The 576,716-nt window shown below is 45.6% G+C and overlaps 4 protein-coding genes across 9 annotated transcripts; 2 read left to right on the forward strand and 2 right to left on the reverse strand.

Annotated features, from left to right (window-relative positions):
• The first annotated feature begins 20,243 nt into the window (after positions 1-20,243).
• Positions 20,244-55,309, forward strand: LOC121286900 (elongation factor 1-alpha 2). The gene is made up of 8 exons (XM_041204129.1): positions 20,244-20,335; positions 21,047-21,233; positions 26,887-27,066; positions 28,601-28,897; positions 43,666-43,816; positions 48,233-48,489; positions 53,604-53,838; positions 54,966-55,309. The coding sequence occupies exons 2-8, from the start codon at positions 21,090-21,092 to the stop codon at positions 55,094-55,096; spliced, it is 1,395 nt and encodes a 464-aa protein (XP_041060063.1). The 5' UTR covers positions 20,244-20,335; positions 21,047-21,089; the 3' UTR covers positions 55,097-55,309.
• A 3,067-nt stretch (positions 55,310-58,376) lies between these two features.
• On the reverse strand, positions 58,377-235,625 carry LOC121287426 (DENN domain-containing protein 3-like). Of its 4 annotated transcripts, none has more exons than XM_041205294.1 (25): positions 235,413-235,625; positions 178,406-178,480; positions 136,595-136,738; positions 131,982-132,231; positions 122,290-122,405; positions 121,363-121,505; positions 117,931-118,042; positions 113,414-113,533; positions 112,604-112,822; positions 108,847-108,959; positions 106,047-106,202; positions 103,192-103,288; positions 102,549-102,643; positions 100,658-100,833; positions 98,626-99,147; positions 82,490-82,749; positions 80,270-80,443; positions 78,008-78,137; positions 77,035-77,142; positions 74,826-74,962; positions 72,909-73,069; positions 72,036-72,172; positions 68,715-68,833; positions 63,481-63,618; positions 58,377-59,557 (listed from the first exon to the last, which is right to left on the reverse strand). In XM_041205294.1, exons 3-25 carry the CDS (start codon positions 136,712-136,714, stop codon positions 59,366-59,368), a joined length of 3,795 nt encoding a protein of 1,264 aa, XP_041061228.1. In that variant the 5' UTR covers positions 136,715-136,738; positions 178,406-178,480; positions 235,413-235,625; the 3' UTR covers positions 58,377-59,365. The 4 variants fall into 4 exon arrangements, with proteins under 4 accessions (XP_041061228.1, XP_041061229.1, XP_041061231.1 ...); XM_041205295.1 differs by having other exon boundaries at positions 235,291-235,625; XM_041205297.1 differs by lacking the exon at positions 235,413-235,625 and adding an exon at positions 202,075-202,109.
• A 20,704-nt stretch (positions 235,626-256,329) lies between these two features.
• Positions 256,330-327,958, reverse strand: LOC121286764 (60S acidic ribosomal protein P1-like). The gene is made up of 4 exons (XM_041203797.1): positions 327,835-327,958; positions 314,309-314,383; positions 259,381-259,504; positions 256,330-257,702 (listed from the first exon to the last, which is right to left on the reverse strand). Exons 1-4 carry the CDS (start codon positions 327,904-327,906, stop codon positions 257,623-257,625), a joined length of 351 nt encoding a protein of 116 aa, XP_041059731.1. The 5' UTR covers positions 327,907-327,958; the 3' UTR covers positions 256,330-257,622.
• Positions 327,959-381,186: 53,228 nt separating this feature from the next.
• Positions 381,187-546,377, forward strand: LOC121287439 (potassium voltage-gated channel subfamily KQT member 2). Of its 3 annotated transcripts, none has more exons than XM_041205320.1 (17): positions 381,187-381,601; positions 461,100-461,190; positions 463,700-463,826; positions 465,762-465,937; positions 468,433-468,558; positions 469,595-469,705; positions 471,618-471,713; positions 472,111-472,205; positions 485,967-486,035; positions 488,615-488,641; positions 499,039-499,095; positions 522,721-522,938; positions 525,105-525,213; positions 526,393-526,524; positions 532,187-532,288; positions 535,751-535,874; positions 545,610-546,377. In XM_041205320.1, the coding sequence occupies exons 1-17, from the start codon at positions 381,288-381,290 to the stop codon at positions 546,375-546,377; spliced, it is 2,742 nt and encodes a 913-aa protein (XP_041061254.1). In that variant the 5' UTR covers positions 381,187-381,287. The 3 variants fall into 3 exon arrangements, with proteins under 3 accessions (XP_041061254.1, XP_041061256.1, XP_041061255.1); XM_041205322.1 differs by lacking the exons at positions 488,615-488,641; positions 499,039-499,095 and adding exons at positions 503,643-503,649; positions 503,773-503,780 and having other exon boundaries at positions 522,739-522,938; XM_041205321.1 differs by lacking the exon at positions 499,039-499,095.
• The last annotated feature ends 30,339 nt before the right edge of the window (positions 546,378-576,716 follow it).

The raw sequence follows: 576,716 nt of genomic DNA on the forward strand, positions 1-576,716 counted from the left end.
AGAGGCACTGCTTTTCTCTATAATAAACACAGGCACTGATTTTCTCTGTAATATAAACACAGGCACTGCTTTTCTCTGTAATAAACACAGGCACTGCTTTTCTCTGTAATATAAACAGGCACTGCTTTTCTGTAATAAACACAGGCACTGCTTTTCTCTGTAATATAAACACAGGCACTGCTTTTCTCTGTAATATAAACACAGGCACTGCTTTTCTCTATAATATAAACACAGGCACTGCTTTTCTCTGTAATAAACACAGGCACTGCTTTTCTCTATCATAAACACAGGCACTGCTTTTCTCTGTAATATACAGACAGGCACGGCTTTTCTCTATAATATAAACACAGGCACTGCTTTTCTCTGTAATAAACACAGGCACTGCTTTTCTCTATAGTAAACACAGGCACTGCTTTACTCTATAATAAAAACAGGCACTGCTTTTTCTGTATAATAAACACAGGCACTGCTTTTCTCTATAATATAAACACAGGCACTGCTTTTCTCTATAATAAACACAGGCACTGCTTTTCTCTATAATAAACACAGGCACTGCTTTTCTCTATAATATAAACACAGGCACTGCTTTTCTCTATAATATAAACACAGGCACTGCTTTTCTCTGTAATATAAACACAGGCACTGCTTTTCTCTATAATAAACACAGGCACTGCTTTTCTCTATAATAAACACAGGCACTGCTTTTCTCTGTAATAAACACAGGCACTGCTTTTCTCTGTAATATAAACACAGGCACTGCTTTTCTCTATAATATAAACACAGGCACTGCTTTTCTCTATAATATAAACACAGGCACTGCTTTTCTCTATAATATAAACACAGGCACTGCTTTTCTCTATAATAAACACAGGCACTGCTTTTCTCTGTAATAAACACAGGCACTGCTTTTCTCTGTAATATAAACACAGGCACTGCTTTTCTCTATAATATAAACACAGGCACAGCTTTTCTCTATAATATAAACACAGGCACTGCTTTTGTCTATAATCTTAACACAGGCACTGCTTTTCTCTGTAATAAACACAGGCACTGCTTTGCTCTCTAATAAACACATGCACTGCTTTTCTCTATAATATAGACAGACACTGCTTTTCTCTGTAGCATAAAGACAGGCACTGCTTTTCTCTATAATATAAACACAGGCACTGCTTTTCACTGTAATAAACACAGGCACTGCTTTTCTCTATAATAAACAGAGGCACTGCTTTACTCCGTAATAAACACAGGCACGGCTTTTCTCTGTAATATAAACATGGACATTGCTTTTCTCTGTAATAAAAATAGGCACTGCTTTTCTCTGTAATAAAAAAAAGGCACTGCTTTTCTCTGTAATAAACAAAGGCACTGCTTTTCTCTGTAATTTCAACACAGGCATTGCTTTTCTCTATAATATAAACACAGGCACTGCTTTTCTCTATAATAAACACAGGCACTGCTTTTCTCTGTAATAAACACAGGCACTGCTTTTCTCTGTAATATAAACACAGGCACTGCTTTTCTCTGTAATAAACACAGGCACTGCTTTTCTCTGTAATATAAACACAGGCACTGCTTTTCTCTGTTATATAAACACAGGCACTGCTTTTCTCTATAATAAACACAGGCACTGCTTTTCTCTGTAATAAACACAGGCACTGCTTTTCTCTGTAATATAAACAGAGGCACTGCTTTTCTCTGTAATAAACACAGGCACTGATTTTCTCTGTAATATAAACACAGGCACTGCTTTTCTCTGTAATAAAACACAGGCACTGCTTTTCTCTATAATAAACACAGGCACTGCTTTTCTCTGTAATAAACACAGGCACTGCTTTTCTCTGTAATAAACACAGGCACTGCTTTTCTCTGTAATAAACACAGGCACTGCTTTTCTCTGTAATAAACACAGGCACTGCTTTTCTCTATAATATAAACAAAGTCATTGCTTTTCTCTGTAATAAACACAGGCACTGCTTTTCTCTGTAATATAAACACAGGCACTGCTTTTCTCTGTAATAAACACAGGCACTGCTTTTCTCTATAATATAAACACAGGCACTGCTTTTCTCTGTAATAAACACAGGCACTGCTTTTCTCTATAATAAACACAGGCACTGCTTTTCTCTGTAATAAACACAGGCACTGCTTTTCTCTATAATAAACACAGGCACTGCTTTACTCTATAATAAACACAGGCACTGCTTTTCTGTATAATAAACACAGGCACTGCTTTTCTCTATAATAAACACAGGCACTGCTTTTCTCTATAATAAACACAGGCACTGCTTTTCTCTATAATAAACACAGGCACTGCTTTTCTCTGTAATATAATCACAGGCACTGCTTTTCTCTGTAATAAACACAGGCACTGCTTTTCTCTATAATATAAACACAGGCATTGCTTTTCTCTGTAATAAACACAGGCACTGCTTTTCTCTGTAATATAAACACAGGCACTGCTTTTCTCTGTAATAAACACAGGCACTGCTTTTCTCTGTAATATAAACACAGGCACTGCTTTTCTCTGTAATATAAACACAGGCACTGCTTTTCTCTATAATATAAACACAGGCACTGCTTTTCTCTATAATATAAACACAGGCACTGCTTTTCTCTATAATAAACACAGGCACTGCTTTTCTCTATAATAAACACAGGCACTGCTTTTCTCTGTAATATAAACACAGGCACTGCTTTTCTCTATAATATAAACACAGGCACTGCTTTTCTCTGTAATAAACACAGGCACTGCTTTTCTCTATAATAAACACAGGCACTGCTTTTCTCTATAATAAACACAGGCACTGCTTTTCTCTGTAATATAAACACAGGCACTGCTTTTCTCTATAATATAAACACAGGCACTGCTTTTCTCTGTAATAAACACAGGCACTGCTTTTCTCTATAATAAACACAGGCACTGCTTTTCTCCGTAATAAATACAGGCACTGCTTTTCTCTGTAATATAAACAGAGGCACTGCTTTTCTCTATAATAAACACAGGCACTGCTTTTCTCTGTAATATAAACACAGGCACTGCTTTTCTCTGTAATAAACACAGGCACTGCTTTCTCTGTAATATAAACAGAGACTGCTTTTCTGTAATAAACACAGGCACTGTTTTTCTCTGTAATATAAACACAGGCACTGCTTTTCTCTGTAATATAAACACAGGCACTGCTTTTCTCTATAATATTAATACAGGCACTGCATTTCTCTGTAATAAACACAGGCACTGCTTTTCTCTATCATAAACACAGGCACTGCTTTTCTCTGTAATATAAACACAGGCACTGCTTTTCTCTATAATATAAACAAAGGCACTGCTTTTCTCTGTAATAAACACAGGCACTGCTTTTCTCTATAATAAACACAAGCACTGCTTTTCTCTATAATAAACACAGGCACTGCTTTTCTGTATAATAAACACAGGCACTGCTTTTCTCTGTAATATAAACACAGGCACTGCTTTTCTCTATTATAAACACAGGCACTGCTTTTCTCTATAATAAACACAGGCACTGCTTTTCTCTATAATATAACACAGGCACTGCTTTTCTCTATAATATAAACACAGGCACTGCTTTTCTCTGTAATATAAACACAGGCACTGCTTTTCTCTATAATAAACACAGGCACTGCTTTTCTCTATAATATAAACACAGGCACTGCTTTTCTCTGTAATAAACACAGGCACTGCTTTTCTCTATAATATAAACACAGGCACTGCTTTTCTCTGTAATATAAACACAGGCACTGCTTTTCTCTATAATAAACACAGGCACTGCTTTTCTCTATAATATAAACACAGGCACTGCTTTTCTCTATAATAAACACAGGCACTGCTTTTCTCTGTAATATAAACACAGGCACTGCTTTTCTCTGTAATAAACACAGGCACTGCTTTTCTCTATAATAAACACAGGCACAGCTTTTCTCTATAATATAAACACAGGCACTGCTTTTGTCTATAATCTTAACACAGGCACTGCTTTTCTCTGTAATAAACACAGGCACTGCTTTGCTCTCTAATAAACACATGCACTGCTTTTCTCTATAATATACACAGACACTGCTTTTCTCTGTAGCATAAAGACAGGCACTGCTTTTCTCTATAATATAAACACAGGCACTGCTTTTCACTGTAATAAACACAGGCACTGCTTTTCTCTATAATAAACAGAGGCACTGCTTCACTCCGTAATAAACACAGGCACGGCTTTTCTCTGTAATATAAACATGGACATTGCTTTTTTCTGTAATAAACACAGGCACTGCTTTTCTCTGTAATAAACACAAGCACTGCTTTTCTCTGTAATAATCAAAGGCACTGCTTTTCTCTGTAATTTCAACACAGGCATTGCTTTTCTCTATAATATAAACACAGGCACTGCTTTTCTCTATAATATAAACACAGGCACTGCTTTTCTCTGTAATAAACACAGGCACTGCTTTTCTCTGTAATATAAACACAGGCACTGCTTTTCTCTGCATTAAACACAGGCACTGCTTTTCTCTGTAATATAAACACAGGCATTGCTTTTCTCTGTTATATAAACACAGGCACTGATTTTCTCTATAATAAACACAGGCACTGCTTTTCTCTGTAATAAACACAGGCACTGCTTTTCTCTGTAATATAAACAGAGGCACTGCTTTTCTCTGTAATAAACACAGGCACTGCTTTTCTCTATAATAAATACAGACACTGCTTTTCTCTATAACAAATACAGACACTGCTTTTCTCTATAATAAACACAGGCACTGCTTTTCTCTGTAATATAAACACAGGCACTTCTTTTCTCTATAACACACACAGGCACTGCTTTTCTCTATAATAAACACAGGCACTGCCTTTCTCCATAATGTAAACACAGGCACTGCTTTTCTCTATAATATAAACACAGGCACTGCTTTTCTCTATAATGTAAACACAGGCACTGATTTTCTCTGGAATATAAACACAGGCACTGCTTTTCTCTGTAATAAACACAGGCACTGCTTTGATCTATAATATAAACACAGGCACTGCTTTTCTCCATAATATAAACACAGGCACTGCTTTTCTGTATAATAAACACAGGCACTGCTTTTCTCTGTAATGTAAACACAGGCACTGCTTTTCTCTGTAACAAACACAGGCACTGCTTTTCTCTGTAATATAAACACAGGCACTGCTTTTCTCTGTTGTATAAACACAGGCACTGCTTTTTTCTATAATAAACACAGGCACTGCTTTTCTCTATAATAAACACAGGCACTGCTTTTCTCCGTAATAAATACAGGCACTGCTTTTCTCTGTAATATAAACAGAGGCACTGCTTTTCTCTGTAATAAACACAGGCACTGCTTTTCTCTGTAATATAAACACAGACACTGCTTTTCTCTGTAATAAACACAGGCACTGCTTTTCTCTCTAATATAAACAGAGACTGCTTTTCTGGTAATAAACACAGGCACTGCTTTTCTCTGTAATATAAACACAGGCACTGCTTTTCTCTGTAATATAAACACAGGCACTGCTTTTCTCTATAATATAAACACAGGCACTGCTTTTCTCTATAATATTAATACAGGCACTGCTTTTCTCTATAATAAACACAGGCACTGCTTTTCTCTATCATAAACACAGGCACTGCTTTTCTCTGTAATATAAACACAGGCTCTGCTTTTCTCTATAATATAAACGAAGGCACTGCTTTTCTCTGTAATAAACACAGGCACTGCTTTTCTCTATAATAAACACAAGCACTGCTTTTCTCAATAATAAACGCAGGCACAGCTTTTCTGTATAATAAACACAGGCACTGCTTTTCTCTGTCATATAAACACAGGAACTGCTTTTCTCTATTATAAACACAGGCACTGCTTTTCTCTATAATATAAACACAGGCACTGCTTCTCTCTATAATATAAACACAGGCACTGCTTTTCTCTATAATAAACACAGGCACTGCTTTTCTCTGTAATAAACACAGGCACTGCTTTTCTCTGTAATATAAACACAGGCACTGCTTTTCTCTGTAATAAACACAGGCACTGCTTTTCTCTATAATAAACACAGGCACTGCTTTTCTCTGTAATAAACAAAGGCACTGCTTTTCTCTGTAATATAAACAAAGGCATTGCTTTTCTCTGTAATAAAAACAGGCACTGCTTTTCTCTGTAATATAAACACAGGCACTGCTTTGCTCTGTAATATAAACACAGGCACTGCTTTACTCTATAATAAACACAGGCACTGCTTTTCTCTATAATATAAACACAGGCACTGCTTTTCTGTATAATACAAACACAGGCACTGCTTTTCTCTATAATAAACAAAGGCACTGCTTTTCTCTGTAATAAACACAGGCACTGCTTTTCTCTATAATAAACACAGGCACTGCTTTTCTCTATAATAAACACAGGCACTGCTTTTCTCTGTAATATAAACACAGGCACTGCTTTTCTCTGTAATATAAACACAGGCACTGCTTTTCTCTATAATAAACACAGGCACTGCTTTTCTCTATAATATAAACACAGGCACTGCTTCTCTCTATAATATAAACACAGGCACTGCTTTTCTCTATAATAAACAGAGGCACTGCTTTTCTCCGTAATAAACACCGGCACGGCTTTTCTCTGTAATATAAACACGGGCATTGCTTTTTTCTGTAATAAACACAGGCACTGCTTTTCTCTGTAATATAAACACAGGCACTGCTTTTCTCTGTAATAAACACAGGCACTGCTTTTCTCTGTAATAAACAAAGGCACTGCTTTTCTCTGTAATTTCAACACAGGCATTGCTTTTCTCTATAATATAAACACAGGCAATGCTTTTCTCTATAATATAAACACAGGCACTGCTTTTCTCTGTAATAAACACAGGCACTGCTTTTCTCTGTAATATAAACACAGGCACTGCTGTTCTCTGTAATAAACACAGGCACTGCTTTTCTCTGTAATATAAACACAGGCACTGCTTTTCTCTATAATAAACACAGGCACTGCTTTTCTCTATAATAAACACAGGCACTGCTTTTCTCTGTAATAAACACAGGCACTGCTTTTCTCTGTAATATAAACAGAGGCACGGCTTTTCTCTGTAATAAACACAGGCACTGCTTTTCTCTGTAATATAAACACAGGCACTGCTTTTCTCTGTAATATAAACACAGGCACTGCTTTTCTCTATAATAAACACAGGCACTGCTTTTCTCTATAATAAACACAGGCACTGCTTTTCTCTGTAATAAACACAGGCTCTGCTTTTCTCTGTAATATAAACAGAGGCACTGCTTTTCTCTGTAATAAACACAGGCACTGCTTTTCTCTATAATATAAACACAGGCACTGCTTTTCTCTGTAATAAACACAGGCACTGCTTTTCTCTATGATAAACACAGGCACTAATTTTCTCTGTAATATAAACACAGGCACTGCTTTTCTCTATAATATAAACACAGGCACAGCTTTTCTCTGTAATAAACACAGGCACTGCTTTTCTCTATAATAAACACAGGCACTGCTTTTCTCTATAATAAACACAGGCACTGCTATTCTCTATAATATAAAAACAGGCACTGCTTTTCTCTATAATAAACAAAGGCACTGCTTTTCTCTATAATAAATACAGACACTGCTTTTCTCTATAATAAATACAGACACTGCTTTTCTCTATAATAAACACAGGCACTGCTTTTCTCTGTAATATAAACACAGGCACTGCTTTTCTCTATAACACACACAGGCACTGCTTTTCTCTATAATAAACACAGGCACTGCCTTTCTCCGTAATGTAAACACAGGCACTGCTTTTCTCTATAATATAAACACAGGCACTGCTTTTCTCTATAATGTAAACACAGGCACTGCTTTTCTCTGTAATATAAACACAGGCACTGCTTTTCTCTGTAATAAACAGAGGCACTGCTTTTCTCTATAATAAACACAGAGACTGCTTTTCTCTGTAATAAACACAGGCACTGCTTTTCTCTATAATATAAACATAGGCACTGCTTTTCTCTGTAATATAAACACAGGCACTGCTTTGATCTATAATATAAACACAGGCACTGCTTTTCTCTATAATATAAACACAGGCACTGCTTTTCTGTATAATAAACACAGGCACTGCTTTTCTCTGTAATGTAAACACAGGCACTGCTTTTCTCTATAACAAACACAGGCACTGCTTTTCTCTGTAATATAAACACAGGCACTGCTTTTTTCTATAATAAACACAGGCACTGCTTTTCTCTATAATAACCACAGGCACTGCTTTTCTCCGTAATAAATACAGGCACTGCTTTTCTCTGTAATATAAACAGAGGCACTGCTTTTCTCTATAATAAACACAGGCACTGCTTTTCTCTGTAATATAAACACAGGCACTGCTTTTCTCTGTAATAAACACAGGCACTGCTTTTCTCTGTAATATAAACAGAGACTGCTTTTCTGGTAATAAACACAGGCACTGTTTTTCTCTGTAATATAAACACAGGCACTGCTTTTCTCTGTAATATAAACACAGGCACTGCTTTTCTCTATAATATTAATACAGGCACTGCTTTTCTCTGTAATAAACACAGGCACTGCTTTTCTCTATCATAAACACAGGCACTGCTTTTCTCTGTAATATAAACACAGGCACTGCTTTTCTCTATAATATAAACAAAGGCACTGCTTTTCTCTGTAATAAACACAGGCACTGCTTTTCTCTATAATAAACACAAGCACTGCTTTTCTCTATAATAAACACAAGCACTGCTTTTCTGTATAATAAACACAGGCACTGCTTTTCTCTGTAATATAAACACAGGAACTGCTTTTCTCTATTATAAACACAGGCACTGCTTTTCTCTATTATAAACACAGGCACTGCTTTTCTCTATAATATTAACACAGGCACTGCTTTTCTCTATAATATAAACACAGGCACTGGTTTTCTCTGTAATATAAACACAGGCACTGCTTTTCTCTGTAATAAACACAGGCACTGCTTTTCTCTATAATAAACACAGAGACTGCTTTTCTCTGTAATAAACACAGGCACTGCTTTTCTCTTTAATATAAACATAGGCACTGCTTTTCTCTATAATATAAACACAGGCACTGCTTTTCTCTATAATATAAACACAGGCACTGCTTTTCTCTATAATATAAACACAGGCACTGCTTTTCTCTATAATAAACACAGGCACTGCTTTTCTCTATAATATAAACACAGGCACTGCTTTTCTCTATAATAAACACAGGCACTGCTTTTCTCTATAATATAAACATAGGCACTGCTTTTCTCTATAATATAAACACAGGCACTGCTTTTCTCTATCATAAACACAGGCACTGCTTTTCTCTGTAATATAAACACAGGCACTGCTTTTCTCTATAATATAAACAAAGGCACTGCTTTTCTCTGTAATAAACACAGGCACTGCTTTTCTCTATAATAAACACAAGCACTGCTTTTCTCTATAATAAACACAGGCACTGCTTTTCTGTATAATAAACACAGGCACTGCTTTTCTCTGTAATATAAACACAGGAACTGCTTTTCTCTATTATAAACACAGGCACTGCTTTTCTCTATTATAAACACAGGCACTGCTTTTCTCTATAATATTAACACAGGCACTGCTTTTCTCTATAATATAAACACAGGCACTGGTTTTCTCTGTAATATAAACACAGGCACTGCTTTTCTCTGTAATAAACACAGGCACTGCTTTTCTCTATAATAAACACAGAGACTGCTTTTCTCTGTAATAAACACAGGCACTGCTCTTCTCTTTAATATAAACATAGGCACTGCTTTTCTCTATAATATAAACACAGGCACTGCTTTTCTCTATAATATAAACACAGGCACTGCTTTTCTCTATAATATAAACACAGGCACTGCTTTTCTCTATAATAAACACAGGCACTGCTTTTCTCTATAATATAAACACAGGCACTGCTTTTCTCTAAAATAAACACAGGCACTGCTTTTCTCTATAATATAAACATAGGCACTGCTTTTCTCTATAATATAAACACAGGCACTGCTTTTCTCTATAATAAACACAGGCACTGCTTTTCTCTATAATATAAACACAGGCACTGCTTTTCTCTATAATATAAACAAAGGCACTGCTTTTCTCTGTAATAAACACAGGCACTGCTTTTCTCTATAATAAACACAGGCACTGCTTTTCTCTATAATAAACACAGACACTGCTTTTCTCTATAATAAACACAGGCACTGCTTTTCTCTGTAATATAAACACAGGAACTGCTTTTCTCTATTATAAACACAGGCACTGCGTTTCTCTATTATAAACACAGGCACTGCTTTTCTCTATAATATAAACACAGGCACTGCTTTTCTCTATAATATAAACACAGGCACTGGTTTTCTCTGTAATATAAACACAGGCACTGCTTTTCTCTGTAATAAACACAGGCACTGCTTTTCTCTATAATAAACACAGAGACTGCTTTTCTCTGTAATAAACACAGGCACTGCTTTTCTCTATAATATAAACACAGGCACTGCTTTTCTCTATAATATAAACACAGGCACTGCTTTTCTCTATAATAAACACAGGCACTGCTTTTCTCTATAATATAAACACAGGCACTGCTTTTCTCTAATAAACACAGAGACTGCTTTTCTCTATAATAAACACAGGCACTGCTTTTCTCTATAATATAAACACAGGCACTGCTTTTCTCTATAATAAACACAGGCACTGCTTTTCTCTATAATAAACACAGAGACTGCTTTTTTCTGTAATAAACACAGGCACTGCTTTTCTCTGTAATAAACACAGAGACTGCTTTTCTCTGTAATAAACACAGGCACTGCTTTTCTCTATTTCACTTTTCCATTAAGGCCTTGGAAGCACCTGAGAATGGATTTATTCTTAAACCTTCCTTATTGTCATAGATTACTCATCATGGTGGATTGAGGTAACCAGATTGCACAGTATCATTGCAGAAACAGTCATCCAATCCCTCAAGAGAATTTATGCAACACGTGACATCCCGGACACCATAGTGTCCAACAATGGGCTGCAATTTGCTAATGAGCTACTCTACAATTTCTCAGATCAATACGGCTTTGTCGTGTAACCAGTTCACCTCTCGATCCTCAAGTGAACAGAGAAGCTGAGAGCGGGGGTACAAACCGTCAAAGATTTATTGAAGATAAACGAAGACCTTAATTTAGCTCTCCTGAGTTATCGAATCTCACCACCACAAAATAGTTTCTCACCATGAGAGTTACTGATGGGCGGGAGATTGAGTACATTTCTAGAACAAAAAGTCAAAACTCAATATCACCGTGAATGACCATGAGAGGGTAAAACAGCATTGGGGATGAACAGAGAAATGACCAGGCTTGGAAATTTAATCAGAGGCATGGAGCACGTGAGTTCCCAGTGCTGAAGCCTGGGGAGAGAGTACGGGTCAGAGACCAACAGAAGGAAGGTACAATCATTGAAATGAGTCCACAACCAAGACCATACAGGATTGAGACAGACCAGGGTATCATAAGCAGAAACTGCAGCACCCTAACATGTTTGGAGAGGAAGCCAATCGAAACTTGGGCTTACTACTCAGATCCTGATGCAGAAGAAGAAAGACTGACCACGAGCTCTACAGCCGCCCAGGAGAAGATCACTCACACCAACAGAAGGGAGAGGACGAAATATCATCGACCTCAATAGGAGATCAGGGAGATTGATCAAGGCACCTCGGAGACTAACCCCGTGAAGTCTGAGACTTTGGGAGGAGATGTAGGAGGATGTAATTATGATAGGAATAAAGATGTGGGAGGTGGGGCAGAGGTGTGGAGTATAGGATTAACATCAGAAGCATACATGGCACTGATGTTATAATGATGTGAGATCACATGACTGAGAAGTAAGAGAGATCTGGAATGAGGAGAAACTCCAACCTTGTGTAGAGGCCCAAATGTGTAAATACTTGCTCTAAATAAAGAGTAATGGTTTTGGGAAACTATAGAATCGAGCAACATTCATTGGGAGAACAGGCAATCCCCAAAACACCCGCCTAGACCCCAGCCACACCACAAAATGAGACAGCCCCTTTCTGGCCCGTTTGTCTGTGAACAACTCATCTGAGTGCTGAACACAACTCTATTCTTCATTATTACCAGTTCCAGGATGCAAAAATAAAATACACCACAAAATAAACTTTACAAACCAAATGTAGGAATCAAAGCATACCATATTACATGAAACTGTCAACTAATCAACCTTGTCCATTATCTTAGGGACTACCTTCCATTTGCCTTTGCCTGGCTTGCCTGCAAGTGCAATGGTTGCTGTTGACTTTCACTGGGGGGGATACTGCAAGAAGCCCTCGAGCAGCTTAGGGCACAGAGTTTTGTGGAGCACCAGCTTGGCAAGGGCAGCAACAGTCTGAGCTGACAGGCAACAGCCAGGGCACTACTGACACAGAATGCTGCTTTCCTGAGAAAGTACAGGAGGTTAACAATCTATGGAGCCATTGTCACTCTCCTGGGGCAGTGTGTCAATAATCCCAGTAATCTGCTGGAGCACAGATTTTATTTTTTATTCATTCATGGGATGTGGGGTTGGGCATTGCTGGCTAGGTCAGCATTTATTACCCCTCTGCCCTTGTTCAGAGGGCATTTAAGAGCAAACCACATTGCTGTGGTTCTGGAGTCACATGTAGGCCAGACCAGGTAAGGACAGCAGATTTCCCTTTTCCCCTAAAGGAAATTAGTGATGGGTTTTTACAACAATGGTTTCATACTCATCATTAGACTTTTAATTCCAGTTTTTTATTGAATTCAAATTCCACTGTCTGCCATGGCAGGACTCGAACCCAGGTCCCCAAGGAATTACCCTGGGTCTCTGGATTACTAGGCCAGTGACAATACCACTACACCATTGCCTCCCCTCCAGATTGCTGGACTGCTGACAGAGCCTGCAAGCACTTGTATCCAGCAAGTTGACCTTGCATGATGGGAGTCTGAGTTTCCATGATAGCATCTAGAGACTGGGTGACTCCTGCTGGTGCTGCAACGGAAGCTGAGACATTGGCCATTTGACGCTACATCATGGTTAGGCCCACAAATGTGCGAATGGAGTTGGCTAGCATTTCCAAACTGGAAAGGATGGGCTCCAAGCACTGCACAAAGCCCTGCACAAAATTGGTTTCTGACTCTTCCATGCTCCTTGACATTGTATGCAGGCTTTCTGGTAGGTTGGCCAATGCACCAGCAATTTTATGTGCGTACTCACCAGTCTTCTGCTGTAGCCTGCCCCATCAAAGTCCTCATCTGAGTCCTCTGCAGCAGAACTCATGTGAGATCTCTCCCTCCTGTGGGCTGACACCTGTGCTAACCTCACCCCCAGCCCTGGCTACAGACCACTCTTACCCAGTGGCTCACATTGTGCACATTCCACCCTCTAAGTCACTCGCTGCTTCAGTATCTGAGCTGATGGCTGCGAGTGTGAAATCAAGGGAGTGTTTTATCATCATCATCATCATATTTTTGCTCTCTCAGCTGCCTGACCACGTAGTTTTTGTACATCTGAAAGGAGAGAGTTTAAAGGGTAGGGTTGTGTTGAGTGCAGTGAGGGAAAGGAGAGGTGCATGCTCACACCCTCCGTGGCTTGTAAACAAGAGGAGATTGGGGAATGGGGATGTCAAAAGGATCGGGTATGATTTATCATTTCAGCCCCACCGCTGGCCTCAGCCTCAGCAATGGCCCATCCATGACGGAAAGCACCATCTCCCATGGGCCGGCACCTGTCCCCTGTCAGTTAGCATCTGCTGCCTGTTGTGTGTCACCTTTCACTGGCAGAGAGAGGCAGGAGTGTCAGTGAGTGTGCTGCAATATGTTTGAGTGATGTGACTGTCCTGGTTGAATATCTGGTTATGAGTGCAAGGTTTGAGAAGTGAGCGTGCGACCTGCAGCAGTGCTAAGTGTGTGAGGGTGAGGTGAAGCATAGGGATGTTAGGTTTGATCCTGCTTGACAGAGATTGGTGGTAGATGAGTGAGGGGGGTGTGGTGCATTGAGCAGCGTGCGAGGCTAGTTGTGCAGTTGGTTGGAAAGTCTTGCTGCAACTGTACACACCATTGGTGAGGCTGCACCTAGAATGCTGAGGACAGTTTTAGTCACCTTATTTAAGGAGGGATATGCTTGCATTGGAGGCAGCTCAGAGAAGGTTCACTAAATTTATGCCTGGAATTAAGGGATTATCTTATGAGGAAAGGTTGAGCAGTTTGGAGTTTGGAAGAATGAGAGGTGATCTTATTGAAACATATATGATTCTGAGGGGGCGTAGGTGAAGGGGGGAGAGGATGTTTCCCCTCGTGGGGGAATCTAGGACTAGGGGACTCAGTTTAAAAAGAAGGGGTCTCCCATTTAAGATGGAGATGAGGAGGAATTTCCTCTCCCAGGCGATTGCGAATCTTTTCAATCAGATCAGCCACGATCTCTCTGAATGGTGGAGCAGGGTCAAAGGCTGAATGGCCTATTCCTGCTCCTATTTCCTATATTCTTATTAGTGGGTGCTGCTGGTTCCTACTATCTATATATCTATATATATATATATATACAGCTTCTGTCATTTACAATAATATACACAGACACTGTTATTCCCTTTAATAAACACATGGATTGTTATTCTTGATGATATACACAGGGGTTGTTATTCTCTATAATAAACATTACAAACATACGATCAGGAGCAGGAGTTGGCCGCTCAGCCCTTCGAGCCTGCTTCGCCATTCAATAAGATCATGGTTGATCTGATTTTAACCTTAACTTCACCCTCCTGCCTACCCCGATAACCTTTCACCCCCTTGCTTATCAAGAATCCATCTACCTCTGCCTCAAAGATATTCAAGGGCTCTGCCTCAACCACCACTTGAGGAAGAGAGTTCCAAAGTCTCATAACCCTCTGAGAGAAAATGTTTTACCTCGTCTCTGTCCTAAATGGGCAACCTCTTATTTTGAAACAGTGACCCTGGTTCTAGATTCTCCCACAAGAGGAAACACCCTCTCCACATCCACCCTGTAAAGACCCCTCAGGATCTTATATTTGTTTCAATCAAGTCACCTGTTACTCTTCTAAACTCCAGCAGATACAAGCCTAGCCTGTCCAGCCTTTCCTCATAAGACAACCCACCCATTTGAGGCATTCAAGAGGGCATTAGATGATTATTTAAATAGACACAATGTGCAAGGTTACGGGATAAAGGCAGGAGTTTGCAACTGAGTCATAATGCTCGTTCGGAGAGCCAGTGCAGACATGATGGGCTGAATGGCCTCCTTCTTTACCGTAACAATTCTGTGTTTCTGTGAGATATCAATCTAGTAAACATTTTCTGAACTGCTTCTCAAGCGTTTACATCTTTCCTTAAATAAGGAGACTGATACTGGACACAGTACTCCAGATGTGGTCTCACCAGTGTCCTGTACAACTGAAACATAACTTCCCTACTCTTGGCTTCAATTCCCCTCACAATAAATGATAACATTCTATTCTATTGCTGCACCTGCATACTAGCATTTTATGATTCATCCATTAGGACACGCAGATCCCTCTGAACCTCAGAGCTCTGCAACCTCTCACCATTTAGATAATATGCCTCTTCTTTATTCATCCTGCCAAAATGGACAATTTCACATTTTCCCACATTATACACCATTTGCCAGATCTTTGCCCACTCACCCAACCTATCTATATCTTTTTGTAGCCTCCTTATGTCCTCTTCACAACTTACTTTCCTATCTATCTTTATGTCACCAGCAAATTTAGCAAGCATCCCTTTGGTCCCTTCATCAAAATCATTTATATAAAATATGAAGAGCTGAGGTCCCAGCACTGACCCCTGAGATACACCACTCATCACATCCTGCCAACCAGAAAATGAACCATTTATGCTTATTCTCTGTTTCCTGTTAGCTAGCCAATCTTCTATCCATGCCAATATGTTACCCCTTACACCGTGAGCTTTCATTTTCTGCAATAACTTTTGATTAGGCATTAATCAAATGTCTTCATAAATCTAAGTACAGTACACCCACCGATTTCCTTTTATGCACAGCACCTATTACTCCTCCAAAAAATTCCAATAAATTGGTTAAGCATAATTTCCCTTTCACAAAACCATGTTGACTCTGCCTGATTACCTTGAATTTATCTAAGTGCCCTGGTATAATGTCTTATAAGTGCTTCTAACATTTCCCCTGTGACAGATTTGAAGGTAACTAGCCTATAGTTTCCTGCTTTTTATCTCCTTCCCTTTTTGTATAAAGGAATTACATTAGTTATTTTCCAATCTAATAGTACCTTTCCCAAATATAGTGAATTTTGGAAAATTAAAACCAACGCATCAACTATCTCACTAGCCACTTCTTTTAAGATCCTAGGATGAAATCCATCAGGACCTGGGGACATTTCAGCATCGCAGCTCCAACAATTTGCTCAGTGCCACTTCCCTGGTGACGGAAGTTTTCTTGAGTTCCTCCCTCCCTTCCAATTTCTGATTTACAGCTATTTCTGGGATGTTACTTATATCCTCTGTAGTGAAAACCGATGCAAAATATCTGTTCAATTCACTCGCCATCTCCTTATTTTTCATCATTAACTTCCCAGACTCACTTTCTGTAGGACCAATGCTCGCTTTGTTAACTATTTTCTTTTTTAAATATCTATCGAAAATTTTACTATTTGTCTTTATATTTCTAGCTAGCTTTCTCTCATACTCTAATTTTTACCACCTTATTAATCTTTTAGTCATTCTTTGCTCTTTTTTATATTCTGTCCAATCTTCTGACTTGCCACTCATCTCCGTTTTATCTTTAAGTTTGACTCTATCTTTAACTTTTTTACTTAACCATGGATGGTGGTTTTTCTTTTTCATTGGAATGTATCTATTCTGTGTATTAAATGTCTGACCCTGCATCTCTATTGACTTATCCGTTAACCTCATTTGCCAGTTCACTTTCACTAGCTCTGCTTTCATGCCCTCGTAATTGCCTTTATTTAAGTTTAAAATGCTAGTCTTGGACACACTCTTCTCTCCCTCAAACTGAATGTAAAATTCAATCATATTATGATCGCTGTTACCCAAGGACTCCATCACTTTGAGGTCTTTAATTAACCCTATCTCATTGCATAATATCAGGTTTAGTAAAGCCTGCTCCCTGGTTGGCTCCAGAGTGTGCTGATCTAAGAAATTATCCTGAAAACATTCCATGAGTTTGCCATCTATGCTACTTTTGTCCATCTGGTTGTTCCAGTCTATTTGTAGATTAAAATCCCCTATAATAATCGCCATACCTTTCTGACAAACTCTCACTATTTCTTCTTTGATACCCAGTCCTACCATGTGATGACTGTTTAGGGGCCTGTACACCGCTCCCACATGCAACTTCTTGCCTTTATCGGTCCTCATCTCTACCCAAACCACTTCTATATCCTGGTTTCCTGAATTTAGGTCATCCCTCTCTATTGTGCTAATGTCATCTTTAATTAACAGAGCCTTTCATAACTTCCTATCCTCCTAAAAGTCACGTACCCTTCAATATCTGGGTCCCAATCTATGCCATCCTGCAACCATGTCTCTGTAATGGCTATTAGATTGTACTCATTTATCTCTTTTTGCACCATCAGTTCATCTGTTTTGTTTCAAATACGTGCATTCAGATATAGAGTCTTAAGTTTTGTCTTTTATTATTTTGGTAACCTCTAGCCTTATCTGTTGGTTTAATTTTTGGACTTGTACTCTTTGTCCCTTCTGTCATGGTCTGTTTATCATTTCCCAAATTAATACCTTCCTCTCTTACCTTGTCTCTCCTCTTTGATATGCCACATCTTTCCACATTTGAACCCTTGCTGCCTTTATTTAATTTAAAGTCCTTTCCACTTCCCTAGTTATGCAATTCACTAGGACACTTGTCCCAGCACAGTTCAGATGTAGACTGTCCCAATGGAATAGCCCCCAATTTCCCCAGTACTAGTGCCAGTGCCCCACAAACCAGAACCCACTTCTCCCATGCCAGTCTTTGAGACATGCGTTCATCCATCTAATCTTATTTGCCCTACGCCAATCTGCATATGGCTCAGGTAATAATCCAGAGATTATTACATTTGAGGTTCTGCTTCTTAATTTGGTGCCTAGCTCCTCATACTGACTACGTAGAGCTCATCCCTTGTCCTGCCTATTTCCTTGGCACCTACATGGACCATGACAACTGGATCCTCCCCCTCCCACTGCAAGTTCTTCTCCAGCCCCAAGTAGATGTTCTGAAATTTGGCACCCAGTAAGCAACACAGCTTTCTGGGCTCTCGCTCGTTGCTGCAGAGAACAGTGTCAATCCCCCTCACTACAGTGTCCCCTACTACCACTACATTCCTGATTGCTCCCTCTGCTTGAATGGCCTCCTGTACCATGGTGCCATGGCCAGTCAGTTCATCCACCTTGCAGACCTCACCACACAGGTTGTAAGCCTTAATCATGATTGACAATTGCAAAGTCTGAGGCTCCTCCACAACTGTCTGCTTGGTCCCTTTACCTGCCTCACTGACAGTCACATCCTCCTGTCCCCCACTGACAGTCACATCCTCCTGTCCCTCACTGACAGTCACGTCCTCCTGTCCCTCACTGACAGTCACATCCTCCTGTCCCTCACTGACAGTCACATCCTCCTGTCCCTCACTGACAGTCACATCCTCCTGTCCCTCACTGACAGTCACATCCTCCTGTCCCTCACTGACAGTCACATCCCCCTGTCCCTCACTGACAGTCACATCCTCCTGTCCCTCACTGACAGTCACATCCCCCTGTCCCTCACTGACAGTCACATCCCCCTGTCCCTCACTGACAGTCACATCCTCCTGTCCCTCACTGACAGTCACATCCTCCTGTCCCTCACTGACAGTCACATCCTCCTGTCCCTCACTGACAGTCACATCCTCCTGTCCCTCACTGACAGTCACATCCCCCTGTCCCTCACTGACAGTCACATCCCCCTGTCCCTCACTGACAGTCACATCCCCCTGTCCCTCACCGACAGTCACATCCCCCTGTCCCTCACCGACAGTCACATCCTCCTGTCCCTCACTGACAGTCACATCCTCCTGTCCCTCACTGACTGTCACATCCTCCTGTCCCTCACTGCTGACCAAAACAGATGGCCCTATTCTAAGAGGTGTGACTATCTTCTGGAACAAAGTATCCAGATATTTCTCCCACTCCCTTATATTGCGCAGTGTCTGCAGTTTGGCTTCCAGATCAATAATCCCGATCCGGAATTCCTCTAGGTGCTCACACTTCCTGCAGACGTGTTTGTCCTGGATCGCCTTGGCGTCCAAAAGCTCCCACATTCCACAGCTGCAACATAATGCCTGTCCTGCCACTGTTACTTAGGTTATTTAGTTAACTTAATTTAATTAGTAAATAATTAACTTAGAATAATTCCTATTTATACCACACCTCTTTCCCCCCATGCATTGAATTCCCACATTACCCTAATTCACTACTCACTAGGTCTCCATCTCACTCCGGCATAGCCTGCTGTCTCCTCGCAAGGCTCTTACTGAGCTTGCTATTCTCTATAGCATACACAGGAGCTGATGTTCCCTACAATATGCAAATTGGCTGCTCTTGCCTGTTACATACACAGAGGCCAGTTATTCCTCCGAGTATACACAGGGGCTGCTATCCCCTGTATTAGACACATGGACTGCTGTCTCCTGTAATGTACAACAGGAGCAGCTATCCCCAGCTTTGTACATAGGGGTTGCTGACCCCTGTATTGGACACAGGAGCTGCTATTGTCTGTAATATATGCAGACACTGCTATTCCCTATAACAGACACTGCTATTCTTTATAATATACACAATGGCTGTTAATCTCTATAATAGACAGTGACAATATATACAATCTAGGAGCTGTCATTCCGTACAATATATACAAGGGTTGCTATTTGGTACAATATAAAGGGTATCTCTTTACTAGGTGCCTTCTCCCTCCTTTGCCTCTCGCTCCTTTCCTCCTCCCTTATCCTATCTCTCTCCTCACCTCTTATTTTTCTCATTCACCTTTCTCTCCCTCCTGCCTCTTCTCTATTCATCCTCCCACCCCCCCCCAACCCCCACCCCCGCGCTCTCCCCCTCTCCCTCTCCCTCTCTCTCTCTCTGCAGTGTGTCCTTTACCGCATTGCTGTGGGAGGGGAGGGGAGGAGGGGGGGGAGCCTGCATTGCGCAGCGCCAGCTCCATCCAGACACCGCCCTCCAGCCGCAATAAAAAGCAGCGAGAGGCAGCTCGCCTTCCCGGCAGCGGCGCAGGTAAGAGAGGGGAGAGGTGGCGGGGGTACAGCGGCGGCCGGACTCTCAATACAAGGGAGGGAGGGACACAAAAACTACACAGGACGCAGGTCAATAAATAGGACCATTGTTACAGAGAGAGGTTTAGTGAGAGAGAAGGTGATAGATAGATAGAAGGAAGGAGAGAGAGAGAGAGAGAATGATAGAGAGAGGATTAAACAGAGGAATAGACAGAGAACGAAGGGGGAGAGGCAGAGAGAAGGTTAGAGATACCGAGGCAGAGAGAGAGAGAGAGAGCGAAGGGCTCAGGATACAATAAATCCAATGATTAAATCAGCGATTAATACAGAGAGATGACCAGCGGCTGGGTGTGAAAATGCCGGGGATTTAATAACATTGACTAATTCCAGGCAAGGAAAAATATTTGAGAGCAAGACCAGGAGAGAATATGAATTGTCATTAGCGGGAGGGACTGGAGTTATATTTGGAACTGGAATCGCCTCTGAAATAAAACCAGCTCCTTTCAAACACTCTCCAGCTCTGCATCGGGGAAGATTTTATTTATTAATCTATTAATATTCTGTTAGAATAAAGACTGAGGTCACTTTATCCAACACTTCGAGATTGCGAAATGTAAATAGATTTGGCCTGAAATGCTTTGACCTTTTAACCTTCCCCCTGGCCGGGATGATTTTTCTGTTTGATTTGTCCTTTGCTCCTGTTTTGTTGCAGCTTTCTCATCTTCATAGACACCTCCTCCCACTCACCCACCACCATGGGCAAAGAGAAGGTTCACATCAACATCGTGGTGATCGGTCACGTCGATTCCGGCAAGTCCACCACCACAGGACATCTCATCTACAAATGCGGCGGCATCGACAAGAGAACCATCGAAAAATTCGAGAAGGAGGCGGCCGAGGTAACAGAGAAGTCCAGCAGCGTCCCAGCTCAATCCCTTCACAAGCCCAGCTCAATCCCTTCACAAGCCCAGCTCAATCCCTTCACAAGCCCAGCTCAATCCCTTCACAATCCCAGCTCAATCCCCTTCACAAGCCCAGCTCAATCCCTTCACAAGCCCAGCTCAATCCCTTCACAAGCCCAGCTCAATCCCCTTCACAAGCCCAGCTCAATCCCTTCACAAGCCCAGCTCAATCCCTTCACAAGCCCAGCTCAATCCCTTCACAAGCCCAGCTCAATCCCTTCACAAGCCCAGCTCAATCCCCTTCACAAGCCCAGCTCAATCCCTTCACAAGCCCAGCTCAATCCCTTCACAAGCCCAGCTCAATCCCCTTCACAAGCCCAGCTCAATCCCCTTCACAAGCCCAGCTCAATCCCCTTCACAAGCCCAGCTCAATCCCCTTCACAAGCCCAGCTCAATCCCCTTCACAAGCCCAGCTCAATCCCCTTCGCAACCCCGGCCGATCCCCTTCGCAACCCCACCTGATTTCCAACACAATCTTCCGAGCAAATTTCCACCACAACCCAGCACAGCTTCCCAGCATGTTCCCAGCAGGGTCCCACCAGCATCCCAGCCCAAACACATTCCCAGCGTAGCTTCCCAGCAGTCACATTCCCAGTATTTTTCCTGCGTTATCTTCCCAGTCCCAACGCATTCCCAGCGTATTCCTAGCCTAGCTTCCCAGCAGAATTCTGGTCCCAGCATGGTCATAGGTGCCAGCCCAGTGCCAGCAGAGTTTCGGCCTCGTACCCCTGAACATAGAATTTTTTGAAGTGTTGAGAAAGCAGTTCACAATATATTTATGTATTTAAAGGTTTCCTTCCTTTCATTTTATTTTATGAAAAAGGATTTGCTTTTGGATGGAATGCAAATACCATTTAAAATAGAAATAGTAAGCCATGTGTGCTGCCATTTTGCTGCCTGTTTCGCATCAATTCTCCAGGATTACCCTGAAGTCTCCAGGGATTGAAGATTAATTTTCAGTACACAGCGGAAACTTGTGGGGGGGGGGGGGGGGGGGGGGGGGGGGGGTGGTGGGGTGGGGTGGGGGGGGGGAGAATCAGAGGGGTGCTGACAAACAGCTTGTATTTTTTTTTCATTTTCTTTATTTATTATAAAATGATTGAAGATGGGCTGTTTGATTGGGTGGGCAGTTAGAATTAGGAAGCGAAGCAATGAAACCTCCAGGAATCTGTCCAATCAGAGATTGGAAACCTGTCTTGTACTGGGTCTGGAACTCCACCCAATCAGCAAACTGGATGGCAACTGACGGCTTTTCTGACTGATCTGATTGGTCGCATGGTGTGGGTTGCCATGGAAATGGGCAGACAAGCCAAGACTTGTACACGCAAGATGGAGCCCATTCTTTCAAATGGCTTTCGTGCACAGAACCTTGTTCCTACCATTGTCTCTTTCAGACTTGACCATTCAATGCTGTCCTGGCTGGTCTCCCATCTGTCACTCTCTGAAACTTGCAACAAGACCCTTTCACCCCCTGTGCTTGCTGACCTACATTGTTTCCCAGTCTGGCCTCGCCCCTCCCTATCCCCATAATCCCTCCAACCCTCCAACCCTTTGAGATGTCTATGCTTCTCCTATTCTGGCCTTCAGCGTGTTCAAAATGTTAATTGCCATTGGTGGTTGTGCCAAGAGCTGCCTGGGCCCGAACCTCTGAAATTCCCTCCATGAATCTTTCCCTCTCTCTACCTCCCTCTCCTCCTTAAAACCTACCTCCCCTCATATCTCCTCATGTAGTTTGGGGTCAGCTTTTTTTGTTTAAGGCCTGACCAATCATAGTGAGTCAGCAAAGAAATGGATCCTGGAACGGGTCACCATGGAAAACAAGGACACCAACAACATGCATTTATATAGCGCCTATACTGTAGTAAAGAATTCCAAGACTCTCAGAAGCATGATCAACAGCGTCTGTTTCTTTGCTGACTCACTGTGGTTGGTCAGGCCTTCCACAACCCCTACTCTCCGGACACTTTGAAAATTTTAGTAATCCGAGTATGATGGCCGGAAGGGTCAAATTAAGTTTGGTTATGAGTCATATCAGACACCTGCTATTACTTTTATAAAGCTGATATTTTCAGGAATTAACTGTGAATGACAGACTTGAAAAGCTATGCCCATCAGATGCATTTGGGGCCTTAATTTCAGAGTGTTTCTCTCTGGTAGAGGATCAGCATTCTGTGCTTATTGCATTTTCTCTTTCGTTTGCTTATTCAATCTTGATATTATTTAAAAAATCCCATGAGCAATTCTTTAGATGCATAGACTGTCAGGATGTGCGTTGGAAATATTTTGACATGACACAGAACACGCTAGAAGCTGAGGGGCACCCACTGCTATCTTGCTGTCACTGTCCAAGGCTGAACTACTCTGTTTGTAATCTTGGTGTCATGTTTGGTCCTCACCTGCGCTTCTGACCACCTGTCTGTTTCAGCCCCATGACTGTCTACTTCCACCTCTGTCACGTCACTTTTTTCTGTTTCTGCCTCAGCTCATCTGCTGTTGAAACCTCACCCATGCCTTTGTTATTCCCAGGCTGGACTCCCATCTTCCCACGATATAAACTTTAGCTTATTGAAAATTCTCCTGCCCTTGTCCCAACTCACAGTACGTTCCCTTTGCATCGTCCCTGTGCTCGCTGACCTAAGCTGGCTCTAATATTCACTCTCAGCTGTGTGGTCATGCACAACGCTACGAAATAAATATCCAAGGCATGTTGATTTGGCTCTGGTTCAGAAATGTTTCGATTTTAAAATTCTTTCAAATATCTCGATGGCTTCACTGCTCCCTCTCTCTGTAACTTCCCTCCCATGACCCTCTGCCATTGCTACCATACCATGTTAATGGGAAAGTAATCCAGGAGCCTGGAGTAATGATCCAGAAATATGAGTTCAAAATCCTGCCAGTTGGGAAATTTAAATTTTGCTAACTAAATAAAGGTGGATTAAAATGCTAGTCTTAGTAATGGTGACCGTGAAACTAATGGATTATCATAAATGTACATTTGATTTGCCAAAATCCTTTAGAGAAGGAAATCTGCCATCCTTACCTGGTCTGGCCTACATGTGACTCCAGACCCACAGCAATGTAGTTGACTCTTAACTGCCCTCTGAAGTGGTCTAGCAAACCAATTAGTTGTATTCAAGAAGATGGCTCAGCCCCATCTTTAAGGGCAATTAGGAATGGGCAATAAATGCCAGTTTGTTTTATTGCTGTTGCTATCAGGGAGTAGGGTGCCAACCCTCCAGGATTGCCCTGGAGTCTCTAGGAATTAAAGGTCCTGCTTTGAGGGATCCAGGAGAGAAAAAAAAATCAGAGGGATATTAAAATAAATGAGTGCATCTTTTATTGTTTTCTTTGAATCTTTACGTTTATTGCTTACTGGGGATGAAGAAAAGGTTTGCATGATTGGGCGGCGTGGTTAGAGGTTAGAGGTGAGAGTTCATGTGATGAAATCTCCAGGAATGCACCCAACCAGAGTTGGCAACCCTATCAGGCAGCCATGGGAGTTTTGTAGGGACGAATTGGAGTTTTTCCCAGAGTCATTGTCTCCTGTAGCCCACAGCAACAAATTGCATTTATAAATCAACTTTAATGTACGAAAATATCCCAGGGCGTTTCACAGGAGTGGAATCACGCAAAAAAATTAACATTGAGACATAACTCGGGGCTGTTTAGGAAACACGGATGCATTTCATCATTGGTCATTGCATATTGACTGTAGTTATTGAAAAGAAAAGACTTGGATTTATCTAGCACCTTTCACAACCTCGGGATGTTCTAAAGCATACTGCAACAGTGTAGTCACAGTTGACATATAGGAAACACCAATTTTCACACAACAAGGTCCCATAAACAGCAATGATAACAACCAGATAATAATCCGTTTTAGTGATGTTGGTTGAGGGATAAATATTGCCCTCAGGACACTGAGAACTCCCCTGCTTTTCTTCAAAATATTGCCACAGGATATTTTTTAAACCCTGCAACCAGGACCTTAGTTTGATATCTCATTAGAAAGGTAGCACCTTTGACAGTGCAGCACTCCCTCAGTACCACACCGCCAGCTTAAATATATGCCTGGAGTGGGACTCAAACCCATAACCTTCCAATTCAGAGACCAGAGTGCTACCCAATGACCAATAGTAACAAGAGATTGGTAAGGTTGGGTCAATGTGTGATGCTGAAATACACCCTAGGTGTACATCTTGCCAGAAATTGATCCATGGGAAGTTTGAATTTTCAATGATTCTAGATGCTGGAATTGGAGATTGTGAAAATTGCTCAAATTACTATAGACCTGGTGCCATTCACACTCTGTGTTGGACAAGGATTGCTCAAGATGGGGAATAACCCTTCAGAGATTTGGATTCTGACACATTCTAGTAAAGGACCCATTTGTCAGAGGGAAATATTCAAAGTGATTAATGGTATAAGTGGAATCCAAATTAATGGCAGAGATGCTGAAAGGAATTCAGGTTATTAGCTAACTATATCTAATGCACTTGAATATAGGGTCAGGATGTGGCCATTTAGCCTCTCAGGTCTTTTTAAAGAGATCACTGCTAACCTGCAACCGAACTCTGCCTTTGATCCATCTCGCTTAATATCTTTGGTTCACAAAAATCTACCAATCATCAATTTAAAATTAACAATTGATCCAGGAAATTGATAAATTTCCATTTGCAGAAACAAGTTCCAAACTTCTTCCACCCTTTGTGTTAAAGTGTTTCCTAACTTCATTCCTGAAAGGTCTGGGTCTAACTTTTAGACTATGGTCTCTATCCTAGGCTCCCCAACCAAGAGAAACAGTTTCTCTCTATTGATCCATTCTGTCCCCTTAATGCCTTGAAAACTTTGATTAAATCACCCCTTAACCTACATTTAGCACAGGGAAAGAGCACGTGACCTTTGCGTAGCATCAGGAGCTAGTTGCATTGAGTTGAGGTGTGGATGCTTGTGAGGGGAAAGGTTGGGAGTGAATGGTCCTTTCTGCACTGTAGGAGTGAAAGAGTCTGCAGTAGAATCAATTTGGAACTCTGGTACACTGAGGGACTGTTTTGACAAGATTGGACACAACATTGTGACTGATGCCTTAGATCAACAGAGTGGGCAGAAGGACCTACAGTCCTAGTTTCACCATCAAACCCAGAAGCAGTTGATTCGAAGGCAAACCAATTAATGGCTCCATTCCACTTCAACAATCACTTTATTTCATCTGCAGTGTGTGGCCCAAATGGGCAGCAGCAACAGGTTGTGCAAAGGGAATTGGAGAGACACTTGAAACAGAAAGAAACGCATGGCTATGGGGAAAGAGTAGGGGAGTGGGACTAATTGGATAGCTCTTTGAAAGAGCTGGCACAGACACAATAGGCCAAATGGCCTCCTTCTGTGTTGTATAATTCTACATTAACAGTGTTTTGTTGAACTTTAATAATCTATTAAATACTTTTCTTCCATTCAGCAGATTGGTTATCCTTCTAAAAGATGGCAATTTTGTTATAGATTCTTAGATTAATGATGCTCCTAAGAATACAATAGTCTGTAATTGTTACAGAGCATTCACATTGAAAATCATCTCATCTCTCTCCTTGCTCAGATGGGTAAAGGTTCCTTCAAGTATGCCTGGGTCCTGGACAAACTGAAGGCTGAACGAGAGCGAGGGATCACCATCGATATCTCTCTGTGGAAGTTTGAGACACCAAAGTATTACATCACCATCATTGATGCTCCTGGACACAGGGACTTCATTAAGAACATGATCACTGGAACCTCTCAGGTCAGTGAGAAGTTTTAGGAGGACAATGTTTGTGTAAATTTCCAAGCATGGTTTGGAGATATTTTATTTCCCTCCTGATTTTCACCCACTCCCAGTAACATTTGTAAATTAGTAGACCATCCCGAGGACCTCCATAGGAGCACAAAAAAGCCAAAGGAGGAGACATTAGGAAAGGTGATTGAAAGCTTAGTCAAAGAGGCCGATTTTAAGGAGCAACTTAAAGGAAGAAGCATAGTAGATAGGAGAAGTTATGGCCAGGAATGGTTGCATGAAGGAAGTAGGGGATGGTAAGAGGTTAGAGTTGGAGGAGCGCAGTGTTCATAGAAGGTTGTGGGTGTAGTTCTAAGGTCAGTAACAACATTATGAGCATAATCAAAGTGACTATTCTCTGTGTACATGTAGCTAGTGAGTACAAACAGACTAATGGTTCATAGGGGGCTTCACAAACAAGTCCAATTCTATCTTGTGACAGACACATACCCACAGTTCTCTGCAGGCATCACTAATTGCAACTAGGAGTGAACTTTGGCTGACCTTTCTCAATTCCTAACCCAGTGATGCTGCATCAAATTATTGAGCCGTGTTTACTGTATGTGGGTGTAGCAGCATAGTGGTTATGTTACTGGACTAGTTACCTGGAGGCCTAGGCTAGCAATCCAGTAGAACTTGAATTCAGACCCCATCGTGGCAGCTTGAGAAGTCCAAATTAGTTTAAAAAAGATCAAAATCTAATAAAAATAGGTCTTGATGGAAGGTGTCAGATTGTTGTGAAGGGAACCCCTACTGGTTCACTGGTCTTTATGTGACTCCAGTCCCACATCAACATGGTTAACTCTTGTTTCCCTTCTAGCCAGAGAATGGTGAGAATATGGAACTCGCTACCACAGGGAGTGGTTGAGGTGAATGGTATAGAAACATTTAAGGGGAAGCTGGATAAACACATGAGGGAGAAAGGAACAGGAGGAGATGTTGATAGGGTGAGATGAAGAGTGAGAGGAGACTAACATGGAGCATAAACAGCAGCAAAGGTGATATGAGGGCCAAACACCAGAGTATTAAGCAGGGCTTTAGAGGAGCAGAGTGAGATAGTGAGGCAGGAAGGTTTTGGGAGGGATATGCAGAGCCTAGGGCTTAGGAATCTGAATGCACGGCCACCAATAGTAGGGTGAGGGGAGTGAGGGACGGATAAGAAGCCAGAATTGGAGGAGTGCAGAGACCTCGGAAGGATGTGGGGCTGGAGGAGATTACAGAGAGGGAGGGGCAAGGCCATGGAGGGATTTGAAAACAAGAATGAAAATTTTAAAATTTGAGGCAATGCTGGGCCAGGAGCTAGTGTGGGTTAGTGAGAGTGCAAAGGTCAGTGGTTAGTGAGAACATGGATCAGGAAGCAACAGGGATCAGTGGGCAGAGGGTGCAGGGGTGTGAGGGAATGGTGGTTAGTGAGCACGGGGTCAAGGGTCAGTGAGCACAGTGCTCAGGTAGAAGGGGTGATAATTTTGGTTGATGACTCTGTCTCTCTGTGCTCTGTGTCCAGGCTGACTGCGCTGTGCTGATTGTGGCTGCTGGTGTTGGTGAATTTGAAGCCGGTATCTCCAAGAACGGTCAGACCCGTGAACACGCGCTCTTGGCCTACACACTGGGTGTGAAGCAGCTCATCGTGGGCATCAACAAAATGGACTCCACCGAGCCTGCTTACAGTGAGAAGCGCTACGATGAAATTGTGAAAGAAGTCAGCGCCTATATTAAAAAGATTGGCTACAATCCAGGCACTGTCCCATTTGTGCCAGTTTCTGGTTGGCATGGCGACAACATGCTTGAGGCCTCACCCAACGTGAGTAAAATTCACCTGTTACCTCGCAGTGTTCACATCTAGTTTTCTCTCTCACTGGCAGCAAGGCCTGAAACTCCTGATCTGAGTCAAGATTTTTTTTCCCCTACCTTTTCCTCTCCTGAGGAGGTTGACTTGTGCTGGGCTACGATTCTCTGAGCATTGACTTGTGTTGGTCTAAATTTCCATGACTGTGATCCATGTTGGGCTACAGCTCCAAAGGCACTGTCCCTTTTTGGGACACAGTTCCATGGGCACTACCCTTTGTTGGTTTGTCCTGCTTATTTATATGTGTATGAGCGTTCGATGGTGGGATGGGAATGTAAGGCAGACTATTATGGCTTTAGAGTGCATCTGTGTAAATACTTGGAGTGTGGTAAATAAGGTTGGTGAACTGCAGGCACAAATAGCCACATGGGATTATGATGCAATTACAATAACAGACACCTGACTCAACAAAGGGGAGGAATGAACATTTACAAAGTATTTGAGTCATAGAATGGTTACAGCACAGAAGGAGGCCATGCAGGTTCTCTGCAAGAGCAATTTAGCTGGTCCCACTCCCCTGTAACCATGCAAATATTTTCTCTTCAGGTGCTTTCCCAGTTCCTCATGTGGCTGCTGTTTCTTTTGCCATTCACCTTAATCTGTGTCCTCCTGGTTCTCATCTCTTTCACCAATGGGAACAGCTTCTCCCTATCTACTCTGTTTAACACCCTCATGATTTTGAACACCTCTGTCAAATCACCTCTAATCTCTTCTCTAAGGGGAGCAGTCCCAACTTCTTCAATCTTTCCGTGTAACTGAAGTCCCTCATCCTGAGAAACGTTCTTGTAAAGTTGTTCTGCACCCCTTCCAGAGCCTTCACATTCTTCCTAAGGTGGAGTGCCCAGAACTGAACACAACACTCCATTTGAGGCCGGACTGGTTTATAAAAGTTATTCATAACTTGGTTGCTTTTTATACCTTATGCCTCTATCCACAAAGCCCAGGATCCTGTATGCCTCATTACTTTCTCAACCTGCCCTGCCATCTTCAATGGAGTTTTGAAAGATGCCATATAAATGTAAATCCTTTATTTAGGAAAGGAAAAATAGGGAGTGGGGTGGCAATATTGATCAAAGACTGGAGACAGATGATGCATTTATGGCTCAAAGACAGAATCTGTTAGAATTAAGGAATAGGGCAACTATTAAGCTGCTGGCTGTATAACCCACCAAATATTGGGAAAGTGATAGAGGAGTAAATTATAGAAAAGAGTTTTAGTGTAGTGATAATGGGGGACTTCAGTTATCGTTATAAGTGTGAAATAATAACAGTGTAAAGGACAAAGAGGGGAGGAATTTCTGAAATGTGTCCAAGAGAAATTCCCTGACCAGTGGCTGGAGTCTTGCAGCTTTCCCCATGGTGGGTTTCCCCATGGCGTGGCCAGCGAAACATTGAAATCTCCGTTCACATTGGTGGGATTAGAAGATCCCGCCATCGTGAGGGGCTGGAAAAAGATTCTGGCCAGTGTGTTCCCAGCCCAATAAGGAAGGAAGCAGTGCTGGAGAATGAAGGGGGGGCAAGTTTCAGTGGAGGAGCATTTGGGGTAACAGCGATCAGAATACTATAGACACATAGGAACAGGAGGAGGCTATTCAGCTCCTCGAGTCTGTTCCAACTTTCAGTGAGATCACGGATGATCCACAACCTAACTCAACATACCTGCCTTTGCCCCATTTCCCTTAATGATTAGCAACAATCTATCAATCTCAGATTTGGAATTAACAATAAATCTTACGTCAATTGCCATTTGTGGAAGAGAGTTCCAAACTTCTGCCACCCTTTGTAAGTAGAAGTGTTTCCTAATTTCACTTTTGTTCATATTTAAACCCCCTAGTCCTAAACTCCCCAACCAGTGTCCCATATGTTCCTTCAGTTCCCATTTATATCATGAAACTTGCAATCAAATCCCCTCTTAACCTTTTAAATTGCAGGGAATGCGACCATAGTTTGGGTCATCTCCCTTTGTAATTCAACCCTCGGAATCCAGGTCTCATTCTGGTAAATGTCTGCTGAACTCCCTCCAAGGCTGGTATATCCTTCCTAAGATGTGTTGCGCAGAATAGCTCACAGTAACTCCAAGTCTAACTAGGGCTTTGTATACTTGTAGCATAACATCCCCCCCTTGTAGTCTAGTACTCTAGGTATATAGGGCCAGCATTTGATTCAAAACAAAAACAGAATTACCTGGAAAAACTCAGCAGGTCTGGCAGCATCGGCGGAGAAGAAAAGAGTTGACGTTTCGAGTCCTCATGACCCTTCGACAGAACTTGAGTTCGAGTCCAGGAAAGAGCTGAAATATAAGCTGGTTTAAGGTGTGTGTGTGGGGGGCGGAGAGATAGAGAGACAGAGAGGTGGAGGGGGTTGGTGTGGTTGTAGCGACAAACAAGCAGTGATAGAAGCAGATCATCAAAAGATGTCAACAACAATAGTACAATAGAACACATAGGTGTTGGGAAAAAAATTTATTGGGAAAAAAAAAAAGGGGGGAAACAGAAAGGGGGTGGGGATGGGGGAGGGGACTCACGACCTAAAGTTGTTGAATTCAATATTCAGTCCGGAAGGCTGTAAAGTCCCTAGTCGGAAGATGAGGTGTTGTTCCTCCAGTTTGCGTTGGGCTTCACTGGAACAATGCAGCAAGCCAAGGACAGACATGTGGGCAAGAGAGCAGGGTGGAGTGTTAAAATGGCAAGCGACAGGGAGGTTTGGGTCATTCTTGCGGACAGACCGCAGGTGTTCTGCAAAGCGGTCGCCCAGTTTACGTTTGGTCTCTCCAATGTAGAGGAGACCACATTGGGAGCAACGAATGCAGTAGACTAAGTTGGGGGAAATGCAAGTGAAATGCTGCTTCACTTGAAAGGAGTGTTTGGGTCCTTGGACGGTGAGGAGAGAGGAAGTGAAGGGGCAGGTGTTGCATCTTTTGCGTGGGCAAGGGGTTGTGCCATAGGAGGGGGTTGAGGAGTAGGGGGTGATGGAGGAGTGGACCAGGGTGTTCCGGAGGGAGCGATCCCTACGGAATGCCGATAAGGGGGGTGAAGGGAAGATGTGTTTGGTAGTGGCATCATGCTGGAGTTGGCGGAAATGGCGGAGGATGATCCTTTGAATGCGGAGGCTGGTGGGGTGATAAGTGAGGACAAGGGGGACCCTATCATGTTTCTGGGAGGGAGGAGAAGGAGTGAGGGCGGATGCGCGGGAGATGGGCCGGACACGGTTGAGGGCCCTGTCAACGACCGTGGGTGGAAAACCTCGGTTAAGGAAGAAGGAGGACATGTCAGAGGAACTGTTTTTGAACGTAGCATCATCGGAACAGATGCGACGGAGGCGAAGGAACTGAGAGAATGGGATGGAGTCCTTACAGGAAGTGGGGTGTGAGGAGCTGTAGTCGAGATAGCTGTGGGTGTCGGTGGGTTTGTAATGGATATTGGTGGACAGTCTATCACCAGAGATTGAGACAGAGAGGTCAAGGAAGGGAAGGGAAGTGTCAGAGATGGACCACGTGAAAATGATGGAGGGGTGGAGATTGGAAACAAAATTAATAAATTTTTCCAAGTCCTGACGAGAGCATGAAGCAGCACCGAAATAATCATCGATGTACCGGAGAAAGAGTTGTGGAAGGGGGCCGGAGTAGGACTGCAACAAGGAATATTCCACATACCCCATAAAGAGACAGGCATAGCTGGGGCCCATGCGGGTACCCATAGCCACACCTTTTATTTGGAGGAAGTGAGAGGAGTTGAAGGAGAAATTGTTCAGCGTGAGAACAAGTTCAGCCAGACAGAGGAGAGTAGTGGTGGATGGGGATTGTTCGGGCCTCTGTTCGAGGAAGAAGCTAAGGGCCCTCAGACCATCCTGGTGGGGGATGGAGGTGTAGAGGGATTGGACGTCCATGGTGAAGAGGAAGCGGTAGGGGCCAGGGAACTGGAAATTGTTGATGTGACGTAAGGTGTCAGAGGAATCACGGATGTAGGTGGGAAGGGACTGGACAAGGGGAGAGAGAAGGGAGTCAAGATAACGAGAAATGAGTTCTGTGGGGCAGGAGCAAGCTGAGACGATCGGTCTACCGGGGCAGTTCTGTTTGTGGATTTTGGGTAGGAGATAGAAGCGGGCCGTCCGAGGTTGGGCAACTATCAGGTTGGAAGCTGTGGGAGGGAGATCCCCAGAGGAGATGAGGTCAGTGACAGTCCTGGAAACAGTGGCTTGATGTTCAGTGGTGGGGTCATGGTCCAGGGAGAGGTAGGAGGAAGTGTCTGCGAGTTGACGCTCAGCCTCCGCGTGGTAGAGGTCAGTGCGCCAGACAACAACAACACCACCCTTGTCAGCGGGTTTGATGACAATGTCAGGGTTGGACCTGAGAGAATGGAGTGCAGTAAGTTCAGAGAGAGACAGGTTAGAATGGGTGAGAGGAGCAGAGAAATTGAGACGACTAATGTCGCGCCGACAGTTCTCAATGAAAAGATCGAGAGAAGGTAAGAATCCAGAGGGAGGGGTCCAGGTGGAGGGAGAATATTGAAGATGGGTAAAAGGATCCGTTGAACTGGGAGAGGACTCCTGCCCAAAGAAGTGAGCCCGGAGACGAAGACGGCGGAAGAAGAGTTCAGTATCATGCCGAGCCCGAAATTCATTGAGGTGAGGGCGTAAGGGTATGAAACTAAGTCCTTTGCTGAGCACTGAACGTTCAGCATCGGAGAGGGGAAGGTCAGGGGGTATAGTGAATACACGGCTGGGGCTGGGATTGGAAGATGGGGTGGGGACGGAGGGACAGGCAGGGGTGGAGGGTCCTAGATGGGTGTTGGTGCCGATGAGTTGTTGGAGCTTGCGTTCCTTAGCACTTGAGAGAAAGAGAAAAAGTTTCTTGTTGAGGCGTCGGATGAGCCGAAGGATAAAATGAAACTGGGGGCACGCGCAGCTTTGAAAAAGGGTACGGCGGTGCTGCTGGAGGGAGAGGTCGAGTGTGTTCATATGGCGGCGCATGGCACTGAGAGTGGATTTCAGAATGTGACGGGAACAGCAGTCCGAGAAACGTTTTATGTCCCGGAGATACCTGTAATCCTGGGTGGGTTCGAAACATGAGGGGTGGAATTTCAGTTGAAATCCATGTGGGGTAAGTCGGAGACGGAGACAGTCACTGAGAAAGGAGATATGGCTGTGAAAGCGGGTTTTAGTAAACACCTTGTCAAACACTAGGAGAGAAATGGAAAGCAATGAAGGTGAACAAGGCAACAGAGAAATCCGGAAATCTTGTCGCAGAGAGGAACAGAACTTCTTCAAGGAGGTAGGCATTTCTTGAAGAGCAGTGGCAGTCAATTAAACACAGAGAAAAAAACAAAAAAACTGCGGATGCTGGAAATCCAAAACAAAAACAGAATTACCTGGAAAAACTCAGCAGGTCTGGCAGCATCGGCGGAGAAGAAAAGAGTTGACGTTTCGAGTCCTCATGACCCTTCGACAGAACTTGAGTTCGAGTCCAGGAAAGAGCTGAAATATAAGCTGGTTTAAGGTGTGTGTGTGGGGGGCGGAGAGATAGAGAGACAGAGAGGTGGAGGGGGTTGGTGTGGTTGTAGCGACAAACAAGCAGTGATAGAAGCAGATCATCAAAAGATGTCAACAACAATAGTACAATAGAACACATAGGTGTTAAAGTTAAAGTTGGTGATATTATCTAAACGAATGTGCTAATTAAGAATGGATGGTAGGGCACTCAAGGTATAGCTCTAGTGGGTTTTTTTTTATATAATGGAAATAGGTGGGAAAAGGAAAATCTTTATAATTTATTGGGAAAAAAAAAAGGGGGGAAACAGAAAGGGGGTGGGGATGGGGGAGGGGACTCACGACCTAAAGTTGTTGAATTCAATATTCAGTCCGGAAGGCTGTAAAGTCCCTAGTCGGAAGATGAGGTGTTGTTCCTCCAGTTTGCGTTTGATTCACCTGGTTCTTTTCTGTATATGTTCAAGACATTTTAATGATCTCTGTACCTGGACACCTCCCCCTGCAGCACCTCTAGCTGCCAGTCTTTGATTCAGATCCACCTTCACCAGATCCCTTTCCAACTTATTGAAATTAACCCACCTCTTGTTGTATATTTTCACATTGGATTTTCCCTCATCCTTTCTCATTCCTTTTCCAATACCTATAGTTGTTTGGTCGTATAGAATTTTAGTGTTGCTGAATAAAGAGACTTTTTTTGTCAAAAGCGTTTTGTCCTGCACTCAGGACAATTCGCAAGAACACCAGTGTTAGGGGAAAGAGCATATTTATACTGTAGTGACATCAGATAGGACGAAAATAGATAAAGATAAGCTCCTTAAGAGGCTGGAGATGCTCAAAGACGGGATGTATTCTAAGTTGCTGAGGGAGGTAAGGGCGGAAATTACAGGGGTCTCGCACAATCTTTCAATCCTTCTTGTCCCTCCTTGGATGTGGGAGTGATGTTAGAGGACTGGAGGATTTTAAATATAATAACCTAGCTTAACAAAAAAGGGGAGAGGTAACTAGAGACCAGTCAGGCTAACGTTGTAGTGGGAACAATAATCCAGGACAAAACTCATATTTTTTCAAGTGCCAGTTAATTACTAAATGAAAGCCAAGATGTATTTGCTAAAGGGGAATCGTGATTGACCAATTTTATTGAATTCTTTGATGAAGTAACAGAGAGGGTTGATGTTGTTTATGTGGACCTTCAAATGGGGTTTGATGAAGTGCCACATAATAGACTCTGTTAGTAAAGATTGAAACTGTGCTGATATAAAATTGTCTAAGGGACAGGAAGCTGAGACTTGTGCTGAATGGTTACTTTTCAGACTGGAGTATGCAGTGTTGTTTTAATCACTGCTCTTTTTGTTAACTATTAATGATCTGGACTTGGGTGTACAGGACATAATCTCAAAGTTTGCAGGTGGCACAAAACTCAGGAATATAGTCAGCAATGAGGAGGATAGTAACTAACTTCAGGAGGACATAGAAAGACTGGGGAATGGGCAGACTGTTGGCAGGTGAAATTTAACACGGAGAAGTCTGGTGGAAGCAGAGGATTGATGGTTTCAAAAGGAAATTGGCTGGATACTAGAAGGAAATAAACTTGCAGGGCTGTGGGGATAGTGTGGGGGAAGGGGACTGACTGGATTTCTCTACACAGAGCCAGCATGGACTCAATGGGCTGAATGGCCTTCTTTTGTGCCATAATGACTCTGACTCCATGACACTAAAAAGTGTAAAGTGATTTGATGGGAAGAACGAGTAGCGGCAATAGAAACTAAATGGTATAGTTTTAAAGGGGCCCAGGAACAGAGAGACCTGGGGGTGTATGTACACAAATTGCAGGTGACAGGATCAGTTGGAACTGCTGTTAAAAAGGCATTTGGGATCCTAGGCTTTATTAATAGAGGCATGGAATAGAAAAGCAAGGAAATGATGCTAAACCTTTCGAAATACTGATTAGGTCCCAGCTCGAGTTCAGTTGTGTTCAATTCTGGGCACCACACATTACGAAGGATATCAAGGGTCTGAAGAACAAACAGAAGCGATTTACTGGAATGGCTCCAGGGATGAGGAGAGACTTGAAAGTGAGGCTGTTCTCTTTAAACAGAAGGTTAAGGGGAGATTTAATAGAGGTGTTCAAAATGTTGAAGCGTTTTGATAAAGTAAATAAGGAGAAACTGTTTCCAGTGGCAGAAGAGTGGGTCGCTTTGGTGAGACCACACCTGGAATACTGTGCACAGTTTTGGTTTCCATATCTAAGGAGGGATATAGTTGCATTGGCGATGGTACAGCGAAGATTCACTAGACTGGTTCCTGGGATGAGGGATAAAAACAAAAAACTGCGGATGCTGGAAATCCAAAACAAAATCAAAAATACCTGGAAAAACTCAGCAGGTCTGGCAGCATTGGCGGAGAAGAAAAGAGTTGACGTTTCGAGTCAACAGGTAATTCTGTTTTTGCCTGGGGGTTGTCCAATGATGCAAGGCTGGGTAAATTGGGCTTATACTCTCTGGAGTTTAGAAGAAAGGGAGGTGATCTCATTGAAACATACAGGATCCTAAAGGGATTTGACAGGATAGATACTGAGAGGTTGTTTCCCCAATAGGATGTAAAAGACAGAGTGTAGGGATTATGGATATGTACTCTAATTGGCAGAATGTGACTTGGGATGTTCCCCTGGGATCTGTGCTGGGACCATAGCTTTTCACTATATCTATGAATGACTTAGATGAATGAAACTGGAGTTGTATATCAAAATTTGTTGACGACACAATGTTATGTACAGTAAGTCATGTAGCATGGGAGCAGAAAATTGTAAAGAGGCACTGACTGATTAAGTGAATATGCAAGACTGTGGCAGATGGAGTATAATGTAGGAAAGTGAGATATCATCCACTTTGGACCCAAGAAAGAAAGATCAGAATATATTCTAAATGATCAGAAACTAGGAATTGTGGGTGAACAGAGAGATTGAAGGGTCCAAGCTAGGGAGCAGGTACAAATATAAGGTAAAAGGCTATTGTAATGTCCTTTTATCTCAAGGAATCTAGAATACAAAGGGGTGGAAGGGATAGAGTTGTAAGAGATCTTGTCAGATCCCATTTAGAGTAATTACATTTGGTTTTGGCCATCACACCTATTAGCCTTCGTGGGGGAACAGCTAAGATTTACCAGAATGGTACTGAGGCTAAAAGGGTTAAATTATTTGGACAGATTGCATAGACTGGACTTGTATTACCTTGAGTATAGAAGATTCAGGGGTGATCTGAGCGAGGTGTTCAAAATAGTAATAGGATTTTGATAGGGTCCATGGGGAGAAATTATTTTCTCTGTTGGGGTAATCAAGAATAAAAGGGCATAACAGTAAAATTGGAGCCAGGTTGTTCAGGAGTGATGCCAGTAATCATTTCTTCACAAAAAGGGTAATGGAAATCTGGAACTCTCTCCCCCTCAAAAGGTGTTGGATGTTTGGGATCAGTTGGGGCTTTCAGGACTGAGATTGCTAGATTCTTGTTGGGTATAGGGAATGAGGGGTATGGAGCAAAGGTGAATAAATGGAGCTGGCCATACAGGTCCATTGCGATCTGACTGAATGGTGGAACAGGCTGAATAGCCTCCTCCTGTTCCTAACACTTCACAGCGCAGGAGGTGGAAGCTGATATTTTGTGGTGTGTGTTCACTCAATGACACATAAGGAGTTGCCTTACCCTTGTATTTTTACACATGTAGAGGGTACATCACAAATGGCATGTATATGAAAGAGCTGAGCCAAGTGCCCATAGATGGGATGAAGCATGACCATCTTTATTTTTATCATCCCAGGAATCTCACAAATGTTGTCAGTCATCCCGTGACATCTGAAACCAGCTTTCCGCTCAGCAGCCTGATTTTTTGACTTAAAGTTCTCGAACACTAATGGTAGTGGATTAAGCAGCAAAGCCAGGACATTACTCAGCCAGCCAGCTTTGTAGTACAGCTCATCCCAGCTTGCTGTCTGAAATGGACACACACTGTCGGATGGTGGTTATGAAAAGATGAGGTCTGATAGCTCAGGCAACCACAGGGAACGTTCCAGAATCTTGGCTCCCGGGCCAATCTGTCATTCGATCAGTTTCTTTTCTCTGAAAATGTCAGCAGATCCTCTTCTAAAGAAAGACTCGCATTGATATAGCGCCTTTCACGGCCTCAACACATCTCAAACTGCTTTACAGCCAGTAAAGTATTTTTGAAGTGCAGTCACTGTTGTAATGTAGGAAACGCAGCAGCCAATTTCTGCACAGCAAGCTCCCACAAACAGGGATGAAATAATGACACTGTTTTAGTGATGTAAAGTTGAGGAATAAATATTTGCCAGGACACTAGGGAAAGCTCTCCTGTTTTTCTTGGCAATAGTGCCAATAGGGATGTCCACCTGAGAGGGCCTTGGTTAATGTCTCATCTGAATGATGGCACCTTCAACAGTGCAGCACTCCCTCAGCACTGCACTGGGAGTGTCAGCCATGGTTATGTGTTCAAGTGCCTGTTGTGATGCTAAGCATCACCTTCTGACTCTGATGCTAAGCATCACCTTCTGACTCCGATGCGAGGGCAGTGCTCACTGACGTGACGGATCTTGATGGAGTAAATAAGGAGAAACCAACTGACAGATCGGTAAAGACAAAAATTTAGGCTAATTGGCAAAAAAGGAGGGGAGATGAGGAAGTTTTTTTATGCTGTGAGCTGTTACGCCCTGGATATGCTCCTCCTGTTCTGTATTATTACTGCCCGAAACAGACAGGTGCTTTAGAAACCTGGCCATTGGTTCCTTTCAAATGATGCTGGTACTAATGGCACGGACTGCCCACCCCATTCTGAGGCCGTTATTGTCTCTTTAAGGCTGTACGAGTGGGAGAAAATTGTCCCCACTGCCTCGCCTCTCAGCTGGAGGAGGGGGAGCAAATTTTAAAACCAAAAGCTGCATCCATCTTTGAATTCTGTCACAATATTTTTTTTACAGAAGAATGAGAATTGACAGGAAAGACCCTTTAGAAACCTCAGTCGGAGGCTGGGACTGAGCTCGAAAAAGGACTTTGTTGATCTGGAATGAAGTGTTCCTGATATTAAATCACCTGGGCTTTAACTAGCTGCGGAAATCATGCTTTTTCTTTTTGCATTGGGAATGGAAGACAGCTTAATTAATTAGAATGCAGTTTCATTCTTGAGCTAAAGCTGACAGTCAGTTGCTAGGGCATTGTTGACTGTTGCTGAGTGTCTGCTGTTCACTTGATATCAGGACTGAGAGAGAGAGAGAGAGAAAGAGAGAGAGAGTGGTGGTGGGGGGGGGAGCCATTTTGTGTACATGAAACTCCTCCACTCGAGAAAAAGCCTGTTCAAGATGGTCGCTCACACCTGACACCTTTTAATTCCATTGAGTCACCCATCCCCCTCGCATTGCAAAACTCGAGGGAAACAAGAGATCAGATTATGGGTGTCTGATATCAGCCTGTCAGTAAGGTATTTCTGTAATGAAAGGAAGGAGCTAAAAGCATCTTGTGGCCTATCCCTGTGTGAAATGGCTAAACAATTAGCTCTGATTCCAGATGATTAATGTCACCACTGATCCATTTTTAAACTATCTTGGTTTTCAGTAGGGCATGCAAAATTTTCAGCCAGATACCAAAGAGTCCGGGCTAAATGGATGCTTTCTTGTCTGAAAGCGTGTCTCATGGATAAGGAGAGATCTCACTCAGTACGGGTCTTCATTAATTCTTATTTGCAGAAAAATAAACATAAGAAATTGGAGCCTCATCCTGAGGGGAAAAATTGGCCAGGATCCTCGAGAGAACTCCCCCAGTGCGATTCTTATACTGTGGGATCTTTTTGCATCAACCTGAGAAGACAGACAGACAGACGGCCAAAACAAAGGCAAAAATTGCTGGGAAAACTCAGCAGGTCTGACAGTATCTGTGGAGAGAAAGACAGAGTTAATGTTTTGAGCCCGTATGACTCTTCTTCAGAGCGAAGGGGAAGTAGAAATGTGGTGAAATATAAACTGTTTGGGGGGTGGAACAGGTGGAGCTGGATAGAAGGCCAGTGATAGGTGGAGGCAAAGGAGAGATTGCAAAATATGTCATAAACAAAAGGTCAAAGGCTGGTTAATAGTGGTGATACTGGCTAAAGGAGGTGCTAGTGGTGACAGTAAGAGTGGAAAGCAGAATGTGATAATGGCAGCACCAGGGTAAGCACCCTGGAAAGTGACAGATGAGCCTAGTGGGGGTGGGGTGGGGGGACGGGGATGGTGGTGGGAGAAAAGATCAAAAATAGACTAAAAGATGGGGATAAAACAATGAATAAAAATGGAAATAAATTTTAACAATAATATTAATGAAAATAAGTGGGAAAAAAAGGGGTGGGGATGGAGGAGAGAGTTCATGATCTGAAGTTGTTGAACTCATTATTCAGTCCGGAGGGCTGTAAAGTGCCTAGTCGGAAGATGAGGTGCTGTTCCTCCAGTTTGTGTTGAGCTTCACTGGAACAATGCAGCAGGCCAAGGATGGACATGTGGGCATGAGAGCAGGACATGAGCCCACATGTCCATCCTTGACCTGCTGCATTGTTCCAGTGAAGCTCAACGCAAACTGGACGAACAGCACCTCATCTTCCGACTAGGCACTTTACAGCCTTCCGGACTGAATATTGAGTTCAACAACATTGGACCATGAACTCTCTCTCTATCCTCACCCTGTTTTATCCTCTTTTTTCTATATTTTTATTTTTAAATTTTTATTTAATTTTTTTCCACTTATTTTCATTAATATTTTAAAAATTTATTTCCATATTTTTCATTGTTTTATCCCCATCTTTTAGTCTATTTTTGATCTTTTTTCCCACCCCCACTAGGCTCATCTGTCACTTTCCAGGGTGCTTACCCTGGTCCTGCCATTATCACATTCTGCTTTCCACTCTTACTGTCACCACTAGCACCTCCTTTAGCCAGTATCATCACTATTAACCAGCCTTTGACCTTTTGTTTATGACATATTTTGCAATCTCTCCTTTGCCTCCACCTATCACTGGCCTTCTATCCAGCTCCACCTGTTCCACCCCCCAAACAATTTATATTTCACCACATTTCTACTTCCCCTTCGCTCTGAAGAAGAGTCATACGGGCTCAAAACATTAACTCTGTCTTTCTCTCCACAGATACTGTCAGACCTGCTGAGTTTTCCCAGCATTTTTTGTTTTTGTTTCATATTTCCAGCATCCGCAGTATTTTTTCTTAAGACAGACAGGGCCTCAGTTTAGTGGTCTTATCTGAAAGATGCCACTGTCTGACGGTGTAGCACTCCCTTAGTACTGCACTGGTCAGCCTGAGCTATGCAGCCAAGGCCTCTAGAGAGGGGGTCTAATTGAACCCACAAACCAAGACCACCCACAGCAGGTGCACTGTACCCACCCTCCCTCTGCAAAAATGCAGGTTTCCTACTTGGCATTTGGTGTATATACAGAGTTGTTTTTTCAATCTCTCAAGGGATGTGGGCGTGCTGGCTAGGCTGCATTTATTGCCCATCCCTAATTGCCCCTTGAGAAGGCAGTGGTGAGTTGCTACCTTATACCACTGCAATCCATGTGGTGTAGGTACACCCACAGTGCTGTTAGGGAGGGAGTTCCAGGATTTTGACCCAGCGACAGTGAAGGAACGGTGATATATTTCCAAGTCAGGATGGTGAGTGACTTTGAGGGGAACTTCCAGGTGGTGGTGTTCCCTTGTATCTGCTGCCCTTGTCCTGCTAGATGGTGGAGGTTGTTTGGGAGGTGCTGTCTAAGGATCCATAGTGAGTTCCTGCAGTGCATCTCGTAGATGGTACACACTGCTGCCACTGTGCATCACTGGTGGAGGGAGTGAATGTTGAAGGTGGTGGATGTGGTGCCAGTCAAGCGGGCTGCTTTGACCTGGATAGTGTCAAGCTTCTTGAGTGTTGTGGGAACTGCACTCATCCAGACAAGTGGGGAGTATTCCATCACACTCCTGAATTGTGCCTTGTAGATGGTGGACAGGCTTTGGGGAGTTAGTGGGTGAGTTACTTTCTGCAGAATTCCCAGCTTCTGACCTGCGCTTGTAGCCACAGTATTTATATGGCTGGTCCAGTTCAGTTTCTGGTCAATAGTAACCCCCAGAATGTTGGTAGTGAGGGATTCAGTGATGGTAATGCCATTGAATGTCAAGGAGCGATGGTTGGATTCTTATTGTTGGAGAAGGCCATTGCCTGGCACTTGTGTGGTGCTAATGTTACTTGCCACTTATCAGCCCAAGCCTAAGTCTAGGCCTTGCTGCGTTTGGACATGGACTGCTTCAGTATTTGAGGAGTTGTGAATGGTGCTGAACATTGTGCAATCATCAGTGAACATCCCCACTTCTGACCTTATGATGGAAGGAAGGTCATTGATGAAGCAGCTGAAGATGGTTGGGCCGAGGACACTACCCTGAGGAACTCCTGCAGTGATGTCCTGGAGCTGAGATGACTGACCTCCAACAACCACAACCATCTTCCTTTGTGCTAGATGTGACTCCAACCAGTAGAGAGTTTTTCCCCTGATTCCAGTTTTGCCAGGGCTCCTTGATGCCACACACGGTCAAATGCTGCCTTGATGTCAAGGGCAGTCACTCTCACCTCACCTGCTGTCAGCCAAGTTGCTTTTGGGAGGCAAAAATAGGAAAATGTGAGTGGGATCATTCCCTGCATGTAATCTCTAGGACATGGACATTCAGCCTGGGGGAGGTTGGGGCTGCTTTATCCACTATCAGGCCTCAGATTCTTGACCAAACAGAGAATTGAAACACTGAGATTTGTGTCTGGTTTATTCTCCCTGGTTACCTGGTCTCACTTGTAGCAGCAAGAGCGGACACTTAAAAATGGCTCAGTACCAGTGGAAAGTGAGGGGCGGAAATATAAGTCCAGTAGATAGCCCAGTAAACAGCTGCTGGGGAGATAGTGTGCAAATATTGGATAAGGAGCAGATCAGCCTTGGCTGTGATGCATTTTATTGATGAATAATCACGGACACTCATTGTCTGGGCCGACATATGAGGAATGGCCATTTGAGCACAGTGAGGGAGTAGGACTTTGGGAGAGCAGGGGAGGGAGAGTCAGAAGATTGCAGCCAAAGGTTACTTAGAAGGCCTGGTGAGGGATGGAACACATTTAGAAGAGATTGTGGTCAGAAATGAGCATCAAGTATTGCTCTAATTCTTTTGTCTTGACCCCTGATAGATGCCATGGTTCAAAGGTTGGAAGGTCGAACGCAAGGAGGGCAACGCCAGTGGGGTGACACTGCTGGAAGCTCTGGATACTATTCTGCCCCCGACTCGTCCCATCACCAAACCTCTGCGTCTGCCCCTTCAGGATGTTTACAAGATTGGAGGTAAGCAGCCAGTTTAGGAGCAGGGACAGCAACATCGGGAGCAGGGGCTCGTGTGTTGGGCGATCTGGGGCCAGATTTTCGCAGAGTCGGGAGTGGTGATTGGGACCAAGAACGGAAAGGAGGGAGGCAGAAAGCAGGAAACTACAGGCCAGTTAGCCTAACATCTGTCATAGGGAAAGTGCTAGAATCCATTATTAAGGAGTTTTTAACAGGATATCTAGACAATCACAATTTGAGCAGGCAAAGCCAACATGGCATTGTGAAAGTGAAATTGTATTTAAGTAAGTTATTTGAATTTTTTGAGGAATTAAAAAGTAATGTGGATGAAGGGGAACCTGTAGATGTGGTGTACTTGGATTTCCAGAAGGCATTTGATAAGGTGCCACTTCAAAGCTTACTACACAATTTAAGATTAAAAGGTGTAGGGGATAACATGGATAAAGGATTGGTTAGCTAACAGGAAGCAGAGAGTAGGGACAAATGGGTCTTTTTCAGATAGGCAAGCTGTAACAAGTGGAGTTCCACAGGGATCAGTGCTGGGGCGTCAACAATTTATGGTCTATATAAATGATTTGGATGAAGGAGGCGGATGTATGGTAGCTAAATTTGCTGATGACACCAAGACAGGTAGAAAGTAAGTTGCGAAGAGGAGGTAGAGAATCTATGAAGGATATAGGCAGGTTAAGTGAGTGAGTAAAAATTTGGCAGATGGAATACAATGTGGGAAAATGTGAACTTGTCCAATGGAAAAGCAGTACACTAGTTAAATGGAGAGAAATTGCAGAACTCGGTGGTACAGAGGGATCTGGGTGTCCTGGTACATGAATCGCAAAAAGTTTAGTATGCAGGTGCAGCAAGTGATGAGGAAGGCAAATGGAATGTTGGTCTTTATTGCAAGGGGAATAGAATATAAAAGTAGGGAAGTTTTACTGCAGCTGTACAGGGCCTTGGTGAGACCGCATATGGAGTACTGTGTACAGTTTTGGGTTCCTTACTTGAAAAATATATAATTTCATTAGAAGCAGTTCAGAGAAGGTTCACTCAACTCACTCCTGGGATGAGGAGCTTATCTTATGAAGAAAGGTTGAACATGTTGGGCCTATACCCATTGGAGTTTAGGAGAATGAGAGATGATTTTATTGAAACATATAAGTCCTGAGGGGATTTGACAGGGTGGATACCAGGAGGATGTTTCCTCTTCTGGGGGAGACTAGAACCAGGGGATACAGTTTAAGAATAAGAGGTTTACTGTTTAAGGCAGAAATGAGGAGAATATTTTTCTCTGAGTCATTAGTCTGTAGAAATCCCTTCCCCAGAAAGTAGTAGAGGCTGGATCATTAAATTTATTCAAGCCAGAGATGGACAGATTTTTGCTAGGCAAGGGCATCAAGGGTTATGGGGGCCAGACGGGAGAGTGGAGTTGAGACCACAACCAGATCAGCCATGATCTTATCGAATGGCGGAGCAGGCTTGCAGGGCTGAATGGCCTCCTCCTGCTCCTCAGTCCTATGTTCCTATGACCAGGATTCATCTGTCACGCCCCCATTTCCAGCCAAAATGGTTTTTGCTAGTGAGGGAAAGGGGGCATGATTTCCCAAATCTGGTGGTCCATTTAAGATTAGTTGAGAGTTGAAACAGATCTCATTTGGGCTTTTGCAAGGTCCTGAACCTGCAGTGTGGGAGTTATAAATTGAAGGAGTAGATGTGAAAGCTCTTGAAAGGCAAATAAGGTTTGTATAACTGTCATGATCTGAAGTTTAAATGCCCTGCTCTTTAAACTTAAAAAAAAAAACAGGCTAAAGCTATCAGTGAGAGTTTAACAAAAACCCTCTGCTGGACTGTTTTGATTGTCAGGCCATATGGTGTATGTGAGAAAGAAACAATATCAACTGTTCCTGCAATTTCAATGGAGTTTTTTATTCACAATCCCTCAAGGGCTATTTCATGGCTTTGAGTTTCAAAATCTACAATTATCTCAGCTGGGGGTGGGTCTGAGTTCACAGTTTGATAGCTTAAAGAGGCTAGTAAAGGATTAGCTGCCTTTGATGTGGTTAGTGAAATAGATATTTGTCTGTTTTAAAAGAGATTAACCACTTGTGATTTAAAAGCTTTCAATATGTTTTGTGAACGGAAGTTTTTTCCCACTAACTGGTATGTAGGAGTGAGAGCTGTATTAGATTGTTAGATGTTTACTTTTTACACCTCCACATAGCTCCTCAGGTCTGCCCATGGTGGATACTGGGTGAGTGGCTATGGAGGGTAGGAGTAGGCATGGGGAGTGGTGAGGTATAGAGTGGCTGTGGAGTAGGCATGGGGAGTAGTGAGGTATAGAGTGGCTATGGGGTGAGCATGGGGGGTGGTGAGGTATAGAGTGGCTATGGAGTAGGCATGGGGAGTGGTGAGGTATGGAGTGGGCATGGGGAGTGGTGAGGTATGGAGTGGGCATGGGGAGTGGTGAGGTATGGAGTGGGCATGGAGTGGTGAGGTATGGAGTGGGCATGGGGAGTGGTGAGGTATGGAGTGGGCATGGGGAGTGGTGAGGTATGGAGTGGGCATGGGGAGTGGTGAGGTATGGAGTGGGCATGGGGAGTGGTGAGGGCTAGAGTGACTATGGAGTGGGCATGGGGAGTTGGTGAGGTATGGAGTGGGCATGGGGAGTGGGCATAGGGAATGGTGAGGGCGAGAGTGACTAGCAACTTCTAAAACTGGGACAAAGTCGCAGAGAAATGGGACATGCCTTCTAAACTTCCCGCCTTAGCACTCGCCCATGGTTGGCTACCCACCACTTCCGGTGCCAACGGGTTCGACACCATCCTGCACCCAGCCCTCCCCGGACAGGAAATTGTGCGTATTGGGGACAGTTTTTTCCAAGGTGGGCCTGGCAAATTGGGAAATGTCCCAACTTGAGCTACCTGCCTTGGTAGTCAAAATCCAGCCTCTGGTTCACTCTTCAATCTGCCCTAGAGGAGAGGGAGAGGGAAACTGCAGTGTGTAAAGATATCTGGAGTTCTAGAGCCCAGAGCACTGACTGCACTCAGAATTAGGCAGCGGGATTCAGGGGTAGCACAGACTCACAATCGGCTTTGCAGAATGCAGTTGTTGCATTAACAAGGATCTTGAAAAGGGCCTTGCATTTATATAGCAACTTTCACAACCTCAGCGTATCATAAAGTGTTTTACAACCAATGAAGTACTTTTTGAGGTGTAGTCACTGCTGTATTGTCAGTGACCCTGTAGTCAGTGTGAACAGTAAACTCCCATAAACAGCAATGTGATAATGATCAGATAATCTGTTCCTGTGATGTAGATTTAGGAATAAATATTGGCCATTATACCAAGGAGAACTCTCCTGCTCTTCTTCAAAAATAGCTGTGGGATCTTCTACCTGAGAGAGTAGGTGGGGCCTTGGTTTAATATGTAATTTGAAAGTTGGCACCTCTGACAGTGTGGCACTCCCTTAGTACTGTACTGCTACTGTCAGCCCTGCCAGCAACACCCACATCCCAAGAATGAATCAAATAAAAATATAATTTCACCCGTGAGGGTTTCTCACAGTATTCTTTGGAATAATGGTATTGGAATAAAGGAGCCTTTCTTTGTGTCTTTGTCATGTTCCTTCAATAGTCTGAACTATTGAGATTGGGCTGAAACGTAAATGGAAATTGAATTACAGAATGGGTTTAACACCATCAGTTACACCTGTATCTGTTGTGGGAGTGAGCTACACACCCCCCCCAATTTCCTCTCCCAACCTGGACTCAGTGAACTGATCTCATCATGGGGCAGAGATTAGGTCCATGGGCTAAGGTGAGGAGGACCAGCTCAGTCCCTTTGTTCTGGATCATGACTGGGTGATCCTCACTGGAAGGTGTTCGGTGGCTGAACATCAGGCATGGAGTGGGCAAGCAAAAACAAGCTTTGACTGTGATGTCCCCCATGGCAGAATGGCCAGCCATTCCTGTGACTCATGTGCTGAGAGGAATGAACAGCTGTGGGTTGTGGTGCTGGAGCAATGCACATCCAGGGGCCACATTCACACGACCTGAGAGAAACTAAGCCTCCAACCCTGAGCCCCCTCCCAACCCTGAGCACCTGAAACGAGAGCTAACTGCCTATCACAGAGACCCGCCCATCATAGAGACACCCCCCCCCACCTCCGCAACTGTAGACACACCCCGCCCCCATCAAGGAGCCCCACGCACAAGGTGGAGCCTCCCCCAATAGGAGTCACTGAGCCTCCAAACCCTGTGCCCTAAACACTGATCCTAACCCTAAATATAACTGTCATCCAACCCGCCACCTAACCCTATCCCATAACCAGGACTCTAACCCTAATCTTCATCCTAATTCTTTTCTTCTGTAAAGTTGGCATTATGTGCGCAGTGACATTATTGGGCATTTGTGGTTTGTTGGCAGGCATTGGTACAGTTCCTGTTGGCCGTGTGGAGACGGGTGTACTGAAACCGGGCATGGTGGTGACCTTTGCCCCAGTCAACATCACAACAGAGGTGAAGTCAGTGGAGATGCACCACGAGGCCTTGTCTGAGGCCCTGCCTGGTGACAATGTGGGCTTCAATGTGAAGAACGTGTCGGTTAAGGATGTTCGCCGTGGCAACGTATGCGGAGACAGCAAGAATGACCCACCGATGGAGGCATGCACCTTCACCGCCCAGGTGGGTACACTGAGAGCAGAGATCCTTCACAGCGCGCACAGCAGGTCTGGTGGAAAAGGTTAGGCCAGGTCACTAAGACATGGGCGCATGGTGGAACCAACTCCCATTCCTCACTGGGGTCAGCAAGCAGTGGCCAGAGAGGAGAGGTCAGGACCAGGTGTCAGGGAGCAAACATCAGGGAGGCATGTTGGCCAATTTTAGAGCATGTTGGGGAAACTGGAAGGGGAATGAACCAATAAACCCAGGAAAGAAAGGGGAATCTCTGAATCTACCCCAGTTCTCTCAAAAAAACACAGCTTACATTTTATTCTACAGTCAACCCTACAGCAGAGAGAAGGACAAACTCATTCTAATAGTGCAGTAAGACACACTGTCCTTTCACACTCTGGGACAGTGGGTCACTCACTGTCCTTTCACACTCTGGGACAGTGGGTCACTCACTGTCCTTTCACACTCTGGGACAGTGGGTCACTCACTGTCCTTTCACACCCTGGGACAGTGGGTCACTCACTGTCCTTTCACACCCTGGGACAGTGGGTCACTCACTGTCCTTTCACACCCTGGGACAGTGGGTCACTCACTGTCCTTTCACACCCTGGGACAGTGGGTCACTCACTGTCCTTTCACACCCTGGGACAGTGGGTCACTCACTGTCCTTTCACACCCTGGGACAGTGGGTCACTCACTGTCCTTTCACACTCTGGTGTGTTTCTGGGTGAGGGAATAATAAATCAAATTCCAATGAATGAAAAGTGTGAGTTGATGGATTTGGTAGGAGGAGTAAGGAGGCCATAGAATCTTTGGATAAGCAGACAGCCGCTGGGGTCCATTTCTACAGGGGCAGAATTAAAAAGCAGAGAAATTATGTTAAACTAGTACCCAATCACACAGAGTACTGTGCACAATTCGGGTCTCATTATAAAATGGATTACACTAAAATGGACTTGAAAATAACTTGGAAAGAGGAAAATGCCATTTTACTTTCTATACGCCTTATTATGTGCTTATTATAAAAGCATATAGAAGCGTTGGAGAAAGTAGAAAAAAAAATGATCTGAATGATACCAGAACTGAGAGACTATGGCTTTCAGGAAATTTTGAAGAGGCTGGGAACTTTTCTCAAGGAAAGAGAGGGCTAAGGATTTCCAAATGGAGGCCTTTACATTTATAAAAGTGCTCAAAAAGACAGGCACAAAGGCTGGGATTTTCCATGCTCCCTGGTGTTGAGTGTGTCCGGTGATGTGGGGAGACAATATGGTGAGATCGGTTTCACAAGGGCGTGAAACCAGTTTGCGACTGTCCACTCAGCCTGCCCATGGCAGGGCTGCGATCTCCACCGTTAGGTGTCGGGAATCTCGTTGAGGATATCAGCATGTTATTATAAGGCCAGCCCGCCAGACTCATCCTGTCCCCGCTGGACCATCCACCCACATCGGCGGGAAAACACGCTGGTGTAGAACACGTCTCAACAGGTGTGACGTGCAGAAGTCAGGACTTAACCTCCAGGGCCTCACTCACATCGCGGACATCCAAAAAGCAGAAGATGCTGGAGCCCGACAGCAACAGCACACCGGAGGAACATCCATGACCCGCTGGGTGGGCCCTCATGGACATAGCTCTGCTGAGAAGCAGCTCACGGAGGGTGGAAAGTCACCGTTGATGCTCACAACAGATGATGTTCGAGGGGGTGGGAGAGGAAGGTCTAGGATTGGCTGGAGGAGGAAAAGGTGTCGGAGGGGATGAGGTTGGGAGTGGAGGAGTTAAGGTGTCGGGGGTGAGGTTGGGGGGGGATGAAGGTGTTCAAGGAGGTTGGGAGTGGTGGGGGGGGGTAGAAGCATGGGGAAGGAGGGGGTAATGGGGAAGAAGAAGGCAACTGGGGAGATGGGTGTAGGTGGGGTGTAAGGGAAGGAGTGCAGAGCGGGGAGAGAGTTTCGGGGGTTGGTGGGGGGGAGGAAGGAGTGCGGAGAGGGGAGGGAGTCCGGGGGGAGGGGAGGAAGGAATTGGGAAGGGGGCAGGAGTAAAGTTGGTGGAAGTAATAGGGGTGCCTGAGGGGGAAGGAGTGAGGCTGGAGGAAAAGGTAAGGTTGGAGGAAGGGAGTCAGGGAGGTGGAGGGACTAAGTTGGTGGGGGGCGGGGGGGTGGGGTGGGGGAGCCTGGGGAGGTGGGATGACTAAGTGGGGGAAGGGTTGCAAAGCAGGGGGATGGGGTCCAGAGCGGGGTAGGAGTCCAGAAGGGTGTAGGGGTCCGGAGTGGGGGATGTACAGGTGAACATGCAAGGGAGGAGTCTGATAGGTCCATATCTCCCTCCTGGGGATTGAACTGAGGGTGGTCATGGTATGAGGGAATGGTGAGAATGACCGAGGGCAGAGTGAGGGGGTAGGGTGGGAGGGTGAGAGTTTGACGGTGTCGGTAGAAGGGGCAGTGAGGGTGGTAGGTGGGGACTCGGAGGCAGACGTGGACCCTGGGGATGGGAAGGTGGAGGTCGGGGAGGTTAATGGGGATGGGGATGGGGATTTCGGGAAGGAATGTGCACGTTCACCTGGACATCCCTGAAGGAAAAGGGTTAAGGCTGTTAGGTCACGGAGGGGAGGTGGAAGGTGATGCTGGGGGGTTGACAGTGATGGGGGAGAGGAAATGGGTGACTGGAGGAGGTGAAAAGACAGGGGAACTGACAAAAAAGCAAATCCAGACTGTGCTGTCCAAATCGATAGTGAAACGATAGTCATGGTGGGTGAGACCAGGTGCAGCATGGGAGTGCGGTCAGTGGGTGGGTGGTGAAGCAGGTCAGACTCAGATAGACAACTGCAAGCGAACCCCAGCAGGCAGCATTGAAAATGCTCAGGACGTTGAGGTGAGTGTGAAACGTGAAGAACCCGTGTGTGGGGGAGGGGCTTGCACGAGGCTCTGAAAGGCCCTGCCTCACACACACTCCTCCCTCCAGAATCACTCGTTGGCCAGATGCTCCCTCTGCGGTGACCGAGGACGAGGTTGAGGGGGTCAGAGGTAAAGGGGGACTTGGAGGGAGAGGACAGCCTCTGAGATTCCTGAGTGAATGACCCGGGGTGGTCCAGCTGCCCCTCCTCCTCCCTTCGGGTGCGCGAGGACCCCGGCCTGACTCCTTGAGGGGAAGGAGCACCTGGAGGGACGTTGAGAAGCCCCATTTCCCTCTCGTGTGGCCACTGCAGGAGCTCACCCATGGCTCACCCAGGTCTGGACCAGGGGCTCCATGGCATCCGCCATCCTACTCATGGAGACCTCCATATGCGCACATGTGGGCACCACTGCAGCAGAGAACTGGTGGACACAATCTTTCGACTTGCATGCTTGGGAGCTTCCACCAGCTCTGCATGATGTTCCCCCGCCTTCTGCTGACTCCACGATGAGTTTGAAGGCCAAATCCAGGGGCTCGTCATCTAACTCGGACCTCACAGATGCCTCTTCCCCAGCAGCCCTCCGATTGCCGGGGAGCTGGGCTGAACCTGCCTCCTCCTGCTGTGGACACCTGATTGTGAACCTGAGCCTGCTCCAGATCTGGGACCCACCGAGGTGTGTGTCTCTGCGCTGGTGGAGGGTGTGGGTAAGCGCTGTGACGGGTCTTCCAGGCTGCTTATTTCCAGCTCTTCAATGGAGGAGGTGTCCTCTTGGCTGGAGGTGAGGATGTGGATGGAGTTGAGGGACTGGCTGGCTGAGGGTGTTGGTCACTTGGCAGAGCTCCCTGTGAACCAGAGATAATGAGTGCAGGGCAGCAGAGTCAAAAGCAGGAGAGAGAGAGACACTCACAGTTGTGTTGAGAGAGGGATGATGTGATGTGGGATCCTCCTGTGGGTGTTCACCACTGACCTCACCGTCACCACAAGCATGGTCCACATTCTCACCAGTCAGCACGATGGCACAATCCTCAAAGTGGGTGAAGGGCCTAATGTGGGCCACTCCATCCCCCCCCCACCCCCACCCCAGTCTGGGACCTCTCCCTGCTGATGTGAGCCAGCTTCTCCTGTATGAAAACAGATGGAGAGAGTGTGAGCAGGACACATGGCGCTGAGTGGAATGTTTGTGCGGTGAGCGGAGACATGGACAGGATGAGGACACTAGCTCCAGAGGATATGATCCTGATGGGGATGTGAGGGTGTGTGTGAGAGTTAGCGGTGTTGTCCCTTGAGGTGTGAGATCCCTGTGGGTGTGTGATGGGTTTGGGAGTGTGTGAGTTGAGAGTGATGAGAAGAGAGAGTTACCCTGGCGTAGTGGATGAGACCATTCATCCTGTAGCGGCACTGGGCAGCTGTCCTCTTTTGCAGGGCATTAGCAGTGACCACCGCTTGCCGTGCTGGATTGGTGATGCTGCCTCTGTCCTGTGGCCAGAGTCGGGGTAGAGAGTATCGCAGTGGCCCTCCACCCTGTCCAAAAGGCGTTCTAGTGACGCGTCACTAAACCTGGGGGCTTCAGTCTTTTTGCCGTTTGTGGACATTTTCCCTGCAGTAGTCTTGGGCTGGAAACACTGAGATGTGTGCGCGCGGCTGGAGTTTAAATACTGTGCCCGGCATGATGTAGCGGCGAGGTGATGGTGTGGCGGGCGAACGAGAGCCCGCTTGCCATGGAAACGGCCTGTTTCCTGGGAATGCATAATTAATGCAGCAGGTGTGGGACAATGTGGCGTGAAAACCCACTATTGCGGCCGGCAGGTAAAACATCACTTTACCTGCCCGTTACCACACTTAGTGCACATCTGGAATGATTCTGCCCAAAGAAAATGTTTCCACAATGCAGCACTCAAACAGAATTCAGGATAACTATAGAGCAGCTGATCAAAAATCCAACAGGGAATTCAGAAGAAACTTCTTTACCCGGAGAGTGGTGAGAATATGGAACTCGCAACCACAGGTGAATCATATGGATAGATTTAAGGGGAAGCTGGATAAACACATGGGGGTGAAAGGAATAGGAGGATTTGTTGAGAGGGTGAGATGAAGTAGACTGGGAGGAGCCTTGTGTGGAGCAGGAACACCAGCGTAGAAATGTTGGGCTGAATAGCCTGTTTCTGTTCTGTACGTTTTGTATAAATTAGTTGTGAGTGGAGAGTTCGGCCACAGCGTTAACAATACCTGTACCTGTCCCCAGGTGATTATCCTAAACCACCCCGGTCAGATCAGTGCTGGTTACTCCCCTGTCATTGACTGCCACACCGCTCACATCGCCTGCAAATTTGCAGAGCTGAAGGAAAAGATTGACCGCCGTTCGGGTAAGAAGCTGGAGGACAATCCCAAAACCCTGAAGTCTGGTGACGCCGCCATTGTGGAGATGTCCCCAGGGAAACCAATGTGTGTGGAGAGCTTTTCCAAGTATCCCCCTCTTGGTGAGTATCCATGTGCAGCTACTGAACATCCCAAAGTGCTTTTACAGCCGTTGAAGTGCTTCCAAAACCGAGTCAACGTCGAAATGTGGGAAACCTGGCTGTCAGTCTGAGCACAGCAAGCTCCCACAGAGAGCAATATGATCATAACCAGATGAACTGTTTGTGCTAATGGGACATTGGGAGACACCTTGAGGCCATAGGATCTTTTACACTGATCTGAAAGGGCAGAAGAGGTCTCATTTTAATATCTCAACAAAAAGCTGGCACATCTGATGATGCAGCTCTCCCACAGTACTGACCTTTTAATAGTGCGGCGCTCCCTCAGCGCTGACCCTCCGACAGTGCGGCGCTCCCTCAGCGCTGACCCTCCGACGGTGCGGCGCTCCCTCAGCGCTGACCCTCCGACGGTGCGGCGCTCCCTCAGCGCTGACCCTCCGACCGTGCGGCTCTCCCTCAGCGCTGACCCTCCGACAGTGCGGCACTCCCTCAGCGCTGACCCTCTGACGGTGCGGCGCTCCCTCAGCACTGACCTTTTAACAGTGCGGCGCTCCCTCAGCGCTGACCCTCCGACAGCGCGGCGCTCCCTCAGCGCTGACCCTCCGACCGTGCGGCTCTCCCTCAGCACTGACCCTCCGACAGTGCGGCGCTCCCTCAGCGCTGACCCTCCGACAGTGCGGCGCTCCCTCAGCACTGACCCTCCGACAGTGCGGCGCTCCCTCAGCGCTGACCCTCCGACGGCGCGGCGCTCCCTCAGTACTGACCCTCCGACGGCGCAGCTCTCCCTCAGTACTGACCCTCCGACAGTGCGGCGCTCCCTCAGCACTGACCCTCCGACAGCGCAGCGCTCCCTCAGCACTGACCCTCCGACAGCACGGCGCTCCCTCGGCACTGACCCTCCGACGGCGCGGCGCTCCCTCAGCACTGACCCTCCGACAGCGCGGCGCTCCCTCAGCTCTGGTTTAGGACTGTCAGCCTGGAAATTTGTCCTTTAGTCTCCTGGAGCAGGTTCTTGAAGGCTCGACCTTTCTGTGTAAGGGGTGAGAATGCTGCTCACTGAGCTACAGCTGACGTTACTGGAATTGCCAACACCCCCCCTCACTTTGTTTCTCTCAATCTGATGATTCCAGGACGTTTTGCAGTTCGTGACATGAGGCAGACGGTTGCTGTAGGAGTCATCAAGAACGTGGAGAAGAAAGCTGTCACCGCTGGTAAGATCACCAAGTCTGCACAGAAAGCACAGAAAGCTCAGGGCAAATGAATCGGACGCCCCAAAACCACGAAATCAACACCATTCAAAATCCACCTTGCCCCCAAAGGGCATTTCTGTACATCAGCTTGTCAAAGCTCATTGGTGAACGACTGGATGTTAACGATTAAAGTCCAATGGAAATTTTTTAAGAGGAAAAGCATGTGTCAGCATTTGTGAGGTACCCAATTAGTTTTATCAATAAACAGATGCAACCACACAAAATCCGCTGCCTCAGTTGTGTGTTTTTTTTTTGAGAATAGTAACACCTATGGCCATAACAAACCGGGATCGAGGGTTCGATTCATGTCGCTGAACTCATCATCCAGAAAACTTGGGAGTTCAAATCCCACCCTCGTAGTTTGAGAAATTTGAAATCAATTTAAAAATACGAATTCTAGAAATAAAAATCTGTCCTCAGTAAAAGTGACCACTGTACTGAGGGGGCCCTGCACTGTTGGAGGGTCAGTACTAAGGTGGTGCTGCACTGTCAGAGCTGTAGGATTGTTGTACGTTCCCAGAGACAAGTGAGAATATGGAACTCACTACCACAGGGAGTGGTTGAGATGTTTAAGGGGAAGCTGGATAAACTCATGGAGGAGGAAAGGAATAGGTGGATATGTTGATTGTGTGAGATAAATGGCGGCGGGGGGGGGGGGAGGGGGGGTAGGAGGCGGCTTGTGTGGAGCATAAATGCCAGCATCGACCATTTGGGCTGAATGGCCTATTTCTGTGCAGTTAATTCAATGTTAAGCTCACGTAGACCCAGACCGGGCAAAGACTGCAGCTATCCATTAGGGTTTCTCGAATGGTCCAGCAGCTTCAATGATTACTTTTACTGAGACCCTTGAACTAATCCAACTGTTCCGATCCACCAATGGTCACCCAATATGGCAATTGGTTAATAATAGTGGTCACAATACCCCAAATCCCCTGCACTCAGAAACCACTCTATCCAGCGCATGGGTTTGCAGGAATGCATGAGCCAGAACACCCATTACACTCTGCATCAGTCTTGATGTCTTTGTGAGTCCAGCTGGAGTGAGACACATGCAGTAAATGTCCTGTTGATTAGTCAGGAACTTTTAGGATATTAATTCTGAGAGAGATTCTGGGACAATTGTGGAGGGTTGGCGAGTGAACAGTTTTTCTCTACTTTTTATTGTCGTTGATAAGGTCAGCATTTGTTGCCTATCCCTCATTGCAAAAGGCAGTTAAAAGTCAATCACATTACCGTGGGTTTGGAGTAACATGTAGGCCAGACTGTTCCCTACCCTAAAGGGGCATTTGTGAACCAGGCAGGTTTTTACAACAATTGATGATAGTTTCACGGTCACCACTACAAACTAGCTTTATATTTCAGATCTTTATTATAGGCAGTGTTGGGATTGAGATTATTAACGAGCTATTAAGTAAAGATGCTAAATTGGAAGCAGAGAGCATTGACTTGAAGGTAGCAAGGAGCCCCATAAACACATTCTCAGGCAGGTACAGCACAAGGTTAGATACAGAGTAAATCTCCCTCTACACTGACCCCATCAAACACTCCCAGGGCAGGTACAGCAAGGGGTTAGATACAGAGTAAAGCTCCCTCTACACCGTCCCCATCAAACACTCCCAGGGCAGGTACAGCACGGGGTTAGATACAGAGTAAATCTCCCTCTACACTGTCCCCATCAAACACTCCCAGGACAGGTACAGCACGGGGTTAGATACAGAGTAAAGCTCCCTCTACACTGTCCCCATCAAACACTCCCAGGGCAGGTACAGCACGGGGTTAGATACAGAGTAAACTCCCTCTACACTGTCCCCATCAAACACTCCCAGGACAGGTACAGCACGGAGTTAGATACAGAGTAAAGCTCCCTCTACACTGTCCCCATCAAACACTCCCAGGGCAGGTACTTCACGGGGTTAGATACAGAGTAAAGCTCCCTCTACACTGTCCCCATCAAACACTCCCAGGGCAGGTACAGCACAAGGTTAGATACAGAGTAAAGCTCCCTCTACACTGTCCCCATCAAACACTCCCAGGACAGGTAGAGCACGGGGTTAGATACAGAGTAAAGCTCCCTCTCCACTGTCCCCATCAAACACTCCCAGGACAGGTACAGCACGGGGTTAGATACAGAGTAAAGCTCCCTCTACACTGTCCCCATCAAACACTCCCAGGGTAGGTACAGCAGTGTTGTTGTAATATGCCTTTAAGAGACAGCAGCATGACTTCAATGGAAGGGAAGTGTGTCATGCAATCCAGGATTATTTTGCCTTTTGCTTTTGAGCAGAGCACACCAACCCACAGCTCTGCTGCTGATGTTTGCAAGCTTTCTACCCATGTATAATTGTTCTCATGTGCTTATTCTAAATAAATGAACCCACAGCCTGTTTACACAATCCCTTATGAGTGATTGGTATTTTCATCAGTATAACAACACGGCAGGGGTTGGATACAGAGTAAATCTCCTTCTACACTGTGCCCACCAAACACTGCCAGGGCAGGTACAACACAGGGTTAGATACAGAGTAAAGCTCCCTCCACACTGACCCCATCAAACACTCCCAGGGCAGGTACAACACAGGGTTAGATACAGAGTAAAGCTCCCTCCACACTGACCCCATCAAACACTCCCAGGGCAGGTACAGCATGGGGTTAGATACAGAGTAAAGCTCCCTCTACACTGTCCCCATCAAACACTCCCCAAGCATGGTTACAGCCCGGTCATACTAGGGTTGACAGCTCTTCAGGACTGACCAGTAACACGTTGTATATCAACGGCAGACACAGATAACTCAAAGGAATGGAGAAGAAAATATTAAACATGAGTATATGTGGTTATTGAAATGTTTTGTCCAGAATGTGTAAGGTATTGTTGCACAACGAGCCAGATAGTTATCGGAATACAGGTAGAATGCATTAAAGGAGCAGTTTCCTCTGCACCACAGGGAGAGACATGTTTCTCTGGACCATTCTTTAACCTCTAGTTAAACCACTTTGCACCTCAAATTAGAATATTTTGCAGCACAAAGGCCATTTGGCCCATCCCATCTGTGCTGCCTCCAAAAGAGTTATCCAGTTAAATAGTAGTTGCAACACAGAAAGAGCTGGCCCAACTTTTCCAAAGTCAGTCTTTGCCCCTGCACAAGCAGATAGCTCTAATCACATTTACCCACCTGTTCCAAAATATTGTCAATTCCTTTCTCCTTCAAAACATACCCCGTCCAATCTAACCTTGGACAATGAGTTCCTCCCCCAGCCAGGCAACAGGAAATAAATCCCATGGTCTCTCAGCTCTCTTTGTGAAGAAGTCATTTTAATCATCTATCTATGGTCCCTTGTTCTTAACCTCTCCACAGGGAGGAAGGTTCACAAAGAAGAGATAAAGAGTTTGTTTCCCTGTCCTTTACACATGTCCATTACACGCTTCTTTTTGAAATACTTATCCACTTCATTTCGTATGCACAAAGCTCCCGGCCCTCCGTCTGTCATTCCTCAACATTTGTTGCCCTGTATGTAAAATCTCTCATCCTTAATAATATTGAGTGCCTGAAACAAGGAATGCCGTTACATGTTGCCTCAGAGTTTGAGAATGGATCCTTTTTGCTGGTGGGCTGTAATTTGAAGATTTCATTCCGACCGTCCTTCACGCTCCCACTCAGACGCCCGGTCCCATCAAGACTGTTCAGTAAGGTGAGGATAGAGGAGAAAGCTGGTCAGGGGAGGCAGCAGAGATGGGACCAGATAATTCTGGTACTGTTGATTTGTAGAACCATCCACACAGAACACAGGTTTCATTATGTTGTTAAGCCATTGCTTAAATGAGATTAAATACAATGGAATGTTAGATGACTGTTTTTATTCCCAATTGCTTCCCCATTTGTAATGATCATCCTGATGCTTGGTTCTGGCCTCAGGAGAGGTATGGCCATGTATCTCTCCAGGGCTATGAGTCAGTTGACAACCAGGTCCTTTGATCCTGTGAGGCGTGGTCCAAATTTTCTGAGGGGGTGGGGGTTGGGGGGAGGAGGGGCAAAATTGCATGACTGAATAAATCTCCGGTGGGTGGAGGGTGGGGTAGAGAGGGGTGGGTGTGGAAGGGCGGTTGCTCACTTACTGTTGCTCTGCCAACCACCCTTCCACCCCGGCAAAAGGGGGGGACAGAGGGAGAGAACAATGAAGCCCATCCAACACTAGCCCAAACCAGTGTAACATAAAAAAAACCATCAAACGCAGCGAGACAGGTGGCTCTGTACCCCGCAGTCAGTCAGTCAGTCTGTAAGCCCTCAGTCCACCTTCCAGATAACAACCTTGCTGTCCTGTGTCCCGCTCAGCACGTAGCGATCCTCAGCTGAACACAAAGCTCCAATAGCACCACAAGGAGCCTCCAATTCTTTCTCCAGCGAATACCTCTCCGAGTTGACAATGTAAATCCGTCCCTTGGTCTGGTCAGTTGTCACTCCCCCTCCGAGCCAGATCTGGGGGTGGGTGGTGGGAAAGACAGAGGTCATGGTTAGTTAGAGTTCCAGTTAGTGGGCAGTGTAGAGAGGCAGCAATGCTCCTTACTGCGGAACAGAGACAGCAGGAAACCACAATAAACACACTGACCACCTTTTATAACATCATGGGCTTGTTTTTGGAGTGTGTGTGTGTGTGTGTATGTATGAATGTGTGTGTGTATATAACAGATAGAGTGTTTAATTACAGTAAAATAATGCAAAAGGAACCAATGTGCTGCAATATTGCACAGAATATGGAAAATGCACAAGCTACCTCCTGTTACCTAGAAGGACAAGGACAATAAGCATATGAGATTGCCAACAGCTGCAGATGCCCCTCCAAGTTGCACATCATCCTGACCTGGAGAGGAACCTGCAGGGGGTGCTGCGTTTATGAAGAAATGAGTTAGGAGCAGGAGTAAGCCATTTGGTTCTTTGAGCATGCTCCATTCCCCATGCTGTCCTTGCAGATATAGTTCCAAGCCAGGATGGTGTGTGACTTGGAGGGGAACTTCCAGGTGGCAGTGTAGGTTTGTAGAGGTTGCAAGTTTGGAAGGTTCTGTCTCAGGACCTCAGATGAGTTCCTGCAGTGCATCTTGTGGATGGTACACACTGCTGCTACTCTGCGTTGGTGGTGGAGGAAGCGAATGTTTGTGGAAGGGGTGCCCATCAAGCAGGCTGCTTTGTCCTGGATGGTCTTGAGCGTCCTGAGTGTTGTTGGAGCTACACTCATTCAGGCAAGTGGAGAGTATTCCATCACACTCTTGGCTTGTGCCTTGTAGATGGTGGACAGTCAGGAGGTGAGTTACTCACCACTGCATTCCTAGCCTCTGACCTGCTCTTGTAGCCACAGTATTTATATGGCTAGTCCAGTTCAGTTTCTGGTCAATGGCAACCCCCAGCATGTTAATATTGGGGGATTCAGCGATGGTAATGCCATTGAATGTCAAGGGGCAATGGTTGGATTCTCTCTTGTTGGAGATGGTCATTGCCTGACACTTGTGTTACTTGCCACTTGTCAGCCCAAGCCTGGATATTGTCCATGTCTTGTTGCTTTTGGAAATGGACTGCTTCTGTGCCTGAGGAGTCATGAATGGTGCTGAACATTGTGCAATCATCATCAAACATCCCCACTTCTGATCTTATGATGGAAGGAAGGTCATTGATGAAGCAGCTGAAAATGGTTGGGCCAAGGACACTACCCTGAGGAACTCCTGCGGTGATGTCCTTGAACTGAGATGATTGACCTCCAACAACCACAACCACCATTCTCTTTGTTCTAGATATGACTCCAACCAGCGGAGAGTTTTCTCCTGATTCCCATTGACTTCAGTTTTGCTAGGGCTCCTTGATGTCACACTCGGTCAAATGCTGCCTCGATGTCAAGGGCAGTCACTCTCACCTCACCTTGGGAGTTCAGCTCTTTTGTCCATGTTTGAACCAAGGCTGTAATGAGGTCAGGAGCTGAGTGGCCCTGGTGGAACCCAAAATGGGTGTCGGTGAGCAGGTTATTGCTAAGCAAGTGCCGCTTGATAGCACTGTTGATTGACCCCTTCCATTAATTTAATGATGATTGAGGGTAGACTGATGGGGCGGTAATTGGCCGGATTGGATTTGTCCTGATTTGTGTGTATAAGACATACCTGGACAATTTTCTACATAGCCGTGTAAATGCCAGTGTTGCCATTGTACTGGAGCAGCTAGGCTAGGGGTGTGGCAAGTTCTGGACCACGGTATTCAGTACTATTGCTGGGATATTGCCTGGGCCCATAGCCTTTGCAGTATCCAGTGTCTTGAGCCGTTTCTTGATATCACGTGGAATGAATCGAATTAGCTGAAGACTGGCACGCTGACGATGGGTCATGTGGAGGAGGCCAAGATGGATCATCCGCTTGGCACTTTTGGCTGATGATTGCAGCAAATGCTTTAGCCTTAATTTTTGCACTGATGTGCTGGGCTCCCCCATCATTGAGGATGGGGATATTTGTGCAGCCTCCTCCTCTAGTGAGTTGTTTAATTGTCCAACACCATTCATGACTGGATGTGGCAGGACACCTTAGATTGGTTATGGGATTGCTTAGCTCTGTCTATCACTTGCTGTTTACGTAGTCCTGCATTGCAGCTTCACCCAGGTTGACACCTCATTTTTAGGTATGCCTGGTGCTGCTCCTGGCATGTCCTCCTGCACTCTTCATTGAACCAGGGTTGATCTCCTGGCTTGATGGTAATGGTAGAGTAGGGGATATGTTGGGCCCTGAGATTACAGATTGTGTTCGAGTACAATTCTGCTGCTGCTGATGGCCCACAGCACCTCATGGATGCCCAGTTTTGAGCTGCTAGATCTGTTTGAAATTCATCCCATTTAGCACGGTGGTAGTGCCACACAACACGATGGAGGGTATCCTCAACGTGAAGGTGGGGTTTCATTTGCACAATGACTGCGTGGTGGTCACTCATACTGAACCGTCATGGACAGATGCATCTGGAACAGGTAAATTGTTGAGGACAAGGTTAAGTATGTCTTTTCCCTCTTGTTGGTTCCCTCATGACCTGCTGCAGACCCAGTCTAGCAGTTATGTCATTTAAGACTCGGCCAGCTCGGTCTGTGGGTGGTGCTACCAAGCCAATCAGTGATGGACATTGAAGTTCCCCACCCAGAGTACATTCTGCACCCTTGCCACCCTCAGTGCTTCTACCAAATGGTGTTCAACATGGAGGAGGCACTGATACATCAGCTGAGGGGGTGTGGTATGTGGTAATCAGCTGGAGATTTTCCTTGCCCAAGTTCTACTTCATGGGTCTGGAGTCTATGTTGAGGACTTCCAGGGTGATTTCCTCCTGGCTGTATATCGGTGTACCATCACCTCTGCTGGGTCTGTCCTGCTGGTGGGACAGGACATACCCAGGGATGGTGATGGTGGAGTCTGGGACATCATCTGTAAGGTATGATTCTGTGAGGATGACTATGTCAGGCTGTTACTTGAGTAGTTTGTGGGACTAGCTCTCCCAATTTTAGCACAAGCCCTCAGATGTTAATGGGGACCTTGCAGGGTCAACAGGGCTGGTTTTTGCCATTGTTGTTTCTGGTGCCCAGGTCGATGCTGGGTGGTCTGTCCGGTTTCGTTCCTTCTTGACTTTTCTGTAATGGTTTGATATAACTGAGTGTCTTTCTGGGCCATTTCAGAGGGCAGTTAAGAGACAACCACAAGCTATGGGTCTGAAATTAAATTTGATAGTGGTTAGGGTTACAGGTTAGGATGAGGATTAGGTGTTCATTTGGAGTTGATGTTCAGGTTAGGATTAGAATAGGGTTAGAGGAGAATTTACGGTTACAGTTATGATTTGCACCTGAGTTAGTGGTTAGTTTGGTGTTAGAATTAGGGGTTAGTTTTAGGATTAGGGATTAGGTTGGGGTTAGAATTAGTGCTAGAATTTGGGTTAGCAATTAGTTCGGGCTTAGGAGGGTTAGGAGTTCTGGGCAGAGTAGATAAGGAGAAATTATTCCCCCTTGTGAAGGGATTGAGAACGAAGTGGCACAGTTTTAAAATAATTTGCAAAAGAAGCAAAAACAATGTGAGAAAACATTTCTGGTGCAGCAAGTGGTGAAGGTCTGGAATGCACTGCCTGAGAAGTGGTCGAGGCAGGTTCAATCAAAGCATTCAAAAGGGAATTAGGCTGTTATCTGAAAAGGAAGAATGTGCAGAGTTATTGGGAGAAGGTGAGAAAATGGCACTAAGTGAATTGCTCATTCGGAGAGCTGGTGCAGACATGATGGGCTGAATAGCCTCCTTCTGTGCTGTAAGAATTCTGAGACTCTGGGCTTTTCGGGGTTAGTATTTGATTTCGGGTTTAGGGGTTAGTGTTAGATATCTTATCTTGATCTTTGCAATGTTATTGCCTACCTGCTTTTTGACATGAAGCATGCATACTATTTCAGTGCAGCCTGGTAGTGGGATTATTTTGATTGGATCGGTGAGATTGTCAGTTTTCCAGATGTATATGTTTGCTCGCTGACTGCAAACCATCCACAGTTCATCTCTCTGCAACACCAAATCAAACCAGTGTTAAACACAAGCCATTAGGTGTAAATTAGGAATAGCAAATTGGTTAGATTAAGAGTGGTGGAAGAGGAAACCGATAAAACCATTCACTGCCTCGACAATGTCATTGAAATAGGAAGCTGTGAGCAGGGGGCGGGTCAGCTGCAAGGCCCTGTATTTCTGAACCAACTTTCACAACATAGGGCATCCCAAAATACTTTACAAAGAGAGAGTCTCGCATTTTAAATGCTTTATAGCCAATTACATATTTTTGGAGTGTAATCACTGTTATAATGTGGTAAGCGTGACAACTAATTTGAGCACAGCAAGATCCAAAAACAGCAATGTGATAATGATCAGTTAATCTGTTTTACTGATGCTAAGTTGAGGGATAAATAACAGCCAGGAAGCTGGAATGTAAGCCCCTGCTCTTCTTCAAAATGCGCCATTGGACCTTTTATGTCTACTTGAGAGGGCAGACTGGTCCTCGATTTCTTGTCTCATCCAAAAGATGGCACCTCTGACAGTGTGAGACTCCCTCACTACTGACCCCCAACAGTGCAGCACTCCCTTGCTACTGACCCCAACAATGCAGCACTCCCTCAGTACTGACCCTCCAACAATGCAGCGCTCCCTTGCTACTGACCCCAACAATGCAGCACTCCCTCAGTACTGACCATCCGACAGTGCAGCGCTCCCTTGCTACTGACCCCAACAGTGCAGCACTCCCTCAGTACTGACCCTCCAACAATGCAGCACTCCCTCAGTACTGACCATCCGACAGTGCAGCACTCCCTTGCTACTGACCCCAACAATGCAGCACTCCCTCAGTACTGACCCTCCAACAATGCAGCGCTCCCAGATGATCATGAAGTAGAATCAGTCTGGGTGTAAATTAGGAATAGCAAGAGTCAGGAAACACTTGTGGAGGTAGTTTATAGGCCCACTAACCATAGTTATACAGTTAGGCAGGGGCTCAAACAAGAAATTATTGGAGCTTGTAACAAAGAAAATGTAATAATTGTGGGGCACTTTAATCTTCATATAGAGTAGGACAATCAACTTGGCAAGACTGGTCTAGAAGATTAATTTGTGGAATGTTTTTGTGACAGTTTCTTGGGCCAATACGTTTAAGAGCTGAATAGGGCTAAAGCTGTCTTAGATCTAGTATCGTGGGGTAATGAAGCAGGGTTAATTAGTAATGTCATTGTAAAAGATCCTCTGGGAAATGGTGATTATAATACCATTAATTCCAGGTTAAATTTGAAAGTGACATTCTCCAATTGTAAGGAACCTATCCTTTTATTTCTGTTGGACCGTTGTAGAGAACATATCTTTTTATTTCCTATTGGACTGTGGATTGGAATTACAATGGCTGCAATTGGAAAGACATGTCCACTGGGGCAGGATGAGAAACATATACAATGTTGCACTCCTGGAACAGTGTGTGCCATGAAAGACAGGATGGTGCTGGAAGGGAGTCCTGGACCAGGAGAGCTGGTTATGATTGGCACCTGACCAGGTGACCAGGTTTGTGTGAAAAGCAACGTAGCAGGAATAGCTCCTAGCCTGAAAGGAACAAGACCTAAAACCTCTTTCTCCTGCATGTGGAAAATTCCAGTAATTCCACAGTCGCAGAAAACTCCTGGCCTGCAAAGAAAAAATATCTAAAATCTCTTTTTCTCATATCTCTACAACCTGCTCTCTCTCTCTCTCTCTCCGAGGAAACCCCTGTAAAGAGGAAAAGGGAAAACCACTGTTAGAGACGTTGAAAAGCAAATTCTCAACTAGTGAACTAACAACTGAAAGTGTTTAAGGACACTTCACGTCATCAACAAAAACTGAAAGGCACTTGGAGACATCGATCAAAATCAATCCATCGAATCCTGTACTCCGGATTGGTGCTGTTACACTGTTTTAACCGACCCTTAAAATCCATGTTTTGTGTGTCATGTGTGTATGTAGGGATTTAAGAAAAGGGTAGAGTTTAAGTTATAGTGTTAGAAGTTAGCAGCTCATATTTTTCTTGCTTTCATAGGTACGAGGAGAGAACTGGCTGAGGTTAATTGGGTAAATAACCTGAAAGGTAGGGATATAAATGAACAATGGGAAACATTTAAAGAAACAATTCAAAATGTTCGACAAAAATACATTGCATTGAAAAACAAAAATTCAGGCCCATCTGCGGCTCACTCAGGAAGATAAGGATAGAATTAGGTTAACAGAAGAGGCTTACAATGTTGTAAAAAACAGCAAGCCTGAGGATTGGGAATGTTAGAAACCAGCAGAGAGCCACCAAGAAATTGATGAAATAGAAAATGAGAGTAAACTAGCTAGTAATATAAAAACAGATTGTAAGATCTTTTATAAGTATATAAGAGGAAGAGAGTAACTAAAATAAACGTTGGTTTCTTAGAATCAGAGACAGGAGAAATTATCATAGGGCACGAGGAAATGTACAAATATTTTATGTCTGTCTTCACAGTAGAAAACACAAGTTTCATATCAGAAATAGACAGCAACATAGGGGCTAAAAAGAATGAGGAAGTTAATATCGGCAGAGAAAAAGTATTAGAGAGACTTAAGGAACTGAAATCCAACAAATCCCCGGACCTGATGATCTACACCCTTGGGTTCTAAAGGGGAGAGATGGTGGCTGTGCTGGCTGTGATTTTCCAAAATCCCTTCAATTTTGGAACAGTCCCATCAGATTGGAAATTGGCAATGTTACACTGCTATTCAAGAGAGGGAGAGAGAAAACAGGGAACAACAGGCCAGTTAGGCAAACATCAGTTGTTGGGAAAATGCTGGAATCTATTATTAAGGGAGTCTTACAATGCACCCAGAAAAGCATAGTATGAGTAGAGCAAGTCGGCATGGTTTTACTAAAGGAAATCCTGTTTGACAAATTTATTAGAGCTTTTGGATGTAACTAGTAGGGGTAGATAAAGAGGAATCAGTAGATGTGGTATACCTGGATTTCCAAAAGGCATTCGATAAGATGCCACACAAAAGGTAAGATAAGGGCTCATGGTGTGGGTGTAATATATTTGACATAGACATAGGACATAGGAGCAGAAATTAGGCCCTTCGGCCCATTGAGTCTGCTCCGCCATTCAATCATGGTTGGTAAGTTTCTCAACCCCATTCTCCCACCTTCTCACCGTAACCTTTGATCCCCTTACCAATCAAGAACCTATCTATCTTGGTCTTAAATACACTCAATGACCTGGCCTCCACAGTCTACTGTGGCAATGAATTCCATAGATTCACCACTCTCTAGCTAAAGAAGTTTCTCCTCATCTCTGTTCTAAAAGGTCTCCCCTTTACTCTGAGGCTGTGCCCTTGGGTCCTAGTCTCTCCTACTAATGGAAACATCTTCCCCACGTCCACTCTATCCTCTATTTGCATTGATAAGAGGATTGGTTAACAGACAGGGAGCAGAGAGTGGGCATAAACAAGGCTTTTCCAAGTTGGCAGGCAATGAATAGTGGAATGTCGCTAGGATCAGTGCTGAGGCCTTAGCTGGTTACAATCTATATTAATGACATAGATAAAGAGACAGAGAGTAATGTATCTAAGTTTGCTGGTGATACCAAGCTAGGTGGGAAGGTAAGCTGTGGGGAGGACACAGAGAGACTGCAAAGAGATATAGACAGATTAGGTGTGTGGGAAACAAGATGACAGATGGAGTAGAATGCAGGAAAGTGTGAGGTTATTCACTTTGGTCATAAGCAGAAAAAGCAGAATAATTTTTTAAAAGATGAGAAACTTGTAAGTGTGGATGTTCAAAGAGTATTGGGTGTACTTGTACAAGGAACACAAAGTTAACATGCAGGTGCAGCAAGCACTTAGGAAGGAAAATGGTATGTTGGGCTTTATTGCAAGGGGATTGGAGCACAGGAGTAAAGAAGTCTTGCTACAATTGTACAGGGTCTTGGTGAGACCACATCTGGAAAACCGTGTGCAGTTTTGGTCTCCATATTTAAGGAAGGATATGCTTGCACTGGAGGTGGTATGGCGAAGGTTCACTAAATTGGTCCCTGGGATGAGGGGATTGTTCTATGATTAGAGGCTGAGTAAACTGGGTCTATATTCTCTGGAGTTTAGAATGTGAGGTGATCTCATTGAAACTTACAAAATTCTGAAGGGGCTTGACAGAGAGATTGTTTACCCTGGTCGGGGGATCTAAAACACGGGGCACAGTCTCAGGATAAGGGGCCGATCATGTAAGACTGAGCTGAGGAGAAATAACTTCACCCAAAGGGTTGTGAATCTTTGGAATTCTCTACCCGAGAAGGTTTGTGGAATGCTCCATCGTTGAATACAGTTAAGGCTGGGATAGACAAATTTTTGATCTCTCAGGAACTCAAGGGATATGGGGAGTGGGTGAGAAAATGGAGTTGAAGCCCAAAATCAGCCATGATCACATTGAATGGCGGAGCAGGCTTGATGTACCATGTGGTTTACTCTTGCTCCCATTGTTTGTGTTGTTGTGTTATTTTCCCCTTTAGTACTGACCCCTTGACAGTGCAGCACTTCCTCAGTACTGACCCCCTGACAGTGCAGCAGTTCCTCAGTACTGACCCCCTGACAGTGCAGCACTCCCTCAGTACTGACCCTCTGACAGTGCAGCACTCCCTCAGTGCTGACCCTCCCACAGTGCAGCACTCCCTCAGTACTGACCCTCCAACAGAGCAGCACTTCTTCAGTATTGACCCCCTGACAGTGCAGCGCTCCCTCAGTACTGACCCTCCAACAGTGCAGCGGTCCCTCAGTACTGACCCTCCAACAGTGCAGTGCTCACATGTTGTGTGTGTGTTTGTGTGCGTGTGTGAAAGTGTGTACCCCAACATCAACTTCTAACCTCCATAACCATCAACTCTTAACCCTCAATTTCAACCCCAACACTCAACCCTTGACCTCAATACCCGAACACTCAACTCCTAATCCCAACCTCAACCACTTAACCACTGACTCCTAACTCCCCATGACCTCAGCCCTCCAATCCCTGACCAAATTGCCCAAACTCAACCCCTAGCCCCTGACAGGTAACCATTCTTTGACCTCAACCTGTGAGCTTTGCATTAAGATACCTGAGGGATGATGAGAAAGTAGGTCATGAGGATGGATCCACTGTCAGGACTGGGTGTGATGGTTATCTCATGCATCTGCGTCCCATCCCGGGCCAGGACCAACAGGCTGTACTCAACACCTGGGAATGGACAGCAAGAAGAAAGGAAGGGAGAGAGAGAGGGGGAGAAAGAAGATAGAAAGAAAGAAGCGGAGAGGGGGGAATGAAAGAGGGAATGAGTAGCCAAAAGGAAGAAGAACAGAAAGGGCAAGAGAAAGAAGTAGAGAGAAATATGAAGGGAAGAAGAGAAAAATATAAGAGAGGAAGAAGTGTGAGAGAAAAGTGACAATGGGAGAGGAAGATTAAGAAAAGAGATGGAGAAAGGAAGCTCAAGAGAATAGAAGGAGAAAGAGAAATGTAAGTGGGCAAAACAATGAGGGAGAGTGAGAAGGAGACAGTGAGGAAGAAGAAATGAAAAGCGAAGAGTGAGAGGAGATACCGAAAGAAAAGAGAAAGAAGTAGAGAAGGAATTAAATTGAACATGGTTAATATTATATATTATTATAAACTTTCCCATTGGCTGTGTGAGGAGTTGCATCTCCTCAGACGATACAGACACTGCACCCAGGAGGGACCCAGAGGCATATCGGGTCTACATCAGGGTCTGCATTGATCAAAACCTGAGTGATGGGGAAAAGAACCAGAACTCTTCAATAGATTTGGTATGTGGGAGGAGAAGATTGAATGGATTGAGAGATCCTCTTTAAAATCAGTGTAATTTACAGCTGGGAAGGAAGCCTTGGGGTGATTGTGTCCACCACATAAGAATTAGGAGCAGGAGTAGACCATTCAGCCCCTCGGGCCTGCTCCACCATTCAATAAGATCATGGCTGATCTTTTTGTGTTTCAATTTCCACATTCCCATCCACCCCCAATAACCTTGGATTCCCTTGCCTAACAAGAATCTATCTACCTCTGCCTTAAAAATATTCAGTGACCCTGCCTCCACCACCTTCTGAGGCAGAGAATTCCAAAGTCACACAACCCTCAGAGAAATAAATTCTCCTCATCTGTCATAAAAGGGCAACCCCTAATTTTAAAACAGAGATGGTTTCCCCCTTGTCCTCACTTATCATCCCACCAGCCTCCACCCTCAAAGGATCATCGTCCGCCATTTCCGCCAACTCCAGCATGATGCCACCACCAAACACATCTTCCCTTCACCTCCCCCCCCACTCCCCAGCAGCATTCCGCAGGGATCATTCTCTCCATGACACCCTGGTCCACTCCTCTATCACCCCCTACACCTCAACCCCCTCCCACAGCACCTTCCCATGCAACCGCAGAAGGTGCAACACCTGCCCCTTTACTTCCCCTCTCCTCACCGTCCAATGGTCTAAACACTCCTTTCAAGCAGAATTTCACTTGCACTTCCCTCAATTTAGTCTACTGCATTCGCTGCTCCCAATGCGGTTTCCTCTACATTGGAGAGACCAAACGCAGACTGGGTGACCGCTTTGCGGAACACCTTCGGTCTGTCCGCAAGCATAACCCAGACCTCCCTGTCACTTGCCATTTCAACACTCCACCCTGCTCTCATACCCACATGTCTGTCCTTGGCCTGCTGCAATGTTCCAGTGAAGCTCAACGCAAACTGGAGGAACAGCACCTCATCTTTTGACTAGGCACTTTACAGCCTTCCGGACTGAGTATTGAGTTCAACAACTTTAGATCATGAACTATCTCCTCCATCCCCACCCCCTTTCCAATCCCCCCCCTTTTATTTCCAATAATTTATATAGATTTTTCTTTTCCTACCTATTTCCATTATTTTTAAATGTATTTCCATCCATTGTTTTATCTCTACCTTTCAGCCTATTTCGATCCCTTCACCCCACCCCCACTAGGGCTATCTGTACCTTACTTGTCCTGTTTTCTACCCTTAATTAGCACATTCCTTTAGATAATATCACCACCTTCAACACCTCTTTGTCCTTTTGTCTGTGACATCTTTTGGTTATCTCCACCTATCACTGGCCCTCTATCCAGCTCTACCTGTTCCCCCCCTTAAACCAGCTTAAATTTCACCTCTTTTCTATTTTTACTTAGTTCTGTTGAAGAGTCATATGGACTTGAAACATTAACTGTGTTCCTCTCTGCAGATGCTTCCAGACCTGCTGAGTTTTTCCAGCTATTTTTATTTTTGTTATGGTTTCATTCCCTGGCTGGAAAGAGATTACGTTTTGTAGGCAGTCAAATAAAAAAGAAACATCTACATTTCTATATCACCTTTCATGACCTCAGGATGCCTCAAACACTATACGACCAATGAACCTTTTTTGAAGTGCAGTCACTGTTGCAATATAGGAAACATTGTACCATACTTGTGCATGGCAAGATCCCATAACCACAATGGGATAATGACCAGACAGCCTGTTTTTACGCTGTTGATTAAGGGAGTAATACTGTCCTGGACACCAGGGTGAACTCCCCTGTTCTTTTTCAAAAAATGGCCATGAAATTGTTTATATCTGCCTGAGGAGGCAGACCAGGCTTCAGTATAACATCTCATCCAAAAGATAGCACATCTGACATTGCTGCACTCCCTCAGCACCGACCCTCCGACAGTGCCGCGCTCCCTCAGCACTGACCCTCCGACAGTGCCGCTCTCCCTCAGCACTGAGCCTCCAACAGTGCGGCGCTCCCTCAGGACTGACCCTCCGACGGTGCTGCGCTCCCTCAGGACTGACCCTCCGACAGTGCTGCACTCCCTCAGTACTGCACTGAGAGTGCCAGCCTGGATTTTTGGCTGAGGTTTCTGGAATGGGACTTGAATCCAGAACTTTCGAAGATGTGCACGTGTCACCCACGAGCTCTCTGTCAGAGATGCTAGCAAGCAACATGATTCTGAGCTTGTGATCACTGTCCTGTGATGCTGTTGACAGGCATGGATGGAACAAACAGCAGCTACAATGCAAACTAGTTGAATCAGCCTGTGCCCATTCCCTGGCAAAGCTTGCACATGAGGAGTACCCACTAGAGGGCACCTATCGCCTGTGGCACTGTACCCCAGTAACAGTCAGCCTCTTCCAGGTGGAATAGCGATGGGGGGAGGGCGCAGGGGGTCTGCAATTGGAGAACCAAACTGTTTGTGAAATGCCTAGTTCAGGGCTGTCTCTGTGTTCCTGTCATAGTTACAAAACACACTGGATAGAGATGAAACGGCATCGCGCACACTGGATTTACAGTGGACCTGCTGACAGACCCCTTTCGCCACAGAACCTCCACGTGCCAACCTCGCACAGCCCCCACCATCCCAGAGTGAGGGTTGAAACATACTCACAGCACCAGAGCAGGTCATGATGGAGGGAAATGGATGTGAGCCTCCAACACTGAGGTAACTGGAACTGACTCTTCATCTCCATCACTTCCGGATCCCAGAGAACAATGGATCCATCCAGACTACAGGAGTAGATCTGACTGGGGTTAAAAAGAAAACTGCTCAAGTTCTCCATATATTGCCTGCCTTGAACTGTCTGTTCTTTTCCATTATTAGGGATTTGCGGCTCACCAGAAAGGCCAGCATTGATTGTTTGCTGTTTGCCCTTGAACTGAGCGACTTGCTAGGCCATTTCAGGGAGCAGTTAAGAGTCAACCACATTGCTGGTGGTCTGGAGTCACATGTAGGCCAGACCAGGTAAGGATGGCAGATTTCCTTCCCTAAAGGACTTGAGCGAACCAGGTGGGCTTTTTACAACAATCTGGTAGTTTCATGGTCACCATTACGGAGACTAGATTTATATTCCAGGTTTATTTCATTCATTGAATGTAAATTTTCCTCATGTTGTAGTGGGATTTGAACTTGCTTTCTACTGGACTTTCAGCCCAGGCCTACTGGATTACTGGCCCTGTAACATAACCATTACACCGCAGCCTTATGCCTCCAGAGATTGTGTATCAGTGAGTGTGTATTGGTAAACGCAGATCAGTGCTTTTGCAGCTCGAGTAGTGAATTTTGAGAATGGTGATGGGGTGTTGCTGGACCCTTGGACTCTGTGTTGGTGTCAACCTTCACGATAGTGAATGAGGATTCTGAGCTGGACCTTGCAGGTGACTGGCGGAGGGCGGGCAGGGGTGGGGGGGGGTGGCAGGGGTGGGTTGGGGGGGTTGCGGGGGGGAGAGGGGTCTGGGAGAGAGTAGGTAGTGTTTGGATCACCTGGTTCTGCCCTCTTTCTCCTCCTGTATCATATCCGACACCTGATTCCGATGTCCCACCAGCCTCTTGTTGCAGGTCATGTTAAGCGCGTCGATGATGTAAATGAAGGAATCCTCCGATCCCAGCCACACCTGCTCATGCCCGATGCCAATCATACAGTTCTACACCAGGAGAGAAAGAGAGAGGTCACATTAGTTTCAGGCACAAAGAATTGGGCTGATGGTGCTAGGCACTGGACACTGCCTATTTTGGCTTCTATTAAGGCCCAATTATAGGCTCACAGGGTCTTCTGCCCTTCATTCCCTTCACTCAGGTACTGATTCTGGGCATCTCTAAGGGGTTCTGATGGATTACTGCCAGGCGCAGGGGACAAGAGGGGTAAATTTATGCCTTTGAAAATTTCTGGCATTTTTGATAAGTAAGTATTTCCTTTTTCTACCTAATAGAAGTATTTAAATTATGAACAGGTTTGATAGGGTAGGCATAGAGAAAATCTTTCCACTTTGGGGGACACCAAAACCAGAGCCATGAAAATACAATAGTCACTAATAAATCCAATCGAGAATTCAGGAGAAACTTTGTTACGCAGAGAGTGGTGAGAGTGTGGAACTTGCTCCCATAGGGAGTGTGTATATCTGAAGTGAATAGCAGAGATGGATTTAAGAAGAAGCTAGAAAGCGAGTTCAAATCCCACTACAACAGGAGGAAGTTTTACATTCAATGAATGAAGGAGAAAGGAATAAAAGGATATGATGAGATGGAGCAGGATGGGAGGAGGCTCATATGGAGAGTACATGTTGGCACAGGCCAAATGGCCTGTTTCGGTGCTGCACGGTCAGTGTGATACCTACAATCCTGAGGGAGCTGAAAGGGGCAGGAGTGAGGGAGATTGATGGTTAAACATCAGTCTCCCTCATCAGTGCCTTCCAAACCCACGACCTCTACCATCTAGAAGGACAAGGGCAGCGGATAGATGGGAACACCACCACCTGGAAGTTCCCCTCCAAGTCACTCACCACCCTGACTTGGAAATATATCGTTGTTCCTTCACTGTCACTAGGTCAAAATCTTGGAACTCCCTTCCCAACAGTGCTTTGGGTGTACCTACACCACATAGACTGCAGTGGTTCAAGAAGGCAGCTCACCACGACCTTCTCAAGGGCAATTAGGGATGGGCAATAAATGCTGGCCCAGCCAGTGAAGCCCACAACCCGTGAATGAATAAAAAAAAATCCCAGCTTTCTCCTCCTGCCCCACACTCCAGGGCTTACGTTTCCGGCCTCTGGAAGCTCAGCTATCGGAAATGCTGGAGTTGTTGCCCTTTGAGCAGAGCAAGTTTCAAAGTCATGAAAGGTTTAGGTCGAGTGAGTAGAGAGAGTGGGGTGGGTTTGTGGGCGGGGGGGCGGCTGGAGCCTGTACCTAATGGGAACAGAATTAGAATGACTGACAAAAGAACCAGTGGAGACATGAGGAACAGCTTTTTTACATGAAGAGTGGATACAGGTTCAAAAGTGGTCTTCAGAATGGAATTGGATAAATATCTGAAAGGGAGGTATAGCAAAAGAATGGGTGGCACTAACTGGATTGTTCTTTGAAAGAGTTATCGCTGACTTGCACGTTTTCTCTCTCTGTTTGATTCTGTGATTCTATCGAAACGAGCATCGATTGTATTTGAGAGTTGGACCTCCAAGATTTGGTGCATTCCTCCTTTGGGTTCAAGAGCCCAGGTTTCTCCCTGAGGATGTGTAGCTGTGATGTGCTGCCCTGGTGGCTCGACTTCACCCCTCTGACATTGTGGTTCACTGAACATGCGTGGCACATAAGAGCGCTTTGAGATTGGGGGTAGGGGGGGAGGGGGAGGGGTGGGCGTGCATGGCCTGTGCATTTCTGGGCAGCCGATGCCACCCACTCACTCACCAGTTTTGAGCGCCCTGCCTGGATGGGTGGCTGCTCCATGATCCAAGTGGCTGCATTGTACATCATCACTCTCCCATCGCTCAACGTACACCAGAGCTTCGGGTGTGTGTCTGCGCTCTCACATGGGTCCAGATTACCTAGCAACAGAGAGGTCATATCCTCATCTCTACACCATCAACAAAACAACAAAATCTGCATTCACATAGCACTTTTTAACATGGTAGAACATCCCAAGGCACTTCACAGGAGCATTAGTGAACAACATTTGACACCAAAGCGCATAATACGATATTAGGCCAGATACCAAACCTTGGTAAAAGAGGTTGTTTTAAGAGAGGCAGAGAGTTTAGGGAGGGAATTCCAGAGTTTAGGGCTCAGGCAGCTGAAGGAATAGCTACCACTGGCAGAGCGATTAAAATGTGGGGATGCTCAAGAGACCAGGATTAGAGGAACTCAGGTACCTTGGAGGTTGTGTGACTGGAGGAGGTTACAGAGAGGGGGATGTGTGAGGCCATGGAGGAGTTTGAAAACAAAGGACGAGCGTTTTAAAATCAAGATGTTGCTTGACTGGGGAGCCCATGTAGGTCAGGATATGATGCAGAGTTTTGGATGAACTTAGGTTTTTTGGCGGGGATGTGATGGAATTGAAATTATATCTGAAAGTTGATACAAGCTCAACTCCACTTGAATAAAGTATAACTAAACAGGTAGTGAGGGCTGGGATTCTACCCAATGCAGTTGTGTTGGGGAGACTGAGAAAGAGAGAGTGTTGGTAAAGTCAACCCAATGGACCATTTTGGAAGTGCGAGCATTGGCCCTATCTTGACTGATTTGTCCTCTTTTACCTTTGTTTAGTCCCACGTCACCCTCTAATTGCAGAGTGTGACAGTGGTGTGTGACAGCACAACATTATCTTAACTTGCGGATATACAGGAGTGTCTAGGGGTGTCACAGACATCCACAAATATGCCAGTCAGATATCCACCGGAACTGTTCACAGAGAGCAGAATGTGACAGATGGCTCATAGCCCAACTCACTCCACTGTCCAGCTTCCTGATGTTAATTGTTTTAGTGGAGTTTGTGCGGAATCACAGTGAAGAAAAATATATGTTACCTCGGAATAGCCCAAGCATTTTACAGCCAATGAAATAACTTCTGAAGTATATCACTGTTGTAATGTAGGGGAACATATTAATTGGTTTCAACTGATTTATGGCGTGAGGGATAAATATTGGCCAGGAAACAGGTAAGAACCTCCCCTGCCCCTCTCTGTCGTGGGATGTTTCATGTCCTTGGTTTAACATCTCAACTGAAACCTCCGACAACTCCAACAATCCGGCGCTCACCAAGTGCCACCCTTGATAATGCACTCAGTCTGTTTGGAGTAGAGCTCGCAGAGTGCGGAAGTGAGGTACAGACCCTTGCCAAGACCCCATCTGGCATAAATGGGGTTCAGTCCTGGGTACCGCACTACAGGAAGGAGAGATTAGCCCTGGTGGGTGGGGGGAATGCAGCACAAATTCGCCAGAGTGATACTGGAGCTAAAAGGGTTAAATTGTAAAGCAAAGTTGCATAAATTTGACCTGTTTAACCTTGAGTTTAGAAGGTGGAGCCTTCAAAATGTTTGAACTAATAAAGGAATCTGATAGGGTTGATACAGAGAAACTATTTCCTCTGGTGGGGGAGGGTCCAGCACAAGGGGGCAGAATCTTAAAATGAGAGCCAGGTCATTCAGGGGTGATGTTAGGAAGCACTTCTTCACACAAAGGGGAGTGGAAATCCAGAACTGTCTCTCCCAAAAAGTTACAGAAGCTGGGGAAAATTGGTGCTTTCAGGATCAATAGAGTTTTGTTGGGTAAAGGTATTAGGAGATATGGTGGGTAAAATGGAATTAAGGCACAGATAGCCGTAGTCAAATTGAATAATGGAACAGGTTCAAGGGACTGAAAAGCTTCCTTCTATGTTTTTTGTTTCTTTTTAGGGCAGAAAAAGCTGATTGAGCCAAAGACATTCAATGAACTCTATTACCAAGCCTGTCACCTGAGAAAAAAACATCTGCACATAAAATTTTGCAAAGGGGATTCTGGCGAGTGAGAGGAATGAGTTTATTAGGAAAGGTCAAGCAGGGTCACCTTAGAATGAAAGTGGGAGCAAAGTGGAGGGTTCTGTTCTGGAATGCACCATGAGAAACATGAGTCAGTAACTTACCAGGAACATACAGTAGGACATCAACTGCATAGGAAGTAGAATTGGAATCAGAGAGATGAAGGGTGTGCTTCAGGGCATCAGATGTCATCTTTGGTACAGTGGGTGGCTCTGAGGTGGAGAATGAATGGAACTGTTAATAAAGCAGAATATATTGCCTCGTGAACCACTCGTCCCCTTCACCCAAACTGTGTCCCCCAACCCTCTGCATGAAGGAATACTGGAGTGTGGACTTAAATTGAGAACCACAGGTGATGTCTAGGTCAGTGATGCTCTCTGTCTCTTTGGACACAGCTTGAAGTTGCTGGTCAATGACCTCAAAGTCAACAATTTGGAAACTATCCAGACAGCTCAGACATGTCCTAAATGGTGTCAGCCGGGTTTCAGTGAGAGCCCCTCTTCCCTCTGAGTCAGAGAGTTCATGCCCCAACTCAAATATTTGAGCCCACAAATCAGGCTGAGTACTGAGGGAGTGCTGCACTGCTAGAGGTGCTGTCTTTCACTTGAGACATTAACTGGGCACCCACCTGCATAAAAGATTCCACGACACTGTTCCAAGGAAGAACTGGGGGTTCTCCCCGCTGTGTCCCGACCAATATTTATTTCACAACCACCATCACTAAAAGAGATTATCTGGTCATTATCATATTGCTGTTTATGGGATCGTGCTGTGTGCAAACTGGCTGCCACATTTCCCACAAGTACAACAGTGGCCACTCTTCAGAAAGTACCCCATTGGCTGTAAAGTGCTTTGGGAGGGTCACTGGTCATGAAAGGTGCTGACAAACTAACCACTTCAGGCCAATGGTGGGGAAGGAGATGTCGAAATGGTTATGAAAGACGCTACATAAATGGAAGTCATCTGCAGGATTTTCCAGTCCCGCCAGTGGCGGGCATAACACTGGAAAATCCCGGCCATCTTCTTTGTCCTCCCCACCCCTGATTCCCAATTGCAAACAGACAAGGAGGAGCTTACCTTCTCCGGCAGTTTGATCCAGATATGCCAGTTTGGAGGCGATGCTCATTGGCCGCTGGTGAAGTCTGCACTTTGCCACTGCATTGATGAGTTGGATATTGTTGATCGCCTGTTGAATGTACTGAGGGTCCTGCACAGAGAGTGGGGAGAGTGTGTTGGTGGTGAAGGTTCTGGTCAGGTCACAGACCCAGCACTTTTCTCATAAAACCAGTCTCAGTGCCTCCTCACCATTCCCATTTCTGCCACTGTTGGGCTGCACCAAGAATGGGCAGGGAAAGCCACCACCAGGTGTGGTGACGGGGTTACAAAGACAGGGGAGGGAGTCCCCGAATGTGCAGATTGGTGGCTAATTGACCAGCTCCAGATTGCCTCAATTCCCTTGGGTTAGGGAGAGACCCCGATGACAATTACTGGAAGGTGCATGCGTGTGGCTCCTCGGGCAAGTATAGGACCTGGCCCGGGGAGTCACACTCCATTGCCAAATAATGAGTGATATTCCTCTGTTGGGGGTGGAGAGCTTTGAAGAGTGGCTCCCAGCACAGACCAACACAGTCAGAAGGGGAGGAGAGGGAACTGGGAATCAGGTCCAAGTGTGAATCAGAAACTCGAAGCTTTTATTCTGTCCATCCAAGAAGTTCAGGGGAAACAGACTGGCACTGTCAGCTGGTTTAATATTTTACCATAACATGGGAAGGGGGCAGTTCCTGGGCACGAGCACTACCTTAACCAGTAGTTAGTCCGTCTCTCCACATTGGGAACATTCCCCTCCCCCTTAGAAAATGGAAGAGGTGCAGGGCTGGGGAAAATGGGTCACCCCTTTCCTTTAGGCTCTTGCAGGAATTCTGACTCTGCAGGAAAAGGGTTCTGATGTAATTCCCAAATCAATGCTTGAACAAATTTGGTCGTGAATTTGTGGGGTTTCTGCCCCCACAAATCCAGTGAACACTCAAATCCTAAATCCTCCCCCAAGCCTGGTCCGTATGTTGGTTACACTCAGAGTGTATGTGGGTACACGCGTTGGGGGAGTGTGTCTGGTAGACTGGGGGGGTGGGGGGCACCGTGGGAGGGGAAGGGGGAGGCTGGATGAGGTTTGGGTGAAGTCTTATTATTCCTACAACAATTGGTCTGGAAGTGGTTGAGCCTTTCCATGTGGTGTGTGTCTAATCCTGCTGGGCAGTTTGAGAGTGGGGTGGGCGGGCGATGACTGCTGTCGATGGTGGTGTTGTCAAACCCCTGGGATTGTTCACCTTAGGACACTGGGTTGGCGAAATGGGCTGGAGCAGAAGGCTCTATCTTCATCGTGGGTCACCTGGTGGAAACTGGGCAGCTCAGGGAGCGCTCGCACTCCTTGGGATGGCTATATTCTAGGAGGTTTCATCATGTGATTGGCTACTGTTCTACATCCCCCACATCCACCCCAGGCTCGATAACCGATACAACAATCAGTCATTCATGGCGGTTACAATATCCACAATCCTCTGAACGCCAGAAATCATTGTTTGCATGGATTCTCCAGAGGGCTCCAAAGCAGATAGTGGCAGACATGCTGTTTGTTGTGAGGGTGGGTTTGGAGAAAATGAGAAGATAAAACATCCTTTAGCTATTCTCCTGGGCTTGCTGGCCTGAACTTCTGGAAGATTCATCTTTAATTCCAGGAAATTCTGGGAACATTGGCCACACCCACCACCACCCGCCCCTCCCCCCCAGCTCTTAGCTTTGACAGTGCATCACCAATTAGAAATGGGAATGCGCCTAAAACAAGGCAGAGGCCAGAAATAACAGACCATGGGACCTCAGTCAACACATGAAAACAGAGGGACAGGAATGGGCTATTTGGCCCCTCAAGGCTGCTCCACCACTCAATAAGATTATCGCTGATCTTCTACCTCAACTCCACATTCCCGCACTATCCCCACATCCCTTATAGTCCAAAGATTCGTCGAGATCAGTCTAGAATATACTCAGTGACTAAGTTCTGTGGGGTAGGGAATTCCAAAGAATAACAACCCTCTGAGTGAAGAATTTTCTCGTTATCTCTGTCCTAAATGGCCGATCCCTTGTCCTGATCCTGTGCCCCCGTGTTCAGTGGGGTAAACAGCCTCTCTGCATTTGTCCCATCAAGATATCTGAAGAGTTTTATAGGTTTCAATGAGATCACCTCGCATTCTGCTAAAATGCAGAGTATATAACAAGAAATTCACAGATAGCATCTACCCCATCAAATGGGCAGAGATTATAATTCTTACCTCCCTCTAGTCTCACCTTGTGCCTCTCTGCCAGGAACTTCCCCGCACACATCTCCCGGATAATCACCTTCCACAGATCCCGTTCTGACTTGAGGTTGGCAATAAAGGGCTCCTTCTTGTCCCGGACCTTGATCCTCAGGGCCAGGATCTTCAGTGGAAAGACGGACACCGGTAAACAGGATTCTACCTCCTGGAGGGCCACAAAAGCAGAGTGTCAGGCACGTCCAATGAGGAACGTGCGCGGGTGGTGGGAGCAAGTAGTGGAGATTCTTCTTGTGCCACTGGTCTGTGAGCTACCTCTAGGCTTGACAGTTCCAGAGCTCTCCTGGATGGTCTCCCATCTTCTAACATCCATAAATTTGAGCTAATTTAAAACTTTGCTGCCCGTGTCCAAATACACACCAAATCCTATTTACCCATTATCTCCTGTGCTTGTTTATCCTTACCTTGTTGTTACCAATGTCTCCTCCAGACTTGACCATATGCTCTCCTGACTGGTTTTCCATCTTCCACTTTAGAGGCCCACATCAAGTTCCTTTGACCAATTGCCCTCTGAGCTCACTCATCTATGTTGGCTCCTGGTCAAGCAATGTCTCAATGTTAAAATCCTCATCCTAGTTTTCGAATCTCGCCATGGCCTCCCCTATTCCTACACCTTGACCTCTCCCAACTCCGCACTCTCTGAGATATCTGCGCTACTTCAATCCTGGCCTCCCTCATTTTAATTTCTCCATTTTTGGTGGCTATGCTTTCAGCTGCTGGACCCCATCCACTGGGATTCCCTCCTTAACCCTCTTTTTCTCTCTACCTCATTTTCATCTCTTAAGATATTTCTTAAAATCTCCCTATGTCTAAGCTTTTGCCCTTCTGCTGTAATATCAAGTAAAGTGGCTCACTGTCAAATTTGGTTTTACAATCAACCCTATGAAGCATCTTGGGATGCTTTGTGACATTAAAAGGTACTATATAAATGATTTGTTGCTGTTGAAAGGTGAATTGTGTGTGTGAAGGGATGCAAAATAAACCATCCTAGCATGGGTTACTCGTGTTTGCAGAAACCCAGTTCAGGCAACAAAGTCTAGTGCTCTTGACAAACCAGTTCAAAAAGGAACAAAACAACAGTCCCTCTGCCTTTTCCAGATGCTACACTCCGCACCTACACACAGGGAAAGACTGATATGGAGCGTGTTGACAGACTCTGATGGTGACAATTACGACAGTGGTTTTCACTAGACCAGTCCCCTGGATCCAATGTCCACTCCATCCACCACTGAGGCACAGCGGCAGAGGGGTGTACCATCTACAGGATGCACTTCAGAAACTCACCAAGGATTTTTTGACACCACCTTCCAAACCCGTGACCATTACCACCAAGAAGGACAAGATCAGCAGACATGTGGGAACACCACCACCTGGAAGTTCCCCTCCATGCCACTCACCATCCTGACTTGGAAATATATCACCATTTCTTCACTGTCACTGGGTCAAAATCCTAACAGCACTGTGGGTGTATCTACACCACATGAACTGTAATGGTTCAAGAAGGCAGCTCACCATCACCTTCTCGAGGTACAGACGCACATCACTAAAATGTGGGTTAATTGACCTATAAAAGGGAACAAGCCAAGCACTGGGGTTCATTTCCAGAAGGATAGAATTGAAAAGCGGAGATGTTTTATATTAATTTTTATCAAACCTTGGCATGACCACAGTTGGAGCACTATGGACAGTTCTAGTCTCCAAATCATAAAAAGGATATCGATGCAATGGAGAAGGAAGAAAGATTTACAAGGTTGATACCAGAAATGTGAGGTTATATCTATTAGGAAAGGCTGAACATGGTGGAACTCTTGTCCCTGGAATAGAAATTAGGGGTGAATGGGTTGATCTCTTTAAGAATATGATAGGATCGATGTAGAGAAGATGTTTCCACTTGTGGGGTGAGATCAGAACCAGGTGGATGTAAATATATCATCACTAGTAAATCCAACAGAGAATTCAGGAGAAACTTGTTTACTCAGACAGTGGTGAGAATGTGGAACTGGCCACCACAGTGGGTAGAAAGATATATTTCCGGGGAAGGTAGAGAAGAACATGAGGGAGAAAGGACTAGAAGAATATGTTGATAGGGTGAAAGGAAGCTTTGTAAAATATGGAGCTGAGGTGATGGGGGCAGCGGGTGCTCCAGTAGATATTGAACGTAGGTATTAATTCTTTGATTGTCCTCAAACCCTACCTCGATATCTCGGAAGCGAGCAATCTCCTTGCAGTATGGGTGCGCCTCCATCAGGAGGAACAGGCGCTTCTGACTCATCACCACACGGCCCAGTCCGTAGCTGGTCTTCACCGGGTTCGAGACCTTTGAGATGCGCTCATTTTCCAGCAGGTTCTTCATTACCTCAGGTGCCAGTGTGATGCTGTCCACCTCCGATTTAATCTTGTTCCAGTGGGAGTAGAGCTCATTGAACATCTTTGGCTCAATAAACTTCTGCTGCCCTGAAAGGAAACAAGTGACAAAGAAAATGTGTTTCAAAGCAGTGTAAGGGACAGGAGGAGGATCACTCAGCCCCTTGAACCAGTTTCACCATCCAGATGGATCCTGGTGGATCTGTATCTTAATCCTAGCTACCTGCCTTTACACCATAACCTTCAATAACCTTACAACAACAACAACAACAACTTGCCTGTATCTACCACCTTCAACATAGTGAAACTTTTCAAGGTGCTTTACAGGAGCAATTATCAACCAAACTTTGACACTGAGCCACATAAGGAGAGATTGGGACAAGTGATCAAAAGCTTGGTCAAAGAGGTAGGTTTATGGAGGGAATTCCAGAGTTCAGGATCCAGATAGCTAGAGGCACAGTCACCAATGATGGGGAAATTAAAATGGGAGGTGAGCAAGATGCCAGGATTAGAGAAACGCAGATATCTTGGAGGCTTGTGAGGTCGTGAGGTTGGAGGAGATGACAGAGATAGGGAGGAGTGAAGCCATGGAGGGATTTGAAAACAAGAACGAGAATTTTAAAATCAAGATGTTGCTTGACCAGCGAGCACAAGGCGTGATAGGAATGCAAGTTAAGGCATTGGGCAACAGAGTTTTGGAAGCAACGAAAATCTCTCACTCTCAATTTTGAAATTTTCAAGTGACTCTGAGTATCCAAGATGTTCTCTCAGGAGCGAGTTCCAGATTTTCACTGCCCTTTGTGTGAAGCACTGCTTCTCGATTTCAATCCTGAACGACATGGCTGTAATTGGAAGATTTAACCCCCTTGTTCTGACTCCTCTATCAGAGGGAATACTTATTCTCCGTCTATCCAATCAAATCTTTCATTTTAAACCCCTCAATTCAATCGCCCCTTAATTTTCTGACCTCAAAGATTACAAGTCTATGCAATCTTCTAATTTAACCCTTTTGGCCTGGTATCATTCTGGTGAATCTACACTGCGCCCCACACCCACAAAACCAATATATTCTTCCTGAGGTTCAGTGCCCAGAACTGAACAGTTACTCCCGATGGGGTTTGACCAAGGCTCTGACTAACTGAAGCATCACTTCATCCCCTTTGTACTCCAGCCCTCTTCAGATGGAGGCCAACATTTCATTGGCTAGTTTGATTTTATTTTGTACCTGTCCATGGGCTTTTAGTGATTTCTGTAACATTGCTCTTCCAGAGTCTCTCAACATTATTTATGTTTCATTCTGAATGCACTGAGGATAATAAATCCACCCTCATCCCAATGGACACAAGTTCACAACCAAAGCTTGACAAATTGCACCGAACTCATTTCACCTTGGCTCCATGCCCTGAGCTGCTAACTCTGGACAAATCAATGGATGCTAGACTTTCAATCATGGGGTTTCCAGTAGAAGATTGTGCTCACTGCTGGTTTACATGGGATCGTTGAACAATAGTACAGCCTCTTTCTTACCTACAGCACCTCAACTCTTTTGCCCCTGCCTTTCTGTCATATGTCTTTGTCCCTTAGTTCAGCTGATTGTGGGGTTGGTGTGTGGGTGAGTGTAAAAGCTATATCAACAATAGCGCAATTAACAGTAGTGTAAGCTTTGTGTTAGATCTAAATTATGATGAACACTCTCTCATACCTTGAGAGGGAGCTTTACAAGTCCTGTTTATATTATAATCTCTAAATTGCTCCAACAAGATGTGGTCTCCCCAGTCTTGTAAGAGAACCTCTGAGATACTAATCTGTGTCCTAGACACGCTACGCTGGCCATTTCTGGTCTTTGATTGAATTTGCCAACTTTCTGTCAGGTTAGGTTTTGTTGAACCTGCATCAAACTCATGTTACATTGGCCCCTTGCTCAGAGTTACTGACCCTGAACAAGCCAATGGGGGATAGATTTTCAGTAATGGGGTTGTGTACATAAGGCATTCGATGGTTCCAGATAGCAAATTATGCTCAAAGCTGATGGATCAACAGACCCGGTAGGAAGACTGGGATATTCCCAGCTCTGCTACTGTTGTTTCCCTCCCTCTCTGATCAAAGTACAGCTGGAATTACCAACATATTCCATAGGATGCAGGAATTGCAATCCTTAGACAGGGGTGAGGTTCCCATTGGAGGAGGTTGGTAGAGACAGACAGAGAATGAGAGGTGGGGAAGTAACAAAGATTTTTAGGAGTGATGGTACATCAGAGCAGGAGTCGAGTGGATGAAAAGGCTTGGAATAAAACTCAGCAGTCATGATATAGAACTGTAAGCCCAAAAGGTCACAAGCTCAAATCTCAGACTGGCAAGAATCATAAAATGGGAGACCACTGTTGCCTGTGCCAACTCTCTGCAAGATCAACTCAGCTTGTCCCACTCTCCCACCTTTCCCCCTAGCCCTGCAAATGTCTTATCCGCAGATAATTATCTAATTCCCCTTTTGAAAACCATGATTGAATCTGCCTCCAGCACACTCTCAGGCACTGCGTTCCAGATCCTAACCACACGCTGCACAAGATAATTTTTCCTCATGTTGCCGTTGCTTTTTTTTGCCAGTCACCTTAAATCAGTGTTCCCTGGTTCTCAACCATTCCACCAATGGGAAGTTTTTCTCTACATACACTGTCTAGACCCCTCATGATTTTGAGCACCTCTATCAAATCTCCTCTCAACCTTCTCACCTCTAAGGAAAGCAGCCTCAGCCTCTCCAATCTATCCACATAACTAATGCTCTTCACCCCAGGAACCATTCTCATGAATCTTCTCTACACCTTCTCCAAGACCTTCACATCCTTTCCTAAAGTGTGGTGGCCGGAACTGGACACAATATTCCAGGATAATTCTGTGAATCCAGTGATTGTGGAGGCAATGACCACCAAGCTGCTGGACTGTTGAAAAAAACCCAACTGCTTCAGTGATGCCCTTCAGGGAATGGTACCAGCCACCCTTATCCAGTCTATGCTGAGGCCTGTCTCCAGTTTCACTATGCTGCTGACCCTCAATGTCCTTAGGACAACTGAGGAATGAGCATTGGATGCAGCCTTGCCAGTGCTGCCCTTGTCCAAAGAAAAAACGAGAGAGAAAAATAAATGGTATTGCTTCTAATCATGCCTCAAAGCGCAGCAACTTACTTTGCGGTACAGTGACTGTTAAGTGGGTGAGCACAGCAGCCATTTTTCTGCACAGAAAGATCCCACAAACAGCAATAATCTGCTATTGGTGGTGTGAATTGAGAGAGCAAATTGTTGACTGGGGACATAGGGAGAAGTCCTGTTCTCCTTTCAATAGCCCCGAAGAACCTTTGACACCCACCTGAAGCCTCAAACAGGCAGTGGGAACCTTGTACAGTTCAGCATTCCCTTCGGGACTGGATGGTGTGTCGACATCTGACTGTGTTTCTACAATGACGCTTCCAACCCCAGGATTTTGGGGGTTTTCATGCATGTCAGTGAGGGGGGTGGGGTGGGGAGGGAGAGTTGGAAGGCATAGATCAATCTCCCTTCCTGCCCGCTCACACTCAAGGTGAATATATAAGCAATATTTCCCTTGATGGTACCAGGCTTGATTTTCTAAGTAACCTTGGGGCAACCTAACCTTGCATTTGGAGTCAGAAATAGGCATCAGGCCCTTTATTAATGGGCATATGGAGAAGGTTGAATGCCTGATTCAGGCCTGGATACTGCATGACTGTTGTTTTCCAATTTGCCAAACAGTTCACTGCCAGCCACCACAGGGTGACTGGTCGAACCGGTTAACAACCGGGAAACAGAGTTTGTGTGGCTCTGAGCCTGTGTATTTAAACTGAGGACTAAAAGGTGCCTTAAAGAAACTAAGCATCATTGCGAGTAATAAAATCACAAAAGGTTCAGCAGGTCTGTGTTTTAAGGAGCTTGCTGAGATTTTATTTTCTTTTAGTCTTTCTCTTCTTGGAATTTTCCTTTTTTGGCGGCCCTGCACAAACTAGAGAAAAAAATAGGTTTCGGGTCAGTGTCAGGAAATGAGAATCTGTAACATCTGAAGATCTGACTGCGCTCTGTCCCCAGGGCGGCTCAAACTTCTATACGAGCTATTTACTAATGAAGTTTCCCTTCTCTTAGGTGGGTTGTGACCTAGGCCAAGGAGCCCCCCCCCCCACTATCTTTAATGATGTGAGAGGAGGGGGAATCAACACCCAGAGATTCTCACTCTACGCACTCCCCACCACCTGCTGAACCCAATATTCCGAGCTGCCTTTCCAGTCTCCGGGACTGTCTGCTTTGAACCCCTCCCCCTCTGATTCAGTTGTAGGGGGGACATTACTCCTCATCCAGCGGTCACTCCTTCTTGATGCCAGCCCCTTGCTAAGAGACAACGATGGGGATTATCCAGGTGTGTGGCAGTCTTGAAAAACAGATCGACACAAATTTAAAAACAGAAAATGCTGGTCTGGCAGCATCTGTGGAGAGAGAAACAGAGTTAACGTTTCAAGTCTAATATGACTTCTTTGAAAGACAAATTTGACTCAAAACATTAACTCTCTTTCACTCTGCGTAGATGCTGCCAGACCTGCTCAGTTGCCCCAGCACTTTCTGCTTATATTTCAGATTTCACTTTCCTTTTAGTGTTTGACACAAATTAGCCTGACCACTGCATCCAGTTTCCTCTTCCCTGGTACACCATGTGTCACTGACACACAGGAGTCCATTCCGCTCAACTGTCCCAGGCCAATTTCAACTCCATATTCTAGACTCTGCTTTCTAGGAACAGCCTGGAACGGGATTTGAACCCTCTACCTTCTGACTCAGAGACAGAATGCTACCACTGAGACAGAGGTGTGCTGCTTCTACACAGAAAAATCAATGGCCCAAATCTTGCTAAATAAATAAGGGTGTGTTGACAAGACTCACCATTACTAAAGCACAAATCCTCAAATTCAGGAAATGACGAGATGCACCAAATCCCCAGAACCCGCTGGTCAATTTACACAGCATGGCTATTTACTTTGAACAAGTAACATCCCTCAGTCTTCCTATTAATTCTAAGAAATTACACATTAATTGTTCATTAAACCTGTCATAGCTTGGTTGATCAAAGCAAATCGTGTCTGACTAACCTGCTTTGAGTTCTTTGAGGATGTAATAGGAAGGAGCTAGTGAAGTAGAAATTGTACACATGCACTTTCAAAAGTTCTTCCTCATAGAATTAGAAGAACATGAAGCTAAAGGGATGGGGGTAACCAGGGTAGAACATTGGCACAGGGTTGGAGGACAAGAATACAAGAATAGTGGTGAATAGGTGTTTTGACTGGAGGGAGGTGGCAACCAGTTGGTCCCTCCCACGTGTCTATAATATCAGGTCTGTGACTTTTCCTGTTTTATAGATTCAGCTTAATGTGGATAAGTGTGAAGTAACGCACTTTGGGAAAAACAACTTTAAGAGGCATTATAATCTAAATGGTGCTATATGGAGTGGGGTTTGGGGGTGGGGTGGTGGTGGCAGGTTTGGAGACAGGTGCAATAGAAGGGGAATCTAGAGCTGGAGGTTTACAAATCCTTGAAAAGTAGCATGGCAGGTTAATAAAGTGGAATATGAAATACCTGATTTTGCAAATAAAACACAGAGTACAAAAACAGGGATGTAATGGTAAACCTTTACAAATGTGCAGGGTGAATGAGTGTGGGACTAGACTGGGTAGCTCTTCCAAAGAACTGGTGCATAATGATGGGCCAAATGGCCTCCTTCTATGCTCTAAGATTCTATGATCCTTTAAGAAAGCTAGCCTTGGTGATTTGTTGTCAAGTATCCTTTTAAGTAGTAATTGTTGATGCATTTCCAATCAATCTCTGGCCCAGAAAAAGAACAATTTAAACTCTTCAATCTCATGCCTGCACATAGTGAATTGTTAGAAATGATTAAAATGTCATGAAGTCATGGAGTCAGAGTTTTACAGCATGGAAAGAGGCCCTTCGGCCCATCATGTCCACGCCTGGTTATCAAGCCCCTATCTACTCTAATCCCATTTTCCAGCATTTGGCCCGGTCGCCTTGTATGCTACGGCATATCAAGTATTCATCTAAACACTTCTCGAATGTTGTGCATGTTCCTGCCTGTACCACCTTTCAGGGATTGAGTTCCAGATATTCAGCTCTCTAGCTGAAATTTTTTTTCCTCAAATCCTTTCCAAACCTCCTGCCCCTTACCTTAAATCTACGCCCCCTAGTTATTGACCCCTCCACCAAGGGGAAAAATTTCTTCCTGTCTACCCTATCTATGCCCCTCATAATTTTGTATACCCCTGTCAGGTCCCCCCTCAGCCTGCTCTGCTCTGCTCTAAGGAAAACAACCCTAGCCTTTCTAGTCTCACTTCATTGCTGAAACCTTCCAGACCAGGCAACATCCTAGTGAATCTCCTCTGAACCCTCTCCAGTGAAATCATATCCTTCCTATAGTGTGGCAACCAGAATTGCACACAGTACTCCAGATGTGGTCTAACCAATGCTTTATACAGCCCAGTCATAGCTTCCCTGCTCTTGTATTCAATACCTCGACAATTATAAAGGCAAGCATCCCATATGCCTTCTTAACCACCTTATCCACCTGTGCTGCTGCCTTCAAGGATCTATGGACATGCACACCAAGGTCAATCTGATCCTTAACAAAAACAGAATTACCTGGAAAAACTCAGCAGGTCTGGCAGCATCGGCGGAGAAGAAAAGAGTTGACGTTTCGAGTCCTCATGACCCTTCGACAGAACTGTCGAAGTTCTGTCGAAGGGTCATGAGGACTCGAAACGTCAACTCTTTTCTTCTCCGCCGATGCTGCCAGACCTGCTGAGTTTTTCCAGGTAATTCTGTTTTTGTTTTGGATTTCCAGCATCCGCAGTTTTTTTGTTTTTATTTCAATCTGATCCTTTACTTCCTAGGGTCCTACCATTCACCATATATTCCCTTGCCTTGTTAGACCTCCCAAAATGCATCACCTCACACTTTTCAGGATTAAATTCCATTTGCCACTGTTCTGCCCATCTGACCAGCCCGTCTATATTGTCCTGTAATCTAAGGCTTTCCTCCTCACTACTTACCACACCACCAATTTTCGTGTCATCTGCGAACTTACTGATTATACCTTCTACAAACAGCAAAGGACTCAGCACCAAACCTTGGGGTACGCCACTGGACACAGACTTCCAAGTCACAAAAACAACCCTTGATCATCACTCTCTGGCCTCCTGCCACTAAGCCAATTTTGGATCCAATTTGCCCTGGGTCCCATGGGCTCTTACCTTCTTGACCATTCTCCCATGCGAGACCTTGTCAAAAGCCTTACTGAAGTCCATGTAGACTACATCAACTACACTACCCTCATCTACATAGACTCAGACTTATACTTTTACAGCACAGAAGGAGGCCATTCAGCCCATTGTGTCTGTAACAGTCAAAAAAGATCTGACTACACTAATCCCATTTTCCAGCTCTTGGCCCATAGCCCTGGAGGCTATGGCAACGCAAGTGAATATCTAAATACTTCTTAAATGTTACAAGAGTTTCTGGGTCAACCACCCTTTCAGGCAGTGAGTTCCAGATTCCCACTACCATCTGGATGAAAAAAATTCTCCTCAACTCCCCTCTTAGCCTTCTGCCACTTACCTTAAATCTATGCCCCCTGGTTATTGACCCCGCTACTAATGGAAAAAGAGCCTTCCTATCCACCCCATCAATGCTTCCCATAATCTTTATCCACCTCTATCAGGTCCTCTTTTAAACTTCGCTGCTCCAAGGAAAACAACCCCAGCCTATCCAATCTTTCCTCATAGCTCAGACCCTCCAGCCCGGGCAGCATCCTGGTAAATCTCCTCTGCACCGTCTCCAGTGCAATCACATCCTTCCTATCATGTGGTGACCTGAACTGCACACAGTACTCCAGTTGTGGCCTAACCAGCGTTTTATACAGTTCCAGCATAACCTCCCTGCTCTTGTATTCTATGCCTCAGTTAATAAGGCAAGTATCCCATATGCTTTCTTAACCATCTTATCTACCTGTCCTGCTACCTTCAGGGATCTATGGATATGCACACCAAGGTCCCTTTGATCTTCAGTACTTTCCAGGGTCCTACCATTCATAGTGTAATCCCTTGCCTTAGTAGTCCTCCCCAAGTGCATTATCTCTCACTTTTCCGGGTTGAATTCCATTTGCCACTGCTCTGCCCACCTGACTAGTCCATTGATATCCTCCTGCAGTTTACGATTATCCTCCTAACAATTTTCGTGTCATCCACAAACATCTTGATCATATCCACTATATTTAAGTCCAAATCATTTATGTTCACCACAAATAGCAATGGATGCAGCATCAAGCCCCATGGAACCCCTCTGGAAACAGACTTCCAGTCACAGAAACATCCCTCTACCATCAACCTCTGCTTCCTGTCTCTCAGCCAATTTTGGATCCAATGTGCTACTTTGCCTTGGATCCCATGGGCTCTCACTTTCTTGACTAGTCTGCCATGAGGGACCATATCCAAAGCCTTGCTAAAGTCCATGTAGACCACATCAAATGCATTACTCTCATCAACACTCCTGGTTAACTCCTCAAAAAATTCAATTAGGTTTGTCAAACGCAACCTTCCCTTAACAAATCCATGCTGACTATCTCTGATTAATCCTTGTCTCTCCAAGTGCCGATATATTGTATCCCTCAGAATTCTTTCTAGTAACTTCTCCACCACTGAGGCTAGACTGACTGGCCTATAATTTCCTGGTCTATCCCTTCCTCCCTTTTTTAATAATGGGACAATGTTAGCAGTCCTCCAGCACCTCACCTGTGGCCAGAGAGGATTTGAAAATTACTGCCAGGGCCCCTGATATTTCTTCCCTTACCTCCCTCAACAGCCTGGGATACATCTCATCTGGGCCTGTGGACTTATCCACTTTTAAGGCCGCTAAACCCGCCAGTATCTCCTCTCTCTCTATGTTAATTTCCTCTAAGATTTCACAGTCCTCCACCCTGATGTCTATACCTGCGTCTTCCTATTCCATTGTGAAGATCGATGCAAAGTATTCATTGAGAACTGAACCCACGTCTTCTGGGTCCACACACACATTACCTCTATGGTCCCTAAGTGGCCCTACTCTTTCCCTAGTTATTCTCTTGCTCTTTATATATTTAAAAAACCCCTTTGGGTTTTCCTTTATTCTACCCACCAATGCTTTCTCATGCACTCTCTCAGCTTTCCTAATTTCCCCACTTCACTTTTTATACTCCTCTAGGGACTCTGCTGTATTGAGCCCTCGGTATCTGACATAAGCTTCTCTTTTTTTCTTAATCCTAACCTTTATGTCCCTTGACATCCAGGGTCTCAGGACTTGGTCTCCCCCTTTGTCTTTACAGGAATATATTTTTCCTGTACTCTCGCTATTCCCTCTTTGAATGCCTCCCACTGCTCTGACATAGTTTTATCTGCAAGTAGCTGCTCCCAATCCACTTGGGCCAAATTGCATCTCATCTTAGTAAAATTAGCCTTTCCTCAGTTTAGAACTTTTATTCCCGGCCCAACCTTACCCTTTTCCATAACTATCCTAAATCTAACTGAGTTATGGTCACTATCTCCAAAATGCTCCCCTACTGATATGCCTTCCAGCTGCCCGGGCTCATTTCTGAATATTAGATCCAGAACTGCCCCCTCCCTTGTTGGGCTTTCTACGTACTGGCTAAAAATGTTCTCCTTTATGCAACTTAAGGATTTTGCTCCTTCTCTACCTTGCACACTAAAACTATCCCAGTTAATATTTGGGTGGTTAAAATCCCCGACTATCGCCGCCTTATTAATTTTATGCTTCCCTGAAATTTGATTACAAATTTGATCCTCTATCTCTTCCTGACTGTTTGGGGGCCTATAGTTTGCCACACACCTAGGGCAGGATTTTCCATTCAGCGTGGGGGTGCATGCCTGACACCCTGGAATGTTAAGTGACGCGTGATGATGTCGGGCATATGTCCCGACCTCATCGCGAAGTCGTGCGATATTTTGTTCAGTAGGTGCGCGCTGGAGTCAGCTGCGCGCCCACTGATAGTTGATTGGCCTATTAAGGCCATTAACTAAGTAATTAACACAAATTTTATGCTGCCCATCTAACCTGACAATTGATGGGCAGGCGCAAAGGTCAAGCAGCCTTTAAGTTTTTTTTTTAGGAAACCTCATCCACGAGGAGGATGAGGTTTCCTAAAGCTTTTACAAATTAAATAAAAACTTCCTTTGAAATATAAAAACATGTCCCATCTCATGTGACACAGTCACATGAGGGGACATGTTTCATTAAATTTTTAATGTATTTATTTATTATTTTTAAAAAGCACTTCACTCTCCCTGAGGCAGCTCCGTGCAGATGCACGAAAGAGCACTGGACCCGACTCTCCCTCCTCCTACTGCTCGCACCGCTTGCGATCCATGCAAGGCGGGCCTTAATTGGCTCTGCGACCACCCCCGTCAACTCCCGCCAAGCCCACCCAACAAATGGAAAATCCTGGCCCTAATCACCTCCTCGAAAAATTCAATCAATTTTGTTCGACATGATCTCCCCCTGACAAACCCATGCTGACTATCCTCGATTAATCTTTGCCTCTCCAAGCGGAGATTAACTCTGCCCCTCAGAATTTTTTCCATAAGCTTCCCTACCACTGATGTTATGCCCACTGGCCTATAGTTCCCAGGTTTATCCCCACCACCCTTCTTGAATAATGGTACCACATTCACTGTCCTCCAATCCTCTGGCACCTCTCCTGTAGCCAGAGTGGATTTGAAAATTAATGTCAGGGCCCCTGCTATCTCCTCCCTTGTCTCCCACAGCAGCCTGGAATACATCTCATCTGGGCCTGGGGATTTTTCCACTTTTAAGCCCGCCAAAACCACTAATACCTTCTCCCTCTCAATGCTAATTTGTTCAAGTGTATCATAGTCCCCCCTCCCTGATTTCTACACCTACATCGTCCTTCTCTATCGTGAACACAGATGTAAAGTACTCATTTCAAAACCTCACCTCCGACCTCAGGCTCGTCACATAGATCGTCTCTTTGGTCCCTAAGGGCCCTACTCTTTCCCTGGTTATCGTCTTGCCCCTAATATACTTCTAAAATATCTTTGGATTTTACCCGCCAGTGTTTTTTCATGTCCCCTCTTTGCTCTCCTAACTTCTTTTTTTTAAGTAACCCCCTGCACCTTCTATACTCCTCTAGGGATTCTGCTGTTTGGAGCCCTTAGTCTCTACCATAAGCTCGCCTTTATTTCCTTATTCAACCCTGTACATTCCTTGATATCCAGAGTTCTCTGGGCTGTGGGTCCCACCCTTCACTTTTGTAGGAACATGTTGGCCCTGTACTCTCTCTATTTCCTTTTTGAATGCCTCCCGTTGCTCTGATGTAGATTTTCCTACAAGTAGCTGTTCCTAGTTCACTCTGGCCAGATCCTGTCGTATCATATTAAAATCGGCCTTTCCCCAATTCAGAGCCTTTATTTCCGGTCCATCTTTGTCCTTTTCCATAACTACCTTAAATCTTACTGATTTATCACTATCACCGAAATGCTCCCCCTGCAAAATGTTCCCTCACTGACACTTCTACCATTTGCCTGGCTTCGTTCTCTAAAACTAGGTCCAGCACCTTTTGTAGGACTTTCTATGTGCTGGCATAAAAAGCTCTTCTGGATAGGTTTTCAGAATGCCGCCCCCTCTAAGCCTTTCACACTTTATCTATTCCAGTTTATATTGGGGAAGTTGAAATCCCCTACTATTATTACCCTATTATTTTTACACTTCTGAGATTTGTTTACATATCTGCCCTTCTATCTCTCCATGACTGTTTGGGGGGGAGGGGGGGGGGGGTCCATAGCGCACTCCCAGTGATGTGATTGCCCCCTTTTTGTTTTTAAGTTCTACCCATATGGCCTCATTTGAGGAACCTTCTAAAGGTATCATCCCTCCTTATTGCAGTAATTGACTCCTTCATCAATATTGCGACACCACCTCTTCTTTTACACAACCCTGAAACCCTGTCCTGCAACCACCATCCCCCCCACCCCCCCAATCTTGCTTGAAACATATCCTGGATTATTGAGATATTGAGCTGCCAGTCTTGCCTCTCCTTCAACCATGTCTCCATGATAGCAATGATACCATATCCCCAGGTGTCACTCAACACCCTCAACTCATATTCCTTACTCTCAAGACTCCTTGCATTAAAATAAACGCCATCCAGTCTTGCCATGTTCCCTAGTGCCTTGACTTGATTATATACACTTGGTTTTTCTTTTATACTTGTCCGTACATCAACTCCTACTACACCCCCACTCCATATACCATCCCCCTGCCAAATTAGTTTAAGCCCCCCAGCAACAGCACTAGCAACGCCCCCCCACCTCCACCCCCACCACCGCAAGGGTGTTGGTCTCGTTCCAGTTCAGGTGCAACCCGTCTGCCTTGTACAATAATTTCAGCATTTTTCTGCCTCTTCCTTTCTGTCTCTTTCTCTCCTAATCCAGTCTTTCACTCTCTGTATTTCTCTTTCTAGACCTGATTTGACTTGAATTCACCTGACTTCCATCATCCCTGTTTCTTAATACATTAAATCTCAATGGTTAAGGAGACTACTGATGTTGCCGTTGTTCCCGAGACTCCACATAACTGTGGGCGAGGGAAATGGGGTTTCAGCTCACGTTTCCAGCAAGTTTCAGCACTAATCACATCCCAACAAAACAATCCAGCTAACAGTGTGGGTGAGACAGTCAAAGATTTGGACCAATAACGAGGGTCTCAGACAGCACCATGGATAACTCCAGAGGGTTATTGTGTAACCAGACAGCTTCCTCCCAGTTCTTTCTCCTTTAGACACCATAATCTTCATTGGGCTTCAGTTCCATGGATGCTGATCAACCTCCAGTAGTTGACCCCAGTGACCACTCTTCAGGTATGAACTCAGACAATGAACTAGATAGGGTTTGCTAGTGGTTTCCCGGGGGGCGGGCGGAGAGTCCCTTGTGTTCAGCTAATCTGTGCCCGATCGAGGGACCTGGCATCAGGCAGGTGATTGGTCGCTGAAAGCCCTTGCCTCCAACGCCCCTGCCCCCTTCTCCCGGAAAACTTGTCCCACGACCCCCATCCTGCCCTCACTCACCTGTGGCCAGCGGTCTCACGATGGTCCTGGGCCTTGGGCGGGGGCAGTGCCGCTGGCAGCCACTGCCCCCACTGGCGCTAATGACACGAGGAACATGCTGGCTTCTGATTGGCCAGCATCTCTTGGTGGGCGGGACCTCTGCAGGGAATCGGAGGGAAGGCCTGGTGGAGGGCAGTTAAGTGACTGAAAGGCAGGTGATTCCGTTGCACCCCAACCCCTCCAACTCCCACCCACGGAACTGGAGGGGGGTCCCTGCTGGTTCTCCAGCTGAGCTGAGAGATACCCGTCAGCCCAACAAAATCCTGGCCAGTGTGCCGAATTGGACTAAGCTGATACAACAGAAAGAGGCCATTGATAGCTGTGCTGGCTCTTTGAAGGAACAGTCCATTAAAATGTCCACTAAAGTCACATACACCAGCATGTTCCCCATAACCTTGCAAAACGTCCTCTTCAAATATGCATTTTTTGAAAGTCCCTATGCTGTATGATTCCCTCCCTTTAGGCTAATGCATTCCAGGTCTTATCAACTCTTGGTCCGGATAAATCTCTCCTCATGTCCCCTTTAGTTTGTTCAAAGCGTCTGCATAGGAAGGATGGACTAGATTCCCTCCTGTTATACTGCACGGCTCTGTGGTTCGATGTGACAGCCCAGCTGGTTATCACCTTTAGAACCCTGCACAGAATTTAGCGACAGTGACATGGGTTCAGCCCACTGGTGGGAGAGCTGATGGGAAAACCCGTGTCACCCCTCAAAGGGCTGCCCAACACCATTTAAGGCGGGATCAAGTCGGGTGGAAACCCTGCCCCGGTGGGGGTGGGGGGTGGGGGGGGGGGGGGGGGGGGGGGGGGTGGGGGGGGTGGCGTGGAGACGCTGGCCAATGGGAAGTTTTCTGGGTGGCCTACAGGAGGCACAGGAGAGCCAGGCCAGGCTAGGGAAATCCCTGAGTCTCCACCAAATCCCAGTGGGCAGGGGGATAATGGCCTTTAATTGGCTCAATATGTAGAGCTTAATTAGCCCGCGATTGAGTTCCCCCATATCGGCTCATTTCTGCTGCTGCCTAAATTCCCACCACTGGGAATGGACCACAGGCCCTGCCCATGATTATGTGGGCCCACCTGCCAACGAGCCAGCTTCGCTGGGCTAATCCCAGCCTCTGGGCCTGGTTTGGTGATACGTTGGTGCTTCAGGAGCTGTGGACGGAGGAGAGTCTCACCATTGATTCCCAGCTTAAATAAATCCCGAGTTACTCTGAGAGGTTAAATAGCTGCATCCATTCACTTTAGAGGCAGGCTTAGGGCTGGTTTAATAGACGCAAATGAAAACAAGACACCAGAATATGTTTCTATCGATTAAAGGTTATATAGACAGGAGAGAAGGCTAAGAGGAGATTTGATAGAGATGTTCAAAATCATGAGGGGGCTGGACAGAGTAGACAGGGAGAAGCTGTTCCCACTCGTAAAAGGATCAAGAATGAGAGGGCACAGATTTAAAGTGATTTATGAAAGAAGCAAATATGACGTGAGAGAAAAACTTCTTCATACAACGAGTAGTTTGAGCCTGGGATGCGCTGTCTGGAGGTCTCGTGGAGGCAGGTTCAATCGAGGCATTCAAGAGAGCATTGGATGATTATTTGAACAGAAACAACGTGCAGGGGTATGGGGAAAAGGCAGGGCAATGGCACTAGGTCATAATGCTAATTCGGAGAGCTGGTGCAGACATGATGGGCCGAATGGCCTCCTCTTGCACCCTAACAATTCAGTGAATCTGAGAGATAGGGAGGAGTAAGGCCATGGAGAGATTTGAAAACAAGGATGAGAATTTTAAAACTAAGGCACTGCCGGACCAGAAGCCAATGTTGGTCAGTGAGCACAGGGAGTGATTGGTAAACAGGATTGATTGCAAGTCAGGCCACAGGCAGCAGAGTTTTGGATGGGCTTGAATTTACAGAGGGGGCAGGAGAGGGTTAGAGTGCTCAATTCGGGGAGGTGACAAAGGCATGGGCTAGATTGTTCCATGTCATTATTACTGGATCTCTAGCTCTACTCAGACAAATGGGGTTTTCTCTTTATCTCCTCTTCACAATGTCAGTAGAAGTATGGGAGAGATAATGCCAATCTCTGTGGCCATGGGAAGCAATGGTGCTAAACTGAGAGGACATGAGATTGGTGGTCTCCTGCAGCTGGCAGACGCTGGATTCATACACAGGTTCTGGGGCTCACTAACCCAACCAGGAACAGGAGGAGGCCATTCGGCCCCTCGGCCTGTTACGCAGGAACAGGAAGAGGCCATGCAGCCCCTCAAGCCCATTCAGCCGGCTCTGTCAATGAATTAGATTTTCGTTGACCTGTATCTCAACCATAGCTCGCAGCCCCATATCCTTTGATGCTCTTACCCAAGTTAGACCTTTTGATTTCAAGGACAATTGCCCCCTAGCATTCACAGATTTTCATAGAGAGAGAGAGGGAGAGAGAAAAAGAAAGAGAAAGAGAAAGAGAAAGAAAGAGAAAGAGAAAGAGAGAGAGAGAGAAAGAAAGAGAAAGAGAGAGAGAGAGAAAGAGAGAGAGAGAAAGAGAGAGAGAAAGAGAGAGAGAAAGAGAGAGAGAGAGAAAGAGAGAAAGAGAGAGAAAAAAGAGAAAGAGAGAAAGAGAGAGAGAGAGAGAAAAAGAAAGAAAGAAAGAAAAAGAGAGAGAGAGAGAGATTAGTACTACCCAGTTGTGCTTATGCCTTGTGTCAGACTGGACTTTCACCAACAGAGCGCAAACACAGCCAGTGCTCACCTCCTGTGAGGATGTCAAACAGCCGGTCAGTGCTGTTGGGATTACTGACTATCCCTGCAGCCTGGATGTGGATTCCAAAATCCTGCTTGTTGAGAGGCATCTTGGGCAGCTCATAGTTCTTTACACTTTCCTCCTGCCTGACTGTGTCCCAGTGTTTCTCCATGATGCCGTAGAAGAGACCCTTTAGCTCCTCAGTCTCCTGTACATTCTGGAGCTGCTCGGGAGACATTGATTCCAGCGTGTGCTTGACCAGATCCCAGGGGAAGAAGTTCATGTTAATCTTCTCCAGGTTTTGGAAATCCAGCAGAGCCTGCAGCGACTGTCCCTGGGCAAGACGGACAATCCCACGTAGGTAGAAGCAGACAGCCAGGGCCTCGGAGTCATCTGTTCCTGTCTGGTCAATGGCTCTGCTAATCTGGACAATCAGTTTGGTGTAATACAGGGAGACACTGAGAGAATCCAAAGGATCACAGGGGAATGAAGGGAGGTGTAGTGTTCTGAGTGGGGCCTTCACAATTCTTCCTGTCAATGAAGGATAGAGAATTTACAGGAAGACCACAACATTTAATATACAGTTTGGGGTCCTATAAACCACATTGCGGACCCTGATTGCAATTTGCACAGTCTTTACAGCACAGAAACAGGGCATTTGGCCCAACACACCAATACTGGTGTTTATGCTCCACATAAGCCTCCCAGCTCTTATTTCATCTCTCCCCATTAGCATCCCTTTCTATTCCTTTCTGCCTCATGTTTTAATCCAGCTTCTCCCTAAATGTATCTATACCATTCACCTCAGCCTTTCCCTGTGGGTGTGAGTTCCACATTCTCACCATTCTCTGGGGAAAGATGTTTCTCCTGAATTCCTGAATGGAATTATCAGTGACTATCTTATATTGATGTTTCTAGTCTTCCACAAGTGGGAACATTTTCTCCATGTCTATCCTATCAGACCCCTCCATAGCCTTCTCTATTCTAGAGAAAGTGCTCTGACCTATACAATCTTTCTTGACAGGTATAAATGATCTTATCACTTATAAGTAGGATAAGGGATGTTTTAAGGTTGATTGAGCTCTTAAATAATTGCATAGAAATAAAGTGAGTGTAACTCTAAACAACACTTTTGGTTGCTGTATTTAATTAAGCTTCTCAGCATTTAATTATAATTAACTCAGCCATGATTCACTCCTCCTATTTGTTGGATTTTCACTCAGATACCTATCTACTAGTTTGACTCAATAGGCGGCATGCTCACTTCTGAGTCACAAGGTCCTGGGTTCAAGTCCCACTCCAGAGAGTTGAACTCATAATCCAGGTTGATGTGCCCAGTACTTATACGAAGGGAATGCTGCACTGTCAGTGATGCTGTCTTTTGGATAGGATGTTAATGATCCTTTCTGCCCTCGCAGTTGGATATAAAATATCTGGGAGTGCTACTTCAAAGTTATGCCCAGTATTCTGGACAATATTCAACCTTTAATCAATACAGTTTTTTATTTACCTCATTTGTGGGAACCTGCTATGTTCTCGGTTCTTGTGTTCTTTTCACACAGGGGACTCTTCTCAGAGTCAAGACTGCATTGTGTGGTGGATTACCCCCTTATGTCCCCATACAGGATCATAGGGTCAGGCTGGGGTTGACCTCCAACCCCCCCCAGCACTCCCCTCCACCATGACAACTGCCATGATCCTCACTCAGTCTGATGGTTAGTGGGCAAAATTGAGAAATAGCACATGGGGGCAGCAAAGAGAGCACATTGTACTGTAGAGGGAGCTTTACCCTGAATCTAACCCTGTGCTGAACCTGTCCTGGGAGTGTTTGATGGGGACAGTATAGGAGGAGCTTCACTCTGTGTCTAACCACGTGCTGTACCTGTCCTGGGAGTGTTTGATGGGGACAGTGTAGAGGGAGCTTTACTCTGTATCTAACCCTGTGCTGTACCTTTCCTGGGAGTAATATGCCACTGGCATTGATATTTTAAGAGCATAAGATTGGACTCAAAAATTGAAAGCAGGTGTCCTTGTGTATTACCTGGAGTTCTGGTGAGTTTGAATGAGTTGCGGGATGTTATTGAGTTGGGGGATCCTGTCTCATCGTTTGTGCTCAACATCTGGCGAGACTGAAGTGTTTGATCCTTTCTCTTCCTCAGTGTGTCTGAAGAGAGAGTGGCCGATGAATGAGAGCTCATGGTGTGGTCCCAGCTCACCCTGAAACAATTCAGGCAGGGTATGGTTAGTGGAAGTGATTAAGTTACTGGACTAATAATCCAGAGAATGTGAATTCATATCCCACTGTGACCATTTTAAAATCTGAAATAAAAATCTGGTCTCAGTAAAAGTGACCATGAAGCTGTTGTTAAAAACCCACCTGGTTCACTGATGTCCTTTAGGGAAGGAAATCTGCCATCCTTACCTGGTCTGGGCCTGTACGTGACTCCAGACTTAAAGCAACATGGGTGACTCTGAAGTGGCCAAGTGGGACTCTGTTCGATTAAGCCACTCTGGTTGAAGTAGAAAGCCCATCTCTACTTCCTCAAGACAACTATAAATGGGTAATAAATGCTGGCCTAGTCAGTGATGCCCATTAGTGATCCTGGCAATGAATGAATTCAAACACTAACTTTTTCCAAAAAAAAAAGCTCCTTTCCTTCACTGCTTCCCTCCATCTTCCAGTGTTTGTAATTCACTCCCGTGGTGACTGGGTGTCCAGTCCTCAACCTAGGCAGTGGCCATTTTGGGAGCTATCACAGTCACCCAACCTCACTCACTGCCCGGACACCCACACTTTTCAGCAAAGGAGGCACTGGATCATATCGGAAGTCACAACGTCATCCAGTTGTTGCCTTCTCCAGTCAGTGGGAAAAGTGGCCAAGCCAGTCATTAAGAAGGAGGCCATCTGGTTAGAGTGGAGATTAAATGGGTGGGTAGATTCCTTGATTTGGGCTGACCGTACATGCTCTGTGGGAGGATTGGGTGTCCTTATAAGGTAGACTTCATACTGTTAGCCACAGGCGATTAAATGGGTGGGAAAGTCCATCTTAGCCGGACACAAGTTGTGGAATGAAATTAAGTGGGTGGATAAAGTCCATGTAAGTTCTGCATGGTCTGTGGAAAGTGAGGGACGGGACTGATGGAGTGAATTAGTTTTAAACACAATGACTAAGCCCAACTTGATGTTAAATCTTGACTCAAAAGAGTCAAACAAGACATTTCTGCACAATGATCACTTTCTCCTTCACTATGGTTCGAACTGATTAATTATTGGAACATCAATGGTGCACAGGTTCTGAGCTCTGGGTCAGGGTAGCTGTATCTCACTGGGTCACGATCTCATCTGAGTCAGAAGGTTGTGGGTTTGAGTTTTGCTCCAGAGACTTGGGCCCATAATCCAGGCGCACATCCCAGGGCATTACTGAGGGAATGCAGCATTGTTGGAGGTGCTATCTTTCAGAAGAGACATTCATTTGAGGCCCTGTCTGTTTTCTCAAATGGATGTAAACGATCCCATGAGCAATATTTTGAAGAAGAGCAGCGTTCTGGTCAATATTTATCCCTTAACCAACATCACTGAAACAGGTAACGTGGTCATCCTCAAATTGCTGTTTGTGGGATCTTGCTCTGCACAAACTGCTGTGTTTCCTACATTACAATAGTTATTACACTTCAAAAATATTTCATGGGCTGTAAGGTTTTAGGGACATCCTGAGGTTAAGAAGGGCGCTATAGAAATGAAGTCATGATACTCTCGTTATGTTACGAGATGAGGTCTTGCACACCAGCCCCATGGAGCTTCTCTGTACTGTGACTGGACACACTCCAGCTGATGGAGACAGAGCTTGTTCAATGAATTGCATAATTGGTGAGAGCGGCTGAAATTCCAGTCCTGTTCCCACCACTCCCAATACATTCTCAATGGGTGTTACCTGTTTGAATCAGTCCTCTCCCAGCGGGTGAATGCATCCACTTTCTTATTGAGTCGCGACTTGAGGAAGCAGTGGAAGAGATCGGTCTTCAGGAACTGTGGAGGACATGAGAAAGAACTTCAGCTTCTCTCCAATCAGCTCAAGCTCTCGCAATGTATCAGTGACAATTAACAAAACACATTCCCTCACACACTCACACAGACACATATACACACACACACACCGACACACACACACACACCGACACACACACGCACACACCGACACACCGACACACACCCCGACACACACACACACACACAATGACAATATGAACATAGGAAACAGGAACAGGAGTAGACCATCCGGCCCCTTGATACTGCTCTGTCATTCATTAAGATCATGGCTGATCTGTTTGTGTTTCAAATTCCATATTCCCACCCACCCCTGATAATCTTTGATTACCTTGCCTAACAAGAATCTATCTACCTCCGCCTTAAAAATATTCAATGTTCTCTAGGCCTGTGCTCTAGGCCCGTGCTCTAGGCTTGCTTTCCTTGGGGAGTAACAACAAGCATGGGATTTCAGAGGCTGATGCGCAATGTTCCATCGCCATTCTCCTGAGCTGTGCTTCGTTTGGGATAACAGAGATACGGTTACTCACGCTATTGTAAAAGGGCTGAGAGGCTGGCTGGCGTGAGTCCAGAAACTCCTTCTTGATGAACACACGATGCTTAAGGTTCAAATGTTTGGAGACATCCCTGGGTAGAGAGAACACGCATCAGGAAAGTAACCCATGTTCATGGGAAACAGAGGCTGAATAAAGACAAAGTGGGTTTCAGCACTTGGAGCGTGTTGAAAGTGTAAAACAGAGAAGGACTTGCATTTACGTAGCACCTATTCATGACCATGTGAAGCCTTAAAGTGCTTTACCATCAGTGATGTACTTTTGAAGCATAGCCACTGGTTTAATGCAGGAAACACAGTAGCTAATCCACGCACAAGAAGCTCCCACAAACAGCATGATAACGACCAGGTAATTTGTTCTAAAACAAAAACAGAATTACCTGGAAAACCTCAGCAGGTCTGGCAGCATCGGCGGAGAAGAAAAGAGTTGACGTTTCGAGTCATGACCCTTCGACAGAACTGAGTAATTTGTTCTTTCTGATGTTGACTGAAGGATAAATATTGGGCAGGACACCAGGGATAACTCCCCTGCTCCTCTGAGAGGGTAACAGGCCTTTGTTTACATTCTCATCCTCTGACCACGCAGCACTCCCTCAGCACTACACTGGGAGCATCAATCTAAGTTGTTGTGCTCAAGTACCTCGAGTGGGATTTGAACCCACAACCTTCCTAGTCAGAGGCAAGACTATAGCCCACTGTCCAATGGCTGACACTTAACCTGCATTAATACCATGGGTGGAATTTTACAGCAGCGGAATTTTCCGATCCTGTCGTAGTCAATGGATTTAGAATGGCTCAATATATTTTATGGCCCCGTCCTGCCCCAAGGGGTCATTAAATTCTGGCCCATGTGTCCAACTTCCCAACACTCTCAGGTAAAGTAGAAGGGCATCTGTCTAAAATATGATAATGGGGCTGAATCGTTAAATGGTCTGCATAATTTCCCTTTAATCGAACCCATTGCTGAAACTACCTCTCTCCCTTTCTGTCTCTACCTTTTCCAACCTTACTAAACCATCTGTTTATTTTCCAGTATTGACTCTGATGAAGGGATCACGAAAGGAATCCCACTAATACTGACTGACTGGACAGGTGCTTCTCACAGTTTGAGCTTTTGATTCAGATTTTCACCATTTACAGTTTCTCATGTTCCCATGGACTCACATTTAGGGGTATAACAGTCAGAGTTCAGTGTACCGGTGAGGCAGTCCAGTCAGTGTACCGGTGAGGCAGTCCAGTCAGTGTACCGGTGAGGCATTCCAGTCAGTGTACCGGTGAGGCAGTCCAGTCAGTGTACCGGTGAGGCAGTCCAGTCAGTGTACCGGTGAGGCAGTCCAGTCAGTGTACCGGTGAGGCAGTCCAGTCAGTGTACCGGTGAGGCAGTCCAGTCAGTGTACCGGTGAGGCAGTCCAGTCAGTGTACCGGTGAAGCTGAAGGTTAAGAACACAATTTAATACACAAGAGACCATCTGCGCATCTACCACCATTGTATCATTGGTACTTGCAAGAATTGACTTTCCAGTTTGCTAGCCAATGTTATTTGGTAGAATGAGCTCACTGGGGTTATGATGTACAGGAGAAGTTGGTCAAGACCAGGACTGAGAGGAAATGATGCTCATAAAGTCTTAGAGGTCTACAGCACAGAAAAAGGCCCTTCGGCCCATCAAGTCTGCGCCAGTCAAACAAGTCCCTAACTATTCTAATCCCATTTTCCAGCACTAGGCCCATAGCCCTGTATGTCATGGCATCGCAAGTGCACATCCAAATACTTCTTAAATGTTATGAGGGTTTCTGCCTCTACCACCCTTTCAGGCAGCGAGTTCCAGATTCCCACCACCCTCTGGGTGAAAAAAATTTTCCTCACATCCCCTCTAAACCTCCTGCCCCTTACCTTAAATCTATGTCCCCTGGTTATTGATCCCTCCACCAAGGGAAAATGTTCCTTCCTGTCTACCCTATCTATGCCCCTCATAATTTTATACACCTCAATCATGTCCCCCCTCAATCTCCTCTGCTCCAGGGAAAATAACCCCAGTCTATCCAATCTCTCCTCATAACTAAAACTCTCCAGCCCAGGCAACATCCTGGTAAATCTCTGCACTCTCTCTAGTGCAATCACATCCTTCCTATAATGCAGATTCCAGAACTGCACGCAGTACTCTAGCTGTGGCTTAACCAGTGTTTTATACACTTCCAGCATAACCTCCCTGCCCTTGTATTCTATGCCTCAGGTAATAAAGGCAAGTATCCCATATGCCTTCTTAACCACCTTATCTACCTGTCCCGCTACCTTAAGGGACAAGTGGACATACACACCAAGGTCCCTCTGATCCTTGGTACTTCCCAGGGTCCGTGTATTCCTGTGCTTTGTTTGTCCTGCCCAGTGCATCACCTCACACTTATTCGGATTAAATTCCATTTGCCACTGATCAGCCCATCTGACCAGCCCGTCTACATCCTCCTGTAATCTAAGGCTATCCTCCTCACTATTTACCACCCCACCAATTTTTGTGTCATCCGCAAACTTACTGATCAACCCTCCTACATTCAAATCTAAATTGTTTTATATCCGCCACAAACAGCAAGGGACCCAACACCGATCCCTGTGGAACACCACTGGACACAGGCATCCAGTCACAAAAACACCCCTCGACCATCACCCTCTGCTTCCTGCCACTCAGCCAATTCTGGATCCAATTTGCCACAATTGCCTTGGATCCCATGGGCTTTTACCTTCATTATCAGTCTCGCGTGCTGCCCTCCCTCTCTCCACATCCACCCCACCCCTGTCGTACATTTGCCCCAGGAGCCTTGAGGAGGCTCTCAGCTGACCTGAGGAGGTTCCCGATGAGCTGCAGGAATATCTGTCGGACCCGTCGGTTCATTTGCTGCCTCTGACACCGCTTCTTCTCTCGAGCCACGGCTAGGTTTGTGTGTGAAGCTAGATGGGCCGAAGCCAGTTCGGTGTTTGCCCTGAGCTGCTGGGTGCTGGAACAGAACAGAGGGCAATGAGTGACTGCGAGGCAGAGGTCTTCAGCTGGCATCACACGCAAATGGACAATAAGCAAGGTACAGGTGTTGGATGTCAGAGTGCAAAGGTCAAGAAAACAATCAGAGGGTAATTGTACACCATTATGTTCAATAAGCCGTTAAAGAAGAACCATCTTCATGAAAAGCTCCTTGAAAAGTCTTGTTCTGAATGCAGGAAATGATGCTAAGACAATGGTGGAACACAACATAGGAACAGGAGGAGGCCATTCAGCCCCTCAAGGATGCTGCATCATTCCATTAGATCACACATTTCAAATGGCTCAACTCTATTTACAGGCTGAAGCAACATTGATCACTTTGTGCATGTCACCTGATTATGATGGAAATGATTTGGCCCTTCCTGTCTACAAAATAAAAGTCTCTAAACACTTTCTTGAAGGTGATAAACCTTATTTTGCCCGACAATGGCTTGGAATTCTATGAAGTGAGTTAGATTGTGTAGCATAGAAACATGCCATTCTGTCCATGCTGCTGTTTATGCTCCACATGAGCCTCCTCCCACCCAATTCCATCTCACCCATATCCTTCTATTCCTTTCTCTCCCAAGTGTACCTTCCCCTTAAATGCATCTGTGTGATTCACTTTAGTGACTCTCTATGCTAGTAAGTTGCTCATTCTAACCATAGACCATGAGCAATAGGAGCAGGAGTAGGTCATTTGGCCCATCAAGCCTGCTCTGCCATTCAAACAGATCATGGCTGATCATCTACTTCTGCTCCATTTTCAACTCTAATCCTATATACTTTGATGTCGTTAGTAGCCAGAAATCTATTAATTTCTGTCTTGAACATACTAAATGACTGAGCTTCCAGAGTCCTCTGGGGTAGAGAATTCCAAAGATTTACCCCCCTCTGAATGAAGAAATTCATCCTTATCTCAGCCCCTTATTCTGAGACTGTGTCCCCTGGTTCTAGACTCACCAGCCAGGGGAAACATCCTATCTACATCTACTCTGTCACACCCAGCAAGAATTATGTAAGTTTAAATGAGATCACTGCTCATTCTTCAAAACTCTAGAGAATACAAGCCCAATTTCCTCAATCGATCCTCATAAGACAATCCCACTATCCCAGGGATCAGTCTGGGGAACCTCAGTTGCAGTCCCTCCAATGGCAAGTATACGCTTCCTAAGATAAGGAGACCAAAACCATACACAATACTCCAGGTGCGGTCTCACCAGGGCTGTATACAACTAAAAAAGATATCTTCACTCCTGTACTCAAATCCCCTTGTGATGAAGTCCAATGTACCATTTACCTTCCTAATTGCTTGTTGCACCTGTATGTTAGCTTTTAGTGACTCATGAACAAGGACACCCAGGTCCCTTTGGACATCAGCACTTCCCAATCTCTCACCATTTGAGAAATACTCTGCCTTTCTGTTTTTTTCTACCAAAATGAATAATTTCATACTTATTCACGTTATATTTCATCTCAATATTCTTGCCCATTCACTTAGCCTGCCTAAATCTGCTTGAAGCCTCCTTGCATCCTCCTCATGACTCAATTTCCAACTAGTTTTGTGTCATCAGCAAATTTGGAAATATTACATTTGGTCCCCGCATTCAAATCTTTTATATAGATTGTGAACAGCTGGGGCCCAAGTGCTGATCCTTGTGGTACTCTACTAGTCACAGCCTGACAATCTGAGACTGACCCATTTATTCGTACTCTGTTTTCTGTCCATTAACCAATTCTCATTCCAGACCAGTATATAAACCCCAATCCCATGTCTTCTAATTTTGTTTACTAACTTCCTGTGTGGGACCTCTTGCACCATATCCATTGGTTCTCCACATCTGCTGGTTCTCCTTTATCTATGCTACAAGTAACATCCTCAAAAAACTCCAGCAGGTTCGTCAAACATGATTTCCCTTTCATAAATCCATGTTGACTCTGCACAATCATATTATTTTTAAGTGTCCAGTTATCACGTTCTATACAATGGATTCTAACATTTTCCCTACGACTGACCTAACAGGTCTGTAGTTCTCCATTCTCCCTCCCTTCGGAAATAATGGGGTTACATTTGCTTCTTTCCAGTCTGCAGGAACCTTTCCAGAATTTATAGAATTTTGAAAGATTACCACCAATGCATCCACCATCTCCATAGCCACCTCCTTCAACACTCTAGGATATAGCTCATGAGGTCCGAGGGATTTATTGACCTTCAATCCAATTAATTTTTTGAGCACTACCTCTTTATTAATACCAATTTCTTTCAGTTTCTCATTTTCACAAGCCCCTTGGTCACTGAGTATTTCTTGAAGGTTTTCTCTATCTTCCTCCATGAAGACAGACACAAAAACATTGTTTAGTTTCTCTGCCTATTCTCCTTCATAAATTCCCATGTTTCCAACTGTAATGGACTCACATTTGTCCTAGCTAGTTCTTTATTTTTCCCATACCTGAAGAAGGGTTTTACAATCTCCTCTGCCCAATTTTATGAAGATCCTTTGGGGTTTTAATGGGGTGATCAAGGCCTTTGGAAAGAACACACCAATGTACTCCCAGGAGGGGAAGACTCACTACCAATGGCACCTCGGGAAACCACTCTGTTGCAGCTCAGGTGAGCCCCTTACCTGGTTAAGAATTCTTCTACTGCAGCTGTGGGCAGGTGGGGGGTCTCAAGCCCCTTATGTTGTGTGGTCAGGACTGTGCCGTTATCAACGTCCACTAGAACTAACTCTTCCACCTGTAAAAGTGAACATCCAGGGTGAGTACTTCTTTACTAAAAGTTCACACTGCACTGATTTCCTCATTCAGGAGTCAAGGCCCAAAGGCCAGAGGCCTCTGCAGAATGCAAATGGAAAAAACAGGCCAGAAAATGAGGCAGGTTGGGAAAATATGGCCTGGAAATGTCAAGCTCAGGTTTTGAATGGTTGGATTGTCAGAGGAAGAGACACAAAACGAGCTTAACAGATTCGAGGCTGTGGGGAAGCAACAATGATTCATTGTTGACCCTTCATCGCCCTGAATTGTTAACTCTGTTTCTCTCTAGATATGTTGCCAGATCTGTTGAATATTTCCAGCATTTTCTGTTTTTTCATTCAAGTTTCCAGTATTTTGCTTTTGAATGCTCAGTAAACTTTGAATTCAATTCAATAGAAACAGGACAAGGAGGTCATTCAGCACTTCGAGCCTGAACGTGATCTGTACCTCAACTCCATTTAGCCATCTTTGCTTGATATTTCCTGATACAATCAACGAAATGGAAGAAAGAGAAGTGGAGGCAGTGAGAAAGAGCAGAAGGAAGACTGACTGAGAAGGTTTAGAAAGAGATAGAGAAAAATGAGAGTGAGAAAGAAAAACTAGGAGGGAAAGTAAGAGCCAGAGAGAGAGAGAAAGGGAGAGAGAGAGAGAGAGATAGATAGTCTGAGAGAGATTGATAGTCTGAGAGATATTGATAGTCTGAGAGAAGACTTTATTGGCTGATAAGGTTGATCTTGTCCATCGGCTTGGCTCCCAAGAACTTTGCATAATGCTGGGTAAATGCAGCGATCATCCCTTGGTAACACACCCAGGACAACAACAGGTCCTTGTAGGGATGAGTTTGTCTCACATGCTATAGCGAGAAGGAAACAGACTTCTGGAGTCTCCAACATGGATTTAGAAGTAGGAACAGGGCAAGTGTTGATTCTCTCTTTCATTCCTCCAGCTTTTCTGACCATCTCATGCGGCCTGATATTAACCTGATGTATCTGGTGTTATTGGCACAGGTGGGTGGTTAAAATGACAGTTGGGTAGGGGATGGGGTCCATCACTGGGAAATCAGGCAGCATTGAGATTAACTATGGGACACGGCGTGGATACCAGCCCTCATATTAAATCACAAGATACCTGCAAACACAAAAACTGCGGGCTGGCATAAGGCAGCAGCATTGGCCAGAGGGTAACTGGAGTACTGGAGGCACCCTCAAGGAACAGTCTATGGGGCCTCTGACACTGTCACCCTGCCCGTCCCTTCCCCAACCAGCCCCTGCCCTCCCCACCCCGAGCACTCACCTCTCACAGCTACTCCAGCTCCTGTTCAACAGCTCTGGCATTATTTTCACTGATTTTGGGTGAGAGATGGATGTTAAATATCAAAATTATGCACGGGGGTTAAATTGGCTTCATGCTGATGAGCCCACGGGGATTCTTTCCCCCAAAACTTTAAGAATCATGTAGTAACTGATCATCATGACCAACTACAAGTCATCGCTTCAGAACATGTTGTTAAATGAATAAACAGCACTCCCTGCTGGCAAAGTGACTAAACACACCTCGTGTGGGACTGATTCAACCAGCAACAACTTTCACTTATATAGTGTCTTTAACATAGTGAAATAACCCAAGGAGCTTCCACAGAAATGACTTCAAACAACATTTGACACAAAGACACATAAGGAGCTGTAAGGGCAGAAGATCAAAGGCTTGGTCCGGCAAAGCATCGTTTTTTTTTAAAACACTCACCCTTATTTTCAAATCCTTTCATTGTCTTGTCTCTCCCTATGTCTGCAATCCCCTCCAGCCCCTCAACTCTCTAAGATATCTCCACCCCTGCTTTCATTCTGACACTTGAGCATCCCCAATTTTAATTGCTCCATCATTGGCAGCCGGGTCGGAGGGTCAGCACTGAGGGAGTGCAGCACAGTCGGAGGGTCAGTGCTGAGGGAGAGCCGCACCGTCGGAGGGTCAGTGCTGAGGGAGCACCGCACTGTCGGAGGGTCAGCGCTGAGGGAGTGCCGCACCGTCGGAGGGTCAGTGTTGAGGGAGCACCGCACCGTCGGAGGGTCAGTGCTGAGGGAGAACCGCACTGTCGGAGGGTCAGTGCTGAGGGAGCACCGCACTGTCGGAGGGTCAGTGCTGAGGGAGCACAGCACTGTCAGAAGGTCAGTACTGAGGGAGAGCCGCACTGTCAGAGGGTCAGTGCTGAGGGAGCACTGCACTGTCGGAGGGTCAGCGCTGAGGGAGTGCCGCACTGTCGGAGGGTTAGCGCTGAGGGAGTGCCGCACTGTCGGAGGGTCAGCGCTGAGGGAGTGCCACACCATCGGAGGGTCAGTGCTGAGGGAGCACCGCACTGTCGGAGGGTCAGCGCTGAGGGAGCGCCGCACTGTCAGAGGGTCAGCGCTGAGGGAGCGCCGCTCTGTCGGAGGGTCAGCGCTGAGGGAGCGCCGCACTGTCGGAGGGTCAGCGTTGAGGGAGTGCCGCACTGTCGGAGGGTCAGCGCTGAGGGAGTGCCGCACCGTCGGAGGGTCAGTGCTGAGGGAGCACCGCACTGTCGGAGGGTCAGCGCTGAGGGAGCGCCGCACTGTCGGAGGGTCAGTGCTGAGGGAGCGCCGCACCGTCGGAGGGTCAGTGCTGAGGGAGAGCCGCACCGTTGGAGGGTCAGTGCTGAGGGAGTGCCGCACTGTCGGAGGGTCAGTACTGAGGGAGCACCGCACCGTCGGACAGTCAGTGCTGAGGGAGCGCCGCACAGTCGGAGGGTCAGTGCTGAGGGAGTGCTGCACTGTCGGAGGGTCAGTGCTGAGGGAGCACCGCACTGTCGGAGGGTCAGTGCTGAGGGAGCGCCGCATCGTCGGAGGGTCAGTGCTGAAGGAGCGCCGCACTGTCGGAGGGTCAGTGCTGAGGGAGTGCCGCACAGTCGGAGGGTCAGTGCTGAGGGAGTGCCGCACCATCGGAGGGTCAATGCTGAGGGAGCGCCGCACTGTCGGAGGGTCAATGCTGAGGGAGCGCCGCACTGTCGGAGGGTCAGTGCTGAGGGAGCGCCGCACTGTCGGAGGGTCAGTGCTGAGGGAGCGCCGCACTGTCGGAGGGTCAGTGCTGAGGGAGTGCCGCACCATCGGAGGGTCAATGCTGAGGGAGCGCCGCACTGTCGGAGGGTCAGTGCTGAGGGAGCGCCGCACTGTCGGAGGGTCAGTGCTGAGGGAGCGCCGCACTGTCGGAGGGTCAGTGCTGAGGGAGCACCGCACTGTCGGAGGGTCAGTGCTGAGGGAGTGCTGCAGTGTTGGAAACATTGCTTTTCAGAGGAGGTATTGAACTGAGATTGGTCTGTTTTGGTGATTTAGATGAAATAGACCATGGCATTAATTGAAGTAAAGGAGGGAAGTGGGCGCTCCTCTGGTTGACAACTCTTCAATAACCGCTTATTCTTCTGATTGGCTCCAGAATTTACCTGAAAACAATAAAAGGGAGGTCTCCAAGAAGTAATTTGAGTTCCAAGCACCTAGGAACATGTTTCAAATCAGCAAGTTACTTTATCGCACTCTGATGTATATCCCCAAACTCCAGGGCTATATAATGTTGAGCTTGTGGAGGTTTAGGTTGCTTGAAATGGACAACATTGACAACACTGACCTCATTGATGGTTTCAAAGTGTCTCGAGTGACAGCCCATGAGGAAGACAGTGGGTGCCATCACCAGGTCCAGCATCTGATTGGCCAGCACTGGGATGTAGGGATGTCGCCATTGGAGAGGGTGCAGATAATGTACAAAGCATTCAGTCACCAGTGTCAGCAGCGGCCAGTTACTGGAGAAAAAGACCAGTCTTCGCTCTATCAGGATGTAGGTCAGAATCTGCAGTAGAAGTTATAAAGGTCGTTAACAGGATTGGGGTACAGGGAACCCCAACCCCAACATTCTGTACGCATCATGAAAACCCATTAAAACATCTCACAGCCAATCACAATCTTCGTCTGATAACTCTAGAAAGTGTGAAAAAGATTTACCAGGTTGACACCAGAGCTAAGTGGTCAAAATTCTTTGGAAAGGCTACACATCCTGGGAAAACAGAACAGGTGGCTGGATAGAGGTCTTTGAATTTATGAAAGGATTTGATAGGGCAGACATAGAGAAGATATTTCCAATTTTGAGGGTGACTAGAACTAGGAGCTATCAATATAAATCGTCACTAATAAATCCAATTGGGAATTCAGGAGAAACTTCTTGAATGTGGAACTCGTTACCACAGGGAGTCATTGAGGCGAATAGTGTAGATACAGTTAAGGGGGAGATGGATAAACAGGATGGAGAAAGGAATAGGATGATACGCTGTTAGGGTGAGATGAAAATAAATGGGAGGAGGCTGATGTGGAGCAGAAACACCAGTGGATCAGTCTGTTTCCGTGCACACGTGCGCGCACACACACACACACATTCTGTAATTACCTGCAGTATGGTTTCTGGTTTGAAGCAAAGGAATGGGACATGTAGGCCAATGTCAATAACAGGACTGTCGATGTCTTCAGGAGGTGAAAGCACAATGCTGAGAGGCCCCAGCTCAAAACACTGATCATCGGGAACATGAGGAAAGAGTCAGATATCAGTAAGCTACAACAAAAAGCAATGAAACACAAAGATTAAACATTTTGTTTAATGTCCCTGAGTGGCAGGTAGACCAGTATAATCACATGTTGGGATGGTTCTCTGCTGCAGCCCTGCTGCATTCTCCCAGTGGCCAGACCATAGGAGCATAGGAAATAGGAGCAGTAGTAGGCCATTTGGCCCATCGAGCCTGCTCCACCATTCAACTAGGTCATGACTGATCATCTATCTCAACACCACTTGCCTGCGCCATCACTATATGCCTTGATTATGTCATTAGTCTCCAGGAATCTATCGATTTCTGTCTCAAGTATGATCAATGATTGAGCTTCCACAGCCTTCTGGGGTGGAGAATTCCAAAGATTCACCACCCTCTAAATGAAGAAATTCTTCTTTCTCTCAAGTCTTAAATGGTGTCCCCCGCTTCTAGACAGCTCCAAGCCAGGGGAAACATCCTTCCTGCATCTACCTGTCGAGCTCTGTAAGAATTTTGGAGGCTTCAATGACATCACCTCCCATTCTTGTAAGCTCTAGGGAACAAAGGTCCAGTCTCCTCAACCCCTCTCATAGGACAATCCCATCATCATAGGAATCAGTCTGGTGAATCCCTATTGCAGCCTGGATATCGACTGATTCAGTACCTGAGGAACTGAAAATAGTGCTGAACATTGTGCAATCAGCAGCAAACATCCCCACTTCTGATCTTATGATAGAAAGAAGCAGCTGAAGATGATTGGGCCAAGGACACTATCCTGAGGAACTCCTGCAGTGATGTCCTGGAACTGAGATGATTGACCTCCAACAACCACAACCATATTCCTTTGTGCTAGGTGTGACTCCAACTAGTGGTGAGATTTCGCCCTGATTCCCATTGACTCCAGTTTTGTGAGGGCTCCTTGATGCCACACTCGGTCAAATGCTGCCTTGATGTCAAGGGCAGTCACTCTCACCTCACCTCGGGAGTTTGAACCAAGGCTGTAATGAGGTCAGGAGCTGAGTGGCCTTGGGAGAACCCAAACTGGGCATCTGTGAGCAGGTTATTGCTAAGTGTTGGTTGATAGCACTGTTGATGACCCCTTCCATTACTTTACTGATGATGGAGATTAGGCTGATGGGGCAGTAATTGGCTGGGTTGGATATGTCCTGCTTTTTGTGTACAGGACATACTTGGGCAATTTTCTAGATAGCTGGGTAGATGCCAGGATTGTAGCTGTACTGGAACAGCTTGGCTAGGGGGAGGCAGCAAGTTCTGGAGCACAAGTCTTCAGTACTATTGCTGGAATATTGTCAGGGCCCATAGCCTTTGCAGCAGCCATTTCTTGATATCATGTGGAGTGAATCGAATCAGCTGGAGACTGGCATCTGTGATGCTGGGGACCTCCGGAGGATCATCCTCTCGGCACTTCTGGCTGTAGATTGTTGCAAAGGCTTCAGCCTTATCTTTTGCACTGATGTGCTGGGCTCCTCCATCATTGAGGATGGGAATATTTGTGGGGCTTCCTCCTCCAGTGAGTTGTTTAATTGTCTAACACCATTCACAACTGGATGTGGCAGGACTGCAGAGGAATGCAGAGATGGACTGTATTCATAATCAGATCCGTTGATTGTGAGATCGCTTAGCTCTGTCTATCACTTGCTGCTTATGCTGTTTGGCACACAAGTAGTCCTGTGTTATAGCTTCACCAGGTTGACACCTTATCTTTAGGTATGCCTGGTGCTGCTCCTGGCATGCCCTCCTGCACTCTTCATTGAACCAGGGTTGATCCCCTGGCTTGCTGGTAATGGTAGAGTGGGGGATATGCCGGGCCATGAGGTTACAGATTGTGTTTGAGTACAATTCTGCTGCTGCTGATGGCCCACAGCGCCTCATGGATACCCAGCCTTGAGTTGCTAGATCTGTTTGAAATCTATCCCATTTAGCACGGTGGTTGTGCCACACAACATGATGGAGGGTATCCTCAATGTGAAGGTGGGACTTCGTCTCCACAATGACTGTGCAGTGGTCACTCCTACCGATACTGTCATGGACAGATGTATCTGCAGCAGGCAGGTTGGTGAGGATGAGGTCAAGTATGTTTTTCCCTCTTGTTGGTTCCCTCACCACCTGCCGCAGACCCAGTCTAGCAGCTATGTCCTTTAGGACTTGGCCAACTCGGTCAGTAGTGGTTCTACTGAACCACTCTTGGTGATGGACATTGAAGTCCCCACCCAGAGTACATTCTGCACCCTTGCTACTCTCGGTGCTTCCTCCAGGTGGCATTCAACATGGAGGAGCACAGATTCATCAGTTGATGGGGGCAGTACATGATAATCAGCAGTAGGTTTCCTTGCCCATGGCCAGACTTGATAGTGAGGACTCTTAGGGTAACTCCCTCCTGACCGTATACCACTGTGCTGCCACCTCTCCTGGGACTGTCCTTCCCGTGGGACAGGACATACCCAGGGATGGTGATGGTGGAGTCTGGAACATCATCTGTCAGGTATGATTCTGTCAGGATGACTATGTCAGGCTGTTGCTTGACCAGTCTGTGAGACAGCTCTCCCCATTTTGGCACAAGCCCCAGATGTTAGTAAGGAGCACTTTGCAGGGTCGACAGGGTTTGTCATTGTTGTTTCCAGTGCTGGGTAGTCTGTTCTGTTTCATTTCTTTGTCTTGACTTTTTGGTGATTTGGTACAACTGAGTGGCTTGCTTGGCTATTCCAGTGGGCATGTAGAATCAACCACATTACTGCGGGTCTGGAGTCACATAGAGAGGCCAGACCAGGCGAGGACATTAAAAACAAAAAACTGCGGATGCTGGAAATCCAAAACAAAAACAGAATTACCTGGAAAAACTCAGCAGGTCTGGCAGCATCAGCGGAGGACTTGAAACGTCAACTCTTTTCTTCTCCGCCGATGCTGCCAGACCTGCTGAGTTTTTCCAGGTAATTCTGTTTTTGTGTTGGCGAGGACATTAGTGAACCTGATGGATTTTTATGGCAATCATTTCATGATCATCTTTAGATTTTTAGTGAATTCAAATTCCACCATCTGACTTGGTGGGATTCGAACCCAGGTCCCCAGAGCATTACCCTGGGCCTCTGGATTACCAGTTCAGTAACAATACCACTACATCAAGGGTGTCTTAAATAATTGCACAACTCACACAGGCACAGGCACAGGCACACGCACAGACAGACAGACACACAGATACACAGACACACAGACAAACAGACAGACACACACACGCACAGACAGACAGACAGACAGACAGACACACAGACAGACAGACACACAAATACACAGACAGACAGACAGACAGACAGACACACAGGCACACGCACAGACAGACACACAGACACACAGATACACAGACAGACAGACAGACAGACAGATACACAGACAGACAGACAGACAGACAGACAGACACACAGACAGACACACAGGCACATGCACAGACAGACACACAGACACACAGACACACAGACAGACACACAGACACACAGATACACAGACACATAGACACACAGACACAGACAGACACACAGGTACACAGACACACAGATACACAGACACACAGACACACAGACAGACAGACAGACAGACACACAGACACACAGGCACATGCACAGACAGACACACAGACAGACACACAGACACACAGACAGACACACAGACAGACACACAGATACACAGACACACAGACACAGACAGACACACAGATACACAGACACACAGATACACAGACACACAGATACACAGACAGACAGACACACAGACACACAGATACACAGATACACAGACACACAGACACAGACAGACACACAGATACACAAACACACAGACACACAGATACACAGACAGACAGACACACAGACACACAGACACACAAATACACAGATACACAGACACACAGACACAGACAGAGCTATGGAATCATAGTGGTTATATTACTGGACTAATAACCCAGACACACAGGCTAATGACCTGGGGACGTGAGTTGAAATCCCACCAGGGCAGCTGGGGAAATTTCAATTCAATTAAATAAATCTGCAGTTAAAAATCTAGTCTCAGTAATGGTGACCATGAAACTGTCACTGATTGTTGTAAAATCTCATCTGGTTCACTAATGTCCTTTCGGGAAGGAAATCTGTCCTTACCTGGTCTGGCCGACATGTGACTCCACACATACTGGTTGACTCTATCTGAAGTAGAGTAGCAAGCCACCCAGTTGTATTCAGGAAGGTGGCTCCACACCACCTTCTAAATGGAAGAGGCCTTGCCAGTAACGCCCACACCTCCTGACTGAATAAAACCCATAGCTCCATACCAACACACTCAAACCCCTGACGCTGCTGCGTTTCTGGAACTGACTTCTTACCAGTTGGAGGGAACCAGGTGGTGGACATGGCACCAGAGCCAACTGAGCAGCAAATTCTTTCACCTTCATCTCAAACTCTCTCTCTCCGCAGGCCTTTATGTCGAGCAGCAGGCTGAGGGGGAAGAAGGTGGAGGGGTTACTGGGAGTCAGGAGCTGCAAAGGCAGTTGCAAGCGTCAGTAATGCCAAAGGCCTAGAGCAATTTGTGTGGCAGATAAACCCACAGCACCTTTACACAACAAAATATCCCAAAGCATTGGGCAGGTGCGATATCAGACAAAATCGCACAGGGAGCAACACAGGGAGGTATTATGACAGATGACCAAAAGTTTGGTCAAAGAGATAGGTTTAGGAGTGTCTTATAAGAGGAGAGAGCGAGGTAGAGAGGCAGAGAGACTTAGAATGATAGATCATACTCAAGAGACAGAAAGACCTACTCGCCTTCCGATATTCCATGTGAATTGCGCTATGTCTTAAGCTCAAAATAATTTGCTCGCATGCACACACGCAAACAGTGTAAAAACACAGATGCGGAAGATATTTACTGAGCCTCTGTTGGAAGAGGAAGACATTTTTTTGAAGAAGAACTGGGGAGTTCTCCCTGTTGTCCCGGTCAATGTTTGTCAATGGCTGCAATGTGCCTTGGGATGTCTTCCATTGGTGAATATTTGCCTTCTTTTTCTCTCTGAGGACTGCCTCAAGTCACATGTCATGAATTATCTCTATTCTCTCAAGATTTGGGCCTGGAGGGGTGATCTTATCAAGCTATTTAAAACAATTAAGGGATTTAATAGTGGATAGATAGGGAGAAACTAGCTTCCTTGGTGCAACAAATCTCGAGCAAGGGGACAGAATATTAAGCTTAGAGCTGGAATGTTCAGGAGTGAAATCAGAAAGCACGTCTTCCTACAAAGGATACTGGAATATGAAACTTTCTTTCTGAGATCTTGTTGATTCTGGTTTGAATCCAAAACAGCTGAACCAAGGTTCCCCTTGGAACATTTTTATACATCTTTGGAGTGTAATTTTGCAGCTTTTTCTCCCTTATTGCCCTGCGTTTTCCTGATTTTTCACTCTTTTCAGTAGATTTCTGGGCTTGGGGAATGTGCCTACTCTAACGTGCGAGGGGCTGTATTTATGCAGGGCAGCTGGATGTGCGAGGGGTTGTATTTATGCAGGGCAGCTGGATTTGCGAGGGGCTGTATTTATGCAGGGCAGCTGGATGTGCGAGGGGCTGTATTTATGCAGGGCAGCTGGATGTGCGAGGGGCTGCATTTATGCAGGGCAGCTGGATGTGCGACGGGCTGCATTTATGCAGGGCAGCTGGATGTGCGAGGGGCTGCATTTATGCAGGGCAGCTGGATGTGCGAGGGGCTGTATTTATGCAGGGCAGCTGGATGTGCGAGGGGCTGTATTTATGCAGAGCAGCTGGATGTGCGAGGGGCTGTATTTATGCAGGGCAGCTGGATGTGCGAGGGGCTGTATTTATGCAGGGCAGCTGGATGTGCGAGGGGCTGTATTTATGCAGGGCAGCTGGATGTGCGAGGGGCTGTATTTATGCAGGGCAGCTGGATGTGCGAGGGGCTGTATTTATGCAGGGCAGCTGGATGTGCGAGGGGCTGTATTTATGCAGGGCAGCTGGATGTGCGAGGGGCTGTATTTATGCAGGGCAGCTGGATGTGCGAGGGGCTGTATTTATGCAGGGCAGCTGGATGAGTCACTTGGTCTTTTCCTGTTCAGCATTTTTCACACGCTCATATAAATAACTCAGGGTTAACATTCGGCATTCTGAAATGAAAGATGTTTCAGTCAGCAAGCTGTTGCTGCTTTTTGAATATGCTGCTGAATTGGCTTGTCACGGGCTTTACAGTTGCCTGTCTATCTGGGGGAGAGGATTAACATTCAGAAAGACTTCCAAACAGAGAAAATTTACAAGTTCTCCTGACTTCTGGGGGTTGTGCTGTTGAGCTCCTGGATATCAATGTGATATTGCAATCTATCATGACATTTCCATGTCTTTCTTTATAGCTTTCAATTTGCAACTAATATCTTTGAGATAGTTGTTCATGGGATTTCAGGTGGAGTCGTAGTTTGACACACATCTCCAACCTCCCTTTCCTTTCCAAAGTCCTTGACCTTGTGTCCCAGGTTCCTGTCTAACTTTTCTGGAAGAGGTTTCTGTCCCATCGCAGCACTGTAAAGGCCTTTAGCAAATATAAATGATGTCTTCTGTGACCATGGTAAACCTTCTCTCCTCATCCTTCTCAACCTGTCTCTAGCCTTTGACATTGTTGACCACGCCATCCTCCTCCAAAGCCTCTCCACTGTTGTCCATTTGGGTGGGACTGCACTCTGCTGGGTCATCCTTATCTATCCAGTCATAGCCAGAGACCCACCTATAATACCTCCATTCCCACCTCCACACCATTCTCTCTGGAGGCCCCAACAATCTGTCCTTGACCCCCTTCCTCTCCACTCGGTGACATCATCAGAAACATGGGGTCAGCTTCCATGTGCACACTGACAACACTCAGCTCTGCCTCGCCACCATTTCTCCCGACCCCTCCACTGCTAATTAGATCCCAAGCCAATGGTGGAGTATGAAACTAGACTCTAATACTTCTCTTGATAATACGTTTATTTAAAGAATGCAGCGTTACATATGTCTGCCTCTTACCTATTACCCCAGTATCCCAGCAGTCTCTCTTCATTAGTGCTCTAGGTACTTCATTAAATAACATCCTTCATCTGTGCATCTTAACAATATAATTAACATACCATTAGCATCTACTGCCTTTGTGTTGCCATACTGCATATCCAATATCCAGTTCTGGGTGAGCCCCAATTTCCTCCAGTTAAGCATTGGGAAGACCACCAAAGCTATTTCCTTTAGCCCCAAATTCTGTGAATTGGCCACAAATTCCACTTTTGGATTTTAGTCCAAAGGGAGGACTTACTGATCTACCCCCTGTGCCCCCTGCAGCCTCATGTTTCTGAAACTCAACAGAAGCTGGAGGGACAGCGCCATCTTTCAATGGGGCACTTTAATGGGCCTTCCAGACCCAACACTGATTCAACAATTTCGGACCATAACCTCGGCCCCCATTCGTTCTGATGGCTGGTGCTGGTAATGTTTCTGCTGTTGTCATTTACACCTCCAACAAACCCAGCTTTTGTTTTTTGTCCCATTACCATCTCCTTTTGCCTTGTACCATCAACTCTTCTGCCATTTAACCAGTCCTGCCTTCCATCCTATCACAGACCTTCTCTTTAATTCCTTCCTCCGCTCCCCACTTTCCCTGCCTCTGTTCCATCTCTAACTTTTCCCAGTTCTGATGAAGGGCCATTGACCTGAAATGTTAACTCTGTTTTTCTCTCTCTCTACATATGCTTTGGGCCCTGTTGACAGGGGAATCACTCTCTGAGGCTCTTACCAGGAAAGGCAATCTTTCAACACAGTGTAATATGGAAATTTGGTGATAACACAGATTCCATAGGGGACAAAGACCCGGAGAGATTCTGCAGGGTGTTTTGCCAACTCCGAGCCTTCTGGAGGAGCCTGATAGAGATCGCTCTCCTGTAAAAGCAAAACCATTACATCAGACAGTTGAAGCTATGCGATGATTTCAGTTCCCCAAAACACTTCCCTCCCCTCCCCCCTCACCCCCGCCCCACCAAACACTGCCACTTTCTGTCTCCTGCTGCTTTACCACTTGGCAGAATCCAGTTAACCTCACCCCTTGCACACAGTCTTCATGCATTGTCTTAAACACTGATAATAGGCAATTGCCCCATGGACAGGGGGCAATTGTCTGTCAAACCCAATCCTGCCCTCAGTGCATCTTAGAAGCAGGGACCACTTCTAATAGTCTGGAGCAGGACGCCTGGATGCCTTTCCTCTCCCCTAAACTAGGGAAGATAACATCAGCTGTTAATCAGCTGTTTACTAATTTAGAAACAATGGAAGGGCATGGGGTGGAGGGGGAGGGGGGTAGGGGGAGGAGTGGGGGGTGGGGGTGCATTCAGCCCATGAGCATGTTCCACCATTCTATTAGCTTACAGCGAGTCTGGATCTTAACTCCATCTACTCACATTGGATACATATTCCTTAATAGCAGGAAATGCTATTGAGTTACTTTTTCATAGTTTAAAATACAAATTGAATTGATTGGTGGAACCTGTGACTGGATGACTAACATGGATTTTTCTGACAATTTCCCAGCGTTTGAACTCGTTCCAGAAACTTGTTTTTTGGAACCCCTGCCCCTAATCTCACGGGATAAAACTCAGCTCCAACTCGAGCCCTGCACAGGAAGCATATTACAGAATCAGGAGCAGAGGCCTGTCTTTAAAATTCTCACCTTTATCTCTCTGTGAATGTGAAGCACCACTCCCTGCTGTCTGTTCCCCAGGAGATCTGTCAGAACCAGGAAATGGAAAGACTCGTCCTGCTCTTCCATCTGAATTTTAAATCCATCTGAGAAGATGCGATGCAAAGAGAGAGAGAGAGACAGAGGCACACACACAGGCAAAGAGATAAAGATGATAAGTGGAGGAGGGCCAGGGGAGGGTGAGATACAGGCAGGGAAAGGGTGAAGGAAAGGGAGGGAGGGAGGGGATGAGAAACATATTGACAAGGGAGTGAGGCATAAAGGGAGAGAAATACAGAGATAGAGGGACAGACACATTGATGGTACGAAAGGGTGCCAAGAGAGACAAACAGATAGAGAGAGAGAGAGAGAAAGAGACAGAGAGATAGAAAAGGAGATGGAAAGAGAAAGGGCAAGAGGCAGATTGGAAGAAGAGATAGTGAGAATGATAGCATAAATATACAAACAGAAGCATAGAGAGGGAGGAAGAGAGAGAGACAGAGAGAGAGAGAGAGACAGAGAGAGAGAGAGTGAGAGAGAGAGAGAGTGAGAGAGAGAGAGAGTGAGAGAGAGAGAGAGTGAGAGAGAGTGAGAGAGAGAGAGAGTGAGAGTGAGAGAGAGTGAGAGAGAGAATGAGAGTGAGAGAGTGAGAGAGAGAGTGAGAGAGAGTGAGAGAGAGAGTGAGAGAGAGTGAGAGAGAGTGAGAGAGAGAGAGAGTGAGAGTGAGAGAGAGTGAGAGAGAGAGTGAGAGAGAGAGAGAGTGAGAGAGAGTGAGAGAGAGTGAGAGAGAGAGTGAGAGAGAGAGAGAGTGAGGACATCAGGATAGACAGAGAGAGAAACAACAAAAACAAGTTAAAAAATTAAAATCAAATTATGCTGGATCTGATTCTTTGAGAATTTAATCAAAAAAATGAACAGGGAGCAATAAACACCCCAGAACAAAACTGAAAGTCTTGGGAGTAGAAAGAAATGAACAGGGAGCAATAAACACCCCAGAACAAAACTGAAAGTCTTGGGAGTAGAAAGGCTGTTAACAACTTGTAAAATCCGATGATTGGTCAAAATATCATTAGACAAAGACTCCCTCCCCTGGGGGGAGGTTTGCGGGATGGAGGTGGTGGGGGTGGGTTGGATGTGGGATGGGATGGGAATGGGGGTGGTGTTGGGTGGGGGGGGGGGATGTGGGTGAGACATAGGGGAGCGAGGGTTCTTTCTCTGTTCTTGTTATTCATGAATTCTATGGGTAATGCCTGTATCTACACTGTTAATTGCACAAGCAATATTGTTTGTATTGAACTCTATTGTACAGAAAGGGAATGGTCAACTGCTTAGTGTCTGCATGAAAGATGGAACAAGGGGAACAGTGTCTAAAGGAATATTAACAGGAGGAGGCCAATCACCCCCTCAAGCCTGTTCTTTCATTCTATTAGAACATGACTAATCTGTATCTTAACTTTTTTTACCTGCATCTCCCCTGATACACTTACCTAACAAACGTCCGTTAATCCCAGTCTTGAAATTATAAATTGATCCTCCAGTCTCAACCGCTTTGCGGGGAAAAAGGGTTTTAGGTTTTCATTTTTAAAGGGCTCCTCAGTGGAAATCCAGGCCCTTAGCTTGAATTTTAAGGTTCTGGCCCTGGCTCTGGAGTCGCCCACCTGAGGAAATTGTTTTGAATGCTTTCATCCAGGAGGTGGTGACATAGTGCTAATGTCACTGGATTAGTAATGCAGAAGGCCAGACTAATGGTCTGGGGGACACGGTAATATCAAATAATAAAAATTAGAATTGAAAGCTAGACTCAGTAATGATGACCATGAAACTACCAGATTGTCATAAAAACCCGTCTGGTTCACTAATACCTCTTTAGGGGAGGAAATCTGCTGTCCTTACTGTTCTGGCCGACATGTGACTCCAGACCCACAGCAATGTGATTGACTCTTAACTGCCTTCTGACATGGTCTTGCAAGCCACTCAGTTGTATCAAATCTAATAAAAGGAGCAACATCGCAAAGACCACTCGGCATTGACCTAGGCACCAGAAACGATAATGGCATGCTCAGCCCTGTGGATCCTGAAAGTCCGCCTTGCTAACATCTGGGGGCTTGTGTCAAAATCGGGAGAGTTATCTCACAGACTCACAGAATCATACATTACAGATCAAGTCCCAGGCACGAACATCATCATCCCTTGATATGTGCTGTCCCACTGACAGGACAGACCCAGCAGAGGTGGTGGCACAGTAATAGTGGGGGATTTTAACCACCCAAATATTAACTGGGATAGTTTAAGTGTGCAAGGTAAGGAGGGAGCAAAATTCTTAAGTTGCATCCAGGAGAACCTTTTCAGCCAGTACATAGAAAGCCCAACAAGGGAGGGGGTAGTTCTGATCCTAATATTCGGAAATGAGCCCAGGCAGGTGGAAGGCGTATCAGTAGGGGAGCATTTTGGAGATAGCGACCATAACTCAGTTGGATTTAGGATAGTTATGGAAAAGGATAAGGTTGGGGAGGGAATAAAAGTTCTAAACTGGGGAAAGGCTAACTTTACTAAGATGAGATACAATTTGGCCCAAGTGGACAGGGAGCAGCTACTTGCAGATAAAACTGTATCAGAGGAAGTGGGAGGTATTCAAGGAAGAAATAGTGAGGGTACAGGGAAAATACGTTCCCATAAAGACAAAGGGGGGGACCAAGGCCCGAGACCCTGAATGTCAAGGAAAATAAAGGTTAGGATTAATAAAAAAAGAGAAGCTAAGGGCTCAATACAGCAGAGTCCCTAGGGGAGTATAAAAAGTGCAGGGGGGATTTTTAAAATGAAATTAGGAAAGCTGAGAGAGAATAAAGGAAAACCCAAAGGAGTTTTTTTAAACATATAAAGACCAAGAGAATAACTAGGGAAAGAGTAGGGCCAATTAGGGACAATAGAGGTAATCTGGGTGTGGACCCAGAAGACGTGGGATCAGTTTTCAATGAATACTTTGCATCGGTCTACACAATGGAAAAGGACAACACAGGTATAGACATTAGGGTGGAGGACTGTGAAATGTGAGGGGAAATTAATATAGAGAAAGGGGGTACTAGCGGGTTTAGCGGCCTTAAAAGTGGATAAATCTGCAGGCCTGAATGAGATGTGTCCAAGGCTGTTGAGGGAGCCAATGGAAGAGATATCAGGGGCCCTGGCAGTAATTTTCAAATCCCTCTGGCTGCAGGTGAGGTGCTGGAGGACTGCTAACATTGTCCCATTATTATAAAAAGGAGGAAGAGATAGACCAGGAAATTACAGGCCAGTCAGTCTAACCTTGATAGTGGGGAAGTTACCAGAAAGAATTCTGAGGGACAGAACATACCTGCACTTGGAGAGACACCAATTAATCAGGGAGAATCAGCATGGATTTGTTAAGGGAAGGTGAAGTTTGACAAATTTGATTGAATTTTCTGACGAGCTAACCAGGAATGTTGATGAGGGTAATGCATTTGATGTGGTCTACATGGAATTTAGCAATGTTTTTGATAAGGTCCCTCTTGGCAGACTGGTCAAGAAAGTAAGAGCTCATGGGATCCAAGGCAAAGTGGCACGTTGGATCCAAAATTGGCTGAGAGGCAGGAACAGAGGGTGATGGTAGAGGGATGTTTCTGTGACTGGAAGTCTGTTTCCAGTGGGGTTCTGCAGGGCTTGGTGCTGAGGCCCTTGCTGTTTGTGGTGAACATAAATGATTTGGAATTAAATATAGGGAGTATAATCAAAATGTTCGTGGATGACACGAAAATTGCTAGGGTGATAAATAGTGAAGAGGAGAGCCGTCAACTGCAGGAGGATATCAATGGACTGGTCAGGTGGGCAGAGCAGTGGCAAATGGAATTCAACCCGGAAAAGTAAGAGATAATGCACTTGGGGAGGGCTAACAAGGCAAGGGATTACACGATGAATGGTAGGACCCTGGAAAGTACTGAAGATCAGAGGAATCTTGGTGTGCATATCCACAGATCCCTGAAGGTAGCAGGGCAGGTAGATAAAGTGGTTAAGAAGCATATGGGATACTTGCATTCTTTGCCTTGGCTAATTGAGGCAAAGAATACAAGAGTAGGGAGGTTACGCTGGAACTGTATAAAATGCTGGTTAGGCCACAACTGGAGTACTGAGTGCAGTTCTGGTCACCACATGATAGGAAAGATGCAATTGCACTGGAAAGGGTGCAGAGGAGATTTACCAGGATGCTGCCTGGGCTGGAGGGTCCGAGCTATGAGGAAAGATTGGATAGGCTGGGGTTGTTTTCCTTGGAGCAGCGAAGGTTGAGGGGGGACCTGATAGAGGTGTATAAGATTATAAGGGGCAAAGATAGGGTGGATAGGAAGACAACTTTTCATTTGTAAAGAGGTCAATAACCAGGGGGCATAGATTTAAGGTTAAGAGGGGAGTTGAGGAGAAAGTTTTTCATCCAGAAGGTGGTGGGAGTCTGGAACTCACTGCCTGAAAGGGTGGTTGAGTCAGAAACTCTCGTAACATTTAAGTAGTATTTAGATATTCACTTGCATTGTCATAGCCTCCAGGGCTATGGGCCAAGAGCTGGAAAATGGGATTAGTGTCGTTAGATCTTTGTTGACTGGTGTGGACAAGATGGGCTGAATGGCCTCATTTGTGCTGCAAACATCTATGAGTCTACAATGGTATACAGTTGGAGGGCAATTGCCCTGGGAACCCTCAACATTGACTCTGGACTCCATTAAGTCTCATGGGATCAGGTCAAACATGGGCAAGGAAACCTACTGCTGATTACCACCTACTGTCTCTCCATCCCCCTCAGCTGATGAATCAGTGCTCCTCCATGTTGAACACCACTTGGAGGAAGCACAGAGGGTGGCAAGGGCACAGAATATGCTCTGGGTGGAGGACTTTAATGTCTATCATCTAGTGTCTCGGTAGCACCACTACAGACTGAGCTGGCCGAGGCCTGAAGGACATAACTGCTAGACTGGGTCTGCGGCAGGTGGTGAGGGAACCAACAAGAGGGAAAAAGATACTTGACCACATCCTCACCAATCTATCTATTGCAGATGCATCTGTCCATGACAGCATTGGTAAGAGTGACCACCGCACAGTCCTTATGGAGATGAAATCCCATCTTCACATTGTGTTGTGTGGCATGACCATTGTGCTAAAGGGAATAGATTTGAAACAGATCTAGAAACTCAAGACTGGGCATCCACGAGGCACTGTGGGCCATTAGCAGCAGCAGAACACAATTTGTAACCTCATGGCCCGGCATATCCCTCACTCTACCATACCATCAAGCCATGGATCAACACTGGTTCAATGACGAGTACAGGAGAGTATGCCAGGAGCAGCACCAGGCAGCCTAAAAATGAGGTGTCAACCTGGTGAAGCTACAGTACAGGACTACTTGCGTGCCAAACAATGTAAATAGCATGCGATGGATAGAGAGAAGTGATCCCACAACCAATGGATCAGATCTAAACTCTGCAGTCTGGCCACATCCAGATCGAAAGTAGACTGATGAGGCGGTGATTGGCTGGGTTAAATTTGTCCTGCTTTGTATGTATCGGACATACCCGGGCAATTTCCCATAGCTGGGTAGATGCCAGTGTTGTAGCTGTACTGCAACAGCTTGGCTAGGGGCACGGCAAGTTCTGAAATGGTGGCGGACAATTAAACAACTCACTGGGAAGAGGAACCTCCACAAATATCCCCATCATCAATGATGGGGGAGTCCAGCACATCAGTGCAAAAAATAAGGCTGAAGCATTTGCAACAATCTTCAGCCAGATATGCCAAGTGGATGATCCATCTCGGCCTCCTCCGGAGGTCCCCAGCATCACAGATGCCAATCTTCAGCCAATTCAGTTCTCTCCACGTGATATCAAGAAACGGCTGAAGGGACTGGATAGTGCAAAGGCTGTGGGCCCTGACCATATTCCAGTAATAGTACTGAAGAGTTGTGCTCCAAAACTAGCTGTGCCTCTAGCCAAGCTGTTCCAGTCCAGCTACAACACTGGCATCTACCAGGCAATGCGGAAAATTGCCCAGGTATGTCCTGTCCACAAAAAGCAGGGCAAATCCAACCTGGCTAATTACTGCCCCATCAGTCTACTCTCGATCATCAGTAAATTGATGGAAGGGGTCATCAACAGTGCTATCAAGCAGCACTTACTCAGCAATAACCTGCTCACTGATGCTCAGCTTGTGTTCTGCCAGAGCCACTCAGCTCCTGACCTCATTACAGCCTTGGTCCAAACATCCACAAAAGAGCTGAACTCAAGAGTTGAGGTGGGAGCGACTGCCCAAGGCACCATTTGACTAAGTGTGATATCAAGGAGCCTTAGCAAAACTGGAGTCAATGGGAATCAGAAGGAAAACTCTGTACTGGTTGGAGCCATACCTAGCACAAGGAAGATGGGTGTTGGAGGTCAATCATCTCAGTTCCAGGACATCACTGTAGGAGTTCCTCAGGGTAGTGTCCTTGGCCCAAACATCTTCAGCTGCTTCATCAATGACCTTCCTTCCATTATAAGGTCAGAAAAGAGGGTGCTCACTGATGATTGCACAATGTTCAGCACCATTCACGACTCCTCAGATACTGAAGCAGTCCATGTCCAAATGCAGCAAAACCTGGACAATATCCAAGCTTGGGCTGACAAGTGGCAAATAACATTCATGCCACACAATTGCCAGGCAATGACCGTCTCCAACAAGAGAGAATCTAACTATCTTGCCTTGACATTCAATGGCATTACCATCGCCGAATCCCCCACCATTAGTTACTTGGGGGTTACCATTAACCAGAAACTGAACTGGACTAGCCATATAAACACTGTGGCTACAAGAGCAGGTCAGAGGCTAGGAATCCTGCGATGAGTAACTCACCTCCTGACTCCCCACATCCTGTCCACCATCTACAAGGCACAAGTCAGGAGTGTGATGGAATACTCTCCATTTGCCTGGATGAGTGCAACTCCCTCAATACTCAAGAAGATGGACACCATCCAGGACAAAGCAGCCACTGGATTGGCACACATCCACAAGCATTCACTCCCTCACCACTGATGCACAGTAGCAGCAGTGTGTACCATCAACAAGATGCACTGCAGCAACTCCACCAAGGCTCCTTAGACAGCACTTTCCAAACCCACGACCACTACCATCTAGAAGGACAAGGGCAGCAGATAGATGGGAACACCACCACCTGGAAGTTCCCCTCCAAGCCACTCACCATCCTGGCTTAGAAATATATCGCCGTTCCTTCACTGTCACTGGGTGAGCCAAAATCCTGGAACACCCTCCTTAACATATCTGTGAGTGTAACTAAACCACATGGACTGCAGCGGTTCAAGAAGGCAGCGCACCACCACCTTCTCAAGGGCAATTAGGGATGGGCAATAAATGCTGGGCCTAGTCATCCCATGACCAACTTTTAAAAAAATCATTTTGATCCCCTCGATTAGAGAACCCAGTATTCTCCTATACTCAAGGGAATACTAGCTTAATCTCTCTCTTATTAATTTATTCCTTTAACTCCTGTACCATTCTGGTGGATTAGTGTTCCTCCCCTTCCAAGGTCAATATATCCCTCCTGAGGTGTGGGGCCCAGAATTGATCAGTTACTCCAGATGGAATCCTGTGAGTATTAAGATCAAAAATTGTCTCGACAGTGGCAGGGAGGCAGACAGAGAGGGAGGGAGGGAGGCAGACAGAGAGGGAGGGAGGGAGGCAGACAGAGAGGGAGGGAGGGAGGCAGAGAGGGAGGGAGGCAGACAGAGAGGGAGGCAGACAGAAAGGGAGGCAGACAGACAGAGAGGGAGGGAGGCAGACAGACAGGGAGTCAGGCAGACAGAGAGGGAGGCAGACAGGGAGGGAGGGAGGGAGGCAGGCAGACAGGGTGGGAGGCAGACAGACAGGGAGGGAGGCAGACAGACAGAGAGGGAGAGAGGCAGACAGACAGAGAGGGAGGCAGACAGACAGAGAGGGAGGGAGGCAGACAGAGAGGGAGGGAGGCAGACAGAGAGGGAGGGAGGCAGACAGAGAGGGAGGGAGGCAGACAGACAGAGAGGGAGGCAGACAGACAGAGAGGGAGGCAGACAGACAGAGAGGGAGGGAGGCAGACAGACAGAGAGGGAGGGAGGCAGACAGACAGAGAGGGAGGGAGGCAGACAGAGAGGGAGGCAGACAGACAGAGAGAGAGGCAGACAGACAGGGAGGGAGGCAGACAGAGAGCAGGTAGGGCGATTTGTTGTCACCTTGATTGCTGGGTTTCTGAAGCTGGAGGATGGGCTGCAGGGAAAATTTTAACTCTACTAGTTCAGTGGTAACAAGGCAGGTGTACCATGGTCCTGGCTGAAACAGGTCTGAATAAGATCAGGACATGGAGAGCACCCTGTCTATGAGATCTGGTGGGGAAGTTCATCCATGCCCCACAAAGGAAGGTCTGCGTAGATTCAGGTTAGATTTTTGGGCACCAAGGAAATCTAGGGATGTAGAGATGGGAGGGAAAAATGGAATGAGATAGAAGGTCAGCCATGATCTTATTGAATAAAGGAGCAGGATGGTGAGGCTGCAGAGCTCAGTCATGCTCCTATTTCTCATATGCTTGTCTCTGCAGTAGCGAGTGACACATCTCAGCACTCAACACCCACCTGGAGTTAAAATCAGGGCCATGAATGATGAGGACTCAATCATGAGAATCAACTGCAGCCAGGCATAGATACACAACCACTGGCAGAGAGCAGGTGCAACTCATGGGGCAACAATGAAATATGATTGCGATGCTCAGCATCCACCCTAAACCAGTACTGACTGTAAAGAGAGTTCTCACTTGAGGCCTACTCCCTGATGGGAGGAGCTGAGTAGAGGTCAGTTATATATATCTCTGTTCACTGGCTTTCCATGGCTCCCACTGCCTGTTGTGGCTGTGTTTGTGTGAAGCTCAAATCACCCTTGGTTTGTGCGTCACTTGGCCTATTCCAGGTGTGTAATAAATTCCCTAACATTACCACAGGCCATCAGGCAGGATAATCAATAATATTTCTGATCAGACAATCATTTATTCATTGACAATACTTTTGTTCTATGACTTGAGATCTTCTGGTGATCTCACCACAGTGTTACCAAGACTCACTACAACATCTCATCAGGATGAACTTAATTGAACACAATAGAAGCCAAAGTGAAGCCAAGGGCTTTGAATATTATTCAGTAGAATCATAGAATGATACAGCACCCTTCAGCCCATCATGTCCCATCCTGAGCTATCCAATTAGTCCCACTCTTGCTGCTCTTTCCCCATAGCCATGTAAATTTTTCTGCTTCAACTATTCATTCAATTCCCTTTCGAAAGTCACTGCTGAATGTGATGGGTGTCTTTCCCCTGCTGTGCGGGTCCGTTCAAGGCTTCATCCCAGGCCTGATAGCAGGGGTTGGGATTTCACTGGTGAGATGTCCACCTATGTCCTTCCCCACTGCCAGTGGGAAAACTTCCGGCACTGAACAGGATTTCCCAATTGTTCATCAGTCCTGTGAACTGGGGCATGGTTTAATGTTCAAACCTTTCACCCTACCTGCCAACGGGAAACAACGTTAACCCTGAGAAACACAGCAGCATTCACTGGTCAACAGATGGGCTGTCCATTAAGCCATATCACTTTCATTCAGAAATCTCAAAATTATCTCACCTGGGAAACACAGCTCTGGCAGTCCACACAGCTCAATTCCCCTTGGAACGCTGAGGTGCTCCTTAAAAAGTTCCATGTTTCCAAAGAGCTGCCCTGAAGGGAATGTTGGTCCAGTGATCTCCTCGGGCTTTCTTGATGGGCTCTGGCAATGGGTGTGCAGATTTGTTTGAGGTCCAATGAATGGTGGCGCGTGAATGGACAGAACCTCTGGGATGACGTCTATTGCTTCAGAGACACCTTTGTGTAGATCCTGTACAAGGCAAATCGTTAAGGAGCAGAGAACAAATGATGTGGGCAATACATGACTCAATAATTACTCCTCCTACAGCTGGGTGTTTTGAATCCATTAAGAAAACTACTTCAAGAGACAGTTCAGGACGCAGAGCAGAAGAGAAGATGAGGAAAGTCAACAGTCACAATGAGCTGGGTACGAGCTTGATTTTGAAAACTTGTAGGGGCTTGTCAGGAGCTTTGGATCAGGAAGAGAAAGTTGAGATTTGAAATCCTGAGAAAGTTCAAAGGCTGAAGGTCAGAGAGGATCAAAAGGAATGACCAGTTTTCAGACAGGCACTAGGAGAGGTTCCCCCAGATCTAGGAGAAGCATTTCACTCTCTGATGAAGAGAAGTGTTTGGCAGTGAACAGGAAACCTTTAGTACTGGAGGAAATGTGGAAGTTCCACTTGAGATCAGGGAGATGAGCAGATTGAGGTGGTTATAATGAGGTCAAGGGTGTCAACAGATGAAGAAATTTTAAGAGGCTGGAGCTGTAGGACGGACTTTAAGTAGAGGAAGCAGATTTCCATCGGCCCATTGTACAGCATAGAAGAGGTTGAGAGAAAGTGATATAATCACTGCACTGTGAGAGGACCAGAGATTGTGAGCACTGACAAGGTGGGTATGGAGCAAGTTGATGAAACTAGAGTATGATTCATCTGAATAAGATAATTTAATACAAAACAATCATGTATAAACTCCACCTAAGCCTCCTCCTCCTTCAGCTCACCATATCAACATTTCTGTTTCTTTCTTCCTCATGTGTTTATCTAGTTTCCTTTCAATGTATCGATGCTGTTCACCTCAACCATTCCATGTGATAATGAGTTCCAATTTCTGGTTAAAGAGGTTTCTCCTGAATTCCCTACTCGATTTGTTGGTGGCTATCGTATATTTATTGGTCCCTTAGTTCTGGTCATCCCCACAAGTGGAAATATTGTTTTTATGTCTATCCAATCAAACCCTTTCATAATATTAAAGACTTCTATCAGGTTACCTCCTGCAGCCCTCCTTGTGAGCCTTTTCCTTTAAACCTTTCTTCCAGCCAGTTCTGTCCGTGCGAGGGAGAAGCAGCCAAGTCTGGCAGTCACCGGCCAGTTGTCCCACTCAAAGTAGCTCTCCTAGCCTGAGGGTTGACTATTTACATTGGAACAAGAGTGGGCCATTCAGCTCCTTGAGGCTGCTCTGCTATTCAGTTAGATCATAGTTGATCTGCTTCTCAGCTCAGTTCCCTGTCTTTGCTCACTATCCTTTCATTGTCCTATCCAACAAAAATCTACTGACCTCAGTCTTGAAAATTTCAAACAGCCCCCAGTACCCAAAGCCAGTACAACCCACCTAGTTGGCCTAGTATGATCAGCACATCAATAAACACATATTAAATGCTTGTTTAACATACATCACAATTGTGAAGAGAATGCATACAGAACTAATTGGGAATATAGGAATACAGGAACAGGAAGAGGCCATTCAGAGCCTTGGGTCTGTTTTGTCATTCAGTTAGGTCATGGCTGATCTTTGCCTCAACTCTTCATACTGATCATTACTCTATATACCTCAATACTTTTAAATCCATCACAAGCCTATCACTCTCAGACTAGGAATACCCCAGATTCACACCTCAGTCAGTAGCTGGTCCTTGCTCAGTTGCTACAATTGGCCTCAGCATTTCTGAGCTAGGCAGGTTGTGGGGGAAAGCAGCTGGGGCTCCTCCACTTGACCACCCACTGGTGCAGCAACCCCTGTCGGACAGCATGCTTCGCGTGGGCGTCAGGAGAGGACAACGTTCTGCAACCTCACCAGATGGCCGACTGTTGACTGACACTAATGGACCATGCTCACAGATATGAAGATGGTCCCATGGGTGAGGGCAGTGAGGACATCAATTCTGCACTACAGACATTAAGCCAGCAGGGAATTAAGAATTGTTACAGAACAGAAGGCCATTCAGCCCATCATGTCTGGGCCAACTATCCAAATAAGCAATTCACTTATTGCCATTCTCCCACCTTCTCCCCGTAACCCTGCACATTCTTCCTTTTCAGATAACAGTCCAATTTGCCTTTGAAAGCCTCAATTGAACCTACCTCCACCAGACTGTCAGGCAGTGCATTCCAGATCTTAACCATTTGCTGTGTGAAAAAGATCTTTGTCACGTCACTTTTAAACCTGTGCCCTCTCGTTCTCAATCCTTCCATGAGTGGGAACAGTTTTTCCCGACCTACTCTGTCCAGACCCCTCATGATTTTGAGCATCTCTATCAAATCTCTCCTCGGCCTTCCCTCTAAAGGAAAACAATCCCAACTTCTCCAATTTATCTTCATAACTGAAGTCCTTCATCCCTGGAACCATTCTCGTGAATCTTTTCTGCACTCTCTCCAATTTCTTCACATCTTCTGCAAAAATGGCCGGAATATCTTGGTTGTCAGGTGTGTGCGATCGATGGGCCTGGACTGGCCGGGACATGGACCCCTGACCATGATTTCACACTGGCTGGCCAGTTAACAGCCAGCCAGCCAGCGTCAAACGCATGCTGAAAGGCTCAGCGCTGCCGAGGTGGGGGTAGGAAGAGGGCAGGTGACAATGTCACCGTGGGTGTGGGTGGGAAAAAGACAGACAGCTGTCTCAGGGATCTGCAGACCTGCAAATAATAAAATGAAGCTGTAAAAAGCGGCAAAAAAATGTCCATGCGGCACAATCAAGCACCTGAAAACATACCTCATAAAAATGCTGTCCCCAGATATTTCTTTTTATTTTATTTCCTAATGGATATTTCATCCCGCCCTTGGATGAGGTTTGATGAAAAATGTAAAGGCCGCCTGACTGATTCGCCCGACCACCAACCACGGGCCACAAAAACTCACAGATAATTGCGCCATTAGTGTGGTGCCAAGAGCTGGACACAACTGTCCAGCTGAGGCTGAACTCGTGTCTTGTACAAATTCAACATGGCCTCCTTGCTCTTGTACTCTATACCCTTATTAATAAAGCTCAGGATACTGTGTGCCTTATTAACTGCTCTCTCAACCTTTCTTGCCACCTTCAATGATTTATACACATATTCACCCAGGTCCCTCTGCTTCTGCACCTGCTTTAGAATTGTGCCCTTTATTTTATATTGTCTCTCTATGTTCCTCCTACCAAAATGAATCAGTTCGCATTTCTCTGCATTGAACTTCATCTATCGCTAGTCCACCCGTTCCACCAACTTGTCCATGTCCTTTCAAAGTTCTACACTACTCTCCTCAGAGGTCACAACTCTTCTAAGTTTTGTATTATCTGCAAGCTTTGAAATTGTCCCCTGCACACCAAAATCTAGGTCATTAATATACATCAGGAAGAGCAAGGGGCCCAATCCCGACCCCTAGGGAACTCCACTACAAATCTTCCTCCAGCCCACAGAACATTCATTAACCTTTACTCTCTGATTCCTGTCACTCAGCCAATCTTGTATCCACGTTGCAACCACCCCTTTTATTCCATGAGCAATAACCTTGTTCACAAGTCTGTTGTGTGGCACTGTGTCAAATGCGTTTTGAAAGCTCATGTACACCACATCAATAGCACTGCCTTCATCAACCCTCTTTGTTACCTCTTCAAAAAACTCCAGGAAGTTATTTAACCATTCCCCTGTCAATGACTGTTTCCATTCAATCATTGAAGGCTAGAATTGAGTCTCTGTTTGAAACAAAACACTTTACCCCCTCAAGCATTGATCCATGACCAAGAATTCGACTTGAGGGGTAAGAGTCAAAGTCATTACGAAACAGGAGGCCATTCGGCCCATCAAACCCATGCCAGCTCTCTACAAAGCAAACTAATCAGCTCCATTCCACTGCTCTACTCCTGCAGCCTTGCAAGTTTTATTTTACTCAGGTGCCCATCCAATTTCCTTTTGAACCCATTCATCGTCTCTGCTTCCACCACCCTGGTGGGCACCGAATTCCAGGTCATTACTACCCACTGTAACAAAAAAGTTCTTCCCCATTTTCCCCCTGCTCCTCTTGCTCAAAACCTTAAACCTGTGTCCCCTCGTCCTTGTACTATCAGCCAATGGGAACAGACGAAAGAGATAAGGCTAAAAGCAAAATGCTGTGCGTTCTGGAAATCTGAAATAAAATCAGAAAGTACTGGAAAAACTCAGCAGCTCCAGCAGCATCTGTGGAGAGAGAAAAACAGAGTTAACGTTTTGAGACTCTTCTTTGGGACTGGAAGAAGAAGTTGTTTGAGTGCAGCCAGGCGGCAGAGTGTGTGGCAAGCAGTGTGTCCCAGCAAGGGTTACAGAGGAGGAGAGGAACCTTTCAATAAGCTGGATTGAATGAATCATTCTGTACACATACTTGCACCATGTCCCGCAGGGTTTTGGGAGGAGCGCCAATAAGGAGGCACATCTCCAGCAGTCTGTGACTCCGCAGCCCGACCTCTGCATCTCCTGCTACCAGTTCGCTTGCTTCAGTCATTGTCCTGAATGGTAAGGCCAGTAGCTGGAGAGGGAAAAGAAATAAATACTAGCGACACTTCCTCAACAGTTCCAGCAGCTTCTTTAATTTGGGTACTTTTTCCTTAGGATCAAACGCTACACTTGCATTTAATGTAGGAAAAAGCATTCCAGGTGCTTCCCAGGAGCGTTATGGTTCCAAAAGAAATTGGGCAGAATTTTACAGCCCGGTTGTGGCAGGGATGGGACTGGAAAATGTGGCAGGCCATTCAAAACTCCAGTGACTTCTACAGGACTGGAAGATCCCGCTGGTGGAAGGGGCTGGAAAACTCCGCTGTTTGATACCAAACCACATAACGTAATGTTAGAATGGATGATGAGAAAACCTGGTTAAGGATTTAAATTTGAAGGACTGTCCTAAAGGAGGACAGTGGTGGAGAGGTGTAGGGAGGAAAGTCCAGAACTTAGGGCCCAGGAGCTTGAAGGCACAGCTGCCAATGGTGGAGCGAAGGGAAAGGGAGATGCACAAGAGATTAGGATTGGAGCAATGCTGTGATCTCGGAGGGATGTGGAACTGGAAGAGATTCTAGAGATAGAGAGGGGTGAGTTAATTAGGAATTTGATCACAAGGATGAGAGTCTTAAAGACGTTGCTGGCCTCGGAGCTAATGTATGTTGGTGAGTGTGGGACTTGGTGCGAGTTAGGACCTGGACAGCAGAGTTTTGGATGAATTCAGTTTTAAGGATGGTGCAAGGTGGAGGGCAGCCAGGACAACTTGGGGATAATCAAGTCTACAAGTCATCAACATCTTCAGCAGTCCTCGATTCGAGGATGAAATCTACTCAGACCCATAAGTTCCTGCCATGCATCTTCATGTGACTGAACAAGCCCATTCTTGGCACACAGATCTTTGGGAACACGGGGCAAGACATCCAAAGAGGTAGTGGGTTCTGGAGTGAAGGATTTGACTCCTTTACTTTCTTCCTCTGCCTCCGTGATCCACATCATTAAGGTTTTATGACTCAAAGCGTGATGCAGTTAGATGGACAAGTTGTTGTCATTCAGAACGATTGGTAAAAGCTCCTCCTAGTGATTAATGTCAATGCTGCCGTGCATCAGGGAGAGCTTTGGAGTGTCTTTGAAGAAAAAAGCCTACAGGTAACAAAGGCATGGATGAAGGTTTCAGTACCAGATGGGCTCAGATAAAGTAGAGGTAGGTGATGTTATGGAGTTGGAAGTAGTGGGTTTTAGCAATGGAGAGGATATGGGGATAGAGGCAAAGTGTGGGGCCAGATAGGAAGCCAAGATTGTGAAGACTGTGGATCAGCCTGGGCAGGTACAGCATGGGGTTAGATACAGAGTAAGGCTCCCTCTACATTGTCCCCATCAAACACTCCCAGGGCAGGTACAGCACGGGGTCAGATAAAGAGTAAAGCTCCCTCTACATTGTCCCCATCAAACACTCGCAGGGCAGGTACAGCACGGGGTTAGATACAGAGTGAAGCTCCCTCTACACTGTCCCCATCAAACACTCCCAGGACAGGTACAGCACGGGGTTAGATACAGAGTAAAGCTCCCTGTACACTGTCCCCATCAAACATTTCCAGGGCATGGACAGCACGGGGATAGATACAGAGTAAAGTTCCCTCTACACTGTCCCCATCAAACACTCCCAGGACAGGTACAGCACAGTGTTAAATACAGAGTAAAGCTCCCTCTACACAGTCCCCATCAAGGACTCTCAGGGCAGGTACAGCATGGGGTTAGATATAGAGGAAAGCGCCCTCTACACTGTCCCCATTAAACACTCCCAGGGCAGTTACAGCACAGGGTTAGATACAGAGTAAAGGTCCCTGTACGCTGTCGCCAACAAACACCCCCAGGGCAGGTACAACACAGGGTTAGATACAGTGTAAAGCTCCCTCTACACTGACCCATTAAACACCCCCAGGGCAGGTAGAGCAAAGGGTTAGATACAGAGGAACGCACCCTCTACACTGTCCCTATCCTGCACTCCCAGCACATGAACAGCACGGGGTTAGATACAGAGTATAGCTCCCTCTACACTGTCCCCATCAAACAATCCCAGGGCAGATACAGCGTGTGGTTAGATACAGAGTAAAGCTCCCTCTACACTGTCCGCCTCAAGCACTCCCAGGGCAGGTACAGCATGGGGTTAGATACAGAGTAAAGCTCCCTCTACACTGTCGCCATCAAAGACTCCAAGGACAGGTAAAGCACAGGGTTAGATACAGAGTAAAGCTCCCTCTACACTGTACCCATCAAACACTCGCAGGGCAGGTACAGCACAGGGTGCGATAGAGAGTAACGGTCCATCAACACTGTCCCCATCAAACACCCCCAGGGCAGGTACAGCACGGGATTAGATACAGAGTAAAGCTCCCTCTACACTGTCCGCATCAAACACTCCCAGGGCAGGTACAGCACGGGGTTAGATATAGAGTAAAGCTCAGTCTACACTGTCCCCATCAAACACTCTCAGGGCAGGTACAGCAAAGGGTTAGATACAGAGTAAATCTCCATCTACATTGTCCCCATCAAACACTCCCAGGGCAGGTACAACACAGTGTTAGATACAGAGTAAAGCTACCTCTACACTGTACGCATCAAACACTCCCAGGGCAGATACAGCACAGGGTTAGATACAGAGGAACTCTACCTATACACTGTCCCCATCAAGCACTACCAGGGCAGGTACAGCACAGGGTTTGATACAGAGTAAAGCTCCCTCTACACTGTCCCCATCAAACACTCCCAGGGCAGGTAAAGCACAGGGTTAGATACAGAGTAAACCTCCCTCTACACTTTCCCTATCAAAAAATCCCAGGACAGGAAAAGCAAGGGGTTAGATACAGAGTAAATCTCCATCTACACTGTCCCCACCAAACACTCTCAGGGCAGATACAGCACAGGGTTCAATGCAGAGTAAAGGTCCCTCTACACTGTCACCATCAAACACTCCCAGGGCAGCTACAGCACAGGGTTAGATACAGAGTAATTCTCCCTCTACAATTTCACCATCAAACACTCCCAGGATAGGTACAACACAGGGTTAGATACAGAGTAAATCGCCCTCTACACTGTCCCCATCAAATACTCCAAGGACAGGTACAGCAAGGGGTTAGATACAGAATAAAGCTCCGTGTACAATGTCCCCATCAAACACATCCAGGGCAGGTACGGCACAGGGTTAGATACAGAGTAAAGCTCCCTATACACAGACCCCATCAAAACTCCAAGGGCAGGTACATGAGAGAATTAGATACAGAGTAATGCTCCCTCTACACTGTCTGCCTCAAACACTCCAAGGGCAGGTACAGCAGGGGTTTACATACAGAGTAAATCTCCCTCTACACTGTCGCCATCAAACACTCCCAGGGCAGGTACAGCACGGGGTTAGATACAGAGTAAAGCTTCCTCTACACTGTCCCCATCAAACACTCCCAGGACAGGTACAGCACAGGGTTAGATACAGAATAAATCTCGCTGTACAATGTACCCATCAAACACTTCCAGGACAGGTACAGCACAGGGTTAGATACAGAATAAATCTCCCTGTACAATGTACCCATCAAACACTTCCAGGACAGGTACAGCACGGGGTTAGATACAGAGGAAAGCTCCCACTATGCTGTCCCCATCAAACACTCCCAGGGCAGATACAGCACGGGGTTAGATAAAGAGTAAAGCGCCCTCGACACTATCCCCATCAAACACACCCAGGACAGGTACAGCAATGGGTTCGATACAGAGTACAACTCCCTCTACACTGTCCCCATCAAATACTCCAAGGAAAGTGCAGCACGGGGTTAGAGACAGAGTAAAGCTTTCTATAAACTGTCCCCATCAAGCACTTCTCGGGCAGGTACAGCACAGGGATTGATACAGAGTAAAGCTCCCTCTACACGGTCCCCATCAAACACTCCCAGGGCAGGTAAAGCACAGGGTAAGATACAGAGTAAAGCTCCCTCTACAATGTCCCCATGAAACACTCCCAGGGCAGGAACAGCACGGGGATAGAAACAGAGAAAAGCTCCCTTTACACTGTCACCATCAAACACTCCGAGGGAAGGTACAGCACGGGGTTAGATACAGAGTAAAGCTCCCTCTACACTGTCCCCATCAAACACTCCCAGGACAGGTACAGCACGGGGTTAGATACAGAGTAAATCTCCCTCTACACTATCCCCATCAAACACTCCCAGGACAAGTACAGCAAAGGGTTGGATACAGAGTAAAGCTCCGTCTACAATGTCCCCATCAAACACTCCCAGGGCAGGTACAACACGGGGTTAGATACAGAGAAAAGCTCCCTCGACACTATCCACAACAAACAGTCCCAGGGCAGGTACAGCACAGGCTTCGATGCAGAGTAAAGCTCCCTCGACACTGTCACCATCAAACACTTCGAGGGTAGGTACAGCATGGGGTTAGATATAGAGTAAATCTCCCTCTACACTGTCCCCATCAAACACACCCAGGACAGGTACAGCACAGGGTTAGATACAGAGTAAAGCTGCCTCTCCACTGTCCCCATCAAACCCTCCCAGGACAGGTACTGCACGGGGTTAAGTACAGGGTAAAGCTCACTCTACAATGTCCGCCTCAAACACTCCCAGGGCAGGTATAGCACGGGGTTAGATATTGGGTAAAGCTCCCTCTACACTGTCGCCATCAAACGCTCGCAGGGCAGGTACAGCACGGGGTTAGATACAGAGTAAAGCTTCCTCTACACTGTCCCCAACAAACACTCACAGGGCAGGTACAGCACGGGGTTAGATTCAGATTAAATCTCCCTCTAAATTGTCCCCATCAAACACTCCCAGGGCAGGTACAGCACGGGGTTAGATACAGAGTAAAGCTTCCTCTACACTGTCCCCAACAAACACTCACAGGGCAGGTACAGCACGGGGTTAGATTCAGATTAAATCTCCCTCTAAATTGTCCCCATCAAACACTCCCAGGGCAGGTACAGCACAGTTTTAGATACAGAGTAAAGCTCCCTCTACACTGTCCGCATCAAACACTCCCAGGGCAGGTACAGCACAGGGTTAGATACAGAGGAAAGCTTCCTATACACGGTCCCCATCAAGCACTTCTCGGGCAGGTACAGCACAGGGTTTGATACAGAGTAAAGCTCCCTCTACACTGTCCCCATCAAACACGCCCAGGACAGGTACAACACAGGGTTAGATACAGAGTAAAGCTCCCTCTACACTGTCACCATCAAACACTCCCAGGGCAGGTACAGCACAGGGTTAGATACAGAGTAAAGCTGCCTCTCCACTGTCCCCATCAAACCCTCCCAGGACAGGTACTGCACAGGGTTAAGTACAGGGTAAAGCTCACTCTACACTGTCCGCCTCAAACACTCCCAGGGCAGGTATAGCACGGGGTTAGATATTGGGTAAAGCTCCCTCTACACTGTCGCCATCAAACGCTCGCAGGACAGGTACAGCACAAGGTTAGATACAGACGAAAGCTTCCTATACACTGTCCCCATCAAACACTCCCAGGACAGGTACAGCACGGGGTTAGATACAGAGTAAAGCTCCCTCTACACTGTCCCCATCAAACACTCCCAGGACAGGTACAGCACAGGGTTAGATACAGAGTAAAGCTCCCTCTACACGGTCCCCATCAAACACTCCCAGGACAGGTACAGCACGGGGTTAGATACAGAGTAAAGCTCCCTCTACACTGTCCTCATCAAACACTCCCAGGAAAGGTACAGCATGGGATTAGATAAGGAGTAAAGATCCCTCTACACTGTCCCCATCAAACACACCCAGGGCAGGTATAGCACAGGGTTAGATACAGAGTTAATCTCCCTCTACACAGTCCGCATCAAACACTCCCAGGGCAGGTACAGCATGGGGTTAGATACAGAGTAAATCTCCCTCTACACAGTCCGCATCAAACACTCCCAGGGCAGGTACAGCATGGGGTTAGATACAGAGTAAATCTCCCTCTACACTGTCCCCATCAAACACTTCCAGGACAGGTACAGCACAGGGTTAGATACAGAGTAAAGCTCCCTCTACACTGTTCCCATCAAACACTCCCAGGGCAGGTACAGGACGGGGTTAGATACAGAGTAAAGCTCCCTCTACACTGTTCCCATCAAACACTCCCAGGACAGGTACAGCACAGGGTTAGATACAGAGTAAATCTCCCTCTACACTGTCATCATCAAACACTCCCAGGACAGGTACAGCACGGGGTTAGATACAGAGTAAACTCCCTCTACACTGTCCCCATCAAACACTCCCAGGACAGGTACAGCACGGGGTTAGATACAGAGTAAAGCTCCCTCTACACTGTCCCCATCAAACACTCCCAGGGCAGGTATAGCACAGGATTAGATACAGAGTTAATCTCCCTCTACACAGTCCGCATCAAACACTCCCAGGGCAGGTACAGCACGGGGTTAGATACAGGGTAAAGCTCCCTCTACACTGTCCCCATCAAGCACTTCTCGGGCAGGTGCAGCACAGGGTTTGATACAGAGTAAAGCTCTCTCTACACTGTCCCCATCAAATACTCCCAGGAAAGGTACAGCACGGGATTAGATACAGAGAAAAGCTCCCTCTACACTATCCCCATTCAACACTCCAACGGCAGGTACAGCACAGGGTTAGATACAGAGTAAATCTCCCTCTACACTGTCGCCATCAAACACTCCCAGGACAGGTACAGCACAGGGTTAGATACAGAGTAAAGCTCCCTCTACACTGTCGCCATCAAACACTCCCAGGACAGGTACAGCACAGGGTTAGATACAGAGTAAAGCTCCCTCTACACTGTCGCCATCAAACACTCCCAGGACAGGTACAGCACAGGGTTAGATACAGAGTAAAGCTCCCTCTACACTGTCGCCATCAAACACTCCCAGGGCAGGTACAGCAGAGGGTTAGATACGGAGTAAAGCTGCCTCTACACTGTCCCCATCAAACACTCCCAGGACAGGTACAGCACGGGGTTAGATACAGAGTAAATCTCCCTCTACACTGTCCCCATCAAACACTCCCAGGACAGGGACAGCACAGGGTTAGATACAGAGTAAATCTCCCTCTACACTGTCCCCATCAAACACTCCCAGGACAGGTACAGCACGGGGTTAGATACAGAGTAACGATCCCTCTACACTGTCCCCATCAAACACTCCCAGGACAGGTACAGCACGGGGTTAGATACAGAGTAACGATCCCTCTACACTGTCCCCATCAAACACTCCCAGGGCAGGTACAGCAGAGGGTTAGATACGGAGTAAAGCTGCCTCTACACTGTCCCCATCAAACACTCCCAGGACAGGTACAGCACGGGGTTAGATACAGAGTAAAGCTGCCTCTACACTGTCCCCATCAAACACTCCCAGGACAGGTACAGAACGGGCTTAGATACAGAGTAAATCTCCCTCTACACAGACCCCATCAAACAATCCCAGGACAAGTACAGCACAGGGTTAGATACAGAGTAAAGCTCCCTCTACTCTGTCTCCATCAAACACTCCCAGGGCAGATACAGCACGGGGTTAGATAGAGAGTAACGGTCCCTCTACACTATCCCCATCAAACACTCCAAGGGCAGGTACAGCATGGGGTTAGATACAGAGTAAAGCTCCCTCTACACTGTCCCCATCAAGCACTCCCAGGGCAGGTACAGCACGGGGTTACGTACAGAGTAAAACTGCCTCTACACTGTCCCCATCAAACAATCCCAGGGCAGATACAGCACAGGGTTAGATACAGCGTAAATCTTCCTCTACACTCTCCCCATCAAACACTCTCAGGACAGATACAGCACAGGGTTAGATACAGAATAAATCCCCCTCTACACTGTCCCCATCAAACACTCCCAGGGCATGTACAGCACAGGTTTAGATACAGCGTAAATCTTCCTCTACACTCTCCTGATCAAACACTCCCAGGACAGATACAGCACAGGGTTAGCTACAGAATAAATCCCCCTCTACACTGTCCCCATCAAACACTCCCAGGGCAGGTACAGCTTAGGGTTAGATACAGAGGAAAGATCCCTCTAAACTGTCCCAATCAAACAATCCAAGGACATGTACAGCACAGGATTAGATACAGAGTAAAGCTCCCTCTACACTTTCCCCATCAAACACTCCCAGGGGAGGTACAGGACGGGGTTAGATACAGAGTAGAGCTCTCTCTACACTGTCCCCATCTAACACTCCAATGGCAGGTACAGCACGGGGTTAGATACAGAGAAAGCTCCCTCTACATTGTCCCCATCAAAATCTCCCAGGACAGGTACAGCACGGGGTTAGATACAGAGTAAAGCTCCCTCTGCACTGTCCCCATCAAACAAGCCCAGGACAGGTACAGCACGGGGTTAGATACAGAGTAAATCTCCCTCTACACTGTCCCCATCAAACACTCCCAGGGCAGGTAGAGCACGGGGTTAGATTCAGATTAAATCTCCCTCAACATTGTCCCCATCAAACACTCCCAGGGCAGGTAAAGCACAGGGTAAGATAAAGAGTAAAGCTCCCTCTACACATTCACCATCAAATACTCCCAGGAAAGGTACAGCATGGGATTAGATAAGGAGTAAAGATCCCTCTACACTGTCCCCATCAAACACACCCAGGACAGGTACAGCACAGGGTTAGATACAGAGTAAATCTCCCTCTACACTTTCCCCATCAAAAACTCCCAGGTCAGGTACAGCACGGGTTTAGATACAGAGTAAAGCTCCCTCTACACTGTCCTCACCAAATATTCCAAGGGCATGTTCAGCATGGGGTTAGATACAGAATAACGCTCCATCTACACTATCCCCATCAAACATTCCCAGAAGAGATGCAGCACAGGGTTAGATACAGAGTAAAGCTCCCTCTACACTGTCCCCATCAAACACTCCCAGGACAGGTACAGCACAGGGTAAGATACAGAGTAAAGCTCCCTCTACACTATCCCCATTCAGCACTCCAATGGCAGGTACAGCACAGGGTTAGATACAGAGTAAAGCTCCCTCTACACTGTTCCCATCAAACACTCCCAGGGCAGGCACAGCAGAGGGTTAGATACGGAGTAAAGCTCCCTCTACACTGTCCCCATCTAGCACTCCCAGGGTAGGTACAGCACGTGGTTAGATACAGAGTAAAGCTGCCTCTACACTGTCCCCATCAAACACTCCCAGGGCACATACAGCACGGGGTTAGATACAGAATAAACTGCCTCTACACTGTCCCCATCAAACAATCCCAAGTCAGGTACAGCACAGGGTCGATACAGAGTAAAACTCCCTCTACACTGTCCCCATCAAACACACCCGGGACAGGTACAGAACGGGCTTAGATACAGAGTAAATCTCCCTCTACACAGACCCCATCAAACACTCCCAGGACAAGTACAGCACAGGGTTAGATACAGAGTAAAGCTCCCTCTACACTGTCCCCATCAAACACATCTCAGGGCAGGTACAGCACGGGGTTAGATACAGAGGAAAGCTCCCTCTACACTGTCCCCATCAAACTCTTCCAGGACAAGTACAGCACAGGGTTAGATACAGAGTAAATCTCCCTCTACACTTTCCCCATCAAACACTCCCAGGGGAGGTACAGGACGGGGTTAGATACAGAGTAGAGCTCTCTCTACACTGTCCCCATCTAACAATCCAAGGGCAGGTACAGCACGGGGTTAGATAAAGAGTAAAGCTCCCTCTACACTGTCCCCATCAAACACTTCCAGGGCAGATACAGAACGGGGTTAGACACAGCGTGACGCTCCCTCTACACTGTCCCCATCAAACACTCTCTGGACAGGTACAGCATGGGGTTAGATAGAGAGTAACGGTCCCTCTACACTATCCCCATCAAACACTCCAAGGGCAGGTACAGCATGGGGTTAGATACAGAGTAAAGCTCCCTCTACACTGTCCCCATCAAGCACTCCCAGGGCAGGTACAGCACGGGGTTACGTACAGAGTAAAACTGCCTCTACACTGTCCCCATCAAACAATCCCAGGGCAGATACAGCACAGGGTTAGATACAGCGTAAATCTTCCTCTACACTCTCCCCATCAAACACTCCCAGGACAGATACAGCACAGGGTTAGATACAGAATAAATCCCCCTCTACACTGTCCCCATCAAACACTCCCAGGGCATGTACAGCACAGGTTTAGATACAGCGTAAATCTTCCTCTACACTCTCCTGATCAAACACTCCCAGGACAGATACAGCACAGGGTTAGATACCGAATAAATCCCCCTCTACACTGTCCCCATCAAACACTCCCAGGGCAGGTACAGCTTAGGGTTAGATACAGAGGAAAGATCCCTCTATACTGTCCCAATCAAACAATCCAAGGACATGTACAGCACAGGATTAGATACAGTGTAAAGCTCCCTCTACACTGTCCCCATCAAACACATCTCAGGGCAGGTACAGCACGGGGTTAGATACAGAGGAAAGCTTCCTCTAACTGTCACCATTAAACATTCCCAGGACAGGTACAGCACGGGGTTAGATACAGAGTAAAGCTCCCTCTACACTGTCCCCATCAAACACTTCCAGGACAAGTACAGCACAGGGTTAGATACAGAGTAAATCTCCCTCTACACTTTCCCCATCAAACACTCCCAGGGGAGGTACAGGACGGGGTTAGATACAGAGTAGAGCTCTCTCTACACTGTCCCCATCTAACAATCCAAGGGCAGGTACAGCACAGGGTTAGATAAAGAGTAAATATCCCTCTACACTCTCCCCATCAAACACTCCCAGGATAGGTACAGCACAGGGTTAGATACAGAGTAAATCTCCCTCTACACTGTCCCCATCAAACACTCCCAGGGCAGGTACAGCACAGGGTTAGATACAGAGTAAAGCTCCCTCTACACTGTCCTCACCAAATATTCCAAGGGCATGTTCAGCATGGGGATAGATACAGAATAACGCTCCATCTACACTATCCCCATCAAACATTCCCAGAAGAGATGCAGCACGGGGTTAGATACAGAGTAAAGCTCCCTCTACACTGTCCCCATCAAACACTCCCAGGGCAGGTACAGCACAGGGTTAGATACAGAGGAAAGCTTCCTATACACTGTCCCCATCAAGGACTTTTCGGGCAGGTACAGCACAGGGTTTGATACAGAGTAAAGCTCCCTCTACACGGTCCCCATCAAACACTCCCCGGGCAGGTAAAGCACAGGGTAAGATACAGAGTAAAGCTCCCTCTACCCTATCCCCATTCAGCACTCCAATGGCAGGTACAGCACAGGGTTAGATACATAGTGAAGCTCCCTCTACACTGTTCCCATCAAACACTCCCAGGGCAGGTACAGCACAGGGTTAGATACATAGTGAAGCTCCCTCTACACTGTTCCCAAAAAGCACTCCCAGGGCAGGTACAGCACGGGGTTAGGTACAGAGTAAAGCTGCCACTACACTGTCCCCATCAAACACTCCCAGGGCAGGCACAGCAGAGGGTTAGATACGGAGTAAAGCTACCTCCACACTGTCCCCATCTAGCACTCCCAGGGTAGGTACAGCACGTGGTTAGATACAGAGTAAAGCTGCCTCTACACTGTCCCCATCAAACACTCCCAGGGCACATACAGCACGGGGTTAGATACAGAATAAACTGCCTCTACACTGTCCCCATCAAACAATCCCAAGTCAGGTACAGCACAGGGTTGATACAGAGTAAAACTCCCTCTACACTGTCCCCATCAAACACACCCGGGACAGGTACAGAACGGGCTTAGATACAGAGTAAATCTCCCTCTACACAGACCCCATCAAACACTCCCAGGACAAGTACAGCACAGGGTTAGATACAGAGTAAAGCTCCCTCTACACTGTCCCCATCAAACACATCTCAGGGCAGGTACAGCACGGGGTTAGATACAGAGGAAAGCTTCCTCTAACTGTCACCATTAAACATTCCCAGGACAGGTACAGCACGGGGTTAGATACAGAGTAAAGCTCCCTCTACACTGTCCCCATCAAACACTTCCAGGACAAGTACAGCACAGGGTTAGATACAGAGTAAATCTCCCTCTACACTTTCCCCATCAAACACTCCCAGGGGAGGTACAGGACGGGGTTAGATACAGAGTAGAGCTCTCTCTACACTGTCCCCATCTAACAATCCAAGGGCAGGTACAGCACGGAGTTAGATACAGAGTAAAGCTCCCTCTACACTGTCCCCATCAAACACTCCCAGGGCAGGTACAGCACAGGGTTAGATAAAGAGTAAATATCCCTCTACACTCTCCCCATCAAACACTCCCAGGATAGGTACAGCACAGGGTTAGATACAGAGTAAATCTCCCTCTACACTGTCCCCATCAAAAACTCCCAGGTCAGGTACAGCACGGGTTTAGATACAGAGTAAAGCTCCCTCTACACTGTCCTCACCAAATATTCCAAGGGCATGTTCAGCATGGGGTTAGATACAGAATAACGCTCCATCTACACTATCCCCATCAAACATTCCCAGAAGAGATGCAGCACAGGGTTAGATACAGAGTAAAGCTCCCTCTACACTGTCCCCATCAAACACTCCCAGAGCAGGTACAGCATGGGGTTAGATACAAAGTAAATCTCCCTCTACACTGTCCGCATCAAACACTCCCAGGACAGGTACAGCACAGGGTTAGATACAGAGGAAAGCTTCCTATACACTGTCCCCATCAAGGACTTCTCGGGCAGGTACAGCACAGGGTTTGATACAGAGTAAAGCTCCCTCTACACGGTCCCCATCAAACACTCCCAGGGCAGGTAAAGCACAGGGTTAGGTACAGAGTAAAGCTCCCTCTACACTATCCCCATTCAGCACTCCAATGGCAGGTACAGCACAGGGTTAGATACAGAGTAAAGCTCCCTCTACACTGTTCCCATCAAACACTCCCAGGACAGGCACAGCAGAGGGTTAGATACGGAGTAAAGCTCCCTCTACACTGTCCCCATCTAGCACTCCCAGGGTAGGTACAGCACGTGGTTAGATACAGAGTAAAGCTGCCTCTACACTGTCCCCATCAAACACTCCCAGGGCACATACAGCACGGGGTTAGATACAGAATAAACTGCCTCTACACTGTCCCCATCAAACAATCCCAAGTCAGGTACAGCACAGGGTCGATACAGAGTAAAACTCCCTCTACACTGTCCCCATCAAACACACCCGGGACAGGTACAGAACGGGCTTAGATACAGAGTAAATCTCCCTCTACACAGACCCCATCAAACACTCCCAGGACAAGTACAGCACAGGGTTAGATACAGAGTAAAGCTCCCTCTACACTGTCCCCATCAAACACATCTCAGGGCAGGTACAGCACGGGGTTAGATACAGAGGAAAGCTTCCTCTAACTGTCACCATTAAACATTCCCAGGACAGGTACAGCACGGGGTTAGATACAGAGTAAAGCTCCCTCTACACTGTCCCCATCAAACTCTTCCAGGACAAGTACAGCACAGGGTTAGATACAGAGTAAATCTCCCTCTACACTTTCCCCATCAAACACTCCCAGGGGAGGTACAGGACGGGGTTAGATACAGAGTAGAGCTCTCTCTACACTGTCCCCATCTAACAATCCAAGGGCAGGTACAGCACGGGGTTAGATAAAGAGTAAAGCTCCCTCTACACTGTCCCCATCAAACACTCCCAGGGCAGATACAGAACGGGGTTAGACACAGCGTGACGCTCCCTCTACACTGTCCCCATCAAACACTCCCTGGACAGGTACAGCATGGGGTTAGATAGAGAGTAACGGTCCCTCTACACTATCCCCATCAAACACTCCAAGGGCAGGTACAGCATGGGGTTAGATACAGAGTAAAGCTCCCTCTACACTGTCCCCATCAAGCACTCCCAGGGCAGGTACAGCACGGGGTTACGTACAGAGTAAAACTGCCTCTACACTGTCCCCATCAAACAATCCCAGGGCAGATACAGCACAGGGTTAGATACAGCGTAAATCTTCCTCTACACTCTCCCCATCAAACACTCCCAGGACAGATACAGCACAGGGTTAGATACAGAATAAATCCCCCTCTACACTGTCACCATCAAACACTCCCAGGGCATGTACAGCACAGGTTTAGATACAGCGTAAATCTTCCTCTACACTCTCCTGATCAAACACTCCCAGGACAGATACAGCACAGGGTTAGATACCGAATAAATCCCCCTCTACACTGTCCCCATCAAACACTCCCAGGGCAGGTACAGCTTAGGGTTAGATACAGAGGAAAGATCCCTCTATACTGTCCCAATCAAACAATCCAAGGACATGTACAGCACAGGATTAGATACAGTGTAAAGCTCCCTCTACACTGTCCCCATCAAACACATCTCAGGGCAGGTACAGCACGGGGTTAGATACAGAGGAAAGCTTCCTCTAACTGTCACCATTAAACATTCCCAGGACAGGTACAGCACGGGGTTAGATACAGAGTAAAGCTCCCTCTACACTGTCCCCATCAAACACTTCCAGGACAAGTACAGCACAGGGTTAGATACAGAGTAAATCTCCCTCTACACTTTCCCCATCAAACACTCCCAGGGGAGGTACAGGACGGGGTTAGATACAGAGTAGAGCTCTCTCTACACTGTCCCCATCTAACAATCCAAGGGCAGGTACAGCACGGGGTTAGATACAGAGTAAAGCTCCCTCTACACTGTCCCCATCATACACTCCCAGGGCAGGTACAGCACAGGGTTAGATAAAGAGTAAATATCCCTCTACACTCTCCCCATCAAACACTCCCAGGATAGGTACAGCACAGGGTTAGATACAGAGTAAATCTCCCTCTACACTGTCCCCATCAAAAACTCCCAGGTCAGGTACAGCACGGGTTTAGATACAGAGTAAAGCTCCCTCTACACTGTCCTCACCAAATATTCCAAGGGCATGTTCAGCATGGGGTTAGATACAGAATAACGCTCCATCTACACTATCCCCATCAAACATTCCCAGATGAGATGCAGCATGGGGTTAGATACAAAGTAAATCTCCCTCTACACTGTCCGCATCAAACACTCCCACGGCAGGTACAGCACAGGGTTAGATACAGAGGAAAGCTTCCTATACACTGTCCCCATCAAGGACTTCTCGGGCAGGTACAGCACAGGGTTTGATACAGAGTAAAGCTCCCTCTACACGGTCCCCATCAAACACTCCCCGGGCAGGTAAAGCACAGGGTAAGATACAGAGTAAAGCTCCCTCTACCCTATCCCCATTCAGCACTCCAATGGCAGGTACAGCACAGGGTTAGATACATAGTGAAGCTCCCTCTACACTGTTCCCATCAAGCACTCCCAGGGCAGGTACAGCACGGGGTTAGGTACAGAGTAAAGCTGCCACTACACTGTCCCCATCAAACACTCCCAGGGCAGGCACAGCAGAGGGTTAGATACGGAGTAAAGCTCCCTCCACACTGTCCCCATCTAGCACTCCCAGGGTAGGTACAGCACGTGGTTAGATACAGAGTAAAGCTGCCTCTACACTGTCCCCATCAAACACTCCCAGGGCACATACAGCACGGGGTTAGATACAGAATAAACTGCCTCTACACTGTCCCCATCAAACAATCCCAAGTCAGGTACAGCACAGGGTTGATACAGAGTAAAACTCCCTCTACACTGTCCCCATCAAACACACCCGGGACAGGTACAGAACGGGCTTAGATACAGAGTAAATCTCCCTCTACACAGACCCCATCAAACACTCCCAGGACAAGTACAGCACAGGGTTAGATACAGAGTAAAGCTCCCTCTACACTGTCCCCATCAAACACATCTCAGGGCAGGTACAGCACGGGGTTAGATACAGAGGAAAGCTTCCTCTAACTGTCACCATTAAACATTCCCAGGACAGGTACAGCACGGGGTTAGATACAGAGTAAAGCTCCCTCTACACTGTCCCCATCAAACTCTTCCAGGACAAGTACAGCACAGGGTTAGATACAGAGTAAATCTCCCTCTACACTTTCCCCATCAAACACTCCCAGGGGAGGTACAGGACGGGGTTAGATACAGAGTAGAGCTCTCTCTACACTGTCCCCATCTAACAATCCAAGGGCAGGTACAGCACGGGGTTAGATAAAGAGTAAAGCTCCCTCTACACTGTCCCCATCAAACACTCCCTGGACAGGTACAGCATGGGGTTAGATAGAGAGTAACGGTCCCTCTACACTGTCCCCATCAAACATTACCAGGGCAGGTACAGCACAGGGTTAGATAGAGAGTAAACCTCCCTCTATACTGTCTCCATGAAACACTCCCAGGACAGGTACAGCACAGTGTTAGATAAAGAGTAAAGCGCCCTCGACACTATCCCCATCAAACACTCCCAGGGCAGGTACAGCACGGGGTTAGATACAGAGTACAAATCCCTCTACACTTTCCCCATCAAACACTCCAAGGACAGGTACAGCACAGGGTCAGATACAGAGTAAATCTCCCTCTACACTGTCCCCATCAAATACTCCAAGGAAAGTGCAGCACGGGGTTAGAGACAGAGTAAAGCTTTCTATACACTGTCCCCATCAAGCACTTCTCGGGCAGGTACAGCACAGGGATTGATACAGAGTAAAGCTCCCTCTACACGGTCCCCATCAAACACTCCCAGGGCAGGTACAGCACAGGGTAAGATACAGAGTAAAGCTCCCTCTACACTGTCCCCATCAAACACTCCCAGGGCAGGTACAGCACAGGGTTAGATACAGAGTAAAGCTCCCTCTACAATGTCCCCATCAAACACTCCCAGGGCAGGTACAGCACGGGGATAGAAACAGAGTAAAGCTCATTCTACACTGTCACCATCAAACACTCTGAGGGAAGGTACAGCACGGGTTTAGATACAGAGTAAAGCTCCCTCTACACAGTCCCCATAAAACACTCCCAGGGCAGGTAGAGCACAGGGTTAGATACAGAGTAAATCTCCCTCTACACTATCCCCATCAAACACTCCCAGGACAAGTACAGCAAAGGGTTGGATACAGATGAAAGCTCCGTCTACAATGTCCCCATCAAACACTCCCAGGGCAGGTACAACACGGGGTTAGATACAGAGAAAAGCTCCCTCGACACTATCCACACCAAACAGTCCCAGGGCAGGTACAGCACAGGCTTCGATGCAGAGTAAAGCTCCCTCGACACTGTCACCATCAAACACTTCGAGGGTAGGTAAAGCATGGGGTTAGATATAGAGTAAATCTCCCTCTACACTGTCCCCATCAAACACACCCAGGACAGGTACAGCACAGGGTTAGATACAGAATAAATCCCCCTCTACACTGTCCCCATCAAACACTCCCAGGGCATGTACAGCACAGGTTTAGATACAGCGTAAATCTTCCTCTACACTCTCCTGATCAAACACTCCCAGGACAGATACAGCACAGGGTTAGATACAGAATAAATCCCCCTCTACACTGTCCCCATCAAACACTCCCAGGGCAGGTACAGCTTAGGGTTAGATACAGAGGAAAGATCCCTCTATACTGTCCCAATCAAACAATCCAAGGACATGTACAGCACAGGATTAGATACAGTGTAAAGCTCCCTCTACACTGTCCCCATCAAACACATTTCAGGGCAGGTACAGCACGGGGTTAGATACAGAGGAAAGCTTCCTCTAACTGTCACCATTAAACATTCCCAGGACAGGTACAGCACGGGGTTAGATACAGAGTAAAGCTCCCTCTACACTGTCTCCATCAAACTCTTCCAGGACAAGTACAGCACAGGGTTAGATACAGAGTAAATCTCCCTCTACACTTTCCCCATCAAACACACCCAGGGGAGGTACAGGACGGGGTTAGATACAGAGTAGAGCTCTCTCTACACTGTCCCCATCTAACAATCCAAGGGCAGGTACAGCACGGGGTTAGATAAAGAGTAAAGCTCCCTCTACACTGTCCCCATCAAACACTCCCAGGGCAGGTACAGCACAGGGTTAGATAAAGAGTAAATATCCCTCTACACTCTCCCCATCAAACACTCCCAGGACAGGTACAGCACAGGGTTAGATACAGAGTAAATCTCCCTCTACACTGTCCCCATCAAAAACTCTCAGGTCAGGTACAGCACGGGTTTAGATACAGAGTAAAGCTCCCTCTACACTGTCCTCACCAAATATTCCAAGGGCATGTTCAGCATGGGGTTAGATACAGAATAACGCTCCATCTACACTGTCCCCATCAAACATTCCCAGAAGAGATGCAGCACGGGGTTAGATACAGAGTAAAGCTCCCTCTAGACTGTCCCCATCAAACACTCCCAGGGCAGGTACAGCACAGGGTTAGATACAGAGTAAATCTCCCTCTACACTGTCCCCATCAAACACTCCCAGGACAAGTAAAGCACAGGGTTAGATACAGAGTAAAGTTCCCTCTACTCTGTCCCTATCATACACTCCCAGGGCAGGTACAGCACGGGGTTAGATACAGAGTAAAGTTCCCTCTACTCTGTCCCTATCATACACTCCCAGGGCAGGTACAGCACGGGGTTAGATACAGAGAAAGCTCCCGCTACACTGTCCCCATCAAACTCTCCCAGGACAGGTACAGCACGGGGTTAGATACAGAGGAAAGCTCCCACTGTGCTGTCCCCATCAAACACACCCAGGGCAGATACAGCACAGGGTTAGATAAAGAGTAAAGCGCCCTCGACACTATCCCCATCAAACACACCCAGGACAGGTACAGCACGGGGTTAGATACAGAGTACAACTCCCTCTACACTGTCCCCATCAAACACTCCAAGGATAGGTACAGCACAGGGTCAGATAGAGAGTAAACATCTCTCTACACTTTCCCCATCAAACAAGCCCAGGACAGGTACAGCGCAGGGTAAGATACAGAGTAAAGCTCCCTCTACACTTTCCCCATCAAATACTCCCAGGAAAGGTACAGCATGGGATTAGATAAGTAGTAAAGATCCCTCTACACTGTCCCCATCAAACACACCCAGGACAGGTACAGAACAGGGTTAGATACAGAGTAAATCTCGCTCTACACTGTCCCCATCAAACACTCCCAGGGCAGGTATAGCACAGGGTTAGATACAGAGTTAATCTCCCTCTACACAGTCCGCATCAAACGCTCCCAGGGCAGGTACAGCACAGTTTTAGATAGAGAGTAAAGTTCCCTCTACACTGTCCGCATCAAACACTCCCAGGGCAGGTACAGCACAGGGTTAGATACAGAGGAAAGCTTCCTATACAATGTCCCCATCAAGGACTTCTCGGGCAGGTACAGCACAGGGTTTGATACAGAGTAAAGCTGCCTCTACACGGTCCCCATCAAACACTCCCCGGGCAGCTAAAGCACAGGGTAAGATACAGAGTAAAGCTCCCTCTACACTATCCCCATCAAACACTCCCAGGAAAAGTACTGCACGGGGTTAGATACAGCATGAAGCTCGCGCTACACTTTCCCCATCAAACACTCCCAGGACAGGTACAGCACGGGGTTAGATACAGAGTAAAGCTCCCTCTACACCGTCCCCATCAAACACTCCCAGGGCAGGTACAGCACAGGGTTAGATACAGAGGAAAGCTCCCTCTACACAGTCCCCATCAAACACTCCCAGGACAGGTACAGCACAGGGTTAGATAGAGAGTAAAGCTCCCTCTACACTGTCCCCATCAAACATTACCAGGGCAGGTATAGCACAGCGTTAGATACAGAGTAAACCTCCCTCTATACTGTCTCCATGAAACACTCCCAGGACAGGTACAGCCTAGTGTTAGATAAAGAGTAAAGCTCCCTCTACACTGTCCCCATCAAACAGTCCCAGGGCAGGTACAGCACAGGGTTAGATACAGAATAAATCTCCCTGTACAATGTACCCATCAAACACTTCCAGGACAGGTACAGCACGGGGTTAGATACAGAGGAAAGCTCCCACTATGCTGTCCCCATCAAACACTCCCAGGGCAGATACAGCAAAGGGTTAGATAAAGAGTAAAGCGCCCTCGACACTATCCTCATCAAACACTCCCAGGACAGGTACAGCACGGGGTTAGATACAGAGTACAACTCCCTCTACACTGTCCCCATCAAACACTCCAAGGACAGGTACAGCACAGGGTCAGATACAGAGTAAACATCTCTCTACACTTTCCCCATCAAACAAGCCCAGGACAGGTACAGCACAGGGTTAGATACAGAGTAAATTTCCCTCTACACTGTCCCCATCAAATACTCCAAGGAAAGTGCAGCACGGGGTTAGAGACAGAGTAAAGCTTTCTATACACTGTCCCCATCAAACACTCGCAGGGCAGGTACAGCACGGGGATAGAAACAGAGTAAAGCTCCCTCTACACTTTCCCCATCAAACACTCCCAGGGGAGGTACAGCACGGGGTTAGAGACAGAGTAAAGCTCCCTCTACACAGACCCCATCAAACACTCGCAGGGCAGGTACAGCACGGGGATAGAAACAGAGTAAAGCTCCCTCTACACTGTCACCATCAAACACTCCGAGGGAAGGTACAGCACGGGGTTAGATACAGAGTAAAGCTCCCTCTACACAGTCCCCATAAAACACTCCCAGGGCAGGTAGAGCACAGGGTTAGATACAGAGTAAATCTCCCTCTACACTATCCCCATCAAACACTCCCAGGACAAGTACAGCAAAGGGTTGGATACAGAGTAAAGCTCCGTCTACAATGTCCCCATCAAACACTCCCAGGGCAGGTACAACACGGGGTTAGATACAGAGAAAAGCTCCCTCGACACTATCCACACCAAACAGTCCCAGGGCAGGTACAGCACAGGCTTCGATGCAGAGTAAAGCTCCCTCGACACTGTCACCATCAAACACTTCGAGGGTAGGTACAGCATGGGGTTAGATATAGAGTAAATCTCCCTCTACACTGTCCCCATCAAACACACCCAGGACAGGTACAGCACAGGGTTAGATACAGAGTAAAGCTGCCTCTCCACTGTCCCCATCAAACCCTCCCAGGACAGGTATTGCACGGGGTTAAGTACAGGGTGAAGCTCACTCGACACTGTCCGCCTCAAACACTCCCAGGGCAGGTATAGCACGGGGTTAGATATTGGGTAAAGCTCCCTCTACACTGTCGCCATCAAACGCTCGCAGGGCAGGTACAGCACGGGGTTAGATACAGAGTAAAGCTCCCTCTACACAGTCCCCATCAAACATTCACAGGGCAGGTACAGCACGGGGTTAGATTCAGATTAAATCTCCCTCTAAATTGTCCCCATCAAACACTCCCAGGGCAGGTACAGCACAGTTTTAGATACAGAGTAAAGCTCCCTCTACACTGTCCGCATCAAACACTCCCAGGGCAGGTACAGCACAGGGTTCGATACAGAGGAAAGCTTCCTATACACTGTCCCCATCAAGCACTTCTCGGGCAGGTACAGCACAGGGTTTGATACAGAGTAAAGCTGCCTCTCCACTGTCCCCATCAAACCCTCCCAGGACAGGTACTGCACGGGGTTAAGTACAGGGTGAAGCTCACTCGACACTGTCCGCCTCAAACACTCCCAGGGCAGGTATAGCACGGGGTTAGATATTGGGTAAAGCTCCCTCTACACTGTCGCCATCAAACGCTCGCAGGGCAGGTACAGCACGGGGTTAGATACAGAGTAAAGCTCCCTCTACACAGTCCCCATCAAACATTCACAGGGCAGGTACAGCACGGGGTTAGATTCAGATTAAATCTCCCTCTAAATTGTCCCCATCAAACACTCCCAGGACAGGTACAGAACAGGGTTAGATACAGAGTAAATCTCGCTCTACACTGTCCCCATCAAACACTCCCAGGGCAGGTATAGCACAGGGTTAGATACAGAGTTAATCTCCCTCTACACAGTCCGCATCAAACGCTCCCAGGGCAGGTACAGCACAGTTTTAGATAGAGAGTAAAGTTCCCTCTACACTGTCCGCATCAAACACTCCCAGGGCAGGTACAGCACAGGTTCAGATACAGAGTAAACATCTCTCTACACTTTCCCCATCAAACAAGCCCATGACAGGTACAGCACAGGGTTAGATACAGAGTAAAGCTCCCTCTAAACGGCCCCCATCAAACACTCCCCGTGCAGGTAAAGCACAGGGTAAGATACAGAGTAAAGCTCCCTCTACACTGTTCCCATCAACACTCCCAGGGCAGGTACAGCACGGGGTTAGATACAGAGTAAAGCTCCCTCTACACTGTCCCCATCAAACACTCCCAGGGCAGGTACAGCACGGGGTTAGATACAGAGTAAAGCTCCCTCTACACTGTTCCCATCAACACTCCCAGGGCAGGTACAGCACGGGGTTAGATACAGAGTAAATCTCCCTCTACACTGTCCCCATCAAACACTCCCAGGACAGGTACAGCACGGGGTTAGATACAGAGTAAAGCTCCCTCTACACTGTCCCCATCAAACACTCCCAGGGCAGGTACAGCACGGGGTTAGATACAGAGTAAAGCTCCCTCTACACTGTTCCCATCAACACTCCCAGGACAAGTACTGCACGGGGTTAGATACAGCGTGAAGCTCGCGCTACACTTTCCCCATTCAACACTCCAATGGCAGGTACAGCATGGGGTTAGATACAGAGTAAAGCTCCCTCTACACTGTCCCCATCAAACACTCCCAGGACAGGTACAGCACAGGGTTAGATACATAATGAAGCTCCCTCTACACTGTTCCCATCAAACACTCCCAGGGCAGGTACAGCACGGGGTTAGGTACAGACTAAAGCTGCCACTACACTGTCCCCATCAAACACTCCCAGGACAGGTACAGCACGGGGTTAGATACAGAGTAAATCTCCCTCTACACTGTCCCCATCAAACACTCCCAGGACAGGTACAGCAGAGGGTTAGATACGGATTAAAGCTCCCTCTACACTGTCCCCATCTAGCACTCCCAGGGTAGGTACAGCACGTGGTTAGATACAGAGTATAGCTGCCTCTACACTGTCCCCATCAAACACTCCCAGGGCACATACAGCACGGGGTTAGATACAGAATAAACTGCCTCTACACTGTCCCCATCAAACAATCCCAAGTCAGGTACAGCACAGGGTTAGATACAGAGTAACGATCCCTCTACACTGTCCCCATCAAACACACCCGGGACAGGTACAGCACAGGGTTAGCTACAGAGTAAAGCTCCCTCTACTCTGTCTCCATCAAACAATCCCAGGGAAGATACAGAACGGGGTTAGATACAGCGTGACGCTCCCGCTACACAGTCCCCATCAAACACTCACAGGACAGGTACAGCACGGGGTTAGATACAGAGTAACGGTCCCTCTACACTATCCCCATTGAACACTCCAAGGGCAGGTACAGCATGGGGTTAGATACAGAGTAAAGCTCCCTCTACACTGTTCCCATCAAAAACTCCCAGGTCAGGTACAGCACGGGTTTAGATACAGAGTAAAGCTCCCTCTACACTGTCCTCACCAAATATTCCAAGGGCGTGTTCAGCATGGGGTTAGATACAGAATAACGCTCCATCTACACTATCCCCATCAAACATTCCCAGAAGAGATGCAGCACGGGGTTAGATACAGAGTAAAGCTCCCTCTACACTGTCCCCATCAAACACTCCCAGGACAAGTAAAGCACAGGGTTAGATACAGAGTAAATCTCCCTCTTCACTGTCCCCATCAAACACTCCCAGAGCAGGTACAGCATGGGGTTAGATACAAAGTAAATCTCCCTCTACACTGTCCCCATCAAACACTCCCAGTCTGGTACAGCACAGGGTTAGATACAGAGTAAATCTCCCTCTACACCGCCCCATCAAGCACTCCCAGGGCAGGTGCAGCACAGGGTTAAATACAGAGTATAGCTACCTCAACACTGTCCCCATCAAACACTCCCAGGACAAGTACAGCACAGGGTTAGATACAGAATAAATCCCCCTCTACACTGTCACCATCAAACACTCCCAGGGCAGATACAGCACAGGTTTAGATACAGCGTAAATCTTCCTCTACACTCTCCTGATCAAACACTCCCAGGACAGATACAGCACAGGGTTAGATACAGAATAAATCCCCCTCTACACTGTCCCCATCAAACACTCCCAGGGCAGGTACAGCTTAGGGTTAGATACAGAGGAAAGATCCCTCTATACTGTCCCAATCAAACAATCCAAGGACATGTACAGCACAGGATTAGATACAGTGTAAAGCTCCCTCTACACTGTCCCCATCAAACACATCTCAGGGCAGGTACAGCACGGGGTTAGATACAGAGGAAAGCTTCCTCTAACTGTCACCATTAAACATTCCCAGGACAGGTACAGCACGGGGTTAGATACAGAGTAAAGCTCCCTCTACACTGTCCCCATCAAACTCTTCCAGGACAAGTACAGCACAGGGTTAGATACAGAGTAAATCTCCCTCTACACTTTCCCCATCAAACACTCCCAGGGGAGGTACAGGACGGGGTTAGATACAGAGTAGAGCTCTCTCTACACTGTCCCCATCTAACACTCCAAGGGCAGGTACAGCACGGGGTTAGATACAGAGTATATCTCCCTCTACACTGTCCCCATCAAACACTCCCAGAGCAGGTACAGCACGGGGTTAGATACAGAATAAAGCTCCCGCTACACTCTCCCCATCAAACATTCCCAGGACAGATGCAGCACGGGGTTAGATACAGCATAACGCTCCCTCTACAATGTCCCCATCAAACACACCCAGGAGAGGTACAGCACGGGGTTAGATACAGAGTAAAGCTCCCTCTACACAGTCCCCATCAAACACTCCCAGGGCAGGTACAGCACAGGGTTAGATAAAGAGTAAATATCCCTCTCCACTCTCCCCATCAAACACTCCCAGGATAGGTACAGCACAGGGTTAGATACAGAGTAAATCTCCCTCTACACTGTCCCCATCAAAAACTCCCAGGACAGGTACAGCACGGGTTTAGATACAGAGTAAAGCTCCCTCTACACTGTCCTCACCAAATATTCCAAGGGCATGTTCAGCATGGGGTTAGATACAGAATAACGCTCCATCTACACTGTCCCCATCAAACACTCCCAGGACAAGTAAAGCACAGGGTTAGATAGAGAGTAAATCTCCCTCTACACCGCCCCATCAAGCACTCCCAGGGCAGGTGCAGCACAGGGTTAAATACAGAGTATAGCTACCTCAACACTGTCCCCATCAAACACTCCCAGGGCAGGTACAGCACAGGGTTAGATACAGAGTAAAGCTCCCTCTACACTGTCCGCATCAAACACTCCCAGGACAGGTACAGCACAGGGTTAGATACAGAGTAAAGCTCCCTCTACACTCCCCCCATCAAACACTCCCAGGACTGGTAAAGGACGAGGTTAGATAGCGAGTAACGCTCCCTCTACACTAAACCCATCAAACACTCCCAGGGCAGGTATAGCACGGGGTTAGATACAGAGTAAGTCCCCCACTACACTGTCACCATCAAACAATCCCAGGACAGGTACAGCACAGGGTTAGATACAGAGTAAAGCTCCCTCTACACTGTCCCCATCAAACACTCCCAGGACAGGTACAGCACAGGGTTAGATACAGAGTAAAGCTCCCTCTACACTGTCCCCATCAAACACTCCCAGGACAGGTACAGCACAGGGTTAGATACAGAGTAAAGCTCCCTCTACACTCCCCCCATCAAACACTCCCAGGACTGGTAAAGGACGAGGTTAGATAGCGAGTAACGCTCCCTCTACACTATCCCCATCAAACACTCCCAGGACAGGTACAGCACGGGGTTAGATACAGAGTAAGTCCCCCACTACACTGTCACCATCAAACAATCCCAGGGCAGGTACAACACAGGGTTAGATACAGAGTAAAACCCACTCTACACTTTCCCCATCAAACACTCCCAGGGAATTTACAGCACAGGGGTCGATGCAGAGTAAAGCTCCCTCTACACTGTCCCCATCACACACACCCAGGTCTGGTACAGCACAGGGTTAGATACAGAGTTAATCTCCCTCTACACAGTACCCATCAAACACTCCCAGGGCTGCTACAGCACAGGTTTAGATACAGAGTAAATCTCCCTCTATACTGTCCCCTTCAAACAATCCAAGGGCTGGTACAGCACGGGGTTAGATACAGAGTAAAGCTCCCTCTACACTGTCCCCACCAAACATTCCAAGGGCAGATACAGCACAGGGTTAGATACAGAGTAAATCTTCCTCTACACTGTCCCAATCAAACATTACCAGGGCAGGTACAGCACAGGGTTAGATACACAGTAAAGCTCCCTCTACACTGACCCCATCAAACACTCCCAGGACAGGTACAGCACAGGGTTAGATACAGAGTAAAGCTCCCTCTACACTGTCCCCATCATACACTCCCAGGGCAGGTACAGCACAGAGTTAGATACAGACTAAAGCTCCCTCTACACTGTCCCCATCATACACTCCCAGGGCAGGTACACAGGTAGAGCACAGGGTTAGATATAGAGTAAATATCCCTCTACACTCTCCCCATCAAACACTCCCAGGATAGGTACAGCACAGGGTTAGATACAGAGTAATGCTCCCTCTACACTGTCCTCACGAAACATTCCAAGGGCATTTACAGAACGGGGTAAGATACAGAATAACGCTCCATCTAAACTATCCCCATCAAACATTCCCAGAACAGGTACAGCACTGGGTTAGATACAGAGTAAATCTCCCTCTACACTGTCCCCATCAAACACTCCCAGGATAGGTACAGCACAGGGTTAGATACAGAGTTAAGCTCCCTCTACACTGTCCACATCAAACACGCCCAGGGTAGGTACAGCACAGGGTTAGAAACAGCGTAAATCTCCCTCTACTCTTTTCCCATCAAACACTCCCAGGACTGATGCAGCACAAGGTTAGAAACACAGTAAATCCCCCTCTACACACTCCCCATCAAACACTCCCAGGACAGGTACAGCACTGGGTTAGATACAGAGTAAAGCTCCCGCTACACTGTCCCCATCAAACACTCGCAGGGCAGGTACCGCATGGGGTTAGATACGGACTAAAGCTCCCTCTTCACTATCCCCACCAAACATTCCAAGGGCAGGTACAGCACGGGTTTAAATACAGACTGAAGCTCCCTCTACACTATCCCCAACAAACACTCCCAGGGCAGGTACAGCACGGGGTTAGATACAGAGTTAATCTCCCTCTACACTGTCCCCATCAAACACTCCCAGGGCAGGCACAGCAAAGGGTTAGATACAGAGTAAAGCTCCCTCTACACTGTCCCCATCAAACACTCCCAGGGTAGGTACAGCACGGGGTTAGATACAGAGTAAACCTCCCTCTACACTGTCCCCATCAAACACTCCCAGGGCAGGCACAGCACGGGGTTAGATAGAGAATAAAGCTTCTTCTACATTGTCACCATCAAACGCTCCCAGGAAAGGTACAGCACGGGGTAAGATACAGAGTAAATCCCCCTCGACATTGACCCATCAAACACTCCCAGGACAAGTACAGCACAGGGTAAGTTATAGATTAAATCTCCCTCTACACTGTCCCCATCAAACACTCCCAGGGCAGGTATAGGATGTGGTTAGATACAGAGTAAAGCTCCCTCTACACTGTCCCCATCAAACACTCCCAGGGCAGGTACAGCACGGGGTAAGATACAGAGTAAGGCTCCCTCTACACTAAACCCATCAAACACTCCCAGGACTGGTAAAGGACGAGGTTAGATAGCGAGTAACGCTCCCTCTACACTATCCCCATCAAACACTCCCAGGACAGGTACAGCACGGGGTTAGATACAGAGTAAGTCCCCCACTACACTGTCACCATCAAACAATCCCAGGGCAGGTACAACACAGGGTTAGATACAGAGTAAAACCCACTCTACACTTTCCCCATCAAACACTCCCAGGGAATTTACAGCACAGGGGTCGATGCAGAGTAAAGCTCCCTCTACACTGTCCCCATCACACACACCCAGGTCTGGTACAGCACAGGGTTAGATACAGAGTAAAGCTCCCTCTACACTGTCCCCATCAAGCACTCCCAGGGCAGTTACAGCACAGGGTTAGATACAGAGTTAATCTCCCTCTACACAGTACCCATCAAACCCTTCTAGGGCTGGTACAGCACAGGTTTAGATACAGAGTAAATCTCCCTCTACACTGTCCACATCAAACACTCTCAGGGAAGGTACAGCACGGGGTTAGATACAGAGTAAAGCTCCCTCTACACGGTCCCCATCAAACACTCCCAGGACAGATACAGCACGGGGTTAGATACAGAGTAAATCACCCTCTACACTGTCCGCATCAAACACTCCCAGGGCAGGTACAGCACAGGGTTAGATAGAGAGTAAATATCCCTCTACACTCTCCCCATCAAACACTCCCAGGATAGGTACAGCACAGGGTTAGATACAGAGTAAAGCTCCCTCTACACTGTCCTCACGAAACATTCGAAGGGCATTTACAGAACGGGGTTAGATACAGAATAACGCTCCATCTAAACTATCCCCATCAAACATTCCCAGAACAGGTACAGCACAGGGTAAGATACAGAGTTAATCTCCCTCTACACTGTCCCCATCAAACACTCCCAGGGCAGGTACAGCACAGGGTTAGATACAGAGTTAAGCTCCCTCTACACTGTCCACATCAAACACGCCCAGGGCAGGTACAGCACGGGGTTAGATACAGTTTAACGCTCCCTCAACGCTGTCCCCATCAAACACGCCCAGGACAGGTACAGCACGGGCTAAGATAAAGAGTAAAGTTCCTTCTACACTGTCCCCATCAAACACTCCAAGGTCAGGTACAGCACGGGTTTAGATAGAGAGTAAATCTCCCTCTACACTCTCCCCACCAAACTTTCCAAGGGCAGGTACAGAACGGGGTTATATACAGAGTAAAGCTCCCTCTTCACTGTCCCCATCAAACACTCCCAGGACAGGTACAGCACGGGGTTAAAGACAGAGTAAAGCTCCTTCTACATTGTCCCCATCAAACACTCCCAGGACAGATACAGCACAGGTTTGATACAGAGTAAATCTCCCTCTACACCTTCCCCATCAAACACTCCCAGGGGAGGTACAGCATGGTGTTAGATACAGAGTAAAGCTCCGTCTACACTGTCCACGTCAAACACTCCCAGGGCAGCTACAGCAAGGTGTTAGATGCAGAGTAAGTCCCCCTCTACACTGTCCCCATCAAACACTCCCAGGGTAGGTACAGCACAGGGTTAGATACAGAGTAAAGCTCCCTCTACACTGTCCCCATCATACACTCCCAGGGCAGGTACAGCACAGAGTTAGATACAGACTAAAGCTCCCTCTACACTGTCCCCATCATACACTCCCAGGGCAGGTACACAGGTAGAGCACAGGGTTAGATATAGAGTAAATATCCCTCTACACTCTCCCCATCAAACACTCCCAGGATAGGTACAGCACAGGGTTAGATACAGAGTAATGCTCCCTCTACACTGTCCTCACGAAACATTCCAAGGGCATTTACAGAACGGGGTAAGATACAGAATAACGCTCCATCTAAACTATCCCCATCAAACATTCCCAGAACAGGTACAGCACGGGGTTAGATACAGAGTAAATCTCCCTCTACACTGTCCCCATCAAACACTCCCAGGATAGGTACAGCACAGGGTTAGATACAGAGTTAAGCTCCCTCTACACTGTCCACATCAAACACGCCCAGGGTAGGTACAGCACAGGGTTAGAAACAGCGTAAATCTCCCTCTACTCTTTTCCCATCAAACACTCCCAGGACTGATGCAGCACAAGGTTAGAAACACAGTAAATCCCCCTCTACACACTCCCCATCAAACACTCCCAGGACAGGTACAGCACTGGGTTAGATACAGAGTAAAGCTCCCGCTACACTGTCCCCATCAAACACTCGCAGGGCAGGTACCGCATGGGGTTAGATACGGACTAAAGCTCCCTCTTCACTATCCCCACCAAACATTCCAAGGGCAGGTACAGCACGGGTTTAAATACAGACTGAAGCTCCCTCTACACTATCCCCAACAAACACTCCCAGGGCAGGTACAGCACGGGGTTAGATACAGAGTTAATCTCCCTCTACACTGTCCCCATCAAACACTCCCAGGGCAGGCACAGCAAAGGGTTAGATACAGAGTAAAGCTCCCTCTACACTGTCCCCATCAAACACTCCCAGGGTAGGTACAGCACGGGGTTAGATACAGAGTAAACCTCCCTCTACACTGTCCCCATCAAACACTCCCAGGGCAGGCACAGCACGGGGTTAGATAGAGAATAAAGCTTCTTCTACATTGTCACCATCAAACGCTCCCAGGAAAGGTACAGCACGGGGTAAGATACAGAGTAAATCCCCCTCGACATTGACCCATCAAACACTCCCAGGACAAGTACAGCACAGGGTAAGTTATAGATTAAATCTCCCTCTACACTGTCCCCATCAAACACTCCCAGGGCAGGTATAGGATGTGGTTAGATACAGAGTAAAGCTCCCTCTACACTGTCCCCATCAAACACTCCCAGGGCAGGTACAGCACGGGGTAAGATACAGAGTAAGGCTCCCTCTACACTAAACCCATCAAACACTCCCAGGACTGGTAAAGGACGAGGTTAGATAGCGAGTAACGCTCCCTCTACACTATCCCCATCAAACACTCCCAGGACAGGTACAGCACGGGGTTAGATACAGAGTAAGTCCCCCACTACACTGTCACCATCAAACAATCCCAGGGCAGGTACAACACAGGGTTAGATACAGAGTAAAACCCACTCTACACTTTCCCCATCAAACACTCCCAGGGAATTTACAGCACAGGGGTCGATGCAGAGTAAAGCTCCCTCTACACTGTCCCCATCACACACACCCAGGTCTGGTACAGCACAGGGTTAGATACAGAGTAAAGCTCCCTCTACACTGTCCCCATCAAGCACTCCCAGGGCAGTTACAGCACAGGGTTAGATACAGAGTTAATCTCCCTCTACACAGTACCCATCAAACCCTTCTAGGGCTGGTACAGCACAGGTTTAGATACAGAGTAAATCTCCCTCTACACTGTCCACATCAAACACTCTCAGGGAAGGTACAGCACGGGGTTAGATACAGAGTAAAGCTCCCTCTACACGGTCCCCATCAAACACTCCCAGGACAGATACAGCACGGGGTTAGATACAGAGTAAAGCTCCCTCTACACTGTCCCCATCAAACACTCCCAGGGCAGGTACAGCACAGGGTTAGATAGAGAGTAAATCTCCCTCTACACCGTCCCCATCAAACACTCCCAGGACAGGTACAGCACAGGGTTAGATACAGAGTAAAGCTCCCTCTACACTGTCCTCACGAAACATTCGAAGGGCATTTACAGAACGGGGTTAGATACAGAATAACGCTCCATCTAAACTATCCCCATCAACCATTCCCAGAACAGGTACAGCACAGGGTAAGATACAGAGTTAATCTCCCTCTACACTGTCCCCATCAAACACTCCCAGGACAGGTACAGCACAGGGTTAGATACAGAGTTAAGCTCCCTCTACACTGTCCACATCAAACACGCCCAGGGCAGGTACAGCACGGGGTTAGATACAGTTTAACGCTCCCTCAACGCTGTCCCCATCAAACACGCCCAGGACAGGTACAGCACGGGCTAAGATAAAGAGTAAAGTTCCTTCTACACTGTCCCCATCAAACACTCTAAGGTCAGGTACAGCACGGGTTTAGATAGAGAGTAAATCTCCCTCTACACTCTCCCCACCAACTTTCCAAGGGCAGGTACAGAACGGGGTTATATACAGAGTAAAGCTCCCTCTTCACTGTCCCCATCAAACACTCCCAGGACAGGTACAGCACGGGGTTAAAGACAGAGTAAAGCTCCTTCTACATTGTCCCCATCAAACACTCCCAGGACAGATACAGCACAGGTTTGATACAGAGTAAATCTCCCTCTACACCTTCCCCATCAAACACTCCCAGGGGAGGTACAGCATGGTGTTAGATACAGAGTAAAGCTCCGTCTACACTGTCCACGTCAAACACTCCCAGGGCAGCTACAGCAAGGTGTTAGATGCAGAGTAAGTCCCCCTCTACACTGTCCCCATCAAACACTCCCAGGGTAGGTACAGCACAGGGTTAGATGCAGAGTTAATCTCCCTCTACACAGTCCCCATCAAACACTCCCAGGGCAGGTACAGCACAGGGTTAGATACAGATTAAATCTCCCTCTACACTTTCCCCATCAAACACTCCCAGGACAGGTACAGCACAGGGTTAGATACAGAGTAAATTTCCCTCTACTCTGTCCCTATCATACACTCCCAGGGCAGGTACAGCACGGGGTTAGATACAGAGAAAGCTCCCGCTACACTGTCCCCATCAAACTCTCCCAGGACAGGTACAGCACGGGGTTAGATACAGAGTAAAGCTCCCTCTACAATGTCACCATCAAACACTCCCAAGACAGGTACAGCACGGGGTTAGATACAGAGTAAAGCTCCCTCTACACTGTACCCATCAAACACTCCCAGGGCAGGTACAGCACAGGGTTAGGTACAGACTAAAGCTCCCTCCACACTGTGCACATCAACATGCCCAGGGCAGGTACAGCACGGGGTTATTTACTGAGTAAACCTCCTTCTACACTGTCCCCATCAAACACTCCCAGGGCTGGTACAGCACGGGATTAGGTACTGAGTAAAGGTCGCTCTACACTGTCCGAATCAAACATTACCAGGGCAGGTACAGCACAGAGTTAGATACACAGTAAAACTCCCTCTACACTGTCCCCATCAAACACTCCCAGGACAGGTACAGCACAGAGTTAGAGACACATTAAAGCTCCCTCTAGACTGGCCCCATCTAGCACTCCAAGGGCAGGTACAGCACGGGGTTAGATACACAGTATAGCTCCCTCTACACTGTCCCCATCAAACACTCCCAGGGCAGGTACAGCACAGGGTTAGATACAGAGTAAAGCTCCCTCTACACTGTCCCCTTCTAGCACTCCAAGGGCAGGTACAGCACGGGGTTAGATAAAGAGTATAGTTCCCTCTACTCTGTCCCCATCAAACACTCCCAGGGCAGGTACAGCAAGGGGTTAGATACAGAATAAAGCTCCCTCTACACTGTCCACATCAAACACTCCCAGGGAAGGTACAGTACGGGGTTAGATGCAGAGTAAAGCGCCCTCTACACTGTCCCCATCATACACTCCCAGGGCAGGTACATCTCAGGGTTAGATACAGACTAAAGCTCCCTCTACACTGTCCCCATCAAACGCTCCCAGGTCAGGTACAGTACGGGTTTAGATACAGAGTAAAGCTCCCTCTACACTGTCCTCACGAAACATTCCAAGGGCATTTACAGCACGGGGTTAGATACAGAATAACGCTCCATCTAAACTATCCCCATCAACCATTCCCAGAACAGGTACAGCACGGGGTTAGATACAGAGTAAATCTCCCTCTACACTTTCCCCATCAAACACTCCCAGGACATGTACATCACGGGGTTATATACAGAGTAAAGTTCCCTCTACTCTGTCCCTATCATACACTCCCAGGGCAGGTACAGCACGGGGTTAGATACAGAGTAAAGCTCCCTCTACACTGTACCCATCAAACACTCCCAGGACAGGTACAGCACAACAGTGTTAGGTACACAGTAAATCCCCCTCTACACTGTCCCCTTCTAGCACTCCAAGGGCAGGTACAGCACGGGGTCAGATACAGAGTATAGCTCCCTCTACACTGTCCCCATCAAACACTCCCAGGGAAGGTACAGCACGGGGTTAGATGCAGAGTAAAGCGCCCTCTACACTGTCCCCATCTAACACTCCCAGGGCAGGTACAACACAGGGTTATATACAGACTAAAGCTCCCTCTACACTGTCCCCATCATACACTCCCAGGGCAGGTACAGCACATGGTTAGATATAGAGTAAATATCCCTCTACACTCTCCCCATCAAACACTCCCAGGATAGGTACAGCACAGGGTTAGATACAGAGTAAATCTCCCTCTACACTGTCCCCATCAAACACACCCAGGACAGGTACAGCACAGGGTTAGATACAGAGTAAAGTTCCTTCTACACTGTCCCCATCAAACACTCCCAGGTCAGGTACAGTACGGGTTTAGATACAGAGTAAAGCTCCCTCTACACTGTCCTCATCAAACACGCCCAGGGCAGGTACAGCACGGGGTTAGATACAGTTTAACGCTCCCTCTACGCTGTCCCCATCAAACACACCCAGAACAGGTACAGCACGGGCTAAGATAAAGAGTAAAGCTGCTTCTACACTGTCCACATCAAACACTCCAAGGTCAGGTACAGCACGGGTTTAGATACAGAGTAAATCTCCCTCTACACTCTCCCCACCAAACTTTCCAAGGGCAGGTACAGAATGGGGTTATATACAGAGTAAAGCTCCTTCTACACTGTTCCCATCAAACACTCCCAGGGCAGGTACAGCACGGGGTTAGATACAGAGTAAAGCTCCCTCTACACTGTCCCCATCAAACACTCCCAGGACAGGTACAGCACAGTGTTAGGTACACAGTAAATCTCCCTCTACACTGTCCCCTTCTAGCACTCCAAGGGCAGGTACAGCACGGGGTCAGATACAGAGTATAGCTCCCTCTACACTGTCCCCATCAAACACTCACAGGTCATGTACAGCACAGGGTTAGATACAGAGTTAAGCTCCCTCTACACTGTCCACATCAAACACTCCCAGGGAAGGTACAGCACGGGGTTAGATGCAGAGTAAAGCGCCCTCTACACTGTCCCCATCTAACACTCCCAGGGCAGGTACAACACAGGGTTATATACAGACTAAAGCTCCCTCTACACTGTCCCCATCATACACTCCCAGGGCAGGTACAGCACATGGTTAGATATAGAGTAAATATCCCTCTACACTCTCCCCATCAAACACTCCCAGGATAGGTACAGCACAGGGTTAGATACAGAGTAAATCTCCCTCTACACTGTCCCCATCAAACACACCCAGGACAGGTACAGCACAGGGTTAGATACAGAGTAAAGTTCCTTCTACACTGTCCCCATCAAACACTCCCAGGTCAGGTACAGTACGGGTTTAGATACAGAGTAAAGCTCCCTCTACACTGTCCTCATCAAACACGCCCAGGGCAGGTACAGCACGGGGTTAGATACAGTTTAACGCTCCCTCTACGCTGTCCCCATCAAACACACCCAGAACAGGTACAGCACGGGCTAAGATAAAGAGTAAAGCTGCTTCTACACTGTCCACATCAAACACTCCAAGGTCAGGTACAGCACGGGTTTAGATACAGAGTAAATCTCCCTCTACACTCTCCCCACCAAACTTTCCAAGGGCAGGTACAGAATGGGGTTATATACAGAGTAAAGCTCCCTCTACTCTGTCCCTATCATACACTCCCAGGGCAGATACAGCACGGGGTTAGATACAGAGTAAAGCTCCCTCTTCACTGTCCCCATCAAACACTCCCAGGACAGGTACAGCACGGGGTTAAAGACAGAGTAAAGCTCCTTCTACACTGTTCCCATCAAACACTCCCAGGGGAAGTACAGCACGGTGTTAGATACAGAGTAAAGCTCCCTCTACACTGTGCCCATCAAACACTCCCAGGACAGGTACAGCACGGGGTTAGATACAGAGTAAAGCTCCCTCTACACTGTCCCCATCAAACACTCCCAGGTCAGGTACATCACAGGGTTAGATACAGAGTAAAGTTCCCTCTACTCTGTCCCTATCATACACTCCCAGGACAGGTACAGCACGGGGTTAGATACAGAGTAAAGCTCCCTCTACACTGTCCCCACCAAACATTCCAAGGGCAGGTACAGCACAGCGTTAGATACAGAGTAAAGCTCTCTCTACACTGTCCCCATCAAACACTCCCAGGGCAGGTACAGCACAGGGTTAGATACAGAGTAAAGCTCCCTCTACACTGTCCCCATCAAACACTCCCAGGACAAGTACAGCACAGGGTTAGATACAGAGTAAATCTCCCTCTACACTGTCCCCATCAAACAGTCCCAGGGCAGGTACAGCATGGTGTTAGATACAGAGTAAAGCTCCCTCTACACTGTCCCCATCGAACACTCCCAGTCTGGTACAACACAGGGTTAGATACAGAGTAAACCTCCCCCGACACTGTCCCCATCAAACACTCCCAGGACAGGTACAGCACAGGGTTAGATACAGAGTAAAGCTCCCTCTACACTGTCCCCATCAAACACTCCCAGGGCAGGTACAGCACGGGGTTAGATATAGAGTAAAGCTCCCTCTACACTGTCCCCATCGAACACTCCCAGGGCAGGTACAGCATGGTGTTAGTTACAGAGTAAACCTCCATGTAAAATGCTCCAGAATCTTTTTTTGCTGTATTGGAGTTTTGTCTTGTTTTCTCTTTAGATTTTGGGGATTAACCCTGAAGGACTGTGGCCAGGAACCTGTACTGCCTCAGCTCATGGTACAGTATGATCCCATTATCACAAACTACCCCAGTGAACATATCTGCAGACTAATCTGATAGAGTAGTGCATGCAGAGAATATCTTTGCTTTCAGAGGGTGGTGTGCCCTCTAGTACTCTCAACCTAGGTCATTTCTGATTAGTTCCCAAATGTCACAACAACCTTAACGATGTCTCTTGGCCATTCAAATTCCTTGGCCTTTCATGCCTCACTACTTGCTCTCACACAGGGAGATCCTGACTGACCCCCAGCACAAGCCTCAAACTGTCTCCTTGCCACTGTCTCCTGCTCAATACCCACTGCCTCCTGCTCAATACCCACTGTCTCCTGCTCAATACACACTGTGCCTCAATCCTTCTCTCCCCTCTTGGCCTGCCCACTATTCACAACTAGCAACACACCTGTTTCTGTGCCTCTGTGAATACAACATGTCCTTCCTTATGCATGGCTCTTCCAGATGTGTGTACACAATTGGAGGTTCCAATCGCAAGTTTTTGAAAGATTTACTATACCACATATTTAATATACTGCAGATTTAGCATACCACAGATTTAATATACTGCAGATTTAATATGCCCCTGCAAATGTATTGAGACAAAGTACCAGGAAAATTGGGAACTGACATGAAGAACTGGGCAGCATCAGGATATTGGAGGTGAAGGCAGTTTATACGCAATAAGACTGTTGAACTCTTCAAATTCATGATCTTTAAGGGGCAATGAAATCAGAAAATATAAGAAATGCACCATGGACCCAATAACATCTAGACAGAGAATGCTAGTGGTTAATGTTTGAGTCCTGGTCTGCAGCCAACCTGACCTGCTGGTGGTTTATTTTCAATGTTTCCTGTTTTTTTTTCAAAGCTGCCCAGCTGTGTCCGTTTGTTTTATCACCAGTTCTGCCTGGGGCCTAAACTCTGGAATTTCCTCCCTAAAGCTCCCTGCCTGTCTCTCTCCTTCTTTAAGCCGTTCCTTTCAAACAGCCTCTCTAACCAAGCTTTCGCTCACCTGTCCTAATAGCTACTTATGTTGCTCGGCGTCAAATTCTGTTTTGTTACACTCCTGTGAAGTCCAGCTGGAAGTTTTACTGTTACAGACACTCTATAAATGCAAGTAGAATCTGTGGTTTATGCGATTTAAGGGGGTGTGATTGTCAGCATAGCCTCAGATTCTCCAGGCTTCTCCTGTGTTCATTGTGGGCATTCCCAATTTTCAAGCTCTCAGGTGTTAGCCTGGAGTACTATACTTAGTGGGTGGCTGAGTTTTTCATGGCATTCCAAAGTGAAACAAAGCCCCAAACAATTAATATTTCAGAACTGAATGCTGAAGAGATCTAGATGCTTAAAAAAGTCTCCCAATCCATCCGGGTGGATCCTGGCTCTGTGGTGTCATGCCCTGACTGTACCTGCTCTATCATCCAGCTGGAGATAGGAGTTGGAATATTTGCTGACATAATTGGGAAGACAAGTGTGTTGGCACATGAACCTACCAATTCCATTAAATATGGAGTTCACAGTCAGGCGGAGTGCTGGGAAATTAAAGGCCCATGACAGTTTACATGAAGAAAATAATCCTTACCCTCTTTAAAAGGCAAGCCTTCAAGGTCAGAGAACTTAAGATAGATCTTGGTGGTGGTATGTTACAGTTCACTCAGGGAGTCCAAGTTTCTGTAGCAACAGGCACTTTTTACATACATGTTGTAGTTTGCAGCTACTGACAGTAGAGTCTTCAACATTCTTCCATTACATGCCTGACCAGGAATCTCTCCCACTTTACCACCTGCCATTGGCGGGAGTTGGAAGGACTTGCAGGTTGAGACACAACTTGTTTGGCCACATTATGAATCACAGAATTGTTACAGTGTTGAAGGAGGCCCTTCAGCCCATCGATCAGACCTTCCTTGGCCATCAAGTCCTGGAGTGGGACTTGACCCTGGAGCTCCTGACTAAGAGGCCAGGATGCTACCTACTGTGTCACAAGACCTTGGAGATAGATCTTGGATGAATATAGATATATAAATGGGACATGCCTTGGCTGGATCTGTATGGACGCCTTTGTTAGGAACATAGAAATTTGAGTGGGCTAATAAGCTTCTTGAGTTTGTTCCACATGCAGTTAGTTCATGGTCAATCTGCTCCTCTATCTTTGCTTCATATCCCTCATTACCCTTACTCAAAAATCTACCAATCCCAGGTTTTAAATTTTCACTTGAGCCTCAGCTCTTTGGGGAGAAGAGTTCTAGATATTTTTAATTCCTTCATGGGATGCGGGTAATACTGGAAAAGCCAGCATTTGTTGCCTCTGCCTAATTGCCCTTGAACTGAGTGTCTTGACACATCATTCCAGAGGACGGTTGAGAGTCAACCACGTTACTGTGGGTCTTGAGTCACATGTAGGCCAGACCAGGTAAGGATGGCAGATTTCCTTCCCTAAAGGACATTGGTGAACCAGATGGATTTTTACAACAATCAACAATGGCTTATTTTGATTTTCTTTTGTGATACTGCTTCTGTGAAGAATTGTTTCTTGTAACTTCCCTTGAATGGTCTAGCTTTTAATTTGAAGGTTATGCCCATTAAGTTTGGACACCCTTCCCATTAGAGAGGTTGTTTTTCTCTCTCCCCATGCTATCAACTCCCGTTTAAACACCTCAGAGATTGAGGGAGTGATGGATGCCTCCATAACTGAGAGGTTCAGGGGTAATGACATGTCTTTATGAGGTGAACTCTTCTGACATGTGTCACTCAGCTTTGTCAATTAAATGAAAGGAGAGGTTTTCTTGGAAAAATTAAGGGTGTATGAGAGGGTGCTGTCGCACACCTTCCAGAGGCCTGCTTCGCTGATCAACTTTGTTCTCAGTCTTTATTTGGTGGTCTGGTGTATTGAAAAGCGTGTCTCTGTAAAAGGCGATTGTGTATCCCCAACACAGAGATGTCTGGTTATACGCCTATACAGGTGGGTTGCAGGCAAACACAAATGTAATGTTTAAATTGGCAAGTTTCCTGAGATTTAGGGAGCTGAATTTTAAATCTGGATATATCATAAAGTGGGTTAATCCTGGTACAGAGGGAAATGGATAACAGTTATACAAATGGAGGGTCATCACCATCACGCCCCACTAACCAAAACTGTTGTCCCTGGAGTAATGATCAACATCCTGGAGGTTGGTTACCATTGACCAGAAACTGAACTGGACTAGCCATATAAATACTGTGGCCGCAAGAGCAGGTCAGGCTGGGAATCCTGTGGCAAGTAACTCACCTCCTAACTCCTTAAAGCCTGTCCACCACCTACAAGGCACGAGTCAGGAGTGTGCTGCAATACTCTCCACTTGCCTGGATGAGTGCAGCTCCAACAACACTCAAGAGGCTTGACACTATCCAGGACAAAGCAGCCCACTTGATTGACCCCCCCATCCACCACCTTAAACATTCACTCCCTCCACCACTGACTCACAGTAGCTGCAGTGTGTACCATTTACAAGATGCACTGCAGCAACTCACCAAGGCACCAATGTATCTTCCAAACCCGCAATTTCTAGAAAAAAAAGGACAGGAGATTTATGGGAAAACCACCACCTGGAAGTTCCCCTCCAAGTCGCTCACCATCCTGACTTGAAAGTAGATCGCCATCCCTTCACTGTCACTAGGTCAAAATTTTGGAATTTCCCTCCCTAACAGCACTGTGCGTGTACCTACACCACACGGGCCGCAGGTTCAAAAGGCAGCTCACCACCACCTTCTCAAGGGCAACTAGGGGTGGGCAACAACATGGGAACATAGTAACAGGAGTAGACCATTTAGCCAAGCGAGTCTGCTCCACTATTCAAACAGATCATGGCTGATCATCCACCTCAACATCACTTTATCGTGCCATCCCCAAAACCTTCTGATGTCATTAATATCCAAAAATCCATCAATTTCTGTTTTGAACATGCTCAATGATTGAGTATCCATAGCCCTCTGGGGTAGAGAATTCCAAAGACTCATCGTCCTCTGAGTGAAGGAATTCCACCTCATTTCAGTCTTAAATGGCCTGCTCCTTATTCTGAAATTGTCCCCCTGGTTCTAGACTCACCAGCCAGGGGAAACATCCAATCCATGTCCCATTTACACACACTGCAAGAATTTTGTAAGTTTTAATGAGATCACCTCTCAGTCTTTGAAACTCTAGAGAATACAGGCCCAATTTCCTCAATCTCTCCTCATAAGCCAATCCTGCTATCCCAGGGATTAGTCTGTTGAACCTTCATTATTTTCCATCTATGGCAAGTATATCCTTTCTTAGATAAGGAGACCAAAACTGTACACAATACTCCAAGTGCAGTCTCACCAAGGCTGTGTACACTTGCAGAGAGACATCTTCACTCCTGTACTCAAATCCCCTTGTGATGAAGGCCATTTACCTTCCTAATTGCTTGCTGGACCTGCATGCTAACTTTTAGTGACTCATGAATAAGGACACCAACACTTCCCAATCCCTCACCATTTAAGCAATACTCGGCCTTTCTGTTTTTTCTAACAAAGTGGGTAACTTCATACTTATTCACATTGTATTCCATCTGCCATGTTCTTGCCCATTCACTTAGCCTGTTCAAGTCCCCTTGAAGCCTCCTTGCATCTTCCTCACAACTCACATTCCTGCCTAGTTTTGTGTCATCAGCGAATTTGGAAATATTACATTTGGTCCCCAAATCCAAATCATTCATATAGATTGTGAACAGCTGGGGCCCAAGCGCTGATCCTTGTGGTACTCTACTAGTCACAGCCTGACAATCTGAGAATGACCCATTTATTCCTACTCTCTGTTTTCTGTCTGTAACCAATTCTCAATCCAGACCAATCCCATGTGCTCTAATTTTGTTTACTAACCACCTGTGTGGGACCTTATCAAAAGCTTTCTGAAAATCCAAATACACCATATCCACTTGTTCTCCTTTATCTATGTACAGGTAACATCCTCAAAAAAACTCCAACAGGTTTATCAAACATGATTTCCCTTTCATAAATCCACGTTGACTCTGCCCAGTCACCAATCATATTATCTTTAAGTGCATAGTTATCACATCCTTGATAATAGATTCTAACATGGGGAGGTGGTGATGTAGTGGTATTGTCACAGGACTGGCAATCTACAGAACCAGGGTAATGCTCTGGGGACCTGGGTTTGAATCCTCCCAAGGCAGATGGTGGAATTAAAAACCCATCTGGTTCTCTAATGCCCTTTAAGGAAGGAAATCCGCTGTCCTTACCTGGTCTATGACCCACAGCAATGTGGTTGACTCTTAAATGCCCTCTGAAAATAAATAGTCAGCGATGCTCACACCCTGTGAACAAATAAAACAAGTTAATAATTCTGTTTTTCTCTCTCCCATAGTGGGCTTACATGTGATGCTTTCCAGTCTGCAGGAGCCTTTCTGGAATCTATAGAATTTTGAAAGATAACAACCAATGCATCCATTATCTCTATAACTACATCTCTGAGATGTAGCTCGTCAGGCCCAGGGGATTTATCAACATTCAATCCAATTAATTTTTTGAATACTACCTTTTTATTAATACTAATTTCTTTCTGTTTCTCATTTTCACCAGTCCCTTAGTTCCTGAGTATTTCTGGAAGGTTTTCTCTATCCTCCTTTGTGGAGACAGGCACAATGCCATTGTTTAGTTTCTCTGCCATTTCCCTGTTCTCCAGTGTAAGTTCTCCTGACTCTGCTGGAGAATAAACGCCGGCCCAGCCAGCGATGCCTACATCCCATGGACAAATATAAAAAAGAATGCAAATGGAGCCAACAACACAGCTCATGAAGACAAGGTCCTATCAGTTCTGCTAACTTCCAGCAGATATATTCTAATCTCGCCCAATAGACTGGTTACCTGATGCTGTTAACTTGTTCACTATCCAAGGAATCTAAATTAATCTCATTAATTTATACTAAACTCAGACACTGATTTCAATTAAAGTTGATAAGTAGCAAACAGTAGATGGCGAATTACAACTGAAATGGCAACAGATAGATGGGAACACCACCACTTGGAAGTTGCCCTCCAAGTCACTCAGCATCCTGACTTGGAAATATATTGCCGTTCCTTCACTGTTACTGGGTCAAAATCCTGGAACACCCATCCTAACAGCACTGCGGGTGTACCTACACTGCAGCGGTTCAAGAAGGCAGCTCACCACCACCTTCTCAAGGTCAACTAAAGATGGGCAATAAATGCTGGCCCAGCTAGCAAAACCCACATCCCATGAATGAATTTTAAAAAATTAATTGCGTTGGTAAGCCCTATTTTCTAATTATAATAGGACTCAATGTTTAAGTTTAGGCAACATTAATCATGATGTTGAAACTCATACTTACACTAATTTTTTTTCCATGGTTTGGCAAGAACGTATTATTTCATTCAGCCGACAGCTGACTTCATTGTTAGGTAAAGGGAACACAACTGCAAACCCAAACTGGTTGGTGTAAAGCAGTTTAACAAGGCATACTAGTGTAACATTCACTTCTGGGCATAGATGGGGAGATTTACTCCAGAATGTGCCTTGAGAAGGATTTAGGGTATTGGGTCAAGGAGTTGCCTGGTGCTCTACCTGCTATTCACTAGATGGGAAGTCTCAGCTGGGTCTGTGGCAGTCAATGGAATGTCAGATGCCATATGGATGCCTGCAGCTCCAGGCGGTTTAGCACCAGTGACTGCCACAGTCAATTCTCCTTAATCTGGACTCTGCCATCACACTGCTCCTGGAGAATAACACTTTCAGCTCCATTTCTGGCACTCACTTCTTGCCCCTCCAATACCTGGTTGCTGGTGGATTGAGGTGCTCACTGAGCCTGTTCAAGGGGTTTATGAAATGTCATGCTCAAAATCTGACACTCCCCTTTAATTGGCCCCTTCCCTTTAAGTTTCATTCACAAACAATTCCCCATCTACCACTCCCATTGCTGCCTTGCACCAGTCCCTAATCTGCATCTGGAACTAGGCAGCTGGACTAATCTTGGAACACTGGGCACAAACAGCCCAATTCCATCTCAATTTACCTAAGCGCCACAAATATTCATTCAAGGAGAAGTGGCATGAATAGCCAGAGATCTACACTCAAATGACAGCAAGTCAAACAACAACAACTTATATTTACATAGCACCTTAAATGTAATGAAATATCCCAAAGAGATTCGCAGGAGCATTATAAAACAAAGTAAAGGTTTTAAGAAGTGTCCTAAAGGAGGAGAGTGATACAGGGAGGCACAGAAATTTAGGGAGGGAATTCCAGAGCTTGTGTCCTAGGCAGCTAAAGGCACGGCTGCCAATTGTGGCGTGATTAAAATCGGGGTTGCTTAAGAGGCCAGAATTAGAGGAGTGCAGAGATCTCAGAGGGTTGTGTGGTTGGAGGAAATGACAGAGACAGGGAAGGGCAAAGCATGGAGGGATTTGAAAACAAGTTTGAGAATTTTCAAATCAAGATGTTGCTTGACTGAGGAGCCAATGTAGGTCAGCAAGCACAGGGATGATAGGGTTTGGGACTTGCTGTGAGTTAAGACATGGACAACAGGGTTTTTTCAAGTTTACAGAGGGTAGAATGTTGGAGACCAGCCAGGAGTGCATTGGAATATTCAAGCCTGGAGTTAACAAAGAAGGTTTCAGCAGCAGATGAGTTGAGATGGGGCGAATTAAATGATGTCATGGAGGTGGAAATAGGTGGTCTTAGTGATGGCATAAACATGAAGCTCAAAGTTCACCTCAGAGTTAAATGTGATACCCAGACTGAGAACAGACTGGCTTAACCTCAGATTGTTGCTAGGGAACAGAGTTTGGAGTGGGGACCAAAACAATGACTTCAGTCTTTCCAATATTTAATTGCAGAAAATTTCTGCTCATCCAGTTAAGTAGTCTGATAATTTTATCAGGTGATATGGAGAAGCAAGGGTGGAGGTTGGGGGGGAAGGGAAAGGAAGGAGAGGGTTATCACAGACAATCTGTATCCCTGTTCTCACCCAATGTCCATACACGTACTTTCCACTGGCCAGTAATCAGAAACAGGAACCCTGACTGATTCTGTTCTTCCTGGTCCTGTACCACATTTGTTGAGGTAATTCACTCAGCATATCCCTGGAATGAACATGGGTATATCTAACCCTGCTTTCATTTGGAGTCCTGTCAGTGAACAGCTTTCAGCCGCTTAATATCTTAATTAATTTGATCACAGAAAGTGGTGTGATTAGCTGCCCTCTGATTGGCTAATTTTATCCTGTGACAATTGGGCTATTGTGTAAGAGGGGAATTTATAAAAGTCAGTTTGCAGGTTAAGAGACCAGTTTGAGTGGCGAGGGAGAGTGTGTGAATTAGCTTCTTTGACAATTTACCTTGGGAGGGGATTAACCTTGAGGTGTACCTGGCCTCTTGTGAAATATGAAGGTTTGAGGCACTAACTTGATTGAGTCTGGTCTTATCAAATTTGGAAAAGAAAACAGTTTCTGCTTTGAGGGTTGTGTCGGCATCATAGACTAATGTCCATATTCTGCCAGAATTTATGAACATGGTTCATGTTGTGATAATGACCAGATAAAGTGTTTTTTGTGATGTAGATTGAGGGATAACAATTGGCCTGAACACCAGGGATAACTCACTTGCTCTCCTTTGAAAATAGTTTAAGTGAATTAAGTGGTGAGGGAGCTAGAATCTGTGATTGTGGAGTGATTCTCTCTTTCCTTACTTACTTTGTGGGGGTCATAATGAGGTCAAGTGCACCTGTGCGCTGGCCCCACGAAGAAATTTTTGGGTGACCCTAGACCAGCTCTCACCACGGCACAACCTCGTTCCCCAGCAACTAACCCCCCATGCGGGATCGTGAGGATCTCACAGGAATGAGCTGGCTCCCGATGCTGGAATGTGATTCCCCGTCACTTCCAAATACTCCTGGGCCGGAACGTGTGGGAAGTCAGCAGGAGCAGCAGGAGCAGTGAATCAGCTTCTAATTCACATCCCAGGTCAAACACCCAAATCAGGCTTAAAATCGGGCCTACAGTGGACTGGTGTTGAGAAGAGTCAGCTGAAATTCCTTGGAGTTTGAAAGAATGAGAGGTGGAAAGTATTTTATTTATTTATTCTTTCACGGGACTGGGCATCGCTGGCTGGGCCAGCATTTATTGCCCATTCCTAATTGCCCTTGAGAAGGTGGTGTTGAGCTGCCTTCTTGAGCCGCTGCAGTCCATGTGGTGTAGGTACACCCACAGTGCTGTTAGGGAGGGAGTTCCAGGATTTTGACCCAGCGACAGTGAAGGAACAGCCGATATATTTCCAAGTCAGGATGGTGAGTGACTTGGAGGGGAACTTCCAGCTGGTGGTGTTCCCATGTATCTGCTGTCCTTATCCTTCCAGATGGTAGAGATTTTGGATTTGGGAGGTGCTTTTGAAGAATCCTTGATTAGTTGCTGCAGTGCACCTTCTAGATGGTACACGCTGTAGCTGCTGTGCCTTGGAGGTGGAGGGAGTGGAGGTTTAAGATGGTGGAAGGGTTAACAGGTGGGATATGCTAATGTATGACATAGATGATGATGTACCACTGACATCAGTCAGTCATGCGGTACACTCTCAAGAGAGGTTGGAATCATGCCTAGGAGCAATGTTTAGATGTAATACTAATAAACAAGTGTTAAGCAGATACCAGAGTATATCTACAGTCTGCCTGAGAACCGAGTACCACACCTAGAGTCCAAGATAGAAGGACCCAATCCCAGAACATGGTGCCACCCTTGGAAACATTGATGCAAAATAACACATCGGTGTTATCGAAGGAAGCACAAAGTGTAGAAACTTTTGAAAGAAACTAGAGATTGAGGAATTTCAGTGGTGAAGGAGACACAATGGAGAGAGGTAACAATGACCATACCTGGTGAGCAGTCCCTGCCCTTGCCCTGCCTGTTTGACTGCCTCAAGGTCCTGAGAGAGGGCAGGAGTGGGAGTTATGGGAATGCCATTTCCTCCAGTACCAAGGAGCAAGAGGCCTTCATGAGAAGGAGCAAAAGCTTCAAATTAGTTCCTTTCTTTATGCAGTAGGTCCAGTGGCAGACGATCTTCTCCTAAGGCAGAGTGTGCAGGAGTCCACCACGGACTTTGAATCCATTCTTAAAGACTTTAACACCTGTTTTAGCCCTAAGTAAAACTTAGTAATTGTGCAAGTATGTTTTAACTAGTGCTTGCAATGACCTGGGGAATCGATTGAATTATCCCTAACTGACCTTTATCACCGAGCTAGCTCTTGTGGATATGGGGCACTGAAGGATGAGCTAATCCATGATCACATAGTCCAGGGGGTGTCCAGGATGACAAACTCTCCAACTTTCTGCAGACCAAAGATGACCTTACTTTGAATCAAGCGATCCAGGATGCGAGGCAGACCGAGCTTAGAGCATTTAATCGGGCTGTAATTTGGGGTGACATGACTCCATAGATTGGGTAAGTCCATGGGCACTGGCCCCACCCATAAGAAAGCTGCCAAACCAGGCAGAAGGGCGGGAAACTCCCCACCAGCAGCCATTTTGAGATGCTTGTATTGTGGCACAAAAAGCAGCCAGCATAGATGCCAAGACCGCCCAGTAGGAGGTGCTGAATGCTCCCAGCGTGGCTAAACTGGACATTTCAAGCATTTCTGCAAATTCAACAATTTTAATCAAAATCGAAAGCCAGAAAATATTTATGAAACACATTCTAACCAAGAGCCAAGAAAAAGGTCCAGGCAGCAGAGACCTTCCAATCAAAGGCAGGATTATTGATCTTAACTACAGAGAGTGACAGATCGTTGATTCTATGTTCTTCACAATCAACATATATCCTTATAGAGTGGCGATGTTGGAATACTTCTGGGAATCCTAGAAAAAACAGATGATGCTCATCACTTGAACAACTCACTGAGCAGAATCATCCTAGATTTGTACTAAGTATGGTAGTGTTTGGGAACAAGAACGTTTTACCCACTGGCTGCAATGGCAGCTTTACATGCCATTGTCCCAATCTTGCCTTATTAATCATGCATTCCTGAGAAATAAGCTGTTTCAGTGGCAGGCGGCCTCTCATTCTGCTACACACCACCTCACTGCTTCACGCTGGCTGCTGTATGTAAAGTGTACACACCTCTCAGTGCTTCCAGTCCAGGTCTGCTGCACAGAAGACATGGCCCCAAAAGGCATGAAGACTGCAACCCCCCAAATCAGTGACGCATCCCTGGGATGACTTCTGGACACCACTGAAGCCCGCTGCGATATCCTGTACCCCCATAGGAGGGCCATCAGCGTCACCACTCCAGCTTGGTAGGTGATGGCAGTGGTGATCAGTGCCAATGCTGCACAGAAGAGGTCGGCCATCCAGTGCGGAGAGAGGATGAATGATCACACCCATTCCACCAGGGTAAGGTAACCATCTCATCACTCTAAACTCACACACTCACAAACCCATCACACATTCATCTCACTCACACCAGCTCAAGGGACATCACCACTCACTCTCTCACACACACACCCTCACATCTCCACCTGGCCTCATCTCCTCTGGAGGCTGTCTCCTCAGCCCTCACCATCTTGAGGCCACTTGCACAGATCAACATGTGCCCCCACACACACCCTGGGTTACCCCCCCTTCCCCAGTACAGCCCTCGTCCTGCAGCCTCTTCCCTTGCCTGAGGCCAGTTCTCCCCATTCCCCAAGCAGTCCTAGCCCTGCAGCCATTGAAAAGTCACCCCCACCTTGTGGCTGGTCTGGTAGGTAGAGACCTGCCCATGAGACCATCTAAAAGTGATGTGGTGCTGCCTGTGAATCCTGGCGCTGATGACTGTGAGTGCTGACCGAAGCAAGGTAGGTAAACAAACTTCAAAGTCCTGAGTGAAGTGCAGCCTACGTTCAGTTGTGAAACATGCTCGAATGCTGCAGTGTGAAGGGTTGATTCCGACAAGCTGGGCTTATCATGATATGCAGATGTATCGCAATGAGGTTCCCGGTGTGTGGTGGCAGGAAATGCAGCCTGCCACTGATGGACTGAGCAGACGATCGCAAACTGGTTTCACAAAATCATGAAACTGATTTTTGGCCTTCCCACCATATGTCAGCTCATGTCCACCATGATGCCCAATGCCAGTGGGCATGGAAAATTCAGCCCACTGTTTTCCATGCAACAATCTCCAACCTTTTATTTAGAAGCAGTGGAAATTCAGCCTTCAGAAGCTGAGGAAGTTTATACACTCAGCAGTAAGTTCCTTTCTTTCACAGGGACACCATCCACTGGACCCTGGGCAGACATTGAAGTTAGGAATCTTAGTTCTTCACTAGGTAAGGCCAGAGGTGAGGGATACAGGAGGCACTGCAGCAGACAGAGAGCACCCCAGTGAAGAGCTGCTGGACCTGAGTTGGCTCTTCCTAGAGAGTGATGAGGAAGAATCCCTTGCAATACCTAGTGACCTCTGAGAGATAGAAGTTCCTAGAGAACAATTTATCTTTCCAGTTGATGGATGCACCGTATGAAGTCTCTATTGTCTTTTTAGAAGAATCAGCTGTGTTTCTAGTGGCTGAGCAGCATTCAGGTTTTAGTTCAACTCCATCTACCAATGTATTGCCTGCTTTATCTTCTATTGTTCACGAAGAGGATGTGTTGTCTGAGTCTAGGTCAGAGTCCATAGAGGATCACACTGCTGAAGAGCTGGTACCTTCCAGGGTGAGTCAATTGCCTCCCATGTTTCAGTTCCAGCTGAAAGGCTTCCCTCCAGGGCTGGAGGTCAGCACAGAAACTGTGGCAGAATCTTTAACACTTCTGAAGCTGCAGAATCCTGTACATCTGGTCCTAGAGTTGATTTGTCTACAGGAAATTCCTCCCATTACATAAGATGAGGTTCTCTTGTCTCCATATCCTCAACAATTCTTCCCATTGCCCAGAGTGGAGCAGCCTCACACAGAGAGAAGTGTGGCTGTCTTACCACTGCCTACAGAAAGCCCCTCTCAAAATGTCATTGGGAAATCATTTCCTGTTCTCTTCCTGACAGTCTGACAGGAAGTTGGTTGTTTTGTTCCTTCATTGCCTAAGATTATTGAAATCTCTGATCTTCAATGACTTTTCATTGAAGCAGTCGCTGATATGGCTGTGATAGTCTTTTCTGGAGTTGAAGATCATTCCTGTTCTGAAGCTGCTTCCCAGAGGCCTTTGATGGGGCAAAAGTTTCTCAGAGGGTCCCGAGTTCTTCTCTTCTAATCCCAGTGTCCAAAGGTCAATTCTCTTCAGTCTTCTCTCTAGGGCCAAAAGACTTTTTGCTTAGCCAGCTGTGCTGACAGCAAAGCTGGTTAAGTGCTTTCCTATTCTGCAGATGATGATGTCCTAGGAGATGCAGAAGAAACCTTTGTGTCTCCAGGATATCTTCCCTCAGGGCTGAGAATACTGAGACAGATTGAATCCCCCAGGACTGTGACTTGGAGAGGGGAAGAGTTGGAGTTGGCTAAAATCCATAGTTTTAAAGAAGGGAGTTACAGAAATGCAATGTAAATAGTTGAAGCCAAAATTTCATGTTGTTGTTAAGAAGTGGGATGGTATACTTGTGGGGGTGGTGTGGGATAAAGGGTTACCAAATAACATATGCTAATGTATGACATAAATGATGATGTGCCACTGATATCAGTCAGTCATGTGTCAGAATCTCTCGAGAGAGGCTGGAATCATATCTCAGAGCAATGCGTCTGTTTAGATATAGTTCTAATAAACAAGTGTTAAGCAGACACCAGAGTATGTCTACAGTCTGCCTAAGAATCAAGTCCAGGGCCTAGAGTCCAATGTAGAAGGATCCATCTCAGAACAATGGATGGGATGCCTTTCAAGTGGGCTGCTTTGTGCTGGATGGTGTCAAGTTCTTGAGTGTTGTGGGAGCTGCATTCATCCAGGCAAGTGGAAAGTATTCCATCACACTCCTGATGATCAGTTGTCTTTGGGAAGTCAGGAGGTGAGTTACTCGCTACAGAATTCCCAGCTTCTCATCTGCTCTCGTAACCACAGAGTGTCCTGCAGTCAGCATCACAGTGAAGCAGTCTGGGAAGGAGTGTGCTGCAGTCAGCATCACAGTGAAGCAGTCTGGGAAGAGTGTCCTGCAGTCAGCATCACAGTGAAGCAGTCTGGGAAGAGTGTCCTGCAGTCAGCATCACAGTGAAGCAGTCTGGGAAGGAGTGTGCTGCAGTCAGCATCACAGTGAAGCAGTCTGGGAAGAGTGTCCTGCAGTCAGCATCACAGTGAAGCAGTCTGGGAAGAGTGTCCTGCAGTCAGCATCATGGTGAAGCAGTCTGGGAAGAGTGTCCTGCAGTCAGCATCACAGTGAAGCAGTCTGGGAAGGAGTGTGCTGCAGTCAGCATCATGGTGAAGCAGTCTGGGAAGGAGTGTCCTGCAGTCAGCATCACAGTGAAGCAGTCTGGGAAGAGTGTCCTGCAGTCAGCATCACAGTGAAGCAGTCTGGGAAGGAGTGTGCTGCAGTCAGCATCACAGTGAAGCAGTCTGGGAAGGAGTGTGCTGCAGTCAGCATCACGGTGAAGCAGTCTGGGAAGGAGTGTGCTGCAGTCAGCATCACGGTGAAGCAGTCTGGGAAGGAGTGTGCTGCAGTCAGCATCACAGTGAAGCAGTCTGGGAAGAGTGTCCTGCAGTCAGCATCACGGTGAAGCAGTCTGGGAAGAGTGTCCTGCAGTCAGCATCACGGTGAAGCAGTCTGGGAAGAGTGTCCTGCAGTCAGCATCATGGTGAAGCAGTCTGGGAAGGAGTGTCCTGCAGTCAGCATCACAGTGAAGCAGTCTGGGAAGAGTGTCCTGCAGTCAGCATCACAGTGAAGCAGTCTGGGAAGAGTGTCCTGCAGTCAGCATCACAGTGAAGCAGTCTGGGAAGGAGTGTGCTGCAGTCAGCATCATGGTGAAGCAGTCTGGGAAGAGTGTCCTGCAGTCAGCATCATGGTGAAGCAGTCTGGGAAGAGTGTCCTGCAGTCAGCATCACAGTGAAGCAGTCTGGGAAGAGTGTCCTGCAGTCAGCATCACGGTGAAGCAGTCTGGGAAGGAGTGTGCTGCAGTCAGCATCACAGTGAAGCAGTCTGGGAAGAGTGTGCTGCAGTCTGGGAAGAGTGTCCTGCAGTCAGCATCACAGTGAAGCAGTCTGGGAAGAGTGTCCTGCAGTCAGCATCACAGTGAAGCAGTCTGGGAAGGAGTGTGCTGCAGTCAGTTCTTGTTGAAATAACGAGTGACATCACAAGACAGTGAGAGAGAGTGGTGGAGAGATCAGAACCAGCGCGAGTGCAGGGATGCTTCAAAAAGTAACATCAGCACAAAGTTGAGAGTTGATTGTAGAGTAGTGGGTGAGTGTTTTTCTCCAGTTTAAAATAGATTAAGCTAAGGAAAGGTAAGAGTTCTAGTTTTTATTTAAAATATATAATTTAACATTTTTTAGATTGTATTTAACTTAAAGTAAGGATTTTGTTTTCAACTAGAAGCATGGCAGGGCAGTCCCATGGTATGTATTGCCTGCAACATGTGGGAAGTCCTAGACACTCCTTGCGCTCTGACTGACCACGTGTGTAGGAAGTGCCACCAGCTGCAGCTACTTGAGCTCCGAGTTTCGGAGTTTGAGCGGCAGCTGGAGGCTCTGAGGTGCATCCGCAAGGCTGAGAATTTCGTGGATAGCACGATTTTATACGTGATCACCCCACAGCTTACAGAAGTGCAGACAGAGCGGGTGACCATCAGTGAGAAGAAAGGAGTCAGGCAGGTAGTCAGGAAAAAGAGGGGAAGAGCAATAGCGGTAGGAGACTCGATAGTGAGGGGAACAGACAGGCATTTCTGCAGCTGTAGATCTGACTCCAGGATGGTTTGTTGCCTCCCTGGTGCCAGAGTCAAGGATGTTACTGAACGGCTGCAAGGCATTCTAAATGTGGAGGGCAAACAGACAGAGATCATGGTACATATTGGTACCAACGACGTAGGTAGAAAGAGGGATAAGATCCTGCAAGCAGAATTTAGGGAGCTAGGAAACATTAAAAAACAGGACCTCAAAGGTAGTAATCTCTGGATTACTTCCGGTGCCACGCGCTAGTGAGTATAGAAATAGGAGGCTAATCCAGATGAATGCGTGGCTGGAGAGATGGTGCAGGAGGGAGGGCTTTAGATTTCTGGGACATTGGGACCATTTCTGGGGGCGGTGGGACCTGTACAAGGCACCTGTAAACGTTGCACCTGAACCGGAATGGGACCAACATCCTTGCGGGGAGGATTGCTAGTGTTGTTGTGGAGGGTTTAAACCAACTTGGCAGGGGGATGGGATCCTGAGAGGAGTTCCAGCAGGGGGAGATGCACAGCCAAAATTAGAAGAGAGAGCAAGTGAGTCTGGAAGGCAAAGAAATTATAAGACAGTTAAAGCACAAGGGAGTTTGGCAAGGTTGGATGGTATTTATTTTAATGCAAAGAGTCTGAGGAATAAGGCAGATGAGTTGAGGGCACAAATTAACACATGAAAGTATGATGTCATTGCTGTCACAGAAACATGGTTGAGAGAGGAGCAGGATTGGCTGCTCAATATTCCAGGATATGGGGTCTTCAGGTGAGATAGGGAAGGAGGTAAAAGAGGTGGGGGTATCGCAATATTAATCAAGGAATCAATTACAGCAGGAAGGAGGGATGATATCTTAGAAGGGTCCTCAAATGAAGCCATATGGGTAGAACTTAAAAACAAAAAAGGAGCAATCACATTGCTGGGAGTGTACTATAGGCCCCCAAACAGTCAGTGAGAAATAGAAGAGCAGATATGTAGGCACATTTCAGAGAAGTGTTAAAAATAAAGTAGTAATAGTGGGGGATTTCAACTTCCCCAACATTAACTGGGTTAGTCATAGTGTGATAGGTTTAGAGGAAGCAGAATTCTTAAAATGCATCCAGGAGAGCTTTTTAAGCCAGTACGTAGAGGGTCCTACAAGAGAGGGGGTGGTCCTGGACTTAATTTTAGGGAATGAAGCCCGGCAAGTGGTAGAGGTATCAGTGGGGGAGCGTTTTGCAGATAGTGATCATTAGATTCAAGGTTGTTAGGGAAAAGGACAAGGATGGACCAGAAATCAGAGTTCTAAATTGGGGGAAGGCTGATTTTAATAAGATCAGATATGATTTGGCCAGAGTGGACTGGGAGCAGCTACTTAGGTAAATCTGTGTCAGAGCAGTGGGACTCATTCAGGAAGGAAATAGGGAGAGTACAGGGCCATCATATTCCAGTAAAGATAAAGGGTGGGATCAACAAACCTAGGGAACCCTGGATGTCGAGGGATATACAGGATGGAATAAAGAGAAAAGGGGAGGCTTATGGCAGATACCGAGGGCTCAAAACAGCGGAAGCCCTAGAGGATGTTAGAATGTGCAGGGGTGATCTTAAAAAGGAAATTAGGAGAGCAAAAAGGGGGCATGAAAAAACATTGGCAGGTAAAATAAAGGAAAATCCAAAGTTATTTTACAAGTACATTAAGACTAAGAGGATAACTAGGGAAAGAGTAGGGCTCATTAAGGGCCATAGTGGTTAACTGTGTGTGGAGCCGGTAGACGTAAGTGGGTTCTAAATGAATACTTTGTGTCGGTGTTCACAAGTGAGAGGGATGATGTGGGCATGGAAATCAGGCAGAAGGACTGTGATATAAGTAAAGAAATTAGCATAGAAAGGGAGGAGGTTCTAAGTGGTCTGGCAGGCTTAAAAGTAGATAAATCTCTAGGCCTGGATGAAATGTTTTCCAGGCTGTTGAATGAGTCAAGGGAGGAGATAGCAGGGGCGCTGGCAATAATTTTCAATACCTCTCTGGTCACAGGAGAGCTGCCAGAGGACTGGAGCACAGCCAATGTGGTACCATTATTCTAGAAGGGGAGAAAGGATAAACTAGGGAACTACAGACCAGTCAGTCTAACCTCAGTGGCATGGAAATTATTGGAAGCAATTCTGAGGGACAGAATTAATCTACACTTGGAGAGGCAGGGATTAATCAAGATAAAATAAAGGAAAATCCAAAGTTATTTTACAAGTACATTAAGACTAAGAGGATAACTAGGGAAAGAGTAGGGCTGATTAAGGGCCATAGTGGTTAACTGTGTGTGGAGCCGGTAGACGTAAGTGGGTTCTAAATGAATACTTTGTATCGGTGTTCACATGGTTTTATTCAGGAGAGGTCACGTCTGACTAATTTGATTGAATTTTTCGAAGAGGTAACCAGGTGTGTAGATGAGGGCAATGCATTTGACGTAGTCTACTTGGACATCAGCAAGGCTTCTGATAAGGTCCCACATGGGAGACAGATAACGAAGGTAAGAGCCCATGGGATCCAAGGCAAATTGGCAAATTGGATTCAGAATTGGCTGAGTGGCAGGAAGCAGAGGGTGATGGTTGAAGGGTGTTTTTGTGACTGGATGCCTGTGTCCAGTGGGATTCCACAGAGATCGGTGTTGGGTCCCTTGTTGTTTGTGGTATATATAAACGATTTGGACTTGAATGTAGGAGGATTGATCAGTAAGTTCACGGATGACACGAAAATTGGTGGGGTGGTAAATAGTGAGGAGGATAGCCTTACATTACAGGAGGATATAGATGGGCTGATCAAATGGGCTGATCAGTGGCAAATGGAATTTAATCCGGATAAGTGTGAAGTGATGCACTTGGGCAGGACAAACAAGGTTGGGGAATGCACGATGAATGGTAGGACCCTGGGAAGTACTGAGGATTAGTGGGCCCTTGGTGTGCATGTCCACCGGTCCCCTAAGGTAGCAGGACAGGTAGATAAGGTGGTTAAGGCATATGGGATACCTGCCTTTATTACCCGAGGCATAGAATATAAGAGCAGGGAGGTTATGCTGGAACTGTATAAAACTCTGGTTAGGTCACAGCTAGAGTATTTTGTGTTGTTCTGGATTCCGCATTACAGGAAGGATGTGATTGCACTAGAGAGACTGCAGAGGAGATTTACCAGGATGTTGCCTGGGCTGGAGAGTTTTAGTTATGAGGAGAGATTGGATAGACTGGGGTTAATTTCCCTGGAGCAGAGGAGATTGAGGGGGGACATGTTTGAGGTGTATAAAATTATGAGGGGCATAGATAGGGTAGTCAGGAAGGAACTTTTCCCCTTGGTGGAGGGATCAATAACCAGGGGCATAGATTTAAGGTAAGGGGCAGAAGGTTTAGAGGGGATGTGGGAAGAATTTTTTCACCCAGAGGGTGGTGGGAATCTGGAACTCGCTGCCTGAAAGGGTGGTAGAGGCAGAAACCCTCATAACATTTAAGAAGTATTTGAATGTGCACTTGCGATGCCATGGCATACAGGGCTATGGGCCTAGTGCTGGAAAATGGGATCAGAATAGTTAGGTACTTGTTTGACTGGTGCAGGCTTGATGGGCCGAAGGGCCTTTTTCTGTGCTGTAGACCTCTATGACTCTATATGGCTGGTCCAGTTGTGTTTTTGAGTAATGATAACCCCTTTGCTGCCCAAGGATGTTGATAGCAATGTTTCAGCACTGATAGTGCCATTGAATGTCAAGGGGAGATGGTTAGATTCTTTAATGTTGGTCATAGCCATAGCCTGGCACTTGTGTTATTTGCCACTTATCAGCCCAAGTCTGAATGTTGTCCAGGTCTCGCTGCATATAAGCATGGACTGCTTCAGTATCTGACGAACTGCGATTGATACTGAGCATTGTGCAGTTATTAGCGAGTGTCCCCACTTCTGACCTAATGATGGAGGGAAGCAGCTGAAGATGGTTGGGCCTAGGACACTATCCTGAGGAAATCCTGCAATGATGTCTTGTAACTAAGATGATTGACCTCCAACAACTACAACCATCTTCCTTTGTGTTATGTATGACTCCAACCAGTGGAGAGTTTCCCCCCTGATTCTCATTGACTCCAGTTTCACTCGGGCTCCTTGATGTCACGCTCGTCCAGAAGTGCCGAGTGGATGAATTATCTGGATCTCCTCTGGAGGTCCCCAGCATCACAAATGCCAGTCTTCAGCCAATTCAATACACTCCACGTGGTATCAAGAAACAGCTGAAGGCACTGGATAGTGCAAAAACAATGGGCCCTGACAATTTTCCTGCAATAGTACTGAAGATCAGTTCTCCAGAACTTGTTGCGCTCTTAGCAAAGCTGTTTCAGTACAACTACAACACTGGCATCTACCCGGCTATGTGGAAAATTGCCCAGGTATGTCCTGTACACAAAATGCAGGACAAATCGAACACAGCCAACTACTGCCCATTCAGACTACTTTTGGTCATCAGTAAAGTGATGGAAGGGGTCATCAACAGTGCTATCAAGCGGCATTTACTTAGCAATAACCTGCTCACTGACGCTCAGTTTTGGTTCCGCCAGGGACACTCAGCTCCTGACCTCATTACAGCCTTGGTTCAAATATGGACAAAAGAGCTGAGCTCCTGAGGTGAGGTGAGAGTGACTGCCCTTGACATCAAGGCAGCATTTGACCGAGTGTGGCATCAAGGAGCCCTAGCAAAACTGGAGTCAATGGGAATCAGTGGGAAAACTCTCCACTGGTTGGAGTCATACCGAACATAAAGGAAGATAGTTGTGGTTGTTGGAGGCCAGTCATCTCAGCTCCAGGACATCACTGCAGGAGTTCCTCAGGGTAGTGTCCTCGGCCCAACCATCTTCAGCTGCTTCATCAATGACCTTCCTTCCATCATAAGGTCAGAAGTGGGGATGTTCACTGATGATTGCACAATATTCAGCACCATTCATGACACTTCACACACTGAATCAGTCCATGTCCAAATGCAGCAAGACCTGGACAATATCCAGGCTTGGGCTGACAAGTGGCAAGTAACATTTGTGCCACACAAGTGTCAGGCAATGACCATCTCCATCAAGACAGAATCTAACCATCATCCCTTGACATTCAATGGCATTTCCATCACTGAATCCCCCACTGTCAACATCCTGGGGGTTACCATTGACCAGAAACTGAACTGGTATATCCATATAGATACTGTGGCTACAAGAGCAGGCCAGACACTGGGAATCCTGTGGTGAGCAACTCACCTCCTGACTCCCCAAAGCCTGTCCACCATCTACAAGGCACAAGTCAGGAGTGTGACGGAATATTCCCCACTTGTCTGGATGAGTGCAGCTCCAACAATTCACAAGAAGCTTGACACTGTCCAGGACAAACAGCCCACTTGATTGGCACCACATTCACAAATATTCACTCCCTCCCCACTGACGCACAGTAGCAACAGTGTGAACCATCTACAAGATTACCTGTAGAAAATCACCAAGGCTCCTTAGACAGCACCTTCCAAACCCACAACCAATACCATCTAGAAGGACAAGAGCAGCAGATAGATGGGAACACCACCACCTGGAAATTCCCCTCCAAGTCACTCACCATCCTGACTTGGAAATATATCACCGTTCCTTCACTGTTGTTGGGTCAAAATCCTGGAACTCCCTCCCTAACAGCAATGTGGGTGTACCTACACCACATGGACTGCAGCGGTTTAAGAAGGCAGCTCACCACCATTTTCTCAAGGGGCAATTAGGGACGGGCAACAAATGCTGCCCTAGCCAGCGAAACCCACATCCTATGAATGAATATAAAAAATAGCAGACTTCCTGTATCATGCAGGTGGCTTGGATTAGGGCTCAGGATTAGGTTCAGGATTTGGAATTATGTTCAGGATTTTGGGTTACGCTCAGAGTTCAAAGGTACAATTGAGCTTTGGGGTTATGCTGAGGGTTTGGGGTTATTCTTAAGGCTTGGGGTTTCGCTCATGCGATTAAGCATAGGGTTTGTCCTTATGATTAGAGGTTCGGTGTTAGATTAAAGGTTAGCAACAGGTTTGGGGGAAATAGGCATTATTAGCACTGGCTGTTGTGTGATATCAGAGTTGGTATCTGCACAGTTACTGCTGCTTTGCCTGCAGAAACAAGTATTAACCATTCCTGTTGTTAGTAAGCATGTGATAAAGGAAGCAGGCATTCAGTCAATGAATGCCCAACACCCACTGTTGGTAAATTTAAGTATGTGAATGGTATCCTAAAAGCCAGAGTTAAATAAGCGAGGAATCTTCCAAATTGAATGATCAGAGAGCATTGGCTGCACAGTCACTGTGTTGAAGGCAGTGAGAAGGGTTTCCTGCTGTGCAACACATTTCCCTTATAGAGCACTGAAGGATTACCATTAGCCCCTTGTGCCAACTTGCTGAAAGAATTATCCATTTAGTCCCACTCCCCTGCTCTTTTCCTGCAACCTTATCCAATTCTGTTTTGAAAATTATTATGAATCTGATGCCCTCGTTCCAGATCACACTGATTCACTGTGCAAATTCTCCTCATCTCCTCTCAAGTTCCTTTGCCAATTATCTTAAATCTGTGTATTCGAGTTACTGCCACTGGAGGCAGTTTCTTCTTATTTACTCTATCAAACGTCTTCATCGTTTTTAGCGCCTCGATTAAATCTCCTCTTAACCCTTCTCTGCTCTACGGAGAACAATCCCAGCTGCTCTAGTCTCTCCACGTTAACTGAAGTCCCTCATCCCTGGGGCCATCCTCCGCACCCTTTCCAAAACCTTGGCATCTTTCCAAAAGTGTGCTGCCCAGAATCGGACACAATATTTCAGCTAAGGCCTAATCTAGTTTTTATAACTTCCTTGTTTTTGTGCTCAATGCCTCCTCTATTTCTAAAGTCCAAACATCCCGTATGCCCTTTACCAACAGCTTTCTCAACCTGTCTTCCCCCTTCAAAAATTTGGAAAAAAAATTTGGATCTCTTGTAGGCCTGTGCTCAGTGTATTTGGGTCAGTCACGTTTGCCTATGCTGCATACTCCATAGGAATGGGTGTAGGCCATTCAGGCCCTCAATCCTGTCCTGCCATTCAAGGAGATCATGGCTGATCTGTGATCCAACTCCTTATCAGACAAAGGGAAACTCGACCTGTTATTGGCTAATGTGCCCTCAGAATATGATAACCTACACTTTCCCCTTCTCTGGGAGATCTCATCAAATCAAAACAAAACACATTGAAAATCCATTTGACGGTGTGATTACCTGTAGCATTGTTGGGGGGTTTAACCTGGGCCCCTTCTCATAGCGCAGGCATTTGCTGGGCTCTGGGACAGATGGTTCTGAGTTCTTCACATCATAAATCTCTGTTCATAGACCTCCTGAGGCCACAGAGGGACCCCCCTCCCCTCTCCTTCCTCAGTTAGCTCAGCAACTGGAAAGGAGTGTTGTCTCCATTTGAATGTAAGTGGATCTGATTTGTGATGTTCCGTTGCTATGGTCACGGTGAGAGATCCAATCAACTGCGTCACCGTGAGGGCTTAGAACTACCCCACCCCTCCCTTACCTCCCTTCAACTCTTCACGCCTCGACTTCCCCCTTCCATTCCCTTTTCCCCCTCTCCGGCTCACCATGACCACGCCAGCCTCCCATTCCTTTTCAACCAGTCTCCTCCCATCCCCGTCTCCCTTCCCTGGTCCAAACCTGGACTCAATCTCACCACCCCCCCCCCCTCCCTCTGCCCCCGTTTCTTCTCCCCCCACCCCACCAGGTCTTCTCTCTCCAGCTTCCCTGGCTTCACCAACACTGATCTAATCCCTGCCCTCCCCAGAGTGGGACTCTCACCTGGAACCCTATCTTCTCTCTGGAGCAGAGAAGGTTTTGAGGATAATTAACTGAGGCATTCAAATTGATGAGGGGTTTTGATAAAGTAGATTGGGAGACAATCTTTCCACTGGCAGGAGGATCGATAACCCGAGGGCACAATTATAAGGTGATTGACAAATTAACCAGTTGAGAAATTTTTTTACGTAGTGAGTTGTGACCTGGAACACGCTGCCTGAAAGGGCAGTGGAAGCAGATTCAATCGGAACTTTCAAATGGGAATTGGATAAATACTTGAAAAGTTTAAACATAGAAATATAGAAAATAAGGTCAGGAGTAGGCCATTCGGCTGTTTGAGCCTGTTCCGCTATTCAATATGATGATGGCTAATCCTCTATCTCAACGCCATACTCCTGTCATACCCTCAACGCCTGTAGTGTCCAGAAATCTACCCAGTTCCTTCTTAAATATATTCAGTGACCCGGCCTCCACAGCCTTCTGCGGTAGAGAATTCCACAGGTTCACCAACCTCTGAGCAAAGGTGTTTCTCCTCATCTCAGTCCTAAATAGCCTACCCCGTATCCTGAGACTGTGACCCCTTGTTCTAGACGCCCCCCCCCAGCCAGAGGAAACATCATCGCTGCATCCAGTCTGTCCAGTCCTGTCAGAATTTTATACATTTCAATGAGATCTCCTTTCATTCTTCTAAACTCCGGTGAATACAGGCCTAGTCGGCCCAATCTCTCCTCGTATGACAATCCTGTCATCCCAGGAATCAGTCTGGTGAACCTCCGCTGCATTCCCTCTATGGCAAGTATATCCTTTCTTAGGTAAGGAGACCAAAACTGCACACAATACTCCAGGTGTGGTCTGACTAAGGCCCTGTTCAACTGCAGTAAGGCATCTTTGCTCCTGTACTCAAGTCTTCTTGCAATGAAGTCCAACATACCATTTGCCTCCTTAACTGCTTGCTGCACCTGCAGGGCCGTGGGTAGTGGGTACGGTGCAGTGGGGGTGGGCCGGGGTGGGTTCGATAGGGGTGGGGGTGGCAACAGGGGTGGTTGTGAATGTGACTAATGGGGAGAAGCCTTCCAAAGAGCCAGCACAGGCCTGGTGGACTCAATGACTCTATGGCATGTTTATTAGCGATGGCAGTGGCAGGAGGCCACTTGAATTGAGGTTAGATTCACACGGCCTCATTCCCCTCTGAGTGTTTGAGCTTAAAGAGAAACTGGTGTGTTTCTACCAGGGTCCGATGCTGCTTCCCCCTACCTGCTGCCACTGGAACCAACCCCCACCATCACCCCTAGCACAACCAGCCCCACCACCCCAACCAGCCCATTGCCACACCCCACTTCCTGAAGTGCCTCAGTTTATGTCCTACTGTATTCACCACAGACTCCAGGCGTTCAGCAGGGTTTCTCCATTCAATGGTAAGCAATAACCCTGATCCCATTCCTTCTCCTGTGTCTTTTGGAATTCTCGCCTGTGCAGAGATTACAGCATGGAAACAGACCGTTTGATACAACTATCCATATTTTTTTCTGCCCTTGGCCCTTCCTAGATCTCATCTGCGTGCTGCTCTTTGGTGACATCATCCAAAGACATATCATTTACTTTCCTTGAGGTACTGGTTGAGAAATCTGCCAGGGAGTTCTCTACCACAAGCCTACCTTCACTGGTCAATGTACGTGTTGGGCTTCCCACAGTTCCACGCACTATAAGATTGGTCTCATTGGCAACCACGTAATTAGGGCCCGAGCCATTTGCTCACAGTGCAAGCTTGATGCTGAAATAGGGCACATCAAAGGCCATCCTGCAGGTTAATGGCTACCCTGATCAGATCATTTCACACTGTATATCGCACAAGTTCATGAATGGGCTCAAAGCCATCACTTTCAGCCCTGAAAAGTGCCCAGTCTACCTCAGATTGCCCTGGAAGGGTAAAGTACCTCAAAAGTTTGAGTAACAGGTGAAGCTAGCTGTTTCACGTTACTACTGTGCAGTAGCAACATGAGCGGTATTCACCACTAACAGGATGCTGCCATCAAGCCAAAAAGACGTTCTGCCTACCACACAAACGAGTACTGTGGTTTATGAATTTCAGCGCCTGTGTGATGCCACATATGTAGGCTGTATGTCCCAATCACTGGTGAATTGTATCAATCAGTATGCCCCTTTGGCATTGTATCGGTAGTAATTATGGTTTTGTTAAATGTTGGACTGTACTTTTAAGAATAGTCCTGTGATGTAAGATCAGATGATCTGTGTAAACAAATGTGGTAGCAGCGGGGGCTGCCTCCACAATCAGTGTAGAGATGGAGGTGAAGTTGAAAGCACACGTGTAGTTGCTGCTGGCTGTATTGTTAATAAACTTAATGTTTCCACTTAGAAAGTTGTCTGCAGATCAACCCTATTACAAATCGATGACTTGGCCAAACCACAATAGTGCCCAACCTGCCTGGTTTGAAGTTAAACAAAAGCTTGGCAGTTAACTGTTCCCTGGTGCATTCTTCAAGGCAACACCTCTACCAATCAGAGCCCACTTGCCAATCAATCAGCATTCTCTTCTCATTAAGTATAAATTGTTGTTCTCTTTACAGTTGGTATTCTTGTGCATCTGTCCTAACAAGTCATGAAAAATTTTGACAAAAATTGTCTCTTTTTTCAGCAATATTCAAGTTCTGTACTACCAAATGTCTCTTCAAATCATTGTCACAATATGACATGTACCTTCAATAGTCTGCTCCAACCCAATTCATGTGGAATGGTGAAAAAAATCTTTGCGTGAAGAATATCATGGTCGATGAGTAAATAGGAACAGGAGGAGGCCACTCAGTCCTTCAAGCCTGTTCCTCCATTCAGTTAGATCATGGCTGATCTGTATCTTAAACTCCCTCCATCCACCTTTGTTCCAACCCTTTAGTAACTTTACCTAACAAAATTCTATCATTGTTAACATTTCAAGTCCAATGTGACTCTTCTGCTGCCAGACCCGCAGAGTTTTTCCAGCTTCTTCTGTTTTTATTTCAGATTTCCAGCAGCTGCGGTATTTTGCTTTTATTAAAAAGCTATCATTCTCCGTTTTGAAATTTTCAGTGGCTCTGCAGCCTCAGCGGCTTTTTGGGGCTGAGAGTTCCAGATTTTCACCTCTGTCTGTGTGAAGAAGCGCTTCCTGATATCACCCTGAATGGTCTGGCTCTCAGTTTAAGGTGCTGTCCCCTTGTCCTGGACTCTGCCCCCACTAGGGGAGATTGTTTCTCTAGACACCCTGTAATCACCCTAAACACCTCGAGTAGATCACCTCTTAACCTTCCAAATTGAAAGGAATACAAATCAAATACATGCAGACTGTGATCATAATTTAGCCCTTTAAGCCCAGGTATCATTCTGCTAAATACCACTGAGTCGGTATCCAGCCCAGCGCATGGAGCTAAGTCATAGAGAAAAGCAGGATTCTGGTTCAATTCGCAGCCTGTGTTGAGCCAGCTAACTTCAGCTGGAGCAGCAGTGATGGTGCCAAAGTTAGCCTCAGTACCTATGGCTTAGGGAGCAGAATTATTTGACAACACAACAGCGCCTTGCATTTATATACCACCTCTAACAGAGTAAAACACCCCAAGGTGCTTCACAGGTGAGTTATCAAATAAAATTTGACACCAAGCAACATCATGAGATACTAGAACAGGCGACCAAAAGCTTGGTTAAATAGGTGGTTTTAAGGGGCGTCTTCATAGCGGAAAGAGAGAGAGGCAGAGAGGTTTATGGAGCAAATCCCAAGAGTTGAGGATCCAGGCAGCTGAAGGCATGGCTGTCAATGGTGGAGTGATTAAAATCGGGGATGTGCAAGAGGCCAAAACTGGAGTTGCAAAGATATTTCAGAGGCTCTGTAGACTGGTGGAGGTTACAGAGATAGGATGTCAGCCTAGGTTTCTGACTCCTATTGCTGTGTGAACGTGTGGTCTTTGGGTGTGGGGGTCAGAATGTGGCATCAATCTGGTACTAACTTCCATGTACAAAAAGACATTGAGACACAGAAAAAGATGTAGAAAAGACTAACTAGGCTGAAAGGGTATAAATATGAGGAGACGTCAAAAAGCCTAGCACTCCTTTCTTCAGAATAAAGAAGGGTGACCTTATGGAGGCCTTTAAAATTATGAAGGGGTTCGATATTGTAGAGGTAGAGGAGATGTTTCCCACTTGTGGGGAAGCCCAAAACTAGGGCCATAAAATTAAGACAGTCACTAATAAATCCAATAGGGAATTCAAGAGATACAGAGAGCAGTCAGAATGTGAAACTTACTTCTACACGGAGTGGGTATGGTGAATACTACCAATGGAATAGAGGATATGTTGATGGGCTGAGGTGAAGAGTGGGGGGAGGAGGCTCAGGCAGAGCATAAACATTGGCTTAGGCCAGTTAGGTTGAATGGCCTGTTTCTAAGCTGTAAATTCTTTGTCATTCGATGTAGATGTGACACACTTCATGGTGAAGTGAACAATGAAGACCTAGGGCTGGATTATGTGTGGAGGTGCTGACCCTGACCAATGGCTGGGAAGTCAGGGCGAGCCTGTCTCTGCCATCCCTGGAAAGCCATGACTGGATTTTGTGGTTGTCACGCAATTATGGACTGCCCCCTGCTGAGGAAGGACGTCCCACCTCCAAGAGCTACCAGCCAGTCAGAACCAGCAGCTCTCCAGTCCCAATAGCGCCACCGAGAGCTTTGGCCACTGCTGGGACTGCAGTCAGGTCCCTGATGAGGAGCCATGGGGGAGGTTTGACTGAAATGTGAGTGGGCCTTCCTTGCTGGGACCAATTAGACAGGGAGAGGTCGGCGATCGGGTAGCCAGGCGAGAGTTCAAGTGGAGGTTGCCCGTTCTGCTGGGCAGCTCTCTATTGGGCACAGGTAAAATACCAGTGGGAGGAGGCCCTTAAATAGCCACTAATAGGCCACAATTAACTCAAAATATCAGTGGAGGCAGATGGTGGGCATGGCAGCCCATCCCCTGCATCCCACCGGATTTCATGCCCCCCTCCCCGACTGCCACCACACTTTTGATGGGAGGTGTGGGGAGGGCGTTAAAATCCAGTCCTGTGGCGGATCATGCAGAGTCCCCCACAGAGAGGAGGCCTGAAAGCAGGAGACGAGGCAGGTCCATCTTGAGGGGGAGCAAGGAAATTGAAAGGAAGCAGAAGACAAATCAACATTGAACAATAATTTTTCATAACATCTCAAATTCACCACAAACTCGATCCAAATACTAACTGCTCACAGCTTTGATACTTACTTAACATTTAGCCTGCTGACCTGTGTGCAGGCAACATGACACATGCAATGATCGAGAGCTTGACCCTATCAGACTGTAACTCGGCACAGTGAGGGCATCAGATGGTGGCAATACAGTTTTGGAGGAATGAAAGCTGCAATCTGACAGATGTGAAACAACGTATTTCCTGCCCACCCCCAACTCCAGCCCCACCTCCGAGTCCTCCTCCACAAACAGCCAGAGAAGCTGCTGTTGCTTCTGTTGCTCCCTTCACTTCCTGGCGAACTAGATTGCAAGACCAAATTTACATAAAACATTCATCTGCAGCGCAGACCCATCGAGACAGTTTCCATTCACAGAGGCTCAGTAACATGACTCCTACTCGACAGCTTGTGTCCTGTCCTCGGGAGGCTCTCTGTGTATCACTTACAGCTACACAGCCCTGTTAGCAACTCTCTGCTCGCAACTGAAAATTCCTCCTTCCTTTCTGCGCCTCCCCCCCGTCCGTCCCCCACCTCCACCCCCACCCCCACCCCACCGACTCTGTTCCAACACTTCTCCTCTCCCCCCACCCCACCGACAGAAAGCGGTGACTCTCACCGGGGGACGCATGACGACCTGAATTTTCAGGGGAACAAACTGCCGGCCACATTCGGCCCCCGACTGCGATTTAACGCTGGCCAGTTAGCGGTCAGCGCTGCCGGGGTGGGAGCGGGAGGAGTGGGGGAGGGGGGTTGTTGTTGCGGGGGTGGGGGGGTGGTTGATGATGTTTCCTCAGGTGCGGGTGAGTTTTGAAACTCAGAAATAAAACGTCCAAGCATCACAATCGGGCACCTGAACTTTTAGCTGATGAAGATGCTGTCCACAGATTTTTAGTTTTATTTCATTTAATAACGGAAACCTCATCCCGGACCTCGGATGAGGTTTGATGAGAAATGCAAAGTCCGCCTGGCCGATTCACCCGCTGCCAACCGTGAGGTTGGATGGGCCACGAGATATTGGAGACAATTGCGCAGTTTTATGGGGCTTCATTGCTCTCTGAATTGTTGGTGGACGCGCTTCCGACTTTTGCATGTGCCGAGGGAAATATCGGGCTTGCCTGATGTCTTCTTGCATGATTTTACGCCCGATCAGGTTGGGTGCCTGTGCGATGTAAAATTCTGCCCAACATGTTGTTTAAAATGAAACTCTTCGCATGCGAGCTTAGACAAGTGAGTGTTAGCAGACTAACTCAATCGGGAGGCATCAGGACCCTGTCCACCTGAAGCCTGCACTTTCGAACAGAGGTGGGGGGGTGGGTGCGGTAGTGGTTAACGGTTAGTGATCAGGGGTTGGGAGCCTATTCTTGGTTCTAGGTACTGCAGCTCAGAAAGGATATGTTGGTCTTCATCAGAGTGATACCTGAAAGGGTTAAATCATTTAAAAAAAATTATTGGGGAAGGCTGCATAGGAAGGGCTAGTGTTCCCTTGAGTATCAAAGACTAAAGAGTAATCTAACTGAGGTGTTTAAGATGATGAAAAGTAGTACAGAGATTGTCAAAAAAAGAAATTTTTTTTGATGATGCTTTTTGTCTTGCACTCATCAGGACAATTTGCAGGAAAATACCAATGCCAGGGGAAACAACAGAGTGCTGATTGGTTGGCAAATGGACTTTGATTGGTAGAGGTGTTGCCATGGAAAATGCACCAGTTGCTTGTGACTGACGGTTTACTGCCAAGCATTGTTTGAAATTTAAACCAGGCAGCCTGACTCTGATTGGTCCCGATATTGCCCTGGGGAATAAGCTGTCGCTTATTTTGTTTAGCTGAAACAGGTGCAATGTGTATACATGTTCCTCCTGTCTGCAAAGAACAGGGCCCTGTGTATTAATAAATGTAGCTTCCAGTGATGAAAGGATTCGATAGGGTTGATATAGAAAAAATACTTCCTCTGAGGTGGGGGAGTCCAGAACAAGATGGGGTAGAACCTTAAAATGAGAGCCAGGTTGTTCAGGGGTGATAGCAGGAAGCATTTCTTCACACAAAGGGGAATGGAAATCTAGAAATCACTCCTACGAGACAACTAAGACAGGTGGTCAATTGAAAATGTGAAAACTGTGATTGATAGATTTTGGTTGGATAAGAGTAATAAGGGTTATGGGACCAAAATGGGTAAATGGAGAACTTCAGCCATGATCCAAATGAATGACAGAGCAGACTCGAGAGGCTGAATGGCCTCCTCCTGTCCCTATGGCGCCTGCCCAGATTCCATTTCAGATTTTCCCCAGGGTTTTAACTCCACTGACCTATGACCGAGGGAGGCGGGGCCTAATGGAAAGCAACTGCACCTACCCCCATCCCCTGTCCAGTGGGTAAAAGTGCAAATTGAGAACGTTGCATTCATTTTCTGTGGATAACGCACTGTTGTTCTTTGAGTAATGAAAAGAGGATGTGCTTGAAGTTGATGATGCCATTTTATGTAAGAATTAGAATTACCCTGTGCAGCGACCTTTAAAGCTTTGTGTCATTGGAAAAGGGGGAGACCATTCAGCCCTCCCCCCATCAAGCCAGTTCCACTGTTCAATTAGATCCAGGCTGATCTGCATCTTAGCTCTATCTACTCACTTTGAGCCTATGAACCTACCCTTTCCCAGCAGAAAAATGTGTGTGTGTGTGTGTGTGTGTATATAAGTGTGTTTGTGTAAGTTGTGTGAGTGAGTGTGTGTGTGTAAGTGTGTGTGCGTAAGTGTGTGAATGTGTATGAGTGAGTGTGATTAAATTTTGGTGTAAGCGTGAGTATGTGTGAGGCTGTGTGTATGTGTGTGTCCTTGAGTGCATTTGTGTGAGTGTGTCTGCCTGTGTGTGTGTGTGTGTGTGTGTGTGTGTGTGAGAGAGTGAGTGTAGGTAAGTGTAGGTGTGTGTGTGCATCTATGTGTGTATGCCTGTTAGTGTGTGCGTGTGAGTGTGTGTATATGTGCATGAGTGCGTCTGTGTGTGTGTGTGTGTGTGTGTGTAAGTATGTGTGACAGTGTGTGTGTATAAGCAAGTGTGAGTGAATGTGTGTGTGAACATGTGTGCGAGTGTGTGTGTATGTGAGTAACTGTTTGTGTTTCTGTGAGTGTGTGCCTGTATGTGAGTGTGTGAATCTCAGAGCTTAAGGCACAACAGGTTTGTTGATCATGTACAAATGTTATTTGCTGGGTACATTTCTTTTGAGAGTTAAGGACAATATTTTGCAGTAAGGAAGCAAAATTGGCTTCAATGTTATCTCCTCACAGAAAGCATTTGCTTTCACATGGTAACATATTGTGTTTCCTTGACCTGTCCTGAACTTGCTCTATTTGATGTTGTGGACTTTGACCAGGTGTTTCATCCTGATTCTGTATCATTGGTGGAATGCTCTTGTCATGTTGACCAACAGTGTGTTCAAGGGAAGAGTTGCTGTTTGTCACTGGGTCTAAACAAATGGGTTTCACATCAACCATTCAGGTCAAGGGCCCAAAATCAATCAACCTGCAGCTTCACTTAGCAGAATAACACCCAGCGCAGCCAAGTCAGGGACTAGAAATCCCTGTAAGTGGAATGTAAATCACAATAAAACATCCCAAGGCAAAAGGTCAGATGTTCTCAGCGAAATGTTTTTAAAATTTTTATTTAGCTATTTATTTTTTATTCATTCATGGGATGTCGGCTTCGCTGGCTGGGCCAGAATTTATTGCCCATTCCTAATTGCCCTTGAGAAGGTGGTGGTGAGCAGCCTTCTTGAACCGCTGCAGTTCATGTGGTGTAGGTACACCCACAGTGCTGTTAGGGAGGGAGTTCCAGGATTTTGACCCAGTGACAGTGAAGGAACGGTGATATATTTCCAAATCAGGATGGTGAGTGACTTGGAGGGGAACTTCCAGGTGGTGGTGTTCCCATCTATCTGCTGCCCTTGTCCTTCTAGATGGTAGTGGTCATGGATTTGGAAGGTCCTGTCTAAGGAGCCTTGGTGAGTTCCTGTTGTGTATCTTGTACTGTGCATCGGTGGTGGAGGGAGTGAATGTTTGTGGGTGTGGTGCCAATCAAGTGGGCTGCTTTGTCCTGGATGGTGTCAAGCTTCTTGAGTGTTGTGGGAGCTGCACTCATCCGGGCAAGTGGGGAGTATTCCATCACACTCCTGACTTGTACCTTGTAGATGGTGGACAGGCTTTGGGGAGTCAGGAGGTGAGTTATTCATCGCAGGATTCCAAGCTTCTGACCTGCTCTTGTAGCCATAGTAATTATATTGTTAAAAGCAAAATACTGCGGATGCTGGAAATCTGAAACAAAAACAAAAATTGCTGGAAAAACTCAGCAGGTCTGACAGCATCTGTGGAGAGGAACACAGGGTTAACGTTTCGAGTCCATATGACTCTTCATCAGAACCGTTCTGAAGAAGAGTCATACGGACTCGAAACGTTAACCCTGTCTTCCTCTCCACAGATGCTGTCAGACCTGCTGAGTTTTTCCAGCAATTTTTGTTGTAATTATATTGTTTCTGGTCAATGTTAACTCCCAGGATGTTGATAGTGGAAGGTTCAGTGTTGGTAATGCCATTAAATGTTAAGGGAAAATGGTTGGATTCTGTTTTGTTGGAGATGGTCATTGCCTGGCACTTATGTGGCACGAATGTTACTTGCCACTTTATCAGCCCAAGGCTTATTATCGTCCAGGTCTTGCTGTATTTGAACATGGACTGCTTCAGTATCTGAGGAGTCATGAATGGTGCTGAACATTGTGCAATCATCAGTGAACATCCCCACTTCTGACCTTATGATGGAAGAAAGGCCATTGATGATGCAGTTGAAGATGGTTGGGCCGAGGACACGACCCTGAGGAACTCCTGCAGTGATGTCCTGAGGCTGATTCCAAAATTGGTTCAGTGGCAGGGAGCAAAGGAGTTATGCTCGATGGTTGTTTTGTGACTGGACGACTGTTTCCAGTGAGGTTCCAGTACTGGGTCCCTTGCAGCTTGTGGTATACATCAATGATTTATACTTCAGTGTTAGAGGCCTGGTTAAGAAGTTTGCAGATAGTCCAGGGTGTGCACACAGGGCACATCCTGATTGATATACCACCCCCTTCCTTCTCACATTTTAATCAATTGGATTTTTAAAAAAGCTGCCCTGCATCTACCCACCTGCCTATGCCAACCACATTATGGCGTGGGCAGTGTAATATTCAGGTCAGTTGGCTTGTTAACAAGTTCAATTGCCTGTTAACTACTTTTAAAATGGTGGGCGTGCTGCTGGTTTCCTGCCTCCTGTTTATGGGAGCGGGACCGAAGTGGGAGGGAAGGTGGTGGGATAGCCACTTGTCATATTTTATGTGCACCCCCCACCCTGTAAAATCCAGCCATAATGCATTCTGTTAAGTGAAAAAGATTTTCTTTTGTGCATTTCTAACGTGTTTGCAATCAGTGGAAGTTACAAACGCCTAGGCTTTCTTATAACAGAGGAGTGCGTCGGCGGCACACTCACCAAAAGTAAACGTTATTGATGCTGGATCAGGAAGTGGTTTGAGTGTTAGATTTCCACTGACTGGGAGGTCTCCTGACAACCTATCATTTGTAGCTTGCATGTTTATATCAAAATATTCTCCAATTGCTTTTAGAGTTATTACTGTTTTGTTACAGTTCTGGAGGTGTATCTTTCTGTAGTTTCCCTCCTCATGCCCTCTCTGAATTCAGCTTGTCCATGAGACCCACCTCCTGTTCCCTTGATTTTACTCCTGCTTGATCACCCAACTTCCCCTCCTGGTCTCCATGTTAGCCAATATTCTTTTGTACGCTGATGATACCCAGAACTGCTTTATCACACCTCTCGATTCCTCCACTGTTACTAAATTATCAGACTGATTATCCAACCTCCACTGGATGAGCATAAATCTCCTCCAATTAAATACAAGGAAGATTAAAGCCATTGTTTTCAGTCTCTGTTCCAAACTCCATTTCCTAGCGACTGACTCTATCCCTCTCCCTGGCAACAGCCTGAGGTTAAGCCAGTAAGTTGTCAACCTTGATCATGAGGTGAGCTTCTAACCATGCCATCACTAAGATCCCTATTTCCACCTCTGTAACATCACCCCTGTCTCAGCTCATCTGTAGCTGAAACCCTCATTCATGCCTTCACTCCCTCTAGACTTGACTATTCCATTGCTCTCTTACATTTTTTTTTAATCATGTCTGCAGCACTAGCAAAGCCTGCATTTGTTGCCCATCTCTAATTGCCCTTGAGTTGAGTGAGTGACTTGCTAGGCCAATGTAGAGGGCAGGCAGGAGTCAACCACATTTCTGTGGGTCTGGAGCCACACATAGGCCAGACCAGGTAAGGATGGCAGATTTCCTTCCCTATAGGAGTTAATGATGGGTTTTTATGAAATCAATGATGGTTGGCATGGGCACCACGACTGAGACAAGATTCATATTCCAAATCTATTAATTGAATGTAAATTCTACCAGCTGCTGTGGTGGGATTTGAACCCATGTCCCCAGACCATTAATCTAAGGCTTCGGATTATTAACCTAGTGACATTACCACTATTCCACCATCCTTACTGTAACACATCTTCCTCCCTAAACTTGACATCATACAAAAATCTGCTGCCCAGGTCTTAATTCGCATGATGCTCCCCTGTCACTCCTGTTTTGCTGCCCTATATTGACTCCCAGATAGGCAACGTCTTGATTTTAAATTCCTCATCCTTGTTTCCAACTCCCTTCATGGTCTCATCCCTGGCTATCTCTGAAACCTCCTCCAGCCCCTCTGAGCTACCTGTCCTCCTCTAATTCTGACCTCTTGTTCATCCCTCATTTTAACTGCCCCTCCTTTTGTGGCTGTGCCTTCAGTTACCTGGGCCCCAAGGTCTGGAATTCCCTCCTCAAATCTCTGCTCTCTACCTCACTCTCCTCCTTAAAGACACTCCGTTAAATCTACCTCGTTGACCAAGTTTTTGGTTACCTGACCTAATATCTCCTTTTGTGACTTGGCATCATTCTCTGTTTTATAAAGCGATTTTCAAATGCTTTGGGACATTTCAAGCAAGAGTATTCTCCAATTGAGCTTGTGTGGAGGTGTCTCAAAAAGACTGCCAGGTGAAGTAGGAAACAAAATGATTATTCCCGTCCTTTTCCTGCAATATTTTGGGCACTTTTATTTTAATTGCAACTCTCTGAGAGGTATTTTGTGTTATCTGTTTTCCTGAATGTATTTTTATGGGATCAGTATAAATCTTATTTAAAATTAAAAAGCTCCCCTGGTAGCAGGATCTTAAATGGTCCAAAAGAGAGTCACATTGAACTCGAAACGTTAACTCTGTTAACTCCACTGATGCTGCCAGGGCTGCTGAGTTTTTCCAGCACTTTTTGTTTTTATTTCAGATCTCCCGCATCGGCAGTATTTTGCTTTTATCTTTAGTGAGCCATTGCCTGATGGGCCTGAATGGTGATGGAATGAGTTGAAACTTGAGACTCAATGTGGAAATATCCCTGGTGTGATTCAGCATTTCATCAGTCTCTGACTGACATCAACTCAAAAATAAAGTCAGAGAACGTGGAGCCAGGGGACAAGTAGCAGAATGGATTGCTGCCTGGTTTCAAAAACAGAAAGCAGAGAGTGGGAGGTAAAGTAGGGGGTTACAGTGAGTCATTCAGAGAGGCAGAAGGTGGGATGTGGTATCCCACAAGGATCAGTGTGGGACATTGCTGTTTGCAATTTACATCAATGATTTGGACTTTAGAATCAAAAACACAATTTCTAAATTTACAGGCGACACCAGCTTTTGGGGGTTAATTAATACTGAGGAGGACTGCAACAAATTACAAGAAAACATTAAAAAACTTCCAGGTATAATGGGCTTATAATTAGCTAATTAATCTCAACCTAGGGTAAGTGTGAGGAATTACATTTTGGGTAGAAAATAAGAATCTAAATGAGGCGGAGGAGCAAAGGGGTCTCAGAGGCAAAATCAGTAAAAGTTGCAACTCAGGTTAAAAGGCCATTAAAAAAAAAAGCAAAACAAACTCTAGGGTTTATTGCTAGAGGAATAGAATTGAAAAGTAGTGAATTATTCTCAACTTACATCAAACATTAGTTTGATCGCACCTGGAGTACTGTGGACTGTTTTGGTCTCCATGCTGTTAAAAGGAGGCACAGGCACTGGTGCAATAAAGATTTCCAAGGATGATACCCAGAAGACTGAGGTTATAACTATCAGGACAGAATGAAAAGACTGGGGCCCTTTTCTCTAGGCAAGAGAAGGCTGAGGGGTGATCTAACAGAGGACTTTAAAGTAATTAAAAGTTTTGATAGAGTGGACATAGAGAGGAAGGTTTCCTCTTGTGGGGAAGAGCATACCTAGAGGCTGACAGTATAAGATAGTCACCCAGAAATCCAATAGGCAATTCAGAAGAAACTTCTTTACTTCAAAGAGTGATGAGAATGTGGGGATTCACTACCACAAGGAGTTGTTGAGGTGAATGGATTTAAGGGGAACCTGGATAAACATATAACAGAGAAAGGAATAGAGGGTTTTGTTGATTTAGTGAGATGAAGAAGGATGGGAAGAGGCTCAAGAGGAGAATAAAGGTTAGAAGGACCTGTTTCAATGATGTAGATTCAATGTAATTCTTTGTTTACAGTGAGTTCTGCCAGTTTAACCCCATTTGAAGTTTAAGATTTTCAAATGAGATTGTGTGTAACTTGGCATTAGTAAAATATGCACAGCTTCAGATGTAATTTCTGGGTTTCATCCAAGCAGAAATCTCCAGGCCATAACACTTAATTCTTTCCCTACATCATCATTCAGCCACTGACCACCAGCCATAGCCCAGTTAAAACAGATATATTGACAAGAGCTGGAATCTCTTTAGAATCAGTGGGGTTAAGGTTTTCAATGCTACATAAATAACAATGACAGATTTCATTTACATAGTGCCTTTAGCATAATAAAACTTCCCAAAGTGCTTTAAGGAAAATTAGCAAAAAAAAATTGACACTGAACAACATAAGAAGATATTTTGGTCAAATGATCGAAAGTTTGTTCAAAGAGGTAGGTTCTAAGGAATGTCTTAAAGGAGGAAGGAGGAAAGGAAGGGAGGTTGAGGAGGTTTAGAGAGGGAATCCCAGAACTTAGGGTCTAGTCAATGGAAGGCATGGTTGCGATGGTGGAGTGATTATAATTGGGGATACACAAGAGGCCAAAATTGAAGGAGTGTAGAGATCTGAGTGAGTTCTGGGGCTGAAGGAGATTAGTGAGATAGGGAGGGGCAAGTCCATGGAGGTGTTAGAAAACAAGAAGGAGAATTTTAAAATCGAGGCATTGCCGGACCTGGAACCCATGTAGGTCAGCGAGCACAGGGGTGACAGGTGCAAGTTAGGATACGCGCAGTGGAGATTTGGGTCTAGTTGACTCTTAACTGCCCTCTGAAATGGCCTAGTCAGCCACTTAGTTGTGTAAAACCATGATAGAATAAAGAACTGTGGGTGTATTTACACCACATGGACTGCAGCGATTCAAGAAGGTGGCACACCACCACCTTCACAAGAACAAATCCAAAACTCACACCCAAGAGTGAATACGAGAAAACTTCCCCAAATTTGGGTATGGCCTATAGCTGCAAAGTTGCCCACTCCCAAATCAGAACATTCTCTGCATTCCCTCTCCTCCCTAAGGGAGTGACAATCTGCGAGGTTTCCGACATACAGCCCTCCAGCACCATGTGGGTGTGAACAAGGTGACAAGTCCTGGGGGCCTGCGTGATGGTGAGAGAACTGGGTCACAGCGATCCTGGTGCCACCTTGACCCTCTGTCCAGCCTCGCCCTTCCTGCCCCTCTTCCTGGTTTACTGTCTCAGGCAGTAATGTTCACTAACTCTCTCCGATTCTAGGTTGGAGGAGTGGAGGCTAATTGGAGGGGTTGGGGGAGCTCTCCATTGTTCCCTAGGTGGGACAATGGCGTCCTCCAGGCTTGTGTGCCTCAGTTCCATACAGAGTGGTGAATGAGCCCACAAGGAAATGATGCCTGAAATCTTTATTTGCTTTATATGACGTCCCTGTCAGATACCTACGCTGTCTCATTACTGAAAGTAGATTGGGTTTTCAGCCTCCTCAGCTTTTTGTAGTTAATGTGAAGAAGTCTCAGAGCAGAAGCCTGCAGCTTTGTGACGATAGTTGTAAACATTATTGCAGGTCCTTCCCCCACCCATTTGTATTTTTCAGCCAACTTTGAAATGTATTTCTTTTACTGATATTCTCCAAGGAAGTTTTGAATTGACAGCTACCCTCAAGAACATAGGAGGCTATTCAGCCCCCCGAGCCTATCCCACCATTCAATTAGATCACGGCTGACCCGTGATCCAACTCCACTGACCTCCCTTGGTTCCATATCCCTTGGCTAACAAAGATCTCTCAAATTCAGTTGTGAAATTTTCAATTGGGAGAGAGTTCCAGAATTTTCCACTATACTTTATGTGAGGGTGCACTTCCTGAGATCACCCCTGAATGGTTTAGTTCTAATTTTAAGGTTATGCCCCCTAGTTCTGTGCTCCCCATCCAAGGGAAACAATTTCTCTTCATTGACCCTGTCGATCCCTTTAACAGCCCAATGAAATCGCCTATTAAACGTGAAGGAATAAACCCAGGAATGATCCAGCATACAGATCCCACTCACTTTCTTGGCTTTCTTTTCCCACCTACTTCCATTATTTTTAAATGTATTTCCATCCATTGTTTTATCTCTACCTTTTAGCCCATTTCGATCCCTTCCCCCCACCCCACCCCCACTAGGGCTATCTGTACCTTGCTCGTCCTGCTTTCTACCCTTAATTAGCACATTCCTTAGATAATATCACCACCTTCAACACCTCTTTGTCCTTTTGTCTGTGACATCTTTTGGTTATCTCCACCTATCACTGGCCCTTTATCCAGCTCTTCTTGTCCCAGCCCCCCTTAAACTAGCTTATATTTCACCTCTCTTCTATTTTTACTTAGTTCTGTTGAAGAGTCATATGGACTCGAAACGTTAACTGTGTTCCTCTCCACAGATGCTGCCAGACCTGTTGAGTTTTTCTAGGTATTTTTGGTTTTGCTTTTTCATTCTGTTTTATGTTATCCTGGTTTTAAACTCTTTGAACTGAGCTCCATGTTGGCTGAATGAGGAAATCTACCATGGGGTGCAGTACGGAGAAGGAGATCCTTGGCTTCATCCAGGCTCTGTGTTGATTGCAGCTTGAGACAGTCATTGTCAACTATGTTCACCCATCGCCCCTGTACTCACTGGCCTACATTGGCTCCTGGTCTGGCAATGCCCCAATTTTAAAATTCACAATATTGTTTTCAAATCTCTGTGGTCTTGTTCTTCCCTATCCTTGTTTATTTTAATTTGTTCATGGGATGGGGGCGTCGCTGGCTAGGCCAGCATTTATTGCTCATCCCTAATTGCCCTTGAGAACTGAGTGACTTGCTAGGTCATTTCAGAGGGCTGTTAAGGGTCAACCACATTGCTGTGGGTCTGGAGTCACGTGTAGGGCATAGCAGGTAATGATGGCAGATATCTTTCCCTAAAGGACATTGGGATTGGTCTTTATGTCAATTGACAATGGCTTCATGGTCGTCATTAAACTTTTAATTCCAGATTCGAACTCGAGTCCCGGAGCATTACCTTGGGTCTCTGGATTACTCATCCAGTGACAATGCCACCACCTCCCTGTAATCTCTTCCAACCTTCCAAGATATCTGTGCCCCTCCAATTCTAGTTTCCTGAGCATTCCTGATTTTAATCATTTCACCATTGCGGCTGTGTTTTTAGTTAAGTACTGGAATTCCCTTCCCAAGACTCTCTACCTCTCTCTCCTCCTTTAAGGTGCTCCTTAAAACCTACCTCTTTGGCCAAGCTTTTGGCCACCTGTGCTGATTAGTTTCTGTGAAGTGCTTTGGGACATTTATTATGTTAAAGGTGCTACATAAATGCAAGTTGTTGCTGTTGTCTGCTACACACTGATGCATCTGTATTCACGTGAGAAGCGTTGTACAATATGAAGGCCAGAACACTTCTGAAACCTGCAGAGGCAAATTTTATCAACTACCAGCAGTGGTTAGCTGTCTTCCTCCTGAGTCAGAAGCTTGGAGGTACAAGTTCCCCTCCAATCATCCCTCTTAATGCTGTGATCTGCCTAGTTTATTGAGTTTTCAGCTTCATCCTCCTAACTTCGGTAGCCACCCATGCGAGTCCTGTTCGTTATCTGGTGTTCACAGTCGAGGTAGATGGGTTTCCTGAGAAGCAGCACAAGGATCGACAATATTGCTATCACCACGAGAATGATCTGTACAGTCCCCTGATGTTGGTAGAGGTCTGGATTGGATGGGCTCCCAGTAAAGAGGAATCCCTCCAGGATTTTAATGCATAATCTTCACTGAGGTTCTCAGTGCCGTCTTGTTGGAGATGCTGTCTTTCAGATGAGCCATCCAACTGAGTCCCCATCTGCCCTCTCAGGTCCCATGATTATTATGTGAAGAGGAGTAGGGAAGCTTTCCCCAGTGTCCTAAGACCAATATTGATCCAACGCCATTAAAACAGGTCACTCAGTTATTTATCTCATTGATCTTTATGGGATCTTGCTGTACACAATTTAGCTGCCATGTTTCCTTCGTTATAACAGTGACTACATTTCAATAATACTTCATGGGCTGTGAAGAGCTTGGAATGTCCTAAAGTCGTGAGAAGCGCTATATAAATGCAAGTTTTCTTATTATTGAATAAGAAAATGATTCAATTATTTCTTATCAATGAATCAGAACCACCAATCAAAGCTCCATGCCCTTAATGCAGTGTAACTCACACAGTAAGAGCTCATCTGGCTGTGCCAGTCAGATAAACTCAGACAGAATTGGAAATTCCTCCCAGACACAGAAAGATTTGAAAAAATTCCCAACGTCAGCTTTATCTTTAAAAACATAAGAAACTGGGGTTTTTTTTGTCCTAATGTAACCGAGTTTTGATCTGTAAACATTCTGGTTTCTGCTTCATTACAGCACAGTGCGGCCTCAGAGAGGAAGGTTCCATGGCTCAGTATTATATTCCCAAAAGTTGTGGGAATGATTAGTGTTGAATTTTCATTGCAAAACTGGTTCCAGATTTGATCGTAATTTCCTCCCAGTCGGGGCTGAACTTGCTGCCCCTCAGATTGTGCAAAAACATCTGAAAACTCAACAAAAGTTAAAAACAAAAATGAAGCTGAAGCTGAATGCGGTCTCCTCTACATTGGAGAGACCAAACACAGACAGGGCGACCGCTTTGCGGAACACCTTCGGTCTGTCCGCAAGAATGACCCAGACCTCCCTGTCGCTTGCCATTTTAACACTCCACCCTGCTCTCATGCCCATATGTCTGTCCTTGGCCTGCTGCATTGTTCCAGTGAAGCCCAACGCAAACTGGAGGAGCAGCACCTCATCTTCCGACTAGGCACTTTACAGCCTTCCGGACTGAATATTGAGTTCAACAACTTTAGATCTTGAACTCCCTCCTCCATCCCTACCCCCTTTCCGTTTCTTCCCCCTCCCTTTTGTTTTTTCCAATAATTTATATAGATTTTTCTTTTCCCACCTAGTTCCATTATTTTTAAATCTATACCTTTTATGCCCTGCTAGTCTTTCCTCCCCAGCCCCACTAGAGCTGTACCTTGCATGTCCTGCCATCCATTCTTAATTAGCACATTCGTTTAGATAATATCACCACCTTCAACACCTCTTTGTTCTTTTGTCTGTGACATCTTTTGATTATTTGCTCCTATCACTGCTTGCTTGTCCTTACAACCACACCACCCCCCTTCTCTCCACCGCATCCCCCCCCCCACACCCACCTTAAACCAGCTTATCTTTCACCTCTCTCCTATTTTTACTTAGTTCTGTTGAAGGGTCATGAGGACTCGAAACATCAACTCTTTTCTTCTCCGCCGATGCTGCCAGACCTGCTGAGTTTTTCCAGGTAATTCTGTTTCTGTTTTGGGTTTCCAGCATCCGCAGTTTTTTGTTTTTATGTTATTATTGAAGCTGAATGGCATTGTTTGAACATCACAGAAACAGGCCATTCAGCCCAACCTGTCCCTGCTGGTGTTTATATTCTACACAGGCCTCCTCCCATCTCACCCTGTTGACCTGTCAACGTTTGTTGGCCAGAATTTTCTGGCCCCTCCAGCTGGTGGGATCTTCCTCTCCCGCCGAAGCGGGTGGACATTTGAATGGCCACAGCTGCTGCAGGAGAGCCTGGCTGACATGGGGCTGGAAAAGCCCGGTCTAGGTATTTATATAGTCCCTTAATGACCCGTTGAGCTTCCATGGGGGGCATTATGAAACAAAATCTGAGACTCGTAAGGAGACACTAGGGCAGATGCCCAAAAGCTTGGTCAGAGAGTTAGGTTTTAAGGAGTATTTCACTGGAGGGCTGAGAGATAGAGAGGTGGAGAGGGAATTCCAGAGATTCCAGATCTCCACACACGCTGACTGACCTGCTGAGTATTTCCAGCAGTTTCTGTTTTTATTCCAGAGTTTAAATCCTTGGCAGCTGAAGGCACAGCCACCCAGTGGTGGAACGAATAAGATCAGGGATCCTCCGGACATCAGAATTAAATGGGCACAGAGATCCTGAAAGGTTGTAGGGCTGGGTTGGATTACAGAGATGAGGTGGGGGGATGGAGGGGACGGATAGCAGCAAGGGGAAGGGTGAAGCCATGGGAGCATTTGAAAACAGAATTTTAAAATCAAGGTGTTGCTTAACCAGGAACCAATGTAGCTCAGCGAGGACAAGGTGAACATGTTCATGATGAAAGCTCATCTCAACTTGAAACAATGGGTGGAACCTTACGATCCCACAGCAGCGAGAAGCTGGGAGGGTGGGGGAGCTTAATTTGGCCAGAGGCCAAAAATCAGTTTCCCGACAGTGGGATGAACTGTAGGAATTCTGTTCTTGGGACTTTAGTGGTGACCCCAGCTTCCCGATGAGCAATGTCAGGAAGCCTTTACACTTGCAGTAACATGTCCCGTACACTCATTAAAAGGCCAGCTCGCTGGAATTAATTTCTCCCGTTAAATTAAGCTCCCCACCAGTCAGAAATTTGAACACTCACACTTGCGACTGTATATAAGTGCCCTGCACCTGGTGAGCTTGACCTCTTCCATGACTGCGAAGTGAGTTGATGCTGCTTTGGAGAATGCTCACAAATCTCAGCCGGGAAGACAGCCAGTGTGAGAGAATGCGAGGGTGTAGCAACGTGGGATGGAGGGAAGGGATTTCCTTGTTGTGTCTGGGGGTCCTGTGGCTGGATGGGGGAGGGGTGTTTCTGGGCAAAGATGGTGGGAGAGAGATAGTCCTAGTGGGCAGAATTGGTGCTGTCGACAGTGCGGTCCTGGGGGCTGAACTGAGGGTACTGACAGTGGAGGGAACAGTCACAGTGAGAGAGGGTGTGGTAGGGCGGCAGATCCAGGGTGATAGTTGGGTAGCTGTAGGTTTCATGGGGAGGGGGAGTCATGGAAACAGATGCAACAGGTGACCCAGATAATGGGAGGGGTCAAGGTCAGGGTAGGCATGGGGGCGGTAAGTGATGTAGGCTCAAAGTGGGGGAAAGGCTTGAGGAGGTGGATGGTAACAGGGTAATGGGTGCATGTTCAAGGGTGACATAGGAGAGAGGAATAGTTATATTGGGTGGGTTGAGGGTGATGGGGGGCAAGTTGATGGGTGACAGGGAGAGGGTAGGAGGTTGTGGAGCAAGTCTTGTATGTTACGTGCACCATTTTCATTTCTCAACTATGTAACACGTAGGAACACTACAGACCAAGCTGGCTGAGTCCTAAAGGACATAGCTGCTAGACTGTGTCTGGAGCAGGTGGTGAGGGAACCAACAAGAGGGAAAACATACTTCACTTCATCCTCACCAACCTGCCTACCGCAGACGCATCTGTCCACGAGAGTATCGGAAGGAGTGACCACAGTACAGTTCTTGTGGAGACGAAGTCCCACCTTCACATTGAGGATACCCTCCATCGTGCTGTGTGGCACTACCATCGTGGTAAATGGGATAGATTTTGAACTTATCTAGCAACTCAAGACTGGGCATCCATGAGGCGCTGTGGTCCATCAGCAGCAGCAGAATTGTACTCAAACACAATCTGTAACCTCATGGCCCAGCATATTCCTCACTCTACCATCACCAGCAAGCCAGGGGATCAACCATGGTTCAATGAAGAGCACAGGAGGACATGCCAGGAGCAGCACCAGGCATACCTACAAAAGTGAGGTGTCAACCTGGTGAAGCTATAATACAGGACTACTTGCGTGCCAAACATCATAAGCAGCAAGTGATAGACAGAGCTAAATGATCCCACAACTAACGGATCAGATCTAAGCATTGAGGTCCTGCAACATCCAGTCGTGAATGGTGGTGGACAATTAAACAACTCACTGGAGGAGGAGGCTCTACGTATATCTCCATCCTCAATAATGGAGGAGCCCAGCACATCAGTGCAAAAGATAAGGCTGAGGCATTTGCTATAATCTTCAGCCGGAAGTGCCGAGTGGATGATCCATCTCAGCCTCCTCCGGAGGTCCCCAGCATCACAGATGCCAGTCTTCAGCCAATTCGATTCACTCCACATGATATCAAGCAATGGCTGAAGGCACTGGATACTGCAAGGCTACGGGCCCTGAAAATATTCCGGCAATAGTACTGAAGACTTGTGCTCCAGAACTTGCCGCGCTCCTAGCCAAGTTGTTCCAGTACAGCTACAACACTGGCATCTACCCGGCTATGTGGAAAATTGCCCAGAAAATTGTCCTGTACACAAAAAGCAGGACAAACCCAACCTGCCCAATTACTGCCCCATCAGTCTACTTTTGATCATCAGTAAAGTAATGGAAGGGGTCATCAACAGTGCTATCAAGCGGCATTTGCTTAGCAATAACCTACTCGCTGCAGGAATTCAACAAGTCTCCTTCGACAGCACCTTCCAAACCCATGACCACTACCATCCAGAAGAACAAGGGCAGCTGATACATGGGAACACCACCACCTGGAAGTTCCCCTCCAAGCCACACATCATCCTGACTTGGAAATATATCGGCCGTTCCTTCACTGTCACTGGGTCAAAATCCTGGAACTCCCTCCCTAACAGCACTGTGGGTGTACCTACACCACATGGACTGCAGCGGTCCAAGAAGGCAGCTCACAACCACCTTCTCCAGGGCAATTAGGGATGGGCAATAAATGCTGACCCAGCCAGCAAAACCCACATCCCGTGAATGAATGAAAATAATATGTAAAATTGCGATACCTCGAAGTGGGAGGAAGGTCTTTTTGGGTGGGTGGAGTTCAAGGTCAGCACAATTGACCAGCCAAAGGGACACGCTAATAATCACGCTGCTGTCTGAGGCAGGGATTGAAGGGAGGGAGGGAGGTGGATGCCTCCAATAGGCACGGCTTGTGGAAGGCTGCCAACTCCTGACTCCAAACCTCCATCCTCCCAGCTGAATGGTCATGGCTGACAAGGTCTCATGTGGTTAGTCTTTCTATGCTGCCAAGTCAATGGTCTCTCTATAGAGACTCGAGGGTAGTGGAGGCAACCTGAATAGTGTCGGTGGGGGGGGGGGTTCTTGCACATGGCTCTCATCATCCCGGTCAAAGAGCGTTGTGTCCATGCACGGAATTCTCATCTCTGGTCCTCCAGGATGTCCTTCACCTGGAAAGGGTGGGGTGGGGATACCATGTCTAGACGGAAGCCAGGAATAGGGCTGGAAAGGGTGGGGTGGGGATACCAGTCTAGACGGAAGCCAGGAATAGGGCTGGAAAGGGTGGGGTGGGGATACCAGTCTAGACGGAAGCCAGGAATAGGGCTGGAAAGGGTGGGGTGGGGATACCTGTCTAGACGGAAGCCAGGAATAGGGCTGGAAAGGGTGGGGTGGGGATACCAGTCTAGACGGAAGCCAGGAATAGGGCTGGAAAGGGTAGGGTGGGGATACCATGTCTAGATGGAAGCCAGGAATAGGGCTGGAAAGGGTGGGGTGGGGATACCAGTCTAGACGGAAGCCAGGAACAGGGCTGGAAAGGGTGGGGTGGGGATACCATGTCTAGATGGAAGCCAGGAATAGGGCTTAGCAACGGCTTGGTGGCTCTGGGATTTATTACTTTGATTTATCCACTGAGGCCTGGATGATGCAGTCTCTGGGCAACCCTGCCTTTCTAGTAGGTCTGGTCCAGATGAGGAGGGGGAAGGCCCATAGCAGATAGGCACAGGGCCTGGAGGAGCAACAGCCTGAGCAGCTAGAGGCAGCAGGGCCTCAAGGGGGTCAGGATGCTGGTGAACAGGGTCCGCTACAGCGGTGATCAATGGCCCAGCCACGGGTATATCACAGGCAGTGCAACTATCTACAGATAAGCGAAAGGAAATGCCTGAAGTGCCTTACAATGCCCCGGATTGTGGTTGCTCACATCTGGCAGCTTCTGTGGCCGCAAGGACTTGGAAGCTTTCCCATGCTGGTGGCATTAAAGGTGAGTGCTGCCTTCCAGGACTCCACGGGGGACCTGTGCAGCATCTCCCAGTCAGCAACGTACAAGCGCACCCAGGAGGTGTACAGGAGAGCACACCAATTCGTCCATTTCCGTATGGGATCCCAAAAGCCAGGCTGCAAGACCATTGTGCTTTGCAGCAATTGCAGGTTCCCTGCTATTCAATACCTCGGATCATCATTGTCTGCTGCTCCCTGCACACCCTCGTGCTACAAAGGGGGATGTCTTGGCTGAGAGACTGGCGGACTGGGATATGTCTTCCAACAATGAGGACGGGGAAGTGGATGGAGCTGGCAGGGAGCAGGATGTCGCTGGGCCACATGCAGAGGTCATTGCAGGGATATGATGTGGCAGACATCATAAGTGACATCTAAGTGTGAGGCTGTGGCCTGTCATTGTGGACACCCCAGCCAAGGTAAACATCTTCCCTGCATGGACCCTGCAGAGGCTGTTCGAGCTGCTGATGTTTCACATGGATAACACTCAGCATGGCCCAGCACTCAGGCCCTTTCTACTCTCTCTCTCCTCATGGACTAAGACCCCCGTCCTTCAGTGACACCCAATGCGCTTTGGTTGCAAACTCTTTATGTGAGGTCTACTGTCACCCTTGATTAGGGGACAAAGAGGCCAAAGTTGGTACCTACATGGACCACGACAATTGGATCCTTCCCCTATTTCTGTAAGTTCCTTTCCATCCCTGAGCAGATGTCCCGAACCCTGGCATCAGGCGGGCAACACAGCCTTCTGGACTCTCGCTCTGCTGCAGAGAACAGTGTCAATCTCTCTCGCTAATCTTTCCCCTAGTACCACTACATGCCTATTTGCTCCCCCTGCTTGAATGGCTTCCTGTACCATGATGCTATGTCCAGCCAGCTCACCCACCTTGCAGACCTCGCTTTCACCCATGCGTGTTTTGAGCATCTCAAACCGGTTTGAGAATTGCAAAGTCTGAGGCTCCTTCACTCCTGTCTGCCTGGCCCCATTACCTGCCTCACTGACAATCATAGTTTTACATCCAGTTTATTGAGAGAAAAGTGGGTCTAAGACTAGTATTTTAAACTTAAATAAGAGCAACTGTGTGGGCATGAAAGCTGAGCTGACTGAAGTGAACTGGGATACTAGGCTAGGGGATAGATCAATGGAGAAGCAGTAGCAGACATTTTAGGGGATTTTTCAGAATATTCAGAATAAGGACAGAATCATCCCAGATTTGCACTAACAACCTTTTACCCGCCGGCTACAATGGTGGGTTTTCACGCCATATTGTGCCAAACCTGCCACGTTAGTTATGTGTTCCCAGTAAACACGCTGCTTTGATGGCAGGCTGGCTTTCATTCCACCACCACGTTATCACCTCACCGCTTCATCACGCCGGGCGCCATATTTAAAATCCAGCCGCGAGCACACATCTCAGTGTTTCCAGCCCACGACTACTGCAGGGAAGATGTCCACGAACGGCAAAAAGACTGCAGCCCCCAGGTTTAGCAACGCGTCACTGGTCACTGTGGAGGCCTGTCACCAGGCTTGGGAGGCGATGGCAGTGGTGGTCAGTGCCAATGCTGCACAGAAGAGGTCGGCCATCCAGTCCAGAAAGAGGATGAATGATCTCATCTGTGCAGCCAGGGTAAGGCAACCATTTCATCACTCTAAACTCACTCGCTCACAAGCCCATCACACATTCACTGGCACCTCACTCAAGGGACATCACCACCCACTCACACACACCCTCACATCTTCACCTGGCCTCATCTCCTCTGGTTGCTGCCTCCTCAGCCCTCACCCTCTTGAGCCCACTTGCACAGATCAACATGTGCCCCACACACACACCCTGGGTTACCTACCTTCCCCAGTACAACCCTTGTCCTGCAGCCTCTTCCCTTGCCTGAGGCCACTTCTCCCCCTTCACCAAGCAAGCCCCAGCGCCGGAGCCATTGAAAAGTCACCCACATATGACTGATCTGGTAGGTAGAGACCTGCCATGAGCCCTCCTACAAGCGATGTGGTGCTGCCTGTGAAGCCTGGTGCTGATGACTGCGAGTGCTGCTCAAAGCAAGGTCGGCAAACAAACCTTGAAGTCGCGGGTGAAGTGCAGCTTGCTTATGTGCTCTTGTGAAGCAAAATTCTGGCGGGCAGGCCTAACAATGATATGCTGATGTATTACAATGAGGTTCCTGACATCCAGTGGCAGAGAACACGGCCCTCCATCGCAGGCTGAGTGGACAATTGAGAGCTGGTTTCATGCCGCTGTGAAACTGATTGCGCCATATTGTGCACCTTTGCCACCGAACATGTCAGATGCCAGCGGGCATGGAAAATCCCGGCCTAAGTATATTCCTACTATAAAGAAATACTCTAAGGGGAGGACCCATCATCCTCGGTTAATTAAAGAAGTTAAGGAAAGCATCAAACTTAAGGAAGAAGTATATAACTGTGCAAAGATAAGCGGCAGGTCGGATGATTGGTCAGAATATAAAGAATAGCAGAGAATGATCAAAGGTTAATCAGGGGAAAGAAATTAGAGTATGAGGGGAAGCCAGCTAGAAATGTAAAAATGGATAACGAGTTTCGACAGGTATTTAAAAAGGGAAAGAGTAAGTAAAGTGAGTGTTGTCCTCTAGAGAGTGACAATGGGGAGTTTATATTAGATAGTAAGGAAATGACGAATGAAATGGACAAATGTTTTACTTCTGTGTTCACTGCAGAGGATAAAAAAACATTTCAGTCCTAGCTATAAATCATGAAGTGGAAGGGAGAGAGGAACTTGGTGAAATCATAATCACTAGGGAAACAGACTGAGCAAACTGATGGAGCGGTGGGCTGACAGGTCTCCAGTGCTGATGGATGACATCCGAATGTCTTAAAAGAGGTAGGTAAAAGGCTAATGAGGTAGTAGATGTGTTGGTGTTAATTTTCCAAAATTCGTTAGACTCTGGAAAAGTTCCATCAGACTGGAAAAGTAGTCAATATAACCCCCGATTCAAGAAGGAGGGGAGGCATGAAACAGGAAACTATAGACCAGTTAGCCTGATGTCTGTTGTGGGGAAGGTGCTAAAATCGATCATTAAAGAGGTTAGAGCTGGGCACTTAGGAAAATTCAAAGTAATTGGGAAGAGTTAGCACAGTTTTGTGAAAGGAAAATCATGTTTAACCAATTTATTGGAGTTTTTTGAAGGAGTAACATGTGCAGTGGATGAAGGGGAGCCTGTAGACATCCTGTACTTGGATTTCCAGAAGGCATTTGATAAAGTGCCACATCAAAGACTATTGTGGAAAATAAAAGCCCATCGTGTATGGTGGGAAACAGAGCGCATGCATAAACAGGCCACTTTCTGATTGGCAGGATGTAGCAAGTGAAGTCACGCAGAGGTCTGGGCTGGGGCCTCAACACTTTATCATTTCTATCAATGGGCAGGATTTTACGTGTCGGCGAGTGGGGGCGGGGCCTGCTCGCTGACGTGTAAAATGATGCACGGTGACATCGGGGGGAACTCCCGATGTCACCGCGCCCCATTTAAATTTTCAGGAAGGCGGGCGCGCAGTGAAATCAGCTGCCCGCCATCAAACTGTCAATGGCCAATTGAGGGCATTGATGGAGGCAATTAAGTAATTAAAGGACCTGCCCGTCCAACCTTAACGTTAGTGGGCAGACCACGAGCCCCAGCGGGATTTGGAAGATGCGTGAAACCTTATCCATGGGCGGGATGAGGTTTCATGTAGCTTTTAAAAAATTTTAACAACGTATTTGTGAAAGTTATGGACATGTCCCAATTCATTGTCAGATGAGCGGACATGTTAGGGAAATTTTATTTTTCTAGTTTTAGCTTTTTGACATTTACAGCCTATCTCCCTGAGGCTGCACTTAGCCTCAGGGAGATGAGTGCGCTCTTTCCTGTGCATGTGCGAAAGAGCGCACTCTCGATTTTGGGATTCCCCACCCGCCCAGGGAGTGCATACAGCTTCTGTGTGGACGTCACGCTGGGCGGGCCTTAATTGGCCTGCCCACGTAAAATGGGGTCGTGCCCCCAATTGGGGGCCCCAATCGGAAACACGCCTGAGCATGCCCGCCATTCAACTTCTCCCCACTGACAGGGAAAGTTCAGCCCAATGACTTAGATGAGCAGAGCAAAGGCTTGGTAGCTAAATTTGCAGATGACATAAAGATAGGTAGGAAAATATGTCGTGAAGAGGACATAGGGAGGTTGCAGATGGATATCGGTAGGTTGTGTGAGCAGGCAAAAATCTGACAGATGGAGTATAATGTGGGAAAATGTTCTTCACTTTAGTGGGAAGAACTAAAAGCAGTGTATTACATAAATGGAGAACAACTGAAAACTTCCGAGGTGCAGAAGGATCTAGGTGTTCTTGTGCATGAGTCACAAAAAGCTAGTATGCAGGTACAACAACTAATTAAGAAGGCTAATGGAATATTCTCCTTTATTAGGAGAGGAATTGAACATAAAAGTAAGGATGTTATGCTTCAGTTATACAGGGCTTTGGTGAGACCACATCACAAAGACTGTGTGCAGTTTTGGTCTCCTTATTTAATGAAGTATGTAAATGCACACGAGGCAGTTCAGAGGAGGTTTACTAGATTGATACCTGGAATGAGTGGGTTGTCTTATGAGAAAAGGTTGGACAGACTGGGCTTGTTTCCATTGGAGTTTAGAAGAGTGAGGGATGACTTGATTGAAGTATACAAGATCCTGAATGGTCTTGACAAGGTGGACGTGGAATAGTTATTTCCTCTTGTGGGTGAGTCCAGAACTAGGGGGCACTGTTTTAAAATTAGGGGTCACCCTTTTAGGACAGAGATGAGGAGAATTTCCTTCTCTCAGAGGGTTGTGTGACTTTGGAATTCTCTGCCTCAGAAGGTGGTGGAGGCGGGTCACTGAAAATATTTAAGGCAGAGGGAGATAGATTCTTGTTAGACAAGGGAATCATTGGTTACCGGGGGTGGATGGGAATGTGGAAATTGAAACAGAAACAGGTCAGCCATGATCTTACTGAATGGCAGCACAGGCCCAAGGTTCCGACTGGCCTACTTCTCTTTTTGCATATGTTCGTATAAACAACAAAGAGATAAATATAAATGACATAGATGACTATGTGGGGGGTAGGATTAGTAAGTTTGCAGATGACACAAAGATTGGCCGGGTGGTTAACAGTGAGGTTGAGTGTGTTGGGCTACAGGAAGATATAGACGGGATGGTCAAATGGGCAGATAAGTGGCAGTTGGAATTTAACCCTGAAAAGTGTGAGGTGATACACTTTGGAAGGAGTAATTTGACAAGGAAGTATTCAATGAACAGCATGACACTAGGAAGTTCTGAGGAACAAAGGGACCTTGGTGTGTGTGTCCATAGATCTCTGAAGACAGAGGGGCATGTTAGTGGGGTGGTGAAAAAGGCATATGGGACACTTGCCTTTATCAATCGAGGCATAGATCACAAAAGTAGGGAGGTCATGTTGGAGCTGTGTAGAACCTTAGTGAGGCCACAGCTGGAGTACTGTGTGCAGTTCTGGTCGCCACATTATAGGAAGCATGTGATTGCACTGGAGGGGGTGCAGAGGAGATTCACCAGGATGTTGCCTGGGATGAAACATTTAAGTTATGAACAGAGGTTGGATAGACTTGGGTTGTTTTCATTGGAGCAGAGAAGACTGAGGGGTGACCTGATCGAGGTGTACAAGATTATGAGGGGCATGGGCAGGGTGGGTAGGGAGCAGCTGTTCCCCTTCATTGAAGGGTCAGTCATGAGGGGACATAAGTTCAAGGTGAGGGGCAGGAGGTTTAGGGGGGTTGTGAGGAAAAACCTTTTTACCCAGAGGGTGGTGACGGTCTGGAATGCGCTGCCTGGGAGAGTGGTGGAGGTGGGTTGCCTCACATCCTTTAAAAAGTATCTGGATGAGCACTTGGCATGTCATAACATTCAAGGCTATGGGCCAAGTGCTGGTAAATGGGATTAGGTAGGTAGGTCAGGTGTTTCTCACGTGTTGGTGCAGACTCGATGGGCTGAAGGGCCTCCTCTGCACTCTGTGATTCTGATTCTGTGAAATGACCAGGTAATCTATTTCAGTGATGTTGGCTGAAGGATAAAAATTGGCCAAGACGCTGGGGAAAGCTCCCCTGCTCCTCTTCAAATAGGCATGTGGGATCTTTTCCATCCACTACAGAGGGCATAACCAAGAAACTTCACAGTGAAAATACCAGTGTGTCACACATATCAATGTGAATTTGGAAATGGAGATACCAGAGTGTCACATGGATGTGTTTGAACCCTGAAATGTCACGAGCTGGGCACATGATCACTGGGCTATTCAATTTTTTTCTGGCAATTGAGCCAATCCTTCGTGGGTAGTTTACGGACACAGAAAACATTGTCCTTATTGTAAAGCCGTGCATTTGAATGTACAAGTTGCTGCAAAAATTATTTAAGTGTGCAATTATGTCAAGCGTGTTCATTAATTAATAGGTAAAAAGGCTTTCATGGAATGTCCAATTATCTTTTATTTTCTGTCCGGTTTTCTATGTATTAATTTCTTCTTCTGTAATACATTTTTTGATCTAAGTAATTTCTTGGAAGTCCTTTATCTTGGTACTTGAGTGGGTATGGTATGGCTTGCTCTAAGAACACAATGGCCCCAGTATTGTAGGTTTGAAACCCTCTTCTCAATGGAACTGCTCGTTGCAACGTGTGTTAAAATGGCCTTAGGATGGCTCTTCCTCAGCTTTCATATCCCCTCAGAACCGCCTTCTCCATTGCCTGGCAGCTTTGCTTCACTGGGGAGCATTCTAACCTCATTCTATGCACTTGAGCACATGATCTGTACTGACATTCCCAGTGCAGTACAGAGGGAGTTCTGTTTTTCAGATGAGATATCAAACTGAGGCCTTCATTGGCCCTCTCAGATGGATGTAAAAGATTGCACCAAACTATTGAGTTTTCTCCAGTGTCCTGGCCAATATTTATCCCTCAATCACTAGAAGAGATTATCTGGTCATGATCATATTGCTGTTTGTGGGAGTTTGCTGTGCACAAATTAGCAACTGTGTCTCCTACAAAACTACAGTGGCTACACTTCAAAAATATTTCATTGTCTGTAAAGCACATTAGGACGTCCTGAGGTTGCTGAAGGTGCTATAGAAATGCAATTCCCTCTTTTCAAGCTTTCAACATTACTTTTGAATCTGCTTTTTAACAAAACATTTTTCTAATCTCCCCTGTGGCTCTTTAGCTAATTACCTTAAATCCATATTGACTGGTTAGCAATACTCCTGCCACGAGAAACTGTTTACTTACACTCATGATTTTGAACACCTCTAATGAATCTCCCTTAACCTTCTCTGTTGTAAGAAGAATATCCCCAACTTCTCCAGTCACTCCACATAACTGATGTCCCTCATCTCTGGAACCATTCTAGTAAATCTCCTCTCTACCAACCTCAAGATGCACTGCAGAATCCCACCAAGACTCCTTCGACAGCACCTTCCAAATCCATGACCACTGTCATCTTGAAGGACAACGACAGCAGGCATATGGGAACACCACCACCTGGAAGTTCCCCTCCAAGTCACTCACCAACCTGACTTGGAAATATATCACCGCTCCTTCACTGTCGCTATGTCAAAATCTTGGAACTCCCTCCCCAACAGCACTGTGGGTGTACCTACACCACATGGACTGCAGCGGTTCAAGAAGGCAGCTCACCACCACCTTCTCAAGGGCAATTAGGGATAGGCACACATCCTGTAAATAAATAAAAAAAAACCTCTCTAAGTGTGCTGCTCAGAATTGGAAGCAATATTCTAGCTGGGGCCTAACCAGTGATATAGGTCCTTGTGGAAGGATAGCTGGGAATTTACTTGTGCTTCTTTCAATTTTATATATTCACCGCTCACAATGTGGTTCCCTCCACAATCGGAGACCAAACACAGATTGGATGACTGCTATATGGAGCAGCTCAGTTCAGTCCTCAAGTGTGAGCTTCCGGTCACCTGTCATTTTGATTCTCCACCCCACTTCCACCCTGACCTCTCTATCCTCTGCCCCCTGCAGTGTTCGAAAAGCCTCACAAAACTTGAGGAACAGCACCTCATCTTTCAACCGGGCATTTTGCAGCCTTCTGGACCCAACATTGGGTTCGACAATTTTAGATCATAAACTCCACCCCCATTTTTGGACAGTAGTTATTGGTGATGATTCTGCTGTTGTCATTTACACCTTCTCAGCTTCTGTTTATTTATTTGGTCCATTACCATCATCTCTTGCTTTGCACCATCATTTCTTCTGTCATTAAATCTCTCCGGCCCACCATCCTATCACAGACCTTCCGTTTTGATTTTTTTCCTTCCACCCCTTTCCCTGCCTCTGCTTCATCTCTAACTTTTCCCAGTTCTGATGAAAGACTACTGACATGAAATGTTAACTCTGTGTCTCTCTCCGCAGGATCCGCCTGACCTGTTGAGTGTTCACAGTGTCTCCTGTTCTACGATTGGGAACCTTTTTTGGCTAAAAACCATGACCCCGTGCTGGGGCTGGAATGAAGCAGCTGATCTCATTCCAAGTCGCAGCTTTTTCATCACTCCCTAGAAACTTACAGCACAGAAGGAGACCATTCAGCCCATTGTGCTTGTGCTGGTTCTTTGAAAGAGCCATCATGCCCAGTTCCACATGCCCACTTTTTGTCTGCAACCCTGTAAATGTCTCATTGTCAAGTACCTGTCCAACTCCAATTTAAAATTATTTATGGTATCAGCTTCCACCATGATTTTGGGCAGAACATTCCGACAACTCAGAGTGAAAAGTTTTATCTCAAATTCCCTTTAGATCTTTCTCCAGTGATTTTGGATCTAGGACCTTTGGCCACTGGCCCATTTAATTAGAGGGAATCATTTTTCTCTTTCAACTCAATCAAAACCTTTCATCATCTTGAAAATGTGTTGGTCAAGCTATTGTTTTTATTCTCTCATGGGATGTGGGTGTCGCTGGCTGGGCCAGCATATATTGCCCATCCCTAATTGCCCTTGAGAAGGTGGTGGTGAGCTGCCTTCTTGAACCGCTGTAGTACATGTGGTGTAGGTACACCCACAGTGCTGTTAGGAAGGGAATTCTAGGATTTTGACCCGATGACAATGAAGGAACGAGGATATATTTCCAAGTCAGGATGGTGAGTGACTTGGAGAGGAACTTGCAGGTGGTAGCATTCCCATGTGTCTGCTGCCTTGTTCTTCTAGATGGTAGCGGCTGTCTAAGGAGCCTTGGTGAATTCCTGCAGTGCATCTTGTAGATGATACACACTGCTGCTACTGTGCGTCGGTGGTGGAGGGAGTGAATGTTTTAAGTGGCGGATGGGGTGCCAATCAAGTGGGCTGCTTTGTCCTGGACGGTGTCAAGCTTCTTGAGTGTTGTGGGAGTTGCACTCATCCAGGCAAGTGGGGAGTGTTCCATCACACTCCTGACTTATGCCTTGTAGATGGTGGACAGGCTTTGAGGAGTCAGGAGGTGGGTTATCCACTGCAGAATCCCCAGCCTCTGACCTGCTCTTGTAGCAACAGTATTTACGTGGCTAGTCTGGTTCAGTTTCCGGTCAATGGTAACCCCCAGGATGTTGATATCCCAGCAAGTAAGCATTTAAATTTTTTATATGCTCCAGCATTCCTTTATGTTCACTTCAGATCCCTTATCAATAACTTAACACAGCCTCATTTAGTTGATATTAAAATGCACAGACTAAAGACAGTTACAGAAATTCATGAATGTTCAAAGGTCTGTGAACACTCTCCTGTGTGGGCCTTCACACCACACTGGCCATATTCCTTTTGACAGATGTTGTCTTCCAAGAGTAGCTTTTGTTCACATAGGATGGTCAGATTTTCATAAATCAAAACTAGGACACGTTGAAAAGCTTTGGGATGGTGGGGCTCTGTGATGTTTGACATGTTGGGTGACCAATGGCAGGAGTCTTGGGGAAGGGCAGCTGAAGATAAGAGGCCATTTGATGACACCTCCCGGAATATGTTCAGGCAACCCTGAAGACACTCAGTTATTGAAGTCAACAGTTACAAAACACAGGCTAATGTTTCAGCGTCTTTTCTGCCTCATTTGCTGAAAGTAACTAAACCAAGACTTTGTTTGTCACAAGTTCCCAGAATGCTGGCTTCCACTCTAACTGTACAATGCAATGGAAGATAAATCTCCATTCAAAAACCTCATTTATTTTCATTTGCACACTGGATTCTGACAACAGATATTTTCAGCCAGAAGCTGGATTTTAAATTAACAAACATTCCTCAAGTTTGGGAGATTTTGTTTGCAATCAGAGCCACAGTTAGTAAAGCACAGCAATCTTTGCCACTGACAAGCTTGGTTGAACGTGCCATGGCTCAACTGAACTTGCCTGTCACCTTCCTCAGCACCGATTGGTGGTTTACCAATAGGTGCCAGGCTGCCACCTGACTACCTGTGGGGGCATTACAGCATTAGGTTTGCTTTAGGGGCCCCACCCTACTGCATCCCTCCCCCACCCCGCCCCGCCCCCAATATCCCTCGCACAAGCCAAATAATCTCATCAGCACCCACTGTCACACATTCAAGTGTAAAGTGGGGAGGAACAGGCTGATCCAGTGGATCGGTGCACCAGAAATGGTCATGCCAACATGAGTCATGCCATACAAGGGCAGACTGGCAGAGGCTAGGGAAAACTGGAAGATTACTGTGAGCACTGAGTGAGTCGCTATTCTGGGAGGGAGTTGGGAGTGAGATGGGAATGTGCCATGTCGGGGTGTGGTGGTGGTGGTGGGTCTGGGGGGGGTAATTTTCCCAGTACTGGGGAGCTTTTCTATTGAAACTGAAAAGAGTGAATCTAGTCCGGTCAGTTACCCATGTACGTGTTTGGGACTTTTTTTTTGTTGCTAGCCCTGATGTGGCGTGTAATCTGCACAAAGCCAGAAATAAACCCTGCTGATTTCCTGGCATAAGACACAATTCTTTACACTGCACTTTAACCAGGAAATGACAACTAGCGCTCCACCAAGACTTGTCACTGAGGACGGCCAACATCGAGTGGGAGGGTGTTTCACACCACTCTTTAAATGTCCCTAAATTATTCCAGCTATCCTTTTCATTCCCGATACTACTTCCTGGTCGCCCAGAGTTCGGGCACCCGGTGGAAATGGATTGTGTTTTACGTTGGGAAGTCAAGCAAGGCTTTATATTGTGGCTTGGTGCCAGTTCAGCTCGTTGACCACAGCTCAGCGACCTCTTCAAGTGTGGCTTGAGATTGGCGGACACCACTCTCAACCTTTGGTCGTTGCCCAGTGGCTGATTCCCTCCCAGCTCCGGGTGCTGGTGAGAAGGATTTCTGTGCCCGCGGGAACACCCGGAACAGCCACCTAACGGTTGGCCAGCAGGCGGCATTCCAATTCCAGAGCGGGAGGTTCTTCCCGACAGTAAATGGAATGTGAGGGGCAGCCTGAAGGGGAAGGGTATCCATGACAGGAAGTGAAGAGACCCTGATTTCCCAAGTCAAAGGAAAGATGGAAAGCTAATGGAAATCCCTGGGATGGTTCATTTAAAGGAAAATCCGAAAACCAGGATGTTTGAACAATTTGGAGGAACCGGTCGGGACACCAGGGCATTTTAACGAAAAACCGTGACTTTTAACAACAAACTAGGCCATTTAACAAGAAACCAGGGCTGTCCCGGCAAAATTGGGGCATCTGGTCACTCAATGCACACGGCTCTTTATCAACCCTGAACTTTTACAGACACTGAACCACAATGACGATAATGCCACACGTTTCCTGTTTCTTCATGAAGATAAAAGACAAATAATTTACAGGGTGGTACTCTGCTCACACAAGCATTTACACTACCGTGTTCCAGTGTGTTATGACTTTGAGTCAATACTTAACATTTTAAAAAACTGAACAAAAGACTTCAAAAGATGGCTCTCCGAGGGACACCTGACTTCTTTTGTGGATTGAAGCTGCTCCCCTGTCTGAAGAGGGAACAAAAGGAACCTTCCAGACTGATGTTGAGTCAATGCCTTTTCCTGAAACTAATTCAGAAGGGTATTATCAGCGGAATGGATAAAGGCAATGACTGTCTCAAACTCTCAAGGTGTTAAGCAACAACACAGGATGTGGGACAAACACACCACCCTTTGTATAGAAAAAAAAAACCTCAAACCAGTGCAAGTCACATTTTGGGTGCCTGCTTAAATCAGCAAGAAGCTGCTAGACAACAGAGTTCCACCAAAAGCCACTGAATTATCTGTGAGCCATCAAGCAGCCAAGGTAATTAACAGCAAATACCATGAAAGTGGGAGATTCAAACAGAGAAGGACTCCCCCAAACTGTTCCAGTTAAAGTTCACCTGAGAAACAACGTCCTTGAAATTCGACTACAAGAGACCTCACAACCTGCTGATAATCTTTACAAGACCTTCACTTCAAATACAAAGCATCAACTGTATCTAAGAAATTAAAGGATTGCCACAAAAGAGACTGAGATAATTATAAGCTGTAGCAGTATTCACCTTCATATCTAATCTTTGTACATGAGAGAGGATGTGTGGGATAAGTGAGTGAAACATTGTGTCATTTTGGTGTAAGTCTGTGATAATAAATAACAGTTCTTTTTAAACTCACAAAAGCTTGCTGCTTAATTATTTAACTGGGACACTCTCCAACTAACTTTAAATTAGCACAAGGATAAACCAATAGCAGTCCCATTTGATTAACCCTTTATTGTGGCTATTTTATTTCTACCTGCCTAACTCTAGATTCAAAAGCTATCGCTGATCCAGTTTCATGCCTCATGTCCACACCCTCCCCCACAGTAACCATGGTCTGAATTGGACGTGTGATTGGCGGGTCCGGGAGGGGACAGGAAATGGGCCCCCGACAGCGATCGGCCCCCAGATGCAATTTCATGCTGGCTGGCTAAGTAATGGGCAGCCAACATGAAAAGTTCCCTGAGAAAGGCTCAGTGGGGGGTGGTGGGGAGAGGACGAGGGCACTGACATCACTGCGGCTGCTGGTGAGCATTTCCAGACAGATGCCCCAGGGAGCTGCGGACCTCCCAATCATAAAGGAAAGCACAGAAAGCAACAAAAAAAAAGTGTCTATGCAGCACAATCAAGTGGCTGAAAACATACCTCATTAAAAAAAAAACAATCCCCAGATATTTCTTTTTACTTTAATTCCTTATGGAGATTACTTTAATTCCATTATGGAGAAACCTCTGAATGAGGTTTGACCAACAATGTAAAGGCCACCTGACTGATTGGCCTGTCCCCCAACTGTAAGGTTGGACAGGCCACAAAAAAATCACTTACAATTCGGCCGTTAATGAGCTTAATTGCCTGCTTGGTTGTCGGTGGGAGCTCTTCTGACTTTTGCGTGCACCCGCCAAGCGAAATTCCGTGCAAGTGCGCGATGACATCGAGATGCTTAACCGGGGTCGTCTCACAAGATTTTATGCCTGTTTGAGTGGGGAGTGTGCCCGCCCGTGGGATGTAGAATTCTGGACCATGAGAAAATGATGAGGAGATTTTTTTTTAAATTCATCCACGGAATGTGGATTTCACTGGCTGGGCCCAGCATTTATTGCCCATCCCTAGTTGCCCTTGAGAAGGTGGTGGTGAGCTGCCTTCTTAAACCGCTGCAGTCCATATGGTGTAGGTACACCCACAGTGCTGTTAGGGAGGGAGTTCCAGGATTTTGACCCAGTGACAGTGAAGGAACGACTGATATATTTCCAAGTCAGGATGGTGTATGACTTGGAGGGGAACTTCCAGGGGGTGGTGTTCCCATCTATCTGCTGCCCTTGTCCTTCTAGATGGTAGCGGTCATGGGTTTGGAAGGTGCTGCCTGAAGAGGCCTGGTGAATTCCTGCAGTGCAGGAGATGAACCTCACCCTGATCCAGGGGAACTGAGGCCAGTTGTAATGTCTGTGCTATTGCTCAGGCCAAGAGTAATGGATGTCATGGAGCAGGCATTGAGTATGGGACTACTCTTCATGTTTATTTCTCATCACCAGCATTCCACTGCACCCACCCACAACTGCTATACCCATCAATGAACTTGTATTATGAAATATGGAAATATTGCTCTTGGTGTAAACATTTCTTTACCTCGGTTTCATCAATGCAAGAGAAGTGAAATAAATACACGATTTTGGACCTGGAGCTCCCACTCACAATCTCTCACAAATACAGACATATTCACTTACAGATACAGACTCACTCAATGACATGCACTCTCATACTCACACACATAAACATTCACTCACACAAATTCAAACACACTCACCTGTACGCACACTCAAACACACACACATACTCCAACACACACAGACACACTCACTCACAAAAACACTTACCACTCACACACACACACTCACATAGGCACACTCGCTCACTCACACACACACACACACACGCACGCATACACTCCAACACACGCACACACACACACATACTCACAAACAGACACACTCACCACAATCACATACATAGACACATTCACATAGGCACACTCACTCACACACACACACACACAGACACACACTGACACACTCACTCACAGGCACACACACTCACTCAAATTCACACACACAGATGCACACATGTGTACACGCTGCTATAATTGACCCAATGATATATACATAGATGCGTACTCACTGAAATCTTCAGAAAACAGAATTCAGAGTTGAGATGGGAGAGCTGGCTGTGAGCAGGCTGTCTGCCAACTTTGAATTCTTTCACTTTTCCATAACAACTTTCTCTTTTAAACCTTCCATTACCTGAAGAGTAGAAACAACCCAGCGATTACAGATCTCCAGTAATCGTCATTACAAGCAGCTCTGAGATACTCCAGTCACACGCTCAGCTGTCTGGCAGGTTTGGAAAGTGCATCGATTTCTACTCTGGGCCCAAAATTAATCCAAGGGGTGTTCACTGCCCCGGAGCTGGGACAGAACAAGGATGTGAACTCTATAACATTAATCTGCAGACTAACTGATCAACTACAGACACTTCCGGGAAGACAGTACACCAGTGTGTGGGTGGGTAATTCATTTCCTGTCTAACGTCCACCAGTTCTGTCCAATTAATCGCACTTCCCTTTTTTAGCAAGGAGTAAAGAAATGATATAACTTTTTGGTGCAGTCTCTTGAAAAATCAGGCAGCTGCAGATGGGCAGATAGCTCTGCAAACTCCTGTTCTGGTCAACGTTTAGTAGTTTGATAACTTCCTGTTCAAATCCCTGGATGATTTTAGCCTCTTGGATTTAACCAGGTGTCCAGATCTGACTGTAAACAAACACTTGCAGCAGTTTTATCCATTTCTCAAAGCAACTTGGCACCAAATTAGCCAATCAAATGTTCAGAGTCAATCAAAATCTAAAAGGAAAGAATTTGCATTTATGTAGCGCCTTTCATGACCGCAGGTTGTCCCAAAGTGCTTTACGGCCAATGAAGTACTTTAGAAGTATGGTTTACTGTTTTAATGTAGTCCTTAATTTTCAAATCCTTCACTCCACTCACACACATATCTGACTCAAAGGCATTTACTAACTGGGTAACTCTCCGGGATCAATGAATGAGTAACATTTTCCAGTGAAATTCATTTTCATCACATACAAACCTATAGATATATTCACAAAAGGTTGACTTTTACCCTGAAACACAGAAACGTAGGAACAAGAGGAGACCATTCTGCCCCTTGAGCCTGTTCTGCCATTCAGTGAAATCACAGCTGATCTGTGACCTAACTCCATATACTCACCTTTGCCCCCTATCCCCGAATGCCTTTGGTCAACAAACATTAATCTCAGATTTAAAATTAACAGTTGATCCAGCACCAATTGTCATTTGTGGAAAAGAGTTCCAAACTCCTCTCACCCTTTGTAGAAATGTTTCCTAATTTCACTCATGAAAGCTTGGCTGCTAACTTTTAGACTGTGTCCCCTAGTCCTGGACTCCCCAACCAGGAGAAATAGTTTCTCTTTGTCTCCCCTTTCTGTCCCTGCTCAGGTCTTGAAAACTTTGACCGAATCACCCCGTAACCTTATAAATTCCAAAGAATACAATCCTAGTTTGTGTCATCTCTCTTCATAATTTAACTCTTCCAGCTCAGGTGTCATTCTGGTAAATCTAAGTTTCACTCCCTCCAAGGCCAACATATCCTTCCTAAGGTGTAATGCCTTGAACTGCTCACAGTACTGTGGCTGTGGTCTGACTAAGGTTTTATATAGCTGAAACATGACTTCTACCTCCTTGTATTCTAGTCCTCAGGATGAAAAGGCCAGCATTTCATTAGCCTTTCCGATTATTTTCTGTTCTTTCGGGGAAGTTTCCGGTAAGTGCAAGAAACACAGCAAGAACAAGCTTGCATGTGTTTAGCAGCTTTTCACATTCTGAGGACACCCAGATAGCCAAATGATCCACCACTTTTGAAATTTAGCCACTGAGATGTCCCACAAATGACAAACGAAAGATCAGATGAGTGCAATGGTTAAGGGTTGATTATTGACTGAGACCCATCTCTGCTCTTTGAAATAGTGACTGTTGTGACAGGTGGCCGAATTGGTACTATTGATAGAGTTGACCAGCAGACACTTCTCAGGTGGAAACTTAAAGTTTATTTACCAAGGTACTCAGCAGCAACTATACGCATGCTTTCACTTCAAACTCTATCGCTATAAACTAACTACTAACTACAGAGGTAGCCTGCGCTACTCTCCTATTGGGTACTAAAGATCATGTGATCTTCCTTAACAAGCATTATTCTTAAAGGTATATTACACACTAAATAAAACCATAATTACCACATCCCTCCCCTTTTACTCTGAAATACATTTTATATTTACAAGTACAATTTTCTCAAGACAGCAAAATTACACGGGTAAGTAATTTACAAATTCAGTCTTTCTGGGGATTTCCTTATGCGTGTGGAGTGTCTCACCTCTGCAACTTCAGATGCCTTATCAAGAACCTCCTTTTCTAGAGTTGCCTGAACATCAGCTGCTTCAGTGGGCACCTGCAGTTCTATATCCACAACTCTTACAGGAACATCAGACATGTCTGTACTGGATTAAATTCTCTCAACAAGAAATGCTGATCTGGTTGTGAACACTGGTGAAATCAGTTCTTGGTGATTTGTTTCCCTCTTCCTTAGATGACCCACATGTCTCCATATGACTCGGCCTTCCACCTCCACGTGGTAAGATTGAGGTCCAGTCGCGGCACTTATTTCACCCAGTAACCACTTTGGTCCTTCTCCAAAGTACTTCACACATACCTTCTCTCCCACGGTAAATTTCCTCTCACGACTATGCCAGTCGTGTCTAGTTTTCCGACTTCACTGACTCCTTTCCACCTTCCTCTCTAAATTCGGCATTATTAAGCTCAATCTTGTCCTGAGACAGCGTTTCATCAGTAACTCCATAGGTGTGACACCTGTTGTTGTGTGAGGGATGGTCCTATAATGGAACAGAAAGCGTGCTAGCTTGGTTGCTAAGGAATCTCCACTTAACTTCTTCATGCCAGCCTTGAACGTTTGAACTGCCCTTTTGGCCAGTCTGTTTGAGGAAGGGTGAGTACAGTGAAGCTTTTACATGAGTGATACCATTGAGGTTGATAAACTGCTGAAACTCAGCACTCGTAAATGCCCAAGCCGTTATCAGAAATGACCACTTCTGGTAATCTTTTAATGGCAAAAATTTGACTCAGTTTCTCAATTGTACCAGAAGACATTAGTGACTTCACCTCATATATGTCCATCCATTTTGAGTGAGCATCAACAATGAGCAGAAACATTGTTCCCATGAAAGGTCTCACATAGTCAATGTGTAACCGCACTCATGGTCTTCCTGGCCACTCCCAAATGTGAAACTGAGCTGTTGAAGGTAACTTTTGCAGTTGCTGACATTGCACACAATTCTTCACTAAACTCTCTATTTCGCCATCCATTCCAGGCCACAAAAGTAGCTGTGAGCTATGGTCTTCATTTGGGATATTCCTGGATGTGCACTGTGTAGTTCAACTAAAAATGGCTCCCTTCCCTTTGGAGGAACTATCACTCGTGCTCCCCACAATAAGATGCCATCTTGGCTGGTAATATCATGTCTTCTGTTAAAGCACGGTTTCATTACATCAGATATGGGCACCTGTGACCAACCTTGAAGCACTTGTTCTCATATTTGAGATAGGGCTGGGTCCCGGCTTGTCCAGTCTCTGATTTGTCGAGCACATACCGTTGAGGAATCTAAGGAATTTAATAATAAAACAAGTTCATGTGGAACTGGGACGTCCTCATAATTTTCTTGTAAAGGCAAATGACTAAGTGCATTGGCACTTGCAATTTGATTGCCAGACCTACGTACAAAAGTCTATTTGTATGCTGCCAGGATTAAAGCCAAGGCTACGAGTGGTATAGCCTTGTCCTTTCTGAACAATCCTAGCAATGGTTTGTGGTCTGAAACAATTGTACAATGGCGGTCATGTACATAGTGGTGAAGTTTCTTGACACCAAAAATGATGAACAGGTCTTCTTTATCTATCTGTGGGTATCCCTTTTCCACTGTGGTGAGCGTTCCTGATACGTGACCTATAGGCTGTTCCATGCCATCGTCCATCTGATGAGAGAGCACTGCTCCCACTCCTAGGGGAATGCATCATATATCAACACCAATTCTTTCGTCTGGTCATAATGTACTAATACATTGGATGAGTGCAACAATCGTTTCACCTTTATGAAAGCTTCTTTTTGGGGCGCCTCCCAAGACCAACGTTAGTTCTTTTTGAGTAGAGAATGCAAGGGGTCAGCACTGTAAACAGATTGGGTAAGAACCACCCAGAATAGTTGATCATTCCTAGGAATGATTTGAGCACTGAGGCGTTCTTTGGTGCAGGTGCCTGTGAATCTACCTGGTGACCCAAACAGATTAGTTCCCTCGCTTGGAACGCGCACTTTTCTCTTTTTAAATGAACTCCAGCTTGCAAGAAACGTTTTAAGACTTCTAAGTTTTTTTTATTTGTTCATGGGATGTGGGCATCGCTGGCTAGGCCAGCATTTATTGCCCATCCCTAATTACCCTTGTTCAGAGGGTATTTTTAAGAGTCAACCACATTGCTGTGGATCTGGAGTCACATGTAGGCCAGACCAGGTAAAGATGGCAGATTTCCTTCCCTGAAGGACATTAGTGAACCAGATGGGTTTTTATGGCAATTTACAGTGGTTTCAATGGTCATCATTAGACTTCCAGATATTTAGTGAATTCAAATTCCACCATCTCCCGGGTCCCCAGAGCATTACCCTGGGTCTCTGGATTATCAGTCCAGTGACAATACCACTACTCCATCGTCTCCCCAAAAGTTTGCCAAATGCTCTTTTTCAGTGAATCCTGTCACCAATACATTGTTTAAATAGACAACAACCTGGGGCAGTCCCTGCAGTAAGCTTTCCATTGTCTTCTGAAAGATGGCACAGGCGGAGGAGACACTGATAAGTAATCATGTACATTGGTACAACCCTATATGGGTATTAAGTGTGACAAATTCCCAGGAGGCATTATCGAACTCCAGTTGTTGATAAACATGACTCATGTCAAGCTTTGTGTACGTTATCCCTCCTGCCAGCTAGGCATACAGGTCTTTGATTTTTGCAGTGGGGTGCCTGTTTAGCTCGGCTACTTTATTAACCATCAGTTTGTAGTCTCCACAAATTCAGACACTTTGGTCAGGTTTAAGGACGGGGTCTGTGGGTGCCTCCCATTCTGAGAACTGAACAGCTCGTATAACACCCAGCTTTTCTAGTCTGTTCAGTTCAACATTGACTTTCTCTCGCAGGGCATATGGCACCTTTATGAAGAAAGGGGTTGCTTCCTGATTCACATGAATCTTGGCCTGCAGGCCCTGGGTTTTCTCCAGCTTATCCTTAAAGACAGTGGCATACTTTCTAAGTAGCTCTGGTAGCCCACTTACTCCCAACTGGAAAATTTCAGATCATTCTAACTTAAGCTCCTTTAGCCAGTTTCACCCCAAAGGGTTTGGCCCCTTGCCTGCTACCACCATCAAGGATAGCTTCCATAATGGACAGTTACTCTACTTATGACTCTGACGTGAATGTCTTCACCTGTGTATGTTTTTAATTAGGCAGTTGTTTCTTCTAGATTTAACTGATAGTCCCCATTATTTAGATATCTGAAGGTATGTTCCCCAATTATTGTAGTGAAAGCTCCTGTGTCCACCTCCATTGAACAGGTCTGCCATTTACTTTCACTGTTACAAATATTGGTTCGGACTTTCCAACCTTCAGATTAAACAGCGAGTAAATATCTGAATTTGTTGCTTCAGGCTCTTCTGCATTGTAGATCTCACAGGTTTTTTTCTTTTGTTTAAAAGCCTGCTTGAATCTTTCCTCGCACTGTCTCATTACATGTCCATTTCTGTGACAATAATAACATTTGATTTTTTTAAACTGCCAAACATCATAAAACTGCTTGTTTCCACCTCTATTAGAATTACTTTGTTTTTACGGCTAAGTCATTTTTTCTCATTTTCCAGCCAGCGAGGGGTTGTTTCCCACTTCTCGGCAGAGTCTTGCGCCCTTTTTGGCTGTGGTTTTCCGCCCGATGTGGAGGATGGCACCATTTTGCCTGCCCTGTGTGGCTTTTGAATCTCTTACTGCGCTTTCCATGGCCGGCGCTATCTCTAGCGCCTTCTCGAAATCCAAACTCGCTTCGGACAATAATCTCTCCTGAATCATGTTCTCATTCCCACCCCACACTAACCGGTCCCTGAGCGTGTCGTGTGCAGATGTACCAAACTCACAATGTTCCGTTAACTGCTTCAAACTTGCCACATAGCAGCACCTGTCTCCCCTGGGGCTCTATTTCTCGAGTTAAACTTGAACCGTTGCATCGTTACTGAGGGCTTTGGTTGATAATGACCTTTCACGAAGTCCAACAATTCATCAAAATTTTTAGAATCTGGGGCACAGGGTGCTGTCAAACTGCGGATCAAGCCCTAATCTTTATTCCGACATGTACTCGAGAGGATTGTTCGCCTCTTCCCCTGTAATCTTGTTCACTTGGAAAAAGAATGCGAGGCATTCAATGTAATGAGACCAATTGTCCACGGCTGGATTGAAAGGGTCAATTCTTCTGAATTGCGGCATTCTAACAGGGAATTACTTCTTCGATTCGAATGGAGCTTCTACTTACAATTATTGTCTGAGGTGCAGTCCTGATTTTGTTTCACTTGATTTCTTCTGTTGAACTTGTTTTATCCTTGTTGCCAGTTTGTTGTGAGTGGTGGCTGAGTTGGTACTATTGATAGGGTTGACCAGCAGACACCTCTTGGGTGGAAACTTAAAGTTTATTTACCAAGGTACTCAGCAGCAACTACACGTGTGCTTTCACTTCAAACTCTATCTCTACTCTACTGACTACGAACTACTGAGGAAGCCCACACTACTCTCCTATTGGGTACTAAAGATCATGTGATCTTCTTTAACAAGCATTATTCTTAAAGGTGTATTACACGCTTAATAAAACTATAATTACCACAGTGACCACGCGATCTTTTACATCCACCTGCGTGGGTGGGGTGGGAGGGGAAGAGGAGCCTCAGTTTAATGTCACTCCTCCAAAAGTGCAGAGTGTTGTCCATCCTGGGGAGATAAGTATCAATATTAATAATCAAACTTCTCTTTATCCTGGAGCTACAGAGTCCCCAAAATATACAGGATAAAAGTGGAGTGCCATCAGAAGGCACAGTTTGTTTTCAGCTTTTAGTGTCTGTGTGTTTTCTACAAGAAATGCTTGTGCAAGAAAATAAATAGCTGAAACAATATCAGCCACGAGTGATTAAAGTATAGAAACACAAGAGTAATATTTTAGCACTGCTGCTGTCAGTCAGGCAGCTACAGCTGGGAAAATAATCATGTGAAATTCTCTTTCCTGCCCTGCTTTCTGGCTCATTTTTAATCATTTAATACTGTAATCACTTGTACAACTTCAGTGGGTAGGAAAATAAACTTAGACAGTATTTCTTGCACTCACTGGAAAACTTCCCCTAAAGATCAGAAAATAATCAAAAAGGCTAATGAAATGCTGGTCTTTTCATCCTGAGGACTCGAATACAAAGGGGTGTGTGGGGTTGGGGGGTCGGGGGGAGGGTTCAGTTGCATGGAAATAGAAAAAGTCAAAGTTTAAGGAGAGGGTAAGAGTGCAGGTTAGTGACGAGGCTGACTGCTATCAAAAAGTGAAAGGAAGGGACAGAGTGTGTGAACACCATATTGCACCAAAGGATCATATAAGAGTACGGAAAATTGACAAAAGGGCAAACTTAAAGGCTTTGTATCTGAATCCGCGGAGCATTCAGAATAAAACTAATGAGTCAACAGCGCAAACAGAGATAAATAGGTATGATTTGGAGGTGATTACTAAGATGTGGTTACAGGGAGAACAGGTTTGGGAGTTGAATATCCAAGGGGACTCAGTGTTTCGGAAGGATAGGCAGGAAGGAAAAGGAGGTGGTGTAGCTTTGTTAGTAAAGGAAGAGATCAGTGCTATAGTGAGGAATGATATAGGCACTGGAGAGCAAGATCTCGAGTCAGTCTGGGTAGAAATAAGAAATAACAAGGGAAAGAAGTCCCTGGTGGGAGTAATCTATAGGTCCCCAAACAGTAGTTCAGCAGTGAGGCACAGTATAAACCAGGAAATACTGGGAGCATGTAAGAAAGGCACAGCAATAATCATGGATGATTTTAATATGCATATAGACTGGACTAATCAAATTGGCAAGGGTAGCCTCGAGGGAGAGTTCATAGACTGTATTAGAGATTGTTTCTTGGAGCAATATGTTGTGGAACCAACCAGGGAGTAGGCTATTCTGGATTTGGTTTTGTGTAATGAGTTGGGGTTAATTAATGATCTCATAGTAAAGGTTCCTCTAGGGAAGAGTGATCATAACATGCTAGAATTTCAAGTTCAGTTTGAGAGTGAGAAACTTGAGTCCCACACTAGTGTTCTGGAGTTAAACAAAGGTAACTATATAGGCATGAGGGCAGATTTGGCCCTAGTGGACTGGGCAGGAAGACTACAAGGTTGGACAGTTGATGAACAGTGGCAGATATTTAAGGAGATATTCATTTCCTCCCAAGTAAAATATATCCCAATGAGGAAGAAAGATGGTAAGAGGGGGAAAAAGCATCCATGGCTAAGCAAGGAAGTTAAAGATAACTTAAAGGCAAAAACTAAGGCATACCAAATTGCAAAGGTCAGTGGCAGGCTGGAAGATTGGGAAACTTTTAAAGATCAACAAAGGGTTACTAAAAAAAAAAGAGCAAAGGTAAATTATGAACGAAAACTAGCGCAAAGTGTAAAAACTGATAGCAAAAGCTGCTACAAGTATATAAAAGGAAAGAGAGTAGCTAAAGTGAATGTTGGTCCCTTGGAGGATGAGACTGGGGAGTTAATAGTGGGGAACGCAGAAATGGCAGAGATGCTTATTCAATATTTTTCCTCAGTTTTCACAGTGGAGGACACTAGTACCACCCCAATAGTAGCAGGTAGTGCAGAGGATATAAAGAAGGAGGAACTTAGAACAATCACCATCACTAGACAAAAAGTACTGAGCAAACTATTGGGATTAAAGGGTGACAAGTCCTCAGGATCTGATGGCCTAATCCCAGGTTCTTAAAGGAAGTGGCAGCAGAGATAGTGGATGCATTGGCTATAATATACCAAAATTCCCTGGATTCTGGAAAGGTTCCAGTGGATTGGAAAAATGCTAATATAATGCCCTTATTCAAAAAGAGGGACGAGGCAGAAAGTAGGAAACTATAGACCAGTTAGTTTAACGTCAGTCATTGGGAAATTGTTGGAATCCATTATTAAGGAAGTAGTAATGGGGCATTTGGAAAGTTAAAATACAATCCATCAGAGTCAGCAGGTTTTATGAAGAGTAAATTGTGTTTGACTAATTTGCTAGAGTTCTTTGAAGATGTGACAAGCAAGGTGGATAATGGGGATCCTGTAGCTGTAGTATACCTGGACTTCCAGAAGGCCTTTAATAAGGTGTCACACAAAAGATTTATACAAAGAATGAAGAACAAAAAACAAAGAAAAGTACAGCACAGGAACAGGCCCTTCGGCCCTCCAAGTCTGCGCCGATCAAATTGCCTGTCAAACTAAAACATTTTGCACTTCCGGGGTCCGTATCCCTCTTTTCCCATCCTATTCATGTATTTGTCAAGCTGCCTCTTAAACACCACTATCGTACCTGCTTCCACCACCTCCTCTGGCAGCAAATTCCAGACACTCAATACCCTCTGCGTAAAAAACTTGCCCTGCACATCTCCTCTATAGTTTTCTCCTTTCACCGTAAATCTATGTCCCCTAGTAATTGACTCTTTCACCCTGGGAAAAAGCTTCTGACTATTTACTCTGTGCTTGCCACTCATAATTTTGTAAATTTCTATCAAGTCGCCCCTCAATCTCCATTGCTCTAGTGAGAACAATCCGAGTTTCTCCAACCTTTCCTCATAGCTAATAACCTCCAGATCAGGCAGCATCCTGGTAAACCTCCTCTGCACCTTCTCCAATGCCTCCATATCCTTCTGGTAATGTGGTGACCAGAATTGCATGCAATATTCCAAATGTGGCCTAACCAAAGTTCTATACAGCTGCAGCATGACTTCCCAACTTTTATACTCAATACCCCTGCCGATGAAGGCAAGCATGCCATATACCTTCCTGACTACCTTATCCAACTGTGTTGCCACTTTCAGTGACCTGTGGACCTGTACACCCAGATCCCTCTGCCCGTCAATGCACTTAAGGGTTCTGCCATTTACTGTATAATTCCAGCCAGTATTAGACCTTCCAAAATGTATTACCTCGCATTTGTCCGCATTAAACTCCATCTGCCATTTCTCTGCCCAAGTCTTCAACTGATCTATATCCGTTGTATCCTTTGACAATCCTCTTCACTATCTGCAACTCCTCCAACCTTAGTATCGTCTGCAAACTTACAAATTAGCCCAGTTACATTTTCCTCCAAATCATTTACATATACTACAAACAGCAAAGGTTCCAGCACTGATCCCTGCGGAACACCACTAGTCACAGCTCTCCATTCAGAAAAGCACTCTTCTTCCACTGCTACCCTGTCTTCTATGACCAAGCCAATTCTGTATCCATCTTGTCAGCTCACCTCTGATGCCATGCGACTTTACCTTCTGTACCAGTCTGCCATGAGGGACCTTGTCAAAGGCCTTAGTGAAATCCATGTAGATAACATCCACTGCCCTTCCATCGTCGATCATCTTTGTCACTTCCTCAAAAAACTCAATCAATTTAGTGAGACACAACCTCCCCTTCACAAAACCATGCTGCCTCTCACCAATACACCCATTTGCTTCCAAATGATAGTAAATCCTGTCATGAAGAATCTTCTCCAATAATTTCCCTCCCACTGACGTAAGGCTCACCGGCCTGTAATTTCCTGGATTATCCCTGCTACCTTTCTTAAACAATGGAACAACATTGGCCATTGTCCAGTCCTCTGGGACCTCACCCGTAGCCAGTGAGGATACAAAGATTTCTGTCAAGGCCCCACCAATCTCCTCCCTTGCCTCCCTCAGTACTCTGGGGTAAATCCCATCTGGCCCTGGGGACTTATCTACCTTAATATTCTTCCAGACGCCTAACACCTCCTCTTTTTTGATCTCAACATGATCCAGGCTATCTACACACTCTTCCTTAGACGAATCGACCGCTAAGTCCTTCTCTTTGGTGAATACTGATGAGAAGTCCTCATTTAGTATCTCTCCCAACACAAGATAAGATCACGCGGAGTTAGGGGCAATATATTAGCTTGGATAGAGGATTGACTAACCAACAGAAAGCAGAGAGTTGGGATAAATGGGTCTTTTTGTGGATGGCAAGCTGTAACTAGTGGGATGCCACAGGGTTCGGTTCTTGGGTCCCAATTATTTACAATCTATATTAATGACTTGGATTCAGGGAAAGAAGGCACTATAGCTAAATTTGCAGTTGAAACCAAAATAGGTGGGAAAGTAAGTTGCAACGAAGAAATAAGAAATTTACAAATGGATATGGACAGGTTAGGTGAATGGGCCAAGATTTGGCAGATGGAGTTTAATGTGGATATGAGTGAGGTTATCCATTTTGGTCGGAAGAATAAAAAGGCGACTTATTATTTAAATGGAGAGAAACTTCAGAATGCTTCAGTGCAGAGGGATCTGGGTGTCCTCATGCATGAATTGCTGAAAGCTAGTATGCAGGTACAGCAGGTAATAAGGAAGGCAAATGGAATTTTAGCATTTATAGCTAAAGGAATACAGTATAAAAATAGGGAAGTGTTGTTGCAACTGTACAAGGCATTGGTGAGACCGCACCTGGAGTACTGTGCACAGTTTTGGTCCCCTTACCTGAGGAAGGATGTAGTTGCACTGGAGGCGGTTCAGAGGAGGTTCACTAGATTGATTCCAGAGATGTGGGGCTTGTCTTATGAGGAGAGATTGAGCAGTTTAGGCCTATACTCGCTAGAGTTTAGAAGGATGAGAGGAGATCTAATTGAGGTTTATAAGATGCTCAAGGGGATAGATAAAGTAGCCGTGGAGCAGGTGTTCCCTCTTGTGAGGCTTTCTAGAATGAGAGGCTATAATTTTAGGCTAAGGGGTGGTAGATTTAAATGTTATTTTAATTAGTTAATTACTTTTAGGCTAAGGGATGGTAGAGGAGGAATTACTTTTCTCAAAGGGTCATGAATCTGTGGAATTCACTACCTCAGTGGATGCCGGGACGCTGAATAAATTTAAGGAAGAGATAGGCAGATTTTTAATTAGTAACGGGGTGAAAGGTTATGAAGAGAGGGCGGGGAATTGGAGTTGAGGCTGAAATGAGGTTAGCCATGATTGCATTGAATGGCGGGGCAGGCTCGAGGGACTGAATTGCCTTCTACTGCTCCTAGTTCTTATGTTTCATTATGAATCAGTGAAAGACAATGTTTATCAGGAACATTGGAACAGGAGGAGACCATCAGCCTGCCAAGCCTTCAGTGAGATCATGGCTGACCTGCAACTGAACTCCATATACCAACATTTATCCCATATGCCTTAAAATCCTCGGTTAACAAAAAACTATCAACCTCAGGTTTAAAATTAACGATTGATCCAGTTTCAGCTGCTGTTTGTGGAAGAGAGTTCCAAACTTCTACCACCCTTTGTGTAGAAGTAATTCCTAATTTCACTCCTCAAAGATCTGGCTCGAATTTTTACACTCCATTCCCTATTCCTACACTCCACAGCCAGTGGAACTAGTTTATCTCTATCTACATTTTAAGTTCCCCCAAAATAGTTCAAACTAGTTGCTCCTCACAGTGCACCCTCAGCACTGCACTGGGAAGTGTCACTGAAGATGTTGTGCTCAAGCCTCTGGAGTTGGGCTTGAACCTGCAATCCTCTCACAAAGCCATTGAGGGATATGATAAGAGGGTATGAACAATAAGGTGTTAACAAAGTAAGCAAGCTCCAATCTAGAGACTTGAGTATCGGATCCAAGCTGACACACCCAGCATAGCACTGAGGGAGTGCTGCACTGTTGGAGAAGCCATCTTTCGAACGAGACATTCATTCGAGGCTTTGACCGCTCTCTGAAGTGCACATAAAAATTCCCATACAAAAACAAAAACAGAATTACCTGGAAAAACTCAGCAGGTCTGGCAGCATCGGCGGAGAAGAAAAGAGTTGATGTTTCGAGTCCTCATGACCCTTCGACAGAACTTGAGTTCAAGTCCAAGAAAGAGTTGAAATATAAGCTGGTTTAAGGTGTGTGTGTGTGGGGGGTGGAGAGATAGAGAGACAGAGAGGTGGAGGGGGGGGTGTGGTTGTAGGGACAAACAAGCAGTGATAGAAGCAGATCATCAAAAGATGTCAACAATAATAGAACAAAAGAACACATAGGTGTTAAAGTTAAAGTTGGTGATATTATCTAAACGAATGTGCTAATTAAGAATGGATGGTAGGGCACTCAAGGTATAGCTCTAGTGGGGGTGGGGAGAGCATAAAAGATTTTTAAAAATTTTTAAAAATAATGGAAATAGGTGGGAAAAGGAAAATCTATATAATTTATTGGAAAAAAAAAGAAAGGGGGAAACAGAAAAGGGGTGGGGATGGGGGAGGGAGCTCACGACCTAAAGTTGTTGAATTCAATATTCAGTCCGGAAGGCTGTAAAGTGCCTAGTCGGAAGATGAGGTGTTGTTCCTCCAGTTTGCGTTGGGCTTCACTGGAACAATGCAGCAAGCCAAGGACAGACATGTGGGCAAGAGAGCAGGGTGGTGTGTTAAAATGGCAAGCGACAGGGAGGTTTGGGTCATTCTTGCGGACAGACCACAGATGTTCTGCAAAACGGTCACCCAGTTTACGTTTGGTCTCTCCAATGTAGAGGAGACCACATTGGGAGCAACGAATGCAGTAGACTAAGTTGGGGGAAATGCAAATGAATGCTGCTTCACTTGAAAGGAGTGTTTGGGTCCTTGGACGGTGAGGAGAGAGGAAGTGAAGGGGCAGGTGTTGCATCTTTTGCGTGGGCATGGGGTGGTGCCATAGGAGGGGTTTGAGGTGATGGACGAGTGGACCAGGGTGTCCCGGAGGGAGCGATCCCTACGGAATGCCGATAAGGGGGATGAAGGGAAGATGTGTTTGGTGGTGGCATCATGCTGGAGTTGGCGGAAATGGCGGAGGATGATCCTTTGAATGCGGAGGCTGGTGGGGTGATAAGTGAGGACAAGGGGGACCCTATCATGTTTCTGGGAGGGAGGAGAAGGCGTGAGGGCGGATGCGCGGGAGATGGGCCGGACACGGTTGAGGGCCCTGTCAACGACCGTGGGTGGAAAACCTCGGTTAAGGAAGAAGGAGGACATGTCAGAGGAACTGTTTTTGAAGGTAGCATCATTGGAACAGATGCAACGGAGGCGAAGGAACTGAGAGAATGGGATGGAGTCCTTACAGGAAGCGGGGTGTGAGGAGCTGTAGTCGAGATAGCTGTGGGAGTCGGTGGGTTTGGAATGGATATTGGTGGACAGTCTATCACCAGAGATTGAGACAGAGAGGTCAAGGAAGGGAAGGGAAGTGTCAGAGATGGACCACGTGAAAATGATGGAGGGGTGGAGATTGGAAGCAAAATTAATAAATTTTTCCAAGTTCCGACGAGAGCATGAAGCAGCACCGAAGTAATCATCGATGTACCGGAGAAAGTGTTGTGGAAGGGGGCCAGAGTAGGACTGGAACAAGGAATGTTCCACATACCCCATAAAGAGACAGGCTTGGCTGGGGCCCATGCGGGTACCCATAGCCACACCTTTTATTTGGAGGAAGTGAGAGGAGTTGAAGGAGAAATTGTTCAGCGTGAGAACAAGTTCAACCAGACGGAGGAGAGTAGTGGTGGATGGGGATTGTTCGGGCCTCTGTTCGAGGAAGAAGCTAAGGGCCCTCAGACCATCCTGGTGGGGGATGGAGGTGTAGAGGGATTGGACGTCCATGGTGAAGTGGAAGCGGTTGGGGCCAGGGAACTGGAAATTGTTGATGTGATGTAAGGTGTCGGAGGAATCACGGATGTAGGTGGGAAGGGACTGGACAAGGGGAGAGAGAAGGGAGTCAAGATAAGAAATGAGTTCTGTGGGGCAGGAGCAAGCTGAGACGATCGGTCTACCGGGGCAGTTCTGTTTGTGGATTTTGGGTAGGAGATAGAAGCGGGCCGTTCGAGGTTGGGCGACTATCAGGTTGGAAGCTGTGGGAGGGAGATCCCCAGAGGAGATGAGGTCAGTGACAGTCCTGGAAACAATGGCTTGATGTTCAGTGGTGGGGTCATGGTCCAGGGAGAGGTAGGAGGAAGTGTCTGTGAGTTGACGCTCAGCCTCCGCGAGGTAGAGGTCAGTGCGCCAGACAACAACAGCACCACCCTTGTCAGCGGGTTTGATGACAATGTCAGGGTTGGACCTGAGAGAATGGAGTGCAGTAAGTTCAGAGAGAGACAGGTTAGAATGGGTGAGAGGAGCAGAGAAATTGAGACGACTAATGTCGCGCCGACAGTTCTCAATGAAAAGATCAAGAGAAGGTAAGAATCCAGAGGGAGGGGTCCAGGTGCAGGGAGAATATTGGAGATGGGTAAAAGGATCCGTTGAACTGGGAGAGGACTCCTGCCCAAAGAAGTGAGCCCGGAGACGAAGACGGAGGAAGAAGATTCCCATGGCTGAGAAAGATAGATTTTTGAACTATTAGGGAGACAAGGGCAGAAAAGTAGAGCAACTCACCTCCTGACTCCCCAAAGCCTGTCTACCACCTACAAGGCACAAGTCAGGTGCGTGATGGAATACTCCCCACTTGCCTGGATGAGTGTAGCTCCCACAACATCAATAAGCTTGACACTATCCAGGACAAAGCAGCACAGCTTGACAGGCCCTCATCCATAAACATTCATTTCCTCCACCACTGATGCACACTGGCAGCAGTGTGTGTACCATCTACAAGATGCACTGCAGCAACTTGTCAAGGCTACTTTACTTCGACAACACCTTCCAAACCTGCGACCAAGAAGGACAAGGGCAGCAGATAGATGGGAACACCACCACCTGCAAGCTCCCCCCAAGCCCTACACACCTGACCCATCATCCTGACTTGGAAATATGTCGCCGTTCCTTCACTGATGCTGGGTCAAAATCCTGGAACTCCCTCCCTAACAGCACTGTGGCTGTACCTACACCACATGGACTGCCGGCTTGAGGGGCTGCTCCTGCTCCTATTTCATATGTCTCACATTTTTATTTATCAGCAAATCTCATTTATTTTTAAAATCCTTATATCAGTCAGCGCTTGAGAAGGAGCCCCTTGAGGCAGAAGACGTCCCAAGATTAACCACATCTTAGTAACAATGTCCAACAGCGGCTGGGCCATTGTGAACACCCCATAAAGAACAGCTTGGCTTTATCTTGAGAACATTCATTCATTTCCGTTCTTTACTTAAACGCAACTGACTTCCTTTCTCTCTCTTATAAATAATTTCTTTCATTTCTGTTTTTGACAACTACTTCCCTTAGTTTCACTTCCTCTGGTTTCCACTCTCCAATTGGTCCAAAATCACTTTAACACTCATGGAATAGGAGGATCAGAATCAGCTTGGATGAAAAAAATTGGCTTAAGGATAAAAAATAGTCAGTTGTGGTAAACGATTATTTTCCAGATTGGGGAATGGTAGATAGTGTGTTCCCCTAGGGTCAGTAAATTGTTTTTTTAAAAAAAAATATAGGTTTCATGGATATCGGAGTACTGAGTAAAATTTCAAAAGGTGCCGATGATTCCAAACTTTCAGATGTGTCTGACAGTGAGAATGACCAATCAACTGCAACAGGAAATGGACAGTCTAGCAGAATGGGTAGACAAGTGGCAGACAGAATTTAATACAGAGGAGTGAGAGGTGATGCATTTTGGCATTAGTGATAGGGAGAGGCAATATAGACAGTGCAAATCTGGGAAATTCCACCGTAAGTGCGGTAGTGGTCAAGAGAAAGAACGGTTCTCTCACTGGCCACAATGACGGCTCTTCTCTCCTAATAATCCCAACCCCTCCTCATTAATCATGCATTCCCGGAAACACACTATTTCAATGGTGGGCAGCCTCAGATTTAGCCATCACTTCATCACCTTGCCACTGCCTCACACTGGGTGCCATATTTAAAGTGCATCCATGTGCACACCTCTCAGTGCTTCCAGCCCAGGACTGCTGCATTGAAGACATGGCCCCGAAAGGCAAGAAAACTTCAGTGACATGTCCCTGGAATACCTTTTGGATGCCATGGAGGCCCACCATGATGCTCTCTACGCCCACACTGGCCGCAGGAGGGGCAACATCACCAATCCGGCTTGGGAGGGGGTGGCAGCACCATCAATGCCAACATCCTGCAAAAGAGGGCAGCCACCCAGTGCTGAAAGAGGATGAATGATCTCCTCTGATGCACCAGGTTAAATCACTCTCTTCATCACTCTCAACTCTCACACTTACAAACTTATCGCACATCCTCACTCACTGCCAGTTCAAGCGACATCGCCATTCACTGTCTCTCTCACACACCTTCATCTGCCCTGTGGATCATGTCCTCATCCCATCCATGGCAGCACTCACCACCCACACATGCCAGGCATGCTTATTATCTGGCCTGGCAGCCATCCTGCTTACACTCACAACATATCTATTCGTGCAGGTCAAGCTGGCACACAAGAGGGAGAGGGCGCAGATTGGTGGAGGAATGCCCGCCATCATGGTCCTCACAGACTTTGAAAATAGAGTCAAGACAGCTGACCAGCGAAGATCTGGACCAATCCTGTGCTGACAGTGAGGTTGGCGATGCTCTACCAAGAGAGGATCCAGCAGCATAACATCCATCAGACCATGCTGCGAGTGATGTGTCCTGCTTCACAGGCCACTGCCATGCACTAATTATCTCTCCTTGCTTTCACAGGCACAACTAAGAAACTGAGGGGGTCTATGGCCCAGATCCTCGACTCAAGCCCTGAAGACACCTTAAAAGAGGAATCTGTTGAAACCCTCGTTGAAGACCCGTCACAGCACTCACCCACACCCGCCACCAGTGCACAGACACACACCTCGGTGGGACCTAGTTCTACATTAGCCTCTGGGATCACAATCTGGTGAGCACATCGCACTGTCTGATCCACAGCAGGGACCTCCCAGGTCCCCGGCACTCGGAGGACTGCTGGAGGCCAGAATATTGCTGAGTCTGAGTCAGATAACAAGCCTCTGGACTCAGTCATACCTCGGTTGGGGCAAAGGCAAGCTCGGGAAGATCAGGAAGGGATGTCCACTGCACTCCTCAAATTGCAAGGTACGACAGAGGAGCTCGTCCACCTTCAGTCTGAGGTGATAGCTCTGCCATGCCAATGCACCAAGGTCAACACTGGTAGAGTGTCGGCCATCATGGACACCGTAATCCAGGATATTGGCCCTGCACTGCTGCAAGGGCTGAACTCCATCGCTGGTGCCCTAGTGGGCCTCCAGCAGTGTCAACGGAGGAGGGATGCGGGGTAGTTCGATCTCACTGCAGCTTCCTCTCCTCCTCAAGGACTCAGCCAAGGTCCCTTGGGCACCCATGGGGAGGATGATCAGCAGGTGCACACCCAGGGCCTATCCACCCAGGTGACTCTGAGAGTGTCCGGCCTATCTAAATTCCCTCTTCCTCTGACCCCAGCAGCTCCAGATCCACAGGCTGAGAAGGGTACCACTGTCACACAGTACCATTTGTAACTCCTGACTCCCCAAAATGTTTCAACAATCTACAAGGCAAAAGTCAGGAGTGTGATGGAATACTCTCCTTGCCTGGATGAGTGTAGCTTTAACAACACTCAAGAAGCTTGACACCATCCAGGACAAAGCAGCCGCTTGACTGGCACCACATCCACAAACATTCATTCCCTCCACCACAAGAAACAGTAGCAGCAGTGTGTACCATCTACAAGATACACTGCAGGAATTCACCAAGGCTCCTTTGACAGCACCTCCCAAACCCGTGACCACCACCATCTAGAAGGACAAGGGCAGCAGATAGATGGGAACATCACCAACTGGAAGTTCCCAAGTCACTTACCATCTTGACTTGGAAATATATCGCCGTTCCTTCACAGCTCCCTCCCTAACAGCATTGTGGGTGTACCTACACCACATGGACTGCAGCGGTTCAAGGCAGCAGCTCACCACCACCTTCTCAAGGGCAATTAGGGATGGGCAATAAATGCTGGCCTAGCCAGCGACGCCCATATCCCATAAATGTATTTTAAAAAAAGAGCCCCTAAAGCTGGCTTGTGTCACCCATCCCCTCCTATCAAGGTCATCACAGACAGGGCATAGCAGTCAGCAGGCTGCCTCCACCTCTGCTGTGGATGTCGGGAGAGTCCTGGGCTGGTGGCACAGAGTCCGTCATTCTCTCTCTGTGAGCTCCCAGCACCTTTGAGGTGCGGTTGGCCCCCATCTCATCAGCATCTGTGTCCGGTGTCAGGGTGGTCCTGAAGGGTTCAGCTCACAAAGGATGCCATAGGGGCAGGACAAGTTAAAAGTTTCCCCACTGCATCTCCATTGACCTTGTTCACAGAGCTCAAGTGAGGTGCCATCAGCCAGACAGGAGTCAGGCATTCATGTAAGGTAAAAGCAAAATACTGCGGATGCTGGAAATCTGAAACAAAAACAAAAATAGCTGGAAAAACTCAGCAGGTCTGACAGCATCTGCGGAGAGGAAGACAGGGTTAACGTTTTGAGTCCGAGAGAAGAGAAATAGAAATGTGCTGAAATATGAGCTGTTTAAGTGGGGTGGGACAGTTGGAGCTGGATAGAGGGCCAGTGATAGGTGGAGGCAAAGGAGAGATTTGTCTATGACATCTTTGGCAATCTCGCCTTTCCCTCCACCTCTCGCTGGCCCTCTATCCAGCTCCACCTGTCCCGCCCCCCTTAAACAGCTTATATTTCACCATGTTACTACTTCTCTTTAGTTCTGAAGAAGTCATACGGACTCGAAACGTTAACTCTGTCTTCCTCTCCACAGATGCTGTCAGACCTGCTGAGTTTTTCCAGCGATTTTTCTTTTTGATTCACATAAGGTATGTGAGGATCTATGGACTGACCCTACTGCATTTGTCATCATCCTCTTGGAAGGTGGCAAATATGAGCATCCATTGCGTCTCCATGACAGAAGCCTTATCACAGAGGGTATGTGTGCTGCCATCAGCCAAATTGGAGTCAAATGTTCATAGATGCCACGTGAAGATCTATGGTGTCTCCTCATTGCATGTCGTCATCATCCTCCACAAATCTAGCAGCCGTAAGAACCTCCCAAGCATACCTGCCTCGTCTGGCCAGTGTGATGGCCTCATTGTCATCAGCCTCACCTTCAACAGCCTCCTCACACTCATCCCTGTCGACATTCTCCTCATTGGAGGAGGCCTGCAGCTCCTCCTCAGCCAGCTACTCCTCTTTTTGCAGTGCCAGGTTGTGAAGGGCACAGCAGGCGACGACGATGCGTGACAACCTCTGTGGACTATATTGCAGGGCTCCACCAGATCGTTCCAGGCATGAGTGGCCTCCTGTGCACAATGACTCTACAACTTAATCTTCCTCCTCAGTTTGGGCCCTCATCACCCCTTTGCCTTGTGTCCATCGCTTTCCAATTTTCATTCCCTCCTCTCCGTGTTGTATTGGTGAAAGGTCACTGACCTGAAATGTAATCTATTTCCCCTTGACATAGAGCCAGATTTAAACCGTGTCTGCATTCAAATTAAATCCATGCCACACAGATTATTGGATATTTATGGGCAGCTTTCTACGAGGTCAGCACTGAATACCATTTCTTTGTCCCTGACTGAAAAATCTGGGCCATTATTTGCTTTGGTGACTCAATTTCAGATGCTGTCTGATAATTGCTCCTGTGAGGTGCTGTGGGATGCTTTACCACATAGAGGAGATATACAAATGCAAGTTGTTGTTGAAAGGCCTGCTGAAACTAGCTGATCGACAGTCCCTCCAAACCCAGTAAACAATATTAACAACATGAAACTACTTCCCCTACCGATAAAAAATGTTACACAGGACCACTGATTTCATCTTTCACTGAAACTAAAAGCAAGACTTGTTTGAAGACATCGCAGCCTTTATTACCACACTCAGCTGTGTTACAGGAAAACAAACATTTTCAACCACATCATTTGAACAACTGTTTGGACATAATTGCTACATAAGGAGGATACAAACACAGTCAAAAATATTACAGTTGTTTCTTTAACCAGTGTATTGAAACTTTAGTCCGTGATGTATGGAAAAAATAATTTTCACCCTTTAAAGGGGGATACTCACTATTTCATGGAATTATTTTTCAAAGGGCTCAACTCCTTGAATAATTAACTGGGGCTGGAGGGATGGGGATAAAGTGCAGCAAAGTTCAGCGCATGTGTTGCAAAGAGATGGTCTGTACTGGAGCTTAGTAAAATCTGGAAGAGTCTCCTGCAAAATGCTTAAACTGGCAACAATGCCCTGTTAAGAAGTAAAGACAAACCACAGTGAATTTAAGTTTGTGAGTGCAACATTCAACAAAAGAACACAAAGCTCTATCACGTCATGTCTAGACTCCCTCGTTCTCTTAGTGTAGGCGCAAGTATACAGTTCAATATGATGCATAAAATAGGCATTCACAGTGCAACATTTCTAAATGGACAGACATGGACTATTTTGCAACAGCCCCCTTAAATCACTATTTTAAATTAATATAATATCTTAAAAAATAAAACTATATTTAAGTTCAAGCACTGTTATTTATAATAAAATGGTGCAAGTTTATGCTGCAGTAATTTCTCCTACTTCCGAAAAGTGCATTTCAGGGGTGAGAGTGGAGGGCTGGGATTGCAGTGTGCTGTCTCTGCTTCCACCACCCACCCCAAAACCTCCCCCACTATCAATCTAAAATCTCCAGTGTCCCAGCCTCTAGCATTATTTCACAAGGGAGGAAGCTATTTTACTGGTTCTGAGGAAGCTGATACCAGAGAATACAAAAAAACAACAGGTCAAAAGTGCAAAGGACGCATGCAGGAATAGGAAGCTCCAACCCCCAAATCTCAGCCAAAAGCAAGTTGGGCCAGTGTTGGTATGTAGCATGATTGCTACAGGGAGCATGCTCAATGTTCCCAGTACAGGGTCTAATCAAATGCAGGATGGGTCATAATTGGGAACCCAGACTGCCTGATACAAAGGGATTTGGTTAAAAGAAGCATTAAATCCAACCAAACATTGAGTTATCCAGGAAGTGATTGAATGTGTCTCCTGCCATCTTTTCCATCCATTTTGTGAGCTTTGGGTTGGCGTGGGTTCTGGGGGTCATTCTTGCTGTTGATAGGAAGCTGTTCAATAAACCTTCTTGCTTGGACTGCACAGACTAATCATCGAACAGCCCAAAGCCCATGTCTTCATCAGACTCGTCCGATTCTTCCTTAACCTCGGCTTTCTTCTCTTCAGCTGTTAGGATGAAACAGACAGTTAGCTTTGGGATGAGACAGAGGGTTAACTTTAGAAGCAGTAACAAGGTTACTGAGCCATGTTTCATACGAGCATGCAAACACCGATAGGCAAGGAGATAGGCAAGAGCAGCTGATCCATCGTATTTGCTCCACCCTTCACGATGGCTGCAGCTTTGTGACTAGGTTCTCCCATTACCCATTTTCCATCAGACATCTGATCCCCTTGGCAAGAAAAACTCAGGGCCAATAAGGGACAAAATTCCTCACTGACCCCCTCAAGCCACTGAAACTAGTCCAGGAGGTCAAGCCATAAAGATGCTTTGAGATGGAGATAAGGGGAAAATCCTTCAGTCAGAGGGTTGTGAATCTTTGGGATTCTGCACCCCAGAGGGCTGCGGATGCTCAGTTGTTGAGTATATTTAAGACAGAGATGGATAGATTTTGAACACTAAAGAATTACAGGATATGGGGATGGTGCAGAAAAATGGAGCTGATGCAGATCTGCCATGATCTTATTGAACGGCACAGGCTCAAGGGGCTGAATGGCCTTCTCCAGCTCCAATTTCATATGTTCTTAAGTTTGTTTTTAACCTTTTACCTGCTCTGGTCAGGAACTAGTCCAGCTTCCTCTTGAAAGCAGAGATACAGTACCCACCAGTACTTCCATTGCCAACTATTCTCTATGGTCACTGGCAATGACGTTTGAACTGAGTGCCTCTGGAGTGAGCACACCAAGAGATAGATTTTGATCTTGACTATAGTACAGTGTGTCGATAACACAGACAGGGCCGGGACCTCATCACCATATGCTGCAGAGGGAGAAACGGTCACCCTGAGGTAGCTAGGCCGACCATAAAACAGTAGGTCTGGGGGTGACAGGGGTTTGTTTATTGAGGAGGTAGGGGAAGAAAGGGGAACCCAGTGTGGCATCAGTACCTAGTGAGACACTTCAATTCCTCCTGGTCTCTTGGAAACTGATGTCTGGGTTCCTCCTCACCTGGGTTTCCAGCTGTAAGTGGGTGGGCCCTGCCTATTGTACACCCTGCCCACTTCTGAATTAATGTGGCTGGATTCTCATTTGCATTTTAAGAACGGCTTAGTGCCTGATGCTGGTGGGTGTCTCGGCTTGTGGTACTTCACAGGGAGAATTCAATGAATGGCTATTGTAAAGAAAGAACTTGCCTTTATTTCGTGCCTTTGACAACTTCAGTAGGCCCTAAAGCACTTTAAAGCCAATGAAGAACTTTTCAAGTATCATGACTGTCAAAATGCCGGGAAGTGGATTGCTAATTTGCGCACACCAAGTTCCCACAAATATCATGTGGTAATGACTAAATAATCTTTTTTAGTGATGTTGGTTTGGTGATAAAAGTCAACAGGAGAACTTTCCCACTCTTCAAAATAGTGCTATTGACTCTCTGACATTACAGGGCTCCTTCTGCAGTTCATTGTATTTTGTGGTCATGTCTTTGAAGTGGGACTTGAACTCATGACTTTCTCATGTGAGAGAGTGCTACCCATTGAGCCACTGCTGTTCTCAAAGTCAACATTTCTATGCAGTAAATTAATCTAAATGTTTTCATGAATTATATATTTTTTTCAAATTATTTCATGGCATGTAGGCCTTGCTGCTAAGGCCAGCATTTGTTGCCCATCCTTAATTGCCCTTGACTTACCATCAGCACCTGCAGGAGCTCCCCCAGCTGCAGCTGTTCCACTAGGAGTGGAAGCACCCAGGGGTAAAGCACCCCCAGCACCAATGTTACAGATCAGGCTGCCAATGTTCACGTTGCTCAGGGCCTGTGGGTAAGATGGAAACACAAGATTCAATTAAACCAATTCTGACCAGATGGGATTCCATCTTGGATCAAGGAGACTGCACAAGCCTGCTCACTCAGAATCCTCTGCAGCACTGCTTCATCTAACCAACAGGGAATCTGTCATTTGTTATGACCTCCAGGAACCTTTGAAGTCTTACTTAAAATCTACAGCACAAGTACAGGCCATTCAGCCCAAATGGTCCATGTTAGTGATTATGCCCCACAGGAACCTCCTCTCATCTGTCTTCATTTCACCCTTTCACTAATCCTTCTATTCCTTTCTTACTTGTACATTTATCTAGCTTCCCCTTAAATGTATCTGTTATTCACCTTAACCACTCCTTGCAGTAGTGAGTTCCACATTCTCACCACTCTTTGAGCAAAGTGGCTCCTTAATTTCCTACTGGTTTTCTTAGTTACTACTTTATACTAGTTCTTATCTCCCTCACAAGTGGAAACATCTTCCCTATGTCTTCAAAACCTCTTCCAAAGTAGAAAAATGTCTATCAGGCTAACACCCAGCCTTCTCATTCAACAGAAAAGAACCCCAGGACATGCTGAGTCTTGCCTGATAGTGATAAGCTCTTAGCTCTGGTACCTTCTTCAAAGACTTTATATCCTTTTGGAATATGGAGGCAGCAACTGTTACCCCCTCTGAACTATAAACAATTCATAAGGGAACCTCCTGAAAGATATTGGCCCAAGGAACTAGCTTAGGTTTTTTTCAGGAGGTGCAGTGGATGCTGGGACGCTGAATAAATTTAAGGAGGAGATAGACAGATTTTTAATTAGTAATGGGTTGAAATGAGATCAGCCATGATCGTAATGAACGGTGGGGCAGGCTTGGGGGGGGGGGGGGGTGCGGGATTGCCTACTCCTGCTCCTAGTTCTTATGTTCTTATATAGGGTCAGCTTTGATGTGAAATAAGCAAGCACGAAGATGATCAGCAGTCGGGAAAATGCTAGAATCTACTATAAAGGATATGATAACTGAATACTTAGAAATCATGATGTGATTGGGCAGGTCAGCATGAATTAATGAAAGGGAAATCACGTTTGACAAAGCTGTTGGGAGTTTTTTGAGAATGTAACAATCAGCATAGGAATATAGAAACATAGAAAATAGGAAGGGTAGGCCATTCAGCCTGTTGGGCCTGCTCTGCCATTCAACAAATCATCGCTGATCTTCTACCTCAAAGCATTTTTCCTTACTATCCCTATTTCCATTGATATCATTAGTACCCAGAAATCTACTGGTTTCTGTCTTGAACATGCTCAATGACTGAGCTTCCATAGCTTTCTGGGATAAAGAATTCCAAAGATTCATCACCCTCTGAGTGAAGAAATTCCACCTCATTTCAATCTTAAATGACCTGCCCCTTATTCTGAGTCTGAGTCCCCTGGTGTTAGACTCACCAGCCGTGGGAAACATCCTATCCACATCTACCCTGTCACGCATATAAAAACCTTAAGTTTCAATGAGATCACCTCTCATTCTTCAAAACTCTAGAGAATACAGGCCTAGACTCCCCAATCTCATATGACAATCCTGCTACCCTAGGGATTAGTGTGGTGAACCTCCTTTGCACTCCCTCTATGGAAAGCAAATCCTTCCTTAGATAAGGAAACCAAAACTGTACACAATACTCCAGATGCGGTCTCACCAAGGCTCTATACAATTGCAGAAAGATATCTTCACTCTTGTAATCAAATCCCCTTGCGATGAAGGTCAACATATCATTTGCCTTCCTAACTGCTTGCTGCACCTGCATGCTAACTTTTAGTGACTCACGAACAAGGACACCCAGGTCCCTTTGGACATCAACACTTCCCAACCTCCCCCCATTTAAGAAATGCTCTGCCTTTGTTTTTTTCTACCCAAGTGGATAACTTCGCACTTTTTCACATTATATTCCATCTGCCATGTTCTTTCCCACTCACTTAGCATGTCCAAGTCCCCTGGAAGACTCCTTGCATCCTCCTCACAAGGGGGAACTAGTGGATGTGGTGTACTTGAATTTTCAGAAGGCTTTTGAAAAATCCCACGCAAAAGGTTAGTAAACAAAATTAGAGCGCCTGGGATTGGGGTAATGTACTGGCATGGGTTGAGAATTGGTTCATGGGCAGAGAACAGAGGGTAGGAATAAATGGGTCATTCTCATGCTGGCAGACTGTGACTAATGGGGTAGAGCAGGGATCAGTGCTTGGGCCCCAGCTACTCACAATCTATATCAATGATCTAGATGTGGGGACCAAATGTAATATTTCCAAGTTTGCTGATGACACAAACCTAGGTGGGAATGTGAGTTGTGAGGTGGATCCAAAGAGGCTTCAAGGTGATTTAGGCCAGCTAAGTGAGTGGGAAAAACATGGCAGATGGAATATAACTTGAAAAAATATGAAGATACCCATTTTGGTTAAGAAAACTTAAAAGTAGAGTATTTTTTAAATTGCGAGAGATTGGGAAATGTTAATGTCCAAAGAGACCCTGGGTGTTCTTGATTATTAGTCATTGAAAGTTAACATGCAGGTACAACAAGCAATTAAGAAGGCGGATGATATAAAGGCCTTTAATGCAAGAGGATTTGAGTACAGGAGTAAAGCTGCAATTGTGAAGAGAGTTGGTGGGACCACACCTGGCGTATTGTGTACAGTTTTAGTCCCCTTACTTCAGGAAGGATAGACTTGCGAAAGAGGCAGTGCAACAAAGGTTCACCAGACCGATTCCTAGGATGGTGGGATTGTCCTGTGAGGAAAGATTGAGGAGACTGGGCCCATATTCTGTAGTTTTTGGAAGAATGAGAGGTTATATCACTGAAAAATACAAAATTCTTACAGGGCTTGACAGAGTACATGCAGCAAAGATGTTGCCCCTGTCTGGTGGGGTCTAAAACCAGGGACACAATCTCAGAATAAGAGGTAGGCTATTTAGTACTGAGATGTGGAGGAATTTCTTCATTCAGAGGATGGTAAATCTTTGGAATTCTCTACCCTAGCGGGCTTTGGAGGCTCAATCATTGAGTATATGGAGGACAGAAATCGATCGATTTCTAGGTAGTAAAGACATCAAGGGACTTGGGGATAGTGTGGAAAAATGGCAATGAGTTAGAAGATCATAATCTAATTAAATAGTTGTTCAGGCTTGAGGGGCAAAATGACCTACTCCTGCTCCTATTTCACACATAATACCCCATCACCTGCTCTTATAACATCGCCACTGCCTCTGTGGTGTCTTACTGCATGTTCAACAACTAGTCTGAGTTAAGCTGCAAGTTCATCCAGCTAAACATTGGGAAGATCAGAGCCATTACAATTTTTGCCACCATTTCCATGCCACTCGCTAGCCTCTATCGCAGGTTGAAGCAGACATCCAGTGTTCCATTTGACACCAAGCTCATTACTCATTATCACCCCTCCGACAGTCAGTGTTCTTAGTAAAGACACAAACCCTCACACATAATCTCAGTTCAGACTCAAATCCTCACACGCGCTCTGTACAAACTCAAATCCTCACTCGCGCTCTCAGTACAGACTCAAATCCTCACTCGCGCTCTCAGTACAGACTCAAATCCTCACTCGCGCTCTCAGTACAGACTCAAATCCTCACTCGCGCTCTCAGTACAGACTCAAATCCTCACTCGCGCTCTCAGTACAAACTCAAATCCTCACTCGCGCTCTCAGTACAAACTCAAATCCACACTCGCGCTCTCAGTACAAACTCAAATCCTCACTCGCGCTCTCAGTACAAACTCAAATCCTCACTCGCACTCTCAGTACAAACTCAAATCCACACTCGCACTCTCAGTACAAACTCAAATCCTCACTCGCACTCTCAGTACAAACTCAAATCCTCACTCGCACTCTCAGTACAAACTCAAATCCTCACTCGCACTCTCAGTACAAACTCAAATCCTCACTCGCACTCTCAATACAAACTCAAATCCTCACTCGCACCTCAATACAAACTCAAATCCTCACTCGCGTCTCAGTACAAACTCAAATCCTCACTCGCGTCTCAGTACAAACTCAAATCCTCACTCGCGTCTCAGTACAAACTCAAATCCTGACTCGCGTCTCAGTACAAACTCAAATCCTCACTCGCGTCTCAGTACAAACTCAAATCCTGACTCGCGTCTCAGTACAAACTCAAATCCTGACTCGCGTCTCAGTACAAACTCAAATCCTGACTCGCGTCTCAGTACAAACTCAAATCCTGACTCGCGTCTCAGTACAAACTCAAATCCTGACTCGCGTCTCAGTACAAACTCAAATCCTGACTCGCGCTCTCAGTACAAACTCAAATCCTGACTCGCGCTCTCAGTACAAACTCAAATCCTGACTCGCGCTCTCAGTACAAACTCAAATCCTGACTCGCGCTCTCAGTACAAACTCAAATCCTGACTCGCGCTCTCAGTACAAACTCAAATCCTGACTCGCGCTCTCAGTACAAACTCAAATCCTGACTCGCGCTCTCAGTACAAACTCAAATCCTGACTCGCGCTCTCAGTACAAACTCAAATCCTGACTCGCGCTCTCAGTACAAACTCAAATCCTGACTCGCGCTCTCAGTACAAACTCAAATCCTGACTCGCGCTCTCAGTACAAACTCAAATCCTGACTCGCGCTCTCAGTACAAACTCAAATCCTGACTCGCGCTCTCAGTACAAACTCAAATCCTGACTCGCGCTTCTCAGTACAAACTCAAATCCTGACTCGCGCTCTCAGTACAAACTCAAATCCTGACTCGCGCTCTCAGTACAAACTCAAATCCTGACTCGCGCTCTCAGTACAAACTCAAATCCTGACTCGCGCTCTCAGTACAAACTCAAATCCTGACTCTCGCACTCAGTACAAACGCAAATCCTGACTCTCGCACTCAGTACAAACGCAAATCCTGACTCTCGCACTCAGTACAAACGCAAATCCTGACTCTCGCACTCAGTACAAACGCAAATCCTGACTCTCGCACTCAGTACAAACGCAAATCCTGACTCTCGCACTCAGTACAAACGCAAATCCTGACTCTCGCACTCAGTACAAACGCAAATCCTGACTCTCGCACTCAGTACAAACGCAAATCCTGACTCTCGCACTCAGTACAAACGCAAATCCTGACTCTCGCACTCAGTACAAACGCAAATCCTGACTCTCGCACTCAGTACAAACGCAAATCCTGACTCTCGCACTCAGTACAAACGCAAATCCTGACTCTCGCACTCAGTACAAACGCAAATCCTGACTCTCGCACTCAGTACAAACGCAAATCCTGACTCTCGCACTCAGTACAAACGCAAATCCTGACTCTCGCACTCAGTACAAACGCAAATCCTGACTCTCGCACTCAGTACAAACGCAAATCCTGACTCTCGCACTCAGTACAAACGCAAATCCTGACTCTCGCACTCAGTACAAACGCAAATCCTGACTCTCGCACTCAGTACAAACGCAAATCCTGACTCTCGCACTCAGTACAAACGCAAATCCTGACTCGCACTCAGTACAAACGCAAATCCTGACTCTCGCACTCAGTACAAACGCAAATCCTGACTCTCGCACTCAGTACAAACGCAAATCCTGACTCTCGCACTCAGTACAAACGCAAATCCTGACTCGCACTCAGTACAAACGCAAATCCTGACTCGCACTCAGTACAAACGCAAATCCTGACTCGCACTCAGTACAAACGCAAATCCTGACTCGCACTCAGTACAAACGCAAATCCTGACTCGCACTCAGTACAAACGCAAATCCTGACTCGCACTCAGTACAAACGCAAATCCTGACTCGCACTCAGTACAAACGCAAATCCTGACTCGCACTCAGTACAAACGCAAATCCTGACTCGCACTCAGTACAAACGCAAATCCTGACTCGCACTCAGTACAAACGCAAATCCTGACTCGCACTCAGTACAAACGCAAATCCTGACTCGCACTCAGTACAAACGCAAATCCTGACTCGCACTCAGTACAAACGCAAATCCTGACTCGCACTCAGTACAAACGCAAATCCTGACTCGCACTCAGTACAAACGCAAATCCTGACTCGCACTCAGTACAAACGCAAATCCTGACTCGCACTCAGTACAAACGCAAATCCTGACTCGCACTCAGTACAAACGCAAATCCTGACTCGCACTCAGTACAAACGCAAATCCTGACTCGCACTCAGTACAAACGCAAATCCTGACTCGCACTCAGTACAAACGCAAATCCTGACTCGCACTCAGTACAAACGCAAATCCTGACTCGCACTCAGTACAAACGCAAATCCTGACTCGCACTCAGTACAAACGCAAATCCTGACTCGCACTCAGTACAAACGCAAATCCTGACTCGCACTCAGTACAAACGCAAATCCTGACTCGCACTCAGTACAAACGCAAATCCTGACTCGCACTCAGTACAAACGCAAATCCTGACTCGCACTCAGTACAAACGCAAATCCTGACTCGCACTCAGTACAAACGCAAATCCTGACTCGCACTCAGTACAAACGCAAATCCTGACTCGCACTCAGTACAAACGCAAATCCTGACTCGCACTCAGTACAAACGCAAATCCTGACTCGCACTCAGTACAAACGCAAATCCTGACTCGCACTCAGTACAAACGCAAATCCTGACTCGCACTCAGTACAAACGCAAATCCTGACTCGCACTCAGTACAAACGCAAATCCTGACTCGCACTCAGTACAAACGCAAATCCTGACTCGCACTCAGTACAAACGCAAATCCTGACTCGCACTCAGTACAAACGCAAATCCTGACTCGCACTCAGTACAAACGCAAATCCTGACTCGCACTCAGTACAAACGCAAATCCTGACTCGCACTCAGTACAAACGCAAATCCTGACTCGCACTCAGTACAAACGCAAATCCTGACTCGCACTCAGTACAAACGCAAATCCTGACTCGCACTCAGTACAAACGCAAATCCTGACTCGCACTCAGTACAAACGCAAATCCTGACTCGCACTCAGTACAAACGCAAATCCTGACTCGCACTCAGTACAAACGCAAATCCTGACTCGCACTCAGTACAAACGCAAATCCTGACTCGCACTCAGTACAAACGCAAATCCTGACTCGCACTCAGTCCAAACGCAAATCCTGACTCGCACTCAGTCCAAACGCAAATCCTGACTCGCACTCAGTCCAAACGCAAATCCTGACTCGCACTCAGTCCAAACGCAAATCCTGACTCGCACTCAGTCCAAACGCAAATCCTGACTCGCACTCAGTCCAAACGCAAATCCTGACTCGCACTCAGTCCAAACGCAAATCCTGACTCGCACTCAGTCCAAACGCAAATCCTGACTCGCACTCAGTCCAAACGCAAATCCTGACTCGCACTCAGTCCAAACGCAAATCCTGACTCGCACTCAGTCCAAACGCAAATCCTGACTCGGCACTCAGTACCAAACGCAAATCCTGACTCGCACTCAGTACAAACGCAAATCCTGACTCGCACTCAGTACAAACGCAAATCCTGACTCGCACTCAGTCCAAACGCAATCCTGACTCGCACTCAGTACAAACGCAAATCCTGACTCGCACTCAGTCAAACGCAAATCCTGACTCGCACTCAGTACAAACGCAAATCCTGACTCGCACTCAGTACAAACGCAAATCCTGACTCGCACTCAGTACAAACGCAAATCCTGACTCGCACTCAGTACAAACGCAAATCCTGACTCGCACTCAGTACAAACGCAAATCCTGACTCGCACTCAGTACAAACGCAAATCCTGACTCGCACTCAGTACAAACGCAAATCCTGACTCGCACTCAGTACAAACGCAAATCCTGACTCGCACTCAGTACAAACGCAAATCCTGACTCGCACTCAGTACAAACGCAAATCCTGACTCGCACTCAGTACAAACGCAAATCCTGACATCGCACTCAGTACAAACGCAAATCCTGACTCGCACTCAGTACAAACGCAAATCCTGACTCGCACTCAGTCCAAACGCAAATCCTGACTCGCACTCAGTCCAAACGCAAATCCTGACTCGCACTCAGTCCAAACGCAAATCCTGACTCGCACTCAGTCCAAACGCAAATCCTGACTCGCACTCAGTCCAAACGCAAATCCTGACTCGCACTCAGTCCAAACGCAAATCCTGACTCGCACTCAGTCCAAACGCAAATCCTGACTCGCACTCAGTCCAAACGCAAATCCTGACTCGCACTCAGTCCAAACGCAAATCCTGACTCGCACTCAGTCCAAACGCAAATCCTGACTCGCACTCAGTCCAAACGCAAATCCTGACTCGCACTCAGTCCAAACGCAAATCCTGACTCGCACTCAGTCCAAACGCAAATCCTGACTCGCACTCAGTCCAAACGCAAATCCTGACTCGCACTCAGTCCAAACGCAAATCCTGACTCGCACTCAGTCCAAACGCAAATCCTGACTCGCACTCAGTCCAAACGCAAATCCTGACTCGCACTCAGTCCAAACGCAAATCCTGACTCGCACTCAGTCCAAACGCAAATCCTGACTCGCACTCAGTCCAAACGCAAATCCTGACTCGCACTCAGTACAAACGCAAATCCTGACTCGCACTCAGTACAAACGCAAATCCTGACTCGCACTCAGTACAAACGCAAATCCTGACTCGCACTCAGTACAAACGCAAATCCTGACTCGCACTCAGTACAAACGCAAATCCTGACTCGCACTCAGTACAAACGCAAATCCTGACTCGCACTCAGTACAAACGCAAATCCTGACTCGCACTCAGTACAAACGCAAATCCTGACTCGCACTCAGTCCAAACGCAAATCCTGACTCGCACTCAGTCCAAACGCAAATCCTGACTCGCACTCAGTCCAAACGCAAATCCTGACTCGCACTCAGTCCAAACGCAAATCCTGACTCGCACTCAGTACAAACGCAAATCCTGACTCGCACTCAGTACAAACGCAAATCCTGACTCGCACTCAGTCCAAACGCAAATCCTGACTCGCACTCAGTACAAACGCAAATCCTGACTCGCACTCAGTCCAAACGCAAATCCTGACTCGCACTCAGTCCAAACGCAAATCCTGACTCGCACTCAGTCCAAACGCAAATCCTGACTCGCACTCAGTCCAAACGCAAATCCTGACTCGCACTCAGTCCAAACGCAAATCCTGACTCGCACTCAGTCCAAACGCAAATCCTGACTCGCACTCAGTCCAAACGCAAATCCTGACTCGCACTCAGTCCAAACGCAAATCCTGACTCGCACTCAGTCCAAACGCAAATCCTGACTCGCACTCAGTCCAAACGCAAATCCTGACTCGCACTCAGTCCAAACGCAAATCCTGACTCGCACTCAGTCCAAACGCAAATCCTGACTCGCACTCAGTCCAAACGCAAATCCTGACTCGCACTCAGTCCAAACGCAAATCCTGACTCGCACTCAGTCCAAACGCAAATCCTGACTCGCACTCAGTCCAAACGCAAATCCTGACTCGCACTCAGTCCAAACGCAAATCCTGACTCGCACTCAGTCCAAACGCAAATCCTGACTCGCACTCAGTCCAAACGCAAATCCTGACTCGCACTCAGTCCAAACGCAAATCCTGACTCGCACTCAGTCCAAACGCAAATCCTGACTCGCACTCAGTCCAAACGCAAATCCTGACTCGCACTCAGTCCAAACGCAAATCCTGACTCGCACTCAGTCCAAACGCAAATCCTGACTCGCACTCAGTCCAAACGCAAATCCTGACTCGCACTCAGTCCAAACGCAAATCCTGACTCGCACTCAGTCCAAACGCAAATCCTGACTCGCACTCAGTCCAAACGCAAATCCTGACTCGCACTCAGTCCAAACGCAAATCCTGACTCGCACTCAGTCCAAACGCAAATCCTGACTCGCACTCAGTCCAAACGCAAATCCTGACTCGCACTCAGTCCAAACGCAAATCCTGACTCGCACTCAGTCCAAACGCAAATCCTGACTCGCACTCAGTCCAAACGCAAATCCTGACTCGCACTCAGTCCAAACGCAAATCCTGACTCGCACTCAGTCCAAACGCAAATCCTGACTCGCACTCAGTCCAAACGCAAATCCTGACTCGCACTCAGTCCAAACGCAAATCCTGACTCGCACTCAGTCCAAACGCAAATCCTGACTCGCACTCAGTCCAAACGCAAATCCTGACTCGCACTCAGTCCAAACGCAAATCCTGACTCGCACTCAGTCCAAACGCAAATCCTGACTCGCACTCAGTCCAAACGCAAATCCTGACTCGCACTCAGTCCAAACGCAAATCCTGACTCGCACTCAGTCCAAACGCAAATCCTGACTCGCACTCAGTCCAAACGCAAATCCTGACTCGCACTCAGTCCAAACGCAAATCCTGACTCGCACTCAGTCCAAACGCAAATCCTGACTCGCACTCAGTCCAAACGCAAATCCTGACTCGCACTCAGTCCAAACGCAAATCCTGACTCGCACTCAGTCCAAACGCAAATCCTGACTCGCACTCAGTCCAAACGCAAATCCTGACTCGCACTCAGTCCAAACGCAAATCCTGACTCGCACTCAGTCCAAACGCAAATCCTGACTCGCACTCAGTCCAAACGCAAATCCTGACTCGCACTCAGTCCAAACGCAAATCCTGACTCGCACTCAGTCCAAACGCAAATCCTGACTCGCACTCAGTCCAAACGCAAATCCTGACTCGCACTCAGTCCAAACGCAAATCCTGACTCGCACTCAGTCCAAACGCAAATCCTGACTCGCACTCAGTCCAAACGCAAATCCTGACTCGCACTCAGTCCAAACGCAAATCCTGACTCGCACTCAGTCCAAACGCAAATCCTGACTCGCACTCAGTCCAAACGCAAATCCTGACTCGCACTCAGTCCAAACGCAAATCCTGACTCGCACTCAGTCCAAACGCAAATCCTGACTCGCACTCAGTCCAAACGCAAATCCTGACTCGCACTCAGTCCAAACGCAAATCCTGACTCGCACTCAGTCCAAACGCAAATCCTGACTCGCACTCAGTCCAAACGCAAATCCTGACTCGCACTCAGTCCAAACGCAAATCCTGACTCGCACTCAGTCCAAACGCAAATCCTGACTCGCACTCAGTCCAAACGCAAATCCTGACTCGCACTCAGTCCAAACGCAAATCCTGACTCGCACTCAGTCCAAACGCAAATCCTGACTCGCACTCAGTCCAAACGCAAATCCTGACTCGCACTCAGTCCAAACGCAAATCCTGACTCGCACTCAGTCCAAACGCAAATCCTGACTCGCACTCAGTCCAAACGCAAATCCTGACTCGCACTCAGTCCAAACGCAAATCCTGACTCGCACTCAGTCCAAACGCAAATCCTGACTCGCACTCAGTCCAAACGCAAATCCTGACTCGCACTCAGTCCAAACGCAAATCCTGACTCGCACTCAGTCCAAACGCAAATCCTGACTCGCACTCAGTCCAAACGCAAATCCTGACTCGCACTCAGTCCAAACGCAAATCCTGACTCGCACTCAGTCCAAACGCAAATCCTGACTCGCACTCAGTCCAAACGCAAATCCTGACTCGCACTCAGTCCAAACGCAAATCCTGACTCGCACTCAGTCCAAACGCAAATCCTGACTCGCACTCAGTCCAAACGCAAATCCTGACTCGCACTCAGTCCAAACGCAAATCCTGACTCGCACTCAGTCCAAACGCAAATCCTGACTCGCACTCAGTCCAAACGCAAATCCTGACTCGCACTCAGTCCAAACGCAAATCCTGACTCGCACTCAGTCCAAACGCAAATCCTGACTCGCACTCAGTCCAAACGCAAATCCTGACTCGCACTCAGTCCAAACGCAAATCCTGACTCGCACTCAGTCCAAACGCAAATCCTGACTCGCACTCAGTCCAAACGCAAATCCTGACTCGCACTCAGTCCAAACGCAAATCCTGACTCGCACTCAGTCCAAACGCAAATCCTGACTCGCACTCAGTCCAAACGCAAATCCTGACTCGCACTCAGTCCAAACGCAAATCCTGACTCGCACTCAGTCCAAACGCAAATCCTGACTCGCACTCAGTCCAAACGCAAATCCTGACTCGCACTCAGTCCAAACGCAAATCCTGACTCGCACTCAGTCCAAACGCAAATCCTGACTCGCACTCAGTCCAAACGCAAATCCTGACTCGCACTCAGTCCAAACGCAAATCCTGACTCGCACTCAGTCCAAACGCAAATCCTGACTCGCACTCAGTCCAAACGCAAATCCTGACTCGCACTCAGTCCAAACGCAAATCCTGACTCGCACTCAGTCCAAACGCAAATCCTGACTCGCACTCAGTCCAAACGCAAATCCTGACTCGCACTCAGTCCAAACGCAAATCCTGACTCGCACTCAGTCCAAACGCAAATCCTGACTCGCACTCAGTCCAAACGCAAATCCTGACTCGCACTCAGTCCAAACGCAAATCCTGACTCGCACTCAGTCCAAACGCAAATCCTGACTCGCACTCAGTCCAAACGCAAATCCTGACTCGCACTCAGTCCAAACGCAAATCCTGACTCGCACTCAGTCCAAACGCAAATCCTGACTCGCACTCAGTCCAAACGCAAATCCTGACTCGCACTCAGTCCAAACGCAAATCCTGACTCGCACTCAGTCCAAACGCAAATCCTGACTCGCACTCAGTCCAAACGCAAATCCTGACTCGCACTCAGTCCAAACGCAAATCCTGACTCGCACTCAGTCCAAACGCAAATCCTGACTCGCACTCAGTCCAAACGCAAATCCTGACTCGCACTCAGTCCAAACGCAAATCCTGACTCGCACTCAGTCCAAACGCAAATCCTGACTCGCACTCAGTCCAAACGCAAATCCTGACTCGCACTCAGTCCAAACGCAAATCCTGACTCGCACTCAGTCCAAACGCAAATCCTGACTCGCACTCAGTCCAAACGCAAATCCTGACTCGCACTCAGTCCAAACGCAAATCCTGACTCGCACTCAGTCCAAACGCAAATCCTGACTCGCACTCAGTCCAAACGCAAATCCTGACTCGCACTCAGTCCAAACGCAAATCCTGACTCGCACTCAGTCCAAAACGCAAATCCTGACTCGCACTCAGTCCCAAACGCAAATCCTGACTCGCACTCAGTCCAAACGCAAATCCTGACTCGCACTCAGTCCAAACGCAAATCCTGACTCGCACTCAGTCCAAACGCAAATCCTCCTGACTCGCACTCAGTCCTAAACGCAAATCTGACTCGCACTCAGTCCAAACGCAAATCCTGACTCGCACTCAGTCCAATACGCAAATCCTGACTCGCACTCAGTCCCAAACGCAAATCTGACTCGCACTCAGTCCCAAACGCAAATCCTGACTCGCACTCAGTCCAAACGCAAATCTGACTCGCACTTCAGTCCAAACGCAAATCCTGACTCGCACTCAGTCCAAACGCAAATCCTGACTCGCACTCAGTCCAAACGCAAATCCTGACTCGCACTCAGTCCAAACGCAAATCCTGACTCGCACTCAGTACAAACGCAAATCCTGACTCGCACTCAGTACAAACGCAAATCCTGACTCGCACTCAGTACAAACGCAAATCCTGACTCGCACTCAGTACAACGCAAATCCTGACTCGCACTCAGTACAAACGCAAATCCTGACTCGCACTCAGTACAAACGCAAATCCTGACTCGCACTCAGTACAAACGCAAATCCTGACTCGCACTCAGTACAAACGCAAATCCTGACTCGCACTCAGTACAAACGCAAATCCTGACTCGCACTCAGTACAAACGCAAATCCTGACTCGCACTCAGTACAAACGCAAATCCTGACTCGCACTCAGTACAAACGCAAATCCTGACTCGCACTCAGTCCAAACGCAAATCCTGACTCGCACTCAGTCCAAACGCAAATCCTGACTCGCACTCAGTCCAAACGCAAATCCTGACTCGCACTCAGTCCAAACGCAAATCCTGACTCGCACTCAGTCCAAACGCAAATCCTGACTCGCACTCAGTCCAAACGCAAATCCTGACTCGCACTCAGTCCAAACGCAAATCCTGACTCGCACTCAGTCCAAACGCAAATCCTGACTCGCACTCAGTCCAAACGCAAATCCTGACTCGCACTCAGTCCAAACGCAAATCCTGACTCGCACTCAGTCCAAACGCAAATCCTGACTCGCACTCAGTCCAAACGCAAATCCTGACTCGCACTCAGTCCAAACGCAAATCCTGACTCGCACTCAGTCCAAACGCAAATCCTGACTCGCACTCAGTCCAAACGCAAATCCTGACTCGCACTCAGTCCAAACGCAAATCCTGACTCGCACTCAGTCCAAACGCAAATCCTGACTCGCACTCAGTCCAAACGCAAATCCTGACTCGCACTCAGTACAAACGCAAATCCTGACTCGCACTCAGTACAAACGCAAATCCTGACTCGCACTCAGTACAAACGCAAATCCTGACTCGCACTCAGTACAAAACGCAAATCCTGACTCGCACTCAGTACAAACGCAAATCCTGACTCGCACTCAGTACAAACGCAAATCCTGACTCGCACTCAGTACAAACGCAAATCCTGACTCGCACTCAGTACAAACGCAAATCCTGACCTCGCACTCAGTACAAACGCAAATCCTGACTCGCACTCAGTACAAACGCAAATCCTGACTCGCACTCAGTACAAACGCAAATCCTGACTCGCACTCAGTACAAACGCAAATCCTGACTCGCACTCAGTACAAACGCAAATCCTGACTCGCACTCAGTACAAACGCAAATCCTGACTCGCACTCAGTACAAACGCAATCCTGACTCGCACTCAGTACAAACGCAAATCCTGACTCGCACTCAGTACAAACGCAAATCCTGACTCGCACTCAGTACAAACGCAAATCCTGACTCGCACTCAGTACAAACGCAAATCCTGACTCGCACTCAGTACAAACGCAAATCCGACTCGCACTCAGTACAAACGCAAATCCTACCTGAACTAGCACTCAGTACAAAACGCAAATCCTGACTCGCACTCAGTACAAACGCAAATCCTGACTCGCACTCAGTACAAACGCAAATCTGAACTCGACTCAGTACAAACGCAAATCCTGACTCGCACTCAGTACAAACGCAAATCCTGACTCGCACTCAGTACAAACGCAAATCCTGACTCGCACTCAGTACAAACGCAAATCCTGACTCGCACTCAGTACAAACGCAAATCCTGACTCGCACTCAGTAACAAACGCAAATCCTGAATCGCACTCAGTACAAACGCAAATCCTGACTCGCACTCAGTACAAACGCAAATCCTGACTCGCACTCAGTAACAAACGCAAATCCTGACTTCGCACTCAGTACAAGACGCAAATCCTGACTCGCACTCAGTACAAACGCAAATCCTGACTCGCACTCAGGTACAAACGCAATCCTGACTCGCACTCAGTACCAACGCAAATCCTGACTCGCACTCAGTACAAACGGCAAATCCTGACTCGCACTCAGTACAAACGCAAATCCTGACTCGCACTCAGTACAAACGCAAATCCTGACTCGCACCTCAGTACAAAAACGCAAATCCTGACTCGCACTCAGTACAAACGCAAATCCTGACTCGCACTCAGTACAAACGCAAATCCTGACTCGCACTCATACAAACGCAAATCCTGACTCGCACTCAGTACAAACGCAAATCCCTGACTCGCACTCAGTACAAACGAAAATCCTGACTCGCACTCAGTACAAACGCAAATCCTGACTCGCACTCAGTACAAAACGCAAATCCTGACTCGCACTCAGTACAAAACGCAAATCCTGACTCGCACTCAGTACAAACGCAAATCCTGACTCGCACTCAGTACAAACGCAAATCCTGACTCGCACTCAGTCCAAACGCAAATCCTGACTCGCACTCAGTCCAAACGCAAATCCTGACTCGCACTCAGTCCAAACGCAAATCCTGACTCGCACTCAGTCCAAACGCAAATCCTGACTCGCACTCAGTCCAAACGCAAATCCTGACTCGCACTCAGTCCAAACGCAAATCCTGACTCGCACTCAGTCCAAACGCAAATCCTGACTCGCACTCAGTCCAAACGCAAATCCTGACTCGCACTCAGTCCAAACGCAAATCCTGACTCGCACTCAGTCCAAACGCAAATCCTGACTCGCACTCAGTCCAAACGCAAATCCTGACTCGCACTCAGTCCAAACGCAAATCCTGACTCGCACTCAGTCCAAACGCAAATCCTGACTCGCACTCAGTCCAAACGCAAATCCTGACTCGCACTCAGTCCAAACGCAAATCCTGACTCGCACTCAGTCCAAACGCAAATCCTGACTCGCACTCAGTCCAAACGCAAATCCTGACTCGCACTCAGTCCAAACGCAAATCCTGACTCGCACTCAGTCCAAACGCAAATCCTGACTCGCACTCAGTCCAAACGCAAATCCTGACTCGCACTCAGTCCAAACGCAAATCCTGACTCGCACTCAGTCCAAACGCAAATCCTGACTCGCACTCAGTCCAAACGCAAATCCTGACTCGCACTCAGTCCAAACGCAAATCCTGACTCGCACTCAGTCCAAACGCAAATCCTGACTCGCACTCAGTCCAAACGCAAATCCTGACTCGCACTCAGTCCAAACGCAAATCCTGACTCGCACTCAGTCCAAACGCAAATCCTGACTCGCACTCAGTCCAAACGCAAATCCTGACTCGCACTCAGTCCAAACGCAAATCCTGACTCGCACTCAGTCCAAACGCAAATCCTGACTCGCACTCAGTCCAAACGCAAATCCTGACTCGCACTCAGTCCAAACGCAAATCCTGACTCGCACTCAGTCCAAACGCAAATCCTGACTCGCACTCAGTCCAAACGCAAAGCCTGACTCGCACTCAGTACCAAACGCAAATCCTGACTCGCACTCAGTACAAACACGCAAATCCTGACTTCGCACTCAGTACAAACGCAAATCCTGACTCGCACTCAGTACAAACGCAAATCCTGACTCGCACGTCAGTACAAAATCGAAAATCCTGACTCGCACTCAGTACAAACGCAAATCCTGACTCGCACTCAGTACAAACGCAAATCCTGACTTCGCACTCAGTACCTAACGCAAATCCTGACTCGCACTCAGTACAAACGCAAATCCTGACTCGCACTCAGTACAAACGCAAATCCTGACTCGCACTCAGTACAAACGCAAATCCTGACTCGCACTCAGTACAAACGCAAATCCTGACTCGCACTCAGTACAAACGCAAATCCTGACTCGCACTCAGTACAAACGCAAATCCTGACTCGCACTCATACAAACGCAAATCCTGACTCGCACTCAGTACAAACGCAAATCCTGACTCGCACTCAGTACAAACGCAAATCCTGACTCGCACTCAGTCCAAACGCAAATCCTGACTCGCACTCAGTCCAAACGCAAATCCTGACTCGCACTCAGTCCAAACGCAAATCCTGACTCGCACTCAGCCAAACGCAAATCCTGACTCGCACTCAGTCCAAACGCAAATCCTGACTCGCACTCAGTCCAAACGCAAATCCTGACTCGCACTCAGTCCAAACGCAAATCCTGACTCGCACTCAGTCCAAACGCAAATCCTGACTCGCACTCAGTCCAAACGCAAATCCTGACTCGCACTCAGTCCAAACGCAAATCCTGACTCGCACTCAGTCCAAACGCAAATCCTGACTCGCACTCAGTCCAAACGCAAATCCTGACTCGCACTCAGTCCAAACGCAAATCCTGACTCGCACTCAGTCCAAACGCAAATCCTGACTCGCACTCAGTCCAAACGCAAATCCTGACTCGCACTCAGTCCAAACGCAAATCCTGACTCGCACTCAGTCCAAACGCAAATCCTGACTCGCACTCAGTCCAAACGCAAATCCTGACTCGCACTCAGTCCAAACGCAAATCCTGACTCGCACTCAGTCCAAACGCAAATCCTGACTCGCACTCAGTCCAAACGCAAATCCTGACTCGCACTCAGTCCAAACGCAAATCCTGACTCGCACTCAGTCCAAACGCAAATCCTGACTCGCACTCAGTCCAAACGCAAATCCTGACTCGCACTCAGTCCCAAACGCAAATCCTGACTCGCACTCAGTCCAAACGCAAATCCTGACTCGCACTCAGTCCAAACGCAAATCCTGACTCGCACTCAGTCCAAACGCAAATCCTGACTCGCACTCAGTCCAAACGCAAATCCTGACTCGCACTCAGTCCAAACGCAAATCCTGACTCGCACTCAGTCCAAACGCAAATCCTGACTCGCACTCAGTCCAAACGCAAATCCTGACTCGCACTCAGTCCAAACGCAAATCCTGACTCGCACTCAGTCCAAACGCAAATCCTGACTCGCACTCAGTCCAAACGCAAATCCTGACTCGCACTCAGTCCAAACGCAAATCCTGACTCGCACTCAGTCCAAACGCAAATCCTGACTCGCACTCAGTCCAAACGCAAATCCTGACTCGCACTCAGTCCAAACGCAAATCCTGACTCGCACTCAGTCCAAACGCAAATCCTGACTCGCACTCAGTCCAAACGCAAATCCTGACTCGCACTCAGTCCAAACGCAAATCCTGACTCGCACTCAGTCCAAACGCAAATCCTGACTCGCACTCAGTCCAAACGCAAATCCTGACTCGCACTCAGTCCAAACGCAAATCCTGACTCGCACTCAGTCCAAACGCAAATCCTGACTCGCACTCAGTCCAAACGCAAATCCTGACTCGCACTCAGTCCAAACGCAAATCCTGACTCGCACTCAGTCCAAACGCAAATCCTGACTCGCACTCAGTCCAAACGCAAATCCTGACTCGCACTCAGTCCAAACGCAAATCCTGACTCGCACTCAGTCCAAACGCAAATCCTGACTCGCACTCAGTCCAAACGCAAATCCTGACTCGCACTCAGTCCAAACGCAAATCCTGACTCGCACTCAGTCCAAACGCAAATCCTGACTCGCACTCAGTCCAAACGCAAATCCTGACTCGCACTCAGTCCAAACGCAAATCCTGACTCGCACTCAGTCCAAACGCAAATCCTGACTCGCACTCAGTCCAAACGCAAATCCTGACTCGCACTCAGTCCAAACGCAAATCCTGACTCGCACTCAGTCCAAACGCAAATCCTGACTCGCACTCAGTCCAAACGCAAATCCTGACTCGCACTCAGTCCAAACGCAAATCCTGACTCGCACTCAGTCCAAACGCAAATCCTGACTCGCACTCAGTCCAAACGCAAATCCTGACTCGCACTCAGTCCAAACGCAAATCCTGACTCGCACTCAGTCCAAACGCAAATCCTGACTCGCACTCAGTCCAAACGCAAATCCTGACTCGCACTCAGTCCAAACGCAAATCCTGACTCGCACTCAGTCCAAACGCAAATCCTGACTCGCACTCAGTCCAAACGCAAATCCTGACTCGCACTCAGTCCAAACGCAAATCCTGACTCGCACTCAGTCCAAACGCAAATCCTGACTCGCACTCAGTCCAAACGCAAATCCTGACTCGCACTCAGTCCAAACGCAAATCCTGACTCGCACTCAGTCCAAACGCAAATCCTGACTCGCACTCAGTCCAAACGCAAATCCTGACTCGCACTCAGTACAAACGCAAATCCTGACTCGCACTCAGTCCAAACGCAAATCCTGACTCGCACTCAGTCCAAACGCAAATCCTGACTCGCACTCAGTACAAACGCAAATCCTGACTCGCACTCAGTCCAAACGCAAATCCTGACTCGCACTCAGTACCAACGCAAATCCTGACTCGCACTCAGTACAAACGCAAATCCTGACTCGCACTCAGTACAAACGCAAATCCTGACTCGCACTCAGTACAAACGCAAATCCTGACTCGCACTCAGTACAAACGCAAATCCTGACTCGCACTCAGTCCAAACGCAAATCCTGACTCGCACTCAGTACAAACGCAAATCCTGACTCGCACTCAGTACAAACGCAAATCCTGACTCGCACTCAGTACAAACGCAAATCCTGACTCGCACTCAGTACAAACGCAAATCCTGACTCGCACTCAGTACAAACGCAAATCCTGACTCGCACTCAGTACAAACGCAAATCCTGACTCGCACTCAGTCCAAACGCAAATCCTGACTCGCACTCAGTACAAACGCAAATCCTGACTCGCACTCAGTACAAACGCAAATCCTGACTCGCACTCAGTACAAACGCAAATCCTGACTCGCACTCAGTACAAACGCAAATCCTGACTCGCACTCAGTACAAACGCAAATCCTGACTCGCACTCAGTCCAAACGCAAATCCTGACTCGCACTCAGTACAAACGCAAATCCTGACTCGCACTCAGTACAAACGCAAATCCTGACTCGCACTCAGTACAAACGCAAATCCTGACTCGCACTCAGTACAAACGCAAATCCTGACTCGCACTCAGTACAAACGCAAATCCTGACTCGCACTCAGTACAAACGCAAATCCTGACTCGCACTCAGTACAAACGCAAATCCTGACTCGCACTCAGTCCAAACGCAAATCCTGACTCGCACTCAGTACAAACGCAAATCCTGACTCGCACTCAGTCCAAACGCAAATCCTGACTCGCACTCAGTACAAACGCAAATCCTGACTCGCACTCAGTACAAACGCAAATCCTGACTCGCACTCAGTACAAACGCAAATCCTGACTCGCACTCAGTACAAACGCAAATCCTGACTCGCACTCAGTACAAACGCAAATCCTGACTCGCACTCAGTACAAACGCAAATCCTGACTCGCACTCAGTCCAAACGCAAATCCTGACTCGCACTCAGTCCAAACGCAAATCCTGACTCGCACTCAGTCCAAACGCAAATCCTGACTCGCACTCAGTCCAAACGCAAATCCTGACTCGCACTCAGTCCAAACGCAAATCCTGACTCGCACTCAGTCCAAACGCAAATCCTGACTCGCACTCAGTCCAAACGCAAATCCTGACTCGCACTCAGTCCAAACGCAAATCCTGACTCGCACTCAGTACAAACGCAAATCCTGACTCGCACTCAGTCCAAACGCAAATCCTGACTCGCACTCAGTCCAAACGCAAATCCTGACTCGCACTCAGTACAAACGCAAATCCTGACTCGCACTCAGTACAAACGCAAATCCTGACTCGCACTCAGTACAAACGCAAATCCTGACTCGCACTCAGTACAAACGCAAATCCTGACTCGCACTCAGTACAAACGCAAATCCTGACTCGCACTCAGTACAAACGCAAATCCTGACTCGCACTCAGTACAAACGCAAATCCTGACTCGCACTCAGTACAAACGCAAATCCTGACTCGCACTCAGTACAAACGCAAATCCTGACTCGCACTCAGTACAAACGCAAATCCTGACTCGCACTCAGTCCAAACGCAAATCCTGACTCGCACTCAGTCCAAACGCAAATCCTGACTCGCACTCAGTCCAAACGCAAATCCTGACTCGCACTCAGTACAAACGCAAATCCTGACTCGCACTCAGTCCAAACGCAAATCCTGACTCGCACTCAGTCCAAACGCAAATCCTGACTCGCACTCAGTCCAAACGCAAATCCTGACTCGCACTCAGTACAAACGCAAATCCTGACTCGCACTCAGTACAAACGCAAATCCTGACTCGCACTCAGTACAAACGCAAATCCTGACTCGCACTCAGTACAAACGCAAATCCTGACTCGCACTCAGTACAAACGCAAATCCTGACTCGCACTCAGTACAAACGCAAATCCTGACTCGCACTCAGTACAAACGCAAATCCTGACTCGCACTCAGTACAAACGCAAATCCTGACTCGCACTCAGTACAAACGCAAATCCTGACTCGCACTCAGTACAAACGCAAATCCTGACTCGCACTCAGTACAAACGCAAATCCTGACTCGCACTCAGTACAAACGCAAATCCTGACTCGCACTCAGTACAAACGCAAATCCTGACTCGCACTCAGTACAAACGCAAATCCTGACTCGCACTCAGTCAAACGCAAATCCTGACTCGCACTCAGTACAAACGCAAATCCTGACTCGCACTCAGTACAAACGCAAATCCTGACCTCGCACTCAGTACAAACGCAAATCCTGACTCGCACTCAGTACAAACGCAAATCCTGACTCGCACTCAGTACAAACGCAAATCCTGACTCGCACTCAGTACAAACGCAAATCCTGACTCGCACTCAGTACAAACGCAAATCCTGACTCGCACTCAGTACAAACGCAAATCCTGACTCGCACTCAGTACAAACGCAAATCCTGACTCGCACTCAGTCCAAACGCAAATCCTGACTCGCACTCAGTACAAACGCAAATCCTGACTCGCACTCAGTACAAACGCAAATCCTGACTCGCACTCAGTACAAACGCAAATCCTGACTCGCACTCAGTACAAACGCAAATCCTGACTCGCACTCAGTCAAACGCAAATCCTGACTCGCACTCAGTCCAAACGCAAATCCTGACTCGCACTCAGTACCAAACGCAAATCCTGACTCGCACTCAGTACAAACGCAAATCCTGACTCGCACTCAGTACAAACGCAAATCCTGACTCGCACTCAGTACAAACGCAAATCCTGACTCGCACTCAGTCCAAACGCAAATCCTGACTCGCACTCAGTACAAACGCAAATCCTGACTCGCACTCAGTACAAACGCAAATCCTGACTCGCACTCAGTACAAACGCAAATCCTGACTCGCACTCAGTCCAAACGCAAATCCTGACTCGCACTCAGTACAAACGCAAATCCTGACTCGCACTCAGTACAAACGCAAATCCTGACTCGCACTCAGTACAAACGCAAATCCTGACTCGCACTCAGTACAAACGCAAATCCTGACTCGCACTCAGTACAAACGCAAATCCTGACTCGCACTCAGTACAAACGCAAATCCTGACTCGCACTCAGTACAAACGCAAATCCTGACTCGCACTCAGTACAAACGCAAATCCTGACTCGCACTCAGTACAAACGCAAATCCTGACTCGCACTCAGTACAAACGCAAATCCTGACTCGCACTCAGTACAAACGCAAATCCTGACTCGCACTCAGTACAAACGCAAATCCCTGACTCGCACTCAGTACAAACGCAAATCCTGACTCGCACCTCAGTACAAACGCAAATCCTGACTCGCACTCAGTACAAACGCAAATCCTGACTCGCACTCAGTACAAACGCAAATCCTGACTCGCACTCAGTACAAACGCAAATCCTGACTCGCACTCAGTACAAACGCAAATCCTGACTCGCACTCAGTACAAACGCAAATCCTGACTCGCACTCAGTACAAACGCAAATCCTGACTCGCACTCAGTACAAACGCAAATCCTGACTCGCACTCAGTACAACGCAAATCCTGACTCGCACTCAGTACAAACGCAAATCCTGACTCGCACTCAGTACAAACGCAAATCCTGACTCGCACTCAGTACAAACGCAAATCCTGACTCGCACTCAGTACAAACGCAAATCCTGACTCGCACTCAGTACAAACGCAAATCCTGACTCGCACTCAGTACAAACGCAAATCCTGACTCGCACTCAGTACAAACGCAAATCCTGACTCGCACTCAGTACAAACGCAAATCCTGACTCGCACTCAGTACAAACGCAAATCCTGACTCGCACTCAGTACAAACGCAAATCCTGACTCGCACTCAGTACAAACGCAAATCCTGACTCGCACTCAGTACCAAACGCAAATCCTGACTCGCACTCAGTACAAACGCAAATCCTGACTCGCACTCAGTACAAAACGCAAATCCTGACTCGCACTCAGTACAAACGCAAATCCTGACTCGCACTCAGTACAAACGCAAATCCTGACTCGCACTCAGTACAAACGCAAATCCTGACTCGCACTCAGTACAAACGCAAATCCTGACTCGCACTCAGTACAAACGCAAATCCTGACTCGCACTCAGTACAAACGCAAATCCTGACTCCGCACTCAGTACAAACGCAAATCCTGACTCGCACTCAGTACAAACGCAAATCCTGACTCGCACTCAGTACAAAGCAAATCCTGACTCGCACTCAGTACAAACGCAAATCCTGACTCGCACTCAGTACAAACGCACATCCTGACTCGCACTCAGTACAAAACGCAAATCCTGACTCGCACTCAGTACAAACGCAAATCCTGACTCGCACTCAGTACAAACGCAAATCCTGACTCGCACTCAGTACAAACGCAAATCCTGACTCGCACTCAGTACAAACGCAAATCCTGACTCGCACTCAGTACAAACGCAAATCCTGACTCGCACTCAGTACAAACGCAAATCCTGACTCGCACTCAGTACAAACGCAAATCCTGACTCGCACTCAGTACAAACTCAAATCCTGACTCGCACTCAGTACAAACTCAAATCCTGACTCGCACTCAGTACAAACGCAAATCCTGACTCGCACTCAGTACAAACGCAAATCCTGACTCGCACTCAGTACAAACGCAAATCCTGACTCGCACTCAGTACAAACTCAAATCCTGACTCGCACTCAGTACAAACTCAAATCCTGACTCGCACTCAGTACAAACTCAAATCCTGACTCGCACTCAGTACAAACTCAAATCCTGACTCGCACTCAGTACAAACTCAAATCCTGACTCGCACTCAGTACAAACTCAAATCCTGACTCGCACTCAGTACAAACTCAAATCCTGACTCGCACTCAGTACAAACTCAAATCCTGACTCGCACTCAGTACAAACTCAAATCCTGACTCGCACTCAGTACAAACTCAAATCCTGACTCGCACTCAGTACAAACTCAAATCCTGACTCGCACTCAGTACAAACTCAAATCCTGACTCGCACTCAGTACAAACTCAAATCCTGACTCGCACTCAGTACAAACTCAAATCCTGACTCGCACTCAGTACAAACTCAAATCCTGACTCGCACTCAGTACAAACTCAAATCCTGACTCGCACTCAGTACAAACTCAAATCCTGACTCGCACTCAGTACAAACTCAAATCCTGACTCGCACTCAGTACAAACTCAAATCCTGACTCGCACTCAGTACAAACTCAAATCCTGACTCGCACTCAGTACAAACTCAAATCCTGACTCGCACTCAGTACAAACTCAAATCCTGACTCGCACTCAGTACAAACTCAAATCCTGACTCGCACTCAGTACAAACTCAAATCTGACTCGCACTCAGTACAACTCAAATCCTGACTCGCACTCAGTACAAACTCAAATCCTGACTCGCACTCAGTACAACTCAAATCCTGACTCGCACTCAGTACAACGCAAATCCTGACTCGCACTCAGTACAAACTCAAATCCTGACTCGCACTCAGTACAACTCAAATCCTGACTCGCACTCAGTACAAACTCAAATCCTGACTCGCACTCAGTACAAACTCAAATCCTGACTCGCACTCAGTACAAACTCAAATCCTGACTCGCACTCAGTACAAACTCAAATCCTGACTCGCACTCAGTACAAACTCAAATCCTGACTCGCACTCAGTACAAACTCAAATCCTGACTCGCACTCAGTACAAACTCAAATCCTGACTCGCACTCAGTACAAACTCAAATCCTGACTCGCACTCAGTACAAACTCAAATCCTGACTCGCACTCAGTACAAACTCAAATCCTGACTCGCACTCAGTACAAACTCAAATCCTGACTCGCACTCAGTACAAACTCAAATCCTGACTCGCACTCAGTACAAACTCAAATCCTGACTCGCACTCAGTACAAACTCAAATCCTGACTCGCACTCAGTACAAACTCAAATCCTGACTCGCACTCAGTACAAACTCAAATCCTGACTCGCACTCAGTACAAACTCAAATCCTGACTCGCACTCAGTACAAACTCAAATCCTGACTCGCACTCAGTACAAACTCAAATCCTGACTCGCACTCAGTACAAACTCAAATCCTGACTCGCACTCAGTACAAACTCAAATCCTGACTCGCACTCAGTACAAACTCAAATCCTGACTCGCACTCAGTACAAACTCAAATCCTGACTCGCACTCAGTACAAACTCAAATCCTGACTCGCACTCAGTACAAACTCAAATCCTGACTCGCACTCAGTACAAACTCAAATCCTGACTCGCACTCAGTACAAACTCAAATCCTGACTCGCACTCAGTACAAACTCAAATCCTGACTCGCACTCAGTACAAACTCAAATCCTGACTCGCACTCAGTACAAACTCAAATCCTCACTCGCTCTCAGTACAAACTCAAATCCTGACTCGCACTCAGTACAAACTCAAATCCTCACTCGCTCTCTCAGTACAAACTCAAACCCTCACTCGCTCTCTCAGTACAAACTCAAATCCTCACTCGCTCTCTCAGTACAACTCAAACCCTCACTCGCACTCTCAGTACGGACTCAAACCCTCACTCGCACTCTCAGTACAGACTCAAACCCTCACTCGCACTCTCAGTACAGACTCAAACCCTCACTCGCACTCTCAGTACAGACTCAAACCCTCACTCGCACTCTCAGTACAGACTCAAACCCTCACTCGCACTCTCAGTACAGACTCAAACCCTCACTCGCACTCTCAGTACAGACTCAAACCCTCACTCGCACTCTCAGTACAGACTCAAACCCTCACTCGCACTCTCAGTACAGACTCAAACCCTCACTCGCACTCTCAGTACAGACTCAAACCCTCACTCGCACTCTCAGTACAGACTCAAACCCTCACTCGCACTCTCAGTACAGACTCAAACCCTCACTCGCACTCTCAGTACAGACTCAAACCCTCACTCGCACTCTCAGTACAGACTCAAACCCTCACTCGCACTCTCAGTACAGACTCAAAACCTCACTCGCACTCTCAGTACAGACTCAAACCCTCACTCGCCTCTCAGTACAGACTCAAACCCTCACTCGCACTCTCAGTACAGACTCAAACCCTCACTCGCACTCTCAGTACAGACTCAAACCCCTCACTCGCACTCTCAGTACAGACTCAAACCCTCATCGCACTCTCAGTACAGACTCAAACCCTCACTCGCACTCTCAGTACTGACTCAAACCCTCACTCGCACTCTCAGTACTGACTCAAACCCTCACTCGCACTCTCAGTACGACTCAAACCCTCACTCGCACTCTCAGTACAGACTCAAACCCACTCACCTCGCACTCTCAGTACGACTCAAACCCTCCATCGCACTCTCAGTACAGACTCAAACCCCTCAATCGCCCTCTCAGTAACAGACTCAAACCCTCACTCGCACTCTCAGTACGACTCAACCCTCACTCGCACTCTCAGTACAGACTCAAACCCTCACTCGCACTCTCAGTACAGACTCCAAACCCTACGCGCACTCTCAGAACAGACTCAAACCCTCACTCGCGCTCTCAGTACAGACTCAAACCCTCACAGGCGCGCTCTCAGTACAGACTCAAACCCTCACTCGCACTCTCAGTACAGACTCAAACCTCACTCGCACTCACAGTACAGTCTCAAACCTCACTCGCACTCTCAGTACAGACACAAACCCTCACTCGCACTCTCAAGTACAAGACTCAAACCCTCACTCGCACACGCAGTACAGACTCAAACCCTCACTCGCACTCTCAGTACAGACTCAAACCCTCACGTCGCACTCTCAGTACAGACTCAAACCCACACTCGCACTCTCAGTACATGACTCAAACCCTCACTCGCGACTCTCAGTACTGACTCAAACCCTCACCGCACTCTCAGTACAGACTCAAACCCTCACGTCGCGACTCTCAGTACAGACTCAAACCCTCACTCCGCACTCTCAGTACAGACTCAAACCCTCACTCGCACTCTCATACAGACTCAAACCCTCACTCGCACTCTCAGTACAGACTCAAACCCTCACTCGCACTCTCAGTACAGACTCAAACCCTCACTCGCACTCTCAGTACAGACTCAAACCCTCACTCGCACTCTCAGTACAGACTCAAACCCTCACTCGCACTCTCAGTACAGACTCAAACCCTCACTCGCACTCTCAGTACAGACTCAAACCCTCACTCGCACTCTCAGTACAGACTCAAACCCTCACTCGCACTCTCAGTACAGACTCAAACCCTCACTCGCACTCTCAGTACAGACTCAAACCCTCACTCGCACTCTCAGTACAGACTCAAACCCTCACTCGCACTCTCAGTACAGACTCAAACCCTCACTCGCACTCTCAGTACAGACTCAAACCCTCACTCGCACTCTCAGTACAGACTCAAACCCTCACTCGCACTCTCAGTACAGACTCAAACCCTCACTCGCACTCTCAGTACAGACTCAAACCCTCACTCGCACTCTCAGTACAGACTCAAACCCTCACTCGGCACTCTCAGTACAGACTCAAACCCTCACCTCGCACTCTCAGTACAGACACAAACCCTCACTCGCACTCTCAGTACAGACTCAAACCCTCACTCGCACCTCAGTAGCAGACTCAAACCCTCACTCGCACTCTCAGTACAGACTCAACCCCTCACTCGCACTCTCAGTACAGACTCAAACCTACTCGCAGCTCTCAGTACAGACTCAAACCCCTCATCGCACTCTCAGTACAGACTCAAACCCTCACTCGCACTCTCAGTACAGACTCAAACCCTCACAGGCGCACTCTCAGTACAGACTCAAACCCTCACTCTCGCACTCTCAGTACAGACTCAAACCCTCACTCGCAGCTCTCAGTACAGACTCAAACCCTCACTCGCACTCTCAGACAGACTCAAACCCTCACTACGCACTCTCAGTACAGACTCCAAACCCTCACTCGCACTCTCAGTACAGACTCAAACCCCTCACTGCACTCCAGTAAGACTCAAACCCTCAGTCGCACTCTCAGTACAGACTCAAACCCTCAGCTCGCACTCTCAGTAAGACTCAAACCCTCACTCGCACTCTCAGTACAGACTCAAACCCTCAGTCGCACTCTCAGTACAGACTCAAACCCTCAGTCGCACTCTCAGTAGAGACTCAAACCCTCAGTCGCACTCTCAGTAGAGACTCAAACCCTCAGTCGCACTCTCAGTACAGACTCAAACCCTCAGTCGCACTCTCAGTACAGACTCAAACCCTCAGTCGCACTCTCAGTACAGACTCAAACCCTCAGTCGCACTCTCAGTACAGACTCAAACCCTCAGTCGCACTCTCAGTACAGACTCAAACCCTCAGTCGCACTCTCAGTACAGACTCAAAACCCTCAGTCGCACTCTCAGTACAGGACTCAAACCCTCAGTCGCACTCTCAGTACGGACTCAAACCCTCAGTCGCACTCTCAGTACAGACTCAAACCTCAGTCGCACTCTCAGTACAGACTCAAACCCTCAGTCGCACTCTCAGTTACTGACTCAAACCCTCATCCGCACTCTCAGTACGGACTCAAACCCTCATCGCACTCTCAGTACGGACACAACCCTCAGTCGCACGCTCAGTACGACTCAACCCTCAGTCGCATCTCTCAGTACGACTCAAACCCTCAGTCGCACTCTCAGTACGGACTCAAACCCTCAGTCGCACTCTCAGTACGGACTCTAACCCTCAGTCGCACTCTCAGTACGACTCAAACCCTCAGTCGCACTCTCAGTACGGACTCAAACCCTCAGTCGCACTCTCATGTACGGACTCAAACCCTCAGTCGCACTCTCAGTACGACTCAAACCCTCAGTCGCACTCTCAGTACGGACTCAAACCCTCAGTCGCAACTCTCAGTACGACTCAAACCCTCAGTCGCACTCTCAGTACGGACATCAAACCCTCAGTCGCACTCTCAGTACGGACTCAAACCCTCAGTCGCACTCTCAGTACGGACTCAAACCCTCAGTCGCACTCTCAGTACGGACTCAAACCCTCAGTCGCACTCTCAGTACGGACTCAAACCCTCAGTCGCACTCTCAGTACGGACTCAAACCCTCAGTCGCACTCTCAGTACGGACTCAAACCCTCAGTCGCACTCTCAGTACGGACTCAAACCCTCAGTCGCACTCTCAGTACGGACTCAAACCCTCAGTCGCACTCTCAGTACGGACTCAAACCCTCAGTCGCACTCTCAGTACGGACTCAAACCCTCAGTCGCACTCTCAGTACGGACTCAAACCCTCAGTCGCACTCTCAGTACGGACTCAAACCCTCAGTCGCACTCTCAGTACGGACTCAAACCCTCAGTCGCACTCTCAGTACGGACTCAAACCCTCAGTCGCACTCTCAGTACGGACTCAAACCCTCAGTCGCACTCTCAGTACGGACTCAAACCCTCAGTCGCACTCTCAGTACGGACTCAAACCCTCAGTCGCACTCTCAGTACGGACTCAAACCCTCAGTCGCACTCTCAGTACGGACTCAAACCCTCAGTCGCACTCTCAGTACGGACTCAAACCCTCAGTCGCACTCTCAGTACGGACTCAAACCCTCAGTCGCACTCCTCAGTACGGACTCAAACCCTCAGTCGCACTCTCAGTAGCGGCTCCCCAAAAAACCCCTCACTCGCACTCTCAGTCCAGGACTCAAACCCTCACTTCGCACTCTCAGTACAGACTCAAACCCTCACTCGCGCTCTCAGTACAGTCTCAAACCCTCACTCGCGCTCTCAGTACAGACTCAAACCCTCACACGCGCTCTCAGTACAGACTCAAACCCTCACTCGCGCTCTCAGTACAGACTCAAACCCTCACTCGCACTCTCAGTACAGACTCAAACCCTCACTCGCGCTCTCAGTACAGACTCAAACCCTCACTCGCGCTCTCAGTACAGACTCAAACCCTCACTCGCGCTCTCAGTACAGACTCAAACCCTCACTCGCGCTCTCAGTACAGACTCAAACCCTCACTCGCGCTCTCAGTACAGACTCAAACCCTCACTCGGCACTCTCAGTACAGACTCAAACCCTCACATCGCACTCTCAGTACAGACTCAAACCCTCACTCGCACTCTCAGTACAGACTCAAACCCTCACTCGCACTCTCAGTACAGACTCAAACCCTCACTCGCACTCTCAGTACAGACTCAAACCCTCACTCGCACTCTCAGTACAGACTCAAACCCTCACTCGCACTCTCAGTACAGACTCAAACCCTCAGTCGCACTCTCAGTACAGACTCAAACCCTCAGTCGCACTCTCAGTACAGACTCAAACCCTCAGTCGCACTCTCAGTACAGACTCAAACCCTCAGTCGCACTCTCAGTACAGACTCAAACCCTCACTCGCACTCTCAGTACAGACTCAAACCCTCAGTCGCACTCTCAGTACGAGACTCAAACCCTCAGTCCGCACTCTCAGTACAGACTCAAACCCTCAGTCGCACTCTCAGTACAGACTCAAACCCTCAGTCGCACTCTCAGTAGCAGACTCAAACCCTCACTCGCACTCTCAGTACAGACTCAAACCCTCACTCGCACTCTCAGTACAGACTCAAACCCTCACTCGCACTCTCAGTACAGACTCAAACCCTCACTCGCACTCTCAGTACAGACTCAAACCCTCACTCGCACTCTCAGTACAGACTCAAACCCTCACTCGCACTCTCAGTAAGACTCAAACCCTCACTCGCACTCTCAGTACAGACTCAAACCCTCACTCGCACTCTCAGTACAGACTCAAACCCTCACTCGCACTCTCAGTACAGACTCAAACCCTCACTCGCACTCTCAGTACAGACTCAAACCCTCACTCGCACTCTCAGTACAGACTCAAACCCTCACTCGCACTCTCAGTACAGACTCAAAACCTCACTCGCACTCTCAGTACAGACTCAAACCCTCACTAGCCCTCTCAGTACAGACTCAAACCCTCACGCGCACTCTCAGTACAGACTCAAACCCTCACTCGCACTCTCAGTAAAGACTCAAACCCTCACTCGCACTCTCAGTAAAGACTCAAACCCTCACTCGCACTCTCAGTACAGACTCAAACCCTCACTCGCACTCTCAGTACAGACTCAAACCCTCACTCGCACTCTCAGTACAGACTCAAACCCTCACTCGCACTCTCAGTACAGACTCAACCCTCACTCGCACTCTCAGTACAGACTCAAACCCTCACTCGCACTCTCAGTACAGACTCAAACCCTCACTCGCACTCTCAGTACAGACTCAAACCCTCACTCGCACTCTCAGTACAGACTCAAACCCTCACGTCGCACTCTCAGTACAGACTCAAACCCTCAGTCGCACTCTCAGTACAGACTCAAACCCTCAGTCGCACTCTCAGTACAGACTCAAACCCTCAGTCGCACTCTCAGTACGGACTCAAACCCTCAGTCGCACTCTCAGTACGGACTCAAACCCTCAGTCGCACTCTCAGTACGGACTCAAACCCTCAGTCGCACTCTCAGTACGACTCAAACCCTCAGTCGCACTCTCAGTACGGACTCAAACCCTCAGTCGCACTCTCAGTACGGACTCAAACCCTCAGTCGCACTCTCAGTACGGACTCAACCCTCAGTCGCACTCTCAGTACGGACTCAAACCTCAGTCGCACTCTCAGTACGGACTCAAACCCTCAGTCGCACTCTCAGTACGGACTCAAACCCCTCAGTCGCACTCTCAGTACGGACTCAAACCCTCAGTCGCACTCTCAGTACGGACTCAAACCCTCAGTCGCACTCTCAGTACGGACTCAAACCCTCAGTCGCACTCTCAGTACGGACTCAAACCCTCAGTCGCACTCTCAGTACGGACTCAAACCCTCAGTCGCACTCTCAGTACGGACTCAAACCCTCAGTCGCACTCTCAGTACGGACTCAAACCCTCAGTCGCACTCTCAGTACGGACTCAAACCCTCAGTCGCACTCTCAGTACGGACTCAAACCCTCAGTCGCACTCTCAGTACGGACTCAAACCCTCAGTCGCACTCCTCAGTACGGACTCAAACCCTCAGTCGCACACTACAGTACGGACCTCAAACCCTCAGTCGCACTCTCAGTACGGACTCAAAACCCTCAGTCGCACTCTCAGTACGGACTCAAAACCCTCAGTCGCACTCTCAGTACGGACTCAAACCCCTCAGTCGCACTCTCAGTACGGACTCAAACCCTCAGTCGCACTCTCAGTACGGACTCAAACCCTCAGTCGCACTCTCAGTACGGACTCAAACCCTCAGTCGCACTCTCAGTACGGACTCAAACCCTCAGACGCACTCTCAGTACGGACTCAAACCCTCAGTCCGCACTCTCAGTACGGACTCTAACCCTCAGTCGCCACTCTCAGTACGGACTCAAACCCTCAGTCGCACTCATCAGTACGGACTCAAACCCTCAGTCGCACTCTCAGTACGGACTCAAACCCTCAGTCGCACTCTCAGTACGGACTCAAACCCTCAGTCGCCACTCTCAGTCGGACTCAAACCCTCAGTCGCACTCTCAGTACGGACTCAAACCCTCAGTCGCACTCTCAGTACGGACTCAAACCCTCAGTCGCACTCTCAGTACGGACTCAAACCCTCAGTCGCACTCTCAGTACGGACTCAAACCCTCAGTCGCACTCTCAGTACGGACTCAAACCCTCAGTCGCACTCTCAGTACGGACTCAAACCCTCAGTCGCACTCTCAGTACGGACTCAAACCCTCAGTCGCACTCTCAGTACGGACTCAAACCCTCAGTCGCACTCTCAGTACGGACTCAAACCCTCAGTCGCACTCTCAGTACGGACTCAAACCCTCAGTCGCACTCTCAGTACGGACTCAAACCCTCAGTCGCACTCTCAGTACGGACTCAAACCCTCAGTCGCACTCTCAGTACGGACTCAAACCCTCAGTCGCACTCTCAGTACGGACTCAAACCCTCAGTCGCACTCTCAGTACGGACTCAAACCCTCAGTCGCACTCTCAGTACGGACTCAAACCCTCAGTCGCACTCTCAGTACGGACTCAAACCCTCAGTCGCACTCTCAGTACGGACTCAAACCCTCAGTCGCACTCTCAGTACGGACTCAAACCCTCAGTCGCACTCTCAGTACGGACTCAAACCCTCAGTCGCACTCTCACTACGGACTCAAACCCTCAGTCGCACTCTCAGTACGGGACTCAAACCCTCAGTCGCACTCTCAGTACGGACTCAAACCCTCAGTCGCACTCTCAGTACGGACTCAAAACCCTCAGTCGCACTCTCACTACGGACTCAAACCCTCAGTCGCACTCTCACTACGGACTCAAACCCTCAGTCGCACTCTCACTACGGACTCAAACCCTCAGTCGCACTCTCACTACGGACTCAAACCCTCAGTCGCACTCTCACTACGGACTCAAACCCTCAGTCGCACTCTCACTACGGACTCAAACCCTCAGTCGCACTCTCACTACGGACTCAAACCCTCAGTCGCACTCTCACTACGGACTCAAACCTCAGTCGCACTCTCACTACGGACTCAAACCCTCAGTCGCACTCTCACTACGGACTCAAACCCTCAGTCGCACTCTCACTACGGACTCAAACCCTCAGTCGCACTCTCACTACGGACTCAAACCCTCAGTCGCACTCTCAGTACGGACTCAAACCCTCAGTCGCACTCTCAGTACGGACTCAAACCCTCAGTCGCACTCTCAGTAAGGACTCAAACCCTCACTCGCACTCTCAGTACGGACTCAAACCCTCACTCGCACTCTCAGTACAGACTCAAACCCTCACTCGCACTCTCAGTACAGACTCAAACCCTCACTCGCACTCTCAGTACAGACTCAAACCCTCACTCGCACTCTCAGTACAGACTCAAACCCTCACTCGCACTCTCAGTACAGACTCAAACCCTCACTCGCACTCTCAGTACAGACTCAAACCCTCACTCGCACTCTCAGTACGGACTCAAACCCTCACTCGCACTCTCAGTACGGACTCAAACCCTCAGTCGCACTCTCAGTAGAGACTCAAACCCTCAGTCGCACTCTCAGTAGAGACTCAAACCCTCAGTCGCACTCTCAGTAGAGACTCAAACCTTCACTCGCACTCTCAGTAGCGACTCAAACCCTCAGTCGCACTCTCAGTACGAGACTCAAACCCTCAGTCGCACTCTCAGTAGAGACTCAAACCCTCAGTCGCACTCTCAGTAGAGACTCAAACCCTCAGTCGCACTCTCAGTAGAGACTCAAACCCTCAGTCGCACTCTCAGTAGAGACTCAAACCCTCAGTCGCACTCTCAGTAGAGACTCAAACCCTCAGTCGCACTCTCAGTAGAGACTCAAACCCTCAGTCGCACTCTCAGTAGAGACTCAAACCCTCAGTCGCACTCTCAGTAGAGACTCAAACCCTCAGTCGCACTCTCAGTAGAGACTCAAACCCTCAGTCGCACTCTCAGTAGAGACTCAAACCCTCAGTCGCACTCTCAGTACAGACTCAAACCCTCAGTCGCACTCTCAGTACAGACTCAAACCCTCAGTCGCACTCTCAGTACAGACTCAAACCCTCAGTCGCACTCTCAGTAGAGACTCAAACCCTCAGTCGCACTCTCAGTACAGACTCAAACCCTCAGTCGCACTCTCAGTACAGACTCAAACCCTCAGTCCGCACTCTCAGTACAGACTCAAACCCTCAGTCGCACTCTCAGTACAGACTCAAACCCTCAGTCGCACTCTCAGTACAGACTCAAACCCTCAGTCGCACTCTCAGTACAGACTCAAACCCTCAGTCGCACTCTCAGTACAGGACTCAAACCCTCAGTCGCACTCTCAGTACAGACTCAAACCCTCAGTCGCACTCTCAGTACAGACTCAAACCCTCAGTCGCACTCTCAGTACAGACTCAAACCCTCAGTCGCACTCTCAGCACAGACTCAAACCCTCAGTCGCACTCTCAGCACAGACTCAAACCCTCAGTCGCACTCTCAGTACAGACTCAAACCCTCAGTCGCACTCTCAGTACGGACTCAAACCCTCAGTCGCACTCTCAGTACGGACTCAAACCCTCAGTCGCACTCTCAGTACGGACTCAAACCCTCAGTCGCACTCTCAGTACGGACTCAAACCCTCAGTCGCACTCTCAGTACGGACTCAAACCCTCAGTCGCACTCTCAGTACGGACTCAAACCTCAGTCGCACTCTCAGTACGGACTCAAACCCTCAGTCGCACTCTCAGTACGGACTCAAACCCTCAGTCGCACTCTCAGTACGGACTCAAACCCTCAGTCGCACTCTCAGTACGGACTCAAACCCTCAGTCGCCACTCTCAGTACTGACTCAAACCCTCAGTCGCACTCTCAGTACGGACTCAAACCCTCAGTCGCACTCTCAGTACGGACTCAAACCCTCAGTCGCACTCTCAGTACGGACTCAAACCCTCAGTCGCACTCTCAGTACGGACTCAAACCCTCAGTCGCACTCTCAGTACGGACTCAAACCCTCAGTCGCACTCTCAGTACGGACTCAAACCCTCAGTCGCACTCTCAGTACGGACTCAAACCCTCAGTCGCACTCTCAGTACGGACTCAAACCCTCAGTCGCACTCTCAGTACGGACTCAAACCCTCAGTCGCACTCTCAGTACGGACTCAAACCCTCAGTCGCACTCTCAGTACGGACTCAAACCCTCAGTCGCACTCTCAGTACGGACTCAAACCCTCAGTTCGCACTCTCAGTACGGACTCAAACCCTCAGTCGCACTCTCAGTACGGACTCAAACCCTCAGTCGCACGCTCAGTACGGACTCAAACCTCTCAGTCGCACTCTCAGTACGGACTCAAACCCTCAGTCGCACTCTCAGTACGACTCAAACCCTCAGTCGCACTCTCAGGTACGGACCAAACCCTCAGTCGCACTCTCATACGGACTCAAACCCTCAGGTCGCACTCTCAGTACGGACTCAAACCCTCAGTCGCACTCTCAGTACGGACTCAAAACCTCAGTCGCACTCTCAGTACGGACTCAAACCTCAGTCGCACTCTCAGTACGGACTCAAACCCTGAGTCGCACTCTTCAGTACGGACTCAAACCCTCATCGCACTCTCAGTACGGACTCAAACCCTCAGTCGCACTCTCAGTACGACTCAAAACCCTCAGTCGCACTCTCAGTACGGACTCAAACCCTCAGTCGCACTCTCAGTACGGACTCAAACCCTCAGTCGCACTCTCAGTACGGACTCAAACCCTCAGTCGCACTCTCAGTACGGACTCAAACCCTCAGTCGCACTCTCAGTACGGACTCAAACCCTCAGTCGCACTCTCAGTACCGACTCAAACCCTCAGTCGCACTCTCAGTACAGACTCAAACCCTCAGTCGCACTCTCAGTACAGACTCAAACCCTCAGTCGCACTCTCAGTACAGACTCAAACCCTCAGCTCGCACTCTCAGTACAGACTCAAACCCTCAGTCGCACTCTCAGTACAGACTCAAACCCTCAGTCGCACTCTCAGTACAGACTCAAACCCTCAGTCGCACTCTCAGTACAGACTCAAACCCTCAGTCGCACTCTCAGTACAGACTCAAACCCTCAGTCGCACTCTCAGTACAGACTCAAACCCTCAGTCGCACTCTCAGTACAGACTCAAACCCTCAGTCGCACTCTCAGTACAGACTCAAACCCTCAGTCGCACTCTCAGTACAGACTCAAACCCTCAGTCGCACTCTCAGTACAGACTCAAACCCTCAGTCGCACTCTCAGTACAGACTCAAACCCTCAGTCGCACTCTCAGTACAGACTCAAACCCTCAGTCGCACTCTCAGTACAGACTCAAACCCTCAGTCGCACTCTCAGTACAGACTCAAACCCTCAGTCGCACTCTCAGTACAGACTCAAACCCTCAGTCGCACTCTCAGTACAGACTCAAACCCTCAGTCGCACTCTCAGTACAGACTCAAACCCTCAGTCGCACTCTCAGTACAGACTCAAACCCTCAGTCGCACTCTCAGTACAGACTCAAACCCTCAGTCGCACTCTCAGTACGGACTCAAAACCCTCAGTCGCACTCTCAGTACGAGACTCAAACCCTCAGTCGCACTCTCAGTACGGACTCAAACCCTCAGTCGCACTCTCAGTAAGGACTCAAACCCTCAGTCGCACTCTCAGTACGGACTCAAACCCTCAGTCGCACTCTCAGTACTGACTCAAACCCTCAGTCGCACTCTCAGTAAAGACTCAAACCCTCAGTCGCACTCTCAGTACGGACTCAAACCCTCAGTCGCACTCTCAGTAGCGGACTCAAACCCTCAGTCGCACTCTCAGTACGGACTCAAACCCTCAGTCGCACTCTCAGTACGGACCTCAAACCCTCAGTCGCACTCTCAGTACGGACTCAAACCCTCAGTCGCACTCTCAGTACGGACTCAAACCCTCAGTCGCACTCTCAGTACGGACTCAAACCCTCAGTCGCACTCTCAGTACGGACTCAAACCCTCAGTCGCACTCTCAGTACGGACTCAAACCCTCAGTCGCACTCTCAGTACGACTCAAACCCTCAGTCGCACTCTCAGTACGGACTCAAACCCTCAGTCGCACTCTCAGTACAGGACTCAAACCCTCAGTCGCACTCTCAGTACGGACTCAAACCCTCAGTCGCACTCTCAGTACGGACTCAAACCCTCAGGTCGCACTCTCAGTACGGACTCAAACCCTCAGTCGCTCTCTCAGTACGGACTCAAACCCTCAGTCGCACTCTCAGTACGGACTCAAACCCTCAGTCGCACTCTCAGTACGGACTCAAACCCTCAGTCGCACTCTCAGTACAGGACTCAAACCCTCAGTCGCACTCTCAGTACAGACTCAAACCCTCAGTCGCACTCTCAGTACAGGACTCAAACCCTCAGTCGCACACTCAGTACAGACTCAATCCCTCAGTCGCACTCTCAGTACAGACTCAAACCCTCAGTCGCACTCTCAGTACAGGACTCAAACCCTCAGTCGCACTCTCAGTACAGACTCAAACCCTCAGACGCGCTCTCAGTACAGGACTCAAACCCTCAGTCGCACTCTCAGTACGGACTCAAACCCTCAGTCGCACTCTCAGTACGGACTCAACCCTCAGTCGCACTCTCAGTACGACTCAAACCCTCAGTCGCACTCTCAGTACAGGACTCAAACCCTCAGTCGCACTCTCAGTACAGGACTCAAACCCTCAGTCGCACTCTCAGTACGGACTCAAACCCTCAGTCGCACTCTCAGTACGGACTCAAACCCTCAGTCGCACTCTCAGTACAGACTCAAACCCTCAGTCGCACTCTCAGTACGGACTCAAACCCTCAGTCGCACTCTCAGTACGGACTCAAACCCTCAGTCGCACTCTCAGTACAGGACTCAACCCTCAGTCGCACTCTCAGTACAGGACTCAAACCCTCAGTCGCACTCTCAGTACGACTCAAACCTCAGTCGCACTCTCAGTACAGGACTCAAACCCTCAGTCGCACTCTCAGTACGGACTCAAACCCTCAGTCGCACTCTCAGTACGGACTCAAACCCTCAGTCGCACTCTCAGTACAGACTCAAACCCTCAGTCGCACTCTCAGTACAGACTCAAACCCTCAGTCGCACTCTCAGTACAGACTCAAACCCTCAGTCGCACTCTCAGTACAGACTCAAACCCTCAGTCGCACTCTCAGTACAGACTCAAACCCTCAGTCGCACTCTCAGTACAGACTCAAACCCTCAGTCGCACTCTCAGTACAGACTCAAACCCTCAGTCGCACTCTCAGTACGGACTCAAACCCTCAGTCGCACTCTCAGTACGGACTCAAACCCTCAGTCGCACTCTCAGTACGGACTCAAACCCTCAGTCGCACTCTCAGTACGGACTCAAACCCTCAGTCGCACTCTCAGTACGGACTCAAACCCTCAGTCGCACTCTCAGTACGGACTCAAACCCTCAGTCGCACTCTCAGTACGGACTCAAACCCTCAGTCGCACTCTCAGTACGGACTCAAACCCTCAGTCGCACTCTCAGTACGGACTCAAACCCTCAGTCGCACTCTCAGTACAGACTCAAACCCTCAGTCGCACTCTCAGTACAGACTCAAACCCTCTGTCGCACTCTCAGTACTGACTCAAACCCTCAGTCGCACTCTCAGTACAGACTCAAACCCTCAGGTCGCACTCTCAGTACAGACTCAAACCCTCAGTCGCACTCTCAGTACAGGACTCAACCCTCATCGCACTCTCAGTACAGACTCAAACCCTCAGTCGCACTCTCAGTACAGACTCAACCCTCAGTCGCACATCTCGTACAGACTCAAACCCTCAGTCGCACTCTCAGTACAGGACTCAAACCCTCAGTCGCACTCTCAGTACAGGACTCAAAACCCTCAGTCGCACTCTCAGTACAGACTCAAACCCTCAGTCGCACTCTCAGTACAGACTCAAACCCTCAGTCGCACTCTCAGTACAGACTCCAAACCCTCAGTCGCACTCTCAGTACAGACTCAAACCTCATCGCAGTCACCTCAGAACAGACTCAAAACCCTCAGTCGCACTCTCAGTACAGACTCAAACCCTCAGTCGCACTCTCAGTACAGACTCAAACCCTCAGTCGCACCTCTCAGTACAGACACAAACCCTCACTCGCACTCTCAGTACAGACTCAAACCCTCATCGCACTCTCAGTACAGACTCAAACCCTCAGTCGCACTCGCAGTACAGACTCAAACCACCTCAGTCGCACTCTCAGTACAGACTCAAACCCTCAGTCGGCACTCTCAGTACAGACTCAATCCCTCAGTCGCACTCTCAGTACAGACTCAAACCCTCAGTCGCACTCTCCAGTACAGACCTCAAACCCTCAGTCGCACTCTCAGACAGGACTCAAACCCTCAGTCGCACTCTCAGTACTGGACTCACAACCCTCAGTCGCACTCTCAGTACAGGACTCAAACCCTCAGTCGCACTCTCAGTACAGACTCAAACCCTCTGTCGCACTCTCAGTACAGGACTCAAACCCTCAGTCGCACTCTCAGAACAGACTCTAACCCTCAGTCGCACTCTCAGTACAGGACTCACACCCTCAGTCGCCACTCTCAGTACGGACTCAAACCCTCAGTCGCACTTCAGTACGGACTCAAACCCTCAGTCGCACCTCTCAGTACAGGACTCAAACCCTCAGTCGCACTCTCAGTACGGACTCAAACCTCCTCATCGCACTCTCAGTACGGACTCAAAACCCTCAGTCGCACTCTCAGTACAGACTCAAACCCTCAGTCGCACTCTCAGTACAGGACTCAACCCTCTGTCGCACTCTCAGTACGGACTCAAACCCTCAGTCGCACTCTCAGTACGGAGCTCAAACCCTCAGTCGCACTCTCAGTACGGACTCAAACCCTCAGTCGCACTCATCAGTACGGACTCAAACCCTCTAGTCGCACTCTCAGTACGGACTCAAACCCTCAGTCGCACTCTCAGTACGACTCAAACCCTCAGTCGCACTCTCAGTACGGACTCAAAACCTCAGTCGCACTCTCAGTACGGACTCAAACCCTCAGTCGCACTCTCAGTACAGGACTCAAACCCTCAGTCGCACTCTCAGTACAGGACTCAAACCCTCAGTCGCACTCTCAGTACGGACTCAAAAACCCTCAGTCGCACTCTCAGTACGGACTCAAAACCCTCAGTCGCACTCTCAGTACGGACTCAAAACCCTCAGTCGCACTCTCAGTACGGACTCAAACCCTCAGTCGCACTCTCATTACGGACTCAAACCCTCAGTCGCACTCTCAGTACGGACTCAAACCCTCAGTCGCACTCTCAGTACGGACTCAAACCTCAGTCGCACTCTCAGTACGGACTCAAACCCTCAGTCGCACTCCTCAGTACGGACTCAAACCCTCAGTCGCACTCTCAGTACGGACTCAACCCTCAGTCGCACTCTCAGTACAGGACTCAAACACTCAGTCGCACTCTCAGTACAGGACTCAATACCCTCAGTCGCACTCTCAGTACGGACTCAAACCCTCAGTCGCACTCTCAGTACAGGACTCAAACCCTCAGTCGCACTCTCAGTACGGACTCAAACCCTCAGTCGCACTCTCAGTACGGACTCAAACCCTCAGTCGCACTCTCAGTACGGACTCAAACCCTCAGTCGCACTCTCAGTACGGACTCAAACCCTCAGTCGCACTCTCAGTACGGACTCAACCCTCAGTCGCACTCTCAGTACAGGACTCAAACCCTCAGTCGCACTCTCAGTACAGACTCAAACCCTCAGTCGCACTCTCAGTACAGGACTCAAACCCTCAGTCGCACTCTCAGTACAGGACTCAAACCCTCAGTCGGCACTCTCAGTACAGGACTCAAACCCTCAGTCGCACTCTCAGTACAGGACTCAACCCTCAGTCGCACTCTCAGTACGGACTCAAACCCTCAGTCGCACTCTCAGTACAGGACTCAAACCCTCAGTCGCACTCGCAGTACGGACTCAAACCCTCAGTCCGCACTCTCAGTACAGGACTCAAACCCCTCAGTCGCACTCTCAGTACCGGACTCAAACCCTCAGTCGCACTCTCAGTACAGACTCAAACCCTCAGTCGCACTCTCAGTACAGACTCAAACCCTCAGTCGCACTCTCAGTACAGACTCAAACCCTCAGTCGCACTCTCAGTACAGACTCAAACCCTCAGTCGCACTCTCAGTACAGACTCAAACCCTCAGTCGCACTCTCAGTACAGACTCAAACCCTCAGTCGCACTCTCAGTACAGACTCAAACCCTCAGTCGCACTCTCAGTACAGACTCAAACCCTCAGTCGCACTCTCAGTACAGACTCAAACCCTCAGTCGCACTCTCAGTACAGACTCAAACCCTCAGTCGCACTCTCAGTACAGACTCAAACCCTCAGTCGCACTCTCAGTACAGACTCAAACCCTCAGTCGCACTCTCAGTACAGACTCAAACCCTCAGTCGCACTCTCAGTACAGACTCAAACCCTCAGTCGCACTCTCAGTACAGACTCAAACCCTCAGTCGCACTCTCAGTACAGACTCAAACCCTCAGTCGCACTCTCAGTACAGACTCAAACCCTCAGTCGCACTCTCAGTACAGACTCAAACCCTCAGTAGCACTCTCAGTACGGACTCAAACCCTCAGTCCGCACTCTCAGTACAGGACTCAAACCCTCAGTCGCACTCTCAGTAACGAGACTCAAACCCTCAGTCGCACTCTCAGTACGAGACTCAAACCCTCAGTCGCACTCTCAGTACAGACTCAAACCCTCAGTCGCACTCTCAGTACAGACTCAAACCCTCAGTCGCACTCTCAGTACAGACTCAAACCCTCAGTCGCACTCTCAGTAGACTCAAACCCTCAGTCGCACTCTCAGTACAGACTCAAACCCTCAGTCGCACTCTCAGTACAGACTCAAACCCTCAGTCGCACTCTCAGTAAAGACTCAAACCCTCAGTCGCACTCTCAGTACAGACTCAAACCCTCAGTCGCACTCTCAGTACAGACTCAAACCCTCAGTCGCACTCTCAGTACAGACTCAAACCCTCAGTCGCACTCTCAGTACAGACTCAAACCCACAGTCGCACTCTCACAGTACAGACTCAAACCCTCAGTCGCACTCTCAGTACAGACTCAAACCCTCAGTCGCACTCTCAGTACAGACTCAAACCCTCAGTCGCACTCTCAGTACAGACTCAAACCCTCAGTCGCACTCTCAGTACAGACTCAAACCCTCAGTCGCACTCTCAGTACGGACTCAAACCCTCAGTCGCACTCTCAGTACGGACTCAAACCCTCAGTCGCACTCTCAGTACGGACTCATAACCCTCAGTACGCACTCTCAGTACGGACTCAAACCCTCAGTCGCACTCTCAGTACCGGACTCAAACCCTCAGTCGCACTCTCAGTAACGGACTCAAACCCTCAGTCGCACTCTCAGTACGGACTCAAACCCTCAGTCGCACTCTCAGTACGGACTCAAACCCTCAGTCGCACTCTCAGTACGGACTCAAACCCTCAGTCGCACTCTCAGTACGGACTCAAACCCTCTGTCGCACTCTCAGTACGGACTCAAACCCTCAGTCGCACTCTCAGTACAGACTCAAACCCTCAGTCGCACTCTCAGTACAGACTCAAACCCTCAGTCGCACTCTCAGTACAGACTCAAACCCTCAGTCGCACTCTCAGTACAGACTCAAACCCTCAGTCGCACTCTCAGTACGGACTCAAACCCTCAGTCGCACTCTCAGTACAGACTCAAACCCTCAGTCGCACTCTCAGTACAGACTCAAACCCTCAGTCGCACTCTCAGTACGGACTCAAACCCTCAGTCGCACTCTCAGTACGGACTCAAACCCTCAGTCGCACTCTCAGTACGGACTCAAACCCTCAGTCGCACTCTCAGTACGGACTCAAACCCTCAGTCGCACTCTCAGTACGGACTCAAACCCTCAGTCGCACTCTCAGTACAGACTCAAACCCTCAGTCGCACTCTCAGTACAGACTCAAACCCTCAGTCGCACTCTCAGTACAGGACTCAAACCCTCAGTCGCACTCTCAGTACGGACTCAAACCCTCAGTCGCACTCTCAGTACAGACTCAAACCCTCAGTCGCACTCTCAGTACAGACTCAAACCCTCAGTCGCACTCTCAGTACAGACTCAAACCCTCAGTCGCACTCTCAGTACAGACTCAAACCCCTCAGTCGCACTCTCAGTACAGACTCAAACCCTCAGTCGCACTCTCAGTACAGACTCAAACCCTCAGTCGCACTCTCAGTACAGACTCAAACCCTCAGTCGCACTCTCAGTACAGACTCAAACCCTCAGTCGCACTCTCAGTACAGACTCAAACCCTCAGTCGCACTCTCAGTACAGACTCAAACCCTCAGTCGCACTCTCAGTACAGACTCAAACCCTCAGTCGCACTCTCAGTACAGACTCAAACCCTCAGTCGCACTCTCAGTACAGACTCAAACCCTCAGTCGCACTCTCAGTACAGACTCAAACCCTCAGTCGCACTCTCAGTACAGACTCAAACCCTCAGTCGCACTCTCAGTACAGACTCAAACCCTCAGTCGCACTCTCAGTACAGACTCAAACCCTCAGTCGCACTCTCAGGTACAGACTCAAACCCTCAGTTCGCACTCTCAGTACAGACTCAAACCCTCATCGCACTCTCAGTACAGACTCTAACCCTCAGTCCGCACTCTCAGTACAGACTCAAACCCTCACTCGCACTCTCAGTACAGACTCAAACCCTCACTCGCACTCTCAGTACAGACTCAAACCCTCACTCGCACTCTCAGTACAGACTCAAACCCTCACGTCGCACTCTCAGTACAGACTCAAACCCTCAGCTCGCACTCTCAGTACAGACTCAAACCCTCACTCGCACTCTCAGTACAGACTCAAACCCTCACTCGCACTCTCAGTACAGACTCAAACCCTCACGTCGCACTCTCAGTACTGACTCAAACCCTCACTCGCACTCTCAGTACAGACTCAACCCTCACTCGCACTCTCAGTACAGAATCCAAACCCTCAGCTCGCACTCTCAGTACAGACTCAAACCCTCACTCGCACTCTCAGTACAGACTCAAACCCTCAGTCGCACTCTCAGTACAGACTCAAACCCTCAGGTCGCACTCTCAGTACAGACTCAAACCTCAGCTCGCACTCTCAGACGACTCAAACCCTCTGTACGCACTCTCAGTACGGACTCAAACCCTCAGGTCGCACTCTCAGTACGGACTCAAACCCTCAATCGCACTCTCAGTACAGACTCCAACCCTCAGTCGCACTCTCAGTACGAGACTCAAACCCTCAGTTCGCACTCAGTACTGACTCAAACCCTCAGTCGCACTCTCAGTACGGACTCAAAACCCTCACAGTCGCACTCTTCAGTACGGACTCAAACCCTCAGTCGCACTCACAGAACGACTCACAAACCCTCAGTCGCACTCTGCAGTACGGACTCAAACCCTCACTTCGCACTCTCATTACAGACTCAAACCCTCACGTCGCACTCTGCAGTACAGACTCAAACCCTCAGCTCGCACTCTCAGTACAGACTCAAACCCTCAGTCGCACTCTCAGTACGGACTCAAACCCTCAGTCGCACTCTCAGTACGGACTCAAACCCTCAGTCGCACTCTCAGTACGGACTCAAACCCTCAGTCGCACTCTCAGTACGGACTCAAACCCTCAGTCGCACTCTCAGTACGGACTCAAACCCTCAGTCGCACTCTCAGTACGGACTCAAACCCTCAGTCGCACTCTCAGTACGGACTCAAACCCTCAGTCGCACTCTCAGTACGGACTCAAACCCTCAGTCGCACTCTCAGTACGGACTCAAACCCTCAGTCGCACTCTCAGTACAGACTCAAACCCTCAGTCGCACTCTCAGTACAGACTCAAACCCTCAGTCGCACTCTCAGTACAGACTCAAACCCTCAGTCGCACTCTCAGTACAGACTCAAACCCTCAGTCGCACTCTCAGTACAGACTCAAACCCTCAGTCGCACTCTCAGTACAGACTCAAACCCTCAGTCGCACTCTCAGTACAGACTCAAACCCTCAGTCGCACTCTCAGTACAGACGCAAACCCTCAGTCGCACTCTCAGTACGGACTCAAACCCTCAGTCGCACTCTCAGTACAGGACTCAAACCCTCAGTCGCAACTATCAGTACGGACTCAAACCCTCAGTCGCACTCTCAGTACAGGACTCAAACCCTCAGTCGCCACTCTCAGTACAGACTCAAACCCTCAGTCGCACTCTCAGTACAGACTCAAACCCTCAGTCGCACTCTCAGTACAGGACTCAAACCCTCAGTCGCACTCTCAGTACAGACTCAAACCCTCAGTCGCACTCTCAGTACAGACTCAAACCCTCAGTCGCACTCTCAGTTACAGACTCAAACCCTCAGTCGCACTCTCAGTACGACTCAAACCCTCAGTCGCACCTCTCAGTACAGACTCAACCCCTCAGTCGCACTCTCAGTACAGACTCAAACCCTCAGTCGCACTCTCAGTACAAGACTCAAACCCTCAGTCGCACTCTCAGTACAGACTCAAACCCTCAGTCGCACTCTCAGTACAGACTCAAACCCTCAGTCGCACTCTCAGTACAGACTCAAACCCTCAGTCGCACTCTCAGTACAGACTCAAACCCTCAGTCGCACTCTCAGTACAGACTCAAACCCTCAGTCGCACTCTCAGTACAGACTCAAACCCTCAGTCGCACTCTCAGTACAGACTCAAACCCTCAGTCGCACTCTCAGTACAGACTCAAACCCTCAGTCGCACTCTCAGTACAGACTCAAACCCTCAGTCGCACTCTCAGTACAGACTCAAACCCTCAGTCGCACTCTCAGTACAGACTCAAACCCTCAGTCGCACTCTCAGTACAGACTCAAACCCTCAGTCGCACTCTCAGTACAGACTCAAACCCTCAGTCGCACTCTCAGTACAGACTCAAACCCTCAGTCGCACTCTCAGTACAGACTCAAACCCTCAGTCGCACTCTCAGTACAGACTCAAACCCTCAGTCGCACTCTCAGTACAGACTCAAACCCTCAGTCGCACTCTCAGTACAGACTCAAACCCTCAGCTCGCACTCTCAGTACAGACTCAAACCCTCAGTCGCACTCTCAGTACAGACTCAAACCCTCAGTCGCACTCTCAGTACAGACTCAAACCCCTCAGTCGCACTCTCAGTACAGACTCAAACCCTCAGCTCGGCACTCTCAGTACAGACTCAAACCTCAGTCGCACTCTCAGTACAGACTCAAACCCTCAGTCGCACTCTCAGTACAGACTCAAACCCTCAATCGCACTTCAGTACAGACTCAAACCCTCCAGTCGCACTTCAGTACAGACTCAACCCTCAGTCGCACTCTCAGTACAGACTCAAACCCCTCAGTCGCACTCTCAGTACAGACTCAAACCCTCAGTCGCACTCTCAGTACAGACTCAAACCCTCAGTCGCACTCTCAGTACAGACTCAACCCTCAGTCGCACTCTCAGTACGGACTCAAACCCTCAGTCGCACTCAGTACAGACTCAACCCTCAGTCGCACTCTCAGTACAGACTCAAACCTCAGTCGCACTCTCAGTACAGACTCAACCCTCAGTCGCACTCTCAGTACAGACTCAAACCCTCAGTCGCACTCTCAGTACAGACTCAAACCCTCAGTCGCACTCTCAGTACAGACTCAAACCCTCAGTCGCACTCTCAGTACAGACTCAAACCCTCAGTCGCACTCTCAGTACAGACTCAAACCCTCAGTCGCACTCTCAGTACAGACTCAAACCCTCAGTCGCACTCTCAGTACAGACTCAAACCCTCAGTCGCACTCTCAGTACAGACTCAAACCCTCAGTCGCACTCTCAGTACAGACTCAAACCCTCAGTCGCACTCTCAGTACAGACTCAAACCCTCAGTCGCACTCTCAGTACAGACTCAAACCCTCAGTCGCACTCTCAGTACGGACTCAAACCCTCAGTCGCACTCTCAGTACAGGACTCAAACCCTCAGTCGCACTCTCAGTACAGACTCAAACCCTCAGTCGCACTCTCAGTACGGACTCAAACCCTCAGTCGCACTCTCAGTACAGGACTCAAACCCTCAGTCGCACTCTCAGTACAGACTCAAACCCTCAGTCGCACTCTCAGTACAGACTCAAACCCTCAGTCGCACTCTCAGTACAGACTCAAACCCTCAGTCGCACTCTCAGTACAGACTCAAACCCTCAGTCGCACTCTCAGTACAGACTCAAATCCTCACTCGCTCTCTCAGTACAGACTCAAATCCTCACTCGCTCTCTCAGTACGGACTCAAACCCTCAGTCGCACTCTCAGTACGGACTCAAACCCTCAGTCGCACTCTCAGTACGGACTCAAACCCTCAGTCGCACTCTCAGTACGGACTCAAACCCTCAGTCGCACTCTCAGTACGGACTCAAACCCTCAGTCGCACTCTCAGTACGGACTCAAACCCTCAGTCGCACTCTCAGTACGGACTCAAACCCTCAGTCGCACTCTCAGTACGGACTCAAACCCTCAGTCGCACTCTCAGTACGGACTCAAACCCTCAGTCGCACTCTCAGTACGGACTCAAACTCAGGCTCTCTCAGTACAGACTCAAACCCTCAGTCGCACTCTCAGTACAGACTCAAACCCTCAGTCGCACTCTCAGTACGGACTCAAACCCTCAGTCGCACTCTCAGTACGGACTCAAACCCTCAGTCGCACTCTCAGTACGGACTCAAACCCTCAGTCGCACTCTCAGTACGGACTCAAACCCTCAGTCGCACTCTCAGTACGGACTCAAACCCTCAGTCGCACTCTCAGTACAGGACTCAAACCCTCAGTCGCACTCTCAGTACGGACTCAAACCCTCAGTCGCACTCTCAGTACGGACTCAAACCCTCAGTCGCACTCTCAGTACGGACTCAAACCCTCAGTCGCACTCTCAGTACGGACTCAAACCCTCAGTCGCACTCTCAGTACGGACTCAAACCCTCAGTCGCACTCTCAGTACGGACTCAAACCCTCAGTCGCACTCTCAGTACGGACTCAACCCTCAGTCCGCACTCTCAGTACGGACTCAAACCCTCAGTCGCACTCTCAGTACAGACTCAAACCCTCAGTCGCACTCTCAGTACTGACTCAAACCCTCAGTCGCACTCTCAGTACGGACTCAAACCCTCAGTCGCACTCTCAGTACAGACTCAAACCCTCAGTCGCACTCTCAGTACAGACTCAAACCCTCAGTCGCACTCTCAGTACGGACTCAAACCCTCAGTCGCACTCTCAGTACAGACTCAAACCCTCAGTCGCACTCTCAGTACGGACTCAAACCCTCAGTCGCACTCTCAGTACGGACTCAAACCCTCAGTCGCACTCTCAGTACGACTCAAACCCTCAGTCGCACTCTCAGTACGGACTCAAACCCTCAGTCGCACTCTCAGTACGGACTCAAACCCTCAGTCGCACTCTCAGTACGGACTCAAACCCTCAGTCGCACTCTCAGTACGGACTCAAACCCTCAGTCGCACTCTCAGTACGACTCAAACCCTCAGTCGCACTCTCAGTACGGACTCAAACCCTCAGTCGCACTCTCAGTACAGACTCAAACCCTCAGTCGCACTCTCAGTACAGACTCAAACCCTCAGTCGCACTCTCAGTACGACTCAAACCCTCAGTCGCACTCTCAGTACAGACTCAAACCCTCAGTCGCACTCTCAGTACAGACTCAAACCCTCAGTCGCACTCTCAGTACAGACTCAAACCCTCAGTCGCACTCTCAGTACAGACTCAAACCCTCAGTCGCACTCTCAGTACAGACTCAAACCCTCAGTCGCACTCTCAGTACAGACTCAAACCCTCAGTCGCACTCTCAGTACAGACTCAAACCCTCAGTCGCACTCTCAGTACAGACTCAAACCCTCACTCGCACTCTCAGTACAGACTCAAACCCTCACTCGCACTCTCAGTACAGACTCAAACCCTCACTCGCACTCTCAGTACAGACTCAAACCCTCACTCGCACTCTCAGTACAGACTCAAACCCTCACTCGCACTCTCAGTACAGACTCAAACCCTCACTCGCACTCTCAGTACAGACTCAAACCCTCAGCGTCGCACTCTCAGTACAGACTCAAAAACCTCACACGCACTCTCAGTACAGACTCAAACCCTCACTCGCACTCTCAGTACAGACTCAAACCCTCACTCGCACTCTCAGTACAGACTCAAACCCTCACTCGCACTCTCAGTACAGACTCAAACCCTCACTCGCACTCTCAGTACAGACTCAAACCCTCAGCTCGCACTCTCAGTACAGACTCAAACCCTCACTCGCACTCTCAGTACAGACTCCAAACCCTCACGTCGCACTCTCAGTACAGACTCAAACCCTCACTCGCACTCTCAGTACAGACTCAAACCCTCACTCGCACTCTCAGTACAGACTCAAACCCTCACTCGCACTCTCAGTACAGACTCAAACCCTCACTCGCACTCTCAGTACAGACTCAAACCCTCACTCGCACTCTCAGTACAGACTCAAACCCTCACTCGCACTCTCAGTACAGACTCAAACCCTCACTCGCACTCTCAGTACAGACTCAAACCCTCACTCGCACTCTCAGTACAGACTCAAACCCTCACTCGCACTCTCAGTGACAGACTCAAACCCTCACTCGCACTAGGTCTGTACAGACTCAAAACCCGCAACTCGCACTCTCAGTACAGACTCAAACCCTCACTCGCACTCTCAGTACAGTCTATCCCGCACTCCACGCTCAGTACCAGCGACGTCAAACCCTCAGTCTCGCACTCTCAGTACAGACTCAAACGCCTCACTCGCACTCTCAGTATCAAGACTCAAAACCCTCACTCGCACTCTCAGTACAACTCAAACCCTCACTCGGCACTCTCATGTACAGACACAAACCCTCACTCGCACCTCTCATGTACAGACCGTCAAACACCTCATTCGCACTCTCAGTACAGACTCATACCCTCAGTCGCACTCTTCAGTACAGACGCAAACCCTCAGTCCGCACTCTCAGTACAGACTCAAAACCCTCAGTCGCACTCTCAGTAGACTCAAACCCTCAGTCGCACTCTCAGTAGACTCAAACCCTCAGTCCACTCATGACTGACTCAAACCCTCAGTCGCACTCTCAGTACAGGACTCAAACCCTCGATTCGCACTCTCAGTAGCAGGACTCAATCCCTCGGAGTCGCACTCTCAGTACAGACTCAAACCCTCAGTCGCACTCTCAGTACAGACTCAAACCCTCAGTCGCACTCTCAGTACAGACTCAAACCCTCAGTCGCACTCTCAGTACGGACTCAAACCCTCAGTCGCACTCTCAGTACGGACTCAAACCCTCAGTCGCACTCTCAGTACGGACTCAAACCCTCAGTCGCACTCTCAGCACAGACTCAAACCCTCAGTCGCACTCTCAGCACAGACTCAAACCCTCAGTCGCACTCTCAGCACAGACTCAAACCCTCAGTCGCACTCTCAGCACAGACTCAAACCCTCAGTCGCACTCTCAGTACGGACTCAAACCCTCAGTCGCACTCTCAGTACGGACTCAAACCCTCAGTCGCACTCTCAGTACGGACTCAAACCCTCAGTCGCACTCTCAGTACGGACTCAAACCCTCAGTCGCACTCTCAGTACGGACTCAAACCCTCAGTCGCACTCTCAGTACAGACTCAAACCCTCAGTCGCACTCTCAGTACGGACTCAAACCCTCAGTCGCACTCTCAGTACGGACTCAAACCCTCAGTCGCACTCTCAGTACGGACTCAAACCCTCACTCGCACTCTCAGTACGGACTCAAACCCTCAGTCGCACTCTCAGTACGGACTCAAACCCTCAGTCGCACTCTCAGTACGGACTCAAACCCTCAGTCGCACTCTCAGTACGGACTCAAACCCTCAGTCGCACTCTCAGTACGGACTCAAACCCTCAGTCGCACTCTCAGTACGGACTCAAACCCTCAGTCGCACTCTCAGTACGGACTCAAACCCTCAGTCGCACTCTCAGTACGGACTCAAACCCTCAGTCGCACTCTCAGTACGGACTCAAACCCTCAGTCGCACTCTCAGTACGGACTCAAACCCTCAGTCGCACTCTCAGTACGGACTCAAACCCTCAGTCGCACTCTCAGTACGGACTCAAACCCTCAGTCGCACTCTCAGTACGGACTCAAACCCTCAGTCGCACTCTCAGTACGGTCTCAAACCCTCAGTCGCACTCTCAGTACGGACTCAAACCCTCAGTCGCACTCTCAGTACGGACTCAAACCCTCAGTCGCACTCTCAGTACGGACTCAAACCCTCACTCGCACTCTCAGTACGGACTCAAACCCTCACTCGCACTCTCAGTACAGACTCAAACCCTCACTCGCACTCTCAGTACAGACTCAAACCCTCACTCGCACTCTCAGTACAGACTCAAACCCTCACTCGCACTCTCAGTACAGACTCAAACCCTCACTCGCACTCTCAGTACAGACTCAAACCCTCACTCGCACTCTCAGTACAGACTCAAACCCTCACTCGCACTCTCAGTACAGACTCAAACCCTCACTCGCACTCTCAGTACAGACTCAAACCCTCACTCGCACTCTCAGTACAGACTCAAACCTTCACTCGCACTCTCAGTACAGACTCAAACCCTCACACATGCTCTCAGTACAGACTCAAACCCTCACACATGCTCTCAGTACAGACTCAAACCCTCGCACATGCTCTCAGTACGGAATCAAATACTCACACATGCTCTCAGTACAGACTCAAACCCTCACACATGCTCTCAGTACAGACTCAAACCCTCACACATGCTCTCAAACCCTCACACATTCTCTCACTATAGACTCAAACCCTCACTCGCACTCTCAGTACAGACTCAAACCCTCACACATGCTCTCAGTACAGACTCAAACCCTCACACATGCTCTCAGTACAGACTCAAACCCTCACACATGCTCTCAGTACAGACTCAAACCATCACACATGCTCTCAGTACAGACTCTAACCATCACACATGCTCTCAGTACAGACTCTAACCATCACACATGCTCTCAGTACAGACTCAAACCATCACACATGCTCTCAGTACAGACTCAAACCATCACACATGCTCTCAGCACAGACTCAAACCATCACACATGCTCTCAGTACAGACTCAAACACTCACACATGACCTCAGCACAACTCAAACCCTCACACACATTCAGCACAGACGCAAACCCTCATACACACACTCAGCAGATGCAAACCCGCACTCAAACCCTCACATGCACAGTACAGATTCAAGCCCTTACTTATGATCTCAGTACAGACTTAAACCCTCACACATGCTCTCAACATACTCCAAACCTCACACACACTCTCAGTAGACTCAAACCCTCACGTGTCCTCATTACAGACTCAAAACTTCAGTACTAACTCAAACCCTCACACACGCTTTCGTACAAACTCAAACCCTCACACATGCTCTCAACACAGACTCAAACCCCCTCTCACACACACACACACACACTCAGTACAGACTCAAAACCTCACACACACTCAGTACAGACTCAAAACCTCACACACACTCAGTACAGACTCAAAACCTCACACACACTCAGTACAGACTCAAAACCTCACACACACTCAGTACAGACTCAAAACCTCACACACACTCAGTACAGACTCAAAACCTCACAACACACTCAGTACAGACTCAAAACCTCACACATGATCTCAGCACAACTCAAACCATCACACACACACACAGCACAGATGCAAACCCTTACTCAAACCCTTACACACACACAGTACAGACTCAAAACCTCACACACATACTCAGTAGATCCAAATCATCACACGTGCCCTCAGTACAGACTCAAACCCTCACGCGTGCTCTCAGTACAGACTCAAACCCTCACGCGTGCTCTCAGTACAGACTCAAACCCTCACGCGTGCTCTCAGTACAGACTCAAACCCTCACGCGTGCTCTCAGTACAGACTCAAATCTTCACACGCTCTCAGTACAGACTTAAACCCTCACATATGTCCTCAGTACAGACTCAAGCCTTCACACGTGGCCTGTCAGGTCTCAAACTTGATTCTACTCTCAATGTCCAGCACTAAGGTCCTCCAAAATCACTACCATGGTTTTTTTTTTTAAATGGCAATGGACTAAAACGGAGCAGAACATTTCTTACAGATAAATTCTGTGGCAAATGATGAACTTCTCAAAATACTTTCCTGACACAGTTCTTGATTTTTATCTGCAGTGAATTTAGTTGATTTGAAAGCGGCTCCCTTCCCCCATGGGGGAAGTGGAGAACCCCAGCTGAGTTAGGTTTAAATGGGGCAAATCTCTACAGATTGATTAGTAAGTTAGTTAACTATTGAGTGCAATACCTTAGCAAACAAGCCCGGCCAGAAGGGCTCCACTGTAACTCCTGCCGCTTTCATCAGTGCATTGAGTTTATCCTCCTGTGAAAAGGAACAAGGCAAACAGGTGAAGAGAAAACTGCCATCATGTTCGTAACAGAAAACCCGAGCTTCCCAGTGCCTCGGAACCAAAGGGTACTGCATTCTACTACGTCCATCTCTGTAACATTGCCCATCTCCACCCCCAACTCAGCTGCTGTAAAACTCATCCATGCCTTTGTTACCTCTAGACTCGACTATTCCAACACATGCTGGCTGGTCTTCCGTCTTGCACCTGCCATAAACTTAAGCTCATCCAAAACTCTGCTGCTCATATCCTAACTGGCATCAAGTCCCATTCACCCATCGCCCTGGTGCTCCCATTTATTGGTTCCTGGTCAGCATTCACATCTATTGCTCATCTGTTTTGAGTCTGCAGATGAGAATGCAGTCCGATTCGAGTAAGGCATTGTCAGATGCAGTGGGGGCATCACAGGTCATCGTTCAATAATACAGGGGCTCCTGCTGCATGTTCCTTCCTGTAATAGTGCTTTTCCATGGCAATCTGAAGATGTAGTTCTTCAAATTTCCATGCTCAGGTGTGGAGACTTTGCACCAAGAGCTTTGGTTACGTTCAAGACTATCCCCAGTTGCTGAAGTCAATCTGACATGAAATCATAGAATGGTTACAGCACAGAAGGAGGTTATTCAGCCCTCTGTCTCTGAAGGAACTATTCACCTAGTGCCACTTGCCTGTCTTTTCTTCCCAGCCCTGCAATTTTTTTCTTTTCAGATAATGATGTAATTCCCTTATGAAAATCACGATTGAATCTGCCTCCACCCTCAGTTTCAGCCTCAGTCAATTCAATGAGTTGATTTTGGCTAGGCTGGCGCAAGGAAGGGATTGGGAGAGGGCACCAGGGAGGGGAGGGGAGTGGGGCGCAGCGGGGGAAGAGAATGAGTCAGAATGAAAGGGAGAGAGAGGGCAAGAGACAGGGAAAGGGATAGCAAGAAGCAGTGAGAGAAAGAGGGCGAGAAAACAATCAGCATTTCTATTCAGAAATCAGAACTTTCAACAGAGAAGGAAACAGATTCCAGCAACTCACTCTTCTAGCAAATCTAATTTTAGCAGATAAAGTTTAAAAATTGCAATCCTGCTAAACCAATTTCTTCAAAGTATATCAGATGTTGGGAAAACCAGGCAGCAAAATAATTGTCAGAGACTGGGGAACAGGATTGACAGAAACAACAAATCCTATGGTATTTTAAAGTTTTGTTTTGCTAGTGTGTACATGTTTTGATAAGTAGTTTCTAGACTAACTCCCTATGTAACATGTTTTTTGACAATTGTTAATTCAAAATGGATCACAGTCTATTAGACCCAGCTTCTGTTTCTGCCCAATTCGAACCTAGAATGGCTTTTAATGCAGACTTGGCACTTCTCCTGGAAGATCAGGGCCGGGGGAGAGAAGAAAGAGTCCACTCTCCAGCAGCTCGTCTGCGCCTTCCAGTGGTCGATCCAAAGCAGAACGAGGAGCAGGTTAACTCTTAACTGCCTTCCGAAGCACTCTGGCAAATCATTAGAAATAAGGACAAAACACACCATCATCTTCTCTGGTACAGGGAATATATGGAGCAGCAGTAAGGACATACGAACATACGAGTTAGGAGCAGCAGACCACTCGAGCCCCTAAGCCTGTCCGCCATTCAATAAGATCACGGCTGTTCTGATTGTAACCTCAGCCCCACATTTCTGCCTGGTCCCCGATAACCTCTCTCCCCCTTGATTACCAGGAACCCATCTACCTCTGCCTTAAAAATATTCAAACATTCTGCTTCCGCCGCCTTTTGAGCAAGAGAGTTCCAAAGACTTACCACCCTCGGAGAAAAGATTTCTCCTCATCTGTGTCTTAAATAGGCAACACCTTATTTTTAAGCAGTTAACTCTGGTTCTAGATTCTCCCACAAGAGGGAACGTCCTTTGCACATCCACCCTGTCAACAATCGATATTATTAATCAGCATACTAGAAGAACATGTAAACTGGCCGGGGTTTCCATTCCTGGGGCTGCATTTTACATGCTCCCGACCGGCATGTTTTCGGCCGTGGGGTGGGTGGGTGGATGGATGGGTGGGTGGGGCGGCACGTAAAATAGGGCACGAGGCCACCCCACCATCTTCCTACCCATCCCCGAATTTACCCCCATCATACAGGGGGGTGGGGTCAAATTTGGCAGCACAACTGCAATATCTAAATAAGCAACTAAAAGTAAATTAGGCTTCTTACCAAGCCAAGTGACCCTGATAATATGCTGCCCGTGTCATAAAATATTAGGCATGGGTAGTCAGCTGGGGGTGGGCAGCTGACTTTTAAAACAAATTCTGCAAAGGGCAGGAAGGAAGGGGGGTGGGGTTCTATACTTGGGGGCTGCCCTTTGCAGATCGGGGTGAGCTGAGGGGTGGGGGGGCCTCCCTAAATCAGAATCCCCACTTTCGTCCTACCCACCTGCTGCCTTAAACCTACCACCTCCACACCAACCTCCACACACCACCCCCCTCCAAAAAATGTACCCAAACCCTCCCTGCCCGAGACCCTGGACTTACCCGTCTCCGTGCATTCATGCGCCTCCATTTGCTTTCCCGTTGCCTTCCTGACTGCGCCCACTAATGTGCTCTTGGCATTGTTGGGACCAATGGAGCAGCCGGCCAATTCGATTGGCTGGCAGCTCCAGAGGGCGGGACTTCCTCCCCAATGAGGGGCGGGAGGTGTGGGGAAAATGTGAGGTTATGCACTTTGGCAGGAAGAATGGAGGAGCTGAACATTATTTAAATGGGGAAAGACTGCAGAAAATTACAGCACAGAGGGTTTTGGGAGTCCTTGTACAGAATCGCAAAAAGCTAACATGCAAGTTCAACAGGTAATAGGGAAGGCAAATGGAATGTTGGCCTTTATTTCAAAGGGAATGGAGTATAAAAATAAGGAAGTCTTGCTAAAACTACACAAGACACCAGTTAGACCACACCTAGGATAACATGAATAGTTTTGGTCCCCTTATCTACGGAAAGATATACTGGCATTGGAGGCAGTCCAGAGAAGGTTCACTAGGTATGGAGAGATTTTCCTACGAGGGGAGAGTGAGTAGGTTGAGCCTGTACTCATTGGAGTTTAGAAGAATGAGAGGCGGCCTTGTGGAAACATATAAGATTCTTAGAGGGCTTGACAGGGGAGATGCTGAGAGGTTGTTTCCCTTTGTGGGGGAGTCTAGGACCAGAAGGCATAATCTCAGAATAAGGGGTCACCCATTTAATACAGAGATGAGGAGGAATTTCTTCTCTGAGGGTAGTGAATCTGTGAAATTCTTTACCTCAGAGAGCTGTAGAGGCTGGGTTGTTAAGTATATTCAGGACTGAGAGAGACAGATTTTTAATCAGTAAGGGAATCAAGGGTAATGGGGAAAAGTGGAGTTGAGGATTATCAGATCAGCCATGATCTCATTGAATGGTGGAGCAGGCTTGATGGGCTGAATGGCCTACTTCTGCTCCTATGTCTTATGGTCTGAGTCCCACAGGCTGCCCAGTTAGATGTTCCATAGCGCTTAACGGCTGCGGGGCACTGAGCGGGTCAGCTCCATGCCGACCGCTTCCGGGGGGTGAGCTGTTGTTTCCACACACAACCCCCCCACTGCACCTCCGACCGCTCCTGTAATATTCTGTCCCTGATCTCTGTGCATTAACTTGTGATAGAAAACCGACAATTGTGGAAAATAGGTAACAACAGAATTGGAGCCGGCTGTGAGGTTTTCCAAAGTCAAACAGTTCATCAGTTTCCTCTTATACCTAATTTTGTTATAGAGCATCATACACTTAGAAACAGCAATCTAAACACATATTAAGCAAATTCTTCAAATCTGCATTGATAATCCAATGGCATAGACTGCCATCCAGTGGGGTGAATCATGGGAGAGAGATGAATAACACAAAATTTAAGTGGAATACAAACAGAAAATGCTCAGCTGGTCTGGCAGCATCTGTGGAGAGAGGAAAACAGAGTCCATGTTTCAGGTCGATGACCTTTCATGAGAACAGGTTATAGATCTGAAGTGTTAACTCTTGAGTCTCTCTCCAAAGATGCTATCAGACCAGAGTATTTCCAACATTTTTGGTTTTTATTTCACTGAACGGCTGCAAGACTGGGAAGTCTGGGAAGAGTGTCCTGCAGTCAGCATTGCAGTGCAGCAGCCTGGGAAGAGTGTCCTGCAGTCAGCATAGCGGTGAAGCAGTCTGGGAAGAGTGTCCTGCAGTCAGTTCTTGTTGAAAATAACAAGAGTGACATCATAAGACAGCACGAGAGAGTGGCGGAGAGATCAGAACCAATGCGGGTGTGGGGCAGCTTCAAAAAGTGATGTCAGCACAAAGGTGAGAGCTGATTGGTGAATAGAGGGTAAGTGTTTTTCTCCAGTTTAAAATAGATTAAGCTAAGGAAAGGTAAGCGCTCTAGTTTTTATTTAAAGTACATAAATAATTTAACTTTTTTTTACTGTTCTTAACTTAAAGGGTTTTTTTTCCAACTAGAGGCATAGAAGGGCAGCTCAGTCCTGCGTTATGTATCACCTGCAACACGTGGGAAGTCCGAGATGCTCCTTGCGCTCTGACCGACCACGTGTGTAGCAAGTGCCACTAACTGCAGCTGCTTGAGCTCGGAGTTTGAGCAGCAGCTGGAGACACTGAGGTGCATCCACGAGGCTGAGTGTTTCGTGGATAGCACGATTTTAGACGTGGTCATCCCACAGCTTACGGAAGTGCAGACAGAGAGGGAATGGGTGACCATCAGTCAGAAAAAAGGTGTCAGGCAGGTAGTCAGGAAATCCCCAAGGTGCATCTCACTCGAGAACTGTTTTTCTGTGTTGGAAAACGGTGAGAGTGACAGTTCCTCTGGGGAGCGCAGCCACGCTCATGGCACTGGGAGTGACTCAGCTGCACGGGGAGGAAAAATAAAGGAACAGCAATTGTGGTAAGAGACTCAATAGTAAGGGGAACAGACAGGTTTACCCAGTCTATAAGTAAATTAAAGTCACCCACGATCACTGTAGCAGCCTTGTTACATGCATCTCTAATTTCCCATTTAATGCCATACCCTACCTTATCACTACCGTTTGGAGGCTACAGACAACTCCCACTAATGTTTTCTGCCCTTTGATGCTTCTTAGCTCCACCCAGACTGACTCTACATCTAGATTTTCTGAGCCAATGCCCTCTCTCGTTATCGCAGATTTCATCCTTAACTAACAACACTACCCCACCTCCTTTTCCTTTCTGCCTGTCTGCCCTAGATATCGAGTACCCTTGGATATTCAGTTCCCAGCCTTGGTCACCCTGCAGCCATGTCTCCGTAATCGCAATCATCTTGTAGCCGTTTATCTGTTTATTCATCTACCTTATTGTGAATGCTCCGTGCATTCAGATACAGTGCTTTTAGACTTGTCTTTTTAACATTGTTACACATCTTTTTTGTACTATGGCGCTATTTGCTGCAAGCCCTTGTTTCCTCTGCCTTCCACTTTTACTTTTTACTTTTCTTTCATTCCTATCTTTGTTTCCCTCACCACACAGGTTCCCATCCCCCTGCCACTCTAGTTTAAACCCTCCCCCACAGTACTTGTGAATACCCTTGCAAGGACATTGGTCCCAGTCCTGCTGGGGTGCAACCCATCCAGCTGGTACAGATCCCATCTTCCCCAGAATCAGTCCCAATGCTTCAGGAATCTAAATCCCTCCCTCCCCATACCATCTCTCCAGTCATGCATTCATCAGGTCTATTCTCCTATTCCTGATCTCATTAGCACATGGCATTGGGAATAATCCTGAGATTACTAACTTTGGAGGTCCTGCTTTTTAATTTATTTCCTAGCTCCCTATATTCTGCTTGCAGGACCTCATCCCTCTTACCTTTGTTATTGGCACCAATATGGACCACAATCTCTGGCTGTTCACCCTCCCCCTTCAGAATGTATTAGAGTCATAGAATCTACAGCACAGATAAAGGCCCTGCGGCCCATCAAGAGTGCACCAGTCAAACAAGTACCAAACTATTCTAATCCCATTTTCCAGCACCGTGACTATGGTCTTGTATGCCATGGCATCGCAAGTACACATCCAAATACTTCTTAAATGTTATGAGGGTTTCTGCCTCTACCACCATTTCAGGCAGTGAGTTCCAGATTCCCACCACCCTCTGGGTGAAAAAATCTTCCTCACATTCCTTCTAAACCTCCTGCCTCTTACCTTAAATCTATGCCCCCTGGTTATTGATCCCTCCACCAAGGGGAAATGTTCCTTCCTGTCTACCCTATCTATGCTCCTCATAATTTTATACACTTCAATCATGTCCCCTCTCAATCTCCCCTGCTCCAGGGAAAATAACACCAGTCTATCCAACCTCTCCTCATAACTAAAACTCTCCAGCCCAGGCAACATCCTGGTAAATCTCCTCTGCACTCTCTCTAGTGCGATCACATCCTTCCTATAATGCTTCCTATATGTTCCAGCATAACCTCCCTGTTCTTATATTCTATGCCTCGGCTGATAAAGGCAGGTATCCCATATGCCTTCCTAACCACCTTATCTACCTGTCCTGCTACCTTAAGGGACCGGTGGACATACACACCAAGGTCCCTCTGATCCTCGGTAATTCCCAGGGTCCTACCATTCATCGTGTATTCCCGTGCCTTGTTTGTCCTGCCCAAGTGCATCACCTCACACTTATCCGGATTAAATTCCATTTGCCACTGATCAGCCCATTTGACCAGCCCGTCTATACCCTCCTCACTATTTACCACCCCATCAATTATCATGTCATCTGCAAACTTGCTGATCAACCCTCCTACATTCAAGTCTAAATCATTTATATATAACACAAACAGCAAGGGGCCCAGCACCGATCCTGTGGAAAGCCACTGGACAAAAACACCTCTCGACCATCACCCTCTGCTTCCTGCCATTCAGCCAATTCTGGATCCAATTAGCATTTCTATAAAAACAGTGAAGAAATTAATGGGACTGAAAGCCGATAAATCCCCAGGGGCTGATAATCTACAACCCAGGGAACTAAAGGAGGTGGCCATGGAAATAGTGGATACATTGGTTGTCATCTTCCTAAATTTCGTAGGTTCTGGAACAGTCCCAGCAGATTGAAGGGTGGCAAATGTAAGCTCACTATTTAAAAAAGGAGGGTGGGAGAAAACAGCGAATTACAGACTGGTTAGCGTAACATCAGTGGTAGCGAAAATGCTAGAGTCCACTATAAAGGATGTGATAACCGGACACTTAGAAAATATCAATGGGATTAGACAAAGTCAACATGGATTTATGAAAGGGAAATCATGTTTGACAAACCTACTGGAGTTTTTTGAGGACTTAACTAGCAGAATAGATAAGGGAAAACCAGTGGATGTGGTGTATTTGGATTTTCAGAAAGCTTTTGATAAAGTCCCACACAAGAGGTTAGTGTGCAAATTTAAAGCACATATGATTGGGGGTAATATATTGGAATGGATTGAGAATTGGTTAGTAGACAGGAAACAGAGGGTAGGAATAAATGGGTCTTTTTTGGGATGGCAGGGGGTGACTAGTGGAGTACCACAGGAATCATTCCTTGGACCCCAGCTATTCACAATATATATCAATGATTTGGATGAGGGAACCAAATGTAATATTTCCAAGTTTGCTGATGAAACAAAACTAGTTGGGAATGTGAGTGGTGAGGAGGATGTTAAGAGGCTTCAAGCCCATTTAGATAAGTTGAGTGAGTGGGCAAATACATGGCAGATGCAGTATAATGTGGATAAGTGTGAAGTTATCCACTTTGGTAGGAAAAACAGAATGGCAGAGTATTACTTAAATGGTGATAGATTGGGAAATGTTGATGTACAAAGGGACCTGGGTGTCCTTCAACACCAATCACTGAAAGCAAGCAAGCAGGTGCAGCAAGCAGTTAAGAAGGCAAATGGTATGTTGGCCTTCATTGCAAGAGGACTTGAGTACAGGAGCAAGGATATCCTACTGCAGCTGTACAGGGTCTTGGTGAGACCACGCCTGGAGTATTGTGTGCAGTTTTGGTCTCCTTACCTAAGAAAGGATACACTTGCCATAGAGGGGTGCAGTGAAGGTTCACCAGACTGATTCCTGGGATGACAGGATTGCCGTATGACAAGAGATTGGGCTGACTAGGCCTGTATTCACTGGAGTTTAGAAGAATGAGAGGGGATCTCATTGAAATGTATAAAATTCTAACAGGGCTGGACAGACTGGATGCAGGGATGATGTTTCCTCTGGCGGGGGGGATCTAGAACAAGGGGTCACAATCTCAGGATACGGGGTAGGCTATTTAGGACTGAGATGAGGAGAAATTTCTTCACTCAGAGGTGGCGAACCAATGGAATTCTCTACCACAGAGGCTGTGGAGGCCAAGTCAGTGAATATATTTAAGGAAATAATTTCCTAGACTCTAAAGACGTCAAGGTGTGGGGAGAGAGCAGGAATATGGAGTTGAGATAGAGAATCAGGCATGATCATATTGAATGGCGGAGCAGGCTCGAAGGGCTGAATGATCTACTTCTGCCCCTATTTTTCTATGTTTCTATTTCAGATTACCAGCATCTGCAGTATTAGAGGTTTAGGTGGATTCAGTGTCTGGAACCAGGAACAGGAACAAGCCATTCTGTCCTGCCGTTCAATGAGATGATGGCTGACCTGTATCACCAGCCTTACTAAAAACAAACTATGTATCTCAGATTTAAAATGGTCAACTTAATTAGAATCTACTGCTCTTTGTGAGAGTTCCACACTTCTTTCACACTTTCCCATCTTTGTACCTGACTGACCTTGCTCTAATTTAACTGTGACATCTCCTTGTCCAAGACACCCACTAGAAGGAAAAGGTTTTCTCATTCATCCTGAGTCTGCAATCTCACCCCTGCCCACTAGCTGTGTCCTTTAGGTGTGAGTTTACCATATGGGCTAGGAAGGCAGGTTTGAACACCCATCTGTATGAAATTTGCTGATGTCAGTCAGGTTTTGAAATTTTAATGGATGATAAGATAGGAACATTAGTTAATTGTAATAGACTATCAGTCCATGGAAAAGTCTGCTCAAGATTGTCCTCCACATGATTTAAAGCTGATCTACTGAGTAGAATTATTACTGAATCCGATCAGTTAAGACCTGTTATGACTGTTCCATTAGTAAACCCTTACTAGTTTATTCCTCATCTAATGACCTGGATTGTGATATCTGAGAGGCACAAGGCTACCAGAGATTAGGCTTATAAAAAAAAACAAGAGAGAATGTGAAGCTTTAGACATCAGGCAAGTTATGAATATTTTAAATGATCCAGGCAGGGACAAGCTGAGGTCATTGCAAGAATTGCTGAAAAATACATTTCAAATGCAAAGCCTTGCTGCTGAGGCTCAGCTAAAAGCTCTGAGCTGTTCCTTGACACCCCAATCTGTCAGTATTAATTGGAATCCACACATCTACTTCTGAAGGCGAGGGAGCCTCATTGCTTTCATTGGATAGTGTAATATGTTTTGAGGGCATTATGTGATTGCTTTAACTAAGTGCTTTGTTCCTTGAAGCATTACAATAAGAGTCAGCTGCAGTTTAATGGGTGGTACTCTCATCTCTCAAGTCAGGAGGTTACGGATTCAAATCCCACTCCAGATACCCAAGGACAAAAATTCAAGCTGATACTTCCAGTACAGTACCGAGGGAGTGTTGCATTATTGAAGCCATCATCTTTCAGCTGAGATGTTAAACCGAGGCCCCAACTGCCCTCTCAGGTGGACATAAAAGATCCCGTAGCAACTGTTCAAAGAAGAGCAGGGGAGGTCGCCCTGGTCAAAATTTATTCCCCAACCAATGACACCAGTACAGATTATCTAGTCATTATCATATTACTGTTTGTGAGAGCTGGCTATGCACAAATTGGTTGCTGCATTACAGCAGTGACGACATTTCAAAAGCACTTCATTGGCTGTGAAGTGTTTTGGGAGATCCTATCATGAAAGGCATTATATAAATGCAAGCTTTTCTTTCTTCCATCCCTATCCTTATATACTGTCACTGCACTCTTCAAAATAATCACTGACAGTCTCCCAACTCGTTGCCTGCTCCCAACAAAACTTCACCTGTACAGTACTCCTGCATATACAAGATGAAGATTTGAGCTGTTTGGCAATCACAACAGTCAAGGATTGGCAGAGTTAGCTGGTAGTGCCTTCACTGTATCTGTGGCACTCAGTGATTGACCTTGCCACCATTTATCATGAAGTAACATGGGTGAGCAGGGACAGAAAATCCGGAGGCACTGAGCTCACTGGCTACCTTTCCAGCCCAGTGCACGCCTAGCAGTCAAATTCAACATAGCTATGCTAGTAATGAGGCAACTCTAATCCAGCCCATTCCAGATGAATGTTCAAGGCCAGGGAAATTGTCACACATGGGGACGGAATCGCTCAAAGGAGTCACAGGTCCATCAGGATTGCCGGACTCACTTATAAGTGGGCCCCATGTCCCTTATGCTCAAGAGTGCACCTTTACTGATCAACATCTAGTTCGTACAATGGGGGGTTTGTGATTAGGAAAACCTCTTCCTGTGCAGATTGGGGAGTGTAACATCACACATCTATTTCTATCATCTTCTGAAGGGTGAACACCCAGTGAGACAAGTTTAATGACTAAGCAACGAGCAGGTTCATTTTAAAAATATCTAAATGACCAGCATAATTATTGCTGTAAAATTGATCTTATTCTGGGACACTTGTGTATCTTGGATAATAATAAAATTCTTCCAATTATTGCTATCCCTGAATGCAGTCAGCAATACAATTTTGGAGGGAGGCCTTCGTTCCTGTTTCTCTCCCCAGGATTCACTGGCTGTAACTCTCTTTCTCTTCACATGTGTGACAGGAAAACAGACGTTTAACGTCTGACCTGCCCAGCTGTCATCTCTCCCTATCTGGGGATTGGTTAGTTGAGCTGCCATTCGAACCAGCTACTGATCTACAGGTGAGCACCTTCCTGGCAGCCCTTCCAAATCTGCCTTTGGGCCATCTCAATAATTGTTATGACTGAGCAGTTGGTAAGGCTGAGTTATTTAAAAATCCCAGAGGGAAACTTTAAACAACTGTCATAACCTATATTTTTAAGTGGTATGTTTAAGGTGCAACTCTAAATTCAGGAATCAGACCACCAGTTCACGAGAGGTTTTATATTAAACTAAATTAAACATTTTGTTAATTTACACAAGTTAAATATATACACATGGCTACAAATTACTAAGATCATAACTTTTAACAAGTTCCCAAACTAATCTCCATTAAGGCAACAGCATCCCACAGACTTAACCAAACACCAGGCAAAGCATTTTCACCATACAAATTCAAAATGAGATTCCTCTCACTTTGGTTCCTGTGGAGACAGCTGAAGGCTTACAGCTACTTTGATCTTACATTGCCTCTGCCCTGCACACACGAAAACTGCTATTGGTTATATCCAGCACATCTCATTGAATGTAAATTCTCATTGTATCTACAGCCTCTTTGAACTCCACTTCTTCTAACAATAAAACCCCGTTCATAGTACCGCCTTTATTACTAATATAAACATTGTTTGGTCTCTAAAACAAAAACAGAATTACCTGGAAAAACTCAGCAGGTCTGGCAGCATCGGCGGAGAAGAAAAGAGTTGACGTTTCAAGTCCTCATGACCCTTCAACAGTTCTGTTGAAGGGTCATGAGGACTCGAAACGTCAACTCTTTTCTTCTCCGCCGATGCTGCCAGACCTGCTGAGTTTTTCCAGGTAATTCTGTTTTTGTTTTGGATTTCCAGCATCCAGAGTTTTTTGTTTTTATCAATTGTAAGGGGATGTCTGGCATGCCAACTGATTGATTGCTCACAGAAGTATTGCTCAGCAGGGCTGACAGGTTGGACTCTTAGCACAAAGCAGTAACAAAAGAAGGAACTTCAAATATTCACCCAATTTTTCCTTGAAAAGATGAATACCTCAACTATTCCCAGTGGAAAAGCATTCCATAGTCTAATAACCCAGCCTGCAAAGATCTGTCTCCCCAACTCTCTCTTTTGCACTCAAATCTCTGGAGTGGGATTATGAACCCACTGAGGTTGGATAGGTGCTCACTCACTAGGTAAACATTCCTTTCAAGTGAAGCAGCACTTCACTTGCACTTCCCTCAATTTAGTCTACTGCATTCGCTGCTCCCAATGCGGTTTCCTCTACATTGGAGACCGCAAACGCAGACTGGGTGACCACTTTGCGGAACACCTTCGGTCTGTCCGCAAGCATTACCCAGACCTTCCTGTCGCTTACCATTTCAACGCACCACCCTGCTCTCATGCCCACATGTCCGTCCTTGACCTGCTGCATTGTTCCAGTGAAGCTCAATGCAAACTGGAGGAACAGCACCTCATCTTCCGACTAGGCACTTTACAGCCTTCCGGACTGAATATTGAGTTCAACAACTTCAGATCATGAACTCTCTTCTCCATCCTCACCCCCTTTTTGATCCCCTTTTTTTCTAATAATTTTTTTTTATATATATTTTTCTTTTAACACTTATTTCTATTACTTTTAAATTTATTTCCATCCATTGTTTTATCTCCAACTTTGAGCCTATTTCAGTCCCTCCCCCCCACCACCCCACCCCCACTATACCTTGCTCATCCTGCTTTCTACCCTTAATGTTACCATTAGCACCTCCTTTAGCTAAATGTCAACACTCCTTTGACCTTTGATCTATGACATCTTTGGCAATCTCTTCTTTGCCTCCACTTATCACTGGCCCTTTCTCCAGCTCTACCTGTCCTTTCCCACCCACCCCCCCCCCTCCCCCTCCTCCTCCTCCTCCTTAAACAGCTTATATTTAACCTCATTTCTATTTCTCTGCAGCTCTGAAGGAGAGTCATACGGACTCGAAACATTAACTCTCAAGTCTTCCTCTCCACAGATGCTGCCAGACTTGCTGACTCATACTCAAACCCCCTGACTCACAGGCAGAGTGCTACCACTCAGCAATGGCTGGCACTTGAACAGATTTCCTCTCACTGCAGAGCTGGTGAAAAGCAGGTCATCAGTTTAAGGTGTCGACACAGAGGGAGGGAGGGAGGGAGGGTTATGAGGCTGTGGAAGGCTTTTCCACTGGGAATGGTTGAGGTATTCATCCTTTTCGGGGGGGGGGGGGGGGGGGGGGGAGGGAGAAACTGGGTGAATATCTGCTGAGTTCTTCCAGTAATTGTTTTGTTTTGGATGGGCGGCAGGGACAGGATGGGCCGAAGGGCCTGTTTGTGTTGGGGTTATCCCTCCCCCTCCCCTCTCTCTCCAATGGAGTCTCTTGACTCTGGGGCATAACTCCAGAGAGACTCGGCCCCGCTCCTGACCCAGGGACTCACTGACCGGGGACCGGCGCCGAAAGCAGAGCAGCAGTTACACGGCGAACTCACGGTAATGGCCACCTCGTCGTCGTACAGGATGAGAGCGCTGTAGATACAGGCCAACTCCGCATCGGAAGCCATGACGCAGACTGGAGGGACAGGGGGCGGAGCGGAAACTGGCGGGAGCGGCAAAGGGGCCGGACCGGAAATAGATCCCCAGGCCCCGCCCCCGCCCCGCCCCCGCCCCGCCCCCGCCCCGCCCCGCCCCCGCCCCCGCCCCGCCCCCGCCCCGCCGCGCGCAACTGGAGGCCATGTTTGTGCAGGAGGGGGAGGGGGAGGGAGAGAGAGAGAGAGAGAGGGGGAGGAGGGAGGGAGAGAGGGAGGAGTTGGAGGGAGAGAGAGAGAGAGGAGTGGGAGGGAGAGAGAGAGGAGGAGGGGGAGGGAGAGAGGAGGAGGGGGAGGGAGAGAGAGAGAGAGAGAGGAGGGGGAGGGAGAGAGAGAGAGAGAGGAGGGGGAGGGAGAGAGAGAGAGGGAGGAGGGGGAGGGAGAGAGAGAGAGAGGAGGGGGAGGGAGGGAGAGAGGGAGGAGGGGGAGGGAGAGAGAGAGAGAGAGGAGGGGGAGGAGGGAGAGAGGGAGGAGGGGGAGGGAGAGAGAGAGAGAGGAGGGGGAGGAGGGAGAGAGGGAGGAGGGGGAGGGAGAGAGAGAGAGAGAGGAGGGGGAGGGAGAGAGGGAGGAGGGGGAGGGAGAGAGAGAGAGAGAGGAGGGGGAGGGAGAGAGAGAGAGGGAGGAGGGGGAGGGGAGAGAGAGAGAGGGAGGAGGGGGAGGGAGGAGAGAGAGAGAGGAGGGGGAGGGAGAGAGAGAGAGAGGGAGGAGGGAGGAGAGAGAGAGGGAGGAGGGGGAGGGAGAGAGAGAGAGGGAGGAGGGGGGAGAGAGGGGGGGAGGGAGGAGGGGGGAGAGAGGGGGAGAGAGGGGGGAGGGAGAGAGGGGGGAGGGAGAGAGGGGGGAGGGGGAGAGGGGAGAGAGGGAGGGGAGAGAGGGGAGGGAGAGGGAGGAGGGGAGGGGGAGGGAGAGTGGGAGGAGGGGGAGAGGGGAAGGGGAGGGGGAGGGGGAAGGGGAGGGGGGAGGGGAGGGGAGGGGGAGAGAGGAGGGGGAGAGAGGGGGGGTGAGGGGGAGGGAGAGAGGGAGGAAGGGAGAGAGGGGGAGAGGGGAGGAGAGAGGGGAGGGAGAGAGGGGGGTGGGGAGGGGGAGGGAGAGAGGGAGGAGGGGAGGGGAGGGGGAGAGGGAGGAAGGGAGAGAGGGGAGGGGGAGAGGGGAGGAGAGAGGGGAGGGGGAGGGAGAGAGGGAGGAAGGGAGAGAGGGGGGAGGGGAGGGGGAGAGGGGAGGAGAGAGGGAGGGGGAGGGAGAGAGGGAGGAAGGGAGAGAGGGGGGAGGGGAGGGGGAGAGGGGAGAGAGGGGAGGGAGAGAGGGGGAGGGGAGGGGAGGAGGAGGGGAGGGGGAGAGAGGGGGAGGGAGAGAGGGGGAGAGAGGGAGGGGGAGAGAGGGGGGTAGGGGGAGGGGGAGGAGGAGGGGAGGGAGGAAGGGAGAGAGGGAGGAGGGGAGGGGGAGAGGGGGAGGAGAGGGGGGAGGAGGGGGAGGGGAGAGAGGGAGGAGGGGAGGGGGAGGGAGAGAGGGTGGAGGGGAGGGGGAGGGAGAGAGGGGGGAGGAGAGTGGGAGGAGGGGGAGAGGGGAGGGGGGAGGGGAGGGGGAGAGAGGGGGGGAGGGGGAGGGAGAGTGGGAGGGAGGGAGCGAGGGGGGAGGGGGAGGGAGGGAGGGAGAGAGGGGGAGGGGAGGGAGGGAGGGAGAGAGGGTGGAGGGGAGTGGGAGGAGGGGGAGAGGGGGAGAGGGGAGGGGAGGGGGAGAGAGGGGGGAGGGGGAGGGAGAGTGGGAGGGAGGGAGAGAGGGGGGAGGGGAGGGAGGAGGGAGAGAGGGGGAGGGGGAGGGAGAGAGGGGGGAGGGGGAGGGAGAGAGGGGGAGGGAGAGAGGGGGGGAGAGGGGAGGAGAGAGGGAGGAGGAGAGGGGGAGGGAGAGAGGGAGGAGTGGAGGGGGAGGGAGAGAGGGAGGAGGGGGGGAGAGAGGGGGAGGGAGAGAGGGGGAGGGGAGGGGGAGAGAGGAGGAGGAGAGGAGGGGGAGGGGAGAGAGGGGGGAGGAGGAGGGGAGGGAGAAGGGGGGAGGGGGAGGGAGAAATGGAGGAGGGGAGGGAGGGAGGGGAGGGAGGAAGGGAGAGAGGGAGGAGGGGAGGGGGAGGGGAGAGGGAGGAGGGGGTAGATGGGATGGAGGCAAAGGGGTGGAGGGGGAGGGAAGAAGTTTTGGGTTTGGGGGTGGGGAGGGGGAGTGAGGGAAGGGGAATGGTATGAAGGGAGGGGGAAAGTGATGAGAGAAAGCAGGAAGACAGATGGGGATGGGGAGAAGGATAAGGGGAGGGGGAGCGATATGTGGAGGGGGTAAAGGGGGAGAGGAAGAGCGACGGAAGAAGTGGGAGAGACAGAACCAGGGAAGGGGGAAGAGGAAGACCAAGGAAGGGAGCGGCAGATGGAGAGCGAGGGAGGGAGGGGTAGTCTGAAAGCAAGGGGGAGTAGGAGAGCGAGGGCCGGAGGGGAGAGGTAGAGTGAGAGAGGGGGAGAGGGAGCAAGGCAGAGAGGGAGGACGGAGGGGAGAGGGAGGGAGGGAGGGAGGGGGAGGAGGAGAGGGACTGCGAGGGAGAAAGGTGAGAGTGAGGCAAGGAGAGTAATGGAGGGGGAGCGTGAAGGAGGGAGTGTTAGAGGGAGAGCAAGGGAAGGAAAGGGGGAAGAGGGGAGAGTGAGGGAGGGAGAGGGAGTGAAGGAGAAAGGGAGAGTAATGGAGGGTGGGTGGAAGGGCTTGGGGAGCACAAGGGAGGGGCAAAGGGAGAGCGAGGGAGGGGGAGGAAGGGAGGGTAGATGGAAGGGGAGAGGGAGTGCAATGTAGGGGGAAGGGAGATGGAGGGAGGGTGGGGAGAGCGGGAGAGAGAAGGAGGCAGCGCAAGGGAGATGGAGGTTGGGGTAGAGGAAGACCAAGGGAGGGAGGGTCTGAGCAGGAGAGGGAGAACGAAGGTGAGAGGGGGAGAGGAAATGCGGAGGGAGAGGGAGGAATGAGGAGGGAGTGAGGGTGAGGGGTGGGAGGGTGCAGAGGGGAGAAGTAGGGAGAGGGGTGGGGGAGGGTGGAAAGGGGAGAGGGAGGGAGACTTAGGCAGGGAGAGAGGGTTAGAGAGGGAGGTGTGAAGGATGGGGGAGAGGGATGGAAGGGTGGGGGAGTGTGTGGGAGAGCAAGCAAGCAACGGGGAGAGGGAGAGCAAAGGAGGGAAGGATGGAAAGGGAGAGCAAGGGAAGGGGACATCCCTCCTTGATGTTCCCATGATTTGCAGCTCCAGCAACTGATTTGGGGACCGAATCTAGAGACTCATCACCTGACTCGGAATCAGCAGATTCCTTGCCACCAGCAGTCCTCCGAGTGCTGGTGACCTCGGGTGTTCCTGCTTCTGCCTGCTGCGGAACAGATTGCATGCTGTGCTCACCAGATTGTGATCCCGAGGCTACTCTACATGTAGGTCCCACTGAAGTGTGCGTCGCTGCACTGGTGGAGGGTGTGGGTGAGTGCCGTGACAGGTCTTCAATGGTGCAGCCCTCAGGGTCCTCATCCGAGGTGCTCTCTGCACTGGGGTTGGCTCACAGTTGCCCGAGGAGGCGATCTCCAGAGATTTGAAGGTGTGTGAGAGAGTGACTGGTGATGTCCGTTGTACAGGCAGTGAGTGAGATGCCGGTGAATGTGTGATGGGCTTGTGAGTGTGTTGAATTTCAAGTGGCTGCACGGATGAGATTCGTCTGTTTTCTGCACTGGATGGCTGACCTCTTGTATGAGAGTTGGCACTGACCTCCTAAGCTGGAGTGGTGGGACTGATGGGCACCCGGCAGCCAGTGTGGGGATAGAGGACTTTGTGGTGAGTCTCCAGAAGGTGTCCCAGAGATGTGTCACTGAATTGTGGGGCTGCACCTTCGTGGCTTTTGGGGCCATATCTTGAGTGGAGCAGTCCTGGGGTGGAAGCAATGAGAAATATGTGGGTGGCTGCATTTTAAAAAAATGATGCCCGGTGTGAGGAAGCGGCGAGGTCATGGTGTGATTGGCCAATCGGAAGCCTGCTACCAGAAATCCGGCCTGTTTCCCGTGACTGCATAATTTATGAGGCGGGAAGGGAACGATATGTTGCGAAAACCTGCCATTGTGGACAGCAGGTAAAACATCTTTCTTCACGCCCGCTACCACGCTTAGTAGTGGCTAAGTCCATGGCTCCACTCAGCACACATGCACGCCTGGCATCCTGCTCATTTGGCCTGGCATGCGCCTTGCTCACACTCTCCCCATCACTCTTTATTCAGGACAGGATCGTGCACAATCACCAGGAGAGGTCCCAGACCGGGGCAAACCTGGGACAATTCCGCCCAACGTGTCTTGGCTTTGGCTTCACCAACCGACTTGGATCCTATTAACAGTGTCGGTGGGCCAGTTGCACCCAGCGCTCTCAATTACCCCCTGTTGGATGCCAAACTCAATATTTAGAGCTAAAGCGCCTCCAAGGCTGTCTGGAGTGTGTTGTGAACCCTTCACCTCCTGGCTCTGAGGTGGAAACGTGATCACTAAGCCAAAAGTTGTTTCCACAAACACTAATATTCTGGCAATAACATTGCAGATTATCTTTATTACTGTAACAATAGCCCAAAATACTGCTGAATTACAACACATTCATTATTCATCAGTTAGGCAGCTGTCATTTTGGCCTGTGGAACAGTTGACCATAAACTGGTCCTTAATGCATGCTGCAAAACTATGGAGAGATGGGTCATGGTTGCAAGGGCAGAAAAGGCTGACAACTGTTGTAACACAGAGTTAACATTAGCCCGTTGAGCTTTGTACCATCGCAATTAGTTTTTAAATGTACTGTTTTTCTGGGCTTTAATTCCACATGTAGTGAGGTCTGAACCTTAACTAAATCAGTGTTGTAAAAGAGGCTGCCTAGCTTCGCTAACAAGTCCTCTGCTGCAGTACATTTCTACAATGCATTGTATTTTCAAAGAATAAGTATTTGCTTCAGTAAGTCCTCTGCTGCAGTACATTTCTACAATACATTGTATTTTCAAAGAATAAGTATTTGCTTCAGTGCTTCACTTACTGTGACAATTCAATGTATTCCTGGAGGTTTCATAGAAACTTAGAAACTAGGAGCAGGAGTGGTCATTTGGCCCTTTGAGTCTGCTCCACCATTCATTATGATCATGGCTGATCATCCAACTCAACAGCCTGCTCCCGCTTTCTCCCCATACCCTTTGATCACTTTTGCCCCAAGAGCAATATCTAAATCCTTGAAAGCATACAATGTTTTGGTCTCAACTATCTGTGGTAATGAATTCCACAGGCTCACCATTCTGGGTGAAGAAATTTCTCCTCATCTCAGTCCTAAATGGTGTACCCCATATTCTCAGACTGTGACCCCTGGGTCTGGACTCCCCCACCATCGGGAACATCCTTCCTGCATCTACCCTGTCTGGTCCTGTTAGAATTTTATAGGTTTCTATGAGATCCCCCCTCATTCTTCTGAACTCCAGCAAATATAATCCTAATCGACTCAATCTCTTCTCATATGTCAGTCCCACCATCCCAGGAATCAGTCAAGTAAACCTTCGCTGCACTCCCTGTATAGCAAGTACATCCTTCCTCAGATAAAGAGACCAAAACTGCACACAATATTCCAGGTGTGGTCTCACCAAGGCCCTGTACAATTGCAGCAAGACATCTCTGTTCCTGTATTCGAATCCTCTGGCTATGAAGGTCAACATACCATTTGCCTTCTTTACCGCCTGCTGCACCTGCATGCTTACTGGTGTATGAGGACACCCAGGTGTTGTTGCACATTCCCCCTCTCAATTTATAGCCATTCAGATAATCTGCCTTCCTGTTTTTGCTACCAAAATGGTTAACCTCACATTTATCCACATTATACTGCATCTGCCATGCATTTGCCCACTCAGCTTGTCCAAATCACCCTGAAGCATCTCTGCATCCTCCTCACAGCTCACCCTCCCACCCAACTTTGTGTCATCTGCAAATTTGGAGATATTACATTTAATTCCCTCATCTAAATCATTAATATATATTGTGAATAACTGGGGTCCCAGCACCGATTCCTGTGGTACCCCACTAGTCACTGCCTGCCATTCAGAAAAAGACCCGTTTATTCCAACTCTTTGTTTCCTGTCAGCCAACCAGTTTTCTATCCATCTCAGCAACATTCAAATTCTGTACGACCAAACGATTATTAATATCCTGAACGTACGTTTAAAAGAGCCCTGGCCAATAGGCATCTGACCCTGAGTAATCAACACCATATCCTTCTGCTGACCCATGTATTGTGACTTAATTTGTGCTTCTTTCTCAATCCGATTAGCACTCCAGCCTACGGCCAATCAAAGAATAGCCCATTCCACCCCCCCCCCCGGCAATGACAAGAATAGTCACCTTAAAAAGCTAATGAGTGAGGCCACACTATGGGATTGCCAATGCTAGACTCACGCCTTGGTGAGTTTACTGTGAACAAAAAAATCTGCTTAAAATATCTGAGAGAGACCAGCCTCTGCAGATTTTAATTAAACTAACACCACAAGTGGTGAATCCCAATGGTGATGTTACTTCTTCCTGTGAAATTATCTCCCGTCCAGAATTCTGCCCACTAAAGTTCACTTGGGAAGTTACACATGGAAAATCTGGGATTAGTACCAAGTTTTGTTCACTCATAAACCCCAATGCTCACTCACCTGCAATGGTTTCTGGGTCCAGCCATACCCCTTGTCCTCATTTTCAAAACCCTCTGTGGCCTCAACCCTCCCTATCTCTGTAAAATCCTCCAGTCCTACAGCTTTCCAAGACCTCCGCACTCCTGAAATTCTGACCTCTTGCACATCTCCGATTTCCTTTGCTGCACCATTGGTGACTGTGCCTTCAGCTACATAGGTCCTATCTCTCAATTTCCCTCCATAAATCTCTCCACCTCTCCCTTCTCTAAAATACTCCTTAATACTAAGCCTCTTTGATCAAGCTGTTGGTCACCTGGCCTAATGTCTCCTTTTGTGTCTCGGTGTCAAATTTTGTCTGATAAGGGATCATTGGACCCTATTGCTATGTTAAAGGGGCTGTATAATTATAAAATGTTGTTAACTTGCCTGTTAGTTACCACTCAATGTCTCCAAGCCTTTACACTTCCAATTGCAGAAGCATGACCATTGTGTGCTGCTCTCTTTTAATAATCAGCATTGGAGCCCAGTGTCTAATTGGCTGTGCTCCATTGTTTAATACAGGGACCCAGAGTGCAAACCTATGGGGCCAACTTCCTGCATTGACCTTTCTTGTATGGTACACGAAACCCAACAGTAGATTTGTAAGCCCACTTTTCAATAGAAGAGTTCTGAGCTGTTCACACTATAGAACTAAATTTTCAGAGGCGTGGCCTCACAAAAATATAGAAATATAGAAAACTTGAGGCACACAAGAAGGCCATTTGGAATGTTGTGGCTGTGACATCCAAAAAAAGAGCTATCCAGCCTGATCTGACTTTTCAGCTCTTGGTCCATTGCCCTATAGTTATCTGCTGCTTACTCTTCTAATGTAAAAACAGCTTATATTCTTTGAACAAGCACCAATTTTGTGAGACATCAATTTTGTAACCCTGCTCCATAAGTCAACTTGGGAATCACATGAGCCAGAAGTTGGTCTGGGCTAGCCATTATCAACACTGAAGCTACAATTGCAGAGGTGATGAGTTGTTCACATGCTGCCACGTCAAAGCCTCTCCAAGGCTAACGTTAGGAGTGGTGTGCAGTACTTGCCTGGATGCATGCAGCTGCAAGTACCTTCTAGAAGCTTACTATTATCCAGGTCAGATAAATTTGCTTGATTGATGCCTTGTCATTGAGCTCAATATCTAACCTCACCCACCACTGGCATACTGTAAATAATGAAAGAACATGCATTTATACAGCACCTTTCACAAACTCAGGATGTCCCAAAAAGTTTTACAGCTAATTAAGTAGTTTTGAAGAGCAGTTACTGTTGTAAGAATGTGGCCCTGCCTCTCCACACCATTTTCTTTGGATTTGAGCTCAGGAATTGAACATTTCCTGGACACATGGGCTGAGGAAAGTCTGCCCTAATAAAAGTTACTGCATATAGTGACACTGCAAGTCCCAACCAGAACGGGGGTGATTGAACAATTTCCTCATGGATTAAGTTGAGCGGCTGCATTTTTCAAGTCACTGGAATGATATTCTACACATAATTTGCATTATTGTTGAAAAAGGAGATACACTGTTGAAGCTTTACAACTTGCACTCCTCAGGACAGATGCAAGAATGCCAAATTTCAAAGGAAACAACAATTTAGCTGCACCTTTTTTGAATAAACAAAAGCATGGGGAAAAATAGCCATGGCAATGTCTCAACCAATCAGACCCAACTTGCCAACCAATCAGCACCTCTTTTTTCATGCATTATAAATTGGTATTCCCTTTGAAATTTGCCATTCTTTTGATTCTGTCCTGATGAGTGCAAGACAAAAAGCTTCAACAGCATGTTTCTTTTTTCAGCAATATCAAATGACTAATTGGCAATATGTAATTGCCTGTGACTCACTGCATTTAGGGTGGAAAAATAATGCTACTTTTATTGGGAGATGTTGCTGCAATTTCATTGAGTTCTACTTGCCATAGTTGGTACAGGCTCTGTTAAGATAGAATCTGTACACTGTATGCTGTAGCACTCTGTTAAAATAAACTTGTATAAGATAGAATGTGTTGAGTAAATGATTCTGTTTGTCGGATTTTTAAAAAATTCATTTATGGCTTGTGGGCTTCACTGGCTGGGCCAGCAGTTATTGCCCATCACTAGTTGCCATTGAGAAGGTGGTGGTGAGCTGCCTTCTTGAACCGCTGCGGTCCATGTGGTGTAGGTACACCCAAAGTGCTGTTAGGGAGGGAGTTCCAGGATTTTGACCTGACAACATATTTTCAATTCAGGATGGTGAGTGATTTGGAGGGGAACTTCCAGATGGTGGTGTTCCCATCTATCTGCAGCCCTTGTCCTTCTAGATGGTAGTGGTCTTGGGTTTGGAAGGTGCTGTCTAAGGAGTCTTGGTGAATTCCTGCAGTGCATCTTGTAGATGGTACACACAGCTGCTTCTGTGTGTCAGTGGTGGAGGGAGTGAATGTTTGTGAAAGTGGGGCCAATCAAGTGGGCTGCTTTATCCTGGATGGTGTCAAGCTTCTTGAGTGTTGTGGGAGCTGCACTCATCCAGGCAAGTGGGGAGTATTCCATCACACTCCTGACCTGTGCCTTGTAGATGGTGTACAGGCTTTGGCAAGTAAGGAGGTGAGTCAGTTACACAGGATTCCCAGCCTCTGACCTGCTCTTGTAGCCACAATATTTATATGACTAGTCCAGTTTAGTTTCTGGTCAATGGTAACTCCCAGGATGTTGATAGTGAGGGATTCAATGCCTTTGAACATCAAGGGGTGATGGTTAGATTCTGTCTTGCTGGAGATGGTCATTGCCTGGCACTTGTGTGGCATGAATGTTACTTTCCACTTGTCAGCCCAAGCCTGGATATTGCCAGGTCTTGCTGCATTTGGACTGCTTCAGTATCTGAGGAGTCGTGAATGGTGCTGAACATTGTGCAATCATCAGCGAACATCCACACTTCTGACCTTATGATGGAAGGAAGGTCATTGATGAAGCAGCTGAAGATGGTTGGGCCGAGGACACTACCCTGAGGATCTCCTGCAGTAATGTCCTGGAGCTGAGATGACTGATCCCCAACAACCACAACCATGTTCCTTCGTGCGAGGTATGAATCCAACCAGTGGAGAGTTTTCCCCCTGATTCCCATTAACTCCAGTTTTGCTAAGGCTCCTTGATGTCACACTTGGTCAAATGCTGCCTTGATGTCAAGGGCAGTCACTCTCACCTCGGGATTTCAGCTCTTTTGTCCATGTTTGAACCAAGGCTGTAATGAGGTAGAGAGTAGACTGATGGGGTGGTAATTGGCCAGGTTAGATTTGTCCTGCATTTTGGGTACAGGACATATCTGGGCAAATTTCCACATAGCTGGGTAGGTGCCAGTATTGCAGCTGTACTGGAGTAACTTGGCTAGGGGCGTGGCAAGTTCTTCAGTACTATTGCTGGAATATTGTCAGGGCCCATAGCCTTTGCACTATCCAGTACCTTCAGCCGTTTCTTGATATCATGTGGAGCGAATTGAATTAGTTGAAGACTAGCAGCTATGATGCTGGGGACCTCTGGAGGAGACTGTGATGGGTCATCCACTTCCACTTCTAGCTGAAGATTGTGGCAAATGCTTCAGCCTTATCTTTTGCACTGATGTGCTGGGTTCCCCTATCATTGAGGATGGGGATATTTGTGGAGCCTCCTCCTCCAGTGAGTTGTTTAATTATCCACCGCTATTCACGACTGGATGTAGCAGGACTGCAGAGCTTCGATCTGCTCCGTTAGTCATGTGATCACTTAGCTCTGTCTATCCCTTGTTGTTTCTGCTGTTTAACATTCAAGTAGTCCTGAGTTATAGCTTCACTGGGTTGGTATTTCATTTTTAGGTATACCTGGTGCTGCTCCTGGCATGCTCTCCTGCACTCCTCATTGACCCAGGGTTGATCCCCTGGCTTGATGGTAATGGTAGAGTTGGGGATCTCCTGGATCATGAGGTTAAAAATTGTGTTCAAGTGCAATTTTGATGCTGCTGCTTCTGGCCCACAGCACCTCATGGTTGCCCAGTTTTGAGTTGCTAGATCTGTTCAGACTTTATCCCATTTAGCATGGTGGCAGTGCCACACTACATGATGGAGGGTATCCTCAATGTGAAGGTGGGAATTTGTCTCCACAGTGACTGTGTGGTGGTCACTCCCACCGATACTGTAATGGGCAGATGCATCTCCGGCAGGCAGGTTGGTGAATGTCAGAAAGATATAATAATGTTATTGGAATTTATTGTAAAATAGTGGTATATGTATGTGTGTGTGTCTTAATTGGATTAAAGCCAATTGGTCTGAAGGCTTTGATGTAAACATGATAAACATGGGGAAGTTTAAAACGTAAGGTGCTAAAGAACATCTGCATTTTTAAGTAGGCCAGACTAGACTGTTTTCAAAAGAGGGAGTGGAATGTGACACTTAGCCAGGGGAAGTTTAGAAACAGTGCAGTTATGTTTTCCCAAAGATTACTGGTAAAACTTAGTGCTATGAAAGATTTTTATTATCAGAAAGGTAAAGTCCAAAGACATAGTGAAACAATGGGAATTTGCATCCAAAAGGGAAAATATGTATAAAGGAGTGAAGGCTGTGTGTAAGGGCATGCATTTTAAGATCGGACATGTGTGAAGAGCCTTCAGCATTTATGTCTCAAGCTGCTGATTTCAAAGAACTGAAGTTAAGAAAATTCACTCTGAATTCGACTGGTTCAGGGTATTGTGTGTCACCTTGTCTGCATCTTTTAAAATCTATGTGTCTTACTGTTGCCTTAATGAAAGTGTAATTGGGAGATTAGGGGATTTAGAAGTCATCATAGTAGTAATTTGTAGATCTGTGTATGTGTTTAAAATAATTTCTCTCATTAATAAATGTTTAATCTAATTTTGTAAAAACCTATAAAGCTTGGTGGTCTTATTACTACTGAATTCAAGGCACGCATCTCAAAATGTATAAAAATTGCAAAACAAGTTGTAGCAGTTGTTTCAAGTTTCCCTCTGAACAACTCAGCATTTACCATAACAGTGAGGATGAGGTTAAGAATGTTTTTCCCTCTTGTTGGTTCTCTCAGCCCCTGCCGCAGATCCAGTCTAGTAGCTATGTCCTTTAGGACTCAGCCAGCTTGGCCTGCAGTGGTGCATTGAGCCACTGTTGGTGATGGACACTGAAGTCCCCCACCCCTGCACCCTTGCCACCCTCAGTGCTTTCTGCAAGTGGTGTTCAACATGGAGGAGCACTAATTCATCAGCTGAGGGAGGGCGGTATGTGGTAATCAGCAGGAGATTTCCTTGCCCATGTTTGACCTGATGCCATGAGGCGTCATGGGGTCCAGAGTCAGTGTTGAGGACTCCCAGGGCAACTACCTCCCAACTGTATACCACTGTGCTGCCACCTCTGCTGGGTTTGTCCTGCCGTTGGTGTACGACATACTCAGGGAAGGTGATGGTGGTGACTTGGTTTTCTGTAAGCCCCACCTCCCCCAACTCCAAATCATTACCTGACACACTCACTGTACTCACTGTCATAAATGTCCTCATGTGTGAAACCATCAGAGATATCCTGGGAGAATTCCTTGACACTTGACAAGCTCTCGTCAATGCAAACTCTGTGAGAAGAAATAAAGGAGACAGTTTTAAAATTAAAACTACCTAAAAGCGTCCCAAATCTGTCAACTCAGTTGTGCAAGTCTCCAAACATTATTTCAGCCAGTTTGATTCCTGACACTCATTCTCAAAGCCAGCTGTTTTACATCTGGTGTGTTTGCAAGCAGTCTCTGTCCCTTCTAGTGAGATGTGCAAACTTTTCATTTCTTTGCTGTGGGTGAGTCTGCCTGTCTCCTTTTGCAAAGGATAAACACAGCTGCATTTATTTAAAGACCAGACCTAAGACAGAAACGACCCAGCAAAGTTCACTGGGGACTGGTTCTCATGTATTTCAGTAAATAAATATTATAAGTGAGTCCATTAGTAACTCGGAAGATGCCTCAGCATCTGCTCCCCCAAGGCTGTCTGCAAACAGGAGGCTTTCAATCATTTTAAAGCAATGTCACCTGAAAGAGCACAAAAATTGTTAACTCCCTTTCTCTCTACACAGATGCTGCCTCACCTGCTGAGTACTTCCAGCTTTTCTACTATTATTTCCGATTTCCAGCTTCCACAGCATTTTGTTTTGGTTCATGCAGTGATAAGCTTGTTCATTCCATGGAGAGGGCAGCACAATAGAACACGCCATGGTGCAGTTAGCTGCTGGAACTGGTTAACATTTTTTCAACAGCTTACACAGTGGATTCATGGATGCATTGAACCGAGAGTGTGTTCACACTTACCTCAGAGGCTCGAGACACGCACAATGCACTTGGCTCAGTCTGCTAACAAATGACTGTGCACACTGGGGTTGTTCTGGAAATGAAAAACAATTCTAATCATAATATTGTTAACTGCAATATTCTATATTGCAACTAGCCAGGGTCAGCCCAGCTTGTGCGAGACTGAAGTCAAATACATTCATCTTGGTTGAGTATGTGTTGGATATATAGCTCTTGGGGCGAAAGGGATCAAAGGGTATGGGGAGAAAGTGGGAGCAGGCTATTGAGTTGGATGATCAGCCATGATCATAATGAATGGTGGAGCAGGCTCAAAGGGCTGAATGGCCTACTCCTGCTCCTAGTTTCTATGTTTCTATCCATAACCTTCTGACTCAGAGGTGAAAGTGTCACCCACTGAACCACAGCTGAGACATATTTCCTTAGGCAGCACTTTGTATTCCAAAGTGATTTTTTTTTTAAATTATGGGATGTGGGCATCACTGGCTGGGCCAGCGTTTATTGCCCAACCCTAATTGCCCTTGAGAAGTTGGTCGTGAGCTGCCTTATTAAACTGCTACAGTCCATGTTGCTGTTAGGGAGGAAGTTCCAGGATTTGATCCAGCGACAGTGAAGGAACAGCGATATATTTCCAAGTCAGGTTGGTGAGTGGCTTGGAGGGGAACTTCCAGGTGGTGGTGTTCCCATGTATTTGCTGCCCTCACCCTTCTAGCTGGCAGCAGTTGTGGGTTTGGAAGGTGCTGCCTAAGGAAATATGTCTCAGCTGTGGTTCAGTGGGTGACACTCTCACCTCTGAGTCAGAAGGTTATGGATAGAAACATAGAAACTAGGAGCAGGAGTGGTCATTTGACCCTTGGAGCCTGCTCTGCCATTCATTATGATCATGGCTGATCGTCCAACTCAATAGCCTGCTCCTGCTTTCTCCCCATACCCTTTGATCCCTTTCACCCCAAGAGCTATATCGAACTCCTTCTTGAAAGCATATAATGTTTTGGTCTCAACTACTTTCTGTGATAACGAATTCCACAGGCCCACCACTCTCTGGGTGAAGAAATTTCTCCTCTTCTCAGTCCTAAATGGCCTACCCTGTATCCTCAGACTGTGACCCCTGGTTCTGGACTCCCCCACCATCGGGAACATCCTTCCTGCATCTACCCTGTCTAGTGCTGTTAGAATTTTATAGGTTTCTATGAGATCTCCCCTCATTCTTCTGAAATCCAGCGAATATAATCCTAATCAACTCATTCTCTCCTCATATGTCAGTCCCGCCATCCCAGGAATCAGTCGGGTAAACCTTCGCTGCGCTCCCTCTATAGCAAGTACTGGGTTCACTTTCTACTCTAGAGATTTAAGCATAATATCCAGGCTGAAACTCCCAGTGCTGTGTGAGTGCTGCACTGTCAGAGGTGACATCTTGAGATGAGATATTAAGCTGGGGCCCTGACTGCCTTCTCATGTGGACTCGAAGGGCATTATGGCACTTATCGAAGAAGAGCAGGGAAGTTCTTCCAGTGTCCTGGCAATTCTTTATCCCTGGTCCAACATCACTAAAACAGATTATCTGGTCATTATCTCAATTCTCTCTAGGGGAGGTTGCTGTGCACAAATTGGTTGCCACGTTTCTTACATTACAACAGTGACTAAACTTCAAAAGTACATCACAGAATCACAGTGCAAGAGAGGCCCTTCGGCCCATCGAGTCTGCACCGACACGTGAGAAACACCTGACCTACCTACCTAATCCCAGCACTTGGACCATAGCCTTGAATGTTATGACATGCCAAGTGTTCATCCAGGTACTTTTTAAAGGATGTGAGCCAACCCTCCCAGGCAGTGCATTCCAGTCCATCACCACCCTTTGGGTAAAAAAGATTTTCCTCACAGCCCCCCTAAACCTCCTGCCCCTCACCCTGTGACTGACCCTTCAACTTAGAGGAACAGCTGCTCCCTATCCCCCCTGTCCATGCCCCTCATAATCTTGTACACCTCGATCAGGTCGCCCCTCAGTCTTCTCTGCTCCAAAGAAAACAACCCAAGTCTATCCAGCCTCTCTTCATAACTTAAATGTTTCATCCCAGGCAACATCCTGGTGAATCTCCTCTGCACCCCCTCCAGTGCAATCACATCCTTCCTATAATGTGGCGACCAGAACTGCCCACAGTACTCCAGCTGTGGCCTCACCAAGGTTCTATACAACTCCAACATGACCTCCCTACTTTTGTAATCTATGCCTCGATTGATAAAGGCAAGTGTCCTATATGCCTTTTTCACCACCCCACTAACATGCCCCTCTGCCTTCAGAGATCTATGGACACACATGCCAAGGTCCCTTTGTTGCTCAGAACTTCCTAGTGCCATGCCGTTCATTGAATACTTCCTTGTCAAATTACTCCTTCCAAAAGTGTATCACACTTTTCAGGGTTAAATTCCATCTGCCACTTATCTGCCCATTTGACCATCCCATCTATATCTTCCTGTAGCCCAAGACACTCAGCCTCACTGTTAACCACCCGGCCAATCTTTGTGTCATCCACAAACTTACTAATCCTACCCCCCACATAGTCATCTATGTTGTTTATATAAATGACGAATAACAGGGGACCGAGCACAGATCCCTGTGTTCGCCACGGGACACTGGCTTCCAGTCACTAAAGCATATTGGCTTTAAAGCATTTTTAAATGTCCGGAGGTTCTATATAAATACAGGTTTTTATTTTTCTTTAACTCAATGACAATATATAGAGGATGCTTGTCAGGCCTACGTGAAATAACACAATCAAACACAATTGGGTCGAATTCACTAACATGTAGTTGATGACAAGTTTGTTCCTTTGTGGTTTCTTTCTTCCCTGAGACCAGGAGTTGGTCCTGAGGACTGTTCCATGTTTTACGGTAATCACACAGTACCTCAACCAAGAGTCATTCTGAACCAAGACATTGTAAAGCACTCGGATTTCTCAGGACACTGTATGGGTTTTGCTGAGGTAACCTTGTTGCATGAATCCATCAGCATAAGCCCCAACATAAAACCTTCCATATGTCAATGCAATCAGGCAGTGTGATCGAATGTAATCGATGTGTGACTGGAAAAGGACATCCTCCTGCTTCAGAAGGATGCGTGGGATTGCCAGGACATGAGCCATTTTTCAGACTAATTGATCTACAGCAAAGGGGATCAGATCAATTGACTGAATTTAATGTAATTGCAGCAGCAACAGGAAAAAGAGATCTGAGTCAGTCTTCAGTTGACCTCTGGTCACCACAGATACAGCTGGAACCATATGCCTATTGGTGCCCATGTGCCTGAGTTTCTGGGCTCATTGTGATGAAGACCCTTGAAAGGGCACGATTGGTGGATACCTGTCATTATGACCTACAGTGAGGTGGTCAGTTTTGTGAGTGGGGACTGCTTTGGTTAAATGGATATTTGAACAAGCAGAAAAGATGATAGATACTCCAGCGTAATGTGGCTACAGGCGCAACTCATTTACACATAAAACTTTAGTGCTATTTCATTTGATTCCGCTGAAGTTCAGCTGATCTCTGTGCAACAATCATTTGGAAATCATGTTATACTCACATTGGAGGCGGTACAATGAAGGTTCACTGATTTGGTCCCTGGGATGAGTGGGTTGTCCTCTGATGAGAGGCTGAGTAAATTGGGCTTAAATTCTCTGGCGTTTAGAAGAATGAGAGATGATTGCACTGAAACATGCAAGATTCTGAAGGGGCTTAATGGGGTAGACACTGAGAGATAGTTTCCACTGGTTGAGGAATCTAAAACCTGGGGGCACAGTCTCCAAATAAGGGGCCTGAGATGAGGAGAAATTACTTCACTCAAAGGGTTGTGGATCTTTGGAAATCTCTACCCCAGTGGTTTGTGGATGCTCCATCATTGACTACATTTAAGGCTGGGATAGACAGATTGTTCTTCTAGGCAATCAAGGGATATAGGGATCAGGCAGGATAATGAAGTTGAAGCCCAAGATCAGCCATGATATTGCATGGTGGAGTAGGTTCAATGGGCTGTGTGGTCTACTCCTACTCCTATTCCTTGTGTTCTTGGAAATTCCAGGCAGAGGTCTGTACCAGCTATTGAACTATAGTGTCAACATAATTCAACCCGGCCCTGTACTTACCTGACAGTTGCACGACATTTTGGCTCAGAAACATTGGCTGGAATTTTACTCCCTTAGCATAAAGAGAAATTTATCAAGGTGAAGTAATTTTGGAAGAGATTTTCAGAAGGCAGAGATAGAATGTATGAATCCTCCAATGATGAATCGGGAAGGGTTGGGGAAAAGCATGATCAAGCACCATCTGGGAGTCAGAAGTACAGACATTGCCGAATGAGAGGTGTGGCCAGAGAAAATTCCCACTTTAAGGTGGGATGATCACATGGGGAATTTCCTGGTGAAAGTTGGAACTGGATCATGGCAAGGTGAATAATGCGCAGTATTTTGTGTGGGATTGGACTTAAGTTGCAGAGTTCTGTGCCAGCTGATGTTTATGAACATGGCTGGCAAGGAAGGCATTTGATAAACCGATTCTTGAGGTGATGAAAGCCTGGGTGGAGGTATTTGTTGAAGAGTTGGGTGGTTGGCTGTGTTAATGGTACTAGAATAGTCAAGAAAGATAGTGGGAGGGGGAAATCACACAGGATGTCATGGACATTGAACAGGATGGTCTCTGGGCTTTGGACAGGTTGGAAAACAAAATGCAGGAGAAGAATGCAATTGGCTGGCCATGAACTGTTCAAGCACCTGGAAGAGGAGGAGCAAGTTAGAGATGTCCTCACTATCACAACCAAAACAGACTGTTTGGTCTTTCAGTGCTATTTTTTGGGTGAGATTATTTAAGTGCATTCATTTATTAATTTATCATCCCTTTGTAACAACATGCATCAGCCCTTCAAAAAATTAATTCTATGTATAGAACTTTTGGAGGTTACTGACAGATATGGCAAAGTGTTATATATAAATGCAATGCTTAATATAATTTACTTGGATTTTCAGGATGTAATTGAAATTCTCCTTACATGGCCTTGAAGAAGGATAAGCCACAATTATTAATGGGGAATTAGTTAGTTGGTTTGTGAAAAGATTATTTTGATGAATGGAATAGTGTTTCCTGAGACTGGGATAGAACTAGTGGAATTTTAAAAGACCTTCCTTCTGGGTGTCTCACACTTTACATCTCCTCAATTATTTTCTATTCTCATTAATAAATACCAGTGCCAGAAGACCTCACGTTGTATAAGGTAATCCTGGGGGAGAAAGGCAGTGAGAAAGTTTGTTAATGCAAATCAGAATTCATGAATAATTTTGAACTCAGTTGCTTTCTGCAGAGCTGACTGATTTCCAGCATTGCTGAATGAAATTGGATGGACATCTGAATCGAGGCATTGATTTATCCTTCTTCCTCTTAGAAGGGGGACTAACTCGATCAGATTATTCGTCCAATAGTCAATCCATTTAACATTGACAGTGGGTACGGTCCTCTGATGTATAGCATAGATATTCAGTAGTGACACTGGAATTATAAAAGGGCAGAGTAGCAAAAACAGACTGACATTAAGTTATGAAGAAAATTAAAGTAAAATTCAGAGACTCACTCAAAACATCCGAATGGGAATGACATTTCCCATTACACTACACTGAAAAATTAGGAAGACACATGGTCTTCACCCTAATCTCTCTTTATTTGTTCCACAAGTTTTTGGTAGCAATAAAAACAAAGGAACACAAATATGTGATAGTCTATATTTTTAATGTTGCTCCAGCGACATGACCTTTTTCCACATCTCGTCCTTGACTGGACACGCAGTTTCGTGAGCTGCTGTCAGGACTCGGTCATTGTGACTCGGAACTGGAAAGCTGCAGTTTTCAAAGCGCAGCCCCACAGTGACTCCCTCTGCAACGCTGCTTCAATTGCTAACTACTCCAGCGTGTGCTAAGGACCTACTTAGTACCTCTGGTGCTGCTGGCTCGATGCACTGCTGAATGCATCACAGCGTGTCCGTATTCAAACTTGGGTGAGTGCATCAGCACCAAACAAAGAACTAAGTGTCACATTATAACATAATTTTTAGTGCCTGCCACACCAAGAATTCTGCACTGTACCCCCACCCCCCCACCGCCCTTTCCAAAGACCTGAGGATACTTTTAGGAACATCACTGACACAGATTTTGAACCTGCCTGTAAATCCTACAAGAAAATTACATAAAGATAGCATAACAAAAAAATGAAAATCATATTTTGGTATTTCAGGAAATTGAACATTCCATAAAATGAACTTTGCTGGTAGAACATTTATATTTCTGACCCAGGTTTAGATGTTTTGCCCCCTTGAAGTTGAAATTTTTATTGTCTTTTCCTCCTAAGATGCAAAATATGAATCTTAAGGTTGAATCGTTTCCAATGTATGACAATGTAATTTAACTTTAAGCAAAGCTTGTATATTTTTACGCACAATAGTTCATCCATTTGCTATTGATTTCGTCCTTTCAGCTTGTTGTGCATTTAGAGACAGCATAAAAATGAAAAATGGCAAGTGGGGAAACAACCAGGAAGTTAATCAATTAATTACAGTATCAATTAATTATAGTATCAAGACCTCAGCTCTCCCAAGGACTTATGCCAAAGTCATCAGAGGCAACATGGCCAACCTTTGCACAGGCTGTCTTCACCCCTGCTGCGGATGTCAGCACCTAGAAGAATTGGTAGGCCTAGAAAAGTCAAGAAATTCTGATCACAAGCTGTTGCACGGGGGACCACATTATGTCACTTTATAATCTGAAATTATAATCACTTTCACCAAATAATGTCTAATGTTGTCCTTCAGCTTCACTGATAGGTTTCTCAAGTCATCCCACTGCATCTCCCCCTCACTCACAATTCACCTGCACACGGCTGGACCATGAGTGATTCTGGAGGGAGAAGTGTCTGTGGCAGGGCCTTTCGGAACCTTGTGCGAGCACTCTCCCGCGCACACGGAGCCTTCCTCCATCACACTCATCTCACTGCCCTGGGCATTTTCAATGCTGCCTGCTGGGGTTCTCTTTCAGTCGTCCATCTCAACTGACCTGCATCTCCGCCCACCCACTGACCACACTCCCATACTGCACCAGTGCCCGTCCAACACGAGGCTCCTCTCACTTTCGATTTTGACAGCCTTGGTCATGGTCAAGTATCTTATCAGCTCATCCGTCCTTTCCCCTCCCTCAGTCACACATGTCCTTTCCCCCATCACTGACGACCCCCCTAGCATTACCTTCTGTCTTCCCACCCTCACCTAACAACCCGAACTCTTGTCGTTCCAGAATGTTCAGGTAAACATTTCCTACCTTTCTGAGAATCCCATCCCCATCCACGTTGATCTCTCTGACCTCCTCCTTCCCACCCCACCAGGGTCCTTGTTTGCCTCTGAGTCCCCACCAACCATCCTCACTGTCCCTTCTACTGTCACCAACGCAACCTCACCCTCCCACCCTCCCACCCTACCAATCCCACCCTACCAGCTCCCCCTGCCCCCTCTCACACTCACCATTCCCTCCTACCACTCCCACCCTCAATTCATTCCCCAGGAGGCAGTCATTGACTCTAAAGACCCTCCCTTGCACGTTCACCTGGACACCTTTCTCCCTCCTCCACCTTTACTCTCTCCTCCCCCCTCCCAACGTCACCCTCTCTGACACCTTCGTCCACCCCCTTCCCAAGTTCAGCACCCTCGGTACACCTTCCTCTCCCACTCACACCTAGACCTTCCTTTCCTAACCCCACCCTGCTCTCGGTACAGTTACCTCTCCCACCCCTTTGCTGATCATCTGGAGCAGCCTATGGCCAAGACAGTGATGTGATGAAGCAGACCCAACATGTCCACAGTGACCTCCCACCTTCCGTGAGCTGCTTCGCGGGTGGAGCCATGTCCATGAGAATCCACCCGGCATGTGATGCACGCGTTCCTCCAGGGTCCGGTAGCTGTAGGGCACCGATCTGCTGCTCCTCGGATGTCCGCGATCTGAGCAAGGCCCTAACAGTAATTCATGTCACGTCACACTTGCCCTGACATATTCTGGACCAATACGTTATCCCGCTAGCGTAGTGGTAAACCCGGCATGGGGGGATCGGTTCCGATCGGGCCTTCCTTTGCATCCCATTACCGGCCTCCAGTGGGATGCGCGATCCACCATGGCAGACACCATCGGATGATCCCGCTGGCGTGAAATCGATTTGTGCCCTTCCCGCCCGCCATGACACCTGAGGCAAATGGGACCGGACGATTCCGCCCTCAGTTATTGAGGTCAGCGGTTACAAAACACAGACGAATGATTCAGCGAAATTTCTGCCTCACTTTCTGAAAATAACTGAACCGAGACTTTGGGGGGAATCGTCCATGCCCGCTGGCCTCAGGCGTGTTCTGTGGCATGAGCGGACGATATGGTGAGAGAGCCAAACCGCGTGAATCCAGTTTGCAGCCGTCCACCCACTTCAGCGCTGATTGATCACCAACAGCATATAAAAGGCATGCACTTGGCGGGCTGCATTTTGAGGGGAACTCGGAGGTGAGCGCACAGTAGCGCTCAGGAGCACTCATGAGGGATGCCCGTTGGACTTCAAGGTTGAGGCACGTTGGGTGGGGGTGGCGGGTGGGGGGGGTGGTGGTTGGCGGGGGGGATCGGTGGAGGGTTGGGGGGTGGTAGGGTGGATGAGGGAAGCGACCACACGTTATAAACACCTTGTATAAAGTGACCATTCCTCTGCAGCTGAGACAGTTCAGGTGCAGCCACATTGATATGATTGGAGTCGGGCCTCTAGCTTCTCTGCCCACTCAAGCAACGCAGAGGCATCAAAATGTCACCAAGTGCTCCAGAGCTTTTCACCCCCTTGGGCACAGACTGCAAACTAATGAGCATTTTAATGGACTGCAGAACAATCAGATGACTGGGTGCGTTGTACAACCTCCTTGCTGAAGCTAGCCATGGAGCAGTCACTGCTGGAATCACTCACAGCCCTTCTGTAATATCATCATCCCGGTTTGGACCAGTCTCCCCCATGGTTCAAGCTAACAGTGCAGCCTTGCAGCGTGGGTTAGGAGAATATCTGTGCCTGAGCTGAGAGCACAGCTTGCAGTCCAATGGGCAAATGCTGCCAATTGGTCAGGTGGAGTGGGGCCGAGTGTCAGGAAGATATAATAATTCTCAAAATGTTACTGGAATTTATTGTAAACTACAGTAATATTGGTGGGGGAGTGGTAGGGGGGGTGACGGTGTGGTGTGTGTGTGTGTGTGTGTGTGTGTGTGTGTGTGTGTGTGTGTGTGTGTGTGTGTGTGTGTGTGACTTAATTGAATTAAAGGCAGCTGGTCTGAAGGCTTTAATGTAGCAGAAGATAAGCTTTGTTTGAAATGTTAAGTTGGTAAACATAGGTCTAAAGGGAACATTTGCATTTTGAAATAAACCAGACTAGATTGTTTTCAAAGGAGGCGTGAAATGTGTCACCTAGCGAGGAGAAGTTAAGAAAGAGTGTGTTTATCTTTCCCAAAGATTACTGGTAAAATTGGTACTATGAGAGATTTTTATCATTAGAGAGGTAAAGTCCAAAGACACAGTCAAATAATGGGAATTTACATTCAAAGGAGAAATTATGGATAAAGGAGAGAAGGCTGTGTGTGAGGGCAGGCTTTCTAAGATCAAAAACAAGTGTGAAAAGCCTCCAGCATCTAAGCCTCACACTGCTGTCTACAAAGAGCTGAAGTTAAGAAAACTCAGGTGAATTGGATTGTTCAGGGTATCATGTTTCTTTGCCTGGGTCTTTTAAAATCTGTGTGTCTTAACAAAAGTGTAACTGGGAGTTAGATTAATTAGGGGATTTAGGAATTATCATAGTTGTAATTTGTAGATCTCTGTATGTGCCTAAAATCATTTCTTCTATTAATAAAGGTTTAATTTAGTTTTGTAAGAAACCTATAAGACTCGGAAGTCTTAATACTGCTGAATTCAAGGCACGCATCTCAAAATATATATAAATTGCAAAACAGTAGCGGCAGTTGTTTTAAATTTCTCTTTGGGATTTGAGCAGTTCAGCGTTTACCATCAGCTGGGCCAGAACATGGAGGAAGGTGGGGTTTCGGGCAGCTATACATCGGTCTAATCTTTGGCCATCCAAATGGTGGCCAGCGTTCTCTGGGATGCTTTGAGGGGCCTTCAGACTTAACAAAGAGAGGCTCTTAGTGCACCCAGGCTAACTCATGTATCTCTCTCTTTCATCCTGCAGCAGGAGTACGTCAGGATCATAGAGTCTGGTAAACTCATGGCGTACAGAGAGCACAGATGATGGAGAAGAGACCGACGGGGGCATCTGGCTGTGCAGAGGGAGGAGCAGCACCTCTGGAAGAAAGGGCGGCTGGGGTTCCTGCACACGCTGCCGAATAGCTACAGTGAGCCGACGTGGGTCAGCGCCTAGTTAGACCCTGGGTCTATGGACGCCGTCTTTCATTCCTGCAGGTGACCGAGAACCAGTGTTGCTGAAGACTTCGTAAATCTAGGGAACGGTTGGTCACATCTGCCAGCAGCTGCAGGATTTGGTGCCACGTGGACATGGAGGGCATCCACTGCCAGTGGCTGTGAAAGTGATTGCGGTGCTCGATTTCTATACCGGTGGCTCCATTCAGGGCTCCACAGGTGACCCCTGTGGGATATCACAAGCCGCCACCCACAAATGCACCCATGAGGTCATGGATACCATCTTCTCGAGGGCCACACAACCTTGTGCATTTCGCCCGACACCAGGACAGCCAGGATGTAAGAGCGATTGGATTTGCCCAGATCTCGGGTTTCCCACAGGTGCAGAGTGCGATTGACTGCACTCATGTGGCGCTCAGATCTCTGTCACAACAAAGGGTCAGCTATATCAACCGCAAGGGATTCCATTCACTGAATGTGCAGCTGGTGTGTGACCTCCACAAACACATCCTGCAGGGTCTGCGCACAGTTTCCAGGGAGTGTCCATGACTCCTACATTCTCAGTCAGTCACAGATCCCTGGAGTCTTCCAGGGTCCACAGAGGCTGCAGGGTTGGCTCCTCGGGGACAAGGGCCTCCCACAGAGGCCATGACTGACGACACCCGTGAGGCAGCCTCAGACTGCAGCAGAGCAACAGGATAATGAGGCTCATTATGCAGCTCGCAACTTGGTGGAGCAGATCATTGGGATGCTGGAGATGAGGCTCTGGTGTCTGGGCCGGTTTGGTGGAGCCTGCAATACAGTCCACAGAGGGTGTCACACATCATCATCGTCTGCTGTGCCCTTTACAACCTGGCGCTGCAACAGAGTGAGGAGCTGGCTGAGGAGGAGGTGGAGGAGCTGGAGGTCTCCTCCAATGAGGAGGACATTGATGGCAATGAGGGAGAGGAGGTCCTCAAAGATGACGATGATGGGGATGAGACCCTCACACTGGTTAGACGAGGCAGGCACTCTTGGGAGGCCCTGATAGCTGCTAGATTTGTGGAGAATGATGATAACATGCAGTGAGGTGACACCATAGATCCTCACATCGCATCTATGAATATCTTTGACTCCAGTCTGGCTTACGGCAGCGTGAACACCCTCGGTGAGAATGGTCCTGTCATGGAGATGCAGTGGAGGCCCTAATAGTCACTGGATCACAGGCGGATGATGACAACGTGCAGTAAGGACACTCCATAGATCTTCACACAGCCTCTGAGAATGTCTGACTCCTCTCTGACCGGGGGCAGCTCACTTGTGCTCTGTGATCCAGGTCATATCATAGAGATGCAGCCGTGAAACTTCAAGTGCATCTGATCCTTTGTCCACCTTCAGCACCTGAGCCCTTCAGGTGAACAGAGTCACTGGTCACAGATGCTGGTGAGATGGGGGCCAGCCCCACCTTAAAGGCGCTATGAACACACAGAGAGAATGAGGGAACTCTGTGACACCTGCCCCAAAATTCTGGCAGCAATGACCAGCACCATCGAGGTGCAGGTATCAGTAATGTGTCCAGGGAGTGTGAGGCTGGACCATCACTGTGGTCTGAAGCCTACACAGACACAGGGAAGAGGCCCTGGACTGAGACACCTGCCTTTATCTTGTGCAGAAAGGTTTCACATCTGAGTGACAAGAGCACTGTTCATCAGAACAAGGAGCCACAGGCAGGGAGAGATTCCTGGGAGTTTATTGATAATAGTGAACGTTATGTACAAGTGATTAACACCCGTGCCCAGGCTGTGCAACTAATTCCCCTTAACTGTCCTAACCCTGCCACTGTGTCTTGGTGCTCCCCGGACATCCACAGTGGAGGTGGGGGCAGCCTGCTGACTGTGACGCTCTGTCTGTGATGACCTTGGCAGGCGTCCTCTGCATAGCCAAGATCTGGAGGGCCCGGCCTGCTTTCGGGGTCCTGCTGTGTGGCAGTGACACCCTCCTCGGCCTGTGGAGCTGGAGCTGCTGGGGTCACAGGAAGAGGGGATTTAGATGGGCCGGACACTCCCAGAGTCACCTGGATAGATGGCCCCGGAGTGTGCACCTGCTGATCCTCCTCCCTGTGGGTGTCAGAGGGCCCCAGGCTGACCCTGTGAGGAGAAGGGGGAGCTGGAGTGAGATCGAGCTGCCCTGTACCCCTCTCACATACACACTGTTAGAGGCCGACTATGGCATCAGTGATGGAGTTCAGCCTGAGCAGCAGGGCAGGAGCAACGTCCTGGACCAAGGTCTCCATGGCAGCCGCCATCCTGCCAGTGTTAACCTCGGTGTGTTGGTAATGCCAGCGCTATCAGCTCAGCCTGAAGGTGGACAGACTCCTCCAACGTGCCTTACAATCTGAGGAATGCAGTGGACATCCCTTCCTGATGTTCCCGAACTGCCTTTGCAGCTCCAGCAACTGTGACATGACCGAGTCCAGAGGGTCCTCATCTGACTCGGACTCAGCAACGTTCTGGCCTCCAGCAGCTCCTCCGAGTGCCGGGGACCTGGGAAGTCCCAGCCTCCACCTGCTGTGGATCAGACAGTGCGATGCGCTCACCAGATACTCTAAAGCTAGGTCCCACGAGGTGTGTGTCTCTGTGCTGGTGGAGGGTGTGGGTGAGCGCTGTGATGGGATTTCAGGGAGGGGGCCTTCAGATTCCTCTTCAGAAGTTTCTTCGGGGCTTGATTGGAGACCCTGGGTCATGGACTCTGTCGGCTGTTTCCCAGATGTGCCTGTGAAAGCAAGGAGAGATAATTAGTGCAAGGCAGTGGCCTGTGAAACAGGACACATCACTCACAGCATGGCTGTCTGATGGATGTTGCACTGCTGGACCCTCACTTGGTAGAGCAGCGCTGACCTCACTGTCAACACAGGAACAGTCCTGGTCATCGCCGGCCAGCTGGATGGCTCTGTTTTCAAAGTCCATGAGGACCTTGATTTCAAGCATTCCTCCTCCCTGTTGTTGTGTGCCGGCTTGCCCTGCATGGATAGAGATGGAGAGAGTATGAGCAGGATGCCTGCCAGGCCAGATGATAAGTGGTGAATGGTCCCATGGACGTGATGAGGACAATGATGGTGTGTATGTTCGAGTGGATGGTGATGCCCCTTGAACTGACAGTGAGTGAGGGCCCTGTGGGTGTGTGATGGGTTTGTGAGTGTGTGAGCTGAGAGTGATGAGAAGAGTGACTTACCCTGGTGGAACGGAGGAGATCACTCATCCTCTTGCAGCACTGGGTGGCTGTCCCCTTTTGCAGGGCATTGGCACTGACCACCACTACCACCGCCTCCCAAGCTGGATTAGTGAGGTTTCTGCCCAGCATGCGGCCACAGCGAGGGTAGAGGACATCACAGAGAGCCTCCACAGTGTCCAAAAGGTGCTCGAGGGACACGTCATTGAACCTGGGGGGCTGCAGTCTTTTTGCCTTTTGGGGCCACGTCTTCCTTGCAGCAGAGTCATGGGCTGGAAGCGCTGAGAGGTGAGCGCGTGACTGGACTTTAAATATGGCGCCCAGTGTGATGAAGTGGCGAGGTGATCATGTGACAGGGGATGACAGCCCACCTGCCATGTAAACGGCGTGGTTCCCAGGAACACATAATTAATGCAGCGGTTTTGGGACGATACGGTGTGAAAAGCCACCATTGCAGCCGGCGCTACCGCACTTAGTGCAAACCTGGGACGATTTCACTCTTTGTTTGTCACAAGGTCCCAGTTCACTAATGTCCTTTAGGGAAGGAAATCTGCCCTCCTTACCCGGTCTGGCCTATATGTGACTCCAGACCCACAGCAATGTGGTTGACTCTTAACTGCCCTCTGAAAATTGTGGCGAGCTATTTGGTTCAAGAGCAATTAGTGACGGGCAGCAAATGCTGCCCTTGCCAGTGATGCTCACATCCCATAAAGGAACAAATGAAAAACAATATGGGGGGGAGGGCGGCGGGGAGCAGATTCAATAAATACTTTCAATAAGGAAATTAGATAAATACTTGAAGGGGAAAAAATTTACCAGGGTGATAGGGAGCTCTGGGGCTAACTGGAAAGCTCTTTTAGAACACTAGCACAGGCATGATGGGCCGAGTAGCCTCCTTCTGTGCTTAAGATTCCAGGAGACAGGCACAGTACCAGATCACGTAGAACACATAACATACAACTGTTACTCAAATGGTTTCAGCCTACCTCCTGCAAATTCTGTTTCATTGCTTTCTGAAAAAAAAGGAATAAAGGAATCGGAAAAAACAAAATTAATGTCCAATTAAAGAACCCCTGATGGGGAAAAACACCTCAATCAACACATGGCAATTGAATGCCGCACTGCTCTGACAGTCCCTTGGCAGCATTCCTCCTGCTGTCCCACAGCTTGTTACTGCTCCTCATTCACAAACGGACATGTGCATCTTTTCAAGGCTGTATGGTTTTTTAAAATTCATTTTACGGGATGTGGGCACTGGCCGGGCCCAGCATTTATTGCCCGTCCCTAATTGCCTCTTGAGGAGGTGGTGGTGAGCTGCCTTCCTGAACAGCTGCAGACCCACTGTGCTGTTAGGGAGGGAGTTCCAGGATTTTGTAGCATGTTACATAAGATTTACAGCAGGACCTGACTGCTGTCTTCGTGAAGCTCACTCCAAGAGGAGGCACCCAAGATAAATCAAAGCAAAGGATATTGAAAACTGCATCTCACTTAACTAAGTGAAGTGGCCAGCCATTTACAAGCTCATTGCTCGACAGAGATTGCTTCCAAGAAAATATACCTGTAAATAGCCCCACATGACGCATATTGGAATTGAATGGTTTGACTCATTGTCCTGCTTCAAACACTTTGAAGAATGTGTTAGGTGGTCTCCATTCCCATGACAATGCCAGCATTCAATCCAGCCATATCATGGCTTTCCTGAACTAATCTATCTCGCTTCCCTGTCTTGAGGTGACCATCCCAAACAGACTGGGATGTGTAGCCTGAGAAATGACTTGGAATCTGCATGTTCTTTGACCAGCAAGAAAGGATCCAAGTAATAATTCATCATGTTACCATTGGTTACCAGAATGAGCAGGTTGGAGAAACTCATTGTTAGTCCTCTGCGTTACAACATGACCATACTTTGAAAGCCCTTCATTGACCGTAAAACACTTTAGGACTTCCATTTGTTGTGAAAACTTATATAAATGCAAATCTCGCTTTTATCTTTTTGGGTCTGCTCCTGACATAACAACAACAATTTGTATTTATATAGCACCTTTAAAGTAGTAAAATGCCTCAAGGTGCTTCAATGGAGTGTGATCAAACAAAATTTGACACCGGGCCACATAAGGAGATATTAGGTCAAATGTCCAAAAGCCTGGTCAAAGAGGGAGGTTTTAACCAGCATCTTAAAGGAGGAGAGAGAAGTAGAGAGGCAGAAAGATTTAGGGAGCGAATTCCAGAAATTAGGGCATAGGGAACTGAAAGCATGACTGTCAATTGTGGAATGATTAAAATTGGGGATGCCCAAGAGGCCAGAATTGAAGCAGCCCAGAAATGGATGCTTAATGTACTAAGCTTAGTGGTCAGCATTGTCACAGTGGTAAGACTATGAGTGAGAAGGTCATGGTTTATATATATATGAACATACGAGTTAGGAGCAGGAGTAGGCCATTTGGCCCCTTGAGCCTGCTCCGCCATTGAATAAGATCAGGGTTGATTTGATTGTAACCTCACCTGAAATTCCCATCTACACCCAATAACCTTTCACCCCTTGCTTATCAAGAATCTAGCTCTGCCTTAAAAATATTCAAAACCTCTGCTTCCACCGCCCTTTGAGGAAGGGAGTTCCAAAGGTTCAAACTTTACTTCAGAGACGTGTCCACATAATCTGGGCTGACACTTCAGTGCATTATTGAGGGAGAGCTGTTGGAGTTGCTGTCCTTTGAATGAAGCAAGGCCCATCTACTCTCTCAGGTGGATATACAAAAATCACAATATGTTAGTCTAAATTATAATTGAGTCAATCTATAATTTGCTTAAATGATAGTAAGATCATAGATTTCAAAGACAAAGGGACTATGGGGAGAAATCAGCATGTTTAATTAAATAGATAGCTCCTATGGAATACATCATCAATATAGACTTGATAGATTAAGTAGGTATGTTTCTTTTCTGTGACAATCAAATCTATGCTTTGTTTCAGGCTAAAACTGGTGGTTACATTTATTTATACATTAATTAATTATGCAGAAGTAAATGGTCATAGCAAGAAATTAATGGTGACTTCTAAGTTTCAGGATCTGTGTAGTTATTTTCAATAGCATTTAACAGAGTCTTTGATGGATATTAAATGGGATTAGATCTAGTAAAAATCCTCTATCAACCCTTTATATATAGAACAGTGAGACACAAGAAACATGGGATCACGAGGCTGCGTGTAATATTATTTATCATTCATATTAGAGCAGGTTAATTGACTAAATTAATTTTTCTCAACAGTCGGGTCAGTGAGAAATTAACTATTTTAACAGTTGGTTTGTGAGTGTAGGACCTGTAGTCTTGTCTTCAACTGGTGAATGAAGTGAACAAATGTTTTGCTTCTGTCTTCACTATAGAGGATACAAAAAGCATTCCAGTAATTGCTGTAAATCAGGAGGTGGAGGCGAGAGAGGAACTTGGTGAAATTACAATCACTAGGGAAGCGGTACTGAGCAATCTGATGGAGCTGTGGGCTGACAAGCCTTTGAGTCCTGATGGACTTTATCCTAGGGTTTTAAAAGAAATGGCTGATGAGGTGGTAGGTAGTTGGTTGTAAATTTCCAAGATTACTTAAATTCTGGAAAAGTCCCAGAGGATTGGAAAACTGCCAATGTAACACCCTTATTCAAAAAGGGAGGGAGACAAAAAACAGGTAACTATAGGCCAATTAGTTTAACACCTGTCGTTGGGAAAATTTTAGAGTCTATTATAAAGGATGTAATAGTAGAGCATTTAGAAATGTATAATATAATCAAGCAGAACCTGCATGACTTCATGAAGGGGAAATCATGCCTGACAAATTTATTAGAATTCTTTGAGGATGTAACAAGCAGGATAGATAAAGGGGAACCAGTAGATGTAATATTTTTGTATTTCCAAAAGGCGTTCGATAAGGTACCACACATAAGGTTACTTAATAAGATAAGAGCCCATGGTGTTGGGGATAGTATATTAGTGAGGATAGAGGACTGGCTAACTAATAGAAGACAGAGAGTTGGGATGGGGGGGGGGGGGGCGCATTTTCAGGATGGCAAACTGTAACCAGTGGAGTGCCACAGTGATCAGTGCTGGGGCCGCAATTATTTGTAAGATATATTAATGACTTGGATGAGGGAAGTGAATGTACTATCGCCAAATTTGCAGATGTCACAAAAATAAGTGGGAAGGCAAGTAGTAAGAATGACACAAAGAGTCTACAGAGGGATAGAGACAGGTTAAGTGAGTGGGCAAAAATGTGGCAGATGGAATATAATGTGGGAAAGTGTGAGGTTATGCACTTTGGCAGGGAGAATAGAGGAGCTGAATATTATTTACATAGAGAAAGACTGCAGAAAGCTGCAGCACAGAGAGATTTGGGGGTCCTCATGCGTGAATCACAAAAAGCTAGCACACAAGTTCAGCAGATAATAGGGAAGGCAAATGGAATGTTGTCCTTTATTTCAAAGGGAATGGGGTATAAAAATAGGGAAGTCTTGCTAAAACTAAACAAGGCACTAGTTAAATCACACCTAGAATACTGTGAACAGTTTTGGTCCCCTTGTCTAAGGAATGATATACTGGCATTGGAGGCAGTCCAGAGAAGGTTCATTAGGTTGATCCCAGGTATGAAAGGATTTTCTTATGAGGAGAGGTTGAGTAGGTTGGGCCTCTACTCATTGGAGTTTAGAAAAATGAGAGGTGACCTTATTGAAACATAAGATTCTTAGGGGGTTTGACAGGGTAGATGCTGAGAGGTTGTTTCCCTTTGTTGGACAGTCTAGGACCAGAGGGCATAATCTCAGAGTAAGGGGGTGCCCAATCAAAACAGAGATGAGAAGGAATTTCTTCCCTCAGAGGGCAGTCAATCTGTGGAATTCTTTACCGCAGAGGGCTGTAGAGGTTGGGTTGCTAAGTATATTCAAGGCTGAGATAGACAGATTTTTAATCATGGGTTATGGGGAAAAGGCAGGAAGGTGGAGTTGAGGATTATCAGATCAGCCATGATCTCATTGAATGGCAGAGCAGACTTGATGGGCCGAATGGCCTACTTCTGCTCCTACATCTTATGGTCTTATAGATGCGTTGGTGTTAATTTTCCAAAACTCCCTAGATTCTGGAAAGGTTCCATCACACTGGAAAGTTGCAAATTTAACCCCTCTATTCAAGAGAGGAGGGAAGCAGAAAACAAGAAATGATAGGCCAGTTAGCTTGATGTCTGTCGTGGGGAAGATGTTAGAATTGATCATTAAGGAGGTTATAGCTGGGCACTTAGAAAAATTCAGGGTAACCAGGGAGAGTCAGCATAGTTTTTTGAAAGGGAAATCATGTTTAATCCATTTATTGGAGTTGTTTGAAGGAGTAACATGCACTGTGGATAAAAGGCTGAAGATGTGCTGAAATTGGATTTCCAGAAAGGATTTGATAAGGTGCCATAACAAAGGTCCTTGCAGAAAATAAAAGCTTATGGTGTAGGGGGTAAAATATTAGCCTGGACAGAAGATTGGCTGGCTGGCTGGCAGTAAATGGAAAGCATGCATAAATCAGTCTTTTTCTGATTTGCAGGATGTGGCAAGTGGAGTTTGTACTGGGGCCTCAGCTCTTTACAATTTGCATCAATGAATTAGATGAGGGGAGCGAAGGCATGGTAGCTAAATTTGTAGATGACACAAAGCTAAGTAGGAAAGTAAGATGTGAAGAGGACATAAGGAGGTTGCAGACAGAGATAAATAGGTTGAGTGAGCAGGCAAAAATCTGGCAGATGGAGTATAATGTGGGAAAAGGTGAAGTTGTTCACTTTGGTAGAAAGAATAAAAAAGCAGAGTATTACTTAACTGGAGAACAACTGCAGAATTCTGAGGTGTAGAGGGACCCAGGCGTTCTAGTGCATGAATTTCAAAAAATTAATATGCAGGTACAGCAAGTAATTAAGAAGGCTAATGGAATGCTACCCTTGATGGCAAGAGCAATTGAATGTTAAAGTAAACTTCAGTTATACAGGGCATTGATGAGACCATAACTCGAATACCGTGTGCAGTTTTTGTCTCCGTATTTAACGAGCAATGTAAATACATTGGAGCTGGTTCCGAGGAGGTTTACGAGATTGATACCTGGAATGAGTGGGCTGTCTTATGGGGAAAGGTTAGACAGACTGGGCTTGTTTCCACTGGAGTTTAGAAGAGTGAGGGATGACTTGATTGAAATATATAATACCCTAAACGGCCTTGACAAGGTGGACGTGGAAAGGATGTTTCCTCTTGTGGGTGAGTCCAGAACTAGGGGGCACTGTTTTAAAATTAGGGATCACCCTTTTAGGACAGAGATGAGGAGATTTTTTTTCAATCAGAGGGTTGAGACACTTTAGAGCTCTCTGCCTCAGAAGGGGGTGCAGGTCATTGATTCTTTTTTTTAAATCGATTCATGGATGTGGATGTCGCAGGCTGGGCCAGCATTTATTGCCCATCACTATTTGCCCCTTGAGAAGGTGGTGGTGAGCTGCCTTCTTGAACCGCTGCAGTCCATGCGGTGTAGGTACACCCACATTGCTTTTAGGGAGGGAGTTCCAGGATTTTGACCCAGCGACAATGAAGGAACAGTGATATATTTCCAAATCAGGATGGTGAGTGGCTTGGAGGGGAACTTCCATGTGGTGGTGTTCCCATCTATCTGCTGCCCTTGTCCTTCTAGATGGTAGTGGTTGGGGTTTGGAAGGTGCTGTCGAAGGAGCCTTGGTGAGTTTCTGCAGTGCATCTTGTAGATGGTACACACTGCTGCTTCTGTGCATCGGTGGTGGAGGGAGTGAATGTTTGCGGATGTGGTGCCAATCAAGTGGACCACTTTGTCCTGGACAGGGACAAGCTTCTTGAGTGTTGTTGGAGCTGCACTCACTCAAGCAAGGGGAGAGTTGTACCTGACTTGTGCCTTGTAGATGGTGGACAGTCTTTGGGGAGTCAGGATGTGAGTTACTCATCGTAGGATTCCTAGCCTCTGACTTGCTCTTGTAGTCACAGTATTTATATGGCTAGTCCAGTTCAGTTTCTGGTCAATGGGAACCCCCAGGATGTTGATAGTGGGGGGATTCAGTGATGCTAATGTTATTGAACATCAAGGGGTGAAGGATAGATTCTCTCTTGTTGGAGATGGTCATTGCCTGGCAATTGTGTGACGTGAATGTTACTTACCACTTGTCAGCCCAAGCCTGGATATTGTCCAGGTCTTGCTGCATTTGGACATGGACTGCTTCAGTATCTGAGGAGTTGTGAATGGTGCTGAACATTGTGCAATCATCAGCGAACATCCCCACTTCTAACCTTGTGATGGAAGGAAGGTCATTGATGAAGCAGCTGAAGATGGTTGGGCCGAGGACACCACCCAGAGAAACTCCTGCAGTGATGTCCTGGAACTGAGATGATTGACCTCCAACAACCATAACCATCTTCTTTTGTGCTAGGTATGACTCCAACCAGTGGAGAGTTTTCCCCCTGATTCCCATTGACTCCAGTTTTGCTAGGGCTCCTTGATGCCACACTCGGTCAAATGCTGCCTTGATGTCAAGGGCAGTCACTCTCACCTCATCTCGGGAGTTCAGCTCTTTTGTCCATGTTTGAAACAAGGCTGTAATGAGGTCAGGAGTTGCGTGGCCCTGGCGGAACCCAAACTGAGCGTTAGTGAGCAGGTTATTGCTAAGCAAGTGCCGCTTGATAGCACTGTTGATGACCCCTTTCATTACTTTACTGATGACCGAGAGTAGACTGATGGAGCAGTAATTGCTCAGTTTGGATGTGTCCTGCTTTTTGTGGACAAGAAATACTTGGACAACTTTCCACATTGCTGGGTAGATGTCAGTGTTGTAGCTGTATTGGAACAGCTTGACTATTTTAAAGGCAGAGGTAGATAGATTCTTGGTTGGCAAAGGAATCAAAGGTTATCGGGGGGTTGATGGGAATGTGAAATTTGAAACACAAACAGATCAGCCATGATCTTATTGAATGGTGGAGCAGGCTCGAGGGGCTGAATGGCCTGGTGCTGGTCCAATTTTGTATGTTTGTATGTTCATATGATTGTCCATTTGGCTTTCACACCCAACAGCAATTGTAATCTCATTTTGTCCAGCTTCTAGAATAAAGCCCTTTGGACACTTCAGCTGTTTAGGGCATAAGAACATAAGGAAAAGGAGCAGGAGTAGGCCATATGGCCTCTGCACCCTGTTCAGTAAAATCATGTTTGAACTTCTACATCAATTCCACCCTCCTGCTCTATCCCCAAATTCCTTCATGCCCTTAATGTCCAAAAATTTATCAATCCCAGCTTTGGCTACTCTCAATGACTGAGCACGCACAACACTCACTCAGGAAATTCCGAAGATTCACAATCCCTTTGAGTGAAGAAATTTTTCCCTCATATCAGCTTGAAATGACCAACCCTTATTTTGAGAGTAAGGGCGAAATTTTTACCTTGGCGGGTGGGACCCGACCGGCTCGAGCATAAAATGACGTGTGATATTTCGGTTGACGGCCATGCGCAGGAATCAGCAGTTCACCCGGCAACAATGAAGAGGACGGTAAACCATTAAAGTCTTAATTAACTTCCAGTTTTTGTTGCCTGTCCAACCTGACGGGAGACGGGCAGGCGAAACCCTTTGCACTTTTTAGGAAACCTCATCCATGGGCGGGATGAGGTTTCCAAAGGCAAATAACAATAAAATAAAATTTAATTAATAATATGTCCCTACTCATGTGAGAGGGTCACATGGGGGAACATGTTTTATAACGTTTTATGTGCCTTTATTTATTTTTCTGAAAACTCTTCATCTCCCTCAGGCAGCTCTGTGCCTCAGGGAGATTTGCAAGCGCTCACTGGTGTGCAGGCGCGACGCTTGCACTCATACTCCCTCCCTGCCTGTAGAGGCAGCGTTGAGCGCTGCTGCTCGCGTTTCACACTAGGCGAGCCTTAATTGGCGTATGGCCCCGATCGCCAGCGGCAGTCGGCTTCCTGCCTGACCCCGGTGAGCCTGTCCGCCCTACAAGGGCTAAATTCTGCGCGATGACTTGTAGTTTTAGACTCTTTAGCCAGGGGAACAGCATCTCAGCATCTGCCCTGTCAAGTCCTTGAAGAATCATTCTTGTTTCAATGATCTCACCTCTCATTCTTCTGAACTCCAGGGAATATAGATCCATTTTACTCAAACTTTCCTTACAGGATAATCGCCGCATCGCAGGCATCAAGCTAGTGAAATAAAAGCAAAATACTGTGGATGCTGGAAATCTGAAATAAAAACAGAAAGTGCTGGAAAACCTCAGCAGGTCTAACAGCATCTGTGGAGAGAGAAACAGGGTTAATGTTTCGAGTCTGTATGACTCTTCTTCAGAGCGGTGAACCTCCTTCTTCAATCTAGTGAACCTTCATTGCATCCTCTCTAGAGCAAGTATATTCTTCTTCAGGCAAAGAGACCAAAACTAAACACAGCACTGTTATGTAAAAATAAGATATCTTTACTCTTATTCTTGAACCCTCATGCAATAAAGGCTAGCATCCCTTGAGGGGTGATGGTGGCATAGTGATAATGTTACTGAATTAGTGATCCCAAGGTTCAGGCTGATAATCTAAGGCCATTAGTTTAAATCTCATCATGGCAGCTGGTGGAGTTTAAATTCAATTGATTAAAAATCTTCAATTGATTAAAAATCTGGAATTGGAATGGTGACTGTGAAACAATCATTGACTGTTGTTAAACAAAAAACATCTGGTTCACTGGTCTGGTCTCTACATGACTCCAGAACCAAGGGGAGGAAGAGCAATAGTGATAGGGGATTCATTGGTTAGGGGAGCAGGCAGGTATTTCTGTGGCTGTAGCTGTGAGTCCAGGATGGTATGTTGCCTCTCTGGTGCCAGGGTCAAGGATGTCACAGAATAGCTGCAGGACATTCATCTGGGGGAGAGTGATCAGCCAGAGGTCATAATCCATATTGGTACTAATGACTTAGATAGGGAGGAGGATGTGGTCCTGAAATCAGAATTTAGGGAGCTAGCCAGAAAATTAGCAAGCAGGACCGCAAATGTAGTAATCTCTGGATCACTCCCAATGGCAGTGCCATGTGCCAGTGAGTGTAGAAATGGAAGGATAAGGCAGATGAACGTGTGGCTGAGAAGATGGTGCAGGAGGGAAGGCTTTAGATTCCTGGGGCACTGGGACTGGCTCCAGGGGAGATGGTACCTGTACAAACCAGACAGGGTGCATCTGAACAGAGCTGGGACTGAGTTCCTCGCGGGGTGTTTTGCTAGTGCTGTTGGGAGGGCTTTAAACTAATTCGACAGGGGTGTGGGAACCAGGAAAGAATATTAGAGAGGAATACCAGGGTGCACAAAATACTGGGAGGGAAAGATAGCACTAGTATAGAGAGTAAAAAGTTAATAGGTGAAGTCAGGGTGAGGGAGAAAGTAACACAATCTAAATCAGGGTTCTATGCATGTATGTGAATGCATGGTGTATAGTAAATAAGATTGGGGAGTTATAGGTGCAGATTGCCATGTGGAAATATGATGCTGTGTGGCGATAACAGAGACCTAGCTCATGGAAGGGCAGAACTGGGTGTTAAATCTTCCCGGGCACAAGGTGTTTAGAAAAGGAAGGAAAGGAGGAGGGGTGGTGGTATTGGTTAAGGAGAATATTGCAGCGCTGGAGAAAGAGGATGTCCCAGAGGGTTCAAGGACAGAATCAATCTGGCCAGAGCGAAGGAACAAAAATTGCTCGGTGTTGTCTATAGACCGCCAAATAGTGAGAAGGATGTAGAAGAACAAATCTGCAGGGATATTACAGAGAGATGCAAACATCATAAAGTAGTTATAATGGGGTCTTTAATTACCTGAAAGTAGGCAGGGACAGTGTTAGTGTAAAGGTTGGAGAGGGGCAAAAGTTCCTAGATTGTGTTCAGGAGAATTTTCTACAGCAGTATGTGTCCAATCCAACAAGAAAAAATGCACTGTTAGGTCTGGTTCTAGGAAAAGAGGTGGGCCTAGTTGATCAAGTGTCAGCGGGGGGACATTTAGGAAGCAGTGATCATTGCATTGTATATTTTAAGATGGTGATAGAAAAGGACGATAGGCAATCCAGAGTAAGAATAATTAACTGGACGAGAGCCGACTTCGATGGGGCAGGAATGGGGCTGGACCAATTAGACTGGAATGAAGGATTGGCAGGAAAAACTAGCTGAACAATGAGCTATCTTCAAAAAAGAATTGGTTCGGGCACAAACAAGGCATATTCCATCAAAAGGGAAATTAGGGCAAACAAATCCAGAGCTCCCTGGATGGAAAAGGAGATAAAAAGTAATATAAAGAAGAAAAAGTGCACTTATGACAGGTGTCAGGTAGAAAATACAATTGAGAACCAAAAGGAATACAGAAGGCTCAGAGGGGAGGTGAGAAAATATATTAGAGAAGCAAAGAGGGATTATAAGAAAAGACTGGCAGCCAAAGGGGAATCCCAAAGTCTTCTATAGGCATATAAATAGTAAAATGGTGGTAAAGGGAGGAATAGGGCTGATTAGGGACCTAAAAGAGAATTTACACATGGAAGAAGGGGCCATGACTGAGGTATTAAATGAGTACTTTGCACCTGTTTTTATGAAGGAGGTAGATGCTACCCAGGCCATGGTGACAGATGAGGAAACTTTGTCACTAGAAGTGTTCAAAACTGATAAGGAGGAAGTGTTGAATAGACTGTCGGTACTTAAAGTTGACAAGACACTGGGACCGGATGAGATATTGAAGGAAGTGAGAGTAGAAATTGCAGAGGCACTGACCATAATCTTTCAGTCTTCCCTAGATGCAGGGGAGGTACCAGGGGACTAGAGAATTGCAAACATTACGTCCTTGTTAAAAAAAGATTATAACGATAAGCCCAGTCAGTCTAACTTCAGTGATGGGCAAGATTCTAGAATCAATTATTTGGGAGAGAATTAATGATCACATGAAAAAATATGGGTTGATATCGAAGAGCCAGCATGGATTTCTAAAGGGGAAATTTTGTTTAACTAATTTGCTGGAGTTTTTTGAAGAGATGATAGAAAAGGTCGATGAGGGTAATGCTGTTGATGTGGTGTACATGGACTTCCAAAAAGCATTTGATACAGTGCCACACAACAGACTTGTGAGAAAAGTTATTGCTCATGGAATAAAAGGGACAGTAGCAACGTGGATACAAAATTGCCTGAAAAATAAGAAGCAGAGAGTAATGGTCAATGGATATTCTTTGGTCTGGAGGAAGGTTTGTAGTGGAGTTCCCCAGGGGTCGGTATTGGGAGCCTTGCTTTTCCTGATATATATTAATAATCTAGATCTTGGTGTGCAGGGGACAATTTCAAAGTTTGCAGATGATATGAAGCTTGGGAGTGTTGTAAACTGTGAGGAGGACAGTGTAGAACTTCAAAAGGACATAGACAAGATGGTGGAGTGGGCCGAGAGGTGGTAGATGAAGATCAATGTGGAGAAATATGTGGTGATGCACTTTGCAGGAAGAACATGGACAGACAATACAAAATAAGGGCTGAAATTTTGAAGGGGGCACTGGAGCAGAAAGACCTGGGTGTATATGTGCATTGGTCATTGAAGGTGGCAGGACAGTTGGAGAGAGAAGTTAATAAAGCATATAGTGTCCTGGGCTTTATTAATAGGAGCATAGAGTACAAGGGCAGGGAGGTTATGCTGAATTTATATAAAATATTTGCTAGACCTCAGCTGAAAAATTGTGTACAGTTCTGGGTGCCACACTGTCGGAAGGATGTGAACACATCGGAGAGAGTGCAGAAGAGGTTTACAGGAATGGTTCCAGGGATGGGAAACTTCAGCTAGAGGGTAGATTGGAGAGGTGTTCTCTTTGGTGAGAAGGCAAAGAGGAGATTTGATAGAGATGTTCAAAATCATGACAGGGCTGGACAGAGTAGATAGGGAGAAGCTGTTCCTGCTTGTAAAATGATCAAGAACGAGAGGGCATGTGATTTGTAAAAGAAGCAAATGTGATGTGAGAAAAAGCTTTTTCACAACGAGTAGTTCGGGTCTGGAATGTACTGCCTCGAAGTGTGGTGGAGGAAGGTTCAATCGAGGCATTCAAGCGGGCATTAGATGATTATTTGAATAGAAACAATGAGGAGGGGTACAGGGGAATGGAAGGGCAATAGCACTGGGTCATAATGCTCATTTGGAGAGCTGGTGCAGATAGGATGGGCCGAATGGCCTCCTTCTGTGCCATTAAAATTCTGTGATTCTATGATGTGGTTGACTCTTAATTGCCCTCTGCAGTGGCGTGGCAAGCTACTCAGTTCAAGGAGAATTAGGGGTGGGCAACAAATGCTGGCCTTGCCAGTGATGCCCACATCCTATGAATGAATAAAAATAATATCTGCCTTCCTAATTCCTTGCTGCAGCTACATTTTAACTTTGATGTTTCGTGCGCAAGGACACTCAAATCCCTCTGCATAGCAGCACTTAACCGTCTTAAAAACATATTCTGCTTTTCTATTCTTCTGATTTAAATCAATAATTTTGGTAATTTCAGACAAAATGCATTCATTGGCAGAGACCCGATGGCTGAATGGCCTCCTCTTGTGCAGTATCATTCTATGATTCTATGATCTGCAGGCTCACATATTTTGATTTATGACAGTGACAGGGATCATTACCTATATCTGACTAGCATGAGTCAGAATCTCAAAACTAAAATGTCTGCTGTCAATCAAAAGATCACTGAACTGATTAAAGCCTAGAAACTCAGTGCTAAACCTAGAAATGCAGCACTGCAACCTAGAAACACAGCACCACATCCCAGGAACGCAGCATTATAACCAAGCAACGCTATGCTACAACCCAGAAACACAGTGCTACAACTTAGAAATGCAGCACCACATCCCAGAAATGCAGCGTTACAACCTAGAAACGAAGCAGTACAACCTAGAAATGCAGCACTACAACCCAGAAACGAAGCAGTACAATCTAGAAATGCAGCACTACAACCCAGAAACGAAGCAGTACAACCTAGAAATGCAGCACTACAACCCAGAAACGAAGCAGTACAACCTAGAAATGCAGCACTACAACCCGGAAACGAAGCAGTACAACCTAGAAATGCAGCACTACAACCCAGAAGCACAATGCTACAACCTAGAAATGCAGTAATACAACCTAGAAATGCTACACTACATCCTAGAAATGCAGCACTACAACCTAGAAATGCAGTAATGCAACACAGAAACGCAATGCTATGATATAGAAATGCAGCACTACAAACTAGAAATGTGGTGCTACAACCTAGAAATGCAGTGCTTTAAGCTAGAAATGTAGTGCTACAAACTAGAAACACAGGGCTACAACCTAGAAACGCAGTGCTACAACCTAGAAACGGAGTGCTACAAACTAGAAACACAGTGCTACAATCTAAAAACGCTGTGCTACAACCTAGAAATACAGTGCTACAAACTAGAAACACAGTGCTACAAACTAGAAACACAGTGCTACAATCTAAGAACGCTGTGCTACAACCTAGAAATACAGTGCTACAAACTAGAAACACAGTGCTACAAACTAGAAACGCAGTGCTACAGACTAAAAATGCTGTGCTACAACTACAAACACAGTGCTACAAACTAGAAACACAGTGCTACAAACTAGAAACACAGTGCTACAACCTAGAAACGCAGTGCTACAAACTAGAAACGCAGTGTTACAAACTAGAAACACGGTGCTACAACTAGAAATGCAGAGCTACAACCTAGAAACACAGTGCTACAAACTAGAAATGCAGTGCTACAAACTACAAACACAGTGCTACAAACTAAAAACGCTGTGCTACAACATAGAAACACAGTGCTACAAACTAGATATGCAGTGCTACAAACTAAAAACGCTGTGCTACAACCTAGAAACGCAGTGCTACAAACTTGAAATGCAGTGCTACAACCTAGAAGTACAGTACTATGAACTAGAAACACAGTGCTACAACCTAGAAACACAGTGCTACAAACTAGAAATGCAGTGCTACAACCTAGAAGTACAGTGCTACAAGCTAGAAACACAGTGCTACAACCTAGAGGTGCAGTGCTACAAACTAGAAACACAGTGCTACAAACTAGAAACACAGTGCTACAAGCTAGAAATGCATTACTATAGCCTAGAAACGCAGTGCTACAAACTAGAAACACAGTGCTACAATCTAAAAACGCTGTGCTACAACCTAGAAATACAGTGCTACAAACTAGAAACACATTGCTACAAACTAGAAACGCAGTGCTACAAACTAAAAACACTGTGCTACAACTACAAACACTGTGCTACAGACTAGAAACGCTGTGCTACAAACTAGAAACACAGTGCTACAAACTAGAAACGCAGTGCTACAATCTAGAATCACAGTGCTACAAACTAGAATCACAGTGCTACAAACTAGAAACGTAGTGCTACAAACTAGAAACGTAGTGCTACAACCTAGAAACGCAGTGCTACAAACTAGAAACACAGTGCTGCAAACTAGAAACGCTGTGCTACAACCTAGAAACGCAGTGCTACAAACTAGAAACACAGTGCTACAAACTAGGAATGCAGTGCTACAACCTAGAAATACAGTGCTAAAAACTAGAAACACAGTGCTACAACCTAGAAGCGCAGTGCTACAAACTAGAAACACAGTGCTACAAACTAGAAACACAGTGCTACAACCTAGAAACGCTGTGCTACAACCTAGAAATGCAATGCTACAAACTTGAAATGCAGTGCTACAACCTAAAAGTACAGTACTACAAACTAGAAACACAGTGCTACAACCTAAAAACACAGTGCTACAAACTAAACATGCTTTTCTACAACTAGAAACACAGTGCTACAAACTAGAAACACAGTTCTACAAACTAGAAACGCAGTGCTACAAACTAGAAACACAGTGCTACAAACTAGAAACACGGTGCTACAACTAGAAACGCAGTGCTACAAACTAGAAACGCAGTGTTACAAACTAGAAACACAGTGCTACAAACTAGAAATGCATTGCTATAAACTAGAAACGTAGTGCTACAAACTAGAAACACAGTGCTACAAACTAGAAATGCAGTGCTACAAACTAGAAACACAGTGCTACAAACTTGAAATGCATTGCTACAACCTAGAAGTACAGTACTATGAACTAGAAACACTGGGCTACAACCTAGAAACACAGTGCCAAAAACTAGAAATGCAGTGCTACAACCTAGAAGTACAGTGCTACCAGTTAGAAATACAGTGCTACAACCTAGAGGTGCAGTGCTACAAACTAGAAACACAGTGCTACAAACTAGAAACACAGTGCTACAAGCTAGAAACGCATTACTATAGCCTAGAAACACAGTGCTACAAACTAGAAACACAGTGCTACAATCTAAAAATGCTCTGCTACCACCTAGAAATACAGTGCTACAAACTAGAAACGCAGTGCTACAAACTAAAATGCTGTGCTACAACTAGAAACACAGTGCTACAAACTAGAAACACAGTGCTACAACCTAGAAACGCAGTGCTACAAACTAGGAAAGCAGTGCTACAACCTAGAAATACAGTGCTACAAACTAGAAACACAGTGCTACAACCTAGAAACACAGTGCTACAAGCTAGAAATGCATTACTATAGCCTAGAAACACAGTGCTACAAACTAGAAACACAGTGCTACAATCTAAAAATGCTGTGCTACCACCTAGAAATCCAGTGCTACAAACTAGAAACGCAGTGCTACAAACTAAAATGCTGTGCTACAACTAGAAACACAGTGCTACAAACTAGAAACACAGTGCTACAACCTAGAAACGCAGTGCTACAAACTAGGAAAGCAGTGCTACAACCTAGAAATACAGTGCTACAAACTAGAAACACAGTGCTACAACCTAGAAACGCAGTGTTACAAACTAGGAAAGCAGTGCTACAACCTAGAAATACAGTGCTACAAACCAGAAACACAGTGCTACAACCTAGAAACGCAGTGCTACAAACTAGAAACACAGTGCTACAAACTAGAAACACAGTGCTACAACCTAGAAACGCTGTGCTACAACCTAGAAACGCAATGCTACAAACTTGAAATGCAGTGCTACAACCTAAAAGTACAGTACTACAAACTAGAAACACAGTGCTACAACCTAAAAACACAGTGCTACAAACTAAAAATGCTGTTCTACAACGAGAAACACAGTGCTACAACTTACAAACGCAGTGCTACAAACTAGAAATGCAGTACTACAAACTAGAAACACAGTGCTACAACCTAGAAATGCTGTGCTACAACCTACAAACGCAGTGCTACAAACTAGAAATGCAGTACTACAAACTAGAAACACAGTGCTACAACCTAGAAATGCTGTGCTACAACCTAGAAACGCAGTGCTACAAACTTGAAATGCAGTGCTACAACCTAAAAACACAGTGCTACAAACTAAAAACGCTGTGCTAAAAACTAGAACCGCAGTGCTACAAACTAGAAATGCGGTGCTACAAACTAGAAACACAGTGCTACAAACTAGAAATGCAGTGCTACAATCTAGAAACGCAGTGCTACAAACTTGAAATGCAGTGCTACAACCTAAAAACACAGTGCTACAAACTAAAAACGCTGTGCTACAAACTAGAACCGCAGTGCTACAAACTAGAAATGCGGTGCTACAAACTAGAAACACAGTGCTACAAACTAGAAATGCAGTGCTACAATCTAGAAACGCGGTGCTACAAACTTGAAATGCAGTGTTACAACCTAGAAGTACAGTACTACAAACTAGAAACACAGTGCTACAACCTAAAAACACTGTGCTACAAACTAGAAATGCAGTGCTACAACCTAGAAGTACAGTGCTACAAGCTAGAAACACAGTTCTACAACCTAGAGGTGCAGTGCTACAAACTAGAAACACAGTGCTACAAACTAGAAACACAGTGCTACAAGCTAGAAATGCATTACTATAGCCTAGAAACACAGTGCTACAAACTAGAAACACAGTGCTGCAAACTAGAATTGCTGTGCTACAACATAGAAATACAGTGCTACAAACTAGAAACACAGTGCTACAACCTAGAAATGCAGTGCTACAAACTAGAAACACAGTGCTACAACCTAGAAACGCAGTACTACAAACTAAAATTGCAGTGCTACAAACTAGAAACACAGTGCTACAAACTAGAAACGCAGTGTTACAAGCTAGAAACTCAGTGCTACAAACTAGAAATGCAGTGCTACAGCCTAAAAATGCAGTGCTACAACCTAGAAACGCAGTGCTACAACCTAGAAATGCAGTGCTACAAACTAGAAACATGGTGCTACAACTAGAAATGCAGAGCTACAACCTAGAAACACAGTGCTACAAACTAGAAACACAGTGCTACAACCTCGAAAAGCAGTGCTACAAACTAGAAACACAGTGCTACAACCTAGAAACACAGTGCTACAAACTAGAAACACCATGCTACAACCTAGAAACACAGCACTGTGACCTAGAAATGCAGTGCTACATTCTAGAAATACAGCATTATAACTTAGAACCGCAATGCTACAACCTAGAAATGCAGTGCTCCAACTTGTAATCACAGTGCTACAACCCAGAATTGCAGGGCTACAACCCCGAAATGCAATGCTCTATCCTACTAAGAGGGTAAATGGGGCCTCAGTTTAACATCCCTTCTGAAAGAATGCACTTTCAACAGTGCAGCCCTCCCTCAGCCCTCCCTCAACACCAGCTTAGACCATTTTTTGTTCAAGCCCTCAAAAGACAACTTTTGATTCAAGCAAGTGTTATCCAACTGATCCAAGGCTGTCAAGTGAGATTTGTGATCTTATCAACTAAGTGGAAGATTGTGGCTTTGCAGTAAAGCCACTGGTGTGGTGATCCAAACACTCAGGCTAATTCTCTTGACATGGGGATCAAATCCCACCACAGCAGCTGTTGGATTTTAAATCTGACTAAATAAATCTGGAATTGAAAGCTAGCCTCAATAATAGTGATCTAGAAACTGTCATCAATTGTTGTAAATACCCATCTGGTTCACTAATGTCCTTTAGGGAAGGAAATCTGCTGTCCTTACCTGGTCTGGCCTACATGTGACTCCAGACCCACAGCAATGTGGTTGACTCTTAACTGTCCTCTGAAATGATCTAACAAGGCACTCAGTTCAAGGGCAATAAGGGATGGGCAACAAATGTTGACTTTGTTAGTGAGCCCACATCCCATGAAAGAATAAAGACAAGCTATCGGACCTGCCATAGATAGGAAAGATTTGATTGTTGATAGTGCTTAGCCTAAGTCTTTGTGTTGAGTTGAAAAATAATATGGGATCTGCCAACATGTTGGAGCATATAATTAATCATTGAATGGGAACAAAAGTTTGATTGAAATTTTGTAGCAATTTAAAGAGGTGTGCAACAGATAGATTTTTAAAAAAATATTTTTTATTCTTGAGCTGGCAAGACTAGTATTTATTGTTCATCCCTTGGAACCCATGAGAAGGGAGTGGTAAACTGCCTTCTTAGGAACGTAGCAACACAGGAACATAGGAGCAGGAGGAGGTCAGTCGCTCTTTTGAACTTGTTCCACCAGTCGACAAAATCTTGGCTGATCTGGTTGTTGTTTGAGCTCCACTTTCCTGTCTGCCCCCCATAACCCTTGACTCCCTTGTCTATCAAAAGTCTATCTAACTCAGCCTTGAATGTATTTAAAGACCCAGCCTCCACTGCTCTCTGGTGAAGAGAATTCCACGCTCTAATAACTCCTGAGAGAAATAAATTCTCTTCATCGTTGTCTTAAAAGGGAGACCTCTTATTCTTAAACTACGTTCCCGAGCTCTTGCTTCCCCCACAAGGGGAAACATCCTCCCAGTATCCACCCTATCAAATCCCCTCAGGATCTTATATGCTTCAATAGGGTCACCTCTCATTCTTCTGAACTCCAATGGGTATAGATCCAACCTGTTCAATCTTTCTTCAGAAGATCAGCCCCTCATCCCAGGAATGAGTCAAATTAACCTTCTCTGAACTGCTTCCAAAGCAATTATGGCTGGAATTTTCCATCCTCGTTGGCATGGGTAGCATGGCGGGCATGAGTGGACAATATGGCGGGAAGGCCAAAAATCGGTTTCATGCCGTCTTCCAAGTTCCTCTCCAAGCACTCGCCTGGCCACGTTTTTATTTATCCAGTCCTAGCTAGAGAATTATCTGCAATATCTTCTCTTGCTGTTACCTCTGGCAACCACAACCCCCCCTCCACCCACCAAGGATCGAGCCTTGGCTCTTCCCTATTTCTCATCTGCTTGTTGCCTTTTGGTAGCATCACCCGAATGCAGTGTCAGTGTTCACATGGATACTGATGATACCCAGCTCTACCTCTCCATCACCTCCCCTGACTCTCCCACTGTTCTTAAAACTTTCACACTGCTTGTCCAAGCAGAAATTTCCTCCAATGAAATATTGGGGAGAAAGCCATTCAGTCTCTGTTTCAGAACCACTGACTCCATCCCTCTCCTTGGCAACTGTTTGCAACCTTGATGTCATATTTAACCCCAAGATAAACTCCTGACCACATATCCAAGACAGCTTATCTCCAGTTCTGTAATAGCACCTGATTCTACCCTGTCTCAGCCTATCTGCTGCTAATACTCTCATGCCTTTGTTACCTCCTGGCATGATCTTTGCTCAGTAAACTTGAGGTAATCGAAAACTCAACTGTCTGTTTCCTAACTCACAACAAGTCCTGTTCACCCTTCACTCATGTGCTTGCTGACCAACATTGGCTCACAGCCAAGCAATAGCTTGATTTTAAAATCCTCATCCTTGTTTTCAAATCCCTTGCCCCTCCCTGTTTATGTAATCTTTTATCCTCCTCAATAGCAGCATTACCCCAATTCTGACCCTCAGCATTCCCCATTTTCATTGCTCCATCAGTGTTGACCATACCTTCAGGTGTCGGGGCCCTGGAAATCCTCCCTGAGCATTTCTGCCTCTACCACTCTTTCCTCCTTTAAGATGGAAAGATCTTTTAAGCTCTTTAAAACCCATCTCTTTGAACAAGTTATTGGTCATCTGACCTAATATTTCCTTATGTGGCTTGGTGTCAAATTTCATTTGATAACATTCCTGTGAAGCACCTTGGGGTGTTTTACTGTGTTAATTGTGTTACATAAATGCAAGTTGTTGTTGCTGTAGGGAAACGATTGGAGAAAATTCTGAAGGACAGAATCTATCTCCACTTGGAGAGGAAAGGTTTGATCAGGAATAGTCAGCATGGCTTTGTCAGAGGGAGGTCATGACTAACAAATTTGATTGAATTTTTTTGAGGAAGTGACCAGGTGTGTAGATGAGGGTAGTGCAGTTGATGTAGTTTATATGGATTTCAGCAAAGCCTCTGACAAGGTCCCACATGGGAGACTTATAAGGAAGGTAAATGCACATGGGATACAGGGTAATTTGATAAGGTGGATTCAAAATTGGCTTAGTTGTAGGAGACAGAGGGTGATGACAGAAGGATGCTTTAGTGACTGGAAGCCAGTGTCCAGTGGCGTACCACAGGGATCTGTGTTCAGTCCCCTATTATTCATCATTTACATAAACGACATGGATGACTATGTGGGGGGTAGGATTAGTAAGTTTGTGGATGACACAAAGATTGGCCGGGTGTTAATAGTGAGGTTGAGTGTCTTGGGCTACAGGAAGATATAGACGGGATGGTCAAATGGGCAGATAAGTGGCAGATGGAATCTAATCCTGAGAAGTATGAGGTAATACACTTTGGAAGGAGTAATTTGATAAGGAAGTATTCAGTGAATGGCATGACAGTAGGAAGTTCTGAGAAACAAAGGGACCTTGATGTGTGTGTCCATAGATCTCTGAAGGCGGAGGGGCATGTTAGTGGGGTGGTGAAAAAGGCATATGGGACACTTGCCTTTATCAATCGAGGCATAGATTACAAAAGTAGGGAGGTCATATTGGAGTCGTATAGAACCTTAGTGAGGCCACAGCTGGAATTCTGTGTGCAGTTCTGGTCGCCACGTTATAGGAAGGATGTGATTGCACTGGAGGGGGTGCAGAGGAGAGTCACCAGGATAAAAATAAAAATACTCAGCAGGTCTGACAGCATCTGCGGAGAAGAAAACAGTTAATGAGTCCGTATGACTCTTCAACAGAACTAAGGAAAAATAGAAAAGTGGTGAAATATAAACTGGATTAAGTTGGGGCGGGGGGGTGGGGGGTGGGGGGCGGGAGGTGGGACAGGTAGAACTGGATAGAGGGCCAGTGATAGGTGGAGATAACCAAAAGATGTCACAGACAAAAGGACAAAGAGGTGTTGAAGGTGGTGATATTATCTAAGGAATGTGATAATAGGTGACATTAAGGGTAGAAAACAGGATGAGCAAGGTACAGATAGCCCTAGTGGGGGTGGGGGGAAGGAAAGGGATCGAAATAGGCTTGGGCTACAGGAAGATATAGACGGGATATCAATGGATGGAAATACATTTAAAAATAATGGAAATAGGTGGGAAAAGAAAAATCTATAAAAATTATTGGAAAAAAGGGGGATTGGAAAGGGGGTGGGGATGGAGGAGAGAGTTCATGATCTAAAACTGTAGAACTCAATATTCAGTCCGGAAGGCTGTAAAGTGCCTAGTCGGAAGATGAGGTGCTGTTCCTCCAGGATGTTGCCTGGGGTGAAACATTTAAGTTATGAAGAGAGGTTGGATAGACTTGGGTTGTTTTCACTGGAGCAGAGAAGACTGAGGGGTGACCTGATCGAGGTGTACAAGATTATGAGGGGCATGGACAGGGGGGATAGGGAGCAGCTGTTCCCCTTAGTTGAAGGGTCAGTCACAAGGGGGCATAAGTTCAAGGTGAGGGGCAGGAGGTTTAGGGGGGATGTGAGGAAAACCTTTTTTACCCAGAGGGTGGTGATGGTCTGGAATGCGCTGCCTGGGAGGGTGGTGGAGGCGGGTTGCCTCACATCCTTTAAAAAGTACCTGGATAAGCACTTGGCACATCATAACATTGAAGGCTATGGGCCAAGTGCTGGTAAATGGGATGAGATAGGTAGGTCAGGTGTTTCTCACGTGTCGGTGCAGACTCAATCCAGCTTCTACAGTCTCTCCCCATAACTAAGACAACTCATCCCTGATCATGGAACTAGTGGACAGTCATTTAAAAAAATCTTCTGGTTCACTAAAGTCTTTTAGGGAAGGAAATCTGCTGCCCTTACCTGGCCTGGCCTACATGTGACTCCAGAGCCACAGCCACATGGTTGAAATTGCCTAACAAGCCACTCAATTGTCAAGGTTACAAGGTTACAGAAGGGCCTCTTCTGCACTGTGTGATTCTGTGGTTGATTCGGAAATACATTTATCATCATTCCTTCATTATTCCTGTGTCGATATCCTCCCTAAAACCATTGTGAGTGCACCTTCATCACGCAGGCTATAGAGAAGAGAAAGCCTTCCCACTATCTTCTGAGGGCAATTAGGGATGGGCAATGACTCCAACTGTACCGGCATCACCCACATCCTTGGAATAAGCGTTGAAAATAGAAAACACAACAAAAAAATAGGCATTTATATATTAAATATAGTGAAGGAGCAATCCCAGCAATATTACAGGATGATGGTGCACCGTTAAAGATTAAAATTCCCTTGCCTCAGTGGCTTCAATATTGAACAGGAAGATCCCAGCTTGGCACCAATTAGCTGATTGTGGTCAGGGTGGCAATTGAAGACCAGAATTTAATCCAGCAGCCTGCTTCTTAAATCTTTTTCATTCATTCACGGAATGTGGGTGCTACAGCAAGGCCATGATTTATTACCCATCCCTAATTGCCTTTCAGAAGGTGGTGGTGAGCTGTAACCTTGACAATTGAGTGGCTTGCTAGGCAATTTCAACCACGTGCCTGTGGCTCTGGAGTCACATGTAGGCCAGGCCAGGTAAGGGCAGCAGATTTCCTTCCCTAAAAGACTTTAGTGAACCAGAAGATTTTTTAAAATGACTGTCCACTAGTTCCATGATCAGGGATGAGTTGTCTTAGTTATGGGGAGAGACTGTAGAAGCTGGATTGTGCTGGCTGCATAGTTGATTAATGGAAATTTAATAAAAATGTTCAAAATTATGAGTGGTTTTTTTATATTCTGGGTTTTTTTTAATATTAACTGAATTTAGGTTTCCATGTTATAAAAATAGAAAATGCTGGAAAAACTCCGCAGGTCTGACAGCATCTGTGGAGAGAGAAACAGTGTTAAATATTCAAGTCTGTATGACTCTTCTTCAGAGATACAGAGCTCTTTAGCCCTACAGTCTCAAAACGTTCACTCTGTTTCTCTCTCCACAGATGCTGCCAGACCTGCTGAGATTTTTCAGCATTTTCTGTTTTTATTTCAGATTTCCAGCATCCAAAGTATTTTGCTTTTATCATAGGTTTCCATGTTGCTGTGCTGGGATTTAAAGCTATATTTCATAATCATTAGTACAGTAACCTAACCACTATGCAAAGATATCCAGTACCTACTCAGCAATTTCTGGGAGTGGAAAGTTCATGAGTGTCAGCGTTAGGGAAGGACAAGATCAGAGTCAGTTATGATGCCCCCACAGATGAATATCCTACCAGAAAAATTAGTGGAAGCAGAACATAGAATTCAGTGTCAGCCTTGGCTCAGTCGGTAGCACTGTCACCTTTGAGTTGGTATCTGGGGGCCCCACTCCCTGAGACCTAGACAGGTAATCATGGCTGACATTGTCACAGAGCCAGTACTAACAGACCGCAGCACTGTCAGAGGATCAGTACTGAGGGAATGCTGCAGTTTTGGGAGGTCAGTACTGAGGGACCACAGCACTGTCGGAAGGTCAGTACTCAGGGAGCATTGCACTGTTGGAGGGCCAGTACTGAGGGATCTCTGCACTGTCAGAGGGTCAGTACTGAGGGAGTGCTACACTGTCAGAGGGTGAGTATTGAGGGAGGGCTGCACTGTCAGAGGGCTGGTACTGAAGGAGCACTGCACTGTCGGAGGGTTAGAACTGAGGTAGTGCTGCACTGTCAAAGGGTCAGTACTGAGGGAGTGCTGCACTGTCAGAGGTCAGTACTGAGTGAGTGCTACACTGTTGGAGGGTTAGTAGTGAAGGAGTGCTGCACCATCAGAGGATCAGTACTGAGGGAGTGCTGCACCATCAGAGGATCAGTACTGAGGGAATGCTGCACTGTCGGAGGGTCAGTACTGAGGGAGTGCTGCACAGTCGGAGGGTCAGTACTGAGGGAGTGCTGCACTGTTGGAGAGCCAGTACTGAGGGAGTGCTGCACTGTTGGAGGGTCAGTACTGAGGGAGTGCCGCACTGTCAGAGGGTCAGTACTGAGGGAGTGCTGTGCTGTTGGAGGGTCAGTACTGAGGGAGCGCTGCACTGTTGGAGGGGCTGTCTTTCAGATGAAAGGTAAAACCAAGTATCATTTTTCAGGTAAAAGACCCAGTGGTATTATTGTACAGAGAAGTCCACCTGGGTGGCCTCATCAACATTCATCTCTCAATCAACAGCACCACAACTCACTGCCGTTTCTGGGAGCTTGCTGTGTGAAAATTGTGCTTCCTACGTTACAACAGCAACCTTAGTTCAAAAGTGCTTAATTGCACTGTGTGATACACAGTGTGACTCTGTAAATTGGTCATTCAACCCTTTAGCTTGTCCTGAGGATGTGAAGGGTGCTATATAAATTCTAATTGTTTCATTTTTTCCTTAGTAGTATTGAGGGAAATTGATTTTTTTTGATGAATTGAAAGGATTAAGGGGTTAGGAATGAAACTGAATGGACTGCTCTTCTCTAGAGCTAGCACAGCATGTTGGGCTGAATGGTCTCTTTCTGTATTCATCCCATTGTCCAAGTTCACCTACCAAGGATGAGAGGTTTGTGCATTGTGGAGAGACAGGAGCCGCTGGGACAGTTCTCCTTAAAGCAGAGAGTTTAAAGGTAATTTCAATAGAGCTCTTCAAAATTAGGTGAGGCTTTGAGAGAGTCGAGAGGGAGAAACTTTCTACTGGCAGGAGGGGGTCGGTAACAAGAGGAGACAGACTGAAGGTAAAAGAACCAGAAAGGACATGAGGAGAATGTTGCTTCACACAGAGGGTTGTTAGGATCTGGAAGGCGCTGCTTGAAAGGAAATAGTGACTTTCAAAAGGGGAATTGGGTAAATACTTGAGAAGGAAAGGCTTGCAGGGAGGGGTACAGGGAAATAGCAGGAGGGAGTGGGTTTAACTAGATAGCGCTTCCAAAAAAAGCTAGCACAGGCATGATGGGCTGAGTGGCCCCCTCCTGTGCCTTAAGATTCTAATGTCAAACGGTAAAAGCCAAAGCGCCATCAGAGCTGGGAGCTGCCATCACGAATGTTGAGTTTGGGGAGGTTGGAAGGGGTTAAGGATCTCTGCTGTGCCGTGTTCCCGGGCTGCGCAAGTGCAGTTTTGCTGGGAATGTGGCTGTCAGTGTGCGGATGGAGGAGCTGTAGCTCTGAGACTGGATTCATTGTCTACAACGCGGGTCTGGGTGGGGGGACGGGAGGGGGGTGAGCGGGGAGCAGAATTCCCCCCGCCCCCCCTTGGCAGGCGGAAGAGAGCGTCGGGAGGGCACAGCATGATCCCAGGGAACCCCCGCTGCGGCCGGGCAGGTTGCTGAGTCTTCACCATGGTGCAGAAATCCAAGAGAAACGGGGAGGCGGGTGCCGGGCCGGGGGAGAAGCGGCTGAAGGTGGGCTTCGTGGGCATCGATGGAGGAACCGAGGGTGCAATCAGCGCCGGGGCGGACTCCTCCTGCACCCGAGACGGAGCTCTGCTCATCGCCGGCACGGAGGGCACCAAACGCGGCAGCATCTTGGGCAAGCCCCGGTCCGCAGTGGGCAAACGCCCGAAAAGGAACGCGTTTTACAGAAAGCTGCAGAACTTTATGTACAATGTGCTGGAGAGACCGCGGGGATGGGCGTTCATCTACCATGCATATGTGTAAGTAACGCCAAAATGTACCTTGGGCGGTGGGGGGGGCGGTTGAATCGAACCCTCTGTCGCAGTCTGGGATTCTCACACAACATTGAATCATTCGGTAAATTCAACTCCAGCCATAGAGCAGGGGGAAAAAAAAAGGATGATCAGTTGACGCTTTGTTTATTTTATCATCCTGTGTTTTGCTATAATTCCTATGTATTTGTGTGTGTATTTGTGTCTGTATTTGTGTGTGTGTGTGTATTTGTGTGTTTGTGCGATCCGTTGCTGCAAATTTCCGAGCTCAGATTCTTTAGCGCTGGAGCAGCCCTGGATTTAAACTGATGGAATCAGCAAAAAAAATCATTCGATCGATGGGCAGGGAGAGAGTCAGAGAGTGAGAGAGGGGGGTTGAATGAGCTCTTGAGGAAGCAGAGGAGGATCGGGGCCAGTCACATAACTTGTGCAAATTGCTGGCAGGTGAACACTGAACGCCTTGCATAGATTTTAATTCCCATTTAATTCCTTAAAACTCATACAGCCAGTGGAAGTGTTTGGTGGTGGGGGTTCCAGTCGCCTTTGACGGAGTTCAGATCAGTTTGTGGGAAGAGAATTTTTATTAATAAAATATCTGCTAGGAAACACAATTGATTTTTGCGTTTCACTCACATCGGCAAAGGTATTGCTGCATGAAGTGAGAGAGGAAATTTTATTACGTATTTCAAGTTGTCTATCTTGATAGCTTTTAAAGAATGTATTATGCATTATGGGAATCAGCGTTGTTTTGCTGATGAAGTTAGCATTTAGTGTCTAACCCTAATTGGCCCTGACAGTGTCGTGTTTGGCCTTTTTGAACCGCTGTTCATTTTTTTTTTACACATCCGGATGGTTTCAAAAACTGCCCAACTTCCCCTTGTCATTTTTTTTCGCCGTCTCTTTACGAAGATTGACACTAGCTCTGTCAACGTTTCGAATGGAATGGAAATCATGTATGTAAACAGCTCCTGTAATGGTGTAGTTGCAGGTTCTGGCCAGCAGCTGATGCTGTGCCGTTACTTCCTGAAGTCTTGTCATCTTGTGTGTGTGTCTCTCTCTCTCTATATATGTATAAAGAAGGTTTGTAAAGGATACGATGTCCCTGTAAATTTTTTTCAAGATCTGATTAAAGTAATGAACTGGGGAATGTCTATGGATGTTATTTATATGGACTTCCCAGAAGGTATTTGATAAAGTCCCACCTAAGAAATTATTAGCTAATGTTGAAGTTTCATGGAATTCAAGGCAAATTGGATAGAAAATTGGCTGAGCAGCAGGAGAGAGAGGAGGGACGATGGACTGGTTCACTAATTGGCAGAATGTGACTAGTGGTTTCCTGCAGAATCTGTATTGGGGCCTTAACTATTCCACATATTTATTAACAAGTTAGATGATGGAATAGAGAGCCACATATCCAAGTTTGCTGATGAGACAAAGGTAGGTGACATCATAGATGGAAGGATAACATAAAACGATTATAGATTAAGTTAGAAGCAAAATACTGAGGATGCTGGAAATCTGAAACAAAAACAGAAAACCAGCTCTGAAGAAGTCATATAGACTCGAAACGTTAACTCTGTTTTTAGACCATAAGACATAGGAGCAGAAATTAGGCCATTCAGCCCATTGAGTCTGTTCCACCATTCAATCATGGCTGATAAGTTTTTCAACCCCATTCTCCTGCCTTCTCCCCGTAATCTTTGATCCCCTTACCAATCAAGAGCCTATCTATCTCGGTCTTAAATATCCTCAATGACCTGGCCTCCACAGCCTTCTGTGGCAATGAATTCCATAGATTCACCACTCTCTGGCTAAAGAGGTTTCTCCTCATCTGTGTTCTAAAAGGTCTTCTCTTTACTCTGAGGCTGTGCCCTCGGGTCCTAGTCTCTCCTACTAATGGAAACATCTTCCCCATGTCCACTCTATCCATGGCAATGCCCCCACCAACCAGAATCAACTTGCCAACCAACCAGTGCTCTCTTATTCAGTAAAGTTGTTGCGCCCCTAACGTTAGTATTCTTGCGATTATCCTACTTGGGCAGAGCAGACTTGAGGAGCCAAGTGGCCTCCTACAGTTCCCATGTATGCCATGTGCAAACATTTTGATTAGTTCAAGTTTCCAAGGAACCAATCAATGACCACTTTAGTGCTAACTTCTTCATCTCTGAGCAGATTGTGATTGGTTCCTGTGGAGCATCTTGACTGATAAAAATACTCTGAGAGACTGTGAACTAAGTTGTGAAATGTGTTTGTTTGGTTCTTGGGTAAATGGGAGTCAATGAGAAAATATTTGTCTTTTATTTTAATTGCCTCCTGAACGAGTCAGCATACCCTTTGACTGAATAGTTCCCACCCACTGATTAATACCACGGGACATTCGTGTGCATTTTAAACAGATTTATGCTGTGTTTCTATCAGTGCAAAGACCGGATTGGTTACATTGCTTTTTTCACTGTAATGGTTTATAAATCATTGATTGAAGGAGTGCTGAGGTACAAAGCCACGTGGCTTTCTAGAAGCAGGAGACTTTATGTGTCACTAACTAAAAGGTGTTTATTTACATTGTGATTGTGTCCAATGTCCTGAAATTTAATGGAGCCTTTTATGTGGAGTCAGGATAATTCTGGAGTTACATACTGGATAGTTGTAATGATAAAACCTTACTGCACAGAAACAGGCCTTTCAGCCCATTGTTACCATACTGGCTCTTTGAAAGAGCTGACCAATTAATTCCTCTTTCCCCTGCTCTTTCCCAATCACCCTGCAATCTTTGTTTCTTTTTGAGTATTTATCCAATTCCTTTTTGAAAGTTAATATTGAATCTGTTTCCATTGCCCTTTCGGGAAGTGCATCACAAATTATAGTTCAGGAAGTGTAAGAGCTGGACTGTAGATAGCTGAGGCTAGGAATTGTACTGTTCTTCCTTGGGGTTCTAGGACCAACATCATTAAAATATTGATTATCTGGCTATTATCTGATTACTATTTATGGGAGCTTGCTGTGCACAAATTGGCTACTGCATTTCCAACATTATATCAGTGACTATACTTCAAAAAGTACTTCATCGGCTGTCTTATGAAAGGTGTTATAGAAATGGAAGCCTTTATTGGGATTCTTATGGTTTTGTTAATTATATTAAAGGCATTTTGGGATCGAGAAAAGTTTACATGGTTTTCACCTTCACCATCTTGTCAATGGGGTATTGGTTTACAGAAGAAGTGGGCAGGAGACTGAGTAAAGTTGCTAAAAGGAAGAAAGCTCAGATAACATTGTGAAACTCTCACATGACCTATTGAGATTAACACAGCAATGTTCTGTTCTGAATATAGAATTCAAAAGTGACATTTTTTTTTGTTAATTGGAAGTGGTATATTAATCATTACTATAGAAAACACACTGAACACAGCGGGGATTATATATCAATGCCCAATTGCTGGGTAGTGAATGTTGTCAGAATTAGCCATTGGTCCTTTGAATGATGATGTCAATCTTCCGAGAAACACTCTGTCAGCGCAGAAGATTTGTCATTATAGAGAAACTCTTCCTTCCATACATCGGTGTACATTCTTCTCTATAAATTGCACCCTGGAGCAAATTTAAGGCTGTAACCTCATTTTCAGGGATGGTTACACTTACCATTGTATCAAACAACACAGCACAACATCATGTCTGTGCTGGCTCTTTGAAAGGGCTATCCAATTAGTCCCAGTCCTCCTGCTTTTTCTCCTTAGCCCTGCAAACCTTTCCTTTTCAAGTATTTATCCAATTCACTTTTGAAGGTTATTACTGAATCTGCTTCCACTGCCCTTTCAGGCCATGCATTCCAGATTGTAACAACTTTTTGCACAGAGAAAATCTTCATCTCCTTTTCTGATTCTTTTGATCACAAATCTGTACTTCCCAGTGACTGACCCTCTTGCCAGTGAAAGCACTTTCCCCCTATCTGTTGTATCAAAACCCTCATGATTTTGAACACTTCCATTAAATGTTCCTTTAAACGTCTCTGCTGTAAGGAGAACATCCCCAACTTTGCCAGTCTCTCCACATTACTGAAATCCTTCATCCCTGCTTTTGCTTCAATCTCAGCTACTTACAGCTCAGAAATAGATGATTCACTATGCCAGTGTTAATGTTCCACACAAATCTCCTCCCACCCTTCTTCACCTAAGGCCATCAATATATCATTTTATTCCTTTATCCTTCATGCGCTTATCTAGCCTTCCCTTGAATTTGCCTCATCTACTCCATATGATAGTGGCTTTCATATTCTTACCACTCTCTGGGTTGAGAAGAACCTCCTGAATTCCTGATTGCTTTAATTAGTGACTATCTTATAATTATGGTCCCTAGTTCTGGTCTCACCCAGAAGCGGGAATAACTTCTCTGCATCGACATTACCATAACAACCCCCCACTCTCTTTTTAAACAGAAAAGATCCCCTGTCTGTTTGATCTTTCCTGATTGGTAGAACCTCTCCGTTTTGGTATCATTTTAATGAATCTTTTTTTTCACATTCAGTGCTCCTAGGTCTTTTCTATAATTTGGAGACCAGAACTGTTCACTCCGAATGTAATCTAACCAAGATTCAGTACAAGTTTAGCATAGCTTCTCTACTTTTCAATTCTATCCATCTAGAAATGGGTCCCAGTTTTATTTTATTTCCTTTGTTACCTGCATCACTATTTTGGGTGATTTGTGTGTTTGTAACTCTAGATCCTTTTGCTCCTCTATCCCATTTAGACTCATTAGACCAAAGAATACCTTATCTCTTTATTCTTCCTATCAAAATAGGAACATAGGAGTAGGAGTGAGCCATTCAGCCCCTCAGACCTGCACCCCTATTTAAGTACATCTTCTATCTCAACAACATCTTCCTGCACTATCACCATAACCCTTAATGTCATTAGTCTCTAGAAATCTATCGATCTTTGCCTTGAACATACTCATTGACTGATCCTCTACAGCCCTCTCGAGTAGGGAATTCCAAAAATGTACCATCCTCTGACTGAAGAAATTCCTCCTCATCTTGGCCCAAAATGGCCTGCCCCAATCCTGAGACTGTGTCTCCTGGTTCTAGACCCACCAACCAGGCAAAATGTCATTCCTGATCTACCCTTTTGAGTCCTAAAAGAACTTGGTACAATTCAATGAGATCACCTCTCATTCTTCTAAACTCCAGAGAACACAGGCCTAGTTTCTTCAATCTTTCCTCGGAGCATTGATACAGCCAATGGTAAATGCTGAGCTGTTCAAATCCCAGAGGGAAGCTTGAAACAACTGTCTTAACCCATTTTGCAATTTGTATGTTTCGAGTTGCAGGCTTTGAGTTCAGTAATAATAAGACCACTGAGCCTCAAGAGGTTTTTATAAAACTAAATTAACCACTTATTAATACAAAAAAGATTGTAAGCACATAGAACCATAGAACCATAGAAAGGTTACAGCACAGAAGGAGACCATTTGGCCCATCTTGTCCATGCCAGCCCGAGGACACCCAGGTGCCCTTTCTAACCCCACCTTCCTGCACCTGGCCCATAGCCCTGCAGCTTAGAGCACTTTAGATGCAGATCCAGGTACTTTTTAAAAGAGTTTAAAGTTTCTGCTTCTACTACCAACTTGGGCAGCAAATTCCAGCTACCCACTACCCTCTGCGTAAAAACATTCTTCCTCATGTTCCCCACTATACTTATTTTGAATCAATGTCCCCTGGTTCTAGAATTCTCCATCAAGGGAAACAATTTTATCCTGTCCACTGTATCAATTCCCCTCATAATTTTGTACATTTCAATCAAATCACTTCTCAGCCTTCTTTGTTCTAAGGAAAATAACCCCAACTTATCCAATCTCTCCTCATAGCTACTCTTTTCTAACCCTGGCAACATTCTTGTAAACCCCCTCTGCACTCTCTCCAGAGCTATTATGTCCTTCCCGTAATGTGGTGACCAGAACTGCACACCGTACTCCAGTTGTGGCCTCACCAGTGTTTTATACAATTCCAACATTATATCCTTACTTTTATATTCTATACCTCTACCAGTGAAGGAGAGCATTCCATATGCCTTCTTTACAACCTCGTCTACTTGAACTGCTGCCTTCGGGGACCTGTGTACTTGTATGCCAACATATATCGGTCTACAAAATTATTACTATAATAGCTGCAGAAATCCCCTAATTAATCTGACTCCTAGGTGCACCTCCGTTAAGGCAACAGTAAAACACATGGATTTAAACAGACCCCTGGCAAAGCACACTCTGGACAGATGCATTAAAAATGAGTTTCTTTCAGCTCTGGGTCCTTGCAGACAATGGCTTGAGGCTTACAGGCTGGAAGCTTTATATCTTAGAATCCCTCCTCTTTTACCAACAGCCTTCTCTTCCTTTATTTTCCTCTTTGAATGTAAATTCTCATTGTATCACTAGGTTTTTTGAACTTTACCTCTTCTAACAATAAAACCCTTTCATAACACCAATTTTATTAGTAAGCTTTGGGAAAAGTAGACAAATTGGTTTCTCCTGGCTAGGTGTAATATTTCACCCATTCTTTTGAATGGTTTATTAAAAAATGTAAATTGCCCCCTTTACACTTCACCTTGTCACTTCCCTGTTTTCCTAATTAAAATTTCAAATCTACTTCTCTTCTATATATCAAAGCCTCCAGGCCAGCTGGCTTTAATCCCATTAAGACACACACACATACAGACACATAGATACCCACACCACTAAAATCTATTTTAAAATAATTTCCAATAACATTATAGACATTATTATATCTTCTTGACATCCCCCTTTTTATAGAAAAATGAACCGCCATAATTCTAAAAGACAACTTCATTTTTATTAACCCATCTTACACTATCTCTTACACTTATCTATATACTTACACTATTACATTACCAGATGCATGACAATGTATATACAAATCCTTGGTATCAGCAGAAATCATTCCGGTTCAGTGTCCAGGCTTTAAAATGTCCAATTTTCCCATTAAGCTTCAAACTTTTGATAAAGCATCTGCAATCAGATTTTCTCGGCCAGCAACATATATAATTTGTAGATTAAATGGCTACAGTAATAAACTCCACCTGAGCAGCCTTGCATTTTTGTCTCAAAATTTGCCCAGAAACTTTAAAGGATTGTGGTCTGTATAAACAATTGTTTCTACTGAATTGTTTGCCACATAGATTTTAAAATGCTGCAATGCTAACACCAAAACCAACATCTCTTTTTCGATCATTGAATATCTTCTCTGTTGTGCATTTGATTTCTGTGAGAAATACCCCATCGGGTTTTCAGTTCCAATGTTATCTTCTCGTAACAGTATGGCTGCAATATATCGCTTATGTCAACGGCCAACGTAAATTGCTTGACGTAATTGGGTACTGTCAAAACTGGTGTCGTAGTTAATACAGTTTTCAAACCGTCAAATGCCTCCTGACACTCCAGTGTCCATTGAAACTTCTTGTTTTTTAATAGTTTAGTCAGTGGAACAACCACTTGGCTAAAATTTGGTACGAATTTCTGGTAAAACCCACTCATGCCCAGAAATCTCAAAACTTCTCATTTTGTTGTAGGCACTGGGAAATCCACGATAGTCTTGACTTTCACATCTCTTGGAGCCACCTTACCATGTCCAATGGCATGGCCTAGATATGTAACTTGTGCTTTTGCAAATTCACTTTTAGCCAAGTTCATCACCAAATTAGCTTCTTATAATCAATGCAATAAATGCTCCCCCCAGGCCTGACTGAAAACTATTAGAACATCAATCGCTTAGAACTGCAATTACTTTGTTTGTCAGTCTTTGAAATGTTGCAGGTACATTCTTCATACCAAATGGCATGACTTTAAACTGATATAGTCGATTTGGTGTCACAAAAGCTGATAGTTTGCTCGCTCCAATAATGGTATCTGCCAATATCCTTTCAGCAAGTCAATCTTTGTGATAAATTTGGATTGTCCCACCTCCTCAATAAAATCCTCCAACCATAGTATAGGATATGAAACTCCTTTTGTCACCATATTCACCTTCCATTAGTCCACATACAGTCTTTGTGTTCCATTCAGTTTCGGTACCAACACAATAGACGAACTCCAGTTACTGCAACTAGACTCAATGATATCATTTTGAAGCATGAAATCATTTCTTTTTGTGCTTGTGATGACTTTGCTGGATTTAATCTATAAGGACATTGCTTTATCAAAGATGAAACTTCAACAGACACATCATGCATAGCTAAATCTGCCTTCCCCAACTTATTCCCACAAATTGGTTTGTTTGACTGCAAAAGCTTTTCCAAATCACTTTGACACTTGTTTGGAAGGTAACTCAATATTTCATTTAAATTTTCAAGTACCCCCTCATTATCCAATTTGATTCAAGGAAAATCATTTTCAGAGTCCTGCACTTCTACCTCTTTCTCATCATCCACCATTGCTAACAACTCTTTTTATTCCTCTTCCCTATCAAAGTACTTGTAAAGCATGTTTACATGACACACCTTCTGCTTCTTCCTTCTATCTGGAGTATTTATTAAATAATTTACTTCACTAAATTTCTTTTCACTCCTGCAAGGCCCACTAAATCTTGTCTTTAATGAGTCACCCAGTACTGGTAACAGAACTAGCACTCTCTCTTCAGCAACAAAATTCCGAGTTGTAGCCTTCCTGTCTGCTTTCAGTTTCATCACTTGCTGTGATATCTTTTAAATGTTCTCTAGCCAACTCACATGCTCTGTCTAATCTTTCTCTGAAGTTTGATACATAATCCAGGAGAGTAGCTTATGAATTTTGATCCACCAATTTCTCATAAATCAATTTCAGTGGTCCCCTTACCTCATGATCATAAACTAGTTCAAAAGGGCTCAAACCAGTCAATGCATTAGGAGCGTCTCTAGTAGCAAGTAACAAAAATAGAATTCCTGTATCCCAATCTTGTGGATAATCTTGACAGCACGCTGTCATCATAGTTTTTAAAGTTTGATGCCATCTTTCCAAAGCCCCTTTTGTGACTCGGGGTAGTAAGCTTTTGATTTAAACTGTTTTATCCCCAAACTGTTCATTACTTCCTTGAACAGCTGTGCCATGAAATTTGACCCCTGATCTGATTGTATTTCTTTACGTAAACCATATCTTGTGAAAAATGTAACTAACTCTTCCACAATCTTCTTTGTTGTAATGCTTCTTAAAAGTATTGCTCCAGGAAACCTGGTAGACACATCCATTATTGTCAGTAAATATAGATTTCCACTTTTAGTCTTAGGGAGGGGTCTTTTACAATCAGTCATGACCCCAGGAAAAGATTCTTCAAATGCTGGTATTGGAATTAAAGGTGCTGGTTTAATCCACTGCTTGTGGTTTCCCTATCACCTGACATATGTGACATGTTCTACAGAATTTGACTACATTCCTATGCAATCCTGGCCAATAAAATGTCTTTCTATTTTTGCCTGTGCCTTTCTAATTCCTACATGTCCCCCATTGGAATTTCATGAGCAATCCTCAGAATCTCATTTCTATACTCAACTGGGATAACAATCTGAGATATCTCCTTCCAGTTTTCATTTGCTGAGACATGATCCGGCCTCATTAAAATATCATCCTTAAGGTAATAAATTCTGGAATACATTTTGCCTCTCTTTCTGAGTAAGCTGCCTGATATAACTCTTTTAATTGCAAATCCTTTTGCTGCAACTCAATTAAATGCCTTGAGCTAAATGCCTCAACTGCCTTTTTCTCTGCTATGTCTTTCTAAATAATGTCATACAACACAGTGCCTGCTAATTGGATTTCAATACCTTCTTCCTGCCTTTGAACTGCCCGTCCCTCTTGTTTTTCTTGTTTCACCCTATTAGCCTATGATCTCGTTATCACACAATCTGGAAACAATCCAGGATGCTCCTTTTGCGACACCTCTGTTGAAAACATTTCTACAGGCTGCTCAACTATTGCAGGCATCACCCAAATCTGTGACCCCAGCTATATCATTACCCAAAATAAATCGAACCCCTGCAGTGGGCAACTTTTCTACTACCCCAACGGCCATCTCACCTGTCTCCCAGTTACTCTTTAAATTTATCTTCCACTAGGGAATATGTTTAGCATCTCCATTAACTCCACTTATTATCACAATACTCCCTCTGAACAACAAATGTCACTGTCCAACAGCATTAAGAATTGACTAGCATCTGTCTCTTAAAATTTCAACTTCTTTACCTACTTCACCCTGTATACATGGAAAGACTTTCCCTTCACACACAAATAAGTTTAAACATTTCTGAAACCTGGTCCTCAGAATTTCCTTGGGCGAATTGTGAACACATTCCCACTTCTTTACCTATCAATGATTTTCCTTGTTTTACTTGTTCACAAACCTCTGATTTTTCCTGTGCCTAACCTCAGAATCCAAAGTACTTTTACTTCCAGAACTTTTCTGCATCCCAATAATTCCAACAGATTTTCCCAGTAATTTCCAGCACACTGACTTCATGTGCCCAACTTGATTACAATGAAAACACCTCAACTTTAAAATGTCACTTCTAGCCCCAGCACCTTTTTATTGTGAGAAAAAAAACTTACTGGGAATTTCCAGTTACTTCTTCTGTTCCCTGACCGACTCCTTTCACCTTCCCACTTTCTATCCTTTTCTGATTTAAAAGGGTGATGAGAAAAAGGTTTAGCTCTATGAACTAACTCATAACCATCAGCTATCTCTGCTGCTTGTCTTACAGAATCAATGCTCTGTTCCTCCACATGAGTTCTCACTACCGAAGAATTGAGCCTTTAAGTTCTTCCAAAAGAATTACTTCTCTAAGAGCTGCATATGTTGTCTCTATTTTTAATGCCTATATCCCACCTGTCAAAATTACTTTGTTTTACACTTTCAAACTCAATATAAATTTCCCCAGGCTGTTTTTTCATATTCCTAAATTTCTGCCTGCATGCCTCAGGAACCAACTCATATGCACTCAAAATAGCCTTTTTTTTAACCATATCATAATTCACCGATACCTCTTCAGACAGCGAAGCATATACCTCATGTGCTGTACCCAACCACCTGGATTGCAACAATGTCCAGTACTCCTGTGGCCATTTCATCTATTTTCTCAAATGAAATAAAGAATGCTTCAACATCTTTTTCCTCAAACTTTGGAAGAGCTTGTACAAATTTAAACATCTTCCCACTGGGTTCTGATCTGGAGATAAGTCATTCCTCACCTCCTGATGTCTCTTTCTCAACTGCCAGCATTTTTCAGTTGGATTTGTCTCTCTCTCTTCTCTTTCCTCCTTTTCTATCTTCACAATTTCTAATTCCATTTCCTGTTTTCTTTCTCTCTCCTACCATTCTGCTTGTTCCCTTTGGAATGCCCTTTCTTTTTCCCTTTCTAATTGAATCATCTTCATTTGCAACTGAATTTGAGCCCATTCCAATGAACCACCGCTTGGAGAACCCTGTCTCTCAGATATTCCTTCCAATTTCAAATGCTGTGCTATCACTTCAACTATGTCTGATTTCCTCACCCCTGCAGGCAATCCTAATTATAACTTATCCTCCAACTCTGTTAACTTATTCTTGAATACTTTCTATAACCCAACCAGAGTTATATCTTCTACTTCCAAAAATGATTTAGCTGTGGATATGGCCATTTTCACAGTCTCAGCACTTCAAAAATACCTCACACCAACTCCTGAAAACTCGTAACCTTAAGATTCACCAATTCCAAACCAATCAAGGAATTACAATTATATCCTGGATGAGCCCCCAGTTATTATGACACAGCCGATGGTAAATGCTGAGCTGTTCAAATCCCAGAGGGAAACTTGAAACAACTGTCAGAACCCATTTTGCAATTTGTATGTTTTGAGATGCAGGTTTTGAATTCAGTAGTAAAAAGACCACCGAGTCCCAAGAGGATTTTTATAAAACTAAATTAAACATTTATTAATACAAGAAATATTGTAAGCACATACAATGTCTACAAAATTACTGCTATAATAGCTACAGGAATTCCCTAATTAATCTGACTCCTAGTTGCACCTCCGTTAAGGCAACAGTAAAACACATAGATTTAAATAAACCCCTGGCAAAGCACACTCTGGACAGTCGCATTCAAAATGATTTTCTTTCAGCTCTGGGTCCTTGCAGACAATGGCTTGAGGCTTATTGGCTGGAGGCTTTAGATCTTAGAATCCCTCCACTTTTACCAGCAGCCTTCTCTTTCTTTATACATATTTTCCTCTTTGAATGTAAATTCTCATCGTATCACTAGGTTTCTTTGAACTTTACCTCTTCTAACAATAAAACTCTTTCATAGCACCAATTTTATTAGTAAGTTTTGGAAAAGGTAAACACGTTGTTTGGTTTCTTCTGGCTAGGTGTAATATTTCACCCATTCTTTTGAATGGTTTATTTAAAAATGGTAAATTGCCCCCTTTACACTTCACCTTGTAATTTCCCTCTATTTACCTAATCAACATTTCAAACCTACTTCTCTTCTATACATGAAAACTTCCAGACCAGCTGGCTTTAATCCAATTAAGACACACGCACAAAGACGCAGACACCACTAAACTCTATTTTTAAAAATTTCCAATAACGTTATAGACATTATTATATCTTCTTGACAATAGGACAACCCCCCACCCCCATCTGTGGCATTAGCTGGGTGAACCTTTGTTGCATTCCCTCTATGGCCAGTATGTCCTTACTTAGGTAAGGAGACTAAAACTGTACACAATACTCCAACTGTAGTCTCATCGAAATATAACACCTCACATTTGCCTGTATTGAAACAAAAGCATAAAATGCCTGGTATCTTCTTTGGAGAGAGGAGCATTTCCTGTTAGTGACCTTTTTCAGAACCTTCCACAGATGCTTCCTGACCTGCTGAGTATTTCCAGCAATTTCTGTTCTTATTTAAGATTTCCATAATCTGCAGTTTTTGGCTTTTGTATTTTTATTGAAGTTCATTTAAAGAAAATAAAAACACGAGAAATAGGAGCTGGGGTAGCTGTGTGCACATCGAGCCTGCTCCACCATTCATGGCTGATCTTGGGCTTCAACTCCACTTTCCTGCCCACTCCCCACATCTCCTGATTTCCGGAGACACCAAAAATCTATCTATCCCGGCCTTAGATGTACTCAACAATGGAGCATCCACAACCCTCTGCCAAAGGTTCACAATCCTTTGAGGGAGGTAATTTCTCCTCATTTCAGTCTTAAATGATCGGCCCCTTATCCCGTGGTTTAGATTGTGCAGCTAGGGGAGACAACATGCCAATCACATGCCTGTTCTGAAAGTTTATTAATGTCTTTCTATATTTGCATTAATGACCATCGCTTCGCCCACAATTTAGCTTCATCCTCAAACTTTGAGATTGGGCTTCCAATTCCTCTGTCCAAATCGTTTATCTAAATTGTGAATAATAGTGGTGTCAGTAGTGATCCACGTGGAACACATTCCTTGTCTGTAATGGAGGGTTGGTATCCTTGGGATTATAGTTCTGTCAAAATCCCAATCAATACCTGAAGTGTTTGCTGATTAAGCTCAGTCAGTAAAAAAGCAGCACTTGCTTCAGAGCCTAAGGTACAACTCTTTATGGCTGGGCCAACCAAACTAATTTTCTTAATTTATTCAGTGCATGTGGGTATTGCTGACAAGTCCAGTTCCAATGCCTCTTAATTGACTTAGCTAAGCTATTTCAGAGGGTAGTTGGGAGTCAAACACATCTGGGGTGGAGTATCATGCCGCCCCAAGGTGAATTTCGAGGTGGGGGGCCATTTAATTGGGCTGAAAGGTGCAGGGTGGGGAACCTCTGACTTTTCACTTCTATCCTGATTAAGTCAGGGGTGTGAATGCCTGTGGCTGGACTTCCTGCTCCTGCGCCTATTGAGGACCTTAAGTGGGCAATTAATACCCATTAAGGGCCTTATCCAGCCGCTGGTGCTCAATTAACATCCACCAGGGTGTTTGCCACATAGGGAGCCAGAAAAGCAAACTCTGATGCATTTGTTGCAGGGTCCCAGAGGTTCCTTGTTGTTAGGCACTCAGTGCCTGATCGAGTGGCCTGGCTTTAGGAAGCCGCTGTGATCCACCCTCCCCTCCCACTTGCTGCCGAAACCCCATCTAGCGACACCCTCTCTCCTTGCAATCATTCACCTGTGGCCTGGGTCCCTCGCTGATCGTGGGCCTCTAGTGGGTGTATTGCTTGAAGCTACCGCTGCTCCTGATGGCGCTATCTACAATGCAGAGCTGCCAGCCATTTGAATCCAATCAGGTATTGCAGTCGAGGTTCCAGCACCTTCAGGACAGATGCCCTGCCGCCAAGAGCTGTCAGCCAATTAGAGGCTGGCAGCTCGTCGGTAACAGTAGAGTCACCGGGAGTGAGAGGCCGGGGAAGAGGAGCAGCCATGGAGGCCCAGGTAAGAGGGGATGCCATGCAGGAGCCAGTAGGCCCCAGGGAGGAGGCCCTTCCCATGGGAGAAGCCCTTCCCACTGTGTCTGAACAGGTGGGACCCCTGCCCATGTGGCTACCAGCAGTGGCAGAATGAGGCCCTTAGGTGGCCATTAATTGGTCAGTTAAGAGCCTCAATTAGCCTAGGGGTGGGAAGGACACCCTCTCATGCTTCCCCACCCCGGACAATAATGGGGCGAGTTTGAAAGACGATGGGTTCCTGTACTGCATGTCCCTGCCCCATTAAATAGCCCCGCTGCCTCTCGGGCTGCTCCTCGGGACATTAAACTCTGCCCAATGTTTCCACTTGTGGCAGAATCCAAAATTAGAGGCCCTATGTACAAAATAATTACTAATAAATCCTTTAGAGTAATAAGGAGAAATTTCTTTAAAATATGGTACTCCCTATTGAAGGATGGGGTTGAGTCAAATAACTTAAATGCTTTCAAAAGGAAACAGAGCAGAGAAAATGGAAGAGAAAGAATTGCTTAAAGGTTGAATTTAGGTCGTTGGAATAGGAAGGTAAACACCAGCACTGACTAGTTGGGCTGAATGGCCTGTTTCTGTGCTGTATATTCTATGTAATTCATTATAGTTTCTCCTGAAATTCTTCAGGAGCTAACAAAACTTCTAACGGCAGACTGAATCCGTGCTGTACCCGCTCAAGGAGTGTTTGATGGGGACGTTATAGAGGGAGCTTTACTCTGTATCTAACCCTGTGCTGTACCTGTCCTGGGAGTGTTTGATGGGGACAGTGTAGAGGGAGCTTTACTCTGTATCTAACCCCGTGCTGTACCTGTCCTGGGAGTGTTTGATGGGGACTGTGTAGAGGGAGCTTTACTCTGTATCTAACCCCATGCTGTACCTGTCCTGGGAGTGTTTGATGGGGACGTTATAGAGGGAGCTTTACTCTGTATCTAACCCCGTGCTGTACCTGTCCTGGGAGTGTTTGATGGGGACAGTGTAGAGGGAGCTTTACTCTGTATCTAACCCCATGCTGTACCTGTCCTGGGAGTGTTTGATGGGCACAGTGTAGAGGGAGCTTTACACTGTATTGAACCTGGGCTCCAAGCTCTGGAAGTCCCTCTCTAAACCTCTGTGCCCTCTACTTCACTTTGTTCCTTTAAGATCATGCTGAAAGCTTCCTCTTTAACTGAGCTTTTTGTCATAAAAGCAAAACACTGCAGATGCTGGAAATCTGAAACAAAAAACAGAAAATGCTGGAAAAACTCAGCAGGTCTGGCAGTATCTGTGGAGAGAAAAAAAAAACGAGTTAACCTTTCGAGTCCGTATGACTCTTCCTTAGGGCTTTTTGTCATCTGCCCTTAATAGTTACTCATGTGGCTCCATGCCAAATTTTGTTTGATAATCACTCCTGTGAAGTTGTTGGAGGGTGGCCAAGTTGTGCTATTAGTGATAGAGTTGATTTGCAGACATTTCTTGGGTTTATTTAAGTTTATTTACAATATATTCAGCAGCAACTACACGTGTGCTTTCGACTCCAATTCTAACTCCACACTGACTGCTGAGGTAGCCCATGTAACTCTCCTATTGGTTACTACAGATCATGTGATCTTGCCTAACAAGTATTATTCTTAAAGGTACATCGCACACTGAATAAAACCATAATTACTACAGAAGTGTCACGGGGGGCATTGTACTATGTCGAAGGTATTACATAAATGCAAGGTGTTGTGAATGAATTAATTACTCGGGAGAGATGTACAATGAGCTGCCGGCTCACTATCACTTGTTTTGCAATATTGCACAAATTCAAGGTCAACTCCAACTAACCCACAACTAAACCAAGACTTGATGCAAGGAAATCCCTCCCAGTGATGGAAAGCCTTGGGACTATTTGACAATTCTTGCCCCAAGCCCCAAGCCGTCTGGGCTATTACTTTGTCTAGCTGCATTGCAACTGACCTTTAGCATTTATTGCAGGCCACACTGCTAAATACCCATACCCCTGAAATAAATAGAAAAAAATGCTGGAAAAGCTCAGCAAGTCTGGCAGCCCCTGTGGAGAGAGAAACAGAGTTAACGTTTCCAGTCCATATGACTCTTTTTCAGCTAACACTACCAAAAGCAGGTTAATTGATCATTTATCCCACTGCTGTTTGTGGGACTTTATATGTACAGTTTTTTTCTGCTATGTATGATCATATAACAGAATATCTCAAAATACATGGACAAGTGATCTGTTCTGGAATACTCTCTCCCAAAAGGTTGTGCATGCTGGTTTAATTGAAATTCCCAAGTCTGAGACTGATAGATTTTTGTTGGTAAGTGATATGGGGAAAGGCAGATAAATGGAGTTGAGGTACAGCTCAGCCAGAATCAAATAGAATGATGGAGCAGGTTCGGGGAGCTAAACATTACCCTCTCGGATAGACGTGCTGTATAAATGCAACTGTCAAAATAAAGAGAAATGCAATGTGAGCAGTTCCTTCACTCTATTGGTTGTGAGAAGTTTAAATGTTTACCTAACTCACCACATTGATGAGGCCTTCACACAGGAACTGGTTCTGTTGAATTACTATTCCTTATCCCTCTCATTCTTGTGACTTGTTGCCTATAATGGCTGTCAGCTGTATCACACTTAAACACTTGACCTTCTTTGTGACTGGCAATATATTTAATGAATATATACATTATGCCTAATGTTGTTTTAGTAGCTGTTGCTTTTAAGTGATTGATTATGAAAAGACCAATTAAAACCAGCAGTCTTGCAGCAGACCAGTCCCAATATAACGTTGCGAAGTTGTGTTCTCCCTGGTAACTGGTTTGTGATTAAGTTTAATGTGCAGTTTTCAATTGTAGAGGTCAGAAAGAAAGAAGAGAAAGATGTTTTTGTCTATCGCAAATTTCCTGACCTCAGGATGTCCCAAATGCTTTGCAACCAATGACGTACCTTTGAAGTTTAGTAACTCTTGTAATGTAGGCATATCAAGATTGTTTTCAGTTTTACAAAGTCTTCATGGCACAGAAACAGGCCCTTCAGCCCAACTGGTCCATACCGATGTACATGCTTTACATGTACCTCCATCCATCCTTCTTTGTCTAATGCTATCAACATATCTTTCTGTTCCTTCGCCTGCATTTGCTTATCTAGCTTCCACTTGAATATTTTTATGCTATTCGCTTCAACTGTTCCTCTTAGTAAATTCTACATTCTTTGGTAAAGAAGCTTATCCTGAATTTCCTATTGGATTTATGAGTGACTAACTTACAGTTATGGCCTCTGGATCTCCTTCAAATGGAAGCATCTTTTCTGTATCTACCCTATCGAACTCCTTCATAACCTTGAAAGCCTCTTATTAGGTCACCATTCAGCCTTTCCTTTACTGGAGAAAAGAGCTGAGCCAGCCTGTTTAATCTTTCTTGATGGGTACAAACTCTCCATTTGGTATCATTCTAGTTAATCTAGAATACATTGCCTTCCCCAGTTAGTAGGTCAGAACCTACTGATTGGCATACCAGGATTGTCACTGGGCTAGTAATCCAGAGACCCAGGGTAATGCTCTGGGGACCTGGGTTCCAATCCTGTCACAGCAGATGTTGGAATTTGAATTCAGTAAAATAAAAACCTGGAATTAGAAGTCTAATGATGTCAATGAAACCATTGTTGATTTTTGTAAAAACCCATCTGGATCAGTAAATCTGCTGTCCCTGTCTGGCCTACATGTGACTCCAGACCCACAGCAATGTGGTTGACTCTTAAATGCCCTCTGAACAAGGGCAGTTAGGGATGGGCAATAAATGCTGGCCTAGCCAGCTATGGTCACATCCCATAAATGAATTAAAAAAAAAACCTTTCAACTTCTCCAGTGCCTCTATATCCTTTTTACAATATGGGGACCAGACTATTCTCAGTACTGCAAGTCTGCTCGAACCAATCTTCAATATATAGAGTCATGGAGGTCTGCAGCACAGAAAAAGGCCCTTTGGCCCATCGAGTCTGCACCGCTCAAACAAGCACCTAATTATTCTAATCCCATTTTCCAGCACTAGGCCCATAGCCCTGTATGCCGCGGCATCGCAAGTGCACATCCAAATACTTCTTAAATGTTATGAGGGTTTCTGCCTCTACCACCATTTCAGGCAGCGAGTTCCAGATTCCCACCACCCTCTGGGTGAAAAAAATTCTTTCTCACGTCCTTTTCAAACCCCCTGCTCCTTACCTTCAATCTATGCCTCCTGGTTATTGATCCCTCCACCAAGGGGAAAAGTTCCTTCCTGTCTACCCTATCTATGCCCCTCATAATTTTATACACCTCAATCATGTCCTCCCTCAATCTCCTCTGCTCCAGGGAAAATAACCCCAGAAAATCTCTCCATATCATCTCCACTTTTCAATTCTATCCCTATAGAGATGAGCCTTGCTTTATTTGCTTTTTTAAATGTCCTTATTAACCTCCATCGCTATTGTTAGTGATCTGTATATCTATACTTAGGTGGTCTTGTGGGGTAGTGTCCTTACCTCTGGGTTCAAGTCCCACTTAGGAAGGTGCATTCATAATGCAGCCAAGCAGCTTGATTATCATCTTGTAAACCCTTCAAATATGCCTGGTTGCAGGTGGTAAGTGTGGGAGAATGTTCTGGTCAACCATATTGCAGAAGGCAACAGTAAATCACTAGTGCTTTGCCAAGCATAATCATGGACCAATCCAATGGAAGTCCTGTGGTCACCAATGTCCTCTTAGAGCCTGGTATCTGAAGGAGGAGGAGGATCTGTTCCTCAACCACATTTAGACAATTATTTTTCAAGGAGTATATGATCTTCCTATTCCTTTCACCAAAATGTACTTATTTATATTGAAGTTCAGTTGCCAACTACATGCCCATTCTGCAAGTTTAGTAATATCCTGGTATAGTTTATCACAGTCCTCTGTATTAACTATACTTCCCAATTTGGTGTCACTTATAATTTTGAAATTATACTTCCAAATCCAGAATCCAGATTGTTCATACAAATGGTGAACAGCAGCACCGATCCACGAGGAACACTACTTTGCATCATTTGCCAATTTGAGTAACTACTTTAATCCCTAATTTTTTAATTCTGTTTTGTAGCCAGCTTGCTATCCATTCTGCTACATGTCACCCAGCTCCACATTTCTGACCTAATTATGATATTAATTGTATCAGTTGAAGTTGAGTAAAAACAGGTGATCAGGACTGATTGGGGAAAACATTACAGTGTTGGAAAGAGGGGGTCTCTTTGAGGGGGCAAGGACAGAGTTGAGGTGCAAAAGGGGTACGATCACTCTACTTGGGGTTTTCTATAGGTCTTCCGATAGTGAGAAGGAGTGAGAGAGAGAGATTGAGTAACAAGCCTGCAGGGGATTCACAGATGTGCAAGAACATTAGAGTGCTGATACTGGGGGACATTAATTACCCAGGTATCGATTGGAATAATGTTAAAATAAAGGGGAAGGGGAGGGAAGAATTTCTGAAATGTGTTCAGGAGAATTTCCTTGTTCACTATGTTCTTGGTCCATCGAGAAAGGAGGCATTGCTGGATCTGGTTGGTGCTGGGAAATGAGATGGCGGTCCAATTGGACCAAATGTCTATGGGGGTATCCTCGAGTAAGAGTGATCATTGTATCATAAGGTTTAGATTAGTGATGAAGAAGAGCGAGGAGCAATCTCATATAGAACTTCTAAATTGGAAGAGGGCTAATTTCAATGCAATGAGAAGTGATCTAGCCAGGGTAAAATGGAACCAGAGACTGACAGGAAAATCTGTAATGGAACAATGGGTGACCTTTAAGTAAGCGATGCTTCAGGTATAGGCTAGGTTGTAAATGCTGAGTTGTCCAAATCCCAAAAGGGATCTTGAAACAACTGTCACAACTTGTTTTGCAATTTGCACAAATTTCAAGATGCGTGCCCTGAATTCAGTAGTAATAAGACCACCAAGTCTTCTAGGTTTTTACAAAACTAGATTAAACATTTATTAGTAAGAAAAATGACTTTAAATACACACACAGATCTACAAATTACTACTATGATAACTTATAAATTCCCTAATCAATCTAACTCCTAGTTACACTTTCCTTAAGGCAACTGTAAGACACAAATACTTTAAAAGACCCCAGGCAAAGAAACATGACATGCTGACCATCTACAAGATGCACTGCGGGAATTCACCAAGGACCCTTCGACAGCACCTTCCAAACCCACGACCACTACCACTTAGAAGGACAAGGGCAACAGATAGATGGGAACACCACCGCCTGGAAGTTTCCCTCCAAGTCACACACCATCCTGACTTGAAAATATACCGCCGTTCCTGCTTTGATGAAGTAACAGAGAAGCTTGATGAAGAGAATGTGATGGATATTGTCTATATGGATCTTAAGAAAGTGACAAAGAACCATATGAAAGGCTGGTTGATAAAATTGAGGTTTATGGAATAGGAGTGTCAGTACCCAATTGGACAAAAAATTGGCCTGAGACGTGGTAGATGGTACTTTTTGCACAATGGGCGGGGGTGTTGAGGGATGATAGACAGTGGTGTTCCCCACTTGTCTGCTTTTTCTTTTATATGTAATTGCTTTAGATCTTGGAATACAGAGTAAGATTTCACACTTTGTCAATGGGCAGAATTCTTAGCTCGATGGGTGTGCGGGCCCCACTGGCTCAGTGGTGGGCAGACAGCTGACCCCCGCAGCCAAAACGGGGCCCACCGCCATTTTGAGTGGGTGGGCCAATTAAGGCCCACCCAGTGGCCTGACTGACAGGAGGCGCTGTGCACTTCCTATGCGGGGTGGGGGTGGGGCTGGAGATTCCCCAACTGTCAAAGAGCGCTCTGCTCCCTGAGACCAAGTCCTGTCTCAGGGAGATTCGTGACAGGTAAGTAAACTCTAAAAATAGATAAGTTTTAAAATTATTATTATCATGTCCCCCTCATGTGACAATGTCACACGAGATAGGACATGTTAATAATAAACACAAAATTTATTAAATTTTTAAAAAACGGACATGAAACTTCACCCCGCCAGTGGATGAAGTTTCATTAATAACCTACAGCCCACTGGGGCTCCTGGCCTGCCCACCAGCCTTAAGGTTGGCCGGGCAGGGTGTTTAACAAGGTTAATTAGACTGTCAATGGCCTTAATTGGCCATTGACAGGTTGGCGGGTGGACAGCTGATTTCGCTTTCCGCCCGCATTTGTACATATTTAAAGGGACCGGGATGATGTTGGGCGTTACTTCCGACATCATCCTGCGTCATTTTCCCCTTGGCGAGTGGGCCCCGCCCCCAAATCGCTGAGGGGAAAATCCTGGCCAAAGGTACCAAACTTGAAGGAGTGACCAACAGTGAGGCCTATATGAATCATTGCAACAGGACATAGATAGGCTAGCAGAATGGGCAGACAAGTGGCAGATAGAATTTAATATAGAGAAGTGAGAGGCGATGCATTTTGACAGAGAGGTTATCACGAGGCAATTATAGACGAAATGGCACAATTTTAATGCGTGTGCTGGAACAGGGGGACTTGATCTTTGATCGTTGATCTTTGAAGATGGCAGAATATATTGAGAGATTAGTTAGTAAAGCATATGGAATCCAGCCCTCCATCAATAGAGGCGTTGGGGAACATTTTCCCCCCGTTGTGGGGGAAGTGTGGGAGCGGACGCCGGTGATCAGCCTTCCGATCAGTGTCCCCAGTTGGGGGTGGGGTTGGGGGGGTTCGCCATTTTAAGTGGGCGGGCCAATTAAGCTCTGCCCAGCGTGGTGTCCGCCAGGAAGCGCTATGCACTCCCTGTGCGGGTGGTGGGGGGGGGGAAATTCCCTCAGCCGGGGGTGCGCTGTTTTGCGCATGTCTGTGAAAGAGTGCACAATTCTCCCTGAGGCAAAGTGTCTGCCACAGGGAGATCAGCTCCGAATAAAAAATTGACAGAAAGGTAATAAAAAAATTTCCCTGACATGTCCCCTCATGTGACACTGTCTTTATATGTCACATGAGTTGGGGACATGCTTTTAACTTTTACTTAAACATTTGATAAACATTTAAAAGCCCTCATGAAACTTCATCCCGCCCATGGATGAGGTTTTCTGCTTCTTCTGAAGCTCGCCTGGGCTCCCAGCCTGCCTGACAACCTTAAGGCTGGACGGGCAGGTCCGTCAATCAAGCTATTCATTTTATAATGGTCTCAATAGGCTGTTGACAGTTCAGGGGGTGCGCAGCCGAAATCTAAATGATGCAGGGTGACATCAGGACACATGCCTGACATATCCCCGTGTCATTTGACGTGTCAGCGAGCAAGCCCCGCCCCTGCTCGCCGACTGGATTGAGTACAAAAGCAGGGATGTTATGCTGAACATACATAAAGCCCTGGTTAGGCCCCAACTAGAGTACCGCATCCAGTTCTGGTCACCACACTGTATGAAGGACTTGAGGGAGTGTGGAAGAGATTTACCAGTATGGTTCCACAGATGGGGGATTTTAGTTACAAGGTTAGGTTGGAAAAGTTGCAGTTGTTCTCCTTGGGGCAATGGAGATTGAGGGGAGACTTGACAGAAGTGCACAAGACAATGACAGGTTTAGATAAGTTAGACAGGGAAAAGCTCTTCCCATTAACTGACTGCAGAAGGATTAGGAGACACAGATTTAAGGTTTTGAGCAAGAGATGCAGGGAGAATGCAAGGCATAACTTTTATATGCAGTAAGTGGTAATGACCAGAAACTTGAGGATGGTGGAATTGGAACCATTCAATAGTTTCAAAAGGAAATTGGATGGGCGCTTGAAGGAAATACACTTGCAGGGCTAGAGGGATGGTGCGATGTAAGGGGACTAACTGCATTGCTCTGCGGGGAACCGGCAAGGACTTGATGAGCTAAATGGCCTCCTTTTGTGCCATAGGTGACTCTAGGTGAAGAGCATTGATTGGATGATTACTTGAGCACATATAAAGAGACACTTACTGCCACAGAAGTAAAGTGGAATCAGGATATATATATACCTGTACTCTTTCACTCTGTGAGTAAATCTATTACAAGTAAAGGCTGACTCTGGTTTCCTCCTTCATTATATTATCAGTTTATTTTTGGAAAAACAACTATATTACATCTACTCAATTACTTTTATATTATCTTCTTGTAACTTCTTCAAAGAATTCAGGAAGATTAGTTAAGCATGACCTTACCATTTGAAATCCATGCTGAATGGTCCTTATTAGGTTTTCAGTTTCTAGATGTTTTTCTATTACATCTTTGAGGAAGGATTCTATTATCTTTCCTACCATTGATATTAAGCTAATTCATTTGTAAATCTTCAGGTTTGTTCTATCTTTGTTTTCATATATATGAATCACATTAGCTGACCACCAGTCCTCTTGTAATGAATTTAGTTATGCCCTGCTATGTCTTCCCTAGCTTCTTTTAATATGTATGGATGCAATCTATCTTCTCTAAGTTTGATTAGTTTATCAGTTATCTCCCCCCTTTCTGTCTTAAATATCTTTATATTGTTGCTGATCTATTCTTCTAATGTCATGTTCACCATACTCGTCTCCCTGGTAAATAGGGCAAATGATCTAATATTTCCACCATTGTGTTGTCATTACCTGTGAGTTTATTATAAGCATCTCTTTGTGGCCCTACATCCATCATGATTGGTCTTTTGCTATTTATGTGCCTGCAGAAGACGTCCCTATTTCTTTTTTTCTATATGAGTTGATAATTTGATTTTGTAGCTTTTCTTTACCTTCCTAATTGTTTGGACTAACATCTTCCCTAACTTTTTCATGCTCCCTTTTGTCATTTTCTCCATTGTTGTCTCTGTATTTAGTGCATACCTTTTGGTTTAGTTTCAATGTTGTCATTATTTCTTTATTTATTCATGGCATGTCATTACTGGCTAGTTTCTCATTGTTTTCTAGTGTGATATATTTCTCCTGGAGTCTATCGATCCATGTTTTAAGTAGTTCCCCCTGCTGTTTTATTTCTTTGTCAGTAATTTTTCCCAGTTTTACTTTCCCTAGTTCATTCTCATCTTCCTAGAATCAGTTTCTTTCCCAGTTTATTACTTTGTTTTTTAGTCTGAGTTATGTCTTTCTCAATCTTATTGTAAATCGAATTACGTTGTGATTGTTATTGCCTAGAAATTCCCCTTAGCTTGTATTTGATGTTTGCTTTATGAATTTGAACGACTTGGTATTCACAATTTGGAATGTTTCAGTACCGTTTTTTTTTCTAGAATATACAAAGTAGGCAATTTTGTTTGAATAGGGGAAAGTGGAAAGTTTCCTTGAAGAAAACAGGAAACTCTAGGAAAAACAAATATCAAACCTGTGACCTTTTAATCTGCTCTCTGAGGATGGGCCGTACTGACAAGGCAACATTCCCTGACAACTGAGTGACTTAAGATTCAACCACCCAGTATAGGACTGGAGTTGTGTGTGGAACCAGACTGGGTAAGGAATGGCAGGTTGCTGGTCTGGTATCATAGCTGGTGCACTTGGGTGCTGCTTGCTCTGGTACTTTGTACAGATATTAGGCCCCATTTTAATCTAACCTGATGACGGGAATGGGATAGGTTTGGGTTCTAGACTCCATATTTTCGTTTCACATCTGGGCAGATTTCACATAGAGTGCTATAGTAATTACAGCTGAGAAATAGGCCATTCAGCCCTGCAGGTTTATACTCCTCATGAGCTTCTTCCCACCTTTTTTCATCCAATATTCATCAACATATCCTCCTATCCATTTCTCCCTCATATCCTATCAAGCTTCCCCTTAAATGCATCAATGGTATTTGTCTCAATAACTCATTGTGGTAGCAAAATCCTCATTTCAAGGTGAGGGGCAGGAGGTTTAGGGGGACGTGAGGAAAAACTTTTTTACCCCAGAGGATGGTGACGGTCTGGAATGCGCTACCTGGGAGGGTGGTGGAGGTGGGTTGCCTCACATCCTTTAAAAAGTATCTGGATAAGCACTTGACACGTCATAACATTCAAGGCTATGGGCCAAGAGCTGGTAAATGGGATTAGGTAGGTAGGTCAGGAGTTTCTCATGTGTCGGTGCAGACTCGATGGGCCGAAGGGCCTCTTCTGCACTGGCGTGATCCTGTGATTTTCAACACTGAGTAAAGATGTTTCTCTTGAATTCCCTGTTGGATTTGTTAGTGGCTGTCATATATTTATGACCCCTAGTTTTTGACTGTGCATAAGTGGAAACATTGGCTCAATGTCCACCCTATGCAAACAGCTCCTTTGGGTCATCACTCAACCCTTCTTCGCTTGGATAAAGAGCACCAACCTCTCCTGATAATTGTGACCTCCTTGCAAATCTTTTTTGGCACTTTTTTCAATGCCTTTATATCCTTTTCATAATATTGAGACTAGAACTGTGCAGTTACTCTAAGTGTGGTCTAATCAAGGTTCACACACAAGCCGAACATTACCTCTGTACTTTTCAGTTCTATCCCTGTATAAACGAATGCCGGTGCTTTCTTTGCACTTTTTATGGCCTTGTTAAATTGTGTTGTTACTTTTCATGATTTCTGAATCTGTAACCATCCCCCTCCCAAAGATACCTTTGCTTTCCCACAACCTCCTGTCTTAGAGGGAAAGGGCTATCCACTGAGCTATGGCTGGCATGTTCTTGCTCTCTCCTTTCAGGACAATGGCTGTGAATAAAGGTGAGGCCAAACAGTATCTGAAGTGTTATGCACCAGAATCTCTCTCACTGTTCTGAAAACACAATCAGTCTAGCTGCACTAATGCAATTAATGACTGGGCTCATTAATACTTGATGCCTGTCAGAAGCAAAATTATCTGGTAATAAACTGGAAATTATATACCAATACAATTAATGAGCCAGGTGCAGATAAGCAAAGGGTGGCGATGAGGGGCCAATTGAGAGGTAGTTGAAACTTCTTAAAGAAACAGTGAAAAGATTTGGATAGAAACAGGGAGATTATTCTAAAGTTCAGTGGGGTGAATCTTGTCCAGTTACTTTTATGATAAAGATCAAGAAAATAAGACAATGATTTGTGCACAGGATCTAAGGAGAGGCTATCAGATTTTTAAAAGAAATTCATTCTCTGGAATTTGGCCACATTGGAAAGGCTGACATTTCTTGTCTTTTCTCTCATTTCCCCATGAGATGGTGGTGGTCGTCCTTTTTGATACAGCTGGGTGTCTTGCTAGGCCACTTCAGATGGTGGGTAAGAGTCACCCATATTGGTATGGCACCAGACTCACATATAGATGCAAACTGGGCAGGTTTCCTTCCCTTAAGGATATTTGTGAACCAGTTGAGTTTTTGTAAGAATCGGACACTTTTGTGATCACATTTACTAATTTCTGCTTATATTATTCTTCTATTTGTGAAACTAATTTTCAAACTGCTTTGGTGGGATTTGAAATCACATTCTCTGGCTTACTTGTCCATTAATGTAAGCACTCAGGCTAATGTACTCTGGGCTGATGGATCAATAGGACTGTGTAGTGACAGTTACATTAGAACATAAGAAATAGGAACAGGAGTAGATCATTCAGCCCCTCGAGCCTGCTCCACCATTCAATAAGATCATGGCTGATCTTCTTGTGTTTCGATTTCCACATTCCCATCTAACCCCGATAACCTTTGATTCCCTTGCCTAACAAGAATCTACCTACCTCTGCCTTAAAAATATTCAATGACCCTGCCTCCACCACCTTTTGAGGCAGAGTTCCAAAGTCACACAACTCTCTGAGAGAAAAAAATTCTCCTAATCTCGGTCCTAAAAGGGCGACCCCTAATTTTAAAACAATGCCCTCCTAGTTCTTGTTTCACCCACAAGAGGAAACATCCTTTCTATGTCCACCTTGTCAAGGCCATTCAGGATCTTGTAAACTTCAGTCAAATCACCCCTCACTCTTCTAAACTCCAGTGGAAACAAGCCCAGTCTGTCCAATCTAGAACACCTAGATCTCTCTGCACCTCAGAATTATGAAGCCATTCTCCATTTAAGTAATACTCTGCTTTTTGTTCTTCCCGCCAAAGTGAACAACTACATATTTTCCCACATTAAACTCCATTTGCCAGATCTTTGCCCACTCACTCAACCTATCTATGTCCATCTGCAACCTCCTCATGTCAGTGTTGTAGTGTGTATGGGAATTAACAACATTCAGCAAGACTTACCGAAGTTGCTCCAGACCCTGAGATTGTAAAGTTGCACAGCTGGAGGTGGAGGGTGTGGGTGTGGGGTCGGGGTCGGGGTTGGGGGGGGGGGGGGGGGGTGGGGGGTTGGTGGCAGTGTTGTGGGTGAAGCAGCTTTAACTCTACAAGCTTTAAGATCCCTGTGCTTTTCCAATTCTGGCTGCTAGCTAGCTCTGGTTTTGACAAGCGCTATGCTACATGAGGCCCAGGGGTCAAAATCAAGCCCAGCCTCCCTGTTCAGCTTGTTTTCCACTGGATGAAGTCCCACAGCCCGCAGGCCCCCCCCCTAACTGCTGGGAGTTAAAATCATGTCAGTGATTCCTAACTCATTTCTGGTCATTCATTATGACAAAATTTTTCTTGAGCACAAACCCTCTGCCTGTTCAGTCTTTGTTAATGGTTGCACCCTCTCCAGTCTGGTATCATCCTTGCAGTTCACTTTCAAAAGTACTTCTGTGTATCTTCCTGTAATATGGGAAACAGAATTCTATCATTTATTCTGTATCTAAGCCACATGAACCCCCTTAGTTCAGGATCAAACTGATATACTTGATAGGAGTGTTCTGGTTTGGACTAATGACTCATGGACAAGACAGACATCTGAAAAGGTCTTATGTTGGATCAGAGTTGCTTTAATCTCTAGATTGTGCTCTCTGGAGGGTTTGACCATGTGTGAGAGTGTGTATAAGCATGCGCACTTTTACATGTGAATATAATTCCATAAAAGCTTGCACTTGTGTGTGTCTTATCTGTGCAAAGCATAAATACTGCTTTGTAAATTCTCCTATTTCCAGGTTGAGAAGTGAGTTCTAATTTAATGTGAGAATAGATAGACTGTGTCTCAGTTACATGTGAATGCATTAGGATTATGGTGCCCTAGAAACATTTGGTGAGCAGTTTGTTAGGAAATAGGACACATTAATTGAGGGAGCTGTCAGAATGGAAACACATCTACCTCAGATAATAAACTGCTCACATCAAAACCAGCTCAGATCAAATCCAATCTAGGGCTCATTTAGATGACACAATCCATAGTTTTTAATTAAATTTTGTATAACTGGGCAGACTAGTGTTGCCTCCCCCATCCATTTACTCCCCCTCCTCTTCTGAAGGGACTGACTGTTCACTTCCAAACCAAACCTGTGTGGTACAGAAACCAGAGGTTGAGCATTTCTCATTTCTTTAAGGCTTTCTTGCGGGCTAGGAGGAGCAGGATTGATTCCCTCTCGAACCTTACCACCTTCGACATATCTCAGAGGCAGAGACTGTTATGTTGGATCCCTGACCATGGTCTCCCACTGCCCAAAACCCCATACCCACCTGCCAAACAGTCAGTGAGTCTTGTATTCTGGAGAGATGCTGATTCCAACGGTGGGGGCATCTGCTCACTCCAGGGCCCACAATAATCACCCCTCCCACCACCCCCCCACCAGACCAGTTGACTCCACAAACTCATTAACCTGCAGAAATCTGTCGTCATTTTAATTGATCTGCAAAATATCTACAAATACAAACATCAGCAATACTGATCTGTGCTCCTGCAGTTACACTGCATATTGCAAATCAATACCCTTGTTTGCTTGAATATAGCAACAGACCACTCAGCACCTCAAGTTTGTTCCAAACAATAAAACCGTGGCTGATATGTATCTTAAACCCATCCACATGACTTGCTTCTGTTAATATCCTTGACTAGCAAAAATCTATCAATTTCAGTTCTGACATTTTCAATTGGCTATCGCTCTGAACAGCTGGAGAGAATTGCAGATTTCCATTATGCTTTGTAGAGAGAACTGCTTCCTGACATTACACCTGAATAGCCTAGCTCTAATTTTAAGGTTTATCTGCTTAATCTGAATTCATTTGAAACTGCAGATAACTTATTCATCAGCATGGAAATGTATCTCCAGCTCTTATGGTACTGCTAGCAATGGCATGGTGTTGGGGGTAGTATATTAGCATGGATAGAGGATTGGCTAACTAATAGAAGACAGAGAGTTGGGATATGGGGGGCATTTTCAGGATGGCAACCTGTAACTAGTGGAGTGCCACAGGGATCAGTTCTGGGGCCACAATTATTTACAATATATATTAATGACTTAGATGACACAAAAATAGGTGGGAAGGCAGGTGATGAGGATGACACAAAGAGTCTACAGAGGGACGTAGACAGGTCAAGTGAGTGGGCAAAAGCTTGGCAGATGGAATATAATATGGGAAAATGGGAGGCTATGCACTTTGGCAGGAAGAATAGAAGAGCTGAATATTATTTAAATGGAGAAAGACTGCAGAAAGCTGCAGCACAGAGGGTTTTGGGGGTCCTCGTGCATGAATCACAAAAAGCTAACATACAAGTTCAACAGGTAATAGGGAAGGTAAATGGAATGTTGACCTTTATTTCAAAGGGAATGGAGGATAAAAATAGGGAAGTCTTGCTTAATGTATACAAGGCACTATTTAAATCACACCTAGAATACTGTGAACAGTTTTGGTCCCCTTATCTAAGGAACAATATACTGGCAATGGAGGCAGTCCAGAGAAGGTTCACTAGGTTGATCCCGGGTATGGAAGGATTTTCTTATGAGGAGGGGTTGAGTAAATTCTGTCTGTACTCATTGGAGTTTAGAAGATTGAGAGGTGACCTTATTGAAACATATAAGATTCTTAGGGGGCTTTACAGTGTAGCTGTTGAGAGGGGGAGGTGCTGGTATAGTGATATTGTCACAGGACTAATATTCTAGAGGCTCTGGGGACTTTGGTTCAAATCCCATCATAGCAGATGGTAAAATTTGAATTCAAAAATAAAGTTTGGAGTTAAAAATTTGCTGATGATGATCATGAAACCATTGCCAATTGTCATAAAAACCCATCTAGTACACATCGGAAGGCCTATATGTGATTCCAGCAATGTGGTTGACTCTTAAATGCCCTCTGAACAGGGACAATTAGGGATGGATAATAAATGCTGGTCTAGCTAGTGATGCCCACATTCCATGGAAAAAAGAGGATCAGAGGACATAATCTCAGAGTAAGGGAGTGCCCACTTAAGACAGAAATGAGGAGGATTTTCTTCTCTCAGAGGGTAGCGAATCTATGGAATTTTTTACAGAGGGCTGTAGAGGCTGGGTCATTAAGTATATTCAAGGCTGAGATAGACAGATTTTTAATCAGTAAGGGAATCAAGGGTTATGGGGAAAAGGCAGGAAAGTGGAGTTGACAATTAACAGATCAGCCATGATCTCATTGAATGGCAGAGCAGACTCGATGGGCCAAATGGCCTACTTCTGCTCCTACATCTTATGGACCTCTGTCTTGTTAGACACCATAAGGATTCCTCTCATTAATGTTTTATATCTTAGCCCAATCCTTCTCACTGTAATTTACTGAGAGTCAGTGTACTCAATCCTGCCTTGTTTTCTCACAGACTGGTGTGCTCACTCCCTCATTCTTTATCACTATTTCCTCTTGGTGATGAATGATTTCTCCTTCTCAGTAGCTCTCCTTCCCTTCTACCTCTGCCACCACCCCCCCCCAACCCACGCCGCCAACCCCGATCATTGTCGGTCACATATTGCTCCTGTTGCCTTTTTCAAAGTGGGAGGTTAGTTTAATTTTGAAAGGGAAGATTTAATGGAGGTGCTCAAAATTATGAGGAGTTTTTAATTGATTGTAGATAAGGAGGAAACTGCTTCCAATGGCAGGAAGGTAGATGACCAGAGGACAGATATTTAAGATAATTGGCAAAAACGCCAGAGGAGAGATGCAATTTTTTTCTGCATATTAATTATGATCTGGAATGCTCTGCCTGAAAGGGCAATGAAAGCAGACTCAACAGTACCTTTCAAAAGAGAATTGAATAAATACTTGAAAAGGATAGCTCTTGATAGAGCTTGATATACTTGATAGCTCTGTGGAGCTATTGGGAGCAAGGATGTGCAGTAATTGGCTAGCTCTTTCAAAGCGACAGCAAGGGAGCTGTGGGCTGAATGGCTTCCTTCTGTGCTTTTTCATTCATTAATACTAACTTGTTTGGATGATATTTCTTAGGTCTTATCATTGTTTTTAGTTCATCAAAGACGGACAAAGTTATAAAGATGAACAATTTTGTTATTGGCACTCGGATCTTTACAGATGAAGCTGTAGAGCTAGAATGGTTAAAACTACAGATTGGTTATGAGTTGAAAACTACCAGGAAAGCGAGCGTACAGCTTCAGCTCGGTTCCGAGTTTCAGCACCACGGACAGCTCCCAGTGTCGGTACCATTACTTTGTTTTGAGCTGTTCTTCGCTGGAGGCTGCACTATTCATCAACTTACCCGAATCCAACTGTCGTAATTTGTTAGGTGTCAAATATTTCCATGGCCTCTTCATTCAATCAGATTTGTGTTGGTATTAGTTTCTGCAGAGTGCAGTACAGGTCTGTAGGGAGCTGCCCTTTGACAGATAACAAGCAGACATATCAATGACCAAGGGTGTTTATTAGAGTCCTCGACGCCTGTACGGTTCTCATTTCCACTGCCGTGATCTAATGGCCCCACTGATCATGTCTCTTGACAGTTGTTCTCTAACAAATCCATCTTGTATTTTACATCCCCCTCACCTAACCATTTCTCTGAAGCACTGATTCAGAGTCAACATGACTGTTCCCCAGGTTTAGTCACCCAAGTCAGTTTGGGCATCAGCAGATAACTAAATTAGACATCAGTTAAAGAACTTCACAGGAGCATTATCAGTCAAAATAATTTAACAGCTGTCGTTATAACCTGCCTCAACATGCTAAAGATCCAAATGGATCCCTTCTTTGTTTTAAATTTTCTCTGTTTCTCTCCTGACCTTCGATATTCATTCTCAGATGCACTGAAATTTCCTCCAGGTAAACATTGGGAAGGTGAAAGCCATTGTCTTTAATTCCTGCTGCAAACTCTATTCCCATACCACTGATTCCATCTCCCTCGCTAGCCACCGTTTTAGGTTGAACCAGACTCTTTGCAACCTACGCATCCTATTTGTCCCTGAGCTGAGCTTCTGAACACATATTCTCCCCATCATCAAGACTGTCTGTTTTCATCTCCATAGTGTCACACAGCTGCTGTTGAAAACCTAATCCTTGCCTTTGCTGCTTCTAGATCCAACTATTTCAGGGCTATTTTGCCCAGCATCCCATCTACCCCGTCCACACACTTCCACTCTGCTGCCTGGATCCTAATTCATACTGAGTTTCACTTAGTCATGAATCGCTGACCTACAGTGCATCCCAATATGACAATATTTCCAATTAAATTTCTCAACCCTTGTGTTCAAAACCCTCTATGGCCTTTCCCCTTCCTATAATCTCCTATAGTCTCTATATAATCTCCTCCAGCCCTATGACCCTGCAAGACCTCTATCCACCATCAGTTCCGGCCTTTTGAACAGCCCTGATTTTAATTGTTGCTTCATGGCAGCCAAGCTTTCAGCTCTTTGGACTCTCAGCTCTGGAATTCCCCTCCTAAGTCTCTCTGCCTCTCCAGCCCTCCTTCTCTTCCTTTAAGATGCTCCATAAAGTCGACATCTTTGACCAAACGTTTGGTCACCTCTTCTAAGTCAAAAATGTTTAAACATGAGGCCAGCTTTTTCTTAAGTTTTGTTTGATTTCATTCAATGGAATGATGCCTGCCTTCTGCTTCATTTTAATGAGATGCAACACTTGGCAATCCTGATTTGTCACATGTTAAGGATATTGATTATACAGTTTTTTTTAAGGGTGGCTCAAATTTGCATTTAAATGTGCCTTTTTGGCTCTGTGTCATTTTTTGCTTAGACTTGACTATTCCAACACACAGCTGGCTTCCCCCATTCTGCCCTTTATAAACTTGAGGTTATCCGAAACTCTGCTGCCTGTATCCTTATTTTTACCAAGTTCCATTCACTCATTTGCCCTATGCTCGATCTCTTTAGTTCTATAATCTCGACCAGTCCTATGGCCTTCTGAGATCTCTGTGCTCCTCCAATCCTGGCCTCTTGTACATCCTTGACTTTTTATGTTCCACCAGCTGTGACTTCAGCTGACCCTAAGCTCGGCAGCACCTATCCTACACCTCTCCACCACTCTATCCCTCTTCCTTCCTTTAAAACACTCCTTAAAATTAGGAGGGGACATAAATTCAAGGTGAGGGGCAGGATGTTTAGGAGGAATGTGGGGAAAAACCTTTTTACCCAGAGGGTGGTGACGGTCTTGAATGCGCTGCCTGGGAGGGTGATGGAGGCGGGTTGCCTCACATCCTTTAAAAAGTACCTGGATGAGCACTTGGCACATCATAACATTCAAGGCTATGGGCCAAGTGCTGGTAAATGGGATTAGGTAGGTAGGTCAGGTGTTTCTCACATGTCGGTGCAGACTCGATGGGCCGAAGGGCCTCTTCTGCACTGTGATTCTTTGAAAATCTACCTGTTTGATCAAACCTTTGGTTATCTGCTCTAATATCTTCTAATATGATTGGTATGAAATGTTGATTAATAATGGTACTGTGCGGTGCCTTTGAATGTTTTCTTCTGTTAAAGATGTTATATAAATACAAGTTGCAGATGTTGTAAGTGCTGAAACTTGCTAGGGAATAGCAGGAGGGCTGTTTCCAGTGCTCAGCACAAGCATAATGTTGGCAAGTTCTCTTGCCACAGAATTTCTTTGGTGAGTAGAATGTCCCTTCTGGATTAGCCTCTGAACTCAGGTCAATATTCTGGGCTCTGCCTGTTTTGCTTGCTTGAGTATGAGAGACTTGCTGGAGAATTCTAAAAGCTGTGATTGACATCTATTCTGCTGCAATATAGGCCTGGATTTTCACTGAGTTGGGTTGACACAGGAACCCTTTAAAAATGGCTGGTGGGTCTTGATTCTGGGATTCCTGACTCCATTCCTAGGTTGTGCTATTTTTGGGAGCGTGTTTAAAAGGTGCGAGCTGGTTCCTCTCAGGAGAGTTCATCTGGCACTTTCGACCTGGCCAGCTTCATTGGTCACTCAGAGGAGTCGTGAACCCTAGTCTGCATAAGGGGACCTTGTAAAAGGTAAGTTCAAAAGTTCTCCTCATGGCCCCATGCCAAGTTACAAACCCCTACCCACCTATATGGCCCCTTGTGTCCCCTATGCCAAGCTCTGCCCTACCACCCACCCCCCTTGGCCCCTCATGGTCCCTGTGCCAAGCTATGGTACTTCTATGCCCATTGACTCACTGTACAGCTTCAAGAACCAATGAACCATAAAGTGTAAAGTGGTATATCTCAAAAACCCCATTGAAAAAACATCATTCATTGAGGCCTTTCTCCTATGTTTGAGAAAAGGTCTGAAGTAAAAGCTAATAAAAGTGTCAATCATCCAGGTCCTTTGTAGTTTCAAAAATCACAAATCACAAATCTTTGAAACCACTTAACATGTGTAGACAGATGTTGTGAAATTGACAGCAGAGAGCAGAATGACTGAAAAGTGAATCAAACAATGTTTTCTCTGGCTTAGCTGAGAGCCCAGACAGCTATTAGAATAATAGAACACCTGCTCCCCAGGGGAAATATTGTTTGATTGAAAACTCAGGCTCTTTGCTCTATGCTGTCAATTTCATGATGTTTAATTAGATAAGTGAAGTGGTTTCAAGGATTTGTGTTTTTTGTAAGGACCTGTAAGATTGACACTTTTATTAGCTTGTACTTCATACTTTTTTCAAACATAGGAGAATGTTCTCAATGAATGACTTATTTTCAAGGGTCTTTTTTCACACGTGCCACTTTACACTATAGGGTACATTGGTTCTTGAAAGCGTACAGTGGGTCAATGGGCATTGAAGTGCCATAGCTTGATATAGGGAGCATGAGGGATCATAGGAGATGGGTGGAAGGACATAGCTTGACACAGGGGGCCTAAAGGGCCATGGGGGTTGGTGGAGGGTGAGCATGTGGTGGTGTGGATGAGGCATGGGGAGTGTCTGGAGGTTGAGGGAGGTGTGAGGGGTATGGGCTGGAGGGCCTTTTGTATTTTTATTTTAGCAGGAACTAAATCCCACAGGACTAAGGTGGGCCTTTTAAACAGCCCACCTTGGCAACCAGCAGCTTCTGTGACTGTCTCCAAACTTCTTCCCAGGTCGATAAAAGCAAAATACTGCGGACGTTGGAAACCTGAAACAAAAACAAAAATTGCTGGAAAAAACTCAACAGGTCTGACAGCATCTGTGGAGAGAAAGACAGAGTTAACATTTCGAGTCCAGATGGCTCTTTTTCAGAACTAAAGAGAAGTTGAGGCCTCCCAAAGGCTGTTTCACACACTACTGTTAGACCTTACATGCTGCCTCCCTCCAAACATAGCCTTCCATTCTCCTTTATATACATTTTTCTCTTTAATTTGTAAATTGCATTGGTCCGTATGTCTTTGGAAATGTACTTTTTACATAATATCAAAATTTCATGTTGCCTATATTGTCAGTAATCTTTGGGAAAAATAAACACACTGCTTGGCCGTGTTTATCTGGCTAGTTATAAACATCCTAACATCCCCTTGAAATCCAAACAACTCCTTCACTGATCTAAAAATACAATTTCCCTTCACGCCTTACTTGCTAAGACAGCATCCATGTTTACTCATTAGGATTTCAAGTACATTTCTACACCTAGCTTACTTTGATAATTTCAAGCTTGCAGTTTACCTGCCTCCAATGTAATTAAATCACATGGACAGAACCATCTATGCTCACACCCATAACCTACTTTACAATAAACCAGAGTAATATTATGAAAATACTTTTGTAAAGTGCTTCTGAAGTCATGGTGAGTGCATGGAATGTCGGAGCAGCAGTTGCTGAAGAATTTCCTTCCTGCTATGAGCATCTTCATTCACAGTAGATTTCCACATGTGCAGCAAGAGTTATTGGTTACAATGCACCGGGGAAACAAAATACTTGTATTTATATACTTTATTTCATGGCCACCTGATGTCTCAAATCACTTCATAGCCAATGAAGTATTTTTGAAATGTATTGTTGCAATGTAGGAAACACAGCAGTTAATTTGCACACAGCAAGCTCCCACAAGTAGCAATATGAGAATGATGCTAATTGAGAGATAAATATTGACCAGAATACTAGATATAAACCCCTTGCTCTTCTTTGAGGTCATGGTCCTGAAATCTTTTAATTGCATCTAAAAGGGTAGTCAGGGCCTTGGTTTAATATATCATCTGAGAGACAGCACCTCTGACAGTGCAGCACTCCCTCTGTAATCCTGAGGTTTTTGTGCTCAAGTCCTGGAGTGGGATGTGAATCCACAACCTTCTAAGTCAAAAGCAAGTGTGCTACCAGTGGAGCCAGAAATGGCCCTCTGGGTGTTTTCCTTCCCTTGCTCTACAACCTTGAGATTACTTTTGTGTCAGCTGTGGCTCAATGGATCACACTGTTACCTCTGGGTCAGGAGATTGCAAGTTTGAGTCCCACTCCAGAGACTTGAACACAAAATCTGGTCCGAGACTGTCATTGCAGTTCTGACCTAATTCATGTGGGAGGGTGGTGAGGGGGTGGTGGGGTGGGGGGGTTGGTGGGGGGGGGGGGGCGGGGGTGGGTTGTGGGGGGGGTGGGTGGGTTGTTGGGGGGGGGTGGGGGAGTGGGGTGGGTTGTTGGGGGGGGTGGGGGATATAATTTGGCGGGGTGGGGGATATTTACTTTCTACAACGTCATTAAAAACAGATTATTTCATTACTGTTTGTGGGACCCAGGCCTGTGTAAATTGGATGTTGTTTCCTATATTGCAACAAATAACTGCAGTTCAGAAGTGCTTTGGGACACCCTGAGCTTTTGAGAGTCTCTTACATAAATATGTGTTCTTTGCCCTAGCTGGCTGGAATCAGAATAATTAGTTCAGTCTGTGAACTAAACCTGACTCCATTTGCACTGTTTGACTCAGTGACTTTTGTAAATAACTTATTTTTATTTTTCCTGGACTGTGGCTTTAAAAAACTCCCATGGATCTAGTTGAAAGACATGTTCACTGGAGCAGGATGAAAAATATCTACAATATTGCTATCCTGGAACATAGGGTGCTGTAAGAGAACAGGATAGTGCTGGAGATGGGTTCTGGACTAAGGGGAACTGCCTGACAACAGCATTTTAATTGGCTCCTGGCTAGGTGACCAGGGTTTTGTGTGGTAACAGTGCAGGCAGTACAGCTCCTAGCCTAAAAAGAGGGAAGACCCGAACCCTCTCTCCCTTGTGTTTGTAAGTAATTCTGTCATAATAGCTAGCTAGCTATCCCTCGCATCTCTGTAACCTGCTTTCTCTGAAAACCCTTGTCAAGAGGAAAAGGGGAAAAATAACCAGCAGAGACATTGAAAAGCAAGTTTTCAACCAGTGAATCACAGACTGAAAGTGCTGGGAGACCACCTCATGTCATCAACAACAAACTGCAAGGAATTTGGAAGACAACAATCAAGATCAACCCATCTAATCCTGTACTCCAGATTGGTGCTATTGCACTGTTTTATCTCACCCTTAAAATCCAAGTTTTTTTTTGTGTGTAAGGATTTAAGAAGGGGGTAGAGTTTAAGTTATTGAGTTAGAAGTTAGCAGTTCGTATTTCTTTCTTTTGCCACTAAAGACAATTTTTTCAATAAACAGTTATTGACTTATTAAGTTTACAAACCTGGTGCTCGTATTCTATTAACCTAAATTAAACAGTTGGGTAGAATTGGGGCAATCTGGTGGTTTGGTCAAACTTTTCACATTTGTAATGGCTCAGGGAGCAGTGGGGCTGATATTGGAGCACACTATCCCCAGTGAGGCGTGATACTTCCACTAAGAGAGTTCCTCTTTTTTTTTTATCTCAAATGATAAAATCAAAATCAATCAAAATCAGTAAATTACTGAAATTGAAGTTACTACCACATGAATATTAAGAAACAAAAATGATATTCATCTTCCTCTTTTAGGTTACAATGCTCTGCAGCTTCCATAATCTAGCTCTAGGCCTTTATGGCCTATACTGAAGATTGGGGAGAACAGGAAGAGACACACTCTTTTTAAGGCCTTTACTGGTTGATTAGACTAATTAATTTCATTTTCTGAACCGCTCATCGATTTACTGCCATTTCTGCATTGAAACATAGCCAAGTTTCTAAGGTTACTGAACGGTCCATTAAAAATGCATGAAGTGTCTCTGGAATTGTTAAGTAAATAGCTGGTAAAGGACAGACTCAGTTTTAATTTTATGGTATACAGTATGTAGTCCGGGGAACTGTATAATGCAGTGTGTTCCAACACTACCTTTAAACTCTTAGTCCTGGGGTTCAATCCAGTCCAGACTGTTGGGTTGAAAGTGGGTGGGAGGGAGGTGAGGTGAGGATTTTAGTGCAGCACCACTTGAAAGGATGTTGAAAGTAGGTTCAACAGTAACTTTCAATAAAGAAAAAGCAAAGGGAGTGGGACATAATTGGATTTTAAAAATTCTTTCATGGGATGTAGGTTTCGCTGGCTGGGTCAGCATTTGTTGCCCATCCTTAATTGCCCTTGAGCAGGTGGTGGTGAGCTGCCTTCTTCAACTGCTGCAGTCCCTGTGGTGTAGATACACCCACAGTGCTGTTAGGGAGGGAGTTCCAGGATTTTGACCCAGCGTCAGTGAAGGAACAACAATATATTTCCAAATCAGGATGGTCAGTGACTTGGAGGGGTACTTATGTGGTGGTGGTATTCCCACGCGTCTGCTGTCCTTGTCCTCCTAGGTGGTAGGGATCACGTATTTGGAAGATATTGCTGAAGGAGCCTTGGTGAGTTCCTGTGGTGCATTTTGTGGATGGTACACACTGCTCCTGTGTGTCGATGGTGGATGGGATGCTGATCAAGCGGGCTACATATTCTTGATTGAGATAGTGCTTTTAAAGAGTAGGCACAGGCATGATTAGCCTAACAGCCTGTTTCTATGATGTATGATTCTACACTGGCAGTAAACTGTGATGGGTTTGTGGAGATCAGAAACCCAACAACAGGACTAGACATAATATGGCACTAGTTCACAATTCTTTCTTAGAAAGAGAGGAAGTTGTGGAAAATGACAGTTGTCTCACCTGCTTGTTAAGAGGCATTTGTGACACTGGCACTGACGGTTAATGTTGGGTAGAGCTGAAGGAACTCTACTCTGTGTCTAACCCCGTGCAGGACCTGTCCTGGGAGTGTTTGATGGGGACAGTGTAAAGGGAGCTTTACTCTGTACCTAACCCCGTGCTGTACCTGTCCTGGGAGTGTTTGATGGGGACAGTGTAGAGGGAGCTGTACTCTGTATCTAACCCCGTGCTGTACCTGTCCTGGGTGTGTTGATGGGGACGGTGTAGAGGGGGCTTTACTCTGTATCTAAACCCGTGCTGCACCTGTATTGGGAGTATTTGATGGGGACAGTGAAGAGGGAGCTGTACTCTGTATCTAACCCCGTGCTGTACCTGCCCTGGGAGTGTTTGATGGGACAGTGTAGAGGGAGCTTTACTGTGTATCTAACCCCGTGCTGTACCTGCCCTGGGAGTGTTTGATGGGGACAGTGAAGAGGGAGCTTTACTCTGTATCTAACCCCGTGCTGTACCTGCCCTGGGAGTGTTTGATGGGACAGTGTAGAGGGAGCTTTACTCTGTATCTGACCCCGTGCTGTACCTGTCCTGGGAGTGTTTGATGGAATGTTGAGGATTGACACCAGATCCCTGAATCTGCTCCATTCACAATTAACAACATCATTTAAATTGAATTTAACACAAAAGTCATGCAACATACAGCTGGCACCAACCATCTCATTTTTTTCTTCTGCAGGAATTGTTTCATGATTGAAGTAAAACACCCAACTTAGCAATCACACTTCACATTAGTACAATGAAGCAGCATGTTCTGAGGTGCCTCACAGATCAGTCCTGAAGGGAGAGATTAGAAAATGTAGCCAAAGAGATATATTCTGAGATTTTTGGAGGTGGAAGGGGAGGTGGATTGTCCAGCTGAAGGGGACTTGAGAGAGATAGATTATCCAGCAGCTAAAACCCTAAAACCTCTGAAATTCCCTCCCTAAATCTCTCGACTTCTCTCTCCTTTAAGACACTCCTTAAAGCCCCCCTCTTTGACCAATCTTTTGATGAGCTGTCCTAATATCTCCTTATGTGGCTCAATGTCAAATTTTCTTTGGTAACCTTCCTATGAAGCACTTTAATATGTAAAAGGTGCAATCTAAACATAAATTGTTGTTGCTGAGTGTGTGATATTAAGAACGTTTGATTGCACATTGCTCTCAGTAGTCACAGCTAAAGCAGTCTGAATGGATAGGGCACCATGTGGCATGCAACACCCAAACTCAGTTACTTGCAGATCAATGAAGTAATTGGTTAATATTTTTGTCTAATCAGGAGTTTCAGAGTCAAAGGTTCTGGACTACATCTGATCTAGTAAAACAATTTTTGTCAGTAACTTGGTAATTCTGTTATATGGAGTGTAATGAGGCTAGAGAATATTGATTAATTTACAGACATGGAATATGATTGCATGTAATTACATTATCCTATTTCTCTTAATGATTTGGAACCCTGTCTGTTGCTGAGCTCCAGAACTTTGTGTAGTTCAGTGTCTGTAATTGCTTTAAAGGGTAGAGCTTTTGTCTGGATAATTTTCAGGTATTTTTTACTCTGCTTGTGAGCACCTTTAGTGTGAAGACATCACAATCTGTGATTGTTTATTGTTTTCCTCTTCAAGAGTGAAAACAATTAAAGAAATAAATTCCATTAATTTAATCCCAGGCCACACCAAAGCACTTTACAGCTAATGAAGTACTCTTGAAATGTAGCTGCTGTTGGAATGTAGGAAATGCAGATTTTTTTTTATTCATATAATATACTTGATTCATAAAATATCTGAAAGAATGTTACAAAACATTTCTAAATGGCCATCATAAACAGTGCAATCAGATTCAACTTTTACACATGGATCATGAGGTGCTTTAATACAATTAATGAATATTACAATCGTTTCAATATGGTCATTACAGACAGTCAGACAGCGCAATGGAATAATCAACATACATCATGTTGCACTCTGAGGTGCTTCAATACAATTATAATACAGTTAATATTCTTAGTCATTCATTGCGTGCCGTCAAGCCTGAGGGGTCTATACCTTTCCCAGCCCCTCGGTGCACTATGGCAGAAACATCTCAGACAGTGACCTTTCTCCATTGTGCCTTTGCGGCAGCTGCCCCAAGCTTTAGTGCATCCCTCAGCACGTAGTCCTGCACCTTGGAATGTGCCAGTCTGCAACACTCGGTTAGGGACAGCTCTTTGCGCTGGAAGACCAACAAGTTTTGGGCAGACCAAAGAGCGTCTTTCACCAAGTTGATGATCCTCCAACTGCAGTTGATGTTTGTCTCGGTGTGTGTCCCTGGGAACAGCCCATAGAGCACAGAGTCCTGTGTCACAGAACTGCTCGGGATGAACCTCGACAGAAACCACTGCATCTCTCTCCAGACCTTCTTTGCAAAGGCACAATCCACAAGGAGGTGAACAACGGTTTCTTCCCCACCACAGCCACCTCGAGTGCAGCATGCGGAGGGGGTGAGACTCCTGGCGTGTAGGAAGGATCTGATGGTGAGGGCCTTTCTCACCACCAGCCAAGCTAAGTCTTGGTGCTTGTTGGAAAGCTCTGGCGATGAGGCATTCTGCCAAATGACTTTGACAGTCTGCTCGGGGAACCATCCCACAGGATCCACCCTCTCCTTCTCCCTCAGGGCCTCTAAGACGTTACGTGCCGACTACTGCCTGATGGACTTGTGGTCAAAGGTGTTTCTCTGCATAAATTTTTCCACGAGGGACAGGTGGTACGGCACGGTCCTTCACAACACCGGGGACAGGTAGAACCTCAGCACTTAGTGACACTTGGTGTTTGCATACCGAGGGTCTACGCACTGCTTGATGCAACCACTCACAAACGTGGCCATCAGTATGAGGGCGATATTGGGCACATTTTTTCCCCCTTTATCTCGAGGCTTGTACATCGTGTCCCTATGGAGACGATCCATTTTCGACCTCCAGATAAAGCGGAAGATGGCTCGGGTGATCGCCATCACGCAGGAGTCTGGAATGGGCCCGACCTGCACCACGTACAGCAACAATGAGAGTGCCTCACACTTCATGACCAGGTTCTTACCCATAATGGAGAGAGAGCGTCGCTCCCACATGCCCAGTTTTCTTTCAACCATAACCACTCGCTCCTTCCAGTTTCTAACTACAGACAAGAATGAGATAATGATAAGATCATCCAGTTTGGGTTGTCACACACATATTGGCCCCGGGAGTTTCCCTGCTCTCTTTTGCAATAGTGGCCATCGGTCATTTACATCTACCTAAGAGGACAGATGGGGTTAAAAACAGAAAGTGCTGGAAAACTCAGCAGGTCTGTAGAGTCACACAGACTCAAAACGTTAACTCTGTTTGCCTCTCCACAGGTGCTGCCAGACCTATTGAGTTTTTCCAGCACTTTCTGATTTTATTTCAGGTCTCCAGCATCCACAGTATTTTGCTTTCATATTAGGGCAGATGGGACTTCAGTTTAACATCTCGCCTGACAGCTGGCACCTCTGACAGTGTGGAACTACCTCAGTAATGCATTGGGCATATCAGCCTGGACATTGTGCTCAAGTCTTTGGAGTGAGACTTGAACCCAGAGTCTTCCGACTTAAAGGTGAGAGTGCTACCCACTGAACCAAGGCCTTTTGTTGAGTGTAACATTAATTCTATAAGTAAGTGAGATCACATGACTCGGTAGGAATTGTGTTCTTTTTTACGTTTAGGCATTTGGGAGAAGTGTCCAACCTAATAGTGGAAGATACCATGAAGGTGAAGGAATAAGGGAGAAGATGGGGTAAATTTGACAATAGTGTCAGCCTTCAATTTAAACAGCTGAAGGTTGTAGGAAGGAAGAAATGAAACAGGAACGCCACATCATGGATTTGAGATCTTTTATATTGTGTGTTGAAGTGAGAAACTGTGCAATTGGTTTTGATTTCAATGCACAGTGATGTTCTGGTGAGGAGGAGCGTAGAGGAGATCAGAACATAAATAGAAGTGGGAGAAGGCCATATAACATTATATCTACAAGGAATACTGAAAGTTAGCATGTAGGTACAGCAAGCAATTAGAAAGGCAAATGGCATGTTGGCCTTTATTGCAAGGGGATTAGACTACAAGAATAAAGAAGTCTTTCTACAGTTGTACAGGGTTTTGGTGAAACCACACCTGGAATACTATGTGCAGTTTTGGTCTCCGTATATTTGGAGGTGGTACAGTGGAGGTTCATTAGATCAGTTCCTGGGATCAGAATGACTATGATGAGAGGCTGAGTAAATTGGGCCTATGCCTGGAGTTTAGAAAAATGAGATGTGAGCTCATGGAACCATGCAAGATTCTGAAGGGGCTTGAACAGCGTAGCTACAGAGAGGGTTTATTTTCCCCTGGCTGGGGAATCTAGAACACGGAGGGGGTGGGGGGCGGGGGGGGGGGAGCGGTGCACAGTCTCAGGATAAGGGGCCAATCATTTAGGACTGAGATAAGAAATTTCTTCACTTTGGAGGGTTGCGAATGCTCTGTTTTTGAGTATATTTAAGACTGAGATTGATAGATTTTCAATGTCTCAGGAAATTGAGGGAAATGGGGAAGGGGTGGGAAAATGGAGTTGAGGTAGAAGATCATCAACAATCGTATTGAATGATGGAGCAGGCTCAAGAGGCTGAATGACCTACTCCTGCTCCTATTTCTTATGGCTTGTGTGATTTTCTACCTCAGCTTTACTTTCCTGTCCTCTCCCCATATCTCGAGTTCAAAAATGTATTGATCTCTGTCTTGAACATACTCAGTGACCGAGCACCCACAGCTCCCTGGAATAGAGAATTCCAGAGACTTGCAACCCCATGAGTGAAGAAATTTCTTCTCATCTCAGTCCAAAGTGGCTGACTTGTTACCCTGAGACTATGACCCCTAGACTCTCCAGCCAGGGAACACAGCCTCTCAGCATCTACCCTGTAAGAATTTTATATATTTCAATGAGATCTCCTCTCATTTTTCTAAACTCCAGAGAATATAGGGCTACTCAATCTCTCCTCATAGGACAATCCCATCATTGGAGGAGTCAATCTGGTGAACTCTAGGGCAAGTTTATTTTCCCTCAGGGAAAGAGACTAAAGGATAGTTTTTTCAGAGTTCAGAAGCAATAGCAGTGAAAAACAATCAACATGATATCAATTAAATTTCCCTCTTTCCTGCTAAGTAATGATATTTAAAACTTTAACTTGCAATCAGTTATCATTAGCAGAACAGTAAACATTGTAAATGGAGTTCCTGTGGTTTAAAAATGTCTTGCTCCATATCTGGTTCAGTTGACGAGTGTTCAGGCTGTTGTGGGACAGAGCTATGCACCACCAAGCACCCCCCATTCCATCCTTGTTTTATGTGGAGTTAGCAGATCTCATTTGTTGCATGAAAAGGGGTCCGATGAAATACAGCACAACAGAACCAGCCAGGAATCCTGCTCCTGATTGCTATCTGCCGCCTGCTTGGATGTTACAGAACCACACAGGACAGAAGGAGGCCATTCAGTTCTTTGTGTCTGTGCTGGCCCATTTAAAGTGAGGTCTTCTTTGGTTAATAGATGTATGGGAGTGCTACGGGGCTCAAACCCAATCAAGAAGTGCCTTGATGATGCCATTGATTGGCAGAGGGCAACTCTGCATCTTAAATTAACACTTACCTTGAACTCACTGGGCTGCTTCCTCCGGTTGGTGAGTGGGGGGGGGTGGGGGGGGCAGGGACCGCTCGCCGACCCATAAAATGACGCGGGGTGATGTCAGGCGAGTGTCCCGACGTCACCCTGCGTCACTTACATTCTCAGGTTGGCAGGCGCGCAGCCGAATCAGCTGCGCACTCACTGACCTGTCAAGGGCCTATTGAGGCCACTAAAAAACTAATTGAAATCATTAATGGGTCTGGCCTGTCCAACCTTAGGGTTGTCAGGTAGGCCGGGAGCCCTGGCGGGCTTCAGAAAAAATATGAAACCTCATCCACGGGCGGGATGAGGCCTCATGAGGGATTTAAAAATTTCAGCATATTTTAAAATAAAAGTGATGGATATGTTCCAACTCATGTGACAGTGGAACAAGAGGGGATGTGGCAGCGAAGCTTTTTTCTCATCTTTATTTAATGTTTCAAACCTGAGCCGGTCTCCCTGAGGCAGCACTTTACCTGAGGAGATCTGTGCGCTCTTTCATGCGCATGCGCGAACGAGTGCACTCCCGGCTCAGGGAATTCCCTCCCCCCTCCCCCCGCCCCCTCCTGGCAGACGTCATGCTGGGCGGGCCTTAATTGGCCCGGCCACTTAAAATGGTGGCACACCCCTAATTGGGGGTACTGATTGGGAACCCGCCCGCCTGCACCCGCTCCCACACATCCCGCCCACCCCGACAGGGGGAAAACGTTGCCCACTGTCTTTGTTGTTGATGTAACGTACTCTCTCATTACTGCTCTTAAAGAGGTTACAGAGGCTTGAGGCAATTCTTGGGGACCGTTCTGAAGAGTTATCGCCTTATTTTTCATACCTGAAAGGGAAGTGGAAGTTGATTCAGGGGTAATTTTCAAAATGGAATTCAATAATGCTTGAACAGGAGAAATTTGCAGGGCTATGGAGGATGGATAAGAGAGTGGGGTTAATTGGAGAGCACTTTCAAAGAGTCAGCCTGGGCAGGATGGACAGAATAACCTCCTGTGTTGTAACATTCTATCATTCAATAGTTCTATGTTCTTGGGAACTGGACCTCACCGGCAAGGTTGGCATTTATATTGCCCATCCCTAGTTGCCCTGAGACCGTGGTGTGGGCCTTCTTAATACCTGTTTTTGTTGTGGTGCTTTTTATGATACAATTGAGGGGCTCCCTAGGCGAGTCCCAAACCAGGAGCCGTAGCATCAAAGTTAAAGCTGGACCATTCATGGGTGATTTCAGGAAGAACTTTTTCACACAAAGGGTGATGGAAACCTGAATAACAGATCTCCCATTTAAGATGGAGATGAGGAATGTCTTCTGTCAGAGGTTGTTAGTGTTTGGAGCTGTCTTGTGCAGAGAGCAGTGGATGGTGGGTCATTGAATATATTCAAGGCTGATTTAGACAGATTTTTAGCTACAAGGGAGTCGAGGGTTATGGGAGACAGACAGGAAACTGGAATTAAGGTCACAATTGGATCAGTCATGATTTTATTGATTTGCAGAGGTTCGAGGGCGGAATAGCCTACTTCTGCTCCTATTCCTTATGTTCTTACGTTATAAAATTTTTGGATTCCCTTTCATGTTAGCTGAACATTGATGAACTGGTCAGAGTTTTACAACCGTACGTCAGGTTGATGGCCATTTTTATTGGCACCAGCTGCATTTAGACTGACTTCAAACTCAGAAACTGCAATGAACTCACATTATCTTGATTATTGCCCCTCAGAAAGTGACAGAAACAAGACATTTCACTCCAGCCTTTCCTCAGTTGATCAGAAGATAAGTAAATTAGCTCCTTAAAAACTGAGAATTTGCTGCTTTTGAAAGGTGCCTTTGTTTTGTCATTTACAAAGTAGTTTAGCATTTCAATATGAAGTCGCTTAGCGTGACAGTAATATTACCCTTTAGACATGTCCATACATCAGTCTCAGTGTTTTAACAGAAAGAAAATCTCGGTGATTGTTTCTTGTTCACTTGGCTTGGATTCACTGACAATCAGATTGTCATTAGTTAAGGTAATTTATGTACTGTTGGGCTTTTTGTATCTAAGATGTGCCAACAATAATCCGTTTGGCCATCAACTCTCAAAGCCAGTGTTCCTTAAGGCAGTGCGCCTTTTAATGAAGCATTTGTTTTCGTTGGGTGTTTTTCATCTCACTTTCTTCCAAGATTTCCAGGCCGGGCTGAGAGGACAGGAATGCAATCTGCTTCCATGTGACCTACTAACACCTTTCGTTACTGGCAAGGTAGGAATTGAATAAGGGTAGATGAGGTATCATAGTGTATCAGCTGTAGCTCCATTGATAGTAATTTCACCATGGAGTCAGAAGGCCCAAGTCCCAGTTCAAGACTAAAGCACAAGAATCTAGGCTGACACTCCAGTGCAGTACTGAGGGCATGCTGCATTCACTCATGGGATGTGGGCATCGCTGACTCAGCCAGCATTTATTGCCCATCTCTAACTGCCCTTGTTCAGAGGGCATTTAACAGTCAACCACATTGCTGTGGGTCTGGAGTCACATGTAGGCCAGACCAGATAAGGATGGTAGATTTCCTTCCCTTAAAGGGCATTGTGGGTTTTTAATGACAATCAGTAATGGTTTCATGGTCACCATTAAACTCTCAATTCCAGATTTTTTACCTAGTGTGATGGGATTTGAACCTGGGTCGCCAGAGCATTACCCCTGTGTTTCTGGTCTGGTGACAATACCACTACACCACTGCCTCCCTTGGAGGTGCTGTCAGTCAGCTGAGATCTTTTGTCAAGGCCTCGTATACTCTTTAAGGTAGATGCAAAAACTCTTATAACACTATTTTGAAGGGTAGGGTGTCCTGACCAATATTTATCCCTCAATCAATATCCCAAAAATAAGATTATATGGTCATCATCATATATCACCATGAAAGCTTGCTATGAGCAAGTTCACTGCCATGCTTCCTGTGTTATAACAATTATGACACTTCAAATGTGCTTCTTTGGCTGTAAACATTTTGAAACATCCTGTAGTTGTGAAAGGCACTATATAAATGCAAATTTTTATTTTTTTATTAACTCCACCCCCCTCTCCACCTGGTGGGGCCCATGTAACGCTTGCCGTTGGAATGTCAAAGGTATGAAGACATGGATTATTTCTACATTTGGGTGGAATTTAATGCACTCCCCCTGTGGCAGGTTTGGTGGTAGTGGGGCGTTTAATCAGGTAGGAGGGTGGCAGAGACACTGCCTCCTTCCCACTACTGCCCTGATTAAGTGCATGGTGGGAAGACTCTTGATGACCTTCCTGCCCCATCACCAACTGAGGCCCTTAATATGGTAAGCCTTCCCCAAAGGAGGCATTGTAGAACTCTTGCTGGCTCTCCAGCCAGCCGGCAAGACCCCTGTCACCTCCGTTAAATACTGCCTTGTGTGTACATTCAATTTTCGCTCCTTTGTTAAACTAACAGATAGAGGAACTTCATATCAATGTATTATTATTTGTGTGTTGATAGTACTTAATTATGGGTCAAAGTTGAGCAAGATACTTGGGCCTGATGAGTTTGGGTGACCCTTCCCCCACCATCATATCCGTTGTGGGAATCCCCCCACCCCTGTATAGGACTAATCTCTGTATCGATTGCTATAAAGATGGTTACAACCATGGAAGGAGCATTCACTTTGCGTCCTGTTAGACTCTTAATCAGTCTGTGAATCCTTCCAATACTTCAGTGTTCTCCAAGTGAAGGAAATGGAGGAACAACAACAATAGCACAGGCTGGCATCAACTCTGCTCTTGGCTGTTGAGGGAGAACTGTGACTAAATGCAAGACCCTGTTTGCTGATTTGTCAGTTTTCTACCGAGCCTCACACCACTACCCAAAGGGAGGTGTTTGCCGTCTGCTTCTGTGCCGTGAGACTGGGACAATTTTGTGGGATCAGAAATTCCCAGCCACAACCTGCGGGAGAATGGGATCCTGCAAAGGGATTGCTGGGAGCAATGGTCAGGGCTAACTTGTGGAAGGGAGTAGGAAGGGGAGAGGGAGCAGACCCTTTAGGAATTGGGGAGGGGGGGGTGGGAAGAAAATTACCTCAGGTGATACTGAGAAGGATTGAAGGATTTCTCTGGGAATAGGGATAATATGGAAGAAGTGGTTGTGGAAAGAGTGCAAGAGAAGAAAGAACACTTCCTTGCGGGCTGGGAGAGGTATAAAGTAAGTTCTTGGGAGAGGCTGGGGAATATTGAGGGAGAGAAATGTAAAATGTGGTTCAAGGACTGCTACTCATAGGTGCTGGTTTGGGATAAGCCAACATTAACTCATATTCAGAGTACAACCTTTGTTATGGTTAATTAAAATGCCAAACAAAGCTCCAACTCGGTGATAAAACGCCTGCAGCTGAGTTAATTGAACCATGAAAAATTGATCAATTGTCGAAAAATTCAATTGGTAGCACAGGATTAATTTTGCTTCATTTGAAGATTTCTCTTTCAGAGGCTGGCTTCAGAGCCAGCACAGACAGAAACCACATCCCATCTTGATAAATTGCTGTAACCACTGAGGGCTGCCTTCGCTGCCTAACTTCATTCAGTTTGTACTCAATCATCCTCAATCAGTGTGATCTGCAACCCACTGAGACCAGGAGCAGAGATTCTATTATTTCACCGTCTTTACTAAGTTGGTGTCTTCAAACCGCTCAGTGGAAAGAACAAGGAAACAATTTGGGTGAAATGACTTTTTCTTGGCAGGTCTACTGCTTTGAATCCTCAATAACTTTGAACTTATTAAATCTCTGCTGCCCATATCCTAACTTGTAGCAAGTTCCATTGCTCTCTGACCAACATTGACTCCGGCAACGGCTCGACTTTCAAATTCTTGTCTGTGTTTCCAAAGTCTTATCATTCCCTATTTCTGTAACTGCCTCCAGTCCCACAGCTTTCTGAGATCACCATGCCTCTCCAATCTGGCCCCTTGTGCATTCTGATTTTAATTGCTCCATCATTGGCACTACCATGCCTTAAACTCTGGAATTTCCTCCCTAAATCTCTGAGAATCATAGAAAGTTTGCAACACAGAAAGAGGCCACTTGGCCCATCATGTCTGCACCCACCCAAAAAAGTGTCACCCGGCCTAACCCCACTTTCCAGCCCTTGGTCCATGGCCCTGCAGTTTATGGCACTTGAGGTGCAGATCCAGGCACCTTTTCAATGAGTTGAGGGTTTCTACCTCTATTCCCCTTTCAGGCAGTGAGTTACAGACCCTCACAACCCCCTGGGCGAAAACATTTTTTCTCATCTCCCCTCTAATCCTTTTACCAATCACTTTAAATCTGTGCCCCCTAGTCCCTGATCCTGCTGCTAAAGTTATTAGCACCTCCCCATCCACTCCATCCAGGCCCCTCTATTCTAAGGAGGACAATCCCAGCCTATCCAATCTTTCCTCGTAGCTGCAATTTTCCAGTCCCGGCAACATCCTAGTAAATCTCCTCTGTACCCTCTCCAGTGCAATTATGTCCTTGCTGTAAAAACATGCTCTGAGAAGCTTCTTAGTCAAACAAAAATAACTTTATTTACATGAGAGCTTCCGTGGCTGCTTGTATCCAGCCAGTCCCTCATACAGCCATCGTTTCCTAGGAAACCTTAGAATTTATTCCCCCGCGCTAGCCACACATTAGTTGAACAAATCACGTGACCCTACTTAGTTGAGCTGGTGTTAAAGTGACAGTCATCACCCTTTCTGTAATGAGGTGACCAGAACTGCACACAGAACTCAAGTTGTGGCCTAACTAATGTCCTATATAGTTCCAGCATAAACTCCCTGCTCCTATATTCTATGCCTAGGCTAATAAATGAAAGGGTTCCATACACTTTCTGAACCACATTGTCGACCTGTCCTGCTATCTTCAAGGGTCTGTGGACATGCACCTCAATTCCTCTACACCTTTCAGTATGCTCCCATTTATTGTGTAATCCTTTGCCTTTCTTGACCTCATTCTCCTCAGTTAAGACGCTCTTTACAATTTACCTTTTTGACTGAGCTTTTAGTTATATGTCCTAACATCTCATGCGCCAATGCTCCTGTCATGTTCCTGTGTTAATTCTGCTAGATAAATGCAAGTTGTTGTTGTATCTTGAGGCTTGACCTAACATTATATAACGTTATAGCCTTAAGAGCCCAAGCAACTTAATAATTTATACCCTTGTCACTGCTGTTTAAAGTGCTGCATTTGTTTCCATGGAGATTTACAATTGAGCTCAACTGTAAAATAAAATATTGGAATACTGCCCTGCTTTGCTTCAAAAATTGTATCTTTTCCATCCAGCTGTGAAAGCAGTCTCAGTTTAACGTTGCATGTGAAAAGTGGCACCTCTGACAGTGCAGCACTCCTTCAGTACTGCATTGTCAGCAGAGATGATGTGCTCAAATATCTGGAGCAGGACTTGAATCCATGACCTCCCAACAGAGACGAGAGTGTTTCCATGGAAGGAGTTAAGAAACCATGAATAGTTGTATAACCAGCCTGTGAAATGGCAGTGCAGACTGTGCTGATAATTTTAAAACCTTAATTATTCATGAACTAGGGTTTTAAATGTGATGAACTATAGTTTTTAATCCCATGCTGGCTGACTCACCTATCAAGTCTAGTGAAGAAATTAGCAAAATCCATTAAAAAATATAATCTAGACCACACTTATCAAACAGCGCTGAATTGAATCCTGCTAGCTAAAAAATAATTGTCCTCAAAGTCAAAAAAAGTGAAGTTGCATCATCATTAACAGCAGCTTGCATTTACATAGCCCCATTAACATGGTTAAGCAATCCATGGCACTTCACAGGAGAATTATCAACCAAAATTTGACACTGAGTCACTGAAGGCAGGTGACTGAAATGTTGTTCAAAGAGATAGGTTTTAAGGAGGGTCTTAAAAGAGGAGAGTGCATTTGTGGCAGAGAGTTTTAGAGAGGGGATTGTGGAACCCATGGCCTAAGAAGCTGAAGGCATGGCCACCAGTGGTAAATTGACAGATGTTCAAGCTGCTACAATTGGAGGAGTCGAGAGATCTTGGAGAATTGTTGGACTGGAGAAGAGAGGTATGGTGTAATGGGTTAATAGAATAGATATACTAAAGAGTGAGGCAGACAATGATGTATCTGTGACATCAATGGTATGTGCTAGAAACTCTGTACAGCAGCCAGACAGCATTCAGGGGAGATGTGCCTAATCAGTAACTCACCTTGTATATATATTGTACGTTGTGTACATAAACCAGTTCAGAACAAGTACCTGAGTCAGGCTACAGTTCCTCTCCATGATTTACATGACCAAGCAAGTCCATGAAACAAGAGGGGTGAGAGATTTGAAAACAAGGATGGCCTGGGACCCAATGTAGGCCAGCGATCACAAGGGTGATGGGTGAATGGGATTTTGTGTGAGTTAGGACATGGGGCAGCAGAGTTTTGGATGAGCTGAAATTTAGAGAGGGTGGAAATGGGAGGCCAGCCAGGAGATCACAATCTGTTGGAAATGAGTTAGTTGCAGAATGTATGTCTCATGTACCATGCACACCTCAGTGTGTGGGGCTGCTGACCACTTGTTGCATTGTTTAAAGCCCTGACCTGAGCCATGGAGCTGTTTGCAATGATATCATAATCGTGAGCTTGGAAATATGAATGGGCCAAGTGGAGGGAATGAGGAGGGGGGGGTGGCAATCTTGGAAATACATGGGACCCACCAGCTGCTGACCTGAGTCTGAAAATCTGTACTTCCCATCAGAATGGACGGGAGGGAGGAGAGGGGTGGGTGATCCTGTTGGGAAGAGAGAACCACCCACTTTTCTGAGCTCAGCTCAGAATGAGAACTTTCCAAGAGCAGTCTGTAAATAAATTTGATAAATTCCATTCTGATTGAGGATAGCAAAGTCTTTGATTGAAAGCAATGTGAATCACCCGTCTTTCCCTTTCACCCCTTCCACTTTACCATAACTTTTTGATATATCATTAAAGAGCTATGAAGTTTACGTTCGTGTGAATGCATAGATTTCATAGGAACAGGCCCCTCGAGCATCTCCCACCATTCAGTTAGATCATGGTTGCTTTGTACCTCAACTCCATTTACCCGCTATTACTCCATGTCCATTGACAACGCCTCCATATCCAAACAAAAATCTATCAATCTCCGACCTGAAAGATTCTGTTGACCCCCAGCACCTGCATTCTTTTTGAGGAGGGGTGGGGGGGGAGTTCCAGATTACCCTTTGTGAGAAGAAACAAATACTCACATTAGTACAGATAGAGAGACAGACACACAGGGACTCATCTTTAATACTCCAATGGGTAAATGAATGGTATCCTATGGTATGAGGCTGTGCTTTCTGATTTCACCCCTGAACATCCTAGCTGTAATATGGAGATTATGCCTCCTTGTTTGGACTACTCTCATCAAGGAAAATAGTTCCTTTGTGTTAACCATATCCCGTTATCTCTCATTCCCAATTTCCTCCCCTTTTAAGTAGTTATACCTGCTGAGGTGTGACTCTATGGAAACAGGCATCCGGCACAAGGAGCCATTCATCTCTCTTGAACCGAGGTGGAGAGTGCAAGCTGGCTATTCAGCAGCAGGGCCATCACACGTCCGCCTGCCCTGGGGGGGGGGGGGGGGGGGGGGGGGGGGTCAGCTGACACCCATACAGGGGTGGGGAGGTTTTTGAGAATCCCCGAGCTGAACACAAAGTGCTGACCTTCCCTGACGGTTACTCAGTTTAAACAGCACAGTCTAGGAATGGATTTCAACGCCTGCCCCTGAGCTCGGTTTGATGGCGAGTAGGACATTGAATCTGGTGGGAGGGTGACCATCTCCCCATCTCTGCCCCAATTAAGTCTGACTGGGAAGGCTTGTGGCAAAGGCCTTCCCACCCCACCACCAATGAAGTTAAGTGGGCAATTAATGTCCACTCCCGGCATGCAAGAAGTCCACAGCATAGTCTGTTGGTTCCTGGCAGATCCTATGCTCAAAGGCACTCAGTGCCTGATCGAGGGATGGAATATTAAGAAGGGGGTTCCCACAGAGCCACCTGCACTTGCTGCTGACCCTCTGCCAGCAAGTCCTTCCCTGTGAACCCTCACTCACCTGGGGCCTGGATCCCTTGGTGAATGCATTGCTGGCAGCTACCACTCCTCCTGCTGGCTCTGCTGAGTAATGCACAGCTGTTGAACTCGGACTGGCCGACAGCCCTTGTTGGGTGGTGGGGGGGGGGGGTGGGGTGTGATTGGGGGAGTGGGGTGTGGATGGGGGGGTGGTGGGTGGAGCTGGGATTTCCATCCCCTGGGCCCTTGATTCTAGGGAAGGTCCACTGCTACCCAGTTAAGTGTCTGACTGGCCCTCAATTCAGCGGGCCTTCCCAAAGGAGGTAACGAGGGGCTCTGACTGCCTCTCCAGCCAGCAGACGGGATCCCTGTTATCTTCATTAAATAGTACCCTAGGTTTGGACCCTGAGCTTCTTTGGGATTAAGTGCCTATACTGGAGAACACCATCCACTTGCCTACTGGAGTACTGAAGGTGCTGCGTATCTATCTGTAGTAATGTGAGTATATGTGTTTGTATATATAAATGTATATCTGTATATAAATTTACGTCTGTGTATGTATGGAAATTTATGGGGGTATGTTTGTGTGTGTTTCTGTGTGTGCATAACTGTATGGAGGTATTTTTGTGTGCATGCCTGTGTGTGTGTGAACAATTCAGTATATGTGGATTAATGTATGGGCATTCATTGGGATGCTGGGACTCAGAATCTAATAAATTCACAGTGAGTGTTCTCAAGGGGGATTACTTCCAAGTGTTTGCATCTTGATGAGAGAGAGAGAGGACTGTTGAGATGTTGATGCTGAGATAAAGCTGAGATCAGAGCACTGAGTGTGTCCAGGAGGCATTGCTGCTTTCAGAAACATGGAGATATATTACAGACCTGACTGGTGACCCACAGCACATTGGGATTAAACTCTGAGAGTTAATTGACAATTACAGAGCCATGCCTGAGGGTGAGTGAAAAATAAACTCATTAGAGGTGAAAGTAGCCTGAAATATACAGGAGCAGCATAGAAAGACATGGGTAATCCTAGAGTCAGATTCATTATATGGAGATCTCTGACTCCTTGTATCCTGCTGTCGTCTGCTGATATTATGTTGTATTTATTCCCCTTTAATAAATTGCAACCCTTAAAAATCTCCAATTAAAAAGGTCTACTGTGTTCCTGCTCAAAGCTCTGTCATTCTACAGCAGGTAACCATGGAGATGATGCAAGATTCATATCTGGTCTTAGTTGTGATTCACTTGGGGCCCATTTGGGCTGGATTTTAAGACATTTTTGTGATGCTTTCCATTGTAGCAGAGGCAGCATGCTGGGAACCTGAGAGACGAAGCAAAAATTAATGGAGTGCTTACACTTACATGAGGTTCAAAAGCAGTCTGAAAGACGAATTATCGAAGATTGGCCTTGATCTCAACAAAAACAACTTTTTATAGCGCATTTAACATATAAAATGTCTCAAGGCATGTAACAAGAATGATATCAATGAAAACATTTTGACACCCAGCCATTGAAGGAGAAATCAGGAAAGATGACCAAAGGCTTTGTTTATAGCAGCATCTTAATTTGTTTTTTCATGGAATGTGGGCATTGCCAGTATTTATTGCCCACCCCTAATTACCCCCATGAACTGAATGGCTTGCCACACCATTTCAAAGGCAGTTAAGAGTCAGCCACTTTACAATGGGTCTGGAGTCACGTGTAGGTCAGACTAGGAGATTTCCTTCCCTAAAAGACATTAGTGAACCAGATGGGTTTTTACAATAACAGTGTCAGGGTCATCATTACTAAGACTAGCTTTTCAATTCCAGATTATTAATTGAATTTCAATTCCACCAGCTATTGTGGTGGGATTTGAACCTATGTCCCCAGAACATTAGCCTATGTCTCTGGATTATTAGCTGAGTGACGTTACCACTACACCACCATCTCCATTAAAAGAGGAGAGAGAGAGCGAGTGAGGTAGAGAGGTTATGGATGGAATTCCAGATTTTATGACCCAGGCAGCTGAAGGCATGTCACCCAATGGTAGAATGATGGAAATCAGCGTGAGGCCAGAATTGGAGAGTGCTGAGATTTTGAAGGCTCGCAGGGCTGGAGGAGGTTATGGATATGGAGGGATTTAAAAATAAGAATGAGCATTTTAAAATTGAGGCAATGTCCAATGGGGAGCATGTGAAGGTCAGCACATAGATGGGTGAATGGTGAATGAGATTTGGAGTGTGTTAAGATACATGTAGCAGGGGACAAGTTTATATAGGGCGAGAAATGAGAGGCTGGCCAGGAGAATGTTGGCATAGCCCAAAGGTAACAAAAATAAGGATGAGGGTTTCACCAGCAGCTGAACTGATGGAGCTGAACATGTTACCCTTGACTCCATGAGCCCTTATCTTGCCTATTAGCCTTTTGTGACACCTTACCAAACCTTATCAAATGCCTTTTGGAAATCCAGGTATACTACATCTACTATTTCCCCTTTATCTATCCTACTAGTTCAAGTGATGTTATGGTGGTGGAAGGAGATAGTGTTGTTGATGGTACAGGTATGTGGTCAGAAGTTTAACTTGAGTCAGATACAACACCAAGGTTGCAAACAGTCTTGCTCAGCTTCAGCCAGTCACCAGGGATGGAAATGATGGATGGGAAACAGAGTTTGTGGCAGGAACAAAAGATAATAGCTTTTCAGTCTTCCCAAATTTAGTTGGATGATATTTCTGCTCATTCTCATGTTTGATGTTGGACGTGGAGTGTGACAAATCAGTGCAAATGAGGGATCCGAGGTGCTGTGGAGTGAGATAGAGCTGAATGTTATCAGCATACATGTGGAACCTGGTGTGTTTTCAGATGATATCGCCAAGGGTAATATGTAGATGAGAGGTAGAAAGGGCCAAGAATAGATCCTTGAGGAACTTCAGAGGTAGCAGAATGAGAGTGGGAAAAGAAGTCATTGAAGATGATTCTCTGGCTATGATATTAGATAGAAATGGAACCAAACTAGGGTAACTCCACTCACCTGGATGTTAGAGATGAGGGATTGGGGGAAGATAGAGAGAGTTGGAATATAAAAGCGAAGAATTGGTTCTTCAGGTAGACTTCACCTGGAGCATTGTATTAAATTCTGGGACCACACCTCAGGAAGGATATGGACAGCTGTAACATAGATTCACCAGAATGATCAAACTATAACGACATGTTGCAAAAACTTGGCTTTTGAGTTTCAAAGTTTGAGGGGTAATCTAATTAATGTGCTACATGGGTTTGATAGGGTAGAGAAACTACAATATTCTCTGGTAGTGGGAGTCCAGGGATTAAACTTACAATTAGAGCTAGGAGTGAAATCAGGAAGAACTCTTTCACACAAAAGGTATTGGAAATCTAGAACTTCCTCTCTCAAAAGGCTGTGGGAGCTGGGAGTCAATTTGAGATTTCAGGGCTCAGATTGATTGACTTTTGTTAAGCAGAACTGTCTAAGGATATGGAATAAAGACATGGAACCGTACCCCAGTGACAGTTGGTGTCCGTAGCAGAGCAAGAAGTAGGAGCAGTCAAGCCTGCTCCGCCATTCAGTACAATAATGGCTGATCTTGGGCATCAATTCCAGTTTCCCACCATCTCCCCATATCCCTTAATTCTCTGAGACCAAAAATCTGTCTATCCCAGCCTTAAATGTATTCAACGATGGAACATTCCAAAGATTCACAGCCCTTTGAGTGAAGTTATTTTTCCTCACCTTGGCCCTAAATGATCAGTCCCTTATCCTGAGACTGTGACCCTGTGTTTTAGGTTCCCCGACCAGCGGAAACAATCTCTCAGCATCCACCCTATCAAACCCCCTTAGAATTTTTTAGGTTTCAATGAGAACACCTCTCATTCTTCTAAACTCCAGAGAATATAAACCCGATTTACTTAGCCTCTCATAACAGGACAATCCCCTCATCCCAGGCACCAATCTAGTGAACCTTCGCTGTACCACCTCCAGTGCAAGTATATCCTTTCTTAAATGCAGAGACCAAAACTGCACACAGTATTCCAGATGTGGTCACACCAAAACCCTGTACAACTGTAACAAGACTTCTTTATTCCTATACTCTAATCTGCTTGCAATAAAGGCCAATATGCCATTTGCCTTCCTAATTGCTTGTTGCACCTGCTAACTTTCTGCATGCCTTGTACAAGTACACCCAACTCTTGTTGAACATCAACATTTACAAGTTTCACATCTTTTAAAACATATTCTGCTTTTCTATTCTTATGACCAAAGTGAATAACCTCACACTTCCCCACATTCTACTCCATCTGCCATCTTGTTGCCCACTGACCTACCCTGTCTATATCACTTTGCAGCCTCTCTGTGTTCTCTCCACAGCTTACCTTCCCGCCTAGCTTAGTATTATCAGCAAACTTTAATACATTACTCTCTGTCTCTTTGTCTAAGTCATTGATATAGTTTGTAAATAGCTGAAGCCCCAGCACTGGTCCTTGCGGCACTCCATTAGTCATGGCCTGTCAACTTGAAAAAGCCCTTTTTATGCCCACTCTCTGCTTTCTATCCATTAACCAATTCTCTGAGGGTAACATGTTGCCCTCGACTCCATGAGCCCTTATCTTGCCTATTAGCCTTTTGTGACACCTTACCAAACTTTATCAAATGCCCTTTGGAAATCCAGATATACTACATCTACTATTTCCCCTTTATCTATCCTACTAGTTACACATCAGCATTCTATTGAACTGTACCCCAGGAAGAGTTGATGTCTGTTGGGGAGGATTTCATGGAACTTACTTACCCCAAGTAAGAGTTGGTGTTTGTGGGGGAGGATTCCATGGAACTGTACGCCAGTGATTTTCCAGGTAGTGAGAAAATTAACAAGAAAAAGAACAGTCAAAATCATGTCCATCAGGGGTCAAACTCAAAATAATCTGCCTATTTTTAAATGAAAGTTTACTGTATTTATGAAGATGAGTTTATTGTGAGCTGTTGGTTTGTGTTGAATTTAAGTCTGCTGCTTATGCATCTTGAGCATCCCTGATTTCAATCACTCCACCTTTGCTGTAAGTGCCTTCAGCTGCCTAAGTTCTAAACTCTGGAATTCTCTCCCTAAACCTTTCCACTTCTATACCTCTCTCTCCTCCTTACAGACACTGCTTAAAACATACCTCTTTGACCAAACCTTGGCCATTTGACCTAATACCTCCTTATGCAGCAGAGTGTCACACTTTGTTTATATTGCTCCTGTGAAATGCCCAATTGGGGTGTTTCATTATGATGAAGGCATTATATAAATATAACTTGCCATTAATCAGGGCCAGTGACCAGCTACACCTGGTTCATTCTCTCTCTCTCGCTCTCTCTCTGTCTCTCTCTTAAACGCACATGCCCCATTTCTGAGCCAGGAGTATCACGTTTAGGTGTCCATGCTGCTGCTTTATCATACTCAAGCTGTCAACCGTTTTATGCTTGATGGTGTGTTGGCAGGAGGTGGCAAAAAAAAACATCTGAGGGGATTAATTAAAGAGCTAAAATCAGTGTGAGAATTGAGAGAAGCGTCTAGCTCCTGCTGTAGAGAATGGTTCAGACCATCACAGTGCGAGGGTAAATGATAAGATTTGGAATCAATCCTTCCCCTGCTCATTCTGTGATAGTTACACATTGGATGATATGGAGAGGGAAATCATTTGACCATGAATTTAGCATTTTTGGCAAATCCTTTTTAAGTCCATTTGATCTCTGGATGGACATGAAGGACCACCACGCAGGAAAATTGACAGGGAAAGAAACCTGAGAAACTTTCTTCATCTCTGAAGGCAGCAAAGTGAGTCTCCAGGATAGCAAGTTGCAAAGCGGAAAGCCAGCAAGAGGGTGGGGTTAAATTTATTAATTTTAAACATTTAGGCCAATCCAGATTCTGCCAGGAGGTTTCTCCATGTGTAAGAAGCTACACAAATGCAGTTGTTGCCAAAAGGACACCGCATGGGGAAAATTACCAGCACAGATTTGATTGCCTTGGTGTTTGTTTGTGGCCTGGTGCAGCCATCCACTGTTTAGATACTAGTTAAGGGGCTTCCCCCTGACCTCTCAAACTAGAAAGGTGGTGGAGTTAGCAGCAAAGGACATGGGGCAGGGGAGGGTGAGAGGGGGTGCGTGTGGGGGCGTGAGGGTGATGGGCAGGCACTTTGTGGGACCTTTCACAAGCTGTTGATATGGAGGGGCTTTTTTGAGGCTGGACGTGTATAGAAGGTATGGGATGCCATTTGATCTATGGACCACTGCTCTGTGGTACCTGCTACACTTGTCATCCCTGCTGTGATTAGTCTGTCTGTGTTGCAAAGCTCGTTTTGCTGTCTTTCTGTTTTGGAACTGTTTCCTAACTCTCAGTTCCCTGCCTCCTTGCTGGGCTTTCAATAATCATCCAATTGTCCATCCTTTCACATAGAAATAAATAAATACAATCTGATTTAACTTTTATTTATTTTTTCCCACTTATTTTCATTCTAGTTATTTTTTAAATTTATTTCCATTTTTGTTCATTGTTTTATCCCCAGCTTTTAGCCTATTTTCAATCTTTTTTCTCACCACTGTCCTCTTCCCCCACCCCACCCCCACTAGGCTCATCTGTCACTTTCCAGGGTGCTTACCCTGGTCCTGCCATTATCACATTCTGCTTTCCACTCTTAATGTCACCACTAGCACCTCCTTTAGCCAGTATCACCACTATTAACAAGCCTTTGACCTTTTGTTTATGACATCCTTTGCCTCCATCTTTTGCCTCCACCTATCACTGGCCTTCTATCCAGCTTCACCTGTTCCCCCCCCCCCCCCAAACAGTTTATATTTCACCACATTTCTCTTTCCCGTTAGCTCTGAAGAAGAGTCATATGGACTCGAAACGTTAACTCTGTCTTTCTCTCCACAGATGCTGCCAGACCTGCTGAGTTTTTTCCATTTTTTTGTTTTTGTTTCAGATTTCCAGCATCCGCAGTATTTTGCCTTCAAATACAATCTGATAGCCATTACGGAGACATGGCTGCAGGAGGACATGGATTGGGACCTGAACATTGAAGGGTACAGGGTATTTAGGAAGGACAGGAAGCCAGGAAAAGATGGAGGGGTAGCTCTGTTAGTTAATGATGGCATTAGCATAATGGAGAGGGATGACCTAAGTTCAGGAAGCCAGGTTTGGGTAGAGATGAGAAATGGCAAAGACAAGAAGTTACTTGTGGGAGTTGTGTACAGGCCCCCTAACAGTAACCACATGGTAGAATTGAGCATAAAGGAAGAAATAATTGGAGGTTGTCAGAAGGCACAGTGATAATCATGGGAGATTTTAATTTACAAATAGACTGAAAAAGTGAGATGGGCAAAGATAGTCCAGATGAGAAGTACATTGAATGTTTTTGGAATAATTTCTTAGAACAGCATGCTCTGGAGCCAACCAGAGAGCAGGCTGTACTAGACCTGGTATTGTGCAATGAGAAAGGAGTAATTAATGATCTCATAGTGAAGGTGCCCCTAGGTAGGAGCGACCATAATATGATTAATTTTACATTCAGTTTGAGGGAGAGAGGAGTGGGTCAGAGACTAAGTTTTTAAACATAAATAAGGGCAATTATGAGGGTATGAAAGCTGAGCTGGCTAAAATGAAATGGCAAATTAGGTTAAGGGATAGATCAATAGAGATGCAGTGGCTAATATTTAAGAGGATATTTCAGGATGCACAGAATAGATACATTCCAACGAGTAAGAAAAAGTCCAAGGGAAGGACACACCATCCGTGGTTAACTAGAAAGGTTAAAGATAGTATCAAACTTAAAGAGAAAGCATATAATTGTGCAAAGATAGGTAGAAGCCAGAAGATTGGACAGAATATAAGGAACAACAAAGAATGACTAAAAAACTAATAGAGTAGGAGAGAAAGGTGGCCAGAAATATAAAAACAGATAGTAAGAGTGCTTATAAATATTTTAAAAAGAAAAGCGTTGGTCCTATAGAAAACGAGTCTGGAGAATTGATAGTGGAAAACAAGGCGATGGCAGATGAATTAAACAGGTGTTTTGCATCTGTTTTCATTATAGAAGGTACAAGTAACATCCCAGAAGCAGCTATAAATCAGAAAATAAAAGTGTGGAAGGAAGTCAGGAAAATCACAGTCACCAGAGAAGTGGTACTGAGTAAATTGTTGGGGCTGTGGGCTGACAAGAGCTCAGGTCCTGTTGGACTTCATCCTAGGGTCTTAAAACAAGCATCTGGTGAGATAGTTGATGCGTTGGTTTTAATTTTCCAAAACTCCCTAGATTTGGGGAAGTTCCCATTAGACTGGAAGAAAGCAAATGTAACTCCATTATTCAAAAAGTGAGGGAGACAGAAAGCGGGAAACTACAGGCCACTTAGTGCAACACCTGTCGTAGAGAAAATGTTGGAAGCTATTATTAAACAAGTTATAGCAGGGCACTTAGATAAGCTCAAGGTCATCAAGCAGAGTCAGCATGGTTTTGTGAAAGGGAAATCTTGTTTAACCAACTTATTGGAGTTCTTTGAAGAAGTAACATGTGCTGTGGATGAAGGGGAACCAGTGAATGTACTGTACTCAGATTTTCGGAAGGCATTTGATAAAGTGTCGCATCAAAGATTATTGTGGAAAATAAAAGCTCATGGTATAGTGAGTAATATATTGGAATGGATAGAAGATTGGCTGGCTAACAGGAAGCAGATAGTAGGACTAACAGGGTATTTTTCAGGTTGGCAAGATGTAACTAGTGCTGTGCCACAGGGATCAGCGCTGGGACTTCAGCTGTTTACAGTTTATATAAATGACTTGGATGAAGGGATTGAATGGCGATTGCCAAATTTGCTGATGACACAAAGATAGGTAGGAAAGTCAGTTGTGAAGAGGAAATAAGGAGGATACAAACAGATATAAACAGGTTAAGTGAGTGGGCAAAAATCTGGCAGATGGAATATAACGTGGGAAAATGTGAAAATGTCCATTTTGACAGAAAGAATAAAAGAGAAACATATTATCTAAATGATGAGAGATTGCAGAGCTCTGAGGTGCAGAGGGACCTGGGTGTCCTAGTGCATGAATCACGAAAGGCTAGAGTGCAAGAACAGCAAGTAATTAGGAAAGCTAACAGAATGTTATCATTTATTGTGAGGGGAATCGAATACAAAAGTAGGGAGGTTATGCTTGAGTTGTACAGGGCACCAGTGAGACCACATTGGACTGCTGTGTACAGTATTTAAGGCAGGTTATAACTGCATTGGAAGCAGTTCAGAGAAGGTTTACCAGACTAATAGATGGAATGGGTGGATTGTCTTATGGGGGAAGGTTGGTCAGAGTAGGCTTGAATCCGCTGGAGTTTAGAAGGGTTAGAGGTGTTTAGATTGAAGCGTATAAGATCCTGAAAGGTCTTGACAGGGTGGATGTGGAGAGAATGTTTCCTCTTGTGGGAGAATCTAGAACCAGAGGTCACTGTTTAAAAATAAGGGGTCGCCAATTTAAAACTGAGATGAGGCGAAATATTTTTACTTAGAGGGTCGTGAGTTTTTGGAACTCTCTCCCTGAAAGGTGGTGGAAGCAGAGCCTTTGAATATTTTTAAGGTAGAGGTGGATAGATTTTTGGTAAGCAAGGGGGTGATAGGTTATTGGGGGTAAGTGGGATGCAGATTTCAGGATACTATCAGATCAACCATGATCTTATTAAATGCTGGAGCAGGCTCAAGGGGCTGAATGGCCTACTCCTGCTCCTTCTTCGTATGTTTATATGTTCCTATATTCTGTGCCAACTCTTGAATCCATACACCCTGCCTGTTTCCGACAATTTTTACTCCTTAACCCGGATACCCTTCAGATGGAAAGCTGGCCCACTGATCTCCTAGTCCTTTAACATTTTGAACTATTTGCCTGAAACTACTCTATATCCTGAAACTACTCTATATCCTACCTCCTCATTGTTGAAACTATAGATCAGCTTAGCACAAAATACTACAGTTCAGATTTCCTTGCAACAGTTTTAACTGTTGGTTAGCACTAAAGTAAATTAGGAGGGGTGTACAACTCCTTGGCAGATCTTACTGCTTGATGGTACAAAGTAGCATCTTCCCCTGAGAGTCTCCCTGGCCTTGTGTTCCTTCATTTGCTATGGAGACAAAGTGTGACATGGGACAAACGAATATCTTAAAACTAGGATACATTTTTTACATTCCTTAGAAAGTACTCTATGTTCTCCTGTTCACTCTGAAAGATGACATATTCCATACTGCCATAAAAATGCATGCAGGCTAAAAATATAGGCCTGATTTATTTACAGGGAATGCATACACTGAAGCAGTAAAACCCAAAAATGTACTGATGGCTCAAATAATTAGAAAGCAATTTAGATAGAATTGACCTATGTTCCTTGGAAACTATTAAAATATTGTACAGTACAATAATCTGCAGAACTTGCGAATGAAGCATACTTTCATCAATCAACAAACCAGTGCCTTTTGTGTCACAGTTGTTACTTCTTTCCAAGCTTATCTGCCAACGCCTTCGCTTCTGGATGTCATGATGTTGTCTATATCCTTCATTCTCTACACAACATACATTAACAAGTAAACCAGCTGTGAGCTGATTAGTTTTTAAGCTAATGCACCACCCAAGAAATCTAAATGACGCATAGTAAAAGGTGGATGAATCTGCTCATTTTCTTTGTGTTGAATGACCACTCTTTGGTCACAGCGACAAAGGGGATATTTTATTTTAAAGTCAGCTATACAAAGCAAATTCTTATTGCATTTATCCTATTTCACTTGGAAGAGGATGAGAAACTTATATGGTTACAGACAAAAATTGAAAGTATGGTACTAAGCATGATGGCTCTTTCAAAGAGCCAGCATGAGCATGATGGACCAAATGCCCTTCTTCTGTGCTGTAGGTTTCTAGGAATCTGTGAATCCGTAAACCAAAGGGCATCAAATTTCTGATGTGCATGAAAATAATATTTTGCTGCATATTTTGCAGTGAGGGAGCTACTGGACCATGTTGATAGAATTGTACATATTTTCCACTTTATTACTCAGCTATTTTTAAATTGTTTAATGGTCCCCCAGAGCCAAAAAAATGATCAAATTTTAACAGTTACATTTTGAGACATAAATTTGCGATCATCGAAATTGTTAATGAGCATTTCAATCGATGCATTCAGTTGGCTAAGATGTTTGAATGCTGTGATAGCAGGGGCAAAGAAACTGGGATAATGACAGTAATTTTTTTGTGCTAATTAACACAGGCTTCCTGTAATCGGTGTGGAAATGTTCCATGGCAGCTATGATTTATTCTGAGAGTTTTAATTATTCATTATTCCACCACTGTGCAGCTGTTTGGGCCCAGATTTGTTTTCTGCTGAACTGTGACATGACTATAAATATCCCTTAGTTCAGTGATTTGTGTCACCAGTATGGGTTCTGAGCCTAGCATATAATTACCTTTCTCCCCCCTTTCAAAAGTAGAGCAAGGTCCAAGTTACTTAGTGGAGGAGAAATCCAAGGTGCTTTTTTATTCGTTCATGGGATGTGGGCTTCGCTGGCTGGGCCCAGCATTTATTGCCCATCCCTAGTTGCCCTTGAGAAGGTGGTGGTGAGCTGCCTTCTTGAACCGCTGCAGTCCATGTGGTGTAGGTACACCCACAGTGCTGTTAGGGAGGGAGTTCCAGGATTTTGACCCAGCAACAATGAAAGAATGGCGATATATTTCCAAGTCAGGAATGGTGTGTGACTTGGAAGGGAAATTGTTGGTGGTGGTGTTCCTATGCACCTGCTGTCCTTGTCCTTCTAGGTGGTGAAGGTCTTAGGTTTGGACTCAAAGGAGTTAGTGACAAGATGTGTATGATGCATATGATGGACAAGAATGACTGGTTTTATTTGTAGTCTCTATGTTATGAATGAGAGACTATTGTAAGATGGTTATGCTTCAAACTATCTCCTTTAATTTAAAGTAAACCAGAATGTTCTGGAATGGAGGATGGTGAGATCATGCTAAACTCTTCCCAGAGACAGGCCCATGTGAGTTGGCTGTTATGGGAAAAGAGGCCCAAGCTGAAGCCTACAGAAAATCAAGTTCCAGTTTTCACATCTTGACACTAAAGAGGGGCAGCTAGCCTTTCTGCATATAGATTCTCAGACTCAGAGACCCTGAGAAACAGGTTGAAATCAGCTGCTGCTATGCAAAGCAGAGAAAAAGACTGTTGTGCATTAGCATTAGGATGCTGATGAGAACTGATTTTCTGTTCAAAGAGAAGATACTTATGGAGATTTATTGACCAAGGAATCAGAGTGGATCTTGCTGCTGGAGGTCAGTTTGGAAATTCTCAGAAGACTGAATGAAGTGACTTTCAAAGGACACTGGAAGTCTCTGCCTGGTGTGACAGGGAGAAGGGAGCCTGCTGAAAAGTCAGGAGCAAAATGGGATTTAATCTGCACGGTTACATATCTGCCGAAGGCAGATATCTGCTAATGTACAAATGGATCATAGAATATTTTTGATTGCGTTAATTCATTCATGGGGAGGCACACTTTCTGTAGTTTAGTGTATTAGTTGACTATTAAGCAATGTTTAGTCTTTGTTGATTTTAGTTTGTTACAGTAAAAGTCTTAAACATGAAATCTTACCATGTGATTCTTTCCCTCAGTCACTATGAAATTCGTATCTCTTAAAAGTTATTGGTCTCTACGGTGATCATAGCATCTACCATAAAAAATGTAAAGATTTCTTCATTTGATGATGCACTTTATTAATTTTCAAAGGAAATTAAGATGGACTGGAGGATAAAGTAATATAAAGAGTCAATCATTCTGGCATTTGAGTGGCAGGAAGCTTGAGTGGCAGGAAGCTTGAGTGGATGTTGAACACTGGCATTGAACAGCTAGGCCGAATGGACCGTTTCTGTGCTGTAAATTCTATGTGAAAATATGAGTTAAATCAAGTCGTGTGTCAGTGAAGCCAAACTGTAGTTTTTGGAGCAATGGGGAGGCCTGTGTTCCCTCTGAGCTGTGTGGTACACAGCAGTGCTGCAAACAGGAATGTACAGTGCAATGCAATAAGCGCCATAAAGAAATATTAGAGAGAACATTCAGGGAGGCTGAGGGAGGTGTGAAAAGTTTTACAATTTTGAGATCCTGTGAAAGCATGTTTTGGAGAGGGAGGAGGGACTGAACATGGCCCCAATTTTCTAAACCTTGAAGATCCTCTCTCCTTCTCAAGATACACAAGCAGGACTGTCCTGGCTAAATATATCAGCTTGTTCCTGTTTCCTCAATCCTGGTTTAGTTGGTAGCGCTCTCAACCAGTGAGTCGGGAGATTGTGGATTCAACTCCCATTCCAGAGGCTTGAGAACATAATTTAGACCGACACTTCACTGCTGCACTGAGGGAGTGTGACACTGTTGGTGCTGCCATCATTCGGATAGACAGGCGTTATAGATTCCATGGCCATTATTTTGAAGATGAGCCATAGAGTTTTCCTGGTGTGCTGGCCAATATTTATTCCTCAACTATCATCACAAAATAAATCAGTTGGTCATTATTGTGTTGCTGTTTACCCATAAATTGACTGCTGCCTTTCCTACATTCCAGCAGTAACTACACTTCAAAAATGCTTCATTGGCTGTCAAGCATTTTGGGACACCCTGAGATTGTGAAAAATGCTACCTTAAGGGAAGTTTTGTGTTCAGTCTCAGCCTGCCTGTCATCTTCATTTTCCTCATATACTCTGGTGCTTCGGAGGAGTTCAGGTCTCCTGGCCTCTGTGTATCTCCCACCTGGACGTTCTCTCCCTCTGCACTTCTATTTCGCATCAAGATGGACCATGGCCTCTTTTTTCATCCTGAAAAGCAGCCCAGGTAATCCCTGCCCACCTTCTGCCCCTGGTTGCAATCATTCTCACCTGAAACAGCTCTTCCCTTTAAGGCTATTCACTTTCTCCAGAACAAAGCCATCATGAAGGAATCTGGAAGAATCCCAGCTATGCCTATCTCTGTAGTATGTGTGGAGCACATTGAGGGACCTCCTCCATCCTCTTCCCCTATTACATTCGCATCTGTTTAATAAGTGGAAGTGTGGTTCTTTAAAAGAGCCAGTATAGGCACAAAGGACTGAATGGCCTTTTTGTGGTGTAGGTTTCTATGATTCTATGGTTCTCAAAATGTACCTCTCTCTCCTGTTCCCAACCATGATCTCCTACATTTTTCTAACAATGTTCCAAAACAAAATGGTACCTTGCATTTAAATCAGCAGGTCTGACAGCATCTGCGGAGGGGAATACAGTTAATGTTTCGAGTCCGTATGACTCTTCATCAGAACTAAAGAAAAATGTCACCCTTAATGTCACCATTAGCACATTCCTTGGCTAATACCACCACCGTCAACACCCCTTTCTCCTTTTGTCTATGACATCTTTGGCAATCTCTTCTTTGCCTCCACCTATCACTGACCCTCTATCCAGCTCTACCTGTCCCACTCCCCTCAAACAGCTTATATTTCACCTCATTTCTATTTCTTTTTAGTTCTGTTGAAGAGTCATACAGACTTGAAACGTTAATGGTGTTCCTCTCCGCAGAGGCTGTCAGACCTGCTGAGTTTTTCCAGCTATTTTTGCTTTTGTTTCAGATTTCCAGCATCTGCAGTATTTTGCTTTTATCTTGCATTTAAACAGTGCCTCCAGCAACAATGGAGCACTCAATATTAGAAATGCACAACAGGTCAGATTTACAGGAATTCACGAATGTCATAAGTTCTTAGGGCTGGAAGAGTTTGCCAGATAAAGAGATTTGAAAATGATTATGAGAATTTAAAATTGAAGCATTGCTAGACCAGGACCCAAAGTAGGTCAGTGAGCATAAGGGTGAGGGGCGAATGGGACTTGGTATGATTTAGGTATAGAGAGCAGAGTTTTGCATGAGCTTAAGTTTATGTAGATAGAAAGTGGGAAGCGAGCCAGAAATTGAAATTGTCAAGTCAAGATGGCTTAAAATTTCTCTCAACACCATCTCATCAAACACTCCCAGGACAGGTACAACACGGGGTTAGATACAGAGTAAAGCTCCCTCTACACTGTCCCCATCAAACACTCCCAGGACAGGTACAGCACAGGGTTAGATACAGAGTAAAGCTCCCTCTACACAGTCCCCATCAAACACTCCCAGGACAGGTACAGCACGGGGTTAGATACAGAATAAAGCTCCCTCTACACTGTCCCCATCATACACTCCCAGGACAGGTACAGCACGGGGTTAGATACAGAGTAAAGCTCCCTCTACACTGTCCCCATCAAACACTCCCAGGACAGGTACAGCACGGGGTTAGATACAGAGTAAATCTCCCTCTATACTGTCCCCATCAAACACTCCCAGGACAGGGACAGCACAGGGTTAGATACAGAGTAAATCTCCCTCTACACTGTCCACATCAAACACTCCCAGGACAGGGACAGTATATGATTAGGTACAGAGTAAAGCTCCCTCTACACTGTCCTTTTAAACACTTCCAGGACAGGGACAGCATGGGGTTAGATACAGAGTAAAGATCCCTCTACACTGTCCCCAACAAACACTCCCAGGACAGGGACAGCATGGTGTTAGATACAGAGTAAATCTCCCTCTACACTGTCCCCATCAAACACTCCCAGGACAGGGACAGTATATGATTAGGTACAGAGTAAAGCTCCCTCTACACTGTCCTTTTAAACACTTCCAGGACAGGGACAGCATGGTGTTAGATACAGAGTAAAGCTCCCTCTACACTGTCCCCATCAAACACTCCCAGGGAAGGTACAGCATGGTGTTAGATACAGAGTAAAGCTCCCTCTACACTGTCCCCATCAAACACTCCCAGGACAGGGACAGCAGAGGGTTAGATACAGAGTAAATCTCCCTCTACACTGTCCACATCAAACACTCCCAGGACAGGGACAGTATATGATTAGGTACAGAGTAAAGCTCCCTCTACACTGTCCTTTTAAACACTTCCAGGACAGGGACAGCATGGGGTTAGATACAGAGTAAAGATCCCTCTACACTGTCCCCATCAAACACTCCCAGGACAGGGACAGTATATGATTAGGTACAGAGTAAAGCTCCCTCTACACTGTCCTTTTAAACACTTCCAGGACAGGGACAGCATGGTGTTAGATACAGAGTAAAGCTCCCTCTACACTGTCCCCATCAAACACTCCCAGGGAAGGTACAACACGGTGTTAGATACAGAGTAAAGCTCCCTCTACACTGTCCCCATCAAACACTCCCAGGACAGGGACAGCAGAGGGTTAGATACAGAGTAAATCTCCCTCTACACTGTCCACATCAAACACTCCCAGGACAGGGACAGTATATGATTAGGTACAGAGTAAAGCTCCCTCTACACTGTCCTTTTAAACACTTCCAGGACAGGGACAGCATGGGGTTAGATACAGAGTAAAGATCCCTCTACACTGTCCCCAACAAACACTCCCAGGACAGGGACAGCACAGAGCTAGATATAGAGTAAAGCTCCCTCTACACTGTCCCCATCAAACACTCCCAGGATAGTACAGCATAGGGTTAGATATAGAGTAAAGCCCTCTTTACACTGTATCAACAATGCATGTTAGTCCAGCCTCTGGACATTTCAGTGCCCGTTACAATGTTCCTATTACCTGCACCAGGCAAACTGTTGCTCCATTGAATGTTTGAAAGAAGATTGATGTTACAGTAATATGATCTGAGTAATGGTGTGTTTTAAAGCTTTGCTTTAAATAAAAAATGAATACCTTTGCATTTTAGTATCTCCATGGGCCTGTCCCTCAACACTGATAATGCAGTGCATCCTCTAGAAGGTGCCTGGTCTACATGGAGTTACTTAATATAGGATTTGTGTTACCAGTAGATGCTGACACATTGACTAACAGGGGAAACTCATTCCTGACAAGGTCACCTTTGGAATATCTATGGCTTTACATCCTCAATCTCAGCTCAGCTTCATGTCCCATAGTTTTTGAAATGAATCTCATGAGCAAAGATTGTTTTTTTTATTGGGACTTGTGTTCTCGATTTATTACTCTTTTTATAGAAATACCTTTTCTTTATATTTTCCCGAATACTCTGTGTGTCGGTGATGATCTTCAATTTTACCTTCCACATTCACCCGTAGAAGTCGATGAGATGAAAGGTTCCTTTCAGTTTGTCCGTATTTTTCAGAATTGGGAGCAGGTTACAAGGGAGACTGGGGAAGGATGAATAGTGACCACGGGCGGGATGAGGTTTCATGAATGATTTTAAATTTTGACAAATATTTTTATTGTAATTAATGCACATGCCCCGGCTCATGTGACAGTTTCACATGAGGGTACATGTCGTAAAAATTTTCTCCCCACTTCTCACGAAAGAGCGCGTTCCTGACTCCGGCACAGGGAGGGCTCAGCACTTCCGGCTGCGCGTCACACTGGGAGGGCCTTAATTGGCTCGACCACGTAAAATGTCAGCGCGGACTCCGCCCCCACCCAACAGGCCTTATGTGTGTCAGGTTAAAAGGAGAAGTTTGTTCTCTTTTGAAAAGAGGAGACTTTAAGGTGACTGAACCAAAGTTTCCAAGAGTATGCAGGGAAATGGAGAGTTGGATTCATGTTCACTATGGCGCAGCCCAATCGTCAAAGGGCACAGGTAAGGATGTTTAGGGATGAGAATGGTCAGAACACCTCCTTCGCTAAAGAGCAATCGAGTTGTGCAATAATGCCCCAGTGAAGTCCATTAGAATGGGCGGTGGTTTCAATTGGATATATTGCCGGGGGGGACAAAATATTGAGGGATATGAGGAGAATGTGGGTAGGTGGAGTTGATGTTTGAAAAAGGGACAGACTATTGATGTCAATGACATCTTCCTGTTTCTAAAGGTCCTTGTCTTTACACCATCTTCCCTAGTCTGATGAGAGGTGAGAGGTGTACTTTCCCTTGTATAATGCCCTTTCAGCCAAGACTTTTGAGTCACTGGCCCTTCTTATTTTCTCCTGCTGGGAGAGCAGGTGATTTGATTGAAGGCCAACCAATGTCACTAAAAAATGATGATCTGGTCGTATATTTGATTACTGTTGGGAGATTGCTGTGTGCAAATTGGCTGCAACTTTTTTTTATGGGATGTGGGCGTCGCTGGCTGGGTAGGCATTTATTGCCCATCCCTAAATACCCTTGAGAAGGTGGTGGTGAGCTGCCTTCTTGAACAGCTGCTGTCCATGTGGTGTAGATACACCCACAGTGCTGTTAGGAAGGGAGTTCCAGGATTTTGACCCAGCGACAGAGAGGGAACGGTCATATATTTCCAAGTCAGGGTGGTGAGTGAGGGGAACCGCTTTGCGGAACACCTTCGGTCTGTCTGCAAGTATTACCTAGACCTCCCTGTCGCTTGCTATTTCAACACTCCACCCTGCTCTCATGCCCACATGTCCGTCCTTGACCTGCTGCATTGTTCTAGTGAAGCTCAACACAAACTGGAGGAACAGCACCTCATCTTCCGACTAGGCACTTTACAGCCTTCCGGACTGAATATTGAGTTCAACAATTTTAGATCATGAACTCTCTCCTCCATCCCCACCCCCTTTCCGATTTTCCCCCTCCTTTTTGTTTTTTCCAATAATTTATATAGATTTTTCTTTTCCCACCTATCTCCATTATTTTTAAATGTATTTCCATCCATTGTTTTATCTCTACCTTTTAGCCTTTTTTGATTCCTTCCCCCACCCCACCCCCACTAGGGCTATCTGTATCTTGTTTATCCTGCTTTCTACCCTTAATTAGCACATTCCTTTAGATAATATCACCACCCTTAACACCTCTGTCCTTTTGTCTGTGACATCTTTTGGTTATCTCCACCTATCACTGGCCCTCTATCCAGCTCTTCTTGTCCCACCCCGCCCCTTTAAACCAGCTTATATTTCACCCCTTTTCTATTTTTCCTGAGTTCTGTTGAAGAGTCATACGGACTCGAAATGTTAACTGTGCTGCTCTCCGCAGGTGCTGTCAGACCTGCTGAGTTTTTCCAGGTATTTTTGTTTTTGTTTTGGTGATTGAGGGGAACTTCCAAGTGATGGTGCTCCCACTGCCCTTGTCTCTCCATTTGGTGGAGGTCGCAGGTCTGTCGAAGGTTTCTTAGAATACAACAGTGACTGCACTTCAAAACTACTTCATTGACTGTGAGATACTTGGGTTGTGAAAGACACTATAGAAATGCAAGTCTTTCTTTCTCATTCTCCCTTAAATAACTCCAATATCCTGCTCCCAGCTGCTCTATCTATCCTGTTCCATTTATTACACTGTGTGGCTTCTCTGTATCTCTCTGAATCAGTCTCTTGTCATTCTGTCAAACAATAATGATTCCTTTGAATGATCCCAGCTGATGATAGTCCTTATCACTGAACAAATGGAACACTCTGGAAATTTCGGAGAAAGCCAGTCTGCAAATGAAGTGGAGGACAGAAAATGTAATTTAAAACCGACATAATCAAGGGTTGCTTTTTCTGATTAAATTCACCAGTCAAGAGATGAGATGAACTAGAATGAGAGAGTCAAAAAGATCACATTGTTGTAATGGTTGAATGGGCTGCTTTAATCAAACCCTTGCTCCCTGTTGACTTATGGTCACAGCTTTTAGTTCCAGCGATGTCTGTGAATGGAGTTGCCTGTCACTGGTTGGAACCCCCTGGGCTCCTGGGCTGTCAATTGCCAGCACATTGACTGTATCTTCTTACTTGAGTGGCAGACAGCTGGACAGAGCTCTGTCTGATATTGATTGATACCAATTGACAGTGACCTGACACTTCTGTTTTATATCTATCCAGGATCTGTGGGACTGTTCCGCTTACTTCCTTACCCAGGATATAGTGGGTAGCCCTCTCACCCCTGAATCAGACAATCATGGGTTTAACTCCCACTCCAGAGATTAAGCACAAAAGTCTAGCCTGATATTCCAGTGCAGTACTGAGGCAGTGCTGCACTGTTGGAGGTGCTGATTTTCAGATGAGGCATTAAGCTGAGGCCCTGTCTGCCCCCTCAGGTGGATGCAAAAGATCCCCAAACACCATTTTGAAGAAGAGCAGGGGAGCAACCCCAGTGTCCTGGGTCAATATTTATTCCTCAAACAATATTGCTAAAAAGATAGATTATCTGGCTATTATTGCATTGCCATTTGCATGAGCTTGTAATGCACAAATTGCATTTCCTACATTATAGCAATGACTACATTTCAAAAGTAACTCATTGGCTGTAAATCACTTCGGGACATTTTGAGTATGCGAGAGCTGTCATATAAATCTAGTTGTTTCTTTCCTGAATCACCTTGAGATGATGTATTTTTTTATTGAACAGGCTTCTTACTAGAAACAAAATGATGTGAAGACCTCCCCTGTGTATTTGGGACATTTCCCTGTTTCCTTTTGACCTGCGCCGCCATCCTCTTCTGCTAAATTTAAGGTTCAGTGTGGGGGTTTGAGTGAGTGGGGCCCCCAGCAAACACAACAAGTGCTTGTGTCATCCCTGTGTGTCCTGAAATAAAATCAGAAAACGCTGGAAACATTCAACAGGCCAGGCAGCATCTGCGGAGGGAGAAATGGTACAGTTTTTAAAAAGGGGTGCAGGAACAAAGGTGGCAGGTCAAGTGGGGAACACTGCTAAAAAAGACATAAGGATTATTTGCTTCATCAGGTAAAGAATAAGATAGAATGATACAAAGTTATGTTAAACCTTTATGAAACACTGGTTAGACCCCAACTGAAGTATTGTGTCCAATTCTGGTCACCACATTTTTGGAAGGATGACAAAGCCTTGGGGAGGGTGAGGAGGAGGTTTACTAGAATGTTACCAAGGATGAGAGATGATTTAGCAATGTGGAGAGATTGGAGAAGCTGGGATTGTTCTCTATAGAGCAGAGAAAGGGGAAGGGAGATTTAATAGATGCATTCAAATTCATGAAAGGTTTTGCCAGAATAGATAGCAAGAAAATTGCTCGATGGTTAATAGTGGACCCAGATTAAGAAAATAGACATAAGAGCCGGGAGGGGGTGGGAGGCGGGGAGGGGGGATGAGAATTTTCTTTACACAGCAAGTTGTTGATGATCTAGAATGCACTGTCTGAAAGGGCAGTGGAAGTAGATTCAATAACATTCAAAAATGAATTGGATAACTACTTGAAAAGGAAGAAAATATCAGGGTTAAGGGAAAAGAGCAGGAGAATAAGACTAATTGGACAGCTCTTTCACAGAGCCAGCAGAGGCACAATGGCCTGAATGGCCTTGAATTGGAGAAGACAGCAACAAGCCTGTACAGGGGTTGAGCTTTGAGGAAAATATATCTAGAATAAACTCCACAGCCCAGAAAGAAAATAGTTAAAGGTTACAGTTAATAAAATATTAAATGGGATGGTAGAGAGAGCCAGCATACTACTACAAGATGAATGTAAAAATGAGTGAATGATTACTTTATAACAGGAATCAGGAAAAGCACCTTCACTCACAGAGTGATGAATGTTTGGAATAATTTATCAAGCACACGCTGTAGAAGCAAAAGCTTTGAGTTTTTCAGGAAGACAATTGCAGATGACCAAGATGGAGAGTTAACGCATTCAACAGCGGAGTTTTGCTGGGTTGAATGACCTTTCCTAATCCCTTGTGTCCTTATAATTATAGAGAGTCAGGGTGAATGAGCAGAATCTGGAGTAACAGCATGCTCCAGTTTACAGAGAACAGAATGGGGACTGAAGCAAAATGGATGAGCTCAGAGAGCTGATGATTTAAAAGCAGAGAAATGAACGAGATTATGGAAAGTGGTGACAAAAGGACAAAGCAAAGTAGCCTTGACATTGGACGGTTTAAAAAAAAAACTGAGAAGCAGACAGGAAACTGGTTGAACTGTGAGTCACACAGATCCAAATGGAGGATTGAAAAAATAATATTTTAACAGAACTATTATTTTTATTTTGTTGGATTGACTTAAAAAGCAAAGGCTTGCATTTCTGTGGCATCTTTCATAGCTTCAGAATGTCCCAAAGTGTTTAAAGCCAATGAAATACTTTTGAAGTGCGGTCCCTGTTGTAAAGTAGGAAATGTGGCAGCCAATTTGTGCACAGCAAGCTCCCACAAACAGCAATTTGGCAATGACCAGATATTGTTTTTTTAAGTGATGTTGAACAAGTCCCATTCACCTGTCTCCTCCTGTTTCTTATTGACATAGATTGGCTCCTGCCTTGATTTTAAAATTCCTATTGTTGTTCTCAAATCCCACCATGACCTTGCCCTTTCCGATCTTTGTAATCCCCTCCAACCCTACAACTGAGATTTCTGCGCTCCTCTAATTCTGGCCTCTTCATTTATGGTGATGCCAAAGCCCTTAGCTTAAATGTAAAAATTCCCAAGCTCTTGAATACCTTCCAAAAACTCTTTGATCGTTTTTCCTTCTTCAAGACATCCTGAAAACCTACCCCCTTGACCAAGCTTTTGGTTGTCTTTTTTTATTATTCATCAACATGGGCATAACTGGCTAGGCCATCATTTATTGCCCATTCCTAATTGCCCTTGTTCAGAGGGCATTTAAGAGTCGACCACATTGCTGTGGGTTTGGAGTTACATGTAGACCAGACCAGGTAAGGACAGCAAATTTCCTTCCCTAAAGGACGTGAGTAAACCAAATGGGTTTTTACAACAATCGACAATGGTTTCGTGGTCATCATCAGACTTTGAATTCCAGATTTTTATTGAATTCAAATTCCACCATCTGCCATGGTGGGATTAGGTCCCCAGAGCATTGTCCTGAGTCTCTGGAATATTAGTCCAGTGACAATACCATTATGCCAACGCCTCCCCTAATATCTCCTTACGTGACTTGGTGTAAAATTGTATTTGGCAAAGCTTCTGTGAAGCTATCAAATATAAATACTCATATTACCAGTGATGGTGACATCCCATGAATACATGTTTAAAAAAATTATTGTTGCTCAGGGATGAATATTGGCAAGAACACAAGGAGGAACTATTCTTTTTCAAAATAGTGCCATGGGAATATTTACATCCACCAAGAGACCTGACAGGGTCACATTTTACTGTGTTACCTGGGAGACTCCCATCCAGTACTCCCTCTGTACATTATTGAAGTGTCAGTATAGGTGGTGCTCAAGTCCCAGGAGTGTCACTTAAGCCTCCAACCTTCTGACTTGGAGTAAAGAGCACTACCCATAGAGTGCCCAGCTGACACTATATGACTTGGACACAGGCTTTAAACAAGAGGAAGGAAAGTCAAGTTCACTGTCCCTTCACTGCCACTGGGTCAAAGTCCAGGGTTCTCTCCCTAACAGCACTGTGGGTGTATCTACATCACATCGACTGCAGTGATTGATGATAAATGGATTCCAAGTCAGATAGTGAGATATGATACTAGATGCAAATCCTTTTCTTGATAGCTCCTGTATTACAGAATGGAGCATTACATATGCCTACCTCCGCCCTACTAACCCAGTGCCCCAACAGTCTCTCTTTTTACTCTTTTGAGTACCCATGAAATAAAATAGATTGAATAATCAAATAAGCCAGTTAAACAAATTGATAGCCCATTAAAGGGACACGGTAACAAAAGTCAGAACTTTGAAGAAAGCTTACATCAATATCTCTTTATAAGCTCTAGGTCCTTAATTAAACAATGTCCTTGACTTGTGTATCCTAACAAATAATTAACGTACCATTAACAGTGGATGTTGTTGGCAAGGCTCCATTATTGTCCATCAATAGTTGCCAGGAAATAGTGATAGTGGGTCTTCCTGAACTAGAGGTAGTGAGTGGAAAGCTACAATTGAGGGATGTGCCAGGCTGATTCAGAGGGCAGTTATGTTGGTGTGGGACTGCAGTCACATATAGGATCAAACAGGATAAGGACAGGCAGTTTCCTTCCCTGAAGAGGATGAGTGAACCAGTTGGGTTTTAACAACAATCTGGCTGCCTCATGGTCACTTTTACTGATATAATATTTTCTTCCAAATTTCGAAACTGCCCTGGTGGGCTTTGAACTCACATTTTCTGGATAATTAGCCCAATAACATTATACTACGTTACCCAGTGGTCGGCAAGGGAGAGGGCCTGTGTGCTGTCCTGTCATCGTCAATGCAAAAAGCACTTCACCTCAGCATAGTGCATTGCGATCTACACAGCTGGTTGCTCAATGGATGTGATGGCTTTGAGCCTTGACACAGGGTATCAAGATCCATCAGAAACCAGTTCCTTCCTAATAGGCAGCTCAGAATGGTACTCAGTCATACCAACGAGGATAGCTTCAACTTCCATCCCCGTTCTGTGCTCCGTGAGTTGATCTCATTTGGGATGGGAGTTCTGGGCTCAGCAGACTGGATGTGCTTGTAGAGAAAGAAGAGATTTAGTGGGAGGATGGAAAGATGGTGTTTGCCTCTGAAATGGTTCTCACTTCCACTAAAACCTTTTGCGCTCCCCAATCAGGGCATGCAATAGCTCAATCTCACCTGACAGGTGGCCAAAAGCTTGCTCAAAGAGAAAAGTATTAAGGAATATCTAAAAGAAGGAAAGAGAGGAGGAAAAGCCAAGAGCTCTAGGGAGGGAATTTTGGAACGTTGTGTGTAGGAACCTGAAGGTACGGCCAATAATGATAGAGTGATTAACATCGAGTACATTCAGGAGGCATGGCGAATTGGAAGAATGCAGTGATCTCGGAGAATTGTGAGCGGCTGGAGGAGACAACAAAGATAGGGAGGAATGAGGTAAATGGGGGGATTTGAAAACAAGGATGAAAATTTTAAAATGTGGGTGTTGGCAGGCAGACCAAGTTCAATGGTAATACATGCCATGGTGGGATAGCGTACTGACATTCGATGCCTGGGCTGAGGCACAGACGGTAAGCGCTAGGCTGCCTTTAGGGGCTTGGTGATAAATCAGTGCAAAATGTTGTCCCCTGGTCACCTACTGTAGAGTATGATGTGTTTATTTACCTGTTACTTCAGATAAATGACTAACTCATTTCAATTTCTCTGCTTGTATTTTGCAGTTTTTTATTGGTCTTCTCTTGTTTGGTGTTGTCAGTCTTCTCCACCATCAAGGAGTATGAGCAGAGCTCAGAAGGGGCACTATATATTTTGGTAAGTTATTTCTGTATACCTATTGCCCATTGTTAACCAAGTGTCTAACCAGAGCCAGTCTGCTCAGATTCAGATATCGGATGAGATGTAGCTATCGCAGGCTCTGAGCAGAGAGCACAAGAAATTTTAGTGACAAAAATGAAGTGTTTTCAGATACAAACACCACCTTTCCTTCCTCTCACCATATCCCACAATCCTTCTTTCTCTACAAACACATCCAGTTATCTCTTGGATCCATGTGGATCATCCAGTGTCTGGGTCCAAAAAGCGATCAAAAAGACTGTTGCAATCTTGGGTTTTATCTGAATTGAGTCAGAAAACAAAGGGCTGGAATTGATGTTCTCCCAATCCTCTAACTGCTGGCCTCTCACTTTGCAACCCCTGCAAACTTGAGCTCATCCAGAACTCTGCTGCCCATTTCCTAACACCAAGCCTCATTCACCGTCACCCCTGTGCTCACCAACCTACAATAGCTCCTGGTCTGGCAACATCTTGATTTGAAAGTTCTCATCCTTGTTTTCAAATCCCTCCATGGCCTTGTCCCTTCCTATCTCTGTAATCTCCTCCAGCCCCACAACTCTCCGAGATATGTACGCTTCTCTAAAACTGGCCTCTGCCCATCCTGATGTTAATCGCTCCATCATTAGTGTTTGTACCTTCAGCTGCCTGGGCCCCAAGCTCTAGAATTCCCTCCCTAAATTTCTCCATCTCTCGCTCTCCTTCAAAAAACTCATTAAAACAGGCCTCGTTGACTAAGCTTTTAGTCACCTGCCCTAATATCTCCTTACATGTTAGTGAATTTTGCCTGCTACACTCCTGTAAAGTGGCTTGGAACTTTCTCCTGCATTGAGGTGCTACATAAATTCAAAGTTGTTGTTCTAGGTGTACGGAACCTTGTTCAGACCTCATCTGGAGTAACTGTGCTCAGTTCTGGGCACCGCACCTCAGGAACCATATTTTTGGTCTTGGAGGTGCAGCCCAGATTCACCAGAATCATACAGACACTTAAAAGGTTAAATTCATAGACTAGGCTCATGTTGTCTGGCGTATAGAAGATTAAGGATGATCTAATTAAGGTGTTTAAGATAATTAGAAGATTTGAAAGGCAGCGAGAGAGAGACACGATTTCCTCTGGTGGGGGAAATGCAGAACAAAGGAGCAGAACCTTTTGTTCGGTGCTGATGTCAGGAAGCACTTCTTCACACAATGGGGAGTGGAAATCTGGAGCTCTCACTCCCATCACGCAATGGAGACTGTGAGACAACTGGAGTTTCAGGACTGAGATAATCCAGTTTTACTATGTGAAGGCATCAGGGATATGGATCAAATCTTACTAACGTTTAAAACACGTCAGTCAGCTCACCCCTCAACTTCCTGTGCTCAAAAGAATCATATTGGCTGTTGTGCTTTCCTGCTTCAGCAGCCACTACACTCTCAGTACGTGAAGAGGTTTTGAAATATTTCTCAAAGACATGATGATGTTATATAACCACAGGCCATATGTTTTGTGTGATAGCTGTTGTCACGGGGTCTCCCTATCTCATGTGGCTGTAAGATGCTTTGAGGAGCTTCATTATGGAAGATTACTTAGTATTTCTGGCGCAGAATCAGGCCATTCAGCCCAACTAGCCTATGCTAGTCTATGCTGGTGTTTATGAGGCTCCCCCCACCCTACTTCAACTAACCTCATCAACATATTCTTCTATTCCTTCCTTCATCGCGTGCTTACCCAGCTTCGCCTCAAATGCATCTTTCCTGTTCACCTCAGCCACTCCCTGTGGAAGCTCCTGGATTCCCGACTGGATTTATTAATGATGACCCTTCATGTCGGTTACCCGGCAAGTGGAAACATCTTCTCTACACCTACCCTATCAAATCTCTACCAAGCTTTGCAGACCTTTATCAGGCCACCCTTCAACCTTCTCTTTTTTAGAGAATAAAGCCCCGGTCTGATCTGTTCTGATGGTTAAACCTCTCAAATCTGGTAGCATCATTGTAAATCTGCTCTTTGCAACGCCTCTAGCATTTTGGTGTTTTTCCTTTAATATGGAGACCAGAACAGCAGTGTTGTTGAAGATTTCAGTCACCACACGGAGTCTGGAGAGAGTAGAGTTAAACTGGTTTATTTAACACATGCTGGAGACACTGATCCGAGAGCCAATAGTTCACAGATACAAGTGATCATAGGCATTTTACAGGGTAAAAGACACATTCGGTGCTGATTATCACTCACTTATTTACACATAACAATCAGCCATTCTGTGTTTGTTATCACTTATTTCTTGTTATCAGCCAAATTATTGCCCACTGAACCACATTTAAAGCAGTGAGTTACACCAGCAGCTGTTATTATCTTTTACTTTCCAGTAGAATGTATTTTAACCCTGTCCTTCCCCACAATAGACGTAGTGTTCTTGTGTGGTCTAACCAAGATTCTGTAGACATTTGGAAGCCCAGAATTGAAGATCTGAGAATTGTTATATTCCTCCCCCCTCTTTCTCTCCCACAGGAAATAGTGACGATTGTGGTGTTTGGCGTGGAGTATACTGTAAGGATTTGGTCTGCTGGGTGCTGCTGCCGATACCGAGGATGGAGAGGCCGACTGAAGTTTGCACGGAAGCCATTCTGTGTGATCGGTGAGTGGGTGAGGTCGAATATCCCTCTTCCCCTGAAGGGCGCTGCTTTATTCAGGCCCTTAACCCCACCTGCTGCTTTTTGCCACATGGCTGGTACTGAGCCCCACAGGAAGATCCCACGCTCAGTCCCCAGTCAGTGCCCCTTTGGGCTGTGGAAGTCAGAAAGTTACCAGCCATGGTTCCTTCCCCCAGTCACTACCCGCTGAGCGCTGAGCGCTGGTGGGAGGTGTGCCCTGGAACTTTGGCTGAGGGGAACATTGTCCTGAGGTGTGATGCCAAACTTAGTCAAATAGCTTTCAAAGTTTTTGAGAGGTGGGCCAATTGTGCCATTTGTCTCAAAGCAACATTGTTGCTAACTAATAAAAAAAATCAGGATTAAGAGTAGGACAAATCCAGAGAGCAGGAATGACAAGGGTGCAGGTCTGCCATGGATGCATGCTAATCTGGGGGGGATGTGGTCCAATGTCTTCTAGCCCACCATTCCTTAATATGTGCTGGCATCTAGGATGCTCTGCAGTAGGAACAGCCTCCCAATGATTTTGATCCAGAGCACTGGGCCCTCAAAGGCTCAGTGTCTGTGTCACAAGGTGTAGTTGGGAACAGATCAGGAGCATTGCAATGATTTGGGATAAGGATGCAGCATTTTCAGTCATTGTTTCTGTGTGAGTTGTACATTCGTATCAAGCATTTGGCAAATGAGCTGTAAAGAATTTTCGAAGCAGAATCTTTCTTTAAACTGGGAAAGATAGACGGAGGGAGAGGGTACACTGTGAGACACCAAGGATGGAAAGGATGCCAGAGAGGGTTATTGAATCAGGGAGATGAGTTAGCAAACTCCTAATTTGGATTTTATAAATTCAATAAAGAGGAATGGACGATGGAGGCGGGATAACGAGCTGTATAGCCCTCAGTGGGTGTAATGAAGCTGCAGACCAGTCCAAGACAACCAGGGAATGGGGAGGAGGAGATGAGTGTGAGGGAAAAAGTAAAAACTACAGTTTTTAAACATGCAGTTTTGTAGCTGGAAGTTTTAAGTTTGGTGAGAGATTTTCATTAGATTTTCACATGGATCAGGTCTGCACCATTTAAAAAAAATCTTCAGATCTCAGGATGGGGGTGATGTTGACTTTCTCTCTCTCTCTCTGTCTCTCTCTGTCTATTTCTGTCTGTACCTCTCTTTCTCTCTCTCTCTCTCTCTCTCTCTATATATATATATATATCATTTTGTCTCTCTTTATGTCTGTCTATCTCTCACCTATTATTTCTCTATAATGCTATCTCCCACTGTCTTTGTCTGCTTTGCTGTTAGTGCCTCTCTGTCTTTGTCTGCCTGTCTCTCTTACTCCCTTTCTCTTTCTCTGTCTCTCTTCCTCTCTCTCTGTCTGTCTGCCACTCTTTCCCTCTCTCTATCTTTCTCTTCCTCTCTCTCTCTCTCTCTCTCTCTCTCTGTCTGTCTCTTTCTCTCTGTCTCTGACTCGCTCTCTCTCTGATTCCAGTAAATCAACTTTTCCCCCAATTTTACGTAAGCTCCAACTAAACAGCCTGACACTGGTCGCCTGCTCCCTGGTGGACTGAGCACACTGCTCTGATCCTATTCCTTCCCTGAAGCTGTCACCTCCTCACCTCTCATATCTCTTTGCACCACAAGCTACAACATTGAAGGCCCAATCACAGGCGTAAGCTTAACCACCAACACCCACCACCACCACCACCACCCCCCCAACCTCCCCATCCCCACTCGGTACACACCTGCAGTCTGAGCTTCAACCCTTCCAGTTTAAAGAAAATATGTAATTAACTCCCGTTGTTGGTGAAGGGGATCGGTCAGGAAGTGAGAGAAAAGAGAACAATGTTATAGAAAGACCAAACTTTGGAATTGAAAGGTGATCTCAATTCAGGAAGGTAACTTTGTTTGAAATGACCTTCTCTATCCAGATGTCATGGTTCTTGTTGCCTCGATCGCTGTCCTTGCTGCCGGAACACAGGGAAATGTCTTTGCAACATCTGCTCTGAGGAGCTTAAGGTTTCTACAGATCTTACGGATGATCCGTATGGATCGGAGAGGAGGCACCTGGAAGCTGCTAGGATCGGTGGTCTACGCCCACAGCAAGGTAACTGTGAGAGGAGTCATGAGCAGGACGTGGGAATAAGAACATAAACAGGAGCAGGAGTAGACCATTCAGCCACTCGAGCCTGCTCTGCTTTTCAATACCATCGTTGGCTGATCTTCTACCTTAACTCCATTTCCCCCCTGTTCCTCATATCCCTTAATTCTCTGGTAGATCAAAAATCTGCTGATCTCAGTCTTGAGTCTACTCAACAACTGAGCATCCACAACTGAAACAAAAACAAAAATTGCTGGAAAAACTCAGCAGGTCTGACAGCATCTGTGGAGAGAAAGAGAGAGTTAACATTTCGAGACTGTATGACCCTTCTTCAGAGTTCTGAAGAAGAGTCATACGGACTCGAAACGTTAACTGTTTTCCTCTCCACAGAGGCTGTCAGACCTGCTGAGTTTTTCCAGCAATTTTTGTTTTTGTTTCAGATTTCCAGCATCTGCAGTATTTTGCTTTTATCTGAGCACCCACAGCTCGCTGGGCTAAAGAATTCCAAAGATTCGCAACCTTTTGAGTGAAGAAATTTCCTCTTATCTGGGTCCTAACTGAATATCTCTTTATCCTGAGCTTGTGCCCTCCACCCCACCCCATGTTTTGGATTCATTGACCAGGAGAAACAAACTCTTAGTGCCCACCCTGCCAAACCCTTTCAGGATCTTGTAGGTTGCAATGAGATCACCTCTTATTCTTCTAAACTCGAGGGGCTAGGGACCCGATTTACTCAGCTTATCTTCATAGGGCTAGCCCTCTCATCCCAGGGACCACCAGGGTGCTGAACCTTTGTTGCACCACCTCCAAGAGAAGAATATTCGTTCCTTAGATTTGGAGACCAAAACTGTGCAGAGTGCTCAGTTCAGCATGAGCGGCTGCAGAGAGTGAGGGGCTGCAGGTGCCAAGAATTGAACTGTGCTAGCTAGGTTACTTGTAAAACTTGGGGGGGGGGGGGTGGAATAAAAGCAGAAAGATGTTGGAAAAGCACTGAGCAGGATCTGTGGAGAGAGACACATGGTTAACGGGTTAAATGTTCCTGGCCCCATGGAGAGGGAATTGGAAGTGGTGAGGAGGGAGCCACATTGGAAGGGCTCACCATGCATTCCTGCTCCCCTCCCCACCCCCCCCCCATCCCCCAAGGATCATCCCCGCGGTGGGCAGGGAAGAAAGTCAGCTTCCCACTCCAACAAAGTGAGCAGCAAATGACACCCCTTAAGGCCGAGTTAGGGTTTGTTTTCGGATAGAGGTGGGATCATCCTTCTGTTGGAGCTGCCTGCCTGTGTGCAGATCCCACTAGCTCTGCAAGGCAGTGTCCTCATGGCAGGCTGCCTTCCCTCTCCCTCTGGCTGTGGCCGCACTTATTTTTTTACCATTTTTTGAAGTCTTCAGAGGGTGCCTCCATATTAAGGTGGCCTCATGGTTTCCCACCTACACCAGCAGCTCCCCCTTCTGCCAGTGGGGCTGTCCATAATCTCAGGCGTTCTGATTGGCCCTCCAGCCCCTGCAGCCCACCTACCATCCCCCATTGGAGGCAGCCTGTTAATTGGTCGCCTCCGGAAGATTACGCAGATGGGCGGGACTCAGACACCATCAGGGTCAGAGCCTGTAAATGGTCCTGACATCGAGTGCTGAGGCCCACCTCAAAACTTAGCCCAACACATCAGGAAACGTTCAGCTGAGGAGGACGGTCTTTGCTTTGGTTTCTCCCCTGTATCTTTTCTCCTGTCTAATTTAATCACTTCCCCCCGATTTTTAATTCTGTGTACATGAATAAGTTAAAATCAGGCGTTGGTGTTGGTCATCTGGCATCTGTTAATGTGGCAAAAATGGCAATCCTTTGTTCATGTGCGGTACGAGCTATTCGACTATGAAAGCCCTGTCCTTGCAAGAGCACTTCCCAGCAGGCATTATCGGACTGGATTCAGCAGGGGGAGCTCTGAGTATTTTACCACCCCACCCCCCCCCACCCCCCTACCTTTTCCCTCACACAGAACACTGCAACCAGTTTAACTCCCACTGCAGAGACTTCAGCACAGAAGTGCTGACGGCCTGGGGCATGACTGAAGGTGTGCTGCCCAGCTCAAGGTACTTCCTTTAGGTTCCACCTGCCCTCAACCAAGGATGTAAAAGTTCCCACCGCACCATTTTGAAGAAGAGAAGGAATATTCTCCCAATGTTTGAGCCCTCAACCAGCATCATTAACACAGAAAATCTAGTCATTCATCATCGTGCTTTTTGTGGGAGCTTGCTGTGCACAAATTGTATGCTGTGTTTCCTACATCACAGCTGTAACTACCCTTCATAAAATGCTTAATTGGCTTTGAAGCGTTTTGGGACAAGCTGAGGTTGTGAAAGTTGCTTTATAAATGCAAGTCTTTTTTTCTCTCTCCATGTCTCATGTCTCACCTCCTTGATTCTCACTTCACAGTTCCAGCCGTTTGTCTTGTTTCTTCCTCTCTCACTCCCTCTATCTCCTCGCTGTGCCCGCTGCCTTTCAGGAGCTGATCACTGCCTGGTACATTGGGTTTCTGTGCCTCATCCTCGCCTCGTTCCTGGTCTATCTCGCTGAGAAGGATGACAACAAAGAGTTTGCAACGTATGCGGACGCCCTCTGGTGGGGTTTGGTGAGTGGTTTTACTTCTGTAAAATCAGGAGGCTCAAGGTTCTGAACTTTCATCTACATCCACTGAATGTTCCTAGGCAGACGGCCCTGGTCAGTGGTCCCCGGGCAGATGGCCCTGGTCAGTAGATCCTGCGCAGACAGCCCTTGGTGAATAGCCTGGTCAGTGGGCCCTGGGTGGTTGGCTTTGGTTAGTGGGTCCTGGGCAGTGGGTCCTGGGTGGATGGCTTTGGTTAGTGTGTCCTGGGCAGTGGGTCCTGGGTGGATGGCTTTGGTTAGTGGGTCCTGGGCAGTGGGTCCTGGGCAGTGGGTCCTGGGCAGTGGGTCCTGGGCAGTGGGTCCTGGGCAGTGGGTCCTGGGCAGTGGGTCCTGGGCAGTGGGACCTGAGCGGATGGCTCTGGGCAGATAGTACTGGGCAGATGGTATTGAGCAGTGGGATTACAATTTCCCAGTGGGTACAGCCAGAGGGCGAAACTCCTCAATGGTAAAACCAATTCAGAAACTGACTGCCCATGTTCAGTGACTGAGCTTCAGTATCTGACAGAGCTTGGCACAGTTTGGGTGCTGTTCAATCTGAAATGTCTGAGTACAAAAGATACTTACTGATATTGGCGTGGTGTTCGGGAGGCGATAGCAGCTAATAGTTCAGATGCTGCACTTCAAGCATCTCGAACTCCCTGCCAGCTCTGTGCACTCTGCTATCCTCATCACCTTTTTCAAACGCCACCTCAGCAATGTTCTCTTGGACGAGCTTGTGGTCCTTTCCTTAAACCTCCTTTATAATTGACTCATGGGATGTGAGCATTACTGGCAAGGCTGTATTGCCCTGAGAAGGCACTGGTTGTCCGTCTGGTTTCACACAGCTGAGTGGCTGGCTAGATGGTAAAGAATCAACCATTTGGGCGTTGGGACTGGAGCCCACATAAAGGCCCAGACTGGGTAAGGACTGCAGGTCTCCTTCCCTAAAGGACATTACTTGGGTTTTCACACCAATCCAACAGCTTCATTGTCACTTTTATGATACTAGTTTTCCTCCACAGATCACCTTGACAACCATTGGATATGGTGACAAGTTTCCAATCACATGGAATGGACGACTCCTGGCTGCGACTTTTACTCTCATCGGGGTCTCTTTCTTTGCACTGCCAGCGGTAAGTATATGGTTGGTAGAGGGAGTGCGGTGAGCTGTCACATGCCTAACCCCCAGACAGACCCCAACCTCAACTGGATCCCAAACCCCAGCTGGATCTGACCTTCTCCACTTAGAAGGACAAGGGTAGCAGGGGCATGGGGATCACCCTCACCTCCAAGTTCCCCACCAAGGCATGTATGAACATGTAATGGCCTTTCCTTCATTGTCACTGGGTCAAAAATCTGGCATAGAATCTAGAGAAGAATAGAGAAACAATTTAAAGGAGGTGTTAGAAAAGGAATGAATGAGGAAAAGTAAGATAGAAAAAGTGAAAGGAGACATAGAGAGTAATAATTTAACAGCATCACTGGCATTGTATCATTAGTTAGAGGGGGTGAGTGGGAAGTCTTTTGATGGGGCCGATTGTGTGACATTTTGGAAAACTGAAATGGAATTGTTTTTGATTAGATCTGGTTATCGGGGTAAGCCTGGGTGAGTGACTCACAAGCACATTTGAACTTAAAAGTATTGAAATAAAATATAATTTTTTGCATTAGGATTTTGACACAGCAAGATTGGAATTTTGGACATCCCCAATTACCAGCATTGGGTGGATATCATAACACTTCACCATGCTTTTCAGTTCTGGAAGTTTGCTGTTCCAGCTATTTGTTCCTGAATCTATAGTGAAGGGGATTTACCAGCCAAGGGATGACACTGAATGCAGCCTAGTGGAGGCATGAGGAGAGTGGTTGGTGATAATTCGGGGGTTTACTCTGCATCAATACCAGCCTATATTCCTGGTAAACCTCCTTATCAAGATATGAACATGTGAACATACATATGAACATACGAATCAGGAGCAGGAGTAGGCCATTCGACCCCTCGAGCCTGCTCCTCCATTCAATAACGGCTGACCTGATTGTGGCCTCAACTCCACATTCACACCTATCCCTGGTAATCTTTGACTCCCTTGTTGGTCAAGAATCTATCTACCTCAGCTTTAAAAATATTCAATGACTCAGCCTCCACCACTCTCTAGGAAAGGGAGTTCCACAGATTCCCGATCCTCTAAGGGAAAAAAAAACTTCACCTCTATCTTAAATGGGTGACCCCTCATTTTTTAAACTGTGGCCCTGAGTTCTAGTCTCTCCCACAAAGGGAGGCAGTGATGTAGTGGTATTGTCACTGGACTGGTCATCCGCTAGATTGGTAATCCAGCGACCCAGGGTAATGCTCTGGGGACCTGGGTTCAAATCCCACCATGGCAGATGATGGAATTTGAATTCAATAAAAATCTGGAATTCAAAGTCTAGTGATAACCATGAAACCATTATCGTTTGTGGTAAAAACCCATCTGGAAATCTGCTGGCCTGGCCTACATGTGACTCCGGACCCACAGCAATGTGATTGATTCTTAAATGCCCTCTGAACAAGGGAGGGGCAATAAATGCTGGCCTAGCCAGTGATGCCCACATCCAATGCTTGTGTGTACATATATATATATATATATATATATCCACCCAGGAACTGATAAGTTGCAATAAGATCACCTCTCAATGAGGTGAACTTTGTTGGCCAGATTGACAGGCTCACCTTCTGCCCCCACTCGAGATCTGCCAGTGAACTTCACTGAATATCTTGGTTGCATAGCTAATTTGAACCACCTATCCTCAGAGGTAGAGGCTTTTGTTCTTAGGTCCATACATGCTGAACTGAGGGGCAGCTTCCTTCCGATCATAGAAACACAGGAGGAGGAGGAGGCCATTCAGCCCCTTCCGCTGTTCACTGAGATCATGGCTGATCTATATCTCCACTCCATTTACCCTTTCCTCTTAATCTTCTTACCCAACAAAAATCTGTCGTCTTTGGTGTTGAAATTGGAAACCATGGCGGAGCTCGTCCTGATGTGTCTGTCTCATGTTATCCAGGGGATTCTTGGCTCTGGCTTTGCTCTGAAAGTTCAGGAGCAACATCGGCAGAAACATTTTGAGAAACGACGGAATCCTGCGGCTGGTCTCATCCAGGTAACACAGACTGGATTCCATGGTTACTGGGGAAAGGTGAAAGGGCACCAAACAGGAGGGGCTTAGCACCAATGCTGCATCAAGAAATTTATAAATGATAATTTTTTTCATTGCACTGATACATCACACCCAAGCGTCGGAGAACCATTTGTAAAGGCTTCCTTCCACTCTTAAGGAAGAGCTATTTGATAGCGGGACTCTTTAGGCTATTTCCTTGCTAGCACAGGGAAGAGAAAACCCAATTTTGAACAGGACACTTGCTGAGTCCTGCTCAACAGCAGGCGAGCAGTAACTAAGGCAGTGGCTTCACTGGGGGAAGAATCAGAAGGCAAAAGTATAAAATTCTAATGCATCTGAAGAATAATCTAATCTTTATGTTTCCATGACCCTTGCACAGGCTGCCTGGCGGTATTACTCTACCAGTCTCTGTCGGACAGACCTGCATGCCACTTGGCAGTGCTTTGAGCAGACACTGACTGTCCCAATGTACAGGTAGGTGCAGAGACAATTCCTCCCCCCTCCCCAACACCAAGAACAGATTTGGCTTTTATAGTTTAATTTCACTTATTTATTTAATTTCAAATTTCTTTTATTTCCTTCCATTTTAGTTCAGTTCCGCACAAGTTTGTTTTTGCTCCATCTCCTCACTGTAGTGTCAATGCCGTTGTCATGCAGGTATGTGTTTCCATAGAAACGTGGATTCCACGCGCAAGGCTTTGTGATAAGTGGCACTCGAACAAGCAGGTATATTGTGTGTGTCTGTGTTGCCATGCTTGTGTACGGCTTTTGATAGAAAGCTCCCTTTTGTCGACTAACTCACAAACCTTCCCTACATCACACAGCATCATAAGTGAGGTGATTTTAATATCTTCCTTCCCCCCCCCACCCCCACTCAGCCTGGTGAGGGGTTAGGATGAAATAGATGGTTAAAGGAGTTTGACAGGATAGATGCTGAGAAAATCTTTCCCCTGGCTGGGGGAATTGAGGACACAGGCGCACAGTCTCAGAATAAAGAGCTGTATCTTCCGGTCGACGCGTAAAGTGACGCGGGTGACTTCAGGCGTGTGTCCTGATACCATGGCGCGTCATTCAGACTTTCAGTCTGGCGGGCACGCGGCCGGCTTGGGTGTGCACCCGCCGATCTGTCCACGGCTTTTTAAGACCATTAACAAAGCTGTTGAAGTCGCTAGTGGACTTGCCCGTCCAACTTTAAGGTTAGCAGGCAGACCGGGAGCCCTGGCGGGTTTCTGAAAAGGCATGGAAACCTCATCCACCGGCGGGATGAGCTTTCGTGAGGATTTGAAAACCTCACAATGGTTTTAAAATAAAAGTTATGGACACGTCCCAACTCCTGTGACAGTGTCACCTGAGGGAACACGGCAGGGAAATTTTTTTCTCAGCTTTATTTAAAATGTGAGCCGCTCTCCCTGAGGCAGCACTTGGCCTCAGAGAGACCTGTGTGCCCGTCTGCATGCATGCGTGAAACAGCGCACTCCCAGCTCAGGGAGTCCCACCCTCCCCACCCCCCTCCGCCCGTATAGGGAGTGTATAGCGCTTCCTGGCGGATGTCACGCTGGATGGGCCTTAATTGGCCCACCCACTTAAAATGGCGGTGGGGGCGCCGATCGGAAGCGTGCCTGCTCCCGCATTCCGCACCCCCCCCCCTCCCCCCCACCGATGGGGAGAAAGTGTTGCCCAAAGAGTCGGTCATTTAGGACTGAGATGAGGCGAATTTTTTTTTGGTTCAACTGTCTGCGAATCTTTGGAATTGTCTACCCCAGAGGGTTGGGGATGTTGTTGCTGACTGCATCAAAACTGAAATTGACAGGTTTATGGGCACTAAGAGAATTAAGGGATCTGGGGATAGTGCAGGAGAGAGGAGTCGAGATGAATGATCAAACAAGATCTTATTAAGTGGGACTGAGTGACCTACTCCTGGTCCTATTTCTTGTATTTTTATATTCCTGATTTGATCTCACCGCCCATCATTTTAACTTATATCAAAAAATTAGGTACAGTCACCTGACACATGGTGGGGTCCTGATTCACTGCGAGTAGTTGCAGCCTGATGATGTCATGACACCAGAGTTGCTGTTTAAACTAAATATCTCCCAGAGCCAAACCCAACAATGGGAGTTGGTGGAGAGAGGTCAGAATGGGTCATGCTAAGTACATAAGTCACATTTTTCCAATGAATCTTTATGGGCCAAAGAGGAGACAACTCTGGTTGGAGATATTCCTGGAGGTTTGAACACATGCCCCCCCCACCCAGGCAAACAACCACTTTCCCATCTCCTCTTCTGTTAATTCTATGAACAAAATAACTTGTTCCTATGTCTCTCTGTGGGTGTATCTTCCACCCCCCCCCCCCCCCCCCCCCCCCCCCCCCCCCCACCTGTCCTGGAAATTAATCTTCAATTCCTGGAAAGTCCATGGTGATCCTGGAGGATTGGCAATCAACCCGAGCTCTTAACTTGCTGGCCCAAAGAAATGTGGGGACCGGTACTCAGTAATCGGACCTTGGATGTCTTCCTCTTTCCCTCGCCCAGCTACTTGCATCACTCCCTTCTTAACCTGTGTGCGCGTGTGCGTGTGTGTGTGCGTGTATGTGTGCGTATGTGTGTGTGTGTACGCACCGCGTGTGTCAAAACCTACACAAGGGCTGCAGGGCAGGTTACTCCTGCCAGTCTACCAGATGTACCCCTGGGTTTACAGCACAATTGTGTGATTTATCCTCCGCCTCTGAGTTTGATGGGTAACCTCTTGCTAAGTTGGATCAGGATCACAATTACATTTCTCAAGTCACCCAATTTTAGATCTGACAACTTTAAGGCCACATTTCTGTGCTAATTCAAGTGGGCTGGAGCAGAAAGTAGCATAGTCATGCTCCAACTGAGGTCTAACCAGTGATTTGTAAAGGTTTTCCCTGACAGCTCCCTTGCTTCTGCACGCAATGAGCTGAATTTTACCGTGTGAAAATAGGACTGTTTTCATCCTGCGACAACATAATATCCGGCGCGAAGCCATTGGGCTGCGATCCTGATGTCAACAATGATAGAGTGAGCAGGGAGGGGGCTCAGAAATCAGGAGTTAACGTTTCGAGTTCGTGTGAATCTTATTCAGAGCTCGGAAGAAGAGCCATATGGACTCAAAACATTAACTCAGATCTGCTGAGTTTTTCCAGCATTTTCTGTTTTTATTTCAGATTCCCAGCATCCACAGTATTTTGCTTTTGTCTTACTGCTCTGGTGAAGGCATGACCCCAAAGGCCAAGAAAGGTGCAGCCCCCCGATTCAGTGACGCATCCCTGGGATGCCTTCTGGACACCGTAGAGGCCTGTTGAGATGTTCTCTACCCCCGCTCTGGCCGCAGGAGGCCCATCAGTCTCACCACGCTGCCTTGGGAGGCGGTGGCAGTGGTGGTCAGTGCCAATGCTGCACACAAGAGGTTAGCCACCCGGTGCAGAAAGAGGATGAATGATTTCATTCATGCCGCCAGGGTAAGTCAACCATGTCATCAATCTCAACTCACCCACTCACAAGCCCATCTGTTACGACACAGCAGTTGGTAAAGCCTGAGTTGTTTAAATCCCAGGGGGAAACTTGGACAACTGTCATAACCTATATTTTCAATTGGTATGTTTGAGATGCAGCTCTGAATTCAAGAATAAGACTACAGAGCCTCGAGAGGTTTCTATATAAAGCTAAATTAAACATTTATTAATTTAACAACAAATTAAACACATACACATCCTCAAATTACTGCCATAATAACTTTTAAACCAATCCCCAAATTAATCACTCCCAGGTAAATCTTCACTAAGGCAAGAATAACCCATGGACTTTAAACAGACATCAGGCAAAGCACATTTGACTTTATGAATTCAAAATGAGGTCCCTTGCAATGTGGTACCTTTGCAGACAGTTGTTAGCTTACAGGCTGGTTAGATCTTAAATGCCTTTGACTCATGCACACAAACTCCTCTCAGTTTATACCCAGCTTCCCCTTTGAATGTAAACTTTCCATTGTATTACCAGGTTTTTATTTAATTTTACCTCTCCTAACAAGAATCCTTTCATTCCACAAATTTGATTAGTAATATAAACACATTGCTTGGTGTCTGCTAGCTAGGTGTAAGATTTTACCCATTCTTTTGAATGGTTTATTCAACAAATCCAAATTGCATTTTACCTTTTAACTTATGTTTATGTAGTTAACATCTCAAACTACCATACAAAGCACCTAGACTAGCTGGCTTTAATCCAATTAAGCCACACATAGATACATACCCTACCACAATTTCATTTTAAAATATTTTCCAGTAACATTATACACATTAATATCTCTTCATGACACATCACACATTCACTGGCATCTCACTCACTGCCAGTTCAAGGGACATCACCACTCACTCTCTCACACACACCGTCACATCTCCATCTGGCCTCATCTCCTCTGGACACTGCCTCCTCAGAATTCACCATCTTAAGGCCACTTGCGCAGATTAACATGTACCCCCCACACACACCCTGGGATACTCCCCCACCTTCCCCAGTACAGCCCTCACCCTGCAACCTCTTCCCTTGCCTGAGGTCACTTCTTCCACTTTCCCAAGTAAGCCCTAGCCCTGCGGCCATTGGAAAGCCATCCCCGTCTGATAGGTAGAGACCTGCCTGCAAGGCTGCCTAAAGGTGATGTGGCGCTGCCTGTGAATCCTGGCGCTGATGACTGTGAGTGCTGCCTGAAGCAAGGGAGGCAAACAAACCTCAAAGAACTGAGCGATGTGCAGCTTGCCAGGTGCACATTGCCAATGTACAGTTGTGAAACACATTGATGTGCCCAGATGACCCAGTGTGGTGGGGGGGGGAGGGGAGGATGATTCCAGCGAGCAAGGCTTATAATGAGATGCTAAAGTGTTGAAATGAGATTCCAGACATGCAGCGGCAGGAAGTCATTGACGGGCGGAGCAGACAATTGCAACCTGGCTTCATGACGAAGTAAAACTGATTTTTGGCCTCCTTGCCATATTGTCCGCTCACGCCCACCATGACACCCAACGCCAATGGAACCAGACGATTCCACCCAGAGTTCATTGTAAAGGCGGATTTACAAAGGCTGGACTTGGGCCTGTTTGTGCCTGACTTTAGCGGGAGAGACTGCCAATCGGCTTTTGATTGGCCACCCTTAGAAGTTCCTTAATTCCTAGTCATTATCAGGGTTCTTAAGCATTATACTGTCTGCAAACTGGCGAGCTTTGCCATGCACCATCACTGTAGCATTGCTGCTGTGTGGAGTGTGTACATGGTGATTTCAGTTGGAGATACATCCTCCAGCGAGGAGGAGGAGGAGGAGGAGGAGGCCAGCTGAACAGGGACAGGACCACAGGAATTAACTGAGGGAGCCCAACCTGCAGATGAGCAAGGGGCTGCTGAGGGCAGGCTGCGTGTGGAGGCCTGGGGTGGAGGCCTTACCCACCCAGTCGTGGATACAGGGTACGGCTGACTTACCTGTGGCTGACGGCCTGAGGAGACTTCGACTTTCCGGAGTAACTGTGACTTCTCTGCGTGACACAGCGAATGAGGAGAGAGCTTCAACTGTGTAGGGGTGGGGGAGCCAGACAATACCAGTGGCTTTGACAGTCACAGTGGCTTTGAATTCTTTTGCCTCAGACACATTTCAGGCCATGTGGGGAGACATGAGTGGCATTCCCCAGCCTGCAGTACACCGTTGTACTAAAGTGTTCACAGATGCCCGTGCTTAGACATACAGAGCAATTCATTGCCTTCACTACTGTCTGTAACAGTCAGACAGAAAGAGCAATTGGCTTTGTAGGCACGACAGGTTTCCCGAGGGTGCAAGGTGTAACTGACTGCTCCCATGTCACCATCGAGGCACCAGGGTCTTTATTAATAGGACGGACTATCATTCAATCAAAGTGACCACTAGCAGCACATCCTGCAGGTTTGTGCAAGGTATCTGGGGAGCAGCCATGATCCCTAAATCCTCAGGAACTCCCAGGTGCCAGGCATGTTTAGTGGATCTGATGCCTTGGATGGATGGCTGCTGGAAGAAGTGGCTCATGCCACCAGTTCGAGCTCCCAGGACTAACCCTGAGGACCAATATAGTGAGACCCAGGGCACAACCAGGGCCACCATCAAGCAGACAATTGGTCTTCTAAACATGAGGTTCCGATGCCTTGACAGATCTGGAGGATCTCTCCAGTACGTTCCTTCGAGAGTGTCCCCCTGATGGTGGTTGTTTGCCGTGATCTCCACACCTGGTTGTCCAGAGAGAGGATCCCACATTGGGGGAGGAGCCAAGGGAGACCACCCATGCCTCTGATGAGGAGATAGAAGTAAAGGGGGGGGGAATCGGCATAGCCAGATGTGCAATGCCCTGTCAGGGAATGTCTGGATGGGCGTGGAACAAGGGAATCTTTAATCCACTGGAGATTCCTGTAACACCATCCATTGAAATTTCTTATCTTGTCCACTGTTTCCTCCTTCTCCCTCCATCATCGCCAAACAACAAGGGTCCTATCTCTTACAACAACAACCACCTAAACCGTGTTACTCCCCTGGTTTGTAATTTTACACACATTCAAGTAAGACCATCCACAGAATCCATCTGCATCCATTATTCTCTCTCTTCAGGTACCACACCCTGAGAAGATGTTGGTGACCATGGAGCTCCATGTTGGTCTTGCTGAGGAGGTGTGGGCCATCTTCGTTGGTGGCACATTCATCCAGTTTGCGAGACTTTTTAGAAAGATCATTCCTTGTCCACTTTGATCCCCTTTCCCACCAGCATTAGACTTTCTAAATCATGATTTCTTATTTCATGCCCAAGAAGTTCCAACCTGACTGTCCGAGGCCTGCTCCATCTCAGTCTCTGGCAGCTGCACATGCGACTGTGATGTTCTCTCACCAGCTTGTGCTTCCCTTCGTTCTGAGGCACAAATCCCCCCCACCGAGGTGCGTATATCTGCGCTGGTGCTGGGTGAGAGCAAGGAAGTGATGCTTCATCCTCCTCCTCAAGAGTTAGTGTTGGACACCCAAGACTTTTGGGAACAGCAGTCAATGGTGCACCTGTGCGGGAGACAAAAATAGGGAAGGTTAGAGCTATCTTCAACATTTGAGGGGTGAGTACACATAGTCATCCTTCTGTATTGGCAGCAATTCATGCATTGTGAGGTGTTACTCTTTGCATTTCACAACTTCCAACATACAGTCACAAATTCCTGCCCTAGTGCTTGAGAGTATTCTCAATCAGATACCATTGATGCCTCTTTCATAACAACACAGCAGACGTCATACCCCCTCCCTTTAGCCCCATTAACATGTATCTCTCTCTATTGCACATAATTCCCCTTGTAATCTCACCACCCTGGGACCTTCCTCCTATCTCATCTCTTCCATTAGACCAGCTCCACTTGTTGGCAGCAAGCTGAAACACCTCCTCCTCTACTGGGGTGAGCTCCCCCAGGTTGGGCACGCCACCTCCCACCTTGCTTCTTTGCTGGGCATTGTGGGCCTCCTCCTGCAATTAGAGTGCAGCATTGGAATGATTTTGGAGTCTACTGCACAACTATTCCTTCACATGTCTGACCTCCAAGGACTCAACAGGCTGAACAATGTGCAGCGCCAATTAACCAGTGTACCTTTCATAACTCACCCCCCCACCCCACCTCGGTGCATCATGCCACATCAGTACATAAGACAGTGTCCTTGAGGAGCCTTCCCACATCTCTCTATGAATGTACATCTCTACATCTCTATAATGGAGCCTCACTCACCCTAGCAGATTGTAAAAGGCCGTCGAGATGTTTTCTGCTCTGCATCCAGGTTCTCTTGAAGACCCCGAGGCAGTTAACCTCATCTGCAACCTCAGTCCAGGCTGCTTTGGTCAGGCTCCGAGATCTCCTCTTCCTGTCAGCTGGCATGAGGATCTCCCGCTTGGCACTGACAACATGGAGGAGGTGCTCACAGGGAGTGGCCACTGAACCTTTGGGCCATTGTTTTGCACTGGTCATCACCTCTCTTCCTCCTCTTGTCTGTCTGTGGAGGGACAATGAGAGTTAACAGCCTGAGGCTCCACATCTCCAAATAATCATCAGGGTTCTGCTTGAAATGCATTTGGCTTTTTCTTGCCTGTCTAAGTTCCTGAAATCTTGCCATCAGTAAGAACATACACGAATAAATATAAACTGGCACTCACCTGTGTCAGTGTTTCCAAATATTTATAAGCAGCACCAAAATCTTCCCCCTTTAGGAAAACTATTGCCCCTGGTACCCCAACTCAGTCCGATGTCAGGGGTCCCTTTAACTAAGTGTCCATGGCTTCCTTCCGGGACACACCCTGCCAGTTGGATGCCCAGATGTCCCATTGTCCATAGCCAATCGGGCGAGAAGCACACTTTGAAGAAACCCTATTGGCCGAAAGCCGGCACAGTGGCCGTTAATTGAGCAATTGCTGTATTATTGCATGTATATTTTAAGGCTTCTTAGCACAGAATCTTCTTCAAATCACTGATGGCACCCAGAAATTTCTTGCTTCTGTTCAGTTTTGAAATGATCACAGGGTAGATAGTGGCCGGGGTTTTCTGTGTCTGCTGGTGTCGGGCGTGTTCGGTGGAGCGAGCAGACAATATGGTGCAATCGGTTTCACCAGTTTGCGATCATCTGCTAGGCCCACCGTCCACCATTGGACATAACATTACCAGGCCTGCCCGCCGGAATCGTCCCTCCCTTGCTGGATCGCCTGCGCTTCACTCAGGACTCTGAGGTTTGTTTACCTACCTTGCCTCGGTCAGCACTCGCAGTCATCAGCTCCAGGATTCACAGGCAGCACCACATCACTTTTAGGAGGGGTTCATGGGCAGGTCTCTACCTACCAGACCAGTCGTAAGGCGGGGGTGGAATTTCACTGGCTGCAGGGCTGGGGCTTGCTTGGCAAAGGGGGAGAAGTGGCCTCAGGCAGGGGAAGAGGCTGCAGGGTGAGAGCTGTACTGGGGAAGGGGGGTATCCCAGGGTGTGTGTGGGGGCACATGTTGACCTGCGCAAGTGGCCTCAAGATGGTGAGGGCTGAGGAGGCAGCCTCCAGAGGAGATGAGGCCAGATGGAGATGTGAGGGTGTGTGTGAGAGAGAGTGACTAGTGATGTCCCTTGAGCTGGCAGTGAGTGAGATGCCAGTGAATGTGTGATGGGCTTGTGAGTGTGTGAGTTTAGAGTGATGAGATGGTTACCTTACCCTGGCGGCACAGATGAGATCCATTGAATGACCAACTTCTTCTGTGCAGCATTGGCACTGATCACCACTGCCATCGCCTACCAAGCCTGGTCATGCCACTGCCTATCCTGGGGCAAGAGCAGGGATAGAGGATATCACGGCGAGCCTCCACGGCATCCAAGAAGTGTTCTAGTGACACGTCACTAAACCTGGGGGCTGTAGTCCTTTTGCCTTTCATGGACATCTTCCCTGCAGTAGTCGTGGGCTGGAAGCACTGAGATATGGGTGCGCGGCTGGACTTTAAATATGGTGCCTGGTGTGATGAAGCGGTGAGGTGATGGCGTGGTCGGCGAATGAGAGCCAGCCCACTGTCCAAACAGTGTGTTTCCCAGGAACGCATAACAATTGCAGCGGGCTTGGGACGATACAGCGTGAAACCCATCATTGCGGCCGGCGAGTAAAACATTGTTTTGCCTGCCTACTACTGAACTTTGTGCAAATCTGGAACAATTCCGCCCAGTGTCTGATAGTATCTCTGATGCTATCAGAGGCACCATATCAGAGACACTATCCCACATATTAGCTGAGATATAATTGGTGATACTATCAGAGACACTATCAGAAATATAATCAAAAATACTATCACAGATACAATCACAGATACTATCACAGATACTATCACAGATACTATCACAGATACTATCACAGATACTATCACAGATACTATCACAGATACTATCTGAGGTAGTATCTGTGATGGAACTCTGATGGTATCTCTGAAGGTATTTCTGATGGTATCTTTGATAGTATCTCTGTTAGTATATCTGTTAGTTTCTTTGATAGTATCTGTGACAGTATCTTTGACCGTATCTCTGACAGTACCTCTGATATTATCTGTAATGACTCTGATAGTATCCCTGACAGTATCTCTGAGAGTGTCTCTGAGAGTGTCTCTGAGAGTGTCTCTGAGAGTGTCTCTGAGAGTGTCTCTGAGAGTGTCTCTGAGAGCGTCTCTGAGAGCGTCTCGGAGAGCGTCTCGGAGAGCGTCTCGGAGAGCGTCTCGGAGAGCGTCTCGGAGAGCGTCTCGGAGAGCGTCTCGGAGAGCGTCTCGGAGAGCGTCTCGGAGAGCGTCTCGGAGAGCGTCTCTGATAGTATTCCTGATAGTATTCCTGATAGTATGATTGATAATATTTCTAATAGCATATCTGATAATATCTCTGATAGTATCCCATATAGCACCCCTGATAGCACCCCTGATAGCACCCCTGATAGCACCCCTGATAGCACCCCTGATAGCACCCCTGATAGCACCCCTGATAGCACCCCTGATAGTATCCCTGATAGTATGAAAGTATCTTTGATAATATCTCTGATAGTGTCTCTGATGGCATCTCTGATAGCATCCTTGATAATATCTCTGATAGCATCCTTGATAATATCTCTGATAGCATCCCTGACAGTGTCTCTGATATTATCCCTGATATTATCCCTGATATTATCCCTGATATTATCCCTGATAGTATGAAAGTATCTTCGATAATATTTCTGATAATATCTCTGATAGTGTCTCTGATAGTATCTCTGGTAGTATCCTTGATAGTATCCCTGATAGCATGAAAGTATCTTTGATAATATCTCTGATAGTATCTGTGATAGTATCTTTGATAGCATCCCTGATATTATCTCTGATAGTATCTCTGATTATATCTCTGATAGTATCCCTGATAGTATCTTTGATAGTATCTGTGATAGCATTCCTGACAGTATCTATGAAGTATGAAAGTATCTTTGCTAATATCTCTGATAGTATCTGTGATATTATCTCTGATATTATCTCTAATAGCATCCCTGATGGTACCTCTGATAGCATGAAAGTAACTTTGGTAATACCTCTCATCGTTTCTGTGATAGCATTCCTGACAGTATCTCTGATAGTATATGTGATAGTATCTCTGATAGTATGAAAGTATCTTTGATAAAAACTCTGATAGTATCTGTGATATGATTTCTGATATGATTTCTGATATGATCTCTGATAGCATCCCTGATAGTATCCCTGATAGTATCCCTGAGAGTATCCCTGAGAGTATCCCTGAGAGTATCTCTGAGAGTATCCCTGAGAGTATCTCTGAGAGTATCTCTGAGAGTATCTCTGAGAGTATCTCTGAGAGTATCTCTGAGAGTATCTCTGAGAGTATCTCTGAGAGTATCTCTGAGAGTATCTCTGAGAATATCTCTGAGAATATCTCTGAGAATATCTCTGAGAATATCCCTGAGAATATCCCTGAGAATATCCCTGAGAATATCTCTGAGAATATCTCTGAGAATATCTCTGAGAATATCTCTGAGAATATCTCTGAGAATATCTCTGAGAATATCTCTGAGAATATCTCTGAGAATATCTCTGAGAATATCTCTGAGAATATCCCTGATAGTATCCCTGATAGTACCGCTGATACTATCTCTGGTGGTACCTCTGATATTATCTCTGATAGTAACCCTGATAGTATCCCTGAAAGTACCTCTGATAGTACGTAAGTATCTTTGATAATATCTCTGATAGTACCTCTGATATTATCTCTGATAGTAACCCTGATAGTATCCCTGAAAGTACCTCTGATAGTATGAAAGTATCTTTGATAATATCTCTGATATTATCTCTGATAGTATCTCTGATTATATCTCTGATAGTATCCCTGATAGTATCTTTGATAGTATCTGTGATAGCATTCCTGACAGTATCTATGAAGTATGAAAGTATCTTTGCTAATATCTCTGATAGTATCTGTGATATTATCTCTGATATTATCTCTAATAGCATCCCTGATGGTACCTCTGATAGCATGAAAGTAACTTTGGTAATACCTCTCATCGTTTCTGTGATAGCATTCCTGACAGTATCTCTGATAGTATATGTGATAGTATCTCTGATAGTATGAAAGTATCTTTGATAAAAACTCTGATAGTATCTGTGATATGATTTCTGATATGATTTCTGATATGATCTCTGATAGCATCCCTGATAGTATCCCTGATAGTATCCCTGAGAGTATCCCTGAGAGTATCTCTGAGAGTATCTCTGAGAGTATCTCTGAGAGTATCTCTGAGAGTATCTCTGAGAGTATCTCTGAGAGTATCTCTGAGAGTATCTCTGAGAGTATCTCTGAGAATATCTCTGAGAATATCTCTGAGAATATCTCTGAGAATATCTCTGAGAATATCTCTGAGAATATCTCTGAGAATATCTCTGAGAATATCTCTGAGAATAATCCTGAGAATATCTCTGAGAATATCTCTGAGAATATCTCTGAGAATATCTCTGAGAATATCTCTGAGAATATCTCTGAGAATATCTCTGAGAATATCTCTGAGAATATCTCTGAGAATATCTCTGATAGTATCCCTGATAGTATCCCTGATAGTACCGCTGATACTATCTCTGGTGGTACCTCTGATATTATCTCTGATAGTAACCCTGATAGTATCCCTGAAAGTACCTCTGATAGTACGTAAGTATCTTTGATAATATCTCTGATAGTACCTCTGATATTATCTCTGATAGTAACCCTGATAGTATCCCTGAAAGTACCTCTGATAGTATGAAAGTATCTTTGATAATATCTCTGATAATATCTCTGATATTATCTCTGATAGCACCCCTGATAGTATCTCTGAAAGTATCCCATATAGTATCTCTGATAGTATGAAAGTATCTTTGATAATATCTCTGATAGTATCTGTGATAGTATCTTTGATAGCATCCCCGATATTATCTCTGATAGTATCTTTGTTTATATCTCTGATAGTATCTATGATAGTATCTCTTCTTGTATCTTTGATAGTATGTGTGATAGTATCTCTGATAGTATGAAACTATCTTTGCTAATATCTCTGATAGTATCTGTGATATTATCTGATATTATCTCTAATAGCATTCCTGATAGTACCTCTGATAGTATGAAAGTATCTTTGGTAATACCTCTCATCGTATCTGTGATACCATTCCTAATAGTATCTCTGATAATATATATGATAGTATGAAAGTATCTTTGATAATACCTCTGATAGTATCTGTGATATGATTTCTGATATGATCTCTGATAGCATCCCTGATAGCATCCCTGATAGCATCCCTGATAGCATCCCTGATAGTATCCCTGATAGTATCCCTGATAGTATCCCTGATAGTATCTCTGATAGTATCCCTGATAGTATCTCTGATAGTATGAAAGTGTCTTTGATAATATCTCTGAGAGTATCTGTGATAGCATCCCTGACAGTATCCTTGATAGTATCCCTTATAGTATCTCTGGCAGTATCCCTGATGGTATCCTTGTAGTATCTCTGATAGTATCTCCTATATTATCTCTGATTGTAGCTTTGATGGTATCTCTGATTGTATCTGTGCTAATTGAGGCAGACTAGAGTGAAAAGCTTAGTGGTCATTCTTTTTTAACCAAACAAAATCTTGATTTTTTTGTAATCCTTTAGATCTTGCTCTCTTAAAATCTATTCTTGGGAAGTGGCCATTGCTGGCGAGGCTGATAATTATCAATCATCCCAAGCTTCCCCTTGAAGAGATGGTAGTGAGCTGCCTTGTTGAACTGTTGGTTTGATACAACTAAGGGGGTCACTTAGCCACTTCAGGGGGTAATGAAAACCATCCTCATTGGTGTGGGAGTGAAGTCATGAAAAGACCCAGACCGGGTAAGGATGGAAGAGTTCCTATCCTAAAGGGCTTTGATGAAGCAGTTGGGTTTTAACAACAATCTGACAGCTCTTTTTTCTATTTCTAGGTTTTTCTTTAACTGATTATAAATTCTGAAACTGGCCATGATGAGTTTTGAATTCCTTCCGAGCAACTAAAAGCTGTTGTGTTATAAAGGCGTAGATATGCCACAGGGCAAGACGATGTGATTACGAGAGAGTGCCTAGTGAGAGTTCAGCTGCAATCTGTTGGCGCTGGTTGTCCGTGTGTCTCATGTTCAAACTAACATGGCTGCTTCTGTGTGCTGTTGTCACAGGCTGATTCCACCACTCAACCAGCTTGACTTACTGCGAAACCTCAAGAGCAAATCAGGACTCACTTTCAGGTACTGAACATTTCGGCTTGTAACATGGGCCATTTCGTTACAACTTGAGGTAGCCCAAGAACAACACGTGAGGCTAACTCATTATGAGGGCAGGTTGCATAAACTTGGCTTGCATTCCCTTGAGTTTAGAACATCAGGGGTGACCTAATTGAAGTGTTTATAATGATAAAATGAATGTTATGGGGTAGAAACTGAAATGTTATTTCCCTTGCTGGGGGAATCTAGAACAGGAGGGTACTCTTTAGGGTTAGAGAATGTTCTTCCCACTATCCTGACCAATAATTTTTTTCCCCTCAAACAGCACCTAAAACAGATTCTTTACACCATTCATTTTTTTCCCTGTTGGTAGGACCTTGTAGTGTGCAATTTTAGCTGTTGCATCTCCTACAGTACAACAGTGACTATGGGGCATGCTGAGGTGGTGAGAGGTGCTATAGAAATGCAAGTTCTTTCTCCTGGTGGTAAGGTGATGGCAAGGAAAGGGAGACTGAGGGAGATGAGAACTTTAATGGTATAGAGTTCTGGGAATGCATGTTTTAGAGCAGGAGACCTTGAGTATGTGGAGAGGAGTGTAGGATGTTAGATGGTGTATTTAAATCTTAGGAAGCACCTTTGTTATTTATGAGGATTATTTTTGTCAGCCCAGGGTTGCATTGGCTATGGAACCAAATAGAGTAGATGGAGTTGAGATCTGGGTTAGCCTTGATCGAATGGAATGGCAGAACCGGCTCAAGAGGCTGAATGCTCCTCCAATTGCTAAGTTCCTGACAGTGGAGCAAAAAGGCAGGAAAGATGAAGAGAGAGAGAAGAAGGATTGGGAGTGAAAATTAAGAAAAGTTAGCCTATCAGATGATTATTTTTTTCTTGTTATAAAAGTTATCCGATTAACTGTGCAGAGAAAATGCCCATACAGAACACAGGATTGAAAATTGGTTTAGGAAAGAGGAGGAACAAATCAATGGCAAATAAAGCTAAGCCTGGAGTCAGTATCGATTGGAAGTTCACATGGAACTCCTGCATTTGACCCCAATCAAAGTGACTTGGATGAATGTACTTGCGTGATCTATATATCTAACATATGTTAAGGATCTTACTCTGCACATAATTCCTATCTGGAAGAAAGCAAAATACTGAAGATGCTGGAAACAGAAAATGAGAGAAAGATTCAACAGGTCAGGCAGCATCTGAGAAGAGGAAAATAAGCTAATGTTTCAGATCAATGTTCTGATCAAAGGCCCTTCTCGCTATGCAAACTTTTTTCCATTATAAATTCCTGGGTCCAGAATTCTCACAAGCTTTGTCCTTGGAAGCACAACACTGTACAGTATCCCACCAGATTCAGACAAATCGCTGAAAGTACTGTGTGAAATTCTGTCTCATTCGCCATCTTGTTATCTCAGTAACTGAAATTTTTAATGCCCCAAAATAAGTGTTTTAAACACAATAATGAAAGCTCTTTTTTAAAAATCACATTGGCATGATTACATTTCCTCATTAAAAGGTCAATTCCCTCTTTTAATTAATCATTTTTTAGCTTGAAGATCCCAGTCTCTTCAAAAAGTCCGGGCCTCTGATTTGATATTTCTCCTTAGAGCATGATGCTGAATTTAGATTGTGCAGTTTTTGCATTAGTTGGTGTGCCTAATTTACCACAGATGAATAATTTCCATTGTTATTATCAGTGCTACTAATGGAATGTCTTTCTTCAGCTTCTAGCAATTTCTGTCCAGCAGCTTTTTTCTAAATTACTTTGAAACTAAGAGCACAAATTTCAAAAACTTTATTGAGATAAAAGTCATGTCTTTTAAAATGGAGAGGCAGACTGTGACTGCATGCATCAATGAGAGTGACTGAGGGAAAAAATACAGTCTATTTACTATGCATCTGCTATAGCTTTTGATTTGTTTTCAGTAAGTGTATTGAGCTGAGAGAAAAAACTTTGGTTAGAGACAATGTGAAGGACAAGCTGTCGATCTTCATTTAACATTAATTCTGCGTTCAAAGGCTCATTTGCTCAGCTATGTCTTGTTGATGTTTAGAAAAAAGTAATGTTCAAGGACAGTGTAGAGGGAGATTTACTCTGTATCTAACCCTGTGCTGTACCTGTCCTGGGAGTGTTTGATGGGGACAGTGTAGTGGGAGCTTTACTCTGTATCTAACCCCGTGCTGTACCTGTCCTGGGAGTGTTTGATGGGGACAGTGTAGCGGGAGATTTACTCTGTATCTAACCCCGTGCTGTACCAGCCCTGGGAGTGTTTGATGGGGACAGTGTAGAGGGATCTTTACTCACTATCTAACCCCGTGCTGTACCTGTCTTGGGATTGTTTGATGGGAACAGTGTAGAGGGAGCTTTACTCTGTATCTAATCCCGTGGTGTACCTGTCCTGGGAGTGTTTGATGGGGACAGTGTAGAGGGAGCTTTACTCTGTAGCTGACCCCTTTTACAAGGTGCTTAATGCGTGATCTGGGTCTACCCAGATTCTAGCAGTACGTTTCCTATTTTGGGATGACTTCTGTTTGATGAAACACCCCACGCAGTCTGATTAACCACTTGTCTTTGTTCTGTTTTCCTGCTGCAGGAAGGAGACGCTGGAAAGCACACCAAGGTTTGCTTGATTTTAAAGCTCTGGTTTAAAAAAAAGCTCAGAAATTGCTGCTCCCCTCCCTCCACCCCATGTAGATGTGATTTAATAGGCGAGTTTTTGAACCTAAAATGAATACAGTGAAGGTTGCAGTGAGATGCCGATCTCATTGCTCTGTAGCTGTGTTAAATTCATTCAGTAGCTTCCTTTGATTTTCAAAGCTGCTGTTACCCGGGTACAAAGCATGAATGTAGTTTTTATGTATTGTTATTTACAGTGTGTTTCCCCTCTACATATTACTGCTGCTTGCTCCTGTCTTTTCCTGGGTCACGCAGTGACGGAAGTTACGTGCTTAACGGCGCTGCTGCTGTCAGTCTTGAGCCTGCCAATAGGAGGCGAGCAAGAATGGCCCAGGCAAGGACTGTCTCTTCCTGATAATACCTCGCTCTCTGCAGGGTGCTGTCTGCCCTCCGACCCGGCTTCACCCAGCAGAGATGCAGTGAAGATCAGCGAATCGGCAGAAATTGAGTCCAAATGTTTGGGGTCAATGTGGAAACCTGATGCTAGGGGAGCTTCAATTCTTTATGCATCTTGCCAACTTTCCTCTGCATTTACTTCACTGGAAGGGGTGCCTGACCAATAGCCATTCTGCTTCCTTCCATCCTTTCTGAAAGCGAATAATGAATCCATTTGATTTCCGATGTGAAGACCTGTTCTCAGAACAATATTTGCATGCTGTACTGCAGCTGAGGATTATTCTCTATGTTTCAATGTGAATTGTTGAGTCTGAAATGACAGTGTGCAGTTTATTCACTTCTTTTGATAACTGTCTTTCCTCTTTCGCTTAAGCAGAGAATTGAGCTTTGACAGTAAGAGGTATGTTTTATCCTCACCACTTGTTCCCTTCAACTCCCTTTGCAAGAAGCCAGGACCCTGTTGATTTGGACAGCTCTTCAGGAAGCCCCAGACTTGCTTAGTGTTGTCCTTTCTCCTTGAGTACCGCATAACGATGTAAAATCTTGTAAAGGTTCCAGCACTGATAGTTATTTCTAACTTGCATGAAATTATCTCTAAATCTCAAAATTAATTGTTAGAGAAACAGCAACAAACTTTATTTGTTAGGAATGGGCCCAATTTGTTTGTGCTAAAACACCAGCTGAATATATCCTGGAAGGATTTTGGGATTTTTGTGCTCCCAAGGCATCCTGATGAGATTTAAAGCTTATCTCACAGGATTATCAGCCATGTAATGCTATCCTCAATTCCCTATTGCAGTTAAACAGGGGCACTCCCTGTTTCTGGTCTCCTTCCTTTCACCTATGGCTCTTGATAGTCCTGTGTCTCTGGGTCTCCATTTATGGCCCACCTGCTGGGGACGTGTCAGAGTTGGAATCTAGTATTAATCCCTTTGCTTAGTGAGAGTAAATGAAGAGAGAGCTAAGTGGAATCAGTGGCTATTGCAGCTTCCACAGAGTAAGCGGAGGACTTGTTTGGTCACAAGTTGGTTCATTTAGATCTTCTTGTTGTTATTGCCAACCTTCCCATTGGAATTTTTACTTCTTCCTGAATAGACAGAAATGACCTATGTATCATCCAAAGAACTGCAAAGCCAAGGAACATTAATGTCTAGATGGACTCAACCTTTTCAACTATTAGCTGAATCAGTCACTCATTGTTCACTTAATTGTCAATGTCCACTTACTTGGCAATGCCCCCCATGTGTCGATGTCCATTCACATATCTACAGTCCTTAACTTCCCATGGGGAAATGAGGGATTGGTGATTAACACTGGCCTAACACATTAGGTAATGGTGGCCCCTCATTTCCTGCACTAAAATGGTGACTGCACTAGCTTCATTGGCTGTAAAGCCCTTTTAAATGTCCTGAGGTTGTAAAATGCACCATATAAATGCGAATCTTTCTTTTCTCATTGTCTCTGGTGTGCTTCGGACCCATGCTCAAGAGGTGAAAGGATGATCTGTCGGGCAACTGTTACATAGTCCGTTACTGGATTAGTGAGCCCTCTATTTCTCGCTATCCCAGTTACGATCAAAGCAAAGATGCTGGGACAAAATGATCATGTTCTTATTAAGTGCAAAAATCCATTCTCCTGTGTGTCTTGTGTTTTTGTCTAAACAGGAGGTCACAATGAAATGCTGCAGTAGTTTTGGAGTCTTTTCTAATTGAGATGTGCAGCCAAATGGTTCGCAGGAGAATTCCCCGCTAAACACAGCGAGATATCAAGCTGCCTAGGAGCTGGATTAATCTCAGCCACAAGAGACGTACAGTCAGTTCCCAGGTGGCACCTGATCTCTGCTTCATGCCTAGATGCCTGTTACAGATCATGCAGGGGCTACACTATCAGCAGTCCCTAGTCCCAGCATGGTTCCCTCCTGTGTATTTATCAACTGGTTTTTCATTTCTGCTCAACATGTCTAACATATAATCACAGCTGCAGTTTGCAGATCTTGCTATCATTTCTCTTCATGTAGGATATGTGTTTGACATCAGAATCGAATCTCAACCTGTCAGCCAGGAGTAAAGTTGCTCCCGTCAATCGAATGCCCTTTAAAGAACATGCCCAACCTTCCTTTCCATTGGAAACATCAGAAGTGAAAATTTTGTGTGTTTTTTTTCGAGTTGCAAATTCCCAATGCCCAATGTTACACCTGGTACTTGAAAATCGAATTCCACCATACGTTCGCCTCCATCCAGCCCAGGCCGGCAGGATGAAATATTCTCTCTGTTAGCTCAGTGCTGACTTTAGACTCCCCCGGTCCCCCAGCAGCCTGAGGGTGTGCAGGCAGAGAGGAAATGGGTGACCGCCCAGGAGCAGATAGGCAGTGCAGGAGTCGTGGGAGTGCGATTTTTGCTTTCCAATTGATATTCAGCTCTGAATTCTGGTGAGGGTGATTGTTCCCCTGCAGAATTCAGGCAGAACCAAGTCAATGGAACCAAGTCAGCTGTGCAGAGAGTACAGGAGGACGATTTGGAAAGCAATAGCAATAGGAGATTCAATGGTTAGGGGAACAGACAGGATTTCCTGCAGTCGCAGACGTGAATCTAGGATGGTGTATTGCCTAAGATAAAAGCTAAATACTGCAGATGCTGGAAATCTGAAAGAAAATGCTGGAAAATCTCAGCACGTCTGACAGCATCTGTGGAGAGAGCAGCAGAGTTAATGTTTCGAGTCCATATGACTCTTCTTCAGAGCTAAAGCGAGGTAGAAATGAGATTACATTTATACTGTTTAAGGGGGGTGGAACAGATGAAGCTGGATAGAAGGCCAGCGATAGGTGGGGACTAAGGAGAGATTGACAAAGATGTCATGAGCAAAAAGACAAAGGGAGTGTTCATGGTAGTGGTGGGGGCTGAAGAAGGTGCTGGTGGTGGTTAAAGGTAAGAAAGCAGAATGTGATAATAGCAGAACAAGGGTCAGAAACGACAACATAGAAACAAGTAACAGAAGGCCCTTTTGGGAGTGCGGTGGGGAGGGGACAGTGGTTGGGAAAAAGGGATAAAAAAAGGGGATAAAACAATGAATAAATGAATAAAAATTTAAAAAGTACAAAAAACAGCATGATACCACCACCAAACACATCTCCTCCTCACTGCCCCCTCTCTCCCCATCAGCATTCTGTAGGGACCATTCCCTCCGGGACACCCTGGTCCACTCTTCCATCACCCCCAACACCTCATCCCCTTCCCACAGCACCTTCCCATGCAATCGCAGAAGGTGCAACACCTACCCCTTTACACCCTCCCTTTAATTTGGTCTACTGCATTTGCTGCTTCCAACACAGTCTCCTCTACATTAGGGAGAGCAAACGTGGACTGGGTGAGCGCTTTGTAGAACATCCTCAACATGACCCAGACCTTGCCATTTCAACACCCCACCCTGCTCTCATGCCCACATGTCCGTCCTTGGCCTGCTGCATTGTTCCAGTGAAGCCCAACGCAAACTGGAGGAACAGCACCTCATCTTCCGACTAGGCACTTTACAGCCTTCCAGGCTTAACATTGAGTTCAACAACTTCAGTCCATGAATTCTTTCCTCTATCTTCATCCCTTTTGTAAAATTTATTTCTATTTTTTATTTACTTTGTTTTCATTGTTATTTTTATTCATTTATTCATTGTTTTATTCCCTTTTTTTATTCACTTTTTATCTCTTTTTCTATCCTGTTTCCCCAACCACTACCCCCTCCCCTCACCCCACATCCCAAAGGGCCATCTGTTACTTGTTACGTGTTGTTCTTTCAGAGAGTGCTTACCCTTGTTCTGTTATTCACATATTCTGCTTTCTTACTTTTATGCCGCTATCAGCACCTTCTTTAGCCTTTACCACTACCATTAACATTCTCCTTGTCTTGTGTCCATGACACCTTTGTCAATCTCTCCTTAGCCCCCACCTATCACTGACCTTCTATCCAGCTTCACCTGTTCCATCACCCCCACCTAAACAATATAAATTTCATCACATTTCTACTTCTGTTTAGCTCTGAAGAAGAGTCATATGCACTCGAAACGTTAACTCTGTTTCTGGTTCCACAGATGCTGTCAGACCTGCTGAGTTTTTCCAGTATTTTCTGTTCCTGTTATGGTGTGTTGCCTACCTAGAGCAGGGTCAAGGAGATCAGAGCACTCTGAGGAGGAGGGAGAACAGCCAGCGTTTGTGGTCCACATTTGTACCAATGACATCGATAGAAAGAGGAATGCGGCCCTGCTGTCAGATTTTAGGGAGGTAGGAAGAAGACTAGCAAGTAGGACTTCAAAGCTAGTAATCTCTAAATTACTCCCAGTGCCACTCACTAGTGGGTATAGAAATTGATGGATTGAGCAGATGAATGTGTGGCTGGAGAGATTGTGAAGGAGGGAGGGCTTTAGATTCCTAGGATATTGGGACTAGTGCTGTGGGAGATGGGGCCTGTATAGGCCGAATGGGTTGCACCTCACCAGAGCAGGGATCAATGTCCTTACGGGCTCAACTGTTATTGCTATTGGGGAGGGTTTCAACTAAGCTGGCTGGGGGATATGAATCAGGATGTAACACTAGTGAGTAAAAACAAAATGCACAAAGGACTGGAAGAAACAGATAGCACTAGAATAGGAACTAGTAAAGTATTAAGTCGGGTCAGAGTAGGAGGGAATGCAGTAAGGTCTAAATTAGGTTTACAATTCATGTTTGTGGGTGCATTTAATACATTAGGTTGGTGAGTAGCAGGTGCAGATAGTCACCAGGATATCAGGTCATAATGAAGACCCAGGGCTGGGTATTAAATATTTCAGGATGCAAGGTGTTCAGAAAATATAAAGAAGAAAAGAAAGTAAGATGGGTGTAATTATTGATGAAGGAAAATATTAAAGGGCTGGAGAAAGAGGACATCCTAGAGGGGTCAAGGACAGAGTCTATCTGATTTGAGCTAAGAGTCAATGAACCTGCCAGTATACTGCTGGATGTATTCTCTTGGTCACTAACCAATGGGAAGATATAGAGCACAACAAATTTGCAAGGAAATTACAAAGGATGTAAGGATTGTAGGGTAATTATAATGGGTACTTGAACTACCCTAATATAGACTTGGAGAGTAATAGGGCAGAGCAGGGGGAAGAGTTTCTGAAGTGTGTTCAGGCGAATTTCCTAGATCAGTATGTTCCTGGCCCAGTGATGAAGGAATCATTGCTGGATCTGGTTCTGGGGAATGTGATGACTCAAGTGGATCAAGTGTCAGTAAGAGAACACTTAGGGGCAGTGACCATTGTATCTTAAAATTTAGGTTGGCTATGGAAAAGGACAAGGAGCAACCCAGAGTAAAAATAATTAATTTGGGGAGAGTCAATTTCAGAGTGGTAAGAACAGACCTGGCCCAGGTAAATTGGAACCAAAGATTAACAGACAAAAGTATAACTGAGCAATGGGCTGTCTTTAAAGAGGAGATTGTTCAGGTACAGTCGAGGTCCATTCCCACAAGAGTGAAAGGTGGGCAAGATAAAATCAGAGCTCCCTGGATAACGATAGAGATAGAGAGTAAAATGAAGCAGAAAAAAGGTACAGATGACAGATGTCAGGTGGACGATACAACTGAGACTCAAGTTGAATATACAAAGTTCTGAGGGGAAATGGAAAGCAAATAAGAGAAACAAAGAGAGAGTATGAGAAAGGCTGGCAGATAACATAAAAGGGGATCCAAAAGTCTCCTATATGCATAAATGTAGTAAAAGGGTAATAAAAGGATGAGTGGGGCTGATCAGGACAAAAAAGCGACTTATGCAGGAAGGAAGAGGGCTTGGCTGAGATACTAAATGAACACTTTGCATCTTCCTTTACTAAGGAAAAAGATTCTGCCCATGTTATAGTGAAAGATGAGTTAATTTTAAATACTGGATGAGCTAAAAATTGATAAAGAAGAGGTATTAGATACGTTGCCTGTACTTAAAGTTGATAAGTCACCAGGACCTGATGAGATACATCAGAGGATACTGAGAGAAGTAAGGGTGGAAAGCGTGAAGGCACTGGTCATAGTCTTCCAATCCTCCTTAGATACAGGGATGGGGCCAGAGGACTGGAGAATTGTAAGTGTTACACCCTATGTTCAATTCCTCTCTTTATTAGCCTTCTTAATTACTTGCTGTACCTGCATACTAACCTTTTGTGACTCATGCACTAGATCACCTAGATCCCTCTGCACCTTGGAATTCTGCAGTCAGTCTCCGTTTAAGTAATACTTTGCTTTTTTATTCTTCCTGCCAAAGTGAACAACTTCACATCTTCCCACATCTGCCAGATTTTTGCCCACTCACTCAACTTATCTATATCAGTTTGCAACCTCCTTATGTCCTCTTCACAATATACTTTTCTAACTATATTTGTGTCATCTGCAAATTTAGCTGCCACACCTTTACCCCCCTCATCTAAGTCATTGATGTAAATTGTAAAAAGTTGGGGCCCCAGCACAGACCCTGTAGGACTCCACTCATCACATTCTGCCAATCAGAGAACGACCCATTTATGCATACTCTCTGTTTTCTGCCAGCCAGCCAATCCTCTATCCATGCTAATATGTTACTCCCTACACCATGTGCTTTTATTTTCCACAATAACCTTTGATGTGGCACCTTAACAAATGTAGGTTAATTAAGGGAAAGGAAAGCCAGCATCTATTATTTCAAGACAAATATTTTTTAACCAACTTGACTGACCTTTTTGATGAGGTTACAGAGAGGGTTGGTGAAGGTAATGCTCTTGATGTGGTGTATATGGACTTCCAAAAGGGATTTGATAAAGTGCCATCTTTGTCAACAAAGTTAAAGCCCATGGAATTAAAGGGACAATGGCAGCATAGATATAAAATTGGCTGAGTGACACGAAACAGAATATGGTAGTGGTGAATGATTTTCGGACTGGAGAACGATTATAGTGGGGTTTTTCAGGGATTGGCATTAGGACCACTGCTTTTCTTGACCTATATTAATTACTTAGACTACAATGTATTGGGCACAATTTCAAAATTTGAATGTTACACAAAACTTGGAAGTATTGTGAAATCTGAGGAGGATAGTGATAGACTTCAAGAGGACATAGAAAGGCTAGTGGAATGGGCAGACACATGACAGATGAAATTTAATGCAGAGAAGTGTGCGGAACATAGGACTTAGGAGCAGGAGTAGACCATTCGGCCCTGTGAGCCTGCTCTGCCATTCAATAAGATCATGGCTGATCTGGTTGTGGTCTCAACTTCGTTTTCTTGTCTGCCCCCCACAACCCTTGACTCCCTTGTCTATCAAAAACCTGTCTAACTCAGCCTTCAATAAATTCAATGACCTACCCTTCACTGCTCTCTGCAGAAGAGAATTCCACACACTAATGACCCTCTGAGAGAAATGTTTCTCCTGATCGCAATTGTAAACGGGAGATCTCTTATTTTAATATTGGGTCCCCCAGTTCTAGTCTCCCCCAAAAGTGGAAACATCCTCCTGGTATCCACCCTATCAAGTTCCCTCAGGATCGTATATGTTTCAATAACATCACCTCTCATTCTTCTAAACTCCAATTGGTATGGATCAAGAGATGATACATTCTGTTCAGAAGAACGAGGAGAAATAATAGAAGATAAAGGATACAATTCTGAAGGGGATGTTGGAGCAGAGGGACCTGGGTGTATATGTGCACCAATCATTGAAGATGACAGGATGGTTAAAGCATACAGGGCTCTGGGCTTTATTAACATGGGCATAGAGTACAAAACAAAGACACTGGTTTGGCATCAACTGGAATATCATGTCCAGTACTGGGTGGGCATCGCACTTCAGGAAAGATATGAAGGCATTAGAGACAGTGTAGAAAAGGTTATTGCAAATGGTTCCAGAGATGAGGAACTTCAGTTGTGTGGATAGATGGAGGAAGCTGGGACTGTTCTCCTTAGAGAAGATAAGGTTGAGAAGAGATTTGATGGAGATGTTGAAAATCATGAGGGGTTGGGACAGAGTGGATAGACAGGAACAGTTCCCATTGGCAGAAGGGATGACAACCGATGACACCAATTAAGCTGAATGTTAAAAGAACCAATGGAGAAATGAGGAAAACCTTTAGGCAATGAATGTTTGAGATCTGGAATGCACTGACTGAGAGCATGGTGGAGGTAGATTCAATCATGGCTTTTATAAGAGAATTGTATAATTATCTGAGTAGAAAAAAATTGCAGGGCTATGGGGAAAAAACAGGTGAGGGGGACCAGCTGAGTTGCTGCCTAGAGCTGAATGGCCTCATTCTGTGCTGTAACTATTCTATGATTCCTCAGTTCCCAGCAGACTTGAGCTTAAATGTGTAAAAATGACACCAAATTGGCACTTAATTAGTAAATATGGCTAATGTAGAAAAGAGGATAATGCCAGTCTGATACATAAGGGATCTGCCACTGAGATTACTTCTAGGGCACATTGTTAGGGCAGAACAGAGGAAGCTTTACTCTGCAATGATCCAGCTAGGCTAAAACCAACTGGGAATGTCTGATACTGGCTTTGAGTGTCTCAATTGGAAAGAATTCATTACCCAACACCAGCACAGTTCAAAATACAAACTTCTCTTTTCAATTTTTTGTGCAATTCACATCTCCCGAATATAATCATCATCACAGGTTAAAGGATCTGCTTCCTTGTACCCTGTAGTGTGAGGTGCATTTTTCAGACCCATTGAACGGGGAAATCTGTAATCTTCATGAAGTAACCCGCTTTGTGAAACTCCTGGTAACTCTAACCATAGCTGTGGCTATAGCAGCCTCACAATAGATGAGCTAATGGACAAAAACCTTCTTCCCTGATGGCCCAGCAAAGGCAGAAGTTAGGTAACTGAGTTCAGTTGCTCCTGGAGTGCTCCTGGAATGGGAGAGACAATGATGGCTCCTGTTGAGAGGTCCAACAAGTAGGTGTTGGATGAGAATGGGATTCGGCACCCCTTCATGGCTGAATAACTGGAAAATACCCTCTTTCTGAGTTAACATCTTGATTTTGGGGGTGGGGGGGGGGGTGGGGGGGTGGGGGGAGGGGTGGGGTTGCAGGAAGGAGAGGTGAAATTGGCATTTGTTGGTAACACAGATGAGAAATTAAAATTGGGCTGGGTGTAACGTGGGCTCTGATTTGTTATCACCCATTTACTATTACTGTCCCAGCAAGGACTAATTCACCCCCAATGAAGTCTGGCATGTGGGTGTAATACTGGATGGTGGCCAGCACCAATGGGAACAGTCACGCCAACTGCAGCAAGTCACAAACTGGAGAAGATAGTTAGCCAAATTTTCAGGGCGGGTCCTTAGTGAAACATTGTCACCAGGGGCTGGGCCTTTGCGCTCCTGTGCTCTCCTCTCAGAAATATTTGCATACTAACATAAACAGGGCAGATGGTAATGCACTCATAGTGGAGTGGAAGGGACTGAGTGTATCCCATAACAACACTCACTTTTGAAGGTGAAAGGATGTTGTTTATCTGAATGATCCCTCAGTTTTACAAATTAGAGTTGCATTCTTTCGCTGCCTGCTATAGATTCTGTTTGTTTAGTATCTTAATGTACATTTTCCCTTTGGGGAATATTGGGAAGTATTGGAAGGATTAGCAGGCTGATTATCAGCCTGTTGAACTCTGTCAAGAATGTTCCTTCTGTGGCCAACAAGTCCTGGAGTGGGACTTCCTGAAGCTTCTCGCTCAGAGACAGGGGCACGACCCACTGAGCCGCAGGAGCTCCCCTTTTTATAGATTCTGTGACTAAAATGAAAATTGTGAGAGAACATAGATCCTTTATGGAGAAATTCAAACGGAGTTTTGCTCATTCCAGCTAAGTTGCTTTATTTGGAGAATGCTGAGCTACTGATTCTGCAGCTGAATCACAGGGAATTATCATTATTAATTCCCATTTTCCCCTTGTTTTCAGTAAACACAAATCACGTCGTGATTCCATGTGTGGAATGTGCTGCTCAGGAGATCCTAGGTATCCGTGTGAAACTCTCCCTTTGGTAGATTGATCCCTGGCACGGCACGGCTGGTTTACTTGTCCCCTCGCTCGCTCGCTCCCTCCTTCGCTCGCTCCCTCCCTCCCTTGTACCTTTCCTCATTCCCTCCTTCCTTGTGTGTCTATCTCCCTTTCTCTTTCTCTCAGATCTGTTCAGTTTGTGCATTTATTTTGTGCATTCTGCAAAAATTAGAAAGAGAACCCAATTGCTCTTTTCATTATTTATCTGCTCTCTCCAGTCTAACAATTTTTTGTAAGGAAGTTTTCCATTATTAGAGAATAATCATTACATTTAATTATTAGAGAATAATCATTACATTTAATTATTAGAGAATGATCATTACATTTAATTATTAGAGAATAGTCATTAAATTTAATTATTAGAGAATAATCGTTACATTCGATGAAAAATATCTATTTGCAAAACATCGAAACAAATAGAAATAAAAATAAAATACTGCAGATGCTGGAAATCTGAAATTAAAAATAGAAAGCCCTGGAAATACTCAGGCAGTGTCTTGGGAGAGAGAAAAGAACAAACATTTTGTTAAAACTGAAATGTTAACTGTTTCTCTCTCTACAGATACTGCCTGACCTGCTGGGTATTTCTGGCAATTTCTGAATTTGACTTTCTGTTTCTGTCTCTGTTTTGCAAATATAAATTGGCAAGAGGTTAGAGATATGACACATTTCTACTGATGTCATTAACTCGGTGTAACTCCTATTCCAGAATTTTGCAAACAATTTAGTTATTCCCCTTATGTAAACGTGGTTAATGCTGTTTGGTGGTAATGTTGAAGTTGGGAGGTTTTGTGATCGTGCACAGGAGGAGATGACTAAAGCCAAAATGAGTCTCTGCTTCCAGTGGTAGACAATGGATTTGTGTTTCATTTTGTCATGTGTAGGTTTTGTGTATTACACAGCTCCCACTAATATGTGGTGAGCAATGGGCTGAAGGCTTAATCTAGCCAGGGATAGAATTACAATATGGAAATGAGTCATTCAGTATGGTGGTGTTTATCTGTCACACAAGCAGGAGAACGAACCTTGGTTCCTATGTTCCAGGTTAGCATTTGCTTCACCCGTCTCGTTAACTGATTCACGGCTGACTGCTGAGATTAGTCACCAACTCCATTATTGTTGTATTATAGAACCACCAGTCACAAGATGGCACCTGTGGTAAAGGAGCACTGGCTTGAACCCCTGTCTGCTGCTGAGAGACTGTGTTCAGGCTTCCGCAATGCCACGGACACAAGTCCGACTCGAAATTAGAAATTATATTAGCTATGGAGTGGAATGGATCGGGGAAGCAAGAGTGGGAAGGGAAGGCGTACCAAGGAAGAAAGATTGCAAGAGGGGAGAGAGGGTCTGCAAGAGGGGAGAAGGGGGCTCCAAGAGGGATGAGGGGGGCTGCAAAGGGGGGGGAGAGAGGCTGCGAAGGGGGAGAGAGGGGCTGCAAAGGGGGAGAGAGGGTCTGCAAAAGCAGTCAGCAGACTCCATTTCAAGCTAATAACCAGGGTCTTTTTAATGGCATCAGATCAAAAAGTACTAGAAGAAATGAGAAAAAACTCTTTGCATCCTAATGGGGAACTTGCAAAGCATACGGAATAAAACAGCTGATTTGGAAGGATTAATAAAGCTACAGGATTCAGATATTATTGAGGGGGCAGAAACATGGCTGCAACCAGATGTTGACAACTCAAAAGTGTTCCTGGAAAGTTACACAGTTTTTTTTAAAAGACAGGTAGACAGATGGCCATAGAGGAGTCCTATAGCTTGTAGGACTGAGCTTGTCATGGCAGAGCAGAAAGACCTTAGCAGTAATGTGGCTATTGAAATATTATCAGACCAACTAGAAATGAAAGGGAGATGTACGGTCATCCTAAGAACAGTCTATAAACCCAAACATGATCATAAAGAAACGGCTAAGGAGCTCAACAAAGCTTAAAAAAGGATCCAAAGCCAGACTCCATATGCTGACATCATAACAGGCAGACACAATGGGCTGAATGGCCTCCTTCTGCTCCGTAATAATTTTGTGATTCTGTGATTAATCAACCCAATGTTAACAGGAGTGCAGGACACATTATCCCAATTCACTACACTTGTGGAAAGGCTGCGAAAGATCTCTTAGGTGTGATTGTTGACATTGGAATGGAACAGCTGGTTGAAGAACCAACAAGAAGGATGAGGCTCGTGGACCTCGTGCTCACCAACAATACAAGTTTGTTTACAAGAGTGTCTGTCGAACCAGGGATTAGTGATCACTGAGTCGTCATATCTGACCTGTACCTCTTATGTAAATATAAGAAAAAGGCCAAAAGGAAAATCGTCTTGAGAAAATGAACTGACAAGGACAAAATAAGAAAGCATCTTCAGAATTTCAGCAATTGTTACTTTATTAATTTAGTTTCATTGTCAGCGCAAGAAAAATGGGCCAAAGCACAAAATGACTTATCAGAAACCATGGATAAATACCTACCATCCAGATTTTCATCCAAGAAACAGCCCATGGTTCCGTAGAGAGCACCGGAGGCTATGCCCAACAAAACAGCATCTCTGCAACAAGGCTAAGAAGTCCGAGGACGAGGAGGAATGGAAGGAATTCAAAACCTGTCAGAGAAAAGTAAGAAAGCTCTGAACAAAGCAAGGAACAATTATGGACTGGTTTTGTGGCCCCTGCTGCGTTTGTTTTTGGCAGGTGGTCAGGTAAAAGATGAGGGATGCAAGTTCTGTGTGGGATCCTGATATGGCGTGGGATGTAAATAAGATTGAAGTAACCCAAAGACATGCTGCATGAATCAATACTGGAAATATACTGGAATCGCACCCTTGATCTGTGATTTGGAATGGGAATCGCTGTAGAAAAGGGGGGAGAAAAATAGACTGACCGTGTTCTGTAAAATAGGGAATGGACTGGCGGGAATCGACAGGGACAAACACCTGCTGCCCTCTGGCATTGACAAAACATGAGGCAGACATCCACACAAACATAAAGACCATTTGTTTCCAAGACAGTGTATCAACAAACTTTCTTCCCAAGAACAATCCCACAATGGAACAAGCTGCCAAAGGAGATAGTCACAGCCCTATCATGGGAGATTTTCAAGACCCATCTTTAGATTATTTCTATTTATAGGTTTTCATTATCAGCACTTTGTTTTCAGCAGGTCATGTTAGCACTCTCCATATAAATGTTGGCAGGTTACAGGTATTAGTCTGTGATGCCAACACAACTAAAGCAAAAGCAGTAGGGTTGAAGACAAATCAGATAGACCTGGTCTTTTACAGCCTGCAATTCCGAAATTCCTGCATCTCTGCTTCAATCGCTAAATATTCCACAACCTCACATTGTTCTGTCTAAAAAAAATTTCTCCTTTTCTCTGTCCTAAAACTATTTATTACACCAATATTTATGACCCTTCATTGTAGACCCTCAGTTTAATTGGGTTTCACGCAGGCACCTTCCCGATTATGGTATATTCGAACACCAACTCGAGTTAGAAATACATTGATGCTCCTTCGCTATCACTGGGTCTGAATTCTGGAACTCCCTACCTAAAAGCACACTGAGGGCACCTTCACCACACAAGTGCAGGTGTTCAAGAAGATGGCGTACATAGAGTAAAGGGTTGACTCTAATGATAGCTACTGAGCATGTGCGTAAGGAGCAATGTCATCGTGATGTCACTCACTGAGAGAAGTTGAGTGAGAAGTGCCTCAGAGAGGAGCTGTACCCATGTCCTCGTGTTCTATAACTTTGTAAATAAGTAGTGATGTAAATAAACGTGTTTGAATGAAAGACTGTTGCCTCCAGCAAGATCTCTTCTAGAGTTAGAATCCTGAGACAAACCCACAATAACAGATGGTGGCAGCAGTGACTACACCCACAGAGAAACAGTAGAAAAAGGCGGGAGAAGCCTGAAGAGAAACCCAGCAGTACAGAACAGCGGGTGAAAGACTTTGAGGCTGTGGTAATCTGATATGTAATATACCTTTAAGAAGAATGTTGTAAATGGAAGATCATATGACCTTAGTATCCAATAGCAGAGCAGCACAGGCTACCCCAGTAGTCTGTAGAGTCTGTAGTGTAGAGACAGGGTTTGAGTTGAAAGTACACAAGTGCAGCTGCTGAATACCTTTGTAAATAAACAGAATGTGTTGCACCTAAGAATTGTTTACTGACCTATTCTGTCTATTGCACCAACTCAGCCATCCCACAACAAGTGTGCAACCTGGATCCATAGTCCCAGCAAACTGGTGACCAGGATCCAACAAACTGGCAATGAGGAAAAGGCAAGAGAAAAAGTGAGAAAAAAGCAAGGAACCAGTGAAGATACAATAAACTGGCTTTGAGAACAAAACCAGTTAATGAAAGAAATCAAGAGAAACGAAATTGGGCTGTACCTTGCAAGGTAATTGTAAATAGAATCTTCATCCTAATCGTTGAAGCAATCCCCTCACAGAATGCTGCAATTTGGAAGAATTGATCTTTTCGATGCAGCCATGGACGATTGCGGGGTAAGAAAAGAGGTGAGCAATCCTCTTATCTGTGTGTGGGTGTAAAACCTATGAATTGATTCAAAGTCTGATGGCACCTGGTGCCCCTGATTCAAAAAGCTTTAATTGGTGGACCTCGTAAAAGGTCATTACCAGCCAAAGCCGTCGGTAAGGATGCAATGGTTCAAATTTAACTCAAGAAATAGCGCCCCGGGGGAGACAGTTGCTTGTTATGTGGCAAGTTTGAAACAGTTAACAGAGCATTGCAAGTTTGGTACATCTTTGAATGATATGCTCAGAGATCATTTAGTGTGCGGTGTAAATGAGGACACCATTCAGAAGGGATTATTGACTGAAAAAAATTTGGATTTTAAGAAGGCATTAGAAATAGCACTGGCCATGGAAAGCACAGTAAGAGACTTGATAGCCATACAGGGAGTGAAAATGGTGCTGTCCTCCGCATTAGGCGGGAAGCCCCAGCCAAAAAGGGCAAGAAGCGGTAAGCACCCACCGCTAGCAGACAAATAAAAAGAAGTGACTTGGCAGCAAAAACATGGAATAATGGCAACAGGGGTGGAAACAGACAACCTTATAATGATTGGCAGTTTAAAAAGATCGAATGTTTTATTGTCATTGAAATGGACAGCTAATGAGACAGTGCAAGGAAAGAGTCAGGCAGACTTTAAAACAAAAGGAAAAGCCTCATGAGATCTACAATGTAGAAGAGCCTGAAGTAACAGATTCAGATATTTATTTGTTGCATAGCTTGAAGGTTGGGAGAACCCTAGACCGAATCGTCTTCAGCTGTTTCATCAATGACCTTCCTTCCAATATAAGGTCAGAAGTGGGGATGTTCACTGATGATTGCACAATGTTCAGCACCATTCGTGACTCCTCAGATACTGAAGCAGAGCATGTCCAAATGCAGCAAGACCTGGACAATATCCAGGTTTGGGCTGACAAGTGGCAAGTAACATTCGCACCACACAAGTGTCAGGAAATGACCATCTCCAACAAGAGAGAATCCAACCATCGCCTCTTGATGTTCAATGGCATTACCATCACTGAATCCCCCACTATTAACATCCTGGGGTTACCGTTGACCAGAAACGGAACTGGACTAGCCATATAAATACTGTGGCTACAAGAGCAGGTCAGAGGCTGGGAATCGTGCGACGAGTAACTCACCTCCTGACTCCCCACATCCTGTCCACCATCTACAAGGTACAAGTCAGGAGTATGATGGAATACTCCTCACTTGCCTGGATGAGTGCAGCTCCCATAACACTCAAGAAGCTTAACACCATCCAGCACAAAGCAGCCCGCCTAATTGGCACCACATCCACAAACATTCACTCCCTCCACCACCAATGCACAGTAGCAGCAGTGTGTACCTTGTACAAGATGCACTGCAGGAATTCACCAAGGCTCCTTCGACAGCACCTTCCAAATCCGTGACCACTACCACCTAGAAGGACAAGGGCAGCAGATAGACGGGAACACCACCACCTGGCGGTTCCTCTCCAAGTAACTCATCATCCTGACTTGGAAATATATCACCGTTCCTTCACTGTCACTGGGTCAGAATCCTAGAACTCCCTCCCTAACAGCACTGTGGGTGTACCTACACCACATGGACTGCAATGGTTCAAGAAGGCAGCTCACCACCACCTACCGAAGGACAGTTAGGGATAGGCAATAAATGCTACCCTACCCAGTGAAGCTGACATCCTGTGAATGAATAAAAAAAAAGAACAGAACCAAGATATGTAATAGTGAAGGTAAATGACAGACCTACTAGAATGGAAGTGAACACAGGAGCTTCCAGTACAGTGATTGGTGAACACATCTTCAAATATCTGGATTATGGTGAACATAAATTAAATTTGGAAGAAGCAGATGCCAAATTAAAAACTTATACGGTTGAAGACATCCAAGTCAAAGGTATAAGTAATGTAACTGTTCATTGCGGAAGCCAATCAGCAAAACTACCAGTGTTGGTATTGCGAGGTGGAGGACTAAGCCTACTAGGACCAAACTGGCTGAGGGAAATCAATCTTGATTTGTCGCAGAGATTCCAAAAGGAAGCTGAAAATATTCCTGTTTTGGAAAAGGAGAGTATAAAGACCCAGCAACCTGAAGAAATGCAGGATGTTTCAAGCAAAGGCATGGTAGGACAGCAAAAAGAACGAGGAGAGACCATCCTGAGGGTCAGGGTCCAGGTCGAGGTGAACAACTCCTGAAAGAAAAGTGAAAACCTGCTGAAAGACCTTCACACTCAACCAGCTTCCCTCCTGTCTAAGTTTGTACCCCTGGAAAGGTATGAGGGGAAACAGAAAGAATTCAGGGAGACGGTACACCAATGCAAGAAAGAGATGGAAGCACTGGAGAAGCAGATGCATGAAGCTAACGAGGCTTTAGAGAGAAAAATTGCAGAATTTTCTAAGAAGTAGACAGATGATGAAATTCTGGAAAGCTCAACCGGTGAGTTCACTCAAATCGAGCTTACAGCTGAGATAATTTGGGCCAATATTGGCCCAAATAGTTGACCTGGAAGTCAAATTGCAGATGCTGATGCACTTAGTCATTTGCCCTTATAAGAAAAAGATGAGGATGTTCTAGTTCCTCAAGAACGACTATTGTTGTTGAATTTCTTAGATTCATCACCGTTATGTGCCAGACAGATCAGAGACTGGACAAGTCAAGACCCAGGCTTAGCCAAAGTACGAGAACAATGTCTTCATGGTTGGTCACAAGAGTGGGTATCTGATGAAATGAAATCGTATTTTAACAGAAGACATGAAATAACCAGCCAGGATGGTATCTTATTGTGGGGAGCATGAGTGATTGTTCCTTCAAAAGGAAGAAAGTCATTGTTAATTGAACTACACAGCGCACACCCAGGAATATTTTGAATGAAGACCATAGCACGCAGCTATCTATGGTGGCCTGGGATGGATGGAGAAATAGAGAGTTTAGTGAAGAATTGTGTGCAGCATCAGCAAGTGCAAAAGTTACCTTCAACAGCTCCATTTAACCCTTGGGAGTAGCCAAGAAGACCATGGGTATGATTACACATTGTTCCCATTAAAGGTCCCACATAGCCAATGCTTCTGCTCATTGTTGATGCTCGCTCTAACTGGATGGACACATATGAGGTGAAGTCACCAACATCTTCTGCTACAATTGAGAAGCTACGTCAAAATCTTGCCGTTCACGGATTACCAGAAGTGGTCGGATCTGATAATTGCATGGCATTTATGAGTGCTGAGTCTCAACGATTTATCAGCCTCAATGATAACACTCATGTAAAAACTTCACCGTACCCACCCTTCCTCAAATGGACTGACCAAAATGGCGGTTCAAATATTCAAGGCAGGCATGAAGAAATTAACTGGAGATTCCATAGAAACCAAGCTAGCACGCTTTCTTTTCCATTATAGGACCACCCCTCACACAACAACAGGTGTCACACCTGTGGAATTATTGATGAAACACTGTCTCAGGACGCGATTGAGTTTAATAATGCCAAATTTAGGGGGGAAGGTGGAAAGGAGTCAGGGAAGACAGAAAACTAAACATAACTGGCGTAGTTGTGAGAGGAAGTTTACCGTAGGAGAGATGGTACACGTGAAGAATTTTGAAGAAGGACCAAAGTGGTTATCGGGTGAAATAAATGCAGTGACTGGACCTCTACCTTGCCACATGAAGGTGGAAGACCGAGTCATACGGAGACATGTGGATCATATAAGGAAGGGAGAAAAAAATCACCTAGAAATGATTCCACTAGTGTTCACGGCCAAGTCAATGTTTCCTGATGAAAGAACTCAACCGAGGGGAGATGTGTCTGAAGGATCGGCTTTACCTGCAAGAGTTGAGGAAACAGATTTTCAGGTGTCTACCGAAGAACCTGATGTTCAGACAACACCAGAAAAGGAGGTTCCTGAAAAATCATCTGAAGATGTAGAGCTGAGACATTCTACATGCTTAAGGAAACCCCCAGAAAGACTGAATTTGTAAATTACTTATCTGTGTAAATAATTTGAGATTTTGAGAAAATTGTAATTGTGACCATAGAATGTATTTCTGAGTAAAGGGAGAGGGATGTGGTAATCTGATGTGTAATATACCTTTAAGAAGAAAGATATAATGGAAGATCACGTGACATTGGTATCCAATAGCAGAGTAGTGCGGGCTACCTTAGTAGCCAGTGGTCTATAGTTAGAGTCTGTAATGTAGGGACAGGGTTTGAGTTGAAAGCACACAAGTGTAGCTGCTGAATGCTTTTGTAAATAAACAATGTGTTCCACCTAAGACGTGTCTACTGACCTACTCTGTCTATCGTACCAACTCGGCTACCCCACAAGAAGCGTGCAACCTGGATCCATAAGTCCCAACAAACTGGTGACCAGGATCCAACAGAGGCCAACCCAGAAACCAGACCAGAGAGGAAAACCACAAGGACAGCCCTGCAACTAGCAAGGCGAGCAGTGCAGGAAAAGGGAACTTTGACCAGGGTGAGAAATGTTTAATCCCTTTCCCATCCCAGAATTGTTCCAATACATGGAGGGACCCAAACAAGCTGAACAATAGCAAAAATGGCAAAAAATAATTCACTTGGTACCGCAATACCTCAGTTCTTGCAAGTAAAAAGACCAAGTTAGCACTTTGTTATTTTTTAAAAAATTATTTGTTCATGGGATGTGGGCTTCACTGGCTAGGCCAGAATTCATTGCCCATCCCTAATTGCCCTTGAGAAGGTGGTGAGCTGCCTTCATGAACCACTGCAGGATGGTGAGTGATTTGGAGGGAAACCTCCAGGCAGTGGTGTTCCCATCTGTCTGCTGCCGTTGTTCTTCTAGATGGTAGTGGTCATGGGTTTGGAAAATGTTGTCTAAGGAGGCTTGGTGAGTTCTTTGCTATTTGCTGTCGGGAGCATCCGGCTGATGTGCTGGTCAGAACAAAGAGACAGCCTCCTGTGAGGATGTCACTGGAGCCTTTGTGAGGATTTCACAAGGTACTTCAGTCCCCCTAGAAATATTGTGATCGAGGGAAAAATCTAATTGACTCAGTCAAAACCAAGTGAAGGAATTGACTCATCCATTAATGAATTGGACTGTCTAACGGACAATTGTGATTTTGGAACATTAAAAGACGACCTGATCAGGGATAGAATATTTGCAGTGTTTTAGATGAAAACCTCTCTGTCTTTTTTACAGTCTCTGAAAGATTTAACTTTAAGTAAAGCCAGGCAAGCTGGAGACCGGAGGCAGAATAGAGTCTTTGTAAGAGAAGCGAGGGAAATCCGGCAGGAACAGCCCAATGAAGTTGTTCAGTTTAAGGTTGTAAAACCGAAAGTACAGTAAGGTAGCCATCATTTTCCAATGTCCCGCTGGGGCAGGAAGAAGGTCCACAGGTGGGATGATTGTCCCGTCCAAACTGTGCAGTCCCATGGCTGGGGCAAGTTAGGACATTTTAAAATGGTTTACCATTCCAGGACATCTGCATTTACCAGACAGAAGGAGAAACCTATTAAAGGAATCTCCATTTAAGAAACTCAAGACCCAACCAGGAAATCGCCTTCCTAGGAGCAATAATGTGAAAAAAAAAGCCAGCGTTGGAGGTGCTAAAATTGAAGCCAATGGACATCCCACTGAATTCAAACTGGACACAGGAGCTGGAGTCAGTTTTATCTGTCAAAATACTTCTGCTGTCTTCTTCTATTCAACTCTTAAGGTCCAAGGAGGCAGTGGTGCTGTAGTGGTATTATCACTGGGCTAGTACTCCAGATACCCAGGATAATGCTCTGGGGACCGGGGTTCGAATCCCACCACAGCATGGTAGGATGATGAACTCAATTAAAAAACCTGTAATTGAAAGTCTAATGTCAATTGTTGTAAAAACTCATCTGGATACTAACCCCCTTTGGAGAATTTGGCCTACATGTGACTCCAGACCCACAGCAATATGGTTGACTCTTAAATGAACTCAGTTCTCAAGGGCAATAAATCCCACATCCTGTTAACTAATAATAAAAAAGGTGGAATCAAGCTTAATGGTACAGGGTTAAAGTACAAAGTTAGGCCGTAACTTCTGAGCTCCAGGGCAGAGTAACTAGGGGATGGCCTAAGGAGATGCTGAGAAGGTTTGCATGCCAATTGCCTGGAAGTGCAAACCAAATGCGATTTAAATCTCAAACTTTGGGTGGCCGACTGGGTTACACCACTGGTTACCCAGAAAAAGAAGAATTAAAGCTGCTTCTGGGTAACTATTGTACTGACCCACCTGCAGACCACCCCCCTGCCAACAGGATTCCCCCATGGGGCACCCCCAATCTCTGAGCCCTCCAAGGAGCTGCTCCCACACCTACAAATGCTGTCCTTCCCCCCCAACTACCCCTGCCTGACCAGACCCCAGTAACCCCCTTCAGCTCAACTCCAGTGCCCAACCCCCCACTGCCCCCCGGCTTTCCAATCCCGCACACCCTCCAGGTGTCTGACCAACCCGCTCTCGGATCGCACCCCACCCCTCCCCCCACCACCACCACCACCACCCCGGCTTTCTGATTTCTTCCCTACCCTCTGGCTATCCAATCATTGCCACCCACCCCACATGTCCAATTCGCTGTCCCTGACGCCTCAGTTCTCCGATTTCCCCCACACCCAGCTGTCCAATCCCCCTCTCCCTCCCCCTCCTGGATTTCTGACCCTCCCTCTGGCTGTTCTGAACATCATCCCCCATCCAATTCTCTCCTCCGCCCCCTCAGATTCCCCCCCTCCCTCCGGCTGCCTGAAGCCCCCTCCGCTCCAGCTGTCTGACTCCCACTTTACGTGCCCTCCCCGAATGCCTGACTGCCCCCCTCACCCCAAAATTCCTAGCTGACAATCTTACCTTCTCCCTGGCTGGACCTTTAATCCTACCTGATTCACGGTAGCTGGTGACGTAAAAAGGGGTCGTGGCCTCCTTCCCTCCCACTCTCCGGCCCTCGACTGAAGGCCTCAGGGGCCCACGGCCCTGCACAGTTCTTGCCCGGCCTGAGTCAGAAGGTCAGGCGAGACAGGATCGAAAAGATTACAAGGTAAGAAAGTAGGACCAGGGTGGCAATCCGATTCTGATTGCCACTCTGTGGAAGTTCAGGCCCATGCGTACATTTTCCAGAATCAAGAATGCTCTTTGTGGAGCAGAAAAGGCTACACAGCTCTGTACCTGCTCATAAAAATTGGTGGTCAACGCACAAACACAAGATAATGAATTTAGAAGGGAATTCCTCATACCCTTCAAAACCTTAGGTAAATTGAAGACTGTGTACCACATCATGCTGAAGGCAGATGTTAAACCCATTTGCCTAACCCGTTTGTCCATTTACACCCAGGAAGGTTCCACACCCATTTCTGAGAAGATTCAGGAGTGAGATAGAGGCAATGTTTCAACAAGGGCTCTTTTCACCAGTCACTAAACCAACCAGGAGGTGCTCTGGTATGGTGCCAGCCCCAAAACCAAATGCTTCCATTCAAATCTATGTTGACCTAACTCAATAAGGCAGTGGAAAGAGAAATATGTCCAATGGCATTGGCAAATGAGAACTTGGCCAAACTTGTAAACAATGCAATCTTCACCAAACTTGACGCCAACAGTGGATCCTGGCAGTTACCACTGGATCAGGAGCCAAAACTCCTGACCACTTTCACAATGCCCTTTGGACAGTAATGTTTCAACTGTCTGCTGTTTGTCTACCCCAGAAATTTTCCAAAGGCGATGTCCAACATACTGGAGGGTATGGAGGGTGTCATATGCCACATGGAGGATGATTTGATCCATGGCTCAACGAAGGAAGAACATGACAAACAGGTTAGAGATGTTTTACTAAAGCTGCAAGGGGCTGGCTTGACACTCAATGATAAATGTGACTTTTCTGGGCCCACAGTAAAGTTCCTAGGTCACAATATACATGTGCCTGGGATTACTGCAGAACCACAGAAAACAAGAGCAATAAAGGAATTCCCGCCATCCAGAAATATAACAGAGCTACAAAGGATTACGGGCATGGTCAACCAATTAGGAAAATTTCTACCTTACTTAGCCCAGATAAGTGAAACCCTCAGACATCTTTTAGGACAGGACCAGGTGCAGTGCTGGACTGAGCATCAGCAGCAATAATTTGAATAAATCAAAATGATGCTAACATCCTTAGAGGTCCTAGTCCACTACAGCCCTGAACTTCCAATGATTGTGGCAGCTGATGCATCTGCAACTGGACTGGGAGCAGTGCCATTCCAGGTCCACAGTGATGGCAAAAGAAGATCTGTTTACTATGCATCAGGTCACTATCCGAGACTGAACAGAGCTATGCTGGCATACAAAAAGAAGCCCTTGGAGCAATTTGGACACATGAGAAATTCTCTAAGTCCTCAGCCTGCAATTTAAGATTGAGACTAACCATAAACCGCCAGTAACCTGACTGAACTTAAAGGAAATCACAAAGATGTTATCAAGGATCCAGAGATTCTGATTGAGGCTTGTGTGATATGATGCTACTATGGAATGCGTACAGGTTAACTATTAGACTACGGCCAACACTGTCAAGAATACCCACCAATTTCTCAGTACTGGAAGTTGGAACCTTCACTGAAGAAGTTGAAGCCTTGACGACCTTAAATACCCAATATTTGCTGCAACAAACTAGAAGGCGGAAGAATTTCATGAATCTCAAAGGCAAGATGACGAACGCATCCCGATTCTCACATTCTGCCTGGACAAATGGCCACAGTACCTTCCAAGCAAACCCGTCTTGAGGCTATATTTTGAACAATGCCACCACATTAGCATCGTAGACGACCTCCTGGTATCTGATGAACATATACGTATAAGTATGGTACCACAAGCTCTCCGCTGGGAAGTCCTCAAGAAGATTCACTTGGTATTACCAAGTGTCGGGCTAGAGCACAACAGTCTGTATGGTGACCAGGTATCTCACGGTCTTTCAAAGAGATGGTCTCCACCTGTGCTATTCACAGACAGGAGCAGAAAGAGCAACTTCTGCCCTCTTCCTTCCCATCAAGGTCTTGGGAACACCTTGGCACAGACCTATTTGAATATAAAGGAAAAATATTAGTAATAGACTATTATACCCGCCGTTAAAGGTGCAAAAGCTACATGGCCTCCCCTTTGAATCTGTAAATACCCGCCCCGGAGAGGATGTTCTCTAACACATGGCAATCTGGACATTGTCACCTCTGACAATGGGCCACAATTTGTCAATGAGTGTTTCCAATCCTTCACAGTGTCATATGGATTTGTGCATGGCATAAGTTCATGTGGAATACGTACTATAAAAGGCCTACTAAGAAAAATCATGACTTTGAGCTTGTTTTGCTCAGTCATTACTCCATACAGCTGCAGAATGATTTTGCGAGCATGCAAGTTTCTGATGGGCTGCAGGCTAAGAATCCAATTGCCTTTCCTTCCCCACGTGTTGATACCAAATGTCACGGTGGAAGACCATGATCGAGCTAGAAAAAGGGAAGAAACTTACAGAGTAAGTCAAGCCCATACTATTAACCAAAGACATGGGGCTCATGACTTTCCCATTCAAAAGTGGAGAGACGGCATGGTCTAGAGTCCAGCAGCAAGAAGGTACTATAATAGAGAATCGACAGCACCTGAGCTCACACCGGATAAAGATGTAGTCAGGAATCATTCGAAGGAACAGAGCTACCCTGATTTCAATAGACAGGAAACCATTAGTGGGGTGGGCTGTGTACCCGGAACATCAGGAGAACGTCACACCTACAGAACTACCAATGATGGGAACAAAGCATGACAACCCCAGGAGGTGACAGATTCCCAGCTACCTCAGAATAAGCTCCACATTCATTCAGCAAGACTGGTAAAACCACCCAAAGAGACTCTCCCTTTAAAAGCAGAGACTTTGAGGGGAGGTCTAGGAGGACCTGTATATAGTAATATGGGGATAGAGGCTCAGGACGAGATGTAGGGTAAAGGGTTGACTCTAATGATAGCTACTGAGCATGTGCGTAAGGAGCTATGTCATCGTGATGTCACTCACTGAGAGAAGTTGAGTGAGAAGTGCCTCAGAGAGGAGCTGTACCCATGTCCTCGTGTTCTATAACTTTGTAAATAAGTAGTGATGTAAATAAAGGTGTTTGAACAAAACACCATTATCTCCAGCAAATCTCTTGCAGAGTTACAAGCCAATGAATCCTCAGACAAACCCACAATGACAGAACTTAATGCCAAGTTCTCAAGGGGCAAATAGGGATGGACAATAAATGCTAGTCTGGACATCAAGATTCACCTCCCAAGATTGATTCTGGAATGCTACCCTTGTCTTGGACAAAACCCACAGGGATTAAGACCATAAGATCATAAGACGTAGGAGCGGAAGTAGGCCATTTGGCCCATCGAGTCTGCTCCACCATTCAATGAGATCATGGCTGACCTGATAATCCTCAACTCCACTTTCCTGCCTTTACCCCGTAACCCTTGACTCTCTTACTGATTAAAAATCTCTCTATCTCAGCCTTGAATATATTTAATGACCCAACCTCTACAGCTATCTGCGATAAAGAATTCCACAGATTGACTACCCTCTGAGAGAAGAAATTCCTCCTCAGCTCTGTCTTAAATGGGTGACCCCTTACTCTGAGATTATGCCCTCTGGTTCTAGACTCTCCCACAACGGGAAACAATGTCTCAGCATCTACCCCGTCAAGCCCCCTAAGAATCTTATATGTTTCAATAAGGTCGCCTCTCATTCTTCTAAACTCCAATGAGTGCAGGCCTAACCTACTCAACCTCTCCTCATAAGAAATTCCCTCCATACCTGGGATCAACCTCCTCTGGACTGCCTCCAATGCCAGTATATCTTTCCTGAGATAAGGGGACCAAAACTGTTCACAGTATTCTAGGTGTGGTCTAACTAGTGCCTTGTATAGTTATAGTTTCCCTATTTTTATACCCCATTCCCTTTGAAATAAAGGTCAACATTCCATTTGCCTTCCCTATTACCTGTTCAACTTGTATGCTAGCTTTTTGGGATTCATGCACGAGGACCCCCAAATCCCTCTGTGCTGTAGCTTTCTACAGTCTTTCTCCATGTAAATAATACTCAGCTCCTCTATTCTTCCTGCCAAAGTGCATAACCTCACATTTTCACACATTATATTCCATCTGCCACTTTTTTCCCACTCAATTAACCTGTCTACATCCCTCTGTAGACTCCTTGTGTCATCCTCATCACTTGCCTTCCCATCTATTTTTGTGTCATCCACAAACTTGGCGATAAGGCATTCACTTCCCTCATCCAAATCATTAATATCTATTGTAAATAATTGTGGCCCCAGAACTGATCCCTGTGGCACTCCAGTAGTAACAGGTTGCCAACCTGAAAATGTACCCCCCTTATCCCAACTCTTTGTCTTTTATTAGTTAGCCAATCCTCTATCCAAACTACTATACTACGCCCAAAGAGCCTCCATGGTTCTTATCTTATTAAATAGCTTTATGTGCAGTACCCTATCGAACTCCTTTTGGAAATCCAAATATATTACAGCTACTGTAATGGCCCCTTCATCTATCTTGCTTGTTACCTCCTCAAAGAATTCTAATCAATTTGTCAGGCATGATTTCCCCTTCATGAAGCCATGCTGGTTCTGCTTGATTATGTTAAGTATTCCTAAATGCTCTGCTATTACATCCTTTATAATAGGCTCTAACATATTCCCAATGACAGATGTTAAGCTAACTGAAGTCAAAGGCAGTGATATTAAGGGAAAACTCATAAAACCCTCTGTATGATTCCTCGATTCACTGAATTAAAACAGTGAATAAAATATCATTATTAATAGGACAGCTCAATTTTAACCCACTGTTGTTCTATCACATAAATTTACAGCACAGAAGGAGGCAATTTGGCCCATCATGCCATTGCTAGCTCTGTGAAAGATCTAACTAGTCCTATTGCCTTGCTCTTTCCCCATAGCCGAGCCCCCTTTTTAAATTCATTCACAGGATGTGAACCTCGTTGCCAAGAACAGCATTCACTGCTCATCCCTAATTGCCTCATGAAGGTGGTGGTGAGATGCCTTCTTTAAACCACTTGTCATGATCCCTGTATAGACCAGTAACAAAAGATTTGAATTCCTGGTGACAAACGAATTACATGACAAGGTTTCAAGTTTTAAGATGTTTACTGTAACAAACCAACTAACAGCAACTTCAACTGAACACTACTTAGTAGGCAACTAATAGACTAAAATACAGAAAAAGATATCCCCCTTTTACTTTTAACATGACTGAAAGCCCCTTGCCATGGTTATACTTCTCTGCCCACTCCCCTCAGAATTGCAGTTTTGCAGGAACCAGTCCAATATCTCTCCCAGCTTCCAATGGTTCCAGCAAATTGTAACATCAAATGACCTCAAAAGGCACTTCTCTCAGTTTGCACAGAAGTCCTGAATCGACTATCAGCAGTAAGACCTATCCCACTGATTCTTTCACCCCATTGCCCACGCCAGTACAAATCTTCTGGATTCCTTGGATTGTCAAGTGAGGCATTGCTTTAACCAGAGAATGTTTTCCTTCCCACATTCTGCCTGGTCGGCTACAGCAAGGATACACTCTCTTCTCTGTAGCCTTTCATCTCTGTGTGAGACACCACCCCTCCCTCTCTCCTTTGCTGCCTCTGATACTGAGAGTGTCCTCTGATCCAGAAAGCCTATCCACAGTTAGCCCAGATGTCCCTGTCTTTGTTTTCAGGTATGAACATTTAACGCTTTGGTCCCAGTAGGTCTCACCCTGGGCCTTCCTGTCCCCATAGTAACCAAGCCAACTGGCCTGTGACTGGGCAGAGCTCACAACAGATCACATGACTCTCCACTAACTCATTTAGACACAGTTCCAAAATGTAATCATCTTAAAAAAATTTGCATTTATAACACCTTGCAGTTGTGTGGTGTGGGTAGACCCACAGAGCTATTGGGAAGAGAGTTCCAGGATTTTGACCCAGTGACAGCGAAGTAATATCGTTTTGAGTCAGGATGCATGTGACTTGCAGGCTTTGATAGAGGGAGCAATTTGAAAGGGGTTTGGAGATTGATTCGAATTCTGTGGTTTTATTCCGATAAGGTTGGCTCTTAATCACAAGCAATCCCCATCAGTCAGAGTATCTCAGAGCCATGTGACCCTCACTTGCACTTGACGCAACAGTACCTTGTGGGGCTCCTGAGCTGCATTTTGTAGCCTTAAAAGAAAATGCATAACCACTTAGACAGACAGATAGAGAGGAGAGAGGGAGACAACATGGAGAGAGATAGAGATAAGCACAGTGTTTAGGTCAATGTTAAAATGCTACAAAGCTATACTTTTTACTATTAATGAGCATCAAACGGAAGGGGGGATTATTCATCCTTATGTTGCATGTAGTGTTACTGTTTGGGTCTGAGGTTTTGATGTAGGCTTGTTATCCAACTTTCGGGTTTAAAAAGAAGTGGATTGTCCTTTGACGGGCACGTGTGTCTGCATCGGAAATTTTTTTTTCGGTATTTTCAAGCAATTGTACTGACTCAAATTGAACTGGTCAATAATGTCTCCGGTTTGGAAATGACAATTGGAGCAAGTCACAACTGCAGGAATTCTGATTCTTTGCACTGAGCTATGGGAGCAAATGTTATCCTGTGTGAAGGGCAGTGAGTCGGTCTATTTAAAAAGCACTTGTTTTGCTCTCCACCTTAAATTGAAATTCACATGAGGATCTTCTGTGCAAGAGATAATCCTGGCTGTGTGATAGAGCTGCATTAGAATCTTGTAGGTCATCCTGTACATTCAAAACACAGCAAATCACTACTATGCCACCATGTATCTCTAGGTTACCCATCTTCACTAGTGCTGTTTTGCCTCTGGATGCAGGAATTGAAGGTATGTTCATCAACCCCAGTGGTGTTGAACGTCTCTTTGGCTCTTCCCATGCTGAGAAGATCAATTCCCAATGAATCAACTCGAAGAAATATCCTGGGATTTACTCAAGGAACATCAACTCTCCATGAAATCAGATTCTAATTTAAAATTCATTCCTTCAAAATGATTAATTTTATTTTACTGAAAATTTATGTACTAAATGATTGGTTTACATATTATTTTCCATATTTTATGCAGACACAGTAGGTTCCAGTAATTGGATATTTGGCGTGGAGCTAGTGCCTAGGGGTCATGGAAATTTTGGTCACCCAACAAAGGTCAGGTTGGGTTGGCCAGCCTTGACCCTTGGTGAAACTCGGGCTTCCAATAGAGTTAGATTTTCAATGGAGGCCTGTATGGTCCAGTTATCCAGGGAAAGTGAAATTGGAAGTTAAGGGTCCCTGTTGCTCCTAACTAAGAGCTCTCATGCACCTGGTCAACTGGAGTATGGGGTCTGACCGCAACAGGAGGAGATTAGACAGTGTGACTATTTTCTGACTGGAAGTAGCAAGAGTAATATTGGATAGTGGAAAGAATGCTGAGACAAAATGCATAAACTATAGAAAAACACTTCCATTGAAGTCTAAATGATGAAAACAGTGTGAATCTGTCTCGAGTGTTAGACATTCAGCACACTGAGGGATGACTACTCATTTGAGAAGTTAATTTAAGAGCCAAATATTTACATTAGTGATTTAATTTGTTACTGGATTATCTTTGAGAAAAGTTTCCCTTTAAAACAAGGGACAGGATTGCTTTTATTTCTGGTGACAATGATTTATTTGCATGAACTCTGAACTGTTTAAGTAGTCTTGCCTTGGCTTGCCTTTGCTAAGAGTTTCCTATGCTGCCTTTTCCTCCATCTTCCTCACCCATTCCCCATCCCCACCTCCAATCTGTAGCCCACAGCCTGATCGCAACCTCCACCCCCCCCCCAACACCGCCACCCACCCCCCCAACAGCTTCTCTTGGCACCGTGATTTGCCTGCGTGCATGTTCATTGACTCTGTGTGGAGAAGCCAGCATGTTGTTGTGCTTTTATGGAGAGCTTTTCTGCTAACTGCTGTCGCAGGCAATGCCTGTTGGAATACAAGGCCTGTTTTTGCACTTCAAAGGGTTTCATGCTCTTGGCTTTCTGCCCACCTTTTGTGCTAAATTTGGTCAAGATACTTATTCCCAATATGGATCCATGCATTCCTACAAACCTCTAATGAATGAACAATAGATGTTCATGCTGATATCTCTGTTGCTTTCATTCTGGAGTTGGGGCACGTGTTATAACAGTACAATATCTGGTTGGTTACTGAGTGGGGCTTTTGATTCTAGCGATCAACTCAGTATATGCTGATTAAATAATGGTTGGGGCACTGATATTCCTGAACCCTTGAACTGGCATGGACTGCTGAGGAAGCAGACTAGGGTTGAACAGTAGAGATATGGGGATGAATGTATCTTTTGAAATTATGCTAAATAATGAATAGCTTTGGTAATAGTGAGTTTAAATGTGGGGTGGAGTCCATGATAAGGGAGAGTGTACATCGGTTGTGAGAGGAGATAAAATGGGTGGGTAAAGTCAGTGATATACAAGAAGTAGTGCAGCTTTGATGTGAAGAATGTCTCGCCTCCTCAATGTTTCTTCCTGTTATGGACATTTTCCCAGATGCCATTTAACTACAGATAATTGACACAGCTCAGTAACAGGAACCAATCCAATCCCAATAAATCAAGTCCATTTCTTGTTATAAGGGCAACAGCCGTATTAATAATAATTTATTTATTAATAATAAATTTTATTTATTTTGTTTATAGATGATAGCCTATAATGTAACTCATCGTGATAAAAAAATTCCTTTCATTCTTCAGATTTTTTTCGATTTGTCCAGGAGAAGCATAGTTAAATATTCTCCCCCCACCCCCCCTACACAGGGAATATCTCTTAAAGGATGACTGCTGAAACCAGCCCAGACACACTCAGTCCACATCCTAGAGACTGCGAGGTTACAGTGTAAAAATTAGACTGGGCAACGATTTGTCCAGAGTCACCTCAAAGGGTACAGATGAGGGCACAAGGTGTAGACAATGCCCTCTGTACTGGGGGGACCAATGGGGACAGTCAGTTTGGAGATTTGTTGGAGTTTCAAGGGTGGCATGAAGAACCAGCCATTTCTTTAACAGGCAGAGTTCTCCTTATTTGGTGCTGTGTTAGCACCATGATTAATTCTACAATTAAAATTTACAAATGTAATTTTTCATAGAACTGGTGAAGTTGCTCAGAGTACTTGTAACTTTTCATAATAGGGAGTGCAGTGAACTGTTTACCCCTATCCATGTACAAATATTTCACTTAGCTTTAGAGTTTCTGGCACAACTTGTTCTGCACCTTTCTGTTTATTTTCCATAACCATTATGTCTGTCTTTCTGCTTCTCCCATTGTCTTGTTTCTCTCTATCCTTCTGCTGTTACTCGTTCTGTCCAGTTCTGTCTCTCTCTCTTTCCCTAACTTGTCCGCTTCTGATACTTTTCTGCTTTTCCCTCTGTCCCTTCTACTCTCTCTGTTCTCTACCCTTTTCTTTCTGAATTCTTTTTTTTATTCGTTCACGGGATGTGGGCTTTGCTGGCTGGGCCAGCATTTATTGACCATCCCTAATTGCCCTTGAGAAGGTGGTTGATGAGCTGCCTTCTTGAACAGTTGCAGTCCATGTGGTGTAGGTAACCCCACAGTGCTGTTAGGGAGGGAGTTCCAGGATTTTAACCCAGTGATAGTGAAAGCCAGGATGGTGAGTAGCTTGAAGGGGACCTTCCAGGTGGTGGTGTTCCCATGTGTCTGCTGCCCTTGTCCTTCTAGATGGTGAAGGTAGTGGGTTTGAAAGGTGCTGTCAAACGAGACTTGGTGAGTTGCTGCAGTGCATCTTGTAGATGGTATGCACTGCTGTCACTTTGTGTCAGTGATGGAGGGAGTGAATACTGAAGGTGGAGGATGGGGTGAAATCAAGCAGGCTGATTTGTCCTAGATGGTGTTAAGCTTGTTGGAGCTTGTGACTTGTGCCTTGTAGATGGTGGACAGGCTTTGGGGAGTTAAGAGGTGAGTTACTCACTGCAGGATTCCCAACCTCTGATCTTCTCTTGTAGCCACAGTATTTACATGGCTAGCCAAGTTCAGTTCCTGGTTAATGGCAACCCCCAGGATGTTGATAGTGAGGGATTAGGTGATAGTAATGCCATTGAATGTCAAAGGGCGATGATTAGATTCTCTCTTGTTGGAGATGGTCATTGCCTGACACTTGTGTGGTGTGAATGTTACTTGCCGCTTGTCAGCCCAAGCCTGAATATTGTCCAAGTCTTGCTGCATTTAGACATGGGATGCTTCAGTATCTAAGGAGTTGTACATGGTGCTGAACATTGTGCAATCATCAGCGAACATCCCCACTTCTGACCTTGTGATGGGAGGAAGGTCATTGATGAAGCAGCTGAACATGGTTCGGCTAAGGACACTACCCTGAGGAACTCCTGCAGTGATGTCCTGGAAATGAGAAGACTGACCTCCAACAACCACAACCATCTTCCTTTGTGCTAGGTATGACTCCAACCAGTGGAGAGTTTTCCCCCTAATTCCCATTGACTCCAGTTTTGCTAGGGCTCCTTGATGCCACACTTGGTCAAATGCTGCCTTGATGTCAAGGGCAGTCACTCTTACCTCACCTCGGGAGTTCAACTCTTTTGTCCATGTTTGAACCAAGGCTGTAATGAGGTCAGGAGCTGAGTGGAACCCAAACTGAGTGTCAGTGAGCAGGATATAGCTGAGTAATTGCCACTTGACAGCACTGTTGATGACCTCTTACGTTACTTTACTGATGATCGAGAGTAGACCGATGGGGCAGTAATTGGTACAGGACATACCTGGGCAATTTTTCACATAGCTGGGTAGATGCCAGTGTTGTACTGGAACAGCTTGGCTAGGGGCGTGGCAAGTTCCGGAACACAAGTCTTCAGTGCTATTGCCGGAATATTGTCAGGGCCCATAGCCTTTGCAGTATCCGGTGCCTTCAGCTGTTTCTTGATATCCCATGGAGTGAATCGAATTGGCTGAAGTCTGGCATCTGTGATGCTGGGGACCACCGGAGGAGGCCGAGATGGATCATCCACTCAGCATTTCTGGCTGAAGATTGTAGCAAATGCTTCAGCCTCATCTTTCGCACCGATGTGCTGGGCTCCTCCATCATTGAGGATGGGGATGTTTGTGGAGCCTCCGCCTCCTGCTAGTTTATTTCCCTGCCTCTCCTCTCAACTTCTCTCTCTGCCTCTCTCTCTCTCTCTTTCTTTCTTTCTTTGTCCGCTATGCTTTCCTCTCTCTGCCTTCCCTTCTTTCTCCCTATCCTCTTTGCTTTTTTCTCTCTTTCATCCTCTGCCTCGATTGTTTTGTTGTTAATTTGGGTGGCATGTGCCAGGCTAGGAGAAGAGGGTGCATCTCCGATGGGTTACAGAGTTGGGGAAGCAGTTGTTACTTTTTAGCTCGGAGGGGGGGTGGTGGAGTCTGGCTGTTCCCAGGATTGTGGCCTAGCACGGCAGCTCCTGCAGGAAGACGTTGACTCTTTCTGCCACGTGCACTGTCATTTAGCTGCAGTGCGCGACTCTGATAGTCAGCGAAGAAGAATTGCTGCTGTATGCGCAGCTTTGGAGTGGGGGGGCCAGTCAGAGCGAGTGACAGAGTGGATGATAGTCGGGTGGGGTTAGGATTTGGGGGTTAAGGTCAGGACTATGATGATAGGGGTTCTAATTTCTCTAGGGGGTTTAAAGATGTCATAAGCTGATTTCACTGTTGACATGGTGACTGTGTGTGTGTGATGGGAAGTGATGTCAGTTTATCGGGGGTGGGGTGGGGTAACCGGAAGTGTCTCCCTCTAGATGACGGTGGTCGAGATGACTGGACAACAGAGTTCCAACAATCAAAGGGAGAATATTCCGCCCATTGCGTTCTGCTAGTAGTGGAGTCTGGGAGTGAATGGGAGCTTCCAGTAAACCTAGGATCAGGGCAGGCATTCCCGATGTCTGTGTCCGGGGAGGGGGTGGGGGTGGTGGGAGGGGGCATTGCACTGAAACCTGTGTTGATGAGCAGTTTGTGTGTTTTTGCAGCAACAAGGTCAGCCTGAGAGAGAGATTCTCCAGCCCCAAGGGTCCCAGTGCCAAGGGGAAAGGTTCACCGCAGAGCAGCATGCGCAGATCACCCAGTGCAGACAACAGCATCGAGAACAGCCCGGACAAGGTACAGAAGAGCTGGAGTTTTACCGACAGAACACGCTTCAGGCATGCCTTCCGTCTGAAAGGAGCAGGCTCACGGCAGAACTCTGAGGGTACGTGCAAACCCTGACTATCACATCAACTCCTGTTTCTTTCATTGAATTGCCAAGCAGCATCAGTTCAGCTGTCAGCCCATAGCTCAGTGTGTAGCACTCTCACCCTCTGAGTCAGGAGGCTGTGAGTTCACAGTCCCAATACAGAGGCTCCAGCACAAATCCAGGATGACATTCCTGGTACACCACAGAGGAAGCTCTGCCCTGTCAGAGGGTCAGTGCTGAGGGAGTGCTGCACTGTCAGAGGGTCAGTACTGAGGGAGTGCTGCACTGTCAGAGGCTCAGTACTGAGGGAGTGCTGCACTGTCAGAGGGTCAGTACTGAGGGAGTGCTGCACTATCAGAGGCTCAGTACTGAGGGAGTGCTGCACTGTCAGAGGGTCAGTACTGAGGGAGTGCTGCACTGTCAGAGAGTCAGTACTGAGGGAGTGCTGCACTGTTAGAGGGTCAGTACTGAGGGAGTGCTGCACTGTCAGAGGGTCAGTACTGAGGGGGTGCTGCACTGTTAGAGAGTCAGTACGGAGGGAGCGCTGCACTGTCAGAGGTCAGTACTGAGGGAGTGCTGCACTTTTGGAGGTTCGGAACTGAGTGGGTGCTGCATTGTCAGAGAGTCAGTACTGAGGGAGTGCTGCACTATCAGAGGGTCAGTACTGAGGGAGTGCTGCACTGTCAGAGGGTCAGTACTGAGGGAGTGCTGCACTGTCAGAGGGTCAGTACTGAGGGAGTGCTGCACTGTCAGAGGGTCAGTACTGAGGGAGTGCTGCACTGTCAGAGGGTCAGTACTGAGGGAGTGCTGCACTGTCAGAGGGTCAGTACTGAGGGAGTGCTGCACTGTCAGAGGGTCAGTAGTGAAGGAGCATTGCACTATCAGAGGGTCAGTACTGAGGAGGTACTGCATTGTCAGAGGATCAGTAATGAGGGAGTGCTGCAATGTCAGGGGGTCAGTACCGAGGGAGCGCTGCACTACCAGAGGGTTAGTACTGCCGGAGTGCTGCACTGTCGGAGGGTCAGTACTGAGAGGGTGCTGTCCTGTCAGAGGGTCAGTACTGAGGGAGTGCCGCACTGTCAGAGGGATAGTATGGAGGGATTGCTGCACTTTTGGAGGGTCAGAACTTGGGGGGGTGGGGGGTGCTGCATTGTCAGAGGGTCAGTATTGAGGGAGTGCCGCACTGTCAGAGGGATAGTACAGGGGGATTGCTGCACTTTTGGAGGGTCAGAACTGTGGGGTGGGGGGTGCTGCATTGTCAGAGGCTCTGCACTGAGGGAGTGCTGCACTGTTTGAGGGTCTGTACTGAGGGAGTGCTGTACTGTTTGAGGGTCTGTACTGAGGGAGTACTGTACTGTGGGAGTGCTGTACTGTCAGAGGTGCTGTCTTTTGGATAGGAGATTAAACTGAGATGCCATCTCTCTGCTGAAGTGAGTGTAAAGGATCCCATGACATTATTTTGGAGAAGAGCAGTGGAGTTATCCCCTGTGTCTTGTTCAGGTTTAATGGGGCTTTTTAAAAATAGGAACCATCCCACAGGCAGGTGGGTCAGTGACCAGAGGGCATAGATTTAAGATAATTTTCCAAAGGGAAATTGAGGAGAATTTTTTTTCAGCAGCAAGATGTTGTGATCTGAAATGCACTGTCTCAAAAAGAGGTGGAAGCAGATTCAATAGTAAAGGAATTGGATAAATACTTAGGGGAAAGAGGGAAAAAAGTTTTGAACTAAGGAAAATAAGCAGGAAGAGAAGGAGGAGAATAAAAGTAATTGGAAAGCTCTGTCAAAGGGTTGTCACAGGAATGGTGGCCTCCTTCTGTACTGTATCTTTCTGTGCAGTGTCTGGAGCAGGACTTGAATGCACAGCTACCCAAGGGACTTAATGAGTATTTTCAAGGCTGAGATTGAAAGGTCTTTAGATACTAAGGAAAAAGGATATGGGAATAGGATGGAACAGTGGAGTTGATTCATCAGCAATGATCCTATTGAAAGGCGGAGCAGACTCAAAGGGGCGGATGTACTTTCTGGCTAAGAGGAGAGGCTGCTACCTGATGGAAAGCTGAGTAATTAGCAGGAATCTGAGAAATCCATGAAATGGAGGGCAGGCTGTGGAAGAAATCACATTTTGGGTTGAGAGCTGCAGCTGGGCAGATAATATCCAATATGCTTGCTTCATGTTTCAGACCATTCCAGTCTGCCTGAAGAGGACATCCCAGACAACAGGAGCTATCAGTGTGAGTTCATCACGGACGACTTAACCCCTGGGCTCAAAGTTTCCATCAGAGCCATGTGGTAAGACTTGACTGAATATTTCGTGGTGCCTCAGGCCCTCTGAGAGCTGTATGTTCTGAGCCATGCAGCTGGTCAGCGATGCCTCTGCTGGAAAGCCTTTGGAAGTTGGTTAAGGATAGGGCCAGGCCCAGTCAGTTTTGGCCCTTGCAACTTGATCATGAGGGGTACTCACTTTGATGAGGTACTGGGGTCGGGGGGAGGTGCATGGAGGGAGTGAGGGGGCTGTTTGCTGTGCCCGAGAGACTGGCTAAGAGCTAGTTTGGGCAACTGTAATTCTCCAGTTGGTTGGAGGCCTGAACCGTTTTGAGGCCTGGTCCTCACTGATATTTCCAGGCAAAACTATTTGGTCACTGAATTGGCAGCACCCCCTAGTGGAATTCCTTAGTGTCTGATAGTCAGAGCCTGGGGAAGGGGGGAGCTTTGCCTGTGGAGTGAAGGTCCAGTGGGCGCAGGGTTCCCTGGGTTGATAGGAGCCCCTGTTTCTCGCACTGCTTTCTGAGTGCCCTCTGGCGCACCCTGTAAGCGGTGCTCAACAACCATTCTGAACCAGGCAACACCTCCACCACTTGGCCCACAGCCCATCCTTCACCCCCAGAGTCACCACGGAGGTTCTGTGTGAGATCACGGGACACTGACTTGCAAAGTGCGGGACCTGTCGCCTTTGGGAGGAGAAGCTCCACTCACCAGTTTTGCAACACCTCCCCCGGGATGGTGCTTGCTATCCTCTGGTGTAACCACAGCAAAAGGTGATCACCATTAGCTCCCCATTCACACTGGCTGAAATGAGTTAGAAATTGTCCTGAGTTTCTTTGAGGGAGAAAGGAGGGAAATTTTGCATCAATTATGCCCGGAGTGAGGACACGTGTCCTCCACATGGTTAATACTGGAGCAAAATGGGGGAAACCTGGGGTCCCAGTGATAATTATCGTCCAGTGACCCAGTGCAGATAGGTGGCTGGCTGGTAAATTATACCACCTTCCCCACCGCCTAATGCTGAGACTACAGGGTGAAGTATATTTAAACAAAGGCCTGCAGTGTAACCTGTAACCCCAGCAAGGCTAAGTGCTTTCGAGGAGAGGGAGGGGAAAAGCTATGGGGTGTGGACCGACTGTCCTTCTTTTCTGTCCGGTCTTTCTTTTCCCTCTGTCAGCGCTAACTATCTGGAAACTTTCTTTGTAGCATTATGCGATTTCTCGTTTCCAAGCGGAAGTTCAAGGAGAGCTTGCGACCATATGATGTCATGGATGTGATCGAGCAGTATTCTGCAGGGCACTTGGACATGCTGTCCAGAATCAAAAACCTACAGTCCAGGCAAGGGTCCACTCTTACATTAACCCTCCTCAACCCCCAATTTCCACCATATCCCCTCTGTGCCCTTGACCAATTCCTTCCCTTTCAGTACCTGTGAAGCACAATGGCCAACCCAACATAACGCTCATCACTTTTCACATTAGACAGATTTGTGTGCAAACAGCACTTAAGTGGAATATATTAAGAGTTGATCTACTTTCTTTCAGAAAATAACATTTTGGGGCTACAGGCTTCTGCACAAAATCCATCCTAGTGCTTTACTGAGGGAGTGCGGTGCTGTCAGAGGTGCCATCTTTTGGATAAAATGTTAAACCAAGGCCCTGTCTGCCCTCTCATGTGGAGGTAAAAGGCCCCAAAGTCACTATTTGAAGAAAAGCATGGGAGTTTTCCCCGGTGTCCTGGCCAATATTGATCCCTCAGCCAACATCAATAAAACCTTAAAATAAAAGCAAAAGCAAGTAAAAAAAAAAAATGCCGGAAAAACTCAGCATGTCCGGCAGCACCTTGGGAGAGATAACGGTTCAAGTCCGTATGATGCTTCAGAGCTGAAGAGAGGTAGAAAGGTAACGGGTTTTGTACTGTTGAAGAGAGGGGGTTGGGGCAAAATAGAAGGTCAGCAATAGGTGGGAGCTCAGGAGAGATTTGACAAAGATGCCATGGACACAAGACAAAGGGGGTGTTACCGATAGTGTTAAAGACTGAGGCAGGTGCTAATAGTGGAATAAAGGCCAGATAGCAGATTGTGTTAATAGCTGAACAAGGGTCAATGCTCTCTGACAGCAAAACATAAGAGCAAGTTACAGATTAGCCCTGGGGGAAGGAGGGTGGGAGCGGTTGTGTGGGGAAAATAATCAAAATGGAGGACAGAGTTCACGGTCTGAAGTTGTTTAACTCAATGTTATGTCCAGAAGGCTGTAAAATGCCTAATCGGAAGATGAGGTACTGTTCCTCCAGTTTGGGTTGGGCTCCACTGGAACATTATCTCTAAAACATCATCACGTTGCAGTTTGCGGGGGCTTGCTGTACTCAAACTGGCTGCCCTGTTTCCTACATTATAACAGCTGCTTCACTTAAAAACAAAATCATTGGCTGTAAAGTGCTTTGGAATGACCCGAGGCCATGAAAGGTGCTATATAAATGTAAGTCATTTTCCTTTAACTTGAGACATGGTGTGTGGTGAGTGTAATGGGCTTGGAAGGAACAGGAGACTTTGGACTTTGAAAGCTCTCCACCACTGGGGGTTTTGTTCACCTGCTGTTTAGGTCTGTTGTAGATTCAGTGATAGACTTTGAGCAACTCCATTATCATTGTAACATGTTGCTACCAGAATAGTAGAAGGCAGATTGGATAGGTCTCAATCTTTTATTGTCTAGTGATTCGTTTTTCCTAGCATTGTTACTCAAGGTGAGTGAGACCGTATAGTGTTTTATGACTGAGTCATTCTAACACACTATGTGTAATTAGCACCACCACTGGTGGGAGGATGTAATTACAATGTGACTGGTTTACATAGACAAAGCTCAGTATAAATTTGAACATGGCAATTTATGATGGTAGAGTACACTGATTTGAGATTTTTAATATGTTTCTGATAAGAAATAATTTTACATGCCACAAAATAATTAGTTCCAGTTGAACCTAAAGAAGGAAAATCTGAAGGGAAAAACCTGAGGACTCTCTAATGCATGTTTATTCAAAACTTTAAGAAGTAAATATTTACATTTAAAATTGTTTAATTATAATGGAAATATATTTGTTCTAACATTATTATTTATGTCCATAAGACCATGAGACATAGGAGCAGAAATTAGGCCATTCGGCCCATTGAGTCTGCTCCGCCATTCAATCATGGCTGATAAGTTTCTCAACCCCATTCTCCCGCCTTCTCCCCGTAACCTTTGATCCCCTTACCAATCAAAAACCTATCTATCCAGGTCTTAAATACACTCAATGACCTGGCCTCCACAGCCTTCTGTGGCAATGAATTCCATAGATTCACCACTCTCTGGCTAAAGAAGTTTCTGATTGTAAAAGTATACTGATTGGAAATATTTATTTTTATATCCTATGTTAAAGTGAGGGTGGTTGGGATGGCTATAAAGTCTTTGTTTTGGACTACATAGAGGCCAGGTTTTGTTAAACAGTTTGCAACCAATGAAAATACTAATGAAACAGGAGTTTGAAGTTATTTTCAAGGTCACACAGGAGCTAGAAGGTAGATAGAAAGTGAAAGACTTCTCCAAGAGAGCAATAGAGAAACCATACAAAGGAAGTGGGAGAAGAGAGAGAAATGAAAAACGTAAATGGGGCTGTTGAAGCTTTCATCACTAATTTTGATGATTTTGAATTAAATTGAACTTTAGGTCTTTGATCTGGCTTTGGGTTCTTAACAGGAACATAGGAACAAGAGGAGGCCATTCAGCCCCTCGAACCTGTTCCACCATCCAATGAGATAATGGCTGCTCTGTGACCTGACTCCAAAAACTTGCCTTTGCCCCATATCCCTTATAACTTTTGGTTAACAAAATTCTATCAATCTTTGATTTAAAATTAACAACTGATAAAACATCAAATTGCTGTTTGATGTCCAAATTTCTGCACCGAAGTGTTTCCTAATTTCACTCCTGTAAGGTCTGGCCCCAATTTTCAGACCATGTCCTCCAGTCTTAGACTCCCCAAAATAAGAGAAATAGTTTCTCTACATCCTATCTGTTTCCCTTAATGTCTTGAAAACTTTGACCAAATCACCATTTAACCTTCCAAATTTTAGGGAATACAACATTAGTGTAATCGTGCTTCGAAATGTGACCCTTGGAGTTCAGGTATCATTCACCAAGGCCAATATTCCATTCCAGTAATAAATCAATCCCCAGAGTTCAAATAGGTTTATTACTGTCATATTAGTGTTTGTTTCAGTGACACAGTCTATGAGCTAAACTACAAAAAAAGTATCAATAAAAACATAGAATCTAGGAGCAGGAGTAGACCAATTAGCCCTTCAAGCCTGTTCTGCCATTCAATGTGATCATGGCTGATCCTCTATCTCAACGCCATATTCCCGCTTTCTCTCCATAGCCCTCCGCTCTGACTATCAGCTCCTGCTCTTTTTAAATCTCACCAAGGCCACCACACCTCTTGCACTGTCTCCTGGCCCCGCTCTGGTTTCGGGCCTGGGTTTCCTTACACTTTAAAATCTCTGCTCCTCTTGTACTGCCTCCCTGAGCCTGCAATCTGAGGATTAGTAAACATTTTATCATTCAACACATTTATTTCATTTCATCTCAAAAAAAATATTTTGACAAAAATAATTTTCGCTGTGAGAGGAAGAATGGATGACATGAGTTAGACATGGACTGAGCTGTGCTCAGGGTAGCACCCAGAACCCAAAAACATCATTTCTTGGCAAGCACTACAGAAATAAAAACTCTGCATCCAGTTGGATTATTCATTGATACATTTTTTATAATGCAGTCTTGGGATTGAGTGTTATTGACATTTATTCTCCCCATCCCCCATTGCCCTGGCACTTGCTACAACTGCAGGTCTCACTAGGCCATGTCTGAGGGCAGCGAAGAATCCTGCACCTCGGGTGTGGACTGGAGTCACAAACAGGCCACATATGGGTAAGGCAGGCACATCCCCTCCCCTAAAGAATATTAATCAACCAGTTGGGTTTTTATAAAGAAAAGTCATGGTAGTTTTTACTGATACCAGCTTTTATACTTTAACCCTTCATTTGCCATGGCAGGTTTTGAACTTCCAATCTCTGTGTTGATTAAGATCTCAGGATTACTAATCAGTAGCATAATCATCAAGGTAAGGGATGTCAATGCTGTGACTGGAATTCATTCAATACCAGCTATTTAGTGTTTGCATAAACTTCCCTTTTCCCTCCCTTACAGTTTCTCCCATGTCAGGCCAGTTAAATCGAGTTAGGCTGAAAGGACCCCAACCTCCTACCCACCACCCCTCCCACCTCTACCACATCCACACCCTCTTGCCAACGCTCACTGTCATGTATGGTAAATGGTTACTTGGATATGGTGCCAGAGGGAGTCCCAACAAGAGCCGTCACCTTCAGGAGAGGAGGAGAGTATAACAATACAATATTAGAAGTTCGACATGATTCCACAGGAGAGATTGTTAACAGAAATCAGAGCTGAAGGAATTAGCTTGGGTAGAGAGTTGATTATGAGGGAGGAGACAGAGAGCAGGGACATTGGTATGCAATCATCCAATTGGCAGGATGTGATTAGTGGCATCTCCCAGGGATCTGTACTGGGGCCACAGCTTTGGCATTTTATTTATGAATGACTTGAATGAACCAGTATAGATCTGTATATCCAAGTTTGCTGACAACACTAAGTTAAGTGGCACAGGAAATAGTACTGTTGGGAGCAGCAAGTCACAAAGGGGCATTGATAGGTTAAGTGAGTAGACAGAGCTCTGGCAACTGTAGGTCAATGTGGGAAGAGCAGAGAGATTTAGGGAGATATCTACGCATGCTGTCACTGCCCATTCCTACAGCTCCTGACTTTTTTCCCCTGACACAAGCAGGAAGTTGAATGGAAAGCTGGTGGTTATCGATGTAATGACAGTGCACATCACTGGGAACATTCAGACTGGTGAATGCTAAGTAACAGGTTGAGGTGTTCAGTGCAGACACTCATCTTGCAAAGTTGCAGTTGGGAGAGTCTTAAAACTGACTTCCACTCACACCACCTCAAGAGTTAGCTAGTGAGAGCTAACACACGCTACATAGAAAGACAACGTGAGACCTCAGAGCTTCCAATAACAGAGTCCTTTCATCATCTTTGCTTACGTGTGATCGTTATAACAGAACATTTCATCATTCCGCAAAGTTTGAAAAGAAATTGTTTGATCATTTGTAAGAAGATTAAAAGGAATTTTTCACATTTGTGCTCATGTGAAAATTCGACAGAGCGATTTGCATATTGATGGAGTCCTCTGGTCCCCGTTAATCAATGCTAGAGTGGTCAGGCTTGCAGCTGCTGCCTATGTGCCGGGACCAAAAGTTCCCAGACGCTGACCTTTACTGATTTACTAGAGGAAATTATACTCTAACCTATGGAATATGGGCGATCTCATGTCACTGAGTTGCTGAGTTGTAGCAGGGCGATCACTCCCAGGGTCTTGCCAACTTCATGTTACAATGGCATTGCCCTGTATCCCTGAGCTGAAAGGCCATTCCATCAGTACCTTTTCAATGACCTTAATCCTTGGTTTACACTACCATTTTGTATCAGCAGGTGAATGTTGTATGTTGGGTCTCGGGGTATAACCAAAAGGTGTCTTATACATATACTGCCTAGTCATGAAACAGAGGTGTATAAATCTTTCATCTCATCAGGCCAGAATAAAACAAGGCTATCCTGCATAGTGGCTGTTGATAACAGATTTGGGGCCACCTTGTTAACATTTTCCAGATGCAGATACATTTTCCAGCAAATTTCTGGTGAGATCACAGAATGGAGCCAGACCATCAAATGGATTCTTTGAATATGGCCATTCCCAATGGCCTCCCAGGCACAGACCATGTCATTTGATTGATATTCTTACTGTCATGATGCAATTTCCTTTTGTCTCCTCATGTTGCTTCATTATGCATTTTGCTGGTGTCTGTTTTATTTCACTCTGCCAGGATAGATTTGATTGTGGGTCCCCCAGCCCCTTCAACTCCCCGGCATAAGAAGTTAAAAGGAATCCTCACCACTTCCAAAGATTCAATCCAATACTCTCCTAGGTTAGGACTCATCGACAGAATGCTTACTTTTCACTCAAGAGTTATTATTTAAACAGCCAACCCCCTTCTTCAGGTATAGATTTAAAAAAAAACCAAAATATCTATTCTACATTTCTTCAAAAAAATTGTTTCAAGTTCAGTTTAAAATTCACTCAGCACTGGCTCGGTGTTATGAACCAGATATCTCAGCTTATCGATGAAGGGGTTTAGCTGAAAGTGTTTGCATTGCACTGCGGTTGACTGTAAAAAGCTTTTCGATTGCCTTTAAATGATTGGAATGTTTGTGATTCTGACGACAAGCAAGAACCAAAATCTTTTGCGCTTTGGGTTTGAAGTTGCTGCTCATCATTTGCATGAAAGCATGAACCAAAATGAAGCTTGAATAAATGATGATGCAAGGGCACTGTGAGGTGTGAAAGGTTCTTCCTTGTCCAAAGAAATTCAAATGATATTGGTGTGCTGCCACTTGGGTTGGACAAGCAAATTTAAGATCGATCAAACGCCCAACAAAGATTTTGGACAAGGAAAGCAATAAACACACTCCCTGGTGACAGAGAAGCAATGATAGGGATGTCTACGCAATCACTGGGGCTCCATTAACTGCACAGGCCCTGTATATGGAGAGCACGTCCTGGAATTAGTTTCGAATCAGTCAGATGAGGTGGTTCAACGGACAACTTTGTTCCTGGTGAATTTTAAAATTCTTATCCTTCTTTTCAAATCCCTCCATAGCTCACCTCTCTCTATCACCACTAACCCTCCAACCCTCTGAGATTCCTGCACAGCTCTAATTCTGGCCCCTTGCACATCCTCCACTTCCTTTGTTGCTCCGTAAGTGGCCATACCTTCGACAGCCTGGGCCCAAAGCTATGGAATTCCCACTCCAAACTTCACCACTGCTCTCTATCTGCCTTTAAGGTGTTGCTTAAAGTCTACCTCTGACCAAGATTTTTGTCACAAGTACAAATATCTCTATCTTTATCTCAGAGTCCACTTTTGTCTGATAATACTCCTGTGAAGAACTTTGGGAAGTTTTACTACATTAAGGGTTCATTATAAATGCAAGGTGTTGTTTTAATTCCTATTCCGGTACTGGTGGCTAATTCGAGGCACCTTTTCACGGTAGTAGAACATCCCAAGGCACTTCACAGGAATGCTATCAGGAAAAAGATGACACCAAGGAACAAAAAAAATTTGGAAGAAGACCAAAAGCTTGGGTAAAGGGGGAGGTTTTAAGGATCGATTTGCAGAAGGAAATGTAGAGAGTCAGGGATGTTTAGGAAGGGAATTCCAGAGCTTAGGATTGAGGAAACTGAAGGTACAACTGCCACTGGTGGAGCAAAGGAAAGTGGGGATACTCTAGATGCTGGCATTGGAGGACTGCAGAGATCTCGGAGGGTTATAGGGCTGGTGGAAGTTACAGAGAGGGAATAGCCAGGCCACGGAGGGATGTTTCTCTTCTCTCCAACCCAGATCAACTGTGGCAACCCATTTGTTGATCCAGCGAAGATCACAGAGCAATGATCTTATGAAGAAGCTTCCTAGTCTTACTGGCAGCATAGCACACAGTAATGGTCTTTTATCCCCCATTGAACCATTAGGAGAGCCCAGTGCCCAGCTTTTGAATGAATATTTTGTCTTGATTCACATTCTTTTCCTCAGCTAGCACTTCCATTGTTGAAGAAAGCAGTATTGAGGGATTTATCCCATGGTCTGAAGAGTAGGTACCTTGTCCACAAATGTTTGTACAGTCACTGAGAGAAACACTCTTAGCAGGAAGAACTTATTTCCCATCTCAACCTAAGCCAACCCTGAGCCAGAGTCTTTCTCTGCAACACATTGGCAGGAGTGAGAAGTTACACATCACTGCCATCTCTGTGGACCAAGGTTCAAATCTAGTCCAACTCATTGAATGAAGGTCTCACTTCTGCTGGCTATGAGATTGGCTCCTGTGTCAGGTGAGCTTATCCAGAAATCAGAGGGAATAGCAGCATGGTGGTTATGTCATGGACTGGGAATCTAGAGACCTGCACTAGTGATCTCAAGACATGGGTTCAAATCCCATGACAGCTAGGAATTTAATTTTAATTAATTAATTAAATGAATCTGGAATAAAAAGTTAACCTCAGTAATGGTAATGACGAAACTACCAGATTGTTCTAAAAACCCTTTAGTTCACTAATGCCCTTTAGGAAGAAGATCTGCCATGCTTACCCAGGTCTGGGCTATGTATGACTCCAGACCCACAGCAATGTGATTGACTCTTAACTGCCCTCAGGGATGACCTAACAAGCCACTCAGTTGTATTCAACAAGATGGCTCACCACTCATGGACAATAAAAGATGATTTTATCAGTGATGTCCATATGCTGTGAATAAATAAAAACAAAATCTGAACCCAGTTCCTAATCAACTCAACTCCCTCTGGGCCACAAAGGCATCTGGTTCACAAAATGGAAAATATTATCAGATCATGTTTCTGAGGTTGGTGCTGAGGCACATCAAAGAACAAGAGTACCGGAAGCTCAAAACTACCCTGGCGATGCCGGCTGCTGACTCTGCTTTCCCTAATTGGAAAACGTTACCTTGAAAAACATCCACCTTCTTAACATTGCAACAGTGATGATTTGACTGATGTCCCAGCTGCTCTCCATTTGCTCTTCCAGTTAGGGATTGTGACTGTTGTATACACAGATTAATATTACCAAACACTGTCATTCCTGATTGGATGTTAAATGACTATTCAAGATATGAAACCTTGGCTCAATGCAGATACCAATGATTCAAAGTATGACTGCTGGATTCCAGTGGCTGTCTCCAGAAATGAAAAGCATAATTTTATTGTCTCAGAGATCATTCTTTGCTTATTTATGGATATCCACTTTGAATCCATTACACAGATGTATAGATGCCAAGGTAGACAATGACATCCATTGGGCCATTGAGTACTAGCCTTTGCCCAGCTTCAAGACATCACCTTCCTTTGACAGACACAATTGTCCCTGTCATGAGCTGTTTGTTCCTTATTAATATCTCCAGTCCAAACTTTTCATTGCTTTGTACCTATGCGCTTTTCTCTTTCCTGTCTCTTGATGTGAGTCATGTGCATGTTGCTGACACGCTGCTATAACTGCATATGAAGCATCTCTCAGTAATGCCTGTCTAATAACTGTTGAGTTATATTTTAGGAATTTACTCCATCATTCCCTCCCCATTCCACCCACTTAACAAGCCAAGGAAAGTTAAATTCCGATCCATCTCTTCCCAAGAAAGAATCCTTTTGTTTGCCTTGAGAGAAATCTTTCCCTTTGAAGAGTTTTGATAATCTTTAACCAATTGCCTTGCATTTTCTGACTTGCTGACACAAACCTCTTTACTAACTATTGGGCTAGACTTTGTACGTCAAGAGCAGAGTTACGTTCTAATCTATTACCTGAGGTGTCTGTGTGCCTCCCATGGTAGAGTCGACCAAATCGTTGGCCGAGGCCCCCAGCTGCAGGAGAAGGATCGTACCAAGATCCCAGCAGAGCCCGACGTTCCCGAAGACCCGAGTATGATGGGACGGCTTGGAAAAATGGAAAGACAGGTAAAGATTGGCACCTTCATCTTAAAAACTCTCCAGATAATGAGGAGACACCCAATATCAAATTAATGACTTGGGACTGGAAATTCTGTTCCATAAGATGGAATTACATTGAATTTACAGCACAGGAACAGGCCATTTAGCCTAACTGGTCTATGCCATTTGGTTTATATTATGTTGAAATTTCATAAGATTCTGGGAGGCTCAAGGAATGATTACCAACCTGCCTCCTCCCTGTCAAGGTTGGCTCGTACAGAATTTGGAAAGGGTGTTCCAGAATACCTTAGGAATTTGGGGCTACATTTTATGTGAATTAATGAAATCTCGCTGCCGGAACCAAGAGTGTGCTCCGAGCCCACATGGACAGATGGTAGGACCGTGGGTGCAATTTTACTGCCGGCGGCTAGTTATGAGGGTGTTGCTCGGACTGCTGTCCAGTTATGGAGGGCACCCTGCCTTTCAGAGCTGCCAGCTGAATCAGAGGGCCAGCAAATAGGTGGTCACTTCAGCACCACCAATAGAAGTGACCACTGCTGAGGCTTCAAGGAGAAGGAGGGGACCTCTTCATATTGAGGTGCTCTTGAAGACCAGGTAAGCACTTTTGTTTTTAATGTGCCGGGGCCAGTTAGACAGGCCCTGCTGATCAAGTGGGGAGAACCCTCCAGCGACGGTGTCGAAATCTGGAGGCAGCACTTGCCACCGAGGGTCCCATACAGGGGGGCCATGGAGCAGCCAGAAAGGTAGGTCTGCTCCCCCTCCCCCACCCCTTCCCCTGAAGCTGTTTGGAGTCTGCTTCGATATACCTGGCGGATGGTAAAATGCCAGCAAGGTGGGAAGTAGTAGTTACTCGACCAGTTAATGGAATGAATTGCTGCTGTTCGGTTTCTGGGAATATCCCGTGGCAGGGGCAAAACATTGGCTTTCTCTTTCGATGTCTTCTGCCGCTATTTTACAAGATCACCCGTCTTCAGAACGCTAGCAAAATCTAGCCTTTGGGTGTCAGTCATGTCTCAGCGGTTAGAAGTTGCACCTCTGAGTCAGAAGATTGTGCGTTCATCTCCCATTGGAGAGGCCTGAGCACAAAACTTAGGCTGACACCCACAGTGCAGTATGGAAGGAGCGCCACACTGTTGGAGGGCCAGTACTGAGGGAGGACTGCACTGTTGGAGGGTCAGTACTGAGAGAGCACTGCACTGTCAAAGAGTCAATACTGAGCGAGTGCTGCACTGTCGGGGGGTCAGGAGGGGAGCACTGCACTGTTGGAGGGTCAGTACTGAGGGAGTGCTGCACTGTCGGGGAGTCAGGAGGGGAGCACTGCACTGTTGGAGGGTCAGTACTGAGGGAGTGCTGCACTGTCTTTTAGATGCAATGTTAAATGGCAATTCCAACTGCCCTAGAAATAGAGCAGGTGTACTCACTCCTGGTGTCCTGGTCAACAGTTATCCCTAAACCAACAACACTTAAAAAAGATGATCTATTCATGATCACATTATGGGCTGTGGGAGCTTGCTGTGTGCAAATTGATTGCTGTATTTCCTAAATTACAACAATGGTTAAAATTCAGAAATACTTCATTGGTTTTAAAGTGCTTGGCAACATTTTGAAGTTGTGAAAGGCACTTTAGAAATGAAAGTTCTGTTCAATGTTATGACACAGTTGGTAAAGACTGAATTATTTAAAATCCCAGAGGGAAACTTTAAACAATTGTCACAACCTATATTTTCAATTGGTATGTTTGAGGTGCAGCTCTGAATTCAGAAATGAAACCACCAAGCCTCCAGAGGTTTTTATATAAATTAACTTAGACATTTATTAACTTAACAAGGTATTAAACACATACACATGTCTACAAATTACTACCAAAATAACTATTAAACAATCCCCAAATTAATCACTCCCAGGTAACCTTCCCCAAGGCAACAATAACCTATAGACTTAAACAGACACCACTCCCAATGATTTCACCCCCAGTCTTTGAATGGCTTATTCAACAAAATGCAAATGTACTCTTTAACTTACTGTTTAACATCTCAAAACTACTATACAGCAAAGCACACAGACTAGCTGGATTTAATCCAAGTAAGACACACACACACCCACATACCCACACACACAGACCTTGCTACAAGTCCAATTTAAAATAATTTCCAATAACATTATATACGTTAATATCCTCATGACATCCCCTCCCTATCGAAAAATGAAACGTCATAATTCTGAAGGACGGCTTCATTTTTTAATAACCCATCTCACACTATCTCCTATACTTATTACACTATTAGATGCATGCAGTAAGATAACAATATATATACACAAGTCCTTGGTATCAACATAAATCACCCCAGGTCCAGGATTTTAAAAAAATGTTCAATTTTCCTTTAAGCTTCAAACTCTTGATAACGCATCTGCAAACACGTTTTCTCTTCCAGCAATATGTATAATACGTAGATTAAATGATTGTAATAATATACTCCACCTGAAAAGCCTTACACTTCTGTCTTAAAATTTGACCAAAAACTTCAAATGATTGTGGTCTGTATATACTATTGTTTCAGACGAATTGTTGACAATATAAATTTTAAAATGCTGCAATGCTAACACCAAACCCAAGGTCCCTTTTTTGATCATTGAATATCTTCTCTGTTGTACTTTCAGCTTCCTTGAAAAATATTCTATTGGTTTTTCAGTTCCAGTGTCATCTTCTTGTAACAGTACAGCCCCAATGCCTATATCACTTGCGTCAATGGCCAACTTGAATTGCTTGGCATAATTGGGCACTGCCAAAACTGGTGTCATAGCTAATACAGTTTTCAAACTATCAAATAATTTCTGACACTTCAGTGTCCATTGAAGCTTCTTGTTCTTTTCTAATAGTTTAGTCAGTGGAACAACCACTTGGCTAAAATTTGGTACAAATTTCCGGTAAAACCCACTCATGCCCAGAAATCTCAAAACTTCTCATTTTGTTGTAGACACTGGGAAACCCACGATGACTTCCTCATCTCTCTGAGCCACCTTACCATATCCAGTGGTATGGCCTAGATATGTAACTTGTGCTTTTGCAAATTCACTTTTAGCCAAGTTCATCACCAAATTAGCTTCTTGTAATCAAGAAACTTACCCTCCAGACACTGTAAGTGCTCCTCCCATGTAGGACTGAAAACTATTAGATCATCAATGTAAACCGCAAAATTGCTTAGACCGGCAATTAATTTTTTTTAAACCCTTTGAAATGTCGCAGGTGCATTCTTCATACTGAATGGCATGACTTTAAACTGATTTAGTCCACTTGGCGTTACAAAAGCTGGTATCTCCTTTGCTCTCTCTGACAATGGTACCTGCCAATAACCTTTTAGCAAGTCAATCTTTGTGATAAATTTTGATTGTCCCGCTTTCTAAATGCGATCTTCCAACCTTAGTAAAGAACATGAATCCACCTTTGTCACCTCATTCACCTTTCAATAGTCCACACAAAGGGTGGGATTTTTCACACCCACCCACTGCCGTGATCTTCTGGTCCCGCTGCAAGTCAATGGACTTCTGGCTGGAGCACCGCCTCTCCTGCGGTGGGTCCCACCCACAACGGGGCCGGAAAACCCCAGCCAAAGTATTTGTGTTCCATCTGGTTTCGGTACCAGTACAATAGGCAAACTCCAGTTACTGCAACCAGACTCAATGATATCATTTTAAAGCATGAAATCAGTTTCTTTTTGTACTTGTGATAACTTTGCCAGATTTAATCTATAAGGATGTCACCTTATTGAAGTTGAAACCTGTACGGAGACATCATGTATAGCTAAATGCATCTTTCCCAATTTGTTCCCACAAATAGGTTTGTGTGACTGCAACACCTTTTCTAAATCTCTTTGACACTTGCTTGGAAGATAACTCAATTTTGCATTTAAATTTTCAAGTACCCCCTCATTATCCAATTTGATTCGAGGAAAATCAATTTCAGAGTCCTGCACTTCTACCTCTTTCTCATCATCCACCATCACTAACACCTCTTTTTGTTCCTCTTCCCTGTCTAAGCATCTTTACATGACCCACCCTTTGCTTCTTTCTTCTATCTGGAGTATTTATTAAATAATTTACTTCGCTAAATGTTTTTTTAATCCTGTAAGGCCTATTAAATCTTGCATTTAGTGAATCACCTAGTACTGGTAACAAAACTAATATTTTCTCTCCAAAAAAAAAACTGCGAGTTTTAGCTTTCTTATCTGCCTTTGTTTTCATCACTTGCTGTGATATCTTTAAATGTTTCCTAGCCAACTCACATGCTCTGTTCAATCTTTCCCTGAAATTTGGTACATAATCTGAAAGAATAGTTTCTGAATTTTGACCCACCAATTTCTCATGAATCAATTTCAGTGGTCCCCTTATCTCATGACCATAAACTAGTTCAAAAGGACTAAAACCAGTTGATGCATTAGGATCATCTCTGGTAACAAATAACAAGAATACAATTTCTGTATTCCAATCCTGTGGATAATCCTAACAGTATGCTTTCATCATAGTTTTTAAAGTTTGATACCATCCTCACAAAGCTCCTTGTGACTCCGGATGATAAGCTGTTGACTTGAACTGTTTTATCCCCAAACTGTTCATTACTTCCTTAAACAGCTGTGACCATGAAATTTGACCCCTGACCTGATCGTATTTCCTTAGGTAAGCCATATCTTGTAAAAATTGTAATTAAATCCTCCGCAATCTTCTTAGTTGTAATATTTCTTAAAGGCATCACTTCAGGAAACCTGGTAGACAAATCCATTATTGTCAATAAATACTGATTTCCACTTTTAGTCTTAGAAAGGGGTCCTACACAATCAATCATGACCCTGGTAAAAGGTTCTTCAAATGCTGGTATTGGGATTAAAGGTGCCGGCTTAATTACTGCTTGTGGTTTTCCTGTTACTTGGATCTGTTACAGAATTTGACTAAATCCCTATGCAATCCTGGCCAAAAAAAACTTTTATATCTTTTCCTGTGTTTTCCTAATTCCCCCCTCCCCCTACAATAGGCAATTTTTCCACTACTCCAACAATAATTTCACCTGTCCTCCATTTGCTCTTTAAATTTACCTCCCATAACAGAATAGATTTAAAATCTCCATGAACCCCATTTATTATCACCTGCTCCTGCATTACTCCCTCTGAACAACAAATATCTCTATCCTATAACATTAATGATTGACTAGCCCCTGTGTCTCTTACAATTTTAACATCTTTGCCTACTGCACCCTGCTCACATGGAAAGACTTTCCCTTCACACACAAAATCTCTAAACATTTCTGCAACCTGCTCCTCAGAATTCTCTTGGGTAAATTGTGAACACATTCCCACTTTTTTACCTATCACTGATTCTTCCTGTTTCACCTGTACACAAACCACTGGTTTTGCCTGTGTTTGAACCTCAGAACCCACAGTACTTTTACTTCCAGAACTTTTCTGTACTCGCATAGTTCCTACAGATTTTTCCAGTAATTTCCAACTTTGTGTGCCCCACTTTATTACAATGAAAACACCTCAATTTTCGAATATCACTCTTACCCTCAGCACTTTCCCTTTTATTTTGAGAAAAGACTTCCTGGGAATTTCCAGCTACTCCTCTTCCCTGACTATCTACCTTCCCACTTTCTATCCTTTTCCAATTTCAAAGGGTGATGGAAAAGGCTTAGCTCAATGAACTAACTCATAACCACCAGCTATCTCTGCTGCTTGTCTTACAGTTTGATCCCTCTGTACCTCCACATGAGTTCTCACTACCAAAGGGATTGAGTTTTTAAATTCTTCCAAAAGAATTACTTCCCTAAAAGCTGCATAAGTTGTCCCTATTTTCAATGTACCAGTCAAAATTACTTTGTTTTACTCTCTTAACCTCAATGTAAGTTTGCCCAGGCTGTTTTCTCATATTCCTAACTTTCTGCCTGTATGCTTCAGGAACCAACTCAGATGCACACAAAATAGCCCTTTTTGCCACATCATAATTCACCAATACATCTTCAGATGGTGAAGCATATACCTCAAGTGCTCTACCCAGCAACTTAGACTGTAATAATAATATCAAGAACTCCTGTTTAGCTATCTTCTCAAATGAAATAAACAACGCTTCAATGTCTTTTTCCTCAAACCTTGGAAGAGTTTGTACAAATCTAAACATCTCCCCACTAGGTTTTAGGTTAAAGGTTTTTTCATCATCAGAACTCTCTTCAAACTCCGAAATTTCTTTTTTTAACTTCCAGCCTTTTAAGCAGGTATTCTCTTTATTTCTCTCCTGAAATTCCAGTTTCAGCTTCCTTTCTTTCTCCTGCCTTTCTGCTTGCTCCCTTTTAAATGTCAATTCTCTTTCCTTTGTTTCTAATTCTACTTTTTTCAGTCTCTTTGCTTGTTGAAATTCAAGCTTCTCATTTCAAACTGCAGCCTCACCACCTCCAGCTGTGACTCACTAGTGTCAGGTATCACTTCCAACTGTAGATACTGTGCTATACTTTTAATTATAACTGATTTCCTAGCCCCCACAGGTAACCTCTATTTTAACTTATCTACCAACTCTGTTAACTTGCATTTGGTTATTTTTTCCAACCCAATCAGAGTTATATCTTCTACTCTCTGACAAATCTTAGCAATTACCAAAGCCACCTTGCAGTCTCACCGCTTCTAAAATTCCTCACTAACTCCTGACTTCAAAGTGCTTCTCATACTCGTAACCTTAAGATTCACCAATTCCAAACCAATCAAGGAATAACAAATATTACCCCACAAGAGCCCCTAGTTGCTGTGACACAGCAGCTGGTAAAGGCTGAGTTATTTAAAATCCCAAGGGGAAACTTTAAACAACTGTCATAACCTATATTTTCAACTGGTATGTTTGAGATGCACCTTTGAATTCAGAAATGAAACCACCAAGCCTCCAGAGGTTTTTATATAAATGAAATTAAACATTTATTGATTTAACAAGGTATTAAACACATACACATGTCTACAAATTACTACCATAATAACTATTAAAGAAATCCCCAAATTAATCACTCCCAGGTAATCTTCCCCAAGGCAACAATAATCTATAGACTTAAACAAACACCAGGCAAAGAGCATTTTACTTTACAAATTCAAAATGAGGTTCCTCTCAATTTGGTTCCTTCACACAGTTGTAGGCTTACAGGCGGCATGCCTCTGACTCACACACAAAACTCTGTTCTATATATACCTAGCCCTCCCTTTGAATGCAAATTCTCATTATGTCACCAAGCCCTTTGAACTCCACTTCTTCAAATGATAAAACCCCTTTCATAGTACCAATTTAATTAGTAATATAAACATATTGCTTGGTGTCTCCTAGCTAGGTGCAAGATGTCACCCCCAGTCTTTGAATGGTTTATTCAACAAAATGCAAATGTACTCTTTACCTTAACTCCCTTACTGTTTACATCTCAAAACTACTATACATCAAAGCACCCAGACTAGCTGGCTTTAATACAATTAAGACACACACACTCACATCCACAGACACAGCCCCTACTACAAGTCCAATTTAAAATATTTTCCAATAACATTATATACATTAATACCTTCATGGCATCTTTGTGTTCTTAAAAGACCTCCGTAGGGACCTGTGAGATAACACAAGGGCTGCTTCAGTGCCTGATCTTGCTGGGTGTAAATAATTGATCCTGGGGAGATTCGGTGTTCCTTCACTGTGCCTGAGCTATGGCTACTGCTGGAGCTGAAGATCTCTTGGGATGACTTGATTCTTTGACCTGGAAACGGTCTCTGTGTGTCCCTGGTGGACGGGTCACGCACATCTGCCTTTCACAACCGGTAGACAGGGATTGCACTGAATCAGTCTGGAGACGCCATGCTCCTCACCCCAAACCTACTAATGATCTTACCCATGGCTGTGGGCAGCTAGGGCCCCTTTCCTTGCTCCAATGGTGGTTGGAGCAAAATCCCTGGAATATCACCCCCTTAATTTTAGAATGAAACCTAGTTCAGACTACTAATTCATCAAATACACAAACTGCTCTCTTTGGGGACCAGATAGAATTTGTGAGTAAAATTAGATTTTTCTTATTTTGGAGATCTATGTTTTGGGATCGGGCTCACTGTGCAGGACAGTATTGAGGTGTTCAGATTAGTCAGTGAACAGTATTTATCACATGCCATATTTTGAGGTTTCACACCGTGCCCAGAGGTGGATTTTGGTTTTGTAATTGTTAAGTTTGCTACAAATGAGTTAAACTTGGTTCTCTCAGGGTTAATTTCACAGGATGCGGTTATGGGTTAGATTTCAATCAGTGCCTTCTGGAAACAGTAGAGATTACCTATGGATGGAGAATGGATAATGACAAATCAGCTGCGTGTTTTACTAACTGTCCAATTTTTCCTCAATTGACTTTATTTGGACGAGACATAAAACTGGCAGCCTGTTCACTGTCACTTGTTTGCAGCCCAGTAACAAAGGATCAAGTGACCCACAATGAAGGATAATTTGGCATTTCGGTGCCAACTTTGTTGTGATAGTCCTACTCATCAGTATCCAATGGGAATCATGCCAAAGTTAGGCTGATGGATTCTGCTCTGGGTGCAGCTGTTGACCATTTTGACTGAAAGGTGACATTTGAAGAAATAGACAGTGCTGTATGTGGAAACTTGTCAGGTGGTTAGTTGCTGTATGAAATTTCAAAAAGACAGAAGACTAAGAGAGAGCAAGTTCTGCTGTATGATTATTCTGTTTAAATTAAGATGGCCTAATAAAGTGGGGTAACATAGTGTGTTCATTATTTTTATATCATTACGGAAAACTAAGCTTTACCGACTGAGCCAATTGATCAAATTGTTTCCTCTGTATGACCACCTTACTGAGGATTTGGATAACAGTTTGAGCCAAGCATCGCCTCATCCAGAGTTCATGGATCCATCTTTGGAGAAGACATGGTGATCTTGGTGCAGGTGACAATTGCTGTATTGTTAGACCCCAAGTCATATACTCAAGTAGATGTAGGGAGTGGGTAATAATTCCCATAAAGTTAAGGTGCTCACACAGCTTACAGGCGAGACTGAAGCCACTGAACCCAAAAAGTTATTTACAGAAGATTTAAGTCTGTAATGCCAAGGTCGGGTAGTAAACATGGGACAAAAGAAATATTGGTGGAGATTCGGGGTTTCATAGATATGTAGGAAAGAAAGAATCAGAATAGGATTAGGGGTGATGTCTCAATAGAGTGAAGATCTGAGGAATGAGGAGTGGCATGTTTTGGGAGTTTGAAAGGGACAAGGTGAGTTTTATCATGGGAATGCTCTTTATAATAGAAGCACCAGAATGGAGAATGTCAAGATGGGTTAGTTCAGAGGGAGAGAAGCTGAAGAGGAAAGAAGGAACGGCTTTCAGCTGCTGAATAAGGCAGGTTGGTCAATCACTATATTTGCCATTGGTTGTACATCCAGTTATTGTCCTGTAAATGTCAAGGAAGTGATCAAAGGGGAATTCAATGGAGTAATGTGGAACTTCTCTGTTTGGGTGTCTGGATGACAGCTGGTTAATGGGAAACTGGTTAATGGGCAGCTAGTCACCTGTTTAAAGCAGAGTTGGTGATGGCTAGCTAGACAACTGGTTAATGGGTACTGGTTAGCAGGCAGCTGGGTGATGGATGTCTAGTTAGTGGGAAGCTGGTTAATGGGCACCTGGTTAATGGGCGCCTGGGTGTCTGAATGGAAATAACAGATTTTCTGTATCCTACAGGTGCACTCGATGGAGAAGAAATTAGATTTCCTGGTGAACATCTACATGCAGCGGATGGGAATCCCACCATCGGAAACTGAGGCTTACTTCATTTCCAAAGAGCCAGATCCTGCTCCTCCATATCACAGTCCAGTGGACAACCGGGAGCTCTGCGAGAAGAACACAAACGCCAACAAAATGATGCGGTCCTGCAGCTTAACTGCACACAAGACGTACCCCGGACTCGGAGTGGCAACATTGGCACCCAATGGCTGTCCACCATCAACCTCATCTCACCAACACTCAGCCAATGGGTTGGGCCGGCAGAGCCACGACACCCTGACCTTTATGACCTCTCCGGTAGGTGACGGCGCAACCTTTGTCAGAATCCCGCCCCCGCCCTCTGTGTCACACGAGAAGATATCAGGTCACGGCAGCTGTAGTAGGGGTGGGCCAGAATACAGCCGGCATGAGGACCACTACTGCAAGCACCAAGAGACTGTGCTGAAAGAAAGGGACAGTGACACCTCCATCTCCATTCCCTCTGTCGATCATGAGGAACTCGAGCGTTCGTACAGTGGTTTCAGCATCTCGCAATCGAAGGAGAATCTGGAAAGTGTCAACAATGCCCCCTATGTTGGGGCTACACCCTGGTCAAAGGTCAGGCTGTACATTGCAGAAGGGGAGTCTGACACTGATTCAGAAGCATGCACCCCATCGGGCCCCCCACCAAGGTCAGCTACGAGTGAGGGGCCGCACTGTGACTTCACGTGGTCTTCATCCAAATAGACAGTGGCCTCTGTTCATTTGATGAGAATAATGACACTGAGGAAGGGGTCAAGTTTCCAGTCACAGATGAGAACCACACTTAATCTTACACAACAAATGCAACAACAGGGGCGGGGAAACAGTTTGGGGACCAGAGCCATAGATTGTGTGTGGGTCACCTTTTGTCCTACCAGCTGGGAAATGCTGGCCCGCTTAGGTTCTCAATGGACTCCTCAGGGCCCAAGGAGGTTGCCACTGCCAGTTGCCTGAATCCTCTCCCATCAGCCATTTACACTGCATTGCATCAGGCATCTGGACTCTGTCACTGAAGAAGCATTGGCTTATGTCCCAGCAAGCACCTGGGTTCGGTCCCATTTGTTTGCTATGTAGTCAAGCTGGTGACCAATGAATGTATGTTTCACACCTTCTCAGTGTCACTCTGAGGTGGCAGAAAGGGAAAAGGATAAACTCCTGGATGTGGAATGGACTCCTGGGAAGTTGGGGTATTTGATAAACACAGAATAATGCAAGCATTAAAGAGGGCTGTAGAGTAAGGAGCAAGAGGGAAAATTAGTAGGGAGACCGATTATTATTATTAAATTAGTAAGAGGAATTGGGGATGAAGAGACTGTGAGGGAGGCATCTGGACTTGACATAGTGTCATTGTAGTACAGGAAGGTCATGTTCAAAGCAGGGTAAGCATGTTTTGTTTAGTATTACTGCATTCCGGGATATTTCTGACCAAAAACAGGTTTCAACTTGATTATGCATTCCCCTAAAATGTTTTAGTTGTTAGGGATGGGGGGAGGGGTTTACCATGGGTTGGTTATGTGTGTTGGGTGGGTGTTGGTGTGGGGGGGAGAAGGGTATTAAACGGTGGCATATGGTCAGTGCCCTTGGTGAATGTTTACTCTGAAAGTGGCACTGAGTATATCTCCTTCAGGTAATGACCCTTTCCAATGACATGTTTTCTAGTTGATCTTGAAGAGCTTTGGGAGGTGGTTAGGATCTTACAGTGAGCTGATACATCGATGATATAGACTGAAAGAAGAAAAGGCCATTTGGCCAATCAACTCCATTCTATCTGTGCATGTTATCTATTTCATGGCTTCCCCTCCCCCCTATAAATCCAGTGTGCCCCAAATGTAAGGAGCACTAGACTCTCTATTTACCCTAACCACCCCCTCCCTCACCCCCACCACAAAATCAAACTATTCTGTTCATATCTCTTAACCCTCAATCCCTTTCATAACAGATTTTGTCCCCATTTTAAAGATGTAATTTGACTCTGAATCAATCCTTCCCTCAAGTCTTTCTTCCAGTGCCTTGTTCCCTCACTTGGGTAGGATATGGTTCTGTGGTTATGGGTTTGATTTCTACACAGTTTGTGCATCTTTCTCAAAATAACCCTCAGAATTAACTTAAAATTGGAACACTCTTTCTTCGTTGTACCCATCACTATATTACTTTGAAAGTTCCGTTGCAGTAAGTAGTGAGTGCTGCACTGTTGAAGGCACTGTCTTTCAGGCGAGGCTTTAAAATGAGGCCCCGTCTGCACCTTCAGGGGAATCGGTTTAGGTTTCAGCTGTGGCCTAGTTGGTAGCTCTCTCTCTCCCTGTGTCACAAGGTCTTGGATTAATGTCCCACCCACGGACTTGAGCAAAAAAATCAAGGCTGATCCTCCATTTCTCTATGGGAGAGGTGCTGTCGTTCAGATGAAATGTTAAATGGAAGCCCTGTCTGACATCTCAGGTGGGTTCAAAGACCCCCCAGCACTATTTTGAAGAAAAGAAGGGGAGCTCACTTTGGTGTCCGGCTCAATACTTATCCCTCAATTCCTGCCACCAAAAACCAGATTACCTGTTCATTATCACATTACCATCTCTGGAATCTTGCTGTGCACAAGTAGGCTGCTGCACTTCCTATGTTACAGCAGCGACTACACTTCAAAAGGAGTCCTTCAGCAGTAAAGCTGGGAAGCCCCATGGTTCTGAAAAGCGTTATATAAACATAAGTTATTTATTTTTCTTTCATTTTGGGAGCCACGCTGGGCTCGGTTTTTAATGGGGTTCATCTGGGGTTAGGGCAGGTGCTCTTGGGCACGGGTCAGCTCTGTCGCTGATGGCCACCCACATGACCAGCGGCTGCAAACCACTCTGCCCTGTCCACATTCCTGCCATAGGCCCTTCCTCCTTTCCCAACGCCAACTGGAAGTGAACAGACTGTTACCCAATGGATTAACCTTGACTGTCCCTGCAACCTCTCGTGTTTTTACAACTTGTAGATGGTCAAAGAAGAGAACAGGACTTTTTAATGCCCCTATGACATTTCTCCTGGCAGCAGGGTCTTTCAATTCCGGAGACTCCAGGCTGATCTCGGAGGGTCGGCAACATCTAATAGAAGCAGATGTGATTTTTCACATTTTTGTTTTACTTTTAACTTAAAGCAAAATGTATCAGAGGTGGATAGATTCTTAGTAAGCAAGGGGGTGATAGGTTATCAGGGGTGGGTGGGATGCAAATTTGAGGTTACTATCAGATCAGCAGCGATCTTATTAAACGGTGGGACGGGCTTGAGGGGCCAAATGGCCTACTCCTGCCCTTTGATCGTATGTTTGTATGTTCATTTTCTTTGGCTTGATCAGGGCTCCTAATAAATTACCAGTGACTCTCCTTTAAGAGGAACATCCTTGATTTATCACAGTAAAATTGGCCTAGCTTACAGCTTTTCCCTGTCAAAGCTCAACTTTTGTATCACAGGCCACCTACATAAAGCTATGTTATACAATGCCTTCATAAGGAATCCATGTTACTCTAGCAACAAGGAGCATGGCCATTCACGCAAGTTCCACCTCTTGCCTTGTTCCCCATCACTCATCTGAGATTTTACAGCAGCTTGGATTTATACGGTGCCTTTTAATGTAGTAAATGGCCCAAGGTACTTCAGGTAAACTTCAAATGTTACCAGCTTTGCTGGCGATGCAAAGCTAGGTGGAAATGTAAGCTGCGAGGGAGACATAAGGAGGTGGCAATGAGATATAGACAAGTTAAGTGAGCGGCAAAGTAGATGGCAGATGGTGTATTGGAAATGCAAGGTCGCATTCACTTTGATAGGAAAATTGAGTATTTTTTAAATGTTGAGAAACTATTAAGTGTTGATCTTTGGAGGGATTTAGGCATCCTCGTTCATCAAACACAGAATTTTAACACGCTGGTACAGCAAGCAGCTAGAAAGACAGGTGGCATGTTGGCCTTATTCGTAGAGGTGCTGGAGTAGAATGGTTAAATAGAATGGCTTCAGCACAGGAGGAGGTCATTTGGCCCATTGTATCCATGCTGGCTCTCTAGAAGAGCAATTTAGCTCATCCCACTTCACCACCCTTTCCCTATAGTCCTGCAAATGTCATCTCTTCCGGTGTTTACCAATTCTCTTGTGAAAGCCATGATTGAATCTGCCTCCACCACACTCTCAGGCAGTGCATTCTGGATCCTAACCACTTGCTGCATAAAAAGCTTTTCCTCATGTTGCCATTGCTTCTTTTGCCAATCACCTTAAGTCTATGTCCCCTTGTTTCTGACCCTTCCACCAATAGAATTAGTTTCTCTCTGTCTGCTCTGTCAGACCCCTCATGATTTTGAACACCTCTATCAAATCTCCTCTTAATTCCTTTTGTCAGGATCTCATAACTGAAGTCCATCATCCCTGGAACCATTCTTGTAAATATGTTCTGCGCTCTCTCCAATGCCGTCACATTCATCCTAAAGTGTGGTGCCCAGAATTGGACACAATCCTCCAGTTGAGCCCCAACCAGTTTTTTATAAAGGTTCATCAGGACTTCCTTAATTTTATACTCTACCTCTCTATTTACAAAGCCCAGGAACCCATAGGCCTTATTCATTTATAAAATTCATTTACAAGATGTGGGCATCGCTAGCTAGGCCAGCATTTATTTCCCATCCCTAATTACCCCTTGAGAAGGTGGTGGTGAGTTGCCTTCTTGAACCGCTGCAGTCCATGTACTGTAGGCACACCCACAGTGCTGTTAGGGAGGGAGTCCCAGCGATTTTCTCAACCCATCCTGCCACCTTCAACGATTTGTTCAATATACCCCCAGATCCCTGTGCTCCTGCACCCCCTTTTTGAATTGTACCCTCTATTTTATATTGCCTCACCTCGTTCTTCCTTTCAAAATTAATCACTTCACACTTTCTCTGCATTAAATTTCATCTGCTGCATGTTTGCCCATTCCATCAGCCTGTCCCTGTCCTCTTGAAGTCTACCACTAACCTCCTCACAGTTCATAATACTTCCAAGTTTTTTGTCACTAGCAAATTTTGAAATTGTGCCCTGCACACCCAATGTGTGCCCTGCACACACCTAGGTCATTGATATAAGTCAAGAAAAGCAGTGGTCCTAAAATTGATTCCTGGGGTACCCTCCAGTCTGAAAAAAAACAACCATTCACCACTACTCTCTGTTTCCAGCTGCTTAGCCAAGATTATATAAGAGTGTAAGAGTAAGGAAATCTTGCTGCAATTGTATAAGACTTTGAAGAGACTACACTTGGAACACTGTGTAAAGTTTTGCTCTCTGTACCCAAGGCAGGCTCTATTTCTCTTATGGGGCATTAACAAAGGCTCACTAGATTGATTCCAGGTTAACCTATGAGGAGAGATTGAGTAGAATATTTTTATGAATTTAGAAGAGGTAATCTTACTGAAGCATTTAGGAGACTGAGAGGACATGTCTGGATAGATGCTAAGTGGCTGTTTCCCCTAATTGGAGAGTCTAGAACGAGGGTCATAGTCTCAGATTGGCCTTTTTTGGATAAGGCCTGAAATAAGGAGAAATCTCTCCACTCAGAGTGTTGTGAATCTTTGGAATTCTTTACCCCAGAGAGCTGTGGATTGTCAGTCATTGAGCATATTCAAGATTGAGATTGATAGATTCTTGGAATTTGGAAGCGATTGAATCACTTCAATGAAAGGTTATGAGAATTAGGTAGAAAAGTGGAGTTGAGGCAAAGATTAGTCATTATCTTATTGAAAGGTGGAGCAGGCTCAAGTGGCTGATTCCAATTCCTATTTCACATACTCTTATGTTATCAGGCAAACTTTCACACCAAGTCACATCAGAAGATAAGACGGGTGATGAAAAGCTTGGTCAGAGAGGCAGGTTTTAAGAGAAGGAGAGATAGGTGGAGTGGGTTTGGGGGAGATTTCCAGAGCTAAGGGTCTAGGCTTTAAGGCACGGCTGCCTGCGTTACAGTGATTAAAATCAGGAATGCATGAGACTACAAGTGGATGGTCACAGAACTCTCAGAGGGTATAGGGCCAGCGGAGGTTACAAAGATAAGGAGAGGGGCGGAGAGTGAGGCCATGGAGAAATCTGCTCATGAGGATGAGAACTTTGCAATAAAACAGAGGCATTGGTGGATTGACTGGATCCAATGTAGGTCAACGAGCACAGTGAATGATGTGTGAACATGATGATCCAAGGCAGGATACGAGCTGCGAGCTTTGAGTGGGCTCTAGACAAATTTAGGATTAACATTAGGAAGTTATTCAATGGATGTGAGCCCCTGGGGGGAAATAATTAATGAAGGCTCATGAGTGAAATTTTTATCGATAGTCAGATATTTTCTGATGTGACAACGTAAACCTAACGGAGAGCTCAGGGTTTATATTAATCTCAGAACACCAAAAACATTGAAAAAATGTGTCCCCACTTCTAAATGCTTTCGAATCAAATAGAAATTCTATTATCGGCAGGTTCTGAAAGAGTATTGATTGAGATTTTTGCATGGACATGTTTCATATTTGTTCTGAAACTCAGAATATAACTTGTAAGTTATCCACTATACTAGTTAACATAGAGTTACAGACTCTGTAACTCCTTCTGCACCCCCCCCCCCACCCTCTGTTACCCCTCCTCCTACAATCTAGAAGTTCCCAGGACCCAATGTGCTGTCATCAGCCACTACTTTCTAATTTACCTCCATCTCTTCTACATTTCTCAGCTTGGATTTCTCATAAAAAACACACACACTATCAAATTGCTCCTCAACCACATCTGAGCTGAGTCATTTTTTTTGTTCAGTCATACTCAAACTCTTTTTTGGTCAAGGATCAGTAATCACAGACCACCCTCTATAATAATATTATTGAATAGTTATTAATATGAATGAGCAGCAAGTAAAGAGTCTTTTAATAATGTTTTTAAGAAAGCAGGTATTTGTTTCCTTGCTGTTCTCAGTGTTCCCCTGTGTGCCCTCTCCTCCTCACTGAGACAGGAATCTCACACTCTGCTGCACACAGGGCATCCACACTCTGCTTCCGTCTCCCCACTCGCTCTTTCACAATATTTCACCGACCTCCTTGAAAGCTTGTATCGGCCCCTAGTTTGAGAGCCACTGCACTAGGCTGTATGTTATATTCACACACACAGTTCAGTCACCGCCACCTCTCCCCCGCTTTTCCTTCCCCCTTTTTTTAACCAAGCAGCAGATTGGACAAGGAAAGCAATGGGGCAAGAGAGGGAAGGAATTAAAGAATGGGGTGGGGGAGGGGCAAACAATCTAGGAGCTAGGGAGCTGCAGGCAAATTGAGGAGGAGTAGACAGATTTCTGGGGCATGGCAGACAGATTGGGAAGCGGCAGACAGCTTGAGGAGAGGTAGACAGCCAACTTTTGGTGCTTTATTGATTTCGCTGAGCAGATGATAATTGTGCCTATGATTCTATAATGTTCTTTGAACCAAGCCTTTTAATCTATTAGACACCCTACAACACTGCACAACATAAATCTCATAAATTGAACCTAAACCTATAAACATAAACTGCCTCTGTTAGAATCATTTAAAAGCCATAATGAGGGGGGACATTAATGTTCCTGGTGCATTAATATACATGGCTTCATGCTTGGGACTGTTGAAATTAACGGTACACACTCAATGCACAAACACATACTCACTCTCTCACTAACACCCATTCACGCTCGCACACACACAAGATGCTGACATTAACAACACACACTGCACTAACTCACTTACACACACAAACACATGCTCATGCTGTCACTAACACATGCTCATACTTGCACACACAAACATGCTCACACTAACGACACACACACACACAAACACACCCTCATGCTCTCACTAATACACACACATACACACACACAACACACTCACACGCATGCACACAAACACATTCATGCACAAACACCACATACTCATGCTCACAGACACACACTCACAATAACTCACAAATGCAAATACTCGCACATGCTCATACTAACACACTCACACCTATGGTAACACACTTATTAACATGCAAACACACATGTTTACATTAACATGCATACATACACAAACACACACACTAGCGCACAGACTAGCGGTCTCACTAACACACACAGACTCCCACTCTTACTAGCACATACGCCCATGGCTCACAAACTGACACACACACTGAACAGGCTGAGTATTTCCACTTTTATGGAATAAATGTCAAATCCTTTTGAAGAATCGTACAGATTCAAAAAGTTAACTCTGTTTTTCTCTCCACAGATGCTGTTAGACTGAGTTTTTCCAGCATTTTCTGTTTTTGTTTCAAATCCTTTGTTGGGTAGGAATCAGCAGGAAATCAAATTTTGGAATTTCTATACAGATCCAATACTGTCCAGACAAACAGTTGGTATCCTGTGCTTTTTTTTTTAACTTGTTTATAGGATGTGGGCATCACTGGCAATGCCAGCATTCATTGCCCATCTCTAATTGCCCTCATTCAGAGACCAGAAGGATTGCTGATTTCCTGTAAACCAGATGGGTTTTTACACCAATCAGCAATGGATTCCATTAGACTTTGAATTCCAGATTTTTACTGAAGTCAAATTTCACCATCTGCCGTGGTGGGATTTGAACTTGGGTCCCCAGAGCGTTAGCCTAGGCCACTGGTCCAGTAACAATACCACTATGCCATCACTCCTTGTGTGCTGATGGTATGTTGACTGCACGCTGTTTATAAAGAGGACGAGTGGATTTTAACTTTCTTGACCCATTATTTGAGATCAACAAACTCATAGCGTGAATGTCCATGACTAGACTCCTTTGTATTGGCTGGTGAATGCTGCCAGTCATCAAGCTTGTAAAACACTAGAACACCTTTTTACTGATATCAAAGGGCAATACTCATACTTCAGAGTCTGTCTAATAATGCTCAGAAATGGAATTAAAATCTGAAAACAATATCAGCACATATCGAAGCCACAAACCAGGGTTTCAGTTCAAAGCTGGACTGTAACCAGCATTAAATCAGGGTTTAAAATTCTGGCTCCTAAATGCAGAATTCAGTTTTGATGCACTCCCAGGTATGAATCACCCGAACCCATAGGTTAGATTCCAGCCTATAACTCACTCCTGGATTCCGTTATTTTGTACGTAAACCATCAGAAATCCTCAATTAGATTCCAGCCTATAACTCACTCCTGGGTATTTGGTAATTGTATATTTATGTTGTTGAATTCTAATGAACCCCATTCGAGCTTTTCAGGCTGAGTTTGCACAAGGTCAGTCTCTGAGATTCTTTGAAGCCAGTTGCTCTGGGAGGGAATTGCATGAATTCACAGAGATGAACATTAATCAGTGTAATTACAGTTTTAACAATGACTATGATATTCTGGTGGGCATGCACACACACGTACACACTCACAAACACATTCCAGTGTTACTTTCAAATAATTTATTGTATTTATAAGATTTAATAGAGAAATTGTACATTAATATGCAGAGACGACTGAAATTGACACACTTCTTTATCCTATTTCCTAACCCAAATCTTTTTACTTCGAGAGGTAATCATTTAAACAAGATATTTATCTGAACTTTTACAATTTGTATAATTTGCATTCTCTTACACAACTGAGCTTTGTTCTATACAATGACAGATATAGCAGAAGCTCACCTTGGTATGAATGGACTTTACACGCAGCTATTTCAGAAACTTGCTTACTTCAGGAGTGTCAAATGCAGGTTCTATCCCTTTGTTACAAAACCGTGAATCGCTGGTTGTAATTCATGATACGAGGGGATGCTCCTGATGGAGGGTTGAGCTAATCCCCAGGAAAGGTCAGCTCAAGTTTATTAGCCAGGAGCCTGCATGTCAATTTAATTTGTTTGGATGACGTTTGACTGTATGCGAGTTTGATCGTGAGTTTGTAAAGATTCCATGAATTATATATTATTAAATAAAGGGTATGCACTGATTACAAAGTCCAGGCAAACCTTGCCTGCTTGGTGGGACCATGAGTCCTTATTTTCCATTTTCATGTTGCCCAGAGGGCCACCTGTTTCTTGGTGTGATTCCACAGATTCTGACTGGTGTTGTGTCTATATCTCTCTCTCTGTCCCTCTCTCACTCCCTATCTCTCACATCTTTCACTTGATCTCTGTGATATTATTAGAAGGTTGCTTCAACAGCACTTTCCAAACCCACGACCACTAGTATCCAGAAGGACGAGGGCAGCAGATAGATGGGAACACCACCACCTGCAAGTTCCCCTCCAAGTCACTCACCATCCTGACTTGGAAATATATTACTGTTCCTTCCCTGTCGCTGGGTCAAAATCCTGGAGCTCCCTCCCTAACAGCACTGTGGGTGTACCTACACCACATGGACTGCAGTGGTTCAAGGAGGCAGCTCAGCCCCACCTTCTCAAGGGCAACTAGGGATGGGCAATAAATTCAGGCCTTGCCAATAATGTTTACATCCCATGGACAAATAAAAAGAAAATCTTTCTCATGAAAAGAGAAAGTAATATTAAAGATGGATAAGAAATCCATGTTATGGGATTGAAACAGGATAGAGTAATTGAACACTCAATTTAAACCTTACAACTTTGCTCAGCAATGCAGGACAAAGAACGCATCACATTTCAGCACTGCATTGTACTCGTAAACTGACTGGCGTTTAGAGTACACCAACCAGCATTGGTGCTGTCTTTCCATCTCTCTCTCTGCTGAGCTTTGGTTTATGATTCTTCAGTACTAACGCCAGAATGTTACCAGGGCTTGTATCCTCTGCCATGGCCATTGAAGGACTTGTGAATATTTCAAGCCCATCCAAATGGTTCAGCATGGCCTTTAGAATCTTGAAACATGAGGGTATGGCTGAGACTGTGCAATAGGATGCCGGACATCCCTCTGAGGTAAGGTTGCCAATTCTCCAGGATTGCCCTGGAGCCCCTAATGATTAATGATTAATCTCCCAGGTGCTGGTCTAAGCAACTGTGGGTTAACAAAATCATATAGAATCATGGAAAGTTTACAATACAGAAGGAGGCCACTTGACCCATCGTATCTGTGCTCACCGAAAAATGTGCCACTCAGTCTAATCCCACTTTCCAACATTTGGTCCATTGTTATGGCTGATGCATTCGGTAAAGCGGAGTTATTTAATAATCCCAGAGGGAAACTTTAAACAACTGTCATAACCAATAATTTTAAGAGTTATGTTTGAGATACAACTTTAAATTCAGGAATCAGACCACCAGTTCTTGAGGTTTTACATTAAACTAAATGAAACATTTTATTAATTTACAAAGGTTAAAATATATATACACATGGCTTCAAATTATTACCATCATAACTTTTAACAAATTCCCAAACTAATCTCCATTAAGGCAACAGCAAACCATAGACTTAACCAGACACCAGGCAAAGCATTTTCACCTTATGATTTCAAAATGAGGCTCTTTTCACTTTGGTTCCTGTGGAGCCAGTTGGAGTCTTACAGCTGCCTTTTGATCTCATATTGCCTCTGCTCTGCACAGCCGAAAACTGCTGAAGTTATAACTACCACCACTGAATGCAAATTCTCATTGTCTCACCAGCCTCTTTGAACTTCACCTTTTAACAATGAAACCCCTTTCATGGAACTAATTTTATTAATAATATAAAGATATTGCTTGGTAGCTGCTTTTTAGGTGTCAGTTTTCACCCCACTTAAATGCTCTATTCAAAAAAAATTGCAAATACACGTTATCTCTCTTACATATTAAAACCAGTACATAGCAAAGCACCTAGACTAGGTTTTAATCCAATTAAGACATATCCACAGGCTAAACCTCTATTTTAAAAGAAAAATATTTTCCAATAATATATACATGACTAGCTTCATGACATCCCCCTCCTTATCAAAAAATAAACCGTCGTAACTCTAAAAGACGGTTTCATTTTAATAACCCATCTCACAGTATCTCCTATACTTATTACACTATTACATTGTCAGATGCATGCATTAACATAACTATATATATATACACACAAGTTCTTGATACCAACAGAAATCACTCCAGTTCAGTGTCCAGGTCTTTTTTTTTAAATGTCTCATTTTCCTTTAAGCTTCAAACTCTTGATAATGCATCTGCAAACAAGTCTTCTCTTCCAGCAATATATAAAACGTAGATTAAATGGTTGTAATAATAGACTCCATCTGAAATGTCTTGCACTCTTGTCACAAAAGTTGTCCAAAAACTTCAAAAGGTTATGGTCTGTATAAACAATTGTTTCTAATGAATTGTTGGCAACATAAATTTCAAAATGCTGCAATGCTAACTCCAAACTCAAAGTCTCTTTTTCGATCGTTGATTATCATCTCTGTTCTACATTCAGCTTTCGTGAAAAATACCCTATTGGTTTTTCAATTCCAGTGTCATCTTCTTGTAACAGTACAGCCCCAATGACCACATTGCTTGCGTCAACGGCCAACTTGAATTGCTTGGCATAATTGGGCACTGCCAAAACCGGTGTCGTAGTTAATGCTTTTTTCAAACTATCGAATGATTTTGGACACTTCAGTGTCCGTCGAAACTTCTTGTTCTTTTTAAATTGTTCCTTCAATGGAACAACCACTTGGCCTTACAAAAGCTGTTATCTCTTTTGCTTTCTCCAACATTGGAACCTGCCAATACCCTTTTAGCAAGCCAATCTTTGTGATAAATTTCGATTATCCCACTGCAATTCTCCAACCATGGTATGGGATATGAATCTGCTTTTGTCACTGCATTCATCTTTTGATAGTCTACACACAGTCTTTGTGTTCCATTCAGTTTCAGTGCCAGTACAAAAGGCGAACTCCAGTTACTGCAACTAGACTCAATGATATCAGTTTGAAACATGAAATCAATTTCTTTTTGTGCTTGTGATAACTTTGCTGGATTTAATCTATAAGGATGTTGCCTTATCAAAGATGAATCTTGAACAGACACATCATGTATAGCTAAATCTGCCTTCTCTGACTTATTCCCACAAATAGGTTTGTGTGACTGCAATAGCTTTTCCAAATTACTTTGACATTTGCTTGGAAGGTAACTCAATATTTCATTTACATTTTCAAAAACCCTTCATTATCCAATTTGATTAAAGGAAAATCAATTTCAGAGTCCTGCACTTCTACCTCTGTCTCATCATCCACCATCACTAATACCTCTTTTTATTCCTCTTCTCTGTCAAAGTACTTTTTAAGCATAAACAAAAACAGAAATACTTGGAAAAACTCAGCAGGTTTGGCAGCATTGGTGGAAAAGAGCACAGTTGATGTTTTGAGTCCTCATGACCCTTCAACAGAAGTTTTTAAGCATATTTACTTGACATATACTCTGCTTCTTTCTTCAATCTGGAGTATTTATTAATAATTTACTTCACTCAATCTCTTTTCAGTCCTGGAAGGCCCACTAAATCTTGCATCTAATAAATCACCTAGTACTGGTAACAAAACTAATATTTTCTCTCTAGAAACAAAACTGCAAATTTTAGCCATCTTATCTGCTTCCATTTTCATCACTTGCTGTGATATCTTTAAATGTTCCCTAGCCAACTCACATGCTCTGTTCAATCTTTCCATGACAGTTGATATGTAATCCAGGCGAGTAGTTTCTGAATTTTAATCCTCCAATTTCTCATGAATCAATTTCAGTGGTCCCCTTACCTCATGACCATAAGCTAGTTCAAAAGGATTAAAACCAGTTGATGCATTAGGAGTGCCTCTAATAGGAAATAACAAAAATGGAATTCCTGTATCCCAATCCTGGCAGTATGCTCTTATCATAGATTTTAAAGTTTGATATCATCTTTCCAAAGCTCCTTGTAACTCCAGGTGATAAGCTGTTGATTTAAACTGTTTTATCCCCAAACTGTTCATTATTTCCTTAAACAGCTGTGACATGAAATTTGATCCCTGATCTGATTGCATTTCTTTAGGTAAACTATATCTTGTGAAAAATTTAACTAACTCCTCCAACAATCTTCTTTGTTATAATATTTCTTAAAGGTATCATTTCAAGAAACCTATTAGACAAATCCATCATTGTCAATAAATACTGATTTCCACTTTTAATCTTAGGGAGGGGTCCTGCACAATCAATCATGACCCTGGTAAAAGGTTCTTCAAATGCTGGTATTGGGATTAAAGGTGCTGGCTTAATCACTGCTTGTGGTTTTCCTGTTATTTGACATATATGACAGGTTCTACAGGATTTGACTACATCCCTATGCAATCCTGGCCAAAAACACCTCTGCATCTTCTCTTGATCTTTTCATTGAGAACTGCCGGCGTGACTTTAGTCATCTCAATTTCTCTGCTCCACTCACCCACTCTAACCTGTGTCTCTCTGAACTTGCTGCACTCCGTTCTCTCAGGTCTAACCCTGACATTGTCTTCAAACCCGCTGACAAGGGTGGTGCTGTTGTTGTCTGGCGCACTGACCTCTACCTCGCAGAGGCTGAACATCAACTCGCAGACACTTCCTCTTACCTCTCCCTGGACCATGACCCCACCACTGAACATCAAGCCATTGTTTCCAGGACAGTTACTGACCTCATCTCCTCTGGAGATCTTCCTCCCACAGCTTCCAACCTGATAGTCTCCCAACCTCGGACGGCCCACTTCTACATTCTACCCAAAATCCACAAACAGGACTGTCCCGGCAGACCGATCGTGTCAGCCTGTTCCTGCCCCATGGAACTCATTTCTCACTATCTTGACTCCCTTCTCTCTCCCCTTGTCCAGTCCCTTCCCACCTACATCCGTGATTCCTGACACCCTACATCATATCAACAATTTCCAGTTCCCTGGCCCCAACCGCCTCCTCTTCACCATGGACGTCCAATCCCTCTACACCTCCATCCCCCACCGGGATGGTCTGATAGCTGTCCACTTCTTCCTCGAACAGAGGCCCGAACAATTCCCATCCACCACTACTCTCCTCCATCTGGCTGAACTTGTTGTCACACTGAACAATTTCTCCTTAAACTCCTCTCATTTCCTCCAAATAAAAGGTGTGGCTAAGGGTACCCACATGGGCCCCAGCTATGCCTGTCTCTTTATGGGGTATGTGGAACATTCCTTGTTCCAGTCCTACTCCGGCCCCCTTCCACAACTCTTTCTCCGGTACATCGATGATTGCTTTGGTGCTGCTTCATGCTCTTGTCTGGACCTGGAAAAATTTATTAATTTTGCTTCCAATTTCCACCCCTCCATCATTTTCACATGGTCCATCTCTGACACTTCCCTTCCCTTCCTTGACCTCTCTGTCTCAATTTCTGGTGATAGACTGTCCACCAATATCCATTAAAAGCCTACTGACTCCAACAGCTACCTCGACTACAGCTCCTCACACCCCGCTTTCTGCAAGGACTCCATCCCATTCTTTCAGTTCCTTTGCTTCTGTCGCATCTGTTCTGATGATGCCACTTTCAAAAATAGTTCCTCTGACATGTCCTCCTCCTTCCTTAACCGAGGTTTTTCCACCCATAGTGGTTGACAGGGCCCTCAACTGTGTCTGGCCCATCTCCTGTGCATCTGCCCTCACACCTTCCTCTCCCTCCCAGAGCCATGATAGGGTCCCCCTTGTCCTCACTTATCACCCCACCAGCCTCCACATTCAAAGGATCATCCTCCGCCATTTCCGCCAACTCCAGCATGATGCCACCACCTAACACATCTTCCCTTCACCCCCCCGGCGGCATTCCACAGGGATCGTTCCCTCCGAGACACCCTGGTCCACTCCTCCATCACCCCCTACATCTCAACCCCGTCCCACGGCACCAGAAGGTGCAACACCTGCCCCTTCCCCTCTCCTCACCGTCTAAGGGCCCAAACACTCCTTTCAAGTGAAGCAGCATTTCACTTGCACCTCCCTCAATTTAGTCTACTGCAATCATTGCTCTCAATGCGGTTTCCTCTACATTGAAGAGACCAAACGCAGACTGGGTGACTGCTTTGTGGAACACCTTCGGACTGTCCGCAAGCATGACCCAAACCTCACTGTCGCTTGCCATTTCAACACTCCACCCTGCTCTCATGTCCACATGTCCGTCCTTGGCCTGCTGCATTGTTCCAGTGAAGCTCAACGCAAACTGGAGGAACAGCACCTCATCTTCCGACTAGGCACTTCACAGCCTTCCGGACTGAATATTGAGTTCAACAATTTTAGACCGTGAACTATCTCCTCCATCCCCACCCCCTTTCCGATCCTCCCTTTTTTTTCCAATAATTTATATAGATTTTTCTTTTCTCACCTACTTCCATTATTTTTAAATGTATTTTCATCCATTGTTTTATCTCTACCTTTTAGCCTTTTTTGATTCATTCACCCCACCCCCCACTAGGCTATCTGTACTTTGTTTGTCCTCCTTTCTACCCTTAATTAGCACATTCGTTAGATAATATCACCACCTTCAACACCTCTTTGCCCTCAGCAGGTCTGGCAGCATCGGTGGAGAAGAGTACAGTTGTCGTTTCGAGTCCTCATGGCCCTTCAACAGTTCTGTTCTGTTGAAGGGTCATGAGGACTTGAAACGTTAACTGTGTTCCTCTCCGCCAATGCTGCCAGACCGGCTGAGTTTTTCCAGGTATTTTTAGTTTTTGTTTTGGATTTCCAGCATCCGCAGTTTTTTGTTTTCATTTTTGTTTTTACCTTTGTCCTTTTGTCTGTGACATCTTTTGGTTGTCTCCACCTATCACTGGCCCTCTATCCAGCCCCACCTATCCCACCCCCCCTTAAACCAGCTTATATTTCACCCCTTTCCTAGTTTTCCTTAGTTCTGTTGAAGAGTCATACGGACTCGAAACGTTAACTGTCTTCCTCTCCGCAGATACTGTCAGACCTGCTGAGTTTTTCCAGATATTTTTGTTTCTGTTCTGCATCTTTTCCTGTGTTTTCTTAATTTATAAATGTCCTCCCATTGGAATTTCATGAGAAATCCTCAGAATCTCATTTCTCTTCCCTAATGGATAACAATCTGATGCCCCTCCCTCCAGCTTTCATTTGCTCAGAAATGATCTGGCTGCCACTTTCTCATTAAATATTCCCGAAGATAATAACATACTGGAGTACATTTTGCTTCTGTTTCTGAATAAACTTTCGGATATAACTGTTTTAATTGCAAATCATTTTTCTGTAACTCCACTAACCTCTTTGAGTTAAACACTTCAACTGAAAAGCCCTGCATTCCTTCCTCTTGAACAATGTTGTCAAATACAGCACCAGCTAATTGGATTTTGACACCCTCTTCTTGCCTTTGAACTGCCAGCTTATCTTGTTTATTTTGTTCTTCCCTATGGGCCTTTGATCTCATTATAACACAATCAGGAAACAATCCAGGATGTTCCTTCTGTAGCACTTCTATTGAAAACACTTCTAAAGGCTGTTTAACTACCTTAAGCATCACCCACATTTGCGATCCAGCTGTATCATTACCCAGAATAAATTAAACCCCTGCAATGGGCAAATCTTCCATCACTCCAACTATAACTCAATCTGTCTTCCATTTGCTCTTCAAATTTACCTTCCAGAACAGAATAGATTTACATCTCCATGAACCCCACTTATTATCACCTGCTCCTGCAATACTCCCTTTGAACAACAAATATCATTATCCCACAACATTAAGGATTGACTAGCCCCTGTGACTCTTAAAATTTTAACACCTTTACCTACTCCACCCTGTACACACGGAAAGACTCCCTTCACACACAAAATCTCTAAACATTTCTGCAACCTGCTCCTCAGAATTCTCTTGAGTAAACTGTGAACACATTCCCCCTTCTTCACCTTTCTTTACCATTGCACTAAGAAAAAGCTCTTCAATTTCAATTTACTTGTTATGAGTCAAAAGGAAAAAGATACCCTTTACTTGATTCTTTTTCACTTATTTTGTGCTATGCCCTTAATTAAGAGGTTTGTCTCCATTACTCCTGTTTTTGCTCTTGGACTTTTTTTGAATGCACCAGTTTATACGAACATGATTTGAAATACAATGGCCCAAATATTCTGATCATCAGAGGGTGTGCCTGCCACTGACTGAGATTTAATCTGTCCACTTTCTTCTTCTACACCATTCTTTACCTTTCACCGATTCTCCCTGTTTCACCTGTACACAAACCACTGGTGTCTCCTGTACCTGAACCTCAGAACCCACAGTACTTTTACTTCCAGAGCTTTTCTGTACCCCAACAATTCCAACAGATTTTTCTTGCAACCCCCAACACACTGACTTCGTGTGTCCCAATTTATTACAATGAAAACACCTCAATTTTTGAATGTCACTTCGACACCCAGCACCTTCCTTTTTAATCTGAGAAAAAACTTTCTGGGAACTTCCAGCTATTGCTTCTCTTATCTGACTACCTACCTTCCTTTCACCTTCCCACTTTCTATCCTTTTCCAATTTGAAAGGGTGATGGAGAAAAGGTTTAGCTCTATGAACTAACTCATAATCATCAGCTCTCTCTGCTGCTTGTCTTACAGAATCAACACTTCTGTTCCTTCACAAGACTTCTCACTACTGAAAGGATTGAATCTTTAAATTCTTCCAAAAGAGTGACTTCCATAAGAGCTGCATAGGTTGCCTCTATTTTTAATGCCCATATCCACTGGTCAAAATTACTTTGTTTTACTCTTTCAAACTCAATATAAGTTGGTCCAGGCTGTTTGCTCATATTCCTAAATTTCTGCCTGTATGCTTTAGGAACCAACTCATATGCACTCAACATAGTCTTTTATTACCATATCATAATTCACCGACATTTCCTCTGAAAGCAAAGCATATACCTCAAGTGCCCTACCTAACAACTTAGACTGTAATAATAATGTCCTGTTTTCCTGTGGCCATTTCATCTGTTTAGCTAACTTCTCAGATGAAATAAAGAATGCTTCAAGATCTTTTTCCTCAAACTTTGGAAGAGCTTGTACAAATTTAAACATATCCCCACTGGATTCTACTCTAGAGATAAATCCTTCCTCACCTACTGACATCTCTTTTCTAACTGCCAACATTTGCAGTTGGAATTCTCTCTCTCTTTTTCTCTTTACTTCTTCTCTATCTTCAAAATTTCTAATTCCCTTTTAAAAGCCATTTTTAGAAGCTTCAAATTCAAGCTTTTTCAGTTTCTTTGCTTGTTCAAATTCAAGTGTCTTCATTTGTAACTGAAGTCTCACTACCTCCAGCTGTGACTCACTAGTGTCAGGATTCACTTCCAAATATACATACTGTGCTATACTTTTAACTATATCTGATTTCCTAGCCCCCATGGTAACCCCAATTTTAACTTATCTGCCAACCCTGTTGACTTACTTTTGGTTACTTTCTCCAACCCAATCAATTATCTCTTCTACTCCAAGACAAGTCTTAGCAATTGCCAAATCCATCTTGCAGTCTCACCATTTCTAAAATACCTCACCAACTCCTGAACTCAAAGTGCCTCACATACTCGTAAGCTTTAAGATTAATCAATTCCTAACCAATCAAGGAATTAGAAATATAATTTATCCTGGATGAGCCCCCAGTTGTTATGAGCATTGCAGTTGGTAAAGCTGAGTTATTTAAAAATCACAGAGGGAAACTTTAAACAACTGTCATAACCCATATTTTATTGAGATGCGACTCTAAATTTAGGAATCAGACAACTAGCTCTCGTGTTTTTACATTAAACTAAATGAAACATTTATTAATTTACGCAGGTTAAAATATATGTGTACACAGCTTCAAATTACTACTATCATAACTTTCAACAAATTCCCAAACTAATCTCCATTAAGGCAACAGCAAACCATAGACTTAACCAGACACCAGTCAAAGCATTTTCACCTTACAAATTCAAAATGAGGTTCTTTTCACTTTGGTTCCTGTGGAGCCAGTTGGAGGATTGCAGCTGCCTTTTGATCTCATATTGCCTCTGCTCTGCACACCTGAAAACTGCTAAAGTTATACCTACCACCACTGAAAGCAAATTCTCATTGTCTCAACAGCCTCTTTGAACTCCACCTTTTAACAATAAAACCCCTTTCATAGAACTAATTTTATTAGTAATATAAACATATTGCTTGGTAGCTGCTAGATAGGTGTCAGTTTTCACCCCACTTCTTGAATGCTATATTCAAAAAAGTACAAATGCACACTATCTCTCTTACATCTCAAAACACATCAAAGCAACCAGACTAGCTGGCTTTAACCTAATTAAGACACTCACAGACTAAACCTCTACTTAAAATAAAAGTATTTTCTAATAATATTATATACATTAATAGCTTCACGACACCGTAGCCCTGCAGGTTATGGCACTTGAGGTACATGTCCAGACACGTTTTAAATGAGTTGAGGGTTTCTGCCTCTGATACCCCTTTCAGACAGCGAGTTCCAGACCCCCACAACCCCCCTGGGTGGAAAGCATTTTCCTCATCTCCCCTCTAAGCATTCTACCAATCACTGTAAATCTGTGCCCCCTAGTCACTGACCTCCCTGCGGAGGTAAATAGGTCCTTCCTGTCCACTCTATCCAGGCCCCTCACAGTTTTGTACATCTCAATCAAATCTCCGCTCAGCCTCCTCTGTTCCAGCGAGAACAACCCCGGCTTATCCAGTCTCTGCTCATGAAGCTACATTAAAAGATATCGATTTCCTGGTTGGACTTTTGAATGGCTCTCCCCATTTTTCAGCCCATCCCCCACCACGATGGGGGCCGGAAAATTCCGCCCCCTTGTGTTTTTTTTTCTCCTTCCTTTGAGCGTCCTAGTTTATTAATTATACAAATATTAGTGATGTCTCGGGCCTGGTGTTTGAAGCTGTGCGGGCAGGTGATTAAAGCTCCAGGAATACATCCTGTCAGAGCTGACAAGGTGACTCTGAGGGTCAGAATTCTGCTTGGAATTTTCTTGGAACAGCATGGATTTTTCTGCACAGGCTAGTTGTTATTAGAGAGTTAAAGTGTCATGGTGATGAGTGGGATGTTTCCCATTGTGGGGGGTTGTGTGGGGGGGGGGGGGGGGGTGGTGGGGGGTTGTGTGTGGTGGGGGAGTGGTGGTGTGGCAAAGCTACGGGCTATTACACATAAGGTAGTGACTGATAAATCCAATCAGGAATCCAGGAGAACCTTCTTTACCCAGAGAGTGGAAAGAACGTGGAACTCACTACCACACGGAATGGTTGAGGTGATTGACAGAGCTTCGTTTCACAGGAAGCTGAATAAACACTTGCGGGAGAAAGGATTGGAAGGCCAAGCTCATGGGGTGAGATGAAGAGGGGGGTAGGAGGAGATCACGTGAATCTCCTCTGGGCCGAATGGCCGGGTGCGTGATGTAAATGAATCGAGGGATTCAATACCAACTGCAGCTGCAGTTTGAGGCTTTTATCAGCAAACAATAGAAAATCACAAATTCCTGAAAGGATTGCAGAATGAGACTAGGGAAGGAAGGGAGTTGAGTTGGGTGAACTGAGTTAAATACTGAATTATCCATTCTGGATTCACAGCTGGCTTAGGCTGATGAATGAGAGTCCCCTTTCTTGTTGTTACAGAGGTCATAGAATCATTGAATTTTACAATACAGTAGAAGCCCATTCGTCCCATGGTGCCTGTCAGCTCTTTAAAATATCTATCCAATTAATCCCGCTCTCCCCCTGCTTATTATCATTCATGTTCAACAGCTTGAAGTTTGCTGAATTTCCACTAGGTGGCAGAATAAACCCACAGCACTGAGCAGAGACATTTAAAGACAGCAGGATATTGGAATGGGAGGAGTCCATTCAGCCCCTCCAGCCAGTTCCTCCATTCAATAAGAGATTATTTGTGATCGAACTTCCACCTTTTTCCCACATTCCTTAATACCTTTGGTTAACATAAATCTATCAATCTCAGATTGCCATTTGTGGGAGAAAATTCTAAATCTCTTGCGTGTTGATATGTTTCCTCATTTCACTCTGGAAAAATCTGTGTCTAATTTTTGAATGTTTGACCAAGTCCCCTAGCTCTAGATTTCTCAATCCGCGGAAATAGTTGCTGTCCAGCTACCTCACCTCTCTCCTTCAGTTCCCCTTCATATCTTGAAGTTTCAATCAAGTTGGCCCTTAACCTTCAGAAAACACAGCCCCAGTTTGTGAAAGCTTTTCCCATAATTTAACCCTTGGAATGCAGCTATCATTTCAGTAAACCTACACTGCACTCCCACCAAAGCCAATATGTTCTTCCTAAGCTGTGGTGTAAACAGGGCTTCGTACAGCTCGAACAAGACTTCTACCTACTTGTATTCCAGCTCTCTCAGAATGAAGACCAGTATTCCATTAGCTTTGCGATTATTTTCTGTACCTGTTCATGATATTTTAATGATCTGTATAACTGGAGCCCAAATCTCTTGGGACCTCCGCTACTTTAAGTTTTTTTTTATCATTGAGCAAGTTCCCTGTTTTATCCTTTTCTTTTGGTCCAAAGTGGATGACATCACACTTACCTATACTGACACTTACCTATACCTATGTGACATCACACTTACCTATACTGACACTTACCTATACCTATGCCTATATGACATCACACTTACCTATACCTATATGACATCACACTTACCTATACTGACACTTACCTATACCTATACCTAGATGACATCACACTTACATATACTGACACTTACCTATACCTATACCTAAACCTATGACATCGCACTTACCTATACTGACACTTACCTATACCTATATGACATCACACTTACCTATACTGACACTTACCTATACCTATACCTAGATGACATCACACTTACCTATACTGACACTTACCTATACCTATACCTATGACATCACACTTACCTATACTGACACTTACCTATACCTATACCTATGACATCACACTTACCTATACTGACACTTACCTTTACCTATACCTAGATGACATCACACTTACCTATACTGACACTTACCTATACCTATACCTAGATGACATCACACTTACCTATACTGACACTTACCTTTACCTATATGACATCACACTTACCTATACTGACACTTACCTTTATCTATATGACATCACACTTACCTATACTGACACTTACCTTTATCTATATGACATCACACTTACCTATACTGACACTTACCTATACCCATACGACATCACACTTACCTATACTGACACTTACCTATACCCATACGACATCACACTTACCTATACTGAAATCCATTCTCGCCCCTTCAATTCATCTATTACAGAGCAGAAACACAAAGGGATTGACAAGAAATCAAAAGCTTTTTGCCCTGAGAATGTGAAATGAAACTCACAAAGGCTGTGAAACAGAAACAGCCTGTGAACCATCTGATCTGTCAGTCCCGGAAATCCACCCGGTATCACCCGGGAAAGGGGTATTGCCCCTCCTTTCACTTACTGCCCCCCTCCCCCGCCCACTCAAGTATGTTTTACCCTTATGCATTGTACCTAAAAGATTTTGTACAACTTCCTGTATTTAACACCTTCCTCAGACCCTTAGGAAAACCCATCTCTCCGACTCTTAGGGAGGATGTTTCCCTCGTTGGATGGGCGGGGCCGGGGGCAGGGGTGGGGGTGGGGGCAGGGCCGGGGGTGGGGGTGGGGGCAGGGGCAGGGTCTGGGGGCGGGGGTGGGGTCAGTCAGGAAGCTGGCCGCTGCTTACGATTGGGGCCGGACTGCGGTTTCACGCTGGGCTGCTTCAGGGAGATGAAGGCTTTAAAACATTAAAGATAAAGCTTTTTAAGATGTTAAAAAAAATGTCCCCTCATGTGACTCTGTCACGTGAGCAGGGACATGTTATTAATGAAATGTCGGCATTTTAATTTTATTTTCATTTACTGTTGGAAGCCTCATCCCGCCCGTGGATCAGGTTTCCTAAAAAATGCAAAGGCCGCTTGGCCTTTTTGCCTGTCCACACCCCCCCAGCCATAAGGTTGGACGGGGACAAATCTCACTCAGTTGGCACTTTAATGGCTTCAATGGGCCTTTTAACTGTCGGCGGCTGCACCTGCTGATTCCGGTGTGTGTCCGCCGACTGAAATATCGCACGGGTTGGGACGCTCGCCTGACTTCATCGTGCATCCTTTTACACTCGGTCGGGTTGGATGCCCACCTGTCCCACAAGCGTTAACATTCTGGCCTTAGAGAATTCTGGTGTGTGTTAGGGACCGCAAACATTTCCCAGTCTGCACAGAGCATTGTCTCTTCATTGTTCTCTCTCTGTGATAGACTCACACTCATAGCCTCACACACAGACACACACAAACATACACACGCACACTCTCACACATACACACACACTTACATTCCCTGTCTGTCCCATCATCTCTCTCACCCACACGTACACACACACACTCATACATACACATGCTAAAACACACACAAAGTAACATTCTGTCTCTCATTCACGTATACACACGTACACCCACATACTCACACACGCACGTGCATAGATAACACGCTCTCTCCCTCATTCAGGTACACATATACAGACACACGCTCTCTCCTAGACACACACACACTCACTCACACACAATCCTTTTAAAAACCTTTGCCAGGCTTCGTTCCCCAGAAACAAACATTCTGTCTCCCTATTCCTGCATCCAGCTATCTCTAGAATGAGCCCCAGTTTTCTGGGACCAATGACACTGATTAATTTTTGGAGACTCTTTGTTGTGGTGAAAGAGATTCCTCTCACCCTCAACCCCTGGTGCTTCTCTGAGCAGTTGTAGGGTCAGAGGTTAGGGTCATGACTGATGGTGAGGGTGAAGAGTGGGATTTGGGGCCAAAGTGAGAGGAATTTAAGGTGCTCAGCTCTGGATTCCATGATGGAGAACCTGACAGCATTGATCTGAGAAGGCAAAATCTGCCAGGGTTTACAGCAATAGATTTTTAAAATCAGGTTAAAGATATCAGGTGATATGGAGCAAAGGTGGGGTTGAAGTGTAGATCAGCCATGATCTAATTGGAAGGTGGAACAGGGGAGGGGCTGAATGGCCTCCTCTTGTTCCAGCCAAGCCACCTCTTGACTGACCTTCCGTAAAAATTGCAGGTTTGAACTTTCACGCTACCATTCCTCTTAGATAGTCAGGTATGGCGATGCTGGGACTGTGTTACTGGGCTCCTGATTCAGTTCAAACCCCTCCATAGAAATTTTAATTCAGCTTTAAAAAGCTGGTAGAGCTGATCATGAAGCTCTCAGAATGTTGTAAAAATCTAACTGGCTGAATAACGTCCTTTAGGGAAGGAAATCTGTTGTCGTTACCCAGTGGGTTTATGTGTGACTCCAGTCCAAACCAATGTGGTTGGCTCTCAACTGCCCACTCAAGTATGGGATGAAACATTTAAGTTATGAAGAGAGGTTGGATAGACTTGGGTTGTTTTCGATGGAGCAGAGAAGACTGAGGGGTGACCTGATCGAGGTGTACAAGATTATGAGGGGCATGGACAGGGTAGATAGAGAGTTCAAGGTGAGGGGCAGGAGGTTTAGGGGGGATGTGAGGAAAAGCTTTTTTACCCAGAGGGTGGTGAGGGTCTGGAATGCGCTGCCTGGGAGGGTGGTGGAGGCGGGTTGCCTCACATCCTTTAAAAAGTACCTGGATGAGCACTTGGCACATCATAACATTCAAGGCTATGGGCCAAGTGCTGGTAAATGGGATTCGGTAGGTAGGTCAGGTGTTTCTCACGTGTCAGTGCAGACTCGATGGGCCGAAGGGCCTCTTCTGCACTGTGTGATTCTGTGATTCTGAAGTAGCCCAGCAAGGCAGTAAGCTCAGTTGCTTCGAGCTTGCTCATGAGTAATTAGGGATAGGCATTACATGGTGACCTGCCAGTGACACCCCACAACGCTCACTTTTAAGTGGCCTTGATTTGCAGATTTAGTCCTTCCTGAATCAGCATGGAAATATTGATTTCATTTTTCAGTATAATGGACAAGAGCTGCTTCTCTCAACATGTTGTTCAACTCTCAAATATTCACAATGAGTTTATTAGTCAGAAAAGTTCACAATTAAACCAATAGACAATGAGATGATACATTTCATTATGAGCTTGGTGTGTGAATTCACCCTAGTGGAAGGAATCAACACCAGGAGGAGATGAATTGTGACATTCTTTTGTGGTTTGCTCCCAGTTACAACATGAAGCTCTTGAATTAAAGTTGAGCAGGAGTCAGGTACACACATGGCTCTCGCTCTCTCTGCCTTACCATGAGCTACAAACTCTGATTGTCACTTCAGAAGATCTTCACTAATAACTCGGTTCCACACCCACCATCATGTCAAACATCATGGAGTGGGAGGGACTTACTGCAATTATACTGCACAAAAATAGACCATATAGTCCAACAAACCCATGCTGGTGTTCAATCTCCACAAAAGCCTCCACCCAACCCCTCTTCACCTCACCCCCATCAACAGCTCTGTCTGTTCCTTTCTCCTTCATGTGTTTATCCAGATTCCCCTTCATTTCATCTATGCTATTCACCTCAGCTGTTCCTTTTAGAGTGAGTTCCACATTCTCACCACTGCCTGGGTAAAGAGGTTTTTATAGTTGCTTGGTAGTACAGAGCCTGAGTCATAATGACTGGCGGTAGATCACATCAAACAGCTCATCCCTCCAGCTGTTTGCAATAGGCAGAGTACTGACCATACTTAACCAGCCCATCCTTGCAAAACTCAGGACATAATGTCTAATATTAGATATGATTCTGTGTTGGATAGCACTCATTGACCAATCCTGTGCACTAAGAATTATACTAACAATTTAAAGTTATCGGCCGGGCTCAAAATGTAGCTCACTTACACTTCCTAGAAGCTACATATATTCATGTGCAGGGACCTGTCCTCTGCAGAAAAGAGGTACATGTCCAGACCTTGCAGCTTTTTAAAATAAACAAAAGCATGGGGGATAATAACTCCCTGGTGCATTTGGTATGGCATCATCTTGACCAAGTAGAGAGAACTTGCCAACCAATCAGCACCTCTTTTCTCATGCAGTATAAATTTTGAAATTTGGTATTCCTGTGTCTGTCCTGATGAGTGCAAGATGAAAAGCTTTGACAGCTTGTCTATTTCTTCAGCAATGCTAAAGAAGTTTCTCCTGAGTTCAATATTGGATTTATTAGTGAAGGTCTTATATTTATGGGTCCCAGTTCTTCTATATTTCATCTTCTCTATGTTTAACCTATAAAACCCTTTCATAATTTTAATCATATCTATGAGGCCACTTCTTGCCAAATTTCTCCCTCACCGTGTCATTGCAGTTTGTCTTTCCCTTCCTGTTATTTCATACGTTCATATCACAGAATCACAAAGTGGTACAACATGGAAGGAGGCCATTCTGCCCATTCTGATGGAGCAATTCACCTGGTGCCACTAACTCACCTTCTCCCCGTAGCCCTGCACGTTCTTCCCTTTCAGATAATAATCCAATTCACCTCTTGAAAGCCTCAATTGAACTTGCCTCCATCACACTCTCAGGTGGTGCGTTCGAGATCCTAACCACTGGCTGTGTGGAAAAGCTATTCCTCATGTCTCCATTGCTTCTTTTGTCAATCACCTTAAATCTGTGTCCTCTTCTTCTTGATCCCTCCAGCAACGATGGCACAGCGGCTGGACTACTAATCCAGAGACCCAGGGTAATGCCCTGGGGAGCCAGATTTGAAGCTGCCACAGCAGATGGTGGAACTTGAATTCAATTAAAAAGGAAATCTGGAATTAAAAGTGTAATGGCCATGAAACCATTGCCAATTGTCATAAAAACCCATCTGGTTCACTAATTTCCATTAGGGAAGGAAATCTTACCTAGTCTGGCCTACAGCAGTATGATTAACTCTTAAATACCGTCTGGACGAGGGCAATTAGGGATGGGCAATAAATGTTGGCCCAGCCAGCGATGCCCACATCCTGTGAATGAATTAAAAAAAACGTTCCTCCCTATCTACTTTGCTCAGGACCCCTCATGATTTTGAATTCCCTGATCAACTGTTATCCCAACCTTTCCTCACTAAGGGAAACTGTCCCGATTTCTCCAATCTATCTGCATAAATGAAGTTCCTCATCCCTGGAACTATTCTCGTGAATCTTCTGTATTCTCTCTAGTGCCTTCAAATCCTTCCTAAAGTGTGACACCCAGAACTGGGTGCAGTGCTCCAGCTGAGGCCAAACCAGTGTTTTATACAAGGTTAACATAACTTTAAAAAAAGCAAAATACTGTAGAGGCTGGAAATCTGAAATAAAACCAGAAAGTGCTGGAAAAACTCAGTAGGTCCGGCAGGATCTAAGGACAGAGAAACAGGGTTAATGTTTTGTGTCCAATATGACTCTTCTTCAGAGTCATTTCTTCTGTGGCAGTTCCAAAGAAGGGTTAGCTCTGTTTTTATCTTTAACATAACCCCCTTGCTCTTGTACTCTATGCCTCTATTACTAAAGCCTAGGATGCTGTTTGGTTAGCTGCTCTCTCAACCTGCACTGCCACCCTCAATGATTCATGCACCTATACCACCAGGTCCCTTTGCTCCTGCACCCTCTTTTAGAATTGTACTCTTTATGTTAGATTGTCTCTCTAATGTTCTTCCTACCAAAATGAGTCACCTCACACATCTCTGCAGTAAACTTCATCTGCCACTCATCTGCCCATTCCACCAGCCTATCCAAGTCCCTTTGAAGTTTTATACTACCCTCCTCACAGTTTACAATTCTTCCAATTTTTGTACCATTCACAAATTTTGAAATTGTGCCCTGTATATGAAGATCTAGGTCATTCATATATACCAGGAAAAGCAGGGGTCCTAATGTTAATAACAAAAAAACTGCGGATGCTGGAAATCCAAAACAAAAACAGAATTACCTGGAAAAACTCAGCAGGTCTGGCAGCCTCGGCGGTGAAGAAAAGAGTTGATGTTTCGAGTCCTCATGACCCTGTCGAAGGGTCATGAGGACTCAAAACGTCAACTCTTTTCTTCTCCGCCGATGCTGCCAGACCTGCTGAGTTTTTCCAGGTAATTCTGTTTTTGTCCTAATGTTAATGATTGGTGAACTCCAGTACAAACCTTCCTCCAGCCTGAGAAACATCCATGAACCACTACTTGCTGTTTCCTGTCGCTCAGCCAATTTCATATTCATGCTGCTACTGTCCCTTTTATTCCATGAACACAAATGGAGGATAGCAATTGGCCATCCTAGCTGTTGCCATGACTCACCCTTGGTTTGGTGTCTCTCAGCTTTCCTGTGTTAATTGTGTGGAGAGCTGTTGAATGATTTTAAAAAAACATGTGACGTTGGGATAGCAGAGAATGGCTTTGATCCAGTGAATTCTGGGGTTATTGGCCCAGCATACTTCTACAGTGTCACTCTGCACCCCCTGCTGTGGTTTCCTGTGTTTCTGTGTGTTTTTGATCTGTTACACGTGTGTTGTGTGTTCTCCACTTGATTGCCAAGCATGACACAATAAAATACACTCGAGCATCACAATGTACTCCTGGTTTTCTGGATTGAAGGAATTCAGTCAATTGGATCCTGTTCCCTAAATCCACCCTGAGGGAATTCTGGCTGATCACTTTGATTTGATTCCTATTGGCCACCACCATCACCAGTTTTGTATTGAACACAAAGCTTTTTTGGGCAAATATTTTCTCCAAAAATGCAAAGGCCAAATGACACTGAAAGACACAGTTCTAAAGACTCTCCTCACTAATTAAAAAGACCCCCATGTGCGTCTCTGGTCTGCAAGGGGGCGACTGAAGAACAGCCAACGGCCCAGGGGCATAAACTAAGCAGCTGTAACTGATCTCATTAGCTGTGCTACAGACGCAGCCCATTGCCTCAACAGGACACAGCAGGATCACAGGCGCAGATGGTGGTGGGCTGCGTATCAGTGGGTCTGACCTGAGGCAAAGAGTGAGCCAGGAGAAATTAGCTCCAGAAAGGTGTCGGTGTCAAAGAACTCAGGCAGACTGAGATGCATACGCAGAACGCTGCTAATGAGAGCAAATCTAATAAAGCCCAACCTCACTGCTAAACACTTAAAGGCTGTAAGGAAACTGCCGACAGTTTTTTTAACAGCAAAATCTCCAAATCACAACAACTGATATTTATATAGTGCTTTTAGCATAGGAAAATGTCCCAAGATGCTTCACAGGGGAGTTACCAGACAAAACTGGACACTGAGCCACATAAGGAGATATTAGGACTGGTGACCAAAAATTTGGTCAAAGAGGCAGATTTTAAGGAGCATTTTATAGGATGAGCAAGAGTTAGAGAGGTGGAGAAGTTTAGGGGCAGAATTCCAGTGTTAGGGCCCCGGCAGCTGAAGGCATGGTTGCCAATGGTGGGGCGATTAAAATTGGCAATTGTTCAAGAGACCAGAATTTCGAGAAGTGCAGCGATTTCGGAGGGTTGTGGGGCTGAGACAGGGAGGGGCGAGGCCATGAAGGGAATTGAAAACAAGGAGGAGAATTTTTAAAATCAATGTGACTTGACTGGGAGGCACTGGAGGTCAGAATAAGGGATGGTGGGTAAGGGACTTGCTAGGAGTTAACATACGGCCACAGAGGTTTGGGATTAGCTCAAGTTTGTGGAGGATGGAAGCTGGGAGGATGACAGTCGAAGGTTGGAATAGTTGAGTCTGGAAGTGATTGAGGCGTGGATGAGTTTCAGCAACTTATGGCTGAGGCAGGGGTAGAGCTGAGCGACGTAGTCATGCTGATGGAGATCTAGCTTGTGGGGAACAGGGGGAAACAGGATGCGAAATTTGCAAACAGCCTAGTTCAGACAGAGAGAGTGGCCAGGGAGAGGAATGGGATTAATGGCTAGCGGTTCAAAACACAGGGACCATAGGCGTGCATGACAGCCAACTTGGTCATCAAGAGTTCCTAAGCAGCAATGACACGAGGGATGAATTAACCTATTTAATGCTGGTGATGTTGGAAGTTGGAATGTTGGCTCAGGACACATGAACTCTCTTCCCTGTGTCTCAGGAATCTTAACATCCACTGGTTCTTAGTTTAATCCCTGACCGCCCCCCCCATGAATACTTCACTCAAACCCCCAAAACATTC

This window comes from Carcharodon carcharias, chromosome 14 (genome assembly GCF_017639515.1).
Source record: "Carcharodon carcharias isolate sCarCar2 chromosome 14, sCarCar2.pri, whole genome shotgun sequence".
Classification (NCBI taxonomy): domain Eukaryota; kingdom Metazoa; phylum Chordata; class Chondrichthyes; order Lamniformes; family Lamnidae; genus Carcharodon; species Carcharodon carcharias.

What these genes read in the sequence shown, in the direction of transcription:
- LOC121286900 (XM_041204129.1), top strand. Translation starts at nt 21,090, where the DNA reads ATGGGCAAAGAGAAGGTTCACATCAACATCGTGGTGATCGGTCACGTC. An exon ending in TCGAGAAGGAGGCGGCCGAG is followed by an intron (nt 21,234 to 26,886) that starts GTAACAGAGAAG and finishes CTCCTTGCTCAG; the next exon opens with ATGGGTAAAGGTTCCTTCAA. An exon ending in TGATCACTGGAACCTCTCAG is followed by an intron (nt 27,067 to 28,600) that starts GTCAGTGAGAAG and finishes CTCTGTGTCCAG; the next exon opens with GCTGACTGCGCTGTGCTGAT.
- LOC121287426 (XM_041205294.1), bottom strand. Translation starts at nt 136,714, where the DNA reads ATGACTGAAGCAAGCGAACTGGTAGCAGGAGATGCAGAGGTCGGGCTG. An exon ending in CTCAGCCCTTTTACAATAGC is followed by an intron (nt 102,644 to 103,191) that starts GTGAGTAACCGT and finishes TGTCCTCCACAG; the next exon opens with TTCCTGAAGACCGATCTCTT. An exon ending in TCCTGGCAGAGAGGCACAAG is followed by an intron (nt 78,138 to 80,269) that starts GTGAGACTAGAG and finishes CTCTCTGTGCAG; the next exon opens with GACCCTCAGTACATTCAACA.
- LOC121286764 (XM_041203797.1), bottom strand. Translation starts at nt 327,906, where the DNA reads ATGGCTTCCGATGCGGAGTTGGCCTGTATCTACAGCGCTCTCATCCTG. An exon ending in ACGACGAGGTGGCCATTACC is followed by an intron (nt 314,384 to 327,834) that starts GTGAGTTCGCCG and finishes TCCTTTTCACAG; the next exon opens with GAGGATAAACTCAATGCACT. An exon ending in AGCTCCTGCAGGTGCTGATG is followed by an intron (nt 257,703 to 259,380) that starts GTAAGTCAAGGG and finishes TCATCCTAACAG; the next exon opens with CTGAAGAGAAGAAAGCCGAG.
- LOC121287439 (XM_041205320.1), top strand. Translation starts at nt 381,288, where the DNA reads ATGGTGCAGAAATCCAAGAGAAACGGGGAGGCGGGTGCCGGGCCGGGG. An exon ending in CTCACGGCAGAACTCTGAGG is followed by an intron (nt 522,939 to 525,104) that starts GTACGTGCAAAC and finishes TTCATGTTTCAG; the next exon opens with ACCATTCCAGTCTGCCTGAA. An exon ending in TCAATCCAATACTCTCCTAG is followed by an intron (nt 532,289 to 535,750) that starts GTTAGGACTCAT and finishes CTCCCATGGTAG; the next exon opens with AGTCGACCAAATCGTTGGCC.